Below are 572,307 nucleotides of genomic sequence, written 5' to 3' on the forward strand. Positions count from 1 at the left end.
AGACTGAAATTAATAAATAAAATAATTAAAAAAACTTGTATAGAAATTATGTATGTTAAACCTGTAACTCTTTCTGAGCTCCTTGGGGATAACAGCTAGAAAATGATTAAATAAATATGAGTGTCAGGAGTAGCGCAGAGCATTCAGTGCGCCGGCCTGCGCTATAAAATGCTTTTGCGGTTTTGTAAAAAGGGGAGGGGGTATTTGGATTTATTAACTGCCTTTTTTTCATCATGAGAGTCAGCCAAAGCAGTTTACAATACACTGAATTGTAGCCAGGCACTCTAAGTATTTCCCCTATCTGTTTTGGCAGGCTCAATAACATCCACTCTCCACTCAGAAAAGCTTTTTTTGGTGGACCCAGGAACTTAGCAAAGGGACTAGTTCTAAACAATATAAGGCTACCTTGTGCCCTATAGAGCAAAAGGCACAAGCTCTTGGTCTCTGTCTCCATCTGCTGGTTGGTGGGCATAATTTACAGGTTCAATAGACCGATCTGGTCAGAATCTAAAAAAGGGAGCAGAAAAGCAAACTGGAAAGCATAACCTTTACATTGATTTGCAGATTAGTTTAACTGAACAAAATCACAGACTGTTAAAATAACTCATTGCATTTTCTGGTCAATAAACTAACCAGCAAGTGCAAAGCGATTCATGGGAAAATCTGCAGCTTTAAATAAAATCAGATTATGTGAGCACATCTTTGTCAGTTCTATTATATGACATCTTTTCTGATCATACTAGTTGGCTCAGGTGCAAACTCCGCTTGGCCAGTTCTGTTATGTGACCTTCATATTCTTAATTTTTCTGGGCATGATACTAGTTGGCCCACATGAAAAACTCCGGTAGAATAGTTGCTTGGCCAATATCGTGGTGAATGTTCCACTTTCCGAACTGTTTGGGGAGGGCAGTGAAATATTGCTGGAAAAAAATAAGTAAATGAAATGAGCTGTAACCGACTGAAACCGTACTGGGCCCCGATTATATTCTAATTAACAATTAGTCTAAACCCATTTACTGTTCTCTATCCTCCTAGAAGGCGCGTTGACGTAGGCAAGAGCTCTAAGCTCCCCCTTTCGTGTGGTGGCTGCCGAGCGAGCCCTGTGGTGTCACGTGCTGCTACCCTGTCCTTCTCTCTCTAGCCCCTGGCCGGCGTGGTGACTATGGCTGTTCTCTTGAGGTCCGCGCGGCTACTCGGGGTCTCTGCCTCCTGCCCTGTGGCTGGTGCCACCGGGTGCGAAGTTCGGTTCGGCTTAGGCAGATCAACTTGGCGGCCCACTGCTACCGCCAGAGCGTTGCTGTGCAGGTGAGTGAGCGCGCAGCCGGCTTTTGGAGAGCCCGCGTGTGCTGTGACGTAGGTAGGCGAGCGTCGCGCAGGGTTTGGAATGGGTGCCCCTCGCGCGCGCTCCCTCTCGTGATTGCCGGGTCTTAGAACCGTTTTTCCGCGCGTGCTTCGCGTTTGTTTCTGACGTCATCTAAACGGCTTCTGGCGTCAGTGGTTGTTCCTGTCCTTGGTTTCTGTTTAGGGAGCTGCTTGTTATTGACGTCACTGCAGCTCGTGTCTCTTTTTGACAACTCTGATATAGATAAGTAAACTTTGATGGTAGATGAATACAGATTCCATCGTTTGTAGGTGAGGAATGACCTACTTGGTAGAGCTGCTGCCTCAGCACCCTTGCAATACACTACCTCTGTTCTCATTCCCTCACTACAAACACAAGCAAAAAATAAAAAAATAAAAATCCAACTAAACTGCAGTAAAAAAAAAAAAAAAAAAAAAGTCAAGCAACAAACAAAAAAGGGGGATACTGCAGCAATCATGTTCAAGATGCCAAGTTCTTAATAAGAAGCAAAACTTTAATTGCAGTCATTAAAATATAAAACAGTTTGCATCCTGGTATGGTCCAGTTGTGTGGAAAACCGTCCGGGACCTGACACGGTCCGTGTTTCGAAAATGCTCCTTCCTCAAGAGTCCTAAAGTGGAGTAAAGCTTGCGCTTGAGAGAACCATAAGGATTAACAACTGGAAATAACATGGTTGAATAAACCAAACAAGACTGCGGTATAGAGTCAAAAGCAAAAGTGTCCGGTCCCGGTTTTCCACACAATTGGACCATACCAGGACACAAACTGCTTTATGTTTTAATGATTGCAATTAAAGTTTTGCTTCTTATTAAGAACTTGGCATCTTGACCATTACTGCTGCGGTATCTCCCTTTTTTGTTTGTTGTTAGATGAATACAGATTCCATGGTTTGTAGATGAGGAATCACTTAGTTGGTAAAGCTGCTGCCTCAGCACCCTTGCAATACACTATGTCTGTTCTCATTCCCTTGTTAGCCCGTACCCTTACTACTTATTCTTCCCTTGTTTGTCCCTTCATGAGCACCATATATTGAACCACCCTATGTTGGGTTACCATATGGCTCCAGAAAAAGAAGTGTGGATTGAGACATCTGAGTTTTACTTCCATTGCTTTCAATGGAAGTAAAACCCGAATATCTCAATCTGTCCTTTTTCTGGAGCCATAGGATTGCCCTAATCCTATGTCCTATGTGTCTGTCATAACTTAGATTGTGTTTAATGTAGTTTCAAGTTTCAAGTTTGACCTTTATTTGATGGATCGCTTATAATAACATCTAAGCGATGTACAGTGTTAAAAACCCTCAGAATGTGGTAATACATTTAGTTTATAATAGTCACTCAAAAGACAGACAAAATTAGACAAACAGGAGGGGGTGGGAAGAAAGGGGAAAAGTTACAATGTTGTTTTTTGTTAGAAATTGACATCAAAGGGAAAACACATCGGGTAATAATAGGTTAGGATAAGATAGGAAGAATATTGGAACTTAAAAGATGTACAGCGCTATGTGCATCTGTTAGCACTATAGAAATAATAAATGTAGTAGTAGGTTATGGGATTGAATCCCAGTGCTGGGCAAGTTGCTTAATCCTTCATGGTCTAGGTACAAAATAAGTCCTATATGTGTATACCTGGCAGAATTCTGCAGAATTTGGCATCTGCAGCCTGAATTGCTGCTAGCAACATTTTCAGGCAGCCTGTGTGGGCTCTGGAGGCTTTCCTCTACCTTGGTTCCACCCTTAATGATGTCACTTCTGCTTTCTTCACAGGTGGGACCATGGTAGAGGGAAGCTGGCAGCAGGTTGCTTATTGGAATTGGCATTACTGTGGTACACAGGGGGAGCCTTAGACCAGTAATTCCATTTGGAGAAAATGCCATATGAGATTGCGTGTAAGAGATCCTGGCTTGGGGGTGGGGCTAGGAAAAATATGAAATGCTGGTTTGAGGGGGGAAGGAGAGAGAGAGAGAGATGCTGGAGAGGATAGGAAACGCTGGCTCAGGGAGGACTCAGATGAGATGTTGGTTCAGGGAGGACAGGGGTGAGAGAAACATGATGGCAGGTAAAAGGACAAATGGCCCATCCAGTCTACCTATCTGCAATATCAAGTACCTTGTATCCCCGAAAATAAGACAGTGCCTTTAATTTTAGGCCCCAAAACCACACTAGGTCTTATTTTCAGGGTATATACATGATCATATCTCCCTTCCTCTCCTTCACCCCAATTCTTTCTCTATCCATTTTCTCCCCCACATGTGCAACATCTTTCCTTCCCTCCCTCGTGCAGCAGGACCCTTGCCAAGCTTCTATCCTCCCCTCCCTCCCTCCCATCCCTTGTGCAGTAGGACCCTTACCCAGCTTCTATCCTTCCCTCCCTCCCATCCCTTGTGAAGCAGGACCCTTGCCCAGTTTCCCTTCCCTCCCATTCTTTGTGCAGCAGAACCTTTGAGCGAGCACACCCCTTGCACCTGAACCCCCATCCTTCCCTCCCTCCCATCCGAATCCCGCTCACCGCAAGTGAGCCCTACATACTGGGCCGGCAACACTCTAAACAGGCTGCTTTAGCCTTGTCCACTTGTGAATCCACTCTGTCATCAGTAATGCAGCAGAGTGAGTTCATGGGCAGACAAGGCCGAAGAAGCATGTTTAGAGTGCTGCCGGCCTGACACTGCTTAGGGAAGTATGTACTAGGGCTCGCTTGTGGTTGGCAGGGTTCAGTTGGGAGGGAGGGACGGATAGTGGTTCAATTGCACGGTGGGTGCTCAGGGGGGGGGGTGGTGCTTGCTCAAGGGTTCTGCTGCACAAGGGATGGGAGGGAGAGAAGGGGAACTGCTGGTGAATCCCAGGACAAGGGCTTATTTTGGGGGTAGGACTTATATTAAGACCTACCCTGAAAATCCTGCTAGGGCTTATTTTCGGGGTAGGTCTTATTCTCCTCCTCTCCCTAAGAGATCCCATATGCCTGTCCCACACTTTCTTGAATTCAGGCACAGTCTTTGTCTCTGCCACTTCTACTGGGAGACTATTCCACACATCTACCACCCTTTTTGTAAAAATTATTCCTGAGCTTATCACCTCTTAACTGCAAGCTCAGTCCTCATCTGCACAAGCCTTTGTGCAGTGTTGGAGATCCCAGTTCAAAGGGACTACTCTGCCTGCTTGTAGAGGAGCAGATGTTTTAGTCTGTAGCTCAAAAGATTTCTGCACATTCGAGTGTCAAGCTGTACAAGGGATTTTCACCATATATTACTTAATGTGTATAAGATCTTCAGATTGCTGCTAGTGGGGCATAACACCCCATGGCTGCAATTCTTATTAGTCACGTTACACCTGCTATTTTATCTTTTACTTATGGTTATCCTTTAATTTTTCATTTTATAAGATCTCTAAGATTATTACCGTATATACTCGAATATAGGATGAGGTTTTTGGGCCAAAAAAATGGCCCACAAATGGGGGTCTCGTCCTGTATTCAGGTCATCAACCCGACCCCCTCCCGGACGATACGGTAGACCGGGACAGGAGGGATGCCTCCTGTCTCCCGTCCGTCTTACTTTTTTTTTTAGCCCTCCCCCCCTCCCCGCCTCCGGGCGCCCCCTTAACTGCCACTTTTAATTCCTGGTGGTCCAGCAGTGTACGGGGCAGGAGCGATCGTTTCGCGCCCTCCTCCGTGCTGAGCCTCAATGTCCCGTTCCTTTTTGGTGGCCAGCGGCACACCCGACAGGGCTGAGCTCTTCCTGCTTCCTGCTCGGCCCCGTGCTGCTCTCTAAATGGCTGACGCCTTTGCCCAGCTTCCATCCTTCCTCCCCATCCCCCTGTGCAGCAGAACCCTTTGCCCAGCTTCCATCCCTCCCTCCCTCCCATCACCCTGTGCAGCAGAACCCTTGCCCAGCTTCCATCCTTCCCTCGTGCAGCAGAACCCTTGAGCACCCACCGCGCAACCAAACCTCTGAACCCCCACTGACCCTCTATCCTTCCCTCCTAACTGATCCCCACCAACCGTGAACCATAAATACCTTGCTGCAGAGGAGCATCGGGCCAGCAGCACTCACAGACTTCTCGCTGGGTCCGTCTGCCTACGACTAGGGCTTATTTTCGGGGATAGGGCTTATATTAAGACCTACCACGAAAATCATGCTAGGGCTTATTTTTGGGGTAGGTCTTATTTTCGGGGAAACACGGTAGCAGCGTCTAACTTACGTAAGTGCCTTAACTTTGGTGCCTCTTATAAAATTATTCCCTGAAAGGCAGGAGCAGAAGCTGTGATGGGAGTTCAGAAGCTGTTTGCTGCTTTTCTATCTAGCCTACCTTAGCGGATGAAATAAGAGGCTTTTTGTTCATATACTTTATATCAGTCCCCTGCAAACCTTTTGAAGCCGCAGCTGGAGGGCATCCTGAGCCTGCTATTATTACATTGGTGGGGTGGGGTGCTGGAGGAGGAGAGGCGCCGATGGCTCTCCTTGCTGGCGTCTCGCGGCACACCCGGAATCTCGCTGTGGCACACAGTTTGCGATACACTGCTTTGTATAGTTGTTAGCTCTTAACAATATATGTTTTTCTATTGTCAGTTGGTTGTCTGTGATTACTAAAACCACAAGTATTTTTCTTTCAGTTTATTTAAAAGGAGCTGCAGTTGGAATCAAACTCACAACCTCAGAGTGCTGAGGCAGCTGCTCTAACCATTAGGCCTCTCCTCATTCCAGTCACTTTATACTCTATGGCCTCGGCATCAGTCTTGTACTGGATCTCCTTTCTTTAGAGAGAAACCGACTAGCAAATAGACATTTTTATGTCTAATTTCATGAATTTTGTGTTTCACGGTTGTTAGTATGGTTTGCTTTGAGTACCTGCCAGTTTAGTTTGTGCATGAATATTTTTTGGAGTTAGTGACTCTGGTGGACTTGATAGTTTTGCAGCTTTTGTGTTTGAAATGTCATGGCGGTTTGTATAATTTTTTAACAGGTCGACTCTTAACCAAGTATGGCTTCATACAGTGGTACATCCGCAGGAGGGCAGCACCCAGGAGATAGCAAACACTCCCATTTGGACCAAGCAGGCACAGCATTTTGATTGGGCTTTGAATAAACTAGACAGCTCTGTCCGGAGAACTGGTCGCATTACCAGAACCCTGCTGCAAAAAGTCTTTCATGACATCTGTAGGACAGGTAAAAGTTTTTGTGTGTGTTTTTTTCATTAATTACATTTTATGATAGTATGATTTCTTTTCAGGCTTCTTTAATTACCCCCCCAATTAATGCCAATTTAGAGCCTCTTTTTTTTTCAAGCCCGATAGCATGGGCTCCCGAGGTAAATGCCTTGAAGCCCATAGGGATTTAAAGGGCTTCAGGGCTATTGCCATGCGGCACTCGCTAGATCGGCTTCGTAAGAGGCCCTTAATTGCTATTTGTCTTTGAGAAGGTTGCTGTGCTTTTTTTAAACTTATTTGTGGTTTGGTGCTGTTATTTTTCCATAGGAAAATATTGTGTTTATTCTGATGTCTGGGTTTTGACCTTATTGCCAACTTATTTTCAGAGCTGGTCTGCTAGAGCATTAAATGGGGACATCTCTGCCCTTTATAGAAGCTTCTTTTACTGACCTTACTCCTAATGGTTGCTGTGTGTGAAATACTCCAATGCCTATTGAATTCCTCTGGGTGTCAGAGCGATTGCTGCACCCTGCCAAGATAATCACCTTTGTGAAAGGGGGCCTTAATTTGTCAATATGGAGTACACTAGTATGGAAACTGTTATCATTTTGAGAGATGCCTGTTTTAACCTGTGTACAATCATGCAGGATGATGTGGTTAGAAGAAATTATGGACTATGGCCTGATTCACTAAAGATAGCGACTCAATCGCTGTTGGCTGATTTTCAAACAGCGATTGATTCACTATCAAGTTTGCATGCAAATGATTTGCTTTCAAACTCACCGACTCAATCGCTCAGTGGTCACCGCAGTAATGGGGACATTTGCAACTGATTTACCGCAGGAAAGGGGACAAGACCTTTCACCGCCCAGCGGGAATGGGGACAAGACCTTTCACCACCCCGTGGAAGCGGTGAAAAGTCTTGCTCCTGTGGTAAAAAAAAAATTGTGCCCATGTCAGACTCGGCATCTCCTCACCAGCTCCTCTTGGGCCTATTTTATCTTCAGGAGCCAGCCATACCACAATGAAGACAGAAGGAACCCAAAACCAAAGCATGAGACCAATGTGATTTAAAGAATAAAATTACCAGAATATTTCAGATTTGAAATATATATCCTGCTAGAGCTGGTATTAAACATAACTGGGGACTGAAAAGCCCAGGCTGTGCTTCTTTAGCTTCCAGCTAGCTTAGGGCTCACTCTCTCTGACCAGGGGGCAATTGCCCTAGTTGCACTCCCCTAGCATTATTCCTGCCATGTGTGACTTTTCTATGTAGCATTCTGTAGTAATTTGGTTTGTTCAGTTTTCACAATAGTGGAGGGGTTATTTGTGAAAGGGAGGGGAGACAGGGGTTTTGTTGATCCTTGCTCTGTATTATTTGTGATTATAAAATGACATTTGTACAGATAGTCTCTTTTTATACTTTAATAAAATAAGTTCAGTATAAAATCATAACTATTCGAGGCTTGTGCGGGTGGGATCTGACAGTTTGTAGGGTGAGCTTGTCCTCGTCCCTGCCCCATCCCCTCAAGCTCAGTCCCCGTCCTGCAAGCTTGGTCCCTGTCTCCACCCTACAAAAGGTTGATCCATCGTCATTCAGGGCTTTGAATAGCGTGCAGTAGAATTTGTAGCATATGCGTGTTTGTACAGGGAGCCAGTGTGAGTCTTGGAAGGCAATGTGTTGAGGATTACTATGGCAAACTTTAATCTCTGAACTCTATTTTATGCTTATTGGTATTAGACTCCTAGTATGTATCGAATTAGGACACAACCTTGTATTGTAAAAAAAAATTTCAATGAGTATATCCTACTAAGCGATCCCTTCTTTTCCGAGAGGCACAACGCCTGCGGGCAGATGTGCTTTTCATACAAGAAACCCATATTTGACCCAGGCATGATAACCTTTTATTAATTTGTGCTACCCACAAATTTTTTTGACTTCTTACAGAGGAGGATCTAAGACCAAGGGGGTGGGGATACTATTTTTGCGTGATCATTCCTGGCGCTTCCTGCCTGGTCCTGTGCTGCTTAGTGATTGACTTTTCAGGGCTCAAGACTCTTGTGTGTTCTCACTCCCTTCTCTTCTTCACAGAAGGACTTTCTGTATTCATTCTTCTTTGGCTACAGTGCAACTGGTCCTTACTTCCAAAAGCACTTGGCCCACCAGGGATGTGTGGAAGAATATCGATTAAGTAATCTACCCCTGTGCTGGGGAGCTCCTGTTTCCTATAGGAAGAAGGGATGAGCACCTGACAGAGACATTAATTATTATCTGAATGACATAATGTTCAATTATGTATATTTGCGTATGTAGGAGAATGCTGTATATAAAGTAAAATCTAGTGCTTTGTTTTAGTAGTTTTAAGAGATTAAAACAACAAATATTAAGTTTTCTCATACTTGGGGAAAAAAACCCCCAAACAATTGTGTTTTGCATTTCTAGAAGTAGGCTAACTATATTTTTAAATTGCTATAGCATGATACCTTTTTGAAAATCTGCCCTACAAAAATTTGTTTGGCTTCAGCCTTCAAAAACTGTGGCAATTTGTTCCTTGATGTGATTGTATTTACAATTTCTTGTTCATGTAAAATTTCAGTTTAAATAAAAAGGTTACTCAGTGCTTCATGAAGGAAATTGAATTAATTTTTTAATAATCTATTTCTTTATATGACTACCTATGTAACCCCGCTTTAATGTTTTTTTATCGATGGCCACAGCAGTAAAAGTTCTAACGTTCATAGTAATTATATGAGCATTGGATAAAAAATGCTAACTTGGTTCATGAAAGAGGGGGGTACTTTTGCTGTGCTTATATTTTGCTTTTAATTTTGTGTTGCAGGCTATCCCAGCGGTAACCAGGCGTTGCTTCTTCTGCGCAGTTGTGGCTCTCTGCTACCTGAGCTCCCTCTCTCAGCCCGGTCAGAGCTTGCTCACAAGATATGGGATAAGCTACAAGAGTTGGGTATGACATTTCTTAATTAGAAAGGGTTCAAGGAAGAGTGACCAAAATGATAAAGGGAATGGAGCTTTTCTTGTATGAGGAAAGACTAAAGAGGTTGGAGCTCTTCAGCTTGGAAAAGAGAAGACTTGGGGGTGGGGGTGGGTGGGAGATATGATTGAGGTCTACAAAATTCCTACTGCTGTAGCATGGGTAAAAGTGAATCGATTTTTTCACTCTTTCAAAAAGTACAAAGTTACATAGAAATACCTTTAAAACCAGTAGAAGGAAGTATTTTTTCAGTCAACAAATAGTTAAGCTCTGGAACTCATTGTCGAAGGATGTGGTAACAGCAGTTAGCATGACAGGATTTAAGAGAGGTTTGGCCAGGTTCCTGGAGAAAAAATCCATAGTCTGCTTTTGAGATAGACATGGGGGATGCCACTGCTTGCCCTGCAATTGGTAGGGTGGAATGTTGCTACTATTTGATTTTCTGTCAGATACTTGTGACCTTGATTGACCACTGTTGGAAATGGGATACTTAAGGTGACCATATGTCCCGTTTTGAATGGGACCGTCCCTTTTTCTGATCCCCTGTCTTTGTTGTCCCCACGCACACTTTGGGATGCTGAAATGTCCTGTTTTCAATGATGGCGTCCCGAAGCTGTGTGTGGGGACAACAGGACAGGCGATCGCGGGAGAATGGGCTCTCTCCCTGCTTACCTGCCCGCCGCCTGAACAAAAGCGGAAGCACAGGCACAGAGCTTAGGAAAAAGCACGGCCTGTGGAAGAGTGTGAGGCACCAGAGAAATCCGGCAGGGCTAGGCGATGAGGGAAACTCATGTAACTCGTCTGGAGTTGAGCCACGTCGCCTGGACGAATTCATGAACTCCTCAGTGGAGCCCGGATGGAACTCCGGGTGTTGCTCAGCAATGGAGAGGGCCACGGTTTTCCCCCAAAGTGTTCCGAGGCTGCACTGCTGAACTTCTCTCCTTGCCCGTCAGATTGGGAGCCAAGAAAGGTGAAAAGTGGCGGCAAAAGCTGTCGCCGTGGAGAGGAGATTCGGGGACCTGGTGCTAGATAATGAAGGAGACCCCGTGTTTGTAGTAGCTGCACGGACTGGCCAAGGACTGGGTTTTGTGGCAGTGTTTTCAATCCTTAAAAACGCAGAATGAACCATTATCTTCCTGTTGCCCGGCAGCACTTTTTGGCTGCCCTAACCAGCACTAGTGTGGTGGTAAAATCTATATGCTGACATTGTAATAATTTTGTATTTATTCTCCTTTGGGATAGATACTGAATTTAGACTCTCAGTAACCGCTGGTTACCTCTTCTCTCCCACTAGTCACACATGGGGTAGTGGAAATACACATTTGGGAATCTCTCTTAAGTTTGGTTACTGTGGTGGTAGCAGGGAGGCTCCTGGAGCCCTTATGGGGAGCTCTGGAACTGCTGATCTTCTTCTTTAACAGCTGCCTGGCTGGCCTGGAACTTCCTCTCCGACGTCAGAATTGATGTCAGGGAGAAGGCTTCTGGGCCGGCGCCAGGACATACCTTTCCTGCGGTTGTTGCAGCAAGGGCAGGAAGTAGCAGCGGATGGCGGCGGTGGACTGGGTGGGGGGGTGAGCAGAAGAATCGGGTAGGCTTCGGAGAGAGGGAGGCAGACAGACAGGCAGAAGTTCTACCTGCAGTTCAGCTTTCTCATATTCATTGCGGCAGGGAGGGAGGCTGGCTGGCTGGCTGGCTTCGGGGGAGGGGGGTGGAACAAAGACTGGAAGGCAGTGAAGGGGAGGCAGGCAGTTAGGCTGAATTTGGCAAGGGAGAGGCACTAAGGACATGGGAAGGGGCACTAAGGACATAAGAAGGAGCACTGGGGGCACTAAGAACATGAGAAGGAGGCACTGGGGGGCATTAAGGACATAGGAAGGGGCACTAAGGACATAGGAAGGAGGCACTGGGGGCACTAAGGACAAAGGAAGGAGCACTGGGGGCACTAAGGACACAGGAAGGGGCACTAAGGACATAGGAAGGAGCACTGGGGGCACTAAGAACACAGGATGGGGCACTAAGGACAGGTGATATAAATTCTCAAAACTGACACATTTTGATCACTAAATTGAAAATAAAATCATTTTTCCTACCTTTGCTGATTAGCGATTTAATGATTCTCTGGTTGCGTTTCCTTCTGACTGTGTATCCTTTCTTTCTTTCTGCATTAAGGCCCAACAATTGTCCCTTTCTATTCCCTCCCTCCTTCCTTCCTGTGGCCTTAGTGCCCCCAGTGCTCCTTCCTATGTCCTTAGTGCCCCCTGAAGGGGCACTGGAGGGCACTAAGGACATGGGAAGGGGTACTAAAGACATAGGAAGGAGGCACTAAGGACATAGGAAGGAGCACTGGGGGCACTAAGACCACAGGAAGGAAGGAGGGAGGGAATAGAAAGGGACAATTATTGGGCCTTAATGCAGAAAGAAAGAAAGAAATGAAAGAAAGGATACACAGTCAGAAGGAAACGCAACCAGAGACTCATGAAATTGCTAATCAGCAAAGGTAGGAAAAATGATTTTATTTTCAATTTAGTGATCAAAATGTGTCAGTTTTGAGAATTTATATCACCTGTCTATATTTTGCACTATATTTGTCTATTTTTCTATAGTTACTGAGGTGACATTGCATATTTTAAACTCATCTGCCTTGACATCTTTGAAAACCCCCCAAATATAAATGATAATTAACATTTTTTGTGCTTTGTGTTTTTTTAAATTTTATGGTTATCATTATGAACTAATTTGATATTATGTGTACATGAAAAATGGGGGTGGGGCTAAGGCGGGATTGGGGTGGGGCTAGGGTGGGATTGAAGGCGGTACTGATAAATAGATGTCCCGTTTTGATGAAAAAAATAAATGGTCACGTTAAGGATACTGGGCTAGATGGACCATTGGTCTGACCCAATATGGCTATTCTTATATTCTTAGGCCAGTACTGTTTGTGTGAACTCAGCAGCTGTCTTCTTAAAAGATTTTGTAAAATGGCCTTGAAAAACTGAGTTCATCAACCCCACAATATACAAAGATCTATCAAATCATCCATAAATTATATACGCAAAGCATTAGAATTGCAAGATATAAATTCACTATCTTAGGGTAAAGGGAAAATTTCCAGACATCCTAGCTGTCTAATATTAGAACTAACTATGTCACAGTTAAGAGCACAGACAGAAGGAAGTGTAGCTAGAGACTGTGAAAAAATGGTTTAAAAACAAAATCACCAGACATGATTTCATTTTCAATTTAGTGAGTGAATTGTGTCAGTTTTGAGAATTTAAATCCGCATTTGTTTCTGTTGCTCTGGGAGTTGTACTGCATGCAGAGTCTTGCATCTTAGGGTTTATTTGTATATATTAGTACTTTAAGTTTGTGGTCCCATATTTGTATAGGAGTTATCTGTGTTCTGGTAGGAATGAATGTTGAGAAGCATACGGTGTGCTTTGTGTAGTTTAATTTTGTGATTAATCATTATGTGCTGTTAATAAGATTATATTGTGTGTATATATGAAAAATGAATGGAAAAAATGGTATTACAATTAGTACTACTATGGGGTGGAGTCTGGGGCGGAGCTTTGCCCCCCCCCCAAAAAAAAAACAAAAAAGTGTTACTCTGCCTATGCCTAGAATGACTATTTGAATAAAGTTGGGATTAAGTATGGTAATATCTATGAGGTGAAAATAACCAGGTGAATCGCTGGAATGGTGTCTCAGGGTGAGGAAGGATCTATACTTCTACTAAGACTAAGTATCTTAATAAAACATTCGGCCCACGACTTTGCCTGTGTTTTAGATTTTGGCCCCTTATGTGATTGAGTTTGGCACCCCTGCTCTAATTCATGCGAGGTTTGTGCTGGATGCGCCTGAAGAGCTCCCTTGCACCACATGCCGTATAGTACATGAAGGGGGATAGGAACGGTTGGCTTAGCCTTCTTTTGCTGTCTAGGGCCAAGGAATGGTCAGGGAGACTTTTGGTTGGGACTAAATTCCTTCTAGAGCTCTGTAATGATGGTAATCATAAACGCAGGGTCGTGGAGGCTGCATAGCTCAAGAGACACAAGTTGGAGTCATCTAAAAGATACTCGGTGCTTCCTAACATGGCATTTTCTCCAGTATTTGTCAGTCTAATGTGGAGAGCTTTCAGGGTGGCTGAAATCCCAATGGGGCATCTGGCAGCGTACTAGGAGACGCATGAGGGGGCTGGGGCTCCCAGGGCGCATCTGCCTAAATTTCAAAGGCTGGCCAAGATCTGTTGGGCCTTTCAGAGGATAAAGGGTCTGTTGCTATGCCCTTGTCACAGAGTGAACCCTCCCTGTTGAAAGATGTGGGATTGCAGGCAGGTGCTTGAGCACCAGATACAGTGGTGGCCCTCGATCAAGGGGATGATCCCATGGTCTGCCAAATGTTCAGACCCCTGGCTCTGTGTAGATCAGGGGTGTCCAACCCGCAGCCCACGGGATGCATGCGGTCCCGTGAAGAATTTTGTGCGGCTCCACTCGCACTCGAGGACAATGTGGTGTTTTCCTTCTGCCGCCCCCAGCTATTTAACGTCTTTCCGGCTCCCTCCTCCATCTTGCAGCGTTCACTCAAAGCTGCGGGCAGTGGCTCCTACGTGCCTCCTACGGCTGATCTGGAAGCGTTCCCTCTGATGTCGTGACGTCAGAGGGAACGCTTCTAGATCAGCCGTAGGAGGCACGTAGGAGCCGCTGCCCGCGGCTTTGAGTGAACGCTGCAAGACGGAGGAGGGAGCAGGAAAAAGGTAAACATCCGTGGCCCAGAAGGGAAAAGGGAGACTGGCGTCTAGAAGGAATGCTTCCAGATCAGCCGCGGGGGGTGCGTGGGAGCCGCTGCCTGCGGCTTCGAGTGAACGCCTCAAGATGGAGGAGAGAGTAAGGAAGAGGTAAACACCCGCGGCCCAGAAGGTAGAAAGGGAGAAGGGCGTGAGACTTGAGAGGGAGGGAGCATAAACTTAGGAAAAATGATGGAAGGAAGGAGGGAGGGGCATGAAATTAGGACACAGAATGAAGGGAAAGATAGAGGGGAGCATGAGCCATAAGATGGAAGAATAGAGGGAGTGAGGGAAAGAGATGCAGAGATGAGGGAGATAATAGAAAGGGAGAATTGGGTGTCGGAGAGAGAAAAGAGATGGTGCAATTGGGGCGATAAAGAAAGAGGAGAACTGTTGGACAGAGAGAGGAGGGACGGAGACAGAGAGAGAATTATTGGACATGGTGGTGGGAGAGGAGTGAGGTAGAGATGCATGGGCGCAAAGAGAAGGGGGAGAACATGCTGGACCGAGGAAGCCTCCTGGATGTTGGGGGTTTTTTTTGGGGGGAAGGGTATTAAAAGAAGTGCCAGATTGTGCCTGGGGGAGAGCTTATGGGGCCAGAAACAGAGGACAGAGAGAGAGAGATGGTGGGCAATGGTCTGAAGGGAGAGAAGTTTTACCTGGGGTGCTGTGGAGGAAGAGGGAAAGAGATACTTGAAGGGAGAACTGTTGGCAGACAAGGGGAGAGATGGGATGGGAGGCAATTGGGAAGAGAAAGGGAGAGAAGTTGGAACTAGGGATGGGAGGGAGGGAGAAATGTTAGGCCTATGGATGGAAGGCAGAGGATAGAAGGCAGAGAGAAGCAGTATCTCTCTCTTTTTTCTCCATTTCATTGTTCAGCATAAAGGGGGGAGAGAAGAAGAAAAACAGAAAAGAGAGGTAGCAAAATGTTAGACCATGGAGATGGAGGAGGAGAGATGGAACCATGGAAGGACAGGAGGGAAGAGAGCTGGGATAAGATGATGCTAGGGATGTTAAGAAAGAGACAGGGAATAAATATGAATGCATTACTACCAAATTTTAACCAATTAAGCATGTCGATCATAGAAATTGCACCCACATGGAGAGATGACAAGCATATAAAAAACGTAAAATATTTCAAATTTAAATATGAAAGCAAGGAAAATAAAAATATCATAGACACAGTGCATAAGATAATAACATATATGGAACTAGTCTTTAAGCCCGTTACATTAACGGGTGCTAGAAAGCAGCCCCCTTTCCCTCTCCCCCTCCAGTTCCTCCCTAATTGTCTCTCCGTAGCCCCCCTTCTGTCTTCCCCCCCCTAAGCAAAATGATCTGCCTCCCAGCACACCCCTCCCCCCGAAGCAGCCCCCTTTCCCTCTACCCCTCCAATTCCTCCCTGACAGTGTCTCCGTGGTCCCTCTTCTGTCTCCCTTCCCAAGCAAAGCTGTCTGCTTCCCAGCACACCCCTCCCCCCCAAAGCAGACCCCTTTCCCTCTGGCCCTCCAGTTCCTCCCTGACTGTGTCTCTGTGGCCCCCCTTCTGTCTCCCCCCCCCAAGCAAAGCTGTCTGCCTCCAAGCACACCCCTCCCCCAAAGCAGGCCCCTTTCCCTCTCCCGCTCCAGTTCCTCCCTGTCTCTCTGTGGTCCCCCTTCTGTCTCCCCCCCAAGCAAAGCTGTCTGCCTCCAAGCACAGCCCTTCTCCAAAGCAGGCCCCTTTCCCTCTCCAGCTCCAGTTCCTCCCTGTCTCTCCGTGGTCCCCTTCTGTCTCCCCCCCCAAGCACAGCTGTGTGCCTCCAAGCACACCCTTACCCCAAAGCAGGCCCCTTTCCCTCTCCAGCTCCAGTTCCTCCCTGTCTCTCCGTGGCCCCCCTTCTGTCTCCCCCCCAAGCAAAGTTGTGTGCCTCCAAGCACACCCTTACCCCAAAGCAGGCCCCTTTCCCTCTTCCTTCTTCCCAGTTCCTCCCTGTCTCTTCGTGGCTCACGCAATTTTCTCTTCTCGCGGTCTGGCCAGCTCCCCTAGTCCCTTGCCGCCACCGCCACCCCCTTCCCTTCCCGCAGTCGACAAACCTCTTGCCTCCAGCAGCCGCCGCAGCACTGTAAACACGCTGCTTCGCGGCCTCTACTGCCCCGATTTGCTCTTCCGTGTCCCTGATGACGTCATCAGAGAAACGGAAGAGCAAATGAAGGCAGTAGAGGCCGCGAAACAGCATGTTTACAGTGCTGCGGCGGCTGCTGGAGGCAAGAGTTTTGTCGACCGCGGGAAGGGAAGGGGGTGGCGGCGGCGACAAAGTACTAAGGTAGTCGGCCAGACCGCGAGAAGGGTGGGCTGAGAGGAACCCGGGACCGTTGCAGAGGCTCGTTGCACAGTGTAAATACAGTTGCTCAGTGTGAGGCTTCCTTCGCTCTTCCGGGTCTGCATTATGACTCCTCAACGCGCCATCTAGCGCATGCGCAGTCGTGTGGCCACATCCCGACAGAAAAGGGATCAGGGAACACGTTTCGCTACTGCGCATGCATGGGCTAGCATTTTATTATTTAAGATGTATAACATTCCAAACATTATAAAAATATAATATAAAACATGTATGAACACGATGTTAATACAAAATAACAAATAAGAAGCTAAAACATATATGAAAAAGCCTGCCATGCGCTTAATTTAAAACATAAAATTATCTACTACAAGTGCATTTTTCTATCTTAATTATCTGTTGACCTCCCAGTGTCTCAGTGACCTCCCTGTGCTACTAAATAATTTTAGTTTAATTTTTGGAGGGGGGGGGTTGTAATTTCAGGTGTGCCGCGAGACGCTGGGGAGGAGGAGGAGAGGCGCTAGTGCCAGCTGACTGCCTACGGGAAGTGCCTCTCACAGCGAGAGGCACATCCTGTAGGCAATCAGCCAGCACCTCTCCTTCTCTCTATGCATCTTCCCTGCCAGCACCTGGCGGCTCAGGTCCATCTGGAGGGCCTTCACGCATACGTGGATGTCAACATGATGACATCATGCATGTTTGTGACATCTTGTCGACATCCGCACACTTCTTAGTGCCTTGAGCCATGGCCACTACGTTTAGTGTGCCGTAGCTTGACAAAGTTTGCGGGACGCTGAGTTGCACATCTTTATCCAATCTATTGATAAGTGTTCCCTTGTCTAGTGACAGTGACTGACAGACTAGGCATCAAGGCTGAAAAGCCACTAAGCTGTGTGTTCTCTCTAGAATATTTAGAAAAATTGTTACTTACAATCTTCGAAGAGGGCCTATAGTTCCTTGTTTGTCCACCACTTCAAGGCCTTTCCTTTTTCCTACCTTTTCTCATCCTTTGATTTGTCTGATATGACAAAAAGATTGGATTTTGCTCACCTTTTTACTTCATGAATTCCATAAAGCACAGTTACTTACCGTAACAGGTGTTATCCAGGGACAGCAGGCAGATATTCTTGACTGATGGGTGACGGCACCGACGGAGCCCCGGTACGGACAATTTTAGAGTGATTGCACTCTAAGAACTTAGAAAGTTCTAGCTAGGCCGCACTGCGCGTGCGCGAGTGCCTTCCCGCCTGACGAAGGCGCGTGGTCCCCAGTTAGTATAAGCCAGCTAAGAAGCCAACCCGGGGAGGTGGGAGGGACGCAAGAATATCTGCCTGCTATCCCTGGATAACACCTGTTACGGTAAGTAACTGTGCTTTATCCCAGGACAAGCAGACAGCATATTCTTGACTGATGGGTGACCTCCAAGCTAACAAAAAGAGGGATGGAGGGAAGGTTGGCCATTAGGAAAACAAATTTTGTAAAACAGATTGGCCGAAGTGTCCATCCTGTCTGGAGAATGCATCCAGACAATAGTGAGATGTAAAAGTATGAACTGAGGACCAAGTAGCAGCCTTGCAGATTTCCTCAATGGAAGTGGAACGGAGGAAAGCTACAGACGCTGCCATAGCTCTAACCTTGTGGCCCGTGACAGAACCTTCCAGTGTCAGGCCCGACTGAGCATAACAGAATGAAACGCAAGCAGCAAGCCAATTGGATAGGGTGCGTTTAGATACAGGATGACCCAACTTGTTAGGATCAAAGGACAAAAACAGTTGAGGGGATGATCTGTGAGGTTTGGTGCGTTCAAGATAGTAAGCCAAAGCACGTTTACTGTCCAAGGTATGCAAAGCCTGTTCACCTGGATGAGAATGAGGCTTTGGAAAAAATACAGGTAGGGCAATGGACTGATTAAGATGAAAGTCAGACACAACCTTAGGGAGAAACTTTGGATGTGTACGGAGGACCACCTTATCATGGTGAAAATCAGTGAAAGGTGGATCGGCCACTAGTGCATGCAGCTCACTGACCCTCCTGGCAGAAGTGAGAGCAATAAGGAAGACCACTTTCCAAGTAAGAAATTTGAAATGCGCTGTGGCCATAGGTTCAAAAGGAGGCTTCATTAAAGCAGAAAGAACCACATTGAGATCCCAGACCACAGGAGAGGGCTTGAGAGGTGGTTTCACATTGAAAAGGCCCCTCATGAACTTAGAAACCAAAGGATGAGCCGAGGGGGTTTTTCATGAATTGGCTCATGAAAGGCAGCAATTGCACTAAGATGAACTCTGATGGAAGTAGATTTTAGACCAGAGTCAGACAAGGAAAGAAGATAGTCCAACACCAGTCCCACCGCTAGAGACATGGGATTATGGTGATGTAAGAGGCACCAGGAAGAAAACCGAGACCACTTCTGTTGATAACACTGAAGAGTGGCCGGTTTCCTGAAAGCATCAATGATAGAACGGACAGGCTGAGAAAGGAGTGAGTGAGCCGAAGTCACCCCGAGAGAAACCAAGCTGTCAGGTGCAGAGACTGTAAGTTGGGATGCAGTAGTGTCTGCTGATGCTGAGTAAACAGAGAAGGAAACAGTGGAAGAAGTATGGGTTCCCTGGAACTGAGTTGAAGTAGAAGGGAGAACCAATGTTGCCTGGGCCACCGTGGAGCGATGAGAATCATGGTGGCTTGTTCCCTCCTGAGCTTGAACAGTGTTCGTAGCATGAGCGGTAGAGGAGGGAATGCATATAGGAAGAGATTGGTCCAATCCAGAAGAAATGCATCGGGTGCCAGACGGTGAGGAGAGTAGAGTCTGGAGCAAAACAGGGGCAGCTGATGATTGTGAGGAGCTGCAAAAAGGTCCACTTGAGGAGTGCCCCATTGAGCGAAAATGGACTGGAGAGTCAAGGGGTCGAGAGTCCATTCGTGAGGTTGGAGAATTCTGCTGAGATTGTCCGCTAAGGAATTCTGCTCCCCTTGAATATAGACAGCCTTCAGGAATAAATGATGAGCTGTCGCCCAAGACCAAATCCGTTGGGCTTCCTGACACAACAGGCGAGAGCCCGTCCCTCCCTGTTTGTTGATGTAGTACATTGCAACTTGATTGTCTGTGCAAATGAGGAGTACTTGAGGAAAGAGAAGATGTTGAAATGCCTTGAGGGCATAAAACATCGCTCGTAGTTCCAGGAAATTGATGTGGTGTTTCTTTTCCTGGGCAGTCCAAAACCTCTGAGTTTGGAATTCGTTCAAGTGAGCCCCCCAGGCATAAGGGGATGCGTCCATGGTGATCACAAAGTGATGAGGAGGTAGATGGAACAGTAGACCTCTGGATAGATTTGAAGATGTCAACCACCAAAGAAGCGACTGTCGAAGAGACGAGGTCACAGATATGTGTAGTGAGCAAGGATCTGTCGCTTGAGACCACTGAGTCGCTAGGGTCCATTGAGGAGTACGCAGGTGGAGACGGGCGAAGGGGGTGACATGTACTGTGGAAGCCATGTGCCCCAAGAGCACCATCATGTGATTGGCAGAGATGGTCATCCGTTGAAACACCTGCCGACAGAGATGAAGGATGGTCTGAAGGCGGTCGGATGGAAGAAACGCCCTCATCAGAACAGTGTCCAGAATGGCTCCACGAATTGAAGTCGCTGGGTTGGAATGAGGTGCGAAGGGTAGATTGATTTCGAAACCCAACAGTTGAAGGAAGTGAATGGTCTGGTTGGTGGCAAGCAGAACCGCCTGAGGAGAATGAGCCTTGATCAGCCAGTCGTCCAAGTAAGGGAAGACTTGAAAATTGTGAGAGCGGAGGTAGGCCGCTACCACAATCAGACACTTGGTGAATACCCTGGGAGAGGAGGCCAGACCGAAGGGTAGCACCTTGTACTGATAATGATTTTGATTGATGAGAAAGCGCAGATATTGCCTGGACGTCAGATGGATAGGAATATGTGTGTAAGCCTCTTTTAGATCGAGGGAGCATAGCCAGTCGCCCTGAGTGAGAAGAGGGTAGAGGGTGGCCAGAGAGAGCATTTTGAACTTCTCCTTGACCAAACATTTGTTGAGATCTCTGAGATCTAAGATTGGTCTGAGGTCTCCGGTCTTTTTGGGAACTAGAAAGTACCGGGAGTAAAATCCCTGACCTCGCTGATCTTGATGAACTTCTTCGATGGCATTGAGAAGAAGGAGGGATTGAACCTCTTGAGCGAGAAGGAGGGACTGAGACTGGTTGGAAGCAGACTCTTTTGGCAGGCCTAATGGCGGAGGAGTCTGAAAATTGAGGGAGTAGCCGTGGGCTATGTTAGAGAGCACCCACTGGTCGGTGGTGATTACTTCCCATCGAGTCAGAAAAATGTTTAGTCGACCTCCTATGGGCTGTGGAAGAGAACATGAGGGAGGAAGACTGGCAATGCCCTGGAGAAGCGAGTCAAAAGGGCTGAGTCGGTTTAGGCTGAGTAACAGGCTTTATGGCAGGCGGCTGTTGTTGGCGAGCCTGTTGTTGTTGCTGCCGTTGCCTCCAAGGCTGAGGAGGATGAGACTGAATTGGCCGAGCAGAAAAACGCCTCTGATACGGCGTCTGCTGCCTAAAAGGACGAGGAGGAGGGGGTTTCTTTTTGTTTTTCAATAAAGTATCCCACCTCGTCTCATGGGCAGAAAGCTTCTGAGTGGTGGTATCCAAAGATTCACCAAACAGCTCATCACCCAGACAGGGAGCATTGGCAAGGCGGTCCTGGTGGTTCACATCAAGGTCTGAGACGCGAAGCCATGCCAATCGTCTCATCGCTACAGACATAGCAGTAGCTCGGGATGTCAGTTCAAAAGTGTCATAGATGGAACGGACCATAAACTTCCTGAGCTGCAAGAGACTGGCAGGGCATTGTTGAAAAGCAGAAAGCTTGCGGTCAGGAATATACTTTTGAAAAGTGGCCATCTGCTGGATAAGATGTTTCAGGTAAAAGGAGAAGTGGAACGCATAGTTACCTGAACGGTTGGCCAACATAGCATTTTGGTAAAGCCGTTTACCAAATTTGTCCATGGCCTTGCCCTCTCTGCCAGGAGGGACAGAGGCATACACACTAGAACCTGCAGATTTTTTGAGGGTTGACTCCACCAGCAAAGATTCATGTGGAAGCTGAGGTTTGTCAAACCCTGGAATAGGAATAACTTTATAAAGCGATTCCAATTTCCTTGGAGCTCCTGGAATGGTGAGAGGAGTTTCCAAATTCTTGTAAAAAGTTTCCCTTAAAATATCATGAAGGGGTAACTTTAAAAATTCTTTGGGAGGTTGGTCAAAGTCCAAAGCCTCGAGGAATGCTTTTGACTTTTTGGAATCAGACTCCAAGGGAAGAGAAAGGGTGTCTGACATCTCCCTGAGAAATTTAGTGAAGAAAGAGTGCTCTGGCTTACTAGCAGGATCCTGCACCGGTGGGTCCTCCTCATCAGATGAAAAATCCTCCTCGGTACCGAGGGGATCATCAGAGTCATCCCATAAATCAGGGTCACGTACCGATGGAAGATGGCCCTGAGATAGAGGAGTAGAGGATTCGGCATGCCTGGTTTTGCGTACCGATTTACCTGAACGCATCGACACCGTACCTGGTGACTGTACGGATCAGAGGCCGAGTGAGCCGTACGTCGAAGAGACTTTGGCTCTGCCGATAAAATAGGCATAGACATTGAAGAGGCAGATTTAAGCGGTGCCGATAACGTCGATGCCGACAAAATAGGCTGGTCGACGATCGGTACCGTAGGCTCAGTGGGGACCGACACCGGAAGGTTCGGAGTTAGCAGAGCCGGGAGCAGGTGTTGTAATTGCTCCTTATGCTGGACCTGAAGGATGGATGCTATACGCTCATCCAGAGACGGTCCCGATGGCACCGGTACCGCTTTTTTCTTGCTCGGTACCTGCGGTGCAGCTCGACGCTCAGGCGAAGTCGATGCCGATGAAGAGGCAGTCACTTCTATGGGAGCGGAGCGTTTGTGGGGCTGACACGCAGTCTGTAGGATTTGGCTCACTGCTTGTTCGACTGGTAGGCCAAGAACAGTAGGGGATGGCTTCTTAGCCGGCTTACCTACAGGGTGCGACACCGACGATACCTCTTGCGGTGTCGAAACCACCGGTGTCGACTTAGAGGAAGTTGCCGGAGTCGATGCCGGTGGAACTTCCATAGCGGCACCGAAAAGAATCCGCTGTTGAATCTGGCGATTTTTCAAAGTTCTCTTTTGAAGAGATCTACAGCGGGTGCACGTTTCTGCCCTATGGTCCGGACCCAAACACTGGAGGCACCACTTATGCGGGTCGGACAAAGAAATAGGGCGTGCACACCGCTGGCACTTTTTAAAACCCGGTGAAGGGGGCATGAAGGGAAAAACGGCCATAGCAAAATCGAAGCCCGAAGCTTCGATGGTGCCAACAGGCCCCTCCGGGGCCGACCGAAAAAAGTCGAAAAAAAATGGACTTTTTTTTACAAGTAAAAGAAAGAAAAAAATAATGTGAAGAATTTCACGAAGAAAAATAACGCGCGAGAGGGAAGGCGACGGAAAAAAAAATTTTTCCAACAACCGTTGGAAACACGTGTCTTCTTAGCTCTGCGGAAACTAAGAAACTGGGGACCGCGCACCTTCGTCGGGCGGGAAGGCACTCGCAGCCGCGCAGTGCGGCCTAGCTAGAACTTTCTAAGTTCTTAGAGTGCAATCACTCTAAAATTGTCCGTACCGGGGCTCCGTCGGTGCCGTCACCCATCAGTCAAGAATATGCTGCCTGCTTGTCCTGGGATAATATTCATTTATGCTTTTGTTCCTCTCTGAGGATTTTTGCCCTAAAAACTATTTTCCAATAAATAGTACACTTAGGCTTGACTTTCTGTTCCATCGTATTTCTTCTCAGCTGAAAATCTGTCTGTCCATTACTATTTGCTGTCTAACCAGAAATATTAACTTGCGTCCCTTTTTTTATTTTTTATTTTTTTGCTACACTACTAGCCATTCCACCTTTCAGAATAACATGCTCGTCTCAGTCAGTCAGAGATTCCAATAATTGTAAGAGTCATGGTGCGGGGATACCAAGTTGTGGTACCATATCTGCATTCTAACATATTTGACACATCGTGTACAAATAAAGTCCAGAATTATGATTACAGGGAGGTTCTGAACAGTGACATTTTCTTCATTTTTACTTATTGTTTCCTTTTTGTTCTCATTTAGGGGCAGTATACGATATCAGCCATTACAATGCTTTACTTAAAGTTTACCTCCAGAATGAATATAAATTCTCACCTACTGATTTCTTGACAAAAATGGAGGCAGCCAACATCCAGCCAAATCGAGTAGGTGATCTTAACCATGTGGTTTTCTTTAATGTACTGTAGTTTCTGTTTTACACTGGTGTACCTGTCTTCCATGGATGAAAGTTTAACAACCTTTGCTTTTGCTGTTTTCTGACAGGTGACTTATCAAAGATTAATTGCTGCCTATTGCATTGTGGGAGACATTGAGGGAGCCAGGTATGGAGATCCAAATCTGTATATGTATTTTGATGAAGCCTTATGCTCTTGATCAGTATTGCCTACTCATAAGAGTTCAGGCTTGTTAGAGTAAGATTATATATCTAGTGTGGGGATTCTGAACCCATTCCTTGGGATATACCTAGCCAGTAAAGTTTTCGGAATATGTACAATAAATATGCACGAGATATATCTGCATACACCCCCCCCTTTTACAAAACCACGAAAGCGGTTTTTAGCGCAGGCTGGTGCACTGAATGCTCTGCGCTGCTCCCGACACTCATAGACTTCCTATGAGCATCTGGAGCAGCCAGAGCATTCAGCGCACCAGCTTGTGCTAAAAATCGCTTTTGATGTTTTGTAAAAGGGGGGATAATGAAGGTAGTTCATTCAAATTTGTCTCATGCATATTCCTTGTGGATATTCAGAAAACCTGACTGGCTAGGTGTGTCCTGAGCATTGCATTGAGAACCACTAAGTGTGGCGCAGTGGTTAAAGCTACAGCCTCAGCACCCTGAGGTTGTGGGTTCAAACCCACACTGATCCTTCTAACCCTTGGCAAGTCACTTAATCCCCCCATTGCCCCAGATATAATCAGATAGATTGTGAGCTTACTGGCACAGACAGAGAAAAATGCTTAAGTACCTGAATAAATTAATGTAAACCATTCTGAGCTCCCTTGGGAGAACAATATAGAAAACTGAATAAATAAAATAATCTAGAACAATATGTGAACAGATAGCATAGGCTGACTATTGGATTGGATATACAGTAAAACCTTGGATTGCAAATAACTTGATATACAAGCAATGTCTTGCAATACAAGTACATACAATATACACACATCACAACTGAACCGATGGTTCTTCTCTCTCTGGCGCTTCAAGAGTGTAGTGACTGTTCTCAATGAGCGAGGTCTTGCAATACGAGTACGTATAGTATTTTGTATTAAAGTTTTTGGGTTGTGGAACGAATCGTCTGCATTTCCATTATTTCCTATGGGGAAATTCGCTTTGATATACGAGCGCTTTGGATTACAAGTATGCTTCTGGAACGAATTATGCTCGCAAACCAAGGTTTTACTGTAATTCAGAAGCTAGTGGGTGATTTTTTTTTTTTTTTTTAATATCTTACACACTGAAAATTAACTCTGTTCAGTTGCAATATAGCTTTACTAGATTGGTCTCTTTTATGATATCTGCATTTAGCTGGCTTGCTCTGCTTAGATTCTTATCTTCTTGCTTGGTGAATTTACCAGACAGTTGTTTGGTCCCTTTGTGCATCTTTGCTGTAACATTTCACTGGGGTGCAGGGTTTTGAAAAGTTAGTCCATTAAGAATTTTTACTTGTCTTGGACGTTTAGATGTTCCCTTCAGATCTTTTTTTCTAATCCCATGAGACCAGTTCAGACATGGGTTTTTATCCTAGTCTCCTTACTACTAGATGGAGACGGAGAAGAACCATATTGCTGACAACATCCTGTATAGCAGGCCAAATGCAGCCTGCTATTGAATTTTATGCAGCCCATGAGACCATGGGAATTATGCAAATAAAATGTCATTAACCAGAGTATTAGTGGTTTTTAAAATACTATATTTCATAAATATTTTGAGAATAGCCACTCTTGCAGTTTGTTTCCATTGTTTTTACTTATTTTATATCTCAGAAGGTGTATGAAGCTCTGTGCAGTTCTGGTTCTAATGTAATGTTGCGGTCTGCCATGGCTAGTACTGACAGTCATGTGGTCTTCTATGTAAACTGTATACTATGTATGTTTTTTAACCTGTAACCTGTTCTAAACTCTTTGGGGACAACGGGGTAGAAAATGAATTAAATAAGTAAATAAAAGGGTTGCCCAGCTATGCTATATAGAAACATAGAAACATGATGGCAGATAAAGGCCAAATGGCCCATCTAGTCTGCCCATCTGCAGTAACCATTATCTATTTCTCTCTCCAAGAGATCCACTACCTCTTCTGGGAGACTGTTCCATGCATCTACCACCCTTTCTGTAAAAAAGTATTTCCTTAGATTACTCCGGAGCAGTTTCCTTTCAAATTAAAGAGTCTTGACTCATGCGCATTTACATTATATAGGTATTTAAACGTCTCTATCATATCTCCCCTCTCCCGCCTTTCCTTCAAAGTATACAGATTGAGATCTTTAAGTCTGTCCCCATACGCCTCATGACGAAGACCACACACCATTTTAGTAGCCTTCCTCTGGACCGACTCCATCTTTTTTATATCTTTTTGTAGGTGCGGCCTCCAGAATTGTACACAATATTCTAAATGAGGTCTCACCAAAGTCTTATACAAGGGCATCAATACCTCCTTTTTCCTACTAGCCATACCTCTTCCTATGCAACCTAGCATCCTTCTAGCTTTTGCAGTCATGTTTTCAACCTGTTTGACCATCTTAAGATCATCACATACAATCACACCCAAGTCTCATTCTTCTGTCATGCACATAAGCTCTTCACTCCCTAATTTGTACCGTTCCCTTGGGTTTTTGCAGTCCAAATGCATGACCTTGCATTTCTTAGCATTAAATTTTAGCTGCCAAATTTCAGATCATTCTTCAAGCTTCGCCAGGTCTTTCTTCATGTTTTTCACACCATACGGCATGTCTACTCTATTGCAGATTATCGTATCATCCACAAAGAGGCATATCTTACCTGGCAACCCTTCAGTAATATCATTTATAAAAATGTTAAAAAGAACAGGCCCAAGAACAGAACCTTGAGGCACACCACTGGTAACATCCCTTTCCTCAGAGAGCTCTGCATTGATCACTACTCTCTGTCGCCTTCCACTCAACCAGTTCTTGACCCAGCCCGTCACATTGGGACCCATCCAAAGGGCACTCAGTTTATTTATTAGACGTCTGCGTGGAACAGTGTCAAAGGCTTTACTAAAATCTAAATACAACACATCTAGTGCACATCTTCTATCCAATTCTCTGGTCACCCAGTCAAAGAAATTGATCAGATTTGTCTGACAAGACCTACCTCTAGTGAATCCATACTGCCTCCGGTCCTGTAATCCAAAGGATTCCAGAAACTTGGCCATTCTCTGTTTTAAAAGTGTTTCCATTAATTTGCTTACCACAGAAGTCAGACTTACCGGCCTGTAATTCCCTACTTCTTCCTTACTTCCACTTTTGTGAAGAAGGACCACATTTGCCCTTCGCCAGTCCTCCGGTACCACTCTGACTCTAGAGACTCATTAAAAAGTGGAGCTACCAGAACTTCCCTAAGTTCTTCACCCTAGGATGTACACCATCTGGCCCCATTGCTTTGTCTACCTTTATTTTAGCTAGCTCCTCATGAACACAAACCTCTGAAAATCGATCAGGGTCTATTACTCCTCCATTCCTATTCACGTTTGTCTTCTGCGGTCCCACTCCTGGCGCTTCAGCTGTGAACACAGATTAGAAATATCTGTTAAGCAATTCGGCCTTTTCTTTATCAGCTTCTACATATTCCTCCCCTTCACCTTTGAGTCTCACAGTGCTACTTTTGCACTTCTTCCTATCACTAATATATCTAAAAAAATATCTTGTCTCCCTGTTTTACCATGTGAGCTATTTTTTCTTCCATTTCCATCTTTGCTTTCCTGACTACAAGACCAACCTCTCTTAACTTTTCCAGATATTTTTGCCTGTCTTCCTCTTTCTGCGATCTTTTGTAGCTTAAGAAAGCTAACCTCTTATTCCTTACCTTCTCAGCTACTACTTTTGAGAACCAAAGTGGCCTTCTTTTCCTCTTACTTTTAATTACTTGCCTCACAAAAAGGTTTGTCACCCTTACAATTGCTCTTTTCAGTTTTGCCCACCGCATTTCCACTCCTTCCAGATGTTCCCATCCAGACAATAATTCCTTAACGTAAAAATTAGTTTTTTTTTAAAGTCCAGAACCTTTGCTTTTGAATGATCCTGCTCTATACCTATCTTAATATTAAACTGTATCATGCAGTGATCACTGGATGCCAGATGATCACCCACTGTAAAATCAGAAACACTTTCCCTGTTTATAAGCACTAAGTTCAGTATGACCCCCCATCCTGTGTGGGTTCCATTACCAACTGCTGGAACAGTTCTCCTTGTAGAGAATCCAGAATCTCCCTACTTCTAGAAGACCTTGCAATAGGGATACCCCAATCAACATCTGGCATGTTAAAATCACCTATTAGCAAGACTTCCCCTTTTTTAGATATATTCTGAATGTCTACTATTAAATCTCTACCTACTTCTTCTGTCTGTGAAGGAGGCCTGTATATCACACCAATGTAAATATATTCACCATTCCCTCTTTCCAGATTGATCCACAGTGCCTCTTCCTTGCCCTGCAGATCCTGCAATTGTGTGGCTTTAATATGTTCTTTAACATATAACACTACTCCTCCTCCTCCTTTTCTTCCTACCCTGTCTTTCTTGAACAGATTATAGCCCAGTATAACTACCTCCCAGTCATGGTTTTCTGTGAACCATGTCATCACTATATTCATCTCCTCTTCTTCCATTACAGCTTCTAGATCCAGAATCTTGTTTCCCATACTTTGAGCATTAGTATATACTGCTTTCCAGACATTGCCCCCTTTTCTCATCCGTGTAGAGGTATTAAGTGATTTACGTACCTGAGGGCTTATACTCACCCGGGAGCTTTGATCACCCTACCTCATCACTTCTAGTTTAAGGAATCGCCAACTACCACTACCTTATGCCTCCTAGTGGTTACGGATCCAGTACTTTTTGGGATTTCAAGCTTTGGTTCTTCCTCTCAGGTTGTTCTCATCTCCTTCACTTCCATGACAGCATACCGGTTCTTCAGTTCAAGGATCCTTCAGTTTTCTTTGTCTCCACAGTAGATGGTAGACACTGAAGCCTGTGCAATGAAGGATGGGTTGAAGGAACAGCAGTTGTTTTGAGTTGTTAGCTTGAGAAGGCTTGCTTACTGCATTTGAGCAGAAGAGATATTTTGTCCTAGATCAGCACTGGTCCTCAGATTCTATGGTTTGATATCTAGGATCTTCTGGTTGTTTGTCCTCCAGAAGGAAAAAATAAATACGAGAAAGGAAAAGCTGGTCTATTTGACAGGTGAGCTAGATAGTACTAGGAACAGTCCCTAATCAAATATGTGAGGAAAGCATGCCAAGCGTAGCTTGTGAAATTCTTTCAAACGCCTCCGTATATCTGCATGTGTGGATGTGCTCCAAGTATTTTTATCTGTGTTGTTTCTGACCTAGAGGGGAGAGGTGGTTTGCCTTAAGCATTTGGCAAACATTCCATTGGTTTGGAAAGAATGATAGAATAAATCACAGTGTGATAATATACCTAACCATTAGGCGTTACCGTGAATAGGTTTGAAAGAATACATATTACATTTAAACCACAAGGTGCCTTCATAGCAAGACAACAGGTATTGCCATGTTTGTTTGCCAGTCAGAAGCAACCAGCTGAAAATCACAGTTCAGCTATTAAATATCACCTTAAATAGCAACCATCAGGAGAGCTATCCAGCTCATTCACTAGTTTTTATGTACAATAGAATAAATAAGCGAGGCCAACAGGGATCAGGATGTTGTAGCTGGAGGGGAAGGGGGTTTCTGTTGGAGAATGCCAAGTTTTCTCAATTCTTTAGTCAGAGAAGGGAGTGGGGATCTACAGGCTTAAGCCTCCTGTATGTTTCACCATCCTGATGTGTGTTAGGGAAGGGTATTAAAAAAATGTAAGCTTATCTAGGGTTGATAGTAGTACTGCCTCTGAACCGGCAAGCTGATTTGATGAAACTTCAGGTGGGCATGTCCCTGAAACTTCCTCATTATCAGGGTCTCTTGTCACAGGGACCAGTTCTCCTGGACAGCTTGTCTTTGGTCTATATTCTGGCCTGGCTGTAAAAGAGAGTACTTAGAAGAGGTCATAAATAGCCTCTTTCAAGCATGTAAGAGATCTCCTTTCTTTTATGTCAGAGAATGGAGTATTCAAGGGGGTTAGTATTGTAAGAGTATGGTATATCTTTCTGTGGTGTTTCCATTGATATCTGTCATACAAAAGGGTCTGGCCTAAAATGCATTTACAATCCAAGTAATGGCAATAGTGTGCTCTGGACAGTGGGTATTAACTCATCTGAGAATGCTCAGAATAGAGAATGACACGGGGACAAATTTTTTCCCGTCCACGTAGGGACTCATTTTCCCATCCTGCCCTGCGAGTTCTTTTCCTGTCCCTGCCCCATTCCTGCAAGCTCCTTCTAATCTAATCTAATCTAAGCCTTAGATTTATATACCACATCATCTCCTGAAGAAGGGACTCAACTCGGTTTACATAACACTTCAAGAAACAGGGAATCAATTTAACAAAAGACAATTAACACTCCTTAGTACCATTTCCCCCAAATTGTTGAAATAGCATTGTTTTCATCGATTTACAAAAAATCTGGAGAGAAAAGAGAGTTCTAATATAACTAGGAATGTCCAAATCATTGTAAACCTGTATGAAAAGGAGTGAGAGATTACCAACAAGTTTTATCCCTTTCACTGAAGGAAATGAAAGTTTGTATGAAAGAGAATTCCATGTTAGAGGGACTTTAGGCTTGTTTGGTTAATGAAATGGTTAATGAAAGCAGTGCATGCAAATAGACCTCATGTATATTCATTGGGGAAATCCTGAAAATCCGACTGGACTGCGGCCCTCGAGGACCGACATTGGACACCCCTGGCTTAGAGCAACATTTCTGGTAGTAAGATGTATGTCTGAAGAGCCATTTCTATTTTTAATCCCCTTTCAGATGTGAGAGTGACAATTTGGATGGTGCCCTCCTTTCTTCTAATGATATTATCAATGTCCCATGTAAACCAGATGATTTTTGATGCTAATTTTAAGGAGAGAAAATGCTTGACATTCATGGTCTTAGAACTCTTGTCTATTGTGTAACTTTAGGTTGGATTATTTATTTATCCAGAAGAAATGTGAAGCAGCATCAAAAGCTACTATAGGTCATTGGTTGAAGGAGACTTGTTTTTCTCCCCTTAAGTTTCAAACGGTGTCATTCAAAGGGGTTCAGAGAACAATGAAACAAGGTGCAAGCCTCCTTTTGGCCCAAGCATCATATGCTTCTGCAAGCAGATACATGCAGGGCAACCACTTGGTCTCCCTTGTGCTTAGAAACATAGAAAGTGACGGCAGAAAAAGGCCAAGGCCCATCGAGTCTGCCCACACCATTGACCCCCCCCCCCTATTTAATCGCTCTCTGATGACCTTTCCCTCGTAGAGATCCGACATGAGCATCCCATCTGTTCTTAAAATCTGGCACGCTGCTGGCCTCGATCACCTGCACTGGAAGCTTATTCCAGCTGTCAACCACTCTTTCGGTGAAGATCAACCACTCTTTCTTGCATATATATACGGGGTAGAGAGGATGCCACCTTTTGGGGCGGATGTAACAGAGGGACTCCTGGCAGTTGCTTGGATGCATCCTTTTTTCTTGGACTGATCTGGTGGGATGGTAAGGAAGAAAAATTTGGTTTTAAACCTGCTACCTTTCTTTCTTAGAGTCCTGCCCGTGGTCAGACTTTCCTATCAGAGTAAGAGTTCATCCGTTTGTCTAAATTAATTGTTCATAGGTCAGGATAACTTTTGTTTAAAGGTTTTATTCTTGTAGGCCCATGACATTTCTGAACCATTAATGCACCCCTCTTCCCTTTGCTCTATTGAATAAGGGGATATAATTGATTGCTTTGATTCAGGAATACTGGAGAGCTAATCCTGCACATGATCCTTTAAAGCAGCGGTTCTCAACCTGTGGGTCGCAACCTTTTGAGGGTCGAACTACCCTTTCACAGGGGTCGCCTAAGACCATTGGAAAACACATATTTCCGATGATCTTAGGCAGTGTTCTTCAACTGCCGGTCCACAAAATAATTATTTTATTTCCATAGATGTCAAAAGGTTGAAGAACACCAGTCTTTGGAACCGAGACACCGCTCCTCTATCTGTCTCCAGGCCTGTCCGCCCACATGCAGATACTCCCACATACATTTATTTGTAATTAGAAATAAATATTTCACAATATATAATTACATATTGTTTTAGTGATTAGTCACTATGCTTTAATTATGTTCAATTTGTAACAATGAAAATACATCCTGCATATTTACATTAAGATTCATAACAGTAGCAAAATTACAGTTATGAAGTAGCAACAAAAATAATGTTATGGTTGGGGGTCACCACAACATGAGGAACTGTATTAAAGGATTGCAGCATTAGGAAGGTTGAGAACCACTGCTTTAAAGCATGATATCTGCAATCTTGTTCTGTTTTCGACCGCTGGTAGGGAACAAAGCCCATTTGTTTGGATTGGTCTGGTAAGGTAAATAAAATTATCAGGTAAAATCACATTTTCTGTATCGCTTGATAGACCGGTATAGTTCCTTTACGGATGGGTTTTATACCTCACTGCTACCAGCAGGTGGAGACTGAGATCAAATTTGTATATCAGTACAGCTTCCCCTCTACTAACCCAGTCTTCCTCAGTCTTTGGTAACAGGTGGTAAGCTTAATTTTGGCTTCCCTCTTAGCACTGTTTGAACTTTGTTTTTGGACTCCTGGTTCCCGAGCTTGGACGGTTCCTGTTTTGGGGGGGAGGGAGGGGTCCCTCGATGTCTTCCCCGGCACGGCCCCACACAGTGGCGGTTTTGCCCCCCTCTACTTCTCTCTCATCCAAATGCCTGAGGGTCTCTTGGGATGAGGATTTTTACCTAGAGGAGCAAGATTTATTGATGAGGACCTGGACCTTTGGGGAGAATTCCAGGATCCTTTTGGAGGGGTCAGATTCCGCCAGCGAAGGGTTTGAGCACCCCCCAGTTGGCGAAGATGCATCTGTGATGTGCATTTTTCAGCGGGAAGAGCTTCATGAGTTAATTCTACAGGTCTCCTCGGTTTTGCACTTTGAGGGCACCGTATTGGAGCCCCCACATATGGTGTATCCACTCTGCTCCCCGCTCTTTACCTATGCATTGGGATATTACGCTCACACAGTGGCAGGTGCCGGAAGCCCCTTTTTGTTTTGCACACTCCATGGCCCGCCTAAATCCCATTCCTGAAGGGGATAGGGACAATTTGAAGTCACCCATTGTGGACATGGTGGTCTCGGCCATTTCTAAGCAGCATACCGTTCCTGCTGAGGGCGGTGTGGCCTTGAAGGACCCGGAGGAGCGTAAGTTGGAGTCTCTCTTTAAACAGAGTTTTGATGTGATGGCTCTGTCGGTTCAGGCTATGTGGCAGGCTAGTGGCTCGGGCGTGTTTTTGTTGGGCTCAGCATGTACTTGAGAGTAAATCTGAGAATTGGAACTTGCTAAAGCAAGAAGTTGCCAAAATTGAATTGGGTGCTTCTTATCTCTCGGATGCCATGTATGACCTCTTGCGAGCTTCTGCCAAGTCTTTGGCCTTTGGAGTAGCAGCACGCCGTACCTTGTGGCTTCACGCTTGGTCAGTGGATTCGGCGTCCAAAGCTAAGTTGACAAAGTTCCCTTTTCAAGAATCTTTCTTGTTTGGTGAGGACCTGGACAGGTTGCTTTAGACTCTCACTGTTTCAAAAGTGCCTCATTTCCTGAGGATAGGCCTAGGCTGCTGGCTCGAGGCGATGCTGCTCGTGGGCGTGATTTCCGCCTCTTCCACCCTGGTAGAGGGGCTGCCTCTTTTCCTTGTTCTGGGCTCTCTAGAGGCAGATTCTTCCAGCGCATGCAGTCTTTTCGTGGGGCCCACCGGGGTGCAGGTAGCGCCCCCTCCGGGTCCCCTGCTGCCCGTGCCCAATGACTCCTTGCCGGCGCCTGTCTTGGTTCCGGTGGGTGCACAGCTGAGAGAATTTTATCCAAAGTGGGCAGACATCACGTCCGATCAGTGGATTCTGGAAGTGATCTGGGATGGCTATGCTCTGGAGTTTGCCCGGTCCTTGCCAGACTGTTTTCTCGCTTCTCCCTCGCAGGTGGCGGGGAAGCATCAGGCTTTTCATCAGACCCTTCAAAGACTGTTGGATCTCCGTGCGGTGGTTCCAGTTCCCCCACAGGAGTGGGAGATTGGTACTCGATTTACTTTGTGATGCCAAAGAAAGAAGGGACCTTTCGACCCATCCTGGATTTGAATGGGGTCAACAGGGCTCTTCACGTGCCTTCCTCCCGCATGGAAATTCTGCGGTCTGTGATTTTGGCGGTTCAGCCGGGGGAGTTTCTGACCTCTCTAGATCTGACCGAGGCCTACTTGCACTTTCCTATTTGGGCCTCCCATCATTGGTTCCTGTGGTTTGCGATCTTGGGGCAACATTATCAGTTCTGTGCTGTTCCCTTTGGTCTGGCCACGGCTCCCGGACGTTAACCAAGGTGATAGTGGTCGTCGTGGCAGCGTTGTCAAAAGAGGGCATTCTTGTTCATCCCTACCTGGATGACTAGTTGATTAGAGCCAAGTCGTTCCAGGAGAGCACTTGGGTCACGGCTCGGGTGGTGAAGTTAGAACTGCAGTCACTGGGATGGGTAGTCATCCTTACTAAGAGCCAGTTGTTTCCATCTCAGTGCCTGGAATATCTAGGGGTCCTGTTCGGCACCTTGGGGAAGGTCCTTCCTTCTGGGTAAGCAAATTGCAATCTGATTTGTCTGCTTATGGTGTCCCGGTGTCCTCGGGCGCAGGATTTCCTCCAAGTCTTGGGGGTCGATGGCAGCCTCTCTCGATATAGTAAGGTGGTCGTGGGCCCTCATGCGTCCCCTTAAGTATGCTGTTCTTCAGAGGTGGTCGCCTCAGAGTCACCGTCTGGATCACCCTGTTCGCTTCTGGGCTTAGCTCGGGGCAGTCTTCGTTGGTGGCTACAGACCCCCCCCCCCATCTTGTACAAGGGGCGAGTCTGGACCAGCCGCAGTGGACAGTGCTGCCAGTGTTCTTGGTTGGCGAGCTCAGTGTCTAGGTCACTCATCTCAGGGCATCTGGTCTATGGGGAGGCTTCTTGGTCAATCAATATCTTGGAAACCAGAGCCATCTGTCTGGCGTTGCTAGCCTTCCAGTCCTTTCTGATGGGCAAGTCAGTCAGGTTCTGTCAGACAGTGCCAAGGTGGTGGCCTATGTCAGTCATCAAGGGGGCACCAGGAGCATTTTGGTGGCACAGGAGGAGACTCTGCTCATGGTCTGGGTGGAGTCGCACCTTCAAGTAATATCAGCATCTCACATAGCCAGAGTGGAGAATGTTCAAGCGGACTTCCTAAGTCGTCCCGTGCTAGATCCCGGAGAGTGATGTCTAAGTCTGGTGGCCTTTCAGTTGATAGTGCAGTCTTGGGGTCAGCCTCTCATGGATCTGATGGCCACAAGTGTCAACGCCAAAACACCCCGCTTCTTCAGTCGTCGCAGAGACGGTCAGGCCGAGGTCCTGGATGCTCTGGTTCAACCAAGGCCAACGGAGGGGCTGTTGTATGTGTTCCCTTCATGGGCATTAGTGGGCAGGGTTCTTCTCCGCATAATTCACCATCTGGGCCTTGTGGTTCTGGTGGCTCCGGATTGGCTTCGACGACCATGGTACACGGATCTGGTGAGGCATCTGGTGGCGGATCTTCTTCCTCTGCCTCTCTTGGACGACCTTCTAACTTAGGGTCCCATTCCAATGTTCGATCCGGGTCCCTTTTGCCTTACGGCTTGGCTCTTGAAAGGGATCATCTAGGTAAGAAGGGGTATTCAGATAAAGTGATCTCAACTCTCTTGGGGTCCTGGAGGCTTTCCATCTCTTGGGCTTATGTGAGGGTTTGGCATCTATTTGAAGAGTGGTGTGATGCGTGTGGAGTGGTCTCTTTTCGTGCTTCCCTGCCTAACATCTTAGAGTTCTTGCAGGATGGTCTGGATAGGGGACTGGCTTGGTCTTCTCTCCGGGTTCAGCTTGTGGACTTGTCAGCCTTTCGGGGGTTAGTGGAAGGTCAGCATTTGACTGCCATACCTGATGTGATTCGCTTCTTATGGGCTGCCAAGTTGCTCAGGCCTTCCGTAAGGCCATCTGTTCCTTCTTGGGATTTCAATCTGGTTCTGTCTGTTCTAGTGCACCCTCCTTTTGAACCATTGGGCAACTGCTCTTTGAAGGACCTTCTCTTAAGGCGGTCTTCTTGGTGGCCATTACTTCAGCTAGATGTGTTTCTGAGTTGCAGGCTTTCTCTTGTAGGGCTCCCTTCTTGGAGTTTTCTAGGGAGCAGGTTGTTTTGAGGCCTGTTCTTCCTTTCTGCCAAAAGTAGTTTCTCCTTTTCGTGTCAATCACTCTGTAGTCCTCCCGGTGTTGGGTAATCGGGAGGGCTTTTCTGAGCAAAGACAGCTGCACAAATTGGATGTCAGTTGGGTCCTTCACTCTTATGTGCGGAGGACCCAGGAGATCAGGAAATCAGATCATCTCTTTGTCCTTCTAGCGTGTCCTCGTAAGGGAGATGGCGCTTCTAAGGTTACTATTGTGCCCTGGATCAAAGATGACTATTGCTTCCGCTTATCTTCTGAAGAAGCCTGATCCAGAATTTCTCAAGGCTCATTTCACTAGGGGTCAGGCAGCTTCTTGAGCTGAATCTTCTCTAGTGTCTCCAGTGGATATTTGCAAGGCTGCAGTCTGGTCTTCTCTGCATTCCTTTGTCAGACACTTATCGTGTAGATGTTCAAGTGCTTCGGGACGCGGTATTCTTTGAACCTGTTCTGATGTCGGCCCTTCAGGGGTCCCACCCTTGATGGGTACTGCTTTGGCACGTCCCATCTGTAATGGAACTATACGGTCTATCAAGCGATACAGAAGGAGAAATTAGATTCTTACCTGCTAATTTTCTTTAGCTTGTAGACCGGTATAGTTCCTCACCCTATCTGTCTTTGTGCGGTGATTGTGGGTTTTTGCTCGCGTGCAGATTTTGAATTTTTCTGCGGGTTCTAGTATTTTTCTAGTGCCGGGGAGAATTAAGAACAGCGGCAATGGCTCAGCTAGCTTAGCTGGTGAGCTGTGGGGATGTTTTATATTCCAGGATACAGAACTACACATGTTCCAACAGTTGTTTAAAGATGTTTGTTGTTTTTACACTCCTGTTTGGAGTTTCTTTTACTGTTTTCAGTTAAGAATTTTCCTAGGTTCTGCTTGGCTATTTGGCAGACTGGATTAGTAGAAGGGAAGCTGTACTGATATACAAATTTGATTTCATTCTCCACCTGCTGGTTGCAGTGAGGTATAATACCCATACGTAAAGGAACTATACCAGTCTACAAGCTAACAGAAAGAAAATTAGCAGGTAAGAACTTAATTTCTCCTTTGTGCAGAAATATTGGCAGTGAAATTTTTATTTGCTGTGTGCTGTTTTGGATTGAAATTGGGAAGAATGCATTGCATCATTTCTGTGTTTTATCTTACAGCAAGATTTTGGAGTTTATGAAGAGCAAAGACCTTCCAATCACGGAAGCCGTTTTCAGTTCTCTTGTGACTGGTCATTCAAGAGCAGGGTAATCTATAAAGATATTGATTTATTAATTTGAGTATTTTCATTTGGAGAATGTGAAAAAAATATGATTTTGAAGAAATAGACATATATTCCTAATTTTGTTTTTATATTGAAGCAAAACAGAGTTGTGGATTGTAGTTTTAATATGAAATGGCAGGAAAGACTACAGCCTATTTAGTCTTCTTTTCCACACAAATTGCTCAGTTCTACAGTCCCTTTTCTCTCCCTCAGTGATCCTCTGTGCTTATCCTGTTCGTTCTTGAATTCAGATACAGACTGTCCCCATTTTATGAGCATCTGACTTACGTTGGACTCGTACTTACAAACAAGGGTCATGCTCTACCTTTGGTGCCCCAATGTGCCCCTCTCCCTCCTTCCTGAGTTTTAATGCGTCCTTCTCCCTCCCTCCCAAGTTCCAACGTTCCCCTCCCTCCATTCTGTACCGCAAGTACATGCCTCCCACCAGTGGGTGCTTACCTTCTGTTTGGTTCTCTCCTTCCAGCCGCAGTCGTTTCCCTGCACAAAGCCGCAGGCAGCGGCTCCTATGCGCACCCTGCGGCTGAGCCGAAAACCTTCCCTCTGACATTCCTCCCACTTCAGAGGGAAGGCTTCGGCTCAGCCGCAGGATGTGCGTAGGAGCCACTGCCCGTGGCTTTCTGCAGAGAAACAATGGCGGCTGGAAGGAGGAGGGAGCTGGTCAGATGTAGATAAACACCCGATAGAGTAAGGCACGTACTTGGCACAGAATGGAGGGAGAGGGGCACACTGGGACTTGGAAATGAACACAAACTTCAGACAAAGGATGGAAGGAAGGAGGGGAGGGGCAGGAGCTTGTGACACAGAATAGAGGAAGAGAGGGAAGCATGAGCCATAGGATGGAAGAATGGAGAGAGTGAGGGAAAGAGATGAGATGGGGGACAGAATAGAAAGGGAGAATTGGGTGTCTGAGTGAGAGGGAAAGAGATGTTGCCCATATGAAGATGAAGAAAGAGGAGAATTGTTGGGCATAGGGAGGGATGTAGAATTACTGGACATGGTGGTGGGAGAAGAGTGAGGTAGAGATGCATGTGGAAGAGAAAGAGTAATGCTGGATGTGGTGGTGGAGAGGGAACAGTGAGATAGATGGAAATGGATGCAAGAGGGGCCTCAAGGAGGTGAAAAATACTAGGATCCGAGTTACATTCAAATTCAACTTAAGAACGGTTTAAAAATGGAATCTGTTCTTAACCCAGGGACTGCCTGTACTTTACTTATTTCAACCTTGACTGGGAGAAAAAACATTTCCATATATTTTTCTTGAGTCTTCCCCATTTATCCTTTACTTTATGATCATTGCTCAAGAGCCTCCTTTTTGTTGAAAGAGGACAACGCCCAGCACATTTATATCTTGGAGGTATTTAAATGTTTCTGTCCTCATCCTGCCTTCGTTCCAGGGTATACATTCCATGTTTCCCCGAAAATAAAAACTAGCATTATTTTCGGGGTAGGTCTTAATATAAGCCCTACCCCCAAAATAAGCTCTAGTTGAAGCGCTGAATTTGAACTTCCCCCGCCCCCTCAGACTCCCCCTCCCCCGCCGGCCCTTCCACCTCTCCCTCCCCACGCCAAACGCGAGACCGACATACCATTACCTTCTTCCAAATGGTAGTATCGCGACAGCAATCTAAACGTACTGCTTCGTGCCTTCTCCCGCCGAGGCATTTCTCTGCCACATCACTGATGATGTCATCAGCAACGCAGCACAGCAACGCCCCGGCGGTAGAAGGCCCGAAGCAGCCTGTTTATATTGCTGCTGCGATGCTGCTGTTTGGAAGAAGGTAATGGTATGTCGGTCTCGTGGTTGGTGTGGAGAGGGAGAGCTGTAAGGGTCGGTGGGGGTTCAGCTGCACGGAGGGGGGGAATAGAAAGGTGCTGTGGGTTTGTGATTGTTTAATAGTAAAGAATGGGGTAACTAGATGATAAATGTAAAAATTATTGTTGATTTCTAATTGATTTTAACCGTTATGATAACAAGTACCATTGTGTATTTTATCTCATATATCATTTATATTTGAATTCTATTGTGTATCATTCTAATTTTACTTTGGGCAATGAAACTTGGGGTGGGCATATCATAACCATACATACGTCAATCCTTAAAACCTCTTATGATGTATATATCATTTCAAGTTCCCATCATGTATATCATTTGTAATCATTTAAGTTCATGTAATCCTTTTTCTTCTTCTCTAGCCACTATTTTAAGTTCTTGTAAACCGTGTCGAGCTCCATTCTCATGGAGATGATGCGGTATATAAACTTAAGGTTTAGATTAGATTAGATTTATGCCCCCCCCCTACCAATTGGTGCTTTTACTTAAAATTAAAATATAAATAATTTATTAATCAATAATCTTACCCATAAATTTAATATTTTCAATCTAAGTGATTCATTGGTTGAAAATAATACCTATAAATATGTTTCCTAACAAAACCCTTCATAAATTATGTGGCATTTAATTTGTTTGTTGTAATTGAAAGGCAACTCATGAATCGGGTGGAATATGGCCACCATCAACGTTGATTGGGCAGTTTCCCCCAAAATAAGACCTAGTGGTTTATTTGGGCCCAAAATTCATATAAGACTGTCTTATTTTGGGGGAAACACGGTATTTAGATCTTTTAAGTCTGGATTTGCATGTGTTGGGTAATAAATGTTTAACTTTAAACCTAAGTTTAGAAGCATTTGACATACAGTAGTATTTGCTGCTTTAACTTTTAGTTTGTGTCATCTTTTCTGCCTAATTCTAGGGATTTGGAGAATGCAGAAAACATCCTTTCGGTTATGAGAGGTGCAGGAATTGAGCCTGGTGCAGAAACTTACCTAGCGCTACTGAATGCTTATGCTGAAAAGGGTGACCTGGACAAAATCAAACAGGTATTTAGAAGCTTAGTAGAAAGGGTATTTTTAACCAAATTCTCATAGGAAAATTGGCCTTAAAAGAATAATATATCTGTCTTCCTCTAATATTTTTTTTAACTTAAGCAGTACAAGAACTACCAATTACACTATGTGTATTCATTATTAGCAAAATGTATATGCCACAGCCAGGCATACCAAAACTGATCTTACCCTAAGAAAAGCTCATACCAGTATAAAGGGATTTTCTGTTTGAACTCACTTAAAACCAAGAAAGCCAAACTATGACTTTTTATAATAATTTTTCAAGAGTCACTTAAAAATGTGTATTTATAGGCTGCCTGCTTATGCTGGTACCATTTCTAGTTTTTAACTGCAAGTGGGTTCATGTACGAGGGCTTTATATTGTGTTAAAGGATTAGCTTTTCTTAGGATAAGATCAGTATTTCTGGATTAAATATTTTTACAACAAACAGGATCTTGTGTCCATGGATATCCAGGTGAACAGCAAAACAGCAGATACATATATCAGCTAGACTTATTCAAATTAATGTTAGTGTCATCATTATTGAACATCTGTACTCAGTATATAGTTGACTAAGGGGGGAATTCATCAATCTGCGCTACTGTTAAGATGGGTTATTTTAGCACAAGGTCTCACTGGATAAAATGAGACCCTATGCTAAAATAGCACAACTTGTGGTAAAATAACCCATCTTAACAGTAGCACACTTTGCATAGTAACATAGTAAATGATGGCAGATAAAGACCTGAATGGTCCATCCAGTCTGCCCAACTAGAGAATGTCACGGGGAAAAAATTTGTCTCTGTCACTGCCCCGTCCCTGCGACCACCGTCCCTGTCACCACTCCGTCCCTGTAACAACTATCTCCGTCCCGTCCCTGCAACCACTGTCCCCACGACTACCATCCCCGCAGCATCCATCATATAAGCCTTAGTACTGCAATATTTAGCTTATTCCTTCCTTATAAATCAAAGTTCTGGCTGCTGAACTAGAGAAAGAGATGTTCAGCTGGCAGGGCTTTGTTTATAAATTTTTATCAACACAACTAATATACTACGTTATCCTAAAGCAAAAAAAGGAAAAGAAATAGAAATTTTTTTCTACCTTTTGTTGTCTGGTTTCTGCTTTCTTCATCTTCTCATTTAATTCCTTCCATCCATTGTCTGTCTTCTCTCTGCGTCTTCCATTTGCTCTGTTACCGGATGTTGTATCAGAGGAGAAGCTTCTGCCAACAGATGCACGCGACTGCACGTAGGCTCCAGCGGTTTTCAACAAGTTACCCTAAACTTAAAACGCGCTGCGAAGGTAAGGGGGAGAGAGGGAGATAGATAGATTCAGGTAGGTAGGAAGGAGGGAGGGGGCCGCGCGTTCCCTCCCTTAACTGTGGGGACAAGGTCATTCACTGCTGCACAGGGTGGTGGATGGCCTTGTCCCCGTATCCTCAGTGAGCACTTATTCCCCCCCCCATTTCGGCGGGTTACCCGCGGTTAGCCACAGGTAAAAGCCACCGTGTCATTCTCTATGCCCAACCATATATGTCTCATTCTCTATGCCCAACCATATATGCCCCATAAATTAATCATTTCATTTAAATGGTCCTTTTTCTTAAGTATTTCTGGCCCAGAAATCCCGAGCCCTGCCTGGTAGTGTGCTTAGGTTCTATCTACCGGAGTCTCCGTCAAATCTCACTCCAGCCCATCTTAACCATCCCAGCCATCGAAGCCCTCCCCAGCTCGTCGTCAACTGAATGAATTCCACCCTAAATTTAGCATGGGCAAGGGACAACACTCCAAATTCCCTTGCAACACTTAAATAATTTTTTTAGGTTTTGGTGGTTATCCAAATTGGGAAACATAGTAAAGAAAGGTAATATAAAGAATAAATCAAAAAGCAAAGGAAATAGGGTAATACCTTTCTTATTGGACTAACTTGATGCATTTTGTGATGAGCTTTCGAAGGTAACCCTTCTTCAGATCAGAAATCAGCAAATGTTGACAAATATCGGTATATATAAGCAAAACATGAAAGTATTTTAAGGATAGGAAAGGGGGAGGGGGCAGAGACAGAAAGGTGGCAGAGAAGTTTTAAATGTCTTTATAAAGGGAAAGAAAGCCCAGATCTCTGTTAAGTCCTGTCTGGTAGGTGTCAAAATCATTTTGATTTCAAAGGTTATTGGATTGTCTAAAAGTTTCCTTTTGTATTCTTACCATAAAATCATTGGTGCAGTGGTCAGTTTTTCCAAAATGTTGTCTGACAGAGGTGACATCCTGGTTGGTACTGGCAGGTCTGAATGAAACTCCTTTCCCTCCCTCCTGTTTTATCTTTTTTCGTTCTCTCTTCTTGACTTTATTGTAGTTCACCCTTCTCCCTTTTGTCTCTCGTTCATCTGTTTTGTCCTTGCAATTAAGATTTTTGTTGTGTATTTTAAACGTACAGTTTGCTCCACCTAAGTGCACGCTTCGGTTACCTGCACATGACCACCATGGTGATTGGACGTAAACTCCGGATAATTGCAATTCTGATAAACACACAATCCGCTTATGCACACAGATATTATAGGTCCAACCGCCATTCTCTCATGTTACTTTCACTCCGGTTAAATGCAATCACACGTTCCGACGTGGATAAGCCACTTGTTTTGGAACTGCAGACTAGGCCTGGCCAGGTGTTCGAACTTTCAGAACTGTACTATGGCATTGCGTGGACAAAAATCATTGTCTTTGGCTGAATGTGTTGATGTGTTAAAGAGACTTGACCAAAGGGAGAGTCAGGTCTCTATTGCAAAACATTACAGCGTTCATCCTAGCTAGATTTCTTGGATTTGCAAACAAAAAAAAGTAAGCGATTTTGAAAGACTGGCAAACCCAACAGCAATTCTACCAGAAAACGGAAAAGAATTTAGAAGGCTGGAGACATTGAAGAGGCGTCCATTGAACTCCCAGTTGGACTATTGTCACAAGAGTTTGAGCTGTATGTCACCGTTGACAACGATCTCTCCACATCATCTGACAGCTCTAATTCCAATATCTGTACAGTAATAAAGGACATTGCAGACAACAAAGAGTCTGATGATGACGGAGATACTGCTGCTGCCATCATGACTAATGAATCATCAGAGATTGTTTCCTTGTCAGACACACTGAAGTCCCTACACACGCTGTGTTGTTATTTGGAGATAAATGGCTGTCACGACTATGGCAGTTTTACAGCTTCAGTAGTCAGATACACAGCCTGAATCTTGCAATCTTGGTTTAAAAAAGTTTATTGCATTAGGCCGAACAGTACTGTTTCTACAACTGTACCGTATTACATTGTATTCAGTGTGTTTTCGGTTGAATAAAAGTTTTATTGCATTTGACTACTGCGTATTGTGATTTTTCATGACTAACAAGTGATACTTCTATTAAACGCACACTCTGTTTAAGTGCACATGGCAATCCGGTCCGAAGGACGTGCACTTAAGCAGAGTCGACTGTATAATACCCCATTATTTTAACATATTATTATATAATCGCCTAGAATTAAGCTGGCGATCAATCAAATTTTAATTAAACTTGAAACTTAATATGATATCTATATAGACTGATTCTAGTCTTTAGTATTTGGCTTGTTTCACTAATGAAATATCACTCTTTGCACTTTTTGCACTGAATGATGTATACCACATTAGAAGATGAACATGTATGGTAAAGGATCCCTTTATGCTTAATGTTATTCCCATATGAGTGACCTTGGAATCCTTTGAGATGTGCTCACACAGTTTGCCACACTACAAGGATGTTTGCCAGTCTCGTGGGTTTGTGTGTGGAACATTTTTCCAATTTTTGTCTCAGATTAGGTGGCTAAGCCAATATAGGTGGAGTTGGGCATATTTCTTTTTTTATTTATTTATTGGTATTTGAAAATTATAAGCAAGTACATACTTGTTTAGGTAATACAGAAGGAATCATTAAAACAAGAATTTCACAGAAATAAAGGAAAAATTTATAAACTTCCTTAGACCTCAATCATAACATAGGTTGGAGGATCCAAGTGAAATTAAAGAGAAGAATACTACAAGAAAACAAATATGAAGAATGGCTTAACAGTTATCCTACTTTCTATATAAACTGTTCAATTACACTAAACATTTCCAGTGACCAATTTCTTCATATCAATGAATACCCTTAGTTGATCTTGGGAGTAAAACATATATTTAACACCCAAGTATCTTATACATTTATAAGGATATGAGAGCAAAAATGAGGCGCCAATAGAAACCTCCTCAGGTCTCATGACAAGAAATAACTTTCTTCTCTCTTGAGTTCGTCTTGTAACGTCCGGAAATATTCAGACTTTTTCCCCATAAAATGGTAACTGGGATTTTCTAAAGAACATTCTAAAAATAGAATTAACATCCCATTCAAATACAAAAGATACTACTAGGGTCGCTCTCTCATTATTTTCGGTAATAGTTGAGTCTAGTATATCCGTTAGTGCTGCCCGATTCAGGAAAAAAAATTTTGATTCTATTCAGCCTACTGAATCGATTTTCCGATTCGATTTTCCTGCCCAATTGGGTGTTTTTTTCAAACATCCTGGTGGGTTTATTTTATAGCCTCTTCACCCCCTTTGCCTTCTCCTAACCACACTGGTGCTGTGGTGTAAACAAAATAAACAAACAAAAAATACTTTTCCTCTCTCTAGTTAAATCCTAGCTCACGTTTGTGGTCTAACAAAAGCTCTGGCAGGATATACGTTTCAAATCTGACATATTGTAATCACAAAACAGAAAATAAAATTATTTTTTCTACCTTTTGTTGTCTGGTCATTGTTCAAATCTTGTTGGTCCCAGGCTCTGGTTGTCTTCTGATAGTTTGCTTGCCAGGGTCTCCTTCTTTCTTCTTTCTCCCTGCTAACCATCCATCTGCCATCTCTGTCCTCCCCTTCCGTTTCCCTTCCCTCCCCTGGAGGTCTGGCATCTTTCCTTTTTTTCATCTCCATCTACAGATCCACCTTTTCTCAACTACCCTTTCATCCAGCATCTCTCTCTTTCTGTAACTTTCATCCCTAAATCCCATTGTCCACCATCTCTCTCCCTCTCCTCTGTTTTTAGACCCCTTATTTCTTCCCCCAGAAGTCCGGCATATGCACATCTCTTTGAATCCCCCCTTCCCTCCCCCCCTCCCCTGAACGTCTGCACCCTCCTGAAGGCCTGCGTATTCAATTTACCTAATTTCAGCACCTGCCCTGCAGAAGATCGCTGGCTATAGCGATCTTTGCAAGCTGCCATACGTCGTCCGAGTTGTCTTCTCTCTGCTGCGGTCCTGCCCCTCCTCTGACGTCAGAGAAGGGGCAGGACCATGGTAGAGAGAAGACAACTCTTACAATGTATGGCAGCTTGCAAAGATCGCTAGAGCCAGCGATCTTCTGCAGGGCAGGCTGCTGAAATTAGGTAAATTGATGTGGGGAAGCCACTTCCCGACTGACCCTCCCCACTTGCCCTCTAAAGCAGGAGCGGCAGGCCAGCAAGAGGCAGCGCTGCCGCTCCTGCTTTAGGAGCGAAGGGGGAGGGTCAGTCAACGAATCGGGAGACCGATTTTTTTGTCATGGTAAATCGATTCGAATCGTGAATCGGGCAGCCCGATTCTCAGCTTCCCCGATTCTCAGCTTCCCCAGCCCGATTCTAATTTTCCCCAGCCCCCCTGCCTGATTCTCAGCTTCCATCCCTAGCCCCCAAGACTCACCAGCCCCCCTGCCGATTTCAGCTTCCAGCCCCAGCCCCCCTGCCGTTTTCAGCTTCTATCCCCAGCCCCCAAGACTCACCAGCCCCCCTGCCGATTTCAGCTTCCAGCCTCAGCCCCCAAGACTCACCAGCCCCCCTGCCGATTTCAGCTTCCAGCCCCAGCCCCCCTGCTGATTTCAGCTTCCATCCCCAGCCCCCAAGACTCACCAGCCCCCCTTCCGATTTCAACTTCCATCCCCAGCCCCCAAGACTCACCAGCCCCCCCGCCGATTCTCAGCCCCCCCCCTGATGCCGATTCTCAGCCCTCCTGCCAGTTACCCTTTGCTTCCGAGGTCTGCTCACTCCCCCCTCGACGCTCCCATGTCCTTTCATTTCTTCTGATGTAACTTCCGATTTCGCAAAACCGGAAGTTACATTAGATGGGAACGAGTCTGGAGGCCGGTGGTGAAAAAAAGAATTAACTGGAATCAGGGCTGAATTGGTGAGTCCGGTTTTTTATCAGAACGAACCGATTCAAATCGATTCACCTGATTCGAATTGGTGAACCGATTCGAATCGGGCAGCACTAATATCCATAACATTTAAAGGATCAAGAATATTTGCTTGTGAAGTCCTTGGTTCAGGTTCCATTGCTTTTTTTAACAAGTAGATAATAGATACGATTTACCGGCGAAATATTATCAGAAGAAAATCCTAACACTTCAATCAAGTATTTTTTAAGCAAATCAATGGGAGTCATCACCAAGGATGTAGGAAAATTTAAAATTCTTATGTTCAATCTACGATTGAAATTTTAAATCTGTTCAATCTTCCTATCAAGAGTGATCCTTTCCTTCACCATACTGGATGTTACTCTTCAAGTTTATCTGTCTTGTCTGAGACCTTTTTTAGTTCAAAGGAAAATTCCATTTTTGTCCCTTCCAATTTCCTCCCCAGGTTCTCAACTATTCTTACAAGCGATACAATCTGGGTAGAAGATCTTGAAACTGTAGTGTTCAGTGTCTGGAGAGCTTCCCAAATGCTCTCCAGAGTTATTACCGCAGGTTTCTCTAGCTGGGGAGTAGTTTGCACTACCCCTCCCAGGTCTCCATGCTCCTCTGTAGATATCACAGCAGTTGCTGCTTGGATTGGGGTTTTCTGGATCGAGTGCTTCTCGTCAGGGAGTCCCAGCAGTGCCGCGGCTGGGGCTGGAAGTGGCAGGGGAGCAGAACCTGGAAGTGAGAGAGATGTTTCAAGGTCCAGCTCTTCGGCGGCTCCTCCCACCGATGAGACAGCAGACTGAGCTCCGGGCAACAATGGAGATGAAGTGCAGAGAAAACTCCCTATAGGCCGCTGAGCAGGTAGGGAAGTGCTGGTCGCCAAGGGTTCTGACCGCACCGTTCCCTTTCTCTTGGTATGAGGCGTTATTTTGTTGAAAAATCAAAACGCTCCGACCTAGTACAGGAGCGTTGCACTAAGCTGCCGCCATCTTGGATCCCTTAACCCGAAGATGGTAGTTCGGGCATATTTCTTTTAATAATTAGCAATTGTAACATGCTCATATATTTCTCTGTTGACAAGAAAGATTGAGTTGGGCAGCCAAGGTATGATCAGCTGTACTGAGACATAGCACCTTTCCAAGGATCAGAACTGTTGTTGAATTCTACTACTACTATTAATTATTTTTGTAGCGCTACCAGATGTATGTAGCGCTGTACAAAGTCACATAAAATACAGTCCCTGCATTACATTACATTAGTGATTTTTATTCCGCCATTACCTTGCGGTTCAAGGTAGGTGCATGGCCTTTTCTGTGTGCAGGGTTCCCCTCAGTCAGTTTTGTTTTGTGTGCTCTGTTGAATGGATGTGAAAACAAAGCTCTCCCCAAAATTTGTGAAGTTCTTCTCTTCTTTATGCTGGCATTTTCATCAGTTATTTTCCCCTCATGTTCTCAAACTGTGCATCCTCTAGTTAGGCTCTGCTGACCAGCAGGAAGATTGAGTATGGCAGAATGTCCTTAGAGCCAGGAAAACTGATTTGATTGGTTTAAAGATTATTATGAAGTAGAGAGGAAAGAGTCTTAAAGACTGAGGGAAACTCCTCAGTATAGAAGTCAGCTTTGTGTGGTTGTGTGTGGGTTTTTTTTGCTTCTGTTTATTGAAGCTAGCATGAAGGCATAGGCTAGGAGCAAAGAGCCCAGCTGATATGGTTGTGTGCAAATGTGTAGACCTCCCTAGTCAAATTTGTGCAGTGGAGGAGAGGCCTAGTGGTTTGAGCAGCTTTCTCAGCACCCTGAGGTTGCGAGTTCAATTCCCACTGCAGCTCCTTCTGACTCTGGGAAAGTCACTTAACACTTCCAAATAAGTACCTGTCTAAAATATGTAATCTGCTTGATTGTGTAAACCACACAGAAAAAGGGGTATACAAGTCCCATCCCCTTTAACCCTTTTGTTTTTTAGTAAATTCCTGATGCAACCTCTACATAGTGTAAAGTTGTACAACATCCTGCAGTATTCAATGCAAAAATAACTACTTATTTGCATTTTTTACAGATTGAAAATAGCATCTGTCAAAGTTTGGACACTTTTCCAGTCAATACCTTGTAATTACAGATATGCACTTCTGTTCTGTCCCCACCCCATCATCATCATATTGATATGTCCCCTCACATCCCATTCCAACCCAGCATTTAAAAGATCTAATAAATTCAACAAAACATAAAACGGATCCTTTAATTTGTTAAAATGTAATGTAGGCTCAACTTTGTTAAATATTCAAGGAAAAACGTTATTTTCTTGAGGACAGGCAGGAACTATATTCTCACATATGGATGATGTCATCCACAGAACCCGGTATGGGCACTACCAAGTGCACAGTCACTTTAAATTTTTTTAAGGCAGTACTGTACAGTGCATGTGCCATTATCTTCCTACCTGACATCGGCTCTTGGGACCTGCAGTTTTTTTGTTTTTTGCGGAGCTAAGAAGCTAAATTTTAGTAAAAAGGGCCTCTTAGAAAAGAAGTAGTAATGAATCAACTGGAAGGATTTCTAAACTGTTTGCTGTATTCACTTTTTAAAAATTTCAATTTGTTAAAATTTGTATCAAAATTTGCAGAAAGATGCTGTGCATAACTTTATATCATGTGGAGGTGGTCAGTTTTTGTTCACATAAGGATTCATTGAAATATAAAATTTGAGCAGGGCTTCCTAAATGTCGCACATACCTTTCATTATAGTTTCTGGTCATACATAAGATGGGGGTATGCTCTGTGAGATGACGCTTGTTCAGGAGTTTCCTCTCCTGCTCCAGAAATTTTATTGAAGCTTTTCTAGGAGGCTCAAGGAAGTGTTCCCATCAGATTTCCGCATTTGCTAACTAGTTATTCTGCTGTCTTTGAAGACTGCCTGCTACAAATGTTTCTTTGCTTTGTAGTAGGACTGGAAATTGCCATTTATTTTTAATAAAGTCAGTGATTTGATTCTGTACAATCTAAAATTTTTGAACTGTAATGCTAACAACAGAGCTTCAACTCTTGTTACTATCTGATGGATACTCAATGTCTGTCTTCGAGGGCTGTAATTCAGGATTTCCACAATGAATATATATGAGATCTGTTTGCATGCACTGCCTCCATTGTATGCAAATAGATCTCATGCATGTTCATTGGGAAAAGTGTGACAATCTGACTGGGTTTCGGCCCTCATGAATCAACATTGACCACCCCTGCTTTGAAGAAGCTATAATACCAGCAATCAATCTTTCTTACATGTCCCTTCCTTACGACTCCTATTTTATGACACCACCTGGAAACGTATCTTTTCAGTTACTGCTTCTACCCACTGGAATTCACTGCCACTTTATTTAAGAGAGGAAGAAAACCTAGATAAATTTAAAACAAACTTAAGAACATTTTTATTTAGGGATGCTTATGACTTGCAATACTTCCACTTCCCTAGACCACCAACTCCCCCGAAAATCTAAATAAGGAAGAGCATAGTCTCCCCTCCTTTACTGTGTTGCCCATTTCTGTCTTTCTCTTCTATTAAGATTGTAGTTCCAGTACGTTCTTGTTATAATTGTATCCCCCCCTCAAGTTTCTATAATTCTTATTTCTAAAGTAATGTACACCGCTTAGACAATTTTTAAGTGGTATATCAAATTTTAATAATCTTGAAACATTTTCCCATAATAAGAGAATTGTTAAGTGGGGATGTGGGTGGGTATAATTTTATTTACCTCACAATATGTATGAATTAATTAATGTATATTGAAGTATTAGGTTAGATTTTCTGAAATAGGAAGGGAGGGCTTGGGGGGCTTTTTATTTTATTTATATTTGTTGTACATATTAAATGATTTACATATTATCTAAAACATTATAAAAATATGAATATTAATATGATATATTGTACTTAAAGTATTCATGAAGGAAAATCAAGTGTGTGTTTATAAGCTTATATGTATTTTTCTGATACACTTGTTGTAATATGAAAAAACTAGTGTTTAAGCCCGTTAGATTAACGGGTGCTAGATGACCGCCTCTCCTGCTTTTAACCTGGGCAGGGGCAGAGAGGCAGAGCCGGGGCGGGAGGGAGTGACGGTGGGAGAGCAATTTCAAAGCCTTGGCAGCGGCGGCTCCTTGACCAATCCGCGCTTACAACGGTCCCACACTCGCGGTCTGGCTGGCTCCCCCACCAAAGCCCTTCGCAGCGGCAGCCCCTCCCACATCCATCCCCGCGTCCCAAGCCTCTCCGAAGGCCGGCTCCCACGAAAATGGTACCCCTCTGTCCAAAGCCGCGGCGGCAGCCTCCCTCAAAACACATTTCAAATCTGACATATTGTAATCACAAAACAGAAAATAAAATTATTTTTGTTACCTTTTGTTGTCTGGTCATTATTCATACCATGTAGGGGTCCCAGGCTATGGTTGGCTTTTGATAACTCCCTTGCCAGGGCCCCTTCTTTCTTCTTCCCTCCCTCCATCCCGGCAGCTGAAGACAGGCACCTCCCCCCAGTGGTCTGAGACAGGAGGGAGCAGATAGTGAGTTAGGAGAGGGTCTGAGGGCAAAGAGGGGCTCAACAGCGCCCAACCATCTTTCCTTCCCTCCCTCCATCAGGTGCAGTGCAGCTCCACCAATGTTAAAAGGAGCCGCGTCGAAATCGGAGGCCTGCCACTGCCGTAGCACGTTCCCCTCTGCCTTGGTCCCGCCCCTTCTCTGACATATGGGACCGCGGCAGAGGGAACGTGTTACGGTGGTGGCAGGGCTCCAATTTCAAAGCAGCTCCTTTTAACATAGGCGGAGCTGAACTGACCTGATGGAGGAAGGGAAGGAACGGTGGGCCAAATTTCGGCAACGACAGAAATTGTTTGGCGGGCCCCATTGCGAAAGTATCGTTGCTGGTGTGGCTAAAGTCTTCTCTCGCAGCAGTTCAGTTTTTCTAAAGTTTAAAGTTGCCGCGGCGGCTCCTTGCCCGATCCCCGCCTGCATCGGAGGCCTTCTCCGACGCAGGTGCGTGTCATCAGAGGAGTCGCCGCAGTGGCTTTAAAGTGTAAAATAAATTTCAGCCGGTAGTGCCACTTTTCGTTGATGGAGGCGTGGGAGAGCAGGGAGGCCAGCGCTTTTCAATTTGTCTGCCCAGCGCTTTCCGATTTGTGTGTAAGGCTGGGGAGTCGCGCATGCGCAGTCCTGCAAGGCCACGGACCTACATGTCGGATCAGGGAAAACGGAATCACGCTGTTGAGTGCGCATGCGCGGCTAGCTTTTTATTATTTCAGATGAATAAAGAAATTAAAAAAAAAAATAATAATAATCTTGAAACTTGTAATGGCTCTTGTAGATTATTATGTTTTCAAGACACTTATTTCATCTGGTTATGGTTACAGACACTTGAAAATGTGGAGAAGACTGAAGAATGCCTTAATGACAGGGACCTGATGCAGGTTATCTGGAGTCTTTCAAAAGCTGGATATCCTGAGCATGTACAACACGTTATGGGCTGCTTGCGTTATGACAGGGGATTCATACCTGGTATGGCTTTCAGACTTGCCTAAGCTGACTTACTGTTTTACAAAGTATTGTACAATTATAGGTGGTACAGGAAAGATTTGTCTACTGGAACTCCATCACAGTGTCTGAGAGATTTCACTAAGTTTAAACCAGGAGCATTCGCGTAGTTATTGAATATTCATATATATGAGGGTAAATCAAAATGTAAAGGCAAAATACATTTAACAGCTTTAATAGAAGTAACCATGAGCAATTCAACGTATCACTTTTCTACATAGTCCCCACGCAAAATGACGCATTTGTTGTATCGTTCGACTAACGTCTGCATTCCTGCAGTTTTTTGGCTGCTCCTGAAGCCAGATGAGCGCCACTTCCTTTTTACTTCATCATGCTTTGTCTTTTGCTCTCCGGGTCGCAGTGATACACCCATGTCTCAACGCCGGTGGCAGTTCTCTCCAGAATACTCGGATCTTCTTCATACCGTCTCAGGAACTGGGTCGCAAACTCCACACGCTGTTGCTTGTGCAGATCAGTGAGCTGCTTAGGAACCCACTGTGCGCAGAAGTTCCTGTATCCCAAGTCTTCAAGTCTTATGGCAAATGCAGATCCATAGCTGATACTCAAATTTGCAGCCAATTGAGACACAATTATCTATCTGTCTTCTCTAATCAATGCAACCACCTTGTCAATATGCTCTTGTGAGCGCGATGTTGATGGGCGACCAGAATGACCTTCATCGGTTGCACCTCTTCTTAACATAACATAAAAATAGTCTTACTGGTTCAGACCAAAGGGCCATCAAGCCCAGTAGCCCATTTTCATGGTGGCCAATCCAGGTCACTAGTACCTGGCCAAAACCCAAAGAGTAGTAACATTCCATGCTACCGATCCAGGGCAAGCAGTGGCTTCCCCCATGTCTTTCTCAATAACAGACTATGGACTTTTCCTCCAGGAAATTGTCCAAACCCTTCTTAAAACCAGCAACGCTATCCGCTCTTACCACAACCTCTGGCAATGCGTTCCAGAGCTTAACTATTTTCTGAGTGAAAAATTTTTTCGTTCTATTGGTTTTAAAAGTTTTTCCCTGTAACTTTGAGTGTCCCCTAGTCTTTGTAAATTTTGACGGAGTGATAAACTGATCCACTTGTACCTGTTCTACTCCACTCAGGATTTTGTAAACTTCAATCATATCTCCCCTCAGCCGTCTCTTTTCTACTTTAAACCCTTTTTACCCACTCATAAACCTTTTGTTGATTCATGGTGCTATGTCCATACTGAGTCAATATTTGATGGTGAATTTCCACAAGTTTCACTCCCTCTGCCTAAAGAAAGTGCACTACTGCACTTTGTTCTTCGATGGTGCAGTCTTTTAATGGAGCGTCCACATTTCTGACCTTGTGGCTGCTACACGACTAAAGGCCGAGTGCTGCACTGTGGGTGGACAAATTATCCAACAGGCAGTGTATGAGTAAATATGTTTTATTTTGCTAGCTCTGTTCTGGTGATGTAATTTAATAGTTGCCTTTAATTTTTGATTCACCCTCGTATTAACATTTTTTAATGTTTCCTGTTATGAGAGCAAAATAAGTCTCTTGGACAGAGGCTCAGTGACATTTGAGACAATTTTACTATCTAACTTAATAGAATAAATAACAAGTTTAAAAATGTGTTCTAAAGCCTTTAATGAATGTACACTTCTCCCTCCGAATCCGTGAGGGTTAGGGGCAGAGCTGACCCGTGAATACGGAAAATCGCGGATAACTTTTAGGGCCAACTCTGACCCACCCCCGCCTTCTTCCAGCGTCCCAGGCCTCCCCAGACCTTACCTGGTGGTCTAGCGGTGAAGCGGGGCAGGAGCGATCTTCCTACGCTCCTGCCCTGTGCAGAGCCATCATCAAGAATGGCTGCCGTGAGTTCCCGTTGTAGTCTCGTGAGACCACGGGAACTCACGGCAGCCATTTTTTATGATGGCTGTGCAAGGGGCAGGAGTGTAGGACGATCGCTTCTGCCCCACATCACTGCTAGACCACCAGGTAAGGTCTGGGGAGATCCGGGATGCAGTGATTCAGCGTTTGTAAAATTAAGGGCAAAAAGTCACGAATAACTGAATTCGTGGGTACTAAACCCGCGGATTCAGAGGAAGAAGTGTATATCATCAAGAAGGTTTTGGTTCTTTTCATCACATGTAAAATGTTTTTGGATGACTTGTTCAAGCCATACAGGGACATAACATTCACCAAACTATCAGTTTCATTCCTGACTTTGTGGGAATGGTCCATCTTGCTTCTGGATCTTATGGTATTTAAAAGCCTTATGGTTACTGAAGAAAGCTGAAGTCTCTTTTTAAAGGATCAACAAAAAGTGTAATATGAGCTCAATGCATTTCAATTCTTGTAGTGTTTGTTTTACTGACTGGGTCTGTGGTTGCTTTGGAGGCAGCATTCAGAGCTCTTGGAAGAGGGAATTATGGTCATCGTTAAGAGGCATACATGATGGCTTCATTTAGAGCCAATGATGTAGTGTTTGTGAAGGAACCCTGGTGCATGGCTCCCAGCCTAAGACCTGTTGTAATGACCAAATTAGAAGCAGTGGGGAAAATTCCCAGGTGGCTGTGAATAGAGGCTTATGGCAACAAACTCTAGAAGACACAGGCTATAAAGATTCCAGTTAAAAGTGACTGAAAATACCAACAAAGGAAGAGGAGGGAGGGAGAGAGAGAGATGTCAGACCGCAGAGGGGGTGCAGGGGAAAGAAGGGAGATACTGGACTTGAATGTAAAGAAGGGAAAGGGAAGATCAGAGAAATACACATGAAGGGGAAGAGAAGGAAAATCCTGCACATGGGTGGAAGGGAAGAGAGAGGGAGAAAATGCTGCACATGTATGGAAGGGAAAAGAAATAGCAAACAGCCAGGAGGTCCAGAAACTAGGGCTGCATCAAATATTCAATTTGATTCAGCCCCAAATAGTGCCCTAAATACATTTTACGCATTTGGCTGAATAGTGAATTTGTTAACGACCTGGAGGCGGGAACAAAATGTGAGGTCATTAAATTTGCAGATGACACCAAGCTATACAGCAGGGTTAAAACCACGGCAGACTGCGAAGATCTCCAAAAGGATCTGACGACACTGGAAGAGTGGGCCAAAAAGTGGCAAATGAGCTTCAACATAGGGAAATGCAAGGTCATGCATGTAGGGAAAAAGAACCCAATGTTCACTTACAAAATGGGGGTATCACTGCTAGGGGTAAGTAACCTTGAAAGAGACCTGGGAATGATAGTAGACACAACATTGAAGGCGTCGGCATAGTGCGCCACAGCCTCAAGAAAAGCAAACAAAATGTTGGGTATCATTAAAAAGGGTATCACGACCAGGACGAAGAAAGTCATCCTGCCACTGTATCATGCAATGGTGCGCCCGCATCTGGAATACTGTGTCCAGTACTGGTCGCCATACCTCAAGAAGGACATGGCAGTACTTGAGGGAGTCCAGAGAAGAGCAACTAAGCTGATAAAGAGTATGGAAAATCTCTCATATATTGACAGACTAAAGAAGTTGGGGCAGTTCTCCCTGGAGAAGCGGAGACTTAGAGGAGACATGATAGAAACCTTCAAGATCCTGAAGGGCATAGAAAAAGTAGACAGGGACAGATTTTTCAAATTATGGGGAACCACAAGTACAAGGGGGCACTCGGAGAAATTGAAAGGGGACAGGTTTAGAACAAATGCTAGGAAGTTCTTTTTCACCCAGAGGGTGGTGGATACATGGAACGCGCTTCCGGAGGCTGTGGTAGGCAGGAGCACGTTACAGGGCTTCAAAGAAGGTTTGGATAGGTTCCTAGAGGACAAAGGGATTGAGGGGTATAGATAGGAGTAGAGGTAGGTTATAGGGATAGGAGTAGAGGTAGGTTATAGAAATAGTCAGGGACCACTGCTCAGGCAATAGGCCTGATGGATCGCCGCGGGAGCGGACCGCTGGGCGAGATGGACCTCTGGTCTGACTCAGCGGAGGCAACTTCTTATGTTCTTAAATTTGAATACAGATACTCCAGGGCTCTACTGTGCTAAATCGTACTGAAATAAACACAATCTCTGATTTCAAAAAGAAAAAAGTGACTGAAAATCTTAGGGGGAGGGAGGGTAGTTGAAGTTGACTCCATACTAGAGAATGACATGGTGACAAAATTCATCACCGTTCCCGTCCCCGCGGATAACCGCGGGAAACCATCTTCATGTCATTCTTTAAGGAAAGAGGGAAGAATCAGAGTATGAATGGCCACAACCACTGACCCGCAAGCTTTGCTTTGAATAATGCTGGTGTAGAAGGACAGGATGAAATAGACACTAGAAAATGACATGGGTTTATTTCCCACGGTTATCCGCAGGGACGGGAACGGTGATGAATTTTGTCACCGTGTCATTCTCTACTCCATACTACTTACTTACCTATCTGTTTAGGAGCCCAGAGTACCCATTATCTGAAACATTTCTGAAAATAGGTTTACTTTGTAAAGGAATTTTAAGCTGCAACCGAGTCCAAGTTTATATGATATACCGCAATATGGGAATCTTTTACTAAGGCACGCCAGCTGGTTTAGCAAGCGCTAAATGTGAACGTGCCCACAGAATATAATGGGCGCATTAGCATTTAGCGCGGGCTAAATCGGCTAGCACGCCGTAAAAGACCCCCTATGAGTGGAAAGCACATCAAAATGGTTTACAATTTATAAAGGTGTTAGTTGATTTCTGTAAAATGATATTATCCCAGGACAAGCAGGCAGCATATTCTTAACACATGGGTGACGTCACCGACGGAGCCCTCGGTACGGACCTTTTAACTAGAAGTTTCTAGTTGGCCGCACCGCGCGTGCGCGAGTGCCTTCCCGCCCGACGGAGGAGTGCGTGGTCCCCAGTTTCTTCGTTTCCGCGGAGCGAAGAAGACGCGTGTATTTTTTCAACGGCCGTTGAAATCACTTTTTGCCTTCCCGCTCGCGCTTTTGTTCTAAATTTTTCTTCCTCTACCTTCGGGTTTCCTTTTTCTTTGAATTGCAAAAAAAAAAAAAAAAAAAAAAACTTTGATTTTTCTTGTTTCTTTCGTTTTTGCCCCGGCGGGGCCTGTTGCCATTATACAGGCCTCGGACTTCGATTTTGCGGAGGCTATCTTCCCCTTCATGCCCCCGCAGGTCGGTTTTAAGAAGTGCCAGCGGTGTGCACGCCCGATCTCCGTTTCTGACCCACACAATTGGTGTTTGCAGTGCCTGGGTCCGGAGCATCGGGCAGATTCCTGCACCCGCTGTGCCACTTTACAAAAACGTACTCTTAAAAACCGAAGAATCCAGCAAACCCTGCTCTTCGGCTCCGAGTCGGCGATGGATTCATCACCTTCAACGGCGGTACCGCAGAAATCGGCACCGTCAAGCTCGACACCGACCGATCCCGCATCGGCGCCACTGGCGCCAGGTAAGCCGGCTAAGAAGCCTTCCTCTTCCCTCGAGCGCCCTCCAGCTACGGTGTCGACACCGTCCATACCGGCATCGCACCGGTCCCGTAAACGCTCCGCCCCGATAACGGTGAGTGCCTCGTCATCGGCCTCCTCATCACCGGGGCGTGGAGCGGCATCCAAGGAACCGAAGAAAAAGAAAGCGGTTCCGATGCCACCCCTAGATGACCGTATTTCGGCCATTCTACAAACTCAGCTTCAGGAGCAGTTGAAGAAACAGCTTGAACAACTGCTACCCTCTATCCTGGCACCGCTCCTTCCGGTACCAGACCGGCCCGAGCCCCGCACCGAGCCCCCGGTGTCCACTCCTTCGGTACCGGTAAACACCTCGATGCCGATCCTTTCGGCCCAACAACTTCCTGATGATCCTGTGGTTCATTCTCAACCCACAGTGGATCCTACTCGGCACCAGGCGGTACGGCACTCTTCTCGGGACCGAGAACGACGCCGATCGTCCTCCCCTGGTACCGTTTCGGTGCGCTCTGGTAAATCTTTGTCCAAGACTCGCCACACCGCACCCTCCACCCCGGTGTCCCGACACGCACCAGAGGTCAGGGATCCTGATTTATGGGAGGAGACTCCTCTCGGTACCGAGGAGGATCCCTCCTCATCTGATGAGGAACCATCGGCACCTGATGCCACCTCTAAACCTGAGCAATCCTCTTTTTCTAAATTTCTGAGGGAAATGTCTGCTGCTCTGTCACTTCCCCTTGAATCTGACTCCAAAAAGTCCCAAGCCTTTTTAGAAGCCTTAGACTTTGAGCAACCTCCTAAAGAGTTCCTCAAGCTTCCCGTACATGACATCTTACGGGAGACATTCTACAAAAACTTGGAAAATCCCCTCACGGTACCGGGAGCTCCCCGTAAACTGGACAACCTTTACCGTGTCATCCCTATTCCAGGATTCGACAAATCTCAATTGCCCCATGAGTCCCTTCTGGTGGAATCCACCTTAAAAAAGACTCAGGGCTCCAGTGTCTATGCCTCTACCCCTCCTGGCAGAGAAGGTAAGACCATGGACAAGTTTGGCAAGAGACTTTACCAAAATGCCATGCTTGCCAACAGGGCAAACAACTATTCCTTCCATTTTTCCTTTTATCTCAAACACTTGGTCCAACAGCTGTCTGCCCTCCAGAAGTACCTACCTGAGCGCAAGGTCCCGCTATTCCAGCAGCACATATCTGGCCTTCTCCAAATGCGCAAGTATATGGTCCGCTCGATATACGACTCCTTCGAGCTCACCTCTCGGGCCTCTGCCATGGCTGTAGCCATGCGTCGCTTGGCCTGGCTCAGAGTCTCCGACCTGGACATCAACCACCAGGACCGCCTGGCCAACGCCCCCTGTCTCGGGGATGAGCTTTTTGGAGAGTCACTGGATTCCACCACTCAGAAACTCTCTGCCCATGAGACCAGGTGGGACACCCTGATCAAGCCGAAAAAGAAGGCCCCGCCTGCTCGACCCTATCGGCCTCAATCATCTTACCAGCGGAGGTTCTCAGCCAGGCCACTCAATCCGCCTCCCCAACAATCTCGGCGACCCCGTCAACAGCAGCACCATGCCCAGGCTCGGTCTCAGGCCACTCAACCCTCCAAGCCTCCTCAGCCTGCTAAACAATCTCAGCCCTTTTGACTCTTCTCTCCAGGGCATAGCCAGTCATCCACCCTCGCTGCCTCTTCCACAGCCTATCGGGGGTCGTCTCACCATCTTCTCAAGCCGTTGGGAAGTCATCACGTCGGACCAGTGGGTCCTCAACATCATCCGCCACGGCTACTCTCTCAACTTCCAGACTCTGCCTCCGGACAACCTTCCCGTAGAGTCTGCTTCAACCTCATCTCAAACCCCCCTCCTCCTGAGGGAGGTTCAATCCCTCCTCCTTCTCAATGCCATCGAAGAAGTACCTCCAGATCAAAGGGGGCAGGGATTCTACTCCCGCTACTTCCTGGTACCCAAAAAGACGGGAGACCTCCGTCCCATTCTCGATCTCAGGGACCTCAACAAGTGTCTGGTCAAGGAGAAGTTCAGAATGCTCTCCCTTGCCACGCTCTACCCTCTTCTTTCTCAACACGACTGGCTATGTTCCCTGGACCTCAAAGAGGCCTACACTCACATCTCCATCAATCAACATTCTCGCCGCTACCTGCGTTTCCAGGTACTGCACCACCACTATCAGTACAAGGTGCTACCGTTCGGCCTCGCCTCCTCACCCAGGGTCTTCACCAAGTGCCTTATAGTGGTAGCGGCCTTCCTCAGGTCTCACAACCTCCAGGTGTTCCCCTATTTGGACGATTGGTTGGTGAAAGCACCTACGTCTCCACTTGTGCTACAGGCTACTCATCACACCATCTCTCTCCTCCACCTCCTGGGGTTCGAGATCAACTACCCCAAGTCGCATCTGCTTCCCACCCAGCGACTTCAATTCATTGGAGCAGTTCTGGACACCACGCTAATGAGGGCTTTTCTCCCCTCCGATCGCAAGCAGACCCTGCTCCATCTCTGCCGTCAGGTACTCATGCATCCCTCCATTCCTGCTCGACAGATGATGGTCCTCCTGGGTCACATGGCCTCGACAGTGCATGTCCTTCCTCTGGCTCGTCTCCACCTTCGTACACCTCAGTGGACGCTCGCCAACCAGTGGTCACAGACTACGGATCTTCTTTCTCATCCCATCTCTGTGACATCATCTCTTCAGCAATCTCTCCAATGGTGGTTGAACTCCTCAAATCTTTCCAGGGGTCTTCTTTTCCATCTGCCCCCCCACTCTATGATCATCACCACAGATGCGTCCCCCTACGCGTGGGGAGCTCACCTGGGAGATCTACGCACCCAGGGACTTTGGACCCCACAGGAGCGTCGTCATCACATCAATTTCCTGGAACTCAGAGCCATGTTCTACGCCCTCAAGGCTTTCCAACATCTTCTCTGTCCTCAAGTCCTCCTCCTATGCACAGACAATCAAGTCGCCATGTACTACATAAACAAGCAAGGCGGCACCGGATCTCGCCCCCTTTGTCTGGAGGCTCTGCGCATCTGGACCTGGGCCACGGACCGCAATCTCTTTCTCAGGGCGGTCTATATCCAGGGCGAACAGAACTCTCTGGCCGACAATCTCAGCCGCATCCTTCAACCTCACGAGTGGACGTTGGACCCTCCGATTCTACTCTCCATCTTTGCTCGATGGGGCACTCCGCAGGTGGACCTCTTTGCAGCACCTCACAACCATCAGCTGCCCCAATTCTGTTCCAGACTCTTCTCTCCTCACCGTCTGGCCCCGGATGCATTCCTGCTCAACTGGAGGGATCGGTTCCTCTATGCCTTCCCTCCACTTCCTTTGATGTTGCGGACCTTGTCCAAACTCCGCAAGGACAATGCCACCATGATCCTCATCGCCCCTCGGTGGCCTCGTCAACACTGGTTCTCCCTTCTGCTTCAACTCAGCTCCAGGGAGCCCATTCCTCTTCCTGTGTTTCCTACTCTACTTACACAGCAGAATCAGTCTCTACTACATCCCAACCTGTCTTCCCTCCACCTGACAGCTTGGTTTCTCTCGGGCTGACCTCTCCGGAGAATCTATCTCAACCGGTCCGCCTCATTTTGGACGCCTCCAGGAAACCGGCCACTCTCCAATGTTACCATCAGAAGTGGACCAGATTCTCCTCGTGGTGTCTCCGGCATCAGCAAGAACCCACCTCTTTGGCGGTGGAAACTGTCTTGGAATATTTGCTCTCGCTGTCCAACGCTGGCCTCAAAACCACCTCCATCAGAGTCCACCTCAGTGCCATCACTGCGTTTCACGAGCCTATTCTCGGAAAACCCCTCACGGCTCATCCTCTGGTTTCAAGATTTATGAGAGGGCTCTTCAACATCAAACCGCCTCTCAAGCCTCCTCCCGTCGTCTGGGACCTGAATGTGGTTCTCTCTGCTCTCATGAAACCTCCGTTTGAGCCTCTTGCCACAGCTTCATTCAGGCTTCTTACCTGGAAAGTGCTTTTCCTAATTGCCATCACCTCTGCCAGGAGGGTTAGCGAACTGCATGCACTGGTTGCCGACCCACCGTTCACTGTTTTTCACCATGACAAGGTTGTTCTGCGTACCCACCCTAAATTCCTTCCCAAGGTGGTCTCAGCTTTTCACCTCAACCAGTCCATTGTGCTTCCCGTCTTCTTCCCTAAGCCTCACTCGCATCCTGGAGAACAGGCGTTGCACACGCTGGATTGTAAGCGTGCCCTTGCTTACTACCTTGATCGTACCAGAGCTCACCGAACATCCCCTCAGCTCTTTTTGTCTTTCGATCCCAACCGTTTGGGCCGTCCTGTCTCCAAACGGACACTTTCAAATTGGCTTGCTGCCTGTATTGCCTTCTGTTATGCTCGGGCCGGTCTCTCTCTGGAAGGATCTGTCACGGCCCACAGAGTCCGAGCTATGGCTGCTTCTGTGGCTTTCCTCCGTTCCACGCCCATCGAGGAAATCTGCAAGGCGGCCACTTGGTCCTCAGTTCACACGTTCACTACTCACTACTGTCTGGATGCGTTCTCCAGACGGGATGGACACTTCGGCCAATCTGTGTTACAAAATTTATTTTCCTAATGGCCAACCATCCCTCCTCCCTCTCTGTTAGCTTGGAGGTCACCCATGTGTTAAGAATATGCTGCCTGCTTGTCCTGGGATAAAGCACAGTTACTTACCGTAACAGGTGTTATCCAGGGACAGCAGGCAGATATTCTTAAGTCCCACCCACCTCCCCGGGTTGGCTTCTTAGCTGGCTTATCCTAACTGGGGACCACGCACTCCTCCGTCGGGCGGGAAGGCACTCGCGCACGCGCAGTGCGGCCAACTAGAAACTTCTAGTTAAAAGGTCCGTACCGAGGGCTCCGTCGGTGACGTCACCCATGTGTTAAGAATATCTGCCTGCTGTCCCTGGATAACACCTGTTACGGTAAGTAACTGTGCTATTTGTAATAGTGTTGTAAATTTTGAATTGGGAGATGGCAGGCAAGGTTAAAAATGCTGAATGAAATTTAATGCTTGATGTATGTCGCAGCAGCTGCCAATGTAGTAACGGGCATAAAAAGTTACTAGCGTGAAAATGGTAGTAACGTAAATATTAGTTCTTATCACCTCAACTCCTTGGCAAAATCATGCTTTTTCAGCCTTCACATGCTGAGGAAAGCTAGATCCTACTTCAGCCAACAACACTTTGCCATCCTTGTCCAATCCATCATCCTCTCCAAACTAGATTACTGCAACGCCATCTACTTTAATCTATCAAAAAAAAGTATTCTAAGACTCCAGCTAATCCAGAATACTGCAGCCAAACTGATCTTCTCAAAACGCAAGTCTGACCATGCCTCCCCACTCCTTGCCAAACTTCATTGACTCCCAATAATCTCCAGAATCCATTTCAAATGTTCCTGCCTGGCTTTCAAGATCATTCACGGAATCCTGCCTCCTCTTATCCCACTGTCTTTCAACTCCTCCAGTCCCGACTCCTCCAGAACTGCCCAAAGGCTTAAACTAGCCTTCCCCTCTCCACGTGGCATTCACTATTCAGGCAAACTGGGAAAATCCCTTCTCTTCAAAATCACAGGTCTTTGGAACGACCTCACCACCCCGCTGCGGAACCTGAGCTCCCTTCAGTTATTCCGCAAACAACTGAAATCCTGGCTTTTCAGCAAATTGTAGCTCTATCCTTCCCCCCTTTCTCTCCCCCCTTCTACACATAAGTTCATGTAATCCTTTTTCTTCTTCTCTACCCACTATTTTAAGTTCTTGTAAACCGTGTCGAGCTCCATTCTCATGGAGATGATGCGGTATATAAACTTAAGGATTAGATTAGATTAGATTATCTGCTTTATTGTAACTGTTTGATATGGTGCTTGGGTGTGGGCAAGGATTTTGTTGTATGTAGATGTGTAAGGGAGGGACAGTGGGTTGCTAAGGGGGAGCAGGGAATAGGCTGTGAGCTGCTTCAAGGGGGTTTACTGTGGATCTCCAGCCAATATATACATTTATGCCTCAGGTCAGCTGGTCCAATTCCAGCCGTCTCTCAGTGGACTACAGGGTTTCGTTTTAAGATATTTTGGGTTTTCAAACTTTGCTTTGATTAGGTCTTATAGCATCTAGCAGACTATTTAGCTCCTTAGGCACTAACAAGAAATTTTTCCTCTCCCCTACCCCCTGTACTTGTATTGAAATTTCCCGATCTCAGTTAAAACAGATATATACTGGACACAAAGGTTTTTGCTTACTTTGGTCTCAATCTTTGGCATGTGCTCTCATTAGAAATGCAAACAATAAAATAATTTTTATTCTGAAAAAATTTGAAAACTAGAATTGATCTTGCTTTTATAGGGGGATGGTCAGATGTATGTATCAATTTTTTCGTATTATGAGGTTAGTGTATTTTGATTGGTTGTTTATAGTGAGTTGTGATATATCGATTGCCTCAGGTGTTACTGAAGAGATGTATTATCTAATTTTATAAAAATAAAATTATGCTTGTTCAGTTATCCAGTTTGTTTTATTTTTTAAGTCTATCAATGGATTTGGACTTTATAGGAGAAAGACTGGGGTTTGCATTCACTTAGTAGAATGCCATTGAACACATCTGTGTCTCTTCTAATAACCCTGTAGTTGGACCTCATAAATTGTTCATTGAACTTTGATTCCTCAGGGCTTTTTGTACAATGATACTCTTAACACATTTTGTTCCTCTCTTCAGATGCTATGAATCTATGCCTGAATCTTATGACTCAGGGATTTGACGACACGGCCTTTCAGATTTTGAAATCCTTCCCTTTGTCATCTGACGAGATGAATGGAGACTGTTCCCAGCATGGCAACTTCTTTCTGCGGCATTGTGTAAATATGGATATGGTAAGTAGGATTCTCTTTACAATCCAGTACTATATATATAGGGTTATTCTAGTGTCGCTGGTAGAGATTGTGCCCATAAGAGAGATGAGTGACTGACATTTTCACTTTTTTTTCTACCATTGCACATACAAACATCGTTTTGTGGTGATGGTTGTTTTGGGGTTTTATTTGGGGGGAGGGAGTTTTTTGCCCATTTACTCCCTAATGGTCTCTGTTACTCTTCCTGCCAAATAACTCTGGTAACCCTTACTAAACCAAGAGTTGGAGGGCTTTTCAACTGAGTTGAATCCTCAGCACTGTTTGTTGACAAGGTAGGACCGCTATATCTTTCCTCCTTGTCTGGACCCGAGTATACACTTCCATTGTGGTGTGTGGCCAGCCCGATTTAGCTCCTCCTTGGATCCCCCCCTCCCACCACTGCAACTTGCACTTAGAAGCCAGCCTCTTAAGGGCATCGTTTTATAGATCTGTTTTGTGCCCTATATTTGGAAAGAAAGGTCAGCAAATAAAACAATTCAAAGCGATACGTCTCTTTTTATTGGACTAAAATCATACATTGCTCAATTTGTACATGAAGCCTTTGTAAGAAGCATAAAAGCTGTTCAAACTAATTTCACTTTTTTTTTTGTTTGTTTGTTTCCTCCTTATAGCCATCAAGCAAGTTAAAACATTTCTGCAATGAATTAAAAGCTTCGAATTTGCATGCCTCACCACTGCAGTTCACATTGAGTTGTGCTTTAGAAGCAAAGAAAACCGGTACATTTTCCCATATAAATTCATCAGGCTATCTGTATGCTTTTCAGTCAAATATAGCCTTGTGTGATCAAACCCTTCCTTGAACTTTTTTTCAGACTTGGTATTGGATCTTATGAAGACAATGAAGGAAGAAGGGCTGCCTGTCAGAACTCACTATTTCTGGCCATTGCTTGCTAAGTACCAGCAAGAGAAAGATGTTGAAGGTTGGTTACATAAAGGCAGTAAAGTAAAGGAATAGGACTGCAGCTTTCCAAACAGCTGGCTAAAATTCTTTTAAGTCTAGCTATGTTACAGATGTAGTAACAATATAGTCTGCCTTTTCATGATTTAGAAAAGAAGTATTTACAAAAAAAAAAAAAATAAAAATATATATATATATACTAGTCTTTAAGCCCGTTACATTAACGGGTGCTAGAATATGTGTTTGTGTCTGTATTTCTTTCTTTCTCTCTCTCTCCTTAGCCTGTTTCTGTATTTCTTTCTTTCTGTCTTTCTTTTTCCTCGGCTGTCCACCACCACCACTTGCCTGCTCCCCCTGTCCATTCTCCCTTCCTTTTTCTTCCCCTGTGTCCACCACCACCCCTTCACTGGTCCCCTTATCCAGCAGCAGCCCTTCTCCCTTTGTTTTAACTCCCCCCCTGTCCAGCAGCACCTCTTTTCTGCTCCCCCTGTTCAGCAGGAGGCCTCTTTTACAGTACTAGAAAATTCAACAGAGCTGTTTAGCTATACAATATTTTATCTAACAGACTTAAAAAAAAAATTATATGTTTTATTGAGAGAGTCTTATTTGTTGAAAAGTAGAACTGAGGTGACTTGGTCTTCATGGAAAACGATATGCTATTTGGGTTCTTGTTGCAGGTTTCTGGGTCTCGCTGGGTCTTTGTCAGGTAGAAACCGATGTTTCAGCCACCAGGCTGTGGCTTTCGCCAGGGTCACACTGCAGACTTCAGAGCATACCCTGAAGAAAGCCACAGCATGGTGGCTGAAACGTCGGCTTCTACCTGACAAAGATGCAGTGAGATCCGGAAACCTGCAATAAGCAGAATGCCAGCTGTGGAAACCCTGAAAGAACTGCTATTTGGGTTCATGGTTACCCAAAAAGGGCCCAGCAAGAGGCACCTCATCCAGAGCTGTCTTCTCTTTTCTAGTGGAAGAAGTTTCCTAAGCCTTTCTTTAACTACTCATGTTGACTATTAAATAAATGGAATTTTATTTCAGCCTTGAATATTTTTTTCCTTTTACTCTTCACTGATGGATTAAATGGGAGTTTCAATAATGAGAGAGGCAGGAAAACTAATATTGCTAAATGAGTGATCATGACCTGACAGCATGCTGATTGAGGAAGAGTAATGCTCAGTCTTATGTTTCCTTAAGTAGGTTTAAGCATTTAACACACTTTTCCCTCCCCCCCTTGTTACACCAGGGATATCTGGAAGATATGAATAGGAATTGAACAAATAATAAATTGTAAAGTACAGTATCTAATTCCTCCGTTTGCGTTGCCGGTAATTCAGAAAGAGTAATCTGTATAAAAAGATGCTTTTAACAGAAGTACTTTCCCCTCGGGGAAACAAAAAACTGTCTCTTTCTTCTTCTCTTACAGTATAATGTGTTCTGGAATGAGATGCAGAGTTGTTAGTATGACATCAGGTGACAAACAAAGTGCACAAACAACCCAAAAAAGTGCTTTTAACAGGCTCTTCATATCGCAATTTTATTTTAAATATACAGCGGCATCAGGGCTCGAAGGAAATGCTGAAACAAGTATTCCCTAATTGTCTCTGGCTATAAAAGTCTCTAAATCCTTTTAAAGGAACCTTTGTGAAAACAATATGTTGCTTTGATTAATTCTTTGGGTCTTTGCACAGGAGCTTAATACAGGTTGCTCTGCTGCATGGTATCTCTCTTTGTAGAAATACAAGTCTTCAGGACAGCACAAAACTGTTCTGAACTCGTCAGCTAAAATGGGGTTAACCTTACAATTTGGGTTCATTTTTAAATACCCCAAACTTTTTACTATGATGGAACCCCTAAAATATGTTTTCATAATACACCAAGGAACCCTCAATTTATTTAAACATATATATTACTAAAACAGGTTATTTAATCTAATTTCTTGAGGAACCTCTGAAGAGAGTTAGAGGAACCCGTGGGTTCTCAGAAACTCAGAAAATCACTGATCTAGTGTTTCTTTTCTCCAGTTCCCATAAATAAGCACTTATAATGTTTGATTTTACAAGTTAATATATATCATACTCTGAGATTTAATTGCCAATATGGGTTCATCTGCCTGTTGGAGAGTGTATTAAGTCCTGCCAAGGAAATAGCTCCTAAATTGACTTGTAAAGTAGTAGATTGAGGGTTTTAATTATGGCATTGCCTTGTTCCATCATATCGGTGTCCTTGAAATTTTTAATGTGTTTAATATGCACATCAAGACTGTGTTGTGTTCACCTTGGCATCGACAGTATCTCAATCTTGGTAAACTGGTAGGAAAAAAAAATTTAGTTAAGAAGTTTTCTTACTGTGCATTCACAAGCTTTTCATGTAGTGAAATAACTTGATTATATCTGGTCCTCTGAAAAGCACTGCCCTTGTCCTGAAATTATAGGATATCTAAGTTTATATTATAGGATATCTAAGCTGAAAACTTAGGATCTTTAAGCAACTTGCTAAAACAAAGTGTGAACCATACCATATCATACTGATTCTTGTATCCCGCAAATGTTGACTAGGAATCATTACGGAATACCTAATATTAGAAATGATACATAGGTATAAATTTCATACATATAAATACGTTATAATAGGTCAGGTCAGAGAAGTGAATAGATGAGTTTTCAGTGCCTTCCTGAATTAGAAATATATGGAAAGCTGATCTAAGCTTTTTGGGAGTTTGTTCCAGATTTTGGGTCTTTGGAATTCAAAGGTGGTCTCGAAGAGGGCTTTTCTTCGAACCTGGCGTGAGGAGAAGAGCAGTAGTTTCCAGCGTTGAATTGTCCTCGAGTCGTTGAAAGACTGTGAGACCTGGAAAGCAGAAGTGAGCTCAGCTGAGTTTTGTCCGTATATGGCTTTATGGACTATACACGCAATTTTGAACTGAACCCTGCTTTTGACTGGTAGTCCTTAAGTAGTGGACTTCCGTCTCATATTTGGTTTTGTGCAGGATCAGCCTTGCTGCTGTGTTTTGGAGTATTTGCAGTTTCTTAGGGTCTTTCTCTGTGATGCGGCAGTAGAGGGAGTTACAGTAGTCCAAGTAGGGGTGGAGGACTGCTTGGGCCACTGTCCTGAAGTTTTTTGGGCTCAGGGCTGGTCTGATTGTTCTCGGCTGTCCTGAATTGATACAGCTCTGTTCATAAAAAACCACTACCCTCATTCCTTTTTGTCTTGATATAATGAACATTTCTACTGCAAAAGGGCCATGTCTGTTCTGGAGAAAGTGATTCTTTAATGCAGTAATTCCCAAGTTTTTTTTGCTAGATTACACCAGCGGGTCTTGAAAGATTTTGGCAGTTCCTTAGGTAAAAATGTGTTACAATCTTTAGGTGAAGAAGTTTGAAAAGTACAATGCAAGAGAGCAGTGTGAAAATAATTTGTGGCGTGAGGCTTCTAGATTTACAACGCTAACGGCCTCTTTTACAAAGCTGTGCTAGCGGCTGCCACAGGGCAACAGCCCCGAAGCCCTTTAAATCTCTAAGGGCTTCGGAGCTGTAAAAGAGGCCGTAAGGCTGTGTTAAGCTTCACAGATCTAAGAAGTAGGTCTTCTGAGCTTGGAAACCACTATCTGGTTCAAAATCATTCGTTATCTAATAACTTGTACGTTTGAAAAGTATCATAGAACACATGTGATTTTTCAGTTGTGATAAGAACAAATTCAGTAGCAAAGCCTCTTAAAGTTAGTGAATTATAAATCAGTTCGTTTCAAATTTCTAATAATGTATTTTTTATTTTTTTTTTGAATGCAACAATTTTATTTTTTTAAAAATCCAAACATTCTTAAGTGCTATAAAGGTCTTGCACAAACCTCTACTTTGTATTATTATTATTATTTTTTTAAATTTCTTTCACTTAAGAATGTTTGGGTTTTAAAAAAAATAAAATTGTTGCATTCAAAAAAAAAAAAAAATAATGTATTTTTCTTAGTAAACAATTTTGTAAACTTCACTGCAACTTCAGGTAACTTTAGAAGTCATTGCTAACCTCGCCAGAAGCAAATTCTATTCAGCTGAACTCATTAGGGAGCAGCATATCTGTTATCTGCAGAAAGCGCAAACCCATGAGATTCAGAAGGCGCCCCGCTTTCAATGCAGTGTTGGATTATATAGAAACTTAAATGGCATCAAACTTAGACCATCTAAGAAATGTGAGAGAATACCTAATACTGTACCTAAAGAAGAAAGACCAAGATTATGGTAGATATTCAGATATCTCCAAAAATCTAAATATGTAAAGCTGTGCAAAGGATTTTCTAGGACAAGAATCATAGTACGAAGCTCACAGGAGATATTAGAAAAGATTCCTTCACAAAAAGGGCGGCAAAGCATGGGATAACTTTCCAGGGAGGTGTGGAGGCAAAATTAATAGCCAGAATTAGATGAGAAGCACAGAGGATCTATAGTCCTGAAGAAGTGGAGAGAGAGACCACGTTCTACTCTTGTTTATGACATTGTGTCACGGAATAATTTGGATAGAATAGATGGACCTTTATAGTCTTTACTTGCCATCTGATTTTGTATGTCTTGTTTGCTAATGTATCGAACAGCTTGTCTCCGGATTCCTGAGTAGAAAATGTAGCAAGACTTTTATGCCGTGGACTTTGAGACCTTGTCAAAAAACCAGGACAGAATGAAAGAACACATCACCCGCATCAATTCAGAACCTTAGTACTAGAAATATTGCGAAATTGGATACCACTCTGATTCTAAATGGCATAACAGCAGCACAACAGGGAATTTGTCTTGAAATGTTAAATACCCAGTGACCTTTGGGCAATTTACTGTATTTGTGTTCTGGTTGAATGATCTGAACTGTGCTTCATTTTGTGACCCACCTGTGAAGCTCTTCTAATGCACAGTTCAGAAATCGCCCTAGTGAGATATTCTAAGCAAAGCTATTCTATAGCATGGCTGTACTTAGCAGAATGAAGGCGCGGGGGCCCTCTGCCGCATAATATTACCATGTACTTGGGGCTTTTTCTTAGAGGCAAGCATTGCCTGTTGTGTCTTACTACCTACAAATGTCAGAAAATGAAACAGTATCTTCCCTTTTCCCTAATAATCCAGATCCCTGCATTAAGAAGTTTAGGTATCAAAATCTGGAAATGACTGTGTTGGAATGTTCATTGGATGTATAGGCAGGGCCAGATTTTGAACATAATTCAAATTTATTTGAATAAAGATTGTGATCCAAATACCTTTTTTTCCTTCTGCCCTGGAAAAATAGAGTTACCATATTTTTCGCTCCATAAGACGCACCGGACCATAAGATGTACCCTATATTTAGAGGAGAAAAACAAGAAAAAAAATATTCTGAGCCAAATGGTGTACTAATATATTTAACAAAATATAGTAGGCTCTGCACCCAGCCCCCCTCAGTTCTTGTCAGGCTCTGTAAAAGAATACTTCAGTAGATACATGGAGCACACAGCCCAGACTTTAAAAAAATCTGTCCCCCCATTTATCCCGTTTTGGATTTGCGAGTTCTATGGCTTACCTGTATCCTATCCTGGAGGGGGATCGGGACACCTTAAAGTTGCCTGTGGTGGACACGGTGGTCTCGGCCATCACGAAGCGGCATACTGTGCCTGTTGAGGGCGGCTCTGAGTTGAGGGACCCTGAGGAGCGTAAGGTGGAGTCCCTCCTTAAGCAGAGTTTTGATGCTACTGCCCTGGTTGTCCAGGCGGCGATGTGTGGTGGTCTGGTGGCTCGGGCTTGTTTTTGCTGGGCCAAGTGTGTGCTTGACCGGGAGTCTGATAACTGGGACTTAGTAGAGCAAGAAGTTGCCAAGATTGAGATAGGTGCTTCTATCTCAAAGATGCCATGTATGACCTTTTGCGAACTTCGGCCAAGTCTATGGCTCTTGGGGTGGCTGCTCGTCATACCCTGTGGCTTTGGGCATGGTCAGCGGATACAGCATCCAAGGCTAAGCTGATGAAATTCCCCTTTAGGGGGGGGTCTTTCTTGTTTGGAGAGGATTTCGAGAGAATGTTCAGGCGTACTTCCTCAGTCATCATGTGCTAGATCCCGGAGAGCGGTGTCTCGGTTCCGCAGCCTTCCAGTTAATATTGCAGATTTGGGATCAGCCCCTCATGGATCTGATGGCCACAAGTGTCAATGCCAAAACTCCCCACTTCTTCAGTCGTCGCAGAGACGGTCAAGCTGAGGAGCTGGATGCTCTGGTTCAACCATGGCCAACGGAAGGTCTTCTGTACGTGTTTCCTCCGTGGCCATTAGTGGGCAGAATTTTTCTTCATATTGTTTGGCATCCTGGCCTCGTTATCCTGATAGCCCCGGACTGGCCCAGGCGTCCATGGTACGCGGACCTGGTTCGTCATCTTATTTTATTTATTTATTTAAAAAATTTCTATACCATTCAAAACTAATCAGCTTACAGAATTACATACATAATTTAAAAACAAAATCATCATAACATAGACATACAAATAATCCTCAAAAATCATATCTACAAACTAAAACCGGATCCTCTGCCACTGCCTCTCTCGACTGACCTGACTCACGGTCCCATTCCAATGTTCGATCTGGGTCCTTTTTGTCTTACAGCTGGGCTCTTGAAAGGGCACGCCTAGGTAAGAAGTGGTATTCAGATAAAGTGATCTCCACTCTCTTGGAGTCCCGGAGACTTTTCACTTCTCAGGCTAATGTGCGTGTTTGGCGTCTATTTGAGGAGTGGTGTGCTGTGCATAGAGTGGTCTCTTTTTGCGCTTCCTTGCCTAACATCTTGGAGTTCTTACAAGATGGCTTAGACAGGGGCCTGGCTTGGTCTTCTCTCTGAGTTCAGTTTGTGGCTTTGTCTGCTTTTCGTGGGTTGTTACAAGGTCAGTGTTTGACTGCCATTCCTGATGTGGTTTGATTCTTGCAGGTGGCCTAGCTGCTAAAGCCTCCCGTTCGGCTGTCTGTTCCATCTTGGGATCTTAATCTGGTCTTGTCCGTGCTGGTGTGCCCACCGTTTGAGCCTTTGGGTGCTTCTCGTTGAAGGACCTTACTCTGAAAGCGGTCTTTTTGGTGGCCATTAATTCAGCTAGACGTGTTTCTGAGCTGCAGGCTTTCTCTTGTAGGGCCTCCCTTCCTGGAGTTCTCTAGTGAGTGGGTTGTGTTGCGGCCTGTCCCTTCCTTTCTGCCGAAAGTGGTTTTGCCTTTTCATGTAAATCAGTATGTAATCCTCCCAGTGTTGGGAAGTCGGGAGGGCTCTTCGGAGCAAAAACAGTTACGCAAATTGGATGTCTGCTGGGTCCTTCGATCTTAAGTTCAGTGGACCCAGGAGGTCAGGAAATGGGATCATCTCTTTGTCCTCTTAGTTGGTCCTTGTAAGAGGCATGGCGCTTCCAAGGCTACCATTGAGCAGTAGATTAGGGAGACTATTGCTTCTGTATATCTTCTTCAGAAAAAGCCTGTTCTGGAATTTCTCAAGGCTCATTCCACTCAGGGTCAGGTAGCTTCTTGGGCTGAGTCTTTTGTGCCTCCGGTGGATATTTGAAAGGCTGCAGTTTGGTCTTCTTTCATTTCTTCCTCAGACACCACGGTCAGGATGTGGTGTTTGGTGAATGTGTTCTGGTGTCAGCCCTTCGGGGGGGGGCCTACCCTTGATGGGTACTGCTTTGATACGTCCCATTTGTAAAGAACTGTACCGGTTTAGAAAGCGACACAGAAGGAGAAATTAGGTTCTTAACTGATAATTTTCTTTCTGCTAGTCTCTCTATACCAGTAGTTGTCCCACCCTATCTGTCTTTCTGCAGTGATTGCGGTTTTTGTTCACCTGAAGATTTTGCTTTTCTGCGGGTTCTAATATTTTTCTAGGGCTGGGGAGATACAAGAACAGCGGCTATGGCTCAGCTGGCATAGCTGGTGAGCTGTGGGGACATTTTCACTGCAGGGTTTTAGTTCTATACATTTCCAACAGCGTTACTATATGTTTGTTGTTTTATTCTCCTGTTCGGAGTGTTATTACTGTTACATGTTAGTTTTTTCTTAGTTCTGCATGGCTATTCGGCAGACTGGGTTAGGAGGGGGAGCCTCAGCTAATATACTACAACCAAGGTTTTGGTCTCAGTCTCCGCCTGCTGGTCATAGTGAGATATTACCCATCAGTGAAGAACTGTACCGTTCTAGAGAGACTAACAGAAAGAAAATGAGCAGGTTAGAACCTAAGTTCTCCTTCCCTCCCACCATGCTGATCTGCTTATTCAAATAGTAGTATGTATATGAAGAGAATTAACCTCCCAAATACCGGAAAGTTATTTTCTTGTGAATTTTAATATGAATGAATTTCGTTTTCTGTGTTTTTTATTCTTATCGTGTGGGCAATGATATTGAGGAACACCAAATACATTGAGGAGTTTTAGCCCAGCAGAAGGCATTTGACATGGTTGCTTTTGTTTCTCTAGGTACTATTGCAGTCCTTAAAGCCATGCATGAACTGGGTATAGAACCAGATGTGGACACTTACAGTAACTACGTGCTGACAGTTTTTGATGATTCAAAAACAGCTCGTGCTGTGTTGCAGGTAGGTTACAGGATTAACATTGTTTTGGTATTTCTTTGTGTGTATTATGTCATCTGTTAATATGGTGGCAGTTAAACTGTATTCCCATCTGACTTACTGCTTATATTATATGTATGTGTTTGCATAAACACTGGGAATACATCACTTCTCCAGACAAGCAGGACTTCTAAATCCTCACATATGAATGATATCCTTGGTGGAACCCAGCATGAAAAGCACTACTCTAGCAATTTTCTAGAAGCATTTGGTTAGGCTCACCATGCATGCATGCACGCCTGTTCTCATATGCTTCTGTTCTCAATCTTTTTCTGTGGAGCTAATTGGACCTTTTTTGAGTCATAATTATATTAGCATTAATGTCTACTTTTTATTTAAATCCTGTTGTGGATACATGGTTCTTTCTCACATGTTTTCTGATAGTTCCTTAGTTAGATTTTTTTTTTTTAAACATCAAAGTTCTTTTTCTCTTTCTTTCCTGCATAAATACATGACAATTATTACATTATATTACATTACATTAGAGATTTCTATTCCGCCATTACCTTGCGGTTAGGCTTCAAGCTCCTTACTGAGGAGATTTTGCCACCATCAAGTTGTAGATTTTTCTGGATAATATGTCCCAAAAGAAGACTCCCATCATCTGCAGGAGATGTTTCTGGAATAACTGGAACATATCTTTTGTAGATTCTCCTTTCTGGTGCAACAATGCTGAAGACCAACCATAACCCCTCTTATTATATTCTCTGTTTGCTGATGTCAAAAATAAGGATTTGTGTCAGAGAAAAGCAGCATAAAAAGATTTTCACTGATAAGATCAGTCCATTCACATTGGAAGCACTAGTATCCTTGGGTACAGGAGCTATATTGAATGCTTGGGGTACATCAATATCAAGAATGTCTTGATCACTCTCAACAGTGAGAATCGGTAAAGCACATTGGGAGCATTACCATCCAATTCCCCTGTAAAAGAGATTAAGTACTCAACCTCTTCTCCGGTACAGAGGGAATGCAATGTAGGACATTTGGTGGAGGGTGAGACATCTTGGCATTGCTCCCCGTCAAAGCATGGCACCAAGGTCACCAGTATCCTTGAAGCACCCTCGATATAAGGACCGCTCATGTTCTTCGTCACTATAGAGAGTGCAGTAGCCTTCATGGCCTGAGACCTCACTTCCAGTATATCTTTGGTAACTCAGGAGGACATGGCCACTCTACAGTGATGTTTGTGCCTGTGCCTTTGACAGTCTTAGAGGAGCAGCTCATGCAGAAATTCAAGGAATGGATGGAGCAATATGATGCTGCAACTTCAAACTTGACGCTGAACACAGAAGCAATCATGCTAATGCTTGAGACCCATGCTCTGCCTGAAAGGGATGCATCAACACCAAGACCCGGAGAGGGCTTGGAGTCAAGGTTTGCCACACCAGTGTCCATCTCTAATGCTTTGCAGGAAGGAAACTTGACCAGCATACCAAGAATCCTCAGTGTTTTTAATGCCATAGAAAGCCTGACCCAGCAGCCATTGATATGAGACGGACAGACTCAGACTTCTTTGATTTCTTTTATGAGTCTGATAAAGTGTTTGCTCCTGGGATTCTGAGGAAAAACCAGGGAGCTTCTCAGAAGAGAGATCCTCAAGTATCCTTTCAGAGCCATCCCTACAACATGAGTTGCAGATGTTCAAGGGAATGGCTCAAAAAGAAATTAGAAGATTGCAGATAATTCAGAATGCCTCTATTAAACTAATTGTGGGGGCCCAGAAGTTCGACCATGTAACTCCATTACTTCAAAATGCACATTAGCTCCCAGTTTCACATCGTATTTTATACAAATTATCTCTACTTACATTTAAATCTTTATTATATAAAACCCCTGCTTTTATTTATAAATCCTTAATACCATACAATTCTCCCAAATTTTTAAGATCTAATGACCAACTTTTGTTGGTCATTCCTACTCTTAAAATTATTAACACTCGAAGGCAATTTATTTTTACTGTAACGGCGCCACAAACATGGAATTCACTCCCGCTATATTTAAGAGAGGAGAAGAATCTGGAAAAATTTAAGAGCCAACTTAAGAGCTTTCTTTTTAAAGATGCATTCAATACCTAATTGAAATGTTAATTGCTCTTTCACTATATGCTCTCTTATGTATTTTTATCTCTATTTACTTATTTGTCCTCCCATTCCTATTTTGTTTTACCTTTAATTGTTGATTCTTTCCTATCTAAAATTGTATTTCTTCCCCTCCTCTCCTACTGTATGCTTGTTTTGTTTTAATTAGTTTGTTTTTAACTAATTTTGTCTTGATGATTTTATTCCCTTGTTAATGTTTTTGTCTAGATTATGTACATTTTAGAAATCTATTTTATTATGTGTACATCGCTTAGTATTTGGAATAGGCGATTCATCAAATAACAAATAAACTTGAAACTTGAATGTCCACCAACTCTTTTGTTGACTGTTCGGGAGATGAGCGCATTGGGAGTGTTCCTTGAATTTATGCATGGAGCTACAGAATAAGGAGCATCCTGCATTTAATTTAGGTGTGAGGATTTACACCACTTTTCAGCTGGTGTAAATGGCTAAGTTTATTTAGGTGTGTTTCCTGATGCTAAGCGCTATTCTATAAATAGCGCCTAACTTTTAAGTGCCGTTTATAGAATAGTGCTGGGTTTTTTGACAATTTTAGTGCCATTAATAGAAATCAGTCCATGATGTACAAATAATCTTTCCTTTAACAACTACAATTGATAAAGTTTGAGTTTTTGTTTTTCAGAAAATCTCATTGGATTTCTAGCTGTCTTAAATTGAATATGGAAAAGACAGTACTTTGGGTGGAATAGGCTTAAATTATCTTTATTAAATCCAATGGAAAATGATAAAAGAATTTGCCCATTCGTAATTTGGGAGTTTGGTTAGATTTGACTCTAAAAGTGAGCATCAGATTAAATACTTAACCTCTTCTGTGTTCGCGAAGTTGTGCTCCTTGCACCAGATTCGTTCATATTTCTCCTTGGATAATATGCAAAAAAATTGTCCATATTATGATATTTTCTGGAATAGAATATTGTAATTCATTGTAGGTTAGTCCATCTAGGATTCAGCTTCCTCAAAACACAGCTGCAAAAGTGCTTCTCTTTAAATCCAGCTTTGATTGTTCCACCATTACTGAGATATTTACACTGGCTTTCTGAAGCTCTGAGATTTGAGTTCAGAACACATCTTCACATTAAATTTTAACTTCCAGACTGTAGACCATTCTTCTGATTTTTAGAGATCTCTTTTCATGCTTTCTATTCCCTTCAGTGCATTAAAATCATTTTTTTTTCAGTATAGTCTCCTGATAGCACCATACACTTCATCACTTTTCCTGCAATGGCTTTAACCCCTTTGAAAAGAATTCTTCTGTTTGACCTTCAAACCAGGACATCGCAGCTTCTTTGATGGCTTCATCATTTGAAAGCTGCTGTCAAAACTTAGAACTGCTGTCAAAATTCATTACAGGAAATAATTTAAGGGAGCCAGGTTAGGACTGTAGGGGGTGGATGGTTCAACTGCTGAAACCCACATTCTTGGATGTCAGTCTGTGATTGTTGTGAAATGTGCACCTGCGCATTATCATGAAGAAGCAGCATGCCTGCTGTAAGTTTTCCTCGTCTTTTCTCCTTGATTGACTCTTGCAAAGTACTCATTGTGTTGACACAACTCTCCTCAGTTATGGTTGTCTTTTGTGGCATGAACTCCAGAAGCAAAAGTCTTTCATCATCCTAGAAGACGCTTGCCATGACCTTGCTTGCAGATTTTTCCGTCTTGAACTTTTTTTGGGGTGGGTGATGACTTGTACTTCCTCTGCATTGACTCATTTTGGATTCAAGATCTCTGTGATAGACCAAAGTCTCATCTCCAGTCACCAAATGAAAAAATTCACTTGGTCTTCATGGAGCATTTCCAAGTTCTCCTGACAGCACTGGAGCTTCGTGGCCTTATGATCTGGTGTCAGCATTCTTGGAACCTATTTTGCACTAACCTTAGACGGGACATTCTCAACTTTTCAAGAATTATTTTCCAATCTGTACCTGCTGAGATCCCATTCCTTCAGCTATTCATGAAGCCGTAATTCGTCTGTCTGACAAAATTAAATCCTCGACTTTCTTGTGCATTTCTGTGGAAGTTTCTTCCACAGGCCATCCAGTGTGAGGATCATCTTCAATGGACTCTCTACCCCACTTAAATTGCTTGCTCCAAAATTTTACTTTGTAGGATGATGGGGCAGACTCACCATAAACTGCAGTCATGCATTCATGGATCTCTTTTGGCTTTTTCCCTTTTTTTGTGAGAAATTTTAGCACTGAACGGAGCTCCAAATCTAGCTGTTTCTTACTTGATTCTCATAAGGACTTTTTAGAGGACTGTCTGGGTGTCTGGACATCTTTCTAAGGAGTTTTTCTGGATTTTTGGCTTGGGGCGGTGTGCATGCATGTGACATCATTGTGTTGCATCTGCGCATGCTCAAAGGCCCCCCAGACACAGCTGCGAGCTTAAGAGGAGGTTTGCGGGGTGCTAGGGTTGGGGTGTAACATGGTGATGCTGGTGGCGGGGGCCACATGTCTGGGTTTTTACTTCTTGAAATCTGGTAAGCATAACCTCACTGAGCCACAACAGTGCCTGATATGTCACAACATGTATAGACTTATTTCAACACGTCTGCTGCTTTTTTATACTCAGGTAGATAGATAAATTATGGAACACCCCTTGCTATCTTTGTGCCATCCACAAAAAGGCAAACATTTCCTTTCTACTCTTCAGCAATGTCTCTCACAAATATATTAAACAGAATTGGCCCCAGTACTTACCCCTGAGGCACTCCACTACTCACCTTCTTTTCCTCTGAATGAATTCCATTTACTACCACCCTGTTTTGTCTGTTGGTCAACCAGTTTCCAATCCAGTTTTTACCACCTTGAGTTCTAAGTTCAGCCCTCTCAGCTTATTCAAGCATTCTCTGTGAGACTTTGTTAAAATTCAAGTAGATTACCTCTAGCGCTAGATCCAGAGTTGCCTCTTCCTTTGTGGATATCTTTGATGAGATCCTTGTCCAGCTTCTCCATTTCTGCCGGAGGTCTGTTGATAACATCTGTGTAGATACAGGTTCCAACTTCTCTTTCCAGGACAATCCATATAAATGTTTCCTTTTCCAAGGTTCCCTGTATTTCTGCAGCTCTGATACTATTTTTTATATTCAACATCACTCCTCTACCTTTTCAGCCCTCCCTATCCTTCCTAGCCTGTGGTATAGTTACATCCCATCCATGTCTCTGTAATACTTCCTCAAAACCAGAGCCTGCAAATTTGAAGCTTTTTACTTAGGCTACAAGCAGTTGTGCTCATTGCTTTCCATGTCTTATTAAATGAGTTTAGATGCTTTTGTACATTAACATTATCATCCCCACTGCCTTTGTTTTTCCTGGGGGGTGACTTTTTGAATTCTCTTTCTTCCTTTTATCACCCCCACTCTCTAGTTGAAATGTCTACAAATATACTGTCCGAATTTCTCTCCAAGGATCCTTTTTTTTCCTGTCACAGAAAGTTATAGCTGTGCTAACTGATTAATGCAGGAATGCACACACGCCACCCCCTGAAATGCCTCCTCAAAAAAGAAAAGAATTTTTAACACGTGCACATTTTGGCAGTTAAAATCTTGAGATTGGTTTTTGATCAGTATCTGATTATGAAAAATCAGATAAATGCTGTAGTCCAGAAGAGTTATTATACTCTATGGAAACTCTGCACCATTAGAGCTTATTTTGATGATGCTGCTGCCTTTACAGTTTTAGTTCAGACGCTATTACTTAATATTCTGGACTATTGTAATATTATATATCTGACAAGTACAAAGAGAAATTTGGCTAGGTTAATCTTGGTTCAAAACACGGCAGTTAGAATGATTTATGGACTGAGGAAGTATGATCATGTAACTCCCTACTACCGTGAGCTGCATTGGCTCCCAGTTGAGGCTCGGGTGATTTTCAAGTTGGGATGTTTATATATAAGGTTGCTTTTGGTGTTGCCCCGCTCTATCTTGGTGATAGATTTGTTATTATGATTCAAGGGAATAGGAGAAAATCCCATGCCCTATTTACGTTTCCTTCTGTTAAGGGCTGTAAAAGTAAGAAACATCATGGGTATTGTCTTTCCTACCAAGCAGTTCAATTTGATAAAGAATTCCGCCCATTATTGACCAGATCAATATCCTACAAACATTACAAAAAAACTTTTGAAAACCTTTCTTTTTTTCTAAATTTGTTGCTAGCTAATTGTTTGTGTATTACATTATCTATGTATTCATTTATAGTGTAATCTTTTGTAAACCGCATTGAACTAGGGGTTATGCAGTATAGAAATTGCTATTATGTTATGTTATTTTAAGTTGTGTCAGGTGCATATTAACGTCTAACACAGCTTCGTAAAAGGGTCCCTAAGTCTCTCATTATATGATGAAGAGCATTGATCATTTTAGTAGCTGTCCTCTGGATTGACACCATCAGTGTATCCTTATGAAAATGTGTTCACCAGAATTGCACACAGTACTCCAAAATGAGGTCTCAGCATAGAATTATGCAGATGCAGTACTGCCCCCTCTCCTTTTTTGTGTTCTGGCTACTCTTCCTCCTATGCATCTTGTCTTTTGCCATCATTGTATCTACCTGTTGAGATGATCACCCCAAGATCCCAATGTTAATTTTGAGCAATCTGGAAGCAGGACTAGTGTACAGACTGAGAATTTCCCAGATAATGGTGCTAGGAGAGCTAGACAGTGACAGAGAAGCATTGTGTATGATCAGAATAATGGGAATAGAAGTTTGGGTAGTTGTTTTTGAAAATCCATGATTCTGCAATTAGTCCATTGCTGGAAAAAGTAATGTATTCTAAGGATCATTCTTTGCGAGTGTGATTTTATTATTTCTTTTTATCATAGGAACACAACTGTGTAGTAAACTCCAATGACATGTATGCATCCGAATTAAGAAACGAAGGCATAAATGGAAGACTGGATAATGTTATATCTCTGTGTAAGTGTGTTCAATTTAGCAGAAGTAATGTGCGAGCCAGAATAAATAGCATGTTTGTGGAGTTGCATGTGTACTAGGTCATACACAAATGCATGCTAAAAGTACCTTCAGACCAGATCTAAAAGTTTGTCATTGCTTGTTTCAAGGTCAATAAATGCTTAAAACTATATTTGGCTGAAGTAAACTACAGTATTGCAGAGAGAACATGAAAGAATCACCAAAGAATAGAACAAATTTATGAAGAGAAGAAATGTCTCCTAAACCATTTTAGATAACTTTGAAGCTTTCTGTACTGTACACAAGAGCCATGATTTTTCACCATCAGCACTTCCATGTCCAGAGTTAGTTATCGCCTGTTTTCTAGGAGATCCAGTAGGGACATTGAGAAAGACAGGCAGTCTAGTGATAAGAATATTGGGCTCCTTTTACTAAGGTGCGCTAGCGTTTTTAGCGCACGCAGCAGATTAGCTGCACTAACCTCTGCGCTATGCGGCTAGAATTAATGCCAGCTCAATGCTGGCGTTAGCGTCTAGCGCACGCGCTATTCCCCGCGTTAAAGCCCTAACGCAGCTTAGTAAAAGGAGCCCTAAGCATTTAGCCTACGAGCTGCATGGCACTTAAAACGCATGCTGTCCATTAGCGCACCGTAAAAGGACCCCATTGATTTTTACATTTCTGTCCTCTGTAGGAATTAATGATATCATTTAATTTGAAAAACAAAGATGCAAAATTATGCTGCAGCTTCAGATGTACATTTGTTCTATTCTGAAATGCTTTTGCCCTGTGGATCAATTTAGTTTGCAAATGATTTCCAAATTGTATTTTCAATCTATGTATATTAAATGAGTAAAAATGGTGTGGTGGCCATGTTAGTCCACTTTTGAAGGTAATATACAGAAATAAAGCAAAACCCAATGGAAATAAGGTAATACTTTTTTTTAATTGGACTAACTCAATGCGTTTTATGATGAGCTTTCAGAGGTAACCCTTCTTCAGATCATAAAGTGTATTGAGTTAGTCCATAAAAAAGGTATTTTTGTTGTTGTTTTATTTCTCTCTCTCTCTCTAACTATAACTCTCTAATGCTCTCTTAACTCTTCAGAAACGTCCCTTTGTCAAGCTAGCTTTATATATTGCATTAAATCTATTTCACTCCTGGTTTCTTTGCTTGTTAAACTAAACTAAACTAAACCTTAAGTTTAAAAATAAACAATCATAAAAATGGGCACACAGATATGTAAAACAAAAAATTAATAGCTCTTCATGAGACATCCTGTGGTACATCTTATGGATTCCCTCACTCACAAAAAATTAGAGCTTAGGTTGCTACTAGGCAAAGGGAAGGAGTGTGGAGGACAAATAGTTAGGGTGACCTTTGTGCTTGAAACATTATTGAGTGCTTCTTCCATAGGTATTGGAGCGTACAGATTGTCATGGCTTCCAACTTTCGACCTTTGTAGCGATGTGCAGGAAACGTGTGCGGATGTTTCTTGCATAGGAAAGAATCTCTTCAGAGGTCTAGTTAAAGAGAGTTAGCCTGATAAAGGAGACTGAAATACTCAAATTACTTTCCAAAACAACCTTTGTCTTTCACCCTCATCCCCATCCTCGTTTTCCAGGAGGTTTCAAATGGAGTGTGCAGAAAATCATTCTACCATAGAGAAAAAGGTATTCTGTCCCTTGTAACCATAAATGTTTCAGCAAGGACTTCGCTTTTGTTTTGGATAGCAGTAAGCCCAAAAATGCAAAATCGGTGTTCAGTCTAAAGCCAGGGATAGGGTTTTTATTGGCTCCAGAGACACATAACCAGTATCTTGGTAACTGTCCAATCTACCAGTTGAGGACAGACCAAAGTTTTGTAAACACTTGACCCAGTGTAACCTCTGACTCCTGGGTTCTTACAAGTAATTCAAAATGGGTACATTGATTTCTACCATATGCAGCATTACACGTAGGGTATATTAATGCTTGTTTTAATGACCCTCCTGACAAATCATCCTAGGGTATCTAAGTGAGCTGCAGTGCTTGATACTGTTTCTGAACAGTGTCCTTATTGTTCCACCCCTCTCTTAGGATCTGTCTGGGATTCTTGTTGCTCTGCTTTCTGTTATCAAGCTTCATTGCTGTGAATTTAATTCTTCCTTCCACAGAACCTTATTGTGCCTATTCCCTGTTCAAATTCAATTTCAAAATCTTATTTTTTTGCATAAATGTTTTGCAACTCTTCTCCATTTACTCTTGCTAATTGCATCCTCAATTGCTCTTTTATAGTTTTTCTTCTTTGAGGACATCATTTACCACAGTTGGGTGATGTTACTGACAGAACCCAAGTGTGGCTGCTGCTGGCAGCCCCCACTGCACGTGAACTTGTGCCTTCCTGCCCACCTCGGTTGTGCAGGACCAGTAATCTCCTGCAGAGTCGAGAGGACTGTTTTTTCAGAGCTTCAATGCGGCTATTTTTTTCTTGGGGGGTCTTCTTGGGGGTCTTTTTTAACCTGATTAGTAGTGCTGGCCGATTCATGATTTGAATCGGTTCACTGATTCACTTTGGGTGAATCGATTCGAATTGATTTAAATTAAAAAAAAAATTGGCTTCCCGATTCGGACCCTCTCCCCTCGCCCCCTAAAGCAGGAGCGGCACCTGTTTTAGAGGGCGAGGAGGGAGGGTCAGTCGGGAAGTGCTGCAGTCTGGCTTCCCTCCTGGCCTCCCCGAAGGACTGCCTCCCCCGAAAGACTGCGCACTCCCCCCCCCCAGGAAGGCCTCTGTGTTGGTCCTGGTCTCCCTGAACCGTTTACCTTATTGCTGGATCCTGCAGCCAAAGATCGCGGTTACAGCGTCTTTGTGTTCTGAGCTGTTTCCTCTGCTGCGGTCCAACCCTCCTCTGACGTCAGAGGCAAGATCGCAATGGAGGAAACAGCTCAGAGCACAAAGACGCTGTAACCGCGATCTTTGGCTGCAGGCTCCAGCAATAAGGTAAACATTTCGGGGAGGCCAGGAGCAACACGGAGGCCTTCCCAGGGGAGGGGGGTGTGCAGTCTTTTGGGGGGCAGTCCTTCAGGGGGCAGGACAGGCCTTGGGATGGTGCAGGCCTTCAAGGGGGGAACAGGCCTTTAAGGGGGGGACAGGCCTTCAAAGGGGGGACAGGCCAGGGATGGTGGCAAAGGCCTTCAGGGGGGACAGGCAGGCCTTTGGGGAGGCAGTCCTTCAGTGGGTGGGACAGGTCTTGGGGGGGGGTGTAGGCTTTTAAGGGTGAACAGGCCTTTAAGGGGGGGGACAGGCCTTCAAAGAGGGGACAGGCCAGGGATGGTGGCATAGGCCTTCAGGGGGAACAGGCAGGCCTTCAGGGGGGGGACAGACCTTCAGGGGAGGGGTGGCCCTGGTGTAGAAGTACACGGAGGGAGGGAAGGGGGGGTTCAAAGAGACGTGCATATGCCGGACTTTGGGGGGGAAGAAATAATGGGTCTAAAAATAGAGGAGAGGGAGAGAGATGATGGACAATGGGATTTAGGGAGGGAAGGAACAGAAAGGGAGAGAAGTTGGACATAAGGGATGGTGTGGAGGGGGGATAGAGATACTGGATAGGAGGGTAGTTGGGAAAAGAAAAGGAGAGATGGTAGACCCTGGGGTGGTTGGGAAGGAGGGAGAGATGCTGGATGAAAGGGTAGTTAAGAAAAGGTGGATCTGTGGAGGGAGACAAAAAAAAGGAAAGATGCTAGACCTCCAAGGGAGGGAAGGGGAGGACAGAGATGACAGATGGATGGTTAGCATGCAGAAAGAAGAAAGAAGGAGACCCTGACAAGCAAGTTATCAGAAGACAACCAGAGCCTGGGACCAACAAGATTTGAATAATGACCAGACAACAAAAGGTAGAAAAACCTAATTTTATTTTCCATTTTGTGATTACAATATGTCAGATTTGAAACGTGTATCCTGCCAGAGCTGGTGTTAGACCGCAAACGTGAGCTAGGATTTAAAAGTGTTTTTTGTTTGTTTATTTTGTTTACACCACAGCGCCAGTGTGATTAGGAGAAGGCTATAAAATAAACCCACCAGGATGTTTGAAAAAAACACCCAATTGGGCAGGAAAATCGAATCGAAAAACCAATTCAGTAGGCTGAATCTAATCGAATCGAAATTTTTTTTCCTGAGTTGGGCAGCACTACCGATTAGTGCGGCATCATTTCCCTTTCTTTCTTTGGCAGTTTTAGGTTTTTTGGCCTGTATAAGTTTTCTTTCTTTTTCCATGGCTCAACAGCCTGCTAAGGTCAGAGCTTCATTTCTTTTTTAAACAAAAAAATAATAATAATCGAGCTGTTTTATTTCACTTTAGCTATTTTTCCACTGATGTTGCTAAAAGCTCCCAGTGGTTGTAAGAAGTGTTCTTGAAGTGGCATAGTAATGTCTGTGACCGATCCTCACATCTGGTGCTTGCCATAGCATGGACCCAGCCATAATGATTCTAATTGTAAACTCTGTTCTCAAATGTAGAGAAGAACTCAAAGAGTCATGAGGCCCTGTGCAAGAGACTTTTTGGTACATCTAAGTCTCTATGGCTCCCAAAGTTGTATCTGGGGATACGTCAGCATCAAAGAGGTCTCCACCTTCCTTGGCGTCGTATGTTTCTAGTGCCTGTCTGGGCCAAGCAGTCTTAGACCCAGCACTGAGAACATCGAGGATTTGACACCATCTTCGAAGCCCAGTGCCAGAAACTCCAGGGCACTGGTATTGCCAGTACCCAAGAAATGTCAACATCAAGAGGGCCCGTCGCTCTCTATATACAGTCAGTGTCTTTGAAACAGCTTCCTTAGAGCCAGGACCAGTGTTCATCATTTATTAGTGTTATGAGCAGAACAGATTTGTTTCTTGAGGAGAGTCCCCGTACCTCTCCCTTTTCTGTTTATTCTCCAGGGTTGACCACCTGCTTTGATACGAACTGAGGAGTACAGGACAACCCAAGGAGAAGGGAGGCATAGCAGAAAAATGCAAATGTGGCTCTCTATACACACCCCATGGGTGAAGATGTGTAAACCCACTGGTTTAAGACTGATGTTCCTATCTCCTAGAAAGAAGATTAACAAGGTAGGCACATAATCGCCCTTACATGGGGCAGGAAACCTCTTGAGACTTTTCAGAACTTTTATATGGTAACCAGTGGAGTTGTGTGTGTGTGTGGGGGGGGGGGGGGGGGGGGAGGGGAGGGGCAGGGAATTCCCAATATAATTTGGTACTATTGGGTGATTCAGTTGAGAATCTTATTAGATTAAGAGTTCAGTCCAGGCAAGGCAGCCATACTGTGACAGCAAAACAGCTTCTAGGAATTTTCCTTGAGGTATCTGTTATGGTCTTCTTGCTACCCAAAAGATTAACAATCCATAGGTAATCCCTTTTTGACACATATGCAGAATATCAGTTTTATGGCTCCACAAAGATAATACATTTTTAGCAAGAGTAAGAGTAGGGAAATTATTGATTAATTCAGACTGTATTGCAGACAGCGTATTTTTCCTTTGTAAATGCAAAGAAGAGAAACTTGGGTTGTTCCATCAGGTACTCAGTGGTGCTTAGGTATAGAGTCCCTTCCTTTAAAGCAGAGGTTCCCAACCCTGTCCTGGAGGACCACCAGGCCCAGGGCTGTGGAGTTGGTAGATAAATCCTTTGACTCCAACTCCTCAGTTTCTGGTGCCCATGACTCCGACTCCTCGACTCCACAGCCCTAACGAGGCCAATCGGGTTGTCAGGCTAACCCTAATGAATAGCATGGAGCAGATCTGCATGCCTGTCACTTCCATTATATGCAAATTGCTCTCATGCATATTCATTAGGGCTAGCTTGAAAACCGAATTGGCCTGGTGGTCCTCCAGGACAAGGTTAGGAACCACTGCTTTAAAGGATACCATACTTTCTGGTTTCCCAGCCTCTATTTTATCCTGTTTTCTCCTAGTTCTTAAATTTTTTTCATGTTTTCCATATCTGTTGAATGTGTTTGGCATTGCTGACCTATCTATTATATGGAATTCTTTTCATTGCTTTTATTACTTTGCAAATTGCCCGGTTCGGTGAGTCAATAAGGGCAGTTTAGAAAGTTGTTTTTTTTTAAATCACATTCACTTGTAACCTTGTACACTTGACAAAGCTTTATCAATGTTGGATTAATGCACTATGATATATACGTATCAAAATTGTATTATTGTATGTTCTTGATGTTGTAAAAAAGCTAATAAAAATATTTGAAAATGAAATAAGTTATAAAGCTCAGGAATTTGAGCCTGCCTTTGCAGTAGGCTATGGGAGAGATAAGTTTTTGCTTGGGGGGAAGAGAGAGAGGTATCATTTTTTTTAGGGATTTGTTAGATATAGGGGATGCACTCACCTTTGAAGACCTGTGGGGGAAAATATGACCTACAATAGAAGAAATCCTCACTCATCAGGGTTAAATTATCCAAGAGAATGTTCAAATATATTTCTTCCAAATCCATGTACACAATCAACAACCAATGAATTCATTGGCTGTTGATTGTGTACATGGATTTGGAAGAAATATATTTGAACATTCTCTTGGATAATTTAACCCTGATGAGTGAGGATTTCTTCTATTGTGGATTGTTCCATTACCTCACTTTCCGTCTTCTACATCTCTACTGTTTTAGGGAAAATATGACCTCCCAGTAGTGATTTTCATCCCCCATGGATGTCGCTCACCCGTGTTCCTGATCAATCTTGCTACCTACAGAAAATGCCTATTAGAGGGGAGCAACAGTCCTGTTCTTTTTCTGACTTTCTCACTCTTCCGATCCAAAAGAATTTCCAATGTCAGGATTTAACAGCGATTTTTTATAATTTTGAGCCAGTTTTACATGAGGTATAATGCATTCCATCCTTGCTTTTTAATGTTCTGCTACTTAGATGGATCTGCAGTGCTTCCTGCAGAATATCAGTTTCATGGCTCCACAAAGATAATACATTTTTAGTAAGAGTAGGGAATTTATTGATTAATTCAGACTGTGGTTTGTTTTGCAAATTTTGTTTTGAAGGTTGCTGTTTTCAGTACTTTATTTTCTTTACAGTGTCATCACCGAGTATGCCTGCTGTGGATTTGCAATCTTTTAAAAGTTCTCTGACTCTAGGGTTTAAAAGGTGAGTTGTCTTTTTTTTTCCCCAAAAAATTTGGGCATGGTGTATTTGGAAAATGAATGTTTCCATGGTGTGGGATACAGAAGCAGAGAGTTTGTTTGTTTTTTCTTTTTTTTTGAAACATTCAGCAGTGTTAGTCGAAGTTGGTGTAGCTCAGTGATCTCAAACTCAAACCCTTTGCGGGACCACATTTTGGATTTGTAGGTACTTGGAGGGCCGCAGAAAAAATAGTTAATGTCTTATTAAAGAAATGACAATTTTGCATGAGGTTAAACTCTTTATAGTTTATAAAACTTTCCTTTAACAGTTAAAGGGAAAGATATATAAACTATAAAGAGTTTTACCTCATGCAAAATTGTCATTTCTTTAATAAGACATTAACTATTTTTTCTGCGGCCCTCCAAGTGCTCTATTTTTTCTGCAGCACTCACATTTAAAGTTTAATATCTTTTCTTTCTCAAAATTGGCACATTTCAATCACTAAATTGAAAATAAAATCATTTTCCTACCTTTGTTTGGTAATTTCATCAGTCTCTGACTGTGCATCCAATATTTCTTCTCTTCTTTCAGCCTCCTGTATGCTTCCTCTCCTCCAGACCTCATTCCCTCCCCCAACTTTTTCTTTCTTTCTCTACGTCTGTCTTTCTCTGATTCCGTGTCCCATTTTTTACTTTGTTTCTGGCTCCCTGTCCCCCCCTTCTTTCTTTCTTTCTTCCTTCCTTTCTGCCCTCCCCCATGCCACCGCCGCCGGGGAATAGGCTGCTGCCGCTGCTGCCATTGGGAACAGGCCGAGATCTCCCTCTTTCTCTTCTCCAGGGGGGCGACCAACTCTCGCCGCCTGATGTCAATTCTAATGTCGGAAAGGACGTTCTGGGCAGCCATGCAGCGATTGGCTAGCCAGAACGTCCTCTCGACGTCAGAATTGACGTCGGGCGGCGAGAGTTGGTCGGCCCCGAAGAGAAGCAGGGAGATCAAATAACACGGTGCCGGCCTGAGAAGGGAAGGGAAGCAGATTGGGCACCACTGCTCTAGACGAGCCGTACTCTAGGGAGAACAGTGGACCGACCCCCCCTTGGTACACCACTGGAGCAGCAGCGTGTCTGGCCAGCTCTTCCGTGGATAGCGCAAGGAGCCGCCAACCCGCGGCTTTGGGAATGGAATGAGCTGGCCAGACACGCTGCTGCTCTAAAAGGAAGATAATGATCCAGTCTAGACCGCGGGCCGCAAATAAAATCTGGAGAGCCTCATGCGGCCCGTGGGCCGCGTGTTTGAGACCGCTGGTGTAGCTACATTTATCTCTTTTGCACAGGAATATATGAGGGTAAATATTTTACATACCTAGTCGCTCGTTGAGATCTTTAAATGACAATAGAGTAGCTGTTCCCCCATATCTCAAAGGCTCACTTTGCCTCAACCAGAAATGGTGCATTTTTCTACTTAGTTCCAATATTGTGGAACAATTTACCAGTAGAGTTAAGGAATGAAGAATCGTTTCAGAATTTTAAGAGACATCTAAAAGCACATTTTTTTTTCAAATGGCTCTCCCAAATTGAATAATGGAATGGGGATCGCAGTCTGCCTTAATTTGTATTAATTTGTACTGATTCGTGTTGATTTGGATTTATTTATTTCATATAACAGTTTTAGTGGATATGTTTTAGAAATGTTCATTTCTTTGATGCTCTCAAGCTCTGTTAGTGGCGGATCTGTGAAGTGGGCTGGGCCGGGAATTGTATTAAGACCTGCACTAAAATATGACTGTTTGCTATCAGGCCGCTTCAGAGACTTTTCTATCTTTTAAATTTGTTTTGGAGAGCTGAGGAAATAGGAAGGCCGTCTAACTCACTTTTACGATCAGTGGACCCATAAAACAATCAATCCTTGGGTACTACAGATAATGAAAAAACTAGAGAGAGCTGTGGAAAAGATGTTCCTGATACAGTCTTTTATTGAGTCAGTCAAACATTGCAATGTCATATATACAGAACAAAATCCACATATGGTGTGAATCCAACATGGTCCGTGCTTCTTCAGGGATCCAAGGGGTTAAACAAATGTGGATAAAGCATAAAAATGTGGGAGTCAACTGGATCAAGAACAACAGTGTTGTAAAATCTTTGAGCAGAAACATCTTTTCCACAGCTTTCTTGTTTTTTGCCTTTGCCTTTTCTCTGTGGAACTCCTGGGTTCTTTCTTGTTTGTTGATTACAGATAGTTAGACAGGGCTACGCCCTTCAACTCCAAAAATCCTCTTAAGAGGCTCAATTTTCATCTACCATCAGAAGACCCTCCTTTAATAGGAGCTCTCAGCTCTTCTCCAGCTCAATGCCATAGATCAAAATCCCTTGCAGGAAAAGGGTCTAGGGCAGTGGTTCCCAACCCTGTCCTGGAGAACCACCAGGCCAATCGGGTTTTTGGGATAGCCCTCATGAATATGCATGATAGAGATTTGCATATAATGGAGGTGACAGGCATGCAAATTTGTCCATGCATATTCATGAGGGCTATCCCAAAAACCCGACTGGCCTGGTGGTCCTCCAGGACAGGGTTGGGAACCACTGGTCTAGGGTTCTACTCCAAATAGTTCCTCATACTAAAAGAGACCAGAGGACTCCATCCAATTCTGTTCTCTCAACAAATATTTGGTGCTGGAGAAATTTCTAATGGTCTCTCTGGGAATCCTGTTACCTCTGTTAGAAAAACAAACAAACAACTGGCTTTGTTCTCTAGACCAGTGGTCCCCCCCCCCAACCCTGTCTTGGAGGACCACCAGGCCAGTTGGGTTTTCAGACTAGCTCTAATGAATATGCATGAGAGAGATTTGCATATAATGGAAGTGACAGGCATACAAATCTGCTCCAAATGAGCAGACTCCTACAACCTCACGAGTGGTCGCTCAGGTCAGTTGTTTTACGTTCAATATTCTGGGGGATCTTGTTGCATTCCCCCACAATCACAAGCTTCCAGTCTTCTGTTCCAGAATTTACACTCCCAGTTGTCTGAAATCTGATGCCTTTCTCCTCAACTGGCAGGACAACTTCCTTTATACTTTCCTTCCAATTTCTTTACTTGGGAAAACTCTACTCAAACTTTGCCAACAACAAGCCATTATGATTACATTACATTAGTGATTTCTATTCCGCCTTTACCTTGCGGTTCAAGGCAGATTACATAAGAATTGTTATGATCTTAAGAAGTACATATTAAGAAGTATTTGAGGAATAGTTTGAACATTTTCTAATTTGCTAAGGAGTAGATTGGTAATCCAGAAGGAGTTTGGAACATTATTGGTTGTATTATATTGGTTTTATGTATTTTTTGAAGAATAGGGTTTTTGTTTCTTTTTTGAAAGTTTTGTAGTCTGTGGTTGAAGTTAACAGATTGGTGAGTTGTCAGTCCAGTTTTGCTGCTCTGGTGGCCAGTAGGTTGTCATATATTTTTTTTTCGTTTGACATTTTTGGTTGGTGGGTGTGTGAATATTGTGTGGGTTCTCCTGTGTCTGTTTGAGGTGGATTGAGTTAGTAGATTATTCCAGTAGGTGGGTCTGTTTCCGTTTATAGCTTTGAATAGTAGGCAATAGAATTTGAAGCGTATTCTGGCTTGTATTGGGAGCCAGTGTGAGTCGTGGTATGCCTCTGTGATGTGGTCGTATTTTTTTCAATGAATAGATAAGTCTTAGGGCTGTGTTTTGTATTGTTTGAAGTTGTTTCATCTTTGTTGCTGGGCAGGGGAGATATAGTATGTTGCAGTAGTCTATTAGGCCTAGGATTAGAGATTGAACCACAAGTTGGAATTGTTTTCTGTCGAAGAATTTTCAAACTTGTCTTAGGTTTCTCATAGTGGCGAATGATGTTTTTATAATTTTGTTGATTTGTGGTTGCATGGTACAACCTCTGCCTATCAGCACTTCGAGGAGTTTTAGCGTGGGTTGAATGGGGTATGAGATCGGGTTTATTTCTAAGTTAGTCAAGGTTGGGGTTTTACAGTTTTCAAGGAGGATGAAGTTTGTTTTGTCTGGGTTAAGTTTTAGTTTGTGTTCTTTCATCCATGTTGCTACTGTTTCAAGTGTTCCGTGTATTGTGCCTATCATGGAGGGCTCAAGTTGGTCGAAGGGGAGGAGTAGGGTGATATCTGCATAGCTGTAGGAGGTAATGCCAGTGGCTATGACAACCATGGTTCCCTCTCCTCCTACAGTACAGTGTAGGAGGAGCCCATCACACTTCAAATCTTTCCAGTGTTGTTGATGCAGAATGAAGGATCTCTACTCCATCCCAGTTCATTAGCACTCACAGCATGTTATCTATCTACCAAGAGGTAGATGATTTCCCACTTTTAGCACCAGTGTCAGCCATCATTGAAGCTTCTAGAAAACCTTCTACACACTGCTATTATCACTTTAAGTGGATTTGCTTCGCAGTCTGGTGTAATACAGATTTGTTAGATCCGATCACTTGTTCTCTCTCATTGGACTACCTCCTATGCCTCTCTGACTCTGGTCTCAAAACTACTTCAGTCAGAATTCATCTCAGTGCTATTACAGCTTTTCATACTCATCTGGATAAAAAAAAACCCTGTATCAGCACATACTTTAATTTCCAAATTCATTAAAGGTCTTCTTTATACCAAAGCACCAATCAAGCTGCCTCCTGATGTTTGGGATCTTAATGTTATATTTTCAACCCTGATGAAGCCTCCCTTTGAACCACTTGTACTTTCCTTTTAAATCATATTCTCCACTGTAGGATCAGTTCCTATTTATTGTACATTGCTTAGAATTAAATTTTATTATTCACTGTATGACTAGTTATTATTTGTTGTAAACTGTCTAGAACCATTTTTGGTTAGGCGGTATATAAAAAATAAAATTATTATTATTATCACTTGTGTGTTAATCTCTCAAGCATCTCACTTGGAAAGTAGTGTTATTAGTCTGCATCACATCTGCCCATCGAGGCAGTGAACTTAAGCACTTGTATCAGATATATCTTATACAATATTCTAGCAGGATAGGGTGGTTCTGTGTAATCATCTGAAGTTCCTCCCGAAGGTCATCTTGGAATTTCATCCGAACTACTCTATAGTTCTTCCTGTCTTCTTTCCAAGACCACACACTCCCTCTGGTGAAGCTGCACTCTATACATTGGACTGTAAGCATGCTCTTGCTTATTACTTAGATCAGACCTCATGGAGCTTCTACTCAACTGTTTTTGTCCTTTGATCCTAATAGACTTGGAGCCTCTGTCACCAAGAGAACCATATACCATGGCAGGTGGACTGTATCAAAGCAAAAAAAGGGAGGAACCAAAAGTCCAACTTCGTCTGCAGTGAAAAACCAAACCAGAGCAAACAAAACAAAACGGCAGAGTTGTACACGATGCAGGCAAATTTTATTTTGACAAATAAATCTTATCTAAAAACCTTTTACCAGGCAAGGGACCCAACATGGTCCGTGTTTCGCATAACCTTCATCAGGGGTCCATGGTAAAAAAGGAAAAATTGTGTCACAGATGAAATGTCACAAAAAATGTGTCATAAAAAGCTGGAGAAATAGCCCGCACGATTCCATTGTCCCCGTCTTTCCGCTTCCGGTGCAGCCGCAGCCCCGCTCCTCCCACTACGCCGTTGCTGTGGACTGTATCTCCTTTTCCTATGCTCGAGCTGGGCTGACACTAGAGGGTTCTGTTACTGCATATAAAGTAAGAGCAATGGCAACTTCAGTAGCCCATCTACATGCCACTCCCATTGAAAACATCTGTAAAGCAGCCACTTGTTCCTCAATTCATACCTTCACATCCCACTGCTGTTTGGAGAATCAATCCAGATGGGATAGTCAGTTTCATCAAGTAGTTCTTCAAAATTTATTCTCCACTTAGATGCCAACTTCTCTCCACCCCTTTTTGATTTTGCCAGGCTCAGAATTATGATCCTGGCAGCTAGGGAGTCCCACATGTGAAAATATGCTGCTTGCGTGGCCTGGGATAAAGCAGAGTTACCTGTAACAGATGTTATCTGAGGATAGCAGGCAGATATTCTCACAACCCTCCCCTATTTGGCTTCTTAGCATTTTTTTTTTTTTTTAATATACTGAACTGATGGTCCCACGAGTCGACGTCGGATGGGAAGGCACTGGCGCATATGTGGTACAGACAGTCTCAAGACTTTAAACATTTTTAAAGTAACAGTTCACAGTCTCCATGGATGATGTCGCCTACATTTGAGAATATCTGCCTTCTGTCCTTGGATAACACCTGTTAACCTCTGTGCTTTTAACCTGCAGTAAGCATGCACTAGTGCTTACTGCAGTGTTTTAAAAGCCAAACATATTTGGTAGTCTCTGTCCAGGTTACCAAATAATGGAAGAATTATTGACCTATGAAGCAGGTTCAGGTGCTGCCGTTTTCTAAGATGGTGGCACTAGAGGCAGGAGTGAGTGGGCATCATACCTGCCTTTTCAAGGTACAATTTTGGGGAAGGAAACCAGTTTGCATGGGAGTCAGGTCAGGGGGGATGGCGAGCATGGCAGTAGACACTAGGAAATTTTTATTTGTGGGGACAGTAGACACTAGGACATTTTTACTTTGTGGGGACAGTATGGCTGCTAGACTATTAGGGATGTTGGAGCCCCCATGCAGAAAGCCAGGTTGTCCTAGACAGTGCACAGCTTAGAAATGTCTCTGTGTTGCTGTGAATTAACTAATAGCCTCCTTACCATTAAGCTGTGTGGTGATATCTACCGAGTGAGTTAATTTCAGCACCAAAGTCCTATTTGCATTGTGCAGTCAGTAACAAATATGTAGATCATTTGTTAACATGCACTTCTCTGCATGGGCCCCTCAATTGGCTGGTTGCACTGCTGTTCTCTGTCCTTGATTTAGTTCTACGTACTGAGATGACATACAATACAATATGGGCTTTTATCCCACAATTACCCAGCAGAGTTCAATTCGGTTACAAATAAAAATATTGGCATTACTCCAGGAATTACAAATAACAGGTAAAAACTTTTGACAGAGCTTTAACAAACAAGATTAAAAAGATATGTCTTCAGTGCTTTCCTGAATACCTATAATTATCTAACTTCCTAATATCTAATAGGAGAGCATTCCACCAAGAATTAAAAACATTTTATATTTGACATTTTTGAAGCTAGGATATTGAAGTTATTTATTCATTTATTTAAAGCATTTATGTCTTGCCTAAAGCCTAGGAAGTCAATCTAAATAATCTCTATTTTTATGAGAAAGATTAATTAAATTAGACAAATATTCAGGTGATAGCCCATGTAATACGAGGGTAAATGAAAATGTAAAAGCAAAATACATTTAACGGCTTGATAGAACATTATCCTACCAAGCAGGCAAATGGAATAAATGCTTAACCAACTTTATTTCAAACGCACTTTTTTATCAAACTTTAGGAAGTCAATCAAAATTTATCTCTTTGACAGATTTTTATGACCCCACTTCAGCCTTGATGTATTCCTAAAATACTTGGAGGGGGCATAATAAAAAAAATAAGTCTTAAGTCCGTTTTGGGCCTAAGTTGCTTGTCGCCCAAAGTCGACAGTATCTAAAGTTCAATCTTGAAAAATACGTCCAAAAATTTTTTTTTTCCGATAATCATCTTATTATACATCCCACCGTTTGATCACCCAGTTGTCTATCTTTATACCCCATTCTTGTCCAAAAAATCGTCCAAGTCAAAAACACCGAGAACAAGACATTTTGGATGTGGGAGGAGCCAGCAAAGTGATGGACTGGACACCTAGACATGGCAACACAGTAGTGGGGCACCTTACAGGGCACTGCTGCAGACTTCACAAAAAGGGTACTACATAAACATCTCGCCACAACTTCCTTATAGGTCATGATGAGCCCCCCAAAACACCCCTAAAACCTACTAGACCCACCTGTCTACAACCCTAATAGCCCCAGACTACTTAAGCCACCTCTGTGCTGCTCTACTAGGCTTTCCTATACCAGGTGCGTACATTTTTATTCCGATTTTTATGGTGTGGGAGGCATCAGTGATCACTGGTGCAGTGTGTGGGGGTCTGCAGTGGTTAGCTGGTCACTTTGGATACCTTCTGGGCACTTAGATCTGTTTTTACATCGCTTAAGTCACAACGTACAAGTTCTGACTAGGCAGTCTCGTTAAACTTTCAGTTATACTTTCAGTACGACTAAGGGCTCCTTTTACTAAGGTGCACTAGCGTTTTTAGTGCACGCAGCAGATTAGCGTGCGCTAACCCCGCGCTGTGCTGCTAGAACTAACGCCAGCTCAGTGAAGCAAAGGGTCCTTCCCTTTTTTGTAGGAAATAGCAGTTGATCTATGGAAGCCTTTTGTTTTTCTTTCAAATGTTGTTTTTAGAAAATGGGTATGTTTTTTTTTTTTAACCTGGCCTTCAGGTTGCTGCATCTTGCAATTATCTAACCAATTATCTTGAAATTTACAGTATACTTTCTAATTTTCAATCTGGCTTTAGGAGTCGTTCTAATACAGAAACAGTTGTGAATTCTCTTTAAGCTATAGCAAGACAATATGCAGGAGTTGTAAAGTCCTTATCGTGCAGTTTGACATGTCTGTTGCATTTAATCTTGTACATCATATTTTACACCAGTTCGATTTCTATGGGATTGAAGGTTCAAGGTTGTTTTTTGTTTTTTTTTTTATAAACAGGTCGTATCAAGATAAGGGGTAGGATGGTTTGGGTTTTTTTTCTTTTACTTAGACCCCATGGAATGTGGTGTTCATAAGGATGAATATTAAAGATGTTGACCTAATCAGCAAGCAAGGCTTTCATCTGTGTACGTGCTGAGCTCACTGCTCAGCATGGCTATTTCCCGCTGCGACGCTGGACTTGTAAGGTGCACGCCTGAAAAAGAAATCATCCTGGCCGGGGTCGGTGTCATGCTCCGGAGATCTACAGCCTTCCTATCTCCCTCTCCCTTCCGGCCACATCCCCTGCTCCGCGGCTCTCTTTGGCAACTCAGCAGCAGCGATCGACACAAGCTTCTGACGTCGGGGCCTACCCTCTGCGAGTCCCGCTTGTTTCAACTTCCTTTTTCCACAAAGGCGGGACTCGTAGAGGGAAGGCCTCGATGTCGGCAGCTTGTCTTGATCACCGCTGCTGACAAGTTGCTGAAGAGAGCCGCGGAACAGGGGAGTGTTGCCAGGTGCAGGTAGAAGGGAGAGGGCCAGATGCAGGACTCGTGGGTGAGGGAGCAGAAGAGAGAGAGAAAGAGAGAGGGGAGGGAAACAAAAGGAAATATTTCATACTGGGCTGGGCCGGAGTGGAGGGAGGGTGGAAAGATTCTAGCTACAGGGTGCAGTAACAAAGGAAAAGGGGGGAAAGCTGAAAATGGAGATAGTGACACAAAGAAGAGAAAGGGTAAGCAGGACCTACTGAATAAGGATAGAGATACAGAGGGGACATGAAGAGGTGAAATAGAGACATAGAAGTAATGCTGAAAAAGTGTGTGGGGGGGAGATAAAGACATTGAAAGGGCAAATGGTGAACATGGCGTAAAGATAAGGACAGAGACAAATGAAGATTCTGAAAAAGTGGTGAGATAGGGATATAGGTGAGATGGACACAAAGAAGGGTGATGCTGGAAAATAGGTGGAATGGTAATTCTGACAGACGCAGAAGGGAAATGCTGGATCAAGGAGAGATGGGGCTCAGGCTGGATGGAATGAGGAGAAATGCCTTGTTGGCCCGGAACTTCCTCTCCTACGTCAGAATTGACGTCAGGGAGCGGAATGCTGGTCAGCGCAACACAGACCACCATTTTCACCATTTTGACAAATTTATCTTTTTTTATGTCATCTTAGCATATTTTATGCTGCAGAACGAATTATTTTTTTTAACATGTATTGTTATGGGAAAACGCGTTTCACATAACGAACTTTTCGCATAACAAACTTGCTCCTGGAACGAATTAAGTTCGTTGTGTGAGGCACCACTGTATGTTCCAGTCTTGGGTGCATCTTTGGGAATACTGTAGGCCACAGGGAAATGAGGCAGTGCCACCACAGAAAAAGAGTACCAAGAAGGGAAAAAGTTCAAACAATATTCACAAATAGAAATGCGATCCAAATGTAAATGAAATCCACCTGTAGGAATCTCCAAATCACATATTATCACAATACATTCTATAGTGTGGTGCAGTGGTTAAAGCTACAGCCTCGGCACCCTGAGGTTGTGGGTTCAAACCCACGCTGCTTCTGGTGACCCTCAGCAAGTCACTTAATCCCCCATTGCCCCAGATACATTAGATAGACAGAGACAGACAGGGAAAGTGCCTGAGTACCTGAATAAATTAATGTAAATTGTTCTGGGCTTTCTTGAGAGAATAGTAGAGAAAAGTGAATGAATGAATGAAATATACTTGTTCCTCTTAGCAAATTGGTTCTTAGTTACTCGTTTGAGTGATTTATTGTTCACTGTTTACTTGTTATTTGCTTATTAATCGCTGTTGTTTTTCCTAAGTTTCAGAGCAGAGCAGAATATCCCATGTTGCACCTGTTGACTCTGGGCAAGTCAATTAATCCACAAAGAAAACAAGGCAATCGGATGGTACGCAATATCTTTATTCTATGAAGACTCAACACATGCGTGTTTCGGCCTAAAGGCCTGCCTCAGGAGTCTTAATGCTTTGATCAATACAGTATATCGAGTTATTCAGAAAACACATCAATCAGAATGATCACTAAAAAATTTGTCCACGATGTGGAGATTAACCCAGGTTCCGTGGACAAATTTTTTAGTGATCATTCTGATTGATGTGTTTTCTGAATAACTCGATATACTGTATTGATCAAAGCATTAAGACTCCTGAGGCAGGCCTTCGGGCTGAAACAGGTACGTCTCGAGTCTTCATAGAATAAAGATATTGAGTTCCACCTGATCGCCTTCTCTGTTTTCTTTGAGTATCTGCCTTGATAAGGTAGAATCTCTTGTTGCCCCAGGTACATTAGGTAGAGTATGAGTCCACCAGGACAGATAGAGAAAAATGCTTGAGTACCTGAATGTAAACTACTTAGGCTATAAGTGGTATATAAATATTTGAAATAAATAAAAATCATAAGCCACATAAATTGTGCATTTGAATCTATGAGGCAAAAGTGCAAGTTTGTCTGTATACATAAAGATAGGCTAGAAAAGATTCAGAAGTTAAAACTGAAGTCCTTGCATATATGACAAAAGCTAGCTTGGAAGTCACTTGAGTTAGAGCCTGTGTTTGGGACTCAGGCTATTTTACGCTGTGTTGTATAAAGGGGCTTACGAGAGCAAGGGTCTCCTCAAGCTGTTCTTTAATAGCTAAAATCTCTCTGAAGGCAGGTGCACCAAAGGAAAAATAAAGTAATCTTATTTCTAGGTTTCTGTTGTATGCTTTCTGCATTGGAACCTATTCATTAATAACACACATTATCAGCATTAATGCATTTTACTAAATCTAGCCCTAAATCTTTTAACTGACTGAGCATTTATCTACATCAATTTATATACAGCTTATGGGCAGTGAAGCAGTTTGTTAAATTATCTTATTATGCTTGTATTCTTGCCAGAATGTATATAAATGCAAGAAAAAAAGAAAAAAAATACCCCCACTTATCTGTGTTAAAATGCTTAGCTCTATTGAGGCAATAGATGTATGAAAAGCAGGCTACCTTTGAGAGGTTTGTAATGAAACTAACGATGCAGTGTTCATTTTGTGTCTTCTGCTGCCCTCTTCAGGTCCAGCGATGTAAATCAGATGGCCAAGGTATGTGCTGCCTGCGGGGATGGTGTGATGATGCTGAGTAAGAGCTGGCTGGAAATGAGTTCAGTGCCACATCGTGAAGCTGTAGAACCACAATCAGTCCCCAGACTTTGTTGAGCTGTCAGGGGCAAGATGACATGCCATATTTTGACTAATTCTTTCTCATTTTAAAGGAGTAAAAAATTTTTATCTCCTCCTCCTGCCTATTGGCTAAGGCTTTTACACCTGTATTGTAAGGTCATAGAGCTTTGTAGTTATAGAAACATGATGGCAGATAAAGTCCAAATGGCCCATCCATTCTGCCAATCCACAGCTCCACTATCTTCTCTCCGTAAGAGATCCCGTGTAAGGTCTTCTTTCTATCTGTGAGAGTAGGAGAGCTGCAGATGTGTGCTAAGTGGAGATTAAATGTTGATAAAGTAGAGCCAGGATTTCTATAGCCCAATATTTTTCTTCCTTTTCCCTTCCCCCTATAGAGCTTACAGATGAAAATTTCACCCGCTTCCTACTTGTATCCATAAAGTGATTAAATGTTTAAATTTCAAAGCTCTTTGCTCTTCCTTTTCTGAAATACCCGTTTATTAAGGCAAATTTGGAAGAAAAATTAAGCTGAATCTAGTTTTTCTGTCTCTATCTCTCTATCTGTTTTTTTTACTAGAATATTGAGTTTGTACTAGCATTAAGAAAAGCACAGATCTGTTTGTATTTGTGTTGTTGACCTTGGCATCTACCAATCCCCATGGATGCTGGTTAACCGAGAGTACTGTAGAAGCTTTTCACATTAGCATCGTAACATGTGTAGGATCCCTCTTACCGCACAGCTTTACTGTTAATGCAGACTGTATGTAGGAAGGGGAGCACTGTATGAGCCAGCTCCAGCGTCTCGGCACAGCTGCGTGAAACAGAACTACTCTAGACGTTGACACTAGTTAATAGTTGCCATAATCAGTTACTGATTTATAATTGCTGACATGCTAAGACATTGTCTGTGTCGGAACCATTTGGACTCCTCTCACTCTCATTTCAGTTTCTATATCTATTAAAAGAGACTGCCATGGTATTTTTCTTTTTGGTTTTTTGAATTACTGTGATATAGTGTATAATACCTTAGAAGGGAAATGCAATGTTGAAGGGTAGGGGGATGGGGTAATTCTTTGTAAGCTTCTTTTTGTTCATAAGTGCATCTCTGGGTTGCAACATGCGATTATTCTGTCTCCCCAGATAACAGAACTTTTGTACAAGGATGGCCGCTATTGCCCGACGCCTCCAGGACCTATTGGTAGCGTTTTTGTTTCTCTGATTGTAACTTAGCCATAAATCCATTCTTTTGTGTAATGATGGACTTGAAAGATTACAGCAGTAAATGCCGATTGTGTGTTTTTTGAAAAGTGAAATCTCAAAAAAATATTGTCTCAAAATCCTTACCTTAATAATCCCAACATATCCTATCAAATTAATGAAATTTATTTTTTAACATGAAGATTTTAGTTGCTCTGAAACAGCTATAGTAGGAAATAACATACATTTTGTAAATTTACTGTAATAAAATATACCCTTTAATGTTTTTTGTAATGTAGTTCTACTGCCTATTATAACACTTAACCAGGTGGTTACTGTTAGAGGAAAGCCTTGGGCAGAAAGAAACCTTTTCTGTTGTTCTGTGTCCTGTACATTGTCTCAGGAATTATCGGTTCAGAATTAACAGTCATTGTTTCTTACTTTAGCATCTAATTGCATTCCTATTTGTAATAGTTCACGGGGAAGCTCCCTGCACAATTTATCAAGTTTTTAGTATCCATTTGCATGCTTGCTGTGACTCATTGGTCCTGCACTAGTTGATGAAACGAATATTGTGTTAAACGTAACCAAGAAAACCTCAACTAAGCATTCAAAAATTTTTTTTTTTTTTAAATGTTGTGTAGCAATGAAATTTGTGGCTACCTTCTTGGCTGGTGGGCAAGGGGTGGGGTAGAGGCTGTATCATTTCTGTCACTCGGGTGGTGAAAAAATATAGAATAAAGTAAAATTCTCTACTGAAAAGCTGTCACAGTGGCTGAAAATAATTAATATTCCTTTCACTCACCAGTTAGATATGTGCTCCCAAACCACATAATCTCTATGCCTCAGTGATCATTGTTGCCATTTCAGAGCCTCTCATCAGGGTGACATCTCACACCAAAATGATTTCTTATAAATTAATCTTGATAACATGACAGTCTCAGTAATTTTAGTGGAATGCTTTCTCTTGTTTTTTTTCTCCACAGAAGCTGTTGGCTATTTTCTTTATAACTTGATTGACAGCATGAGTGACTCGGAGGTACAGGCCAAGGAGGAGCATTTGAGACAATACTTCCATCAGCTGAAGAACATGGTACCGTTTTATTTTTTCCCTACATAATGCCTGTGCTGCCTGACATGTATCTATTAGATTTGAAATTGCTGCTTTTAAGTACATCCAAACCACTTCTCAATGACACGGCGGGAGTTGGAGACTTAAAATTATGTCTGAGATAATTTCTGTTAGACAGATTTCATTTTGGTTGTGTTTCAAAACTAATCTTTCCCCCCTCTCCCCCACCTTTTGGTACAGAACATAAAAATCCCGATAGGCATCTACAGAGGCATTCGCAACCTGCTGGACACATATCATGTTCCTGAATTAATTAAGGTCTGTTGTGATACACCATCCTTTTTTCTTAAATATATGTACTGTGTAATATCCATTTATGGATGTCTCTCTGCATATACTTGTGAGTATGCATAGTTAGAGGTTTATTTTGTTGTCTATTGCATGTAAAGATACGTGTGTGTGTATATATATATATATATATATATATATGTGTGTGTATGTATATATATATGTATGTGTATATATATATATATATATATATGTGTGTGTGTGTGTATATATATATATATATATATATATACACATACATATATATATACATACACACACATATATATATATATATATATATATATATATATATATATATATATACATTCATCTGTGTCGCTGTGTGTGTGTGCGCGACGCAGATGAATGTATAGAAGATTTTTTTTTTCTTTTTCTTTTTTTTTTAAATTGGGTTCACTAACCCCTGCCGCCTCACAGCAGTGAATTGTTTGGAACTAGCTAGATCATTGTTAAGGTATACAAAATCATTCCAGAAAAATGAATTATAATGTTATGATCTCTACAGCAGCAGCTCCAATTCTATTAGTTTTCCCAATTAAAGAACGCAGAGCTGTGCCATCTTAAATCGAATATGGAACCAGGGTAGTTCAAGGCAGGAGGCAGCAGCAGCTCTTTCAGACTTCATTTACCTAGTAGCCATGCTTTAACTCTTAAATCGAGATTTGTCTTGGACCCCCCCCCCCCAGCATCTGATCAGTTTTCAGAATATTTTGTTAGGCTTTTGAAAGCGTTTAATGGCCTCATTAATCATGCAGTTCTTGTCTTGTACACCCAGTGAGCTGCTAAAGTTGCTGCAGGAGTCAAGCTCGTATGAATGCATTGAACATGCTAGAATTAACCAGGCCTACTGGTGTTGACCTTGGCCTGCCAACTGGCTTTACATATTGGATTCCGTGCCCCACACAAATTAAAATACAAAAGTGCTCCTCTAATAACAGTGCAAGTACTGAGGCTACTGATCCGATCAGAAGAGAACTGGTGGGCTTACCATGCTGCAGATTTCATTTTGTGCTCTATTTGAAATTCTCACTACTGCGGTGCAAATCTTTGGGAACCCTTTTTCAATTTCCTTCAGGGTCTAAATTTTTACTTTTGTTTAACTAGCTCTTCATCGTTTTCTCACAGTTCTGTCTTTGTGTATAGCGCCTTGGCTTTAGAGAGCACTCAGAGGCTTGGACACGAAGGCTGCTATAAACTTCTGCCTTATTGTTTTGTATCAAAGCCCTGGCCTGACTAAAAATAGTGGTCTCTGGGTCATACTGACATTTCTGAAGCCATTTGGAGGGGCCATTTGCATGAGCATTCACACTGTCTAAAGGGCAAAGAAACAATGCTAGAGCATTTGTCATTTAAACAGGCCTTGCTTTCCATTAAGCTTTTATTAAAACTAATTTAGACTCATACAGCTGCTGTGTCAGCAAGAGGCTGTCCCATCGTACTGAGGTGAAAACATTCACAGGATGTAGATGGGTCAGTCTATATCAGGTTCTGTTGTCAGCTATAACAAGGAATATCATTACCGTGCTGGTCCCATGATTCAGTAATGCTGCTCAGGGGAGCTTGTATTGCAGTTCCATTTGAAAGAGCCATCAGCGCCTCGTTTTGTTATGGAGGTGACATGTTTAGGTGTTGGGGAGGGAGAGAAGCCCATTACTGTCACCATCATCTCCTGGAGTTTGCAAGAGCAGTACTGATAGCAAATGGTGACACAGGCTTTCTTCTACCCTTCTGAGATTGTCACCTTGCCCTGAGATTGATGTATGTGGTATATACACAGTATCTGGAAAAATCAGGACCCCCTTATTTCATTTCAAAATACTTTGCAATTGAATAAGCATTTACAGCCTGTTTTACAAAGCTGCGCGGTAACAACCCCGAAGCCCTTTAAATCTCTATGGGCTTCTGGGCGGTTACCGCGCAGCAGCCGCTAGCGCGGCTTTGTAAAACAGGCCCTTAGTATGACCTTTGAAAATACATAGTATAATGGTATTTTTTTGTGAGTTTATAATTTGTGTTCAAAGTGTCCTCCTTTAACCTTGAGGCATTCACGAAGTCTTCAATGCCACTGACCTGTTGGCTTGGTGACTTCTGAGGTTTCATTAATTAAGAGCTCAATTGTTTTGCAAGTTCGATGCGCTGGCGCTTCATCCTGTTTAAAACTAAAGTACACAGAAATGTCTTGAATTTCAGGTATTCACTTCTCTCTAAATCACTAACTATTCTCTGTACTCTTTTTAAATCTCTAATATTGTAAAGCTATATGGTGCCTGTTTATATATTGCAGTCCCATATACACTGTAAAGAGATTATTGGTCTAATACTAACATATACTTCATAATATATTCTTTATTTTTTCATTTGTATGGACCTTCGGATATCAACTGGACCATGAATAATGCCCAGCAATCTCTTGTCTTCATCAGTCCACTTTAATGTTTATTTACCCAAAACTCTAAAATTCATTTAGTTTCATACTTATTCATAAGTTCATAATTCCATTTTAGTTTCCTTCATTTCCTTACTTAATGTCTTTTTCTTCTATTTTAATCTTATTACTTAGCTACTTAGCTTCGAGGTTAGCTCTCAAATGTTCATCAATGCCACCTCTCCCGACATGCATGTTTCAAACAATGTTTTTCTTCAGGGTCGAGGGGAACAATCGAGGGTGTGCAGTCTTTCAGGAAGATATTTCTGCTTCAGTAGTTTTTGGGTTATTTGGGAAAATGTTGGGGGTCCCGTTTCTTCTGCACACTGTGTATATATGAACAAGTGAGAAATGAGGATTAATCTTTCTTTTTTGTACAATACTCTTGCAACCTAGTGAACACTGCATTTATAGGACAGTTCTGTGAAGACACGGTGACAAAATTCATCTCCGTCCCCGCGGATAACCGCGGGAAATAATCCCATGTCATTTTCTAGTGTCTATTTCAACCTCAGTCCTTCTACACCAGCATTCTTCAAAGCAAAGCTTGCGGGTCAGTGGTTGTGGCCATTCATACTCTGATTCTTATGGGAGCCAAGGATAATGAAGCCATTGTGACATCACTGATGTGATTGGCTCTTAGGCACTGGTGGAATGAGGCATTATGACATCACAATATCTGCTCTGGATACCAGAGACTGTCATTCTGTAGTGTCTGTTTCAACCTCAATCCTTCTACACCAGCATTCTTCAAAGCAAAGCTTGCGGGTCAGTGGTTGTGGCCATTCATACTCTGATTCTTCCCTCTCTCCTTAAAGAATGACATGAAGATGGTTTCCCGCAGTTATCCGCGGGGACAGGAACGGTGATGAATTTTGTCACCGTGTCATTCTCTAGTATGCAATCATGGTTATATGCTGATTATGCACATATTTCATTAGAATAGTAGCATACATTTGCATACGTATGCACATTTGTGACAAATACCATAAATTTGCCTAAGTACTATTCTGTAAATATGCACATATCTTAAGTTATGCTTATTTTATAGGTAAATGTAAACATGGGCTGAACATAAGCAGGACTCACTTTAATGGCTAACATAGAGACCATTCATTGTAAATTGAACACATATCTCTAGCATTTAAGTTTGCTCACATAAGCTCTAATCTAATACACAACTTATTTGTATTACTTCTCTGGTTAAAAAAATCTCACTTCCTGTTATGGAAATTAAGAACAATTAAGCCATACTTTGATTTTCTCTCATTCAGATTGCTGGTACAGTCCTTCATTCTCGTGCATTAGATTACTGTAATATTCTCTCTCTGTCTATTTCTAAGAAAAATGTGAAAAGGCTGCAGATCATTCAAAATACTGCAGTACAACTGATTTTCAGATTGAAAAGATCAGTTCACGTATCACAGTATTATTATAGACTGCATTGGTTGACAATAGAAGCTAGAATTGTTTTCAAATTTGGTTGTGTATGTTTTAAGGCCTTGAATGGATTTTTACCCAGCTATCTTTTAGATTGCTTCAATTTTGCTACTAGAAAACCACTTGCGTGTGATACGACTTTTTGATTTTCCATCTATAAAGAAATGTGTTTACAAACAATTTCTTACTAAAACTTTAGCAGCTATGTGCGACAAACAAGTTAATACTTATATATCAATCTCAACCTCTTACCTAGTCTTTAGAAAATCGCTGAAAACCCACTTGTTTGGTAAATATTTTGATTAATTTATTATTATTATTATGATCATATTACATATGGTTAGTATCTCTTAGCTGTTAACCACATTGAACCGTAAGGTAACTGCGGTATATAAGAATTTATGTAATGCAATGTAATTATACAAAAAAGGTTCAAGGCAATTTGCAGTCAGAGGCTGTAAAATCTATAGGAGAATACAAAAGCAATCAATAATTAAAATATCATCATAGCGTGAATATTACAACAGGTCATATAAAAAAGTTTTCACATTTTTACGAAACCTTAAATAATTGATATCAGTCCTCATGTGAACAGGAAGATTATTCCAAATTGTAATGGCAGCATAAGCAAAAGAGGAGTTGGGCTGTCGTTTATACCGTATTCCTCTAATCTGTAGAAAATGTGATAATAAAGTACCACATAATCTGGTGAAAGAATAATGTAAATGAGAAAAAAGCAAAATCAAAATATCTGAAGAGTCAGTCTGTAAGTTATAGGTGCCTATTTTGGCAGTTAGGCTAATATTCCATACTTCAGTTTAGAAAATAGGCTCCTTTTCAAGCACCCAGTTATATAGAATTTCCCTTGAATGTAAACAATTAGAAACATTTTATTGTCCTACTGCAATGTGGTTACTTAGACTGAGAGCTTCCCCAACGGGGAAGGTGTGGTGGCTAGAGCTACAGCTTCAGCACTCTGAGGTTGTGGGTTCAAATCCCACACTGCTCCTTGTGACCCTAGGCAAGTCACTGAATCCCTCATTGCCCTAGGTACACTAGGTAGAGTGTGAGCCCACCAGGACAGATAGGGAAAAATGCTTGAGTACCTGAATGTAAAATCACTTAGGCTATAAGTGGTATAGAATTACGAAAAATAATAAATTGGTGGGGAGCTTTTGAGAGTACAGAAATAAATATTTTTTGGTTGTTATCTTTCCATAGTTTTTTTTTTTCTTTTTTAAAATCATTTATTTGCCATTCACATAGAAAAAGTACAAAAACCGAGTGGAGGATGCAAGACAAGTGAGTGGGTGTTCTACCAGTGTTTTTCTGGTTTTAGGTTTTAACTGATACCCGACCACACATTAGTAGCATGAAAAAATATAATATGAAGTTTTTATCCAAGCAAAGATACCAGCATTAGTAAATCCAAGATTCTGATGAATTGATTTGTCAGCCTACTTTGCATTCTCTCCCCCCCTCCCCCACCTGTCTTGTCTTGTCTTGTTCAGACTGTATTTTCAACTTTTTTTCTGTGTCATTACTTTTAGGATGTGCTTGTTCTGGTGGGTGACAAAGAAACGATGTCTGGAGAATTTCCCAAAGTAAGTAGAGAAGCTGACCCCTCTGTAAGTGCTGTGTTTTCTTTTAAAAATTTTGATCCATAGACGACGTGCTGATTTTTGATTGCATAGGAAGAGATGCGCTTTTTCCTCTTATGCTGTGTGGGATCATGCTTTATCTTACTACTGCCGGTTCCTCCCGTAGGGTCAGACTTCAGTACTTTTCAGTTGCTTGTAGCCCATGCATCTCATGTATCATGCCTGAGAAACAGAACTAGCCCACCAGTGTCAGAAAGGGTTCATAGACAACCCCGCGAAAGACAAAGGCGCGCGCCGACAACTGAGCGCAAGACGGAGGCGCACCGAAGAAAATTACAGTTTTTAGGGGCTCCGACGGGGGGTTTTGTTGGGGAGCCCCCCCAGTTTACTTAATAGAGATTGCGCCGGCGTTGTGGGGGGTTTGGGGGGTTGTAATCCTCCACATTTTACTGTAAACTTAACTTTTTCCCTAATAACAGGGAAAAAGTGAAGTTTTCAGTAAAATGTGGGGGGTTACAACCCCCCACAACGCGGCGCGATCTCACGCCCCCCCCCTTCGGAGCCGTAAAAACAGTAATTTTCTGCGGTGCGCGACTCCGCGCTGCACTCAATTGTCTGGGTGCGCCTTTGTCCCGGCGCGCTTTTGACCTGACACCGTCAGCAAGATTGTCCCTCTGAAAAGAAAAGCTTTAGGATTGCTCTTTGTTGAAGTGACGCTTTCAAGGTTTTCTTTTCTATTCTGTTATTCTGACCGATAATTCTTTTTTGGTCCCCTTAATCGTGCCAAAGGTGATCTGGAATTGATACTATTCACTTGCTCCCACTGTTGAAAGAAGATATAATTGTTTTAGGAAGCTTCTCTTTCTGGAATTTCTGACCTTTTTCCTTGGGTTTTTTTTTTTTTCTCTCCCTGCTGCCTCTCCTCTTTTCTCCTTGCCCCTCACCCCCCACCACCCCTCTTTAGGGCACTAGAATTAATTCAAGAGACTTGGAGACAAAACTGGAAGAACTGAATGCTGAAAACAAACCTATCCGTGATATCCTGAAGCAGCTCATTGTTGAACTATGTGCAGAAGAGGTAATACATTAGCTCATGTGCAGCCAGAGATGTTGCCCCTGCTAAGCATTATGTCACCAGCATGGAAATCAGATTCTGTAGCAAGGGCAAGGACATCTCCTGTGGTTTTTAAGGTCTGACACATAAAAAAAATCAAATAAGTGAAGAGAAAAAAGATAGCAATTAAATCCAGAAGGTAAATTAATTTTGGTTGGACCTTGAATGGCATGTTTTGGGGTTTGCAGAATTTTGTTTACAATAATCTGCAAAGTGAGTGATAGTCAAGGCTGTGATGGGTTTATCATACATGCCAAATGTCCTTTCAAGCCATTGCTGAGGTCTCTTATATCTAGATTGTCAAGCAGCTGATACATGCAGTAGTGATTTGCAAGTCAAATGTTACTAGCTTGTTAATGTAGAGTTTGAAATTCCATTTTGCTGTTGGAGGAAAGCTTTTTTTTTTTTCTCTCCCAAGACAGAAAGGCTCTTAGGATCATTCAGCGGCCATCCAAGTGTAGCATGCATTCAGTTTTGAGCATCTGCAATTTGTAGGACCTCTGTCAATGTGGATTTTGTTATACCCTTGGCATTAGAGGCTTATAACCATGCATGATATGCTGGGGGGGGGGGGGGGCTGTAAATTCATTAGTTGCATTTTTTCTGTGACTTCTTTTGCTGGAATGTAATAGTATACAAATTAGAAAAGAACTTTGTGGTTATTTCACATGTAAACATAAGTACATAAGGACTTGGATGTCGCAAAAATTGAAGATGTATAAAAACTATAGGGCCAAAAAGAAAAAGATCAGATGAACATTCTAAATGACACCCATAAAAGTGTTTTTTTTTCTAGTTTAGTCATTCAGTTACTACCCTTCTGCCAAATAGGCTTCTCACAAAATGGATTGTGAACATAAGAACATGCCTTACTGGGTCAACCCAATGGTCCATCAAGCCCAGTAGCCCGTTCTCAAGGTGGCCAATCCATGTCACTAGTACCTGGCCAAAACCCAAGGAGTAGCAACATTCTATGCTACCGATACAAGGCAAGCAGAGGCTTCACCCTTGTCTTTCTCAATAACAGACTATGGACTTTTCCTCCAGGAACTTGTCCAAATCTTTCTTAAAACCAGCTACGCTATCCGCTCTTACCACAACCTCTGGCAACGCGTTCCAGAGCTTAACTATTCTCTGAGTGAAAAAAAATTTCCTTCAATTGGTTTTAAAAGTATTTCCCTGTAACTTCAAATATCCCTTAGTCTTTGTAATTTTTCATGGAGTATAAAATTGATCCACTTGTACCCATTCTACTCCACTCAGGATTTTGTAGACTTCAATCCTATCTCCCCTCAGCCGTCTCTTTTCCAAGCTGAAGAGCCCTAACCGTTTGTCTTTCCTCATACTAGAGGAGTTCCATCCCCTTTACCATCTTAGTCGCTCTTCTTTGAACCTTTTCTAGCACCACTATATCTTTCATGAGATAAGGAGACCAGAATTGAACGCAATACTCCAGATGAGGTCACACCATGGAGCAATACAGGGGCATTATAACATTCTTAGTTTTGGTAACCATCCCTTTTTTAATAATTCCTAGCATCCTGTTTGCTTTTTTGGCCACCGCTGCACATTGGGTATAAGGTTACATCGTATTGTCTACGATGATACCCAGATCCTTTTCTTGGGTCTTTTTTGAATGGATGATAGCACCTTTTTAAATTTCTGCTTTGTAGTTGGCTTTTGGTTTTACTAATGAAATTGAACTTCATTACTTGTGTTCACTAAAAAATCCAATCCATTAAGAGCAAAAAATGGTGGAAGCCTTGGTTCCTGTACCTTTTTTGAGTGACCCAATATTTTTAGGCTCTTGCCCCGAGATTCTATATATGGCACTTAAATTGGGTGCTCTTCTAAGATGTGCACCCAATTAACCCCCCCCCCTTCCTTCTATAAAGCCGTGTGGCAACGACACTGAAGCCTATTATTTCCCAATGGGCCACCCTGATAATCAGCTCAGTAAAAGAAGGCATGAATTGGCTAAGGAGCTAACTGGGGTCAATAATTGGGCACTGATGTGCCCTAATCAGCACCAATTTTGAATTGGGCACACATTTTGCTGCATGCTATTTCTATAAAATTGTGCACCCAAATCCCATAGTGTGCAACCCAAAAGGTCAGAGGTGGTGTTACAATTTTCGTTCAATGTTATAAAGTACCAGGGGATGTGTGCCCAAATTGGGAACTTGGAATTACTACTAATTATTATTTCTATAGCACTACTAGACATATGCAGTGTTGTACATCAAAACATAGAAAATACAGTCCCTGCTTAAAAGAGCTTACAATCTAATCAGGACACAAACTGGACAAGAAGGTGCATCAATGCACTGTGATAAAGTGGAGGAATTGGCAGATATTGGTGCTTAGAAGGTGGGTTAGAGTTTGGAATTGAAAGCATTTTCAAAGAAGTGGGTTTTGAGTCTGGATTTGAATACTGCTAGAGATGTAATGAGTCAGGCAGTTTGTTCCAGGTGTATGGTGAAGCAAAGTAGAAGGGACGGAGTCTGGAGTTGGTTGTAGATGAGAAGGGCACAGATAAGAGAGAAATATCCGATGAGCAGAGTGCCGGTAGGGGGGGGGTGGAGTGTGGAAAGACATAAGAGAGGAGAGATACGGAGGAGATGTGGAGCAAATTTGTAGTCAAGAGGAGTTTGAACTGATTCCGGAAAAAGATAGGGAAGGGTAATGTGGTCCTAGCGATATTAACAGAATATGAGACATGCCGCAGAGTTCTGAACAGATTGAAGGGGAGAAAGATGGTTTAGTGCAGTGTTTCTCAACTTCTTCATGCCAAGTACTCCCTAAGTCTAACAAATATCAATCAAGTACCCACGCTCAGGTTCTGCCCTGACCCCACCCCCATAATAATACAACTAATTATAATGCAATTTCTTCCATCCATTTTTCATATACACACAATATAATCTTGTTAATGCATACTGGTAACCACAAAATTATAAAAACACAAAGCACCCTGTATGCAGAGAAAATGTTAATTATCATTTATATTTGGGGGGTTTCAAAGAGGTCAAGACAGATGACTTTAAAATATGCAATGTCACCTCAGTAACAACCATAGAAAAATATAGTTCAAAATATAGACAGCAGATATAAATTCTCAAAACTGACACATTTCGATCACTATATTGAAAATAAAATAATTTTTCCTACCTTTGTTGTCTGGTGATTTCATGAGTCTCTGGTTGCACTTTCTTCTGACTATGCATCCAGTATTTCTTTCTTTGTGCCTCCTGCACATTTCCTCTCCTCCAGACCTCATTCCCTTCCCCAACCAGCATCTCTCTCTGTCCCTCCATGAGTCCAACTTTTCTTCCTCTCTCCTCCACCCCTATTTGGCATTATGTCGCCCTCTCCCTCTCTCTCACTGTCCATCTGTCTTGAATGATCCAGGCATCTCTCCCACCCCCTCTACTGCTACATCCAACATCCCTCTCTCATCCCCTGGCTCATGTGCAGCATTTTTCACCACTGCCCACCAACCCCATGCCCATTTCTCCTTCTATCACCCCTCTCCAGCACAATGCCACATCTCTCCCTCCAACATTCCTTCCCCTTGCATCCTCTTCAATCTGTCCCTCTGTTCCCCCTCCACCACCATATTCAACATTTCTCCCTCTCATCCTATTCCCCGTGCATCTCTGCCTCACTCCTCTCTCTCTATGCCCAATTTTCCCCTTTCTTCCTTTTCCCATGTGCACCATCTCTTTCCCTCTCACTCACACACTCATGCCCAACAATTCTCCTTTTCTATTCCCTCCCTCGTTAGTATGCCCTTCCCCCTTTCTGTGTTCCATGTTCATGCCCCCTCCCTGCCTTCCAGCCTTTGTCCCAAAATTGTGCCCCTCCCGTGTCCCAACGTGCTCCTCCACCCTGCCTTTCTCCCTTTGTCCCAGATCATGTCCCCTCTCTCCCTTACTTGCTCGAGCCGCACTCGCTCCTTCTGCCTTCAGCAGCACACACGTTGCAAGGATGCGCAGGCAGCAATTCACATGCTGCACATGGCTGACCCACAAGCCTTCCCTCTGACATCAGAGAGAAGGTTTCTGATCAGCTACATACAGCATGTGAACTGCTGTGCGTCCCTGCAATGAGTGCTGCTGAAGGCAGAAGGCGGTAACTGGGAAACACACACATGCACTTACCCTTTGCTGACCCGGAAGGCTTTCCTTTGACGTCAGCTCTGACATCGGAGGGAATCTCTCTGGCTTCGGTGGAGGGGGGTGGGCAGGAAGGAAGGATCCCTGGCAGCGGCTTCGACAGAGGGCAGGAAGGAATGATCCCCTGCAGTGGCTTCAGCGGGCAGGCAATATCCTTGGTGGCGGCCAGTGCCGTGTACTCCTAAAAAGCAGCTCATGTACCCTTACTACATGTTGAGAAACACTGGTTTAGCGGAAGACCAATGAGAAGCAGGTTGCAATAGTCTAAGTGAAAGGTGAAGAGGGTAAGGATGATGATCTTAACAGTGCGCTGAGAAAGAAAGGGTCTGATTTTAGTGATATTGTAGAGAAAGAAACGACAGGTTTTGGCAGCCTATTGGATATGTTAAGAGAAGGAGAGAAATGAGTCAAAGATTATCCCGAGGTTGTGAGCCGACGAGACAGGGAGGATAAGAAATAGAAATGGGGAAAGAGGAGAGATGGGTTTAGGTGGAAAGCTAAGGAGCTCAGACTTGGCCATGTTTAATTTTAGATGGCAACAAGACATCCAGGTAACTATATCAGACAAGCAGGTTGAGATCCGAGTTTGAATTATACCTGGTTTCAGCAGTCGTTAGTCCTGGCACCCAAATTTGAGCTCCAGAATCAGCACTCTGGTTCAGGTTCACTTTTATTTGATATATCAAAATTACAATAACAAAGTCAGAATGGCACGGAATAATATTCTATCATGGGCACTCATCTTTGACTGTTTTTTACACCTAAGCAGCAACAGGACCAGCCACCACTACCGAGAGCCCTTTGCCCTGATCCAGCCAAACAAGTAAGCTCTTCCCCCAGCATTCCGTTGGAAAAATCAATATGCTTGCTTTTAAATATTATCAGAAGTAGGAGATCAACTGCTTTTAACACCTAAGCAGCCTATAATAGGAGCCTTTGCCCCGATCCAACCAGGCATGTGAGCTCCTCCCCCTATATCCCGTTTAAGAGATCAATCTACCTGCTTTAAATATCAGCAGCAGTAGAAAAACAACTGCTTTTACATACAAGCAGCAGCGAGACCTACCGCAACCACCAAGAGCCCACAGACCCGATCCTGCCAGGAGTGTGAACTCCTCCCCCTGTAGTCCATTGGAGAGATCAATCTGCCTGCTTTTAAATATCAGCAGCAGTGGAGATCAACTGCTTTTACACCTAAGCAGCAACGAGACCAGCCACAACCACCGAGAGCCCACAGACCCGATCCTACCAAGAGTGTGAACTCTTCCCCCCATGCAATCCGCTAAGAAGATCGACTGTCGACTCCGGGCAGCTTTCCCGCAGAGGAGAGAATCCTGCATTCACCATGGGCCTCATCTGGGGCAGCCTCCTTGGAGCGGCTGGGGCACGGGCAGTGTGTCTGGGAGGGAATGCATGGATGGGAGAACATCGCAGGGGAGGAGACATAGGCATCCTGGGACTGTCTGCCAAGTCTCTTCCCTGAAGAAGCCCTTTCTGGAAACGTCAATCGCTCCTCCTAAACTTACTTGCTCCACTTCATCACTGACGCTGAAACCGTGGATTGAAGACAAAGTTTTATTTTATTTTTCTTTCCAGCTTATGATTTATCTTTAATCTTATCTATTGTTTTGCCTTTTGTCTTTGTTTTGTTCTATTTCTATCATTTAAATTTCTCCAGAATTCTACTGTTCAACGGCTCCCCCTTCTGCTTCTATTCCTTTCTCTCCTCTCTTCTACCTTCCAAAGTAATTAGATCAATGCTGTCTTGTTAAAATGTTTATTTTATTTTTATTTTTCCTCTAACTCTACTTTTCACTTCTCTATTACCCTCCAGGTACTTTAGTTAGATTGTGAGCCTTCGGGACAGTAAGGGAATTTTTCAAGTACCTTTCTTATTTCTAATCTTAATGTATATTTTCTGTAAACCGCTTAGAACCTAACGGATGTAGCGGTATATAAGAAATAAATTACATTAAATTACATTACATTATAGAATAGCATTGAATATCGATTTTTTGGACACCATTTACTGAATCTAGCATAGTCCATATTTTGTTTTGAATGTGAAACCACAGTCTCTTTTCTTTTCTCTTTTTTTTTGTTTTTTGCGAAGGGAGCAGAGTATTTTCAGACTGAAAGTGGCACATAGTACCAGTGCATCAAAAGGCTATTTGTTTTCTAAAGAGTTTGTGAACTGAAAGACTAAAGGTGTTGAATGTGAACGTAGCCATCTGGACCGTTCAGTGTTCTTCTTTATTCCAGGGTGAGAAGCATTCTAATGTCTTCCTTGTTTCAGAATTTGCAAAAAGCGCTGGAGGTGAAAGCCAAATATGAGGCAGACATGGTTGATGCTGGCTACGCAGTCTTAATAAACATGTGCTGTCGACATGATAATGCTGAAGAGGCACTGAAGTTGAAACAAGAACTGTAAGTACACCAGTGCTGAGATACACAGGCCTTGTAGAAATGAGTGGTTTGCATGATACCCCTTTATGCAGTACTGATTGAAAATTAACCATTGGTGGATAGCTCTAAGTCAAATAGATGTTGGCATTGTCATCTCGAAGCAGGGACTTTAGATCATTTATTCTATTGTCCATTTATTTTGGCTTTTTGGAAATCAATATGGGGCCAAATAAATTGTTTGTTGGAAAATCCAGTGGCATTGTCCTATGATACTGTGTTATTTGGCATGCCAATGAGAGCTGAAAGCCAAATATCATCTAAGAACAACAGGCTTTTACTTATTATGACAGGAGTTGCCATACAACAAATTACGAGCAATTGGAAAAATTGGAGGAGGCTTAACTATAGTTTTTGGTGGAATTCCTTGTGTCATATGTATAAAATGGAAAGAACATTAGCCTCTCAGAAAGGGAATTTCAAGAAATTTCAGGAGACTTGGGAGCCATTAACAAAATATTGTAATGTCTAAATATTGTTTTATCCTTTTAAAAATGCACATCAGGGAGGGGGGAGGAGGGGGGCTTTGGTATGATATTGAATTTTGGTATATAGATATGGGGTTCACGATATATATTTTACGTGTTGGAAATTGTGATTGATTAGGGGGGAGGGGGGATTAATTCTGATATGGATATTAACAGAATATTAAGTGTAGTATTTACATTAAATTAGAGACTTCTATTCCGCCTGTACCCTGCAGTTCTAAGCGGATTATAATTGAAGAAGGCTGGACATTTCCAGGAAGTTACAAATTTTAAGGAAAGATACATAGAGATGCTAGAATAAGAGATAGGGTTAGATACATAATGGAGGCTAAGAGGGTGAATTTAAGGAAGTGGAGGCTGAGGGTAAATTTAAGGAAGGGGGGACATTTGAGGAAACTTGTAGGGAGGGAGGAGATTAGGGTTGGTTATATGGTGGGGTAAGCAGGGAGGGGGATGTTAGGGAGGAGGGGGATAAGCGGACAAGATAGTTTCTTTGAATAACAGAGTTTGAATATAAAATGATGTATTTACTGTTACACTTATTGTAAGTTTTAAAAAAGAATAAAGAATTGGGAAAATTAACCAGAGGATTGCTGATCGGGAATTCTTAGTACATTCGTAGTTTTTGCAGTGGTGATGAGATGTCATCTTTTATGCCACTTTTTCAGAGGTTTTCTTTCCAAACTTATGGTGAGGTTGTGGGATCAATCCCAGTGCTGCTCCTTTTGACTTTGAGCAAATCACTTAATCTTCCATTGCCCCAAGTACAAAATAAGTATCTGTATATATGCAAACCGCTTTGAATGTGTAACCACAAAAAGGCAGTGTACAAGTCCCATCCCCTTTCCACTTTTCAATATTAGTGTTTAGCTGCATGATTGGGATTCAAATATTCATATATAAAGAATGCTTCCTTTTTAACTTGTGCTTGCTGTGTATATACAGTTAAGACTTAAAAATGAAATTAAGGAGGGCCTTGAAAAGCGGATTCGTACCCAGACTAAGGACTCCTGTTATGAAGTCGTGGTAGCGATTCTCCCGTGGCAAATGCATTGAAGCCCGTAGGAATTGAATGGGCTGCTTTGCATTTGCTTGGGGGAATCACTACCCGTAGCTTTGTAAAAGGGGACCTAAGTTGCATTCGTTAAAAGCAAAGTTAAACAGCACTGAGTTTAAGTGTGGCACAGTGGTTAAAGCTACAGCCTCAGCACCCTGAGGTGGTGGGTTCAAACCCACGCTGCTCCTTGTGACCCTGGGCAAGTCACTTAATCCGCCATTGCTCCAGGTACATTAGATAGATTGTGAGCCCGTCAGCACAGATAGGGAAAAATACTTGAAGTACTTGTATGTAACCACTTTGAGTGTGGCAGTATGCAAGTCTCAATCCCTTTCCCTGATGTCATATGATGTCATAATGCCTCATTCCACCAATAAAATCCAACCTCTTCGGCAATGTCACAATGGCTTCATTGTTCTATACTTGGCTCACTTGTATTGGAGTGAGGTACAGTAGTTCAAGCTACAGCCTCAGCACCCTGAGGTTGTGGGTTCAAACCCCCACTGCTCCTTGTGACCATGGTCAAGTCACTTAATCCCCCATTGCCCCAGGTAGATAGATTGTGAGCCCACCAGAACAGATAGGGAAAAATGCTTGAAGTACTTGTATGTAACCACTTTGAGTGTGGCAGTATGCAAGTCTCAATCCCTTTCCCTGATGTCATATGATGTCATAATGCCTCATTCCACCAATAAAATCCAACCTCTTCGGCAATGTCACAATGGCTTCATTGTTCTATACTTGGCTCACTTCTGATACTGTATTGGAGTGAGGTACAGTAGTTCAAGCTACAGCCTCAGCACCCTGAGGTTGTGGGTTCAAACCCCCACTGCTCCTTGTGACCCTGGGCAAGTCACTTAATCCGCCATTGCTCCAGGTACATTAGATAGAGCCCGTCAGCACAGATAGGGAAAAATGCTTGAAGTACTTGTATGTAACCACTTTGAGTGTGGCAGTATGCAAGTCTCAATCCCTTTCCCTGATGTCATAATGCCTCATTCCACCAATAAAAGCCAGCCTCATCAGTGATGTCACAATGGCTTCATTGTTCTACACTTGGCTCACTTCTGATACTGTATTGGAATGAGGTACAGTGGTTCAAGCTACAGCCTCAGCACCCTGAGGTTGTGGGTTCAAACCCCCACTGCTCCTTGTGACCATGGTCAAGTCACTTAATCCCCCATTGCCCCAGGTAGATAGATTGTGAGCCCACCAGAACAGATAGGGAAAAATGCTTGAAGTACTTATATGTAACCACTTTGAGTGTGGCAGTATGCAAGTCTCAATCCCTTTCCCTGATGTCATATGATGTCATAATGCCTCATTCCACCAATAAAATCCAACCTCTTCGGCAATGTCACAATGGCTTCATTGTTCTATACTTGGCTCACTTCTGATACTGTATTGGAGTGAGGTACAGTAGTTCAAGCTACAACCTCAGCACCCTGAGGTTGTGGGTTCAAACCCCCACTGCTCCTTGTGACCCTGGGCAAGTCACTTAATCCGCCATTGCTCCAGGTACATTAGATAGAGCCCGTCAGCACAGATAGGGAAAAATGCTTGAAGTACTTGTATGTAACCACTTTGAGTGTGGCAGTATGCAAGTCTCAATCCCTTTCCCTGATGTCATAATGCCTCATTCCACCAATAAAAGCCAGCCTCATCAGTGATGTCACAATGGCTTCATTGTTCTACACTTGGCTCACTTCTGATACTGTATTGGAATGAGGTACAGTGGTTCAAGCTACAGCCTCAGCACCCTGAGGTTGTGGGTTCAAACCCCCACTGCTCCTTGTGACCATGGTCAAGTCACTTAATCCCCCATTGCCCCAGGTAGATAGATTGTGAGCCCACCAGAACAGATAGGGAAAAATGCTTGAAGTACTTGTATGTAACCACTTTGAGTGTGGCAGTATGCAAGTCTCAATCCCTTTCCCTGATGTCATATGATGTCATAATGCCTCATTCCACCAATAAAATCCAACCTCTTCGGCAATGTCACAATGGCTTCATTGTTCTATACTTGGCTCACTTCTGATACTGTATTGGAGTGAGGTACAGTGGTTCAAGCTACAGCCTCAGCACCCTGAGGTTGTGGGTTCAAACCCCCACTGCTCCTTGTGACCCTGGGCAAGTCACTTAATCCGCCATTGCCCCAGCTACATTAGATAGATTGTGAGCCTGCCAGGACAGACATGGAAAAACGCTTGAGTACCTGAATAAATTAATGAAAACCATTCTGAGCTCCCCTGGGAGAATGTTATAGAAAATTGAATGAATAAATAAATAAAAGTTTGCCTATCGGTGTGTGCTAATTAGAAGATGAAAGGATATGTATGAAACTGTCGAGTTTGATTTCTGAACAGTTTAAATACATAGCCTATTATCCTTTCAACCTTTTTTTCTTCTTTGAAGTTCATAATTGTGTATATTGTTGCTCTGAACATTTTGTTAAATCTCAAAAGGAAGACATTGCTAGCATTCATCCTCCCAGTGTAATCACTCTCATTGTTTAATTTTTTAGCACCTGCAAAGATTCATCTGTTGTTTTAGACACCTTCAAGTACCTGGCGCTGGTGAAGGTTCTTGGGAAGCATGGTAAACTGGAAGGTAAGTTGCTGGTTTCCCTCATTGCACATTCCTGCTATGTAATAAAAGTATCTGCCACTAGAATGAAAATGTGACTGGATATTAATGGTATATCATGTCCTGCAAAGTGCTTGAACATTTTGCATACAAATTTGCATGTGAATTCAACCAGAGATGCTTGGACAGTGCAGGCCATTAGTTTTAATGGCTTGGCAAGCTTGTCATTTACATTTGCACAGCTCAGTGCTTTTTGCATTTTTGCAGCTAGGTTTTATTAGCATTGCTGTTTGGATTGAGTTTGAATATCATGGCTTCTGGCACAAATTGCTGATGTGCCTAGACTAATGGCTGGGGTTTTTTTGTTGTTTGTTTGGTTTTGGGTTTTTTCTAAGTAGGTATGAGGGTTCAGTAGAGCCTTGTAAGGAACTATGGAAATCCAACTTTTTTAACCTTCTGTTATTTTCTTTAATGTTTGTATTCTAGACGTGTTTATTTAAAATGAAATCTCTGTTGAAAAAACCTAGGAATTAAACCTGTTTATAGATCTGCACTTGTACACTGCCCCAGGACCTCCAGAAGTCCAGGACAATTCTGGAATAGATTTTGTAGCTATTAGGTATGTGTTGTGCTCCAAGCATCCATGAAGCTGAGTTGTTAATAATGAGTGGCTTAATGGTTAGAGCAACGGCTGTCATTCAAGAGAAATCTTGGCACTTGCACACATGACTCGCCTCTGTTTCCATTTTCCTTTATGAACTAGGTCAATCAATCATTGTTTCCAGATTGGACTATTGTAATTCCATCTATCTAAGTCTAACCAAGAAAAATCTTCAAAGACTTCAGCGGATCCAGAACATTGCGGCTAGGTTGATCTTCGCAAAAAACAAATTCAATCATGTTTCCCCGCTTCTGTTAAAACTTCACTGGCTTCCGGTGATTTCTAGGATTCACTTTAAATGTACCTGCCTAATATTCAAGATCCTACATGGCATTCTTCCTCCCCTAATCCCACTATCCTGGAATTCTTAGAGACCTGACACTACCAGATCTGCCCACATATTCAAACTATCTTTCCCCTCATTAAAAGGCGTCATGTATGCAGGTAAATTAGGGAAAACCCTTTTCTTCAAATTCACTGAGCTTTGGAATAACCTCCCTGCCCCGCTGCGGAACCTAGGCTCATTCCAATTATTCTGAAAGCATCTGAAAACCTGGCTTTTCTCCAAAACGTAAAGCTGTCTATTTAAAATGTAAAGCTAGCTATCCTCTTCATAACCTCTAATTCCTTATTATGTCCTTCCCTCATTTATTGAATTACCTGTAAACCGTGCCGAGCTCTATCTTTATGGAGATGATGCAGTATACAAACTTAAGGTTTAGTTTAGTTTAGACTTACTTTAAGCTAAACTTACCTCAGAAAAGTTTGCAGTTGTGTTTTATTTTTGCATGTGCTTTAAAATAAAGACCCATACTTAGTTACTGGGCATAGTAAGTTGAGACAGGATGTAAAATAAAGGTAGAACTGTGAGTCATTACCAGTGAAGACTTATTACACTGTACTCCAACAGGTCAGTTCTGATTGCACTGAAATCCTAGAGAAAAGGAGGAAATGGATAGATCAAATAAAAAGGAATTCAGCAGCACACCAGCCAGAATTTTGGAATACTTTGATTATTGTATAGCTTTAAATAGAAATTCTAATACTTCATGTTGCATCAAGGAACGATGTCACAGGAAAAAAAAAAACTAAATAAATGTGAAAACCAGAAAAATCCAATCCTTGACTTTATATACCAATTCATCCCTTGTAAAAGGGCTCAACAAATTAGATAATTTCTATCCTACACTTATCTTAAAATGGAAGAATCAACCAGAGATTTTTGAAATAAATATGTTTTCAACATTTTTCGAAAGGTTGTTATTTGAGCTAGTAACCTAATCTCTGAAGGAAGCTCATTCCAAATTTTTGCAGATAAGAAAGCAAAAGATTTGCAAAAATTGAATATAGTTTTGATTCTTTTAACTGATAGATAACCAAGTTTATATTTCTGAGTATTTCTTGAATGAAAAGGTAAACAAGAATTGAAAGAGACAGGAATTAAAGGGGCAAAGATCCCGTATAAAATTTTAAAAATTATACGAATGAATTTGAATTGAATTCTCCAGAACACGGGAAGCCAATGGAGTACCTTAAACAAAGGGGTCACATGATCATTTTTATGTTTCCAGATATCAGTTTTTCCGTTATGTTTTGAATAAGTTGCAGTCTTTTCAGATTACCATAAATATATAAAAATCCAATATAGATGATGCCCAAAACTAGGAAAAGTTGAACAACTGTTTTTGTTTTTGAAAGTACATACAAAAATAAAATCAAAGGGGAGCAACCATATTTTATGGTGCATAGATCATAAAATCCCCTCTGTTCCTTCCCTTCCTTTTAAGATTTTTTTTTTTTTAATTGTATTTAAGCTCTTACCTTTTCCCATTTTTCATTTTAGTCCATTAAGTCTATTTGTATTGTCGTTCCCCCCCCACACACACTTTTTACTCTTAAGCTTATATTTTATTTTAACAATTTTATTTTAATTTTAAACTGTTTAGGTATGTTTTTGATAAACGATATATCAAAGATTAAATGAACTTGGAAACATGGCTTGTAGGTGGTATATAGAAAATGAGATAAAATCAAATCTAATATGACCAACATATATGTGTAATCATAGTTCCTAAATATCGTTTAAATCGATATGTGTCTTCCTTCATATTCCCAATTTTCCAGAGCACAGATGGTTCTTAGGGCCATATTCTGTAAACCTTGCTGAAAGTTAGTGCTAATAGGCACCTAGATCATGCCTACCAGCACCTAACTTAATTGCATTAATTGGCACGGTAATTGAACGCATCATTTAAAACCGATTTAAAAACAAAAGTAGGCACTTGAATTGCACCTACAGCATGGTTACTAGTGGCATCTAAGATCAAAGTAGGCATGTTTATGAGCGGAGAATAACCTTAGGCGCCACTACACACGATTCTCGCAAAAACTTAGGCCTTTTAAAACCCTGGCCTACGTTACCGGTGCCTAAGTTTTTTCTTAGACACTAGTAGCTGCAATTCTGTTAATGATTCCTAAATGTGATTGACAAGCGACTGGCGCCTTTTACAGAATCTGGGCTGTAGATTTTTAACTCTTGTGCTGTGGCGAATAAGTTTGGTGGCAGACAGAGTGGCCTAATGGTTAGAGCAGCTGCCTCAGCACCCTAAAGTTGTGAGTTCGATTCCCAATACAGCTCTTTGTGATTCTGGACTAGGGAGTTGTGCGGGGACAGAAATCAAATCCATCCCCGCCCGTCCCTATAAACTTCAGAAGTAGTTATTTCCTTTAATTATGCTACTGAATTAAAGGCTCTGGTAGAGACCCATTTACAAATAAGCAAAGACACTTTATTAATTTGGAAATATTAATTGGGGAATAATACATACTTTGGAAACGGGTTTCTACCAGAGCCTCTAATGTAAATATAAAATATAAATACTCAGCTGATGAGGATCCCCCAAGCTGTGATAGCTGAGGGCTTCCTCTGCAGGTGGCCGGGGCTCCTTTTTGCCAGCTTGGCAGGCAGCAGTATCATCCCTGAGTCACAGATGCTGGTTCATGGATGCTGCCAGCGACTGCCGTGCTTGGTGGAGGGGAGTTCTGGCCGTCTTTAGAGGAGGTCCTCTGATGGCGGTGCTTGGGGATCCCACCAGCCACAGCAAAGGTCAGCAAGTACTCAACACTGTAGAAATAAAACTAGAAATGCATTTCCTTTTCTTTTGAACACAATACAAAGGCATCTGCTATATACATTTCCCAAAGCTAACAGAACTTAGGAGTTGATATATTTATAATTTTATTTTCAGTGAGAGGTGAAATAGACCAGATAGGTCATATGGTCTGTATCTGCCGTTATTTTTTTCTGTCTGTATTTACTTTGTTGTGTTGTATCATCTGGCTTGTTTGTTTTTATCATTCAAAAATTTTTCATGAAAAGATATATGAATCCAAACCTATGCACAGTTTAGCCTCCTTCCACCCTGGTTTTCTCAGCAGGAAGTGCTCTTTCTCTTTCTCTCTCACCAAGCAGTCCTATGGGGCAAAGACCTAGACCAGTGATGGCTAACCTTTTTGAGCCCGAGTGCCCAAACTGCCGCACAAAACCAAAGAATTTCCTCAAAGTGCCAGCACGTCAATTAAACCTTAATAACAAGATTTTAGTATCTAAAAACTCTTTATAAAGTTGCCTGAACTATGTAACATCATTTTTAAAGGTTGGAATCTTTGTATTGTCAGAGAATTAATTTGATTCACAATCCTTTGGTTTTCATTTCAATTTATTGGCAATTTATAATGTTTTAATGATTTCATTCAATTTAATGAATTTAGGAAGAATTTGATTCAGTTACACAATATATTTTAAATGTATTATTCACATAACATGTCAAATGTATCCTGAGTAAAAAAAAAGATAAACTTCTTAAAACTGTTAACTGTGTCAAGACTCGGTGTGTATTCCCAAAGAGTTTATACATGTTTTTTTCTAAAATTTACAATCAAATTAGAAAATAGTTAAATCATTACATTTCTAATAATATGATGTAAAGAAAACAAAAGAGCTTTCAATTAAACCAACCGTTTTTATTGGAAATTCCAGATTGGAATACAACAGGGCCATGTAAAGTCCCTTTTTTAAATAACATCTTTAAATAATATTTAAATAACTTAGAAAGTGTCTTAACTGCAAACTGAAAATACTGCTTCATGTAAACATATGCATTGGGCATGCTCTGAAAAAAATTAATGTGATTTTTGTTGTTGCATGCATGCTGATAACTTGTCAATCCTTGGCTCATAGTGCGTTAATTTCAGAGCAACACATGCAGCACTCATGTCATCCGTTAATCTGTTTCTAGCATCAGATTTTATATGATTCAAAGCCGAAAACAGATGCTCACAAGCATAGGATGACCCAAACAAAGTAAGAAGAGCAATCCCAAGTGCTTTCATGGACTTAAAATTGTCTGGCAGAGAATTCCACGCTTTTAGGATTTCATTTTCAGAACTGCTAGCAGTGATTTCATTTGTCACCCTTTCACACTCAATACGTTCAAGAGCCGCATGCAGGTCATTGAATTTACTTTTCCAGATAGAGCTTTCTTGAAATTCCAGTAGCTCCATTTCCAAATTTTGAATATCCAACCACTGTAAGCAGGAAAGATCAAGATCTTCAAATGTGGACTTTTCTGGGGAAGTTATAAATGAAAGGGTTGTCTCCATCTTACGGAACTGAGAAAATCTTTTACTAAAATTCTCCTTTGCTTCGGCTACAATGGTGGAATATGCTTTGTGGATTTCCTGGTGTTTTTTATGACTGTCCACAAATGTTGTAGAATTATCCAAATGTATTTTTAGGTTGGGAAAATATTTTAGCTGTCCACCACTCTCAAGGTCTTTTTCAAAAACATGCAATTTTCTCTCAAAAGCTTTGATGTCACTAAACATGCTTTCTGCTTTTTTTCCCATGCCTTGTAATTTTTTGTTTAGTACATTAAAGTGGTTAGTAAAATCTGTAAAGAACATGAGGTTGTGTGGTTTTGCAGCATTTACAGACTTGGAGCAATGGTATGATTGTTTCACTTTTGACCATTTGCCATTTAAAGACTACTTGCTACCCAAAGACTTCTAAGACTCCTGATGCAGGCCGGATGGCCGAAACGTGATCATGTCGAGTCATTGAGTTGCTTTGGATGTACGATTTTGTTTTGGATTAATAAAGACCATTGGATTTATCAGATGAGTTGAAAGACACTGTTTTTGTGCACCATCTTGATTGGACATTTCCACTTTGTCCTTGCTTCTACAGCAGGGGTGCCCACTTTTTGGGCTTGCGAGCTACTTTTAAAATGACCAATCAAAATGATCTACCAACAATAAAATTAAAAAAAAAAACCCACAAAGCACACTGTATGCAGAGAAAATGTTAATTATCATTTATATTCCGTGGGTTTTCAAAGAGGTCAAGTCAGACGAATCTATGCAATGTCACTTCAGGAACAATTATACAAAAATAGACAAATATACCCCCTCCCTTTTTACTAAATCGCAATAGCAGTTTTTAGAGCAGGGAGATGCACTGAATGCCCTGTGCTGCTCTCGATGCTCATAGGCTCCCTGCGCTAAAAACCGCTATTGCAGATATAAATTCTCTAAACAGACACATTTTGATCACTAAACTGAAAATAAAATCATTTTTCCTATCTTTTTGTCTGGTGATTTCATGAGTCTCTGTTTGCACTTCCTTCTTCTAACTATAAATCCAATATTTTTTCTTTCTGCCCCTCCCCTTTTCTTTCTGTCTCTTCTTTCTCTCTTCCCCCGCCCCCCCCAAGCCATCGCGCCAATTTCTCCACTTCCCCGATTCTTTCCCTACCCCCTAAGCCACCATGCCGATTTCTCCCTGCTTCCATGAGCCAGGCCAGGAATGTACAAGCGCCGGACTCTCAAGACTTCACCTCTGATGTCAATTCTAACGACGGAGAGGAAGTTCCAAGCCAGCCAGGCAGCGATTGGCTGGCCCAGAACTTCCTCTCTGACGTCAGAATTGACGTCGGAAGTGAAGTCTTGTGAGTCCGGCGCTTCTACGCGCCTGGCCTGGCTCAGGGAGGCAGGAAGAAAAAGATTGCCAAGGCAACGCGATCGACTCACATTGCCTTTGCGATCTACTGGTCGATCGCACTCGACCATTTGGGCACCCCTGCTGTTATGGTATCCTGTCCTGACCTGAGGAAAGGGGTTTAGTCTCCAAAAAACTGCCTTATTTCTATTTCCTATTTATAAACTTTAATCAATAGATACAATACTACTTGATTCTACGTAAAGCAACAAAACAATTTTTTCTACCTTTTGTCGTTTTTGCTTTAATCATCTTGTCTTCACTCTTCTTTCTAGCCAGCTTCTGTCCGCTCTGTCTTCCATACAGCATCAGCCCCTTCCATCCACTGTCTGCCCTCTCCCCGTTCCATATGGCATCTTCCCTCTTTTTATGCTCCTTCAATAAACTGTCTATACTGTGCCCCTTCTCTTCTCCTTTGTACATGATTGATTTCAGCTCTGCCACCTCTCCAGTTTTCTCTCTCTGTCACCATCCCGTCCCCTATGCTCTGGCATCTCTCTCTTCTCCTTTCTTTCCTTCGCACCCCATAGTCTGGTATCTTCCCTTCCCTGATTCTCTAGCATCTCACTCCTTTCCTTTTCTTCCATCTCTCCCTCCCACTCCATGCTTTGTCTTCTCCTCCTTCCTTTTCCCTTGGTCTGGCATACTTTCCTCCTTCCCTCCATGCCCTGGCATCTCTTCCTCCCTCCCTTCCCTCCAATCCCTGGCATCTCATTCCATTCCCTCCCTCATCTTCTTTCTCCCTCCAGTTGGGTGCAGCAAGTCTATCCCCCTCTGCTCCCTTTCCTCCTTCTGTCACCCATGACCTGGCGTCATGAACTTCTTCAGGCAGCAGCATTCACAATTTGCTGCTGTTGCCAGCTTCGGGCCTTCTTCTCTGTCGGGTCCTGCCTTCATGGAAACAGAAGTAGGCAGGACCCGGCGGAGAGGAAGGCCTGAAGCTGGCAACAGCAGTGAATTGTAAATGCTGATGCTAGCCGAAGAAGTTCATGACGCCAGGTCGAACACCCGGGGCAGACTGCTACTCTCCCCCCCACGACCCTCCTAACTCTCCCTCCCTCCCATCACGAGACTCTAAACAGGCTGCTTCAGGACTTTCTACTGCCGTGATTCCCTCTGGCACGTCACTGATGAGGGAAGGAGGGAGAGATAGGAGGGTCGGATCGGGTTGGGATTCGCCCGGGATGATGATGAGGCTGCTGCTGCTGCCAGCGAATCCAGCAAGGGTGAGGCCCCAAAGCTCAGCACTGGCAGGCCCCCCTGACTATTTCGGGCCCTAGGCCTGTGCCTACAGGGCCTATCCTTTAATCTGGCCCTGCTTCCCCCCCCCCATATGCCCTGACATCTCTCTCTTCCACTCCATGGTATGGTATCTCCTTTCCCTCCGTCCCATGGTCTTTGCATCTCTTTCCTCCTTTTCCTGATCTTCCTTCTCCCTCCTTCCCTCTCTCTCCCCAATTGGGTACAGCAGTATTTCTCTTTCCCCCCCCCCCACTGAGTACAGCAGTATCATCAGCATTTCTCTCCCCCCCCCAATTGGGCACAGCAGAAGCAGCATTTCTCTTCCCCCTCCCCCCTAATTGGGTGCAGCAGCATTACTCCTCCCATTCCCCCCCCCCCCCCGTCTCACACACCCGGCAAATTCGCTACAGACAAAGGCAAGTTGCAAGTTTCCCTTGGTCGCTGACCTATCTCCCAAAGGGCAGCGACAGAGGGAAGTTTACAACTTGCTGCTCTTGCTTACTTCGGGCCTTTCTCGTTGCCGGGTCCTGCCTTCACGGAAAGGAGGACGAGGGATTCTTCAGAGCAGAGCATGGCACTAGTTGAGATCCTCCAGTGGGACAGCAGCCTTATTTGATACACTTTTTGCTGCTCCTCATTCTCCTTAAAAATACTTCTGTTCTAGGGATGTGCAGGGCAGCAGTATTTGAAGTCACGTTTCTTCTGGAAAAGAAATGATCTTGCTTTGATTTCCATCACTAAAAGAATATATGTAAAACTTAAGTGGTTCACATACTAAGAGCAGCTTCCCCGCAAATGAATTCAAGTTACGGTAGATCATGTTCACAAATTTTGCACTGAGAGGACATGGAGGAAGTGTTATTTTAATGTTGGACGTAGTCTGCTTTTCTAGCATGAATTTTCTGTAAAGTGGTCAAATGTGTGTGTGTGAGGGGGGAGGGTTCCTGTGCAATAATTAAAACCAGCATTGGAAAAATCCACTTTGCTTATTCCTTACAGGAAAATGTTGATTTCTGCCTCCCTAATGAAGCTTAATGAACCTAATGTTTTAACATGCAGGCTGTTGGAAAGCTTTCATTGGCTCTGCTTTGCTAATTAGTATCGACACAGCAAACAGGCCCTATCGGTATCAGACCATTAGTCTGGCTGTATATATAGTGTAAACACATCTTTATTATCTGGCCTCGTGACAAGCCATCTGCTGAAGAAACAATGGTGTGATTTAGCAGATGTTAGTACTGAACGATAAAAGCATCCATTTAGTAGGATCTCGCAGCTATAGGGCAGACTGTACCGGGTTATGTGGTACAGAGTGGGCACACAGTTCCTATCTATAATTTGTAGTCGCAGTTGCAGAGAAATGATAAAACCATGCTATTGTGGATTTATAATTGTAGTCTCGTTTAGAAATGCAAGTAGTAATTAACTTGAAATCGGCATTATACACCAGAATTTACATTCCTGCTGGGTTTGAAATGCTGTTTTAATAACAGTTTGTTTTCCCTACATGTGTTATTTCATTGTAGACGCTATTAACATTCTAAAGGAGATGAAAGAGAAGGAGGTTTCCATCAAAGGTTCAAGTGTCAAGACCATTTTCCACATCCTCAATACTGCAGCTTTACAAGGTGATGTTGAAACAGTGAATCGGTTATATGAGACCATCGTGACCCTAGGTTTGGCAGATGCCTCTGCCAACCTGTGTTCTCCACTGATTACAGTTCATCTTGAAAAGTAAGTTCATTGAGCCACAGTAAATGTACATCACGATATTCTCAAGAAAACAAATACTGAATGTTTGCAAGTTGTAGACCATAACATAGCGGTATCAACTGAAAAAGAATAGGGACATTTGTACGGATGGATGTTGTGATATTTTTTTTACTGGACTGTCATCTACAACTTAAACATGGAAAATGCCGTTGGTAAAAAGCCTTATGGCCTATCCAGTCTGCTCATCCATACCAACTGCTCAGTTCTACGATTTGTTCTCCTTCAGAGATCCTGTTTTTGTGCCTTTTTTTTTTTTTTAATTCAGATACTGTCTTCCCCCCCCCTCACTACCTTCACTGGGAGGCTTTTCCATGCATCCACTATCCTTTCTGCATTATGGTAAAAAGTTCTGCTCTATGGCAAATAAACCAGATTATAATATAGAATGTGAGACCCTATTTCTGAATGTTGCAATAAGTGAAATATAATCTACTTTGTTTATATTCCAAAATATATTTAGACAAAGGCTGGTAGAAAATTTTTTTTTTTTTTTTTTTAATTCCAGGGTTTCTTCTTATTTTGCTCTCACATATTCTCAAGACTCATTCTGCCAGTTTGTAGGATGGAAATACCTTATTCCAGTACAATAAGTGAGACATTCTAGACAGTGGGGTTATTTCCCTTTAGCCACATGCTTCAGAAGAAATCCACTCCGGATTTTTCATTCTGCCTCTATAGTACTTCCCTGTGCTGTTTAGCTCCCTCTACAGTTGTTTCTTTCTGCAGATGTGTTGGTTCTACCCTCCCTATTTTATTATTTTTATTCGATGTAATTTCATTCCCTTTTTGGGTATTTTAGTGCTTGGAGCGATTTTGAAGCTCTGCCTGCTTGAAAATTCACAGATTTCGGTCTGTACCTGACAGGCTGATCCTACTGGCTACCTGTTAGCCAGTCTGCATAGTTTTCTCCGGAGATCAGGGCCGCCCCTAATGTGGTCTCACCTTCTGTTAATCAGGGGTCAAACGCAGGCTGTTAGGCGCCCTTAGGAGGCTTGGCGGTGTCTCGCATGGTGCCGGCTGTGTCATCACGTCTCTGCCCGTACCATATGCAGGGCTGAGGTATAGTCAGCCATGGGAGTTTGGCAGCCCGAAGATCAGCTTTCCTGAACTATTCCCAGCATTGTGGCAGTGAATTTTCTAATCTAGCTTCTATGAGAGAGCTGAAAGCAGGCTGCAGCACTGATTCTGTCAGGTCACAGTGAGTACACAGGCTGACACCCTGTGAGAGACGGGAGGTTGGAAAAGTGGGGTTTTGAGTGTTTCTAAATGTTTCCCTATGTTCCCACCTCCTGAAAAATCCTGAAGTTGCTATTTTTAGAGTTTGGGAAGTGTGAAAAATATTGTGATTTTGGCGTGAATTTTGTGATGGGAGCCATCTTTGATTTTTGGTGATTGTATTTTCTAAAGCTCCCTGCTTCTTCAAAACTGCAAGTTTTGCCTAGAAATTTACTGGGATGGAGTCCTTGGGCTCTCCTCATGTGGATTCTTGCTAGGATTGTGCTAATTTAACGTTTTTAGAGTGTTTTTGTGCCACATGCCACAGCGTCCAGCTTAGCCTCTCCCCTGCTGAAGCAGGTAACCAAATGCTCAGCTATCCCGGTGGGGCGGCCTTCATGGTTTTTGGGGCTCTGCAAGGCTGGTAATTTCATCCACCAGGTTGCAGACCCTGCACAGCCTCAGAAATGCATAGTTTATGCCCCAGGAACCGGACACCTTTTCAGAATTTTTAAATTTTTGCGCTCTGGATTTCAGACACGTGTGTTCTCTCCCTGCGCAGTCCCAATCTACCTCCATGGCATCCCTCAGTACTCCTTTGGGAACATCTTAGATTCACTCTGCCACTATGCATGTGTTGCCTGACCCTGATCTGAGGAATCCAGATGCAAATGATTTGACCCCTTAGTTACAGGTGCAGTGCTTCCTGAGCCGGGAGATCAGGGACTTCTTTCCATAGTCTCATTCACTTTTTTCATAGTTTCCCCCAACACCTCACTTCTCAAGAAGAAGGAAAACCACAGGGCCTAGTTCTGGTTGTGACAGGAATGCAAATTATAATCTAATCAATAGTCTTCTATTTCTCTATATTTCCGCTTAGATTTAAAATTTTTATTTTTTATATTTGCGGTATATCAAACAAATTAAACTAACTAAAAAGAAAACCCTACATAAGAACATAAGAATAGCCTTACTGGATCAAACCAGTGGTCCATCTAGCCCAGTATCCCGTTTTCATGGTGGCCAATCCAAGTCACAAGTACCTGGCAAAAACCCAAATAGTAGCAGCATTCCATGCCACTGATCCAGGTAAAGCAGTGGCTTATCCCATGTCTGTCTCAAAAAGCAGATTATGGACTTTTCCTCCAGGAACTTGTCCAACCGTTTTTTTAATAAACCAGCTACATTAACTGCTCTTACCATATCCTCTGGCAATGCATTCCAGAGCTTAACCCTTCTCTGAGTGAAAAAATATTTCCTCCTATTGGTTTAAAAGTATTACTTTGTAACTTCATTAAGTGTCCCCCTAGTATTTGTAAATCTTGATGCAGTAAAAAAATCGATCTACTCGTACCTGTTCTTCACCACTCAGGATTTGTAGTAGACTTCAATAATATCTCCCCTCAGCCGTCTCTTTTCCAAGCTGAAGAGCCCTAACCTCTTTAGTGTTTCCTCATACGAGATGAGTTCCATCCCCTTTATCATCTTGGTCGCTCTTCTTTGAACCTTTTCTAGTACCACTTTACTTTTTTGCAATAAGACCAGAACTGAATGCAATACTCAAGGTGAGGTTGCACCATTGAGCGATGCAGAGACATTATAACATTCTTAGTCTTGTTTACCATTCCTCTTCTATTAATTCCTAGCATCTTGTTGCTTTTTTGGCTGCATATTGGGCGGAAGGTTTCAGTGTACTGTATTGTCTACAATGATACCCAGATCTTTTTCTTGAGCGCTGACCCTCAAGATGGATCCTAGCATCCGGTAACTATGATTTGAATTATTCTTCCCAATGTGCATCACTTTGTATTAGTCCATATTAAATTTAATCTGCCATTTGGAGGCATAGTCTTCCAATTTCCTAAGGTCTTCTTGCAGTTTTTCATAGTTCGCATGCCTTTTAACAACTTTGAACAGTTTAGTGTCATCTGCAAATTTAATTACCTCACTTGTAGTTCCAATTTCCAGATCATTTATAAATAAGTTAAATATCACCGGTCCTGGTACAGATTCCTGTGGCACACCACTATTTATCCTCCTCCTTTGAGAAAAATGGCCATTTAACCCTACCCTTTATTTTCTGTCCATAACCAGTTCTTAATCCACAATTGAACATTGCCTCCTATCCCATGACTCTCTTTAATTTTCTCAGGAGCGTCTTAGGAACTTTGTCAAAAGCTTTCTGGAAATCTAGATACACTACATCAGCCGGCTCGTCTTTATCCACGTTTTTTTCACACCATCAAAGAAGTCACAACTGGTGTAAACTGGTGTGGCAAGACCTCCCTCGGCTGAACCTATGCTGACTCTGTCTCATTAAATCATGTTTGTCTACATGTTCCACGGTTTTATTTCTTCTAATTGTTTCCACTATTTTGCCAGGTATTCAGATCAGGCTTACCGGTTTGTAATTTCCCGGATTTCCCCTGGAACCCTTTTTAAAAATTGGCATAATATTGGCCAGTCTTCAGATACTACAGACGATTTTAGCGACAGGTTACAGATCACTAACAGCATGTCAGCAATTTCATATTTGAGTTCTTTTAGTACCCTGGGATGTATACCATCTAGTCCAAGTGATTTATTACTCTTTAAATTGTTAATTTGGTTTAGTATGTCTTCCAGGTTCACCGAGATTTCATTCAATTCTTTTCCCTGATCACCCTTGAAAACCATTTCTGGTTCAGGTAGATCTCTTATATCTTCTGTAAAGACCGAAGCAAAGAATTCATCCACTCTCTCCGCTATGGTCTTATCCTCACTGAGCACCTCTTTTACTCCTTGATCATCTAACGGTCCCACGGATTCCCTCACAAGTTTTATGCTTTTGATGTACCTGAAAAAAATTGTTACTATAAGTTTTTTCTCTTTAGCAAGTTGTTCTTCATATTTTTGTTTAGCTTTCTTTATCATTGCTTTGCATCTAACTTGCCAGGGCTGTATCTCTTCTTATTTTCTTCATTGGGATCCTTTTTCAATTCTTTAAAGATGTTTCTTGGCTGCAATAGCCTCTTTCACTTTGCCTTTTAACCACGTTGAGTCTTGTTTTCTCTTTCCACCTTTTTTAATATGTGGAATACATCTGGTCTGGGCTTCCATGATGGTATTTTTAAATAACATCCATGCCTGGTTTACACTTCTGACCTTTGCCACAGACACTTTTAGCTTCTTTTTAACTATTTTCCTCATTTTATCATAGTTGCTCTTTCGAAAATTAAATGCCACTACAGTAGATTTCTTTAGCGGCGTCACTCCAGTTATTAGCTCAAATTTGATCATGTTATGATCACTGTTTCCCAGTGGACCCAACACAGTTACCTCGCATACTATGTCCTGCATTCCACTAAGCTCTCCCACTTGTCAGTTCCTGGACCAGTTGCTCCAAGAAGCAGTCATTTATGACATCAAGGAATTTAACCTCCCTATCACTCCCTGGTGTAACATTTATCCAGTCAATGCTAGGGTAGTTTAAATCACCCATTATTATACTTTTGCACAATTTGCCAGCTTTCCTAATCTCTGAAAACATTTCTTCGTCTGTCTGCTCATTCTTTCCCGGGGAACAGTAGTATAAACCTACCCATATATTCCTTCCCTTCATACATGGAATTTCTATCCATATAGATTCCATACTGCTATCTGTGTCATGCAGAATGTTTATTTTGTTTCATTCAATTCCCTCTTTAACATATAGCGCAATCCCCCCCCCTCCAATTTGATCTATTCTATCATTGTGATATAATTTGTACCCAGGTAACACAGTATCCCACTGATTGTCTTCCTCCTATCAGGTCTCTGATATGCCTATTACATCTACTTCCTCATTCAGTGCTATATACCGTTTTTTTTCGCTCCATAAGATGCACCTGATCATAAGATGCACCCTAGATTTAGAGGAGAAAAACAAGAAAAAAAAATTCTGAACCAAAATCTCCCTGCCAGGCTCTGCATCTAACCCCACACTCCCTGCCAGGCTCTGTACCCTGTCCCCCCTCTGTTAGTCCCAGACGACTAACAATTTTTTACACACCCCTACCTTTTTAAATCCCCCCCAGTACCTTTCATTTGTATTTATACCTGCCTATTAAAACATTTCTAGGCAGTTGACAAACACTGAACTTCACTAATACCTCTCATTATTATCGACTTTAAAGTCACCTTGTTTGTCACGGTGGGTCCCTTCTTCTTCAAGCCCTGCAGAAGAAAGAGGAGAAATAGCACAAACCGCAGCAGGCCAGTACTTCTCTCACCTTTCATTTTTGCAAAACCCAGAACTCTGGGGTACCGGGAAACTCTGGCCATGTGGAGCTACCCCTTTCTGTATGCGCCTCTTTTTCATTTAAAAAATTTTTTTCATCCTCTTCCTCCTGCTCATGACTCTGACACGGCGAATGAGGTGAGGGGGAGTAACTTGGGCGAGGGTTCCGAAGTCAAGCAAGACCCCTGCTGCTCATGCACCGGCACCTAAAGCTTTACTGCTCGTCGCACCAGCAGAAGGCTGGCATGCAACACGCGCAGACCAGAGCACAGCTGAAGCCCATTGGCCGGGACGCCGATGCCATGACCTTGCACCTCAGGAACGGCTCACCTCTACCCGCCTCCCATTGGCTGTGGAGATAAAGGGCATGGGGATGGGAGGTGCTGCTCATGCACTGGCGGCTAAAGCTTTACTGCTCCTCATGCCAGCAGAAGGCTGGCACGTGACATGTGTGGACCAGGGCACAGCTCAAGCCCAACGGCCGGAATGCTGACGCCTTGACCCAGCACCTCAGGAGCGGCTCACCTCTACCCGCTTACCATTGGCTGCAGAGACGAACGGCACAGAGATGGGAGGTGGCCGAGCCTCCTCTATTTACCCAGTTTCTGGTTTGGAAAATCGTAACGCGAGGGGAGCCTGGCGCAAGGAGTGGAGATCAGGAAGGAAGGAGGTGCCTGGCAAGAGCCAGGGGAAGCAGTGTACGAGCAGAAGTTGGAAAAGGAGTTTAGTAACGTGGTGAAGAGTTAGTATTGGTCCTTTCTGGTTTATTACTAATATCGGCATAGTTTGCTTATTTTTCTTGGGGGGGTGTTTTAAAAAGGGATGGTAAAAATTTGTATCTTCGCTGCATAAGATGCACTGACATTTCTACCCACTTTTTTTGGGGGGGGGAGTGTGTCTTACGGAGTGAAAAATACGGTACTCTAATTCTCCTACTTTATTTTTTAGACTTCAAGCATTTGTATACAGACACCTCAAACTGGGTTTTTTTTCTAGCACCTATAGGCTTCTGAGAAGATGACAAGAATAACTTGACATTTTTACTCTGCTTCCCTCGTAAGCACTCTTGGCTTTCTCTCACCATTTTTAAACCTCTCTATTGGGACTCCCTTAATATTCTGATTCAACAGTATTCTTCAAGGATACTCCACACCGAAGCATCTGCTCCTGGTCGACTGTTGGCTTTCCCTTTCATCTTAGTTCAAAAGCTGCTTTATCTCCTTTTTAAATGTTAGCGCCAACAGCCTGATTCCATCTTAGTTAAGGTGGAGTCCATCCTTTTGGAATAGGATCCCACTTTCCCAGAAGGTAGCCCAGTTCTTAACAAATCTAAATCCCTCGACCCTGCACCATCGTCTCAACCACGCATTGAGACTTCAGAGCTCTGTCTGCCTCTTGGGTCCTGCGCATGGAACGGGGAGCATTTCTGAAAATGTTACCCTGGAGGATCTGGATTTCAACTTTCTACCTAAAAGTCTAAATTTGGCTTCCAGAACTTCCCTCCCATAGTTTCCTTTGTCATTAGTACCTACATGTGCCCAGACAGCTGGTTCCTTCCCAGCACTATCTAATATCTTATCTATTAAGGGGAATACAAAATAATAAGCAATTTGTTTAAGAACATCAAGGATAGCACTTTTTAATGCCTTGTGAAAAATAATATATGTATCAAGTCTTCTTATTTCTAAGAACATAAGAATAGCTTTACTGGGTCAGACCAAAGGTCTATCAAGCCCAGTATCCCATTCTCACAGTGGCCAATATCCAGGTCCCAAGTACCTGGTCAAAATCCAAGGATTAGCAACTTTCCACCATCTCAAAGAATAGCAAGATTCCAGAACCCATAAGAATAGCCCAGAGGCCAATCCAGGTCACTAGTACCTGGCCAAAACCCAAAATGGAAGATTGTTCCAAATCTGGACAACTTGATAAGGATTGGACTAATTGACTCTTCCTAATTACTCTAGACCTGTGGTAGGCAAACTCATTAGTCAAAAGAGCCAAAGATCAGCAGTACAACAATTAAGATTTCTTTTGAGAGCCATACCCCGCGCCCGCCTGTGTTATGACGGCTACGTCAACCCGACTGACACACCGCTCGCCCGCACGTAGTCGAAATCAATTCGTGGCAGAGCCTAGAGAATGACACGGGGAAAAATTTTGTCTCCGTCCCCACAAGCTTGGTCCCTGCCTCCGCAAACCATCTGATCCCATCCACACAAGCCTCAAATAGTTTTATACTGAATTTATTATATTAAAATTGTAACAAGAAACAATATTCTGTACAATTGTCAATTTATAAATCAGCGTCTTCTCCCCACTCTCTCTTCCCCATTTCCCTTCAGCGTCCTCAGCCCACTCTCTCTCCACTTCTCTTCAGCGCACGCACATAAAAACAAGCAAGCAATTTTATATCATTTTCATTCTATTCATTCATAGAAATTAAAGTCTAAATAATGCCAGTCACATAACAAAACATGATTTTACAAAAATAATCCCCTGCACAGTCAAGCCTGCAAGGATTACTAGATGTCTTTCAGCAGCTCCCCACCCTCCCCCTTACCTTCGTGGCCAAGTCAAAATGATCTACCAACAATAAAATTAAATCTACCAACAATAAAATTAAAACACAAAGCTCACTGTATGCAGAGAAAATGTTAATTATTATTTATATTCCTCAGGTTTTCAAAGAGGTCAAGGCAGATGACTTTATGCAATGTCACCTCAGTAACTATACAAAAATAGACAAATATACCCCCTCCCTTTTTACTAAACCACGATAGCAGTTTTTAGCGCAGGGAGCTGCGCTGAATGCCCTGTGCTGCTCTCGATGTTCATAGGCTCCCTGCGCTAAAAACCGATATTGTGGTTTAGTAAAAGGGGCCATAGTGCAAAATATAGACAGCAGATATAAATTCTCAAAACGTACACATTTTGATCACTAAATTGAAAATAAAATAATTTTTCCTACCTTTGTTGTCTGGTAATTTCAACAGTCTCTGGTTGCAATTTATTTTTCTGACTGTGCATCCAATATTTCTTCCCTTCTTCTTTCAGCCTCCTGTATGCTTCCTCTCCTCCAGACCTCATTCCCTCCCCCACCTTTTTCTTTCTTTCATCCTGCCCCCTTCTTTCTTTTTTTCTCCATGCCCCCTTTCTTTCTGTCTGTCTTCTGTCTTTCTGTCTCCCTTCTTTCTTTCTGTCTCCCTGCCCTCTCCCAAGCCACCGCCATTGGGGAACGGGCCGCCATCGCTGCTGGGGAGTAGGCCGCCACCACCACCATCAGGGAACAGGCTGCCGCCGAGTTATGAGCTCTCCCTGCTTCCCTTCCCTGTAAAGAGGACGCTGAAGCGCCGGGCCGACCAACCTTCCCCACCCGACATCAATTCTAACATCGGAGAGGAAGTTCCAGGCCAGCCAGGCAGCGATTGGCTGGCCCAGAACTTCCTCTCCGACGTCAGAATTGACGTCGGGTGGCAAAGGTTGGTCAGCCAGGCACTTCAGCATCCTCTTTACGGGGAAGGGAAGCAGGTTGGGCACCGCTGCTCTACCTAGCTGAGCCGCAAGACGCACTCAAGTGGCTAAAGAGCCACATGCGGCTCGCGAACCGCGGTTTGCGACCACTGCTCTAGACATTTGGAAACTTCAATTTAAAGCTGCAACTACTCCATGAAGTACCATATATTCTTGAATATAAACCAAGGTGACCCTTTTCCTCCCAAAAATGAGGAAAAAAAATCTTGAATCGAATATAAACCAAGATTAGAAATTTGGCTGATCCTAGTGACTCAGTCTACAAAGGCTAGACATCCTTGCCATAAGTTTTAACATAATTTTTTTTAACATTAAATATTTTTTTAGTGTAATACCACACAATGTTTACAATAACAGCAGTTTAAATAATATCTGTTTAGATAATCCCTCCCACCATAAACCTCCTGTTCCTTATCCCCCTATTCCCCAAGTTTTACCAGTACTTGTGGTCCAAACAGGCCACTTGTGCAGACAGGATGCTTGCAGGCTCAATGAACCTTGGTTTGATTCAGCCTGTATAGTCTATCCCTGACTTCCACTTTAACCCAGATAAAAAAGTCCACACGGAGCTCGTAAAGGAGTAACTGACTTTTCTGTTAGCAACTTTGGAAATGATTTCCTACTATAGCAGCACAGAAGGGAGCAGGACCAAAAAGTTACTGCTCACATTAAATATTTTGCAATAAAAAATTATGGCAGATAGACCCTTGTTTTTAAAAATATGCCAAACTGAAACAAAAAAATATTGATTGTTTGATATCATTTTGTCATCAAGCTTTATTAAAGCAACCTCTATTGGTTGGTGCCTCAAAATATTGTTCAAGTAATGAGAACTTTACCTTTCAGTCCTGAAGACATCTGCCGCTGACTCTATACTGATCTGGTGTCACTATCCAGTGCACCCCCCCTCTATCTGCTATCTACAAGACACACCCGCTCCAGAACTGCTATCCATAATATATGCCCCCCCTCCGAATCCCTGACCTCCATATACCTGTTGGTGCCGCTGCAGATCTGCTGACCTCCATACACTCATAGGTTGTGCTGCCGCTGATCCACTGTATGTTGAACCAGACAGGGTCTTGAGCATCTGCATATTATCAAGGCTTGCTGGCTCCCACCCCCTCTGAGATTCTCAGGGAAGGTGGGAGCTAGCAGGCCTTGAGCATGCGCAGATGCTCAAGGCCCTGCCTGGTTTAACATACAGTGGATCGGCGATGTCACAACCCACAGGTATATGAAGGTCATCGGAATACATAGCCAATGCAGTTTGCACAAGAGTGGTGAAACCCTTTCAACTTTCCAACTGAGAAGATTAACCAAGCAGCTGTATTCTGAAGCAACTGTAATCTATAAAGAAACTTTTCAGAACATTCAGATGGAATGGCCTAGTTGCTAGAGTAGGGGACTAGAAGCAGAGAAGCTGAGCAAATCATTTTCATCCTCCATTGCCTTTGAGACAAACCAGAAATGTCAAGGATGACATGCCCCAAAGAGAGAGATTAAAGGCCAGAGAGTGAAATTTACAAGATAGTGTGTCTGAGGTACGAGTATAAACCTAGAAAGATTTAATTGTCAAAAAGTGTCACAAATGGAAGATACAGAAAATATTTTGCTTTGTTACCTATGTAAAGCTATAAAGGCAGGATTGATAGTTTTCAAAGGAATTTGGTTTGTTAATTAGTTACCTGGACAAATTCTTGAGACTGAAAAGTTTTTTCACTTACTGTATATACTCAAATATAAACAATCCGAATGTAAGCCAAAGTGACCTTCCCCCCCCAATAAAAAAAGGAAAAAAAGGTTGACTTGAATATAAACTGAGGGGTCCTTTTACAAAGGCGCGGTAGCGGTTTAACACGCGGAATACCGCGTGTTAAACCGCCTGCCGCGCTAATACCTAATGCCTCCATTGATGAGGCGTTAGGATTTTAGGCTGCTGCGGGGGTTAGCGGGTAATGAAATGTCTGACGCGCTAACCCCGTAGCGCGCCTTGATAAAAGGAGCCCTGAGATTAGAAATTTTTTTCTTTGAATATTTTTATTAGCACAAAACATTTACAATAACCGCAGTTTAAACAATGTCTGTTTATCTAAACTATAATCCTCCTGTTCCCTATCTCTACTTTAAATTTTTTGAAATTTAATTTATATCACAGATATTGAGCTAATAAATTCCAAAGTGCTGGGGTAAAATAATTAAAAGCTGAATCTCTTGTCATCTCAAATCTTGCTCTAATCAAAGAACAAGTTGATTTTGTGTCAATGATCGTAATGTTCTCTGAGGTACATACAGTTCAGATTAAAAGATTACAGGTAAAAAATAATGTAGAAAACCACTGTAAACTGCTTAGATGTCATAATGTTGTTGCAGTGACTCCATTATAAATCAAATTACAGTAATCAATTTGGCCTCGCTGGGGCCTGCCCTCTGCCACATCACTGATGACATTATCAGTGATGCAGCAGAGGGAAGGCTGCGAAGCAGCCCATTTTGAGTGCTGCCACCGCAACTGTTTTTGGAGGCTTGGAGCGGAGATATGTCAGATCTCTCATTGGGGTGGGAGTTGCTGAATCGATGAGTCAGATTTTTTTCAGCAAATCGGGCAGCACTAGTGTCAAGGAAAGAGTCAGTGGGGGGGGGACTTTGGGGGTCAATCTTAACTAGAGCTTAAATTAGAAGCATCTTAAAAAATTATGCTAGGTTTTATTTTCTGGGAGATATGGTAGTAACAGGGGAATTAGCAACTGCAACAAGAAGAGAGCATCTTTTGAAGTCAAGTTCGTTTCTGGTTCCAGTGCTACTGCTACTTCCCCCCATTGGCCCTGATTTGGCCTTAACCATTGGTGCTCAAGAAAGCTGTTACTGTCACTGTGTATGCTGATCCGGTGCGGGTACTTGAGCATCTGCACATGCTCAAGACCTTCCCAGTTCCTGCCTTCTCTGAGATTCTTGGAGGGGGCGTGAGCCAACAGGTCTTGAGCATGTGCAGATGCTCAAGACCCTGCATTGGCTCAGGACAGAGTATTGACGTTGGCTTTATTGAGCGGTGGAGTGGGTAAGGAGAATGCAGGCAGTGGTGGGATAGAATGTAGCAATGCAGATATCAATGTAGATATCAATGCAGCAGCGCCAGTCATTAGGAGGGAGAGCACAGGAGAGCAGCATCGGTCATGGGGAGGGGGTGTGTGTGTGTGTGCAGGAGAGCAGAACCAGTCATCCGGGTGGGGGTAGTGCAGGAAGCGTTCGACAAGGTTCTACACGCAAGGCTTCTGAGGAAACTACAAAGCCATGGAATAGAAGGGGATATACTAAGATGGATAGGCAAATGGCTGGAGAATAGATTGCAGAGGGTGGGCATAAATGGGAAGTTCTCAGACTGGGAGAAGGTAACAAGCGGTGTGCCCCAGGGCTCGGTTCTTGGGCCCATCTTATTCAATATCTTCATTAATGATCTGGAGGAGGAAACAACAAGTAATATAATTAAGTTTGCAGATGACACAAAACTATGTTGGACAGTTGGGTCACAAAAGGACACCGAAGAACTCCAGAGAGATTTGAACCAGCTAGGGAAATGGGCGGAAAAATGGCAGATGAAGTTTAATATAGACAAATGCAAAGTGATGCACCTGGGCAGGAAAAACAAGAAACATGAATATAAAATGTTAGGTGTAACATTGAGAAAGAGCGAACAAGAAAGGGACCTGGGGGTACTGATAGACCGGACCCTAAAGCCGTCGGCTCAATGCGCAGCGGCGGCAAAGAAGGCAAACAGGATGTTGGGCATGATAAAGAAAGGAATCACGAGCAGATCGGCGGACGTCATAATGCTGCTTTACAGAGCAGTGGTCAGACCACACTTGGAATACTGTGTCCAACACTGGTCTCCCTACCTAAAGAAGGATGCAACCATGCTGGAGAGGGTGCAGAGGCGAGCCACAAAGCTGGTAAAAGATATGGAGAATTTGAGCTAAAGGAACGCCTCGGGAAACTGGGCTTGTTCACCCTTGAGAAGAGAAGACTGCGAGGGGATATGATAGAGACTTTTAAAATACTAAAAGGATTCGACAAAATAGAGCATGAAACACCGTTCTTCACATTGTCAAATGTGACTCGGACAAGAGGTCATGGGCTGAAGCTGAGGGGCAACAGGCCCAGGACAAATGTCAGGAAATTCTGTTTCGCACAGCAAGTGGTGGATGCTTGGAATGCTCTCCCGGAGAAGGTTGTGACAGAGACCACCATTCTGGGATTCAAGGGCAGGTTGGATGCTCACCTTCTTGCAAATCACATTAAGGGATATGGGTAAACAAGGTCTTCTTCAGGGAACACCTGGCTTGGCCTCCGCGGGTGTGGGTGGCCAGACTAGATGGGCCTAAGGTCTGATCCGGTGAGGGCATTTCTTATGTTCTTATCTGGTGAACTCAAATATAAACCGAGACCCTTATTTTTGGGCCCAAAAATCTCTGTTTATATTTGAGTATATACAGTAGTATGCACATGGCTTCATTTGTTGCAGTGGACTTCATTTGCTCAGATTTTCAAAAGAAACTAATATGACTGCAACCCTACTAGAGAGAAACGCAAATAAAAGCTTGCTGTCTTATTCTTCTCACACTCATGCACACATACCAAGGCACATGTACACACTTTTCTGGGTTGGGCTGCTCAGTTCAGCCCATCATCATGAAGTTCTTGCTGTTGATACAGCTTTCTTCCTCAACCGTACATGAAGAAGGACACAGTACTACTCGAAAGGGTCCATAGAAGAGCGACTAAGATGGTCAAGGGGCTGGAGAAGTTGCCATACAGTGAAAGATTACAGAAACTGGGCCTCTTCTCCCTCGAACAGAGGAGATTGAGAGGGGACATGATCAAAACATTCAAGATACTGAAGGGAATAGACTTAGTAGATAAGGACAGGTTGTTCAGCCTCTCCAAGGTAGGGAGAATGAGAGGGCACTCTCTAAAATTGAAAGGGGATAGATTCCGTACGAACATAGGGAAGTTCTTCTTCACCCAGAGAGTGTTAGAAAACCGGAACACTCTTCCGGAGTCTGTCATAGGGGAAAACACCCTCCAGGGATTCAAGACAAAGTTAGACAAGTTCCTGCTGAACCAGAACGTATGCAGGTAGGGCTAGTCTCAGTTAGGGCACTGGTCTTTGACCTAAGGGCCACCATGTGAGCGGACTGCTGGGCACGATGGACCACTGGTCTGACCCAGCAGCGGCAATTCTTATGTTCTTATGACCTCAAGTGAAGAACCCAGTTCCACTTACAAAACTAATTTCAACCACTTCAGTCAGAATCTTCATATATAAGAGAAGAGCTTTCTCCTGGTTCACCCCTTCCTTTTCTCTGACTTCAGCCACCATCCAGTGCTCCAGCCCCTGGATTCCCATTGGATGAATCCTACCAAGTCTCTGCTAGGATGAATGAGGGTGTGACAAGGAAGTAGAAAGACAGGTTGAAAGAGTCAGTGCCACATTTGCTAGGTTGAAGTGTATCTAGATTTATTTGCAACAGAAGATGAAACTGCTTCTGTGATTTAAAAAAATTGCCCAGTATATTTATATAACTTAATTCTCTGAAACCCTCTGCTGATCTGTTTCATTTTGGAACTGAGTGTATCTTCTCACCTCTTTTTCTTACATGCCAAAATTTATCCTGTTCAATTAAATTTTTTGGACTGCTATTTTGCCCCTAGACAGACCCTGACTAACATTCTCAACCCCTTGTATATAATTCTTTCCAAATATGATGAGCTAGAAAGAAAAAGTAAGTCTTGATCACGGAACTCTACAGATCTTGATTCAATCCTTCATTGAAGCAATAACAACCGTGGGTCATTAGAATAAATATCTGCCAACTGAGCACAGCAGGAAGGAGCAGTTTTTGCCCATTTCATCGTGGCAGGATAACTGAAGCTCTTATGAGTTGACTGTAGATCCTCTGAACTGCAGTCTCAAGTCATGTCAAGTCAAGTCAAGATTTTCGGTTGGATTCTAATGGTTTGAGCTTTGGGCCACTCAAAAGCATTCACTTTCGTCTTGCTAAACGTTATTGCTTTTGCTTAGGATCACTGTCCTGTTGTAAGGTGAATCTTTTTTTATTCTCAGTCAGGCAGACTAGAACAGGTTTTTTGCCACAACTTGCCTGTACTTTACCATTCATCTTTCCCGTAATCTTCACAAGCCATCCTGTCTCCACACATAATGCTGCCACCACCATTCTTTACTTTAGGGATAGTGTTACATTTTATTTTGGTTTCTGACAGCGGCAACAGCAGCATGAACAACAAACAGCTTTCAGCCCATCCCTGCGACTTCTGCCATGTCCCATTCATAGGAAATTGCATCGGAGGAAGCGGGATGTGGCAAGAGGAAGACGTAGGGTAGGCCAAAAGTTGTCTCTTTATTCCAAATGAGCAAGGGAAAGAAGCTGCACCCATGGGGTGGGGGGAGTACTGAGACAAGCAAAGTGTGTGTGTGTGGGGGGGGGGGGGCAAAGCAAGTTTGCCTAGGATCCTATAATTCCCTGAGCTGGTTCTGGAAAGGATATACTCTGGCACCTTTCCCTAATTGCTTGGGTTCTCCTCCATTTTATAGTGGGTATTCGATGAATATTGCAATTTGTCTTCTCCCTCTGATTTTTTTTTCTTTTCCTTGCCAAGAATTCATTTCATGTTGCAAACATTGGTTGTAGTGTTTGTAAAATAATTTGAATGCAAATCATATATATATAAAAAAAGGATGCAAACGGAAGAAAAAAAATCACTAAAGCAGTTGCACAAGACAACAAGACATTTTTCAGGTACGTCAGAAAGAGAAGAAAGGCCAGAGATAGCATTGTATGATTCTTAGGAGATGATGAGCAACAAGAAAAGCAGAAATGTTAAACAAATACTTTGCATGGCATTCAGATAAAGACCGCGGGGAATGCCTACTGAAGGTTGGCAAGGATTACATGTAGGTAGAAATGGAGTAGAAAGCCACACAATCAGCAGAAGAGAACATTTATGTTGAAATTTCAAAGCCAAGGAGATGCATCCTAAGGTTTTATTTTTTTTATTTACAAATGCTTAATAACATGCTTTGCCTGAAGGATCGAAGTGAGTTGCAGTTTCTTCCTGATTACAAAACTATTACTGTATATAATTGAATTTAAACCAAGATTTTTGGGTCAAAAAAATGGGGGTCTCGGTTTATATTTGGGTTAGCGCTGACCAGCCCCTCTCCCGAACCTGTTGCAGGCCTCTGCCAGGCCTGCCGTGAGACCTAGTTGTCCAGCGGTGGCCAGGACTGAAGGGATCCCTCCCGCCTCTGGTTCCAGCCAATTCTAAGAATTTTTTACCTCCCTCCCATCTCCCCTGCATACCTTTAGTATCCCTGGTGGTGCAGCAGTGACCGTCCTTCACTCCTGCCTGTGCAGAGCCGCTAGCTGATTGGGTGCTATGAGTTCACGGCAGCAAATCAGCTAGCGGCCCTGCACAGGCAGGAGCAAAGGAAGGTTGCTTCTGTCGCGATTCACCACTTGACCACCAGGGATACTAAAGGTACGCGGGGAGGCAGGAGGGAGGTAAAAGAATTCTTAGAATCAGCTGGGACAGGAAGCAGGAGGGATCCTTCCTGTCCCGGCCACCGCTGGACCACCAGATCTCATAGCAGGCCTGGTGGAGGTCAGCAAGTCATCAAGAGGGAGGACAGGGTACAGAGCCTGACAGGGAGGGAGGGGGGCTGGATGCAGAGATTGGCAGGGCAGGTGAGGGGGCTGAATGCAGAGCAGCGAGGGAGGGGGAACAGGGTGCAAGTGCCTCCAGCTCATACAGTCCATTGCAGTGAAGCTTCTTCATGGAGTGCACAAGTTCATCCATGTCACACCACTACTTAAGAAAGAACATTGGTTGCCCATTTCTGCATGCATTCAATTTAAACCTCTCTTTTTAGTCTATAAAGGATTGTAACTTGGCACACCAGATTATATTTCTAACCTTATTCCATACAGCCCAACCTGCAATTTACAGTCTTCTCAAACATCACTTAAGAACATAAGAATAGCCTTACTCGGTCAGACCAATGCTCCAGTAGCCCGTTCTCAAGGTGGCCAATCCAGATCACTAGTACCTGGCCAAAACCCAAAGAGTAGCAACATTCCATTCTACCGATCCAGAGCAAGCAGAGGCTTCCCCCATGTCTTAATAGACTATGGACTTTTCCTCCAGGAATTTGTCCAAACCTTTCTTAAAACCAGCTACGCTATCCACTTTTACCACATCCTCTGTCAACGCATTCCAGAGCTTAACTATTCTTCGAGTGAAAAAATATTTCTTCCTATTAGTTTTAAAAGTATTTCCCTGCAGTTTCATTGAGTGTCACTTTTTATAGCTGACTTCCCTTTCTAATATATGATGGGACATTGCTTTTGAAACTGCTTTTTCATACACTGTCCCTAAATGATGTAGCACTTTACCTATACGTGAAACTAGGAGTGAAAATATCCTATAAAAACTGGTGGACTCAATCAATTTCCAAAATGTCCTTTTTTTCATCCCAAAACTCAATGACTTGACATGTACATATTTCGTCCAAACTGGCCTGCCTCAAGAGTCTTATGAGTCTTCAACTAGATATATCCACTGATGTACTTGATACCAGGTCGCGGGCTTAGGACTATTTTGGCTCCTGCGACTCTCGCCATTTTATCTGATTATTCACAGTCGTATATCAGCGACCTGGCATCAAGTACATTAGTGGATATATCTCGTTGAAGACTCACGAGACTCCTGAGTCAAGCCAGTTTGGCCGAAACATGTACATGTCGAGTCATTGAGTTTTTGGATAAGAACATAAGATATGCTGCTGCTAGGTCAGACCAGTGGCCCATCGTGCACAGCAGTCCGCTCACACGGTGGTCAAAGACCAGTTCCCTATTTGAGTCTAGCCTTACCTGCATATTTTCTGTTCCAGCAGGAACCTATCCAACCTTATCTTGAATCCCTGAAGGGTGCTTCCCCTATAACAGCCTTTGGAAGAGTGATCCAGATTTCTACCACTCTCTGGGTGAAGAAGAACTTCCTTACATTTGTATGGAAACTATTCCCTTTTAACTTTAGCGAGTGCCCTCTCGTTCTTTTCACCGCGGAGAGGGTGAACAATCTCTCTTTCTTTACTAAGTCAATTTCCTTCAATATCTTATGTTCTTATGTTTCAATCATGTCCCCTCTCAGTCTCCCATTTTCAAGGGAGAAGAAGCCCAGTTTCTTTAGCTTCTCATTGTACGGCAACTCCTCCAGTCCCTTAACCATTTTTGTCGCTCTTCTCTGGACCCTATTCAGTAATACTATGTCCTTTTTCATGTATGGCGACCAGTGTTGGACGCAGTATTCCAGGTGGGGGCGTACCATGGCCCAGTACAACGGCACGATAACCTTTTCAGATCTGTTTGCAATCCCCTTCTTAATCATTCCTAGCATTCTGTTTGCCCTTTTCGCCGCCGCTGTTAACTTTAATTTGTACTTATTTGTACTATAGCCAAGACGGTTTCATTGACTTGTCTACAAGTCTACCATAGCAGACGGTTTCATTGACTTGTCTACAAGTATTCCGAAGTCTCTTTCCTGGGGGGTCTCTCCGAGTATAGCACCGGACATCCTGTATTAGTGCATATGATTTTTGTTACCAACATGCATCACCTTGCACTTATCCACGTTGAACCTCATTTGCTATTTCACGGCCCATTCCTCGAGTGTGTTTATGTCTTGTTGTAGGTCTTCATACCAAAAACTAAAAAAAAGAACTGCAGATAGAATGTACAAGATGCAGGCTGTGTTTATTATATCAAATATAGGTGCGGTTAAACATTACCACCCTTCAAACAAACCTAAGGACCCGACACGGTCTGTGTTTCGATAAACACGCCTTCTTCAGGGGTCCAGGGTTGTTAAGGTAAAGACTTAAACCGCAATATAAAAATGATAATAAACATAAGCCTGTAACTTCCACCAAAATGGTTATCTATTTGTACCATAGCTTCCAATTCCCCCATTTTATTCCTTAGGCTCCTTGCATTTGTGTACATACATTTAAGTTTGCGGCCTGTTACTTTCTTGCACATCCTTCCTCCTTCTGTCTCCCTCGCTTTTAGAAATAGATCGAGTCCACCAGTTTTTATAGGACATTTCTACTCTTAGCTTCACGTCTTTGAATGTGTGGATTTGGTTCTCCTGTTTTATACTTTGCCTACCCCTGGTATAGGTAAAGTGTAGCAATTCCAGTCCTCAAGAGCCGGAGCCAGGTCAGGTTTTCAGGATATCCACAATGAATATGTATGAGATTGATTTGCATGCACTACCTCCTTGAGATGCAAATCTATCTCATGCATATTTATTGTGGATATCCTGAAAACCTGACCTGGCTCCGGCTCTTGAGGACTGGAATTGCCTACCCCTGACCTATACCATTAAGGACCCCTTTTACAAAGCAGCGGCATTGCTAATGCAATTTTGTAAAAGGATCCCTAAGCCTGAATCATCCTTTTTCTCTCTTAACCTGGTTTTAAAAGATTTTTTTTATTTGGACTACCTTTTTTTTTTTTTTTTAAACTTCTACTTTGGTTTCAGACTACAAGCCTATCTCATTAATAAATGTGGATGGTAAACTTCTGGACTTATTTAAATATCTCCTTCTTTACTCTTTTGTTATCCTTATTTACATTGCCTTTCCTGGTATTTTAATTTGTAAATCGGCTTAAAGTACCTGTGTGAGTCTGGTTGTAAAGCTACAAAAAGATGGTATACAAGTCCCTATCCCTTTCCCTGAAGTCATAATGCCTTATTCCACCAATAAAAGCCAACCTCAGCAGTGATGTCACAATGGCTTCATTGTTCTATACTTGGCTCACTTCTGATATTGTATTGGAGGGGAGTGTGGTACAGTGGTTTGAGCAACAGCCTCAGCACCCTGAGGTTGTGGGTTGAAACCCCACAATGCTCCCAGTGACCCTGGGCAAGTCACTTAATCCTCCACTGCCCCAGGTACCTTAGACTGTGATCCTGCCAGAACAGATGAGGAAAATGCTCGAGTATCTGATTTGTAACCTGTTCTGAGCTCCTTTGGGAGGACGGGCTAAAAAAATCGAATAAATAAATATTGATTCTACAACACTTGATATATTTTTAAAAATTCACTTTATTTTAGATTGCCAACTAGCAAATTTCATAAATGAGAAAACTGAGAGAGTGTTTGCAGTTACTATATCAAGTGGGCAAGATTGAAAATAATGCATTTACAGGATTTGAAGAGCAATTTCAGCCAACTATTTTAAGGGCCCCAATGGAGAACTTCAGGGGTTGCACATTGGAGACATCTATGTCAGAGATCAAATTTTATGGCCATCTGGCCCGTGAACAAGAATATAGATAGAGGGTGTGGAAGGATGTCCTTGGGACTCCTGCTGATTAGCTGGATATTTATGGATGAGGAGGTGGTCTTCTATTCCGTTCGCAATGCACTAATTTGTATATCAATAATTTCAAATTGTAAGTCGCCTTGAATCTGTTTTGGATATAGTGCAACTCAGAAATCCCAGATTAGACTAGATTAATCTTACCATGTTAATGTAATTTTTAAAGTTTTTTATATCGCTGTCTGTATACAGTCTCTTCCTCTGTAAACTGCTCTGAATTGTTTGTGGTATTGCAGTATATAAAAATAAAGTTATTATTATTATTAGAAAAGAGGATCTGAGGCATGAAATATGTGAGTTGCCAGATGAGGCAGTAGAGGTACAGTCATCTGAAAAAATTAGGACACTCCATTAAATATTCAGTTCTTTCTTATCTCTGGAAAAGAAAGTGATGTAATTGCAGGTAGACAACCAAAATTTTCCTTGATTTACTCATGAAACAAAAGATATCCACAAAAATGTGTATTTTAACTGAGGAATAAATTAGGACACCCTACACCCTAATAGCTAGTGTTACTCCCTTTGACTGAAATAACTGCAGTGAGACACTTCTTGTAGCCAACTACCAGTGGCAAAATTTGACCCACTCCTCAATATAGAATTCTTTCATCTGTGAGATGTTTGAGGGTTTATTTGCATGTACAGCCCATTTCAAATCACCCCACAGCATCTCAGTGGGATTAAGATCAGGGCTTTGACTCGGCCAATCCAGGACTCTCCATTTCTTAGTTTTCAGCCAGTTCTTAGTGGATTTTCTGGTATGTTTTGGTTCATTGTCGTGTTGCAAGGTCCAGTTCTGCTTCCGCTTTAATTTTCTTACAGATGGTCTCTCACATGTTCCTCAAACACCCTCTGATAACATGGTAGGATTCATGGTGGATTCTATGATGGTGCGCTGGCCAGGTCCTGCTGCAGCAAAGCACCCCCAAACCATGACACTTCCACCTCCATGCTTCACAGTTGGTATGAGATTCTTTTCCTGGAATGCTGTATTTGGTGAACGCCAAATAAGTCCTCTTTTCTGGTGTCCAAATAATTCAATTTTAGACTCACCTGTCCATTGAACACTTTTCCAGAAGTCCTGGTGTTTGTTTATGTTCTCTCTGGCAAACATCAGTCTGGCCTTTATGTTTCTCTTAGAGAGCAAAGGTTTCCGCTTTGCATACCTCCCATGCAAGTTAAATTTGTGCAGTCTCTTTCTGATTGTAGAGGCATGCATTTTCACATCAACAGTAGCAAGAGCCTGCTGTAGGTCCCGTAATGACATTTTAGGGTTTTTGGAGACTTCTTTTAGCATCTTGCGGTCTGCTTTGGGGGTCAACTTGCTTGGTCGTCCAGACCTGGGCATGTTGGCAATTTGGAATGTCTTCCACTTGTACACTATTTTCTGGACCATGGAATGGCTATATCATATTTTTCAAGATCTTTTAAAATCCCTTACCAGACTTATAAACTGCTACAATATTCTTCTTTCTGAAGGCCTCAGACAGCTCTTTTTATCTCACCTTGGTGTTCACTCTCACCGCAGCAGTCATGAGCACACCAAACTAAATGTCTGAGGTTTAAATAGGGCAAACCTCTTTCAAAATGCTAAGTAACAATGTTCTAATCATGTGCACCTGACGTGATTACGCCTGTGTGTGATTTGAGCCACTTTAAGTGGGAAGATATGTGGGAGTGTGCTAATTTGTTCCTCAGTTAAAATACACATTTTTGTGGATATCTTTTGTTTCATGAATAAATCAAGGAAAACATTTGTTGTTTACCTGCAATTACATCACTTTCTTTTCCAGAGATAAAAGAAAAAAAAAAGATTTGACATCGATATGTGGACGTTTCTTAAGAACTGAATATTTCATGGGATGTCCTAATTTTTTTCACATGACTGTAAATACCCTTTTTGCTTTCTATTTTTTTGTTGTTTTTTGTTTTTTTTTGTTACCTTATGATGACATAGTTAGGGGAGGAGGGTGTTTTGAGACTCCTGTTCTAGGAAGCATTATTAAAGGTGATGATTTGTAACAATTTAATTTTGATTTCAGGATTAGTGCTGAATTGCATTAGTCTTCAAGATATCCGCCAGGCTGAAAAACACAATGGGTTCAGGTGATAGGTAAAACTGCATGCATCCAAAATTCAGAATTTGGCATTTATCAAGATCTGTTCCCTCTTCCCATAATATTCCAGATTTTATAACAGAATTACTTTTTAAATTGTTTATGATCTATTTTCTTGTTTAGATATATATTGACTGTGTTAACACGAGCTGGGGGATGAGGGCAAGATTTTTAAATTCTCCATGAAGACAGCTGTGTCTTGTAATAACCGCTTTGGGTGAATCTCTTCATGAAAAGGCGATTAATAAATCCCAATAAATAAATAAATACAAAAAAATTTTTGAGAAATGTGTTTACTTGCACCTGAGGTAGTTGAAGTGGTTCTTTGATAATGCTATGAATGGGAGGGAGTTAACTTTAATTTGTACTTATCTGTACTATAGCCAAACACACAGGTTGAAGGGCAGTTAGATGGAAAATTTTAATATGAATGTTCGATGTTTCTACTTAGAGGTAACCACTTGGAAACCTAGCAAATTAACTGAACTTCACAGGGGTTTGTAAAACTAATTGCCTTTTTCACTATTCTTTTATTATTTCTGCTTATATGGATGAGAAAAGGGAAAAAACAGTCTGTAGTTAAATAGAATGGAGCGCTTTAACTGCTGTCAATTCCATTAGCAAGCCAGCAGAGAGACGGAGCCTAAAATGCAAAATTCAGCTAGGATTTTCTGGTTTTGTTGTAGAAAAATATATAAGGCAGAATAGTTGATTTATTCCACTTGCTCTTTTTTGTTTTTCTGCGTGTGTGTGTGTCGGCATGATCTTTTGGTGAACCCTGCAGTCCATGTCGTGGTGCATCTTTTGTGTGCCTCTGTCTTACATGCCTTATTCTCTTGGAGTAGTTTAAGCTCTTCCTTTTCCATATCCTTCAGCTATTTCAGCACACGATAGATTTTCCTTGTGCGGTTGTAGGTGCTAGGGGTTTTAAGCTGTTTAGTAGGGAATTTATTACTTGGAACACTCCCTGCCCCCCACTTTTTCCTCAGTAGTTGGTAATAATATTTCTAAGTTATAATTATTGTTTATCTTTAACCCTGTAGTGTCTTCTTATTCCCAGTGTCTTCACTTAAGAGATCTAAGCGTTATGTCCTGTACGCTTTCCTGCCAGATCTAAAACTCCATAAACACTGCTCAGAAACTGAGGTTTGGCTCTCTTACTCCCATTATTGCAATTAGAAATTTATCATCATCAGTGGCACAGGACAAAGTGTTTCATTTTGTCAGAGGGGAACAGGAGAGTGATAAGATGATTTTTTTTTTTTGTCAAGGATCGTTGGGTCGTAATTAAGTTACATTCATGGCGACTGCTTTTTGAAGGGTGATTGGTAAATGACAGGCTTCATGTGCGCAGGACGGACAGTGTTCACTAGGGGTTTTCTCCCTCTGTCAGAAAATCCTGTTGAGCCTGATAATGTAAATGTGGCATTTTGTTCTGAACAAAAGAGCAGGGAAATGAGCTATCTTGTCTAATCATTCAGTTGTTTAACACCGACTTCCAGTTTAGACTTAATTGGCTGGAAAGCACTTGACATGTGAAGTTAGTGCTGTTCGGAACGCATGTTTGAGTAAATTTTAAAGTAAGTGACAGCTAAATTGTACCTAGGGAAATTACAAAGCCTTCAACACAGTTAATTTTTTGGGGAGGATTAGTTGTAATTGCCACACCAGTCTCCTTGAAGATTCCTCGTTACAGCTGATGAGCGGGGGTGGGGGTGGGGAACACATTTAGCTCTTTCAAGAGCCCTGTTCTCTTCAAGAGAATAATTTTCTAAAACTGATTGTATCCAAATTGAATTTCCTTTGCACATACATGTACTTGTTTTTCAGAGGAAGGTTTATTTGGAAAGGGGAGGCGGATCTTTAGGATTTGAAATGATTTGATTGGGTTTTATATGTCTGAGTATTGTTCATTTTACAGTTCCCCATTCTTTCAGATTCAGGAAGCTTTATTGACATGACAGTTCACATTCTACCAAAGTAATATGTAAAAAACATATATATACTGCTAAAAGTGTTTTTTTTCTAGTAAAAAAAAAGGTGCCATACTCAAATACCAGACCATTCTTCAGGAGTGGGTGTTCACTGAAGGACCTACCCTACAGTAGCCACAGAATCCACAAAAAAAGCCGAGTGATCTGAATCTGAGATCTTTTATTAATACTCGGAGACCATGGATCATTTTTATCAAGCAACGCCAAAGGTGTCAGTACTCAGTACCCCTGAGTGGCGTTGCGAGTGTAGGAAGTGCCCGGAGTGATGGCGCCCCAATGCTCCTTTTGTGTCAACACCCCTGCGCCCTCATTTCCCACCCCCGTACCTCCTTTAAATCTTCACCTGTGCGAGCAGCTTCTCTGATTTGCTGCTTATGTTGGCTCTCCCTCTGATGTCACTTCTGAACCCGCGATCTGGAAGTGATTCCAGAAGGAGCAGCAGGCTAGAGTAATTGCTCACACTAGCGAAGATTTTAAAGAGGTACGGTGTGGGTGGAGAATGGAAGGCAGGAGCATGGCATGGAGGGGCGGAGACGTGCCCGCGTCCCAACCAAGATGGCACCCGGGGCAGTCTGCCCCCCCTCCTTCCCCCCTTACTACGCCACTGCCTTCCTCAAAAATAAACCTTGAGTACTGATGAAATTATAAAGTACAGAGTAGAGAATGACACGGTGACAAAATTCATCACCATTCCCGTCCCCGCGGATAACCGTGGGAAATAATCCCATGTCATTTTCTAGTGTCCATTTCAACCTCGGTCCTTCTACACCAGCATTCTTCAAAGCAAAGCTTGCGGTCAGTGGTTGTGGCCATTCATACTCTGATTCTTATGTGAGCCAAGGATAATGAAGCCATTGTGACATCACTGATGTGATTGGCTCTTAGGCACTGGTGAAATGAGGCATTATGACATCACAATATCTGCTCTGGATACCAGAGACTGTCATTCTGTAGTGTCTGTTTCAACCTCAGTCCTTCTACACCAGCATTCTTCAAAGCAAAGCTTGTGGGGCAGTGATTGTGGCCATTCATACTCTGTTTCTTCCCTCTCTCTTTAAAGAATGACATGAAGATGGTTTCCCGCGGTTATCTGCGGGGATGGGAACGGTGATGAATTTTGTCACCGTGTCATTCTCTAGTACAGAGGCCAATCAGATTGACTATAATTTTCAAGCCTATATGCTGTCCTTTTTTTTTTTTTTTTTGGGGGGGGTGATTCTGTAACAAGGTACCTTCAATTAGGTATCTGTATAGTGCTCAGTAGGAGCCTTTTCTGTAAAGGAATGTAGGCACCTGCTTCCTTTATAGAATGCTAACATAACTGGGGTATTAATGCACCTAATATTTAGGGATGAGCACTTGTGCCAGCCATAATACTGGTGTAAATACAAGCTCCTCAGTGCAGCACATAAGTCATATAACTTAAAGTATTCTGTAAGTTAGATGCACAAATGAGAGCCCCAACTGTGTCCTGACCTTGTTCTGCCCTTGTCTGTGACCTCCTTTGCAAATACAGACTATGGCCCGGATTTTCTATAGGGTCCGATATCAGCGGCCATCTAAAAAGCTGCTGCCGCCGATCACATGTCAACCATGCGATGTCACCCTATAGAGAACAGTGCCTCTGCAAAAGATAGGCGCCGGAAACGTAGGTCAGGGGTTTCCATGCTTACATTTCTGGTGCCTGTCTATGCCGTGAATTACACCTACTTAGGCGCTTAAGGCCGCCTAATGCCACTTCCGGCATTAGCCATGTCCATAGTGGCGATCAGCGGCCAAAAGCGCCTACTTAGTATTATTTAGCCACCGGTAGGCGCTTTAACGGTGCCGTTTTTTGCTGTTTGTTTTGGCGTTTGTTACTTAAATTAGGCACCTGTAGAGTAAATGTAGGCACCATTTCTAGAATTTCCCCCTTTGTAAGTTAAGCAGCTGTTTGGCATATACAAAAGTTATCACTTATATGCTAGTATGCTAAACATTTATGCACGTAATTTGCATGTAAATGTTATTACCTAGTTTATAGAATTGCACTGTTTTGTGCTTATTATTGTCAAATGTTATGGTTTCTAATTGTCAATCACTCTTATAGATACATGTAAAAGGAGGTATATCAGATCAAAATAAATTAAGCTAAATAATAACAAGGACAGTGGCAGCATTCTGGTGATGTTCATCTCTCTCCCTCAGATTTTGAGAGCTTTTCAATCAGTAAACCCCTTAGGTAAATTGCCACTTCACTAAAGCTTTACGTGTAATGTTACAGCACTTCATTCCAATTAAAATCAATATTTGGAGTCTCATTTTTAATAAGCAGTCTCTCTGGTTTGCAAAATTTATCCCAGGTAAAAAGGGTTAGATTTTGAGCATCCCCCTTGAAACTAGAGAAACAATTTATGTAATTTAAACAAAAAAAATACAATCCATGATGGGCACTCATGCTAGTATCTGACACATGAGTACCTGAGGCGAAAACAACCTGCTGGAGTGTCTGAGAGCTAGAACGGTGCATGGAGGAGTAGTGAGAAGGAGGATTGCTTTAATCATGAAGTGGAACCCGTGCGCAGAGTGCCAGATTCAACTGTGGCCACCTTGTTGGGAAGACCAGATGGACTGTGCCGATACTGTAGGGCAAATATCTCCTCCCCTCCCCCCAATCCAGTTGATGAGAGCATCGTTTAATTTGTTATCTGGATGAACATATGAAGATTTATAATGTATATTGAAAAGTGAGCACATTAACAGATGGTTAGATTAATTGGAGATGAGGAAGGCAACATTTTGTTGATGGCTGAAAAGCAATATATATTTGATGAAGGGTGGTGTATAATGTAGATCGCAGTGGTTAAAGCCACAGCCTCAGCACCCTGAGGTAGGTTCAAACCCAAACTGCTCCTTGTGACCCCAGGCAAGAACAGACATGGAAAAATGCTTGAGTATCAGAATAAATTAGTGTAAACCATTCTGAGCTCCCTTGGGAGAGCAGTATAGAAAGCTGAATAAATCATAGTGTGAAAAGCTTCAGCTTCTGATAACCAGAGCTGGTATTATGATGTCATAATGCCTCATTCCACCAAGGCCCAAGAGGCAACCTGATCAGTGATGTCACAATGGCTTGATTGTCCTATACTTGGCTCACTTCTACCACATTTTGATTTCTAGAGTGGTTAAAGCTACAGCCTCAGCACCCTGAGGTTGTTGGTTCAAACCCACACTGCTCCCTCTGATCCTGGGCAAGTAACTTAATCCCCCCATTGCCCCAGGTACATTAGATAGATTGTGAGCCCAACAGGACAGATAGGGAAAAATGCTTGAGTACCTGAATAAATTCATGTAAACCATTCTGAGCTCCCTTGGGAGAATGATATAGAAAATTGAATGAATGAATAAATAAATAGGAAAGTTGACCTATATAGTTTAGTGGCACAAGAAACAGTTATTGAATAACAGCATGGCTGGAAGTTTCAGAAGCCGATTCCTCCCCTTTGACTCTTTCAGTTGATATCCGTCATGCCGGGTGAGCCAAGATCCCATGCTGTCTGAGGACTGGGATCTGTCCCCATCAGTGGTTGAACCCCTCCGTGCATCCTTGTACACGCATGTCATACAATCAATTTCCAAACCTGTTGCCCCTAAAGAGGTGAATACCAAACCCAGATATCTGCGATCCATGGAGCGAATTCGTGCAAAAGCCATGCCCATAGCACAGTGCCAGCCGCAAAGGTTTTCTTTTGTTCAGATTGGTGTATCTTGAGAGAGCACGAGTCTTGTATGTTATATGCCAGTGACAAGAGCAAGCCCTGCAAAGTCTGTCTCTGTCTTGTTAGAGATTCTAGATTTATGTCTGTCTGTTGCTTGGTGAGGAGGATCCAAAGTGGTAAACATTTATGCATATTAAGAAGAAACTGTGTAATTTTCCCCCCTTTTATTATTACTATTTGCCTTTGCTTGAGATCTAATCTCCAGCCTAGCCCCCACTTTTGCTACATGTAGCGTCTCCAGTAGAACACATATAGAGACCAGATGCTATTAACACTCCTGTCAGATTGACACAGCAATTACTTATTAATATATTGATAGTTTTGACCTAAAACAGTCACTTCAGTGCTGTGAGAATAAATCTGAGACAGTTCAGTTGCATTTTGTAAGATTCCCCCTGAAACGACAAATTTTTTTGTCACTGAAAAACCATAATTTGTATGCTATAATTTTGTTCTTCTGTAGGAAAAAGATTACTAGGGGGTAGTCTTCAGTGAAACAGATTTTTTTTTTTTTTTAAGGATGTTAACTGAACTTGCATCTAAAGCAGAAGAAAATGCTGGTTATATGGAGCTTTACATCCATCCGCGGCTTCTGCTGTAGTAATTCTCTTGTATGACAGTAATCTAGCCTGTCTAGTCTGTTGCTTTTATTTAGCTGCAACATTTCCTTGCAGTTTTGAAATTAACCTGTAATTTAGTCTTCACCCCAAATGACAAAAATTCAAATGACTCTGTGGGGTGCCAGAAGATGCACTGTAAACAGGGCTTAGTAAGGGGATAAGGTAGAGATCCGTCACGTTAGGCTCATTTTCACTCTTTGTCAGTATTATTGCAATAAAATTAATGTTTCTTCTGCATGTATATTTTACTTTTTAGTACAACCGCAAATCTTAATCAGGATAAAATAGTAATTCAATCCCATGGCAACGTAATTTTTTTTTTTTCCTCCCTCTTATGTAATGGACAAAAATGTGAGGAGTTTGACAGTAGAGAATGAAAAGCTTTTAATTTATAGGCTGGCTGAACGTGACGGGGAAATTTCCTTCCCTGAAAGCTGTTGCTACTGCTGGCTGTAAAAGAAAAGAATAGTCTTCACAAAGTTCGCTGAGCATTGTGAAATCATTTTTGTTTCTAGGCTTTTTCAGCTTTCTTTACTTGTGTTCTACAGAATTAACATCTACAGAATTCCCTGCTGAGGGAAGGAGAGGGAAATCATTCTAAGTTTACTCTGCATTGTGCAGGATTAACTAGGGATCTGAAAAATACTGATAGGTAAGCCGCTTTGATTGCAACCACTGAAAGGCACTATATCAAATCCCACCCCCCTTTCAGTTTTCTGAAGATGATACTTTAGGATACTTCCCAAATTGGAAGAGCAGCTAAAACTTCTCTTTATACAGTATGGCCTGCTCACCTTTATTTTCCAGTTGTATAGGATGTCTTTTCTGGCTGCTCAAATAGCTATATCAAAAATAGAAAAAGAAGGACCACCTCATAGCGTAGAAATGCGTAATTCTTTGTAAAAATCTTCACACCCTTGTAATAATAATAATAATAACAATAACTTTATTCGTTTATACCGCCATAACCAAAAGTTCTAGGCTGTTTACACTAAAAAGAGCTGGACAATCAGCGAAATACAATAATACAGTAAAAAATACAAATATTTGTAAAATAGAATTTCAATAATAAAACTCACTAAGTAATAAACTTATCGAACAAAGTGGTCTTAATTAATTTCTGAAAACTGCAATAGGATAACATAGCTTGCTGAATACATTTACCTAACTAAGATTGTTGCCTACCAGCTTGAAATGCTAGGGTCCTATCTAAGAAGGTCTTATATCTACACCTATTAATTTTTGAATAAGCAAATAAGTAGAAGTTTCTAGTTTCTCTTGATGGTCTATGCAACACAAAATGAGGAAAAGGGTAAACTGGAGACAATCCTGATATCAGCTTAAAGCTGACACTGGAGCACAAGCTGAGTGGCCCTGTGTTAGTCCAGAGGACTATAGCGGATGTTGGCTGCATCTTCCTGCCCTGAAGACACATGAGGAGCTAGTGGGGGTTGATGGTTTCAGACACTTGGGATCTGACTAAAAGACAGCCTGAAAGGACAAACCCCTAGAGGAATCTACAAGCTTTTTTGAGGCAGAAATCTTCTCTATAAACTAGCTGAAGTGAGAACTGATGCATTTCTGTAAGTGCAGTGCATTACTTTCTATGGGATACATCGGGAGGTCCTGAAAATCAAAATTTTGAGGGTATCTGGGGCTTCCTTTAGGTTCCTCCAACTCCAAAAACCCTTTCCCCGAATTTTTGAAACTTTAATACAGCTCTCCAAGGCTGTTTTTTGGGGTTTAAAATGCTGCCAAGGTGGCCATCTTGGATTTCCCAATTTTATTTTAAAAGCCTCATCTGCCACACCTCAATTTTGTTAATAACCAATTTCTATGGACTCCCCAGGCCTTTCTATCCCTGTATCTTGCCAGTTTTGTTTTGAATGGCCAGCTGAGGAGTGTCCATGTGCCACGTGCTGTGGGATAAATGATGGGGGGTAGGAGCGCTGCTGAATTTAGCCCCCTCTGGTCCCTCCAGGGTCTTAGAGTTGCCGGAATCTTGTTTGTTGGGGCATAAATTCCCCCTAGAGCCCTCGAATGGTGACAGTGTTGGCAGTGAAATGAAAGTGTGGAGATGCCTCTGAACCCATGAGGGCACAAGAAGTTCCACTGTGGAGATCCTCAGGAGATCCGAGTCAGATTTGTAAGTTTGATGTTGAAGCTTATGTGCAGTATAAACCATCTGCACAGTCTGTGGTGGTGCTTGGGGATTTTACCTTCGCAGATCACAGTTCCCCAGTGGAAAACTGTTACAGGAGCCAGATGGTGGGTCAGGGTCAATGTCTTTTACTCCCTCAGAATAAATCCTCAGGTTTAGTGAATTCCGTGTCTTATTCATATGGGTGATAACAGCCAAAAGTTTGTGGCAGCCCTAGACCAGGGAGTGTGCAGATTTTTCAAACTGAATTACTTAATGGAAGTTATTACGTTTCTTTGCGGGAATTAAATTTTGAACTCCTGCAGTCTTCCACAGTTCAAATTTCACTTAAGAGCAACTCTGAGACCCAGTCCTTGGTTTTTTCATTCACATCTAGAGATAACCATGATGCTGGGAGAGCATTGGGAGGCACTAGAGGGCCGTCTGAGGGTTGCTAAGACTATGACAAAATTGTACCCAATGGCTTCTGATGTCCAGCAGCTTTTATCCCACCTAAGATGGATTCGTTATTAGCCTAAGTAACTAAGCGTTCTTCACTCCCTAGTGCTCTTTGACAAGGAATTGGATCTCATGGCCAGTGTGGCAAATTGTCATCCTAAACCATTGCCAGATAGTAGACTGTGTGCCCCAGGGTAGTTGAATCGTGGTTCCTTTCGTGGCTACAGATGCTCTTGCCATTCAGCGACGGGAACCTCTGCTTCAAGATCTTGACAGAGGTTCGGGGTCGCTCCAGACAACCCCAGGCATTAATTCCCTGCTCATCAGCTATTAACAAAAATCCCAATGACACCAGACCAGAGCCTGAGCTTCCCTGACTAGAAGGAAGTCTCTTGGAGTACAAGGAGACCTGGACAAAGATCTGTTCAGAGAAAGCAATCAAGGTTAGAGTGACGGTAAACCGGCTTCTTCAGATCCTGACTGTGGAGTCAGTACCAGTTGCAGAATCGGGCTTGGGCAGATGCTCATTATACTTTATCGTGCCCAAGAAAGATTCAGATGACTGGAGGCCCATTCTGAATTTGAAATCTGTCAATGTGGAACTAAAAGTGCCCAGTCCTCAAATGGAGACCGTGCTTTCAGTCATATCCTTGGTGGCACTGGGGGGAATTCCTAGCCTCACTGGATTTGACGAAAGCTTACTTACATATTCCCATTTTCCCAGAACATAGACGGTTTCTTAGGTTCCATGTGCTGGAACGGCATTTCCAGTTTTCAGTGCTCCCTTTTGGGTTAACAGTGCCTCACTCCTTTACAAAGGGGATGGTGGTAGCTACAACCCACCTGCACAAAGCAGGGATTCAGGTTAATTCATACTTGACGATTGGCTGATAAGAGCCTCATCCAAAGCTGATGGTCGCCAGGCAGTGGCACAAGTTTTCCAACTCTTGCAGGATCCAAGGTGGAGTATCAATTTCCAGAAGAGTCATTTGGTCCAGTCCCTGGAGTATCTGGGGATTCTTTTCAACATGATAGACGGCCGTGTTTTCCTTTCAGAAGTGTGCAAGCTGAAGCCAAGACACCAGATTTTGAAGATCCTTGGCACTACCTGCAGTTGCTGGAGTCTGTGATATCAACCTTGGGCGAAAGCTCACTTATGTCCTTTTCAGAGTGCACCACTTTCCCCCTGGTCTCCACAACAGATCCACTCCAGAGGCAGTTTCAGTCTGTGCTAGTGGCTCCAGACAGAGATACTGTCTGAGGGCTTACCTCTCCGCATTTCCTCATGGGTGATACTGACAATGGATGCCAGTCTGTATGGCTTGAGAGGTCACAGTTCAGGGCTGCTGGTTACTCCCTCAGAGAAATTGGTCCATCAACAGATTGGAACTGAGAACCATTAGGCTAGCATGGCAGACCTTTGAAAAGTCCCTGTTTTCTCGAACAATGCCACAGTGGTGGCATACATCAATTGATAAGGAAGGCACTATGAGTGCTCAGTCAAAAATAGAGTCCCATTTATTGTTTTGTTGGGTGGAAGACCACCTAGAAGCCATATTGGAGGCAAATGTTGCAGGAGTGAACAATGTACAAACTGATTTTCTCAGTTGCCAGACCCTGGATCCAGGGGAGTAGTCTCTGTCCCAGAGTGCTTTCAACAAAATTGTGAAGCGCTGGGAAAGGCCGACAATCGATCTGATAGCATCAGCAAACAACAAGAAAGTCTCTCAGTACTTCAGCCAGTGTTATGAGTTGGGAAGCACTGGCATGGATGTTCTAGTCCAGCCTTGGCCAATAGAAGAGCTGTTGTAATTGTTTCTCCCTTGGCCAATGGTAGGCCAAGTCATTTGAAGAATAGCGACCCATCCATGAGTTGGTGATTCTAGTGCACTGGATTGGCTGCGTTTTCCATGGTGCACAGATATAATGTGGCTACTGCAGGACAGATGTCTCAAACTGCCCTTACTTCCAATACTTCTGTCACAGGGACCAATTGCCCTGGAGGATCTAGAACACTTTAGTCTAATGGCATGGCTCTTGAGCATGCAGCCTTAACACAGAAAGGATATTCAGAGGTAGTCATGACTACCCTTCTAGGATCCAAGAAGCCAACTGTCACTGCTTATGTTAAGTACTGGAAAACTTTTCAGCGCTGGTGTGCCGATCAGAAGGTAGAGGTGTACATTTTTTCCATATCCGTAATCCTGTTGTTCCTTTAGGACAGTTTTGAAAAAGGCCTGGCAGGTAGCGAGCTGCTTGTGTTTTATATCTTGAGTGGAGAAAGGGTCCCTAGCTTCCCATCCTGACATAATCATATTCCTGAAGGGAACATTGATGCAGCAACCTCCCATGTGACAACCATTCCCTACGTGGAAGCTTAATATTGTTTTACGGGCTCTCAGTAAGGCCCCTTATGAACCCTTACAGAATGTGTCACTGATGGATCTTACAATTGAGACTGTTTTCCTGATGGCTATTGCTTCGGTAAGAAGGGTTTCGTAGCTCCAGGCTCTGTCATGCAGGGAGCCTTTTTTCAGATTTATAGAAGCGAGCATGTCTCTACGCAAGGTACCTTCCTTTCTATTGAATGTGGTCTCAACCTTCCATGTAAAGCAGGAAGTCCAGATCTAGCATTTCATGCCACAGGCATAAAGAAAGAGGACAAAGTTTTGGTGTTATGGATGGGAGGAGAGTTCTCCGTTATCTCGAGATAGCAAATAAATTTTGTCGTTCAGATCATCTTTTTGTGTTTACCAACCTTAGCAAACAGGGAAAGAAAGCCTTGAAGGCATCCATTTCCAGATGGCTTAAGCATAGCTGTTTCATCTACGTACACTGGCTGTGGAAAACAGCTGCCGATTTCTTTGAAAGTGCATTCCACGAGAGGCATGGCCTCTTCCTGCGTAGAATCCCAGGCAGTTCCACCCGAGGAGATTTGTAGAGCAGTTACATGGTGCACCATCCATACTTCTACAAAGTTTTACAGAGTGGATGTGGCGGCACCACCTTTGGGTCCTTGGTGATCGCAGCAGGCTCATCTGCCCTGCCCTACACTCAGGAGACTACTTTGGTACGTCCTACTAGTCAAGCCTACCTTACCCTTTGTACTAGAAGAGAAGAGAAGATGCTTATCTCGATAACCTTTTTTCTAGTAGAAGGTACAGTAGGCTTGACAGCCTGCCCTGTCAGATTTTAAGTTAGCCTGTTTTCTACCTCAGACATATAGAGGTGTCTCCATATGTTTGTATGTGAACAACCAAGAGAGAATGAAGATGCTTAATGTTCTTCTGTTAAACAAGTAAGAAGAGTTATTTAGCTCTATAGTAAAACCTTTGGGAGAAGCTATAGGAGTTGCATAAATGTTAGTGCTGGTTGCGCTCAGGTAGATGGCTTGTTTGTTCTACTTCGTCTGTTCTTTGTGTCCATTAGTTTAATTATTTATTCTTGTTACAGAACAGATTTTAATTGTCTGGGAGTTCCCTGTGCCTTCCTTTTTCTTTCTCTTCCTTAGGGGTTATCCATTGCTTTGGTACGAACTGAGGCATTGCCCAATGACACAAAGAGGCAGAGTTGAAGAATGTAGATTATGCCTTCTGCAATCCTTGCGGGAGAAGAGAAGAAACTCACTTGTCAAACCTACTGTATCCTTCTGTTAGAAAGATAATTATTGAGGTAACCTAATCCTCCCATATTTTAATTCTTGTTTTCTGTTGTAAGTTTTACACCATTTAGTTTAACTCATTGTGTTGACTATCCTTCTACCCTAAAATCCAATTTTTTTTGCTCCATATATTTTATTATATTTATTATGGGTGCATCCATAAAAGTGTGTCCACGGTGATTTACAAGTGCTGTATTCATGTTGTACATACATGAAGTTTGCTTGGCCCATTGAGGATTATCATAACTGTGCCATCATGCATTTAGATTGACAATATAATGTGAGCACTAATATTTTGCAATATCTGCTTATAGAATTATCTTTAAAAATGTTTTGGCTGTAACTGCTGCTTTTTAGTAAATTGAAAAAAGCACATGCTAAGACTTGTGCAGTTAGATTACAAAAGTTGGATTGCTCTAAGTCTAATAGATGCTGGCATTGTAATCTGGAAGCAGGGATTCTAGATCATCTACTTTATTTTTGTCCCTGTATTATGGCCTTTTGGAAATCAATTTGTTCCCAAATTAATGACTTATTAGAAAATCATGTAGCTCTATCATACGATACAATTCTCTTTGGAACGTCCATGAGAAAAAAAAGTCAAATTTCATCTAATAATAATAAACTTTTATTAATAATGACAGGAGTTGTCATTCAGCATATTACTAGAAATTGGAAAGACTATACCAGACTGAATTACACCTTCTGGTGGAACTCATTATGCCATATATACAAAATAGAAAGGACAATTGCCATGCAAAAAGGAAATTATAACAATTTAATTGGGGACCATTGATAACATATTGAAATGAGTAGATGCCTTTTTACACTAAAGTATAATTAGAATAATGAGGAAGGGGGGATATATTGCTTCATTATTGGTTTATTATTATTTTGAACACATGACATGTATGATATGTTTGATTTACTTTATTTGTGGAAAGGGAGGGTGTGGAAGGGATTTAAAATATGTATTGAAATAATAATAAGAAATAATTTTCAAGTGATGTATAGGAATTAACTGATGTAATTTTGTTCACTTGGTGTAAGATGAAAAAATGAATAAAGAATTGGGGGGAAAAAAAAGAATTGTGCAACTTGAATTTGTGCTTCCTTAATTTTAAGCAAATGAAAGCATTTTGTCTCACATCGATTTGAAATAGCTTTTTTTTCTGTGACTTGCTTATTAAGAGGCGATATACCTGGTGCTCTGGAGGCTACAGTGGACTGCTTCAAGAAATATAAATGTCTGCCTAGGCTTAACGATGTGCTCTGCAAACTAATAGAACGAGAAGATACTGACCTCCTTCAAAAAGGTGAGATGGCATGCTTCTAAGTTCCTCTTCTTCTCTGGCTCTTATAAGCACATTTGCTTGCTCGGATCATGGTGGCTACAGCTTCGGTTCTGACACAGAAACTTCTATTTTCGAAAGCCAAACCACTAGACATCCAAAAATATATATACATTTTTGAAAATCACCTACTTGGACATCTAGGCTAACAGAACGTCCAACCCTTTATACCCCATTTTCGACCAAAGAAATGTCCAAGATGAAAACATCCAAATCAAGACCATTTGGATGTGAAAGTGGCCATAATTGTGATGGGCTGGTCACACAAGACATGCCAACAGAGCAGTGACTCACCTTTAACAGCACTGCTGTGAACTTCACATAAAGGGTGTCAGAAGTACTATAAATTATGGTGAGTCCTATAAAACTCCCCCCAAACTACTAGATCTTTTTGTCTACCACTTCAGTAGCCCTCATGGCAGTACAGTAGGGTTTTGGTGGGCTCACACTTTCCACCATAAATGTAGTGGGTAGAGGGTCTTATTGGTGTGGCAGTTCCTCTCTGTGGTTCACTAGCTCACCCACCAGATTTCTTAAGATGCCTGTGTGATGCTCTACTAGGCTGTCCCATACCAAGTGCTGCTGTTCTAGAGACAGGTCTGTTTTACTGCTTGGTATCTAGCTGGGTACTTGGGACCTTTGTTGGCCACGGTTGGAAACGGGCTTGATGGACCTTCGGTCTGTCCCAGCATGGCAATTCTTATGATGTTGTTCAGATTTTTTGGGTGGTGGGAGGGGGGGTTAGTCACACTGGTGGAGTGGGGAGGTGGGTCATCTGATCAGTTTGGGTCCCTTGGTGGCACTTAGACCTTCTAAACCAGGTCTAGCCTTGGACATCTAGTTCCATCCAGGACGTTTTGGGAAAGGTTTGATTGTCGCTAGAGAATGACACGGTGGAAAAATCTGTCCCCGTCACCGGCCCACTATCCTCTGCACCGCCCCGTCACCGCCGTTCCCTTCACCACCCCGTCACCGTCACCGCCATCCCTTTCACCGCCCCGTCACCGCCACTGCCATCCCATTCACCGCCCCGTCACCGTCCCCGCTGCATCCATATAAGCCTTAGTACTGTAATATTTAGCTTATTCCTTTCTTATAAATCAAATTTCCTGCTGCTGAACTAGAGAAAGAGATGTTCAGCTGGCAGGGCTTTGTTTATAAATTTTTATCAACACAACTAATATACTATTTTATCCTAAAGCAAAAAATAAATAAATAAATATAATTTTTTTTTCTACCTTTGTTGTCTGGTTTCTGCTTTCCACATCTTCTCATTCAATTCCTTCCATCCACTGTGTGTCTTCTCTCTGCATCTTCCACTTGCTGTTACTGTGCCTCTCCCTTCACCCCCCCCCCTCCAATTGGTCTAGCACCCATCTTCTTCCCTCCGTTCCCCCATAGTCTGGCATCTGTCTTCTTCCCACTCTGTCTTCCACATTTCCCTTCGGGGTCTGTTCCTCTCCACCCTCCTTCAATGTCTGTCCTATTCCTTTCCACCACCACCCTTCCCTCCCTCCTTTACCATCTGTTCCTTTCTACTACCCTTCAGCTCCTCTCACGTGGCCTATCTATCTACTTTCCTCCCTCTTATTTTCATGGCACGTTACAATGTAATTTGTGCAAGCCACTGGAGCCTGCAAGCTCGGTCCCTGTCCCATCCCCACAAACCATCTCGCTTCTGTGCTCCTATTTTCTCCATTTCTAATATCTCCCCTATGTATCTGTCATTGCCCCCCCCCCCTGTTCCATATACCATCCCCATGGCATGTCCCCTTTATGTCACTGTCCCTATGCCCCATGCACATAATTTTCCCTCTTTCTGTTACCTTCCTGTGTCCAGATTTCCCCTATCTTCCTCTTCCATTCCAGTGTGTCTCTTCTTTTCAACCCCATCTAGCTTTTTTCCCTCTTTCTTCCCCTCCCCCCCCCTTGCTTCTAGCATCTGGCTCACCTGCCTGTCCTTCCCTTTCTTTCCTGCTGTGGGTTTTTCTTTCCGTCTTCATCTCCTTGGCCCAGAATCCTTTTCCCTTTCACTCCCTCCTTCCAATTTGAGCTGGGAACACGAGCGATCGCACGGTCCCCGTAGCCACCACCCGCCTGCCCAATCGATCCTACTGTTTAGCCAGCTCTCTCCCTTCGCCTCACCTTAGTTTGTAGGTTTTGTTTTTCGGCGACATGCACGCTTTCCCAAAGAGCCGCGCACGCGCGGCTGCTCAGTGTTCAATCTTCTGCTCTGCTGCAACTTCCTGTTTCCGGTTGCATCAGAGCAGAAGATCGAAACTGAGCAGCAGCGGGTGCGCGGCTCTCTGATAGCGTGCGGGTCGCCGAAAAAGAAAACCTACAAACTAAGGTGAGGAGAAGGGAGAGAGCTAGCTAAACAGTAGGATCGATTGGGCAGGCGGGTGTATGCTGCGGGGACCGCGCGATCCTTCATGCCTCACTGCGGGGACAAGACCATTCACCGCCCCACGGGCGGTGAATGGCCTTGTCCCCGTCGCTGCAGCGACTGATAGTTTTCGTTCCCCATTTCGGCGGGTGACCCGCGGCTAAAATGCGGTGGCCACGGGTAAACCGCCACCGTGTCATTCTCTAATTGTCGCTGCACAACGTCCAAGTTAAGCACACCCAAAACCTGCCTATAATGCCTCCCAACATGCCCCCTGGAACTCTAGACACATGATGTCCAGGAAAACTGTTTTGATTATCGGCACTTGGATGACCCAGCAATTACGATGGCCAAGTGCTAACTTAGGCGTTTTTTGGGATGTTTTAGTTTTTTTTTTATTATGAGCCCCTTGGTATATAAAAACTCAGCGGCACCTCCTATATACCACAATCCCCCTAATTCTAGAATACCGTCAGTTATACATGTAAATTAATAATTATGTTGTTTAGCACAAATGAGCTTTAATGATGTTAATTCATACTAATTAGCAATTATGCATGTAACTGCCCTAAGTTGGCATTCTATAATCTGTGCGCACAAAATCCAAAGCATATAACTGCAAGGGGGGTATGAAACTGGGAAGGGCTTGGGTGGATCAGGGATGTGCCCAGCACTTGTGTGCACAGAAATATGCATTTAACTGCCAGCTGTATAGGTGCAAGCATTTACACCAGGTACTAAGCTAGTGTAAGTGCTTGTACTCCGCCTAACTGCAGACTTAGGCTAGTACAGTGGTACCTTGTAGAGAGCTGCACGGGAACAGGGACGACGGGAATCCTGCGGGTTCCCTCTTCGGGTCACGGGGATCCCTTGGGGACGCCGCCTAGGGTCGCGGGAATCCCATGGGGACGCCCCCTAGGGTCGCGGGGATCCCGTGGGGACGCCTCCGAGGGTCGCGGGGTTCCTGCGGGGCTAGTTGTACTAAGTCGCGCGGCTTTTCTCCCTACCTGCTCTGCTTGCAGCACAGAGCCGAACGGAAGTCTTCCCGATGTCAGCGCTGATGTCGGAGGGGAGGGAGGGCTTAAACAAAGCCATGAGAATCTCGGAGAGGGTGAGATCCAGAAGGCCTTGAGCATGCGCAGATGCTCAAGGCTCAGCAGCAGACCGGCGGCAGGCACTTTTATCACCGGCGGTGCAGGAGTAAGGACAGGGCCAGTCGGGGAGGGGGGGGGGAAGAGGCGATAGAAGCGCCGGTGGCCTCGTGGGGAGCAATACTGTTGGTTCCCGCAGTCGGGTCGGGTGGGGGCTCGCAAATCGAGTCAATGCTCGGTTTACGAGTCAAAAGTTTGTCGAGTGTTTTGCTCATCTTGCAAAACACTCGCAGACCGGGTTACTCGTAAACCGAGGTTTGACTGTATTCTATAAAAACAATTGTGTGCGCAATTACCAATATAAAATTCTCGCTTAGTGTGCATCATCCCGGTGCCTAATTTTAGGTGATCTATAGAGAATTACCCCAACTATGCTATGGTATGAAATATGCTGTGTTAATAGTGACCCATTGATGGTTCTTCCATATGTTTGTCACCTTTATGTTTATGACTAATAGGTCCTGATTTATATTCCAGGATTCCAGTGTGTATCTTCTGCCAAGAGAAGGAGGGAAGGGAGAGATAATATATAGCGACAGAGGAAAGACAGTAGGAATGAAAACAAGGGAAGAGCGATAACAAAGAGCATTTAAAAGCCGGGGAAAGATAGAAGTGGAGACAGTATGAAAGGCAGAAGAAAGGGAACGCGAGAGAAGCTGAGAGGGGAAGGGAACAAGGAGTAACAGAAGACGGCAGAGAAACTAAATGCAGGACCCAAGTAAAAATGGTGAAGAGAGAGCAGCATTAGTGACAGAGGCCTAAAATGGGTATATATTTTTATTTCTCCAACCTTGAAAATCTTGGAAAATTGGAAATGATGCATTGAAAAGTTAGTTTTGATAATTTATCCATTTTAAATATTCATATACCAAAAGTCTTTTATGAAAGTAAGTGTGAAGGTCATTGGATTAAATACCATTTTGCATTAGACCTAATACCCTTAAGCAAGAACACAAATCTAGAATATGTGTTTTCAGTCCATTGCTATTTTTAAGTCAATTAAGGGCTCCTTTTACTAAGCTGCGATGGCGTTTTTTAGCGCGCGGTGAATTTTCTCGCACGCTAAACCCGCGCTACGTGGCCAGAACTAACGCCACCTCAATGCTGGCGTTAGCGTGTAGCACGTGCGACAATTCTGCGCAGCTTAGTAAAAGGAGCCCTAAATGTGCAGTTCGTTATCAAAAGTAGTTTTATAGCATTCAGGTGTTTCTGATATAGTCACAGCATATCAACAATTGCATAATTCATTTAATAAATGGTCTTTTCTCCTTCTAGCAATGGACTTTGTGAGCCATGAGCGAGGTGAAATGACGATGCTCTATGATCTCTTTTTCGCCTTCCTTCAAACTAAAAAGTACAAAGAGGCCAGGAAGATCATTGAGGTGGGGCTTTAACCACAGTACTCCAATCATTAGACACTACATTTAATATTTTTAACCTTTAATTACATGTGTTCTAATTCATGTTAATGAAATTCAGCCCTAATAAAGGATAAAAGAAACCTTAGCCAGCAATGGAAATATTGCTTTATTGTGTATAATTAGGGAACCGGAAAGGCAATTGGTTGTATACAGAATTTAAGGAAGGGGGGAGGGTTTTTCCTATCGGATCTACTGTTCATTATCAAAATTATATATGCATATTAAATCTTGGATTGTAGAACAATTAAATTAAACCAGCATTCCTGGGTGTAAAGTTGCTAATCTGCTTTCACAAGGAATTCTTTGTTGTGCTTGAAAGCTATGGCATTTAACTCGCTGCTAGTCTGTATTCAGAATTATTTGTAATGCTTGTCTACAAGTTAATCAGCAAGGCAACGGCTATCTGCTACTGTTTCGCCATTTCCTTTAGCTTTTCTTCTCTCACTGTGTTAAGCAGCTTATATGAGGAAGTGGTAGGTGACAAACTTAGTCTATTTCAGATTAGTGTATTTTATCTAGAGCTGATTGGAATTTTGTATGCTGAAATTGATGAGTGGGAAGCAAAGCTGCAGTCTCCCTAAATGTGGATTCATTTTTTCTTTAGTCTTTTTTTTTTTTCTTAAAATTATTCTGCCTCTTGTCGTGCTCCCTCTTTTTTGAACCCCCTCCTCCAATCTTTTAGTTGAAGGTGTGGCTGAGGAGTGGTGAGCAAGTTCTGAATGTTATAGAAACTCAATTTATATATATATATATATATATATATATATATATATATATATATAGTGTGTGTGTGTATAGATAGATACAGTAGAGTCTCAGTTAACCAGGGCTCTCACATAACCAGCAAAATAAGCCCTTCTCCCTCAAGCCCCAAAGTGGCAGAAGCAGGCGGCAGTCCTGAGCCGTGAACTTTCTCTCTATCTGTCTCTGTCTCTCTCTCTCTCTCCCGAAGTGTAGCAGGAGGCAGGTTGGGTCTTGTAGGAATGGAGTCAGAAAAGCAAGGGTTCAAATTCTTTCTCCCACTGATGCTTCTTTTGTCCTTCTTCCCTGCATTACCTCAGGTACAAACATAGGGCCTAATTTACTAATGTATGATAAAATTTGTTTAATTTACAGTGCTGCTTGCGTCTGGTAGCGGTGTCAGGTCAAAAGCGCGCCGGGACAAAGGCGCGTCCAGACAATTGAGTGCAGCGCGGAGGCGCACACCGCACAAAATTACTGTTTTTAGGGCTCCGACGGGGGGGCGTGGGGGGGAAACCCCACTTTACTTAATAGAGATCGCGCTGGCGTTATGGGGGATTTGGGGGGTTGTAACCCCCCACATTTTAATGAAAACTTCACTTTTTCCCTGTTTTTAGGGAAAAAGTTCAGTTTACAGTAAAATGTGGACGGTTACAACCCCCCAAACCCCCCATAGCGCCGGCGCGATCTCTATTAAGTAAACTGAGGGGGCTCCCCAACAAAAACCCCCGTCGGATCCACTAAAAACTGTAATTTTCTTTGGCGCGCGCCTCCGTCTTGCGCTCAGTTGTTGGCACGCGCCTTTGTCTTTCGCGGGGTTGTCTATGAACCTCTGGTAGCGCTTTAGAAATAATAAATAGTAGTAGTAGTAGTAGTAAATCTTCTGGGTGAGAGAAATATCTGCTATACCTGAATGTAACTTGTCCTGAAGCTTGGGTTTGAGAAGGTGAGGGTGGTGGGTTTTTTTTAAAATTATTATTAATAATAATAATAAGCTTAAAATAAAACTGTGGGATATGTCACAAAGAAGGTATGTTGGTAAGCTTTTGTTTTTATTTTGTAACAGAAGGTTTAATCCATTTGCTTTTGCCATGATTATAGAGTAATGGTGTCCCCAGTGCAATCAGAAATGACAGGACTTAACACCCTCATATTATACAAGTTACACGTTCAACAAAAAGTTGGTTTGTTTTTTTTAAATAATTATTTATTCATTTTGAAACTTAAAATACTGCATACATGAATACATTACATAATATATTTAAATATTGCACTTACAACTTTCAATAAAATGTATAAATAACAGTGTTCTCCCCAGAAATTTTTTCCAGATGGGTGGTATGAAAAAGTAGCCGGGTGGGGCGGGATGGGGAATTTTGGTGGTGGGGAAAATTAACCCCCCTCTTTAACTAAGGTGCGCTAACATTTTTAGCACGCGCAAACTCCCGTGCTACGTGGTAAAACTAACGCCAGCTCAATGCTGGCATTAGCATCTAGCGCGTATGGTAATTCTGCGCGCGCTAAGCACACGCTAAAACCATTTTCGCAACTTAGTAAAAGGAGCCCTAAATGTGTACTATTTTTATTAGTTAATTATTATTATTTTCCAATGCTCAATATGACTTCCTTTTTTAAGGTTTGACACTTGTGCCAGAATATTTTTACTAAATTTAAGAAGCATCCAATGCTAGAAGGGAATAATTAGATATTTGCCCTCTTTCGAATGGTAAAGAGGTTTTTGTTTTTGTTTTTTTTTTATTTTAAATTTTCTTTTTATTAAGAAAAGAAGAATACAAAGAAGTAAACCACAATCATGGTAAAGAGGTTTAAAAAAGGAAAGGCGTTAATGAAATCATTAGGTTCAATCTAGCCATTTATTTCTGCATGAATTTAAACAATTTTTAAAAAAAGATAAATATAGCTCATCCAGTCTACAGCAGGAGTGCCCACACTTTTTGGGTTTTGGCTTGCGAGCTACTTTTAAAATGACCAAGTCAAAATGATTTACTAACAATAAAATTTTAAAAAACACAAAGTACACTGTATGCAGAGAAAATGTTAATTATTATTTATATTCAGCGGGTTTTCAAAGAGGTCAAAGCAGATGACTTTATGCAATGTCACCTCAGGAACAACTATACAAAAATAGACAAATATACGCCCTTCCATTTTACTAAACTACAATAGCAGTTTTTAGCGCACGGAGATGCACTGAATGCCCTGCGCTGCTCTCGATGCTCATAGGCTCCCTACGCTAAAAACCGCTATTACAGTTTAGTAAAAGGGGGCCATATATAGGGGGCAAAATATAGACAGCAGATATAAATTCTCAAAACAGACACATTTTGATCACTAAATTGAAAATAAAATCATTTTTCCTACCTTTTTGTCTGGTGATTTCATGAGTCTCTTGTTGCACTTCCTTCTTCTGACTATAAATCCAATATTTATTTATTTCTGCCACTTCCCTTTTCTTTCTCTCTCCCCTTGACTGCCTGTTTCTCTCTCCCCCTGCCCCCTCTTTATTTCTGCCTTTCTTTTTCTCTCTCCCCCTGCCTGTATTTCTTTCTCTCTCCCCTTGTCCCCCCAAGCCATCGCGCCGATTTCTCCACTTCCCCGATTCTTTCCCTACCCTCTAAGCCAACACGCCGATTTCTCCCTGCTGCTTCCCTGAGCTAGGCCAGGCATGTACCAAATGATTGTTGCAGTCATGAAAAATCAAGCATCATCTAGTGTACGTATACCTGCCTGCATCCAGTGCTTCCAGAAGATCTTAGACTCGCCAATTTGAATCTTGGAGTTCAGCCATAAGGATTGACAAGTAGACTTTTCTACTGGAACATCTGTTAAGTTGTTAATAAATTTCAAAGTTTTCCAGGTGTCAAATAAAATACTATTGTCCTTAACATATCTGGGTAACTTGATACTTAAAACATGACACAATCGCATTGGAAATCATAGATCTCAAGAGTATCCTCATTCAATTGTATGTTATAGAAAGTTGAAAAACTTCACAAATACAGTTAATTCTGATACATCTCAAGAGTTCATAATATGTAATTCACCATAAACTTTTTATATACTCAATTTTTCAATTTCTCTTATCTTTCTTATTACGGGAATAGACCTTAGTGGCTATATCTGTACAGAATAAATTCTGTTGAATACAGAGTTCACAACATAGCTAGCCTCCTCATTGGTCATATCCCTACCCTTTCATTTATTAAATAATCTTAATTTTATATATTAGTTTTTATGAAATAAATTAGTTTTTAAACTTGACTTTCTCATATCATTTGGGCGTTTAAATGGGATTCTGAAATGGAACAACGTTTCGCTACACTATTTCAAGGAGATGGCCCTAAATAAAAAGATACACCAGAAAATTTTTTTTAGGAAATAAGTATCTTAATCGTAAAACATTCATCACTAAAGTTATGCAAGTATATTCTCTTACCGATATTCAGACTCGTTGCCAGCTTCAAAACTTTTTCAACATGGCGGCGGCGCATTGGAGACATGAGTTGCCATTCTAAATAAAGCCAATTAGGGAGATGTTCTATGAGCTCAGGAAGAATCCAATACATACCCTGACGCAGTATATAGGCCTGATGGTACCTATAAAAATTGGGAAAATTTACCCCACCCACCACAATTGTTTTTTGTAAAGATACTAAAGCAATTTGAGCAGTTTTACCCAGCCAAATAAATTTAGTAAGAATACTATTTAATTTTTTATAAAAGGACCCCTGAAAATAAATTGGCAGCATACCCATTTGGTAGCAAACTACAGGTAAAATCATCATCTTAACTGTTTGGACTCTCCTCCACCAAGACAGATGTAGGGGGGTTCCATTGCTCACACATTTCTGAGACCTTTAGCAATAAAAATTTCTCATTTACTTTCATTGTGTCTTCCAATGTTTTTTGAATCCAAATACCTAAATATTTTGTACCCTCTTCTTTCTAAAGAAAAGGAAATGTGTCAAATATCCTTTTGGACAATGTACATTTAGTGGAAGAACCTCCGATTTACTCCAATTTATTTTATATCCAGAAAATTTCCCAAATCTGTCAATCAAATCTAATAAATGTGGAATGGTAGTTTCAAGATTCCTCAAATGAAGCAAAATATCATCTGCATAAGGAATACCCTGAATCTCCTTTGCCTGTTGAATAGCCAATAGCAAGAGTTCCAAAACAATATAAAAAAGCAAAGGGGGATAATGGACACCCTTGTCTAACTCCCCTCTCCACTTGGAAACGTTCTGAAAAAGTATAATTGATATATAATCTGGAATCATATAAGGTTTGAATCATTTGTATAAATCCAAAACCAATACCAAACCAATCCATTGCTTGATACATAAAGGTCCATTCTACACAATCAAACACAGAGAAGGCCGGATTTTCCATGGCTTTCATTAAATTTAACATATGAAAAGCCAATCTAGTGTTGTTTGAAGAATGTCTTTGAGCAACGAAGCCCGTTTGGTGCATACCGATAATATAAGGGTTTTCTTACTCTCTGGAAACTCAGAACCATTAAATCATACTTCGATATGTCAACATTCAGAACCCTAGTACAATCCCTCATACTGCGTCAACTTGACTACTGCAACATCGCCTACCTAGCAATCTCACAAAAGAATAAGAGGCGTCTCCAAATAATGCAAAATGCTGCGGTCAGACTTATCTTTGGGCTGAAGAAATTCGACCACGTGACACCCTACTACCTGCAGCTGCACTGGCTGCCAACGGAGGCCCGAGTATGGTTTAAATTTGCTTGCCTCTGCTTCAAAGTACTATACGGCCTTACCCCCAAGTACATAACCGACCTTTTCTCCTTTTCTAATAACAAGCACAAGAGAAACACACACTCAAAATTAATTTCCCCTCCAGTTAGAGGTTGCAAAATGAAAAAACACCACGAACACCTTCTCTCTCACCAAGCAGCCCTATGGGGCAAAGACCTAGACCAACTGCTCTCGCCCACTACTTACGGGGAATTTAGGAAACGCCTAAAAACATACCTGTTCCAGAAATACCTAAACAATTGACCCGCTCTCCCCTCTCTTCCCCCTCCTTCATCCCTCTGAATTTACAGCACTGTGATATATATATTCTGTTATCTTCATCTTATCATAATTTTACGTTGCTATTTATTCCAAACAGGTCCTGTCGGACATTACCTACAAAATGTACATCTTATATTTTTGATCAGCAAATTTTATTTCTATACTACTGCCTTCTTAAGGTCGCTGCTCTCTTTATTTCCTCTGAATATTTGCATATTGTATTTCGCTGAATGTCCAGCACTCTTGATTGTAAACCGCCTAGAAGTCGCAAGATTGTGGCGGTATAGAAGAATAAAGTTATTATTATTATTATTATAAGGGAGAGCCTTGGCTAAGCGTAAAGCCAATAACTTAGCCAGAAGTTTTCCTTCTACATTAATCAAAGAAATAGGTCTGTAATTTGAAACCAACATGGGATCTTTATTTGGCTTCGGCAAAACAATAGTTAAAGATTCTGCCAAAGTACCTGAAATGCAACCTTTAGTTAGTTGTGATTGAAATAAATTTAAAAGATGAGGTAATAATATAATTTGGAATGATTTATAAAACTCCATCGTGAATCCATCACCACCTGGAGTGGATTCAACTCTAAGGGACTTCAACGCTGCCTGACGTTCTTTAAGTGATATAGGCACCTCAAGAGTTCCTTTTATATGCTCGGGAATTTTTGGCCCCTTTGATTAACTTTAAAAACTAAACTCTCAAGTTCTTTATTTGAATGAAGCTCAGAAGAATAGCTTTATAATAGTTCAGAACTTTTCCAATGGGTGCAACTGGGCGGCTGTCAGGAGCCTCTGATCAGGGGCAGAGCAAGGTAAGTGTATCATAGGGATAAGAAGGAGGAGGAGGGGAGAAAAAGGAAGGGACGCCTACTGCTGGACAGGGGGAGAAGGAAAGAGGTGCTGATGGACAGGGGGGGGTGAAGAAAAAGGAACGGAGGCCTAATGTTGGACAGGGGGAGAAGGAAGGTGCTGCTGGACAGGGGGGAGGTAAAACAAAGGGAGAAGGGCTGCTGCTGCATAAGGAGAGCTGTGAAGGGGTGGTGGTGGACATAGGGGAGGTAAAAGGAAGGGAGAATGGACAGGGGGAGCAGGCAAGGGGTGGTGATGGACAGCCAAGGAAAAAGAAAGACAGAAAGAAAGAAAGCGGCTAAGGAGAGAGAGAAAGAAATAAAGAGAGAGAGACACACATATATTCTAGCACCCGTTAATGTAACGGGCTATAAGACTAGTAGCTTTATAATAGTTCAGAAATTGTTTTAAAATATTTCCAATTTGAGAATGTTTCACCCTTCTCATCTTTAATAGCCATGCTCATCTTTGAAAAACCCATGCTTAGTTCATGGTTCAGACCTTACATTAGATCTTTGCCAAAGGGCTGAGAAGTGTGAGGAATGATATGGAGATCATACCAATACGCCTTTTGTTTATTAAAAATTTGATAGCTAATCCAGACAAAGACTTTTCAGCAGTTTCCAGTGCAAAACATTTACATCATTAAGATGTGATACCCACCAGTGAGCCTTCTGCGGAGTATCCCCATACTTTTGAATGCACTCCCTAAAAGGCTTTGCTTGACACTATCTCTACTTCAGGAAGCAGGTGAAGCTTGGCTTTTCAACCAGGCCTTTCATGAAAGAACTAACTTGCTAGACAACACAAACACACACACACCGGTTGCGCATGCTATAGCAAGACATGTTTATCCACTCCTACCCTAGCTGAAAATTCTCAAGCACCATTCTGACCTCATAGGCAACTTCTAAATTCCCTTATTTTCTTACTTCTGCTACCGTATTTTCACGTAGATAATGCGCACTCGTGTAAAACGCGCACACGGGTATAGCGCGCGAAAAACACAAATTTATGTACAGAAATTTTTATATACCGCGCACACCCGTATACCGCGCTTGCTGCCCGACTCTCCTTTCCCCCTTGAAGTCCTGTTCCTACCCTGAAAGCCTGATGCCCCCCCTCGACGTCCGATTCAACCCCCCGCAGGACCGCTCGCACTCCCACCCGAAGGACCGCTCGCACCCCCACAGCCTCCCCCCTCCCCCATGGAGAAGCTGTCTACCTTGTTTCCGGATGCCAGCGAGCCCAGCTGTTTCCTCTGCCGGCGGTCCCGCCCCTTCTCTGAGCCCTGCTGCGCTGCTTTTTCTTCCGGCGGTCCCACCCTTTCTCTGACATCAGAGAAAGGGCGGGACCGCCTGAAGAGGAAGCAGCTGGACTGGCATCCGGAAACAAGGTAGATAGCTTCTCCATGAGGGAGGGGGGAGGCTGTGGGGGTGCGAGCAGTCCTTCGGGTGGGGGTGCAAGCGCTCCTTCCAGGTGATGAGTCGGGGAGGGGGGACTATGTAAAAAAAATTTTGTACATCGCGCTCACGCGTATAACGTGCAAGGGTATGCACGGTTTGTAAAAACCACGTATAACGCGCGCGTTATATGCGAGAAAATACGGTACTCTATATTACCTATCCATATGCTCCATCTTTGCTTGCACCCTGTGCTGTCTGTCACCTTCAAAGAATACCAACAACTCACAGAGTAAGGCATATTTCTGACTTCAGCTATGTCGCTGTTTAAGATACTATCTTTTTAAACAGATTCATGCACCAGCCTCTTCATCAGTCTTCAGGTTCCTTATCAACTGTTTTTCTCAATAAATTAGTATTTTTCACATAATCTTATTTATATTTTTTCAAGATAAAACTTATAAAAATGAAAGGCAATGCTCATCTTTGAAAGATCTTATGGCACGGGCAGATTCTCTGACATAGAATCTATGTTTTGCTTCGGCTTTTTCAAGGAAACCCCTGTAAAATATGACAATAATTGTCGCACAATCCTCTTCCCAATCTGTCACAGATGTTATCCCAGGACAAGCAGGCAGGTATTCTCACTAGTGGGTGATGTCATCAGACAGAGCCCCGGTACGGACGTCTCACAAGCACGTGTTGCTTGTAGAAACTTAAAGTTTCTAGATGCCCGCACCGCGCATGCGCCGGTGCCTTCCTGCCCGGAGATCCGGGCGTGTCTCCTCAGTTCTTTCTTTTCCGCGGAGCTGAGAAGTTCAACTTCATCATGCGCTAGCTGAATTCAGTTAAATTTGCCTTCCTTGTCCGCGTTTTCGCTTTCTTTTAATTACAGTTAACAGTACTTTTCTTTTTCAGTAAAAAAAAAAAAAAAAAAAAGAAGATTATTTCCTCCGGCGGGTCGAACGGGCCGGCCACGTGGCTCATGCCCACTGGCTTCGACTTCGCGGCGGAGATTTTCCGGCCTATGTCCCGGCCAATCACCGGGTTTAAAAAGTGCAGCAAGTGCCAACGCGCGATTTCACTCACGGACCCTCACTGGCGCTGTTTGCAGTGTTTGGGCCCTGACCACATCCCGAAATCGTGCAGGCCTTGCTCTACCCTTACGGCACGCTCATTCAAGCGGCGTTGCCTATTGTGGGAATCGATGTTCAAGATGGACGCAGCTAAGGATCCCTCAGCCTCCACTTCATCTGATACCTCCCCGGTTCGGGCGAAACCGGTATCGACCCCTCCTGCATCGAGTGCGGTGAAACCGGCATCGCTCACCCCGACACCATCCACGAGCTCGACGTCGGTGCCTGCCCCGGTCTCCTCGGTTCAGGTACCTCTTCCTTCCACAGTGACACCAGTGGTCATCAAAGTGCCGAAAGCTACTAAGCAGAAGCACTCGGCCTCGAAGGAGCGCGATGTCCGTGCAGGAGGACCCCCTTTCGGTGCGGATCCCTCCTTATCGGCTTCGCTACGGCCCGTGCTGGAAGCTCAATTCGTTGAGCTCATGCAGACCATCGGACCCGGGCTCATCGCTGCCATACAGGGTGACCTCCCGGTACCGGTCCAAAGGGGCGGTCCGCCCCCTCCCCCTCCCCCACACCGTTCGACCTCGACAACCGACGAGGACGAACGGGGGAGGGCGGCGATGCCCACGCGGCAAGCCTCGCTTACCGATATGCCGCCATTAGAACCCATTACGCCTCCGCGCCAACATGGGACCAGACCTCCGATCGATACTCGAAGCCCTGGGCATAGTCAGGAAGAGTTCTTCCGTACTCCTTACCAGACTTGGGTAGCATCGCAAGAACCCGCATCGCAAACCCAGTTGCGATCCACCGCTTCCAGCCCTATCCACTTGGGGGCCTCGGGAGACCATGCGATGCACAGACGATCCCGATCCCCGTCCCGCCACCGAGACGGGCACCGATCGAGACACTCATCCTGGCACTCCTCACGCCATTCGGAGGTGTCACCGCAGAAAAAACTGCAACGTAGGGGATACTCCTCATCAGAGGTGTCCCCTCCGGGGGGCCCGGAGTACGAGGAGACATCGGTGCCCGATTCTCCTTGCCACTCCCCGATGTCCATGGACCTGGAGGCCTCCTCCTCCTCCAGCCCGTCCCACAGACCGACGCTGGCGGAACAATTGTCCTTCTCATCATTCCTCCGACAAATGGCGGATGATCTGGATGTGACCCTTGACACGGGCTCCCGATACTCCAAAGAGTATCTGGACACCATGCATTTACCTAACCCTCCAACGGAGTCGCTTCGGCTCCCCTTGCACAAATTACTGGACCAGACCTTCATGCAGTGCTTCGAAACACCGTATTCCATACCGGCGATCCCCAGCAAACTCGATGCTCGATACCGCATCGTGCACCATAAAGGGTTTGAGGGCCCTCAACTCTCCCACCAATCCCTACTGGTCGAGTCCTCCCTTAAACGCTCTCATCCCTCCCAGGTCTACGCCTCTGTACCGCCGGGCCGAGAGGGGAGAACGATGGACAAATTTGGTAGAAAATTCTACCAAAACTCCATGATGGCGTCACGGGTGCTAAACTACAATTTCTTTTTCTCTTCCTATCTGGAGTTCTTCTTGCCGGTGCTCCGCAAGTTCACTCCGTTCATAGACAACCAAGCTCGATTCGAGTTCGAGGAAGTGGTAGCCTCCCTCTCCCAATTACGCCTCCAGCTGATGCAATCCTCCTTCGATGCATTCGAACTCTCGGCACGCGCCGCCGCAAGCGCGGTAGCTATGCGTCGCCTGGCATGGCTCCGTACAATCGATATGGATCCCAACCTCCAGGACAGACTCGCCAACGTACCATGTGCTGGAGCTGACCTGTTCGATGAGTCTATCGAAACTGTTACCAAGAAGCTGTCGGATCATGAAAAATCTTTTCAATCCATCCTGCGGCCCAAACCCAAACCTCAACAGTCTCGACCTTCCAGGCCACCCCTGATTTACCAGCGGCGTTACATGCCCAGACAAACGCCTGCTGCGAGACAGCCTGCAAAGAGACAACCTCCCCAGAAGTCTCAGCAAAAACCTCAGCCACCGGCTGCACCTAAGGCTCCCCAGCCCTTTTGACGCCCCTCCCGGGAGCATAACCTCGGCCTCTCCCATAGGGGGCCGCCTCCATCTTTTTTACCATCGATGGGAGGCCATAACCACGGACCTATGGGTCCTCACTATCATAAGAGAAGGATACTCTCTTCAATTCCACCGGGTCCCCCCGGACCATCCTCCAAGAGAGTATCCTTCAAGCTCGACGCAGACCGCCCTTCTTCTTCAGGAAGTCCAAACCTTACTTCAGCTTCGGGCTGTCGAGCCGGTCCCGTCAGACCAATTGAACCGAGGGTTTTACTCCCGGTACTTCCTCGTCCCGAAGAAAACGGGCGACCTGCGACCCATTTTAGACCTTCGGGCCCTCAACAAGTTTCTGGTCAAAGAGAAGTTTCGCATGCTGACCTTGGCTTCTCTATACCCCCTCCTCGAGCAGAACGACTGGTTATGCTCCCTGGATCTCAAGGAGGCCTACACTCACATCCCCATTCACCCGGCCTCCCGAAAGTTCCTCAGATTTCGGGTGGGAAATCTGCACCTACAGTATCGAGTGCTACCATTCGGCCTATCTTCGTCCCCCAGAGTCTTCACAAAGTGCCTGGTGGTAGTGGCCGCAGCACTCCGGGACAGGAGTCTACAGGTGTTCCCATACCTCGACGACTGGCTCATCAAGGCCCCGTCAGCCCCAGAGGTCACTTCGGCGGCCTTGGCTACAACCTACTTCCTCCAAAATTTGGGCTTCGAGATCAACTTTTCCAAGTCTCATCTACAACCCACCCAGTCCCTCCCCTTCATCGAAGCGGTCCTGGACACCACCCGACTCCGAGCATTCCTGCCCCTGCAACGCATGGAGTCCCTTCTTCACCTCTGCCAGGCGGTGTCTACTCGCCAAACTCTACCGGCGAGACAACTGATGGTGCTCCTGGGCCATATGGCCTCCACAGTACACGTGACACCCTTTGCCAGACTCCACCTCAGGATCCCCCAGTGGACCCTGGCATCACAGTGGAATCAGACGTCCGATCCACTATCCAAACACATCTCAGTCACACCTGCTCTTCGGCAGTCTCTACTTTGGTGGATGACCTCTTCGAATCTATCCAGAGGTTTGCTGATGCACTCTCCCCCCCATCAGAAAGTTCTCACAACCGATTCGTCGAATTATGCATGGGGGGCCCACCTGGATGGTCTCCGCACCCAAGGATTCTGGACCAGTGCGGAAAGACTACACCAAATCAATCTACTGGAACTCAGAGCCATCTTCAATGCGCTCCAAGCTTTCCAACATCTACTCCACGACATGGTAATCCTCATTCGCACAGACAATCAGGCCGCCATGTATTATATCAACAAGCAAGGAGGCACGGGCTCGGCCCTCCTTTGCCAGGAAGCTCTACGAGCCTGGGACTGGGCGGTGCGCCACAACGCCCTACTCAGAGCAGTATACATCCAGGGGGAGAACAACGTCTTAGCAGACAAACTAAGCCGTCTGCTACAACCGCACGAATGGACTCTCCATTCCAGCCCCCTTCACCAAATCTTCACGCAATGGGGGACGCCTCAGATAGACCTCTTTGCGGCTCCCCACAACTCCAAACTGCCTCAGTTTTGCTCCAGGATCTACACTCCTCATCGCCTCGAGGCAGATGCTTTTCTACTGAACTGGGGGAAACGATTTCTATATGCGTTCCCACCATTCCCGCTGATCCAGAAGACTCTGGTCAAGCTGAAACTCGAACGGGCCACCATGATTCTAATAGCTCCTCGGTGGCCCAGACAACCTTGGTTCTCCCTCCTACTTCAACTCAGCAGCAGGGAACCAGTACCACTTCCAGTGTTTCCTTCACTGCTTACTCAACATCAAGGATCACTACTTCATCCCAACCTGCAGTCTCTCCACCTGACAGCTTGGTTCCCCTCAACGTAACCCCTCACCAATTCTCACAAGAAGTGAGGGAGGTCTTGGAAGCTTCCAGGAAGCCCGCCACTCGACAATGCTACTCCCAGAAATGGACCAGATTCTCCTCATGGTGTGTTTCTAAGTCAAAGGAACCTCAGCGAGCTTCCTTATCCTCCGTGCTGGACTATCTCCTACACCTATCTCAATCTGGGCTCAAGTCCACTTCCATACGAGTCCACCTGAGCGCTATTGCGGCGTTCCACCAGCCCCTACAAGGGAAACCCCTCTCGGCCCATCCAGTGGTCGCCAGATTTATGAAAGGACTCTTCCATGTTAACCCTCCTCTCAAACCACCCCCAGTAGTTTGGGACCTCAATGTAGTCCTTTCCCATCTCATGAAGCCCCCGTTTGAACCACTCAACAGGGCCCCTCTTAAGTACCTCACCTGGAAAGTGCTTTTTCTTGTAGCCCTTACGTCCACTCGCAGAGTCAGCGAACTCCAGGCATTGATGGCGGATCCACCATTCACAGTATTCCATAATGACAAGGTGGTCCTACGCACTCACCCGAAATTTCTGCCTAAGGTGGTCTCCGAATTTCATCTCAACCAATCCATTGTACTTCCAGTATTCTTCCCTAAGCCCCATTCTCACCACGGAGAATCGGCCCTTCACACTCTAGACTGTAAACGTGCCTTGGCTTTCTACCTGGATCGCACCAAGCCACACAGAACCACTCCTCAACTTTTTGTCTCCTTCGATCCTAACAAGTTGGGAAGACCCGTATCAAAGCGCACCATCTCTAATTGGATGGCGGCTTGTATCTCTTTCTGCTATGCCCAGGCTGGATTATCACTTCCTTGTAAGGTCACAGCCCATAAGGTCAGAGCAATGGCAGCCTCAGTAGCATTCCTCAGATCAACACCAATCGAGGAAATTTGTAAGGCTGCCACCTGGTCCTCGGTTCACACATTCACCTCACATTATTGTCTGGATACTCTCTCCAGACGGGATGGACAGTTTGGCCAAACAGTATTGAAAAATTTATTCTCTTAAGTCGCCAACTCCCCCTCCATCCCACTGAGGTTAGCTTGGAGGTCACCCACTAGTGAGAATACCTGCCTGCTTGTCCTGGGATAAAGCAATGTTACTTACCGTAACAGTTGTTATCCAGGGACAGCAGGCAGCTATTCTCACGTCCCACCCACCTCCCCTGGGTTGGCTTCTCAGGCTAGCTACCTGAACTGAGGAGACACGCCCGGATCTCCGGGCAGGAAGGCACCGGCGCATGCGCGGTGCGGGCATCTAGAAACTTTAAGTTTCTACAAGCAACACGTGCTTGTGAGACGTCCGTACCGGGGCTCTGTCTGATGACATCACCCACTAGTGAGAATAGCTGCCTGCTGTCCCTGGATAACAACTGTTACGGTAAGTAACATTGCTTTATGTTTTTCAGCAAGAAGATATCTCTCCCCATTGCCATGCCTCCATCGCTGCTTTCCTCTCTCTTCAGAATTGGACTGATAATGTTTACCGTCTTTATCAAATAGATCAACAAGATGTTCTCCATACTTTATTGAGGTTTCTATACTTCCCTCAAAAAAAAAAAAAAAAAGACAATAGAAGAACACTTCAATTCATTTGTTATTCTAATGAACTTGGATGTCTAGGAGTATCCATAGGTGAGGAGGAAGCCACTAACACTTTTCAAGCCTCATTTGTATTCAGTTTGGTCTACCATCAAAATTTCTAGTCCATGCATAATCATCTGATTAGTCCTTAGTACCTTGCTGTAGCTCACCAGAGCTGTATTTTGTCACTGGTGCACAGGGGCTTAAGTTACAATCCCTTCAAGGGGCCATCCTTATATTTCCAATGAAGGAACTTCATCTGTTTGATGTAGTTACTTTCACCTATTATGTCGCATGTCATACTGCTATCTTCACAGTTTTCTCTATTCCTCTTCTATTTTCTATCAGGAATGGCTATTGTGTTATTTCCCATTCAGACATTTTCTCTTACTGTCTGTTATATATTCTTCTGCTTCATGGCTCATTATTATTAAGTATAGTCAGCATTATTCCCCTGGACTAGAGGTTCTCTGCTTTATATTGCAAACTCTCAATTACACTCAGGAAAAAAACCAAAAGCATTCAAGCCCTGAATGTACTCTGCGTGAAACATCATAGGGTGGATTCCTCACTGTATGTGTGCCAGGGGTTAGTAGCCAACTCGGTTATACAGCCCTTCCATCCATTGTAACTCTTTATTGGGCATTTAAGGATATTTACTGCAGTAACTAGGCTAGATGGAAAGAGGGAGATGACATGAAAATAAGAAAGAAACTTTGGGTAGTTAAGAATGAAGGCATATATTTTCATAGACCCTGTTGGAGCAGTTTCTGATTGAGCTGTAGGCTAGAAAATGGCACGGTGACAAAATTCATCACTGTTCCCGTTCCCGCGGGAAACCATCTTCATGTCATTCTTTAAAGAGAGAGGGAAGAATCAGAGTATGAATGGCCAAAACCACTGACCCGCAAGCTTTGCTTTGAAGAATTCTGGTGTAGAAGGACTGAGGTTGAAACAGAAACTACAGAATGACAGTCTCTGGTATCCAGAGCAGATATTGTGATGTCATAATGCCTCATTCCACCAGTGCCTAAGAGCCAATCACATCAGTGATGTCACAATGGCTTCATTATCCTTGGCTCACATAAGAATCAGAGTATGAATGGCCACAACCATTGTCCCACAAGCTTTGCTTTGAAGAATGCTGGTGTAGAAGGACCGAGGTTGAGATAGACGCTAGAAAATGACATGGGATTATTTCCTGCGGTTATCTGCGGGGACGGGAACGGTGATGAATTTTGTCACCATGTCATTCTCTACTGTAGGCGTTGAAGTAGAAAGCTATCAACCTGAAAGGAAAAATAATTTCTTATAAGTACACATTATTGATTTCATTGTTCTATGTGTGGCAATGAAAACTGAAATCCTACTTTAAAAAAAAAACAAAAAAAAAAAACTACAGGTAAAGTGATTTTTTAATCCATATTCCCAATCCAGGAAGAATTTTCTATATGCCAATTGAGCTGTATTGTATTGCATAATAGGAATGTGCATTCCATTTTAGCCCAAAAGTTCAAAATAATGTTCCCTTGAGATTATGCCCTCTTTGTTTCGATATTGCCCCAAAACAAGATATGGTAACAAAATGAAATTTCCATATACAAGGCAAAAAACTAAACACCCTTACTGCATGTTAAGTACAAGCACGTGTGTCCAAGAGTCTCTGCACATGCAGAACTCCAGCCTTTCCAGAGATAGAACTAGAGTGTGCTTTTTTAATAATGATTCTGGGGATAGCAGAAATTGATTTATACAGAAAGGCCTCTTGAAGCAAAATCTCTCATTTTCAAGAATGCTCTGGGGGAAAAATGAGCTGTAGCTTGAAATGTGCATGCAATTCAACACACACCATCAGCAAAGCTCATTAGCCAGCTTCCGTAAGTGAAAGGTATGGATCCATGCCAATTGTAATCTGACCTTTTTAAACTTGTTTTTATGCTATCTGTAAACACTTGAACTTGATGAGGGTACTGCAGTTGAGTGCTTGCACAAGAGAGAAAAAGCTGGCTCATCATCTGCTTAGATTTGTATGTATTGTGCTCTGTCTCTTAATAGAAATTTAGAGAGGGTGTATGTATTTCTTATTGCATGTTTTTCTTTGTTTCTTTGGAGGTTATTTTAGAAACGTATTTACTTGTATATAGCTGTATTTACACATGTATACTGCAACAGTGATTTTAGAAAGCTTTTATTCACCGGTGCAGATACAAACGATGTAGAGATTAAGGGGAGTGGCTTGAGTGGGTCAAATTTTTTATGAAAATGAAAATGTTGTAATGCCCTTGTATCGCTCTATGGCAGCGATGGCGAACCTATGGCACGCGTGCCAACTGTGGCACGCGAAGGCCTTGCAGCTGGCACGCGGGAAGGTCCGCAATTAAGATATGCGGCGCGGCGGGAGGCGAGTGTGCCTGTGTCTGCTTTGCAGCTCACCTTGCAACAGGGCCTGACTGGCCATTGGGAGGACCGGGCATTGTCCCAGTGGGCCGCGGCCCATCCTTCTGTGCTGGCTGCAGTCCTGTGAGTGGATGTTTAGCCTGCCTGTCTTCCCATTAGTATCCTATGAGCCAGGCAGTGTGTGAGGGGGAAGTGGGGGGAGGAAGAGAAGCTTCACACTGAGTCTGTCACAGGAACTCAGTGAGGCTGTAGGGTGACTCCACATGTGACATCTGTAATCAGGAACAGTTCCTAGTGCTCCCATGCTAGAGAGGTGAGGATATGGATCTTCTCTCCCCCCCCCCCCCATGTCCCATCTTCTCTCTCTCCCCTCCCCCATGTCTTGTGTGTTGGCTGTTGCACTCCTTACTTATTAGAGGCTGGCCGTGCCTCTCAAGTGTGCTTCTGCATTTTAGCCCTGCCCCTGGACTTCAATGGGCGGGGCCTGCGTGAGGTCATGTGATTGGGCTGCTCAACCTAAAATGCCCGGGCCTATTTTTTGTCCCAGTCCGGCCCTGCCTGGCAATGTGTTCCTCGCGGCTGCCTGAACCGCGAGCAAAGTCTCACTCCCCGCCTCCGTCTCTGAACCCGTGCTGGCACTTTGAGGAAATTCTTTGGTTTTGTGCGGCAGTTTGGGCACTCGGGCTCAAAAAGGTTAGCCATCACTGCTCTATGGGATGGCAACAACTTGATTACTGTATTCAGTTCTGGTCATCATATCTCAAAAAAGATATAGCGGAATTAGAAAAGGTACAGAGAAAAGCGATGAAAATTATAAAAGGTTTGGGATGACTTCCCTGTGAGGAGAAGCTAAAGCGACTAGGGCTTTTCAGCTTGGAGAAGAGACAGCTCAGGGATGATATGATGGAAGTCTATAAAATATTGAGTGGGGTGGAAAGGGTAGATGTGAACCGCTTGTTCACTCTTTCCAAAAATACTAGGACTAGGGGGCATGTAATGAAGCTACTAAGTAGTAGATTTAAAACAAACTGGAGAAAATATTTATTCACACAATGTATAATTAAACTCTGGAATTCATTGCCAGAGAATGTGGTGAAATCAGTTAGCTTAGCAGGGTTTAAAAAAAAGGTTGGATAATTTCCTAAAAGAGAAGTCCAAAGGCCATTATAGAGATGACTTGGGGAAATCCACTGTTTATTCCTAGGATAAGAAGCATAAAATTTGTTTTTTACTATTTGGCATCTAGCTAGATATTTGGGACCTGAGTTGGCCACTATTGGAAACAGGATATTGGACTTGATGGACCTTTTGGTCTGTCCCAGTATGGCAATTTTTATCAGTGGTTCTCAATCCTGTCCTGGGGGACCCCCAGCCAGTTGGGCTTTCAGGATATCCCTAATGAATATAGATGAGACATATTTGCAGATCTCTCTAATGCATATTCATTAGGCTTATCCTGAAAACCCGACTGACTGGGGGTTCCCAGGACAGGGTTGTGAACCACTGTTCTAGATGATGTTAGAAAGAAAGCAAAACAATTTTAAAGGTCAGTTTCCCTGTTGGCAATCCAATTTTGGGAATCAATGCTATAAGCTTTATGGTAACATCACTAGTCATTTTAGTAGCCATCCTCTGAACCAACTCCTCCTGATTTAGAGAATTATACATTGTACACCAATACACCATAGTTTCACCAGAGATCTATAGAGTCATTATTGCCTCCTTTTTTCTGAGTGAAATAACTCTGAAAATGTTTAAACATAATGGGATGAAACTTGACATGTGAGGAAAAATGCTAAAAAGACATATTGAGTTTAAAAATGGTACAAAACAGATCTGGCGTACCAGAGAAATGAATGCCCCCCAAAACAAAATTGACCCATTGTATTAAACTGCCCATCCCAAAAATTAGCTAATACAAATTTCCTCACTCCCAAAAACAAGCCTCCCAACCTGGCTTCACCCAAAAAGTACACAAAACTGACCTTATGTCCCATCATTTGCCTTACCACCCCACAAACTGCCTCCTCTACACCTTCGCCACCACCCTGCAAGCTGTCCCACCCTACAAAAACTTCTTCAAAAACTAACCCCCTACACCTGCCCCACCATCCCAGAAATTGCCTCCACCCTCAAAAACTATTTATTTAATCTAATCTTCGATTTATATACCGGGTCATCTCCCAGTGGAGCTCGACTCGGTTAACAAGTAATTAAAGACCTACTCCCAAAAATACCCCAATAAATTTCTCCTAATCATATGCACAGAAAGCCAACACATAAATATGAAAATACTATATGTATATATACACCAACATTGTCTTCCTTCAATTTACCTACTTCTCGCTCTCTCACAAGTTGTAATCTCCCTTAACCCTTCCTCTTCATTTGCTGACCCATGGCTTGCTTTCCAGGTCAAAAATCTCTCTACTCATATCATTCCCCATTTCATCCACCTCATTCATCACAATTGTTCTAAGGGCCGAGTTTCTCTATCTTGAAACATGCCCTGGTTTGTCCCTTTGTCAAAAAGCCCCATATAGATCCCTCACTTCCTGCCAATCTTGTTGCAGTAAAAAAATCGATCCACTTTTATCCATTCTACACCACTCAAGATTTTGTAGACTGCAATCATATCTCCCCTCAGCCATCTCTTTTCCAAGCTGAAGAGCCCTAAACTCTTTAGTCTTTCCTCATATGAGAGGACATAATGGAAGAATTTGAACCAATCATTGAAATCCAGGTGAAGAAACTACTAAGAAGAATAAAGCCAGGCACACCATCCCTCGACACTTGCCCTATACACCCAATAAGAGAACTCGAAGGCCCGGGACTCTACTACCTCACAGATATCATCAACAATCACTACAGTCAGAACAAGTCCCACTTAAATGGAAACTCTGTCACCAAACCCAAACTGAAAAATAAAGAAAAAGACCAAGATGAACTCTCCCACTACAGACCAGTAGCCAGCCAACCATGGATCTCTAAACTACTAGACAAACTAGCCTGTCAACAAATATCAGACTTCCTAGAAAACAGGTCAAAACTTGACCAGATCCAGTCAGGGTTCAGAAGACACCATAGCACGGAAACCATGATAAAGGAGCAGATGTGCTATTGAGATTCCTGGACATCTCAACAGCCTTTGAAATATTCCAACACACACTACTAAAATAAAGATGCATGGCTCTGGGCCTCAAAGGAAATGTCATGGCTTGGATAGAAACATATCTCACCAAAAGCCTAACGAAGGTAGAATGGCAGGGAAATACAAGCAATTAGAAAGAAACAGACATAGGGGTACCACAGGGAACAGCCATTTCTTCCAACCGCTGGGGAATTTCATCGGAAAACTGGGCTGCGATTGCTACATCTATGCAGATGACGTCCAACTGATCATCCCACTAAAGTAACAAAAATGTGAAAACAGAAGATCTAAACAGGCCTGGGAAAAATCTTTGGATGGCTCCAAACAAATGGACTAGTAGCCAACAAGGAGAAAACAGAACTATTGGGAATTAACAAATGGGGAGGAAATAGCCCAAGATACCAACTAACATTGAATGGCAACACCATAAAATCTTCCATGGATGGGGTGAGAAACCTAGAAGTATGTTGAACCCAAACCTACAAAATGAAACGGGAAACAAAAACACAAACTCAAAAACACAGAACCAAAGTGGAATTGTCCCAATCAGAATGGTGTGCACCAAACAAAAGTGTCCTTCAACTCATCTGATAGATCCAAATGCCTTTATTCATCCAAAGCCTCATAAATTCATCCAATGACTCAATGACATGTTTTGGCCTAACCGGCCTGCCTTCGACGGGTGTGTTGAAAAACCCCGTATAGAATATAGAGATGCACGCACCCTCTAGTTACAGCATGGTCGCAGTGACATTCACTGCTTTACGACTTTAACCAGCCGCATTTAGAGGGTGCGTGCATCTCTATATTCTATACGGTTTTTTCAACACACCTGTCAAAGACTCACAAGACTCCTGAGGCAGGCCGGTTAGGCCGAAACATGTGCATGTCGGATCATTGAGTCATTGGATAAATTTGGGACATTTCCACTTTGGTTCTGAACCCAAACCTGGACATGACAACACAGATCAAATGCATCGTGAAAAACGCATATGGCAAACTCTACTGGGTCAGAGGACTCAAATCCTACCTCACCTGTCAAGCAACGTCCAACGTAATAATAACCTTGTTGGTATTCTCAATCTTCGACTACTGCAATGCAATCCTACCGGGCATTCCAAAATATATGATTAAATAGATTCAAATGGTACAAAATGCAGCAGCAAGATTTCTGCACTGCACTATTCAGCACTTGGAGATCTTTATCGCCTACAAAAGTTTTTAATGGCCATGTGCTAATGGCAAAATTAATATTTGAATACTCAATACAAAAAAACAGGATTACTACAAAGAACCGTGTATACACACAACCAATCAAAGCATGGAAAATGTCATAATAATATTACTTTAAATGGTGGAAAAACTTTGGTCACCCACACAGCATCTATAAATAGTGTAATCACTCACAAGACCTGATTATGGAGTTGAACCTCAATCATAGGTTAAAAAAAACACCATTTATAACATTAAAATATCCACTTATGATACAATTTAGTGTATATAAAACTTACCCGATAACAGAACTTATCTGAAAAATGATCTCAGAGGCCATTTCACCTAGGGTTTCTTCAATCTGTAATGTCAATTGTACCTGAAAAACAATAGTGACAAATTAAAAACATCTCCTGGAAACAACTACTGGAAAATGTATATGTATAAATATGTAATAAAGGTAAGATATTAGTTTAAAGCATTCACCACCCTCTAAACATAGGGAACCCACCTTAGTAAAAACCAGTAAATAAAAAAATAACTAAGCATTGGTTTCAAAAAACATTTAACCTACCTCAAAAAAAGCCTTTAAAATAATCACATCACTGTCCACAAAAGAGAAGAAAAGAAGGGGGAAATCCTTCAGCCAACAGCAAACATACCACCACAATCATGGTGACTGCTGCTAAGCAAAAACATCAAGACACCATGGTATGAAGGGTACTACTTCTATGTTTTCAGTGATGTCATCGGAAGCCTCCTTTCTGTTGGCCAATCAGAATTTTTTTTTTTCCCCCAAAATAGATGCTTATTCAATGGAGCTATTGAGACCCAAAGGTTCTCTTGGGAATAGATGGTGGATCCAGTGCTGTTCAAGTTGCCACAAATATCTATGTGCATGACCTCCACATTTACCTGGAAACACCTGATCCAAAGCAAAACCTGAGAAGGCATCAAAGCCGTGTTTGACTTTGACACAGTGAGAGACGAGGAGCTCCAACCATGTACTATAGCATATGTTCATTCCATCTGATATGCAGTGGACAGATGGTTTTCCCCATATACAGTTTATTGCTCTTGCACCGTAGCATATATACCATAAAGTCTGGTTTGCAAGAGGATGACAGCTGGTATAATTCAAAAAGGTGTTATGATCCGTTGATTTAGGTATACCCTAGTAGAAAAACTGCCACGTTTATACCTAGCATAGCCAATTTATTCATGGCTAAGTTTGAACCTGAATGGATAGAACACTCCCTTTCTAGAAAAATGTTTTTATGGAGACTGTTTACAGATGATGTGTTTATGCTTTGGACAGGTAATGAATCCCAGTTGGGTTCCATTATGCATTGGCTCTACAGCTGTGACGATGCTATTCAGTTCACTCATGAATCATCCAGGACTAACATCCATTTTTTGGATGAGGAGATTCAACAGCAAACCAGCAGTTTTTCTACTAGGGTATGCATTAAACCAATGGATTGTACCACCTTTTTGAATTATACCAGCTGTCATCCTTGCCATCTTAAAGACAGTTTACCCTATTCTCAATTTTTGCACTTCAGAAGGATTTTGCAACCAGGAGGACAACTTTAAAGCACAATCCAGAAGACTGACCAATTCTTTGTCCCTAAAGGGTTATCTGGCCCATGTTTTACACAAGGCATACTGTCGAGCTAAATATAACAATCGTAATCTACTTTTACAAGGTTTCTCATCTACCAGCACTAATCATGGGACAGACCGGATTAACACTTTTGTATTACAATATATGACGGAAAGGGAAGTGGTGGCTGGTATCACCAGACATAATTGGACTATTGTGCGGACTCATCCAGTTTTCAATGAACATAACATAAAGATAGCACTTTGGTAAGTCCAGCTATGCTACCATTAACATCAAACACTGTAATTGAACATCCAATCTTGAGGCTGGTTACTATAGATGTGGCAAATGCAAATCTTGTGGGATGACAAGAGAACTTACCTCTTTCACTAATCCATTTGACAACAAATTCTATTTTTGTGCCATCATACCTCATGCAAATCAGACTTTGTGGTATATGTTCTGTGGTGCAAATGCAATAAATTGTATGTGGGTAAAACCATCTCCACTGCATATCAGATGGAATAAATAATATTCACTGGTCCTATGGTTAGAGCTTCTCTTGTCTGTCACTGTATCAAAGCCAAACATTACTTTTTCTGATTGGAAAACGCAAAAGAGGCTTCCGATTATGTCATTGTTGATGTGGAGGTAATAATAATAATAACAATAACAGTTTATATACCGCAATACCGTTAAGTTCTATGCGGTTTACAATAGATTAAGCGAGGTACAAATTGATTGAATTTAAGAGGGGGGGAAGAGGAGAGTTAATAGGACCAGAAATGCGTTGTTGAGGAGAAAGAGAATAATAGGACAGAGGTATCACTATGGAGGAGAAAGAAGATGAGTGGGTCAGTTGTCTAGACATTTTAGAAACAGTTGAGTTTTTAGACATTTTCTGTATTCCTCATAAGTAGTGGGCGAAAGCAGTTGATCTAGGTCTTTACCCCACAATGCTGCTTGATGTGTTCATGGTATTTTTTCAGTTTACAACCTCTAACTGGGGGGGAAACGAAGTAGGAATGAGAGCTTCTCTTGTGTCTGTTGGCAGAGAAGGAGAAAAGGTCAATTATGTATATAGGGACAAGTCCGTTTAGCGCTTTAAAGCAGAAGCAGGCGAATTTAAACTTTATGCGTGCTTCCATCGGTAGCCAATGTAACTGCCGGTAGTAGGGTGATATATGATAGAATTTTTTTAGTACGAAGATTAATCTGACCACTGCATTTTGCATTAGTTGTACACATCGCATATTTTTTTGGGAAATGGCTAAATAAGCGATGTTACAGTAGTCAAGTTGACTTAGTACGAGTGATTGGACCAGGGTTCTGAATGCCGACATATCAAAATAAGCTTTAATGTGAAGAAACCCTTTCTGATTAAGGAGTCCACCTAGTCTTCATGGTTAGGCATTGATCTAGAGTTACACCTAGTATCTTTATGGTGGGCTTTAAGGTAGTCCCCTTCATACCATGGCATCTTGCTGTTTTTGCTTAGTGGCAGTCACCGTGATTGAGGCGGCATGTTTGCTGCCAGCTGAGGTTTCCCCCCAACCTTTCTTGTGTTTTGTGGACAATGATGGATTTGAAAGAGTTTTTTGAGTAGATTAAATGTTTTTTTTTAACTCAACAGTTATCTTTTGAGTTACTGGTTTTTACTAAAGCAGGTTCCCTATGTTTAGTGGGTGGTAAATCCTTTAAACTAATGTCTTACCTCAATTCCACATTTATACATATATATATTTTCCAGTGATTGTTTCCAGGAGATGTTTTTAATATGTCGCTATTGTTTTCAGACACAATTTACATTACATTATAAAGAACCCCTTGAAGAAGCCCTATATGAAACCGGTCCCGCTGAGATAATTTTTCAGATAAGTACTCTTTATCAGGTAGTTTTTTTACACACTAAAGCAATTATTTTTCTGATTGTGAAGGAGTGAAGTTCAGTTTAAGTCCATAGGAAAGTCCAAGAGAGTGATAATCTTGAAGAAACCAAGTACCACTCCTCTCTCATCTCTCCACATACTCCCCCCCCCTCCCTGGGCACTTCATTCATTAGATAAGTATTTCTTATCTGTACCCTTCTCTTCTACAGCCAACTCCAGATTCAGTGCCTTCTACCTTGCTGCACCGTATGCCTGGAACAAACTCCCTGACTCGTTACACCAGGCTCCGTCTCAGCAGTATTCAAATCCAGACTCAAAGCCCGTTTTTTTGAAGATGTTTTCAATTCAATTCCAAACTCCCATCCACCTTCTAAGCACCACTGACGTATTCCCTCTGTAATTCCCTTACCTGAGCACAATGTATTGACGCAACTTCTTGTCCAGTTTGTCTCTCTTGACTAGATTGTAAGCTCTTTTGAGCAGGGACTGTCTCTTCTTTGTTTGTTGTATAGCGCTGCGTACGTCTAGAAGCCCTATAGATATGATTCTTAGTAGTAGATTCTTGATGAATTGGAGTGCCATTGAGTTTACCCTTGAAACAGATGGCCTCTTCGCTATACCAGCAGTGAAACACAGTGGTGATTACATTTCTGTCTGTGCGTATAAAGGCCAACCAAAGGGTGCATGGCATAAATGCATTTTTGCTTTATTTGGTGATAATTTATATTTTCCCAACATTTTTCTTTCAAAAGAAAATAAGATAAATGCAGTCTTATACACAGCAGATATAAATTGTACATTTGCAGATTTTGACATTTGAATAATTTAATTTAAACAACGTAATCTCTATTGAGCCTTGCTCTCTTCCCATTACCTTTATTATCTTTAAGCTACCATATGATTTTCCCCCCACATGACGTGTCTGTACTCTCTAAGAAAGAAAGGTTTCCAGATCTTATTCACAGACAAATCTGTAAACTCAAATGCCATTTTCTCTTTCATACAGTATAATCCTTGCCTTACTGTTTGCCTTTGTTTTAATTTTACCTTTGTTCACCCCTAATGTCTCTTGCCTAGGATGGGAAATTATAGCCCATTTATTATACAAGGTTAAATCTGCTCTTGGTCTACGTGCCCTCTGTACATACCCCTCCCCTCCCCCCACCACACACAAACAAACATATAAAATGTGTGTGAGTTATAGGTGTATATCCCCATAGATTTCTAGTGAATTTATTTTGACAAATAGGTTTGAGTGAAATCTGACATGGATTACATTGTCAACAGATTTGAAAACACCAGACTCCAATAGGTTTTGATTATTTTAATCTTCTGTAAAGATGACAAAAATATGTCTAGGTTTGAGTCTAGATGAGGGTAGTAATTTTCATAGATTGCTTTTTTTATATCTCTGTATTTTGCAATCAACATAAGTTCAATTCTGCATGGATGATAATAATGAGAGTGAAAACGTATGATTTGTAATAGTATTTTATTTTTGTCATTTTTAGTGTAGGTGGTGTTAGAATGATTCATTTGGGTTTCAGAAATTTAGCTTGTGATTAAACTGTTGTGACCCAGGGAGAAAATGTTCACATATTGGTGAAAGAAAACATATCTATAGCTTTTTCCTTCTTTTGGTTTTCTTTGAGGATAATTTTCAAAGCAGTACTTTACCTACAAAAGAGAACTTCTATCAATTGCATGCCCAGAATGTCAGTAAAATTATGTATAGATAGCCTCTATTCATGGGACTTTACCTGCATGTTGAAGAAAAGGTCGCTAAGTGCATATGCAGAGTCAAAACATATGCTCACTAGGAGACTTGGGAGACTGAGCATCAAAATAACAGATGACATTTAGGGCTCCTTTTACAAAGCCGCGTTAGTGGCTTTATCGCAAGCACCTATTTAGCGCTCTAACCCCCGCGCTAGCCGAAAAACTAATTTGAGGTTGAGGGGTGGTAGATTCAAGAGCAATGTTAGGAAATTCTACTTTACGGAGAGGGTGGTGGATGCCTGGAATGCGCTCCCGAGAGAGGTGGTGGAGAGTAAAACTGTGACTGAGTTCAAAGAAGCGTGGGATGAACACAGAGGATCTAGAATCAGAAAATAATATTAAATATTGAACTAAGGCCAGTACTGGGCAGACTTGCATGGTTTGTGTCTGTATATGGCCGTTTGGTGGAGGATGGGCTGGGGAGGGCTTCAATGGCTGTGAGGGTGTAGATGGGCTGGAATAAGTCTTAACAGAGATTTTGGCAGTTGGAACCCAAGCACAGTACAGGGTAAAGCTTTGGATTCTTGCCCAGAAATAGCTAAGAAGAAAAAATTTAAATTGAATCAGGTTGGGCAGACTGGATGGACCATTCGGGTCTTTATCTGCCGCCATCTACTATGTTACTATGCCTGCTCAAGAGAAGGCGGTAGCGACTAGCGCAGCCGGCAAATAGCGCACACTATTACACGTGTTAAACCGCTACTGCTGCTTTGTAAAAGGAGCCCTTAATGTCAGCAAGTAAAAAGTGATGCATATGGGAAAGAGAAGCCCAAACTATAGATAGATACATGATGCAGGATTCCATGTTAGGATTCACCGTCCAGGAAAAGAATCTAGGCCTCATTGTTGAGGATATGTTGAAACCCTCAGTTCAATGTGAGGTGGCAGCTAAGAAAGCAAATAGAATGTTAGGAATTGTCAGGAAAGGAATGGAAAACCAAGATGAGAACATTATAATGCCTTTTTATTACTTTATGGTGCAGCTGCACCTTGAATATTATGTGCAGTTCTGGTCGCTGCATTTCAAAAACGATATAGCAGAATTAGAAAAGATACAGAGAAGGGTGATGAAAATTATAAAGAGGATGGGACAACTAAAGGGGAAAGACTAAAGCATTTAGGGATCTTCAACTTGGAGAAGACAGCTCAAGATTAAAGAGACATGGCATAGGAAGGACTTGGGCAGATAGGAAACAGAGGATAGGGTTAAATGGCCATTTTTTCTCAATGGAAAAGGATAAATAGTGGAGCTCTGAAGGGATCTGTGCTGGAACCGGTGCTATTTAACTTATTTATAAATGATCTGTAAATTGGAACGATGAGTGAGGTGATTAAATTTGCAGATGGCACTAAACTGTTCAAAGTTGTTAAAATGCATGCAGATTGTGAAAAATTGCAGGCAGACATTAAGAAATTGGAAGACTGGGCGTCCAATTGGCAGATGAAATTTAATATTGGCAAATGCAAAGTGATGCACATTGGGAAGAATAACCCAAATCATAGTTACCAGATGCTGGGGTCCACATTGAGGGTAAGTGCCCAAGGAAAAGATCTCTGTGTTATTGTAGACAATATTCTGAGACCTTCCACCCAATATGTGGCAGCAGCTAAAAATGCAAACAAGATCCTAGGAATTAAAAAAAGGATGGTAAACAAGACTAAGAATTTTATAATGCCTCTGTCTCGCTCCATGGTGTGACCTCACCTTGAGTATTGCGTTCAATTCTGGTTGCCTTATCTCAAAAAGAAGAGCGACCAGGATGATAAAGGGGATGGAACTCTTCTTCTTTGAGGATTAAAGAGGTTATGGCTCTTAAGCTTGGAAAAGAGACAGCTGAGGGCAGATATGATTGAAGTCTATAAAATCCTGAGTGGTATAGAACAGGTACAAGTGAATCGATTTTTTTATTTTTATTTATTTATTTATTTATTTTTACCTCTGTCAAAGATTACAAAGACTAGGGAACACTCAGTGAAGTTAACAGGGAAATACTTTTAAATCCATTAGGAGGAAATATTTTTTCACTCAGAAAATAGTTAAGCTCTGGAACATGTTGCCAGAGGTTGTGGTAAGGGCAGTTAACGTAGCTGGTTTTAAGAAAGGTTTGGACAATTTCATGGAGGAAAGGTCTATATTGAGACACACATGGTTGCCCTGGATCGGTATCATGGAATGTTGCTACTATTTGGGTTTTGGCCAGGTACTAGTGACCTGGATTGGTCACTGTGAAGACAAAAATATTATGAATACCACTAGTAGCAATGACGCTACTAAGAAGTAGATTTAAAACAGAGAAAATATTTCGTCACACAACAAACTCTAGAATTCATTGCCGTATAATGTGATGAAAAAGCAATTAGCTTAGCAAGGTTTTAAAAAGGTTTGAATAATTTACTAACAGAAATGTCCATAAACCGTTGCTAAGATTGACTTGTGAAAATCCACTGCTTTATTCATAGGATAAGCAGCATAAAATCTGTTTTACTCTTTGGGATTGTTGGAAACAGGATACCTGGCAATTCTTATGTTAATTTTTGGCAAAATATTGCACACCCCAAGCACAGGTGTAAATGCATGTAAACAGACTCTTCCTGATGAAAAGTACAAGCATATCTGTTGCTAATAAGACCTCTTTTTATGAGGCCATGTTAGGGTTTTTTTATTGCCGACCACTGTGGTAAAAGCTCTGATACTCATAAGAATTCTGTGAGCGTCAAAGCTTTTACCGCAGTTACTGGTGATAAAAAAACAACAACCTAACTTCATAAAAGGGGGGTCATAGGTAGTTATTAAAAATATATAAGAATATATGCAGTACAGTATATTTAAGCTTATAGAACAGCAATAATCTTTTGTATAGGTAGTCATCGACTTACAACCTATCCAAGTTATGTCTGTTCGTCCTTACTTCCGCTCTCCGAAGTCTTGCTACGCAGCGTGATAACATATGCAGGGGTGGTTGCCTCACGTGAGTTTGTGCCTTGTTGTTTTGGCGATTTCATACAGTATAAATGACAACGAAGAGGAAATTGTCTGTCCACTCCTCAGCCTTCCAAAAAGGAAAGAAAGGCCATAGATCTGGACACCAAAATGATGATAATAAAACAGTATGAAGGAGGAAAGAAAGTAAATGCGATCGCATGTGCTATAAAGTTATCACACTCTACTCTGTCGACTATTATAAAGGACAAAAATAGAATTCGTGAAGCTGTGAAAGGTTCTGCACCTTTGCGATCAACAGTGATTATGAAGCAACGTACTAGGCCCATCCATGAAATGGAGAAATTGTTAAACATTTGGATGGAAGATCAGATTCAAAAGCGGATGCCCTTAAGTCTCGTTACAGTACAGTCAAAGGCTAGAAGTCTGTTTGGGACTTTAAAGGAACGTGCTGGAGAAGACTACAGACAAGAATTTGTGGCAAGTACTGGTTGGTTTAAGAGGTTTAAAAATAGATTCCAGTTGCATAATGTTCGGGTGACTGGAGAAGCAGCAAGTGCGGATGAAAAAGGAGCTAAAAAGTTTGTTGATAGTTTAGAAGAAATAATCATGGTGGAGGGTTACCTAGCAGAGCAAATTTTTAACGTGGATGAAACAGGATTATATTGGAAGCAGATGCCAGGACGCACTTACATCCACAAAGAAGCCAAAAGCATGCCAGGATTTAAAGCACACAAGGATAGACTCACTCTACTGCTTGGAGGGAATATCAATGAGTTCAAGATGAATCCCTTATTAATTCACCATTCTGAAAATCCACGTACATTTAAGAATGTGAACAAGCACACTTTGCAAGTTTATTATAGATCAAGCCTTAATGCCTGGATGAACCAGGCTTTATTTGAGGATTAGTACAGTAATTGTTTTATTCCTCAAGTGTGTGAGTACTGTTTGGAGAAACGAATCCCCTTCAAAATTTTACTGTTGCTTGATAATGTGCCTGGACATCCACATCACTTAGCAGATCTCTATCCCAATGTGAAAGTGTTATTTTTGCCCCGAACACTATACCACTTATTCAACTGATGGACCAAGGGGTGTGACAATTGGAAACAGTATAACATTCTTAAGTTATAAAACATCTTGTTACTGCTTGGGACTCAGTGACGGAAAAGTGTATGAATGATGTGTGGAAGAAGTGTGTTAAGCGCTATGTGAATTCCTTTGCTGGATTTAATAGTGAACGAGAACTTGATGAGATTCGTGAAGAAATAGTCAAAAGACCTTTCATTGGAATGTGACATGGAAGATGTTGAGGAGTTGCTAAACTGGGAATCAGGGGAACTTACGAATGAAGAGCTGATAGAATTAGAAGAAGAAAGAGTGGCGGAAGAAAAAAAATAAGAGAATTAGAGAAAGACCAAGAGGATGAGGCACCACAACGAATGTTCACCACAAAGGAATTGTCAGAAGGTTTATCTGTACTGAATAAACTCCTCGCCCATTTTGAAGAATGGACCCAAACATTGAACGATTTGCAAGGATTGAGCGGATGACATGTGACACATCTCGTCCTTATTGCAAAATTTATGAAGAGAAAAAAAAGCAAACAATTCAGACGAAGCTCACTATGTTTATGAAAAGGGCAACTCCACCCATCACCGGGTCCGCAGCCTCACCTGATGAAGGAGATATCGATAATCCGCATCCAAACACCAGTGGTGCCATGACTTAAATATACTTTACTGTACTCTATTTCTTATTTTTATCTGGTTTTCCACAATTATATTGTTGTTTGACTTAGAAAGAAAGAAAATGTTGTTAACAGATTGCTTTAAGGTGATTAAAATGATTAAAATATCATTACCCAGTCTAATACCGGTATTCTTGCCTTAATTTAACATAGGCTGACTTATGTCCTGATCCACTTACGACCTTGCAGTCTGAACCAATTGCGGTCGTAAGTCAACGACTACCTGTGTTCCAGAGTCAAAAATGAATGTAGCATTTTAGCAGGAAGGAAAACAAGCTTGATATATTAAGAACCCTTTTAAAAATTGAATGGAAATAACGTCAAATTTCTTGTAGAAGTGTCTTCAAATAATACAAAGCACTGCTGTAAATATTCTTCACTCTGAACATCGTTTTGATCATGTCATGCCTATAATGTCATGTATCTAGTTTAAAATGTTTCTGCTTATCTATTACAATCTGCATTGTGGTTTTTCTTTTCACTATAGCAATTTTCTGATCCACTGTACTCCATCAGGACTTTTTGCTCTTCACAACTTGAACAATTAGGTTGGAGGTGACACATCAGATTGCATTAATGTATTTGAGTCCTTCCCCATAGAATACATTACCTGTTTTGATTAGGGCTGACACACAGAACAAAGAAGGCAAGTAAGATGTCTAAATCAACCAACAGTTCCTTTATTGATATGTCAGAATGTAAAAACTAAGGTCCCAACTAGGATCCCAGTTTCGGCAGTATAAACTCGGGATTGTGCAATCTGTGAAGACGCCAAGATGCATTGGATTGTAAGTTACAACACGATCGCTGTACCAGTTTTCCGTCTCACAACGTGATCATTTATTGTATATCTCCTGAGGAAGACAGTTTATACAGCTGAAACTGGGATCCTAGTTGGGACCTTACCCCTTCTTCTACGAAACCGCGCTAGTGGTTTTTAGCGCAGAGAGCCATGCTAAATGGCCCTTGCTGCTCACGACGCTCATTGAGTTCCTATGAGTGTCGTGAGCAGCGTGGGCCATTCAGCGCGGCTCCTCACACTAAAAACCGCTAACGCGGTTTCGTAGAAGAGGGAGTTAGTTTTTACACTTGGACCTATCAATAAAGGAACTATTGGTTGATTTAGACATCTTACTTGCCTTTGCTACATTTAGGTTAAAATTTTTAACATTGTCCATCCAGCCTGCTAGCATCCCCCCAACTATGTTCTGACTGCCAGCATCTTATTTCTTCCCTGTACCCATCTCCCCCCTCCCCCTTTTAACATCTATCCTTCTTTCTTCCCTCCTTTTGTGCCCTCCTCCCCGGGTTGTCCAGAAAAAACCTAGAGTTGGAAAAACTGTACGAATTGAAGTTTTTCCCATGAATTTGATTGTGCTTGATAAGATTTTAATTTTTTATTTTTAAGTCCATCCTGGGGTTACTCAAAGCCACTGATTACATAAAGCTCTGTTTTTCTTAAAATTTGCTGCTATTTTCACTTATTTGAGCAGATTTTTTGGTATTAAAGCTTACTCAGCAATGATACATTGATAAAAAGACATTTTATGCAAAAACATTTAGCAGTATTTTATTATATGAAAATAACAGAAATTTAACAATTTTAAAATAACTTTGCCAATAGCTAAACACTTAAGCATTCAGTGTCTTCTTGAATTAGGATAAAGCCTGTAATGCTGTTCAATTCCTTTCAACAAGGCCTCACACATTATCCTGACTATCTCAAGAAGATATTGAATGTTTGAGTGTTTAGAATGCCATTGGCAGATGATTATACCAAAGTGTATATGTTTAGCTATTAGCAAAGTATGTTAAATTTCCATTTTCCACAATAAAGTGCATCTATTGAAGGTTCATTTAATAAAATACTGCTAGATTTTTTTTTTTTGCATAAAATATCTTTTTATCAATGTATCATTGCTGAGTTAGTTTTCACAGCAACCTGCGAACTGCATTTATGATTTGTATATACGGTATTTGCTTGAGGAGAAAGATCTGTTGACTAAAAGGCGTAATTAGATCTGATTAGGACTTTTTGAAACTTTGGGGAGTAGTAAGTGGGAGAGAGGCCTGGATAATTGTTAAGTCAGGCCAAGCGTGCTATATTTCATGGGGGTGTAAATTCTCTCACCCTAACTGAAAAATGCTACTTGAGGAGAGACCTCTTGCTGGTTTCAGCCTCTTAGTTTGAAATGAACTCTGAGAACTTTCGTAGAAATCAGACTCAACAGGTGACCCTTGAGGTTAATTCCCTCCTGCCCACCCCAAGGCGGAGCTTTTTTGGCTCTTCAGCTTTGGTAGGATTTTTCTTTTCTTTCTTTTTTTCTTCCAGGTGTAAATACTTCTGCGACCACAGTATGGCTGGGAAACATCTTATCACCAAAGCTGCTGCTCAGATTACAGCTTCTGTCTCTGTGCAGACAGAAAATGTTACTCAGGCAGAGGGAGTGGTTCCATGTGCAAGCTGTCTTCAGCTTGAATCCCTCATGAAGGAAGTAAATATGCTGAGAGAGGAGGCAGCAAGACAGAAGCATCCGTGAGAATGAGAGATACATCAATGAAATGGTTCATGAGGCATCAAAGATTTCCAGCAATGGGAAAGAAGAGGCGGTGCTGAGGGAAGATAGCTGGACTCATATTACGGAACCCTGCAAGATTGTACTGTGACTCCACACACCCTTGAACTGAAGAACCGGTGTGCTGCCCTGGAAGTGGAGAAGATGAGATGAGAGCGTCCCAGGGAAAGGAAGGACCAAAGCTTGAAATCCCCCAAACTGCTGGATCCATGACCACTAGGAGGTGTAAGATAGTGGTGGTTGGCAATTCCCTTCTGAGAGGTACAGAAGCGTCCCATCTGCAGACCAGACATGATGTCCCGGGATGTATTCTGTCTGCCTGGTGCCAAAATCCAAGATGTTATGGAGAGATTGCCAAGACTCATCAGGCCTGATGACTATTATCCGATGCTGCTCATCCATGTTGTCACTAATGATACTGCCAGGTACCCCTGCGAACGTATCAAAAGTGACTTTGTGGCTCTGGGAGAGAAGGTGAAGTAGTCGGGTACGTAGGTGCTATTTTCATCCATCCTCCCTGTCGAGGGTAAGGGCCAGGTCAGAGAAGCATGCATCCTGGAGATACTGGGCTAGATGGACCAGTGGTCTGATCCAGTAAGGCTATTCTTATGTTTTTAAGGTGACCAAACAGATTGAAAACGTGACGGCGAAAACTAAAAGGATGCTAGGGTGCATAAGAAGAGGTATGGCCAATAGGAAAAAGGAGGTATTGATGCCCCTGTATAAGACTCTGGTGAGACCTCGTTTAGAATATTGTATACAATTCTGGAGACTACACCTTCAAAAAGATATAAAAAGGATGGAGTCAGCCCAGAAGAAAGATACTAAAATGGTACATGGTCTTTGTCATAAGACGTATGGGGACTGATTTAAGGAAAGGCGGAAGAGGGGAGATATGATAGAGACGTTTAAATACCTACATGGTGTAAATGTGCATGCATCAAGGAAGCTCTGAAATGAGAGAACATAGGATGAAGTTAAGAGATGATAGGCTCAGGAGTAATCTAAGGAAATGCTTTTTTACAGAAAGGGTGGTAGATGCGTGGTGAAGACAGACTGTCTGAATTCAAGAAAGCCTGGGATAGTCATGTAGGATCTCTTAGATAGAGGAAGAGATAATGATTACAGCAGATAGGCAGACTAGATGGGCCATTTGGCCTTTATTGCTATCATGTTTCTATGTTTCAGTTTCCTGAACTTGGAAGAAAGAAAACAATAAGGGTTTGCATAAGTTTCAGCTGAAACTTAATTCTTTGAGATGATATTGAGATTGCTAGGTCTGTGTAAAGATGCTTTTTTAATGACTTTATATCTTGCACAGCTCTCTTAAATAAGAGGGCACATTGCACATGACTCATGTTTTGCCCACATGAATCGCCTTTCTCTGTTTAAGTGGCAAAAAATTATTGAGGGAATAAGCTTTCTTTGGTATGCTTGAATTCCTCATTTAGCATAAAACTAGATTAGCTGAATCCATTTCTTTGAACTATTCATTGCATCAGCTGCTAAATTAATTTTGATAAATTATACTCTTGCTTTTCAAAGCTTTTCTTAATTGCTTTGTTTGTAACCTGAAAGAGTGGTAGCAAGAATAGGTCTATACTTTCTTAATACTCATATAACTTAACCAATGTCATATCATATGTTATATACATGTGCAGGTCTCTGTTTTCAATAGAGGAGTGTCTTCAGAAAATATTGACTGTTTTTCTAGTGCATGGTATTACTTTTATATAAGAATACTAGTGTTTAAGCCCACTACATTAACGGGTGCTAGAGTAGATGTCTGTCTGTCTGGGGTTTTTTTTTTTTCTTTGTCTCTCTCTCTCTCTTCTTGGACGCTGTCTGTGTGTCATTCTTTCTGTCTGTGTCTCTCTCTGTCCCCCTGTCTTGTCTGTCTTTCTTTCTGTCTCTTGTCTCCCTGGCCTCCTGCCTGCCTGTATTTCTCTGTTGCGCCATGCCTGCCTGTCTCTCCGTGGCCCGCTTCCTATGTCCATAGTGTCCCATCCTGTGTCCTTAGTGCCTTCAGTGCCTCTTTCCTATGTTCTTTGTGCCCCCAGTTCCGCCTTCCTATGTCCTTAGTATCCTATCCTATGTCCTTAGTGCCCTCAGTGCCTCCTTCCTATGTCCTTAGTCAGTGCCTCCTATGTCCTCAGTGCCCCCTTCCTATGTCCTTAGTGCCCTCAGTGCCTCCTATGTCCTTAGTGCCCCTTCCTGTGTCCTTAGTGCCCTCAGTGCCTCCTATGTCCTTAGTGCCCCTTCCTGTGTCCTTAGTGCCCTCAGTGCCTCTTATGTCCTTAGTGCCCCTTCCTGTGTCCTTAGTGCCCTCAGTGCCTCCTATGTCCTTAGTGCCTCCTTTCCATATTCTTAGTACCCCTTCCTATGTCCTTAGTGGCCCCAGTGCCTCCTTCCCATGTACTTAGTGCCCCCAGTGCCTCCGTCCTGTGTCCATAGTGCCTTCAGTGTCTCCTTCCCATGTCCATAGTGCCCTCAGTGCCTCCTTCCCGTGTCCATATTGCCTCCAGTGCCTCCTTCACTTGTCCTTATTGCCCCCAGTGCCTCCGTCCTGTGTCCTTAGTGGCCCCAGTGCCTCCTTCCCATGTACTTAGTGCCCCCAGTGCCTCCGTCCTGTGTCCATAGTGCCCTCAGTGTCTCCTTCCCATGTCTATAGTGCCCTCAGTGCCTCCTTCCCGTGTCCATAGTGCCCCCAGTGCCTCCGTCCTGTGTCCTTATTGCCCCCAGTGCCTCCGTCCTGTGTCCTTAGTGCCCCCAGTGCCTCCGTCCTGTGTCCTTAGTGCCCCCAGTGCCTCCGTCCTGTGTCCTTAGTGCCCCCAGGGCCTCTGTCCTATGCCCTCAGTGCCTCCTATGTCCTTAGTGCCCCTTCCTATGTTCTTAGTGCCCCACTGCCTTCTTCTTATGTCACCCTCACTGCCTTCCAGACTTTGTCCCACCCCCACCCTTCGAAGCCTGCCTGCCTCCCTCCCATCTCCCTGTGCAGTATAACCCTTGAGCAGCATGTTTCCATCTCCCCCCCCCCCCGCCACTACCGCCGCCGTGCAGCCGACCCCACTGACCCTCCCATCGTGAGACAACCGACGGGCCTCCCAGCTCCGGCAGTGTCCGCAGCGCTCTGGGTGCGCTGCTTCGCGGCCCGCTACCTTAATTTCCTCTGCTGCGTCTCTGATGATGTCATCAGGGACGCGGCTGAGGAAATTGGGGCGGTGGAGGACAGCGAGGCAGCGTGTTTGGAGTGCTGCGGACGCTGCTGGAGCCGGGAGGTTTGTGGTCATCTCGCGGTGGGAGGGTCAACAGGGGTTCGGGTGCGCCGGGGGGGTGGGTGGCGACGACAATGAACTGCCTTACAGGAAAACAGAACCCTAGGCGCGCATGCGCACTCCTACCTGCCAGGGACCTACTGATCACGGAACATGCAAATGGGAGTGCGCATGCGTGCTTAGTGTTTTATTATTATAGGTAACAAAGAAATGACAATCTAATTCTTTATACTCTATATTTCAGAGATATTTTCACATTTTTTGACTGGAAAAACCCAGGAAAATCATATTTGTTTTCCTGTTCTAATATTTTGTTTTCAGGAACTTGGCCATCTTGAGATCACTGTTTCTCATCTTCTCCCTCACATCCTATAATTTTAAACATTAATACATTATACATTAATATTTGTGACACAGATACAGGGCTGAAAAAATGTAGGTGCAAGTTCCCTTTGGCAGCTAAAATTCAGTATCTGATGTCTGCATTCAGGTCAGGGGAGGGGGAGTAAGAAAAGTTGTTATTGCAGAGAGAAATGGTAAAAAAATAAAAATAAAAAATGTCCATGTAGGAGAACAGCTTCCTTAGGCAGCCAGGCTGGAGGGGCAGTAGGCCTTGTTAAATGAGCAGGTGCCATTGGCTGGTAGGCTTTTGAGGATTATAAAGAATTTCTTTCCTTGGCTTTTAAGTTTGGGTTAGTGGCCAAGTATGCTTAAAATTTTCCACTCCTATATAGAGACCATACTTCTTCTGTGCTATTGATATCCCTAACACTTTGAATCCTTTATGTCCTGCAGGAAGACAAGCCAGTTTAATTGATATATAAGGGAAGTCAGAATACAGAGTGATGATATTGGATTATTCTATGGGTGCCCTACCATTGACTGACACTAAGGGCCTCTTCTATTAAACTACGCTAGCAATTTGTAGTGCGGTGAGCCGCACTGAATGGCCCGCGCTACTCCCGACGCTCATAGAGTTCCTATGAGTGTCGGGAGCAGCGCAGCTCTCTGCACTAAAAACTGCTAGCGCAGTTTAATAGAAGAGGCCCTAAGTATTTTTTAAAGCTGACCTGCTTTAAAGATGTACCAATTACACAGATATATTCTTATAACAAGCATGATGACCATGTGCAGATTTCTCTACAAAAAAAGGAAATTAGGCATTATGAAATGTGTGAGCATCTTGTTTTTATGGTCATTTACTTAACAGGAGAGTTAGTAAACTTAATATGGAGAGAGACTGACAGAAGGTTTCTTGAGGATTGTCGAGCACACTTTAAATTTATGGTAAACCTGAATTCTAGACTGAATTACTAGCAGGAAGGCTTGTGTTACTTTTCCTTTCTACCATCATGACTCGGGCCCTGATGTTCAATGCTCCGACAACACGGTATTAAATACCATGCTGAGAGCGATTTTTTTGTTGCTGTTGTTAATTGGGTAATGTTCATTAGCATGCTATTTGTGAGGAGTAGCCCCAGTAAAAGGGGGAGGAACTGCCTGGCGCCTACTCCTCCCCCCTCTCATCTGCGTGTCATTTTCAGCTCCATTTTCCTCTCCCCGCAGCTGCTCACTCTCCTGCTGACTCATCTTGATTGCAGCTCCAGAGCCACGAGCAGCTGAGCTGACAGGGAAATCCTCAATCAACTGAGCTGCAGAACTCCCCGAAGCCGCCAATTGGCAGCTTCGGGCTGTCCCTGCTGCTCAGCTGATCTCTTCCCATAACAGCAGCTGTAAGCACACGTCCTCCCTCTCTACCTCATGTTCTGGATTTTTAAAATTCTTTTCTCAACACTGTGCTGCAGGACTCCCCGAAGCCGCCAATCGGCAGCTTTGGGTTTCCCCTGCCGCTCAGCTGATTCCTTCCATGACAGCAGCTGTAAGCACAGGGTCCGCCCTCTCTTCCTCATGTTCTGGATTTTTTTCAAATCTTTTCTCAGCCCTGTAAAGCAATTTTAGCACCAACTGAGGCCTTCCTGAATTGGCCACCACTGGGGCTCCTGTCATGCATTTCCTTAAAAAGGCTCCATTTCATTTTTTCCTCTGTGTATGTCTGTTGTATTAAACTTGTTTCTTGTCCTATGTTTTCGTGTGTTTTCTTTTACTAGTATTGCTCCCCATTTTTCCTTAACATGTGTAAATCACTTAAATTTTTCTATATATAGATGGTATATCAGATAACCTGAACTTGAAGGGAGTGGTAGGAACTGATTAGGAGTTCCACTACTGTTTCCTGAGGATTAAGACATTAAAAACGGCTAATGGGGTCAGGTTTGGGGCTGTAGGATGGAGCTCTGGAAAGAGTAGTAGAGATGAACTGAGATCCATATACTTTGTAGAGGTTAATAAGGGGTCCACACAATCAAAAAGTTGGAAATTTCCGGGTTATGTTTTGAAGTTTATCAAAATATTTTTTGTGATTTGTGTTTTTAATTTTATAGACACCTGGCATAAGAGCTCGATCTGGGAAGTTAGAGTGGTTTGCAGAGAAATGCATTGCAGCTAATCAGGTGGGTGTCTAATTATGTAGCTTTGAAGTATGGTTAGACTGTTTCAGGGGTAGATAATTCAGTCTTCAGGTGCAAATCTGATTTTCAGAAATCTACACAGGATATTCATTGGCTTATTACATTTCAGGTGTGTCATTCTTCCCATGCTCGCGAGTTGTGCAGAAGGAATCCATTCCAGCTTTTCAACACCACCTCCATCACTAGAGCTCTGCTGCTCCCTTCAGTTTTTCCTTGTGCATGCGAGCCAGAAGGAGTCTTTCTGATCTGCTTTGTATATTGGTTTATTGTTTTGGTCCTTTTTGCGGTTTTTGGCAGCTTTCGGTGCTTAAGAGCTCCCCCCTTCAGGTAAGTTAACAGACGACAAACAGCTGGGGGAGGGGGGGTGGCTCACTGCAATGGACGCCCAATATAGGGTCGTTGGTCAGCTTCCCAAAGGAAGTGGTTGATTAACAGATTGGAACTTCGAGCCATTCGATTGCCATTGCAGATGCTGGAGAAGAGTCTGGAGGGACCAGCAGTCCAAGTCTTCTTGGACAATGCTATTGTGGTGGCATGTGAATCACCAGGGAGGCACCAAGAGTTCACAGCTGAGTCTGGAGGCCCGCACTCTGTTCCAGTGGGCAGAGTGTCATCTTCAGGCTCTTTTGGTGGTGCATGTTGCGGACGAGGACAGTGTCCAGGCTGATTTTCTTAGCAGACACTGGATCCGGGAGAATAGATGCTTTCTGCTGCAGTTTTCCAAGCCATTGTTCATCACTGGGGTCACCCAAAGTTTAATTTGATGGTGACAGCAGGAAAGAAGACAGATCCGAGCCCAGAAACACAAGTCTGGATGCTCTGGTCCAGCCATTGCCAAAGAACGAGCTTTTGTACATGTTTCCTCCATGGCCCATGATATGGCAGATACTCCACAGGATTACAGGACTTTTGGGAAAGGTCATTTTCGTGGTCCCAGATTGACTATGGTAGAGAGACTACAAGTGCAGCCAGACCTTCATTCTCAGGGGCCAGTCAGTGGTCATAGAATATCTGGATCGCTTTGCTGTTATGGCATGGCTCTTGAGCACTCAGCGTTAGCATGCAAAGAATACTCAGAGTAGTGATTGCTACTCTTCTCAGAGCCAAAAAATCTACAGTGGTCTCTGCTTATGTTAAGGCATAGAAAACCTTCCAGCACTGGTGCATAAAGGAGAAGGCAGAGCCGTTCTCTGCTCCTATCTCGGTGGTGTTAGCTTTCCTTCAGTCTGGCCTTGACAAGGGTCTTTACAGTGGCATCCCTCAGAGTCTAAATGGCAGGACTCTCTTGTTTCAGGGCTCGACAGCATAACGCTTCCTTAGCGTCTCATTCAGATATAGCCAGATTCCTAAAGGGGCCGTATGGCTCAGTTAACCAGTAAAACACCCATTTCCTTCATTGAATCTTAACGTGGTTTTGCAAGGCCTCAGTCATGCTCCATATGAACCGCTCAAGGAAGCATCTTTGATGGATCTTGCACTCAAGACATTTTTTTTCATGACCATTACCTCAGCAAGAAGAGCTTCGGCCTTCCTCAACTTTGGAACACTGCCCACTCTTGTGAGGGAAGAAAATAACTTAGACTGCTTTAAAGGCCTTCTCAGGAGCCATTTGTTTAAATAAGCCTTTGACATCTAATCTCTTTTCATTCTTCTGTACTTCAAGCTTTCCAAAGAAACAATAGGCAGTATTTCCCCTCCTTTTGTTCTTCCCTTCATTGTTTCTCTTTTTTATTCTTCAATTGTATTTTCTCCCCCATCTGTCTTTTTGTTTCCTGTGTGTTTTAGTCTAGTCTGTTTAATATTAAGTATGCCATTCAATTAATTTGTTTTATCTTCTTTTATGTTATTTGTATTGTTATTGGCGTTTTTTATTTAAACCCCCCATTTTAAATTGTTAAACTCGCTTAGAAAATTGATAAGCGATTGTATCAAATTTTAATAGAAACTTGATACTTGATCATGGATGCGAAGGTTGTTTTGGCTTACCATGTCAATCAAGTAGTAAGATTGTTAGCGTTCCAGTCCACAGGATCTAAGGACTGGATTCTGAAAAGTTGGATCTGAGGAGAGTCCTTCTACAATATCTTGAGGTTACCAATGAGTTCAGGCTGTCTGTCCATTTTTGTGCTCACCAGTCAGATTCGACACGTCACACCACACCGGCATCCAGGACCATGCTTTCCAGATGGATCTGCAAGGCTATTTCGTGGAAAACAGTTACCAGTCTTCATGAAGGTACATTTGACTAGGAGCGTGGCTGCTTCGTGGACAGAAGCTTGGGCAGCGACCTGGTCCACTCTACATACATGTACCAAGTTTTACAGAGTGGATGTGGTGGCATAGGTGGTCTCCTCCTTTGGGTCCTCAGTGTTATGAGCCGGCACAGAGGTCCTACCCTAGATTTCTGGGACAGCTTTTGTACGTCCTGTACATCCAGAATGACACACCTATCGCACTAGAAAAGGAGATTAGGTTCTTATCTTGGTAATATCTCTTATAGTAGATAGGTGTGTCATTCTGGAGCCCCGCCCTATCAGTTATCTCCTGCGCCTGCCTACTGAAAAAACATATTTGGGTCTGTTTGAATTCCATAAATGTTTCTGATTGGTATGATTATTTCATTGTTTCGATTGTTCATTTGCAATGCTTAACATGTTTTCAGAGCATGTGTTTCTATAAAGGGCTATCGCCTGCTTTGGTAGGGAGTAGCAGAGCCCTCTAGTGAAGGAGGAGGTGCTGAAAAGCTGGAATGGATTCCTTCTGCACGCCTTATGAGCATAGGGAGATTACCCATCTGTCCAGAATGACATACCTATCTACTAGAAAAGATATTAGCAAGGTAAGAACCTAATCTCCTTTTACATGGCCTAAGTCTAATTTAATTATCATGTTTTGGTCAGTGTTAAAAACAAAACAGAACTCTTTCTGGCACTGATGCTTGTGAACTAGAGTTGTCTGTGCCAGTGTTTCCCAATGAATGTGCAATGAGACCTGGGTGCCATGGGAAAGTTCCTCCTTCATACATAGTGCTCTAGTTGTACCATAGAAAGGTGGTATATCAAATGCATGATCCTTTACCATGGGCCCAGCATTTCTCCCCATCTCTCTCTCTTCTTCTCTCTCACCCCCTACTTTAGTATCTCTCACTCCTTTTTCTCCTTCACTTGCAAGTTTGGTATCTATCCCTCTTACTCTATCCTGTAGGTCTGGCATCTCCCCATGTTAGGTCTATCATTTCTTCCTACCCCCTCCTGCCTGCAAATATCTGTTTTCCCCTCTACCCCATGGGTTTGGCATCTTCCCCCAAGTTTTGAGTTTATTAAAATTTTGATATACCGCCTTGTCAGATTTAAAGGCAGCTTTACAAAGATAAAAAGAAGTTTAAAAATATTACAGAATCAATAGACAAAACACAATAAACCACAGACATAACTGAAAACAAAGGGGAGAACCCCTAATGGGTCTAGCATCTCTTCCTTTCTACTTCCTCCTTAGCCCACTATATGTCCAGCATCTTCTCCCCCCCTCCCCCCCCCCTCTCCTCAAAACTAGTAAGTTGCGGACATCGCTGAAGACACACTGCTTCTAGTTGCCCTGGTTTTTCTTTCTGTTTGAGTCTCACCTTTTCTGATGCCACTTCTTGTGAGAGGGACCAAATATAGAGAAGAACCAGGGCAGCTGGAAGCAATGTGTCTTCAGCACTGCCTGTGATTAATTGGTTTTGGGTGAAGAGAGAGAAGGGGGGTTGCCAAACCCAAGAGAGGGAAAAGAGGAAAAGGGAGATCTGACTGGAGGGCAGGGAGTAAAGAGTCTGAGGCAGCAGAGAACAGTCTTTTCTGTTGCTGGTTTAAGGCCTTGCTGGCAGCCCTGCTATGAAGGGTTTGTATAATAATAATAATAATAATTTTATTTCTTATATACCGCTATACCATAAGTTCAAAGCGGTTTACAACGGAAGATACATAGTCAGGGATAGAGATACAAGATAAATAACGTTTGGTCTGAAGTACAAAGAATATTTGGTCACAAGTGTAGAAAGCATTTAGTCTGAATTACAATTAGAGTTGAAAGAGTTCTTCAGTTGACTTAGAAGATTGAAAGTTATTCCAGTGATGCAATTGAGAAATGGATGGGTGTTGGGAATTGATTATGGGATGGGTAGGACATGTTTTGATGAAGAGATAAGTAGAACCTGCTTTGGGATTTAGAACTTGTTAAACAGACGTGTCTTCAATAGTTTTCTAAAGTCTGCGTAAGAGGTAGCCTCTAGTATGGGCTTTTCGAGCCATGTGTTCAGTTTAGCTGCCTGAAATGATAACATTCTATCGCAGAATTTCTTGTATTGGCAAGCTTTCAGGGGGGGGTAATTAAATAGATTTATTCTGCGGGTGCTCTTGTTGGAACAGTTTAAAGTGAACTGAGAGGCAAGGTAAGCTGGTAGCATCCCGAAAATGGCTTTATAGCTAATGCTGGCAAACTTGAAGAGAACTCTAGATTCCACAGGCAACCAGTGAAGCTTTTGATAGGACGGGGTTATGTGTTCCCATTTTAAGCGGCGCTATAGAAATAAGTGGTACGAGCTGTAACGGCAGGCGTGCACAAAGAGGCAAACTGGCAGGGTTGCAAGTCTGTTACTCTTCTGCTTGCCTGTGTTGGAGGGCGGGGGACAGAGAACCTGGTCCTTCTTAACCCCATTCCCCCACTGGGTCACCTTAACAGAGCTAGGGTTTGTGAACTTGGGCAGGAGGGTGTGGTCTGCCAAGGAAAGGTAAAAATCCAGAGTTTGAGAGGCCCAGAAGCAGCCACCCAAACTACACCTTTACATGTCTTTATGAAGAATCCTGTTTGTTGTTCAGCTGTTTCTTGCCTGCAAGGTAGGGTAAGAGTCCTCTATTTCTGTTAATTTCTTGAATAAAGGAGTTTGTGTTAAGCTGTTTCAGTTTTTCTTTACAAGCCTTCCATAGGCTCATTACTCAAACACTCACCCTTGCAATCACACTCATACTTCTAATCTTACATGGGTATGGAGAAATCTTGTTTTTTTAATGTTTGACTTTGAAAAACAACATTAAACCATTAAGCTACCAGAACAACATAATATCTACACTATTATTAAAGCACACATCACAATGTAAGGACCCATAGTACGATATGAACAGGAGGACCGAAGAGAAAAGAGGAAGGACATAATAAAGAACACATTATTTCTGTCCTCCTCCTGTTTACTCCATGGTCCCTTATCACCTGTTCTCTTTCCTTGCCATCCTTCTCCTACCTTAAGGAGACGCAAGAGAGCAAAAAAATGTGGTTGTCTGCAGAGTGTTGTACAGTTCATGCCCACCCCTTCTCACTCCATAGTTCAACTTCCTTTTTGTCTACAAATTAAGTCCAGAGTAAAACTGAATCACTCAGCAGAATTCCCACAGATTAAAAATTCCTTTCAAAATGGGCACTACAGAGCTATACAGAGATAAATATTTTGTGTGTATTTGTTTCTACACTTGTAAATATATACATCTAAGCACAAGAATGAATCCTGTCATGATTTTAGTAGACTGAGTTTTACACTGATAGCACGACTGATTTTTGTCTTGCATTCAAAGGATGAAATCTTGGAGAACCTAGTGGAATTAACTCGGAAGCTCTTTGAGTGTGATAGAGACACAATGTACTTCTACCTACTGAAACTCTACAGTAAGTATGTGTGTTGAGGAATGGGGACTGAGGTGGATTGTAGCAAGCAGTTTTAGAAACAGTGATTGTGCTTCTTCCTTGAAGTTGTTATACCATTATGAAAGGAAGATTTTCTCAAGCAAAGTGGTTCTGTAGCTTCAGACATTTGATACTTTTACATTTTTATGGTACAGCCAGAACTCTAAAAACAGTCTTTTGATTTAATCTTATTATTTAAAGGGGTCATATGCGGTCCTTTCTCTGTCCTTTGTCATTTATCTAATCCTTTTTTGAAGGCCGCCTTCCTCTCACCTGGATGTCTTGACAGGTGAAACATTAATCTGGTCAGAGATGACGACATATTTTTCATTGTGGGCTTTTTTTTACTCTTCTCCCTTTCTTTTGTTTTGGAGAGCTGGGAAACCTTACCTTTGAGACAGGAGTTTCCCTTCTAGAGCTGTGTTTGTTGGTGATGCACATTATAAAATACAGCTAATCCTGTCTATGTTCACTTGAAAAATTTCAGAATCTTCATGAATAAAGGATGAATCTGAGAAAGAATGTTATAATGCCTCTGTATCACTCCATGGTGCGAGCTGATCTGAAGTATTGTGTTCAATTCTGGTCTTCTTATCTCAAGAAAGATATAACGGCACTAGAAGAGGTTCAAAGAAGAGCGACCAAGATGATAAAGTGGATGGAACTCCTCACATATGAGGAAAGACTAAAAAGGTTAGGGCTCTTCAGCTTGGAAAAGAGACAGCTGAGGGGAGATATGATTGTAGTTTACAAAATCCTGAGTGGAATAGAACGGATACAAGTGGATCGATTTTTCACTCCGTCAAAAAGACTAGGGGACACTGGATGAAGTTATAGGGAAATACTTTTAAAACCAATTGGAGGAAATATTTTTTCACTCAGAGAATAGTTAAGCTCTGGAACGCTTTGCCAGAGGTTGTGGTAAGAGCAAATAGCATATCTGGTTTTAAGAAAGGTTTAGACAATTTCCTGGACAAAAAGTCCATAGTCTGTTATTGAGAAAGACATGGGGCAAGTCACTGCTTGCCATGGATCGGTAGCATGGAATTTTGCTAGTCTGGGTTTGGCAAGGTACTAGTGACCTAGATTGGCCACTGTGAGAACAGGCTACTGGGCTAGATGGACCATTGGTCTGACCCAGTAAGGTTATTCTTATGTTCTTACCTACAGGAAAGTAAGTCATAACTGTTAACCATTAATTACTTAGAAGTAACATGGTTTTCAAGAACAGTCTGCCAAATACAAGGATTTAATGAAACGTGATGTCTCCACCTCCGTAATTCATCAACAGATGTCAGCATTGACATGTTAGATAAGTGTTCACTTGTTCTTTGAAATCTCTTCCTTCACCTCAGCTAGTGAAAAATGTTGGTGTGAAGAGCTGTTTTGCCCTTGTTTGTGAAATGGAAGCATTCAGTGAACACTCATTTAGATTTAAGGAATATGCTAATAAAGAATTTCTGATAGTCAAAGGAGTCCAATTGAAATTTGCCGCCCCACACAGATTGTTTATAGTGATGATTGCGTTGCTATGAGTATTATACATTGCTGGGCCAAAAAATGTAATGATTATAGATTGGGAACGTCTAATTTGTGTGTATGACGCATGACAGCAGTCTCTTTGAACTTGATATAACCATCAACTCAGAGCATTATATTGTAACCCTGAAAAACTTTGAAAGAATGACTGAAAAAAGTGTGGAAACACGAATAGGAAATTTTGTTGGAACGTAACAATGCTAGGTCACATGCGGCAAGAAACACCATAGAGGCAGTTGCAAAGATGAGTCTCAGTCCTACCCTATCTGCCATATAGTCTACCCCTGCATGAAGCGTCGCTATACAGCTAAGTACTTTTAGTACATATTTATTTAAATTATAAGTTAAAACAAAGCATAAAAAATAGAATGAATTGATCTGATAACGATTTAGAGCATAAAGCCAAGCACTATGAAAAGTAATTGAGTGCTTGGTGGCCCCGCTGAGGATCGTGAAGATTGACTTGTAGGATACTGAGTTAATGAGGAACAATACGAATGCGAGATTATATTTAGCATTCTCAGATCTAGTTGGAATATAGCCCTCATTAGAATCAATTGAAGTAGTGCCATAGGCTAACTATAACAGTTTAATATTAAGACAGGCTTAGAGAGGGCTCATTCAAAAGTAAAGGTTCTAGACTTAAAAAACTAACTTTGAACTGATGAGGGATTACGTCAAGGAATTGCTGTCTGGATGGGAACATCTGGAAGGAGTAGAAATGCGGTGGGCAAAACCGAAAGGAGTTATTGTAAGGGCGACAAAACCTGCCTGTTGCAATGACCTCCCCAGCTGAACAGGCTGGCATTCATTGTCAGAATAACTCACGAGGTTATCCAGAGGGGCATGATCTCAATAACGACTGTAAACAGAGTCACAAAGATATGTTGTTGCGGGGTTTCTAGGTCCATGGGAATGTCATCTGTATGCGGAGACCACTGAGCTAGCAGTGTGTTCTGTATGTGAGGCTTTGCCCAAGGAACCACATTTATAGTGGCTGCCAGGGAACCTAGCACCTGTCTATAAGCTGAGAGCAATTCTTCAGTCAGCGTGTCTCTGGAAAATAAACAGTCTTCTGTGTTGAATAGAATTCCCAGGTATTCAAGGGACTGGAAAGGAACCAGTTGGCTCTTGTGAGAATTTATCCAGCCCAGGCTCTGTAAGACCTGGACTACTTGACTCTGATCAGCCAGTTGTCTCCGTACGGAGGCACTTGGAATCCTGCCCTGCAGAGATGCACAGCAACTGCCACCATCACCCTGGTGAACGTGCGGGGTGAAGTCCAGGGATGGTGGTCGGCCACCCAGATTTAAAATCTGCTGTAGGCAGGTGTATCCTTCAGGGACCTGTTTCAACTAGACTGCTGGAGATTAGTGGAGCCCACTAATCTCTAGAGCGCTTCTTTGAGAAGCGGAGCTTCTCCTTGACTCTGACAGGAATTCAGGAGATGAAAATTCAGTCTTGATCCCCTTTCTTGCAAGCGGCCTCCCTGATGGGAGATTTGGCCTCCTATGTTGAGAATCAGACAGTGGGCGGGCAATTCAGCCTCTAAAACTACACTTAGCAGGCTCCCCTTCAAGGGACGGATATTTTTGGCAAAGGCCTGAATGATTTTATGACCAGTGGGGATAATTAGATCGACAAAATAAGGAAAAAAAATCAATTTGTTCAATAAACTAAAATAAATATATTTAATTACCAGACCTCAGACACCCAAGGTACTACTTTTTTTTTATCATCGGTCTTGGTAAAGTAACAAATGCTCAATATTTTTTTAATTTTAAATTAATTTATTCTTTAATCACAGTCTCTCTAGAATATAAATATACAGTGCTTAAGGTGCTATGAAAGCACTATATATTTATATTCTAGGGAACCTGTGACTAAAGAATAAATTAATTTAAAATTTAAACCTCCCCGGGTTCGTAGTCGTATCTTGAATAGACTGCAGTTGTATTCCATCCCGCCTGTCTTATCTGGGGGGGAGGGTGGAGGTTTGGGCGGGGTTTGCTTTTTGGGGGAGGGATTGGGGAGTCGGGATACTTTGTAACCTGAGAGGACATCAGAGTCCAGTCCTCTTGGGGGAAGGGAGCTTTGTTTTCAATATTTGAAATACTTTTGTCCGCTGTTTACTTTTGTTATGGTTGTTGCTTAATAAAAACAGATTTCACTTAAAAAATATTGAGCATTTGTCACTTTACCATGACCGATGATGAACACATCACCCCAGCAAGGGCACGAAAAAGTAAAAAAGTAGTGCCTTGGGTGTTTGAGGTCTGGTAATTAAATATACTTGATATAAGTTTGTTCTCTACCATTGGATATATCAGTGGGGATAATTGCCATCCCAAGTCCTTACTGGACAGCAGACCTTAAGTGGCTAGAAGCCAGAACTTGAGCTCCTTTCAGGGGTCCCAACGTTTTTGCCAGAACACTTCAGGAGGCTCGTCTCAGAGAACCTATCAAGGTTCCAGACAGAGGTGTTCCGGAACCAGAAAATTCAAAATATAGGTTCCTGGGCCATAACGGCAGCCAAGAATCCACAATGATGCAAGACATCAAGCCACTCTTCAAAAAATTAGAGATCAGCTGTTGGTCTTTATGGAGGCCTGGGAAAACATAAAGACAGATCTTTGGGTCTTGGATATTGTCAGAGAAGGTTACAAGATAGTTTGCAAACCTTCTGTCCGACTGGTTCGTGGATTCTCTGGCGGGCTGACCGGATCAGACACTTCAAGTCCCGACAACATTAATCTGATTGCTGGATATTCAAGCCATAGAACCAGTCCTGGAAGAATGCTCAGGCAGATACTCAATATATTTTGTTGTGCCCAAGAAAGATTCCTACTGGAGGCCCATTCTGGATCTCAAACATGTCAATGAGGCCCTAAGGGTTCCATATTTTCCGGATGGAGATTATGAGATCTGTCATTGCAGCAGTCCAGCCAGGAGAGTTTCTGTCTGCCCTAGATTTGACAGAGGCTCCACTAATATTCAAGCTTTTATTTGATGTGTTTTACTGTTTAATAGTAATGTTTGTTCATTTATACATTACAGTTTCAATATTGATCAGAACCTTGGTTTCAGGGAGCTCCCTGTGTGCTTCCTTATCTTGTCTTTTACCCTAGAGCAGGGGTGTCCAACCTGTGGCCCGAGGGCCGCATGCAGCCACGTGAAGTATTTTGTGCGGCCCTGGTCGAGGGCGATGCAGTGTTTTCCTCTACTGCCCCCAGGTGTTTACCGTCTTGCCAGCTCCCTCCTCTGTCTTGCTGCAGCGTTTGTGCAGCCCGAGAAAAAGTTTTTCGGCCAGTGTGGCCCAGGGAAGCCAAAAGGTTGGACACCCCTGCTCTAGAGCGCTTGCATGCTTTGGAACAGACTGAATAGGGCAGCAGACTCCTGGGAGAAGGAGGAGGTTTCAAAAGCTGTGATTGACATTTTTCTGCAGTATGTTCATGAGAATGGACAGAGTACACTAAGGTTCAACATACCATTCCTTTCTACTGGAAAAAATATTATTAAAGTAAGAACCTAATCTCTTTTTGGTGCCCAAATATTGGCGCTGATCGGCTCATTTATCAATTAAATTGTATATGTTAATTGAGTGCATGCCTATATTCGAGCATGCACATTTGAGCGCTATATATAAAATTAGGGTGTATATGTCATGTAACTGAGCAACCGAAGAGCAGGGAATCCCCTTTCTTTACATATTGTTTGTTTTGGGTTTGACTTTAGAAATTAAATTGAAAGAATGTGTAAAGATTGTATTCAGCACAGCTCCAATTACTGTTATGCTGAAGATTAGAAAAAACAAAAACTAATCTTTCTTACCCCCTCCAAATTTCTTTAAATTTTTGAGTCTAAAGAATGACACTTTAAACATGCTAGTAATTGACACATGTAAGATGCTGAAATTGATCTCTCTTCATAGAGGAAAACAACAATTGGCAAAAAGCAGACTCAGTTTGGACAAAATTACAGGAAGAGAATGTTATTCCCCGGGAGAGAACACTGATGTTGATGGCTGATATCTTTAAACAAAATGGTCAAGAAATTCCGTTTGATGTACCTGAGGTAACTTATTTTCTTTCAGGTTTTTTTGTTTGTATATTTTCAGGTTTGGGATCTTTTTTAGCACACTTGAAAATGTAAAAAGTGCTATTCATTTTAACAAAAGCCTCTGTCTGCCTGTCTGTCACAGGAACTGTCTAGACTTTGGTGCTGAACAGCAATGAAACATGTCTTAAATAAACATCTAAGTTTAGTTTAATTTAATTTGGAATTTATACTCCGTTTCGGAGCAGTTATTAAGTTGGGGTAAAAGCTCATTCTCCAAGGACAAGCAGGCATAATATTTTCACATTTGAGTGACATCATCCACAAAACCTGGTGGGGACACTACTAAGTAATGTAATGTAATTTATTTCTTATATACCGCTAAATCCGTTAAGTTCTAAGCGGTTTACAGATACATTGAAGAGTATAATAAAATAAGATAAATGAATAAAGAATTGGTACTTTGAAATTCCCTGACTGTCCCGAAGGCTCACAATCTAACCAAAGTACCTAAGGACAAACAAATTAGCAGATAATAGAAAGGAAAAATAAAGAATAGAGTAAATGAGATATAAAGCATCCTAACAAGATTACATAGAAAACATTGATCTCATTACGGCCATATTCTTTTGAAGCAAGTGTACATCCCAGCAATAATAAAGTGGGTAAAGTAAATTAAATTAAAATTATTTGAATTAAAACTAAATATATATAAATGAATTAATTAAGAGAGAAACCAAAAAACCGTTAGACAATGGAATTCTAATGAAAATTTAAAATAAAGATGTAAAACAAAATAAATAAAAAATAAAAAAAAACCAGTAAAAATAAATGAAATTTTAAGTGCACTGTCACTTTAAATCTTTAGGCATGCTGTGCATGTAGCTAGGTGGGCGTGAAGATCTAATCTAGTACAGTATTTCTGAGTCACGCTATGCCTAAATAGGTTCAAAGCAACTTATAATATAAGGAATTCCAGAATATATATGCTACATTATAGCAGTTTGAGGAGGGCAGAGTTATGAATGGAGTAATAGGCAAGGGAGAATAGAGATTTCTTTTACTGTATTGGTATAACATTTGAGTGGAGTATGGGATTTAGTGACAGGTATTTCGGGGGTTTCTTGTCTATGGTGTGTATACTTTCAAAGAACAGAGTTTTTAATATTTTTTTTTTCAGATTCTGTTGTAGAATGGGATCACTTGGTCATTTGCCTGCCTGGTGCAACGGTGGCAGATCTCACCTAGATTAGATTTTAGACAATGCTGGGGAAGAGCCTGCTGTCTTGGTACATGTGGATACCAATGACATAGGGAAATGTGGTAGGAAGGTTCTGGAAGCCAAATTTAGACTCTTAGGTAGGAAGCTAAAATCTAGAATCTCTAGGGCAGGGCTGCCCAATTCCGGTCCTTGAGATCTACTGGCAGGCCAGGTTTTCAGGATATCCACAATGAATATGCATGAGAGAGATTTGTCTGCATTGCCTTCTTGGTATGCAAATCACTCTCATGCATGTTCATTGTGGATATCCTGAAAACCTGGCCTGCCAGTAGATCTCGAGGACCAGATTTGGGCAGCCCTGCTCTAGGGTAACCTTTTTAAAAGCACTTCTTGTTCCATGTTCAGGGCCCAAGAAACAGGAAGAACTCTGGAGTGTCAATGCGTAGATGAGGTGATGGTGCAGGGAGGAGGGTTTTAAATTTGTCAGGAATGGGGTGACATTCTGGGGAATGGGGAGCTTGTTCTACAAGGATGGGCTCTACCTTAAGCAGAGTGAAACCAGTCTGCTGGCATCGACATTTTGAAACGAGATAGAGCAGTTTTTAAACTAGAAACTGGGGAAAGACTAAGTGTCGCTCAAAAGTGCATAGTTTGGAACAAGATAACTTTACAAGATAACACCAAAACAGAGAAGATAGGTCATCCCATTAGCAAAGTTACAATAGAGACCATAGTTGACCAGTGTCCTTAAATACAGAGCAGATAGATATTACTGATAGCAAATTATTCATGTCAACTTCTAAGCAAGTTGTAAATAGGAATGACATTATTTGAAATGTCTTTATGCAGATGCCAGAAGCTAAAGAAACAAGATGGGAGAGTTAGAATATATTGCACTAAATGAAAGGATAGATACTGTATAATCATCTCTGTGACCTGGTTAAAGGAAGATAATCAATGTTACCGGGGTACAAATTTTAAAAGATCTAGGTGTCATCATAGACAATATGCTAAAACCTTTGACCCAATGTGTGGTGGCGACCTAAAAAGCAAACAAGATGCTAGGAATTATTAGGAAAGGTATGCTAAATAAGACTAAGAGTATTATAATGCCTCTGTATTGCCCCATGGTGCAACCTCACCTTGAGTACTACATTCAATTCTGATCGCCATTATTAAAAAAAAAAGTAGCGGAAGTAAAAAAAAGGTTAAAAAAAAGTGACCAAGATGAGAAAAGACTAAAGAGGTTAGTGCTCTTCAGTTTGGAAAAGAGATAGCTGAAGGGAGATAAGATTGGTCTACAAAATCCTGAGTGATATAGAACGGGTATAACTGAATCAGTTTTTTACTCTCTCAAAAATTACAAAGACTAGGAGACTGTCAATGATGTAGCACGGAAATACTTTTAAAACCAATAGGAGGAAAAAAATTTTCACTCAGAATAGTTAAACTCTGGAACACATTGCCAGAGGATGTGGTAGCAGAGGTTAATGTAGATTGGTTTAAAAAAGGTTTGGACAAGTTCCTGGATGTAAAGTTCATAGTCTGCTATTGAGACAAGCATTGGGGAAGCCAATGCTTGCCCTGGGATCGGTAGCATGGAATGTTGCTACTCTTTGGGTTTCCACCAGGTTCTTGTGACCTGGATTGGCCACTGTGGAAACAGGATACTGAGCTAAATGGACCATTGGTCTGACCCAGTATGACTGCTGTTATGTAATTAGGGATCACTCCAGCCTTGAACCCATAAGACACCAGAGATTACTAAAGGTAAGCCTAGGGAGGCCAAGGGAGGGGTTAGAGACCAGTGGAGCTCATCTTTGAATAGTACTCTCTTTTAATTAGGTGAGAGTCTAGGTTTGGCAGCAGGTATCACAAACCAAAAATCTTGCTAAAATCTCAGGACCTGAGTAGGAACATATTGCTTAATATATCAAACAAGATATTTGGGTCCTGTGCCTCTAATTAATTTAAACATTGGAGTAAGCTTAAAAATAATTCTCAGCTGGACCAGAGGCTAATAATAAGGAGAAAAAAAAAGTTTGGGTACCTGTTTCCCACCTCCTACTACTGGTAGTAGTCTAAGCACTGGCTGAAAATGAGCTATAGTCTTTCTGCGGAGTTCTTGCTTGTATCAAGTTCATAAGGAGCTTTTTCTGTTGGGCTGATCTGGGCACATTTGTTTGACAATGAAAATTCATTTCTGGCATTAATCACTCCTACAAGGCTCAGGGAAAGCCGACTGTATGTTACTTATGCTCATTAGCTAAAAAAAACCCCCCAAAAAACCCACTTTCCTTAGCAACAGCAGCAAATGAATCCAGAGACCAATGGGATAGTCCACATCTACCAGCAGGCGGAGATAGAGAAACTGATTAACAGGTGGTCCTATTGGCTGGCACTCCTCCTGTATCTCCAGTATGCTCTATCTCCCAGCAGGTGATGGTCGCTAGCTCCTGGATTCTGGCTGTGACTGGAAACTTATTTCTCCTGTTGAGATTTTCTCTTCAGTGAGTTATCAGTGCTATTTCTCCTGTTGAGGTTTCCTCTTCAGTGAGACAGGGGTATCTGGCTGAACTGTGCCGGCTTTAGGGGTTACACCTGAGCCCCCCCCCAGTCCCTGCCTTACCCTCCCTCCAGTGATAGAGGGTCTGACTTGGTCTCTATATGCTTATTAGGCTTGAGAGCGTATTGGAGGGAGACTTCAGTTTGTGCTCCACTGCCCAGTTCAGCTTTTCTCTGCACAGGGTGGCCAGAAGGTGCATTGCTGCAGGTTTCTGTTAATAGCTAGATATTACCCGGTTCTTGGTGCGAGTTTCTCTTTCTTTCTCCTAGGATCTCCCTAAAAAGAGCATATACATACTTGAATGTTTTCTTTTCGGCTCTCTGTGCAGTGTTTTGTGTGTGTGGTAGCATTATAGAAATAATTTCCGGTTCTGGTGTTGTGATAATCTATTGGGGCGCAGTTTGGGAGCACGGTGGCGTTTCTCTTTTTCGTATGGGCAGGGCTGTCTTTCTTTCTGAGGCAGCGGAGCCTCTATGGTGTACAGCCTGTCGCACGAGATTTTACCACCGCCATTTTTTCATGGCAGGTGCTAGACAGAATTGGCAGTCAGCATTCTACAGCTACTTCTGGCCCTGGGTAAGTCACTTACTTCTATGAGCCCGACTCCTTGTCTGCCTCAGTTAATGAAACAATATGTGTTTCGCTTACGTTGCATGGAGGTAGTACGGTTTTCATGGTTCCAGTATGCTCCTCTTTCCCTGGCAAGCCTTGATTTTTCTTAGGATAGTTTCTTTCTTCTTATAGATCCTATAGTGCTCCTCCTGCTGTTCCCTGATCTTCGGCACTTCGTTCTGAGGGGATCTTGACTTCTTCCACTGACTCTTTAGGTTTTCTCTTGAGGGGGAAGATGCTATATTGTCAGGTCAGGGGGCTGTGAACTTTTTTTCAGGATGCTTGCAACTTTGCATCCTCCTCAGGTTTCCAGTTCGTTCTTGGAGTTTCTATGTTTTGTGTTTACCTTTTAAGTGTTACTGGTCCTCAGGGCAGTTCTTGTACTTCTTCAGGAACTAAAGGACATTGTTCCACTTACTGCATGGTGCCCAAGACGGGGGCATTGGGCAGACTGGGGCTGGATCCCATTCTGCTGAATTGGTTTCTCAGGGTTACACATTTCTGCAGAAACACTGGGAGACTATTTACATTTTCCTATGGACTCCGAATCAGCACTTGGTTTACTTGCCTCTCTTGGAGCAGCGCTTTCGATTTTGCCTCATGCCATTTCGCCTACCCCAGGCTTTAGAAAATGAGGGCAGTGGTACTGTTTTGGCACTACCAGGCGATTCTCCTACTATCTTCTTGACTGGCTGCTTGATTTGGACGTCCAGTCGGGCCATTTGTCTGCCATGAAAGGGGTGGTTTCTTTTCCTCAGTTCTTTGGACATGACTCCTCGAATTTGCACGGGTCTCTTTTCTTCTGTACTATTTATAGGTATATCGGAAAGCTGTTTTTCTTCATATAGGAGAGAAATATGTTTCTTCCCTGAGACTAGGGCGATGGGTCACAGTCTCAAGGTTGCATTCTTCTTCGGTCACCTTGTCCAAGAGTATGGGATTCTGTACAGGTTCTAGGATCCATGTTGCTGACTCCACTGGGAACTTCGACTTGCTTTCCCATTGTAACGCTACAGCAGTCGCTTTTGTTCCAGTGGTTCCCGGTATCTCAGGGCTCCCATTGTTTGGGCTCCTCAAGCATTGCTCTGTATGCTTTGGTGGCGCAGCGTGATTTCTCTTTTCAAAGGCATGCCTCAGTCTTTGCTGGACTGGCTCCTAGTCACCAAACATCCCGGGCTGGCGGGTTGGGGGGGCTCGGTGCCTTCCATCCTCAGATCCACAAGTCTGGTCTTTGGAGGTAACTCAGTGCTTGTTCATTCATCTACTCTGGAGCATGGTCAGGCTACCATTTCTGGAGCTTCAGACAATTCTTCCAGTATGATGCTGAGGGTCTTTTCAGTAGGTATTATGATGGTGGTATTTCTGTACAGCCTGGGCAGTAGGTGATGTACTCAATTGGCGGGTAACGTCATGGTTCTACTTCAGTGGGTGGAACCTCTTCTTCCTCTTCTGTTGGCAGCTCATTTTATTGATCAGGAAGAGAGTTTGGATAGGCTTTCTCTCCGTGAAATCTGAGCATGGCCCATTTATTGTATGTGACGGTGTGCAGCACTGTGTGCGCTCTAGAAAGTGTAAAGGTTAGTAATAGTGAAATCTTCTACATCCTGGATATCGTGAATTTTGGCTCAGGCATTCCAGCTCTTTGTATGAAAGTGAGATCTCTTGGAATAGACCTCATGGCCTCGTCTCAAAATTTTCAGCTTCCTAGCTTCTTCCGCGGACACAGGGAGTGGGAGTCAGAGGGGGTTGCAGCATGGCTTCTTTCTCACCTCTGGTTTCTCTTTTTTCAGGGTTTTCCCCTGGCTGATGCTGACTTGGATGGGCCATCTCCCGCTCGCTTTTAGGGCGCAGAATTTGAAGAATCTCTGGTTTGGCTGCGCCATCCTTGCTATGCGGATTTGATGATTCTTTTGACAGCCGGACTATTGAGTTTCCTGGTTTCTCCGGATTTGCTCCCTTGGTGACCGATCAACCTGGATATTAATACTACTTTGGTAGTACGGCCTAGCTTTTGAAAAGTCTTGGCTGATGTGTAAGGGTTATGCGTTGCAGGTTGTTTCTTCTCTTATCCAGGCGATACAGACGTCTTCAACTGTGGCTTCTGCTTCCTTTTGGAGGTTTTTCCTTTCTTGGGTGCTTCTCAACAGTTGCACCCTTCCAGGGTTCCTTTTTGGAACAAGTGTATTGCCAAGGGCTTGGCGTTCAATTCCCTTCAGCTTCAAGGGCCATTCTTAGCTTGTGACAAGGGCTAGGTATCTTGCTCTTCGCTTTAATTCTCAGCTTCATGTAGTTCAGTTCCTAAATGGAGTACGGTATATTTGTACACCTCTTGGAAAGCCCTGTCTGGCATATAGTCTTACGGTATTTCTTCGCAGTTTACCGAAGGTTTCATTTCTTCCTTGTCTTTTGAAACGCTAAACGGCTGTGCCATTGAACGCAGAGTTTCTTGTGGCCATGGCTTCAGCTCGGCGGTTTTCTGAGTTGCAGGCCTTGTTCGGCGGGGCTTCCTATTTCTGATTTACAAACTCTGGGGGGGGGGGGGTCAGTTCGGTCAGTACCTCCATTTCTTTCTAACGAGGTGTCATCCTTTCTTTTATGTCACTCTCACTTTTCCTTCCTTCTTCCTGGGAGATGAAATGGGGAGGCGTGCTTTTATTCACTGCATTTTTTAAAAGTGCATAGCATTCTCCGTGAGCTAGATTTCTAACGACTGGTAGTTGTTTAAATCACCTTTTTGTATTCTTCAAGGGACACCTCAAACATATGGTGGCGTCTAAAGCTTGATGGGTCCGGGAGGACGTTATTTACGCTTGCTTGATGGCAGGGAAGCAGTTGGCGAGAGAACTTCATGACCTTTCCACCGAAGCGATGGCTACTTCTTGGACTTGGTCCAGAGGTTTTTTTCCTTGGAGGAGTTTTGTCTCGCGGCTACTTGGTCTTCCGAGAGTGCTTTATCTCTGCATTAACAGTTGGATGTGGGGGCGCATGCGGTGGATGCGTTTAGTGCTTCGGTTGTTGCAGAGACGGCGTTTGCTTCCCACCCAGATTGAGGATTGCTTTGCTACATCCCATTGGTCTCTGGATTCATCTGCTGATGTTGCTAAGGAAGGAAAAATTATGTTCTTACCTGTTAATTTTCTTTCCTTTAGATGCAGCAGATGAATCCAGAGCCCCACCCTTTCTGGATGTTGTCTGTCAGTTTTTTTTTGTGCAACTTTCGCAGTTTGTTATTGTTGATGGTTGTATTCTGTATTATTGTCTTTTGAGATTTGTTATGGGAAAGAAATTTTTTACATTCTATGCTTATTGATGGTTATGAATACTTGGGCAAGGAGCTATACTGGAGATACAGGAGGAGTGCCAGCCAATAGAACCACCTGTTAATCAGTTTCTCTATCTCTGCCTGCTGGTAGATGTGGGCTATCCCCATTGGTTTCTGGATTCATCTGCTGCGTCTAAAGGAAAGAAAATTAACAGGTAAGAACATAATTTTTCCTTCTGCAGGATGTTTACATGTTAATGTTATTGTGATATCAAGGGAATGTTGGAATTAATTAGATATGTACCAAATGAGATGAAGAAATATTTTAGTTGGGTTAATAACATAACTAGCTCTGCAGTCTTCCCTTTTTTACTCGTATGGTACCATGGCTTTTATTTATGTTTTTGGGCTGTTTTAGACTTGGTATAAAGAAACTGCAGATGGTGTTGGAGAAGCCTCTACTGTAACTCCTGCTGTTGACCAGAAAGCCTCTACTGTAACTCCTGCTGTTAGCCAGATAAATATAATGATGATGTGCAAAAAAAACAAAGCGAAAGGTAAATCTTAATTCTAGTTCAGTGTGAAAGCTGTACTTCCTTTAAAGTGTTTTCCTGTTTTTATTTACAGTTTTCCTCTTTGGTCTTGTTCCTAGGCCTTTGTTATTTTATATCCTAATGTTTTGTTTTTTACCTTAGGTTATATAGTGTTCTAGTATAAAAGGTTTGCATTATGACCATGCCACCATGTCTCCTTTCCTGGGCAGGATTATGTTTTAGGTTTATTTGGTAACCTTGCATGCATAAAAAGTACATGGTTCTTTTCTCTCTGCGGGCTTTAGAGAATTTTCAAATTGGAAGTATTTGTGTACTTCTACCTTGAAACTTACCACAGGGAATGTTTATTAGCACACTGAGAGTTTTCTGGCTCATTGAACACATAAGCACTTGAATTTTCAAACATTCACATTTGAGTAGAGCCCTGTCCCTGAGAATATCTTCTCATTTGGGTAAAAGTTGCATGTGTGCAAGTTAGGTATAAATGCCTTTATGTGTATATCAGGTGCACAATTTTATAAAAGCTGATTTCTGCACATAAAGCACCACTTCACCTACCACAGTGTTTATGAAAGTTATCCTTTCTAGCAGTGTGATTGTAGCCTGCATGGAGTTGTCAAAGCCAGAGATTATGCAGAAAGTAAATGGAACACACTAAACAAGCCTTATTCTCCATGACTTTTGTCCATTTCTGTGATCAGCACAGCAGCATACCCATTTTATTTATATTGAAGTGGTAGGAGTAGCAGAGTAAGAGAAGATCTCAAACTTTGAACACAGGTATCCAGATGTGTATTTGTTAGTGCACATCAGTACATCTTAAATAATTTAGTGTACGCTAAATTGATTTAATGCACATTAAAAAATGTTCTATTAAAACACGTTAAATAAAATTTTTAAAAATCTAAACAATCCCAAGATCAGGAAATATTTGGAAAAACTGTGAACCAGCTTTCTTTATTTGTCTGCTTACATTCCTACCAATGTCATCTCAAGAAATAGTGGTATGAGAACAAGAAAGTAGGTAGGATCTTATGATTTTGATGAACCTAGCAACTAAATTGCCCAAATAAATCATTTTTCTTGTTCTGCTGAGATACGAGAAGCTGGTAATTGCATAAGCAATATTTTGTTATGCCTTGGAACGGCACTTAATTGCAACTTCCTGATGTCCAGCTCAGAGAGAGATTCTGTGGCAGTGGTTTGAAATTCTTTGAGGCACAGTTTTTAAGATTCTGTGGCATATTTGCCTAAAATTGTGCATATTTGCATTGCGAACTAGGACATGCTCTCAGGCTCCATTGTACTTTTTTGCCATGTTTATGGAGAAAAGGAAGAGAAAGGCAATCGTATTTCCTTTGGTCCTCCCAGATCTTCATTATGTACTTTGCAGTCCTGGGAGCCACGTTTATTGTTTATTTAAAACTTCTATATTGCTAACTAATGATTATGAAGTCAGTTCAGAGCAGTTTGCATGAGCAACTTTGATGGAAATATGAACATTAACTTCATTAATGATGGTAGAATACACAAGCTATAATATATGAACTATAGTCGAGGAATAACACAACACTACTGGAGTTATGATAAAATAGCTTAGAAATGGTGTTACATACAGAATTAGATTGTTTCTGAGATGTCCAGCATACATATACCTGTACAAATAATTTACCTAGTCTGTCTTTTGATTGACTGAACAATAAAGAATACTATAACCTTATATCTCTTCATTATACTTATTTATATAATTAGCCTCAATAAATACACATAGTAAAACTTTTAGTTGCCATTTAAATGTTTCATAATTTAAACTTCCTTTGCATATCCTGCTTCATCCTATCATTTATGAACTTTGAAATAGTGAGCTAATTCCACCATATTAATTATCCCCCTGGATGATTCTTATATTAATTAAAGTAGTCTGAGAAAAGGAAGGTCTTTGGTATCTTTTTCTAGTTTTAATTCCTTTGTTAGGGAGCTCTACCACATTGAAGTCACTACTGAGAACATTCTTTTCCTGACACTTTTGTATTTGATGTCTTTGAATGATGGTATTTCCAACAAGTATTCTTGACTCAAGCAAAGTGTGCATGTTGTAGTATGGTTGTATAGTCTTGTTGCTAAGTAATGCGGTTCTGAAAGATGAACGATTTTGTGTGTCAACAACATGATCTTGAATTTCACTCTACTTTCAATAGGGAGCCAGTGTAATTCTTTCAGAATTGGAGTAGCACTTGTATGTTTCGATTTTCCCAGCAGAAAAATTGCTGCTGCATTCTGTACTATCTTTATCTGTTTGATCTTGTACTTAGGAATGCCTAGCAGGATTGCATTGCAGTAGTCCAAAATAGAGAGTACCAGGGATATTATTAGATTGGACATTGCTTAATAGTTCAGATATGGTTTTAGTGTAAATTTGGGTTCAGCTATACCCCTAGGTTTCTCACACTCTCCATGGATGTCTTTATGGTATTTCCATTCAGCGTGCATTGATGTATTGGACAGTTCCCTCCCCATCTGTTAATCAGATGTAGTTCAGTTTTTTTCCTTGTTGGCTACTGGACCATTTATATGGAACAATCCGAAGATCTTCTCCAGGCCAGTTTTAATCCTTAGATTAGTCTTCACATCCTGTTTCTTTAGTGGGATGATTAATTGGACATCATTCGTATAGATGTAACCAGTGTTCTCCCCAGAAATTTTTTCCAGCCGGGTGGCATGAAAAAGTAGCTGGGTGGGGCGGGATGGGGAAATTTGGTTTTGGGGAAAATTAACCCCCTCTTTTACTAAGGTGCGCTAGCATTTTAGCGCGCGCAAACCCCTGCGCTACGTGGGAAAACTAGCACCAACTCAATGCTGGCGTTAGCATCTAGCACGCATGGCAATTCCTCCGCGCGCTAAGCGCACACTAAAACCACTATCGTAACTTAATAAAAGGAGCCCTAAATGTATACTATTTTTATTAGTTAATTATTATTATTATTTTCCAATGCTCAATATGACTTCCTTTTATAAGGTTTGATACTTGTGCCAGAATATTTTTACTAAATTTAAGAAGTATTTGTCCTCTTTCAAATGGTATAGAGGTTTAAAAAAGGGAAAGGCATTAATGAAGTCATTAGGTTCAATCTAGCCATTTATTTCTGCATGAATTTAAACAACTAAAAAAAAAGATAAATATAGCTCATCTAGTCATACAAGAAATGGCTCTACAGCAGGGGTGCCGACACTTTTTGGGCTTGCGAGCTACTTTTAAAATGACCAAGTCAAAATGATCTACCAACAATAAAATTTAAAAAAAAAACAAAGCACGATGTACGCAGAGAAAATGTTAATTATCATTTATATTCCGCAGGTTTTCAAAGAGGTCAAGGCAATGTCACCTAAGGAACAACTATACAAAAATAGACAAATATACCCCCTCCCTTTTTACTAAATCGCAATACTGGTTTTTAGCGCAGGGAGATGCACTGAATGCCCTGCGCTGCTCTTGATGCTCATAGGCTCCCTGCGCTAAAAACCGCTATTACAGTTTAGTAAAAGGGGGCCATAGTGCAAAATATAGACAGCAGATATAAATTCTTAAAACAGACACATTTTGATCACTAAACTGAAAATAAAATCATTTTTCCTACCTTTTTGTCTGGTGATTTCATGAGTCTCTGTTTGCACTTCCTTCTTCTGACTATAAATCAAATATTTTTTTCTTTCTGCCCCTCCCTTTTTCTTTCTGTCTCGCTTTCTTTCTCCCTCCCCCTGCCCCCCAAGCCATCGCGCCAATTTCTCCACTTCCCCGATTCTTTCCCTACCCCCCTAAGCCACCATGCCGATTTCTCCCTGCTTCCACGAGCCAGACCAGGAATGTACAAGCGCCGGACTCACAAGACTTCACCTCCGATGTCAATTCTTATGTCAGAGAGGAAGTTCCAGGCCAGCCAGGCAGCGATTGGCTGGCCCAGAACTTCCTCTCTGACGTCAGAATTGACGTCGGAGGTGAAGTCTTGTGAATCCGGCGCTTGTACGCGCCTGGCCTGGCTCAGGGAGGCAGGAAGAAAAGGATTGCCAAGGCAACGCGATCGACTCGCATTGCCTTTGCGATCTACTGGTCGATCGTGCTCGACCATTTGGGCACCCCTGCTGTTATGGTATCCTGTCCTGACCTGAGGAAAGGGGTTTAGTCCCAAAAAAAACTGCCTTATTTCCATTTCCTATTTATAAACTTTAATCAATAGATTTTACGTAAAGCAACAAAAAAAATTTTTTTTTCTACTTTTTGTTGTTTCTGCTTTAATCATCTTGTCTTCACTCTTCTTTCTAGCCAGCATCTGTCCGCTCTGTCTTCCATACAGCATCAGCCCCTTCCATCCACTGTCCGCCCTCTCCATATGGCATCTTCCCTCTTTTTATGCTCCTTCAATAAACTGTCTATCCTGTGCCCCTTCTCTTCTCCTTTGTACATGATTGATTTCAGCTCTGCCACCTCTCCATTTTTCTCTATCAACATCCCGTCCCCTATGTTCTGGCAACTCTCTCTTCTCCTTTCTTTCCTTCACACCCCACAGTCTGGTATCTTCCCTTCCCTGATTCTCTGTCATCTCACTTCTTTCCTTTTCTTCCATCTCTCCCTCCCCCTCCATGCTCTGACATCTTCTCCTTCCTTTCCCCCTTCCTTTTCCCTTGGTCTGGCATACTTTCCTCCTTCCCTCCAATCCCTGGCATCTCGTTTCATTCCCTCCCTCATCTTCTTTCTCCCTCCAGTTGGGTGCAGCAAGTATCTCTCCCTCTGCTCCCTTTCCTCCTTCTGTCACCCAAGGCCTGGCGTCATGAACTTCTTCAGGCAGCAGCATTCACAATTCGCTACTGTTGCCAGCTTCGGGCCTTCTTCTCTGTCGGGTCCTGCCTTCATAGAAACAGAAGTAGGCAGGACCCAGCAGAGAGGAAGGCCTGAAGCTGGCAACAGCAGTGAATTGTAAATGCTGTTGCAAGCCGAAGTTCATGACGCCAGGCCAAGCACCCGGGGCAGACTGCTACTCCCCCCCATGACCCTCCTATCTCTCCCTCCCTCCCATCATGAGACTCTAAACAGTACTGCTCTACTCTAAGCAGGCTGCTTCAGGGCTTTCTCCTGCCGTGATTCCCTCTGGCATGTCACTGATGAGGGAAGGAGGGAGAGATAGGAGGGTCGGATCGGGTTTGGGGGGGCGCCCGGGATGATGATGAGGCTGCTGCTGCTGCCAGCGAATCCAGCAAGGGTGAGTCCCCAAAGCACAGCACTGGCGGGCCCCCCCCCCTGACCATTTCAGGCCCTAGGCCTGTGTCTACTGGGTCTATCCTTTAATCCGGCCCTGCTTCCCCCCCATATGCTATGACATCTCTCTCTTCCACTCCATGGTATGGTATCTCCTTTCCCTCCCTCCCATGTCCCTTTGCATCTCTTTCCTCCTTTTCCTGATCTTCCTTCTCCCTCCTTCCCTCTCTCTTCCCAATTGGGTGCAGCAGCATTTCTCTTCCCCTCCCCCCATTGGGTACAGCAGTATCATCAGCATTTCTCTTTCCTCCCCCCAATTTGGTACAGCAGAAGCAGCATTTCTCTTCACCCTCCCCCCTTATTGGGTGCAGCAGCATGACTCTTCCCCCTCCCCCTATTGGGTACAGCAGTAGCGTCATCAGCATTTCTCTTAACCCACCCCCAATTGGGTACAGCAGAAGCACCAGCATTTTTCTTCCCCCTCCCCCTCTAATTGGGTACAGCAGCATTTCTCCTCCCATTCACCCCCCCCCTACCGTCTCACACACCCGGGAGATTCGCTACAGACAAAGGCAAGTTGCAAGTTTCCCTTCGTCGCTGACCTATCTCCCAAAGGTCAGCGACAGAGGGAAGCTTACAACTTGCTGCTCTTGCTTACTTCGGGCCTTTCTCGTTGCCGGGTCCTGCCTTCGCGGAAACAGAAAGTAGGCAGGACCCGGCAGCGAGAAAGGCCCGAAGTAAGCAAGAGCAAGTAAGCTTCCCTCCGTGGCTGGCTTATCTCCCGCATGCTCCGGGGCTCTAATGGTCCATGCCGACTTCTCTTCCCTACCCCCCCTACCCCCCGACGTAACTTCCGGTTTTGGAGGGAAGCCGGGTTCGAGTCGCTTGCTGGGTTTTGTTTTGTTTAAAGTCCGGCTGGAGTCTTTCGGCGGCTCATCAGGCTGCTCGTTAAGCAGTGGTGGCAGCAGGATTCGGCAGATGACAGCCGGGCGGTAATCTAAATTTGCTGGGTGGAGCACCTGGCTGAAAAGCGCTGGGGAGAACACTGTGTAACATTCCCAATCCAGTTCTCTGATGAATTTCCCCTATGATTTGAGGAATATATTGAACAGCATTGGAGACATAGCTGACCCCTGTGGTATTCCTGTGTCTGTTACTTTCCAGTTGCTCATACCTCCCTGCCATTCAACTCTTGTTAGTCTTTTGGAAAGAAATGCATCTATCCATGTCAAGACTTTTCCTTTAAGGCCTAATGCAGTGCATCTTGATCTTAGCCATAGGCTCATAGGCTGATGAGAGATCTAGGAGCCCTAATAAAACATCATCTCCTTTATCCTGCTGCTTAAGGACTGAGTCCTTTACTGCTACTTTACTGCTCTGTACTAAGGTGTCTTCTGAACCCTGATTGAGCCTGGTCTAGCTTTGACATGTTTTCTATGAAGTTTGATATTTGTTGGCAGGCCATTTTGTCTATAAGTTTTGCTATCCATGGCTCTTAGCTACTGTCCTGTAGTTGGAGAGATCCTGGCAGTGCCTATTAGAGCAAGTGAGGAGCCCACGGGCTCGAGGCAGAAATTCTGCCACATCAAGGCAGAATATTAAATGGGGACTAGTGGTCTACTGAGGGTAGGAGCGCTGTAAATTGGATGACATCTTATGACACTCATTCCCCTCCTCATAATTATATTAGCTGTCTTGAGGACCCAGAGAATAACACTTCAGAGTTTATCTGGAAAATCATAGAAACATAGAGTATGACGGTAGAAAAGGGCCGTTGGCCCAACAAGTCTGCCCACTCAAAGAACCCTCCCTCTAAAAGAACCCTCCCCCTAAGCATTTCCCCGGAGCGAACCCACATGTTTATCCCATCGTCCCTTGAAGTCAAGCACGTTATTGGCCTCAAATACCTGACGTGGAAGACCATTCCAGCGATCAACCACCCTTTCGGTGAAGAAGTATTTCCTGATGTCACCATGAACACATACTGATCACTCCTATCACATACTGATCACTCCTATCCCCAAAGATCAGAAAACCTCTACAACACTGACATCCATTTACAGACCCATAGCAAGCATTCCCCTTTTCACAAAGATACAGGAAGGATTGGTCAATCTACAACTAGTAAACTACCTAGACAAATTTAACATCCTTAGTGAAAACCAATCAGGATTCAGGAAAGGATACAACACAGAAACTGTCATAGCCTCCATACTAAACCACCTTTATGATCTTTTTAGCAAAGTCAAAAGCGCACTGATCCTACAACTAGACCTCAGCAGTGCATTCGACCTGGTAGATCATGAAATCATGCTACTGTGCCTTGATGCAATGGGATTCTAGGGAAAGGTAAAGAAATGGTTCCAAGAATTCCTAATAAACAGATCCTACCGAGTAACCAGCAATGGAAATTACTCCAACCCATGGAAAAGCCCGTCAGGCGTGCCCCAAGGCTCCCCTCTATCGCCCACACTGTTCAACATCTACATCGCATCCTTAGGTCACCTTCTACAAAAACTAAACTTAAAGTACTACATATACGCAGACGACATATCCATTTTAATCTCCTTAAATGACATCACAAATAAAATTATAGACAACCTCTCAAACACAGTGACAGAAATCGAAAAATGGACCACCAACTTCAAACTGAAACTAAACAGAGAAAACAAAAGTCTTTTTGGCAAGCCCCAATGACAAAATTACGAGAATATTGTTAAAAATAAACAACCACGAATATCCAATACCATAAAAATACTGGGTATCACTCTAGATCCACACCTAACCATGGCTGATCACACAAACTTACTGGTGAAAAAATGTTTTTACATGCTGTGGAAGCTAAGGACCATTAAAAAAATACTTCGACACAACATCCTTCAGGTTGCTGGTGCAATCGCTGATCCTATCCATCCTTGACTACTGCAACATCGTCTACCTGGGTATCCCACAAAAAAAAACAGTAAAAAAATTGAGATTAGTATAAAACACCGCTTTTTGCTTAATCTTCGGATTGAGAAAAAAAGACCACATTAGCCCCTACTATAAAAAAACTGCACTGGCTACCAATGGAAGCACGAATACTATTCAAATTTGCATGTATCTGTTTCAAACAAGTCTGGCATCTAGCACCTGCAAACACACTTCATTCTGCACCACCCCACACGAACAACCAGAAACAAAAATACCTTTGCATACCCAAAGATCACAGGCTGCAGATACAAATCCTTCCTGGATAGAACCTTCATGTTCCAAGTGAATAGACATCAAGTCTGGCTGAGAAACTTCATAAATGAACCCAAACTGTCCTACAACGCATTCCGAAAATCAATTAAAACCGCCCTATTCGACAAATTCATTGACTAACACAGACAACCCTCTCTCACGATGATATTCCCCGCTGTAAACGCTATTTCAATCTCTCAGATAACTCCAATTTTCATGTATTCTTTACCCATGGAACTCCAATTAGTATGTAACTTTTCTATTTTATGCTTCCTGTTATTTGCTGACTGTCCATCCTTCTTTCAATGTGAACCGCCTAGAAGTCACTTGACTATGGCGGTATAGAAAAATAAAGTTATTATTATTATGAAGTCTCCCACCCTTGAGTTTGAGCAGATGCCCTCTTGTTGCCGTGGGACCCGTAGGGAAAAAGATATCTTCTTTCACCTCAGTACGGCCTGTAAGATATTTGAATGTCTCTATCATGTCTCCCCTCTCTCTGCGTTCTTCGAGAGAATATAACTGCAGCCTGCTTAGACCTTCTTTATATGGGAGAGCCTTGAGTCCTGAGACCATCTTAGTAGCCATTCACTGAACTGATTCCATTCTCTTCACATCCTTTTGATAATGTGGCCTCCAAAACTAAACACAGTACTCCAGATGAGGTCTCACCATGGACCTGTACAACGGCATTATAACTTCAGGCTTTCGGCTGACTAAACTTCTTCGGCTGCAACTCAGCATTTGTCTAGCCTTGGCTAAAGCTCTCTCCACTTGATTGGCAGTATTCATATCTTCATCGCTTAGTAAATTGTATAAGCGATTCATCAAATGTTAATAAAAACTTGAACTTGAAACTTCACTAATGATTACACCCAGGTCCCGTTCTGCGACAGTTCTTGTTAAGTTTTTACCATTCAGGGTGTATGTTCTGCAGGGGTTACCGCTATCAAGGTGCATAACCTTACACTTTTTGGCATTAAAACTCAGTTGCCAAGTATTAGACCATTGTTCCAGTAAAAGTAGGTCCTGCCTCATAGTGTCGGGCACGGTTGTGCTGCCCACAACGTTGCATAGCTTAGCGACATCGGCAAATAATGTAATTTTACCTCGAAGTCCCTGAGGCAGGTCTCATACAAAGATATTAAATAGTATCGGACCCAAGACCGAGCCCTGCGGCACTCCACTAGTCACTTCCGATGTTTCTGAGGGAGTACCATTTACCATCACCCTCTGAAGTCTACCACTGAGCCAGTCTTTAACCCATGCAGTCAATGTTTCTCCTAGTCCCATCGTATTCATCTTGTTTAATAACCTACGGAGTGAGACACTATCAAAAGCCTTACTGAAGTCCAAATACACGATATCCAGGGACTCTCCCCTATCCAGATGTTTCGTTACCCAGTCAAAAAAGCTTATCAGATTGGATTGACAAGACCTTCCCTTCGTAAATCCATGCTGGTGGATATCCCTCAGTCTCTCGTCATCCAGAATCGTATCCAATCTGTTTTTAATCAACATTTCCATAAGTTTACACACTATTGATGTGAGACTCACCGATCTGTAATTTTCAGCCTCTGACCTGCATCCCTTTTTGTGGAGTGGAATGACGTTAGTAGTTTTCCAGTCCAAGGGGACTTTTCCCTTGCTTAGGGAAAGATTGAAAAGCGCAGCTAACGGCTCTGCCAGGACATCTCTCAATTCCCGAAGTAATCTGGGGTGTAGATTATCCGGTCCCATGGCTTTGTTCACTTTTAGCCTCAATAGCTCGTGGTAGACATTGCTCGTGGTAAATTCAAAATCCCGGAACAGGTCCTCCGAGCACCCCCTTGTCTGTAGCTGCGGTCCGGATCCCGGCGCCTCACAGGTAAAGACTGAGCAGAAGTAGCTATTGAGTATTTCGGCTTTATCTGAGTCCGAGTCTACAAAGTTACCATCAGGTTTCCTTAGGCGTACAATCCCGTCTGTGTTCTTTTTTCTGTCGCTAATATATATGAAAAAGGATTTATCCCCTTTTTTAACATGCCCAGCTATATTTTCTTTCATTCGGAGTTTGGCATCCCTGATTGCTGTTTTAACAGTTCTAGATTTCACAAGATAGGTTTCTTTAGCTTCCGGTCATTGTGATTGTTTGTAGGATACAAGTGCTCTTTTCTTTTGCTTCACTAGTTCTGAGATCTCCGTGGAGAACCACTGGGGTCTATTATTTCTCCGTCGTTTACTCACAGTTTTTATGTAGAGGTTAGTTGCTTCCTGCAGGGTAGATTTCAGAGCCGACCACAGTACCTCCACACTGTCTGTCGTGTCCTGGTTTTGCAGCGCCTCATAGACAAAATCTCCCAAGCTCTGGAAGTTAGCTCCCTTAAAGTTAAGGACCTTTGTCGATGTATTTGACCTAGTGAATTCCTTCCTGAGGTGAAACCACACCATGTTGTGGTCACTGGAGGCCAAAGCATCTCCTACCGAAACCTCTGTGACACTGTCTCCATTAGTGAGTAACAGGTCCAGAATTACCCGATCCCTGGTGGGTTCCAACACCATCTGTTTGAGGCGTGTTCCCCGTATAGAGGCTAGTAGCGACTAATTTCTAGAAGAATGGGTAACTTAGGCATGATCTTTAGATACTTTTATAACAGTGTTTCTCAACTCGGTCCTGGAGTTACCCACTTGCCAGTCAGGTTTTCAGGATATCCACAATGAATATGCTCAAAAGAAATTTGCATATAATGGCAGTGTGTGCAAATCAAGTTCATGCATTTTCATTGTAGATATCCTGAAAACCTGACTGACAAGGGGTACTCGAGAGCCAATTTGAGAAACTCTGCTTTAGAGAGTGGATTTCCAGGCTGTTTATTCCCTCTGGTAAACCAAAGCAGGAAAATGGAGAGTTTAGAAGCTCAATTGATCTCAACGTTAGAAAATTATTTTGACTAGCAAGCATGATAATGAAACCATTTTTCACACAGTAATGAGAAAAAGGATTTGCTCTCTCTCATGTTTCCCCTGTTATTGCATATGTGATCTTTAAACAAAATTTAATTTAGATAAAAGAAATATTGAGTAAACACGGAACCCAGTTTTTAAATTAAAACTTCATTAAAGAACGGTTATCTAATTCCCATATCATCCATGTGGAAAAGTAACAGCCCTCTCAGTTACTCAATCAACCAATTGCCCAGATTTAATTGATAATTGGATTCAACTGAATACAGGCTTGATTACAATATTGAACCTTACCAAGGAGGTAATCACCAAAAAATTTCTACAGAAATGCTATGCTACAACTAAGGGAAATTCCAAGAGCTGAGAAAAAGGTTATTGAAATATATCGGTGATGGTGTAGCCTAATGATTAGAACAGTGATGTGAGAACCTGAGAACAGGGTTAAATTCCCACTGTAGCTCCTTATGACCCTGTGCATGCCACTTAGGGCTCTGATGCTCAAAAGTTTGCCATGGAAATAAGACTGGTTGTAGCCAGTCTTACTGTAAGGTAGTTCAGCCTCCAATGCACAAAAGGGTTCTTGCAGGCTTTTACGGATCATGATAGCAGCCACTGGAAATCCTGTGCAAATGTATCTTTGTTTGAAAAAAGCCGGGTGAGGTTTAAGATTAGTCCAAGAGTTTACTGAGCAGTAGGTTGTTGTTATAAAAGCAATTCTAGGCCTAGCTCTTAGTGGTTCACGTGAATTGGTGTGGGATATAATGGTGCTGGGGCCACTTGATAACAGTGATCATAACATGACCAGATTGGATATATAATCCCTTAGAATAAGTTCACACAGGAAATCCAATGCAACAGTATTTAACTTGAAAAAAGGGAGACTATGAGAACATGAGGAGAATGGTAAAAAAGAAAGAGCAGCTGCAAAGGTCAAAAATTTACATCAGACATGTATATTCAAAAATACCATCCTGGAAGCCCATACTAAATATATTCCGTGTATTGAAAAAGGAGCCAGCGTGGTTAATGAAGGATCCAACTGAAAATAATTGTAAACAGCACAAGGAATGGCAAGTCAAATGCAAGGCACTAATAAGGGAGGCAATGAAAAACCTTGAAAAGAAGATTGCGCTGGAAGCAAAAACACACAGTACACTTCTCCCTCGTTATTTGCGGGGGATAGGGGCAGAGCCAGACCGCGAATGGTGAAAAACCGCCAATATCCGGCTCTGACCCACCCCCGCCTCCCTTCCGCCTTCCCCTGGCATCCCGGCCTTATCTGGTGGTTTAGCTGGTTTTTGGGGCAGGAGCGATCTTCCTACTCTCCTGCCCCGTGCAGATAGCCATTAAGAAATGGCTGTGGGGAGTTCCCGTAGTCTCTCGAGAGACTACGGGAACTCCCCACAGCCATTTCCTAATGGCTATCTGCACGGGGCAGGAGAGTAGGAAGATTGCTCCTGCCCCAAAAACCAGCTAGACCACTAGGTAAGACAAAAATATGGGGGGGGGGGGTTCCCTCCTCCCCCCCCCAAAAAAAATTGCGATTATGTGAAATCGCGAGTAGAGAAACCGCGAATGGGGAAGGAGAAGTGTAAAAACATTTTTAGGCTTGGGCAATCATATCCTCTACTACCCACTCCCCCCCCCTGCCCCAGACCAACATCGCACTTACAGGCTTGATGCAATGGAAACAATCACCGATACTCTGCACGTAAAGGGCCTTGCATGCTCAGTGCTTGCTAGACAGCATGCCTTGAGCATGCGCAGACGCTTAAAGCCAGCACAAAGCGTCGTCGATGATTTCCAGAGCATCAGGCCGGTAAGTGTAATGTTGGTCTGGGGCAGGGAGGAACAGGTAGTGAAGAATAGGAATGCCGGTCATCAGTTTATATTAGAGTATATACAGTAATTTAATCTCCTTCAGCGAGCCAGTGTTGGGGAAATCATGAGACATTGGTGGTTACTCATCCTAGGGGTTTTTCCCCCTAGTAGGGAGGGAAGAGGTGTTTGGAGAGGGTGCCAGGGATTGGTCTGATATATGAGATTGAGGCTATCCTGGGTTCTTTTTTCCCAGGTAATATGGAGCATAAAAGACCTGAGGCACAATGACCCCTCAGGACAGCTACTGATTGTGCTTTGTGATGGACAGAGAAAATGGGCTTTTTTACAAATGTGAAATTTTATGTCATATCCATGTAACCAGATTTTTTTTGTTTTGTTTGTTTTCTATTTTAGAAGCATATAATGCTTTATTAGCAGCAGTAAAAATGGGAAAGATATTGAATTCTTCCACTTATTCCAGTGTTCTGAAAGCCTTGCTGGCTAACAAGTACTTTGACGAAGCCTTGAAAGTGAAAAGCATGTAAGTTCTATTTTATTTTACTTTATACAATATTATTTGGCATTTTTTTCCCCTAATGATCAGTAATACACATTGTACTTGCTTGGAAGATGATGTTGGTGCACTGGTCAGACACTTGCAAATCACTGTGGAGCCATGAAAAAGTGAAATTTGATATTTTTAGATAATAACCAGTTAATCCCTAGCCACAGCACAACTTGTTGTACAAATGTGTAAAAAGCCTACTTTAAAAAAGATTAGTTTGTTTCTGTATCCCATAGTTAGGGCTTTTTAGACATTTATTTTCCCACTCTCTCTCTCAGACCAGGATCCTCAAAAACTAATGCAGCTGTTCTGATAGCAAATCTAAAAAAGTGAGGCATTCTCAAAAAAATTGCGCATGCAAATGAGGTCGGCGAACAGCAGCGAAGATTCGATAAATTTGCATGTGCCCATTGCTGGTGAAAGCAATGGGCATATGTACAGAAAAAAATGCTGACAAGAAACCCACACTCTCCCGCTGGTTTAAAATCCCGGCCGCAATCTCTCCCGCAACAGAAGAGATGCCCGCACTATCCCTAAAATTCCCAACATGGCACGACCCCTGCAGCAGGAAAGATGCCCACACTCTCCTGCTGCCCTAAAATCCCCACTTGACCCGACCTGACACCCTCCCTCCTACAGCGGGAGAGATGCCCACACTCTCCCGCTGCCTTAAAATCCCCTCCCCCTGCAGTGGGCGAGATGCCCACTGTCCCCTGCTGGCAAGTGACCCCTCCACCATCTCCGCTGCTGCTCCCCTTCCCCTTCTCTCAAATAGATAACCCGAAGGGATGCGGACTCCCTCCTCCCAGCTGCCTCCATCATCTAAAATGGGCCTTCCCCTCCCCGGTGCATCTTGGGATGCACTGGGCAGGGGCCTGAGGCTCTGATTGGCCCAGGTTGTATAAGGCCCCTCCTATGGGGAGGAGAAGGCCCATTTTAGACAACGCAGGCAGCTGGGAGGAGGAAGTCCATGTCCTTCCAGGTTATCTATTTGAGGTAAGGGGGAGGGAGGCAGCAGAGATGGGGAGGAGCCACTTTCCAGTGGGGGAGAGTGGGCATCTCCCGCTGCAGGGGGAGGGGGGCAGGTCATGGCAGGAATTTTAGGGTAGCGGGAGAGAATGGGCATCTTTCCTACTGCATCACAATACAGGGGTTTTCTAGCAGTCTCTGACACTGACCGGCACCCCTGGACCAGTCGCTTATTTTTGTCGCCAAAAGCCAACACCGCTTTTTGAAAATGGCTCAATATTTTTTAAGAATCCACCAGAGGGCTCATTTCAATGTTGAAGAGCCCATTTGCATGTCTGTCGGAGAGTGCTAGAAACCTCGCTGAAGACAGATAATCCATTTTGATAATCCGCCACTAAACTGCGTACAGGCTAAACTGCCTGAAAACAATTTAGCGACGGCGTTAAAAGTTTTGAGAATCTGGGCCTTAATTCCATTTTTACTCTCTGGGACAGTTATCACCTGAAAGATAAGTATATCTTATCACCTACATAAGGACTGGAGGAAGATATATGCAGCATTTCTAAATGCCCTCAGCCCCTCCAACACAGAGTAATAATATAAATTGTAAGCTTTGTATTTTATTGTTTATTCTGAAGAAACTGAACAGGGTAATAGGGATCAGGGAGTGTCCAGAATTTCTTAATCTTCTTTTGGACACTTTGAGTGCTTCACTATTATGTTCCCTTTGTATTATGTCAGGAATATTCAGCTCAGTTTCTCATTCATTCCCTTTGAATTATCTACCAACTGTGTTTTAGAGAAGCTGTGTGTGCTTAGGTTCACACCCACAAATAATTATATCTGCCAAGAAAGCTACAGAAGCAAGGTACAGAGCACATTTATAACATGAACAAATCAGAAATAAATAAACCTTTCAAGTAGGAGCATGCCACTGACCTAACCTACATTTCCTGCTTTTAGGAAACGTCAGCCTGTGTGGATTCTGTCGCTATTGGTCTCATTTCACAATCTTTGTCCTTTTTTTTAATCTTAATATATCTTAATGCTTCAGCTGTTTTTCACTAATATTTGTGCCTTCTATGTGATGCCTGCATGAGGTGCTGGTGAGGGTCAGGAGATTCATGGTAGAGAATGACAAGGGGAAAAAAATGACCACTCTTACTGCCCCGTCCCTGTGAGCTCGTCCCCGTGAACTCAGTCCCCGTCCCTGCCTCATCTTCGTGAGCTCAGTCCCCGTCCCCACCCTGCAAATTGTCTGATCCCATCCGCACAAGCCTCAAATAGTTATGATTTTATACTGAACTTATTTTATTAAAGTATAAAAAGAGACTATTCTGTATAATTGTCATTTTTATAAACACAAATAATACAACAAAACCCCTGTCTCCCCTCCCTTTCACAAATATCCCCTCCACTACCAAGAAAACTGAACAAACCAAATTACTACAGAATGATACATAGGAAAATCAAGCTAAAAGAATACTTCAGTCACACACAGCAGGAATAATGCTAGAGGAGTGCAACTAGGGCAACAGCTGCCTGGTCAGAGAGAGCCCTAAGCCAGCTAGAAGCTAAAGAAGCACGGCCTGAGCTTTGCAGTCCCAGTTATGTCTAACACTAGCTCTAGCAGGATACATATTTCAAATCTGAAATATTCTAATCACAAAATATAAAATAAATTTTTTTTTCTACCTTTTGTTGTCTGGTAATTTTATTCTTCAAATCACATTGGTCTCAGGCTTTGGTTTTGGATACTTTCTGTCTTCATCATGGCATGGCTGGCTGCTGAAGGTAAAATAGGCCCAAGAGGAGCTGGTGAGGAGATGCCAAGTCTGACACAGGTGCAATTTTTTTTACCACAGGAGCAAGACTTTTCACCGCTTCCATGGGGCGGTGAAAGGTCTTGTCCCCATTCCTGCGGTAAACCAGTTGCAAATGTCCCCATTACTGCGGATTTACTGCGATGACCACGGTTTACCGAAGTAAACGGTCCCCTTGTCATTCTCTAATTCATGGGTTGGAGAAGCAGATCTATATAGAAGAAGCTCTTGAGAAACTATAGACCTTAACAATTCAAGCATAAAACTAAAATCTGAACCTAAACAGAGGAGAATAATGATTTTAGTTCTTCTATGAACAGAATAGCATCAGCCCTATTGCCCTGGGACTTTCTGTGTCCTGCACACTTTGAAAGTATGGGCAGCTTAAGAATTTATTAAGTTCTGGTTTTATGCATTGATCACCAGTCTGCTGTGTAAGATGTAATGTAATGTAATTTTATTTCTTATATACCGCTAATCCGTTAGGTTCGAAGCGGTTTACAGAAAATATACATTAAGGATGCAATAAGATAAGATAGGTAAAGATAGGTACTTTGAAAATCCCTTACTGTCCCGAAGGCTCACAGTCTAACTAAAGTACCTAAGAACAAACAAATTAGCAAATAATAGAGAGGTAAATAAAGATAGAAGAAAAAAGTGAGATATGAAGCATCCTAACAAGAATACATTGAACTCTCAATGCCACACTTTTAAAGCAAAATGTACATTCTTAAGTTCAAACTTTTTATTGAATTTTAAAGGTACAAAAATGTACATTCTAAATAATAATATAATGGAAAAAACTAAATTAAATAAAAATATAATTTTAAGAATTAAAATATAGAAATGTAAAAAGAAAGAAAAAAAACATTAGAAGGAAGGAAAAAAAGGTAAAGGAAGGAATATGAATTGAATGGAATGAGAAACCGTTAAACAATAGAATACTAAGGAAATTTAAATAAAAACTAAACAAATAGAAAAAAAAGAAAAAGATATAATATGCACGATGGAATAAAAGTCAGGAAGGACTTAATTTTCATTTCCATCAATCATCAAATGTCATCAACCCTAGTGCTTTAGCTGTTTCAGCCAGGCAACCGCCATCATCAACCTTTGCACATCAGCCAAGGGTCCACTTTTCCAAAGCATTGAGAAACATCTCTCGATTTCCGGACTACTGTCCACCACACTTAACAATGCTCAGATCTCTCCGGTTCCAATTCTCCGCTCCCTGGTTTGGACCATGCAATTCACTCAGCCAGCCCTCACTCTTGATGGCACCATCCCTCATAACAGCACTCCAAGTCGACTGCGGGATATCGGGCGCGGCGAGACTCCAGGCATAATGAAAAGCCGTTCCAAAGATCTCCAAACAGGTCTGGTTTTAAAATAACCATACTGAATATTGAACAGCTATAATGGAGCAAGAGTCTGGCTGCTTTGCATACTTTGGTTACCATGAAACTTGTTATATTATACAGTTTTTGTGTAATCTTGTATCCCGCTGAATCCTCACAAATCGGAATTCTAGGCAGGTTACAAGCAGCATATCACTACATAAAATTTTGGGTCATAGAAGGCCAGATTTAAGGACTGCTACAGAAAAAAGGGGTTGAATTGATCCTCTAGAGCAGGGTTGGGCAATCTTTATACATAGAGTGAGCATGAATGTCATGAACAATGGTTCAAATTAATAATTTTATTTCTTATATACCGCCAAAGCCATAGTAGTTCGAGGCGGTTTACAATAAAGAAGGGCTGGACAATCAGCGAATGGGTACAGTCAGCATATACAGATACAATTAATATATGTAAGCATGGAACAGGTACAATATAAGGGGTCAAATGTAAGGTGAGCAGGAAGGAAGGTAAGAAAAAAGAGATCTTGGGGGGCAAGGGTCGGGTAAGGGGTCTTAGGCTACAAATTGGTTAAATAGATTAGTTTTTAATAATTTTCTGAAATTTAGGTAGGATGAGGAATGCGAGATAATGTTGCTCAGCCAATCGTTTAGATGACCTGCTTGGAAGGCTAGAGTTTGTAATGGCAGGTCTTTAGAGTTGGATGGCTGAAGAGATGAGCTCTGCGAGTGGGTCTGGATGGACAATCTAAGGTAAAATGGGGAACCAAGTATAAGGGGGCCGAACCAATTAGAGAATGACATGGGGAAAAAATCTGTCCCCTTCACTGCCCCGTCCCCGCAGCATCCATACAAGCCTCAGTACTGCAATATTTAGCTTATTCCTCCCTTATAAATCAAAGTTCTGGCTGCTGAACTGGAGAAAAAGATGTTCAGCTGACAGGGCTTTGTTTATAAATTTTTATCAACACAACTAATATACCACTTTATCCTAAAGCAAAAAAGAAAAGGAAAATAAATAAATAGAATTTTTTTTCCCTACCTTTGTCTGGTTTCTACTTTCCTCATCTTTTCATTCAATTCCTTCCATCCACTGTCTGCTTTCTCTCTGTGCCTTTCGTTTGCTCTGTTACTGTGCCTCTCCCTTCACCCCCCCCTTCCCAATTGGTCTGGCACCCATTTTCTTCCCTCCGCTCCCCCATAGTCTGGCATCTCTTGACTTCTTCCCTTCTAGCGTCTTCTTCCTACTCTCTGTTCCCCATTCCCTTCAACGTCTTCTCCCCACTCTGTCATCCACATTTCCCTTCAGCGTCTTCTCTCCACTCTCTGTTCCCCATTTCCCTTCAGCGTCTTCTCCCCACTCTCTCTTCCCCATTTCCCTTCAGCGTCTTCTCCCCACTCTCTCTTCCCCATTTCCCTTTAACATCTTCTCCCCACTCTCTCTTCCCCATTTCCCTTCAGCGTCTTCTCCCCACTCTCTCTTCCCCATTTCCCTTCAGCGTCTTCTCCCCACTCTCTCTTCCCCATTTCCCTTCAGCGTCTTCTCCCACTCTCTCTTCCCCATTTCCCTTCAGTGTCTACTCCCCACTCTCTTCCCCATTTTCCTGCACCTTCTCCCAACTCTCTCTTCACCATTTCCCTGCATCTTCTCCCCACTCTCTCTTCACCATTTCCCTGCATCTTCTCCCCACTCTCTCTTCACCATTTCCCTGCATCTTCCCCAGGTATAACCAAAGATTTAGGCAGGTTGCCTAGTAGGCACTTATATGTTTTCCACACAGACGTCTAATATATAAACTGAGTGCCCTCGGGATGGGTCCCAAACTGACGGGCTGGGTCAAGAACTGGTTGAGTGGAAGACAACAGAGGGTAGTGATCAATGGAGATTGCTCAGGAAAGGGATGTTACCAGTGGTGTGCCTCAAGGTTCTGTTCCTCAGCCTATTCTTTAACATTTTTATAAATGATATTGCTGCAGGGTTGTCAGGTTAAGATTTTTCTCTTTGCAGATGATACCAAAATCTGCAATAGAGTAGACACCCTGGATGGTGTGAGTAACATGAAGAAAGACCTGGTGAAGCTTGAAGAATGGTCTGAAATTGGGCAGCTAAAATTTAATGCTAAGAAATGCAAGGTCATGCATTTGGACTGCAAAAACTCAAGGGAACAGTACAGTTTAGAGGGTGAAGAACTTATGTGCATGACAGAAGAGCAGGATTTGGGTGTGATTGTATGTGATCTTAAGATGGCCAAACAGGTTGAAAAGGTGACGGCAAAAGCTAGAAGGATGCTAGGGTGCATAGGGAGAGGTATGGCCAGAAGGAAAAAGGAGGTATTTATGCCCCTGTATAAGACTTTGGTGAGACCTCATTTAGAATATTGTGTACAATTCTGGAGGCCGCACCTTCAAAAAGATATTAAAAGGGTGGAGTCGGTCAAGAGGAAAGCTACTAAAATGGTGTGTGGTCTTCGTGATAAGGCGGATGGGGACAGACCTAATGATCTCAATCTGTATACTTTGGAGGAAAGGCGGGAGAGGGGAGACAAGAGAGAGACGTTTAAATACCTATGTGATGTAAATGTGCACGAGTCAAGTCTCTTTCATTTGAAAGGAAACTCTAGAATGAGAGGCCATAGGATGAAGTTAAGAGGTGATAGGCTCTGGAGTAATCTAAGAAAATACTTTTTTACAGAAAGGGTGGTAGATGCTTGGAACAGTCTCCTGGAAGAAATGGTGGAGACTGAGACTGTGTTCGAATACAATAGAGCCTGAGATAGGCACGTGGGATTTCTTAGAGAGAAGAAGAGATAATGGTTACTACGGATGGGCTGACTGGATGGGCCATTTGGCTTTTATCTGCCTTCATGTTTCTATGAGGCCCATATATTCAATTCTCACCGTGTCTTTAACGATCAAGGCTAAACCAGTTTTAATCTGTTTAGTGTTGAAGTATTTCAGGTATCAATAGCTAATCTAGGTCTTTTCCGTGGTTTGTAGCAGCCTCTGCTAATTGTATGTAAATAGATTACATCTGGCTCATCAATATTAAAATGAGCCCTCCGAATTATGATGCATAAAATGATGTGCAGTGTATTTTTAGCGCTCCAAAATCTCCGACAGGTCTGGAGGTGCTGGTAGTGTTAAAAAAAAAAAAGTGCCCCAAATATCAGTGCTTCTGTCCCCATTAAAAATAATTTTATTAAAATTGTGCCATGACACCCCCCTGAACTTTAAGAACTTTAAAAACACTAAAATCAGAAGGAGGGTCTCCCTGACCCCTCACTCCCTCGAAATTGAAGATCGATGGAAGGGATGTCCTTTCCCTCCTGCTGCCAGGATCCCACCATGAACCACCGAACCGCCCACACACATATACACCCATCACTTTAAATTGAAGATTGGCAGGAGGGATGTCCATTCCCTGCTGCTGCCAGGGCCCTGCTGCAAACCCCCGAAACCCCCTGTACTTTTAAATTGAAGATTGGCAGGAGGTCCATTTTGTTGGCAAAGAGGCCTGTTAATAATTTTCTCACATTTTGTATTTGTGGGAAAGTTCCTTGTAAATACCACCCTAAAGTTGCAGCACTTGCTACAATGATTGCTCGAAATAGTGCTGCCCTATTCACAATTTGAATCGGTTCACCGATTCACTTCGGGTGAATCAATTCGAATCGATTTAAAACAAAAAAAAAATCGGCCTCCCAATTCGGTAACTGACTCTCGCCCACTAAAGCAGGAGCAGCAGCGCTGCCTCTTGCTGGCCGGCCTCTGCTGCACCTGCTTTAGAGGGCGAGGGGAGAGGGTCAGTCGGGAAGTGCTGGTGTCTGGCTTCCCCCTTGGCCTCCCGCTGGTGTCCAGCTTACCATGTAGCCTCCCGCTGATGTCTGGCTTCCCCCCTGGCCTCCTGTGCACCATTTACCTAATATCAGTAGGCTGCAGACTCACAGAGAAGATCATGGTGCTAGCGATCTTTGCAAGCTGCCATAGATCTTTGGAGCTGTTTCCTCTGACGTGGTCCCGCCCCTCCTCTGATGTCAGAGGCAGGATCACGGCAGAGGAAACAGCTCCGAAGATCTATGGCAGCTTGCAAAGATCGCTAACACCGCGATCTTCTCTGCGAGTCTGCAGGCTACTGATACGGTGCGCAGGAGGCCAGGGGGAACACGCAGGCCTTCCGGGGTGGAGGGGGTGCGCAGTCCTTTGGGGGAGTACAGGCAGGCCTTCAGGGGATACAGGCCTTCGAGGGTTGAGGTTCAGGCCTTCAAGGGTGGGGAGACAGGCCTTCAGGGGCAGGGTGCAGGCCTTCAGGAGGGACAGACCTTCAGTGGGAGGGGGGCCCTGGTGTAGAAGTATACGGAGGGAGGGAGGGAAGAGGAGATTCAAAGAAACGTGCATATGCCAGACTTGGGGAGGGGGGAAGAAATAATGGGTCTTAAAACAGAGAAGGGAGAGAGTTATGGTGGACAATGGGATTTAGGGAGGGTAGGAACAGAAATAGAAGTTGGACACAAGGGATGGTATGAAGGGGGGATATAGATACTGGATAGGAGGGTAGTTGGGAAAAGAAAGGGAGATATACTGGATCCTGGGGTGGTGGGGAAGGAGGGAGAGATGCTGGATGAAAGGGTAGTTGAGAAAAGGTGGATCTGTGGATGGAGACGAAAAAAAAGGATAGATGCCAGACCTCCCGGGAAGGGAAACGGAAGGGGAGAACAAAGATAGAAGATGGATGGTTAGCACAAAAAAAGGAGACCCTGGCAAGCAAGTTATCAGAAGACAACCAGAGCCTGGGACCAACAAGATTTGAATAATGAACAAAAGGTAGAAAAAATAATTTTATTTTCTGTTTTGTGATTACAATAGGTCAGATTTGAAACGTGTATCCTGCCAGAGCTGGTGTTAGACCGCAAACATGAGCTAGGATTTAACAGAGAGAGGAAAAGTCTTTTTTGTTTGTTTATTTTGTTTATACCACAGTGCCAGTGTGGTTAGGAGAAGGCAAAGGGGGTGAAGAGGCTATAAAATAAACCCACCAGGATGTTTGAAAAAAACACCCAATTGGGCAGGAAAATTGAATCGAAAAATCGATTCAGTAGGCTGAATTGAATTGAAAATTTTTTTACTGAATCTGGCAGCACTAGTTCAAAATATCCAGTGATCCACTACTTGACTCAGTTAGGTACTGTTCCTTCTCCTGCTTCTCTGTTCTAATTTTTTTTATTTTTTTTTTAAATAATTTTAATGTTATGGCCGTACTACTCATTAAAATAAAAAACAGCTTTCCTTGGGTTCATTCTACAGCTGTCTTAACCATTGCATGTAAATTTATGTGAAAGAAACCTGTACAAAACAGCAAAAGTAAGATGGCAAAAAAAGAAAGTAAAATAAATAAATGAAAATATTAAGAATTTTATTAGTTTGCATATGTCAAAAAATTAATAAAATAAATTCAGAATGGTGGATGATTGTATCACAGTGATCCCTGACTCAAAATTTAATTTAAAAAGACCCATCACAGTTTGGTTAATATGTCTGCCTAATGGGATCATAATCAGTAAGACTTTCTTTTTCCAAAGTTGCTATATTCATATACGAACACTCCAGCCACCAAAGAGGACAGTGTTATAACACTGTAAATAATGTAATCACCACCACTTGATAAAAACATCAATATTTTGAATGTGAAGTAGTGGTGGTTTCTTTACAGTAGGTTTTTCGTATTAGGTTCATAAAAACATAGAAGATGACGGCAGAAAAGGGCTACAGCCTATCAAGTCTGCCCACTCTGCTTACCCACCCCCTGTCTATGCCCTAATGACCCAATTTCCTTATCTTGACCCTCGTAGGGATCCCACATGGGTATCCCATTTATTCTTAAAGTCTGGCACGCTGTCTGCCTCGATCACCTGCACTGGAAGCTTGTTCCAATGATCAACCACTCTCTCTGTGAAGAAATACTTTCTGGTGTTGCCATGAAATTTTCTGCCCCTGAGTTTGAGTGGGTGCCCTCTTGTGGCCGAGGGTCCCTTGAGAAAGAAAATATCATCTTCCACTTCGACACGTCCCGTGAGGTATTTAAATGTTTCGATCATGTCTCCCCTCTCCCTACGTTCCTTGAGAGTGTAGAGCTGCAATTTGTTCAGTCTCTCTTCGTACGAGAGACCCTTGAGCCCCGAGATCATCCTGGTGGCCGTCCGCTGAACCGATTCAATTCTGCGCACATCTTTACTGTAATGTGGCCTCCAGAATTGCACACAGTACTCCAGATGAGGTCTCACCATGGCCCTGTACAACGGCATTATGACTTCAGGCTTTCGGCTGACGAAACTTCTATTGATACAACCCAATATCTGCCTTGCCTTAGATGAAGCCTTCTCCACTTGATTGGCAGTTTTCATGTCTGCACTGATGATTACTCCTAAATCTCGTTCTGCTGAAGTCCTAGTTAAAGTTTCTCCATTCAAGAAGTACGTCCTGCATGGATTTCCGCTTCCGAGGTTCATGACCTTACATTTCTTAGCATTGAAGCCTAGCTGCCAGGTTGAGGACCAACTTTCCAATGTAAGCAGGTCCTGCAACTTATAATTCTGTAAACTGCATTCACTTACTATATATATTACATAGTTTGGCGTCATCGGCGAATAGTGTTATTTTACCTTGAAGCCCTTGAGTCAGATCCCCTAAGAATATGTTGAAAAGGAGTGGACCCAGGACCAAGCCCTGCGGCACTCCACTGGTCACCTCCGATGTTTTAGAGAGGGTACCATTAACCACCACCCTCTGAAGTCTGCCACTCAGCCAATCATTGACCCATGCAGTTAGTGTCTCTCCTAACCCCATCAATTCCATCTTGCTTAGCAGCCTGCGGTGTGGGACACTGTCAAAAGCTTTACTGAAGTCCAGGTACATGACGTCCAAAGACTCTCCCAAGTCCAACTTTCTTGTTACCCAGTCAAAGAAGCTGATGAGATTGGATTGGCAGGACCTACCCTTGGTGAATCCATGCTGACTGGGATCCCGAAAATTCCCTTCATTCAAGATCGTGTCCAATTTGCTTTTAATTAGTGTTTCCATGAGTTTGCACACTATTGATGTGAGACTCACCGGTCTATAATTCGCAGCCTCTGCCCTGCAACCCTTTTTATGCAGAGGAACGACATTAGCTAATTTCCAGTCCAGGGGAACTTTCCCCTTACTTAGGGAGAGATTGAATAGCTCAGCCAACGGTTTCGCCAGGACATCGCTCAATTCTCTGAGCACTCTTGAGTGCAAATTGTCTGGTCCCATGGCTTTGTTCACCTTGAGTCTTGCCAGTTCACTGTAAACTTCACCTGGGTGTGAACTCAAAATTCTGAAACGGGTCTTCTGTGCTTTGTGTTGCCTTCAACTGCGGACCGTGTCCTGGTGCCTCACAGGTGAAGACTGAGCAGAAGTATTCATTCAGTAGTTCGGCTTTATCGGAATCTGCTTCCACGTAACTTCTGTCCGGTCTTCTAAGGCGTACTATCCCGCCTGTGTTCCTTTTTCTGTCACTAACATACCCTTTTTAATGTTTTTTGCCAGAATTTCTTCCACTCGAAGTTTTGCCTCCCTAACTGCCATTTTGACCGCTGTAGACCTGGTCCTATATTCTACATTTGATTCTCTTTTCTCCGTGCGCTTGTAGGAGAGAAACGCTTTTTTCTTCTCCTTAATGAGGTGCGAGATCTCCGCGGTGAACCATTGGGGTTTATTGTTTCTTTGTCGTTTATTTACTGATTTTATGAAGCGGCTAGTTGCTTCATGTATGGTTGATTTCAGTGTTAACCACTTAGCTTCTACATCATTGGTCTCCGCTTGGTCCTGCAGCGTCCGATGGACGAAATCTCCCATGTGTGCGAAGTCTGTGCCCCGGAAATTGAGTACCTTTGTTTTCGTGTTTGATCTAGGGAAGCCTAGATCTAGGTTCTGTAGTGCCATATTTATATGCCAGGTCTTTTTATAAACTTAGTAATTATTCTTTGTTTAGTTGCAAGGCTTTTACTCTTTTAGAAGACGGTGCTGGTATAATAGTCACACATCTGCCGTTTATGTGCAGTGCTCCCTGGAGCCATGATTAAGTGGAATTTTTAGTTAGCAATCAGTTAGTCCTTAAGTAGAGCACATCCCAAAATTAGGACTTCTTGAACTTTTATTTTCCCAGTCTTAAAATTCCGGTTTTTCTGCCTGGGAATGATTTCAGAATCTAATTATATATTATCACCTGCATAAGCATTGAGGAAGATTGAAGCATGTGAGATAGATTTATTTTTTTTTAACTTTTTGTGCTGTTTTTTTCTTTTTGCTGACTCCTCTTTGCTCTTTCGCTGACCTTTCCTTTGAAGCTTGCAAAGGGTTACTCAGTTTTATCTTCCTTGTATATCAATGTGATCGATAGCAGTACTTTCTTCATGGTGGACAAAGTGGTCTAGGACGTGATCCTTGCAGAAAAATGACACCTTAGTGTTGAACTGGTGATTATATCTAAATCAGAGCAAAAGTGAGGGATGCTAACACTGCACAACAATTTTTTGGTTAAGTCTTGATTCCTGAAAAGTTTTTGGTGATTATGACAGGTACCAACTTGGTATGCTCAAATATGGTTTTGGTTTTACTGCATCACGTAAGAACTATGAGAAATAGACATTTTTATGTTTACTGACAATAAAATATATAGTCAAGTTTACGTTTCGCACAAGCGACTAAATGAAACAGAATTAAAAGTGTTTTGCTCCCGAGTTTCTTTTATATTCAGTGTCTGGTGCATCACGTTGTAGCATCCAACAATAGTCGGCAAGCATTGACGGATTCCAATTGCCCTGGTATCGTTTCTCCATCATAGCTATGTCTTGATGAAACCTTTCACCGTGCTCGTCACTCACAGCACCGAGATTTGCGGGGAAGAAGTCCAAGTGTGAATGGAGGAAATGAATCTTGAGTGACATATTGCACTTCATTCTCTTGTATGCTTTGAGAAGTTTGTCTACCAGCTGAATGTAGTTTGGGGCTCTGTAATTGCCCAGAAAATTGTCAACAACGTCTTTCAAGGCTTTCCAGCCAATTTTTTCCGGCCCAACTAACAGATCTTCAAATCGCTTGTCACTCATAACATGTCTGATCTGGGGGCCAACAAAAATACCCTCTTTGATCTTGGCATCAGTTATTCTTGGGAACATCTGTCTTAAATAACGAAAACCTTCCCCTTCCTTGTTCATTGCTTTCACAAAATTCTTCATGAGTCCCAGTTTAATGTGAAGAGGAGGCAAAAATATCTTTGTCGGGTCAACAAGCGATTCATGTGCTACATTTTTCTGTCCTGGAACTAACTTTTTACGGAGTGGCCAGTTCTTTCTAGAATAGTGCGACTCTCTGTCTCGGCTGTCCCATTCGCAGATGAAACAGCAGTACTTTGTATAGCCAAGCTGCAGTCCTAGTAACAGAGCAACGACTTTGAGGTCTCCACAGATATTCCAGTTATACCTGGTATACTGGACATACTTTAGTAACATTTCCATATTCTCATATGTTTCTTTCATATGTGCTGCATAGCCAACAGGTACTGAAGGATAAACGTTGCCATTGTGCAACAGAACAGCTTTCAGGCTTAACATTGACGAATCAATGAAAAGACGCCACTCTTCCGGGTTGTGATCACAACCAAAGACCGAGAACAATCCTTCAATGTCACAACAGAAACAGAGACTGTCGACTTGTGCAAAAAATTTGGTTATATCATGATGCCGGTCTCGAAACACAGAAATTTTCGTACCTGGTGATAGCAAACACCATTCCTGCAGTCTCGAACCTAGCAGCTCAGCTTTTGCTTTTGACAGACCCAAATCTCTGACCAAATCGTTCAATTCGGACTGTGTTATCAGATGTGGATCGCCTGATGAGGATGGTTCAAAATCCGGGTCAATGTCACTGTTAGAACCCTGCACTGCAGTTTCTTCATCTGGTTCGTCTAAGGTCCAATCCTCTGGTGGTTTCGGAACTGGAAGACTGTCATCATGTGGCATGGGTCTCATTGCTGAAGGCAGATTAGGATATTCAATTGACTTCTTGTTTTTGGCAGAGAAACCAGACACATTAGTCAAACAGAAATAACAGTCCGTCACATGGTCTTTCTGTTCTCGCCATATCATCGGAACAGCAAATGGCATCGTCTTTCGAGTACCTCTGAGCCAGGCTCTCAGACTAACAGCACATGTCGCACAGCAAATGTGAGGCGCCCATTGCTTGTCTTGATCACCTATTTTGCAGCCAAAATACAGATGATAGGCTTTCTTTACAAGGGCAGTCATCGAACGTCTCTGAGGCGTAAGTGTATATTCCCCACAGATATAGCAGAATGTGTCGCGGCTGTTACGACACCGACGAGACATATTGCCCGACACCAAAACGTCTATAGCATCAAGCTTACTTACTGTTATATTGCTACAGCTACTATACTACTATACTTTACTATACTGATACTATATACACACACGGACTATCTATATTAACCAAATGAGCAGGATCGGTGTATGGAAGCCACCATTATAGCATGGTGAGACAGCGCAAGCTCGTTCAGACCTGCCCAGACATGCCCAGGATGTCATCTTCCATAAAACAGCTTCCAACCTGGCTAGATTTTATGCATGGACATACCCAGGCGGCACAAACCGTTGTTGATAAGACACTTATGGGAGAAAAAATTGTTTGCATCCAAATATAAGAAAAAATCACGACAAAATTGAAGATTTCTCTGAAATGGTACGTGATGGGTAATTTTTGATGTAATATTCATGATCAGCACCCAAAATTCTATAAGAAACACCCAGCAGTGTTCAGGAAGCAAAAACTTTGTTGTGCAGTGTAATCAGTTTGTTGGTTTTGGTAGGTGATCTAACTTTCTTCACCTCCTGTCTCCAGCTTCCAATGTTGCTTTTTCATATTTTGTGTTTGATTTTATCGAAAGCGTCTTTAACATCTTAGTGATGTGACATGTGTGAATCTGTTCTGTAGGATTCCCCAAATTTTTTCTTATACTGTACCCTTGTGTTTTAAGGAACTGTATTCTTCATCAGATGATTTTGCCATTATGCAGAGCTGTCTGAAGGGATGGATAAACAGGGTTATCTTTCTAGATGTTAAACTGGCAGGGGCGTCATGTCACTCTTTAAGTTGGTCTGCAAGTCTGAGAACACCTGTGTCCAAAATGAGATGGTCTACCAAAGGCAACACATTCCAGTGAACTCTGTTTGCAGACCATGTTCATAGTTTTGGCTTGATTTTATGCCAAAAAAAAAAATTCAGAGGTTTTGATGGCCAACACCATTTATATTAATAAAAAAATAAAAAAATTTTTAATAATAACATTTTTTACCTTTCCTCATGTTCCTTCCATTCATGGCTCTTTCTTTTCTTTTTTTTTTTAAAAATTAACTTTGTAACGTTCTCCCTTTTTTCCTTATGTATTCAAGTTTGTCTATATGTTTGTCCGTCTAACCCATTTTAAGCACTACGTTGAATTGTATGTTTATTTTATATTTTATTGTAACTCGCTTAGTAAATTATAGATAAGCGATTTATCAAATCTAAATAAACTTGAAAAAAATGTAACATGTAAGAGAAAATTTCAAGTGCTGTCTACAAGACAAGTTTTTCCTCATTGTAATGCTGACTTATAGTTCTGCTTTCCGTTGGCCAGGTAGGACTGCAAATCTCCATGCAATGCACCAAAGTAAGGTTTGCTCATCTTGTCATGAAAAAAATAAAAAGGAACCAGATAATAACCTTAATTACTAGCCCTTAAAAATGTTGCATCCGAGACAATTAAAGGAATTTGCAAAACAAAATGTGGCAAGATAAACCTTTAGAAGCCAGAGATTTGATCACCTGCCATTTTATTTTGCTTCGGTGCTTTTAGTAAAGGGAAAAATGTAATTTTCTCTCACCATGTGAAACCACCAACATGATTTTCCATGTTTGAAATTCCTCTATATATTCCATTTTAAATAATTTTATCGCTAATAAGAAGCATACTCCTTTTTTTCCTTAACCCTTTGTTTGGCATTGTTGCTCAGAAGCAACATGTGATTTCAATGGCTCTTAGGGGAGCTCTGCATCTCCAAATGCCTGTTACTTGGCACTGTTGCTCTCGTTCAGCATTAAGTTATGTAAAGCAGCCGTTTCACCATCTACAGTGTAAATTAGAGGCGTGTTTGTCCTAACTGGCTTGCTGTATTATGTTAAAACTGACCAGGGTTACTGTAGTAGACCCAAAATACATTGCTATCCTGACCCCTCTTATCTTCATTGAAATCAGAAGCTTGCTAAGTCTCTGTGTTTCTTGCAGACTTAACTTCAAGAGTTTTAAAACAAAAAGTAATGCTGGAACGAGAAATTAGCTCAACCACAGTCACTAAAACATCTATTGAATCACACTAAAGTTTGGAAGACTGAGGAAACTAAATCCCATGTGTGTATATAATTTACAATGTCATGCACAAGTTGCTGATTTAAAAGCTCTGACAGATGGGACAAAGAGGTGGGGGGGGGGGAAGAGAGTGGAACCGAGCAGTGGCTGCTTATGGAGGGATTAAGAGGATTATTGGGGAGAGTAAAAAAAATCCTGAGCCCGTTGACTGAGAGGATAGTCATATTGTGCCCTCTATGAAGGATTTCCTTGAGATTGAGGAGAATAATTTGATAGTGACCCTGCTTACATCCCAGTGAGCTCAGCTCAGTTGGCCGCGCAGTTCTGGGCCCACCAGATGATCAGGGATTGTTGATATGGCAAATGGCGAGGACCCTTTGTTTCAAGAGATTTTTACCATTTAGAAATGAACCTTGGAAAAGTTATGCCTCTGTTTCATTAGAAATGGAGTGCTTGGCAGATGTTATAACACAGATGTGATTGCTGGGTTACTTTCTTGTTTGATTTGAAAGCATTTCTATGCTTTGTTTCTGAGCAGCAGAACCATGTCATTAAAGCAAAGTTTTCCTTTGGTGCTATTGTATAAAGTTTCATACTGCTGCAAAGGGGGAGAAAAAAATGATATGTGCAATGTAATTTTAATATGACAATGGCAGTAGCATGAAGCATGTTCGTGGATTTAAAAGCACTGTATGTACATCTGAATGACAGAAATGTGAAAATTAATCAAGCAAATGATACGATGGTGGTTCCACAATATGCCTTAGTTGATATTTAAAATGTACAGAGCTGAAAATAAATCTTTGGGTTATGTTTTTCTTTCTTATTACATTTTATAATTATGGTTGAATGTTGGAGGGGGCTGGGGGTTTTTTTTTGGGGGGGAAACCAGGGAGAAAGTGTCTTGCTTGGGATACAATGAAACAATGCAAGGGCATGCAGTTATTTTAGTTATCTAATATGTCAGCATTCAAGAATCTGAACCGATTGTTTAAAAAAAAATTTAAAAAAAATCTTGCACTTCATTTCCTTTGTTGCTCATTTCCAACTTTGTCATCTGTCAGAATGTGGAGAAAAGATTATCCTTCTATAACCATTGACAGAATAACACAAAAGCTGTCTCCAGGTCGATATTTTGCAGCAATATTTTTAACATACGAACAGTAGTTTTTATAATTTCACCTTGGTGCTCAACCATTTATTATCGTATCAGAAGCATGTCAGTAATTCCTTTCTAAATGTCTGCTTCTTTTAGTGCCGAGACCCAAATCAAGGGCTTCATATTGAACGATGCTGCCAGCCGCCTCCTCATCATAACGCAAGTTAGGCGGGATTATTTGAAAGGTATGTCACAATGCTTGACCTTTACGTCACATTAATGCCTCTGCAGATTTTTCTTGTAACGCCCTTCGAATACTTGGATAAAGGAGTCCATTTAGCAAATTACCTGCTTATCAAGAGCCTTTTGTGGTAGCAGAGAGACGTAAATTACTGTACATGCATTTATAATACAGCTTGAATATGAATGTACTTGTCATTTGACCACTTAGTCCAGTTTCCATTCCATTTAACACAAGATGGGTTTTCTTAAGATGAATCGCAGCTCTTCAGACATGCAAAATTTGTGCTCCAGAAGGAGAGAAAGTACAGGCTTTCAAGTGCGTTAAAATTCACAGCACAAGTCATTTTGCTCTTGAAATTAACATACTTTAGAGCATCTGAAACAATTCCCAGCAGTTGCTTCCTGCATATTGTGTTGGTTGTGCGAGATAGCAAACGAGTTAAATTGGGTGTTAAATATGTGTGATTGTGCACAAAATGATTACAATATTGATTTTTTAAAAACTTAATCTAATAGTTTTTTTAATAGTTTGCAATACCAACAGTGGTGAACTCTACTTTTGTAGAGGTGTTTTGTGTTTTTTTTTGGGAGAGAAAATGGTTCAATTTTAGTTTTGGAATAGAAACAAAGCCTTCTTTTAGCATGCTATAATAAAGACAGAGCTGTCTTGTCTTCATATTTAAACACACACGTTTTATCTTTGCAAACCTATCGCTCTTGTATTTCTCAGCACTCATCTCCTTGTAGAGCGTGAAGTTGTTAGGCAGTCAAACAGGAGCTCCTTGCTGCTCCGCTGAGGCCCACAACACGACTGCTGTTTGCAGAAAGGAAATGCTCTTTCAGCGTGCTCGTCTGAGACTGTGTCCCCGTTGATACGGAGTCTATTACCACTCTTCTCAGTGGCAAAAGCTCCTCTGTGTTGAATGTAAATATGTGGTTGGCGGTTGGATTAGCTTGTAGGTTTCCTAATAGAATTGCAAGCTGAGCAGACTTTCTGCAATAGTTCAGCCCAGAAATTCACAGCAATTACTTTTGTAGCTTTTTATGATAGAGCAAACTGTGGATTTTAGATGTCTTAACTAGCCTTTTCCAAATCTGAGCTCAAGGACGTTACATATTCAAGTACAAGAACTATTCCCCTGCCCAGACTGACCGGCTTGTCAGAAAGAGCACAGTAAAATGCTGTTCCCATATTTAAAGACCCTTGAAGAAGCCGCGAACGCTGGCGAAACGAATCCCGTTGGGCATACTATTGAGATAAGTGCGGGTTTTCAGTACTATTGATATAGTTGGCACTAATGAATTTCAAGTTGAAAGCACTTTAATGTGACAGAGAAAGGCACATGTACAATTGATTATTTACAGGAGAGGTTTTTTGATTGATGAAAGAAAGCTTAACCTGCTTACAGTGCAGATTTCTGAGATCTTTTTCCTCTCATTAGTTTGTATCTTGCTCAGGTTGTGTGTGTGAAACCTATTTGATGCATTTTTACGTTATAGTTGTACTTGAAGCAATTGAGGATAGTCATAGTCAATTTATTTTTTATATACCGCAAAATCATAATATCTAAGCAGTTTACATGGATAGATGTGGTATATTTAGATTTTTCAAAGCCTTGACAATGTTCCACACAGGCGTCTAATAAGTAAACTGCGTGCCCTTGGTATGGGCCCCAAAGTGAAAAGGGATGTTTTCAGTGGCGTGCCTCAAAATTCAGTTCTTGGGCTATTCTTTTTAACAATTTTGTAAGCGATATTGCTGAAGGGCTGTCATGTAAGATTTGCCTTTCTGCAGATGATACAAGAATCTGCAATAGAGTAGACAACCCTGATGATGTGAATAACAAGAAGAAGGACCTAGCAAAGCTTGAAGAATGGTCTGAAATTTGGCAGCTCAGATTTAATGCTAAGAAATGCAGAAACTCATGGTAACAGTACATTTTAGGGAGTGGAGAACTTTTGTGCATGACCTAGTCTCACTCTCTTCTCTCTTAAGTTCACTCATTTTGTACCTCTTGTAATCTTTTGTAAACCACATAGAACTTCACGGTATTGCGGTATATAAACTGTTATTATTATATTATTATTAAAGAGAAGTGGGACTTGGGGTGTGATAGTATGTGCTGATCTTAAGGTGGCCAAACAGGTTGAAAAGGTGACAGCAAAAGCTAAAAAGATGCTAGGGTGCATAGGGAGAGATATGGCCAGTAGTAAAAAAGAGGTATTGATACCTCATTTAGAATCTTGTATATAATTCTGGAGACGCATCTTCAAAAAAATATAAAATGGATGCAGTCGATCCAGAGGAAGGCTACTAAAATGGTCAGTAGTCTTCATCATAAGGCGTATGGGGACAGACTTAAAGATCTCAATATGTATATTTTGGAGGAAAGGCAGGAGAGGAGAGGTATGATAGAAACATTTAAATACCTACATAGCATAAATGTGCATAAGATTAGGCAGTCTCTTTCATTTGAAAGGAAGCTTCAGAATGAGAGGGCATAAAATGAAGTTAAAAGGTGATAGCTCAGGAGTAGAGAATGATATAACAGAATTTGTCACCATCCCGCAGATAACCGAAGGAAACCATCCCTCGTCATTAGTGTCTATATCAACCTCAGTCCTTCTATACCAGCATTCTTCAATGCAAGGCTTGGGGGTCAGTGGTTGTGCCCATTCATACTCTGATTCTTCCCTTTCTCCTTAAAGAATGGCATGGGAAATGGTTTCTCGTGGTTATCCATGGGGACTAGAATGATAATAATCTAAAGCAATACTTTTTTATAGAAAGGGTGGTAGATGCGTGAAAGAATCTCCCGGAAGAGGTGGTGGAGACAGATTGTGTTTGAATTCAAGACAGCGTGGGACAGGCATGTGGAATCTCTTAGGGAGAGGAGGAGATAGTAGATGCTGCTGATGGGCAGACTGAATGGGCCATTATTCCAGGACAAGCAGGCAGCCTATTCTCACATATGGTGACGCCATCCACGGAGCCCGGATGCGGACAGCCTCGCAAGCATACTTGCTTGTAGAAAACTTCAGAAGTTTCGAGTCGGCTGCACCGCGCATGCGTAAGTGCCTTCCTGCCCAGCACAGGGCGAGTCTCCTCAGTTTTCCGCAGAGCCGAGAAATCCATCTTTGACGCTCTGCGCTGAACTTAGTTTGCTTCATGCCTTCTCTCACTGCGGTTTGTGTTCTTTTTAGTCGCGAATCGCTATGTTACAATGTTTTCTGTTTAAAAAAAAAAAGACTATTTTTTTCTTCGTCTGACTGGCGGAACAGGCCACTCGGCTGCAGCCTGTGGGCTTTGACTTTGCAGCGGCTATTTTCCCTCCTATGTCCTGGCCATCAACGGGCTTCAAGAAGTGTAGCCAGTGCCAGCGTGTGATTTCTCTCACAGACCCACACCGCTGGTGCCTCAAGTGCCTCGGGCCTGACCATTGTGCGAAGTTGTGCGAGCGCTGTGCTACTCTTCAACCTCGAGCCCTTAAACGTTGTCGGATTTTGGTGGAGAAACTCTTCAGGATGGACTCTTCAGTGACACCCTCGACCTCGAGTGCTGCCTCGGTCCCACTGTCTACCAAGGGTCCTCCTGCTTCCTCAAGTCTCATCAAACCTTCCTCATTTGGAGTGGCTTTGACCTCGAGTGCACCTGCTTTATCTTCCCCTGAGCTCCCCTCAGGTCAGATAACTAATAGAGAGTTGCGCGGGGACAGAAATCCCACCCGTCCCCACCCGTCCCCGCCAAAATCCCACCCATCCCCACCCGTCCCCGTGAGGAATCCCTCCGTCCCCACCCGTCCCCGTGAGGAATCCCTCCGTCCCCACCCGTCCCCGCGAGGAATCCCCTCCGTCCCCACCCGTCCCCGCGAGGAATCCCCTCCGTCCCCACCCGTCCCCGCGAGGAATCCCCTCCGTCACCATCCTTCCCTATAAACTTCAGAAATAGTTATTTTATTTAATTATGCTACTGAATTAAAGGCTCTGGTAGAGACCCATTTACAAATAAGCAAAGAGACTATTAATTTGGAAATATTAATTGGGAAGAATACATACTTTGTAAATGGGTTTCTACCAGAACCTCTAATGTAAATATAAAATATAAATACTCAGCTGATGAGAACCCACAAACTGTCAGCTGAGGACTTCCTTTGCAGTTGGCCTGGGGTCCCTTTTGCCAAGCTTGGCAGGCAGCAGTAGCGTCCCTGAGTCACAGATGCTGGCACCTCAGTGGCTCATGGATGCTGCCAGCGACTGCTGCGCTTGGTGGAGGGGAGTTCTGACCATCTCTAGAGGAGGTCCTCTGCTGGCGGTGCTTGGGGATCCCCACCAGTCACAGCAAGGGCCAACAAGTACTTCAACACTGTAGAAATAAAACCAGAAATGCATTTCCTTTTCTTTTGAACACAAAACAAAGATATCTGCCATATACATTTCCCAAGGCAGATGACTCTATGCAATGTCACCTCGGTAACAAAATACAAAAATAGACAAATACACCCCCTCCCTTTTTACTAAACCACAATAGTAGGTTTTAGCACAGGGAGTTACGCTGAATGCCTCGCGCTGCTCTCAATGCTCATAGGCTCCCTGCGCTAAAAAACAATATTGCGGTTTAGTAAAAGGGAGCCATAGTGCAAAATATAGACAGCAGATATAAATTCTCAAAACAGACACATTTTGATCACTAAATTGAAAATAAAATCATTTTTCCTACCTTTGCTGTTTGGTGATTTCATGAGTCTCTGGTTGCACTTTCTTCTTCTGACTGTGCATCCAATCTTTCTTCCTTTCTTTCAGCCTCCTGTATGTTTCCTCTCCTCCAGACCTCATTCTCTCCCCCAACTTTTTCTTTCTGTCTCCCTGTTCCCCCTTCTTTCTGTCTCTCTGTCTGCCCCCTTTCTTTCTTTCTCCGTGCCCTCCCCCAAGCCACTCGGTTTGCTGCCACCGCCATCGGGGAATAGTCCCCAAGCCACCGCTGTCCCAAGCTTTCCCTGCAGAAGCGTCGCGCTGACCAGCATTCCGCTCCCTGACGTCAATTCTGACGTAGGAGAGGAAGTTCCGGGCCAACAAGGCATTTCTCCTCATTCCATCCAGCCTGAGCCCCATCTCTCCTTGATCCAGCATTTCCCTTCTGTGTCTGTCAGAATTACCATTCCACCTATTTTCCAGCATCACCCTTCTTTGTGTCCATCTCACCTATATCCCTATCTCACCACTTTTTCAGAATCTTCATTTGTCTCTGTCCTTGTCTTTACCCCATATTCACCATTTGCCCTTTCAATGTCTTTATCTCCCCCCCCCCACACACACTTTTTCAGCATTACTTCTATGTCTCTATTTCACCTCCTCTTCATGTCCCCTCTGTATCTCTATCCTTATTCAGAAGGTCCTGCTTACCCTTTCTCTTCTTTGTGTCACTATCTCCATTTTCAGCTTTCCCCCTTTTTCCTTTGTTAATGCACCCTGTAGCCAGAATCTTTCCACCCTCTCTCCACTCCTGCCCAGCCCAGTATGAAATATTTCCTTTTGTTTCTCTCCCCTCTCTCTTCTCCTCCCTCACCCACGAGTCCTGCATCTGGCCCTCTCCCTTCTACCTGCACCTGGCAACACCCCCCTGCTCCGCGGCTCTCTTAAGCAACTCGTCAGCAGCGGTGATCAAGACAAGCTGCCGACATCGAGGCCTTCCCTCTACGAGTCCCGCCTTTGTGGAAAAAGGAAGTTGAAACAAGCGGGACTCGCAGAGGGTAGGCCCCGACGCCAGAAGCTTGTGTCGATCGTTGTTGCCGAAGAGAGCCGCAGGTAGAAGGGAGAGGGAGATAGGAAGGCTGTAGAAGCTCCGGAGCATGACACCGAACCCGGCCAGGATGATTTCTTTTTCAGGCTGCTGCTGCCGCTGCCATCCCCCACCCGAAATGACAAAAAACAGCCTAATGCCCGTGTCGGGAAATAGCCATGTTGAGCAGTGAGCTCAGCACGTACACAGATGAAAGCCTTGCTTGCTGATTGGTCCGGCGGCACGGTGGGGCGGGGCCGCCGGACCAATCAGCAAGCAAGGCTTTCATCTGTGTACGTGCTGAGCTCACTGCTCAACATGGCTATTTCCCGACGCGACGCCAGACTTGCATCGCCAGAATTTAGGTAGGTTGTTTTCATCCCCGTGGGAGTCCCGTGGGCAAGGGGGCGTCCCCGTGGGAGTCCCGTGGGTCAGGGGGGCATCCCCGTGGGAGTCCCGTGGGCCAGGGGGCGTCCCCGTGGGAGTCCCGTGGGCCAGGGGGGGAACCCGCGGGATCCCCGCGGGACCCGCGGGATCCCCGCGATCCCCGTTCCCGTGCAGACCTCTAATAACTAAGCAGAAGGTTCCGGCAGTGGTCCTCAAGCTCTCTAAGACCTCCAAGTCGAAGCACATCTCCACTGCCACCTTGGAGCCTTTTGCCTCAGCATGTGGTCCAGTTTCAGACTCGGATCCACAATTGCAGGCTTCTCTCCAGACAAATTTGGAGCAGCAATTTGTTCAATTACTGAACAAGTAGGTTCTGCCTCGACTCCACCTCCTGTAATCCAGCCTGGGCAATCAGCAGTCTCCCGCGAGGTCGAGTCCCTGCCTGTGCCTCAAGCTGAAGTTACACACACTATGCAAGGAGCAGAGTCTTTGCAAGTGTCTCGATGGGACTTTCCACACTCTAGGCAAGGAGTAGATTCTTTGCGAGTATCTCGACAGGAATTCTCTCACTCCATACAAGGAGCAGAGTGTTTGGGAGTGCTTCGAGATTCCTCGATCCAAACCACTGAGTTTCAGTCTACAGCTTCCAGCCCTTTTCATTCACCAGCAGTGTTGCCTGTTTCCATACATAGGGCGACGTCTCCTCGATCCTACTCGAGACCTGCTTCCAGGCACCACTCTCATCATCCATCAAGGCATCCATCGAGGCACAGATCTTCTTCAAAAGAGCTGCCTTCCTCACCAGGTCTCACTCTAGACCTTCCAGCTCTTCAAGACCTCCAACTCCTCGATCGAGGTCACCGCTTCCAGACCCCGAGGACTCAGCTGCTTCCATTTCCTCCTCCAAGTCTCCATATTCTTTAGATTGCCACCTTTCCAGAGAGGCTTCGCCTTCGTTCTCTGCTTGAGGCGCCTCGAGGTCAACGAGCCCTTCTCGAGGTAGGGCCTTGGCAGAACAGCTGTCTTTCTCCTCCTTCCTTCGTCAGATGGCTGATGACCTGGACATTAAATTAGATGCTGATTCTAAATACTCTAAGGAGTAGCTCGAAGAAATGCATTTGCCTCAATCTCCTACAGAGTCACTTAAGCTCCCTCTTAACCGGCTTTTGTCTCAGACTTTCACACGCTGTCTGAAGACTCCTTATGCTATTCCTGCTGTTCCAGGCAAGTTGGACTTCAGGTATAGAACTCTCCATTGCAAGGGGTTTGAGAATTCACAGTTGTCTCATCAATCCCTCCTTGTGGAGTCATCTTTGAAAAGAACCCATCCTTCCAGAGTATATGCCACAGTTCCTCCTGGAAGAGAGGGTAAGACCATGGATAAATCTCCCAGAGGAGATTATGACGGAATCGACCGTCCTAGGCTTCAAGAGCAAACTAGATGCATATCTCCTTAAGAGAGGCATATAAGGATATGGTGGACTATAAATTAAGCCAGGTGTACACCTGGCAGGGCCTCCGCGTGTGCGGATCGCCGGACTTGATGGACCGAAGGTCTGATCCGGAGAAGGCAGTTCTTATGTTCTTATGTTCTTATGACAAATTTGGATGTCGGCTTTATCAGAATTCTATGATGTCCTCCAAAGTTCTCAACTACAATTTTGTCTTCATTACTTATCTCAAGTCCCTTATTGATATTCTTCCAGGTTTTCTGAAGAACCTGGATCAACACAGACATTTTGAGTTCCAAGAAGTCACTGTTACTCTATCACAACTCAGATTGCATCTTCTTCAGTCATCTTATGGTGCCTTTAAACTGTCTGCTTTCTCTGTGGTGATGCACTGCGTGGCCTGGCCTCGCACCATCAATATAGACCCTAATCTTCAGGATCGTCTGGCTAACATTCCTTGTGTAGTCAATGACCTCTTTGATGAATCCATAGAGGCTGCCACTAAGAAATTGTCTGAACATGAGAAGTCCTTTGCCTCCATTATCAGACCAGCCTCCATTATCACACCAGCTCCTGCAAAATCTTCACGCCCTCCTCCAGTTTTCTAGAGACGTTATATTTCAAGGTCAGCTCCTTACACTCGAGCACCTCCCAAGAAACAACAGTAGCAGCAGCAGAAGCAACAGAAACCTCAGCCTTCTGCTGCGCCTAAGGCTGTGCAGCCTTTTTGACTGTTTAAAACAGAGCATAACCTCCATCGTTCTGTCTCTGTTCTTCCCTCCCCCCATAGGCAGTCGTCTCCATCATTTCTATCATCGATGGGAGACCATTACATCCGACCTCTGGGTACTGTCAATCATCAGGGAAGGATACTCTCTTCACTTTACTCAGCTTCCTCCAAGAGAGATCCTTCCAATCCATCCCAGACCTCCCTTCATCTTCAGGAAGCTCAAGCTCTGCTTCGTCTCCGTGCCATCGAGGAGGTTCCTCTGGATCAGCAGAGCAGGGGGTTTTACTCCCGTTACTTCATTGTTTTGAAGAAGACGGGCGATCTGCAACCCATACTGGATCTCAGGGCTCTCAACAAATTTTTAGTCAAAGAAAAATTTCGCATTTTGTCCCTGGTGTCCCTTTACCCCCTTCTAGATCAAAACCGTTGGTTATGTTCTTTGGACCTCAAGGAGGCTTATACTCACATCCCCATTCAACCGGCCTCCCGTCAGTACCTTAGATTTCAGGTGGGGAATCTGCATTACCAATACAGAGTGCTACCCTTTGGCCTGTTTTTTCCGAAGCCTCATTCTCATCCTGGAGAATCAGTTCTTCATACTCTGGACTGTAAACGTGCTTTGGCCTTCTACTTGGAACGCACCAAACCACACAGATCTGCTCCTCAACTTTTTGTCTCTTTTAATCCAAACAAGCTGGGACATCCAATTTCTAAGCGTACCATCTCCAACTGGATGGCTGCTTGTATCTCTTTCTGCTATGCCCAGGCTGGACTACATCTACAGAGTTGAGTTACAACCCACAAAGTCAGAGCCATGGCGGCTTCAGTAGCTTTCCTCAGATCCACTCCTATTGAGGACATTTGCAAAACTGTCACCTGGTCCTCAGTTCATACTTTCACCTCTCATTATTATTGTCTGGATGTTTTCTCCAGACAGGATGGTCATTTTGGCCAAAGAGTATTACAAAATTTATTCTCCTAAGTTGCCAATGCTCCCACAATCCCATTCTGGTTAGCTTGGAGGTCACCCATATGTGAGAATAGACTGCCTGCTTGTCCTGGGATAAAGCACAGTTACTTACCGTAACAGTTGTTATCCAGGGACAGCAGGCAGATATTCTCACAACCCACCCACTTCCCCTGGTTGGCTTTTCTGCTAGCTATCTGAACTGAGGAGGCGGGAAGGCACTCACGCATGCGCGGTGCAGCTGACTCGAAACTTCTAAAGTATTCTACAAGCAAGAATGCTTGCTAGGCGGTCCGCATCCGGGCTTCATGGATGATGTCACCCATATGTGAGAATTGCTGCCTGCTGTCCCTGGGTAACAACTGTTACGGTAAGTAACTGTGCTTTTGGTCTTGATCTGCCATCATGTTTTGATATTTCAAAAGGGACCAAGGAAATGTAAGACAAAAAAAGAGTATCAGTGTGAGATGTGGGATTTGAATCTCAGCCTGAATGGTTTGCATCTCTCTTCTCTAACCCCTCAGCTACTCCATAGTTAAGACTTGTGGCAGGAATATGTCAGTTCTTCACTCTCTCTCTCTAATTAGGTGCAATTTGGATTGTAAATTTTGTGAATCCAGCTTTAGTAGTGCAGTAAATTCAATTCTTGAGAAAGGATGTAGAGTTGGGGGTCTTTGATTTTCTTGAGATCTGATTTGGTTAAACACATTCGGGGCAAATCTATGAATTGGTACCTCAGTTTAGGTGCCCCGATGACGTGTGCTTAGTGCCAATTTTATATAACATCATCTAGGTGCCAAGAGGCCATTTAGCTTAATAGCATATTTTGGCATTGGTGCCCCCATGTTTCGGCACACCCTCTTATATCATGTCAAAGGCAGGCATAAGTTGGCACACCTAAGTGCACCAAATGGTGTGTGTAATATATAGTAGTCTAGAACTGATGCGCATATCCAGGAGAGGCCCAAGGTTCACCCATCTTCTGCCCACACATACACTCCCCTTGCAGTTAGGTACAATGGCAATTAAGTCCATACTATATATAGGTGCTTAACTGTTTGAGGCACATATGTGGCGCCTACCTCTGATGAATCCAACACAACAAAAGTGAAACTATAGTCTCTGGATTTGATAAAGACACTTCCGATTCAAAAATTTATTATAATTGAATGGCCATGTGAAAACATGAAAATTAAGAAGCCATTAGTACAAAACAAACACATGCTAAAATAGTTTCATAATACACTAATTGTTCCTAGAGATGGTGATGAAAACCGGACCCTACACAGGCTGGGTTTCAGCAGAACTTTTCCTTCTTCAAGGGGCCTGATGAATTATAGAAAACTGAGATTGAGCAATAAGGTTTATGTTTTAATATCGCAGCTTATAACAGAAAATTACATTAAAATGCATATATTTCTAATACATTGCAATTTGATTTTGTGCAGCACTAGTACTACTATTTATCATTTCTATAACACTGAAAACATACGCTGTCTGTTAAATAATAGAATAAGGTGCCTTAAAAACTTAGAAACATGATGGCAGATAAAGGCCAAGTGGCCCATCCAGTCTGCCCATCCGCAGTAACCATTATCTCTTTCTCTCTCTAAGAGATCCCACATGTCTATCCCAGGCTTTCTTGAATTCAGACACAGTCTGTCTCCACCACCTCTTCATGGAGACTCTTCCACGCATCTACTATCCTTTCTGTAAAAGAGTATTTCCTTCGATTACTCCGGAGCCTATCACCTCTTAACGTCATCCTATGCCCTCTCATTCCAGAGTTTCCTTTCAAATGAAAGAGACTCAATTCATGCACATTTGCATTACTTAGGTATTTAAACTTATCCCAGGACAAGCAGGCAGCATATTCTTGACTGATGGGTGACGGCACCGACGGAGCCCCGGTACGGACAATTTTAGAGTGATTGCACTCTAAGAACTTTAGAAAGTTCTAGCTTGGCCGCACCGCGCACGCGCGAGTGCCTTCCCGCCCGACAGAGGCGCGCGGTCCCTCAGTTTCTTAGTTTCCGCGGAGCTAAGAAGACGCGTTTTTCAACGGCTGTTGAAACTTTTTTCTATTGCCTTCCCGCTCGCGTAAACTTTTGAGTATTTGTATTATTTCTTTTCTTTCTTTTATTGGTAAAAAAAAACAACAAAAAAAAAATTTTCTTCAATTTTTCTTTCATTTGATCTTTCCCCGGCGGGGCCTTCTGCCACCATCGAAGCCTCGGCCTTCGATTTGGCTGAAGCCGTTTTTACGTTCATGCCCCCTCAGCCAGGGTTTAAAAAGTGCCAGCGGTGTGCTCGGCCTATATCTCTTACGGACCCACACAACTGGTGTTTACAGTGTTTGGGTCCTGAGCATCAGGCCTCTACTTGCACCCGCTGTGCCACTCTCAAAAAACGGACTTTAAAAAATCGCCAGATCCAGCAGCGATTATTGTTCGGTGCCGAGATGTCCGACCCCGTGCCATCGACTCCAGCTTCGGCACCGATTCAGTCGGCACCCTCTTCTTCGACGCCGCGTGATTCCGCGCCGCCGTCTCACCAGTCAGGTAAGCCGGCTAAGAAGCCTTCCCCGCTGGAACGTCCTCCGGTCTCGAGTGCAGTGAGTCCAATCCTGCCGACTGTGAGACGCCAGCGGAAGCGCTCCGCCCCTATAGAGGTGAGTCCCTCGACATCGGGCTCCTCATCTCCGGGGTGTCGAGCGGCACCGCAGGTACCGCAGAAGAAAAAGGCGGTACCGGTGCCATCCCTTGATGACCGTATCACGGCCATCCTTCAGGAACAGCTTAAGGACCAGTTAAAACAGCTCCTCCCTGCTATCCTGACTCCGAACCTTCCGGTGCCGGTCCGCACCGAGCTTCCGGTACCGATTGTGGAACAGCCTCTGTTACCTGCTTCCACTATTTCGGTACCGCTTCAATCATCGGTATCGATGCCAGTTCTTGCACCGGAGCCGAGAGCTCACCATCAATCGGTACAAACTTCGGCACCGGTGCGGCCGATAACATCGCCTGACTCGATATCGATGAGGTCGGGTAAGTCGGTGCGCAAAACCCGGCACCTACAATCATCGACCCCGGAGTCTCAGGACCATGCTTCCCATGTCAGGGATCCTGATCTGTGGGGGGACTCAGAGGAACCCTTTCTTTCTGAAGGCGAATGTTCCTCGGAGGAGGAGGACTCCACTGTCCCTGACCCATCCTCCAAGCATGTCACTTCCTCTTTCTCTTGCTTTTTGAAAGAGATGTGTGACTCCTTGTCCATTCCTTTGGAGGCTGAATCCAAAAAGTCTAAAGCTTTTTTGGATGCTCTTGATTTTGATCAGCCTCCAAAGGAATATTTGAAACTCCCTCTTCATGACATCTTGAGGGAGACTTTCTATAAGAATTTAGAGACTCCTTTAACTGTTCCAGGGGCCCCACGTAAGCTGGATTCTCTATATAAGGTAATTCCCATTCCTGGGTTCGACAAACCTCAACTGCCACACGAATCCTTATTTGTCGAATCCACCCTTAAAAAATCTTCTGGAGCCAGTGTATATGCATCAGTACCTCCTGGCAGAGAAGGTAGAGCCATGGATAAATTTGGTAAGAGGCTCTATCAAAATGCTATGTTAGCAAATAGAGCTAGCAATTATGCTTTTCATTTTTCTTTTTATTTGAAGTATCTTCTTACCTCCATGGCTTCCTTCGAAAAGTACCTTCCTTCACGCAAGCATCATTCTTTTCATACCTGCTTGTCGTCTCTTTTTCAATTACGTAAGTTCATGGTGCGTTCCATATATGACACCTTTGAACTTACGTCCAGAGCGACAGCAATGTCGGTGGCTATGCGTCGCCTGGCCTGGCTTCGGGTATCCGAGCTTGATGTTAATCATCAGGATCGGTTAGCCAACGCCCCTTGCCTAGGGGATGAGCTCTTTGGGGAATCCATGGACTCAACCACACAAAAGCTTTCTGCTCATGAGACACGCTGGGATACCCTGCTTAAAAATAAAAAGAAGCCTCCTCCGCCAAAACCATATAGGCAGCAGTCGGCCTATCAACGACGCTTCGCAGCTCGGCCATTACCTACCAATGCTCAGCAACCCAGGCGTCAGAGGCAGCAACAACGTCAGCCTCCCAGACAGCAGTCACAGCAGCAACCTGTGAAACCACCTCCTCAGCAGAAGTCACAGCCCTTTTGACTTCATTCTCAGCAGTATAGCCAGTATTCCGATTCCTGCTCTCCTGCCTCAACCTATAGGAGGTCGACTTTCTCTGTTCCTCAGCCGGTGGGAAGTTATCACTTCGGACCAATGGGTCCTCAACATCATCCACCACGGCTACTCCCTCAACTTTCAGACTCTTCCGCCCCAAAGCCTGCCAAAAGAGTCTGCTTTGAACAGTCCTCAATCTTCCCTCCTCATTCAGGAAGTTCAATCCCTCCTTCTTCTAAACGCTATAGAGGAAGTTCCTCTAGATCAAAAGGGGCAGGGATTCTACTCCCGTTATTTTCTTGTCCCCAAAAAAACAGGAGATCTCAGACCTATTCTAGATCTTCGCGATCTCAACAAACATCTGGTAAAGGAGAAGTTCAAGATGCTTTCCTTAGCTATTCTATATCCTCTTCTCAACCAAGACGACTGGCTATGCTCCCTCGATCTCAAAGAAGCATACACTCACATACCGATCCATGTAACCTCAAGACAGTATCTCCGTTTCATGATCAATCATTGTCATTACCAATACAAGGTGCTGCCCTTCGGCCTTGCCTCCTCTCCAAGGGTCTTCACCAAGTGTCTCATTGTGGTAGCGGCATTTCTACGCTCTCACCACCTCCAGGTCTTTCCTTATCTGGACGACTGGTTAATCAAGGCCACATCCGCTCAAGCAGTTCTACTGGCCACCAACCAAACCATCTTGTTTCTACGAATTCTGGGGTTCGAGATCAATCTACCCAAATCTCATCTCATCCCCACTCAGAGACTTCAATTCATTGGAGCGATCCTGGACACACTCCTCATGAGAGCTTTCCTACCATCCAATCGTCTTCAGACCCTTCAGTCTCTATGTCAGCAGGTGCTTTCACTACCTTCCATCTCAGCCAGGCAAATGATGGTACTCTTGGGGCACATGGCATCTACAGTTCATGTCACGCCCCTCGCACGTCTTCACCTGCGCACTCCTCAATGGACCCTCGCCACTCAGTGGTCCCAAGCGACGGATCCTTGCTCACGACACATATCTGTGACATCATCTCTTCGTCAGTCTCTTCAATGGTGGTTGGTATCCTCAAATCTATCCAGAGGTCTTCTATTCCATCAACCTCCTCATCAACTAGTCATCACCACCGACGCCTCTCTTTATGCATGGGGAGCCCACTTGAACGAGTTCCAGACTCAGGGTCTTTGGACGGCTCAGGAAAAGAAGCATCAAATCAATTTCCTGGAACTCAGAGCGATGTTTTATGCTCTCAAGGCCTTCCAACATCTTCTCTTTCCTCAGGTTCTTCTGTTGTGCACAGACAATCAGGTTGCGATGTACTACATCAACAAACAGGGTGGGACGGGCTCTCGCCTTTTATGCCAAGAAGCCCAAAAGATCTGGAATTGGGCCATAGATCACCATCTCTTCCTGAAAGCTATCTACATTCAGGGAAAACAGAATTCTTTAGCGGACAAACTCAGCAGAATTCTCCAGCCTCACGAGTGGGCACTCGATCCTGTAACTCTGCAGTCTATCTTCACTCAATGGGGCACTCCTCAGATAGACCTCTTTGCAGCTCCTCACAATCACCAGCTGCCCCTATTCTGCTCCAGACTTTACTCTCCTCACCGTCTGGCAGCGGATGCTTTTCTCCTAGACTGGTCGAATCTGTTCCTGTATGCCTTCCCTCCTCTGCCTCTAATGTTGAGAACATTATTCAAGCTCAAGAGGGAACGAGCCACAATGATTCTGATTGCTCCGAGGTGGCCCAGGCAACATTGGTTCTCCCTTCTACTTCAACTCAGTTCCAGGGAACCTTTTCTTCTTCCTCTGTTTCCTTCTCTACTTACGCAACAGCAGGAAACCCTTCTACATCCCAACCTCCAGTCTCTGCACCTGACAGCTTGGTATCTCTCGGGCTGACATCTCATGATACTCTTTTATCTCAGCCTGTTCGTTCCATTCTGAATGCCTCCAGGAAACCAACCACTCTGCAATGTTACCATCAGAAGTGGACGAGATTTTCCTCCTGGTGTCTTCTTCATCATCTTGATCCAACTTCTCTGGCAGTGGAGACATTGTTGGATTATTTGCTTTCTTTGTCTGACTCTGGCCTTAAGTCCTCTTCCATCAGAGTCCACCTCAGTGCCATTGCAGCTTTTCATGAGCCAGTCCATGGAAAACTTCTCTCAGCTCATCCCCTGGTATCCAGGTTCATGCGAGGGCTTTTCAATGTGAAACCACCTCTTAAAGCCCCTCCTGTTATCTGGGATCTCAATGTGGTTCTTTCCACCTTAATGAAGCCTCCATTTGAACCATTGGCTACTTCTCCTTTCAAGTTTCTCACTTGGAAAGTGCTTTTCCTTATTGCTCTTACCTCTGCCAGGAGGGTCAGTGAGCTTCATGCACTTGTCGCAGATCCACCTTTTACGGTTTTTCACCATGACAAGGTGGTTTTGCGTACACATCCAAAGTTTCTCCCTAAGGTTGTCTCTGAATTCCATCTCAACCAATCCATTGTTCTCCCTGTTTTCTTTCCAAAACCTCATTCTCATTCTGGAGAACAAGCTTTACATACTTTGGATTGTAAAAGGGCTCTGGCTTACTATCTAGAGCGTACGAAACCCCACAGATCAGTTCCCCAACTTTTTCTGTCCTTTGATCCAAATAAATTGGGACGTCCTGTTTCTAAACGTACGTTGTCTAATTGGCTGGCAGCGTGCATTTCATTCTGTTATGCTCAGACCGGACTGACACTAGAAGGTTCTGTCACGGCCCATAGAGTCAGAGCAATGGCAGCTTCTGTAGCTTTCCTCCGTTCCACTCCTATTGAGGAAATCTGCAAGGCTGCTACTTGGTCCTCAGTTCACACTTTTACATCTCACTATTGTCTGGATGCATTCTCCAGACGGGATGGACACTTCGGCCAATCTGTTTTGCAAAATTTGTTTTCCTAATGGCCAACCTTCCCTCCATCCCTCTTTTTGTTAGCTTGGAGGTCACCCATCAGTCAAGAATATGCTGCCTGCTTGTCCTGGGATAAAGCACAGTTACTTACCGTAACAGGTGTTATCCAGGGACAGCAGGCAGATATTCTTGCGTCCCACCCACCTCCCCGGGTTGGCTTCTTAGCTGGCTTATACTAACTGAGGGACCGCGCGCCTCTGTCGGGCGGGAAGGCACTCGCGCGTGCGCGGTGCGGCCGAGCTAGAACTTTCTAAAGTTCTTAGAGTGCAATCACTCTAAAATTGTCCGTACCGGGGCTCCGTCGGTGCCGTCACCCATCAGTCAAGAATATCTGCCTGCTGTCCCTGGATAACACCTGTTACGGTAAGTAACTGTGCTATCTCATCATATCTCCTCTCTCCCACCTTTCCTCCAAAGTATACAGATTGAGATCTTTAAATCTGTCCCCATGCGCTTTATGACGAAGACCACACACCATTTTAGTAGCCTTCCTCTGGACCGACTCCATCCTTTTAATATCTTTTTGAAGGTGTGGCCTCCAGAATTGTACACAATATTCTAAATGAGGTCTCACCAGAGTCTTACACAGGGGCATCAATACCTCCTTTTTCCTACTGGCCATCCTTCTAGCTTTTGCCGTCACCTTTTCAACCTGTTTAGCAACCTTAAGATTATCACATACAATCACATCCAAATCCCGCTCTTCTGTCGCTCGCATAAGTTCTTCACCCCTAAACTGTACCGTTCCCTCGGGTTTTTGCCTTGGCTGACCTTGTGTCATTGGGGCCAAAAGGAATAAAATCCAGTTTGTAATATACTATTTTTAGGCATTACAATTTTAGTCATTTCTTTTTGTGGATAACAGTTGGCCAATGCCCTTTTCTCTGTACTTTCCACCACCTATTGATTTGCAATCCCCGTTTTCTTTTTCTCTTGAATAGATGCCTTGTGTACCATGAAGGACATGCTTGCAAACGACATGGTGCCTAGTCGGATGGCTGTGACACGCCTGGTACAGGCTCTAGCTGTGAAGGGGGACATAGAAAGCATTAATGAAGTGGAGGATATGATGAAATATTTGGGTAAATCTCTTCAGCTATCACAGATGCTTTTCATCAATAACAAGGTTTTGGCTCACATCAGAAAGTAAGTATTCAGAAAAGATTTAAGTAGCCCATTTCTCTGTGCCAAACAAATACTATAGAATAATCGTCACAATTTTGAGGGTTTTTTTTTTTTGTTTGTTTGTTTTGTTTTTTAAATAATATGATTTGTTTTGCCATCTGAGGTTTCAGGCAGACCATAAAGTATATTTAGGGCATTTGTCTTTAGGTGTTTTTAAACTATCAGATTAATGTTAGACCCAGCAGTAAGTGTGTTTCTTTGTTTGTTTGTTTTTAAATGCTAATCGTGACATTAAAAATAAGTGTGTTCAGTGCTGATGTCCAGATAGGTGACCCTAAATCAGTAAACTCTGATAAGAGAGAGAAATCACCAACTGCTATAAAGAAACAATTCTCAAAAATCAAAAACTGCAACAGTACTTAATCTCTCTATATATAGTAAATTTACCGTATTTTTACGCATATAACGCGCGCGTTATACACGATTTTACAAACCGTGCATAACCATGCGCATTATATGTGTGAGCGCGTTGTACAAATTTTTTTTTTCATTCCGATCCGGCATCCCCCCTGCGAACCGGCATCCTCCCACCCACTCGCGTCACCCCCCCCTCCCCTGCGATCCTACATTCCCCCCCCCCCAGCACCGCAAAGATATCTCTTACCCGATTGGGCACCGGCACCAGCACCAATGCACAGGACGTGCCAGTGCCCGAAGATCCTCCCTCGTTGGGCTGGGCTGGGCGGTGCGAGGGAGATCCTCCTTCTTCCCTGTGCCGGGCTGGACTGGGCTTTGAGCATTTGCGCATGCTCAAAGCCTTCTGGTCTCGCTCTCTCCGAGGTGAAAGATGGTGGTTAATAGGTCAATAAAGAAGGTGGTTAATAGGAGGAGATGTACGGGTCAGCTGTCTAGATACTTCAGTGTTTTTAGGCACTTCCTGAATTCCTCATAAGTAGTGGATGAAAGCAAATGTTCTAGATCTTTACCCCATAATGCTGCCTGATGTGAGAGAAGGTGATCATGATGTTTTCTCAGTTTACATCCTCTAACTGGGGAGGACTCGAAGTTCAAATGTGAGCTTCTCTTGTGGCTGAGAAGGAGAAAAGGTCAGTTATGTATTTAGGGGCTAGTCCGTATAGTACTTTAAAGCAGAGGCAGGCGAACTTGAACTTTACGCGTGCTTCCATTGGTAGCCAGTGCAACTGTCGGTAGTAAGGTATCACGTGATCAAATTTCTTCAGCCCAAAGATTAGTCTGACCACTGCATTTTGCATCAATTGCAAACGTCGCATATTCTTTTGGGAAATTGCTAAATAGGCGATGTTACAGTAATCAAGTTGACTTAGTACAAGGGATTGTACCAGGATTCTGAATGCTGATGTATCAAAATATGATTTAATGGATCTAAGTTTCCAGAGAGTGAAAAAACCCTTTCTGGTTAAGGAGTCCACCTGGTTTAGGCACCTAGATCAATGCACCTAGCCAATCTTGGCGCCAAACTTCATTTTCTTAATTGGCTTAATCAACACTAATATTTTCAAAGCACCATTAGCCCTTTAATTGGCAGATGGTGAAGCGACTGCTTTACGTCATTTGATATTGAACAAGAGCAACAGTGCCAAGTAAGAGGCATTTGGAGATGCAGATCCATAATCTACAAAGACTTCAGCAGATCCAGAACACTGCGGCTAGGTTGATCTTCGCAAAAAGCAAATTTGATCATGTTTCCCCGCTTCTGTCAAAACTTCACTGGCTTCCGGTGATTTCTAGGATTCACTTAAAATGTACCTGCCTAACATTCAAGATCCTACATGGCATTCTTCCTCCCCTGATTCCACTATCCTGGAATTCTTCGAGACCTGACACTACCAGATTCGCCCACAAACTTAAACTATCTTTCCCCTTGTTAAAAGGCATCGTGTATGAAGGTAAATTAGGGAAATCCTTTTTCTTCAAATTCACTGAGCTTTGGAATAACCTCCTTGCCCCGTTGCGGAACCTAGGCTCATTCCAATGATTCCGAAAGCATCTGAAAACCTGGCTTTTCTCCAAAACGTAAAGCTATCTATTTAAAATGTAAAGCTAGCTATCCTCTTCATAACCTCTGATTCCTTATTATGTCCTTCCCTCATTTATTGAATTACCTGTAAACCATGCCGAGCTCTATCTTTATGGAGATGATGCGGTATACAAACTTAAGGTTTAGTTTAGTTTAGCCATAGAAGACACATGTTGTTCTGAGCAACAATGCCAAATAAAGGGTTAAGCAATTAGCTGGTAGGCACCTACTGCAAGGCGCCTAGCAGCGAGTAGGCATGGTTAGAGGCAGATTTTGAGCATGGTTTGACTTTGGCCCACTCATCTAGGCCAAGAATACCCTGGCCTAAAAGGGAGTGCACCTAAGGCTTCAAGGGAAGATGATCCATATCTCCTGCCGCGATCATTGCGGTGGGGGGTGGGCAGGTTGCCGGGGCTGCTGAGCTTATTGCGGCAGCCGCGAACAGCTCAGCGACCTCTATTCGGAACTTATACCTGTTTTGACTTAGTCTAAGTCAAAACGTATAATTCTGGAGCCTCCCTACAAATTGAGTTCTCCTCTAAGATTTTGGGAATACTTTTTGATTCTTCTCTTACTTTTAAGAATCAAATAAACTCTCTGGTTAAGAAATGTTTTTTCAGCTTACAAATGTTGAGGAATGTCAGATCTCTTTTCCATCAACATCATTTTTCTGTTTTGGTCCAATCTATTATATTATCCCAGTTAGATTATTGTAACACCATTTATCTTGGCATCACTGAGAACTGCCTTCAAAGACTCCAATTGATTCAGAATACCACCGCGAAGTTGATCTATGGAAAGAGCAAATTCGGCCATGTGACTCCTTTGCTTTTCTCTCTCCATTGCTCCCGGTTTATTTTACAATTCAGTTTAAGTGTTTATGTATTGTTTTTTAAGATTTTACATGGTATCTTTGCTCCTCTTGTTCCTCTACTATAGAATGTTTATAGATTTTCATATGCGAGAGGCATTCATCGATTTAAACTTCCTTTTCCTTCTAAGAAAGGAATTCAAGGAGTTAAGAATTTTAGCAGCTCTCTGGCGTTTAAATTTCCCCAACTATGGAATGAACTTCCCCTAATTTTGAGGTGTCCCAGTGCCTTCCAACTCTCCCTTAAACTTCTAAAAACTTTTTTATTCGCTAAACATTTTGAAAACTAACTCTTGTATTTCGGTTTACTTTTTTTTTTTTTAATTTATTGTTAACCGCATCGAGCTTCCTTTGGTTTAAGTCCCAGTATATAAGGTTAAGTTTTTGTTTAGTTTAAGTTCCGACTGGGCAACCTGCTCAAGTTTTTGGTTATACTTGCTTTATGACTAAGTCTAGGTCGTCCCACCTCCCGCCCTTTCCCCTCCTCCAAAAATGCCTCTTTTCGCTCTAGACATTCAGAGGCGGGGGAAAGGCCTAAGCTGGTTTTAGATACGTCTAAAACCAGCTTTGATTATCGGTACTTGGATGATCTGGCTTTTTGATCATCCAAGTACCGATTTAGGCCACTTTTTGGACTTTTTTTTAATTATTATTATGAGCCCCCTAGCTTTTCCAGCAAAATTCATGCACATGATTTTCAAAACTTATTTTTACTTCCCATGACTCTAACCTCTCTGCAGAACCACACTGTGAAAATATGGGTAAAAGTACAGATGTTATCCCATAGCATGTATCCTTTTATTAGGTTGTAGAGTAGACCAGTGGTTCCCAACCCTGTCCTGGAGGACCATTAGGCCAATCAGGTTTTCAGGACTGCCCTAATGAATATGCATGAGAGATCTACATATAATGGAGGTGTCAGGCATGCAAATCTGCTCCATGTATATTCATTAGGGCTATCCTGAAAAACCGACTGGCCTGGTGGTCCTCCAGGACAGGGTTGGGAACCACTGGAGTAGACCATTTTCAGAAAGAGCTTTGGAAAATTGCACTCTCACTGTAATGGAAAACGGACCCCCCCAAAATCTCAGGATCTACACTTCATGTGCTGCACAGCAAACAGCAGCTACAGATATTTTAAGAGAAGAGCAGTGCCAGTTTAAAAGAAATAAAAGAAAAATTAGACTGCCAGTTGTGAGCTAACTTGAAAATCCTGTTCTTTCCTAGTATCTGCCCCATAGAGTCAGCTTTTCCCCCTTTGCATCCCTACGCTGTTTGGAAGCCTTACTTTGTACTCAGCCAGTACCAAGTAGAAGAGCAATTTTGATTTCAGTAATTCAGTTGAAAATCATTGAATCCAGTTGGAGGGTTTTTTTTTTCCTAATTTGTGCTGCAGTCTCATTTTTAAATTCTGAAAGTTCTTCTTGCCTACCACAATCGATGACCTGATCTGGTCCGTGAACTAATTTGCACACCTGCTTGGGTTTTTTTTTCATTTAATATTTGCTTATTGCACATTATTTTAGAAACCAATCCAAGCGTCTGCTTTCTCTCTTACTTCCTCACCGCTTCAGCCTTCAGTGCACTAATAAACTAATGTGGGTGGCTGCAGTAATCATGCATACAGAAAGCAGTCCTAACTTATACAAAGCTAAAATGACAAGCCATTTAAAGGAATTTGGGCAAACAGCACCTTGGTCTCAGACTGGACCAATCTACCCTAAGACTTACCAGAAACAAAGTTGTTCCATTAACAGCTGCCATGCAGAGAGTATGCATGCATCCCTACAGCACAGTCATGCTGGCCAAAACACTATCAAAAAACCTAAAATTTGATGATTAGGTTTAAAAAAAATTATAAAATAAATGTAGCTGAAATTTTGCATTGATTTTCTTGTGTTGTTCCAAATGTAAGACACAAGTAAAAAAAAAAAAAAAATCCTAGAGAGATGTGCAAATGTTTACAATATAACTAGTGAAGTCATGGAGTGTTAGGGTTTTTCTAGCACAAAGGAAAAGCTTTCAGGATGCATCACACGTGTGATACTCAGAGGATTTTTCTTAAAGGATTTCAGTGGGGGGAAAGAAATAATAAATTAAAGGTTTAGAAATACATCCCCATCCCTTTTTTTTTAAATAACTTCTTAAAGATAGCTTTCCATCTAAAACTGGCATACTACTGGCAATTTTGGAAGTGTTAGAAATAGCATTCATTCAAAATCAACATAATCCTAAATTTCTGCCTGTAGTCATGAATTTTCTCTTATAGAAGAGATACTAGATTACAATTGTTCTTTTAAAAAAACAGACCTGTTAAGTTATCCCCCTCTTCTACGAAACTGTGCTAACAGTTTCTAGCGCGGGAAGCTGCGCTGAATGGCCCGCGATGCTCCCGATGCTCATAGGAACTCAATGAGTGTCGGGAGCAGCGTGGGCCATTCAGCGCGGCTCTCTGCGCTAAAAAACGAAGAGGGGGTATGTGTTGAGATTGGAAAAATGTTTGTGCTGAAAAAAAAGAAAGGAAAAGAAAGTGAAAAATTATTTTCATACATGCAAAAAAAAAAAAAAAGGTCATATCTTGCCTATTCTTTAGCTTTTTGCCCCTGGCTTAAATCTCTGAAATGTTTGCTCTAGAAACACTTTTTTTTTTTTTAATTCATCATTTAAAAAGTAGACATTCCTTTAAGGTGCTTATCATTAGCACACATTTTTAAGACCTTGGAGCCCCATTTTACATATAGCAGAGATGGAACTGAGATGTGCAGGTTGGAGTGTGCTTAGATCCAGAGGTATGCTGTTGCAGAGCCTTTTCTAAAATACCTGCAAGAGTGCGCACATATTTGCCAGCCATTTTAGAAACATATAGAGAGATCCTTTTACGAAAGGGCGTTAGGGCCTTAATGCGTGGAATAGTGCGCGCTAAAATGCTGCGCTCGCTAGCCGCTACCACCTCCTCTTGAGCAGGCGGTAGTTTTTCAGCTACGCGCTAATCCAGTGCGTGCGCTAAAAACACTAGCGCACCTTCGGAAAAATGAACAGCATGAACTCTGCAGCACAGATAACAGGGGAAGCAAATCCACAAAATACAAAGGAACAAATCTGGGTGGAAATGTCCAATCAGAAAGGTGCACAATAAAAGTGTCTTTCAACTCATCTGATTGATCTTTATTCATCCAAAGTAACTCGACCCGACATGTACATGTTTCAGCCTTTCGGCCTGCGTCAGGAGTCTTGAAGATCTTTGGGTATACGAACCCCTTTAGTTTTTCATTTACTACAAGGCTGCGGTACGACGGCGTTTTGATACAAACGGCATTTCAAGTGGTTTACATTACTGTTCATATACCCAAAGATCTTCAAGACTCCTGACGCAGGCCGTAAGGCGGAAACATGTACATGTCGGGTCGAGTTACTTTGGATGAATAAAGATCAATCAGATGAGTTGAAAGACACTTTTATTGTGCACCTTTCTGATTGGACATTTCCACCCAGATTTGAACTCTGCAGCTCCATGTCAGCACTTACAAGCAGAAGTGGCAATTTTTCAACTTCCAAGTGTAAAATGCCACCATTTCCACACATAGTTACCACTCATTTTACAAGGGAAAGTGCTGCCAATTAAGTAACGAGATTGCACTTTTAATGTGGTTTCATTTTGGAGGTGGACAAAATACATGGGAAGAAGAAGCACAACTCTTGAAACAAGTACAAAAAAAAAAATCCCAAACTATTTTGCACCTTTGAGCTGGTGTAAAATTTTTCCTCATGCCTGTATATTCCCTTTATAAAAAGGAGAATGTGCATGCAGATATTAGTTCTACCCAAGCTGTGCTCAAACCAAGCCTTTTTTAATATTTATTTTCATGATGTGATCTTCACTTCCTAATAGCAGTTTTCTGGAAGAACAAAATCTTTTCCAGAGAAAGGAAAATGGTAAAACCAGAGGACATAATTTGAGATTGAGGGGTGGTAGATTCAAGAGCAATGTTAGGAAATTCTACTTTACGGAGAGGGTAGTGGATGCCTGGAATGCGCTCTCGAGAGAGGTGGTGGAGAGGAAAACGGTGACTGAGTTCAAAGAAGCGTGGGATGAACACAGAGGATCTAGAATCAGAAAATAATATAAAATATTGAACTAAGGCCAGTACTGGGCAGACTTACATGGTCTGTGTCTGTGTATGGCCGTTTGGTGGAGGATGGGCTGAGGAGGGCTTCAATGGCTGGGAGGGTGTAGATGGGCTGGAGTAAGTCTTAACAGAGATTTCGGCAGTTGGAACCCAAGCACAGTACAGGGTAAAGCTTTGGATTCTTACCCAGAAATAGCTAAGAAGAAAAAATTTAAAAATTTAAATTGAATCAGGTTGGGCAGACTGGATGGACCATTCGGGTCTTTATCTGCCATCATCTACTATGTTACGATGCACAGTTTTGGCAGGCATGACTGTGCTGTAGGGAGGCTTGCATACTCTTTGCATGGCATCTGGATGAAAGGAGGTGAATTTCAGGTCCAATGGGACAACTTTGTTCCTGGTAGGTCTTCGGGTAGATTGGTCCAGCATAGTCTGAGAAAATATAGACTAGAGAATGACACGGGGACAAAATTATTCCCTGTCCCCGTAGGAACTCATTTTCCCATCCTGACCCAGAGAGTTCTTTTTCTGCCTTTGCCCCTGCAAGCTCAGTCCTCATCTGCACAAGCCTCAAACACTTCAAAATCATAAGTGTCCAAAGCTTGTGCAATTAAGGCAGAGCTTACAGAAATGGGACAGCGACAAGACTCATGGGAACGGGACGGGGAAATTGAGTTCCTGCGGGTACAAATTTGTCCCTGTGCAATTCTCTAATGTAGACCAAGGTGCTGTTTGCCCAAATTCCTTTAAATGGCTTGTCATTTTAGCTTTGTATAAGCTAGGTCTGCTTTCTGTATGCATGATTACTGCAGCCACCCACATTAGTTTATTAGTGCACTGAAGGCTGAAGCAGTGGGGAGGTAAGAGAGAAAGCAGACAAGAGCTGTTGCAAAGATTAGTTTTAATATAATTTATTATATCTAAAAAGTCAACCATGACAAATTCAGGTAGCTAATTTAATTGAATATTTACCAAAAAAACCAAACAACATTTCCAGATCCCTGCTTGACTTATTCAAATTATTTTTTAAATGTTTTATTTGCATATTTGGGGATTCCAGAACCTACTTTGTAGGCTTCTAGCACTTAGGGCTAGATTCACTAAGACCACGGATCGGATCGGATCCTTGACCGATCCAATCTGTGGCTGGGGTGCTGATTCACAAAGCGCCCTCATGCAAATGAGGGCGATCGTAATCACGCTCTCCAGTGATCCTGATGCATGCGCAGTCCATCTCCTTTGCCTTTAGATGGTCTGCGCATGCTCACTGCACTTGAAACTTTTTTTTTTTGTTATCAAGCTGGAAACTTTTGTGAGCCCATGGTTTTAACCCGCAGATTGAAAGTGGGGCTGCACCGTGGGTTAAAACCATGGAGTCGGGGCAGAGAAGCAGAATCGGGACAGAGAGCAGGAGATCAGGGCAGAGAAGCAAGATCGGGGCAGAGAAGCAGAATCAGGGCAGAGAAGCAAGATCGGGGCAGAGAAGCAGAATCAGGGCAGAGAAGAAGAATCGGGGCAGAGAGCAGGAGATCAGGGCAGAGAAGCAAGATCGGGGCAGAGAAGCAGAATCAGGGCAGAGAAGCAAGATCGGGGCAGAGAGCAGAGAAGCAGAATCAGGGCAGAGAAGAAGAATCGGGGCAGAGAGCAGGAGATCAGGGCAGAGAAGCAAGATCGGGGCAGAGAAGCAGAATCAGGGCAGAGAAGCAAGATCGGGGCAGAGAGCAGAGAAGCAGAATCGGGGCAGAGAGCAGGAGATCAGGGCAGAGAAGCAAGATCAGGGCAGAGAAGCAGAATCAGGGCAGAGAAGCAAGATCGGGGCAGAGAGCAGAGAAGCAGAATCGGGGCAGAGAGCAGGAGATCAGGGCAGAGAAGCAAGATCGGGGCAGAGAAGCAGAATCAGGGCAGAGAAGCAAGATCGGGGCAGAGAAGCAGAATCAGGGCAGAGAAGAAGAATCGGGGCAGAGAGCAGGAGATCAGGGCAGAGAAGCAAGATCGGGGCAGAGAAGCAGAATCAGGGCAGAGAAGCAAGATCGGGGCAGAGAGCAGAGAAGCAGAATCAGGGCAGAGAAGAAGAATCGGGGCAGAGAGCAGGAGATCAGGGCAGAGAAGCAAGATCGGGGCAGAGAAGCAGAATCAGGGCAGAGAAGCAAGATCGGGGCAGAGAGCAGAGAAGCAGAATCGGGGCAGAGAGCAGGAGATCAGGGCAGAGAAGCAAGATCAGGGCAGAGAAGCAGAATCAGGGCAAAGAAGCAAGATCGGGGCAGAGAGCAGAGAAGCAGAATCGGGGCAGAGAGCAGGAGATCAGGGCAGAGAAGCAGAATCGGGGCAGAGAGCAGGAGATCAGGGCAGAGAAGCAAGATCGGGGCAGAGATGCAGAATCAGGGCAGAGAAGCAAGATCGGGGCAGAGAAGCAGAATCAGGGCAGAGAAGAAGAATCGGGGCAGAGAGCAGGGTGCCAAGAGCAGGAGAATCGGGGCAGAGAGCAGGGATTTTGCTCAGGCGACTGGTCCTCACCAGTCGCTTGTTTTTGAATCGTCCAGCCCAGTCAGTGTGCCTTCTTTAGTGAATTGCGTCCTTCCTACTTTGCATGCCATTTCCCCTCATTTGCATGCACGAATCGGATCAGAGGATGATTGGCCATGAAGTTAGTGAATCAGGTTGGAGGAAAATCGGGTCGCAAAGTGGCTGGGACGCAATCAGTGTCTTTAGTGAATCTAGCCCAAGGTCATCTTCATTTAGTAAAAAGAGAGTGAGAGAAGAAAAACATTAGTGTCACAGTTACCAATGCAGTGCATTGGTCAAACTTCAATCCAGATAATTCACTGGCCAAAGATTGACTGTTCAGCCAGAAATGTTTCACTTTGCTAACACTTGCTTGAGCGGAGTCATAAGTTTTTGTTTGCTTTTAACATCATTGTATTTTTCAGAGCTGAGCATATAACTTAACCTGTGTGTATGTGCTGGTTTTGATGCTTTACTAGTCTTTTTACATTAGAAGTTTAGTTATATGGTGCTTTTTGTCTGTTTTACAGCAATAACATTGAGTCTGCGGTGGAATACATCGAGGGTTTGATAATCACAGAATCTCAAAATTCCAATAGAGACAACTTAAGAATGTCCTATGTATTCAGGAAGTTGATGGAGGAAAACCAAGAAGCCGCTTTTGAAAAATGTACGTGGCTGATTTTTATCAGACGTGTATGTGGTTACTGTTCATGTACTCACTTTTTGACCCAGATCTACTAAGCCTGTTATTTCAATTTGTATTTAAGGAGAGAGTGCTTAGTACGTATTCAGGGGCATTTTCAAAAAACTTAAGACATTTCAAAAATGGCATAAATTGACACTTGGATATTTTTCTTACCAAAACGTCCAAGTGCCGATTTACAAAACCGTCTTTCTGGACATCTTATAAGGCGGTTCTACCCACTGTGCGCCCAGAACTAAATGGGGGCATGTTGGAGGTGTGTTCTGGGCTGGCTTTTGGTAGGTTTAAGACTTTGACGTCTTGCAGCGATAATCGAATGCTTCCCAAGACTCCCTGGACAGAACTTAAGACGTTCTGAGCTAGACCTATTTTCAAAGCATCTAAGTGCCAAAAAGGTACCCAAACTGACCAGATGCCCACTGGAGGGATTAAGATATGACACACACAAACACACGCGCACTCACTCCCCCTGTGGTGTCTGACCCTCCCTCCCCCCAAAAAAAAAATCTGAATGAAACAGTACATACCTGTCTCTAGAACAACATCACCTGGTAAGGGAAAGCCTAGTAGAGCAGCTCACAGTAGCCTGGTGAGTAAGCTAGTGAGCCATAGCGAGGAGAACCCAGGCCACTCTAACAACTATGTTTATGGTGGAAAGTGTAAGCCCACCAAAATCCTACTATACTGCCATATAGATGCCACTTGCATAAGAGCTATTGGGGTGGTAGACAAGTGGGTATAGTAGGTTTTCTAGTGCAATAGGTGTGTCATTCTGGATGAGCGAGTTATATCCCAGTGCTCACAAGCCTTGCAGAAGGAATCTACTCTTGATCCCTCCTACTTCAGAGGGCTCTGCTGCCCATACAGATTTTTCCTTTTGCACAAAAACATGAAAAAGTGTTTCTGATCTGCTCTGCTTATTTTTTAATCTTTTTTCGTGTATTCTCCTCATCTTTCAGTGCTAAGAGCTCCCCTAGTCGAAGGTCCATCTCTGCCAAGTGGAAGGGAAGCAGACTGAGGTCGGAAGCTGAGAGGACAATCCCTTTTGATATCTGTTAGCTTGCAGAAGCCTTTTTGGAGCTCGGGGCTGTCCCCTCATAGCATGACTCACCTATTGCTTGCAGGGGTTTGAGCACAGGCTGTTATGCATCCAAAGGGGTCTCAGTGGGGTCTTGCATTTTGTCCCCCCCCCTATTTTTGCTCATCCACAGAGGGGGGGCTCAGTCCAGACACCAGTCAGACTGGTAGCCCAAAGATTCAGTGCCGGAAGGAAGTTCTCTTTGAAGCAGTGATTTCTTCTCCCTGATCCAACTACCTTTGTAGCTGAGGCAGGCTACAGCACATCTCCAGCACAGGTCAAGAGCCAGTAGTCATAGAAGATCCAGATTGCTTTGCTCTTATGGCATGACTCTTGAGTGTGAGGCGTTACTGCACATGGGGTCATGGGGTATTCAGAGGTAGTCACTGCTACTCTACTCAGGTCTAAAAAGCCTACAAAATCTCTGTCTATGCTAAGGCTTAGGAAATTTTCTAGCACTGGTGTGTCCAGGAAAATGAAGAGCCCTTCTCTGCGCTAGTCTCTGTGGTGTATTCTTTCCTCCAAGCCAACCTAGACAAGGACCTAATGGTGGCATCACTTAGAGTCCAAGTAGCAGGGTTCTCTTGCGTTAGTGCTCGAGTCCAAAGATCTATGCTGGCATCTCATCTGGACATAGCCAGATTCCTAAAGGGTGCGCTGCATATCAGGCCCCATATCAGGCCTCCTGTCCCTTCTTGGGATCTTAATGTGGTTTTTGCAGAGGCTAAACCAAGCCCCATACAAGTCACAAGAAAGCGCCCTTGATGGATCTAATGGTCAAGATGGTTTATTTGGTGGCAATTATTTCAGCGAGAAGGGTCTCAGAGTTACAAGCATTTTCTTTCAGAGAGCCTTTCCTTAAATTTACTGAATCTGGTTCCTTCGTTTTTGCCAAGGGTGGTTTTAGCATTCTATGTCAATCAGAAAGTCAGATTGCCAGCATTCTAGTCCACAGGTTCCAAGAAGAAGGACCTGATTCTGAACAAGTTGAATGTTGAGTACTTCTCCGATATCTTGAGGTCACCAATGAATTCATGCTATCTGACCATCTTTTTGTGCTGACAAATCCAACTAGACATGGTATTCCGGCGTCCAAGGCCACAACTGCCAGTCACCTGTTTCTGTGAAGGCTCATTCAACTAGAAGTGTAGCTTCTTCATGGGCAGAAGCTACACTTCATGGGTGATCTTTTCCAAGAAGATTTGTCGAGCAGCGATTTGGTTCACTTTGCATACGTTTTCCAAATTTTAAAGAGTGGATGTAGCCGGCATGAGAGGACTTTGCCTTTTGGTCCTCATTGTTACATGCCAGCACTGGGGTTCCACCCTTGATTTCTGGAACTGCTTTTGTACGTCCTGCTTGTCCAGAATGACACATCTATTGCACTAGAAAAAATTGATTAGGTTCTTACATTGCTAATATCTTTTCTAGAAGATAGGTGTGTCATTCTGGACCTCTGCCCTGTCAGTTATGTCCTGCACCTGCCTACTGTCTCACTCAGAATGTTCTTATCCAAACCTGCAGTCAATCCTTAAAAATATGATGAGTACCAGACGGAAGAAATTCCTGGCATACCGACAGTTAACTTTGAATATGGGAGCAACCTTTCAGTTACGTTTTCCCTGTAAATGCTGTCTTACCTATCAGAATGTTAGATACATATTTTATGATCCGGATCAGTTAAATTTCTTTTTAGAGGGTAAGACGGAATTTAGAGCTCCAGATTCTTCAACATAGTCCTCTATCCAGGCAGATGGTTAATCCAACCGTACTCTGTAATCTGTAACTCGTATGAGTTTTTGTTTCTTTTTTCTTTTAGACCCAACTTCCCTTGGAAGTGATGGACTCTCTCTCTCTTCATTATGTGGACTCTGATTGGTCATATATGTGGAATTATTATACATGATTTAATATAATTATTTTCTTTTTTCAATTGTTAATTTCTTTAGATTGTTGTTAAACAATTTGTGAAAATTATAAATAAATAAATATAAAAAAAAAAAAAATATGATGAGTAGTATGTTGCTAACACACTTTGGGATGTTATATGAGCTCCATTAATGTTTTTTGTGTGGCATGATTGTTTTGCTGTTTTCATTGTTCAATGTTTAACATATTTGTTATACTTTCAGAGCAGAACAGACTTGTTATTCAGTGAGTTTCCCCATACCCCTGCTCCACATTTGTACTAGAGAGAGCACTTGCCTGCCTTGGAACTAATTGTAGGAGGCAGCATAGCCCTCTGTGAAATAAGAGGGATACAGAAAAAATCTGGAGTGGATTCCTTCTGCAAGGCCTTGCGAGCACTGGGATATAACTCGCTTGTCCAGCATGACACACCTATCTACTAGAAAAGATATTAGTAAAAGTAAGAGCCTAATCTATTTTGGGGGCAGTTTTGGAGAGCTCACCATACATTAGAAGGAAGTTATGGTGAGGTGCATCCTCTATGGCAGGGGTCTCAAAGTCCCTCCTCGAGGGCCGCAATCCAGTTGGGTTTTCAGGATTTCCCCAATGAATATGCATGAGATCTATGTGCATGCACTGCTTTCAATGCATATTCATTGGGGAAATCCTGAAAACCCGACTGGATTGCGGCCCTCAAGGAGGGACTTTGAGATCCCTGCTCTATGGTGTCCCACTGCTCTATTGGAATGTCTGTGTGGCCAGTCCATTACAATGCTAGCCCCTCCATGTCCAAATGGTCTGGATTTGGATATTTTACACTTGGACATTTCTGCGGTTGAAAATGGTGAACAAAGTTGGACATCCTAAAATTGAACGTCCTAAGATTGACATCTAAGTAGGTGATTTAAAAAAAAATAAATAAATTTGGACATCTAGCAGTTATGCTAGTTCAAAAATGGCCATTTGTTTGCCTCCGACTTTGGATGTTTTGTGAGAAACATCCAAAGTCGGACTTAGACATCCTATCGAAAATGCCCCTCATTGGCCATTAACAAGGTTTTCGGGGAGGGAGAGGGGGTTAAAGGAATTTCAAGGGGTGAATATCTGTTTCCTTGCAGAAAAGAAACTCCTTTGAATATTGCTCCCTTTTCATAGGGACAGGTACACATGCTGTGAACAGTTTGCATGCTTTCATTATACCAGGAATGGGGTGATGCTGGGCCATGGGGTTAGAGCAAATAGAAACTACATGGAGTAGAGAATCACTTCAGCACTGACTCACTGAAAGATTTTTAAAGGAAAACTAGTTTATAGAAGAGCACAGAGGCCTTAATTCTGTAATTATGTATGTAGTTTAAAGGAACGTTTTCATCTGTCCATTTCCACACTCCCTTTTTCGACTCATGCATAAAATTTAGGCACGGATAAAACTTTATTGATTCTAATTAACACTAAGTGCTTGTTAAAATGCCAATTATTGGCACTAATTAGCTTGCTAGTCAACTAAATTACACATGCAATGTGGGTACACAACCAAAATTGTGCATGCGATTTTTGACGCTTTTTATAGAATTGGGGGTAAGTGGTTAGGAGGAGGGCAGAAACAAGAAAGAACTGCTAAAACTCAGGGTTGAACAACTTCCTGCTCTTGAGTGGCAGAGGCTTTCTGCCAGCTTTTTTTTTTTTTTTTTCCAAATCTTTATTCGTTTTATTATATACATCAAGTGTACAGAATATATAACTCATCATATTACAATATCACTTGAACTTCCATAACCATATATTTCCAATAAATGTACCCCCCTCCCCTTTCCGTCCATCCATCCATATTATATTTCTCATATGCATTAATCATTTAAAATATACAGATATTTATTTAGAATATCCTATCCCCCCCCCCATTTCTACAAATTATCACATAAGGAAAAAGAATAATAAATTAACCTTAATCATTATAATATTCTATTAATGGCCTCCACACATCCTGAAATCTTTTAAAATATCCCTTTTGTACTGCAAGTAGTCTTTCCATTTTGTATAGATGGCATACTGAGTTCCACCAAAAACTGTAGTTTAGTCTAGAACAGTTTTTCCAATTAAACATTATTTGCTGGATCCCCACACCAGTAAGGATCATCAGTAGCCTATTATTTGCTGCAGATATTTGGCATTTAGCCCTCATACACATTCCAAAAATAACCGTATCATAGGACAACGCCACATGATTTTCCATCATTAGGTTAACTTGATCCCAGATTGATACCCAAAATGCCTGAATATATAGACAATAAAATAAAAGATGATCCAGAGTTCCAACTTCAATTTTACAATGCCAGCACCTATTTGACTTAGAGCAATCTAATTTTTGTAATCTAGTAGAGGTCCAGAATGCTTCTGCCAGCTTTTTAAAATTAGTGTGTGTGTTTGTCCAAATTTTCAGGGCCACAAAAGAGGCTGGAATTTGAATCCATGTACTATATTTCAAAAGTGAGCAAAACAAGTTGCCATGAGGTGCCTCTTTAATGCAAGCTGTCACTTCTTCCTCTTTTAAATTTAGGCAGGGTGGCATATTTGCCTAAAAAGCTTTGTAGTGGGCCAAGCAGGAGAAATACAGAAAAGGGAAAGTTGCTTCTCATTCAAGGATTTCTTTAAAATTCTTTAGGGCAAAGACAAATGTTAAGTTAGGCTTCTGTGGGCAGAGCTGGGTTGGCATCTCATGTGGACAGGGCTGTTGTCTGGGGCACTGTCAGAACAGTGATTGGGTCTGGTGCAAAATTCAAGGAGTAGCTCAGCCAGGAAAATACTTGAAAAGCAGCTTTAGTTTTTCTAGGTGGCTTGTGCTCACTTTTTTACTGCTGAAAGCTGCTTAATTGAGCGAGTCCTCTGTTTGTCTTAATTCTGACATTTTACATTGTATATCCTTGCCACTTTATCCCTGTCTGAAGATGTCTTTTTCATTGTCCCCAGCATACTTTTAAATTTATCCTCTTTTAAAGCATGACATTTTCTTTTCAAACTGCAGGTTGATTTTAACTTTTGAAAGTTCTTAACCTGTTTGCATTTTACTTTGTAGTGAGTGCCATGGCAGAACGATTGGCCAATCAATTTGCTGTTTATAAACCTATCACAGATATTTTCGTACAGTATTTGGAAGCAGGAAGAGTGGATGATGCTAAATTCTTACTACAGGTTTGTAAAAATGTGCCAAAGAGCAATTGAGAGTAATTTTTATCAGTGTATAAGTGCAGAAAAGTGGTTCTCAAGCCAGTCCTCTGGGCATACCTAGCCAGTCGTGTTTTCAGGATATCCACAATGAATGTTCATGAGAGAGAATTACATGCACTACCTCTTTTGTATGCAGATGTATTTCATGAATATTCATTGTGGATATCCTGAAAACCTGACTGGCTGGGTGTGCCCTGAGAGAATTGGGTTGAGAACTACTGGTGTAAAATGCACTCTTGATTTTTACTGGAAGTAGATTGCCTGACTTTGATTAGTTTTTTCCCTTGCTCCAAATAATTTTTAGTTCAATCGTTGTTTTCTAAATTTATCACTATCAAAATATCCATTTTGAGCACTTGTGCTTGTTGTTTCTTTAGTACTGATGTTTTTACAGAGAAACTAATTCATCTGTATACTAAACTGAGAGAGCTTTCATTTGTCTTTCATTATCCACTGTCCCTGACTGAACCCTGCTCAATCTCTCTTGTCACTCAGCAACTCACCTGGAATGTGCACCATTTTTACATGTAATAATGCTTCACATATATTTCCCTTAACTCTGTAAAATAGCAGACTTAAACAGATGTGCATCCCCCCAAAAAAAAAATTAACTTTCTTTTATCTCAGAAGTTTGTAGGTTTTATTTCTGTTACATTTAATTTAGTGGGCTGCTATTTTGGGGATTTATTAAAGCATGTTATGCTGCTATTCAGCACCATGGGTCTGGACAGCTCCTGTGGCAGATGTACCATTTAATAGCATTTTTTCCAAACTTTTGAAGTACACAGAACAAAAAGTAAAAGCATCAATTTCATTTATTGATCTATATTTATATAACTGCAGTTATGACAATGTGAACCAGACTTGGAGTAGTGTACTATCAAAAAAAAAAAATCTGCAAAATTACTAAGTGCTTATTGTTGGACAAACCTTACAAATCCTCACATAAAAATTGAAAGAAAAAGACCTCAGAACGTGTCCATTTGCTAGTGTATTTATGGCTTGAATATTTTTTGTAAAAGAAGGAATGATGTGATAGCATTTCTGAGGTAGAAACGACGACAGTCATTGGGTATGAGTCCAAAGCAAAAAATATAAATGAACAGGAAAAAAGCACATACTGAGGCAGATAAAGTCAAAATTGGTGGGTACTTTATTGGCATTATAATATACAAATAAGGTTATTTTGTTGACCCTTGATGGTTGGTCCCAAGCCATAAGTACACAGTTAAACATGTTAAAGCTGGACAGGTTCTGAGATCTTTTTCCTCCTTTTTTACAAGTGTGAATGCAAAGCTCTCTGGCAATAAGCACAAGCACTACTTTACAATATGTACGTAATTATTTTCAACATTTTTGATTTGTGTGTGTTTTATATAATCACAGACAAATCAGAAGCTGTAAAGAGACCCATCTAGTTTTATTGGGACACCGACGCTTAAACGCAGGACAAAAGCGCTCTGACAAAACCGCGCCAACAAGTGCACAGGAGAATTTGGGATTTTCAGGGTGCAATTGTTGGGGTTTCGGCAAAGTTAAAATTCAAACAGCGTCGGCATCCCCCGAACGAGAGGGCAGAAGAGCCGGTCTTTGGGAGGAGAGTGTGAGTTTTCAGTGTAAAGGGGGGCCCCCCCCCCCCCCGCACACACACCCTCAACATGAGTGTGAGGATTTTTAAGTGTAGTGGGGGGGTCTCCCCTCCTCAGCGCAGACGGAAATGATCAGAGCGGCTTCAGATGGCAGCGTACATTTATCCTGCGTGATTGTCGGCACGCCAATGTCCGGCGTGCTTTTGACAGGTCACCGTTTTATTATACCCCTTTAGCAGGGCATTGCCTAATTTATCTGTGGTAGCCTCACTGAAGGCATCTGCTGTAGGCTTCTCATGTTTTTGCTTCTTGATTTTCTTCAGTGCTATTCATGCCAGGCATCACTGTAAAAACACAGCTGGGAGTCAAAAGGCAGACAGCAATAGAGTATACTAGTTTAAAAAAAAAAACCCAAAACCTCACACTGGAATAGGAAAAATTTAGCTTTTGTTTTTAGCTAGGGTTTAATGAGACCTGCATTACTTTTCATTTACTTGTGTGTCACAGCCATTTTGAATGGCAGATGCAGGTTTCTCAGTGGCCCACATGCTCAGTTAAGTTAGTAATCTTCAGGGAATGAGGCAACTGTTCCTGCCATATCAGCAGTGCTAAATATAACAGTGAGTCAATGCAAAGTGAACTGTGGGTGATGAGAACTGCCACTGGCAGTGTAGACAAACAGGCTCAGACAGGGAGTCTCTTCCCAGCAGGTGGAAGTCAGGCAATCACAGCCACCCTGCAGATTACTGGCTTTGTGTAGACTCCCAGCGTCAAACTGAGTCATGTTACCAATTTTTGATAGTAAATAGCACTATATTCATTTAAAATACCTAGCAGCTGGTAAAAATGTAAGCAGCAGAAAGGAAGGTAAAACCTCTGCTTTAGTAATCAGAGCTTTTATCAACAGTTGACATCTATTTCCATCCTTCCCAGCTGTTTAGAAAGGGAGCTTTGGGAGAATAGTGCTACAGTAGGTATCTTCGTCTACATTTTAGCACTCAGGGAATGTGACAGGTTGCAAATGGGACAGTAAAATACTTTCAGAATGGGAAAAGAAATGTTATACTGTTTGCTTCTGAATGACACAGATATGTATACAGTACTTCAAACACATGGAAAATAAAGTTTGCCTGTATTGAATACAATATTAATCTGGGAACTTCAAAGCTTCTCTAGGCAGCTAGGAACTCTTACACCACCTTCAAAGATGGAATCTCATATATTAAAGATTACAGCTTAATTCAGGGGAAAAAAAAAATCACAGAACAAACTCTAAAACAGGCAAAAAGTGCAGCCCCAAGCCACCCCCCCCCCCCAACATAAGCTCCAGAACGGGCACAAATCAGTCACAATGCTCCCCGAATTTAAAAAAAAAAAATCAAAAAACTTTAGATGTACGGCCCAAATAATATCAAAAAAAGTTAGCAAATAGTCCAAAAATGCAGTACTTATGTGCCAGCTAAAAAGCACTTACATGCTATTAGTGGGACATAATTATTTATAGCTGTACTACATGCAATTCTAAAGGTGTTATTTATGTAATTAAATGCCCATGTGATCTAATCCAGTGTTCTTCAACCGCCGGTCCGTGGACCGATGCCAGTCTGCAGAAATTTTCTGCCGGTCCACAGGGCCAGCACGTCCATCGGGCTCAAGACAGCATTCTTCAGCCGCAGGTCCACAGTGCAATCAACGCGGCGTCTTCGGGCCGGCTCTTTGAGTGCTGCAGTGCACAAAGCCATGGGAAAAGGCTCCTACATGTGGCCTGCACCTCAACCGGAAGCCTTCTCTCTGATGTCGCAGCGTCAGAGGGAAGGCTTCCAGATGAGGCGCGAGGAGCTGCTGCCCACAGCTTTGTGCAATGCAGCACTCAGGGAGCCAGCTCGAAGACGTTGCGTTGATCGCACAGTGGACCGGCCCAAAGATAACATCAGGGGGCAGGCCAGAAGGTAGGGGAAATGCTTTTTTTTATTTAGTGATTGGTCTGTTCAGGATTTTATTTAGTGCATTTGTTTCTTTTCCTCTGGGGTTATACTGCGTGCAGAGTCTTGCATCTTAGGGTTGGTTTGTAAATATTAGTACTTTTAGTTTTTGATCCTGCACTTGCAAGGGGTTATCTGTTTTCTAGTAGGAATGAATGTTAAAAAGCATACAGTGTGCTTTGTGTATTTTAATTTTGTGGTTAACCATTATGTGTTGTTAATACAATTATATTGTATGTATATATGAAAAATGAATGGAAAAAATGGTATTACAATTAGTACTATTATGGGGGCGGGGTCTGGGGCGGAGATTGAGTGGAGATGGGCACAATTTAGCCCAGTGTTCAACAACTGCCAGTCCGCGGACCGGTGCCAGTCCACAAAATAATTATTTTATTTCCGCCGGTCCATAGGTGTCAAAAGGTTGAAGAACACTGATCTAATCTATTTGGGTCAAACCTCTTGTCTCTTTAAAACTTGTATGGTTGAACATCAGTGCTGTATTAAGAATAGAAAAATAAAGGTTCCTATAGTATGATCATGCCTTAGAAGAATTGAGATGCATGATTATAGATCAAATAATCCTTTCCGCGGGAGAGTGGGGGAGGGGGTCACAAAAAAACGAGGCAATGTGCTGAACAACTGTGGATTTACAGGTTGAATACAGTACAATTTGCAGGACTGTGCTTCTACATTGAATGGCATACCTATAAATGGAATCTGCACATTGAATGGCTAACGGACGGTTGGCGTCTTTTTATTGTGAGTGCCATTTTCTAGAGATCTATGTTTGAGCACCTGACTCTGGAATGTTCGATCATATCAAAAGAGAATATTTTGAGCCACCTGATGCAGCACTGAAAGGAAACAAAAGGCCTTTGTCTGAGTCTACTAATGCTGGATACTTGTACAGTGAGAGATCGAATGTTTAAATGAACAAAGAACTACTGCTCACCTGCAGCTTTTTAGTTAGCATATAAGTACTGCATTTTTGAACTATTTGCTACTTTCTGACTTTTTTGCATTATTTGGATTGTAGATCTAATGTTTTTTGAGTTTTGTATTTGGGGAGAATTTTGTTTGATTGTGTCAGTTTGGGAGCTTATTGTAGGGGTATCAATTTTTGTCCATGTTTTTGAAGTTTTTTTCTGTGACTCCCCCCCCCCCCCCCCCTGAATTAAGCTAGAACCTATGATAATACTTGAATGAGAGTTACTAGCTGCCTGGAGGAGCTTTGAGGTTCCCAGATTTCTTTAATATCATAATGGCACTTTCACAATTCTTTTCAATACAGGCAAACTTTATTTTCTGTGTGTTTGGTATGTATACAAGTTTACTGTCTTTTTTGTGGTGGTCTGGTACAGATACATACATTCCATATAGTTTGGGGTAGTTACTGAGGTGTCTGTGATTACAAAGCCTTTCCCTGGGAGAATGCTCTGGAAGATTGAGGAAGATTTGTTGGTCTTCTTTTTATGCATAGACAGCATTTGTCCAGCAGAACTTTATTTATTCATTTTAGTATTTATACATTGCTTATAATCTAAGCTGCTTAAAGTCAGATACTCAAGTTTTTCTCCCTATCAGTCTGACTAATGTGCCCGGGACAATGGAGTGTTAAGTGACTTGCCCAGGGTCATAAGGAGCAGCACTGGGCTTAAACCTGTGACCTCAGGGTGCTGAGACTGCAGCCCTAACCACTAGGCCACACCTCCACTCCCAAACTTGTTCCCAAACAGCCTTCGGAAACCACCACTTCAGACCCATCTCACAGAAAATCTTTGTAGCTCAGTATTTCAGTTGCCAAAGTGAAACAGTGTGGTATTTTAGTGTGCAGATTACTTTTCAGAGAGCCACTCAGTTTCATCCTTATTGGGTGGTTTGTTCATTTATTCCATTTTTGTTGTTTCTGAGGAGAAATAAAAATTTCTCCAAGTACAATTCGGCATCATAATCTCACATGTGGGTGTTGTCAGCCATGGAACCTGGTATGGACACTACAAAATGCACTGTTGCTTTAAATTTTTTGGCAGTGCCCATGCCATGTGCGTTCGGTGCCTTCACACCCAACATTTACTCATTGGACTTGCCATTCTTTTTCCATGGAGCTGAGAATCCATATCTTTCAGAGTTCTCTCAGCGGGTCTAACTGTTTGATTTTTTTATTTTTTTTTTATGCCTTCCTATCTTTATTTTTCATCGTTTTTGTCATAATTCTTTGTTTTTACCATGTTCCTGTATTCCTACCGACTTTGGTTTAATTTTATCAGCTTTAAAAATTTTGGCCTTAAAGCCACTTCAAGCCCTTTTTTCTTCATGGAAACATTGATTATTTTTAGGATATTGTTTACTTGAGCTCTCCTAGCCATTGAGCACTTTGACTTTGTGTCAGCCTTGTTCCCCTCCATGCCAAAAGTGATACCGAGCAGCTCTAAGAAATGCTCTTGATATAATCAGATAATGTCAAGTCTTCACCTGCATAATTGGTACATCCAGTGTCTGGGTCTTGATAATCGGGATATTAATTTTATCCTCTGTCTCCTTATGCAAATGAAGTCATTCAAAGTCCACAAACTTCAATTCAAAAAAACTTTTTGATACCGCATCAACATCAAGCATGGCAGAGGCTCAGAACCCAACACAGCCTCCTGTGATCCCAATATCGGCACCAAGTTCATTGACATCACATCAGGAATGTCGGGCATCATTCTCCTTGCAGCACTAGAGCTCCACACCACCTTCATCGATTCCTCAAGTATCAAAGAACATAACATGTAAGAAAGCTAAGAAGCATAAACATTCTTCCCCTTCTAGACATACCAATGTGTCCTCCCAAGCATAGACTCTATTGATGCATAGTAAGTGTCGATGTCTGGATGACCTTTCTCCATGACCGTTCTCTGTCCATCCAGATGATGTCTCCCCGGAGGTATATGTTGACATGAAGGTCTCCCATGCCACACCAATCAGTACAGAAGACTACTTCCATGCCAATATCTCTTCCGGTACCAGCTACTAGCTGTGCTCAGACAAAAGCTCTCAAGGCTACTGCAGACATAGTGTCAATAGCTTTCATGCCTGCCTCAGCCCAGCCTGAGAATACATCGGTCAATTGAGGACAAGGTCGAGCATCCAATTTGGCACAGACCCACTTGATGCATGCATTGTCATCAGTAGAGGAGTTGACTCCTGCCTCACCTCAACACGTCTCGATGCACAGTTGACGCGCTTCTCAATTCACACTTCCTGTTTCACCTAGTAGGGAGTACTTTGAAGAGTTTGATTCAGAAATCTTCAGAATATTCAGCAGAAAAGTCTCTATCATTTCTCTCCTCTCCCGCCTTTCCTCTAAAGTATACAGATTGAGATCTTTAAGTCTGTCCCCATACGCCTTATGATGAAGACCACATACCATTTTAATAATCTTCCTCTGTATGACTCCATCCTTTTTATATCTTTCTGAAGGTGCAGCCTCCAGAATTGTACACAATATTCTAAATTAGATCTCACCAAAGTGTTATACAGAGGCATCAATACCTCCTTTTTCCTACAAGCCATACCTCTCCCTATGCAATCTAGCATCCTTCTAGCTTTCCTTGCGCATAGTTCCATCCTTTCTACCAAAAATAGTCTCTGCCTTCCATGTCAATCAGAAAATCCATTTGCCTGCCTTTTGGCCTAAGGGGTCAAAGGAAAAGGACAAATTCACGGGGGTTCTGTTCCAGGAACACCCGCGGATTTCGAAAAACCACAAATACATTTTTTCAGCTGATCGAAGGCAGGAGAGGACAGCTGGGGCACCAGCGGGTGCTTAAATTGTACTTACGAAGCCTAACACATTTTCCGACCGCCTCTTTCAGTACTAAAGTCATGGTTACACCAATCAGGAGCTGCTTTGATACGCCAGATAGCATGTCAAAGCAGCTCCTGATTGGTGTAACCATGACTTTAGTACCAGGAAGAGGTGGTCGGAAAATACCACGAATTACTCAGTCTGCAATATGCGAACTGCAAATTTGCAGGGGTTTACTGTATTACATTTGCTAGACATCAGGAGAGTGCTTCTTCGCTACCTCGCAGTTACCAATGAGTTTCGAATTTGTGATCATCTTTTTGTCAAGTCATGCTAAGAAAGGCAGGTCTGTGTCCATGGCCTTAATCTCCAGATGGATTAAAATGGCAATTTCTTCTGTGTTTGTGGGCTGTGGTAAGCAGCCGCTGATCACATTGAAGGCACACTCTACCAGAGGCTTGGCTACATCATGGGCAGAGGTTCAGGCAGCCTCCCCCGTGGAGATTTGTAGAGCATCGACATGGTCTACTCTTCATATCTTTACCAGATTTTATAGAGTAGACTTAGCAGCTAGGGAGGACGCTGCCTTTGTGTCCTCAGTATTAAGGCAGACCCAGTAGTCTTACCCGAGACTCAGGGGACTGCTTTGGTATGTCTCTAGCTCTCAGGACTACTAGACATATTGCACTAGAAAGAAAGATTGGATAATATACTGCAACATGTAAAAAGTACAATAGAATACCTAAATGAATGGACACATAAAAACAACCTCAAATCAAGGATCTCTAGTTTGGTGACTTCAGCTCATTACCATTCACAGAAATAGAACCAACTTCAGGAGAGAAGCTAAAAATAGAGAGCATTTCCAAAGTACTGGGGATCATTCTTGACTCTTCCCTAACTTATTAAGACAAAATCAGTGCAGTAGCAAGAAAATTCTTCTTCAGACTAAGACAACTGAGGACTATCAGGTCAGTCCTAACTCAAAACTACTGTAAGTCTCTATACAGTGAAATCATAGAAAAAGAACTCAAAATATTAGACACTCCAGAATACAGCAGCCAGACTAATATTCAGAGCCAGGAAAATGGAAAAAGCCACTCCACTTTTGAAAAAACTACATTGGCTACCAATAAAGAAATTAATACAGTTCAAAATGACTTGCATGATCCACAAAGCCATATACGGTGAAAACTCCTATGGGCTGACCACAAAGATCAAGGTCACACCCTCCTTCCTCAACTCAAAATTGACACAATGGTTCAAGATCCCTTTCCCCTCCCATCAACAAGTCCGCCGAAAAAAAGATGTTTGAGTCTACTTTCGAATTCCAAGCTCCAAACATTTGGAATAAACTCCCATCTTCTCTACGACAGATCTCCACTTACTTCCACTTCTGGAAGACACTTAAGCCATCTCTTTTCCTTATAAGATGAGCTGACTCTTGCTAGTATAGATGTTTCTACTAATCTCTCATGCCTCATGCATTGTTCCTACTGTAAATGCCGTTCAAAGTCTCTTTTGTTAGTCACATTGAATCCTTGTTGAAAAATTGTGGGATAGAATAATTTTTTTGCAGATATGTCTAGTAGTCCTGAAGCCCCACCTTGTGAGGAAGTTTCTAAACTAAACTAAGCCTTAAGTTTATATACCGCATCATCTCCACGGAAGTGGAGCTCGACACAGTTTACAAAGCTTAAAAATACAAGAAGAGAGGGAAGAGAGAATTTACAAGAGCATATGAAAAGAAGGGAAAAGTAAGCAGGAGAAGAGATGTTATATATTAGAGAAAAGCCAGGTTTTCAGTTGTTTTCGGAACAGTTGGAGGGAGCCCAGGTTCAGCAGCGGGATAGTGAGATCGTTCCAAAGGCCCGTGATTTTGGAGAGGAGGGATCTTCCCAGTTTACCTGCATGGAGGATGCCATGTAGAGAGGGGAAGGATAGTTTATGTCTGTGGGCTGATCTGGTGGTAGCAGGCGTTAGGGCGTTCTCAATTTCAGCCTGTGTCTGATTGTGAAGAGTTTCTCTGTCTCTCAGCTAAGCTGGGGAAAAAAAGGGATATCAAGTCTAAGTTTCTGCTTCTTAGCAGGACATGCGAGTATCTACAAGCTACATAAATGTTAGTGCCGGTTGCCTGCAGTTTCATATAATTTTGATAATGTCATACTTGTTTCAGGGTAAGGGAATGGGGGACTTGTATACCACCTTTTTGTGGTTTTGGCATTTCAAAGCTTACATTCAAAGCAGTGGGTACTAGAGTATTAAGTGACTTGCAGAGCAGCACCGGGATTTGATCTCACACCCTCTGGGTGCAGAGGCAACAGCTCAACCAGTGAGCCACAGCCCTTAGTGTAGGGGAGTTCTCCCCATTGCCCTGTCTTACATTAAACTACATTTTGATTTCTAGAGTGGTGCAGTGGTTAAAGCTACAGCCTCAACACCTGAGCTTGTGGGGTTCAAACCCACACTGCTCATTGTGACCCTGGGGAAGTCACTTAATCCCCCATTGCCCCAGGTACATTAGATAGATTGTGAGCCCACCAGGACATAAAAAAAAATGCTTAAGCACCTGAATAAATTCATGTAAACCGTTCTGAGCTCCCATGGGAGAACGGTGAAGAAATTAAATAAATAGAACTCAGGACTACTAGACACATCTACAAGAAGGAAGATTATCAAGGTAAGAACCTAATCTTTCTTTCTATTAACCTATGTTCAAACTGCACAGCCTAGAAGGGCTCTTTAAAAGTTACTGTGTGAGAGTGACAACATGTTAACCATAAAGTAAAATATTTGCTTACCTGGTTTGATTTTGCTATAGCATCTTAAGAAGGAATAGACACTTGATTTATCTGGTCTGTCACATAAACTTTTTTTTTTTTTTTTTTCAAGTTTAACTTTTGTCTTTCTTTCTCAAGTGCTGGCTGTCTGTTGCGTTGAAAGCCTTTTATAAAACAGAGATTGAAATCAGTCCTTTTGTATGCATAAGTGTAGGTAATTATACTTTAAAGAGAACTCGCTTTGTACATTTTAATTTTTATAAAGAAACGAGCAGTTATCTCCCTGACACCTTATTAAATGTATAATTAACCTTATGATCCTGAGCTCACTTATGAATGCTTGGCAGTATAATTGGAGAGGAACACTGTTCCTTTCTTTTTCTCTTTCTTTTACAGAACTAAGCCTCATTCCTGTGGGATGCTGAAGTGTTAGTTTAATTTTTTTCTCCTTTCTTTTTAAACAAACTTTATACCTGAAGTGCCAAAGACTGCATTTAAGTTCACTTGGCATTGTCTTACCCACTCCTTTTATGTTTAATGGTCTGCTATTAGGCCCTAATATTGGTTAATGATACATTATTCTACTATTGTGAACCTTTTTTAATTAGAAATGTTCACCTTCATCTACTTGGTTACCAGCAACTTAATCTCCAAATGGCATTTTAATTTCCTTTTTTTTTTGGTCTTTTTCAGAGGTGTGGTGCAATAGCTGAACAAACTGTGAATTTCATACCTTTTTTAATAAGGTCTTCAAAGAGCCCAGGGCAGGTACAAATGTTTTACTGTGTTGAACTTTTTTCTTCTATATTGTAACTCTTGTATTCACTTAGAAATTGATTCACCCAAAACTGTTTTGACTTTGGAGGGTAATCCTAGATAGTAGTTGTCTTAAAACATATATTTAGGGAACCTTGGACTCTAATTGAATTGAAAAGAAAGCTGTTCATTATGACTTGAAAAAAGATATTGGCTCCTCCTCTTGTATATTTCAGAAATAGATACTCTTAACTCCTACACTCTGCCCATAGACAACTATTCAACCATGTACATATGCACCTTTTATGAGCTTTTTACCCAAACGTATTTATTCACGTTTAAGGCTGGTATAATTTTGGGACAAAGCATTTCTACAGTCAAACAATTCCTTTACTTCCTATAAAAGTGATGAATGCATTGAACATTTTTACGCTTGATAAAAAGAATTGAAAACAAAGCTATAACAAACCCTATTTTACCCCCTCCCCCCTTTTATGAAACTACATTAGGCTTTTTTATCGCCGGTTGCTGCGGTGTTAGCTCCAATGCTCATAAGAATTCTATGAGCATCAGAGCTAATACCTCCACAGCCGGTGATAAAAAAAAAAAAAAAAAAAAGCCTAACATGGCCTCATAAAAGGAGGGTAGGGGATTTATTATTTAAAAGGCCTTGTAAATCGTATGTACTCTAACATATGTTTTTCCAGTCTTTTTTTTTTAGTTCTACATACATGAAACTCTTTCCTAATTCCTATATTATATTCTTGGTTATCTACTATAATAAAACCCTAAACGCGCATGCACACTCTTACCTGCGTGTTCTGTGATCCGTATGTCCGTGGCTGGCAAGAGTGCGCATGTGTGCTTCGACCCCCCCCCCCATTCACTCACTGTAAGGAAGGAAGGCAGTTCGTCGTCGTTGACCCCCCACCAGATAACCTTCCCCCAAATTACCCACCTTAACACCTTCCAATTAAACAAATACCATAAATAGATTGTAACCTACCCTCTCTAACTGAATTCCATATGTATTTTTTATACAGTTCTTCACTGTCAGTTTAATTTCCATCCTATAAATTCACATAGAATTTTTCTTTTTTCAACCATCTTTATTTCCTCTTCTTTATTAATTTCCAGGTACTTTAATTAGATTGTGAGCCTTCGGGACAGTAAGGGAATTTTTTAAGTACCTTCTTACTTCTCATTTATAATCTTAATGTATATTTTCTTCAAACCGCTTAGAACCTAACGGATGTAGCGGTATATAAGAAATAAATTACATTACATTACATTACCACCGCACCCAAACCCCCGTTGAGCCTCCCATCCGCCCCTCTCACCGCAAAACAACCACTGTGCAGCCGACCCCACTGACCCTCCCATCCGCCCCTCCCACCACGAGACAATCTACAAACCTCCCGGCACCAGCAGCGTCCTCAGCACTTTAACCACACTGCTTCGCGGCCTTCTACTGCCGATTTCCTCTGCCGCGTCTCTGTCTCTGATGATGTCATCAGGGACGCAGCAGAGGACATTCAACTTACAAATAATATACATAATCAACCATTTTCTCCCACCCACCCACCCTATGATTTTCATTCAATAAAACACAGAAACATATTTTCCCAGTAACCTTACCCTATTCAAATTAATCATATCCTTCCACCCACCCCAAGTGTAAATACACCAAGGTCAAAATTAGGAAAGAAATAGCCCCCCATCCTTTCCTGGATGTGTACAAAATAAACAAAAAACTGACTCATAATCAAAGACCTACTCTAGTGAAGTAATATAAGATGTCAACGGGCCCCAAACCAATTTAAATTAATTACTGTGCCCCAAATTATCGGCGTTCATTTTTTCACACCTATAGCTGGAGCCCAGACTTGCCCACCAGAAAGGAAAATTTAGACAATCAGAATTCTTCCATTTTCTGGTAACCATCTGCATGGCTATTCCAGTCATAATAAGGAAAAAATGGCATTTATATCGGTCCATAGGGGACTTAACAAGTAATATTGTTCCACATATGACCTTATGAATTTTAGAATTTTGCTGGGTTTTTTTGTCCAACATTGGGTCCATAACAGCGTTAAAGTCCCCCACCACAACTAGATTAGAAGCAGCCAGAGGTAATACCAACTGTTGAAGATTTTTGAAAAATTCAGCTTGACTTGAATTAGGGGCATAGATATTGAATAGCGCCAGCGTATCATTCCCCAAGCTCATATCCACATGAATCCACCTGCCTAAGGGATCTGCAGAAATCTGATTGAATACAGCTGAACATTTCCTATGAACCAGGATAACTACTCCAGCCCTCTTACCCACTGCTGGAGCAAAAAAACCCCAATACTTAACCCATCCCCCTTCTAATTTCTTTGATTCTGCAGTGGATAAATGTGTTTCCTGTATGTACTATACTTTTTAATGGAGAAGGGTAATGGATATCTGCAGTATTCATCTGTGAGAAACGGTGAGGTCAAAAAGATTTGAAAGATAAATTCAGTGGTTCCATAAGTGTAGAGCTTGCGCAGATGCATAAAGCCCAGTATTCCAGCCCAACACATAACGTTGTTCCTAAGCATCTGCTGGAGAAAGAGGTTAATTAATTAAAATGCTTCTCACTGCAGGAGGAGAGGGAAGGGGACAAGGAGGAGAGAAATGAATATAAACTCCTCAGTTTATATTTGAGAACATGTTTTACCCCTTTTTTAATACTCAGATGAGTTTATATTTGAGTATATACAGAATGGAACTCATGGTCAAAACTTAAACACATCTAAAAACCTGCCCAAGTCGGCACTTGGATGACATAAAAGACAGGTCATCCAAGTGCCAATAATCAAACTGACTTTCTGGACATATCGCAGGACTTTTTATACCTCAGAATGCCGCTGTGCGCCAAGAGCTGAAAGGGACGTATCTGGAGGAGTGGTAGGGCAGGATGGGGGCCAAACTAGATTTACTTGTCCTGCAGAGATAATCAAATGTTTTACTAGACATCCTGGACAAAATTTAAATGTTGTGAGTTAGACGATGTAAAAACAGGTATAAGTGCCAAAAAGGTATCTAAAGTGACCAGATAACCACTGCAAAATAAAGACCCACATACACTCCCCTGGTGTTCACTGACCGCCTCACACACCCCACAAAGATCAGAATAAAAAAGTACATACAGAATAAAAAAGTACATACAGTACTTGTCTCCAGCACCTGGAATAGGAAATCCTAGTCGAGCTGTACACAAATGTCTTAAATAGCCTGGGGGATGAGCTAGTGAACCATAGATAGGAGGATCCAGGCCCATAGGCCATTCTAATCACTACATTTATGGTGGAGTATGTGTGCCCACCAAAACCCTACTCTACTACCATATAGGTGCCACCTGCAGCCATAAGGGCTATTGGGGTTGTAGCCAGGTGGGTTGGGGGGGGCTCACTCACCATAACCTATAAGGGAATTCTGGTGAGATGTTTGTGGCACCCTTTTTGTGAAGTTCACAGCATTGCCCTGTAAGGTGCCCCACTGCTCTGTTGCCATGTCTGGGTGGCCAGTCCATTACAAGATTGGCCTCTTCCATGTCCAAATGGTCTTGTTCTGAGTATTTGGGACTTGGATTAAATTTTGGTCAAAAATGTGGTATAAAGATAGACGTCCTGGCAGTCTGGATGAACAGGACGTTCAGGAACAAACCCACTGAGCACCAATTGGTCACCTTTGTTGTTGTTTCTTGCTCAAATCTTGCCGGGCTATTTCCAGAGACCAGCATTGAATATCCAGTCTAGTTTTAGCCACTATAAACTTAGCTGGTTAAATCAATATTAAGCATTAGCTGGCTAAGTTTTTTGACCAAAGGTAGACTAACTATCTAATTTGGCCACTAAACCTGGCCTTTAAATTTCCCAGAGAGCTAGCTAAGTCACGTGACATGGTTGGCTAGCTGCTAAGCGCTAAAATTCTGCAGGTCTCTTGCACTGAATATTGGCAGTTAGCCAGCTAAGAACATAAACATAAGAATAGCCTTACTGTATCAGACCAAAGGTCCATCAAGCCCAGTAGCTCGTTCTCACGGTGGCCAATCCAGGTCACAGTATCTGGCTGAAACCCAAAAAGCAGCAACATTCCAGAGTTTAAATTTTGATGTCATAATGCCTCTTTCCACCAATGCCTAAGAGCCGACCTCAGCAGTGGTGTCACAATGGCTTGATTGTCCTATACTTGGCTCACATAAGAATAACCATACTGGGTCAGACCAAAGGTTCATCAAGCTCAGTAGCCCATTCTCATGGTGGCCAATCCAGTACCTGGCCAAAACCCAAGGATTAGTAACATTCCATGCTACTGATCCAGGGCAAGCAGTAGCTAAACTCTAACAGTCCAGGAACTATTCCAGGCTGGTTAAATATTGCTGAATAGCATGCAGCTTATATTCAATTAAAAAAGGTACAAAATTGCAACTGGAAAACAGGAAGCCTAGGAATAAGACCCAAAGCTGAAAACCAGTGTCATGAAGCAAGCCTGTAGACCAGTGTCTCTCAAACTGTGTGTCAAGGCATAGTGGTGTGCCCTGAAGAGATTTTGAGTATGCCACGAGAAATTCTAAAATTTTACTGTATTTTTTTTTTAATTCCCTTCGTAAGTACATACTAGAATAGATGACATGTACATCACGTACGCAAGAGTCTGTCAATGTTATAAGTGTCTGCGTGTGCAAGGAAAGAACCACCCAGGCAAGCATCATGTGATTGGCAAGCAATTTTAGTTTTATTTTTTATGCAGTAGTTATCCTAACTTGAGTAACAAAGCAATCAAGACTTTGTTACTGTTTGGATCGTCTTATCTTTGCGAACTTGGATTTTCAGCTATGACAAGAAATTAAATCGAAAAAAAAGAGAAGAACTGCAGATAGTGAATGATGAAATGCGTGTTTGCTTGTTGACTATCGAGCTGCGTTTTAATTTAATTTGCACTCAATAATGAGCACATCAATTGCATTGATTAGCAATTCTATCTAGTTTCTATCTAGTTTCACCATTGTTACAATTACCCATACATGGTTTAAAGCAGTGTTCTTCAACCACCGGTCCATGGACCAGTGCTGGTCCACAGAGATTTCCTGCCGGTCCACAGGGCCAGCACGTGCATCAGGCCCAAAACAGAGTTCTTCAATCGCAGGTCCATGGTGCGATCGATGCGGCAATATCTTCGAGCCAGCTCCCTCTTCCTAACTAATTCAGTGCACAAAGCCACGGGCAGTGGCTCCTATGGGCCTCCTGCGCCTGAACCGGAAGCCTTCTCTCTGACGTTGCAACGTCAGAGGAAAGGCTTCCAGATGAGGCACGGGACGTGCAAGGTGCAATTAGTACTATTATGGGGGTGGGGTCTGGGGTGGAAATTGGGTAGAGGTGGGCGGGGTCTGGCCCACGACCGCCGGTCCAGGGACCGATGCCGGTCCACAGAATAATTCTTTTATTTCTGCTGGTCCATAGGTGTAAAAAGGTTGAAAAACGCTGGTTTAAAGAACTCCATCTTATCTTGTTGCTCATTTTAGATTTTTCGCATGTAAAAAAAATATACGTAGATCTGGTTGGTTTTATTTTCCTTCAGTGAAATCGTGCCGCGTTAAGAAATTCCTAGATAGGACTCTGGCGTTTCAAGCAGGAGTAATGAATTTATGTTTGAATGCTCTTATTTCTCCAGCCCTCACTTATTATCAATTTCGGAAAGATCTTAAAACCTATCTTTTTAAACAATACAATATTTAATCGATTTCAAAATTATCTTGATAAGTGGATTTCTTATTATCTTTATGGAACAATGTTTACAGTTTCTTATGTATTTTAGTATAAATAATTGTATTGTGCATATTTTATCTTTTACTTTGAGTAAGTTAGGGTCGCATTTTTTTTTGTATTTTTTATTGTGTTCTTTCTTTTATAAGATATTGTAATTTGGATCTGTATTTTAATTACCTGTTGTAATTACTGTTGTGTAAACCGCTAAGAACTGATGGTTTGGCGTTATATAAAAATAAACTATTATTATTATAACTCTCGGATTAAATTTTTTGTTGGTTTTGCAATTTTATAAGTTCAATTATAATGTGCCATGAGAAATATTTGCTTCGTTTAGTGTACCAGACATAAAAAAGTTTGAGAGACACTGCTGTAGACAGTGCAGTGAGCCCAGGTGGTTGCTGCTGCTTTAAGGCCTGTGTTAGGAGACTTCTGTTGCTTGACTCTTTTTCCCTTGTGTAATATTTTTCTCTCTAGGTACACAAAATCGTAACTCTCCTGGATTTGATTCCTGACCTCAAAGAAAAAGAGACTGCATATTTTTACCTCATGAAAGGATTTGGTAACACCTTCCCATCTTTACTGTTTATGTTTATTAAAATTCTCACTTTTCCAAAATTTGTGTAGTTAGATGGACAAGGATTAGAAACGGTTAAATTTTACACATTAGAAATCTAATCAGAGTGATGTATTTATTTGAATGTATTTATTGGATTTCATGTGTTGTAATCCACTGTGGGTTGAACTTTGTTCAAGGAAAATGATGTATACGAGTCCAGATAACAGCAATTCCAGTGCAAAGGCTCACTGAAATCCTTTCACGGCACACGCGCAGCCTTTGTTGGGGTTGGGAAGTGGATGAAATACTTAAACACATTTGCCTCTGCCACTGCTCAACAAGCAAATGAGCAGAAAATCATTTTGAAACAGGCCTTTATATATATTCACCCATGAAAAGCAGGTCACATTCATTACGGCTCTCCGTCATCTGCACATAGCCTAGGTGAAGCAAAGCAGAAGTGTGTTCAGATTTGTGTCAGGACATCATGTAGAGAAGCAGTGCCTGAAAAGCTGTTATTGTTTCCTGGTAGCAAGAGTATTGCATTCTGTTTCTCTGTGCCGTGCACAACTTGTTGGCTTGGACAGGGAAGGGATCTTAAGTCTCACTTTTCTCAGCTGGAAATATGCTAATTTTGTTCTCCTCTAGTAATTGTTACAATGAAAGAAGCCCCCTTTTTAAAAAAAAAATAAAAAATAGAGATAGCACAATTAGAACTGGTGTGAGCTTTGACAGAGACGCCAGTAGATGGAACCTAAGCTTAGTACTGGGCAGAGCTCTGGGTTTCTGACCCAGAAATATCTAAGAAAAAGGACAATTTAAATTAAATCATTAATTTGTAGAGAGTGTACAGTTGGGCAGACTTGGCGGACCATCTAGGTCTTGATCTGCCGTCATTTACTTTGTTACGATGTTTTTAATTTTTTTATTCATGTTTTCATACAAGTGTAACATAGAAATTTAAACAATCTCATAAAATATACACTTGATTTTCTATCATGTATCATTGTAAGTATAATATATCATTCTAAATTTATATACAAACAATAACTGAAAATGTATGTATTACATAATATGTATAACAATTGTTATTAAAATTTTAAAACCCTCCCTTCCCTCCCTCCCAATATAAATAACAATTATAATAAAAATATTGACAAATACATATATTTATGAAATAAATAAAATAATACCCACCCACCTCCCCTCCTAACAAATAATTTATTATGGGAAAATGATATCATTCATTACAGAAGTCTGCTAATGGTCCCCAGATCTTCTGAAACTTACCAAAGTAACCTCTCTGTGTTGCTAATGCACGCTCCATTTTATATATATGGCATACGGAATTCCACCAGAAATTATAATTTAACCTATCATAATTTTTCCAGTTATATGTAATTTGTTGTATTGCTACCCCAGTCAATATAAATAAAAGTTTTTTTAACATGCTTCTAGCAGAATTTTCCTGATAGTTTATTTTTTTATTTTCTTTTTCTTTGAACAGCATTGGACAACGACTTGGCTTCAGCACGCAGTCTGTATGAGAAAACACAGGCAGAGGGCCTGAACATGAACGAATTGTACCTGAAACGCTTTGCAGTTCTATTAAAGGAAGCAGGCGAGCCTCTCCCTTTCCCTGAACCCCCAGTAAGTCTTTCCTAATCACAAGCCCAATGTTTCTACACACTTTTTCTGAATAGTCACAATGAAAGTGGAATGCCTAATTAGGTGGGATTATCCCTTTGTGCTGTGCTGCAAGTTCGCCATTGCGTTTGTGCTTCTCACCTTCAGATTCATTGGATGTCCTTGAAAAAGTTATCCCTACAGTTCAGAGCAAGAAAGAAAGGGCCAGAGCCTTGTGTTTTATGTAACAGTTAAAACAAGTTTATCGACTACTAATTATTTCTTTTATATTTGATGTTCTTAGTGGTGTTGAGCAAAAGCAATTTTATCTTCCCACGTGCAGCTTCTTGAGTATTTTATGCTTTTGGTATCATGAGGTTTTCCAATAAAAAGAAACTACTAAGTGCTTTGTAGTCCAGAAGAAATCAGACTCTCAGATCTGATCAAAGAACAGTGTTCTGGAGAAAGTGAAGTCTATTTCCCCTCTCTGCACTGTAGCAGAAGGTAGTACAATAGATTCTCGGCTATCTGGCACCCATGTGGATTGGTGGATGTTGGATAACTTTTTCTGGTTGCTTGACAGTTAACTGTAAAAAAAACGTCGGGGAGGGACTTCCGGGCCAGCCAGGCAGCGATTGGCTGGCCCGGAACTTCTCCCTGACGTTAGAATTGACGTCGGGTGGCGAGAATTGGTCGGCTCCGAGCTGGGGAAGATAAGCAGGGAGAGTTAAGACCTCGGCGCGGCCTGTTCCCCGATGGTAGTGGCTTGGGGGAGGGCAGGGAGAAGTAAGATCTCGGGCGCTGGCCTGTTCCCCGATTGCGGTGGCTTGGGGGAGGGCAGTTGGAAGGGAAGTAGATTGGAGACCCCTGCTTTAGTCGAAGACAGATTGCGGGCCGCAAAATAGTCCCTGGGGGGGCCACATGCGGCCCACAGGCCGTGTGTTTGAGACCGCTGTTCTAAAGCATTATGTTGCACTGTATTGGAAAGAAAAATACTCTGTCATTTTCTTCTGGGCTGCATTTTGATACTATATCACCAGCACGCCACATGCCTTGTAGGCGGAGCCTGCATGTCCGTTACAGCCAAACAAAACTACAGCTAAAAGCGGCTCTGGGGACCAAATTGGTTGTCCGTTATATCCAAAAGTCCTTTATATGCAAGTCTGCTATATGCAATGATTTTCTGTATGTTTATAAAGGCACGCGGCTGGGACCAGCGGACCTCGTCCGCTATAGGCGAGGTTCCATTATAAGCGAGTCCGTTATAACGAGATTATACTGTAATCCAAATGTGAAAGCACTAATGCCTGTAAAGTGGAGTGAAAATCATGCTTAGCCAAACAATACTGCAGTTTCTGCAAGAGTTGCAGCTTACAGAATGTATGGTCAACCAGTGTTTACTTTCATTGTTAAGGGTGTTCGTGCAGTCATTCTTCTACACTGACCATAAGCCAAGAACTGTTGGCAAAATCCTAGAAACGCCCAAAATTTCTGTTTTCAATACTGTTACGAGCTGACCAATTCTGTTTAAGCCAGATACTTACCTTTTCCAAGCAGTGCTTTATAATGCTGAAATCTCCCCCATTGATCCTAAAATTAATAGAGTCAACTAAATGCCGTCGGCATATAATTGGTAGAAAAATTCATGGAGGGTGGTGCAAGCAAATTGATCTCATGCGTATTCATTACGGGTATCCTGAAAACCTAGCTTGCTACAGTAGAACTGGGCTGAGAACCCCTAGATGATCAGATTGTAAGGTTTTTGTTTTTTTAGGACGTCCACCAGAGATGGTGTTAAACTGGGCTGGAGCCCATGAGAAAACCTGACTCATAGGCCTTCACTCTCACTTATTGTGTTGGTAAATCTTATTCTTTACGATGGGCCACCCTTGGCATCTACCACAGCTGCCTTCCTTATTCCTCATTGAGACAGCTTCAGTGGTTCCCTCTTTGTGTAAGATAAGTTATGCACGCTTGAAGATGTCATATTGTAGATATGCTGACAGCCTGACATGGCACTGTAATTTGTCCAATATGCACATGTTGACTTTGCTGCAATGTGACATCATAAAGTGCATGCCCTACAACCACTTGAGCTGTTGCATAGGGAGTAAGGTAGATAGCCATTCCTTTTAGGCTGGCTAATATTTCCTCATCTGTATTCACTGGGACCATTCATATCTAATCTAAGATTTGTGGATCACTCTATGCCTATAAAGGTTCAAGGAGATTTACAATTACACATGAGCCTGCTCAAACATGAGGGCTTTACAGAAGAAGCTGCGACAACGAATTGCAAAGTAAGAAGAGAGCGTGCAAGACAAGAGCTGAACATTTGAGGGGAGCTTACAGAGAGTGCATTGCAGTCAAAAAACAAAAGAGCGCGCGTAAGTCTTAGGGATCGTGTTGGATAGTTGAAATGTCAAGATTCTGGAAGGCAGTACTTGGTTAACTTTGAGAAGTCTATTAGGGTCATCCTGGTTTTTGTAGAGAAATGTTTCTCGTTTTCTTTTAAAACTCAAGTAATTAGGTCTGATCTCGTGTCTGTGGGGAGGCTATTCCAGTTCTTTCTTGCGAGGGTTTGTTCTGCTCTCCACATTTTATTATTTTATTCGGTATATTTTTTGTCCCTTTCTCGGGGTTTCTGGTTTTCGGAACATTTTTTTCAGCTCTGCCTGCTTTGAGAACACACAGACTTCGGTCTGTAGCTGACGACCAATCCCAGTGGGTACCTGTTAGCCAGCCTGCATAGTTTTCTTTGGAGCTCAGGGCCATATTGCATGGCATAATCTTTTTCAGAACTCTTTCCAAAATGTTTAAAAAATGAGTTGCATCATGTGCATAACATTGGCTTTTTTGCACTATGGGTTTGTGGAACCAATCTACATATTTGGACAGAAGTTCTAATACTGAGTTGCAAGATGAAAGTATAGCATGTCCTGGTGGCTTTTCTAGATCTTTATGAATTTGGGGGGCCAAATAGAACTTTGGAGTTGGGTAATTTGGATTTTTTTTTTTAAACTATATTCTGCTTTTGTTGCATCACTGTCTCAGAAGGGATTTCTATAGTTCATTTAATATACCAGTGATTGATTAAGCATTTTTAACACCTTTCTTTGATATAGTACTTTTTTTTCTGCTTGCACATCTCTGAATTTCTCCGAGTCCTGACTAGAGCAAAATATATGGTTCCTTTTGAATTGATTTACTCTGAGATTCTGTGAAGTTCTAGTGACTTGGGTTGGCCACTGTTAGACACAGGCCTCTGAGCTTCATGGACCTTTAGTTACGTTCTTAGCTCTCCTCTTCATAACCTCTTATTTCTTATTATGTTCTTCCCTCATTTATTGAATTACCTGTAAACTGTGTCGAGCTCTATCTTTATGGAGATGATGCAGTATACAAACTTAAGGTTTAGTTTAGTTCTTATGACAGCATTATGAAAATGGTTACATAAGAACCTTAGCTTTAACAGTTAATACTACTTTTCTTCCATTTCGGTCATGTCTCGCGTGTAGGGTTCAATTTTATCAAAGTGCTAAATAAATTTATGAGAAGCATATTTTCTATTAGCTATGTCAGAATTACAAAAATACATTAAATAAATTCTGATTGATCTTCAGGAGAGAGATATACTGAATGTCTCCTTTTTTTCTCTTCACAGGAGAGCTTCCAATTCTACACAGAGAAGTTGAAGCAAGAGAGAGAGACGGGTCATTCTTCTGACAGTGACTAGAAGCATGTATATTCTGCTCTTGTGCTGCTTTTCTAGTTTTGGTTTTCTTCTATTTTCAGCTTCTTGTAATAATGTGACATTGAAACTTTCTTTTTAAATATTGCTTAATATTTGTATAAAAAAAATAAAACACAAATTGTACATTTGAATATTTTGATTTTTGTATTCATTATACTGTGACATGCAGCCATTATGACATATTTGCATCATTAAATAAAGAATGTTTCAGACTCTTCTTTCTGTTTTTGTTCCACTTGGTAGCTGTGTGTGATATTTACAAAACATCATGTAATACTGCTGTTGGATTCAAAGAATGGACACAAAGGCCCCGATTGTACTGTATAAACAGTGCCTAAAACATAGATGCCGAGGAACACAGGTCATAGCGCATGTCAGTCATGAGTAAAGTGCTGTTTATAGAATCGCACCTAGCGGCACCTAAATATATATACCGCAAGGCTATAAAGTTCTATGTGGTTTACAATAGTTAAAAAAAAACAATAAAAGAAGTTGAATAGAACTAAAAAAGTTAAAAGCCAATAATTAGAGACACTAAAATGATCAAAATAGTGCATAATAAATTTTTTATGAATTAGATGCCTAAATATTTTGAAAACAGATAAGTTTTTAGATGTCTCCTAAAATAAACAAAAGCAATTGTTCTAAATCCTTGCCCCATAACGCTGCTTGATATGAAAAAAGATTTTGATGATGTTTTTTAAATTTACATCTTCTAAAAGGCGGAAAAACAAAATTTAAATGTGAGTTTCTCTTATGTCTTTTGGTTGCAAAAGAGAAAAGCTCAATTATATATTTGGGAGCTAAACCAAACAAAGCCTTAAAACAGAAGCAACCGCGCCTCCATTGGCAGCCAATGTAGTACTTGATAGGAAGGTGTTAAATGATCATATTTCTTCAACCTAAAAATCAGCCTGACCGCCGCATTTTGTACTATTTGCAATCGGTGCATATTCATCTGGGAAATTGCCAAATAGTCAATATTGCAGTAATCAAGCTGCTTAGTATAAGAGACTGTACCAAAACTCTAAATGATGAAACATCAAAATACGCCCTAACGGACCGAAGCTTCCAAAGAGTAAAGAAACCCTTTCTGACCAAAGAGTCCACCTGGTTCTTCATAGTCAAGCCCTGGTCCATTATTATTCCCAAAACCTTAAAGGTAGATTGAATAGGATAGCTGAATTTATTTATACGCAATGATGTTTTAGTATCAAACGGGTGTGGTGAAGCTACAAAAAAAACTTTTTTTTTTCTGAGTTAAGCTTCAGTCTTACTTTAGGCACCAGTAGGCATCAAAATTTTTGGTGCCCCCTATTTATGCCAGGGTTTTCTTGGCCCTAAATACCAGTGCCTAAGTCCAATTTAAGCGTCTACATGCAAAACATGGCCACGATCTGCCCTTAACCATGCCTAGCTGAAAGTGGTAGGCATCTATCGAGTTAGGCACATAGAAAGCAATTCATTTCAATTTAAGCCAATTATGAGTTGCTAATTGCTTGTTATGGGCACCAATTAAGCTTTTTATTAAGTTAGACGCCTAGATCAGGGGTAGGCAATTCTGGTCCTCGAGAGCCACAGGCAGGTCAGGTTTTCAGGATATCCACAATGAATATGTATGAGATGAATTTGCATGCACTGCCTCCTTGAGATGCAAATCTATCTCATGCATATTTATTGTGGATATCCTGAAAACCTGACCTGCCTGTGGCTCTCGAGGACCGGAATTGACTAGGCACGCCGATCTAGGTGTCTAACTTTAGATGTATTTTATAGAATCTGGGCTTGAAATATTCTAAAAAAATTATTGGGCACAAGAATTGCAATTTCTTGCAGCATGCAGAAAGGGAAAACTCAACTGCAAAAACCACATGGAGAATGCTGGGGGAAGGGACTCTGCTCCATCTTTACATTTTACCTATAGAGGAAAAAAAAATCTGTTTTCTAAAACTTGTTAAGTAGAGAATGATGGGAACAAATTTTCCCTGCCCCTGCGGGATCTCTCTATCCTCATCCCCGCAAGCTCTGTCCCCCTGTCCCTGACCCATTCCTGTAAGCTCTGTCCTTATCTGCACAAGCCTTGAGTGTGTTAAAATCATAAGGTTAGAGGCTTGTGCAGTTAAGGCAGAGCTTGCAGGAATGGAGCAGGGACAGAACTTATGGGGATACTGAGATCCTGCGAAGCCTTTGGTAAAAGAAGTGTTATTCCAAAAGAGACTTGTAGATAAATACAAATAACAGTTTATACTCAAAAGAAGGTAAATGCAACATCAAAGAGAAGGCTTCCGGTCCAGGCGCAGGATGCCCATAGGAGCCTCTGCCCGTGGATTTGTGCACTGAATCAGTTAGCAAGAGGGAGCTGGCTTGAAGATAACGCCGCATCGATCGCACCGTGGACCGGCGGTTGAAGAACACTGTTTTGGGCCTGATGCATGTGCTGGCCCTGTGGACCGGCAGGAAATTTCTGTGGACCGGCACTGGTCCATGGACCGGTGGTTGAAGAACACTGATGTAGAGCACTGGTTTTTGACCTATGGGCCGCCGCATGAACGGACTGCTGGACACGATGGACCACTGGTCTGACCCAGCAACGGCAACTCTTATGTTCTTATGTAGGTATGGCAGAATACAATTGGAGTCTATTCAGGATATGGCTACGACTCACAGGAGGCAAAATGTTAAAATATGGAGTCCAGGTGTTGACAAAGTGTCTGTTCCGGCGACGAGAAGAACAGGCCAAGCTGGCCTCCCAGCCCATAAGCTCATGTGGCCAATTCCTCCAATACCAAAAGGAGGTGGTTCAGAAGAGAGCCAAAAACATAAGAGTCTGGAATTGCAAAAGAAAGATTTGGCTCGATAAACTAGATATATATATAATCTCAGCAAAAGCACAATTCATAAAGATCCAGTTGATGAAATACTAAAATAAAACTAGATTAGTATGGGCCATGAATTTTGACAACTAATTAAACAGTACTTGTTCTCTGAGCCTAGGACTGAAGACAAACACCTTCTCCCCCGTCTAAAAGTCTCTACCAACCTCTTTTTTTTTTTTCTTACAGAAAAAAAAAAAAAATGTGACCACAGACTTCCCCACCAGAATTTAAAATTGTGTCCAACGGACATTCCCGCCAAACTTCAAATCTGAGACCAACAAACTTTCCCATCGCATTTCAAATTTGTGACCAATGAACTTTCCCTCCAAAATTCAAATTCATGACCAATGGTCCTCACTGTTCTCGATCAGGTCAGCAAACACACTATATATAAAGACACATGTCAGACTTCACAGCATATCCTGAATAAAGCCACAGCATGATGGCTGAAACATCGGTTCTACCGACTGGACAACAGCAACAATCATTAAAAAATACATGTTTCTTAAATAAAATGGTCTTAATAAAGTTTACAAAAAAGAAGCACTGTCCCTCTGCCCTGCAGAAAACATCTGGAGAGAATTCACAAGCCCTTATCATTTCGGAGGGTGACGGGGTGTGATATTATCAGGCAGATGTAGATTTTGAAGTACAGACATCTTTGAGAATTAATGTGCTCAGAAAATCAGCTGGTTTTTCTGTACAATCATAGTTTTGCAACTTCCCTCATTTGGCCCTATTTTTTGGCAGCTTTTAACCCTCCACCTAAATGTTTTACCCTTATTCTTTCCTATGACAAATTGTAGTTTCGACCTTCTTGCCACAAGTTCAAGTAAGTTATGATCTACGTCTGTCCTTGTCCCTATCCTTGTCTGTGTTATCTTGCCCCCTTTCTTATCAATGTAAATTGCTTAAAAATTTTTATAAGCATTGTATCAAATTTTAAATAAAACTTGATGCACCGTGCTGCTTGTTCACATTAGAGAATGGCACGGTGACAAAATTCATCACCGTTCCCGTCCCCGCGGATAACCGCGGGAAACCATCTTCATGTCATTCTTTAAGGAAAGAGGGAAGAATCAGAGTATGAATGGCCACAACCACTGACCCGCAAGCTTTGCTCTGAAGAATGCTGGTGTAGAAGGACTGAGGTTGAAACAGACACTACAGAATGACAGTCTCTGGTATCCAGAGCAGATATTGTGATGTCATAATGCCTCATTCCACCAGTGCCTAAGAGCCAATCACATCAGTGATGTCACAATGGCTTCATTATCCTTGGCTCACATAAGAATCAGAGTATAAATGGCCACAACCTCTGACCCGCAAGCTTTGCTTTGAAGAATGCTGGTGTAGAAGGACAGAGGATGAAATAGACACTAGAAAATGACATGGGTTTATTTCCCGCGGTTATCTGCGGGGATGGGAACGGTGATGAATTTTGTCACCGTGTCATTCTCTAGTTCACATTCTACAGCTAGCTGTCTGCATGTAGAAAAGGCTGATAATGAAACATGGCCAACCCGAGAAAACCCAGCGAGTATGCTAACAAATAAAAGCCAGCTCAGTGATTCAGTTGTTCTACATATTCCTTTACAAAAAAGGTCTAAAGCAAGGGTGTCCAACCTGTGGCCCAAGGGCCGCATGCGGCCCTGTGAAGTATTTTGTGTGGCCCCGGTCGAGGACGATGCAGTGTTTTCCTCTGCTGCCCCTGGGTGTTTACTGTCTTGCCGGCTCCCTCCTCTGTCTTGCTGCAGAGTTTGCCCCAGAAACTTTTTTTTCGACCAATGCAGCCCAGTGAAGCCAAAAGGTTGGATACCCCTGGTCTAAAGTTTAATTCTCAAGTATGTTGTTTTCTGGTTTGGGGTGTCATTGATACCACGTCTTTAGTGCACAGTAGATTTCACTATGTTTGCACATAGGAAGGAGATAGAAGACATTGCAGTGGGGTGGGAAGGAATTAAATAATAGTGTTTAACACTTCTCTCTCCGTATTTGCGGTTTCAGCAATCGCAGTTTCGATTATTCACGGTTTTTAGCTTGCTGGCTACTCCCCCCCCCCAAAAAAAAAAAAATTACATCAGCTTGCATAGAGAAATCACTGATTCCAAGCGTTTACAGAGAAAATCGCTTATTCCCATCACTTTCTTCACTGTGTTTTGCCTCTCCTTCAGGAACAAGCCAGGTCTCCCATCATGTTCACGGTTTCACCATATTCACGATGGTTTTTAATAGAAAACAGCAAATAACATATGAAAAGTTATTTGTGGGTCTGTTAATCTCATATCACAGCGAATATGGAGGAAGAAGTGTGCTTAAGATAAATTGAGATTTTCACATACTTTTATTTGCTGATATGTGTTTATTTTGTTATATGAAGGTTGTTAGTTTAAATGTAAAAGGGCTCAAAAACCCTTTAAAAAGGAAAAAAATTAAAGTATCTGAATTACAAAAAAAAAAAAAAAAAAGTATGTTGTTTTTAAGCATAAACTATTCACTATCCACAGTTCCAAGTAAGGAACAAGAATGCATACGAGACAAATATAAATGGTCACGTTGTGTGAACTACAAAAGCCCCATCCGTTACCAGAAAAATGCTTTTAACAATGAATCACTCTTTGAATGAAACTTTTGAAATTAAACTCCCTCCCCCCACCTGTACAAAACTGTAGCAACGGCCACGATGGTAACAGCTCTGATGCTTACCACCGCTAAAAACCGCACTACTGAAGTGTTTTGTACAAGATGGTAAATAGATTGTACTCAGGTTTGACTGGGTTGTGCAGTGGTTTTACATTTGTGTGCTTCAAGATGTATTTGAAGTATGAATTTCTGAGCCGTCATAGGCATTTTAAATATTGACTAGTGCAGTTTCTGCAGTATCTTAGACCACCTGATTGTATTTTATAAATCCTGTAGTTCTTAAATGTTGCTGTGCAGCTGTTGACCAGTTGTGCATATCATGAGCATATAGTTCCATAAATGATATCACTGCATGGGTTACCTGTGCTTTGGTGAATATATTTCAAGGTTTTCTTTTAAATGTTTTGTGCAATACATAAGCTCCAGGCTAGTCATCAATAATTTCTCAGCTTATCATGTAGTAGGTCATTGTGGTCTACTAATAGTGGACTGCTAAGTAGTCCTTTTGTTTACCAACTATATTTGACTGCTACAAGAGATTGAAAGATTAGGTTTTTACCTGGATAATCTTTCAGTTAATGCTATGGGTTCCATATGTGTAGTGATGTATCCCTTCCTGTGAACTGGCTTGTAGAAAGAGAATACTTACAGCTTTGAGCACCTCCCCTATTGAGGCAGAGCCCTAGTCCACACCTCAGTTTAGTCCCAAAGCAGTCGAGCTCCACTGGAACAAAAGACAAAAGAGGGGAATGGGTATGAGATAGGTGTATGCAAAAATTGTCCTAAAGGAGCTCACCGATGAACAAAAGCAAAGGAGAGTCGAAGCTTGCCAAGACCTTTTCGAGAGGCAAGACTATATTTTGGGTCATGTTATCATTGGTGATGAAACATGGATGTACCAATACGACCTTGAAACAAAGCATCAAAGTGCACAATGGAAGTCAGCCAATTCTCCTTAACCAAAAGGTTCCATCAGTCCAAATCAAGAGCCAAAACTTCTCGAACCAGCAGCAGCAGCTGTAAACTTAAATTCAGCCATCACGGGACCTTCCTATATCTCCCCACGGCTGCAGGCTTTGCTCCAAAACAAGGAAGTGACGTCAGAGAGGGTAGACCAGCAGCAGTGGGGAGGGCCAGGAAAGTCCTACGATGGCTGAATTTAAAGTTTACTGCTGCTGGTTCGGGAAAGCAGCAGCAGCGACAGAGTAGGGCAGGAGTTCCCAGACCCGGTGTGATGGCTGTGCATCCCCCTAGAGCGTGCATCTGGACTGGACTGCCCCTTCGGTACGCTACTGCCTGTGGGTTGATAGCTCTATTATATATAACCAGAACAGACGGCAATCAGCAAAGCATGTTAGCATATGCAACACAAAGGAAAGAAATCACCCTTTCAGAGCAGGGAGAGAAATGGAGAAAGTCAGTAGGAAATGAAACATCTGTATGCACATACCTCTGCCTGAATTTTTTTTTTAATTCAGCTCTAGTTCTTTCTTGTCATGAGAAGGCGGGAAAGCTGACAAATGAGCTGTAATATGAAAATGCAAGTCAAATAGTCTCAAGCCGAGAGGCAACTCGGAACAAATGGAATGTTGCTACCCTGGAACTCTATTGAATTGTGAAATTAACAAAAAAAATCAAATCCATGCTACAGGGAAAACTGAGCTTTTTGACTGTTTTGATGAAATAGAGCATAAACTACAAATTGACAACGAAGCAGGCACCTAAACAATACAAAATAGTCATCCAAATATTAAATGAAATTGGTGCTGACAGAAAGACTAAGTTTTAACATACTGAGAATATTAAAAGGCTTTTTCTAAGGTCAAACCACGGTTTCAAAAGCAGTGATTTAAAGCAACAAAGCTAGCTGTAAATCAACAAAGCAAAAGCCGTTACATCTCCAACTCTAGTCCTTTATTGAAAGAAATGTTACAGTTAAGGTCATGTCTGAGATGCAGGTCCAGCTAAGTCCTTCATAATTTGTGGAGTTGATGGTGAGCTAGAGATTAGAGACACAGTGACAAAATTCATCACCGTTCCCGTCCCTGCGGATAACTGCGGGAAACCATCCCCGTGTCATTCTTTAAGGAGAGAGGGAAGAATCGGAGTATGTCTGGGCACAGCCACTGACCTTCAGGCCTTGCATTGAAGGATGCTGGTGTGGAAGGATTGAGGTTAAGTTAAACACTAAAGTATGGCACAGGATGGTTTCCCATGGTTATCCGCGAGGACAGGGACAAATTCTGTCCCCTTGTAATTCTCTATATGGCTCCACATCTTCTTGGTTGGACGGAGAACTTTTCAGCAGTCCCTCATATTGTGATGTCATAATGCCTCATTCCTAAGAGCCAACCTCATTGGTGATGTCACAATGGCTTAGTTTCCCTCTAGTGCCCATTTACTAGATGCATTTGCCTCGTTTGAAATGCAAAGTGTCAAGAAAAGTATGTAGAGAATGACACCAGGATAGAATTTGTCGCCGTTCCTATCCCCGTAGTTAACTGCTGGAAATCATCCCCGCGTCATTCTTTAAGGAGAGAGGGAAGAATCAGGCCCAGCTATTGACCCTCATGCCTTGCATTGAAGAATGCTGGTGTAGAAGGAATGAGGTTGAGATAGACATTAAAGAATGACATGGGATGGTTTCCTGCGGTTATCCACGGGGACAGGAACGGTGATGAATTTTTTGACCGTGATTCTCTAGTTGAGATGTTGCAAAAATTTCAAATGGAAAATAACTGTGCAAATAAAATGTGCTGAATTTTGTTCTTTTTTTGTTTAATCTTGTTGCCTTCAATTGGGGACAGAAAATTTGAAATTGTTTGTAACTTGAGGGGACTGGGCTCTGAGTAACTTTAAAGTTGAACAAGATTTTGGAGGGAAAAGGAGGGTTCAGTGAATGACTATGAATTTGATATTCAATGGGTGACAGTCACATGTTTTGCTTGCCCCCTACCTCTGTCCCTCACAACATTTCACACCTTTACCATATGCTGTGGTGAATCCTCCTCCATGGCCATCCCATTGTCAGTCGGTGTCCTGAAACCACTTCTTATTTCTAGCTACACTTCTTTCATTGGTGCTCTAATCTCCTCCCATGGCTTTCAGTATCACCTCTATGTCGCAGATGGATCTCTCTATACCTGAAATCTTGACAGACATTCAGTCCCAAGCTTCAACATGCTTGTCTGACATCACTACCTGGATGTCTTCCTGCCATCTAAAATGAAACATGGCAAAGACTGAACTCCCTATCTTTTCGCCTTAGAATGTTTTTCTTCTTCCCCTGTTCTCTATTTCTGTGGCACCCCCCATGTCTCCCCACGTCCTCTTGGTGCCTCCGTTCCCCCTGCTCCCCACTCCACACACATGTTCTCCCTCACCCCTCACCCCCCTACCTCTAAATCGCCAGCACAAGTGGCTTTTCTCTAGCTTGCTTCTTGCTCCAGCATTGAATTTCCCTCTGACATCACTTCCTGGCCAGAAGTGAATCAGAGGGGAACAAGCAGGAGAAGTTGCTCACACTAGCAAAGATCTACAGAGGGATGGGGAAGGGATGGCGTGAGCATGGTGTGGCGGGGTGGAGAGGTGCCAGCACCCCCTACCGACATGGTGCCCGGGGTGGTCCATAGCTCCTGCACCCCCTTTCTACACCACTGGCTGCTGGGTATGATTTTATAAATGGTGCCTAGTGGATACTTGACAATTGTGCTCAGTGGTGCTAGGAGATAGATGTCGTTTATAAAAATCAAGGCCTAAGTGTCACAGGAATAAAATAGGACATGCAGAATTTGGTGCACATTAATGTCTGTTAGGGCGCGCTAAGCTTTAATATAAAGGCCCCTAAATTGTTTAAGGTGTACTAAGGAATGCATACTCTTTCACAAAAAATTATTCAGCGCAACTTGGAATGACCCTGCATTGGCACTTTATTCTTTGTAAAGGGTGAACAGGTTACAGGAGGTCCCTACCGTAGTGCTCCTTCCCCGCCCACTGCATTACAGCCAAGCAAGGGAAGCGATGGGTGGGACATAGTTTTGGCACTCCTCCTCTCTTGCACTCTCATTAACTCACCCTGATGGTGTTCAGAGCAGTAGATTCACCCTTTCCAACTCCCCCTCAAAGGTGTCCAGTATCTCGCCATCTTTTGATCTCACTGCTGCTGCTATGGCTGCTACCACTATTACCTAGTCACTGAGCATTCAGACAGCTTCTACTACTACTAAGCATTTCTAGAGCACTACTAGACATATGCAACCCAGTGCATCTAAACATAGAAAAGACAGGTTCTAGAATGTTCGAAGCAAATGGCAGCATAATTCAGCTGTTCTTCCCTCAGCAGCAATAATTTAAAAAAATAGAGAAATTATATCAACTGGACTATATTTTATCTTTAGCTGGAAGGAAGATCTTTTGTTCTACTCTAACCACAATATTTATTAGAGGGGAGAATGGCTTCTACTAAAAATGGTAAGAGACACAAGACTGAGCTAAGAATGCCTTCAAAAACTCCTTTACCGGTTACTGGAAGTGCTGAAAATGGAGCCAACTCTGATATCTTGGAAGAACTGAGGATGATGAGCGAACTTATACAAGATATAAAAGAAGATACTGATGATTTAAATGAAAAATTAACCAACTTGACAATCAAAATCACGCAGTTTAAATCTAGAGTGTCAGGATTGGAAGAGAAATCTGAAGTGTTGTCTGAGAATGTTAAACAACTTCAAAAACAAACTAAAAAGATAAACCTCCTTGAGCTAGAATTTGAGGAAGCCAGCAACCACACAAGAAGGAACAACTTACGAATTTTAGGAGTCGCTGAAGGACAGGAAGGCCCTGATGTTGTTAAATTAACCTAAGCTCAGTATTTGAGAGAGAATTTAAAGAAGAAGCATCACACATCTACTACAAAATCTGTAACAGGAAAATATCCACGACTCATTATGATCACAGTTTTGAGATATCAACAGCTGTTACAAATCATGCAAGCAGCCAAAGTTAAAGCGCCGATAAAATCAGATGGCAACATGATCTTTTTCCTTCCTGACCTTTGCAAGCGCACTGCTGAAGCGTGAAAAAAAACTCTTAACTAACAGACCGCAATTGAAGGAGCTGGGAGCCCAATTTGGCATTATATATCCTGCTCGTCTCCGCATCACATATCAAAATGTTACCAAGGATTTTGTGGATTCCCTAAAGGTGGAAGACTTTCTGGAGCTGCACCATCCCACACCAATTGTTCAGGCTTGATGAATCTATACAACACTATTGTTTCTTCTTACTTGTTATTTCACCCCGGAAGTGACTTGAGCTAGGCAATGCTATGACTACTTAATTTATAAATATACATATATTATCTTACTGATTATTGTTGATTTTAAGTATATATTTTGATGTTTAAAGTCTTAGATTTTCTATTGGCTTTATTTGTTTGACGGCGCACTGGCAGCTTAACGGAAATAACTGTCTAACTACTGTCTAACTAGTTTATTAGTCTGGAACAATTGACACAAACAATTTTATTGTTACTGATATTTAATTCAGCTGAAAGCCTTTTTCTCTTCTACATAATGATCTGCACTGAAGGATTTTTTTATAGGAGTATTAGATAAAAGTCCTTGTTACTCTGCTTGTTATATAATTCTTTATACAGTGGAAGTTAAGTGTAGTAAGGCATACTTTATGTGCTAATGGCAATTGTGCTTTGGTTTCTATTTTCTAATTGATGATTGTTGTGGCTAGTGATACATGATCTTCATTGGTTTAGCTTAATAAATGGGAGTTTTCTGCAGTTTGAGAGTGATGTCAGAGACTTAATTAGGAATGACATCTTAGGGCTTCTTTTACTAAGGTGCGCTAGCGTTTTTAGCGTGCACTGCATTGCTGCACATGCAAACCCCACACTACGCACCTAAAACTAATGCCAGCTCAATGGTGGGGTTAGCGTCTAGCATGCGTGCGCTAAAACCACTAGCACAGCTTAGTAAAAGGAGCCCTTCGTATTTCATTTGGCTATTACAAAAATTCATTTGGCTATATAAAAACCTTCTTTTGTACTTATTGATTTAGGCCCTCTTTTACAAAGGCGCTCTAAGCATTGTAGCACAGATTTAGCAAGCGTTAAATCAACACGTGTGCTAACTGCTAATGTGTCCATAGGATAACATACAAGCATTAGCGTTTAGTGTGTGTTTAGTGCATGGTAATATTTAACGCACGCTAAAAAGCTTAGTGCATCTTTGTAAAAGAAGGGGTTAGTGATAATAATAAATAAATATATCATGTATTTACATTTATTACATGAAACTAATAACAATACCACAATACATAGTTAATCTTTTCTATATCTATATATATTTCTTGGAAATATTTATATTATTATTTATACCTATATCTAAGTTGTCATTGAAGATGAATATTAAAAAATTTTAGGATCCACTTTTGATTGTATCTTAGCAAAAAGTTATAATATATAATAGATTATGTACATTTTCTGTGGCTTGTATTTAATCTTTATAGCTCGTATGTAGCATAAATTTAATTACAAAGCAAGTATTTATATAATTTATATATAATAATTATAATATAAAATATAGTTTAAATATAATTAAATACTTTAATATTTCATAAAAAGCAACATATTATATTACATAATTTATTTCTCTATTTTGCTTAATAAGTAAATTTATAATAGTTGTATGGGGGCATGCTGACTTACTGCTATCCCATTCCCTTCTCCTCTGTCACCCATGATGTGGTTTCATCTGGATCCTTATCCGGATGTATTCATTCGCAGCGTTTTATTCCATGTTTACATCTCTTTATCTGTATTTTGGTATAGAGATGTTATGTTTAAATCATTTTATTGAGGTTTCCAAACAAATCAAAAAAGCAACAGTATATTACACCACATGAATACCATCAACTCTAACTAGATCAGCATCAACCAACTCGTCCTATCCTCCCAACTGTGACTGAGTTCAAAGAAGCGTGGGATGAACACAAAGGATCTAGAATCAGAAAATAAGATTAAATATTGAACTAAGGCTAGTACTGGGCAGACTTGCACGGTCTGTGTCTTTATATGGCCTTTTGGTGGAGGATGGGCTGGGAAGGGCTTCAATGGCTGGGAGGGTGTAGATGGGCTAGAGTAAGTCTTAACAGAGATTTCGGCAGTTGGAACCCAAGCACAGTACAGGGTAAAGCTTTGGATTCTTGCCCAGAAATAGCTAAGAAGAAAAAATTTAAAAATTTAAATTGAATCAGGTTGGGCAGACTGGATGGACCATTCGGGTCTTTATCTGCCGTCATCTACTATGTTACTATGTAACCCCCAATCCCCCCATCCCCACCCAACTTAGAAACAGCAGCAAGACGTCATACCAAAACAATGCTAATCCCAGTGAGCACCACATGTATTTAAGATTGATGACATTGACAATTATGTGTCTTACTTTCTTGTTTACACGTCAGTTAAATTTCTTTCCCTAAATGGAAAGGGCTTAAATAACAATATGAAGCAAAAGAAAATAATGTCCTACTTAAAATCCAAACAACCTGATATAATTTTACTACAAGAGACGCATCTCACCGCACCTGAGTCACTTACAATGTGCCTTAGATGGACACTGGAACCTGTTTTCTCTCCTGCTGAGGGAATTAGGAATGGAGTTATCCTAATTAGGAAAAGACAAGACTTAAATGTTATTTCTGTCAATACTGATACCAAAGGTCATTAGGTGCAAGTTATTTTAAACATTAGCATGGTCACCATAACTAATATATATGCTCCTAATGCAGATGCACCAGAATTTTTTTGAGGAATTAGCCAACCAAATTATATCAAATAATGTCACCCATCATATTATTGCAGGGGACTTCAATATGATATTAAATCCTATGATTGACAGACTATCTAAAGCAGTGGTTCCCAACCCTGTCCTGGAGGACCACCAGGCCAATCGGGTTTTCAGGCTAGCCCTAATGAATATGCATGAGACAGATTTGCATATAATGGAAGTGACAGGCATGCAAATCTGCTCCATGCATATTCATTAGGGCTATCCTGAAAACCTGATTGGCCTGGTAGTCCTCCAGGACAGGGTTCTCCATACATTTGTTAAGTCCAAGTGCATCATTATATCATTAAGTGTAATCCAGGCTTTCAGTTTCCTATAAGGTACTTTAGATCAGCGGTTCCCAACCCTGTCCTGGAGGACCGCCAGGCCAATCGGGTTTTCAGGCTAGCCCTAATGCATATGCATGGAGCAGATTTGCATGCCTGTCACTTCCATTATATGCAAATATAACGATATAATTTTACTACAAGAAACACATCTCACCATACCTGAGTCACTTAAAATGCGCCTTAGATGGATACTGGAACCTGTTTTCTCTCCCGCTGAGGGAATTAGGAATGGAGTTATCCTAATTAGGAAAAGACAAGACCTAAATGTTATTTCTGTCAATACTGATACCAAGAGTCGTTAGGTGCAAGTTATTTTAAACTCTCTCCAACCTTTTATTAATGAAGCTAGCATTGAGGAAATCTTCATATCAGATCATGCAGCTATTACATTATCTTTAAACAACATAATTCAATACAGTTTCAGAAGTAGCCCTGGAAAGATGAAAGATACACAGGGTGAGAGAGGGTGGAGTGGAAAGAGAGCATGACATAGACGCCTATGGCTTCATCTGGAATTCCAGTAAATTAAGGGTTCCTTTTACTAAGCTGCGGTAGCGGTTTTAGCACACGCTTAGCACGTGCTGCATTGCCATGCACGCTAGACACTAACGCCACCATTGAGCTAGCGTTAGTTTATACGCGTAGCGCAGAGGGGGGCAGCGCGTGCTAATCCGCAGTGTGTGGTAAAAATGCTAGTGCGCCTTAGTGAAAGGAGCCCTAAAGAATTTGGGCATTTGCATTGGACCGACTTTAAAAGAAACAGAACAATTAAAATCAAAACTTATTTTATCTAAAATAAAGGATTTGTCACACAGATGGTCTCCTCTTCAGATCACCTGGTGGGATTTTGTAGCTACCATTAAAATGATGATTTTATCAAAGATAAATTATATCCTAAGTATGATTCCTTTTCTTCTACACAAAAAAACTTATACCATAGAACAGGCTTTAAGTAAATTTCTCTGGAATAACCGTCAACCTCGAATTGCATTACAAAAACTGAAGAATGATAAATCATCAGGAGAAGATAATTTTCCAGATCTCTTTAATTATCATCAAGCCTTCTTAATGAGGCAAGGGTCACTTTGGCTGCTAAATCAAGATATAAAGGACCTCCCGGCATGGTTAGATCTAGAAATAAGTAAGGGCTCCTTTTACTAAGCTGTGTTAGGGCATTAATGCGCGGAATAGTGCACTGTATAGTATACCAGTTATTTTTGGATGCCTTCTAGGGGGGTTAGTACGTTCCCCTTTTTTGTTTGTTTGTTTATGGGTCATTTTGGCTCGTCTGTGGTTCTTTTACCTTCTCGTTGCCTATATTATAGTCTTCTCACCATTCTTGTGCTCTTTGATGATGTGGTTGCTTGTATTGTATTGTATTGTTCATCGCCGAGTTTGGCTTGACTCTATTTTTCTTGTATATACCTTTTGTATGCCCTTAGTTACTCTGGTTGACCTCAATAAACATGATATACAAAAAATAAATAAATAAATAAAATGCCTCGTGCTAGACGCTAATGCCAGCATTGAGCTGGCGTTAGTTCTAGCCGCATAGTGCGGATTTAGCGCACGCTAAAAACACTATTGCAGCTTAGTAAAAGGAGCCCTAAGTTTGGTCCTGCTAACCTAGCCCTTTCTCTATCAACCGCTGCACAGATCCACGGCAAATACCCTCAAACACTTTGATAACTTAATGAAGAATAAATGGTCTGGATCTTCTAGAGCAGTGTTCTTCAACCGCCGGTCCATGGACCAGTGCTGGTCCACAGAAATTTCCTGCCGGTCCACAGGGCCAGCACGTACATCAGGTCCAAAACAGTGTTCTTCAACCGCTGGTCCACGGTGCGATCGATACAGCGTTATCTTCGAGCCAGCTCCCTCTTCCTAACTGATTCAGTGCACAAAGCCACGGGTAGTGGCTCCTACGGGCATCCTATGCCTGAACCGGAAGCCTTCTCTCTGATGTTGCAACGTCAGAGGGAAGGCTTCCAGATGAGGCACGGGACGTGCAAGGTGCAATTAGTACTATCATGGGGACGGGGTTTGGGGTGGAGATTGGGTAGAGTTGGGTGGGGTCTGACCCACGACTTAGCCCCGTGTTCCTCAACCGCCGTTCCACGGACTGATGCCGGTCCACAGAATAATTCTTTTATTTCTGCCGGTCCATAGGTGTAAAAAGGTTGAAAAACACTGTTCTAGAGTATCTGTATGGCATAATAAAAAGATACCAAAAAATAATTTAGCAATCACTATGGAGAGAGTAAAAAAATCTCTCACCATAGACGAAACCTACCACAAAGGGGCCGATACAATGCAATATGGACTATAAAAAATATAATATAAATGTCCAAAATTAATTTATAAAATTAAAGAACAGACCTCAGTTGATATTTATGTTTCTTGACTTTCTGCACATATTTCATAGTGCTGATGTGTAATTTTTGAAATGTGACTACACATACAGACTGAAGATATTTTCCTGCACAAGGAGGGGACACCATGCATATATGGTTTTATTGATTTTTCTGGGATGGTGATTTTTCACTTATTATTTTCACTTCTAGAATGGACATTATGATGTACGGGGCGGACTAATTTAGAGTATAGGGCTTGTTCCCATATGAGTTGTCAGCTTGGGAGGATTTCACAGTAAACACTGTTCCCCAGTACTGAGGTCTGGTCTTGAATTTTCTAAATTTCTTTTGGATATTTATATTATATTTTTTATAGTCCATATTGCATTGTATCAGCCCCTTTGTGGTAGGTTTCATCTATGGTGAGAGATTTTTTTTACTCTCCATAGTGATTGCTAAATTATTTTTTGGTATCTTATACTAAGGTTTTGGCAATCTCAGGTTTTTGTATAATAAAAAGATAACAATATAAGATGCTACTTTAGATTGGACACAGTGGCAAAAATGTGGAATATGGATGCTGAGTGATCTGATTAAAAATCAACAGTGGCTGACTTTTGAGGAACTACAATATACATATGGCCTCTTGTCTAATTTTTGAGAAACTGCTAATTTAAATGGAGTTTTTCTAGACCAAGGATGTGTTTTCCTATGGCAGCCGTATAACTGTCATAGAGTTTTTCCAGGTGATAATAATCTTTGGAAAATACTAAGGTCTTTTCTCTGTAATTCCTAGGAAGTCCTGTCTATATAATCTCTGGTTTGTTTTGTTTTGTGAATATCTTTCTGGTGGTTCTATATAATCTGGGTTAGTTTACAATTTGCCATGGTTACAGTACAAAATTTACAATACAAGTCTTCTAACTCAACACATACTGAGGATCAAGTACCAATATACATCTCTTGTAATCTACCGGCTGTGGTAGGTGAGTTAGGTGAAGAGGTAAGTTTCTATTGCTCTCCTTTTAGCAGGTAGGGGAATTACAGAAGGAACGAAAAGACAGACATTGGTGCTTAGAAGGTAGGTTGGAGTTTGGAACTGAAAGCAACTTCTAAGAAGTGGGCTTTGATTTTGGACATGAACACTGTCAGAGACAGAGCTTGACATACTAAGTCGGGCAGAATACATCTGAGCAACCGATCTTGGGTCATTTAAGTTTTGAGCCTGCTTCTCTGTTATCGAGGAATCTCCACTGGCTTCCAGTGAAAACCCAAATTGCCTTTAAATTATGTACAGTGCTTTATTTGATATTACATGGGCTATCATCTGAATATATGTTCAACTTTATTAATTTTACGCATAGTAATGGAGATTATTTAAATTGACTTTCATCATTATTATAATACTCTAGCCCTAAAAATATCACATATAAAATGATATTTAATGACCTATTTTTCTACCAGGCAACTAAATGGTGGAATGCTCTTCCATCAAACATTAGGAAGCTAGACAATTACATGGCACTGAAAACACATCTTTTTAAACTTTTTTTGCTAATTTTTAAATTTTATTTTTTAATCGTTCAAAATTGTAATTCCTGGAGTAATGTCCAATCTCTTTATTTGTAACCACATTGAACTGTGCTGGGAAAATTGTGGAATATAAGCACATGGAGGACTATTTTTGAAAAGGACGTCTTAAGTCCGACTTGGATGTTTTCCACAAAACATCCAAAGTCGGAAACACAGAAACATCCATTTTCAAAAACCAAACTGGTAGACGTCCCGTCCCCCCCCCCCCCATTTTTTTTAATCGCCTACTTGGATGTCTTGGACAACAGGACATCCAACCCTTAGGATACCTAACTTTATACCCCATTGTCAACCACAGAAACGTCCAAGTTGAAAATATCCAAATCCAGACCATTTGGACGTGGGACTGGCTATCATTGTGGTGGACTGGCCAACTAGGCATGCCAACAGAGCAATGGGACATCTTAAAGGGCACTGCTATGAACTTCACATAAATGGTGCCAGATGTACATCTCACCATAATTCCATTATAATTTATGGTGAGCCCCCCCCCCAAAAAAAACCTGTTCTATCCACCTCTGTACCACCCCAATAACTCTTATGATTACAGATGACATCTATATGGTGTAGAATAGGGTTTTGGTGATCTCACACTTTCCACCATAAATGTGGGTAGAATGGTTTATGAGTCTGGGTCCTCCTCTCTATGGTCCATCAGGTTACTTAAGATACCTGTGTAATGCTCTACTAGGCTTTCCCATAACAAATGCTACTGTTCTAGAGATAGGTATGTACTGTTTCATTCTGATCTTTGTGGGATGGAAGGGGGAGTGTGTAGGGGTCATTACTTAATCTGATAAGTTTAGGTACTTTTTTGTCACTTAGATGTTTCTAAAACAGGTCTAGCCTAAAACGTCTGTTTTGTCTATGATGTAATGGGTTAGGTTTGATTATCGCTGCAAGATGTCCAAGTCTAACTTGCCCAAAGGGCTCCCATAACATGCCTCCAACTATGCCTCCTGGAACTCTGGACACACATTGGACAAAACGCCTCACTAGATATCCAGAAAGTTGGCTTCGAAGATCAACAGTCGGACGTCCCAGTGATTAGGACATCCAGGTGTGGACTATGATGGTTTCTGGACATCTTTATTTTTTGATTATGAGCCCCATATTGTATTGTTTTGTATTATACAGCACTAACTCTAACGTAGATGATAATGACGATGATGATGATGATAAAGCAGTCTATGCTATAAGGTAGTCAAGTATTTCAGACAGAGATTCTCTTGATCAAATATCTGCAGACCCAGTCAGAAGACATCGGGTAGTATTGCTGCCTAGTCTGATTTGAAGGAACTTTTTTATGATACTGTGATATTTGGTATGGAAATGAGAGCAAAAAGTCAAATTTCTGCAAATAATAATAAATTACTGCTAATAATGACTGGTGTTGCCATTCAGCAAATTACATACAATTGGAAGGATTGGAGGAGATTGAATTACACCTTTTGGTGGAATTCTTTATGTCGCATTTATAAAATGGAAAGATTCATTGCATTGCAAAGAGGATATTTTAAGAAGTTTCAGGATGTGTGGAAACCATTGACAAGATATTGTACAGAGTAAATGGATACGTTTCCCTTAAATATATCAGTTTAAAAGGGTAGGGTGGGGATTGTGGTATTGATGTGTATTTATATGATTATTAGTTATGTGGTAGGGAGGGATGGGAGGGGGTGGGGTAAGAAGCTATGTAATTAACCAAAGATAGAATGTAAGTGAAATTTGCATTGATTATCTGATTGGATATGTACTTACACTTTATGTAATTTTGAAAATGAATAAAAATTTGGAAAAAAAAAAAAAAAGAAGGAACTTTTTTGTATTTTATCAGATGGGACAATCCATTTCCTGCCAGTGCTGGATTAATGACTCACAAGAACCATTATCAAAATTTAGTTTTATTAAAAGCATAGTGGATTGAATTGTAAAGCAATAAAGTTCTTTGGGATAAAAATGTTAACAATAGTTACATTCCTTGTACAATAGTTACGATACTTTTTACTCAAAATGTATTATATTGGGAAATAACATTTTTACTTAAGTAAATGTTTCACTGTTTGCTTCACTACACTTTTTACTTTTACTTAAGTTTTAAAATATACTTGCAGTTTTACTTTTACTTCAGAACGTTGACCTAGTACTTTGAGCAACACTGCCAAAAATGTTCTGCGATTTACAGGATGAGTTGAAACTTTTGACTGAAGTCTGGTCCACAGGATAAGTTGCAACTATTTGTGGGTCTCTCTGCTCTAATTCACCCTTAGACTTCTAGGGTCAGGGTACCCTTTCCTATTATGGTCATCAATAGTAAGAACTGTTGCACAGACCATGAATTCACATTCCTGTGGTTTCATTCTCACCAATAAATGTATTTACTCATCACTAAAACAATGGGAATGGATCATATTGTAGACGAAATTAATAGCTGTTCACTGGAATTAAAGCTGAATTATGAGCACAGGCACTAATGTGGTTTCACTTTATTTGCTGCCTCCAAAATATGTGACTCTGCTGCCATCTAGTGGTGAATTGGAACTTTACAGATTTGTTCAAAATTCATACCATTTTAAGGCAGAGGTTCCAAACCTGGGGTGCGAGATGGAATTTCTGGGGGTGTGACAAAGATAGTTTGTGTCCCTTAGTGATGAGTCACAAATCATCACTCAACCAGCTGCCAGTGTGGCTTGAGTAGTGGTAGTAGGAGGTTGAAATATTACTTTTGTAGGGGGTACGAATATTAATCAAACATTTCCTAGGGGAGTGAGGTATAGAAAAAGTTGGGAACCACTGCATTAAGATTTAAAATTCATACTATTGAGGAATGTTTTCTGAGTCTTTTTGCTATTCTTTTTGTTGTAGGCAACTTAACATCAACAAAACAGTTTTTGATCATATGTTGGAATGCTGATCATGATATTTGATACGAACTTTAGGGGGTAGGGAGGAAGGGGCAGGTTTGCTGATGACCTTGAGTTAGAAATGACACAATACGCAGATCAATCAGACTGAAGAGGTGTGGTTTATTAATATCATAACCCTACATGGCCACATTTTGCCAAAAAAGGGAAAGGAAATGGGACTTGATTAATGTGACCATACGTTCCATTTTGAATGGGACCATCCCGTTTTTAGTTAGCTTGTCCGGTTGTCCCGAAGCACAGCTTTGGAACACTGAAATGTCCCATTTTTGAGCAACCCATTGCAGTGTTCTCCCTAGCGCAAGGGTGCCCAAAATGAAGGCAACGCGAGTCAATTGCCCAGGAACAACGCTGATGCAGGAACAGATCAGGTGTGTGCAGCGACTGCACAAGCCTTCCCCCCCCCCCCCTCCCGATGCGAATTCTGACATGGGAGAGGAAGTTCCGGGCCAGCCAATTGCTGCCTGGCTGGCCTGGAACTTCCTCTCTGATGTCAGAATTGACGGGGGGGGGGAGGGAAGGCTTGTGCAGTCCTTGCACGCACATGGCCTGTTGCTGCGGCAGTGGCTTGGAGAAAGCGACGGCTTGGGGGGGCAGGGAGAGAGAAAGAAAAAGAAAGAAAAAAAGGGGGGAAGGAAGGAAGATAGGACAATAAAGGTAGGAGAAATGATTTTATTTTCAATTTAGTGATCAAATTGTGTCAGTTTTGAGAATTTATATCTGCTGTCTATGTTTTGCACTACATTTGTCTATTTTTCTATAGTTGTTACTGAGGTGACATTGTATATTTTAAAGTCATCTGTCTTAACCTCTTTGAAAAAACCCTGAATATAAATGATAATTAACATTTTCTCTTTATACAGTGTGCTTTGTGTTTTTTTTAATTTTATGGTTACCATTATGAATTAATAAGATATTGTGTGTATATGAAAAATGAATGGAAGAAATTGGGGGTGGGATTGGGGGTGGGACTGAAAATTAGTAGATGTCCCGTTTTGAGGAAAAAAATAAATGGTCATGTTAGACTTGATATACAGTATTCCCCCGCTCATTCGTGGACAGCGATTCGCGGTCCCAGTCATTCACGGATTTTCTGACCACGAATAACCGGGCAGGAGAGGGCAGCCAGTGATTGAAGGAAATCACTCGCTGTATGCTCTGACCGCCTCTTCCTGTACTAAATTCGGGCCTCACCAATCAGGAGCTGCGTGTCAGGCCAAGATGGCATCAAGAGGGTGCTGTGTGTGCTGAGCTCTCCGATTGCTCCGTGGCTTTCAATTTGGGGAAGAGAAAGGCTAAATGGAAGACCTGCCCTCTGAGAAATGGAAAGCCTACTCTATTGAAGCAAGGAACTTCGGTGACTAGGTTACCCATTACAGAAGGGAGACTTTTTTGGCCAGTCCTGGTTTTAAAATTACATCCCAAAGCAGGGTAGCATTTGTAGTCCATGAGTCTATGCATTGGAAGTGCCATAATGCAACAGGATGAGGTTGGCAGAAAGCCAGGACTGGCTAAATAATCTTCTTCTTCTAGAATGGGTAATCTGGTCACCCTACGGACAACACTGCAACTAGGGTCATAACTGTTATCCATAACATTATTACGAGATTTCTCACGCACACACTAAGAATACTGCCAGGCCTCAGCTACCCATTCAAGTTTATTTATTTGATTAAACGCCTATCCAAAATACTAAGCGTTGTACAATAATAATTAAAATATTAACAAAAGTACACAGAGACTAACAATCTTAACATACTTCAGGGTTTTTTTTTTAATTGTTATTAATCCACAAGGACACAATAGGAAAAAAGGGGGGGAGAACTACAATATTTATTAAGAAAAGATACAGCAAAGGAAAAAACAATGGGACGGGAAAAAATCAAGAGTAACTGGACTTCAAACAAATAGTCAATTGTAGGCATCTTTAAAAAAGACAACTTAAGTGTCAAAGGCAGGGGTGGGTAACCCTTATACACAGAGAGCCAAATGAATGTTAGTACCAGTGGCATAGTAAGGGGGGGAAGGGGGAAGACCATCCCAGGCATCATCTTGATGGGGGTGCCGGCACCTTTCTGCCCCCCTCCCTCGCCACACTAGCACCATCCCTTCCCATCCCCATACCTCTTTAAATCTTCACCAGCGCAGGCAACTTCTCTGACTTGCTGCTCATGCCGGCCTGGCACCCCTCTGAAATCACTTCCTGTTTACAGGGCCAGGAAGTGACATCAGAGGGAAAGCCAATGCTGGAGTGAGCAGCAAGGCAGAGAAGCTGCTCACACTGGCGAATATTTAGAGGTATTGGGGGGGGGAGTATGGTGTGGGGGGGCAGGGAAGGAACAGAGGGTGTGGGAGGGGGGCGCCACTACTCTCACTACGCCGCTGATTAGTACTATCTCTAACAGGCCACACACAGAAAATTAACACACAATTCGCTGCCGACAAAACTCAATGTGATGACTGAAATATTACCAGAACGGTCTGTTACTGTATACTTCTGTCTTTCCAAACAGTCGCTAACACTGTCAAACAGGTCTTGTCCCATTGTTGTGCGCTTCAGTGGTTCCCCTGACAACAAAACTGGCGAATGATGTTTGTGTAGGCTGTTGTCTGTGTATATAGTTCCCTTGTGGGCCATATAAAGTTCAGTGGCGTGCCACAGGTTGCCCGCCCCTAGTCTAGGAAACAAAAATAATAAATCAATGTTGAAATTGAGCGTTTATGCTTTTTAATAGAAAGAATAGTTGTAGCAGATGCGAACGATTCCAGGCATTGAGCTTTAGCAAATGCTAAACTATAGAAACAAAAGACCATGATACCAGATGAAGACCAGAAAACTTGTTTAGTAGTTTGTCCAGTTATGGTTGCACTTCTCTACCCCCAAAAAACTCCACCTCTCACTTTCTTTTCTTTCTTTATTTATTTAAATGTTCATTGAGTTTTAAAGACAAACATCATATACACTGGGCAATGGCATTGTGAGGATAGGAGGTGCCCTCGTCTCCATCCCCCCGCTCCTTCTGCACCACACTCGTGCCTTCCCTTCCTACCCCCGTACCTCTTAAAATCTTCTCCAGCCTGCGGTTCACACTGGCTTTCCCTCTCATTTCACTTCCTGGCCCGCGACATGGAAGTGATTCCAGAGGGAGCCAGGCCAGAGTAGATGCTCACGCTGGCAAAGATTTTTAAAGAGGTACTGGGGGGGTGGGGAAGAGAGGGTGAGAGCGTGGCATGGGGGGCAGAGAGGTGCTAGTGCCCCCACCAAGATGACACCCGGGGTGTCTGCTGGTTTATGTTGCCTTCCGTTTCGCTGTCTCTCTCCTCCTTCCTCATCTTTTACCAATCCATCCTCTAGTTCTAATAGTCCCAGCAATTTCGTACATCATAGCATCGGTTGACTCCATCCCCATCCCATCCCATCCCTCTCTTTTCTCTCCTCCCTTCTTCCCCTCTTGGAGCCATACACTGTCCCTCAAATTCTACCCCCAAAAAGTGCTAAAACTTGCTTACGCAATTTAATTGATTAACAAGCTAGTTTGTGCCAATAATTGACATTTTAACAAGCAACTGTTGGCGCTAACTAAAATCACTTGCAAGTTACGCCTATAAGTCCACGCCTAAATTTTATGTATGAGTCAAAAAAGGAGGTGCAGAAATGGGTGGGTCTTAAGAACATAATAACAGCCTTACTGGGTCAGACCAACGGGTCAGACCAACCCAGTAGCCCATTCTCACGGTGGCCAATACAGGTCCCTAGGACCTGGCTAAAACCCAAAGAGTACCAACATTCCAGCATCTCAAAGAATAGCAAGATTCCGGAACCCCAATGAGAGCAACATTCCAGAGCTGAGATTGTCATGTCATAATACCTCATTCCACAGTGCTTTAGAGCCAACCTCATCAGTGATGTTACAATGGCTTGATTGTCCTATACTTGGCTCACTTAAGAACATAAGAATAGCCATACTGAGTCAAACCAATGGTCCATCAAGCCCAGTATCCCGTTCTCACGGTGGCCAATCCAGGTCCCTAGTACCTGGCCAAACCCCAAGGAGTATCAACATTCCATGCTACTGATTCAGGACAAGCAGTGGCTTCTCCCTATGTCTTTCTTTTGGGCAGGTCATGGGTGGATTGGGGGTTTTACTTTAAGATACACATGTAATTATAGAATAAGGGCAATGGTGTAGTGAGGGGGTGGGGGTACGGACTGCCCCAGGCTCCATTTTGGTGGGAGCACTGGAACCTCTCCTCCTCTCCACCCACCTACCTCCTCAACTGGTCACCAGCAGCAAGCAGCATCTCTTATCTGCTGACATCACTTCCTGGTTGTGGATGCTGCTCTCTGCCAGCAATCATCTGATGAGGTACACTGGGAGAGTGTGCACCAGGGAAGGAATGCAGGGGCAGCCATGGTGGAGATGAGTGCAGGAAGGGGAGCACACAGCACAGTGATGCTGGGTGCCACCGCCCTGGACACCTCCTTCCCTCATTGCGCTGATATATAAGGGTATCCGGGCCTCAATTTAGGCTCAGGCATTTGCACCACATTTTCAATGGTGCAAATGTAAGGCCACCATATTTTGATTGGTAAAATCCCGGATGCAGGGCCACGCCCCATTCTGCCTCCAACCCTGCCTTGCTCCGCCCCTGCCATGCCCTATTCTGCCTCTAGCCCCGTCCCGAGAAAGCTTTGCGTTTTCATTCCTGACCTCAGGGCTGTGTCCGAGGGCCTCCGAGCATGCGTGGACACATGTGACATCATCTGCGCAGGCTCAGAGGCCCTCCAGACGCGGACGGAGCTTTCCAAAACCCAGACAAACTGCTGGGTTTTGAAAAGAAAGTCCATCCGGCCACCCAGACAGTCCTCTAAAATAAGGACATGTCCAGGTTTTCCCAGACATCTGGTAACCCTATGCAACTGGACACACCTAAATTTAGCTTAAACTGTAGAATTTAGCCCTTTGTCCGTTGAATGAGATATATATTTTCCACTGTTAAGCTTTCCTACGGAGCTCTGATATCTTTTTGTCCTGCCCAGGCCATTTGCTTCTTTATCTCTCTGTTCATCCAATTTCAAGTCCTCTCTTCCACCCTTTCTTTACCTTTTCCCTTTACTTCTTCCCCCTGTGGCTTGCCAATTAGTTTGTTGAAGCTAGATGGCGTTCTTAATCTAGCGAGAAAGCCACATGTATCTGGAAATGTTCTCTATTGCTGGAATGTCTTTTTGGAACAACCTGTCTGGTCATCTGAGACGATGAACTGATCGTTACAGTTTTAGGAAACGGTTAAAACCCACGCTTTTTATGGATCCTTATTTCTAGAACCACTTCAGCCTAAATTAATTTGGAAAAAGCTTCATTTTTTTTTCTCTGTAAAAGATTGTGGGGCCCATAAGTAATTAGCTTTACTCATCCACGTTGAATAATCTATAAGCATTTGTTGTTTGTTGAGAGTGTGTGGAGTGTGATGTGATGTGAATGATTTGTTTTTTGTCAGTTGCAAGATTTGAGTTTTATTATGTTTGTATGGAAACCGATGAGATTCCAGGCGGTATATAAATTCTTAAATACATAAATATTTTAAATCAGAATGAAAAACTTTTCTTTTTTTGTGATGATTTTATGTAATTACAATTTGTAAATTTGCAGCAAATTGTTGAAAAAGAAAATACAAGCACATTGCCTTAAACCTTATGTTATATCCTTTCCCTTTTAAATTGGGGCAATCCTTAAATATGATTTAGAATTGTAAGCCACCGAGAAGGTTTTACCATAAAGTGTGGGTTAGAAAGTCTTAATAAACTTGGAAACTTGGATTATCAAATGAAGGGAATTGACTTAGTAGAGAAAGAGAGATTGTTCACCCTCTCCAAGGTGAAGAGAACGAGAGGACACTCTCTAAAGTTAGAAGGGAAAAGATGCCGTACAAACCTAAGGAAGTTCTTCTTCACCCAGAGAGTGGTAGAAATCTGGAACGCTCTTCCGGAGACTGTTATAGGGGGAAACACCCCTCAGGAATTCAAGACAAGGTTGGATAAGTTCCTACTGGAACAGAACATATGCAAGTAAGGCTAGACTCAAATAGGGCACTGGTCTTTGACCTGAGGGCCGCCGCGTGAGCGCACTGCTGGGCACGATGGACCACTGGTCTGACCCAGCAGCAGCAAATCTTATGTTCCTTTGCATCTTATGTTCTTATAGTAATTACTCTTGACTGCTGATCATGAACACTTAGGGGCATCGTTGTCAATGTGGACTACTGTTATGATGGGGGTCGGGTGGGCGGTTACCACTAACTCATGCAATTTTAGCACAAGTCTTATTTTATGCAATGAGACCTAGTTACTAATAATTGATTTTAATAGCAAAATAACACATCTTAATGGTGGCCTACCTTGATATCTCCCCCCCCTTTTCCCCTTAATTGTGCAAAGTACAGTGCAGAATACAGCTATCAAGAATATTTATGGCGCAAAGAAATATGATCATGTTTCTCCTCTTCTGTTCAACGCACATTGGCTACCCGTTGAACATAGAATTAGCTACAAAATCTTACTCTTAACTTTTACAACTCGCTCAATTTGGGCTTGGAGGAATCATCTACATGCTCTGCTGCAGCTGGAATGGAGGGATGTGTGTCACAGTTTGCGACGAAAGCAACAGTTTCTTCAGATTTGGGACTCCTATCTCCATTCTCTATCACCATGGGCTTGGAGTGCTATTTTGAATTCCTTGTAAACCTCTCCAAGGCCGGAGCTCTCTATACTGTTCTCGCAGGGGCACCAGGGGTGTGTGGGAGGATGTGAACTTTTCTTCTGTGTTGTTTTTATTTTCTTTTTCTTTCTGGGTTTTTTTTTGGGGGGGTTGGTTTTTTTTTTTTAGGGTGTTGGGGTTTCGATATTAGTCCTTGGCAGTGGGCTATAAGAGTCCAAGCCTACTGCACTTTGGTTTTTCTTTGGTTTTGGATCGGGAGTTGGAGGTGGGAAGGGTTTGGGCTGGGATTGTTGGATCTGTTTGCTTTGTACTTGGGTTTCTTTCTATTGTTTTCTGGATGTTGGTATTTGTTGGTTGGATTTTTGTTTGAAAATAAAAATTGATTCAACATACAACTCGCTCAAACAATCAACCAGAATTCATGGATAGACTCCTAATTCCTTATAGTTCCACTAAATCGCTTCGTTCTTTGTCACAGAATCTCCTTGTCGTACCATCATTAAAATTAATCAACACGCTGAGATACAACAATTTCGCCGTCACTGTACCTTTTCTCTGGAATTCGCTGCCTAATCATTGACGAATCGAATCCGTGCTAAAGCAATTTAAAGCAAAATTTAAAACATTTTTGTTCCAAGATGCTTTTGGATAACAACTGTCCTTTTAAGGACTAAAACAAGTTTTAAAGCTTTTTACCCTTACCTATTGTTTTTCCCTTAATTGTGCTCTTTTTCTCAAAGATTGTATTTCTCGCCCTTCTTTCCTAACTGTGTGTAGTTAGTATATATGTTTGTATGTGTTTACTAACCTAACCTGGTTCTGTTTAGTAATTTAACTTTAACTTGTTTTTAAGATACTTTTTATTTCTGAACACCGCCTAGAAATTTGATTAAGCGGTATAAAAAAATTGTAATAAACTTGAAACTTAAAGAAAGGGAAAAGTCTCCTGAAATCAAAATCACTGTTATATGTAATCAAAGTGTGCCAAGTATAGGCCAGTCAAAGTTTTATGACATCACGGGTGAGGTTGTCTCTTAGGCATTGGTAGAATGAGGCGTTATGACATCACAATATCAGCTCTTGTTAACAGAGGCTGAACTTTTCACACAAGGGGTGAAGTCGTCATGTGGGCTACAATTAACAAAAATCTTATCTTACCACTAACTTGTGCTATTTTGTGCAATGAGACCTAGTTACTAATAACTGGAGTTAGAAGTAAAATCACACCTTTTAACAGTAGCTCATATCGATAACACCCCCTTAAAGAGGTGAAGATGTGTTTTCTTTTCTCTGTAAGGACTGGTGTTGCCAACTTTCGAATTAAGGACACTTACCTCCCACGATCCATCCTCATTCATATATTTCCGAAAGACTCTTAGACATTTAGCCTCAAGAGAAACATGGTCTCCGCAGAGCAGCTGTGTTCACTTGATAATTGCGATTCACGGTTACTATTGGAAATCAGTAATATATTTAAGCTCAAATTGTTATCCTCTGTATCACTTCTATTGTTCAAATCCCCAGGAGATTTAGCGGAGAAACGGGGCAAAGCCAGTAATTTGATACTAGTAAAAATGCATTAGCTGTTATTTCTTTTTATTTTCTTCTAAAAAAAATAAAAATTTACGTGTCATATAAAGACCATGAATTATCTTAAGTCCCGCTGGTTTACTTTGATTTGGCTGTATGAGTAATATTTGCCAAACAGAAAAGCCGGCTCATAAATAACACAGATCTGCAGAAGAGGTATTTACAAGCCCTGCAGAGGGAAACAGGAATCGTGGTGTATGCGGGGGAGCCGTGGAGTGGGAGGTCAATTAACATTTCTGAGGGTTAACTGATTTAATAGGATTACTTATTTTTGTTACAGGTTTTCCTTGACTCCTTCGGCATTCTATCTTCTTTATTAGAAAGACCATCACCCGGATATCGCTTAGGGCTCCTTTTACAAAAGCGCGTTAGGGCCTCAACGCGCAGAATAGCGTGCGTTAAAATGCCGCGTGCGCTAGCCGCTACCGCCTCCTTTTAAGCAGGTGGTAATTTTTGGGCTAGCGTGCGCTATAGCGCTCGCTAATCTTGTGCGTGCGCTACGAACGCTAGCGCACCTTAGTATAAGGAGCCCTTAGGTTGCTGCCAGTCGCTCAGTTGCTGCCTGATCAAAAGCTGCTGCACCCAGCAACCCTGTTCTCCACTGGCAATGCATAGTTCTTTGGCATCAGCTCTATAGTGAGTGGCTACAATCCCCTATAGCCTCTGTAGAGCGGGAGCAGTGTCTCTCAAACTGCGCGCCCTGACGAGATTCCGGGTGTGCCACGTGAGATTCCAGAATTTTAATTTATGTTTAAAAATTCCCTTCGTAAGTATGTCACTAGAATAGGTGACATGCACGTCACGTACGCAAGAGTCTGTCAGCGTCACGAGGATACAACCGTCCAGACAAGCATCATTCTTTGACGTGATTGGTCCTTGAAAACTAACGGCAAGTCATTTTAGTTGTAGTTTTTTTTATATAATGCAGTAGTTATCCTAACTTCAACAACAAGGTTTTGTTATTGTTTGAATTGTCTTATCTTTGCAAACTTAGATTTTCAGTTCTGAGAGAAATTCGATTTTAAAAAATGAGAACGATTGCAGGTGGATGAAGAAATACGTTTTTGCTTGTCAACTATCGAGCTGCGTTTTCAGTTAATTTGCACTCAAAAACAAACACATCCATCACATTGATTAGCAATTCTGTTCTATTTACTTTAGTTTCACTGTTACAATCACCGATACGAGTAGCTTAAGGAACTTTAAATAAACAACTCTGAAATTTAATTTTTTGTTGGTTTTGCAATTTTATAATGGGCCATGAAAAAATTTGCTCCGTTTATTGTGCCGAAGCTAAAAATAAAAATAAAAAGTTTGAGAGACACTGAGCTAGAGGAATGCAAATCTGATTCATGCCTTGCCCAAAACTTAAAAGCAGTCCAGATGGCCTGCAAACCAAAAATGTAAAACTATCCGTCAAACAGTCTATTTGATGAGATGCAGAATATATAAGTCTTGCTCCATAGTTACTTAGCTACACAAAGTGACAGGGAGTCCTTTGGCATATGTCAACATTTTTAAACTCCTGTTAAATTTCAATATTCATGAGAAGTGCTGCATTGACAGCACTAGAAGATGATGGCTACATGTCAACAGCAAAAGTCGCTGAATTTTAATAATCATAGCAAGTGGTGGATTGACAGCAGAGCAGGTCATTTTTTCAGAGAAACATAGAAACATGACGGCTGATAAAGGCCAAATGGCCCATCTAATCTGCCCATCCGCAGTAACCATTATCTCTTTCTCTCTCCGAGAGATCCCATGTGTCTATCCCAGGCCCTTTTGAATTCAGACACAGTCTCTGTCTCCACCACCTCTTCCAGGAGATTGTTCCATGCATCTACCACCCTTTCTGTAAAAATGTATTTCCTTAGATTACTCCTGGGCCTGTCACCTCTTAACTTCATCCTATACCCTCTCATTCCAGAGCTTCCTTTCAAATGAAAGAGACTCAACTCATGCACGTTTACATCACATAGGTATTTAAACGTCTCTATCATATCTCCCCTCTCCCACTTTCCTCCATAGTATACGGATTGAGATCTTTAAGTCTGTCCCCAAACGCCTTATCACGAAGACCACACACCATTTTAGTAGCCTTCCTCTGGACCGACTCCATCCTTTTTATATCTTTTTGAAGGTGCGGCCTCCAGAATTGTACACAATATTCTAAATGAGGTCTCACCAAAGTCTTATACAGGGGCATCAATACCTCCTTTTTCCTACTGGCCATACCTCTCCCTTTGCAACCTAGCATCCTTCTAGGTTTCACAGAAGCAATATCTGTGGAAGCTGCCTAGTGCTGTCACAGTAATGAATCTCAGTCCTCTTTTGGAAGATCCACTGCCAAGGGACTGGAGATTCAGTTCTTTGCTGCAATTCTGGAGAGGCTTCCAGCCAATATGCCAAATGCTGTGGCCATAGCGTTTTTCAGTATAACAAGGGAGTGCTGGAAAGTTCTTAGCCCAACCAACCAACTTCCTAAATTCTGAGCGTACATATATTTATGCAGTGTAGGGGTTGTCAGTGCAGGAGAGGCCCAAAACCAGAGTGGAGAATTCAAAGCTGGCAAGGGGAGAGTACGCTAGGGGAAGTGGGATTTTGCCCAGGGAGTGTTTATGGGCTAAAACCTAAAATCAGAAGCCCTGGACAATTGGGGGGGGGGGGGGAATACATTCATCAATCTTTTGCTTTATTCTTTAGTGACATATTTGACACTGAGTTAAAGCTTAATATTTGTAACTCAAAAAATAAAGTCACCTCATTCATCAATATGCTTAGTAAGCTTGTTTTTTGCTTAGAACTCTGCTCAGAGACATGAAGGCTGATTACTCGGCCTCACCTACCAATCATTGCAGTGTTTGTATGCGCTAGCTTATCCGCTATGCTAAAGATATTAATATTGTCATAAGTATTTGTGAACTATACAAAATGACTTAACTTTGAACAGTGACTGGTTCCGACGTGCACGTTTCGTTTGCTGCGTCAGGGAACCGACAATAACAGCTGAGTTTTAAAGCTGGTAGTGAAGTCACATTGGATTACAAAACTGGATATCTCAAAAAAGTGTTTCTTCTTAAACGTTCACAAATACTTATGACAATATTAATATCTTTAGCACAGCGGATAAGCTAGCGCGTACAAACACTGCAATGATTGGTAGGTGAGGCCGAGTAATCAGCCTTCATGTCTCTGAGCAGAGTTCTAAGCAAAAAACAAGCTTACTAAGCATATTGATGAATGAGGTGACTTTATTTTTTGTGCTACCGATTTCTTTAGTCACTCAACAGTAACCTTATTGGGTAAGAGTTACCCCTGTATATTTTGTTTGACTTAATATTTGTAACTGGCACATTGAATAAAACAGGAGAAACGGACTAAGGGGATTTTAAGTTTGGAATGACGTCTAAGCTCATAGACTCAACTTCATTTCATTTCCTACACTCGTGAATAGGTGCTGAGTCGAGGCTTCTAGAGGTTAATGACCGATAATAACTCATGCATAAATTATACAAGAGCTGGTGCTGTCCATGGATGTTAGTAACCCCCTAGATAAACACTATAAAAGTTATTAAAAAGTCACATTTTATCACTGAGGTCACGTTTTACAGATAAGGAAAAAGAAGCAAGTGGAAGAATATTTGGGGTTACTGTAGGTCAGTTAGAGCATATATCTACATGCCAGTTATTTAAGTGATAAAATAAACGGGACATAAATGCACTAACGCTTGGCCTTTGCGGTTTCCTGAAATTTCAGTTTAGCGTTTGCTTTTCGCCCTCCGGGTATGTCTCCAGAACTCACACATTCAAACATACATATACTTCGCCAGAGTTCATTCATTGTGCCGTCCAGCAAATTATAATTACAGAAAAGTAATTTTAATTTGAGAAGCTGCTTAGCTGAGGAGGGGGAACCCCCCAGTGTGTTAAAAGCATATTATTTATTTAATTAATTATTTTTCTATCCCGTTGTCGCCATAGAGCTCAGAACGGTTACAGGTTAAGCAAACTAAACTAAACTAAACTAAATCTTGGGTTTATATACCGCATCATCTCCACAAGTGGAGCTCGACACGGTTTACATGGTTTGGGTATGAACGGAACTCCAATGGAATTATAAAGTAATCAGAAGAGAGTTAGGTGTAAGAGTACCAGGAAGGGGACGGGGTTACATTTTGGAGAAGAGCCAGGTCTTCAGATGCTTACGGAATAGTGGAAGGGAGCTCAAGTTGCGGAGAGGGGAAGAGAGACTATTCCAGAGCTGAGCGATTCTGAAGTGGAGGGAGGACCCAAGTTTACCAACGATGGAGATGCCTTTTAAGGAGGGGTAGGATAATTTTAGTGTTTGTGTGGATCTAGTGGAAATTGGATTTGAAGAATTCCAGGATAGAGGAATGAGAGGAGGAAGGATGCCGTGGAGGATCTTGAAGGTTAGGCAGGCGCATTTAAAGTGGACCCTGGAGATTACAGGAAGCCAGTGGAGCTTGGACAGGAGCGGTGAGACATGGTCAAATTTACTTTTTGAGAAGATAAGCTTAGCCACGGTGTTCTGGATTAGTTGGAGTCTATGGAGGCTTTTCTTTGTTAAGCTTAGGTAAATGGAATTGCAATAATCTAATCTGGAGAGGATGATGGATTGTACGAGGACGGCAAAGTGTTTTTGGAGGAAGCAGGACCTTACTTTCCTCAGCATGTGAAGGCTGCAGAAGCATTTTTTTATCAGGGAGTTGAGGTGGTCGTTGAAGGATAGTGAGGAGTCTATGGTGATGCCCAGAATCTGCTTTGACACGCAGCTTCTGATTGGTGTAGCCCAGGGGTGCCCAATAGGTCAATCGCGATCGACCGGTAGTTCGCAAAGGCAAAGTGTGTCAATCGTGGAGCCCATCCCGGGCTCTGTGATAGACTCACTTTGCCTTGGCGATCTACCGAGCTGATCAGCCTTTCTCTCGCTGATGTCAATTCTGCCATCGGAGAGGAAGTTCGGGCCACTGAATCGCTGCCTGGTTGGGCCGGAACTTCCTCTCTGACGGCAGAATTGACATCGGGGAGAGGAATGCTGGTCAGCACGACGCAGGGAAGCAGGGAGAGCTTGGGGCAGCGGTGGCGGCTTTGAGGCCTGTTACCCAATAGCGGCGGCGGATTGGGGGCCTGTTCCCCAATGGTGGCGGCAGTAGCTTGGGGAGGGCAGGGAGAAAGAAAGAAAGAAAGGGGGCAGGCAGGGAAACAGAAGGAAAGAAGGGAAGCAGGAAAAAAAGAAAGGGAGGCAGGGAGAAAAAAAGGGCAGGGAGAGAGGAAGAAAAAGTTGGGGGAGAATGAGGTCTGGAGGAGATGAAGCATACAGGCTGAATGAAAGAAGGGAAGAAAGATTGGATGCACAGTCAGAAGAAGAAAGTGCAACCAGAGACTCATGAAATCACCAAACAACATAGGTAGGAAAAATGATTTTATTTTCAATTTAGTGACCAAAATGTGTCTGAATTTATATCTGCTGTCTATATTTTGCACTATGGCCCCCTTTTACTAAACCGCAATAGCGGTTTTTAGTGCAGGGAGTCTATTAGCATCGAGAGCAGCGCTGGGCATTCAGCGCAGCTCCCTGCGCTAAAAACTGATATTGTGGTTTAGTAAAAAGGGAGGGGGGTATATTTGTCTATTTTTCTATGGTTGTTACTGAGGTGACAGTGCATAGAGTCATCTGCCTTGACCTCTTTGAAAAAACCCCGGAATAGGAATGATAATTAACAATTTCTTAACGTACAGTGTGCTTTGTGTTTTAAAAAATTTTATTGTTGGTAGATCATTTTGACTTGGTCATTTTAAAAGTAGCTCGCAAGCCCAAAAAGTGTGGGCACCCCTGGTGTAGCCTGACTTTACAACAGAAAGAAGCGGTCGGAGCAGACCGCGAATGAGCGAGTCCGTGAACCGTGAATTCGCAGGGGAACACTGTACCGGTAGATCTGGGGCTGCTGATTGCATGAGGTAGACATTAGAACATCCAATTGAATGGTTTGCTGGTAGTTCTCCTCTCCCCACTGCCATGCTTATGATCCGCTACAATAAGGCATTCCTATGATACGGGTGCTTATGACGTAGCTTTTCCTGGCCTTGACTTGTAGTCTTCTGAGCTGTGCTGCTGGTTTGTAGCCTTTTAACTACTTGGATTTTTTGTGACTTTTCATATTTAAGACTGCCAAAGACCCTACATGACCCCTGAGGAAGGTATTTTTATTTTGCTGAAACACGGCCTGTGTTAGGTTATTTTTATTGTACAGTAAACCCCTGCGAATTTGTGGTTCGCAAACCGCAGACTCAGTAATTTGCGGTATTTTCTGACCGCCTCTTCCTAGTACTAACGTCTTTGTTACAGCAATCAGGAGCTGCTTTGACATGCTATCTGGCATATCAAAGCAGCTCCTGATTGGTGTAACCATGACTTTAGTACAAGGAAGAGGCGATCAGAAAATGTGCCCAGCTTTGTAAGTACAATTTAAGCACACGTCAGCATCCCAGCTGCCCTCTCTGGCCTTCGATCAGCTGAAAAACCGTATTCGCAGTTTTTCAAAATTTGCGGATGTTCCTGGAACAGAACCCTCTTGAATTTTGGGGGAGTATTGTATACATTATTTGATTTCTATCCTGTGGGTCACTTGTAACCAGTGGCATAGTACAGGGGGAGCGGTGTGCCCTAGGCACAGTCTTTGAAAGGGGCGCAGGCGCCCGTCCTCCTCTCTGCCCCGCTGCTTCTTCCCGACCCTCCCCCTGCCCTTGTACCTCTTTCATTTTCCCTGCGCAAGCAGCATTATGAACTTGTTGCCCATGTCGGTGTCGCCTCTCTCCGACATCACTTCTAGGCCCCATGCTAACATATTGGCAGGAGTGACTCAAGGCAATCTGCTGCCTGAAGTGAGGGATGAGCTGGCGCTTCGGCCACCCCCCCCCCCCCCCGAGCATCCAAAATGGGGGTGGAACAAGGGCTGCCCAAACTATTAGGCTTTCCGCTTTCACTCTTCTCCCCTCCCTTGCCATTGGCATTTTTCCCATTCCACTTCCCCCCCCCGCTCCCCTCCCGGTATCTACCTTCAATTTGTAAAAGTTACGGGGCAGTGGTAGCAATTCACAGAGCTACCCTGCTGCCGGTCCTGGTGTCTTCTCTCCACCGCAGCACGCCCTCTCTGATAACTTCCTGTGTCCGCTGGGGCAAGCTGCAGAGGAGAAATCATCGCGTCGCAGCCATGCATGCAGAGATGTCCTCTTGCCCGACCAGAGCAAGCAGTGGGGCGGGGCTAGGGTGAGATTACAGGCAGGCCTGAGGCATAACGGGGCGGGAATGGGCGGGCCTAGGGGCGAGTCTAGGGGGGTCCGGGTTTTATGAATGTAAAATCTGGCAACCCTAATGGGGCATGACTGAGGCAGAGGGGGGGTGGGGCCACGCATCCTCTTTTTTTACTTTAAATATCTGGGTAACCCTAGCAATAATGAGCATGAACTGTCATGATGACTCAGCTTTTTGTAATGTTGATTTTATGTTATGTATCTTTTATATGGAAACCATCTAGACATAGACGGTGTATAAATTTTAAAAATAAATAATAACAAAGGGACTCTTTTGCTAAGCTGCAGTATGTGCTTACATCCATTTATCTGCCGTCATTTACTATGTTACCATGGAAACCAATCTAAGAGGCTGCAGAACTGTGAGCCACCTTTCAGGCCTTGTGTTAAGGTCAGAGGTTTAGATGAGGTGAACGATGTGATGGTAGGCCCGGGTGGTGGTCAAGGGCCTATGAATATTAAGCATCAAGACAATTCCATACGTTCCTTATTCCTAAATCTAGGCCTGAGTCTGATTAGAGTTACCAGATTTTACATATGTAAAATCCATACCCCCTAGCCCCACCCCTAGGCCCACCCAGTTCCATCCACTGGTCGCCGTACATGAAGAAGGACACGGTACTACTCGAAAGGGTTCAGAGAAGAGCGATGAAAATGATTAAGGGGCTGGAGGAGTTGCCGTACAGTGAGAGATTAGAGAAACTGGGCCTCTTCTCCCTCAAACAGAGGAGATTGAGGGGGGACATGATCGAAACATTCAAGGTATTGAAGAGAATAGACTTAGTAGATAAAGTTCTTCACCCAGAGAGTGGTGGAAAACTGGAACGCTCTTCCGGAGTCTGTTATAGGGGAAAACACCCTCCAGGGATTTAAGACAAAGTTAGACAAGTTCCTGCTGAACCAGAACGTACGCAGGTAAGGCTAGGCTCATTTAGAGCACTAGTCTTTGACCTGGGGTCCGCCGCATGAGTGGACTGCTGGGCACGATGGACCACTGGTCTGGCCCAGCAACGGCAATTTTTATGTTCTTCTCCCCCACCCTATTATGCCCACGCCATGCCCCAACCCATTATGACCCCTAGCCCCGCCTCTTTAGCCTACTCATTTCGGTCAGGAGGGCACACACTGATTCCCCTCCTGACGTGATTTACTTTTCAAAGTCCCCTCTAAAAAGAGGGCATGTCCAGGTACATCTGAAAGTCTGGTAACCCTAAGTCTGATTCATATGCCAGCTCATGATTTGGTTTATTTATTTATTTGACACACTGCTAATCTCAGGCTAAAAATAAGTTTGTGTTGTAAATGAACTTAATAAACTAGTAACAGAGAATTTGGGGTAATTTTAATAATAATAATATTAACTTTATTTTGTATACCGCCATACCCAGGGAGTTCTAGGCGGTTCACATCAATTAATCAAAGTTACAAACAATGAAGTCGTTGAAGTTATCAGGAAAGGAAAGTACAATAAGAAGGAGAGGATGGAGTTCAGTTCAATGATGGATGGGGTGAGGGAGGCAGGAGAGGGGTATTAAGGGTTCTGTTCGGGGAATAGGTGGGTTTTGAGTTGTTTTCTGAAGTGGAGGTAGGTGGGGGCATCGAGTGCGATTGGGGCTAGCCATGGGTTCAGTTTGGCTGCCTGAAAGGCGAAGGTTTTGTCGAAGAACCTTTTGAGATGACATAGATTTTGGGAGGGGAAGGCAAACAAACGAATTTTGCTGGAGTTCTTACTGTTGCAATTTAAATAGAAGTGAGGGATGAGGTAGTTTGGAGATATACCAAAAACTGTTTTGTAGCAGAAGCAAGCGAATTTGAATAGAAACATAGAAATAGACGGCAGATAAGGGCCCACGGCCCATCTAGTCTGCCCACCTTAATGTCCCTCCCCTACCTTTGCCCTGTGAATAGATCCCATGTGCCAATCCCATTTGGCCTTAAAATCAGGCACGCTGCTGGCCTCAATCACCTGTAGTGGAAGACTATTCCAGCGATCAACCACTCTTTCAGTGAAAAGAATTTCCTGGTGTCACCTCGTAGTTTCCCGCCCCTGATTTTCAACGGATGCCCTCTTGTTGTCGTGGGACCCTTGAAAAAGAAGATATCTTCCTCCGCCTCGATGCGGCCCGTAAGATACTTGAACGTCTCGATCATGTCCCCCCTCTCTCTGCGCTCCTCGAGCGAGTATAGCTGTAATTTGTCAAGCCGTTTTTCGTATGGTAGATCCTTGAGTCCCGAGACCATCCGGGTGGCCATTCTTTGCACCGACTCCAGTCTCAGCACATCCTTGCGATAATGCGGCCTCCAGAATTGCACACAGTATTCCAGGACTGGATTTAAATGGTAACCAATGTAGTTTGTGGTAGAAGGGGGTGATGTGTTCCCATTTGTTCAGGCCAAATATAAGGCGGACGGCAGTGTTCTGAATCAGTTTTAGTCTCCTGGTGGTTTTTTTCATGGAGCCCAAGTAAATGATATTGCAGTAGTCCAGGATGCTGAGAATGGAGGATTGTACTAGCAGGCGGAAAGAGGTGTCATCAAAGTATTTTTTTATGGTGCGGAGTTTCCAGAGCACCGAGATGCTTTTTCTGACTGCAAGGTCGGTTTGTTTCTCGAGGGAAAAGTGTTTGTCTAGCGCGACTCCCAGTACTTTTAAGGTTTGTTCAAGGGGGAAAACCGATCCCTTCACTTGTATTGTGGTATCTTTGATTTTGTCGTTGGGAGTAGCTAGGAAGAATTTAGTTTTGTCAGGGTTTAATTTTAATCTATAGGATAACATCCAGAGTTCTATCTGATTAAGCAAGCTTGACAGGGAGTTGAGCAGCTCTGGTGTGAAACTGGTTAGCGGGATGACTATTGTAATGTCATCTGCGTAGATGAAGAATTTGAGCTTGAAGCTTTGCAGGAGGTTTCCCAGGGAGGCGAGATAGATGTTAAACAGGGTGGGGGACAGGGGGGAGCCCTGTGGAACCCCACAGGAGTTGTCCCAGCTATAAGAGAAAGAGCCGTTCTTGAACACCCTATATGATCTATTTCTCAGGAACCCCTGGAACCAGTTGAGGACCTGGCCAGAGATGCCGATGTATGTCACTCATGCTGGGTAGAAGACCACGAAGCAGACTAGTCAGTCGCTGGTAGGTTACTAGTCCCTTTGAGCAGCATTTCAGCCAATCCATTACATGCAACCTGTAATGTAGAAATCATGGATTGCTGCAGCAGAATTTGTTCTAGGTCTTCAGAGATGCCATGTTACCCAGTTCCAGACTGGAGATTTTAGGCCAGTCCTGGATTTCTGACCACCCCATCCTAATGCATTATGGAATTTTATAGCATTGATTTTAATGGGCAAAATCAGGCTCTACAGATTCCACATTGCTTTAGAATGTAAGTTCAAAACCAGGAATGTCCTAAAATGTCCAGCCTGGAACTGGGCAACTTGGCATCCCTGTGGCGTATAACTAGGATTATCAGACATCCGAGAAAACCCAGACATGTTGTCTTTTTCGAGGATTTCCAAAACCCAGCAGTTGGTCCAGGCTTTGGTTGTCCCCGAGCTCAGGGCCACATCTGGAGGCCCTCTGTGCATGCGTGAATGTCAACACGATGATGTCATACACGCACGCACATGACATCATCGTGTCAACGTCCGCACATGCACAGAGGCCCTCTAGACCTTGGGGAAGGAGGCTGGAAGTTCGGCTGGGGGCAGAGCTGGAGGTGCAATTGGGCACGGCCAGGTATACTTTTATTTTTATTTTTAAAGAGGAAATCTGGCAACCCTACTTGTGACCCCTGCCCGGCGAGAAGTAGATTGAGAAACAGAATGAAACTGCTGATGCGGGAGGTGAAAGATAAATGGGGGAGGATAATCAACTTTATTATGCTGTGATCCAGCCCACTTCTACGAGTCACGCATATTTATACACCTGTATCCAGTTATGCAAACATATTTTCCAAGGAATGAAATAATTACAAAAGTTTCACAGATGACAGTGTCCAGCACCGACTCATTTCTTGAACTTACATACAGAATATTGCATATTTTGATTTAGCTATACATATGCAAGTAGTGTGTAGACAGAATTCACACAAAAAATGTGCCGGTCAGCCACATTGCATTGATTTCTGCTGCCCTCCAGTGGCTTGCAGAAGAACTACAATACAATAATCTAACTGCAATGTATTTTGACCTCATTTTTTAGTTCATAGGTTTATTGCACTTTTCAATGTTCTTATACTGAATACTGGGAACTGGGAACATAATAAAGATCAGATTAGAAGCTTGTGCTAGACAATTATAAAAATTTCAAGTGCATATGGTAATTTGAATTTCATGCCAGTCACCTTGGCCCTGTGCAAATGGGTCGTTTTTATTTTTTCCTCATTACTTACTCTAAGGTCCATATACTAAGAGCACTCTAAAACATCTGTTTTGTTTCTTAGGGCACATGTTTGGATAAAGGGTTTATAATCCATGTATTTATATTATTATCAAATGCCCAGAACATGTGCTCTACGAAAAGTGCTTTAATACAGGAAAACTCTATGCTAAATATGATATACACACACACTAAACATAGCAAGTGCATTCTTGTTACTGTCCCACACTCAAAAAAAATTTAGTTATCTCTCTTTTGAATTTTCCCAGCTCTAAAGCCCTTACAAGTCCCTCTGCCTGTTCTCAGACACAAACCCTCCATATCTCCCATGTTGAACCCATAGAAGGAGAACATATTGATGTCTGCCAGTTTGACTGTCAGCCACGATCTGCTTCCAGCTGGTGGAGCCATGAGATTTGAGATAGAGAATGACACGGTGACAAAACTCATCACTGTTCCTGTCCCCGTGGAAAATCAAGAATCAGAGTATGAAAGGCCCCAACCACTGACCTTCAAGCCTCGCATTGAAGAATACTGGTGTAGAAGGACCGAGATTGAGATTGGCACTAAAGAATGACACGGGATGGTTTCTCGCGGTTATCCACGGGGACGGGAATGGTGATGAATTTTGTCACCGTGTCATTCAGTATATTAAGATCAACGTTGATCCCTCCTGAATTTCTTGCTCTCACTTTCTGTTTATAGGGACTCTAAGGGGTATAAATTTTTATTTATCTTTTTAAAACTTATATTCCGCATATACCTGTATATATTTCTTGTTTTGCTACTTGCAAATACAAATGTATAAGTTATTGTTCTTCATTCTGATTTCTTGCTACACCTGTTTTCTATATTCAAGTGGCGTTGCTTGAACAGTATTTTGAAATTTCAATAAATATAAAAGTTTTTAAAAAAATCAATATGTGCAATGCTACTAGACAACGTAGGATCATCGCTTAAAGGTGAGCTAACAAGAGGCACTCCTCCTGCTGACTTGTCATGGGGGATTTGGCGCAGTCATCAGAGAAGGGGAAAGGTTCAAGGTTGGGCATCTTGTCAATCCTTAACCCTACTCCTCTGCCCTCCAACCCAGCCAGCTGATTAACTGTTCCCCTTAACTGTATCCATGACATCCTGTTTGTTTGTTTGTCTGTCTTGCCTGTTTAGATTGTAAGCTCTTTCGAGCAGGGACTGTCTTCTTTGTGACTCTGTACAGTGCTATGTACGTCTGGTAGCACTATAAAAATAATTCATAGTAGTAGTAGTAGTGTGAAGGGTTTCAGTCAGCAGAGCTGAGATTGTGGTGTCATAATGCCTCATTCCACCAATAAGAGCCAACCTCATCAGTGATGTCACAATAGCTTGATTGTCCTGTATTCCCCTTTGCCTTCCAACCCAGCCAGCTGATTAACTGTTCCCCTTAACCGTATCCATGACATCCTGTTTGTCAGTCTTGGCTGTTTAGATTGTAAGCTCTTTCGAGTAGGAACTGTCTTCTTTGTACGGTGCTGTGTACATCTGGTAGCACTACAGAAATAATTACTACTACTATTAATTATAGTAGTAGAACAGTTTTCTAAGGGATTTAGGTGTCTAACCATGGAATCAGGCAGCTGGATTCTGAATTTTGACATTTTTCCATGCAGCTATATTTAGCTACCGAGATGTTTGGGCCAAAGCAATGATTCAAAATGGGGGTCATGGTTTATATTTGAGACTACCCACCCTCCCTCCCTCTCTCCCAGTACTGCCATCTCCTTCTCCATTGCTGCTGTCAGGCCCCACCCTGAACCGGCAGCCCCCCACCCCCAAACTGGCAGTTTCCCTACTGTCAGCACACCAAAGTTTATTGTCATTTATTGAATTCAGCCCTTAATGCTTAGGCAACAATTAAATAATAAAGGGTTTGTATCCCTCCAAGACTGAACAAACACCTTTAATTCTAGGACTTGTAGGCGTGTAATAATAACAATTAGAGCGCCTGGAACAGAAGGTGTAGTCCATGGACCCCTAGGAAGATCCAGTCTCAAAATCCCTCCAGCTCAGCTCACTCTAAGGTCCATGTACTAAGAACGCTCTAAGACATTTGTGTTGGAAACACAGAATACGTTTCTTAGGGCACGTGTTTGGACAACAGAACAAATGGGGGGCTGTTAGTCCTCTTTTACCAGTCTTGACCTGATTTTTGCTTAATGAACTTTAGCGACAAGAAGTACAAAAACATAAAGCCAGCGCTGATGCCAAGAAGAACAAGGTAACAAGCGTACAGAGGTTCGGAATTCAAGCCCATATCGCTCAGCACCTGCAAACAAACAAGCATCATAAAACAGTCAGCGTTTCGGTCAAATGTGCTCATTGCGTAATAATTATTATTTTCTGGTGGAGTGGAAAAGGTAGATGTGAATCGCTTGTTTACTCTTTCCAAAAATACTAGGAATAGGGGGCATGCGATGAAGCTACTAAGTAGTAGATTTAAAACAAACCGTAGAAAATATTTCTTCATACAACGTGTATTTAAACTCTGGAATAACTGGTGAAATCAGTTAGCTTAGCGGGGTTTAAAAAAGACTTGGATAATTTCCTAAAGGAGCAGTCCAAAGGCCATTATTGAGATGGCTTAGGAAAATCCACTGCTTATTCCTGGGACAAGCAGCATAAAATCTGTTTTACTACTTGGGATCTAGCTAGGTACTTAGGGCCTGGAGCAACTGTTGGAAACAGGATACTGGTCTTGATGGACCTTTGGTCTGTACCAGTATGGCAACTCTTATGTTTTTATGTTCATTAATTACGTTTCCTGTAGGTATTAAATGCAGTTTTAATGCCAAATGTTCACCTTTAATACATTTGTCAAAAAAATTAGTTTTAGAAACTTCGTACCACTGACATGACACTGATCCTTTCCCCTTCCCAAACAAAAATACCTACCTACAACTCAAGAATAAAACATCCCAAGGGGTGGCAGCTCAGCTGAACTACAAAATAAGATTTCACACAATCAGACCTAGAGCAGGGCTGGATTTAAGATGTGGGCACAATTAGGCAGGACAAGAAAGTGTTACGCAGGGGAGGTTGATCTCGCAGATGACGGAGCACAATCTTCAAGCAACTACGAGTAGAATCAGGCTCCTCTTCAGCATTATTAATTGTGGAGCACTGTGAAGACCAGTTTGGGGAGCCCTCTAGTGGTCTAGTGGGTCTCCATATCTCCCTTCTCCAAACATACATTTCTCCATAGAGAACTCAGGGCAGCGGCATCTGCTGGCGACCCTGGAACCTGCTCTCTGATGAGTCCCGTCCTTGCAGAAAGCAGGAATTTACATAAGACGAGGGCAGGACACAGCAGAGAACAGGTTCCAGGGTCGGCAGCAGATGGCTCTGTGCAAATCACTGCCATTTCTCTGACTCCTCTACAGAGAAACTCACACTTTAAGGTAGGGGATTCAGAGGGCGGGACATGCTGGGGTAGGACCCCTAGAGGACCTTGTGCGGCTGCTCCTGTTGCTCTTGTTTAAGGCTGGCTCCTATTTGCCTCAGTATTTGGCACCCTATGCTGCTTATTACCTAAACCCAGGTACCATCTCTTCCAAACTACTTCATTCACCGACATCTAACCTATACTGGGGGTACCAATGCTCCTCTCCCCTCCCCCAGTCTCTGAAGTACAAAATGGTGCTGGGTGGCCTTCCCCTGGCCACAAGTGGGCCCCTAATTTCTAGTCATGGTATTTAAAGTCATATCTATTCAATTTACTATCCTAATTGCCTAGTTCAGGGGTAGGGAACTCCGGTCCTCAAAAGCCGTATTCCAGTCGGGTTTTCAGGATTTCCCCAATGAATATGCATTGAAAGCAGTGCATGCACATAGATCTCATGCATATTCATTGGGGAAATCCTGAAAACCCGACTGGAATACGGCTCTTGAGGACCGGAGTTCCCTACCCCTGGCCTAGTTCCTCCTGGTTTAAAATAAGGCAGGGGTGTCCAATGGCGGTCCTCGAGGGCCGCAATCCAGTCGGGTTTTCAGGATTTCCCCAATGAATATGCATGAGATCTATTAGCATACAATGAAAGCAGTGCATGCAAATAGACCTCATGTATATTCATTGGGGAAATCCTGAAAATCCGACTGGACTGCGGCCCTCGAGGACCGACATTGGACACCCCTGAAATAAGGGAACAATCTCCTTCTAACTATATTTAAAAATCTGACACAAGTTGGCACAGAACACCATACTCATACCATTGCATGCAGAGTCTTATATCCCACAGTTCTCTACAAGGAATCTATGCGATTTACGATAAGAATTGAATCTAGTTCTTCAAGTAACATTTTTAAGTCAGATCTTATGGTTGTTAAAGGGAAGAGGTGAAAGATAGGAGGTTGGCTATAGAGAGAAGAGGTATGTCTTTAGTTTCTTCAGAAAGTCAAGATAAGTGGTGGGTTGTCTTAGGACTGTTGACAGTTTGTTCTTGGTATTCAAAGGTAGCCTCAAACATCTTCTTCCGTCGAATTTGTTGTGGTGATGGGAAGGATAATTTGAAACGTTGCGATACTTGTGAATTGAAGAAGGAGCATGGGACTTTGATAACAGAAGTTAGTCCATTCGAGTTTTCTCCTTAGATCGCTTTGTGAACCATGTAAGCTATCTTGAATTGGAGTCGCTTTTTCATCGGCAGCCAGTGTGGTTGTTCTAATAGCTGACTTGCCCTCTCGTACCGATTCATTCTGAAAATTAGTCTGGCGGCTGTGTTTTGTAGCAGTTGTAGTCTTTTGAGTTATTTTTCCGTAATGCCACAATATGGTATTAACACAGATTGTGCTAATGTCCTGAAACTGGCCTGGGTTAGGACTGATCTTATTGTCATTAGTTGTCTCATCATAAAGAATTTTTTCACCAAAGAGGTAATAAGTGTGTTGAAGGTTAGGTTTGACTAGTGCAACTCCTAGTACTTTGGAGGAATTTCTTATCATTAGTCTCTCGCCTGCAGATAGTTCTAGTTCTATGCTAGGTAGAGAGTTATAGTCTCCGAACCATAATAGTTTTGTCTTTGATTTGTTTGGTTTGGTGAAGTTTCTCATCGTCCATTCACTTAAGTCATCGATAGTGTTCTTCAAGTGATGTAGGGTATTATCGAAGGATTCTTTGGTTGTACAAAGAATGAAAATTCCATCTGCATAAGATAGGATGTAGTCTTGAGTCAAGGGCAGATTATTTCCCTAAGCTCTCAAATAGATATTAAACCTTGCAGGGGATAGTGAAGAGCCTCGTGGAACACCACGGCTGGCCTTCCAATGCTGGGATTTCTTGTCATCCTTCCAAACTTCATAGATTCTATTTTGTAAGAATTGAAAGAACCATTGTAGTACCACACCATGTATTTCCAAGTTAATTTAATTTGAGAAGTAAGAGGGAGTGGTCTACTGCTTCAAATGCTGCCGAGACGTCAAATTGCTGTAGTATACATTGCTTGCCTTTGCTGAGTTGATATCTTTTCTTCAGATGTTAGTTCAAGTAATAGGGATTTGAGGCTCCTTTTACAAAGGTGCGCTAGCGTTTTTAGCGTACGCACCGGATTAGCCTGCGCTAACTGAAAAACTACCACCTGCTCAAGAGGAGGCGGTAGCGGCTAGCGTGCGGGGCATTTTAGCGCGCACTATTCCGCGCGTTAAGGCCCTAACGCACCTTTATAAAAGGAGCCCTTGGGAGTTGGGAGGTCTGATCGATAAGTCAATGAAGCCGTCTGCACAATGCGCGGCGGCGGCAAAAAGGGCGAACAGAATGCTAGGAATGATTAAGAAGGGGATCACGAACAGATCGAAGAGGGTTATCATTCCGCTGTACCGGTACGCCCTCACCTGGAATACTGTATCCAGCACTGGTCGCCGTACATGAAAAAGGACATGGTACTACTCAAAAGGGTCCAGAGAAAAGCGACTAAAATGGTTAAGGGGCTGGAGGAGTTGCCGTACAGTGAGAGATTGGAGAAACTGGGCCTCTTCTCCCTTGAGAAAAGGAGACTGAGAGGGGATTTGATCGAAATGTTCAAAATACTGAAGGGAATAGACTAAGTAGAGAAAGACAGACTGTTCATCCTCTCCAAGGTAGGGAGAACGAGAGGGCACCCTCTGAAGTTAAAAGGGGATAGATTCTGTACAAACGTAAGGAAATTCTTCTTCACCCAGAGAGTAGTGGAAAGCTGGAACGCTCTTCCGGAGTCTGTTATAGGGGAAAACACCCTCCAGGGTTTCAAGACAAAGTTGGACAAGTTCCTGCTAAACTGGTGAGACTGAACTCATTTGGAGCACTGGTCTTGACCTTGGGGTCACCGCGTGAGCGGACTGCTGGGCAGGATGGACCACTGGTCTGACCCAGCAGCGGCAATTCCTGCTAAACTGGAATGTACGCAGGTGAGGCTGGACTCATTTAGAGCACTGGTCTTTGACCTGAGGGCTGCCGCGTGAGTGGACTGCTGGGCACAATGGACCACTGGTCTGACCCAGCAGCGGCATTTCTTATGTTTTTATGTTGTGCATTGCCCTGAAGCCATGTTGTGATTTGTGGAATCCATCTCCTTGGCCTATGAACTTATCTAGTTGTATACTAACACAGAATTCTAGTAGTCTGACAGACCATGGAATCCCCGCTACTAACCCGAAACGTTCTACTTTAATCAGATCGAGGTTTGCAGCTTTAAGTATGGGTGTCGTTTGTGGATCGAGTTCATTTTCTAAGCATGAGTTTACTAGATTTATCAACCAAAGCAGAAATTTAGGGGGCACTTGAGTTAACAGACTAGTTGGACATTCTCTTCAGCCAGCTTGAGACCTCTTGTGGATTGATTGGGATGAATTTTGACCAGCATCTGTCAGTGGGAATCCCTTCATTCTCGTGTGTAAATGATTTCCTCGTGGTTCTGATTTTTTTCATGAACATAATGTGCCAGATTGTGTGCGTTGGGTTGTTCTGAGGCTCAATCTTCTGTTATATCTTTGGTAGAGATCATAAGAACATAAGAACAGCCTTACTGGGTCAGACCAATGGTCCATCAAGCCCAGTAGCCCATTCTCATAGTGGCCAATCCAGGTCCCTAGTACCTGGCCAAAACTCAAAGAATAGCAACATTCCATTATCTCAGAGTAAGTAAGATTCCGGAACCCCAAAGAGTAGCAAGATTCTAGAATCCCAAGGAGTAGCAACATTCCATGCTACCGATCCAGGGCAAGCAGTGGCTTCCCCATGTCTTTCTCAATAACAGACTATGGACATTTCCTCCAGGAACTTGTCCAAACCTTTCTTAAAACCAGTTACGCTATCCGCTCTTACCACATCCTCTGGCTAAAGAGAAATTTGGAGGAGTTTTTAGATTTGGCAATTAGTTTATCATAGTATGATTTTTTTGCTTTGGTCACTGCTGGTTTGTATTCTTTTATTTCTTTCCTCCAGTTAATGTAGTGTTTTAGTTTTTGCTCTTTTCGCCAGATCCCATCCGCTCTCCTTACTTCTTTCCTCATGACATTTAGCTGCTCTGAGAACCATGGGCTATTTTGCCATTTCAGTTTTCTGGGTTTTATTGGTGCAAATCTATCTAGAAGTGTGCTTTCTAGATTTGGCCATGCTTTAATGCCTTCGCCTATGTCTTCACTCATTGGCTCTAGCTTTTTAGTAACTTCCTTCCAGAATTCCTCAGGGATAATTTTAACACATCTTTTAATGGTTTTTTTTTTGTTCTTTTGTTGTCTATCGTTGTTCAGGGTAGTTTTAGATAAAAGTTCAGGAGATATGGTGACCTGACCAGATAACTGTCTCCCATTCAACATGGTCAATCAATTTTGATTTGGTCTATTTGTTGAGTGGGAAATGAAATTTAGACTTTGTCCTCCTTTGTAAAAAGGGACCTGTGGAGGAGTGGTGAGTTCTAGTAGTTCCATTAAGCAGTGGAAGGTATGCACTTTTGGGTCATCTTGTATTTCTAAATGTAGGTTTAGGTCTCCTATGACTACCAGATTGGGGTTGTTTGTGGCATAGTGAGAGATCAGGTTACTGATTTTATCTTCTACCATATTCCAGTTACCTGATGGTCCCTCCTTCTTGGGTTTTTTTTATGTTGCAGACCATATATTCCAATCCAAGGCCATTACAGTTGTCTAGTTTATTTAAAGAAAGGAACTATTTGTACTCACAAGTGTTCCTGGGATCTGGATGCTGAAATTTCCAAATGGTATACTGTATGTGAGTCCTCGAAACTGGACCTGCATCAGCCCTTCAAAGCCCCATCTGAGAAAAGATATTTCAGAAATCCCACGTGGAACTGGAGAGAAATACAAAAATATTAGTGCATTATAGTATTTTTTTTTTGGGGGGGGGGGGGGTAGGGTTGAGGAAAGGAGGATTGTCCCCTAGAATTTTCCTGCTGATCTGGGCTATCAACTCCATTGCAGCCTGACTAATAACCTTGATTTTCAAATAGTGGGGGGCTTCTCTAAATTCATATTACCCCCATCTCCTCTCTCTCTTTCTAGCCATCAGAGTGATGCTTCTTGGTCAGAGGTCATGAGCCACATCTTCCGAAGGAGCAACGGATCCTGAGGCAAGTGAAAAAGAAGCAGACCATATAGAATACTGTAAAATCACAGAGTCTTTATTCGATGTACTCCCAGGATATAAAAAGTGCCCGTGGCCGCATTTCACCAACTGCAATGGACCCAGGCACATTTCTATTGCAGTTTTGGTGTAATTTGCATGTCACTTACCAGCTGGTTGATTTGCCTCGGACGCAGCCATTTCTGATGACACGCAGCCATGAGGAGCACTTTTTGTATCCCGGGAGTATGTTGTATAAAGACCGTGTGATTTTATTATATAGGATTTGTTTCTTTTTTACTTGCCACGTTGGATCTAGTAGACCTTGTTTTCTTACCCTTGCAATGGATAGTGGACAGTGGCTGAAAAATATTTATTTTTTATTTCTGGTAAAAGAAAATACAAAATTTATTTTTTTAAAAAAGAACAAAATGTAAAATAAATTTTAAAAAAGATTAAAATAAAAAAGTAAGGCATGAAAAACAATGTATTTTAACAGCAATTGACATTGCATAGAATCTAATTTGAGATTAGTGCGGGCTATAAATGCTGTAGAATAGAATAGTCACCCCCCCCACCCTCACCCCCACTCCACAAACACACACACACACTTCATGAGGTAACTTTCAGATTCCTGAGTAAGCTTCGGAAGGGTTGATCTATGAGTATGTGCAGTTTCTGTCATCAGTCTTACCTGCCCACAGGTTCTCCAAACTTATTATGAAGCCACCGGTCAAGTAGAAGGAGTTGAAAAAGGCATTTCCAATGAAGGAAGACAACTGCAGAGTTGGCAGCAGGGCAGCTATCCACAAGGCCATGGTACGGCTGCAGTACACCACAAGCCAGACTAACAAGAAGTTTAAAAGGAAATGCTCTGGCTCAGGGATGAGGTTTGCCAGCCAGTAGATAGGTACGCCATACATGACGACAAAGGCACAGTGTTCAGGAAGCTCTCCTAGGATCTGTCAGGAAACAAATCACTGACTAGGATCCTTGTAATAAATAAATTGCTCAAATCCCCTGAAAATTCAGGGGACACAGCCAACTGAATTTCAATGCATTATAGGCCCTTCATTTATTTACAATTGTATTGGTTAAAAAAAAAATAATAATTTTGCAAAAGTCGGCAAGAGAGGAATTGAAAGATCCAGGTCGAGGCATTTGCAATTCCTCTGGTATTTTACAAAAGGCTTTGTTAAACTTGGAGAATTCTGTAACTATGTAGAAGGCCACAGACAAACACATGAATATTTGCTTCCATTAGAAGTGGGAACAATGATTTTGCAAAGGTCAACATAGAAAAACAGAGCACCGTCATTCAGCAGCCTTCACATATAAGTGCCAGCACTTATACATGTGAAAGGCAGTTCTGAAATCTAGATACCTGCATATACATGCCCAGGGCCAGATTTTCCTATAGGCTATCTAGGCTTCAGCCTAGGGCCTCAAGATCAAGAGGGGCCTACATTCAAATTGTTAGCAAAATTAAAATTACACTATTCTAAAAACAGTGAACACTAAAACACTGAACTGAAAATAAGGAGAAATTCTATGCTTCGGGATCGAAACCAGCTCCGGCCGCAACGGGGCGCCGACTCAGCTTCTCCCTTTCCTTTTCTCGCCCTGGGAGGAGGATCGTGGAGGGAAAGACGTCAGTCCGGAAACAGCTGGGCAAAGCCCAGCCCCGCAGGGAGAGAGGCAAAACGTGGATCCGTCAGGACAGGGCTGCCCAGACTGGCATCGGGGGAGGGGGTGGGGTGAGGGGTTCCAGTGGAAGGGGGATGGGAGGCAGGCAGGCTGGCATCGGAGGGGGGGTGGGGGGGTTTAATGGAAGGCAGGCAGGCAGGATGGCATGGGGGGGTGTTCAATGGAAGGGGGATGGGAGGCAGGCGGGCATCGGAGGGGGGGTGAGGTGAGGAAGGATGCACTGGGGGCACTATGGACATAGGAAGGGGCAATGTGTGTTATGTTTGATTAGTTATTGTTACAAGTACTATATATGGTGCTGAGAATAAATGTCCAAATAAGTGTTCTCGACTTTTTTTTATTTATTATCCGTGTCACATTTTTTATAAAGGTTAGTACCAATAACAACATGTTTCATTTAACATATTGATATATATCACAGTAATGATGTATTTTATTATCTCTCATGTAATTTACAAACTTAAAAATGGGAGGTGAAAGGGCCTCATAAGTGGAATAGCCTAGGGCCTCTTTTCATCTAAATCCGGCCCTGTACATGCCCCTTGCATGCGTGGAGGGTCATTTTCGAAAAGGACGTCTAAGTCCAACTTGGATGCTTCCCACAAAATATCCAAATCTGGAGGTGGACAAAGGTCCATTTTTGAAACCACTGAACATCCAAATTTTTTTTTTTTTTCAAAAATCATCTACTTGGATGTGTTGGCCATCAGAACGTCCAACCTTAGGACACTTAACTTTATTCCCCATTTTCAACCACTGAAACCTCCAAGTTGAAAATGTCCAAAGCTAGACATAGAAACAGAGAAACATGACAGCAGATAAAGACCAAATGGCCCATCCAGTCTGCCCATCCGCAGTAACCATTATCTCTTCCTCTCTCTAAGAGATCCCTCGTGATTATCCCAGACTTTCTTGAATTCAGACACAGTCTCTGTCTCCACCACTTCTTCCGGGAGACTGTTCCACGCATCTTCCACCCTTTCTGTAAAAAGGTACAGTATTTCCTTAGATTACTCCTGAGCCGATCACCTCTTAACTTCATCCTATGTCCTCTCATTCCAGAGCTTCCTTTCAAATGAAAGAGACTCATTTTAAAGGAAGCTCTGGAATGAGAGGGCATAGGATGAAGTTAAGAGGTGATCGGCTCCGGAGTAATCTAAGGATGTGGGAGAGGCCAGCATTGGAATAGACTGCCACATAGACATGCCGAAAGAGCAGTGGGGCAGTTTAGAGGGCACTGCTGTGAACTTCACATAAAGAGTACCATGTGTACATCTCACCATAACCCCCCCCCTTATAATTTATGGTGAGCCCCATTTTATATTCAGATTGTTTTATATTCATGTATATACGGTAAATCAGATACCTTTGCAAAGAAATATGGAGTAACTGAGTACATCCCATCTTCCAATTCGTGATAAAGCATTGCTCTCTCTGAATGACCTAAGAAAATTTAAAAAAAAAATAAAAAGTATGAGCAATGAATTTAGGGATTTATTAAACTACTACTACTTATCACTTATATAGCGCTAAAAGGTGTACGCAGCGCTGTACATTTTGACATTCATAGACGGTCCCTGCTCAGAAGAACTTACAATCTAACTTGGACAGACAGATATGACATATAGGGTTAGGGATGCAGATCCCAAGGTGAAAGGAGTTAGCAGGCGAAAGCACTCTCGAAGAGTTGGGCTTTTAACTGGGCCTTGAACACTAGCCAGAGACGGAGTCCACCGTAGGGATTCGGGCAGCTCGTTCCAAGCACATGGCGCAGCGAGGTAGAATGATGAATGACTGTATATATGCAGCTGTGTATCTATTCACAGTTCCATGGAGGCACAATTATTTGGCCAGGTTCTGTGACCACAGACAGATGGGGAAACGGACAGGACAGTTAACCATCCCAAACCCGGGGCTCTATTTTACCAGTGCATAGTAAAAAGGCAAATTTTAAAAAAAATCTTACGGTGGGAAAATCTGTCAAGCATTTCACTCACCTGTTCAAAGAATGACAGGGAAATTTCCACAACACTGCAGGAATATCATACCCAAGTCAGCCCATTATCTAAGCCACATGGGGGTAAATATTCAGCCAGTGCTGAATATTGACACTTAATATGCCAAGCGCTGACTCTGCCCCTGGAATGCCCCCCCCAAATCACTAGTTTTCAATTAGGCGCCGCCTAGTGATGTCCTAGAAGTATGCATAGGTACATTAGGCCAGATTTTACTTGGCCTAATATACCAGCACCTATACGTCAACCACGCCTATTCTCTGCCCCTAATCCCACCTACTTTTCAGGTAGGCATCGCTAGGCATCAGAGGGTGCCTTGACTTGGCATTGCTAGATATCCCAGCAGAGGAGAGGCAGCGTGGGAGCCCTGCTCCGCCCCTCTCCCCGACCTGCGAGGGACCCGACTCCTCTTCCCAGCAGCGCAGCCTTTTGCCACAGAGCCCAGAGCCCAGCAGAGGAGAGGCAGCGTGGGAGCCCTGCTCCGCCCCTCTCCCCGACCTGCGAGGGACCCGACTCCACTCCCAGCAGCGCGGACATCTTTTTTCTCACAGCCCAGCAGAGGAGAGGCAGCGTGGGAGCCCTGCTCCGCCCCTCTCCCCGACCTGCGAGGGACCCGACTCCTCTTCCCAGTAGCGCAGCCTTTTGCCACAGAGCCCAGAGCCCAGCAGAGGAGAGGCAGCGTGGGAGCCCTGCTCCGCCCCTCTCCCCGACCTGCGAGGGACCCGACTCCTCTTCCCAGCAGCGCAGCCTTTTGCCACAGAGCCCAGAGCCCAGCAGAGGAGAGGCAGCGTGGGAGCCCTGCTCCGCCCCTCTCCCGACCTGCGAGGGACCAGACTCCTCTTACGCCACCACAAGCCAGAGTCTAAACACATAGGCGATCACCTCACCAGAGAGGAGAGCGATTAGAATCTCTCTCCATCCTCTTCCGTGCCTGATTACTATTACAAAAAAAAAAAAAAATACACTCAAAACCACCAACACCAATGCCACAACTCTAACCAAAGAGATACCAGATCCAAAGAATCTTCCACCCCACAAACAAAATGGAAAATCACGCATACAAAATCATACTTGCCCTCCTAATACTCTCACTACTCATTTCAAACTGGCAAACCACAGGATATCACCTATCACCCATCCCAATTCTGACAACAACCTTCAGACAACCACACCCACCCAGAAAAATCCACACCACCAGAACCCTAACATCCTGCCCACTGACCAGCCAAGAACACATTCCCACCGTCTGGGGAAAACGACCTCCACCAAAGCACAAGACCACCACACAACAACAACAAACACCAGCAAAAAATATCCTCTACCTCAATTGCAACCTTAACTCCAACACAAAACACACCTCATTAGCCTGTGCCTACATGAATATAAGATCAATAGGCCCAAAAGCAAATCTAATCAAAGACTGGATAATCAAAGAACAACTAAGCTGTCTCTTCCTAGCCGAAACCTGGCTAACATCCAACTCAGACCCATGCATAACCGAATTCTGCCCCAAAGGTTACAAACTAGAGATGGTATGTCGAGAAAACAAACGAGGGGGAGGACTAGCGATTCTAGTAAAAAACAATCTCAACCTAAAAGTGCTACACAAACAATCAACCCCTCACTTAGACCTTCTTGCATGCCAACTCTCCGACAACACACTTACAGGCACCTTGAACTGTCTGCTATGCTACATCACTCCAGGAAAATGGAAAACCTCAAGACTTGATCTCGAAGAATTCTTATTCCAGAACTCTCTATCCTCCATATACAACTTGCTCCTAGGAGACATCAATCTCCACCTCGAAGACCACACATCCAAACAAGCAAACGAAATACTCTCATACCTCGACGCCTTATCCTACCAGATCCTCAATCCGGAACCCACGCATGAAAAAGGCCACCAACTGGATATAGCAGCATTCACGCCGCATAACCTCCACACACCAAATATTCACATCACCAATGGTACCTGGCATCCCTCTCTGTGGTCAGACCACCACAAATACACCTTCACAATCAACTGGCCTCAAAATAACATAAAACCTATGCCCCAAAAAACAACCTTCAAATCTAGACAGAAAATTGAACCAGCCACATTCTGGGAAAAAGTGGACCCTGCAATCGACCCCACTGACCCTACGGACTTCATAAACCACTGGCGCACCCTAAGTGAAGCAACCTTGAACGAGCTAGCCCCAGAAAAAACCAAACACAGAACCTGCAGACCCTCAGACAAGTGGTTCGACTCCGAACTCCACCTACTAAAAAGGCATTGCAGGCAACTTGAAAGATCTTGGAGAAAAAAGAGAAATGACCAAACCAAATCCGCATGGAGAACCCAAATCAAACTATATAATATCAAACTTAAGGAAAAGCGCAAAACATACTACACTAAACTAATTGGCACAAACAACTCCGACACAAAAACACTCTTCAACTTAGTAAAAAAACTTACGGACACAAACCCATTCCTTGCCACTCAAGGCAATAAAACACCAACAGCTCACCAATTAGCAGACCATTTCAAACTCAAGATCATCAAAATCAGAACAACCTTCAACAACTTAACTACCACACTCGACGAGTTAATAACAACCCCCACAATGGAAGAAGCCATAACTGCAGACAGAACATGGACCACCTTCCCAACTCTACAATGGCCTGATTTGAACCGACTATATAAAAAATACAGCCACACCTCATGCGACTTGAACTACTGCCCATCGTATCTACTCACAAATGCCTCCCATAAATTCAAAACCAGCCTCACGCAGTGGATACAAAGCACTCTCATAGAAGGCCAATTTCCACAAGATCTTGGAGAGATCATAATCACACCCTTACTGAAAGACCAAAAAGGTCCAGTAGACACACCTACCAACTATAGACCTATCACTTCGATCCCATTATATGTCAAGCTGATTGAAGGACTTGTGGCTCAATACCTCACCAACTACCTAGCTGACCACAATATACTTCACTCATCTCAATCAGGATTTAGATCTCACCACAGCACGGAAACACTACTAGCAACACTACTGGACATAGCCCGACAACACCTCAGTAAAGGACACAGGATCCTAATTATCCAACTAGATCTTTCCGCCGCCTTCGATCTAGTTGATCATACCATACTACTCCAGATTCTTGATGCAATAGGGATCTCAGGGGTGGTTTACAACTGGTTCCAAGGATTCCTTAAAACAAGAACCTACAGAGTTAAGATAAACGATATGAAATCTAACCCATGGTCGAATCCATGCGGAGTCCCGCAGGGATCTCCACTTTCACCCATTCTATTCAATCTCTACATCTCCTCCCTTGGTACCACTCTTGACAACCTAAAAGTAACATCATTCAGCTACGCAGACGACATAACTATTCTCCTCCCCTTCGAAACCCAAGACCACACCTCAACAGGACACCTGGAAACAATACTGAACGAAGTAGAAAAATGGATGACAAACCACAAATTAAAACTAAACTCGGACAAAACCAAATTCTTAATGCTCAAAACAGACAAAAACCCATCCATAACAGACCTGGAAATTAAAGCAATCAAATACCCAATCCAAACCTCCCTCAAAATCCTGGGAGTGCTGATAGACAGATGCTGCACTATGCAGACTCAAATCAACAAAACTACCCAAAAAGCATTCTTCACAATGCGCAACCTAAGAAAAATAAGGAAATTCTTTGACAAAGAACACTACAGGATCATTGTACAATCCCTGGTACTAGGTCTTGTGGACTACTGCAATATCCTATATCTACCATGCCCTACAAACATGATCAAAAAACTACAGACCGTTCAGAACACAGCTCTCAGACTAATCTACTCCCTCGGAAAATATGACCACATCACCAACGCCTACCTAGACTCACATTGGCTACCGATTAAAGCCAGAATTCAATTCAAACTGTACTGTCTAATCTTCAAAGTTTTCAACGGTACTGCACCTGCCTATCTAAACGATCGCCTAAACCGTAACCTTCCACCCAGAATAAGAAGAACACTGACACCATTCTCATATCCTCCACTCAATGGCACTCATCGTAAAAAGCTTTATGATAACCTCATAGCAACGCATGCAGCAAAACTCGAACCCTCCATCACTAGATTGTTAACCTCAACATCTGACTTCAAAGCATTCCGTAAAGAAATCAAAACGCTGCTCTTCAAAAAGTATTTACAATCTACCTAATCTCCCTCTCCTCTTCCACCAACCAGGTTTGCTCACTCTCTGGCACCATACCATCAATCGACAAAAAATACATATAAAAAAATAATAAATAAATTAAAAAAAAAAAATACCTGGAACCTAATTCACCCTACCGAAACCGATTACCTACCAAAGTATGGAAACAGAATATTTGATATGTATAGTAATGTAACCTGATTTATCTTCCATTGTTATTATGTCTACACCCTCACTCCGTCATTAAGTCTATACCCTCAATCTGTATTCTCCAATGTCATGTACCCTCCTGGAAATGTCCAGCTCTCTTCTTATGTAATCCGCTTTGAACCGCAAGGCACAAGCGGAATAAAAATCACTAATGTAATGTAATGTAGATATCTTAAGAGTTCCACGCAGAATTCTTTTTTTTTAAATTATAAATTTGAATAATTACAATATTCAATAATACAAAGGAAAAAAGGATCTCATAAACAATACATAATCAATCATACATAATTCCTTTTTAAGCCCACATAAATGGGGAGACATGATACAATTTCAACAACAAATTATAAGAAAAGATAAAGGAAATAATTCTCAATTCCCCCTCGCGAACCTTGAATCATTCCTTACTTTAATAGGGATTCTAATTTTCTCCTCTTTTTTCTCAGCAGTGAAACTTAAGGGAAAATTAAACTCATTTCTGTTCTCGAGCAACCAAAAATTGTTGTCACTGAATGGGATCCCAAAAAACATATTCGATGTCTTGTAACTTGACTATACATTTACATGGAAATTTCAGGTAAAAAGATGCCTCTAGAGCCGAAACTCTAACTTTTAATTTCAAAAATTCTTTCCTCCTTAATTGACATCCAGAAAAATTCTAACCAAGTCCCCACAAAATTCTTAATTAAAATGTTTTTGATTGGCTGAAAACTGGCACAGTCAATTTAAAAAAAAAAGTTGCATGCGGATTCCAGTTAGGTGTTGTTAACGTAGGCAACCTACACAGAATCGGGCTCTATCTGCTCATTTTCAGCAAAGAAAACCAGTTAAGTGCCACTAAAAATTAGCAGATAGCCCCGAACTAGCAATTCAACTAGTCAGAGGCTGTTTCAGGCTGGTTAAAGATCATTTTGAATGTCAACCGCAATGTTTCAAAGTTGTCCTTCACTCCAAACCGGTGTCAGGTCAAAAGTGCGCCGGGACAAAAGCGTGCCCAGACAATTGAGCGCAGTGCGGAGGTGCTCGCCGCTCAAAATTACTGTTTTTAGGGCTCCAACAGGGGGGCGTGGGGGGGGAACCCCCACACTTTACTTAATAGACATCGCGCCGCGTTGTGGGGGCATTGGGGGGGGTTTGGGGGGTTATAACCCCCCACATTTTACTGAAAACTTCACTTTTTCCCTGTTTTTAGGGAAAAAGTTAAGTTTACAGTAAAATGTGGAGGGTTACAACCCCCCAAACCCCCCATAACGCCGGCGTGATGTCTATTAAGTAAAGTGGGGGGGTTCCCCAACAAAACCCCCTGTCGGAGCCCCTAAAAACTGTAATTTTCTTCGGCGCGCGCCTCCGTCTTGCACTCATTTGTCGGCGCACGCCTTTGTCTTTCGCACCGTTGTCTATGAACCCTCCAAACCCTTTAAAAACATGAACAAGCCATCCCCAATTCTACCTCCCCTCGACCAATCCCCAATGCTTCATGAAGGGTACAAGGCTCATCTCTCCATAATAAGCCCCACCAATAATAATTGATAAATAAGATGCCTTGTCGTAGTACCCTCACCTCCCATTTCTTTGACAACTAAGACTATGCTTCCCCATCCTCTCGCACATTTGATCCTCAATTTAAAGACCTGACCTTCTTTTGATGCCCTTGGACACACCCTTTCCCCATCCCCATTGCCCCTTTGGTATATACCAAGGCTCCTTATTATGTTCAAGAGGGCAAGAGAGATCCATGGTTGCTCCTGACCCAGCGGCTGCCACTTCCAAAATCGTGGCACCAACACTAGCAATATTATCATGGTCTTATATCTGGAACCCAGGTTACCAGATAAGAGAATGCTTTCTTATTGGGAGGGGGGGATTTCAGGGAGTAGACACATGTATCTTTTATGAAAGATCTCATATCAAAGGTGGGGCATGGGTTTTATGGGCTGCACATGATTTTAAAGAGAGCAGATTTGGGGCCGACCTTTTAAACTTGCACCTTGTAGCATTGACTCCCATTTTAGCAGGTCAAGGCTGCAGGGAGATGTTAACATCTCTTCAGTTGTTGCTAATTTTCAATGAATAACAGTTTACAAAATCTAATATAAGCTGTGTTATCCATTTCCATTGTAACGAAGCTCATCATTATTCAACTCAAGTGTGATAAAACTTGGCATTAGATTGCATCATTGGCAGATTATTTCTGTAATGTAGCAAAGTAATCAACGGCTTTTATAGCACTTATCAAATTTTTGAAACACCCGAAAGAATATTTTCTTCTGTATCACCTAAAAGGCCCAAGTTTTTAACAATGAGAAACTTACATTTGGCAATGACATCTAAAACCACAGCAAAGGGTGTTAGCGCTCCTATCATGTACAACAGCGCCGTGGTATCCTGGATAGACAACGATTTTCCTCCGTGCCCATAATATAAGAAACCGATTAGTAAGGACATCAGCAGAGCTTCAGATCCATGGATTAGTAGCATCGCAAGGTCTCGGAAGTCATTGGAGACTTGACGCCTAAGAAAATATGACATTTATAAGAAATCCAATTAATCTATACCTAGATACTTCGACAGAAACAATTTCAAGTACTGCAAAACAACTAAATGGAAATTGAGGTGTGGCTACAAGGAGCCAAGAGCAGAATCAGCGTGGGCCAAGGGAAAAAAAGGAAGAGGCAGTTCTGGCCCCTGGTGCTCGAAGAACATAAGGTCAATAGGAGTGAGGAGGTGACACAACCAAAGGGGAAGAGAGATCATCAACAGGACCATGTAGAAAGAAGCAGCAAGCAGGCCAATCAAAAGGACAAGGAAGTGACCTCAAACCCCATGCCGTCTGCTAAGTGTTAGGCCGGAGGAGGAGGAGAGCTGGTGTCCATTATGATGGAACACAGACGAGTTTGAGAAAGATGGGGAATGCTTTAGAAGATAGAAGGAGAATGCCGGTGAGGTTGAGAGAGAGGAAAATTGTAGAGGGATAAGAGGAGAAGACTGCTGGGAACATGAGACAGACGAGATAGGGAAAGGATGTCAGCAGAGCCCAAAAAAGGGAATTCTACATTGCATGGGAGCCCCAACCTCCAGCTTCAATGGAGAAGAAGAAGATGAGAAAGCTCTAAGCAACTGAGTTAAGTTTTTGGGCTGGTTGCTAGATGCCCCAAAGGTGTGTCAAGCTCTGCTAAGTCTGTAAGTCTCATCTCATGTTTTTTGGGGTGCAGACACTAAACTTTTTTGATAGCCACCTTCAGCCAGGAAGAATGACCTTCAGAAGTGGAAACGGTGGTCTAGGTGGAGTCTTAGCAACGATCAGTAAAGAAGGCTTATCATCCTTTTTCTGCAAGTTAGTGTGTAAAATACACACCTACCAACAGATTTCATTAGCAATGCACCTAAATCATAGCCTCCACATACGATCTGCCCAAATTCGCCCCCCCCCCCCAACACTCCTATACTTAAGTTGCATAAAATTTTGGGCCTCCTCAGCACTGTCCATATGTTCACATATGTAATATGTGTCCTGCAATAATTTTATAAAAGCTTATTAACACCTATAAAAAGACCCCTATGTATGAAAAATCCTTTTTATAATTACCCTTGCAAGGGGTATTTCTGTGTAACCCTGGGGTCCATCGTAAAGGAGACAGAGTTAAAGTCCTGCTTGGACCATCTCCTCCCCAAAGGCATCTCTACATGCCCTAGAAAGACCCCTTCCTACCCCCTGAAAACACACTTTGAACCCCCAACAAAATTCAGCCACTTCCCTCCCCCAGAGGCATCTCTCAGCTTCCCACAGACCTTCCCTCTGGTGTCTAGCAGGTAGGGCAAGAATTATCGCTAAGTGATCCTAACTTGGTAGATAGTGAGTTCAAAATGGCCGCAGTTGATCCCTAGCAGTGGTGAAACCCTTAGTAAACATGGAATAAGACCGTAAGTGGAAATGAATATTAGGATTTTATTATTATTAGGATTTTATATACCGCCTATCAAGGTTATCTAAGCGGTTTTACAATCAGGTACTCAAGCATTTTCCCTCTCTGTCCCGGTGGGCTCACAATCTAGCTAATGTACCTGGGGCTATGGAGGACTGAGTGACTTGCCCAGGGTCACAAGGAGTAGCGCGGGGTTTGAACCCACAACTCCAGGGTGCTGAGGCTGTAGATCCAACCACTGCGCCACACACTCCTCCTCACTTCAATTACTCCTCCTCTCAATATAAAAAACTTTAGTTTATTATTTATTTATTATACTTACAGCCCACATATCAGACATCTATGCGGATAACAACAATACGTACATAATTAAAACAAAACCAAAACATGACATACATCAACAAACAGAACATGGCAGCACATGCGCACTCTTACCGTGTGTTTCCCTGATTCCTGATCTGTCGGGCTGTGGCCGGCAAGAGTGCGCATGCGCTTCACCAGGACTCCAGGATGCCTTCGATTCCACGGTGGCAGGGATGGCAGAAACGTTAGAGAGGCAGCTGTCGGCTGTCGGTTTCAGGCACGCACGGCGGTGCGGAGTGGCGGCTGCCAGGAGGAGGGCTTCACGGAGCGGTGCTGGTGGCGGCTGCCGGGAGGAGGGCTTAGAGGCGAGGCGGCTGGCGGCTTTAGGTGCGTGCAGTGGCTGGCAGCGCCTACAGACCGCGAAGGCTTGAGGTAGCTGTCGGCGGAGGGCAGACGCAAGAGGAGGTAAGGGGTGCTGCTGGACAGGGGAAGAGGTGCGGACGACAGGGGAGGCATAAAAAGGAAGGGAGGCGTACTGCTGGACAGGGGGAGCAGGGATGGACAGGGGAAGAGCTGCTGATGGACGGGCGGGGGGGAAGAAATAGGAACGTAGGCCTACTTCTGGACAGGGGGAGCAGGAAAGAGGTATTGATGGGCAGGGGAAGAGGTGCTGATGGACGGGAGGGGGGAAGAAAAAAGAAGGGAGGCCTACTGCTGAACAGGGGGAGCAGGAAAGAGGTGCTGCTGGACAGGGGAAGAGGTGCTGATGGACAGGGGGGAAGAAAAAGGAAGGGAGGCCTACTGCTGGACAGGGGGAGCAGGAAAAAGATGCTGCTGGACAGGGGAAGAGGTGCTGATGGACAGGGGTGGGGGTGGGAAAGGAAGAGAGGCCTACTGCTGGACAGGGGGAGTAAGAAAGAGGTGATGATGGACAGGGGGGAGGTAAAACAAAGGGAGAAGGGCTGCTGCTGGATAAGGGGAGCAGTGAAGGGGTGGTGTTGGACACATGGGAGGTAAAAGGAAGGGAGAATGGACAGGGGGAGCAGGCAAGGGGTGGTGGTGGACAGCCAAGGAAAAAGAAAGACAGAAAGAAAGAAAAATAGAAATACAGAAAGCGGCTAAGGAGAGAGAGAGAGAAAGAAATAAAGACAGACACACACACATATATTCTAGCACCCGTTAATGTAACGGGCTATAAGACTAGTTATAAAATAACAGCATACAGTAAACAACCTTAAACCTATATCTTAAAATAATTAAACCAAGCAATTACAAAATGGCCTCATTTGAAAAGGGAAGATGAGAGAAATAGGCTTTCAGGCTTTTTCGAAATGCCAGGAAATCAGAAACCAAACGGATGGAATCCGGAACGAGTTCCACAGTAAAGGTCCAGCTACTTGGAACATACGTGATCAATTTACAACCTTAGTGACAGAATGAGTTGTGGGAACAACTAAGAAATCTCTGTCCCGTGATCTCAAAGAACGAGAGGGTATACAGTGTTCACCTGCGAATTTGCTAATTCACGGTATTCTACGACCACCTCTTCCTGTACTAAAGTTGGGCTACATCAATCAGGAGCTGCGTGTCAAAGCAGCTCCTAATTGGCATAGCCTTACTTTGGTAACAGGAAGAGGCGGTCGGAGGATACCATGAGTGATTTTCTTCACTCGCCGGCGCTCCAGCTGCCCTCTACTGCCTCTCCTGCCTTTTGACAGACAAAAAACCGTTCAAAATTCCCAGGGGTTCCTGGAATGGAACCCCCCACGAATAGCGGGGGAATACTGTATATGTCTGCAGAAGAGAAGCAATCGCCTTAGGCAAAAGGTCACGAACAGATTTGAATACCAGAGTTAAACGCCTGAATTGTGTTCTCCATATGACATTACAAAACATTTTCCCGTAGTCATATGTAAAACTATTACCTTAACAATATGCAGAACTGTCGAAAGCCTCCCGGGAGCTGATCCATCAATTGCGAATCCACGTTAATTGCTGTTTCAGAGATGGCATATGCGCTGTCAGGGGGAAAAAAAAAATCCAAGTTTTCAGACAATGGCTTTGGATCAAAACTACATAAGGTCCCAGTGTAATAAGCTACACTCACTGGCGTAGTGAGGGGGGAGGTCTGCCCCAGGCGCTGTCTTGGGGGGGACATCAGCACCCGTCCTCCTCTCCTTCCCCGCTCCCCCACAACCATGTGCGCACGCCCCTTCCCTCGTACCTCTTTGACGTTTGTGGCACAAGCAGCGACCCCAACCTGCTACTCGTGCCAGTGTTGGCTCTTCCTCTGACATCACTTCCTGGACCCGTGCCTAGGAAGTGACATTGGAGGAAGAGTCAACACTGGCTCGAGCAGCAGCTTGGGGTTGGTGGGACCTGGAACGTTAGCGAGGCACAGGGGAATGGAAGAGGCGCGTGTGACACGAGCGGTTGGGTTGGGGGGCACCGCTTACTCTCGATACGCCACTGGCTACACTCTCCTTTATTATGTTGTTTTACTTTTGACTTTCCCGTGCTAATCTTATTCCTCATGCACTAAGGGCCAGATTCTGTAATTTGGCCCAACAGGTGCCTAGGCCCGGATTCTGTATAGGGCGCCCAGTCTCAGAAGTTGCCTATGCACATGGGCAGCCTATACAGAATCGTCGTAAACTAAGCCACCTAACCACCACGACTCTCGAACTGGCGCCCATGTTACAGGCGCTGGTTAGAGAATCGCGTTGCCACTGAGCTGATTGCCGTGATCAGTTTAGCAGCTGCGGCAACTTGCCCCCCCCCCCCTGCAAAGATCGCCGGCAGGAGGGATGATTTTTTTTTTTTTTAATCGTGCATCCTGATTGATGGTTAGACAGCAGTAGGCTGCCTAAAATCTGGACGCCATTTATAGAATTTGCTCCTACTGCTTGTCAGTCACACTTAAGATACCCATTACAGAATCCCGCCTAACTTAATACTTAGGCGCTTGTAATGTAGGCCAGGGTTTAAAAGGCCTACATTATAGGTGCCTACGTTCTTTAGAAAATCATGCCTAGCGGCACCTAAGTCTTTCTCCACCCCTAAACACTTATTGGTGCCATGCAATATGTAGCTATCTTTTGCAGATTCATGCCTAAGACGACAGGCACCTATCTCCCATTTAAATTGATGCGTTTAAACACTGACCCAACCAACACATCTGTCTGTCATTCCCTTAATAGTCCTCTACCACCTTTAGTCCCCTCTGTATGTCTGTCATAATTAGATGGCAAGCTCTTCTGAGCTGGGACCGTCTCTTGCATGTACAATGTACAGCGCTACGTGCGCCTGGTAGCAGTACAGAAATAATAAATTGTAGTTGTAAATTTTAATTTTTACAATTATGAGCTTGTTAAAGCTCATTAACCCCCCCTCCACCCCCCCCCCCTTTTACTAAGCCATGGTAGAAGTTTCTACCATGGCCCAGAGCACTAAATGCGCCAAAGCTATTCTGATGCTGAAAGAAATTGCTATGAGTGTCAAAGCAGCATTGGAGCAACTGGTGCTCCTGGGCCATAGTAGAAGCCTCTACCGTGGCTTACAGATGGCCTAAGTTAGACGCCTATTTATTTAGGTGGCTAACTTTACGCGCCTTTGATAAAATTTTCCCCTACAGTTTTAGGCCGGAAAAAAAATCTGCAGTAGAATCTTCAGACTAAAGTGTAGAACAATTAGCAGACAAAACCCACTAAATTATGAATTGCTCCCAATGTTAAAACTTTGTTTTCACTTTCCCTTTGCTGAAGTAAAGATCCTAGGCGGTTGTAGCAGGATCATCTGAGGTGAAATGCACCCCAGTTCAGGACAGCCTTGGCTCAGCACAGGGAGGCCCTTGCTCAAAGAGCCTCCTCGAACCTGGCGCTACCCCTTCTCCCCCCCCCAACCCAAAATTCTTAACTGGTTTGTGGAGTGCAGAAGCCTGAGAACCTGAGATATTGGGTTCCAGTCCTACAGCAACTTGTGACTCTGAGCGAGTCACTAAACCCAAGAAAACAAACGGGCAGCCGATCCACAAGATCCAGGACACACACACAAAAAAGAGTAGTTCCAAAACTCCAATGTAAAATTTATTCACCACATAAAATCCTAAATACATTAAAATAAAAGCCCAAAAAACAATAATTGAGTATATTCACAATAAATGATCCAATCAAGAACATTTATTGTGAATATACTCAATTTTTGTTTTGTTTTTGGGCTTTTATTTTTAATGTATTTAGGATTTTATGTGGTGAATAAATTTTACATTGGAGTTTTGGGTCACGTAACCCTCCATTGCTCCAGGTTCAAAATAAGTATTTGTATATAATATGTAAACCATTTGATTTTAAACCACAGAATGGTAGAATACCAAGTCCAATCTCCTTCCCTTCCTTGTTCCACTGCCATCTTAAAAAAGGGCACCATATGACTTATTCAACTGGGCCTTAATGTTTTTAACTTTATTTATTTTTACCCTTGTTCATCGGAGGAGCCCACAATCTTATTTCCTTCCCTCGTTTTCCACAGGAAATCGTCTGAATCTTTGACCTTCTCCCAGAAAAGAGCAGTTAGGGATCTGGTTTTCTCCAAGCACACCATCTCTTCCTCTCTGCTTCGTCTATCAACACTTGCTAGGTCAACTGCAAGAAATGGCAAATATTCAGGAAAAAAACAACCTCGACTTAAGTCGTACTGCAGGAATCATCAAAAGTTTTACGAGACTGCCTGGACAGTCTAAAATCCCAGAAGGTATCCAAAGTAACCAGATAACCACTTCAGACACAAAGTACAGACCCCCACATACTCCCCCAGTGATCGCTGACCCCCCCCCTAAAAAATTGAATAAAAACGTTCATACCTGCCTCCAGAACATCAGCACCTGGCATAGGAAAGCTTAGTAGAGCTGCACAGAGGTGGCTTAAGTAGTCTGGGGGTGGGTTCGTGAACCATAGAGAGAACACAAGCCCATAAACCACTCTAATGACTGCATTCATGATGGAAAATGCGAGTCCACTAAACCCCCCCCCCCCCCCGCCAAAATCCTATTGTACTGCCATATAGGTGGCACCTGCAGTCATAAGGGCTATTGGGGTTGTAGACAGGTGGGTATAGTAAGTTTGGGGGATGTTTTAGGGGGCTCACCATGACCTGCAAGGGAGTTGTGGTGAGATGTTTATGTGGCGCCCTTTTTGTGACGTTCACAGCAGTGCCCTGTAAGATGCCCCACTACTCTGTTGCCATGACTTAGGTGGCCAGTCCATCACTTTGCTGGCCCCTCCCACGTCCAAAAGTTCTTGTTCTGGGCGTTTGGGTCTTGGACGATTTTTTTGGACGAGAATTAGTATAAAGATAGACGTACTAGCGGTTTGGACGATCAAACGGCTGGACGTAGAAGTAGACAATTTTCGAAGTAGACGATTTTTGAAAGAAAAAAGTTTGGGATGTATTTTTCAAGAATGGACTTTGGACACTGCTGTCTTTGGGCAACTAGCGCCCTAGGCCCAAAACGGACTTAGACGTTTGTTTTGATTAAGCCCCTTCACATATTCAAATTTTCTTGTCACCTCAGTAAGAGCAACACAAAATCCGTCTACTGACAGATACCGTGAAGCAGTGCAAAACCCTGCCAAAATGCAACTCAGAAACTATAGGCTCCTTTATCTAAGGCGCGCTAGCGTTTTTAGCGCACGCACAAATTACCGCCTGCTTAAAAGGTGGCAGTAGTGGCTAGCGCGCGGGGGCATTTTAGCGCACGCTAAAACCGCTAGCGCACCTTTGTAAAAGGAGCCCTATGTAGCAGACAGAACCTGTGGACATCAGATCTGCCACATTTCCAGTCAGGGCTGGCGGCAGCAGTTATTACTGTTGTGTCATCAGGGAGCGGAAATAAAGGGCTATTTAGGGAGGGGGGAGGGAATTCAAGAACCTGATTCTGAGGATTTCTGCTCGCCTCGGCTTACAGATACAGATGGTTATTAGGAAAAGCACAGGCTTGCAGTCAACGAGGTGCTATCCAAAAGTTCGGGGAATGTGAACAGCGCGCGCGAACTGGATATAGTATGCCCTAGAGAATGACACGGGGAAAAGATTTGACCCCATCACTGCTTCGTCCCTGCGACCACCATCCCTATCACCGCCCCATCCCTGTCCCCGCCCTGTCCCCACGATTACTGTCCACTCCTTCCTTCCTAGTGTGAGGGGACATGCGCGATCATGGATTGTTCGGTCCCGAAGCCCCCTCCCGCCCGATTGCCGCATCCTGCAATCTCCCTCCCTCCACCTCACCTTAGGTGCCGAGACCGACTTTAATTCTTCTTCTCCCAGCCACATGCTTTCGATAAGCCATGCGCGCGGCTGCTTGAGCTGTTGAATCTTCTCCTCTGACCCAACTTCCTGTTTCCGGTTGCGTCAGAGGAGAAGATTCAACAATTCAAGCAGCCGCACAAGCAGGGCTTATTGAAAGCGTGCGGCTGGGAGAAGAAGAATTAAAGTTGGACTCGGCACCTAAGGTGAGGTGGAGGGAGGGAGATGGCAGGACGTGGGATGCAGCGATCGGGTGGGGATGCTGGACTGCATGACCCATGCTGGCTTTACTGCGGAGACAAGACCATTCACCACTCCACGGGGTGGTGAATCGCCTTGTCCCCGTCCCTGCAGCGACCACTAATTTTTCTTTCCCTGTTTCGGTGGGTTACCCGTGGCTACCTGTGGCTAGCCGCTGGTAACAACCACCATGTTATTCTCTAGTATGCTCTTCCGCCACTAGAGGTGTCTAGCAATATGCTTTGTGAATCAGTGTGCCAACGGGTGTGCAGCTGAGTGGTTGCGTTGTGTTGTTCTATGCGATTTTGTACGGTTGTGTTTTAGTGACTCAGTGGATTTCGATATGACGGATTTTACTGAGCAAAGAATCTGCCTCAAATTTTGTTTCAAACTTAAAAAAAACTGCTGCAGAAACCCATCGTATGCTCCAAGAAGCCTTTGGAGATAATGCCATGTGCCAAAACAAAACCTTCTTTGATACAAACGCTTCAAGGACGGACGAACATCTGTTCATGATGATGACCGTTCTGGACGACCGTCAACAAGCACAACACCGGAAACCATAGCAAAAGTTCATGAGACTATCCTTGCAGATTGTAGGCAAACTATCCATGATGTTTGCGAGACAGTAGGACAGTCATAAGAGATAGTTCAATGAATTTTGTCGGATGAATTGAACATGAGACGCATTTCTGTGAAATTTGTGCCAAGACTGCCCATCACATTTCTGTCTGTTCGGAACTCAATTCCTGACTTCCAGAAACAGTACAGCGATTGCGCACCCTCCCTATTCACCTGACCTTGCCTCCTGTGATTTTTTCCTATTCCCCAAAAATGAAATTACAACTGAAAGGGTGACGTTTTAAAATGATTGAAGAGATTCAGGCAGAATCGCAAAAGGTCCTCATGGCATTCACTCAAGATAACTTCCATAGATGAACGGACTCATGGGAAAACACTGGGATCGCTGTATACATTCTCAAGGGAACTACTTCAAAAGAGACAGTGGAAACTAGGAGTTTCGGTACGCAATTTTTTTTTTTACAATTGAATTCCTCAAACTTTTGGGTAGCACCTCATATACCAAATTTTGTTACGCACGTCTCATCTCTTGGGGACACACCAGTGTGTCCCGACACACTGGTTGAGAACCACTGCTCTAGAGCAAGGGTTCTCAATCCAGTCCTCAGGATACACCTAACCAGTGAGGTTTTCAGGATACCCATAATGAATATACATGAGATAAATTTGCACGCAAAGCCTCCATTGTATGAAAATCTATGTCATGCATACTTATTGTGGCTATCCTGACACAGATGGTTCATTTTGTTATACATAGTGATATTTTGTTTTAGATTGATTATTTGGGGAGTTTTGTTTTTTTATAATTTGTTTTTTTATACCGTGTTCCCCGAAAATAAGCCCTACCCCAAAATAAACCCTAGTCCCGGGATTCTCTGGCAATTCTTCAACCCGGTCCAACTCCCCCGCGCAGTCGAACCCCTGCTGACCTTCCATCCTTCTCTTCCCGCTGACCGCGAGCGAGCCCTACCTTCAACCAAAGCAGCATCGGGCCAGCAGCACTCTAAACAGGCTGCTTGGCCTTGTCCATCAGGGATTTCACTCTTCCACGTTACTGATGACATCATTAGTAACGTGGCAGAGTGAAATCCCCGATGGACAAGGCCAAGCAGCCTGTTTAGAGTGCTGCCGGCCCAACACTGCTTTGGATCAAGGTAGGGCTCGCTTACGGTCGGCGGGGATGGAAGAATGGAGGGTCAGCAGGGGTTCGGCTGTGCGGTGGGGGGCAGGGGAGGGGTGCTCAAGGGTTCTGCTGCACAAGGGATGGGAGGGAGGGAAGGATAGAAGCTGGGCAAACTTCTGCTGCAAAGGGGGATGGGAGGCAGGGAGGGGAGGAAAGATTCTGCACATGTGGGGGAGAGAAAGGAAAGTGGAAGAATTGGGGTGAAGGAGAGGAAAGGAAAGATGATCATGTGCATACTCCAAAAATAAGACCTAGTGCCTTTTTTGGGCCCCAAATAAATATAAGACACTGTCTTATTTTCAGGGAAACATGGTAATTCTATTTTTGTAGCTGTGCACAAAACTAATCCTTTTGGAGACATTAACCATTAGAATCAACGCCTTGAGAACTGGAGCTACTGCTCAGAAGGTTCAAACGTGTTCCAAGTTCAAACCGTTTATATGCATAACATTAGAAATAAAGGTCAACTGAACAAATAGCAAGAGAGACATTTTACCAGATTGTCTTAAGACATTGTTACTAGCTTTTGAGTGATACTGACCTGATGATCTTGGCTCACTTTTTAAAAGATGTAAAGAAGAAGGATTATAAAAGAGTTGTGTTTTGGAAAACGGAGAGAGAGGACAACGGGAAGACTATCTCTGTTAGGAGACCAATCTTTCTCGTTTCCTTCAAAATCTTTTAGCATTTAGCTAGTGAATGTTTTACGTCTGAAGCTTCCTTTGAGTGGCTTGGAGATAAGCTCATTGATGTCCCCCCCAAAGCGTCATCTAGATCAGTGTTCTTCAACTTTTTTGCACCTATGGACTGGCATAAATAAAATAATTATTTTGTTGACCGGCATCGGTCCGATGACCAGCGGTTGAAGAACACTGGGCTAAGTCGTGGGCCAGACCCCGGCCATCTCTACTCAATCTCCACCCCAGACCCCGCCCCCATAATAGTATTAATTGTAAACTATTTTTTCCATTCATTTTTCACAGATACACAGTATAATTTTATTAACAACACATAATGGTTAACCACAAAATTAAACTGCACAAAGCACTGACAGCAGATGTAAATTCTCAGAATTGACACAATTCAATCACTAAATTAAAAAATAAAATCATTCCCTCCTACCTTTGTTGTCTCCCTCCCTCCATGCTATGCCTTACCTTCTGGCCTGCTCCCGCCTGGCCATTTTATGCCGCTCCCGGTGTTATCTTCAGGCCGGCTCCCTCTTCCTCACTGATGCAGTGCACAAAGCTGCGGGCAGCGGCTCCTTGCACGTCCCATGCCTCATCTGGAAGCCTTCCCTCTGACGTTGCAACGTCAGAGAGAAGGCTTCCGGTTCAGGCGCAGGACGCACGTAGGAGCCACTGCCCATGGCTTTGTGCACTGAATCAGTGAGGAAGAGGGAGCTGGCTCGAAGATAATGCCACATCGATCGCACCGTGGACCAGCGGTTGAAGAACACTGTTTTGGGCCTGATGCACATGCTGGCCCTGTGGACTGGCACCAGTCCAAGGACCGGTGGTTAAAGAACACTGATTTAGATCTTCCCTATGATGTACCTGCATATAATACTGTATATATAAAATGCTTTAATTGTACCACAGAAAGGTGGTATATCAAAGCTATGACCCTTTAACTTGTCAGTTCTTGTGGTATATTTTCATGCCTTATATCTTGGCCACTCCATCAGCATAACTTCCCTCTTCACATTGTCTGTTTCAGACAATATTTACATGTAATATATTAGTACATTAGCACATTTATGATTCTGTTATCCGTTTCCATAGGGGCACCTGTGATATCCTGGGACATGAATCATTGTTCTATACCAGGGTCTCTCAAACTTTTGTTTTTAGCTTTGGCACACTAAACAGAGCAAATGTTTTCTGTGGCCCATTATAATTGAAGTTACAAAATTGCAAAATTAACAAAAATTAAATTTGGAGTTATTTATTTAAAGTTCTTTAAGCTATGTATAAGTAATTGCAACATCGATGAAACTAAAGTGGATAGAGAAGAATTGCTAATCAATTCAATGGATGTGCTTGTTTTTGAGTGCAAATTAACTCAAAATGCGGCTTGGTAGTCAACAAGCAAACATGCATTTCTTCATCCACTATCTGCAGTCATGCTCTCTTTTTTTTTTTTTTTTTCAATTTAATTTCTGTCAGAGCTGAAAATCCATGTTTGCAAAGATAAAAAGATCCAAATGGTAGCAAAGTCTCATAAGAACATAAGAACTGCCGCTGCTGGGTCAGACCACTGGTCCATCGTGCCCAGCAGTCCGCTCACGCAGCAGCCCCCAGGTCAAAGACCAGTGCTCTAAATGAGTCCAGCCTCACCTGCGTACGTTCCAGTTTAGCAGGAACTTGTCCAACTTTGTCTTGAATCCCTGGAGGGTGTTTTCCCCTATAACAGACTCCGGAAGAGCGTTCGAGTTTTCCACCACTCTCTGGGTGAAGAAGAACTTCCTTACGTTTGTACAGAATCTATCTCCTTTTAACTTCAGAGGTTGCCCACTCGTTCTCTTACATACTCAATTGCTTTGTTGCTTGATTTAGGATAACTAATGCATAAATAAATAAAATCACTTGCCTTTAGTTTTCAAGGACCAATCACGTGAAAAAATGATGCTTGTCTGGGCAGTTGTAACCTTACACACACAGACGCTCATAGCATTGACAGACTTACGTACGCAACGTACATGTCATCTATTCTAGTGCATAGTTATGAAGGGAATTTTTAAAAACAAAGTAAAATTCAGGAATCTCTCATGGCACACCCGGAATGTGTTGTTAATTATGTGTTGTTAATCTTTGGGGCACACCACAGTGCCCTGGCACACAGTTTGAGAGAAACTGCTCTATACTGACCATAGATCCTTTGTGAAAGAAGGGTGTCAGGCTGTACTAGCTCATTTTTAACTTATGTAGACGCTCTTTGGTGTCTAGTATGAAATGGTTTGCATCTTTTACTGTCGGAGAATCCACTCTGTTACTGTAGATGTTTTCTCTGTGAGTTACCAGTGCTTGATACGATTGGTCTGCCAGAGATTCAGGTTGAAAATAATCGCCAATAGGAGGACGGATCGGCATCAGATTTTCCAGCTGAGACTGTTTCAGTTTGGGTGCATACTTTTGTAGGGATTCCTTTTTTTTTTTTTTTTTTTGTGGTATGTTTAGTTTGGGATGTCTGAACTCCTCTTTTATTGATTTTTCCATGTCCAAAACCACCAGAATCTTCTTTTTTTTCTGTAAGCTTGCATGTAAGCTTTTTTTTTTCTGCTTGATCGAGATCTGTGGTCCCATCCTGTAGTTAGAATTCTCTGGGTAGAGTTGTGTTCCCTTGATGGGTAGGAAGGGTTCATTTGCTTTGTATAATCTCAGCTGCAAGTGTTCTTTCATATGGAAATGTGTTTTTCTTACAATGAAGTCCTCTGGATGAGAGTAAAGTTGATTTTCATCCAGTCTGTTAGAAAAGTTGAACGTTTAGCCCTTCAAGAGCACGAGAGAGCTCACGCTGTGATAATTGGTGGTGGCTAACGGAGGTTTATTATCACCATTTGATTCACAATTCATTGGTGGCGTCAAGGGGAGTTTTGTTGATTGTCACATTCCTGTGGAGGTTGAATGTTCAAGCTCTAATATTTATGTTTGTTCAATGATTCCAAAATATCAAATTATGCCTTCCAGTGATCAGTCTACTCTAGGTGTTATGGCTATGATCTGGGATGTTTTTTTCCCTCTAGAAGGGAAATATTGAGGGATGACTAAGACATTCAATGAAGTTACAGAGAAACACTTTTAAAACCAATAGGAGATTTTGCTAGTTACCTTAGATGTGAAATCACTTTGGGGTCCTTTTATTAGGTGCACTAATGGATTTATCCCTTCTACGAAACCGCGCTGAATGGCCCACGATGCTCCCGATGCTCATAGAAACTCAATGAGCGTCGGGAGCAGCACGGGCCATTCAGTGCTGCTCTCTGCGCTAAAATCCGCTAGTGCAGTTTCGTAGAAGAGGGGGTTATTGCGCACTAAAGAATACCACAGGCTAAATGCTAAGATGCCCATGGGATATAATGGATGTCTTAGCATTTAGAGTGCACTAATCTTTAGCATGCGCTAAATTGGCTAGCACGCCTTAATAAAAGGACCCCTTTACACTTCCCCCTCCCCATTCGCGGTTTTGGCAATCGCGATTTCACATATTCGAGATTTTTGGGGGAGGGGGAAAAAAGAAAAAAAAACATCGTTAAGCCTTCCCCTTGGCATCCCGGCCTTACCTGGTGGTCTAGCGGGCTTTCAGGGCAGGAGCGAACTTTGTACGCTCCAGCCCCGTGCAGATCGCCAATAGGAAATGGCTGTGGGGAGTTCCCGTCGTAGTCTCGAGAAACGACGGGAACTCACAGCAGCCATTTCCTAATGGCGATCTGCATGGGGCAGGAGCGTAGGAAGATCGCTCCTGCCCTGAAAGCCCGCTAGACCACCAGGTAAGGCCGGGAATGCGGGAGGGAGGCGGGGGTGGGTCAGAGTCGGATATTCGCGGTTTTTCGCCATTCGCGGTCCAGTTCTGCCCCTATCCCCCACGAATCCGGAGGGAGAAGTGTATACTATGGGCTCCTTTTACGAAGCTGCGTTAGTAGCTTTAACGTGCGTGACTTTTAATCACGCGCTACCTCTGCGCTAGGCGAAAAACTACCGCCTGCTCAAGAGGAGGTGGTAGCGGCTTGCGCGTTCGGTGGTTTAGCGTGCGCTATTACGCACATTAAACCGCTAATGTGGCTTCGTAAAAGGAGCCCTATAATTCGAAAAAGAGAGTACCCACTTCTTCTACGATCCAGTTCATTTCAATAGCTATGAATTTTTTATTTTTTAAAGACTGTATAAATCAACAGATCTTAGGTGGTTATGGGGGCTTCAATGGCTCCTTCGACAGCTCGTTTATTCATGGCGGATTTTTAAGAATGATGGGTCCAGTCATCCAGGTATTTTTTCCAGATTAGATTGTCAAGATTTATTGATAATATTTTTTTTTTCTTATGGGAAGGTGCTAAGGAAGAAGTATGAATTTTGTTGCCTGAATGGGACGTCTGTCATCCAAAAGTTGATTTGTCATTGAATTCTCATGAGTCACGGATATCTTTTTTTAGATATTTTGATTAGTAGGAACAGGCTGAACTTTTCTACTTTCTTATAGAAAAACCAGGGATAGGAATTCCTTCCTGGTATTTTCTATCAGTTATCCCATTGCCCTGAAAAAAAACCCCTGCTTTTCTCATGAATTTTTACGCTATCATAAGAACATAAGAACTGCCATCTCCGGATCAGACCCATGGTCCATCGAGTCCGGCGATCCGCACACGCGGAGGCCCAGTCAGGTATACACCTGATGTAGTTTTAGTCACCCATATCCCTCTATGCCTCTCGTAAGGAGATGTGCATCTAATTTGCCTTTGAATCCTAGCACAGTGGATTCCTTAATAACCTCCTTTGGGAGAGCATTCCAGGCGTCTACCACTCGCTGTGTAAAGCAGAACTTCCTGGCATTTGTCCTGGACTTGTCCCCCCTTAGCTATCGTAGGATATGCTTTTCTACGGATGAGCATAAGACACAATCTATGATTTTGTCCAATAAAGTTATAGCAGTGAGTTTATTCTAAAAAGTTGATCAAGAAAGCATATAAAAACAAGACGGCAGATAAAGGCCAAATGACCCATCTAGTCTGCCCATCCACAATAACCATTATCTCTTTCTCTCTCCAAGAGATCCCACGTGCCTATCCCTGGCCCTCTTAAATTCAGGCACAGTCTCTGTCTCCACCACCTCTTCTGGGAGACTGTTCCACGCATCTACCACCCTTTGTGTAAAAAAGTATTTCCTCAGATTACTCTGGAGCCTATCACCTCTTAACTTCATCCTATGCCCTCTCATTCCAGAACTTCCTTTCAAATGAAAGGGACTAGACTCATGCACATTTATATTACGTAGGTATTTAAATGTCTCTATCATATCTCCCCTCCAAAGTATACAGATTGAGATCTTTAAGTCTGTCTCCATATCACGAAGATCACGCACCATTTTAGTAGTCAGTCCTCTGGACTGACTCCATCCTTTTTATATCCTTTTGAAGGTGCAGCCTCCAGAATTGTACACCATATTCTAAATGAGGTTTCACCAGAGTCTTATACAGGGGCATCAATACCTCCTTTTTCCTACTGGCCATACCTCTCCCTATGCACCCTAGTATCCTTCCAGCTTTCGCTGTCACCTTTTCAACCTTTTTGGCCAAGTCCCACTCTTCCGTCGTGCACATAAGTGAGTTCTCTTTAAGCTGCTTTGTCAAGCGACATCTAGGAGGGAGGAAACAGATGACTTCATGACGTGTTTGAAGTTATGATGCTGGGAGCACAAAAAATAGTGGTAATTTTGAAGAAGTTCTGGCCTATAGTGAGAGTTTGGCACCGTTTTGTAATCATAAATTATGGCTTGCCTTTTGGAGAGAGCATTTGGGCTTTGGATGGAAAGATTTGTCTTCTGAAGGGGGTCACTCCCCCTCTTTGACATGCAAAACCTGTGACGTCACACTGGCTTTGACTTCATCTGTTAATCCAGTGGATGGTAAGACTTTATATAAGTTACAACATTTAACCTTCTGTTCATCTGTATGCGATGTCCTTGCAATAAACCATGGGTCAGACCTCCAAGCAATTTAGAGTGAGAATGAATGAAGCACCCATGGAGGAGCATTGTTTATTATTCAAGCGTGTTTTTAGTGACCTGCGCTACTTTACGATTGGCAAACACAACAACAAAGGTGGCCAATTGGTGTTCAGTCTCTTTATTGTGATGGACGCGACACGACCGTCTTTCGGCCCGTAAAGGGCCTGCCTCAGGAGTCTTGTTGTAGATCAATTTGTGCGATTCCCATAAAATTTTCAACACATGCTTTGGTAAACTGCAGCTCTAAAGAACGGCGTCCGCTACTGTCCGCGGTCAAATGACAAAGAAAAAGAACACCAATTGGTCACCTCTGTTCTGTTGTTGTGTTTGCTGCTCACTGGTGCGAAGGCAGTTTCTCCTCTTTGTTTCCAACCTACTTTACGATTGACCATATACCCCCCAGTGAAAGGAGAAGGGGTGGGGGGGGAAGATAGAATTAAGATAGATAGAATTAAGTGCCTGCAACAACATGAAGAAACATGGATTTATAAATTAAAGATTTTATAGGCCTTGTTTTGAATTCATCTATTGACTGGCTCAATTATTTTTAAGTATATACAGTGGCACCTCGGAATCCGAACGCCCCAGAACTCGAACGACTTGGAATCCAAACTTTTTTTTGTAGTAAATTTTGCTCCAGAATCCGAACTCTGCTTTGGAATCCGAGCGCCCCAGTACTTGAACAACTTGAAATCCAGACTAATTCAAGCAAATTTTGTCCCCAAATCCGAACTCTGCTTTGGAATCCGAGCGCCCTGCACATTGTATATGTGGGTTTCTGCCCCAGAATCTGAATGCTGCTTTGGAATATTTGTTGATATTTTACCTTAAAATCCAGTGTATTTCCTGTTAAAATTTGAGTTTGTGGGACCCAGGAATGGATTAATCCAGTTTCTATTATTTTCAATGGGAAAAATTGTCTTGGAAGTGGAACTCGAAGGGGGTTCTGGAACGGATTAAGTTCGGATTCCAAGGTATCACTGTATACTAATTTTAGGAAGAAATGACATGTTGATTGGATATGATCTTTTTGAACTAGTTTTAGGGAATAATGAATACCCTGTTGGACTGTTTTTTCTCCAGCTATTTATGTTTTTTCAATTGCGCAGAGTTTTCTACTTGGACCAGTCCATCCACATATATGACCACCTTTAGATTTTAGGATTTGATCCACGTTTTTGCATTAGGACTTTCAGAGACACCTGAGGAAGACAGGGTTGTTGGAACACGGACCGTGTTGGGTCCTTAGTCCCCATTTTTTGGGTCCTTGACATCTCATCATGTGGATTAATTGACTGTATTTACCAAAAAGAAGTGGCAATAATAATCCATAAAAGGAGCTCCGTTGAGACCCACAGGCAAATGCAGGGCCCAGAAAAATTCTCCGTAATGACTGGATTGCTACATGGAGAGAAACTAATATTACATATGTACCCAAATTCTTCCCAATCCTCATTGCAAATCTGATCATGTATAATGCTGGGACTAGCTCTCAATTGCTATTTGTGACATGACATGGAGTTTGTAACCTGCTAGGAACAGTGGATTAAGCGGAAAATAAGTGGTTTAAATAAATCAATCCGTGAATAAAGAGAGGGAACTTCAGCATGAATCTCTTTGTAAACTGTCTACAACTGGGTAACTCCATTTAAAAGCTCCAAGAAACCTATTCTATAAATGGTACCTCTCTCACCCCTCTCCTCCCAAGTACAGAATCTTTCCTTCCCTCTGCCAACCCACTCACGACTCTCTCTCACTTCAATGGGTCAGCATCAGTGATTCCTACACACTGCCTGCCGCTAAACAGGAAGCCTCTCTTCTGCCTCTTCCTGCCTGGGCAGAACCAGGAAGTTGTGACAGAGGGGGCAGGAAGCGGCAAAGGAGAGACTTCCAGGTTAGCATGTAGAAATCACTGCCGCTGCCAGGACCTATTAAAGTGATGCTTTATGGAGGGATATGCAGGACCGCAGGAGTCCAATTTTCTTCCCCCATGCCAACCTTGTCAAGGTCCACCACTGCTGGGTGAGCTAAGATCCTGGGAGGAGGAGAAGCAGCAGTAGCGTCCCAGCCGGGGTGAAAGCTTCAGGAATTGAAGGCTTGAGGCCACACAAGGGAATGGTGGGGGAAGCAGTAAGCACCTCCTTATGATCTGCACTCAGGGAGGGAGAGAGCAAAGATGCCCCATGCAATCCTATTTTTATGTAGTATTGCTTAGGCGGTTAAATACTGAATATCGCACAGAGTCGCATAAGACATAGCTGGCTGGAAAAATCCAAATATTCCACACCAGTGCTCAGACATGACTCTGCATTGAATATTCAGGAATAAAGCTGCTGGTGACTAAAAGAACACTCAATGTTGTTGGCTGAATATCTACTCCTACATTGCTATTGTTTTTCACTGAAGATACTAACCATAGAAGTCAGCGGGATTGCAGTATTTGGGGCATGGATAACCAATGGTTGCAAAATATTGGACCATGTCACAGGCAGTTCCAGAATAGATGGTAGCCCCGGAGGATAAAAGAAGAACCAAGTCAAAGAGCTGGAAGATATCTGATCGCGGCTGATGAATGGAGAGAACCACCAGTCGGTTTCCTCTGGCCAGCCTGGATAATGTTATTACGAGATTGTGTGCTGTGAAACTGTCCAGTCCAGATGTGGGTTCGTCTAGTATCAAGATGCCTGTCTCAAAACAAAAGGTGACACTGTGTCATGGAGGTGAGGATTTGCATTATTTCAAATTTCATTGCTTGACTGAAACCTGAAAAAAAAGCAAATTAATCATAATTGAGCTTGCTGAGACATGGAAACAAAGGCCAAATGTCTCATCCAGTCTGCCCATCCACAGTAACCATCCACTTGCCTATCCCACACCTTCTTGAATTCAGATACAGTCTGTCTCCACCACTTCTTTCGGGAGATTGTTCCACACATCTACTATCCTTTCTGTAACAAAGCATTTCCTTAGATTACTCCTGAACCTATCACCTCTTCACTTCATCCTATGTCCTCTCATTCCAGAGCATCCTTTCAAATGAAAGAGACTCGACTCATGTGCATTTACACCACGTAAGTATTTAAACATCTCTATCATCTCTCAGCTCTCCTGCATTTCTTCAAAAATATACATATTGAGATCTTTAAGTCTGGCCCCATATGCCTTATGACGAAGACCACTGACCATTTTAGTAGCCTTTCTCTGGACTGACTCCATCCTGTTTATATCTTTTTGAAGGTGCGGCCTCCAGAATTGCACACAATATTCTAAATGACGTCTCGCCAAAGTCTTATACAGGGACATCAATACCTTCTTTTTCCTATTGGCCATACCTCTCCCTATGCACCCTAGCATCCTTCTAGCTTTCGCCGTCACCTTTTCAACCTGTTTGACCACCTTTAGATCATCACATACAATCCCACCCAGGTCCCACTCCTTTTTCATGCATTAAAGTTCGTCACCCCCTAAACTGTACCATTCTGTCAGGTTTTTGCAGCCCAAACTTGCATTTCTTAGCATTAAATCTTAGCTGCCAAATTTCAGACCCTTTCACAAGCTACACTTTGATAAACTCTCTTTTAAAAGGCCCTCGATTATTAAAGTGTAGCAAGGTTGCAGTCACTGTGCATTAGAAGCATAGCTCTACGGCAAGGCGCTCTATCTTTGAATTCTATAAAAAGCGCCACAATTTGCATGCACAATTTTGGCCACATATCCAAATTGCATGTGCAATTTAATTGAATAACAAGCTAATTATCACCGATAATTTGAATTTTAGCAAGCAATTATTGGTGTTAATTAGGATCAATTAAGGGCTGTGCATATACATTTAGACACAAGATCCATGCCTAAACTTTAAGGTCCACAGAAATGGGGTAGTCATGGGTGGATCGGGGGGTGTTCCTTTAAATTACACACATAATTACAGAATTAAGGCCCTCTTTTACTAAGCCATGGTAGAGGTTTCTACTGCATCCTGGGGCCCTAAATGCTCAAACACTGCTCCGACACTCATAGAATTCCTCTACTGCCGCTTAGTAAGGGGGGGAGGGGAGTAAGGCCTCTAGCTTAAACTTAGATTTCATTGGGTTCAAATTAGAGGTCTGCATGGAAACGGAGATCACGGGAATCCCGCAGGTCCCATGGGGGTCCCGCAGGAATCCCCCCTAACCCACGGGACTCCCAGGAGACCCCCGTCTGGCCCACGGGACTCCCACGGAGACCCCCCCCCCCTCTAGCCAACGGGACTCCCATGGGGATGGAAGGCTTTGGAAGCAGGGTTCGTCCATATAATGTAATGGACATGTCAGCCTTAGTAAAAGAGGGGATTTATAAGTTAATTACCTGAACAGAAAACAAAAAAAGGGTTCCAACAAAGAGATTCCACAAGGAAAATAGCAAAAGAAAATGTGGAATTGATGATCCTGTCAGAAGTAATTGCTGCTTTTTATGGGGACGGGCGGGGATGGAAGTAATTCCTAGCGGGGATGGGTGGGGACGGAGAGGATCCTGGTGGGGACGGATGGGTATGGAGAGGATCCTGATGGGGACGGGTGGGGACCTAGAGGATCCTGGCGGGGACGGGTGTGGGGATGGGTGGGATTTCTGTCCCCGCGCAACTCTCTAGTACAAATGGCCATCCCTAAATTTAGTTACAGTTCCCATGCATAACGGTATTCTATAAACCAACTCGCACCCTATGCTCAAGGCTAGAATATCTACTGGAAATACCCTCCTTCAGAGGACATCAAATACAAAAGCGTCAGGAAAAGAACTTTCTCTGTGATGGCCCCAATGGGGTGGAACCCCCTTCTGAGGGAATTAAAACTAGAAAAGGACACCAAAAAGTCCGAGAAAGGAATAAAGACGATACTCTTCACAGAACACTTTAGCAAATAAACAATTAGGGGAAACAGCAACATGGAGGAAACAGCTGGCTACTCCCCCCCCCAACTTGGAACAAGAAAGGGTGAACTCTCAAATAATGCAAAGAAAGATGAATATATGACATACAGAAACTATAATACTACATGTACACAGATGGTATATACAGTATAGGTAAGCTATTCATATATTTAACTCATGAATTGTAACAGCTCGTGTATTGTAACCTTTACTGAGGCTTATGCAAAACCACTCTGAATTGGCTCCCCAGTCATTAGCAGTGGTATAGAAGTACAACGAGTGGTGGGCGCTTGGAATGCTCTCCCGGAGGATGTGGTGGCAGAGACTACTGTTCTGGGTTTCAAACGCAAGTTGGATGCACACCTTATTGCAAATCATATTGAGGGATACGGGAGATCCGGGTCTCCAACCAGGAGCACCTAAATGGGCCTCCGCGTGTGCGGATCGCCGGACTAGATGGACCTTGGTCTGATCCGGTGAAGGCGTTTCTTATGTTCTTATGTTCATTCAATAAACATAAATATAAACCAACTTAATGTTAACATGCCATAGCTAGGCTGTGCACTTTTCCCTGCTACTTCTAGAGAGGTGAAATAATGGTGGAGGAGAGGGTCCCTGGTTGGGGATGGGGGCACAAATTATATGTTTGCCTATGGCCATATATAGGGCTCCTTTTGCTAGCGGTTTTAGCGCGGGTTTTAGATGCTAACGCCTCCATACAGCTTGCATTAGTATTTTTCGTTTAGCGCGGGGTTTGTGCACGGTAATCTTCAGCGCACGCTAAAAATGCCAGCGCACCTTAGTAAAAGGAGCCCATAGTAAAAGGAGCCCTGCATGCGGGGGGTGGGGGGATGTGCAAGGCCAGCATGCAGATAACGAGGACAAAACTATATTAGATGGATTTTTCCGCTAGACCTCAAACACCCAAGGTGCTACTTAGTATTTCTATTCGTACCCTTACTGGGGTGGTGTTTTCATCATTGGTCTTAGCAAGTAGCGTGTGCAAAAAAAATTTTATAGAAATTAATTTTCTCTTCTGGCTCTGCATAAATTCTAAAGTGCATAGAGTGCTATAAAGTGCTGTAAAGGAAAGGCACTTATCTTTATGCCCGACGGTTGTTCAACCGTTTTACTCCTAGTTTCATCAAGGGCTATGCCTCCTTTAATACAGACACCATCATTTTTAGTTAAGAAAGCCCTTACTTTGAGCCAAAAACGCCGCTATTTTTAGCACAGGAGTGAAACGGTCAGGCATAAAGATAAGTGCCTTTCCTTTACAGCACTTTATAGCACTCTATGCACTTTATAATTTATGCAGAGCCGGAAGAGAAAATTAATTTCTATAAAAAAATTTTTGCACACGCTACTTGCTAAGACCAATGATGAAAACACCACTCCAGTAAGGGTACGAATAGAAATTCTAAGTAGTACCTTGGGTGTTTGAGGTCTAGCGGAAAAATCCATCTAATATAGTTTCGTCCTCATTATCTGGTGTTTATATCTATTTGGACATCTCTAGAAGTTTCCTTATTTGGTTGATTTGTACAGCATGAGGACACTCCATGGACAGTGCTGCCAGCTGTAGCAGCAGGCCATTGACCCATTCTGGGCGCCAAAAGGTCGTATTCAGTTGGTGGGGTTTGGGGATCTCTGCCAGCCCAGGTATTTATTATTTGCTTGAGGTTGCTAGGGTGGGGAGGGGGGGTGGAGGAAATTGTATGCCCACCCACTGCAGACTCAGGCCCACCCAAAGCAGCAGCTCTGGCAACACCATAGGCCCCAAAGACTGTCTCGAGGAACCCTAGCGTTAATCTAATGAACCATACTTACCAGGGTTCCACAGCAGTTGCACTCCAATGCTCACCCTCCTCCTCTCACCGCCTGACACACCCCGAACATATTCATTCCCCACTCGTGTGTTTCCGCATTGCCGCAGTCTCAGTTCTGCAATAACGTCTTCCACCTGAAGGCACAATAGGAAGTAAAGGTGTTCACCAAAGTTCCTGTTGGTACTTTCTTACTGTGCTGTCACAGGCCTTCTTGCACCTATGGCCTTTTCCCTTCCTCCTTCCGTCACTTGCCGGTAAGGTTTTTTGGTGTCTGTTCCACATACGTTGTGACTGATCGAGTTTAACTTACAATAAGTACAGTTAATGAATGATGTTTAATGATGGAAAACCAGCGCCGGTCGCGCGGCACTCAAACTACGGCGCCGTTTTGAGAATGGCAGCCTGCATCGAAGATAGGCGCTAGAAATGTAGGCCTGGCTTTTACAGAGCTACATTTCCGGTGCCCAAGGCAGAATTAATTCATCGAGGGCCCCTAGGCACACAAGTACACTGGGCCCCCCTGCCCCGCCCCATCCCATAATGCGCCCAGGCGGAAACAGGAAGCTGCGTCAGAGGGAAGCTTTGGGCAAGCAGCACCGCTTGCACAATTACAGTTCCTGTTGCCTTTCTTACCCGTGATGCTTGCTTGTCTTACTTTCCGTCGATGGGGGTGGGTTGCCGATCGGGGTGGGGCCCACGTTGCCGATCAGGGGGGCCCGCATCGCTGACCGATGCTGGAGGGGCCCATCGCCGTTTGGAAAAAACAATGTTGATGGCCTCTTTCATCAGGCCCCCCTGACTATTTTGGGCCCTCGGCGTGTGCCTACATGGCCTATTGGTTAATCCTGCCCTGCCGGTGCCTGTCTTCAGCATGTCATCTCTGCCCCTAACCAAGCCTCTATTGACGTTTGGCGCCAGTAAGCGCCTGCGTAGACATGATTCGAGTGTCGTCTTTTTTTTTTTTCCTTAATTACTTTTTAACTGGGTTTTAACGGTACAGTCAATGACCGCACCGTTGATGGCCAATTAAAACACTTAACTTAGGCGCCGTTCGGGCACCTACCACTGCCTCCCGGATGGCACCATTTTGAGAATCTGGGCCTTCGTACGGACAAACGGTAACAGAATCCTAATTGCCTTGCCTAGGAGGCGACGTCAGAGAGAGAGCCAATGCGGGCGTGAGTTGGTGATGCCGCTCGTGCCGGGGAAATTTTTTTTAAAAAAATAGGTACAGGGTAGGGAAGGGGTGCGCACGTGCGACAGGGGGGGCATGGAAGGAGCGTGGGGGCAGTGAAAAAGAGGGCAGGGGAGGAGACGCCACTGTCCCGGCTGCTTCTCGCCCTCGTTACGCCACTGAATAGAGGTGCCTGTTTTGGACTTAGGTGCTGGTAGGCAGCTTACTTAGGCACCAGTATTTGGGCCAAGAAAACCTCGGCATAAATAGGATGCACCCAAATTTTAGACGCCTCCCTGTGCCTAGATCCGTTACAGACTCTGCCAGGTGCGACTCTATACGCCGTTCCTGACACAAGACTGACATGTGCTTTACGCCCATTCCTTGGCACAGACATGGGCCACTCCGGTCCTCGAGGGCCGGAATCCAGTCGGGTTTTCAGGATTTCCCCAATGAATATGCATTGAAAGCAGTGCGTGCAAATGGACCTCGTGCACATTCGTGTGGGGAAATCCTGAAAACCCGACTGGATTCCGGCCCTCGAGGACCAGAGTGGCCCATGCCTGCCTTAGTACCTAGGTGCAATTTATACAATGGGGGCCTTACTGCCTCCTGTTTAGGAGGTTCTGAGGACTCACGTGTTAAGCAAGTGTTAACTAGACAGCACATGTGGATCCACGTTGACGTGCCCTAGACAGCACATGTGGATGCACGTTCTGTTTAATGCTTCCTGGCCCATTTCCTATCCATGCCATACCTTCAGCAAAAATAAAAATCAGAGAAAAATATGGACATTCCAGGTGCTTTTGGGACCTTGCCCAGAGAGGCTCGTTGGCTATGTCGTAAGGTGTGTCTCCTGGCTCGCCGGTGTATTCTGCAACATTGGACTTCTCCGAACCCCCCGGCATTTTGGTAGTGGAGAACCCATCTCCGTACATTAGTTCTTTGGAAGGCACGGAAGGTGGGGATCTCTCTTAAATGTCGGCGTTGTTTTCTGCTTCTTTGGGACCTGTATTTGCGCTCTTTGTCCCCTAGGGGACGCAGCCTCATACTTAATTCCCTACCTTAATTGTTGGGTGTACCCACATCGGTTCTGGTTTTTTTGCATCCCTCTGCTCTGGGGGTGGGGAGCGGGTGAGGGGAGGGGGATCTGGGTTGGGGGGGGAGGTTTGGGGGGAGAGGGTGTCTAGCCCCATTGAATGCCCTGGGTTCATCAGAGTCCAGACCCTGGGAGAATCATGTGTGATCTTTTGTTCCCTTTTTGGGACTGTATCCCTCTCCATGTTTGTAGGGTGAACAGGGGGGAGTGGTGGGAGGATGATTTGGAAGAGATTTCTGGGGTTTAAGGGTGGGTATAAATGACACATGATTTTATCCTGTTCTGAGTTGTTCTAGCGGATATCCTGCCTCTGTTTGCTGTCTTTTGTATACAACTGTTTTCCTTTGGTTCCGCCTGTTTTCTGTCAATAAAAATTGTTTACAATCTAAAAATCAGACAAAAATAAATAACGCCGTATCTCATAAAAAGATAAAGCGGAATTAGAAAAAGTACAGAAAAAGGTGAAAAAAAATGATAAAAGGGATGGGACGACTTCCCAATGAGGAAAGCAGCTAGGGCTACTCAGCTTGAGGGGCTCAGGGATGATATGATAGAGGTCTATAATATATTGAGTGGAGTAGAAAGGGTAGATGTGAATCACTTGTTCACTCTTTCCAAAAATACTAGGACTAGGGAGCATGCGATAAAGCTATTAAGTAGTAGATTTAAAACAAACTAGAGAAAATATTTCTTCACACAACATGTAATTAAACTCTGGAATTCATTACTGGAGAATGTGGTGAAATCAATTAGCTTAGCAGGGTTTAAAAAAGGTTTGGATAAAAGAGAAGTCCAAAGGTCATTATAGAGATGGCTTGGAGAAATCCACTGCTTATTCCTAGGATAAGCAGCATAAAACCTGTTTTACTTCTTGGGATCTAGCTAGGTACTTGGAACCTGGGTTGGCCACTGTTGAAAACAGGATACTGGTCTTGATGGACCTTCAGTCTGGAAAAGGGATGGCTGAGGGGAGATATGATTGAAGTCTACAAAACCCTAAGTGGAGTAGAACGGGTACAAGTAGATCGATTTTTCACTCTGTCAAAAATGACAAAGACTAAGGGACACTTGATGAAGTTACAGGAGAAAATTTTTTTCACTCAGAGAATAGTTAAGCTCTGGAACGTGTTGCTAGAGGATGTGGTAAGAGCGGATAACGTAGCTGGTTTTAAGAAAGGCTTTGACAAGTTCCTGGAGGAAAAGTCCATAGTCTGTTATTGAGAAAGACATGGATTGGTAGCATGGAATGTTGCTACTCATTGCTACTCATTTGGCCAGGTACTAGTGACCTGGATTAGCCACCGTGAGAACGGGCTACTGGGCTTGATGGACCATGGGTCTGCCCCAGTATGGTTGTTCTTATACTCTTATGTGTGCCAAGTATAGGACAATCAAGTCATTGTAACATCACTGATGAGGTTGGTTCTAAGGCACTGAGGAACGAGACATTATGACATCACAATGTCAGCTAATCCGGTGCGGGCGCTAAAACTGCTAGTGCGGCTTCGTAAAAGGAGCCCTTAATCCTCCAGTGTCCCAGGTACATTAGATAGAGCGGGAGCCTGCCGGGACAGATAGGGAAAAAGGCTTGAGTGCCTGAATAATTTGTATTGCACATAGGATATGCAGAATATAAAATACATAAATACCCAATCAATGGAAACCTTGCTTTATACGATCGACAGCAAATTACCCTTTTCTCCCTTTGCACTTCCGTAAAGGTCTTGGGAAGGCGGAGTTTGGCCACAAACAGCAGAGTTTCTCTGACCGTCAGGTTTGGTAGAAGTCGATCATCCTGGCGGACATGGGCAGCGCATTTCTTCACGATCTGCCGGGTGCTTAACTTTCCATTAATCAGTAATTTTCCCGTCGTAATCTTCCCACCTTCATCCTTACAGGTGATAATGTCGAGAAGGGAGGTCTTTCCACAGCCTAGAAAATTAGCATTAACATCATTATTCTTTCAGATTACTAAAATTAGATCATTTTTATCGCACCTTCCTCCTACGGGTGAAACAATCTGTTATTAATACAGTGGCAATTGCGGCGGGCGGGGTAAATTTCCCAAAATTTTATAGGTATCATCAACCCTATATAATGCATCAGGGTATGTATTGGATCCTCCCGGAGCTCATGGAAAATCTTCCAGACTGGTTATGGTTGGAATTAGAGAATGACACGGTGACAAAATTCATCACCTTCCCGTCCCCGCGGATAACCGCGGGAAATAATCCCATGTCATTTTCTAGTGTCTATTTCAACCTCAGAACTTCTACACCAGCATTCTTCAAAACAAAGCTTGCGGGTCAGTGGTTGTGGCCATTCATACTCTGATTCTTATGTGAGCCAAGGATAATGAAGCCATTGTGACATCACTGATGTGATTGGCTCTTAGGCACTGGTGGAATGAGGCATTATGACATCACAATATCTGCTCTGGATACCAGAGACTGTCACTCTGTAGTGTCTGTTTCAACCTCAGTCCTTCTACACCAGCATTTTTCAAAGCAAAGCTTGCGGGTCAGTGGTTGTGGCCATTCATACTCTGATTCTTCCCTCTCTCCTGAAAGAATGACATGAAGATGGTTTCCCGCGGTTATCCGCGGGGACGGAAACGGTGATGAATTTTGTCACCGTGTCATTCTCTAGTTGGAATGGCAACTCCTGTCTCCACTGCGATTAGGTCATGTTTTGAGTATCAAGCTTCCAAGGTTATATAAGGACAATAGAATTCGGTTAGACACTTGGCAGACATTAAAATTTATTAATAATTTAACACCTATTCCAATTCATAAATCCACGTGTCAGTCCCTTTGGTTGAACTCCAAGATTCAAATTTGCTTTGACACGCAGCTCCTGATTGGTGAGGCCCGACTTAGTGCAGGAAGAGGCGGTCGGAGCATAGAGCGAGTGATTTCCTGCACTCGCCGGCGCTCCGGCTGCTCTCTCCTGCCTCTCTCGCTGCCCTCTCCAGTCTTCCCCATTGAAAAACCGTATTCATGGTTTTTCACGATTCGTGGGGGGGTTCCTGGAACGGAACCCCCCCAAATATCGGGGGAGTACTGTATTACCTTTACCTGTATTACCTGTATTTACCTTTACCTGTATTACCTAACTAAATTAGATTCCATCAAGCCCACAATAATGAGAGGAAAATGTTTATTAATCCAAGAAATACTTAAAATAATAGAAATAGGATGTAATCCTAACTACCCAGGCGCTAAAATATATGTATTTATCTCCCCACATTTCAAAATCAGAAAAAAAATCAAAACCTTATTTCTCAATAGGGTTACTAGATTTTACTTTCATAAAATCTGGATGCCCCTAGAACCCATCCCCAGACTTGCCCAGTTCCACCCATCTCCACCTCATTAAACCCCAGTCCCGCCCTAGCCCCTCCCCCACTGCCTGCTCTCATCGGGCAGGAGGGCATCCATGCCCGACACGATTTCAAGGAAGTTTTTCCAAAACCCAGACAAACCCCCTCTTCTACGAAACCGTGCTAGCGTTTTTTAGCGCAGAGAGCCGTGCTGAATGGCCCGCCCTACTCCCAACGCTCATAGGAACTCTATGAGCATCAGGAGCAGCACGGGCCATCCAGCGCTGCTCCCTGCACTAAAAAACTGATGTGGGTGATGTGGCTGTGGGGCTCGGGGAGGGGATGGGTGGTTTGAGTGCTTTGGGGGGGTTTGGCTGCTGGGTTTTGTTCTTTGGTATTTTGTGAGTTTTGGGGACTGAGGGCCAGGGGTTATTGGTTATTGATCCCGTGGGAGGGTGTACATGGTTTCCTGGAAGTGATGCCCTTTTTGGGGTGTCTTGGGTGTGGGTTGGGTGCGGGTTGGTGGTGGAGGGGGGATGGAGGGGTGGGGAGGGGAGTGGTTGGGGGGAGGGGGAGGGTCTTGAAGGGTCTCAGGGATCCTGCAGTTAGGTTCCTTGTGGAATTTTGTGGGGGTTGGGTTGGGGGGCTATGTGGTCTGGGTTTGAATTGGTGGCAGGGGTATGGCTCGATTCTTGGGGCAGGAGGATGCTTGACACTGGAGGAGTGGCAGCTGGGACACTTCTCTGGTACTTTACTGGTTCCTTCTTTTTGTTCTACTTTTCTACTGAGTGGACTACTCTGGAATACACTTTAACTTCTTGGAATGTTGGGGGGATCCATTCCCCTATTAAGTGCTCCAAAATATTGCAGCGTTTGAATCGTTCTAAAACCTCCATTGCCTTTTTACAGGAGACCCGTTTATCCTCAGCGGAACATGCTAAGCTCTGTACCTGGTGGGTGGGTTCCCATTTGGAGGCGCCCGCCGTTGGGGGAAAGGGAGATGTTATTCTTTTGATCCATAAGGGTCTCCGCCTACAAACCCAGAGAGTGCTCCGCGACCCTAGTGGGCGTTACATCATTGCCTTAGTGTTGCTCGATAATCGGCCCCTTTTGCTCTGCAATGTCTATGCTCCTAACAATCCTTCGGCCAAGTTTTTTCGGGGGCTTCGCAATCAACTCTTGCAGTTTGGTGACGTTCCTATGCTTATGGTCGGGGACTTCAATGAGGTACCGGATCCTAAGTTGGACCGCTCTGCTTCTTCTGGCAGAGAGACCGCAAAACTTTATACGGGTGCCCAGCTCCTGGAATCTACTTTGGGGGTGCTTGATGTTTGGCAGGTGCTTTGGAGAGGGATTACTCCAACTTATCTAGGGCGCATGGGACGCTTTCCCGAATCGATTTTATCCTCATTTCCCGCGAACTGCTTCCCCGGGTGTTGGGGGTAGATATGGGCCCCATTGAAATTTCTGACCACGCTTGGGTGGGATTTTGGTGGACCTGGGGCGATTCCTCGCTTTCTAGAGGGACCTGGCGGTTTCCGTGTTATCTGTATAGGGATACTCATTTTCAGGAGTTTTTGGTGCAGCGATGGCATGATTTTCAACACAATAATCAGCAGCATCGCGATGATCCCATTCTCTATTGGGAGACGGCTAAGGCTGTTTTACGGGGGGATGTCATTGCTTATATGGCCCGGGAGTCGAAGCTTAAGTATAGGACAGTTCTGGCTTTGGAACGGAAGGCAACTGTGTTGAGACGTCAATATAGCAGGGCACCCTCCTTCCTGCTTCGCACGCAGCTTTTGGAGGTCCAGCAGGAACTGAACGAATTATTGCATCTCCGGGCTATGTGGACGCGGGCCTACTTTAAGTTTCATTTACAGTGGTACCTCGGTTTACGAGTGCACCGGTTTGCGAGTGTTTTGCAAGACGAGCAAAACATTTGCAAAATCGGTGCCTCAGAAACCGAGCATGGCTCGATTTACGAGCCCCCCCCCCCGCAATCCGGAACCCCCCCTGCGATCCGACACCCCCCTACCTCGAACCGGCACCCCCCCACCACGATCCGACCCCCCCGACACGATTGTGCACCCCCCGCCACGAACCGACCCCCCCCCGACACGATTGTGCACCCCCCGACACGATCCGACATCCCCCCCGACACAATTGGGCACCCCCCCGCCACTTCTTACCCTCATCTGGGCACTCTTAAAGATCGGCCTACTCGTCTGCTGGGCCTTGAGCATCTGAGCATGCTCAAGGCCTACGAGTTCACGCTCACGTTCAGAATGTGAACTCGCAGGCCTTGAGCATGCTCAGATGCTCAAGGCCCAGCAGACGAGTAGGCCGATCTTTCAAGAGTGCCCAGATGAGGGTAAGAAGCGGCGGGGGTGTGCCCAATTGTGTCGGGGGGGATGTCGGATCGTGTCGGAGGGGTGCCCAATCGTGTCGGGGGGGGTTCGGATCGTGGCGGGGGGGGGTGCCGGTTCGAGGCAGGGGGGGTGCTGGATCGCAGGGGGGAGCCTTCGAGAGGAGCAATGCCGGTTCTCGGGGGGGGGGAGGGGAAACGCATCAAAGCGAGTTTCCATTATTTCCTAGGGGGAAACTCGCTTTGATAAACGAGCATTTTAGATTACGAGCATGCTCCTGGAACGGATTATGCTCGTAATCCAAGGTACCACTGTATTTTGATTTGCGAATAAGAGCAGCCAATTGCTGGCCCGAATGGCGCATCCGCGGGGAGGACCTGAGAGCGTCTCCGCTCTTCGGGACTCTTCTGGGGTGCTACATCATCGGCCGGAGGAGATCTGTGAGCTGTTGCGGGCGTTTTTTACTGAGATGTATGCGGATCCAGGTCCTGAGATTTTGGATGGGCAGCTCTATCTTGACAGTCTCGACTTGCCCTGTTTATCTCAGAGGGATGCTGCCGCTTTGGATCTTCCCTTTACTGCAGAGGAGGTAGAGTGGGCGATAGGGGTCAGTCCGTTAGGAAAGACGCCGGGCCTGGATGGGTATCGGAGTGAGCTCTATAAATTGTTGATGACGGAGATAGCGCCGGTGTTGGCTGAAGTTTATAATCTGAGTGTTGCTAAGGGCTTGCTTCCTCGTTACGTGAATTTTGCGTCTATTATAGTTCTCCCGAAGCCCGGTAAGGACCCTCTTTTACCTGAATCGTACTGTCCTATTTCTTTGTTGAATTATGAGGCGAAGCTTCTGGCAAAAATTTTGGCTGCCCGCCTGGCGCGCGTTTTGCCCTCGGTGATCTCGGACTCTCAGGTGGGGTTTGTGCGGGATCGACCTGTAGCTAAGAATATCCGGCATATCTTGTTGGCTCTGGAACGGGTGGGACAGGAAGGTAACCTCTCCATGCTTATTAGTTTCGACGCCGAGAAGGCTTTTGATAGAGTGCGGTGGGGTTACCTCTTTGCGGTGCTTAGGACATACGGTTTGGGCCCTTTCTTTTTTTGGTGCAATCCAGGTGTTGTATAGTGATCCAGCTGCGAGGATTTTGGTTAATGGGACTTTTTCAGGTTTTTTAAATAATCGCCGAGGGACTCGCCAGGGCTGCCCCCTGTCGCCGCTCTTGTTCGTGCTTTCTTTAGACCCTCTACTTCGTGAGCTTCAGGCTAATGCAGATATTCGGGGCTTGGCATTGGGTGATTCTCATTTTAAACTTGCGGCGTTTGCAGACGATCTCTTGGTCTTTTTAACGGACCCGCAGCGTTCCTTGCCCGTGTTGCTGGAGAGCCTTCGGGAATATGGGGATTTCTCCGGCTTTGCCTTGAATTTCGTGAAATCTGAGGCTTTGGCTTCCTTGGCTCAACTTCAGCAGCTTTGGGGGTGATCGTTTTCCGTTGCGCTGGGCCGACTCCTCTTTTCGATACCTGGGGATCAGGCTGACTATGGATGTAGCCCAACTGTATCGCCTTAACATTGATAAACTCCTTGCCAACACTAAACTGTTACTAGCCAAATGTCAGGCGCTGCCGCTGTCTCTATTGGGTAGAATTCATTGATTTCGTATGGTTGTCTTCCCGAGGTGGCTTTACGTTCTCCAGACTCTTCCCCTTTCTTTGTTGCAGAGGGATATTCGGTCCCTCACCTCCTTGTTGTCACGGTTCTGTTGGGGAGGGCGGAGACCTAAATTGAAATGGTCACTGTTGGTGGGGCCTGCCTCCAGGGGAGGTTTGGGGGTGCGCGACATCAGAGTTTATAATCAGGCTTGCTTGCTGCGTCATGTTAGTGATTGGGTGTTGGGCACCTCTTTCTACACAGATCTTTCTATGGAGCGGGATCATTTCTATCCTCTTCATCTTTTGTATCTCCTTCATGCCCCTTTATCTAAATTGCCGAGAACCTGTAAGCGTAGCCTTCTGTTTCGGTCCTTGTGGACAGTGTGGCACCAGATTCTTCGGTTGTGGAATCAGGACTCCCATACTAGTGCCCTTTTGCCATTGGTGGGGAACTTAGCTTTCCCTCCGGGGGTTGGACCCTCCGTTTTTGGTCGCTGGAGGGCTCGGGGATGGAGCAGCTGAGGCATGTTCTGCAGGATGATGGGTCTCTACTTTCTTGTGCTGAGTTGGCGGGGAGGGGGGTTCCTGAGCTTGGCCTTCCTTTTGCATATTGTCAACAGCCATTATGTGGCTTCTCTCCCGGGGAGTTCCTTGCAGGGGGATTTTGGGGCCTGGCTCTGTACTTTTTTGACAGCAGATCCTGATACTAGGGTCTCCATTTCTTATTTTCATTGCCAGATTATGGCTCTTCGCCCACCTAGGGTTTTTTTTGGGATTTTGTAGGCTTGGCAGCGTGACTTGGGCAGGGACTTGGGGGACACTTTTTTGTTGCAAATCCTGAAACGTACTGCGGGCCTGGTCTATAGTGCTGAATTACGAGAATGTCACTTTCGCCCTGTCCTGCGGGCCTATGCTTCCCAAAGTCAGGCTTACTATATGGGTTGTATTGGCACTCAGTTATGTATACGCTGTTCGGTGGAGGTTAATTCTTACTTTCATGGTATCTGGAGATGTGAGGGGATTCAGGCCTTTTGGAAGGCGCTGGCCTCCTTTTTACAGGGCTTGGTACAGACCCCTGTGCCGGTCTCAGTGCTCTCTATGTTGTTTGCCCAGTTTTCCTTCCTGTCCATGTATACTTCTTCTGAAAAATTATTTCTTAGGAAATGTTTTATTTTGGGGAAGAAATGTATTTTATGTTGCTGGCTCTCTCCTGAACCCCCCTCCTTTTGGCATTGGAGGAATCGACTTCACGAACTTATGGGCTGGGAGGCCCTTTTGGCCTGTTCTTCTCGTCGCCGGAGCAGAGACTTTGTTAACACTTGGACTCCGTACTTGAACATTTTGACCCCTGAGAGTCATAGCCGTATCTTGAACAGACTCCACCTTTGATTCTGTGCATCTATTTGCCATTGATGTTCCCTGCTTGAGAATTGTATGTTCCTTTGGGGGGAGGGGGGGGGGAGGGTGGGGGGGGTTTCTCTTTGTGGGGTGGGGGTGTTGCTTGATCGGGGAGGACATCAGAGTCCAGTCCTCCGCGGTTGTCGGGTGAAATTGTATACCCTGTTTTCTACTGCTGTTGTACTTGCTGTTGTACTTGCTTAATAAAATAGATTTGAACATAAAATGAAAAAAAAAAAAAAAACAAAACGCTAGCGCAGTTTCGTAGAAGAGGGGGAAAGTATTTTGTGCGGCCCCGGTCTAGGGCGATTCAGTGTTTTCCTCTGCTGCCCCCGGATGTTTACCGTCTTGCCAGCTCCCTCCTCTGTCTTGCTGCAGCGTTTGCGCATTTGTGCGACCCCAGAAACTTTTTTTTCGGTCAATGTGGACCTGAGAAGCCAAAAGGTTGGACACCCCTGCTTTACATTATGATAAAGATATGCATTTAGGGGCCTTTTAAAAAGTATATTAAGTGATTCATGGTGGAATTAGCACAGGCCCACACTAACGGTTAAGGTAGTGGTTTGAAACCTAGTGAGAGCTATTTCCCATATTAACGCAGAATGGGAACGGACAGTACTTAATGCCCTGTGCCTGGGTTAGGGCTACCAGATGTCAAGATTTACCCGGACATGCCCTCTTTTAGAGGGTATGTCCGTGCGTCCGGACAGCTTTTCAAAACCCGGCACTTTGTCCTCCTGACCGAGACGAGCTGCGGTAATCGCTCCATAGGGATTCAATGGGCAACAGAGCGTTTGCCATGTGGCAGCCCCTACCGTGCCTTTAAAAAAAAAAAAGGAGGGGATAAGTTTGGTATGCAACTGGCACTATTCTACGAGGATGGTTTGAAAAGTCCGCTAATAAAGCGAGTTAAATATCTTTTTAATAAGCCAGTTATATTTTCAACATAGTCCAGCGAGTTTCCAGTTTTTCCATTCCATTAGGAAAATCTGGTTTTGTCAAATTTGAAAAAGTATTTGTTTAACTTGCTTTTTTACCAAACTTTCCAGCCATTCTCCTGACTAGAGGTCTTTGAAACTTTACCTCTGCAAACTCTTTTGGAAATAAGAAATCCACCTCCATGGAGCACACACGGAACCATGACACGTTACCTGAGCTTCCAATAACTGCAAGCATCTGACCACTGCTTACTTTAAAGTTCAGATTCTGGATGGACAGCATATGAGACTCTGGGCCTGTGTTCCATTCCCATGGCATTTTAAGCTCTGCTAGCTTTTCATACCAAGGGATCTGAGCAGCTAAGTTAACCTGAAAAAAAAACAAAAACCCAAAGCCTTGTCAATAAGAAAAAAATTACAGAATTAATGAGGTGTTTAATTAATAACCAAGTCAGGAAAGGAAGTAGTGATGAGCCTATCACATCCGACCCTGGGTGTGTCAAGTAGAGAAACTGAATTCTTCAAGGAAGTCTTGACATCAAGTTTCAAGTTTATTAAAAATTTGATAAAACGCTAATCATAAATTCTAACGTGTTTTACAATAAAAAAATTTAAAAAGGGGTCCAGTTAACAAACTATTAATGGCATAACATTACTTACATGAAACAATAGGATAGTGGGGAGAAATGCAATTTGAAAGAAAGAGAGAACAATTAAGGATAATAACATAGGGAAAGGGAAAAAATACATTTTTGTATTGAAAATGAGATAGAAAAGTCCCATAGACCAATTAACTGTCATTAAGACCTGATATGGTCTGTGTTTCGGCTCCTATGAGTCTGCCTCAGGGGTCTTAAACAAAGTTCTATAAAAGACATACATAACAAAAACATATGATTATATATGTACCAATAAACACCTCTTTGAAGAGTTCAACTTCTCCACTGGGAGTATTTTTAACACACCCAGGGCTGGATGCGATAGACTTATCACTACTTCCTTTCCTGACTTGATTCTACATTCATGGGGATTTGGTTGCACTTTATTTACTAATTTATAACCAAGACACTCTGGTTTTAGAATTGTTTACAATACTGAAACCCTCCTTACAAGTCTGTTAAATGAGATTCTTCAGAATCTAGACACAAGAAGCTATGCCCTGTTAGTATCTATTGATCTATCAAATACATTTGATTTAGTAGACCACTGTCTACTAATCATTTGTCCTAGAGAACTTGGCCTATCTCCTCTACTTCTAGCAGGTTTTACCTGAAAACTACAAGCTAAGACTTTTAGAGTTGCTACTGGAGTCATGTTGCCCGCTGAATATCAGTATGGTCAAGAGTGCCCCAAGGGTCCCTCTTTGACCCAACATTATTTCATGTTTTCTTTTGCCACTGGTCATCTTAATTCAATCATGGAGTTACAGTCATTTTGTCTAAGCTGATAATATACAGATTCTGCTTCCTATTGACTCTCAGATTCTAAATACATTCACCACAGAACGCTGCCTCAAAGACATTGCAGACCGATTGCAGATGCATGAACTGGTTGTAAATATTGACACTCGGAAGCAATCTGATTTGGTCACTTGATGCCGCTCCCACTTTGGCCCCTATGATCAATGGTATCTCGGTAACTGTAAGAGATTATATCTCTATACCTGGAGTTGTCTTTGAGGCATCTCTGTTTTTTCAACAGTAGTAACACCTTGCCTAGTGAAGAATACTACTACTATCCATTGAGTCGTGTCCGATCCTTGGATACTCTGTAGGCCAGTCCTCGCCATGCTTCCCTGTTTCCCACGGCTTCTTCCAATTGCTTGATGTTCATTCCCTTGTCATTCTTGATGGTATCCAGCCAATGGGCCTTCAGTTTCCCCTGCTTCCTTTTAACACTGATCATTCCGAGTAGCACCTCCATTTCTAGTGAATTCGCCCACATCACATGTCCAAACTAAGTCAGTTTCTGTCTGGTAATCTTGCCTTCCAAGGACAACTCTGGGTTTATATGATCAAATACATCTTTATTAGTGATCCTAGCTGTCCACAGGATTCGTAGAAGTCTTCTCCAGCACCACAGCTCGAAGGTGTCGATTTTTCTTCTATCTAATTTCATGAGTGTCCATGTCTCACAGCCATATGTCATGATTGGGAACACAATGGCAGTGATCAGTCTTTATTTGATGCTAACTGAGACACCCTTGCACTTCCATATTTGGTCTATGCTCACCATGGCTGCACGCCGTAGTGCTAATCAATGCTTGATCTCTGCTGTCAGACCACCACTGTGAGCAATGAGGAACCCAAGGAAAACGAAGCTGTCAACCACTTCTGTTTCTTCATTGTTGATCTTTATGTGGACTTTCTTGTTGGCGGTAGTCATGATTTTGGTCTTCTTGATCTTGATGTTCAGGTAATGTCCCATCTTCCGCTTTCTTCTTTAAGCATCAGGATCAACTTCTTGAGGTCCCTCTCATTCTCTGCCAGCAAGGTAGTATCATCTGTATATCTCAGATTGCTGATGATTCTTCTGCCTATTTTCACCCCAACACTCAAATCATCTAAGTCCAGCCTCCTCTAGTGAAGAATAAAAGCCATGAAACCTTACTTAGAAATTTCAGATGTTCAGACTCTCCTTCGAGCTTTGGTTACATTCAAAATGGACTACTGCAATGCTTTGTACAATGGTTTTAGCATTAACAGTTCTTAATTGCTTGCAGCTTATACAAAATACTTCAGTGAGGTGGGAGATACACAGTTTGACACTGTCACTCCTTTGTTTATAGGATACCACTTGCTACATACTAGTTAAAACATTAAATATAAAATCTTGTTTTAGGCTCTTTGTAGTTTATGATTTGTTAACACTTGCTATATCACCAAACTTTAACAAATCATGGTGGTTTACAGTATGCTAAAATTAAAAGAAAAGGAACCCCATTAAAAAGTAGGAAATCCTAACTCATGTCTCAAAGAAACCAAACACACAGACCATAACTCAAATGTCTCCATCCCACCCAATACTACTTCTCTATATGAATGACATCAGGAAGAACATTCCCAAAAAATCGGAGCCAACCATATAAAAACATTCCTACAGGTACATTCCCAAAGAGTCCTCAAGTTAGAAGGAATCAACATCTTTTGAGCCAAAAGGGAATGGAGGTACAGTAGATTTTTGAGTGGGGTTTGGAAGGTTCACATGTTCCCCCATAAGTGTACTATTTAGAGTGGGCTATGGTCCTCGATCCCCATCTCTATAGTCCACTGCACCGACTCTTAGGCTACTCCAGGAACTTGCTTGCTAATCTAGCAGGACTGGCCATAACATCTGAAGCTGATAAACAGGCTGGCATGTACTGTTTCATTTGGTACACTGACAAATGCACGCAGGACATCAATCACGCCCCATCAAATGTGCTCCAATGGTGGCCCATCAATTGCACTAGATACCAAGTGAATATTGTAAGTGTAGTGAGGGAGGGGTTTCCCCCTACCCTCAAAAAAGAGGGTTACATCATAACCCTCAAAAAGACATAGTATCCGCGCGCCATTATCCTGCACGCACTTGTCAGTGCGCACATTTGACGGGGCGCTATTGTCCTGCGTGCATTTGTCGGGCCACAGTTTCATTCACATCATGGGGGGGGCGAGGGGGATCAGTGACCACTGGGCAAGTATGAGTTAGTTTGGCACCTTCTTGGCACTTATTCATTATTGAAACAGGCGTAGTCTCAGACATCCAAACTGTGCCCTGGATGCTTTCTACAATGTTCCATTATTGCAGAAAAATATCCAAATTATAAGCCCGCCTTAGTTCTGGCCAAACCACGCCTACAACATGCCCCCTTGAGATTTAGACGCACCGCAGACAAACGTCATCTACAAAACCAGGTTTTGAAAGCAGCGATTTGGATGGTTTGTTGAGAAAAATGTCCATCAGCCCTTTTATGCCACTTTAAGGACATTTTTTGGTTCTGTTTTGAATGGCCTCATAGGTGTCTACTTGGCCTTTCAATCTAGGCAACCTGTTTTAAAATTAGCCTGAAAGTGAGTTTGGCTATAACAGAAATTCCCCTACTCCAGCTCAAGAATGGACTTGGGGTATAGAACATTGGTGTGATATTTTGGGGGTTTCTTATAAAGAGGGATCAGTATAAGCAAAAATAGCAGCCATGTTCAATAGTTTTTCAATCTAGATTCTGTTTAATTCACAATTACAGTCAAACCTCAGTTTGCGAGCAATGCGGTCTGTGAGTGTTTTGCAAGACGAGCAAAACACTCCAGCAAACTTTTGTCCTGTACACCGAGCACCTCCCTGATGAACGAGCATTTAGAGCTGCAGCCAGCGCCGCTCCAAGGAGATGCCTCTTCCGTCCGCCAGCCTTCCGCACCACGTTGGAGAACCCCCGAGCCCATGTAGCCGAGCGCCGTCCCACATGCGCGTTATGCATAAACACGCACGTCGATGATGTGCTCATCGATGTTTTGCGTGTTTATACGTAAAGCACATGTGGGACGGTGCTTGGCTACGTGGGCTCGGGGGTTCTCTAACGTGGTACGGAAGGCTGGCGGACGGAAGAGGCATCTCTCTGAAGCGGAGCTGGCTGCAGCTGTACAGGGACCCTGATGGTTGCATGTGGCTGGCTACCTACAAATTGCAGCACCCACCCCTCGACACGGCCTCCCAGTTCCTTAGCACCTTTTAGGTTGTGGAATGAATCGTCTGCGTTGCCATTTGATTTGAGATACAGGACGAGGGAGTCGCTTCACGTCGGAGGAGGTGGCCAGTGGAAATTGCGCTGGCGGAGAGATCAAGGCGGCCACTAACAGAGGGTGGTTGGATTGTCTTTCTGCAGGAGTGGATGTAGGGTCCCGGACATGAACAGCGTAGATGAGGGGTGCACGGACACGAGTGCGACCTGTTCTTGAACCACCAAGGGACTGCCTTTGCTACCCTTCCTTTCATGACTTGGGTGCCTTTCAGCACTGTGATGAAAGCTGTCTGCTACTATTAAGGAAATCTTACTATTTCTAGTCTGGGCTTTTCTCCTAGGCCTTGCTTGAAGATCTCTTTCACTTCGTACCAACTGGTTTTACTGCAGTTCGATACAGAGCCAGGAAGATTTCTGAGGGGATCGTAATATTCACGCACAGACCCTCCTGCCTCTTCTACCATTCTGTCCTGCCGTTGCCTTGAATGTGACTGAGCCTTTATTTAATTCGACCTTTATTTTACTTCAGTTTAATTTCTCTATTTTAAAATTTCTCATTTGCTTACATTTACTTTATTTTTATTTTTTTTAAGTAATTTTTTTTTTGTGTTTGTAGTGAATACTTGTTAGACTAGGTATATATATTTTGTATCTTTCTTTATCTTTACCTTTCTTATTTGAATATGTTCTATGGAGTTCCTTTCTGTTTTTAATTGGTGCAGCGATTCTGTCTGTGGCAGGGTGCTAAACTTTGGGATGGGTTGCCTGGAATTTTGCGATACTGCACTGGGAGGATGAATTTTAAGAAAATGCTGCAGACTCAATTATTTGTTAGCGCATTCCTGTGTTAGGTTTCTTTTCCTTTTTTCACGAATGCTCTTCTGCAAATGTGTCTGGATGTGGCATTCAACCTGTTATGATTGTAATCTTTGTAAACCGTATTGTTAATATACGGTATCTCAATTTTTAAATAAATAGATAAACATACATACCATAAGAAAAATAACTATTCCTCAGTGGGACAAAGGATAAAACCCTTCCTCTGCACTGTTCAAAATGTTGCAAACATATTTATATATTCAGATTTTATTAACCCTTTCAGGACCAAGGGACATATTTGTCCCATAACTTTAAAATCCTATAAATTTTGATTGGGATAGTCTACAGTTCTAAATTTGATATGTACGGATTCCATATGATACTGCCTTTATGTAAACAAACTGGTTCCGACATTCATTCATTAGCGTCGTTGCTAAATTGACGAGAAGATTCACTTGCCACACTGTCCATAAGCCAGAAGTGTGATTTTTTAAAATAAAAATAATGATATTTCACAAAAAAAATCAATTTTTTGGCATCTGCAAGCCCTTTTTACCATAAAAATGTCGTCAAAACCACAAAAATTGGCCTACGATCCTTATGGTCCTGAAAGGGTTAACCACCTTTTCATGAAGAGATTCACCCGAAGCGGATTACGATACACTGGATAGTAATCAGATAATACAATGACTCAGCAGTTATTTCTATCATTTAATCATTTTACAAATCTTCTAACCTATCAGCAGAAAATTGAGTTCTGCTGAGTCAACATCAATTTTTTTTTTTTTTTTTTAACTCATACCTTCTTAAACACAAAACAGGACTTTTACCTGATAGTTGAGGTCTCTGACCTCTAGGGTGTTTGACTTGCCACTGTACGTGAAATACAAACTGTTGTCATCTTCAGAGGAGAATACGGTGTCTCTAGAGTCCATTCTGAACTGTAAGAATAATTTAGAAAATCAATCACTGCATTTCGAAATATTTGCTTTTATTCACTTAGGCGCGGTTTCTCTAAACGGCGCCAAAATTGGTGGCTGCCTAAAGAGCGGCCGCTGATTGTATGTCAGTCATGTGATGGCACCGTTTAGAGAATTGTGCTTCCGGGAAAAATAAGAACATAAGAACGTAAGAATTACCTCTGCCGGGTCAGACCAGGGGTCCTTCGTGCCCGGCAGTCCGCTCCCGCGGCGGCCCCCCCCCCCCCCCAGGTCCATGACCTGTAAGTGTTCCCTACCTAACCTAAACGTCCATACCCTGTTCGCTTAATGTCTTGTAAGGTAAACCTCTATCTGTACCCTGTGCTGGAAATGTAGGACAGGGTTTCCAAGGCCTACATTTCCAGTGCCTATCTTTGCCGTGAATTACGCCTACGGAGGCGCTTTATGGTGCCGAATACCACTTCCAGTGTTAGCCTCTGGAGGTACAATTCTGGTGCCTTTTGTTTAGGTGCTGGTATGAACATAAGAATTCTTATACTGGGACAGATCGAAGGTCCATCAAGTATTCTGTTTCCAACAGTGGCTAATCCAGGTCCCAAGCACCTGGCAGAACCTAAATAGTAGCAACATTCCAGAGCTGAGACTGTGATGTCATAATGCCTCATTCCATCAGTGCCTAAGAGCCAACTTCACCAGTGATGTCACAATGGCTTGATTATCCTTTACTTGGCTCACATAAGAACATAAGAATTGCCATACTGAGACAAGCCCAGTATCCTGTTTCCAACAGTGGCCAACCCAGGTCCCAAGTAATAAAACAGAATTTATGCTGCTTATCCCAGGAACAAGCAGTGGATTTCCCAAAGACATCTCAATAATGGCCTATGGACTTCTCTTTCAGAAAATTATCCATACCTTTTTAAAACCCCGCTAAGCTAACTGATTTCACCATATTCTCAAGCAGGTGCTTTAAATTTAACGTTGCTTACCATTTCAAACAGTGATTCTCAATTAACTTAGGCACCAGTAGGGTGCCTAAGTTCAGGTGCCGTTTATAGAATTTCCCCCTTATTGCTGGTCAGTTATTTATCCAAACTCATTTGGCTGCTGTGCTGCTCGTGGGAATAGCAGACAGAAAGCAGAACTTCATATGTTCGAAAACCGAAAGTACCTATTACAAGTTTGGAAGCTTAATTAAAATTTGATATACCGCAGAACTCATGGACCTCACGGACCTCGCGGATCTAAAACCGCACGTCCTTAAAAATCTGAGGTCCGTGCATTGACAAGTCCGCCTTTTAACTTATTCCACCGCTTTCCCTGCACGCTCAGCTCAGGCCCCCGACTCTGCCTTCCCTAATGGCTAAGGAGGAAGGAGGCGCACCGTGGCTTTCGCTAATTAGCCCTATCGTCCCTTCCTCCAGATCTCTCACTCCGCGCTGATTCCGAGAGCCCCCGCGATATGACGCTGGATGGCAAATAGCTGGGTTTTAGGGGGAGGGATTAGAAATGTGTGCAAAGGTCTGCAGTGCATTTTACCTCGCAGACCTCATGGATCTGAACTGCACATCCTAAAATATCTGAGGTCCGCGCCACTTTTAGTCTCAGCATAGGTTAGGATCCGCCAGAGCTAAATTGTCATAGAGGTCTGTCAGAGCCAGAGACTACAAGTGACACGGACCTCAGATTTTTAAGGACGTGCGGTTTTAGATCACCAAGGTCTGTAAGGTCCATGTTTTACCCCTTCCCCTTCGAAGTGGTTTACAAGTTTAAAACAATGAATTAGGGTGACAAACACTAATAGAAACAGACGTACAAGCGATAGGGATAAAGGGAAAGAAATACTTGTCAAATAGGAAAGAGATCCATTTAGGGGTTGTACAAAGGGGAGGGAATCCTATCTGAAAGCAAAAGCTGAGTTAAAAAGCTGAAGCTGAAAGAAGGAAAATATGTTAAAGGTTAAAAGCGTCTTTAAATAAAAACAGTTTTCGATTTGCCTTTGAAACGTTCTAATACAGTTTCTTCCTGGAGTTCAGAGGGCATTGTGAGGGGGCTGTAACGGAGAAGACTGAGGGCGCGGATTGATGGCATGTTGAGGAGGTTTTGTGAGCGAGATCTGAGTGTTCTAGCAGGAGTACCGTACTCCCCCGATATTCGCGGGGGGTTACGTTCCAGGAAACCCCCGCGAATTTTGAAGAACCGCAAATACAGTTTTTCGCCGGCGAGTGAAGAAAATCACTCGCGGTATACTCCGGCCGCCTCTTCCTGTTACTAAAGTGAGGCTACACCCATCAGGAGCTGCTTTGACACGCAGCTCCTGGATTGGTGTAGCCCGACTTTAGTACAGGATGAGGCGGTCGGAGAATACCGCGAATTAGTGAGTCCGTGAACCGTGAATTTGCGGGGGGAACACTGTATATGGAATTAAGACGTTCAGGAATTCTGGTTGGTTGGTTGGTTTTATTTTATTTATAACCCGCCTTTCCCAAGGCGGCTCACAATTTAAACCCACACAATGAGAAAGTATAGAAAACATCTGTCATTGCACACTTTTCGTTTCAATGATACAAAATGAAATGAAAAGTGTTAAGAAAAGCACGGAATAACTTGCAAGTTTCATGGCTCCACATCATTTTCTTCTTGGTTGGGCTGAGAACTTTTCTGCAACTCCTCGTAATAAGTGCCTGGTTTATTTTTTTTTTTGGGGGGGGGGGGGCCTGATTTCTTGGAAATGTATCTTTCCTCTGGAGACACAAACTTGTAGCTGAACTGTGACATATCCAAGCCGTGCTGAACTTTAAAATTTGAAGAACATAAGACTAGCCTTATGGGTCAGCCCAATGGTCCATCAAGCCCAGTAGCCTGGTCTCACTAGTACCTGGCCCAAACCCAAGGAGTAGCTACATTCCAGCATCTCAAACAATAGCAAGATTCCGGAACCCCAATGAGAGCAACATTCCAGAGCTGACATTGTGACATCATAATGCCTCATTCCACAGTAGTGCTGCCCAATTCAGGTAAAATATTTCGATTCGATTCAATTTTCCTGCACAATTGGGTGTTGTTGTTTATTTTGGGGGGGTTTTTTTTCCAAACATCCTGGTGTGTTTATTTTATAGCCTCTTCACCCCCTTTGCCCTCTCCTACCCACACTGGTGCTGTGGTGTAAACAAAATAAACAAACAGTAAGGCTATTCTTATGCTCTAATAAATGTAATAAATCATACCTACATACTCTCATATACTATATAGTTTATTTGTCATAAAGAGATATTGCCACTCTAAAAGATTTTTGAAACTATCAAACATACCAAGTAAAAGAAAAATGGATTGTTGGTTTATAGGAAAATATATTGTAATTGCATGCACTTGTCTCCATCTGTGTTTGCCAGACAGGCTTTCTTCTTTACCCATCAGTATTATTTCTTCTAACCTTTCTCCTTACTTAAGATCGCCTCAAATTAATCTTTTGCACATTTTTATTTTTTAAATTGCATAACTTTGGTTGGAATCCGCCTTGTTTAAAGGCAGAATATAAATAATAAACTATAAACATAGGAGGCAGAACGGGGTGGACCACAAGGGCCACGGCCACTCCAATGCTGTGCCCAGTCCAGCTCCAGCCATTAGAGATATTGGGGCTAGAGACTGGTATGTTTGGTCCCTCCAACCAATGTTTGATCCCTCCAACCTGCTTTTGCCTACCTGCCCCTCACATATACACTCTCCCCCTCCCCCTAAGATCAGACTGGAATTCACACAATGCGAAGCTGAATTAATGTTCATTTCCTACGTTTGTATGTGTAGAACAATAGATATAGATTTGTTTTATTTAAAGCAGCATTTAAAAAAAAATAAAAACAACTTCAAAAGAACCGTCCGCTCTTTTCTTAAAATATGACCAGGTTCATTTTAATGCGCATTTTGAAGGAGTCACAACTGAACTGCGTGCTGTTGCCGATTTCTCGCACACACGGGAAGGACGAAGAGGAGGGGAGCAGCAAAACGAAAAAGCCCTCGCTATCTGCCCTGTTACTGGTGATCTATAAACATCTGAATTTAGGGGTCCTTTTACTAAACTGCGCTAGCGGTTTTAGCCCGTGCTACATGCTAACGCCTCCATAGAGCTTGTGTTAGTATTTTTTGTGTAGCGAGGGGTTAGCGCATGCTAAAAAAGCTAGTGCAGCTTAGTAAAAGGAGCCCTAAGGTGCACTAACCAATTTAGCGCGTGCTAATTGATATAGAATATAACGGACGCCTGAGCCATTAGCACGCGCTAAATTGGTTAGTGCGCCTTAGTAAAAGGACCCCTAAATTAAATATTGTACCAGACTGAGAAAGCAGCAAAACTGCTAAGCCTTATAACCGAACAACATAAACCGTTTTGTGGTTAATTGAGGTCCTCAAAAAACTGTTTTGTTTTGTTTTTTTAAATCACATTTTGAAAGTCTAATAGATGCCGGCACTGTCAGCTCGATGTAGGGACATTGGATCATCTACTGTTGTTTATTGTTTATTGTTTATTTTAATTATTTGATTAAACGCCTTATCGATTCTACAAAGCGTTGTACAGAATAAAAAAATTTTTCCTTTAGACAAACAATATTACAATTAATACATACTTTTTTTAAAGAAAAAAAGAAAACTACAGACGAACTATAATACATACAAAGTTGTTGTGGACGAACGAACAAAAGACACACAAGGTAAAGAGGGGAGAAATACAATAGTTATAGTAAATAGAAGAGACATTAATGGAAAGAACAAAAGGGCAGGGAGATTAATTTAAAAGAGTAAAAAAGAGATTAAAATTAAGACGTCAATTAAAATTAAATTTAAGATAAAGTAAAACTTCAGTTAAAAGCATCTTTAAATAGGAAGCATTTTAATTTGCTTTTGAATGATGTTAGATTATTTTCCATTTTTAAATACAACGGAAGAGAATTCCAAATCGTTGGGGCTGTTACCGAAAAAATGGTAGTACGACGTGTGCCAATCATCTTCAATGAAGGGATATTAAGGTTAGATTGGGTTATGGATCTCAAAGATCTTGGTGGGTCATAAGGGATCAATAATCTATCAATGAAAGCTGGAGAATTGGTTTGCAAGGTATTGTCCCTTGATACTTAAATTTTGGAGATCCGTTTGGGGATCAAGTGAGTAAAATATTGGAAAATCCAGTGGTACTGACGTACGATACCGTGCTATTTGGACATTAATGAGGGCTAAAAGCCCAATATCTTCCCATAATAATAAACTTCTCTTTATTATGACGGGAGTTGCCATACAACTCATTTTGAAGAACTGGAAAAACTGGGACCGGTTAAATTATAATTTCCGGTGGGAATCTTTACGCCACATTTTTAAAATGGAACGTACGATTGCCACACAACAAAGAAAAATGGGGAGACCCAATGATCCACAGTGAACACAATCCACCAATGAAAACAAAAACAAAAAAACTGTGGATACAGATGTTCTGGAGATAATTTATTATACACTGACATATAAAAACATGAAAATTCAATTAAAAAAGTACAATGATAAAAAATACAGTGATCCGGTTGGAATTTTATCACTGGATTTTTTTATCATTGTACTTTTTTAATTGAACGTATGATTGCCATACAGCAGGGACATTATAGGAAATTTAAGGATGTTTGGGAGCCACTGACAAGATTCTGCAAGGAGTGATTATGGATTTTGCCCTTTGAACATACACGTCCAGGGTGGGGAAATACTTTTACTTTAATTATGGTTGAGTGCAATCGGGTATATAGAAGGGGTGGGGGGAAGGATACATGTATTTGTTATGAAATATAATTTGATTGAATTTCAGGGCTGTTAAAGTGTAAAATGTCTGTATAATATGTTGCACTTACTTTTAGCTTTAAAATGAATAAAGATATTAAAAAACAAAAAAAATCACATTTTGAGCCAAGGTAGCTAGCAAATCATCAGTAAAATATGAATATAAACGGCAAAAAAAAAGTTTGCGCAGCTCGAACAGCAGTCCATCTAGGGCAGTGTTTCTCAAGTTGATCCTGGAGTAGCTCCTTGGTTTTCAGGATATTCACAATGAATTTACATAAACTCGATTTACATACACTGCCTCCATTATATACAGATTTCTTTCATGCATATTCATTGTGGATATCCTGAAAACCTGACTGGCAAGGGGCTACTCCAGGACCGAGTTGAGAAACATCTGATCTAGGGGGTTCATAGACAACTCGGCGAAAGACAAAGGCGCTGGCGCCGACAACTAAGCGCAAGACGGAGGCGTGCGCCGAACAAAATTACAGTTTTTAGGGGCGCCAACGGGGGGTTTTGTTGGGGAGCCCCCCCAGTTTACTTAATAGAGATCGCGCCGGCGTTGTGGGGGGTTTGAGGGGTTGTAACCCTCCACATTTTACTGTAAACTTAACTTTTTCCCTAAAAACAGGGAAAAAGTGAAGTTTTCAGTAAAATGTGGGGGGTTACAACACCCCCCACCCCCCCCCACAATGCGGCATGATCTCTATTAAGTAAAGTGGGGGGGTTCTCCCCCACACACCCCCGTCGGAGCCAGAAAAACAGTACTTTTCTACGGCGCGCGCCTCCGCGCTGCGCTCAATTGTCTGCGCTCGCCTTTGTCCCGGCACGCTTTTGACCTGACACTAATCTAGGGTACAGGCTGCATCGTGCTTTCCTATGTTGCAGCCTGAGAATAACAGGTTTCTGGATCCTCTCTACAGATTGAGTTTTCTGCTAAGGTTTTTGGAGTCCTCCTTGACTCTTCTCTCCCTTTTGAGGATCAAATTAACTCTGTGGTCAAAAAATGCTTCTTTAACTTGCGTTTATTGAGGAAGGTTAGACATCTCTTTCATCATCGACATTTTCCCATATTAGTTCAGTCAATTATATTATCTCGTCTCGGTTATTGCAATGTTATCTACCTCAGTATCACTAAAACTTGTCTTCATAGATTGCAACTGATTCAAAATACTGCTGCAAAATTGATCTTTGGGAAACGTAAATTTGATCACGTGACTCCGTTGCGCCAGAGTCTCCATTGGCTCCCGGTTTATTTTAGAGTTCAATTCAAATGCGCATGTGTTGCCTTTAAAATCCTATATGGTATCTTTACTCCTCTCCTTCCTTTATCTTGGAACGTTTACAGATTTTCCTTTGCAAGAGGTAATCAACAATTTAAATTATCTTTTCCTTCCAAGAAAGGGATATAAGGAGTCAAGATTTTTACTCAATCTCTGATTTTTAAACTTTCTCAACTTTGGAATGATCTTCCACTCCTTTTAAGGAGTTCCGGTTCACTTCAACTTTTTCATAAATCTTCAAAAACCATTTTATTTGCTAAACACTTTGAAAATTAATCTTCCGAAACTTAGTCTTATTCTTTATAGCTTTTATTTGTTGAGTTAACTATTGTAAACCGAGTCGAGCTTTCTTGGACTGATATCTCCGTATATAAAGCCAAGCCTTAGATTAGATTAGATTAGTATTTCAGAGAACTTGGAACAATTAAGACTGTCAGTTAGTAGAATACAGCAGTAAGGGCTGTTAGAAATAGTCATTCTAGGGTAGACAGCCTGCAGGTCACCACATCACCTACCTGGGTTTGTAGATTTTGCCATTTGACGTCCAAACACCAAAGTACGATTTATCAGCTGCCGAGGATCTGGGCAGGAACCAGTGGGCCAGTCAGGCTATCCAGCAGCAGTGCCCACCTTGCCCTCTGTTTGCAAGCACCAGCTAAACATAACAAGCGCTGTCTCTCAGGCCCTCCCCCTCCCTCCTGCCGTCACTGACCCTGACTCTTGCAACCGCCCCGCCCCTTTAACCCTAAGAGTGCTGTAGCGTGGCCTCGTGCTGTCTCATCCAGAAAGAGAGACTTGACTGCTGGACAAGAGCGGGTGAATAAAGAGAATGTCGGGCTGCTGGGCTTAGGTAGAGAAATAAAAGAGACTGCCAAGTATGAACAGTAGGAAACCAGGAGAGAGTCACTGAAGAGTGATTGCAGGCTTTGGCTCTGGACTCAAACTCTACCACTCCTGCTCTGAGAATATCCTCGAGGTGGTGTATGTGTCTGAAGATAAGACGCAGTTTCCTAATTTCACCTGGAGGTTAGGGAATTCAGTGAAGCCAAGTCACACAGTTCTAGGCTGGAGACTTTTGGACCAGTCCTGGTTGTGCCCTTACATCCCAAAGCAGTGTGGGATTTGTAGAGCCCGAGGCTGTCCATTGGCAATCAACGCAGGATAAGGTAGTCAGAAATCCAGAACTGTCCTGAAACCGGGTAACTTGGCATCCCTGGGACTTGCTAAAAAAACAGAAAAGAAAGTGCACGTTGGAATTTTAAATCTTTGCTCAGATGAATTATAATTAGTTATTTAGGACGATTAGCATCTGAATTCAAGGCTGAAAGTTGTTAAAAAAAAATAACTGTGCTTTTATTTTGGAGTAATCAAAAGTCCCCTGGACTGATATTTCCCTGCTATCGGCCCTCGGGGATTACATCTATTTTAATGGAAATGGTCAGTATGTTGTTAAAAATTCTAATAAAGATTTTTGGACAACAACAAAAAAATTAATTTTCTATACCATTCTCCTGAGGGAGCTCAGAATGGTTTTTACATGAATTTATTCAGGTATTCTCAAGCATTTTTCGCTGTCTGTCCTGGTGGGCTCACAATCTATCTAATGTACCTGGGGCAATGGGGGGATTAAGTGACTTCCCCAGGGTCACAATGAGCAGTGTGACACCAGTTTGAACCCACAATCTCAGGTGTTGAGGCTGTAGCTTTAACCACTGAACCACTCTAGAAATCAAAATGTAGTAGAAGTGAGCCAAGTATAGGACAGTGAAGCCATTGTGACATCACTGATGAGGTTGGCTCTTAGGCATTGGCGGAATGAGGCATTATGACATCACAGTACCAGCTTTGGTTATCAGAGGCTGAATCTTTTCACACTATTTATTTATTCAATTTTCTATACTGTTCTCCCAGGGGAGCTGAGAACGGTTTACATGAATTTATTCAGCAACTCAAGCATTTTTCCCTGTCTCTCCCAGTGGTCTCAAAAATCTATCTAATGTACCTAGGGCAATTGGGGGATTAAGTGACTTGCCCAGGGAGCAGTGCAGGGTTTGAACCCACAACCTCAGGGTGCTACTGCTTTAACCACTATGCCCCACTCTCCCCCTGGCAAATCCCCCCAGCAAGCCTGGTATTTGTAATAAGTGAGTGGAGCATCAAACCTGAATCGATCAATCTGTCATTTCTAACGAGCAAACTTTAACAGCGGCTGAAGGACCAGTGACTGATCGTTTTAGTTTGCTTTCTGCTCATTTGCTTTCTCATAGGGCGATATGTGGTATCTTCCATCTTGAGTAAAATGGAGTGGTAGACGTTAGTCCACTTTGAAAAGGTCATGTGTAGAAAACAAAGGTAATAAGGTGAGATACCTTTTTTTTTAATTGGGCTACTGTAAATACATTACATTACATTACATTAGAGATTTCTATTCCACCTGTGCCTTGCGGTTCTAAGCGTATTACAAAATTGGAAGAAAACTGGACATTTCCAGGAAGTTTACATATCAGGTACATAACAAGTTTACATATTAGGTAAGAATAGCAATACATTTATATTTTCAGTCATAGCCCCACAATTATGGAATAACTTGCCCCTGTATCTTAGAACTGAAAAGGATTTAAAGCAGTTTAAAAGTAGCTTAAAAAGTTTCCTTTTTAAGGACGCATATAATATATGAAAACAATTTCCCTAATCCTTCATAATTCCATCTTCTTCCTTATTCCCTTCCCTTACCTCATGTTTTTTTTACCTCACACCTTTTATTTTTTTATACATATGTAATTTTACCCTTCTTTCCTTATGTGTCTGTTAGTCTGTATAATTTTAACTCAATTTTATTTTATTTTATTTTATTTTTTTTCTCTTTTTAACATTGTATTAAAGTTTAACTAACCTTGTATTTGTATTATTTTTCTTGTTTTTGTAAATCGCTTAGTAAATTTAAATAAGCGATTCAACAAATTTTGAATAAACTTGAAACTTGAAACATTCAGGTTAGGAAGATTATTACATAACGTTGAGGGGAGAAATATTCTGGTTACAGTTGGAGGTAGATTGTTTAGGTTTCTGAATATGATTTTGGGGGTTAGGTTTGAGGAGTTGGCTAGGAGATACTAAAGGGGTGGTATTTATGAAGGAGTATGCGTGTGCGTGTAGGATGGAGGTTAGCATGATGGGAGGTGTTTTTTGAATAGAAGAGTTTTCAGATCAGAAGAAGGATTGCCTTTGAAAGCTGGTGCAAAAAAAATGAATTCCACTAGAAAAAATATCACATTATTTCCATATATCACTTTGCATTTTAGAAAACAGACTAAAGTCTGGATCTCTCTGAGCAGGTTCGTTTTTTGTAGAATGAACTGGGGCGTCTACTTTTTTTTGACATTTTAGACATTTTAATGATCTAACCTAGCTGGGTTTTTACCAGGCAGACAAGAAGCATAAACCCAGGTCAGATTCTTACTCCCTTCATCGACCCATAGAATACAAAAAGTTATCAACATCAGTCTGAATATTCATTAGGTCTTTTCCGCCTCCTTTCTTTTTACCCGTTTCCTTTCCAAGTCGCCTAGAGCCTGCTTAGGTTTGGCGACTCACAAGGATTAGATTAGATTAGAACAGTAACCATTATACCAGTTTGAGACGTCCAGCATCACTGGTGTAGCAGAATTTTGCACTGGGGTTGTTTTTTTTTTGGGGGGGGGAAGTTTGGGGGGTTGTCAGGTTTATAAAGACCAATGCAATAATCAAAATGGAGAGGAATTAAGGAATGCACCAAAATTCAAAATTCATCCAAATTTAAAAAAAAAAAGACTCAACCTTCTCACCATTTCCAATATATTGTTGGTTTGGTTTTTTGGTTGTTTTTTTTACCACCTGTGGCATTCGGGTTTCAAATTTAATCCATCTGAACCCCCCCCCCCCCCCCCCATCTCTAACAATTCAAACCCAATCGTGGCCAGCACATGAAAATGTCATAAAATCCCTGCCACTAAGCTCAAGAAGGAGATCAAAGCAAATACACCGCAAAATGCTGCAGAATTGTTCCTGGCCTCTGCTATTTCCTTGCATCAAAGACGATCGTTGTATGTTTGTTTGCAAATCAATAAAAAAACGAATAAATAGCGATTTCTAGCGAAAGCAGCCAGGAAAACTAAAAGCGCCGAGCTGCACCTGCTTCGTCCCTCTGACTCTTTCAGGTGACCTGCTCGTGTTAGTTACCTCTTCGCCTGCGCTCCGTCTGGCTTCCTCCCGCTCTCTGGACGGGGTCGGGAGCCGGCGCCCAGCAGTTATAGATCGAGCCTCTCAGCCCCTCCTTGAGCCGGAGTCCAAAGGTGCCGTGATAAACGGGACCTGGATCTCTCCGACTCCCGCTTCCTCTCTGCCTGGCCGCACTCGGCTTGCGCTTACTGCTTTCCTGTAACTCTCTCTGGACGATGCAGCAGCCCCGCGGGTCCGAGCTCCAGGCGGAAGAGAGCGTGCTGAGCATCGCACGGACGGAGGGGCCTCGGTGCTGTGTCAGTGCCCACCAGCTCTCGTATTCAGTGAGGTAAGAATAGAACATGAACACGGCTGTCCGTTGAATATTTGGACTGAAGAAAAGCGATCATGTTAGCCCCTATTAGAGGTTACTGCCCTGGTTACCATTGGAGGCACGAATAATGTTTTAAGTTCTCCTGCATCTGCTTTAAATTGGTTTGGCAAAAAACAAAAGGAACTGACCCCAAAATATCCACAGAGAAGAAAATCCAGAGAAAACAAAAAAAAAAACCACTCTGTGGAGTGATGATGTTCCTAAATGGCCTTTATTTGAAAGTGTCAAACTTCTGAAAACAAGCCAACATGGTTTCTGCAGGGGGAGATCGTGCCTAACTAACTTATTGCACTTCTTCGAAGGAATTAACAAAAGGATGGACAGGGGAGACCCCATAGACATCATATACCTTGATTTCCAAAAAGCCTTTGACAAGGTGCCTCACGAACGTCTACTCCGGAAACTGAAGAATCATGGGGTAGATGGAGACGTACATAGATGGATTAGAAACTGGTTGGCAGGTAGGAAACAGTGGGTAGGAGTGAAGGGCCACTACTCGGACTGGATGAGGGTTACGAGTGGTGTTCCGCAGGGCTCGGTGCTCGGGCCGCTGCTATTTAATATATTCATAAATGATCTAGAAACAGGGATGAAGTGTGAGATAATAAAATTTGCGGACGATACAAAAATATTTAGTGGAGCTGGAACTAAAGAGGAATGCGAAGAATTGCAAAGGGACTTGAACAAACTGGGGGAATGGGCGGCGAGATGGCAGATGAAGTTCAACGTTGAGAAATGTAAAGTATTGCATGTGGGAAGCAGAAACCCAAAGTACGATGGGAGGGATGTTATTGAATGAGAGTACCCAAGAAAGGGACTTGGGGGTAATGGTGGACATGACAATGAAGCCGACGGCACAGTGCGCAGCAGCCGCTAAGAAAGCAAATAGAATGCTAGGTATAATCAAGAAGGGTATTACAACCAGGAAAAAAGAAGTTATCCTGCCGTTGTATCGGGCGATGGTGCGCCCGCATCTGGAATACTGCGTCCAATATTGGTCGCCGTACCTTAAGAAGGATATGGCGTTACTCGAGAGGGTTCAGAGGAGAGCGACACGTCTGATAAAAGGGATGGAAAACCTTTCATACGCTGAGAGATTGGAGAAACTGGGTCTCTTTTCCCTGGAGAAGAGGAGACTTAGAGGGGATATGATAGAGACTTATAAGATCATGAAGGGCATAGAGAGAGTAGAGAGGGACAGATTCTTAAAACTTTCTAAAAATAAAAGAACAAGAGGGCACTCGGAAAAGTTGAAAGGGGACAGATTCAAAACGAATGCTAGGAAGTTCTTCTTTACCCAACGAGTGGTGGACTACTGGAATGCGCTTCCAGAGGGCGTAATAGGGCAGAGTACAGTACTGGGGTTTAAGAAAGGATTGGACAATTTCCTGCTGGAAAAGGGGATAGAAGGGTATAAATAGAGGATCCTGGATCTGTTGTGCCGCCGCGTGAGCGGACTTCTGGGCATGATGGACCTCAGGTCTGACCCAGGAGAGGCATTGCTTATGTTCTTATGTTCTTATGTTCCAAAGGTACACTGAAATCATCCACATAAAATAATTCCATCCACATAAGAGCCTTAAAGGACCTAGTCCGCTAGGGATACAGGACCCAACACGGTCCACGTTTCGACAAAAAGTCTTCTTCAGGGGTCCCTGGGGGTCCTTTATAGGTGAATATGTGGGAAACAATTATGTGGTGAGCCGGAAGTGAGACACTGCTTGCGTTTGCAATAGAAAGGCAAATAGCCCTACAAGGATAACCAGAAATGGTAATTTATTTGCCTATTCAAATTGCCGATGATCGAGATGGTGTGGAGCTAAAGTAGAAGGGGAGACTTTTTTTTTGATACAGCCTTTGGGCGAAACATGTCGGAATGACAGGTCCCTTCCCCATAATTACTGACAAAGGGAAAACTCAGAAAAAGAAAAAAGATATGTTGAAAGACTAATTACTTATTTACTGAAGTATGGAATAGAGGTCTGCACGGGAACGGGGATCACGGAGATCCCGCAGGTTCCCCCCCTAGCCCACGGGACTCCCACGGGGACGCCCCCTGGGCTAGGGTGGGATTTTGGCGGGGACAGGTGGGGACGGGTGGGATTTCTGTCCCCGCGCAACTCTCTAGTATGGAAGCACTAATGCACTAAAGCACTTGATATAAAACACAACGGTTTGATGAGGAGGCTAGTGCCACATCGTATTTGAGGACCAATGAATAAGTAAAAAGCTATAAGAAAACATGCTGTGAAGTACTGTTTTTGGAGAACACGAGTGATAGTATAACAGTACAAAGGATTGCTGGACACATGACTTATCAAGCAAGTCAACAGCAGTCCTGGTTAGGTAATTACATCAATGGAGTCAGGTTGACCTATGGCGCATTCCGGAAAGAAATTAAGACTGCATTGTTTGACAGATTTATTTCCTAAACAGAAGTCATACTAAATGTAATAATTCTATTCTGACTATTTTTGAGAAACGTTGTACTTTTTCCTATTTGTATTTCGCTGATTGTCCAGCTCTCTTCAGTGTAAACCGCCTAGAAATCATATGATTGTGGCAGTACAGAAGAATAAAGTTATGTTATGTAAGGGTCGGGGGGGGGACATTACTGGTAATTTGGGGGACTCTTTTCCTACTGGCCCGTGGGCTATATCAAATTATACCAAAATCAAAGCCTAGTTGTACATTTAGCACATTTCCGCTTTGTTTTCCGATGATTTACCCAATAGCCACAAGTAGCTGCAGTTCAAAACATTTTTAGGATTCCCGGATCCAAATCAAATGTGGAAAATTGTGTTATGTACAAACTGAGCACCACATCAAATATGTTCTGGAGCAGGTGGCTTGAGTCTAGAGTAGAGGTCTGCATGGGAATGGAGATCGCGGGAATCCCACGGGTCCCGCGTGGGTCCCGTGGAAATCCCCCCTAACCCACGGGACTCCCACAGGGATCCCCCTCTGGCCCACGGGACTCCCATGGGGACCACCCTCTAGCCAACAGGACTCCCACGGGGATGGAAGGCTTTGGAAGCAGGGTTCGTCCATATAATATAATGGACACGTCAGCCTTAGTAAAAGAGGGGGTTTATAAGTTAATTACCTGAACGGAAAACAAAAAAAGGGTTCCACCGAAGAGATTCCACAAGGAAAACAGCAAAAGAAACTGTGGAATTGATGATCCTGTCAGAAGTAATTGCTGCTTTTTATTGGGATGGGCGGGGATGGAGGTAATTCCTTGCGGGGACGGGTGGGGACGGAGAGGATCCTGACGGGGACGGGTGGGGACGGAGAGGATCCTAGAGGGGACAGGTGGGGACGGAGAGGATCCTGGCGGGGATGGATGGGATTTCTGTCCCTGCGCAACTCTCTACTCCTCAGTCTCCATGCCTAGACTCTCTTGTAAATGTAGGGAGTCTGGCTCCAAGCTCCCTTCCGCGTTTTCACCAGCCTCAAGAGCAGAGCGAGTTCTCTCTTCCGAGGGCTCCCCCGCCCGTGGGGAGCTGGTAACCTGAGGACATGAGAGCGGCACTCTCATGTCGGGACTCAGGGTGGTTTCCAGTCCCGCCCATCCGATGCGACTCTAGCGGGAGAATCACCGACGGCTGAAGGGCACCGCTATGTTGCCCAATCCGGCTGCTCCAGAGCTCCGCGAGGCCCCAGCTGAGCTCTTTCCTCTCTGTTTGGGCATCTCCGTTCTTAGAGATAAAGTTTACCAATAAATGTCTAATGTATAGCGAGCTCACCGACGCATGACGCTCAGCTAAACTAGTCAGCAGCCATCTTGGATCCACGGCGGGTCGTTTTTGAAACTTTTAAAGTTGATGGTTGAGTCTGACTGTGGTAACTGACCCAACCTCTTGTAATGTAATCCAAACTTGAAGGTAAAGGCAGAATAGAAATCTGATTAACTTAATAATAATAATAATAATAACTTTATTTTGTATACCGCCATACCCAGAGAGTTCTAGGCGGTTCACAGCAGTTAATAAGATTACACACGAAAATAACATTGGAATTAACAATTTTTGGAATGTACATGTCGTTGAAGTTCACAGGCATTTAACAATTTTTTTTGAGAGTACAGGTCAATGAAGTCGACATAAAATACCATCAGTAGGAATATACAAGGAATATACAAGGAATATAATACAAGGAATATAGTACATGGAATATACAAGAGTGTACAATAGGTTTTTTTTTTTTTGTTTGTTTGTTTGTTTGTTTTTACAAGGAAAAAACATACCGGTCAGTGAAGTTAGTTGGTTTGGAGGGTACCTTGGGTGGGAAGGTGGAGGTTCAAGTGTACTGAAGGGAGTAGAATGTGTAATAACCAGAAAAAGGCAGCATACAAGTCCTATTCCCTCCCCCCCCCTTTAATTAAACCAACAAAAAGCTTTTCAGGCCATATCCATAGGTTCTTTCTTCAATATCACTCTCTGAATCAATTTTTTTATAGTGAGCATGTGGGGCCATGGTGGAACCTCAAATCCTACCGTCACAAAAAGACAAGACAAATTCTCAAGGATGTCTCTATTTATGTAGAAAGCGGTCAACTGATGGGAATTTTGGGGAATTCTGGTAAGTGGAAAATGTAGGCTACATATTCATTCATTCAATTTTCTATAGCATTCTCCTAGGGGGAGCTCAGAATGCTTTACATGAATTTATTCAGGTCCTCAAGCAATTTTCCCAGTCGGTCCTGGCAAACTCAATCTATTTAATGTACCTGGGGCAATGGGGGGATTAAGTTACTTGCCAGGATCAGAGGGAGCAGTGTGGGTTTGAACCCACAACCTCAGGGAACTGAGGCTGTAGCTTTAAGCACTGCGCCACTCTAGAAATCAAAATGTAGTAAAAGTGAGCCAAGTAAAGGACAGGGAAGCCATTGTGACATCACTGATGAGCAGGGCCGGATTTTCCTATAGGCTAACTAGGCTTCAGCCTAGGGCCTCAAGATCAAGAGGAGCCTACATTCAAATTGTTAGCAAAATTAAAATTACACTATTCTAAAAACAGTGAACACTAAAACACTGAACCGAAAATAAGGAGAAATTCTACGCTTCAGGATCGGAACCGGCTCCGGCCGCAACGGGGCGCCGACTCGGCTTCTCCCTTTCTTTTTCTCGCCCTGGGAGGAGGATCGTGGAGGGAAAGACGTCAGTCCGGAAACAGCTGGGCAAAGCCCAGCCCCACGGGGAGAGAGGCAAAACGTGGATCCGTCAGGACAGGGCGGCCCAGACTGGCATCGGGGGAGGGGGTGGGGGGTTTAATGGAAGGCAGGCAGGCAGGATGGCATGGGGGGGGTGTTCAATGGAAGGGGGATGGGAGGCAGGCGGGCATCGAAGGGGGGGTGAGGTGAGGAAGGACGCACTGGGGGCACTATGGACATAGGAAGGGGCAATGTTGTGTGTTATGTTTGATTAGTTATTGTTACAAGTACTATATATGGTGCTGAGAATGAGAATAAATGTCCAAATAAGTGTTCTCAACTTTTTTTTATTTATTATCCGTGTCACATTTTTTATAAAGGTTAGTACCAATAACAACATGTTTCATTTAACATATTGATATATATCACAGTAATGATGTATTTTATTATCTCTCATGTAATTTACAAACTTAAAAATGGGAGGTGAAAGGGCCTCATAAGTGGAATAGCCTAGGGCCTCTTTTCATCTAAATCCAGCCCTGTTGATGAGGTTGTCTCTTAGGCATTGGTGGAATGAGGCATTATGATGTCACAATACCAGCTCTGGTTATCAGAGGCTGAAACTTTTCACACTATTATTTATTCAGTTTTCTATACTGTTATCCAAGGGAGCTCAGAACAGTTTATATGAATTTATTCAGGTACTCAAGCATTTTTCCCTGTCTGTCCTGGTGGGCTCACAATGTATCTAATGTGGCAATAGGGGGACTAAGATTAAGTGACTTGCCCAGGGCGAGATCATTGTGGTCCTTTAATTAAGGCTGTGGCAAAAGCGGCCTTAGAGCATCCCTTGCGTGGATCTTTCCCGTGCGCTGCCGCTTTTGCCGCAGCCAGAAAAATGTCCAATTTTCTGAACTAATGGCCATTCACTAATTTTGCCACTAGCGCATGGCCATGAAAAAAACTTACCGCACAAGCCCCTACTACCATCTGGTTTGTAGGCTGTAAACCTCCCACACACACACACACACTAACCCTATGCCAGGGGTGTCCAATGTCGGTCCTCGAGGGCCGCAATCCAATCGGGTTTTCAGGATTTCCCCAATGAATATGCATGAGATCTATTTGCATGCACTGCTTTCAATGCATATTCATTGGGGAAATCCTGAAAACCCGACTGGATTGCGGCCCTCGAGGACCGACATTGGACACCCCTGCCCTATGCTAACGAATTAGCATGCAGCAGTGCCTCACATGCTAACTGATCAGTGCCGACACACCCACTCTCTTCCCCAAACACACCCCTCTACCCAGAAAATACAAAGATTATTTAACATGCGGCAAATTGTCAAATTTACCATGGGATGCCAGCACATGTCCCGCAATAAGTCTTATTAACAAGCAGTAAGCACACACTAGCACAGACATGGGCAACTCCGGTCCTCGAGGGCCGGAATCCAATCGGGTTTTCAGGATTTCCCCAACGAATATTCATTGAAAGCAGTGCATGCACATAGATCTCAGGCATATTCATTGGGGAAATCCTGAAAACCCGACTGGATTGCGGCCCTCAAGGAGGGACTTTGACACCCCTGCTTTAAACTGAGGAAATTGCAACAGGAGAGTACCACTTAACCATTAGATCAATAATGCAATTCCTTAAGTATTTTATTTATGTAGCATTTTACACTGTGCCAATAACAGAGTTTACTTTCTAGCAGTACTTTCTGTCAAAGAAGACACACCTCTTTGAGAGTTCTTTGACTCCTAATTCCTCTCACTTTGGGTTTTGCATCCACAACCCTATATGTCATATCTGCCTGTCCAAGGTAGATTGTAAGCTCTTCCGGTAAGAGACCGTCTATAAATGTCAGCCTACCTCTTCAAGAGCACTGTTGACTCCTAACTCCTCTTACCTTGGATTCTGCATCCCCAACCCTATATGTCATGTCTATCTGTCCAAGTTAGATTATAAGTGCTTCCGAGCAGGGACCATCTATAAATGTCAACCCACCTCTTTGAGAGTGCTTTCGACTCCTAACTCCTCTCACCTTGGGTTCTGCATCCACAACCCTATATGTCATGTCTGTCTGTCCGTTAAATTGTAAGCTCTTCCAAGCAGGGACTGTCTATTAAATGTCAAAATGTACAGCACTGCATACGCCTTTCAGCGCTATATAAGTGATAAGTAGGAGTAGAACATTGATCCCTGGATTCTAAATGTGGTGCCACAAATTATGCATCAAAATTTGGCATGCTCCAGGGGTATTCCATACTTGCTTGCATTCGCAACTTGTTTGACAGTTCAGCAGTTAATTGGCAACAATTAACTTATACACACACATCGTCCCAGTTGGGATTCTATAAAGATGCGTGTGTAAATTTTCTATGCGAAGCCAAAAAGGGGGCATGGTAGAGAAAGACCCGAGGAAATAATTTGTCCCCTTTTCCGTCCCCACGCATAATTGCGGGGAACCATCCCGCATCATTCTTTAGTCTATCTCAGGGGTGTCCAACCTTTTGGCTTCCCTGGGCTGCGTTGGCCGAAAAAAATGTTTTTGGGGCCGCGCAAATGCTGCAGCAAGACATAGGAGGGAGTCGGCAGGACGGTAAAACACCCCGGGAGCAGCGGAGGAAAACACTGCATTACCCTCGACCAGGGCTGCACAAAATACTTCACGGGGCTGCAGGTTGGACACCCCTGGTCTATCTCAATCTCGGTTCTTCTACACCAGCATTCTTTAATGCAAGGCTTGAGGGTCAGTAGTTGTGCCCATTCATATTCTTCCCTCTCTCCTTAAAGAGTGACATGGGGATGGGTTCCCGCGTGTTCTGCCCCCATTTCACGTGTGCAGTTTCTTGTTTAAAACAAGTATAAAGATTGTTCTAAGATGTGTACACAGCTCTCAGAGGTATTAGCTGCAGCTTGTGCAGGAGTCCACCTTCTTCATCTCTGGGAAAAAAACTGACTCCATCTTAGCCACCACAAGCTGAAGAGAGAGTTTGTCTCCCCAATCTGTTCCTACACTTGAAGTTTGCTGGCCTCCGAACTTGAGTCTGTTAGTAGGAATTCAAATTGGGAGAGAAGCTAAAGTACATATTACCTCTGCATAGGGACTATGCAAAACATTCCTGGCTTCCCCTACCAAGGATGTGCCAGTTGAGTGTATGGACTCTGTGAGGAAGCCCTGCTGTAAGATCTACAAACCGTAAGTGTTCATGCTTGTTCTAAATTGATATTGAAAGAGACCTGTTCAAGGAACACGGAGTCCAGGCTTGGTAATATTTAGGCTACAAGCCCAAAGAGTTAAACTGCTTGACTCTCATTCAGAGTATTGCGAGGTTAAGACACCGCGGTTTACCGTGGGGAAGAGGACAAATTATGTCCCGTATCATTCTCTAGGGCACAGGTGTCAAAGTCGGTCCTCGAGGGCCGGAATCCAGTCGGGTTTTCAGGATTTCCCCAATGAATATGCATGAGATCTATGTGCATGCACTGCTTTCAATGCATATTCATTGGGGAAATCCTGAAAACCCGACTGGATTACGGCCCTCGAGGAGGGACTTTGACACCCCTGCTCTAGGGCATAGTCACGGATCAGAGGTATTCCAAAAAATTGCACACAGAGTTATAGAATATGGCAGGTTTATACTAGGTTTTACATGGTGTAAATCCTCATACACCATTTACAGAATCCAGTTTTCAATGTGATGCACAAAATGAAATATGTTCAAAATATGATCTGCCCCCGCAAAGCACGATTATAGATGCAGTGGAATTTCCACGGATGTATCAGGGCATCTGCGCAAAAGTGGGAAAAGCATTAATGATGTAAACATGGCTTACAAGGGACCTGAGTTCAACATATTGCCTATGTTGACGCAACCTCCAGGTCTCCTTTCATTAAGAACATAAGAACATAAGCAGTGCCTCCGCTGGGTCAGACCTGAGGTCCATCGTGCCCAGCAGTCCGCTCACGCGGCGGTCCAACAGGTCCAGAACCTGTGCAGTAATCCTCTATCTATACCCCTCTATCCCCTTTTCCAGCAGGAAATTGTCCAATCCTTTCTTGAACCCCAGTACCGTACTCTGCCCTATTATGCTCTCTGGAAGCGCATTCCAGGTGTCCACCACATGTTGGGTAAAGAAGAACTTCCTAGCATTGGTTTTGAATCTGTCCCCTTTCAACTTTTCCAAATGTCCTCTTGTTCTTTTATTATTTGAAAGTTTGAAGAATCTGTCCCTCTCTACTCTCTCTATGCCCTTCATGATCTCTCTATCATATCCCCTCTAAGTCTTCTCTTCTCCAGGGAAAAGAGTCCCAGTTTTTCCAATCTCTCAGCGTATGAAAGGTTTTCCATCCCTTTTATCAGACGTGTCGCTCTCCTCTGAACCCTCTCGAGTATCGCCATATCCTTCTTAAGGTACGGCGACCAATATTGGACGCAGTACTCCAGATGCGGACGCACCATCGCTCGATACAATGGCAAGATAACTTTTTTCGTTCTGGTTGTAATACCCTTTTTGATGATGCCTAGCATTCTATTTGCCTTCTTAGCAGCCACTGCGCACTGTGCCGTCGGCTTCATTGTCAGGTCCACCATCACCCCCAGGTCCCTTTCTTGGGTACTCTCATTTAAAAACATCCCTCCCATCGTATAGTTGTACCTCGGGTTTCTGTTTCCCACATGTAATACTTTACATTTCTCAACATTGAACTTCATCTGCCATCTCGTTGCCCATTCCCCTAGTTTGTTCAAGTCCCTTTGCAGTTCTTCACAATCTTCTTTAGTCCGAGCTCTACTAAATAGTTTGGTGTCATCCGCAAATTTTATTATCTCACACTTCGTCCCTGTTTCCAGATCATTTATGAATACATTAAATAGCAGCGGCCCTAGTACTGAGCCCTGCGGGACCCCACTCGTGACCCTCCTCCAGTCCGAGTAGTGGCCCTTCACTCCCACCCTCTGTTTCCTACCCGCCAACCAGCTTCTGATCCATCTATGTACATCTCCTTCCACCCCATGGTTCTTCAGTTTCCGGAGTAGGCATTCATGGGGCACCTTGTCAAAGGCTTTTTGGAAATCTAGATATATGATGTCTATGGGGTCTCCTTTGTCCATCTGTTTGTTAATTCCTTCGATTAAGAGATGGGGATTCACTTCATTCCCTGAAAGCCCTCACTGCACACCACTGAGGCATACTATGTGTTGTGCAGCTGTTATGCAAACGTAGGAAATTTTAAATAATAGAAGACTATTTGGAGCTTTGCATCTTCTTTTTGCACTGATTCACCATTCTCCTGTCAAATACACAGCATAGTTTTGTAAGACTTTAAACAATTCTTAAACTGGTTCAGGCAGTATGGAAGTTTGTCACCTCAGATTACATCCACCTCAGTTCAATCCACCTCAACCAGACATAGGAGAACTCACGCACCATTCACACACCCTCCAACCAAAAACGTCAAAAGAAAAAAACACTTCGACAACCTCCTAGCCACTCAAGCTGCAACACTCGACCCCCAACTCTACAACCTATTGACCTTGACCACAGACTACAAAACCTTCAAAAAAGAAATAAAAACCCTTCTAATCTAATCTAATCCTTAGGTTTGTATACCGCATCATCTCCACGTTCGTAGAGCTCGATGCAGTTTACAGTAGGAGAAATAGGAAGGAACTACAACAGAGGGTTAGAGGTAGAAGTGTGAAGAAAATTTAGAGGACTTGGGATGCCAAGATATAAGAGTTTCCTTGATTCCTAAGTTGGAGGGAGACTTACATTTTTTGAGAAAAGCAAGGTTTTCAGATGTTGGCGGAAAACTTGGAGAGAGCTCAAGTTCCGAAGAGGGGAGGTAAGGTTGTTCCAGAGCTCAGTGATTTTGAAGTGGAAGAAGGTCCCTAGCTTTCCTGTGTGGGAAATGCCTTTTAGCGAGGGGAAGGATAGTTTTAATTTGTGGGAGGATCTGGTGGTATTAGGGTTTGAGGAATTCCAAGAAAGAGGGATAAAGGGAGGGAGGATACCATATAGGATTTTGAAAGTTAAACAGGCGCATTTATAGTGGACCCTGGCGATTATCGGAAGCCAGTGGAGCTTGGCCAGGAGCGGGGAGACATGGTCAAATTTACTTTTAGCGAAGATGAGCTTGGCCGCGGCATTCTAAATCCGTTGGAGTCTGTGGAGGTTTTTCTTAGTTAGGCTTAAGTAGATAGAGTTGCAATAGTCCAATCTGGAGAGGATGATGGATTGGACAAGGAGGGTAAAATGTTTTTGATGGAAGCAGGATCTAACTTTCCTCAGCATGTGAAGGCTGAAAAAGCATTTTTCATTCATAAAACACATAAAACCGAAGTAACGCAATCAGAAATGTCTCAAGCATCAACTGCAACTACTCCATATGAACTTCCAATATCATGACAACTCAGATGTAATCCTTAACAACTCAAAGAAATGTACAAACTACTCCCTAAATACTCTCAATCTCTGGACAATCCGTTTGTAATCCACCTTGAACCGCAAGGTAATGGCGGAATAGAAATCCCTAATGTAATGTAATTACAAACTCCTAGAGATAAAAGCAGAGGGAAGACTTTCTGCACCATGTTTTGAAACTATAAACCGGGCAAGGCTTTTTTTGTCAAAATTAAAATGAGCATTTTTTTTTTCTGTGAAGTGAATTGCCTTTCAGAATCCATAATTCTGTGTTTCTCTAGGATCTGGAAAAACAACTTTGCTGGACGCATTATCTGGAAGGATAGGAAAGGGGACTTTTCTTGGTGATGTATATGTGAACGGACAGAAGCTGAAGAAGACGCAGTTTCAGAACTGTTTTTCCTATGTCTTACAGGTTTGTTTTCTGCTTTCACCCCGCCCCTGTTTGATTATATCCATATATGTATGAAATCAACTAGAAGACCCTCATCCCTTCTGTTCTCGAACCTTCGCACACCTGCTTTGAGATCTTAAAGGCCAGGTTATAGCGGTCTGCAACTGAAACTGACCACCACTGCGACATATTGTTCTTTACGGCTAACTTTCCAGCACCTACCATGGTTCCATTAGTCTCATGTCTCCAGTTAGCTGAGAATATACCGCTGTTACCTTAATCTAATGCCTCGAGTATATTGTGAATGTACCCTAATCAAATGACTCCAGTTCACTGTGAATTACCTCTGTAACCTGTACTTCTTCTAACACCTACCACGGTCTCTTTAGTCTAACACCTCCAGTCTAGTTGTAAATGTACATATATAACCCTTAATCTAATTCTACAGTATATTATGAATGCTCCCTCAATCCACTGTTTCCAATATTTTGTGAATGTAACACTGTAACATAAGAATAGCCTTACTGGGTCAGACCAATGACCCATCAAGTCCACTAGCCCGTTCTCACGGTGGCCAATCCAAGTCATTAGTATCTGGCCAAAACCCAAGGTGTAGCAATATTCCATGCTACCAATACAGGGCAGTCAAATATGAAAAAGGGGACAAGTAACAAACAATGTAACAAGAGTGATAAAATACATATGTTGAACTGAAAGAAAAAAATCACTCCGTGGACCTATTCAAAGTATTATATGGATGATATAACAAAGTTCACAGGCTTGCTCAGAATCATGGAGGGGAAAACTGGGGCGAATCCCAGGAAAAACCGCCTCACAGCCCAATCATCGCATGGAAAGTAAACCAGACGTTATATCATTTCATATGTAATGTAATGTAATGTAATTTATTTCTTATATACCGCTACATCCGTTAGGTTCTAAGCGGTTTTCAGAAAATATACATTAAAATTATAAGTAAGAAAGGTACTTAGAAGTTCCCTAACTGTCCCGAAGGCTCACAATCTAACTAAAGTACCTAGAGAGTAATAAAGTGCAAAGTAAGGAAATAGAAAAAATGATAAAATAATCAATCTAACAAAACTGTGTGCTTTGAAAGATAGAAGAGAAGAGAGAAAGGAATAGATGCAGAAGGAGGAACCGTTGAAAAAAAGAATTCTGGAGAAATTTAAATGATAGAAATAGAAAAAAAAAAAAACTTAACTTGCGGCTTGCGAGTTCCGACATGCATGTTTCGGTCCTGCCTCAGGGAACACACAGGAAAAGTTAGAAAGAAACGCTCATGCGATGGGAGATTCCAACTAAGGACTGTTGTCTCACATAGAGAAGCGCGTATAGCGCGGTTTGACTGCTTTGACAAGCTGCAAGTTAAGTTTGCCTAAGTTCTTTGGCCATAAGCTTAGTAGACCGTAGTTTTTTCACCCCGTAAAAACACCTATGAAATGATATAACGTCTGGTTTACTTTCCATGCGATGATTGGGCTGTGAGGTGGTTTTTCCTGGGGTTTGCCCCAGTTTTCCCCTCCATGATTCTGAGCAAGCCTGTGAACTTTGTTATATCATTCATATAATACTTTGAATAGGTCCACGGAGTGATTTTTTCTTTCAGTTCACCAATACAGGGCAAGCAGTGGTTTCCCCCATGTCTTTCTCAATAACAGACTATGGACTTTTCCTCCAGGAATTTGTCCAAACCATCATCCGCACTTACCACATCCTTTGGCAACGCGTTTCAGAACTTAACTATTCTCTGAGTGAAAAAAAAAATTTCCTCCTATTGGTTTTAAAAGTATTTCCCTGTAACTTCATCGAGTGTCCCCTAATCTTTGTAATTTTTGACGGAGTGAAAAATCGATCCACTTGTACCCGTTCTACTCCACTCAGGATTTTGTAGACTTCAATCCTATCTCCCCTCAGCCGTCTCTTTTCCAAGCTGAAGATCCCTAACTGTTTTAGTCTTTCCTCATACGAGAGGAGTTCCATCCCCTTTACCATCTTGGTCGCTCTTCTGTGAACCTTTTCTAGCGCCGCTATATCTTTCTTGAGATAAGGAGACCAGAATTGAGTGCAATACTCCGTTCTGGGCCCCTGTGGAGGACAAGCTAAAAAAAAAAAAAAAATCCCCCAGCTCTAACCCAACAATGATACCAGCACTGTAGACAAGGTATAAATGATGGGGAAATCGGGGTGGGGGAGGGGGGGAGGTAGTAGAAGGGAGTTTGTGAGGTTTCTAGACCGTATTTTTCTTAATTGCTAAATTTGAGCTTTGGTTTGCCCATCTGTATAAGCTGTACCTTTGTAATGTTTGACTCAATAAAAAAAACTATTTGAGCATAAATGTTGGGGGTGCATGCCTTCTTAGCCTCCCATCTCAACAGCTGGGAGTGGAGCAGCAAACACACCATCGCCCAACAGTCAACCTCCAGAGTGGTATATGAACCACAGAAAAATCACAGTGCCATCTTCCTATCCCTATTATATAGAGAGACACTTTTAAACCGCACAGATATATCATTAAAATAATAACTATACTATTTTTGGGTGTATTTTTCAGACTGATACATTACTAAGCTATCTGACCGTACAGGAGACTTTGACCTACACGGCTTTACTAGCACTCCAGAAGCACTCCAGTGTATCTATCAGAAAAAAGGTTTGTTCCATGCCAGCATTTATTTTATGGTGAAAATACTTGCGAGGTGGAAGAGTCTGAACTGAGGATGGACTCTCTCTGATCTTTTGGTTGAAACTGATATGAGGAGTTGGTGCCCTGCCATCTGTCACCACGCCGCATCCGCCCATGGGCAGATGCCCTCCAGATTTGCCCCCCCCCCCCCCATCTCAACGGTTTTCAAAACCTGGACAAAGTGCTGGGTTTTGAAAAGCCACCCAGATGCCCTGGGCAGTCTTCTAAAAAGAGAACATGTCCAGGCAAATCCAGACTTCTGGTAACACTGACTGTGGCAACGAACATCGGCCAGAGTCCAGATAACTTCTGGGTCCCCAGCCTGCAGAGTCCAGTGTCCTCCCTTCCCTTCCACTCACCCCAGCGAGCTCTAGTCATCATCCTTCCCCCAACCCCACCCCATGGCCCCCTCCCCTGCAACGCAATTGCTGGACCCCTTTCCCCTCAATACATTCCTGGCTCCCAGCCCCTCCCACCCCAAACACATTCCTGGCCTCCTTCGATGTTCGACATATTCCTTTCACTTTGAAAATTGCCTACGGAGAAAACTTCAGCAGACATTTACACCTGGATTTTCTGTGGGTACTTTTTCTCACCCACAACACTGCACAGAGTTTTGGAACTACAAACCACACGTGTGCTTACAATTCCCACCGTAGCTCTGCTCCAGGAATTTTTCCACTGCATGCAGGCAGAGCTCCAGCTCATAGAATTTTTAATTCCTGGAATAATATCAGATTGAGCATCGTCTTTTCCATCCATAACAATCTTTGATCTCCTGAAATTGCAGGCCCCTCTCATACTCGAAATACCTACCTGTTTTCTTTTCCCTCCCCGAAGGGCTGCCTCTACAAAAAATTCCTCGACCAATCCCTAGCATTCCAAGCGGGCAAATGGAACAAATGCCTCTCTACTCTCATCTCCAATCCCCCCCCCCCCCATCAAACTTTCAGGAAGTTAACTAAAACCTACCTTTTTGACAAATTCCTCTGAACGTTCTCCGCTCCTCCTTCCTCCTCCTCTGACCTCGACTCTCCCCCAGACTCTTTACAGCTGTATGTAACACTTCTATTTGTAAATCTGCTGTATGTAACTCATAGCAAACATAACTACTCCGAATATATTACCTACCTGCAAAAATTAACTTCTCCGTAAATGTATCGTCTAAAATGTAAATTTAACTTGATTGAAAAATGCATTGTCTAAAATGTTAATGTAACATTAACGAAATTGTAACTTCGCTGTAATTGTACAGTCTCTTCTTCTGTTAACCGCATAGAACTTCCATGGTAATGCGGTATACAAGAATAAAGTTATTATTATTATTATTATTATTATTGGAAATTCAAACTAAGCAGCTCTTATCTATCTGGTTTTCAGGTAGACTCTGTAATGGCGGAGCTGAGCCTCAGCCACGTCACCAGTCACCTAATTGGAGGCCGCGTTTTCAGTGGAATTTCTGGCGGAGAGAGGCGTCGCGTTTCGATTGCAGCGCAGCTGATACAAGATCCCAGTAAGTCCCACGGCTCAGTAGAACTGAGTGCCTGCACCTAGGCTCGGTGGCAGTGTTGTATGTGTACACAGCTATGGAAAAGACTGGTGCTTGACTTCTGAGTCAGGTCTATTTTTATATACCACTTATATCCTAAGTGGTTTTACATTCAGGTACTTTATCATAATTCTCTATCTGTCCCGGTGGGCTGAAACGCTATCTAGTGTACCTGGGGCAATGTGGGATTAAGTGACTTGCCCAGGGTTACAAGGAACAATGAGAGATTTGAACCCACAACCTCAGGGTGCTGAGGCTGTAGCTCTAACTACTCTGTTTCCCTGAAAATAAGACACTGACATATTAATTTTGGGCCCAAAAAAGTCACTAGGTCTTATTTTTGGGGAGGTATTATTTTTTTTCATGTGCAATGATCATCTCTCCTTTCCTCTCCTCCACCCCAATTCTTCCTATTTCCTTTCTCTCCCCCATATGTGCAGCATCTTTCCTCCCCTCCCCTTGTGCAGTATCTTTTTATCCCTCCCCCTCCCTCCCATCCTTTATGCAGCAGAATCCTTGCAGCTTATATCCCTCCCTTCCTCCCATCCCCCCTGTGGAGCATTTTTTAATCCCTCCTATCCCGATTCTGTAACAGGGCACCTCTAATGATTTAGGCGGCCTTCAAAAAAATAGGCGCTATGCATGTTAGGCGTGGGCGTGGCTACATATTAGGCGCCTTCTTACAGAATCGCTGCTCTTAAGCGTGCTTAAGCGCTCACATGGGTGCCTAACTTTTAGTCGTGCCTAGAGCTGGCCTATTTCTTGGGCGCCTTCAAAATAGGTTCTGCTCAGCGTGATTCATTAAACCACACCCAATTTTGCTTGAATCGCGTTGAACAGTGTCTAACTTTTGGGCGCTTCTTATAGAATTTGCCCTTTAATCCCCCATTGCCCCAAGTACATTAGATAGATTGTGAGTCCAACGGGACAGATAGGGAAAATGTTTGAGTACCTGATTGTAAACCACTTAGATAACTTTGATAGGCCGTATAAAAATACTTAAAATAAATATAAATAAATTCTGGTCTTTATCCATTGACCCGAGCTCTCAGCATCTCAGAAATTAATATCACAACATTAACTCCCAATGTAAATGTAATCAATTGTCATTGTAAAATAATAGATTTCTAGCCCAGCCTTAAATTTATTACAATTTGATCTCCAGCTGTGTTTCTTTTGGTGTAAAGTTAACATTTTAGCAGCTCTGCCTAAAATATCTTTTGCATGTCTTTGAGACCAGAAATATTTTCCTTTTTTTTTAAATTTAGGATGTTTTGCTTCCTTTTTCACAACCTTGCACGGCTTTGCTCACTTTGAGTGTCCCCTAAGCCAACGAGAACGACTTCACCTGTTTATGTCACTAATTCCATGGTAAACCAAAGCAAAAAAGGGACATTTACAGAAAATAGAAATGTTTGCAGGATTTAAAAGGAGGAAAAAACCCGCCTTGCCAAATTTTTAGGCAAGTACTAACAGCTGGGCAGATGTGCTGAAAATCCCACAACACTGCTCAGGCGAAATAGTTTCATGTAGAGTTTTCCAAAGACCAAAGGTCAGAATTATATATTTTTAGGATTTCATTTTTCTTAAAAAAAAAAAAAAGTCCCACAATAGTTATTTGTGATACACATACAATATCCTTTAATCTACTTTTGAGACACTCAGTAAACCATGTGGCTAAAATTTTACTAAAGCTATAATATGAGGAGCCACTGAAAAGTTCTCAGCCCAACCGAGAAGAGAATGATGTGGAGCCATGAAACTTACAAGTTATTTCACACTTCTCTTGACACTTTTTGTTTCAATGAGGCAAATGCATCTAGTAAATGGGCACAAGCGGAGGGAAACCAAGCCATTGTGACATCACCGATGAAGTTGGCTCATAGGCATTGGTGGAATAAGGCATTATGACATCACAAGACTAGGGGGCAGCGGAAAAGTTCTCAGCCCAACCAAGAAGAGAATGATGTGGAGCCATGAAACTTACAAGTTAGTCCACACTTTTCGTTTCAATGAGGCAAATGCATCTAGTAAATGGGCACAAGCGGAGGGAAACCAAGCCATTGTGACATCACCGATGAGGTTGGCTCATAGGCATTGGTGGAATAAGGCATTATGACATCACAAGACTAGGGGGCAGCGGAAAAGTTCTCAGCCCAACCAAGAAGAGAATGATGTGGAGCCATGAAACTTACAAGTTAGTCCACACTTCTCTTGACACTTTTCATTTCATTTAATATTATTGAAATAAAGTGTCAAGAAAGGTGTGGAATAACTTGTAAATATCATGGCTCCAAGTCATTCTCTTCTTGGTTGGGCTGAGAACCTTTCAGCAGCCCCTCGCATAGAATCAATTTATTCATTCTCATGAATGTTCCAATGACTTCTGCGTTGTCTTTCCAGAGATTATTTTGCTTGACGAGCCAACAACAGGCCTCGATTCCATGACTGCAAACCACATTGTTACGCTGCTTTCAGAGCTCTCGCGCAAAGGCAGGATAGTTATTATTTCAATCCATCAGCCTCGTTCTGAACTTTTCAAGGTGAGGAAGTGGTGTGGCAAGTGTCGTACCGGTAAGTGCTTTTGGCGATGCGCCAATGGGAAATTTAGCACATGAACGTTACTGCCAAACTAGAAAAATCGGCCACTTCCCAGCAACACTACAAGTTGTCTTAGCGGGCAGGAAAGAGGTGCGAGTTCGGGGTTCCCGGTCCATAGTCGGGTTTTCAGAATGATCACAAAGAATATGCATGAGGAATATTTTTAGACATTGAAAACCAGGCATGCAGAATACACCTCCTTGTGAAAATCCTGGACACCAGTCTGGTTTGTGGTCTTCCCTGTTCTAGGTCGATCTATTGGAACTAATTTCCAACTGGTTGGTTTGAACTATAACTAAAATGCTCCATTTCCTGATGCCTTGCAGATGGGTGGAGGAAAGGAGTGGCCTAGTGGTTACAGCAATGGACAGAAAACTAGAGTTCCAATCCCAGTTCTACTACTGACATTCCCTGAGGCTTTGAGCAAAGTCGCATTATCTCCTGAATGATTAGACTGTAAGCTGTTTGGGGCTTAATCTTTTATACCTGAAAAGATGCTGTTAGCTCAAGAAAGAAGAGAAGACCCAAATGTTCACAGGAAAAGAAGAGCAACACAAACAAACAAAACTGTGGAAATCCAGTGTTCTTGATGCTTCCTTTATTCAGTTAATCCTTTCGGCAAAACACGCTTTCCTCAAGGATTCAAGATGGCTTGACAAACTAAACTAAAACCCGCCAAAGAGGCACTAAATCTGAGCGGGTTTTAGTTTGGTTTGTCAAGCCATCTCTGTTCCACATTTACAAAGGTTCGGGAAGGGGTAAAACGCGGACCTGACGGACCTCGCGGATCTAGACCCGTACGGCCTTAAAAATCTGAGGTCCGTGTCGGTCCGTGTCCGTGGCGCTTGTAGTTTCTGTCGCTGACAGACCTTGATGAGATTTTAGCGCTGACGGATCCGTCTCAGCATAGGGAGGGAAAAGTGTTAGGATCTGTCAGTGCTAAAAATCTCTTTGAGGTCTGTCAGAGCCAGAGACTCGTGCTGGAGTTTGGAGACCTCTTTTCCATAACCCACGTCCAAAACCTATGTCCCCGCTCTCTTGGCTTCTGCTCTGCCGCTCCAGCACGAGTCTCTGGCTCTGACAGACCTCGAAGAGATTTGAGCGCTGACGGATCCTAACACTTTTCCCTCCCTATGCTGAGACGGATCCGTCATTGCTAAAATCTCATCAGGGTCTGTCAGCGACAGAAACTACAAGCGCCACGGACACGGACCGACATGGACCTCAGATTTTTAAGGCCTTATGGGTTTAGATCCGCGAGGTCCGTCAGGTCCGTGAGGTCCGCGTTTTACCCCTTCCCCAAAGGTTGTATATTTAACATCTTGGATCTCTGAGGAAGGCGTGTTTTGCTGAAACACGGCCCGTGCTGGAGCCTTCAATGACACATGTGGACAGTGTATTTTAAAAGATGCGGTTAGCTGCCGTGAGTTAAAATTGTAAAAGTGATCTCATAATAACAAATAATATTATAGTCTGAATCCGGAAAACAGTTTTCTTAATTTTTTTTGAATTGTGAGAATATTATGCTTGTCAGTGCCGCACAGTCTCTACAAAAACCATATTAATGTGTCGTATTATTCCACCAGGTGTTTGACAAAATTGCTATTATGAGCTGTGGAGAACTCATTTTCTGTGGCAACCCTCAGGAGATGATAGACTTTTTTACAAATTGTGGTTATCCATGTCCGGAACATTCTAACCCTTTTGATTTTTATGGTAAGCTTTTCTTTTCTGGCTGAAAATCAAAACAAGAAGCATTTAGGAAAATATGCTCTTTTTTATTTTCTTGTAATTGCAAAAAAATTATACCATGATTACACAGGGGCCAAAAATTATACCATGATTACAGAGAGGCCAATTCTAGGCACTTCCAGTTGACACACTGATACTGCATGCTGATCATCGTTTCCATAACTGCATCTGTTGTATTGCACCTACGAGGGGCCGCTGAAAAGTTCTCAGCCCAACCAAGACGAGAATGACGTGGAGCCAGGAAACTTACAAGTTATTCCACACTTGTTTCAGTGATTCCAAATGAAAAGAAAAGTGTGGAATATCTTGTAAGTTTCATGGCTCCACATCATTCTCTTCTTGGGAAATACTCGGGAAACCAACCTATACAATCTTAGTCCTCAACAAACGATGGCTAGAACTATCAATCACTAAGTCTGTACTTTGTTTATTCCATTCAATCTGTAACATTTCTAATCATGGTAAACCGCAGAGAACTTCACGGTCCTGCGGTATATAAACTGTTATTATTATTATTATTCTCTTCTTGGTTGGGCTGCAAACTTTTTAGCGGTCCCTCGTATACCTCAAGGGCGGACTCCATACAAACAAAACCCAGGAAAATTCATTTGGAAATTACAACAATATTTTATACGTTGTGACTTAGACGATGTAAAGACACGTATAAGTACCCAAAAGGTATCCAAAGTGACCGGATAACCAATGCAGGGACAAAGTACAGACCCCCCCCCCCCCCGTGTTTCCTGACCATGTCACACCCCCACAAAGTTCAGGATAAAAATGTACATACCTGCCTCCGGAACATCAGTACCTGGCATAGAAGAGCTGCACAGAGGTGGCTTAAGTCTGGGGGGGTGGGCTAGTGAACCATAGAGAGGAGAACCCAGGCCCAAAAGTCACTCTAACCACTACATTCATGGTGAAACATGTGAGCCCACCTAACCCCCTCCAAACCCTACTATACTGCTATATAGGTGCCACCTGCAGCCATAAGGGCTATTGGGGTTGTAGACAGGAGGGTATGGTGGGTTTGGGGGGGGCTTTCCATGATCTATAAGGGAATTCTGTTGAGATGTTTATGTGGCACCCTTTTGTGATGTTCACAGCATGCCCTGTAAGGTGCTCCACTGCTCTTGTTCTGAACGTTTCAAACTTGGACAAATTTTTGGTCGAGAATGTGGTATAAAGACAGACATAGTGGCGCTCTAGACGATCCACTGCCTGGACGTACAGATAGATGATTTTTGAAAATAAAATATTTTGGATGTACTTTTTAAGATATATATATATATTTTTTGCTAATTGTTTTGCTCTTCTTTTTGAGAATGGACATTTTGCTGCTGCCGACTTTGGCCAACTAGCGACCTATGTCCAAATCGGACTTAGACGTTTCTTTTGATTATGCCCCTTCACGTATTCAATGCACAAACTGTCTTTATTCAAAGCCTTTACAAATTGTCTCATCAGGCCTAACTTTATATGTAGTAGTGATAGTATAATTATATCTCATGCTACCAAAGGTTCATTGATTACATTTTGTCCTCAGAGGCCAATCATTTTTTGCCCAATGCTCAAGTTTGGCTCTACTAGCCCAAAGGCATATCTACTATCCCACAACCATATCTAAGAAACTAGAGTTGATGTGGTCTATTCAATGCAATTTTCCTGAATCAGCACCCCAAATCCCCAGGAAAAAGGTCAAAAACCCAAGGCACGAAGAAATTTGTTTTTTTTTTTTTTTGTTGGCCTGTGTCATCAATCAATTTAAAAGTCATATCTATGAATATGAAAAGGTTTCAAATGCTTTCCAAAGGAAAATAGTGACCACAAAATCTTAAAAAGAGATGGTTGAAATATGAACTCAACTCCTTTTAACACTCTGCAATGAGAGGGCTTAGGATGAAGTTAAGAGGTGATAGGTTCCGGAGTAATTTGAGGAAATACTTTTTTACAGAAAGGGTGGTAGATGCATGGAACAGTCTCCCAGAAGAGGTGGTGGAGACAGAGACTATGTCTGAATTAAAGAGGGCCTGGGATAGGCACGTGGGATCTCTCAGAGAGAGAAAGAGATAATGGTTACTGCGAATGGGCAGCATTTGGCCTTTATCTGCCATCATGTTACAATGTTTCTATAACCATAAAGTTCTATGACATCACAATGTCACAGGTGTAAAGAGCCTTAACCAATAGGAAGAGGAGATGCAAATGTTAAGAGCTTTACCCAATAGGGAGAGGAGGAGATAGTGGATGTTGCAGATGGGCCGTTTGGCCTTTATCTGCTGTCATGTTTCTAAGTTGAAGAAGAGAGTTGTCTGATTTAAAATTCGTACGCATTGGAAATCTTAACAGAAAAAGATTGAGTTCTATATTTTGTGAATGGCCCTTGTAATAAAATCACTAAATCCGACAAATAAAGAGAGGCTTCCTCATACAAGATCTTAAAACCAATAACAAAGTCTAAATTGAATTCTTGCAGCAACAGGGAGCCAGTGCAATTCAAAGTAACAAGGTATATGTGTGTCATATTTAACTAATAATCCTTTAAACTCTTGTGAACCACACTAAACTCTTAAACACTTGGCTAAAGCACAAGTCGAAAAATCAGTCTGACAGTTGCATTTCGAACTACAGTAATCATACTGTAGATAGCAAATCAATGATTTCGAGCAGGTTATTAGGACAAGATTATAATAGTCAATAATATTATTGACTACATTAAAATCCTAAAGATCTCAAGTTTGAAAAACTTTCTAATAGTTCATTTTCTCTTTATAAAGAGAGAGGTTTATTTTATTTTTAAAAAATCTTTATTAATTTTCAAATTTTAACAGTGCCAAACAATTAATTTAAACATAAAAACTACAAATAAGGCACTTTAAATACACAATTAATGCATAAAACAATCATTTCCCCCCCCCCCATAACTAATAGATGAAGACATATTATGGAATTCTTAACAGAAAAAATTAAGTAATTTTAGTAATCAGAATACATTTCCCTCCCCCCACCCACCCTAGATGTGTAAGGAAATCTAATACAAGGAGAGATATATGACATTTGGTGCGATTCAACAAATAAAGAGAGAGTTTTTAATAGTTAATAGATTACTTCCACTCCCAGGATTTTAGAATGAAGATCCAGAATGAAATTATTTCCATCAAAAGATAAAAACATCAGTATATCTAGTGAGAGACCCAAGCCATAAAAACTTGGCAGCATGTGGTCATTAACACTGAAAATAGAAAAATCAGCCACTTTACCCCTCCAACAAAAGTGGCCTTGGCACACAGAAATGACCCATGTAAGGCCACTTTTGGCTGCAGTTTAATGAAAGCTGAAAACGACCACGAGGATGACACTGGAGGACCTTACTGGACTAGCACAAAACTGATCTCTTTTTAGATCTGTAATTCTAGGCCTTGAACATAAGTTGATGGCACTTAACTAATTTTGTAAAAGTGTCCCTAAGATATTTGTGCATGTAGCTTGCACTTACACGAGTATGTGATATGTTCACATGCGTGAATGGTAGAATGTATAAATATAGGTACACAAATGTCACAATGGGCACATCGCTAGAGAATTAGAAGAATGCTTTACTGGAGGCCTGCCTAAGCACTGGTATGCGGGCAGTGGAGTAGTACGGGTGAACGGTGCTTAGGGCTGTGGCGCCCCTCCCCTCCCCGCTCACTCCCCATTCCTTTTCCCTGTACCTTTTTTAACTTCCCAGAAGTGACATCAGGGAGAGTGCTGATGCCGATGCGGGGAGCAACCTCATGCTGGGGCAGTAAAAAATGTTATGGGGGGAAGGCAATTGGCAGGGGTGCGTGCAGCAAGGATAGGAGCAGGGTGGGGTGGGGGAGGGGGTATAGGAAGCTCTCACAGAGATTATATGTAGAGCCCCAAAAAATCAGCATCATAGAAGGCACTATTCTATAAGCCTTAAAGTTAGTCACGGTTTAAAGAATAACGCTTATGCCTGGGAAACGTGTCTAAATTTAGGCATGGAAGCCCTAATTCTGTAATAATGCGTTTAATTTAAAGCAGGGGTGTCAAAGTCCCTCCTCGAGGGCCGCAATCCAGTCGGGTTTTCAGGATTTCCCCAATGAATATGCATGAGATCCGTTTGCATGCACTGCTTTCATGGTATGCTAATAGATCTCATGCATATTCACAATGCGCGGCAAATAAGGCAAATAGAATGTTGGGCATGATAAAGAAAGGAATCTCGAGTAGATCGGAGAAAGTTATAATGCCGCTTTATAGGGCAATGGTCAGACCCCACTTGGAATACTGCGTCCAACATTGGTCTCCCTACTTAAAGAAGGATATAAAACTGCTGGAGAGGGTGCAGAGACGAGCAACAAAACTGGTGAAGGGTATGGAGAAACTGGAATATGAGGATAGACTTATAACACTAGGATTGTTCTCCCTTGAGAAAAGGAGATTGCGTGGGGATATGATCGAAACCTTCAAAATACTGAAAGGAATCGACAAAATAGAGCAGAAAAAACTATTTACATTGTCCAATTTGACACGGACAAGAGGACATGAAATGAAGCTAAGGGGGGGCAAGTTCAGGACTAATATCAGGAAGTTCTGCTTCACACAGAGAGTGGTTGACATCTGGAATACTCTCCCAGGGGAGATTATTGCGGAATCGACAGTCCTAGGCTTCAAAAGCAAACTAGATGCATATCTCCTTGAGAGAGGTATATAAAGATATGGTTGGCTATAAAATAAGCCAGGTGTATACCTGGCAGGGCCTCCGCGTGTGCGGATCGCCGGACTTGATGGACCGAAGGTCTGATCCGGAGATGGCGCTTCTTATGTTCTTATGTTCATTGGGGAAATCTTGAAAACCCGACTGGATTGCGGCCCTCGAGGAGGGACTTTGACACCCCTGATTTAAGGGACATCGCGATCCGCCCATTCCCCACCCATTTACATGCCCCAGTTTTTGAGTCGCGTGTAAAATTTAGACACACAGATCTCATATTGTTTGAAAACCATTTGCAGTTGATGTGACATCGGTGGACACCAGAAGCATAGTGCGTGAGATGGAAACCTACAACAGAGTTCACACCATCACATCTGCCTACAGGAATTCAGACTACTTTCTCCGCACTTTGGAGGCCATTGAAAATGCAAAGCACAGGAAAGACTTGCCACCTCTACCTTTTAAAAATCAAGATCCACCCAGTGTGATTTCCAAGCTGTGTGTCCTCCTACGGTAAGAAAATGTGTGTACAAACTATTTTACTTGGCTTGAAATTTTATTTTTATGCTGATTTCATATTACATTCACTGAGTAAACAATGCAAAAGATGGAAATACAGAATTAACATTCCAAAGAAATAGCTAAAACATAACCCCCCCTCCCCCCCACACACATACGCATTTTTACAAAACCATGCAAGAGGTTTTTAGTTCCGACCGGCATACGGAATGCTCTGACGATCCTAGAATTCCTATGAGTGTCGTAGCAGCACAGAGTGTTCCGTGCGCCGGCCGGCACTAAAAACCTCTTGTGCAGTTTTGTTAAAAGGGGGAAAGGGGAAGAAATCAAAATTCCAATCCTTCACCCACAAATTTAGTGGAGGAACCAAAAGGGGTTCATAGTCAGTCACGCGCGAGACACCAGCGCGCCGACAGTGGAGGGCAGACAATTCAGCGCAAGACACCAGCGCGCTGCGGGAAAATTTAGTTTTAAAGAGCTCCGAAGCGGGGTGTGAGTGGGGAACCCCCCCCCCCCACACACACACACACTTTCTGCATAGTGTTCGCACTGCTGTTGGGGGGGTTTTGGGGGATGGAACCCTCCATTATAGAGGAAAAAGGAAATTTTTCTGATTTTTTTCAGGAAAAGTTCCATTTTCTTTATATTGTGGGGGGTTGCACCCCCCCACCCCCCCCAACAGCAGCGTGAACAGTATGCAGTAAAGTGGGGGGGAGTCCCCACTCACACCCCGCTTCGGAGCTCTTTAAAACTAAGTTTTCCCACAGTGCGCTTGTTTCTTGCACCGAATTGTCAACGCTTGATTGTTGGCACGCTGGTGTCTGGCGCGCGATTGTCCGTTCACCCCAAAAGGAAATAAAATAAATTTACCTTTATCATGAAAGGTGCTACAACTGTCGTACAGCATGCTGGTTAAGGAACATCTGAGGGTGGCCTTACCAATGTTCAAACTATTCAAAATTCATCTTTATGGTAGCCAGTGGCATAGCGAGAGAGAGAGGCACCCAGGGCCCCCCCCCCATCCGCAAGCTCCTTCCCCGTCTCCTCCTGCAGTGCGCACGCTGATTCCCTTCCCCCGTACCATTCCTGACGCGAGCGGCAATCCCCAAGGTGCTGTTGTGCTAGCTTCATCTCTTCCTCCGACGTCACTTCCTAGGCACGGGTCCAGGGAGTGACATCAGAGGAAGAGCCGACCCTGGTGCGACCGCAGGTCGTGGGTTGCTGCTCATGCCAGGAACGTTACAGAGGTATGGGGGAAGGGAAGCAGCGTGCACACACGACAGTGGGGGAGAGGAGGATGGATGCCTGCGCCCTCACCGAGACGGCACCCAGAGCGGACTGCCCCCCACTTTTACTACGCCACTGACTGTCCATCTGAACACTGACTTCACTCAGTGTGGCTAAATGCCAACATGCCTCTTCATAACACATAATTTTAAGCACACTGAGGGATACATTCCCACTGTCATACGTAGCTCAGGAGGAAAAGCATGCACGTGGGTCTATGTTCTATATATGATGCGCAAAATATTGGCGCAGAAAAAGACGCCGCCTAGCTCGAGCCTATAAAACACCTCTGAAGTTATGCACAGTTTCCAGAATCACGCTTATCACCCACACGCGTGACTAACACGTAGGCGCACCCATTTAGGCCAGTGGAAACCAGGCCTTAAATACCTGCGCCGAAGTTGTGTGCGGATCAGGCGTATTTTATAACAGTGTGCGCAACTTTTAGGGACACCCACAATCTGTCCATGCTCCCTTTTTAAGAATCGTGCATTAGAATTGACGCACCCCACTTTATAGACTACACTTAGAAAGTTAGGCGTGTAATTTCTAATCAATGCCAATTAGCATCAATTATTAGGTGTACATGTCAAATTAGTGCTGATTGGCTTGCTCAACAATTAAGTTGTGTGCACAGATCTGAGCGCTCAACATGGGTCAAACTATACAAAATCCAGGCTTAAAGGGTAATTCTATAAAGACATAGGCTATGGCGCCCATTTTAAGCATATTCCAAAAAAAAAATGGGAGCTTACTTTTCTTTATAGAATATTAGTGCAAGTGACTGAAAATGCGCTTAATCATTGCCCCTTATTGGCCAAGGCAAGTATGCTTCCTTCTTCACTATTGCTGGTATAAATGCTGGCACCTAACCATGAGTTGGATTGCACTTAAAATTATACTTTTCTATCATTTATTCATGCACTTGTGCACACTACCCACATGCATAACTCCTGACACAGTACATGCTATTAAATCATAGCGTGTAATTTTCCTCCAGCCAAGCTGTGTCTTGTCAGGTAGAACCGACGTTTCAGCCATCGTGCTGTGGTTTTCTTCAGGGTATGCTGTGATTGGGGCTTGAGGTGAACGAGGCAGAAAAGTCCGTTGAGGACCTACTATATAAAGACAAGCTGTAGACCTCACAGCATACCCTGAAGAAAACCACAGCACTGACAAGGCGCTGTGAGACCCAGAAACCTGCAACAAGCATGATGCCAGCTGCGGAAACACCTATTCCTCTAGTCAATATTCTCCAAGAAGTCATTTATTCATGTGAATATCTGAAGTATTACCAGTTGGGAGTGGGAAATTAGTTCAGTGAAAATGCTAATGTTAGGTATTGTAAAAAACAAAATCAGGGCAAGAATGATTACAGGGATGTCATGGAATGAGCATATAACACCGGTACTGAAAACACTGGTTGCCAATTCAATGTAGAATTGATTACAAAATTTTGATGGTTGCTCACCAAGCGATCTATGGGGTAACACCGTGGTATTTAAAGCAGGTATTAAAACATTACATACCCTCTAGAACAGGGATCTCAAAGTCCCTCCTTGAGGGCCGCAAATCCAGTCGGGTTTTCAGGATTTCCCCAATGAATATGCACTGAAAGCAGTGCATGCACATAGATCTCATGCATATTCATTGGGGAAATCCTGAAAACCTGACTGGATTGCGGCCCTCAAGGAGGGACTTTGAGGCCCCTGCTCTAGAACAGTGTTCTTCAACCTTTTGACACTTATGGACTGGCGGAAATAAAAGAATTATTTTGTGGACCGGCACCGGTCTGCAGACCGGCGTTTGAAGAACACTAGGCTAAGTTGAGGGCCAGACCCCGCCCCCAAAATAGTACTAATTGTAAAACCATTTTTCCATTCATTTTTCATATATACACACACACAATATAATCTTATTAACCACACATTATGATTAACCACAAAATTAAACTGCACAAAGCACACTGTATGCTTCTTAACATTCATTCCTACCAGAACACAGATAACCCCATGCAAATATGAGACCAAAAACTAAAAGTACTAATATATACAAACAAACCCTAAGATTCAAGACTTTGCATTCAGTACAACTCTCCCCCTCCCCCTCCCCCAGAGAAAAAGAAACAAATGCATTTCTTCCTGAACAGTGCAAAATACAGACAGCAGATGTAAATTCTCAAAATTGACACAATTCAGTCACTAAATTTAAAAGTAAAATCATTCTTCCCACCTTTGTTGTCCATTTTCCCTCCATGTTGTGCCTTACCTTCTGGCCTGCTCCCACCTGGCTGTTTTATGCCACCCCCGGTATTATCTTCGGGTCGGCTCCCTCTTCCTCAGTGCTGCAGTGCACAAAACCGTGAGCAGCGGCTCCTCGCACACGTCCTGCACCTCATCTGGAAGCCTTCCCTCTGACATTGCAACGTCAGAGAGAAGGCTTCCGGTTCAGGCGCATAGGAGCCGCTGCCCTCGGCTTTGTGCATTGCAGCACTGAGGAAGAGGGAGCCGGCCCGAAGATTACGCTGCATCGACCACACCGCAGATCGGTGATTGAGGAACACGGAATTGGGCCCGATGCACGTGCCGGCACTGTGGACCGGCAGGAAATTTCTGCAGACTGACACCGGTCCGCGGACCGGCGGTTGAAGAACACTGCTCTAGAACACACATGTCAAACACAAGGCCCGGGGTCTAATTCTGGCCACCTGGCGTTTTATGTGGCCCACGGTGACTGTGCCATTTCTACAGTAAGTGCCTGACTGTGCAGCCCCAGTGGCTCTCCAAGCTCCTCACCACGCTGCCTCAGTACCCAATTGCAGGCAGAAGGACCCAGTGCCAGTGTAAAAGCTAGGTTGAGAAGGATGCTCCACAGAAGTGCCTGGCCGCGCCACAGGTGTCTAAGGGTGAGGCAGGATCTCTACTTCTATGAAGACTAAGAATCTTAATAAAAAATTTGGCCCGCGACTTAGCCTTTGTTTTAGATTTCGGCCTCTTATGTGATTGAGTTTGACACCCCTGCTCTAGAACATTACGATCAGAATCTGCCATGAGGCTTATCAATAGAGGTGCTTGGTGAAACTTATTACAAGACACAAGCAACCGCTATTTCTGTGGCGGGTCCTCTGAAATGGAATGCTTTACCGGGATATTTGAGGCTATGTAAAGACAAGATGCCTTTTAAGAAGCAACTAAAACATGTTTGTTTGTGAAAGCTCTTTACTAGGTAGTGATGTTTCAGATTTTGACAATCTGTTTTATCAAAGTCTTATTAGCCATGTGCTAGTTTTAGTTAAGTTAGACAACTTTGGAGGAGTGAGTATAATGTTGTACTGATTATGTATGTTTAATTTGAGAACAGCTTAGATCTTAGGCGGTGTAGAAATTTTTAAAATAAATAACTAAATTAATACATTCTTCAGCTACCACTTTCAGAGACCAAAAACAAAGTCACTCCGCAGCTCCTCGGTATCTATCTTCTCTTACCACACCCCCTCCCCGGGCACTTTGCTCATCGGATGAGTTTCTCTTCTCTGTACTCTTCTCCTCTAGTCAACTCCAGATTTTGTCCCTTCTACTTTGCTGCACCGTATGCCTGGAACAAACTGCCTGACTCAATACATCAAGCTCCATCTCTGACAGTATTCAAATCCAGACTCAAAACCCACCTCTTTGAAGATGCTTTCAATTCCAAACTCCAACCCACCTGCTAAGCACCAATATCTATCGTATCATTCCCTCTGTAATTACCCCACCTGAGCACTGTGTATTGATGCCCCTTCTTGTCCAGTTTGGCTATCTTGACTAGATTGTAAGCTCTTCTGTGTTGTGTTGTACCACGCTTTGTATGTCTAGTAGCGCTATATATAAAATATTATTAGAAGTAGTAATTTGTAATGTAGTGGCTGAAATGTATCAGTTTCTGAAAGTTTTATATCTGTTTTCTTTATTTTGCACAGTTTAGGAGGACATGCATCACCATTTCTCTTTCTCTGGTATTGCACCATATATATCCAGAGTCTAATTTCTTGGGGATTCAGTTTAGTTTTTGTGTACATATTTCTATACTTAGTTTATGGTTTCTTACTCTATAGGTGGTGGGGGTATATCTATATTCTATTTGTGTAATTCGGTTTATTTAGCTTTCCTAATGGTGTATTTAATTGTTTATATCAGGGGTGCCCAAAAGGTCGATTGCGATCAACCAGTAGATCGCAAAGGCAACTTGAATCGATCGTGGATCCCATCCCGGGCTCCATGATAGACTTGCGTTGCCTTCCATTCTACCTGCTTCTCGACCCTGTAAAGAGGATGCTGAAGCGCCGGGCCAACCAACGTTCCTCACTCGATGTCAATTCTGACATCGGAGAGGAAGTTCCGGGCCAGCCAATCGCTGCCTGGCTGGCCCGGAACTTCCTCTCCGACATTAGAATTGATGTCGGGTGGGGAAGGTTGGTCAGCCCGGTGCTTCATTGTCCTCTTTACAGCAGTGGCCTGTTCCCTAATGGCGATGGCTTGGGGGAGGGCAGGGAGACAGAAAGACAGACAGGGAGACAGAGAGAAAGACAGGAAGACAGACAGAAAGGGCATGGAGAAAAACAGGGAGACAGAAAGAAAGGGGGCATGGAGAGGGAAAGACAGACATACAGAAATAAAGGGGGGGCAGGGAGACAGAAAGAAAGACGGAGAGAAAAAGAAAGTGGAGGAGGGCAAGGAGAGAGGAAGAAAAAGTTAGGGGAGGGAATGAGGTCTGGAGGAGAGGAAGCATACAGGAGGCTGAAAGAAGGGAAGAAATATTGGATGCACAGTCAGAAGAAGAAAGTGCAACCAGAGACTCATGAAATCACCAGACAACAAAGATAGGAAAAATGATTTCATTTTCAATTTAATGATCAAAATGTGTCCGTTTTGAGAATTTTTATCTGCTGTCTATATTTTGCACTATGGCCCCCTTTTACAAAACCACAATAGCAGTTTTGAGCGCAGGGAGACTATGCGTGTTGAGAGCGTGTGGGGTATTCAGCGCAGCTCCCTGCACTAAAAACTGCACTAAAAACTGCTATCGCGGTTTAATAAAAAGGGAGGGGGTTATATTTGTCTATTTTTATATGGTTGTTACTGAGGTGACAATGCATAGAGTCATCTGCCTTGACCTCTTTGAAAAAAACCCAGAATATAGATGATAATTAACATTTTCTCTGAGTACAGTGTGCTTTGTGGGGGTTTTTAAAAAAATTTTATTGTTGGTACATCATTTTGACTTGGTCATTTTAAAAGTAGCTCACAAGCCCAAAAAGTGTGGGCACCCCTGGTTTATATGAACACTTGTTATATTGCAATTTCAATAGGTCAAAGCTGTTTATAGCATCTTATAAATGTAGAAGAGGATTGCATGCTTTGTTCATTTTTCCATCTGCTCAGGGTTATCTTTGGATCATACATTAGCATTCCAGGCTGCTTCCTACGATAAAGAATTTTGACCCTTGTTGTGTAGTACTTACTCTTACAAACATTTTAGAACCAAGATGAAAACTTACCTTTTCTCAAAGTACCTGGCCAAATAGTTTTATGTGTTTCTTATGTTATTTTTATTATTAATTTCATTTATTCAATTTTCTATACCGTTCTCCCAAGGGAGCTCAGAACGGTTTACATGAATTTATTCAGGTTCTCAAGCATTTTTCCTTGTCTGTCCTGGCGGGCTCACAATCTACCTAATGTACCTGGTGGAATGGGGGGGATTAAGTGACTTGCCCAGGGTCACAAGGAGCAGCGTGGGTTTGAACCCACAACCCCAGGGTGCTGAGGCTGTAGCTTTAACTATTGCGCCACACTCTTTTGTTAATCGCGCTGAACTTATGGTTAGGCGGGCTATAAGTACGATGTTATGTTATTCCTACTGAAGAATACATCCTGTTGCTGATAAAATAACTTTTTTTTGTATTTTCAGAAGAACTATAAGAAACCTATCCAGAAACAGGACTGGCATCATACTGCGACTCTTCCAAAATCTAATATTTGGCTTTTTCATAGCATTTTTTCTCACAAGATTAAAGATGGATGTTCATCAGGGAGCAATACAAGACAGGATGGGGGTTATCTACCAATGTGTGGGTGCAACCCCTTACACGGGAATGCTGAATGCTGTAGTCTTATGTAAGTTATTGCACTGCATTTAACTGCAGACTTAGTATAAATCAGGGGTCTCAAAGTCCCTGGTGACGGGACTAAATCGTGCGAGACAACGGCGCACCGACAACTGAGCGCAAGGTTGATGGCACGCTGAAGAAAAGCACTATTTTAAAGGGTTCCGACGGGGGGTGTGGGGGGAGAACCCCCCACTTTACTTAACAGACATTGCGCTGGCGTTGTGGGGGTTTGGGGGTTGTAACCCCCCACATTATACTTAAAATTGAACTTTTTCCCTAAAAAACAGGCAAAAAGTTTGGTTTCAAGTATAATGAGGGGGGTTACAACCCCCCCAAACCCCCCACAACGCCAGCGTGATGTCTGTTAAGTAAAATAGGGGGGTTCCCCACCAACACCCCCCGTCGGAACCCTTTAAAATAGTGATTTTCTTTGGCGCGCCATCAACCTTGCGCTCAGTTGTCTGCGCGCCGTTGTCTCGCGCGATTTTGTCTATGAACCAAGTCCCTCCTTGAGGGCCGCAATCCAGTCAGGTTTTCAGGATTTCCCCAATGAATATGCTTGAGATCTATGTGCATGGACTGCTTTCAATGCATATTCATTGGGGAAATCCTGAAAACCCGACTGGATTGCAGCCTTCAAGGAGGGACTTTGAGATCCCTGGTATAAATTATCCACATCTGTTTTACTATGACTGGCTAGGGTTACCCTGGACGGCTTTTCAAAACCCAGCACTTTGTCTGGGGTTTGAAGCCTCCTCAAATCGCGTCAGGCAGGGAGGAAAGTGCTGGGTTTTGAAAAGTTGTCCAGATCCCCAGACATGTTCGTGGAAATCTAGACGTCTGGTAACCCTACTTACAAGTGGCAATGCACAGCATTATTACTGAACCACTACACTGGCACTTCTGTTTCTTTAAATATAAAATTTCTTTAATACTGTAAAACCTCACCATCACAAAATCTCTCCTTTTAAACATGCTAGTATCAAAAACATTTTTAGATTAAATATCTGAGTGAAAAGAAATCGACTGCATGAAAATGGTTCCAAATCAAAAGACACCTGCCACAGAAATAAACTCGAAACGAAAAGAACAAAGGGCTTCAAGTTCAAGACAGTCGATCTTTAATTTATTGATGGACCCGACACGGGCCATGTTTTGGCTTACTCATCTCCATCAGGGGTTAGTCAAAAGGAAATGTAGAATGGACGCTGGTGCTGTAATATTGAATCAAAGGCAGCCTTTCGGCGTTTGCTTGGTGCGAGAAATGAAACTGCACACAGCTTTTCTTGAGGTGTGTGCAGTCCCATTTCTTGCACTGAGCAAACGCTGACGGTATGCTTGCACAGAGGCTGCCTCTGATTCCATATTACAGCATCAGCTTAATTTCTATGTTGCCTGAATGGTTTCCGTTTGACTGACCCCTGGTGCAGGCAAGTACACCAAATGGTGGCCTGTGTCAGGTCCATCAATAAATGAAAGATTGACTTGCCTGGAACTTTGTGCTTTTTGTTTTGATTTTTTTGTATGGTTTGTACTATGACGTGTTTTAGAAACTGCTTTGGGTCAGTTTAGCAAAGATAGATGGAGCAGACATGCTTCTCTTAAGAAGGTCTCTCTGTCTTCTGTGGAACCATTAGCAACGTCAAACATCAGCACATTTATGATGTGCATGACAGACAAAAGAAAGGCAGGCCACAAATATGCTTCTTTTACTTCATATTCAGCATCCGGCTTACTGAACTGAGATATCTGCTCTCCTCCCGCTGAACCATCACTACGCTAAATAAGGCCCTAGGTGAACATAAGAATAGCTATACTGGGTCAGACCAATGGTCCATCAAGACTAGTAGCCCATTCTCATAGTGGCCAATCCAGGTCACTAGTACCTGGCTAAAACCCAAAGAGTAGCAACATTCCATACTTCTGATCCAGGGCAAGCAGAGGCTTCCCCCATGTCTTAATAACAAACAATGGACTTTTCCTCCAAGAAATTGTCCAAACCTTTCTTAAAACCAGCTGGGCTATCCGCTCTTACCACAACCTCTGCCAATGCGTTCCAGAGCTTAACTATTATTCTCTGAGTGAAAAAAAATTCCTCCTATTTAGCACTTCCCTGTAACTTCAATTGAGTGTCCCCATGTCTGCAATTTTTGACGGAGCGAAAAATCGATCCACTTGCACCCGGTTCAACTCCACTCAGGATTTTGTAGGCTTCAATCAAATCTCCCCTCAGCCGTCTCTTTTCGCAACTGGTTTTCAAGGGTGATCATGAAAGGACCCTCCAATGGTATGACCAGTTAGCCCTCTCTGATAAGCACAGCTTACCTTTACTACTGGTAAGACAGTAGCAGCAGGATTCATTGGTGGACTCTTTCCAACAGTCTAGCCTGGCACAGTAGATGAGCAGCCAGCTTGCCAAACTCTTCTGACAGCCCAACCTGTGTGTCCTTCAAGGCAATGTGAAGAGGCCCATTGGAAAGTATTGCTGATATGAAATGTTTACTTCACCATTTTATCCTTTACTTTCTTTTTTTCCTTTTTAATATAGTCCCAGCTTTACGTGCAATCAGTGACCAGGAAAGCAAAGATGGCCTATATCAGAGGTGGCAAATGCTGTTAGCTTACATACTACATATTCTCCCCTTCAGTATCCTTGGTATGGCAATTTTCAGCACCTTTATATACTGGTAAGCACTGGCATTTAACTTCCCAATCAGGGGGGGGCTTTCCTTACTTTTCTACCCCATACAAGTATGGCATATCTTAAGATATTAAGGAAGGAAAGTGATTTTTGGATTTAGTGTATGCCTTTAATAGAGTAGATCAATTAGTTACATTCAGGAAGACAAGTTATTCCTCTAGCCCTGGAGCACAAGTTTAGAGCATGCAAATGGACAGTAGCATGTGCTAAGTAGTTTATTTTATACCTATGGGCTTCCTAGAATTTAGTGCAAGCTAATTCTGTTAGCATGCGCTAAGCTTTGGTAAAAGGTCCCCTAAGTTTGTACTTTAGGAAATGAAGGGTTAAGTGAACTGCCTGAGATCAGGAGTAGTGGTGGGATTTGAACTTGGGTTCCCTGGTTCTAAGTCCTCTGCTCTAATTATTAGGCATCTCCAGAAAACTTAAAAAAAATATATATATATATCTTAAATTGGAGCCTATCTACAGTCATAATTGACCTACCAAAGCATTCCACATCCTAACACCAGCAAAACAGAATGTCATCGCTCTAGTATCCCGCAAACTTTCCCTGCACTATCGGGTTTAATAACCTTTGATTTTCAGATCGTAAAGATCTAATTGGTTTATAAAGCGCTATGACTTGCCGAAAGTACCAGGTGTTTGATGATAAACATGGATCACAGAAATGATCTTATGCTGTACCTGAAAGAACCGGTAATCAATGTAATTTCTTCATTAATATGTGCCATTCTATTAACACCCAGTTCTAGCCTAGGTTAGGCTAGCCTAGCATTTTGTACCAATTGCAACGCTTTCCCTATCATAAGAGGTGGAGCCTAAGCAGCTGACAGTCTCCAGCTGGAACAAGTCTGATGAAGGCAGCAGCCAAGTCCTCATGTAGATCGTGACTAGGCAGACGACCTCTCCCACTCATGCAGGTGTAGCCTCAAGTCATGTGCAGGTATTTCTGTGCCACAAGGAAGGCTGAAAAATAAACACAACTTTCCTTTTAAAAAAAAAAAAAAAATTATTTATTTGCATTTAATACATAAATTACAAATTCAGGTATATCTCTTAACATTTTAAGGAAATAAAAATTAAACTACCAAAACAAGCAATCGTGATCTAGTCTACATCATTGGGGCTATTTCATACATTAAAGTAAAGAAATAAGTAATATTTCAAAGAACAGGCTTAAAGAAAACAATTTTTTTGTTATCACACTTTATCCTCAACTTCTACATTAGTTTCTAATAACTACCTGAGGCAAAGATTTATCTTTCAAGAAATTTTCTAATTGAACTGGATCAAGAAAAACATATTTATCCATTCCATGTGCTACTAAGCATTTACATGGGAATTTTAAGAAGAAAACAGCTCCTGAAGCCAAAACTTTAGGTTTGAGCTACAGGAACTATTTCCTCCGAAGTTGCGTCTGCCTGGCAACATCTAGAAAAATTCTCAATTGAAAACCACAAAAAAGGTCCTGTTTTTTCCCAAAATACAATCTGAGAACAGTTTGCTTCTCTAGCTCTGTCTTAAATGTAACTAATAAAGTTGCTCGCTTAGCTGCCATATCTTTGGAAGATTCAAGAAATTGAGACATATTTAAACTGTCTGGAGATTCTATTTGATCGATTTCCCCCTCTTCTGCAACATACCTGGAACTCCTAGGGATGTAATATAAGTTATCAGGTACAAATGAGTCCACTTGAGGAAATTGAAGAACCTCTTTCATATAGATCCTCAGGAGTTCCAGGGGAGCTAAGTAGTGAGAATATTGGAAAATTCCAAAAACCTCAAATTTTTTGATCTTATTAAATTTTCCATTCTTTCTATATAGTATAGAGCTAGCGTTAATATTGGATACAGCTGTTTTTTTTTGCAATGTATTCACAGATAAATCTAATTTATCCAATGTATTTCCAAAAAGAGATAATTGAGACTCATGTTCAGATATATTTAAAGTTGTCTTAGATGAGAACATAAGAACATAAGCAATGCCTCCGCTGGGTCAGACCTGAGGTCCATCATGCCCAACAGTCCGCTCACGCGGCGGCCCAACAGGTCCAGGACCTGTGAAGTAATCCTCTATCTATACCCCTCTATCCCCTTTTCCAGCAGGAAATTGTCCAATCCTTTCTTGAACCCCAGTACCGTACTCTGCCCTATTACGCAATCTGGAAGTGCATTCCAGGTGTCCACCACACGTTGGGTAAAGAAGAACTTCCTAGCATTCGTTTTGAATCTGTCCCCTTTCAACGTTTCCGAATGCCCTCTTGTTCTTTTATTATTTGAAAGTTTGAATAATCTGTCCCTCTCTACTCTCTCTATGCCCTTCATGATCTTGTAAGTCTCTATCATATCCCCACAGTTTAAAACAGCGCCTTATAAGGAGGATTCAATATGGCTAACCACCATCCAGTCATTCTGTAAGGTAACCTCTTTATCTTTAGGAGGAGAAATAGTAGGGCCATTTGGACTGGAGTCGAGAGATGATTTGGTTAGTAGAAACAGTATTTGAATCCAGTTCAAATAAGTGTAAGGAAGAAGATTCTTCCCCAACTTTGGAGGGAGAACCAATTTTTCCTTGAATGTTAATTGATGGTTAAGGAGGTGGTGAAGGTTCCCCTGAGGACAGGGAGATCGAATGGGAAGTCAAGGTTACCTTAGCTTCCGTCAATAATGCTGGTAAGGGTTGCAGATATCGATCCATTAGGCCTTTAGTTGAAGAGGGATACTGTTTTTCGCTATTCTTTTTCCCATTATAGAAGACAGCGACAATCCCCTGCTCCTCTAGGGTCTGAAGGGTCATGCCCCTTTAGACACGCCCCTTCAGACTCACGACCGCGATACCGTGGCAAGCAGTTCTTTTAAAAGAGGCAGGAAAGACTTCTCTCCTTCAGCTCTGGGTAAGGATGGCTGCAGGGGTGCCTGTTCAGGTTTCCAAAGTGCTTGACAGCACAGAACAGCCCTGAAAATAAACACAACTTTCCTGCAAATATTTTAGTTTCTCTGTGACCCATTCAAGTAATATCCTCATTTAAATAAAATGCTATTCATTTCTTTTCAGTGAATATGTAATTTCTTAAGAACGACAGCTCAAAAAGAAGCAATGGAGCTCAGATAACTTTCTTGGGGAAGGAATGGAAAGAAAACGCACGGCTGTAGATCAATGCCCTTATTTCATTGAAACCGAAATGTAGTATTCTAGTCACCATGACCATTTACACAGACACAATTCCTAGAATCAACACTTTGATTGTTTTACAAGGGCCAGTTTATGACACTGGGCATGAAGCAACCAGAAGCTCAAGAATGCAGTATCTTTAGATTTATATCAGACACCCGGCATCCATAACTTCTGTTGGTCATAAAAGGAAGCCAAATTGTGACAACTTTTATCCTTTTGACATTTTTTACTGTAGGCTGGTAGCTGAATTAAAATTAAATGCTTGCTTGCCATAAATTAATTTTCCAATAGTGTCTGTTATCTTTTGTCTATATTTTTACAGGACAGTTGGGTTACACCCAGAGGCTGCCAGATTTGCATGCTTTTTTGCAGCAGTTCTAGTGCCGCATTTGATTGGAGAATTGTTAACGCTTGTTCTGCTCGGTGTTGTTCAGAATCCAAATATTGTGAACAGCGCTGTGGCATTAATCAATATTGCAGGAATTCTGGTTGGATCTGGAATTTTAAGGTAAGGGAAAACAGTCTTTACAATAATTTAGTTCTCATTTCTACACATTTAGGGGGTCCTTTTATTATGGCGTGCGCTAACCGATTTAGTGCACAATAAGGGCTCCTTTTACGAAGCCGCGTTAGCAGTTTAATGCGCGTAATAGTGCGCGCTGGACGCTAACGCCAGCATTGAGCTGGTGTTAGTTCTAGCCGCGTAGCAAGAGTTTAGCGCCCACTAAAAAGCTGCGTGCGCTAAAACCGCTAACGCAGCTTCGTAAAAGGAGCCCTAAATCGGTTTGCGTGCCTTAATAAAAGGACCCCTTATTTACTCAGCTTATGAATCATGCTATCAGGACTCATAGCAATGGACTACAAAAAAAAAAAAAATTACACAATTTTAACAATTATAACTGAATTAATTAATCTAGATGAGGCTATATAAAATTTAATGCATGATAGTTGTACAGCCAGCATCTGATATTACAAAGAAACCATACACATTCAACCATTGAGCTTTTTTAAGGCCTCAGTTTAACAAAAAGTGTACAAAAACCCCTCCAAAAACAAAAAAACAACCCAATTATAACAGAAGAGGTGGGAGAATTTTGTATGCTATACTGTCCAGCAGTTGTTCATGATTTCAGTGAAGCGGTTCAGTAGTTATTAAGCAACGTAGCATTTCTAGGATCCTCTGAGCTGACTCAGTCTTCTTGGATATGCGACCGTGTTATTGCACACCCTTAGTTATTGACCTTCTTCTGTCCAAAGTATATTTCAGTTCTGTCATTGTTGGGCTATTCCAGAGGTCAGCTATTCTCTCAATATTGTAGCATTTCCTCTTGGCCTCTTTCATTCTAAAGGACGATGCCATAACAGTTCTTCCAGAGCTTTCATCAATTATTGGTTTATTATGCACCACGGATATGAAAGATATACAAAACTTCATGATGATTTTCTTTATACTAAATAGAACATTATAAATCCAGGTGGGTTCAGTGGGGCTCACAATGACCTGCAAGGGAATATGTGGCACCATTTTTGAGTTCAGCTATTACATTCATTCTAATTAACCCAGTTCTCTTTAAATATCTTTTTCTTCTTAAGGAGTTTGGATGAAATGCCAAAAGCATTTGAGCTGCTAAGTTATCTTACATACCAAAAATACAGCAGTGAGATCTTGGTAATCAACGAGTTCTATGACCTGAATTTTACATGTGGTAAGTATTTGGTAACACAACTGAAATATACACGGTGTTCAGAAAAAAAACCAGAACCCCTTAAATAGTTTCAAAATAATTTGCAATTGTTTAAACGTTTAGTATGATCTTTGAAAATGCATTAATATAATGGTTTTTCTTAATTCATAATTTGTGTTCAAAGTCTCTTCCTTCAACCTTGACAGATTCATAAGTCTTTGATGCCAATGACTAAACGCCATTTTGCTAAAAACAAATCTTAATGGTCACTTCCTGAATGAAATAATTTTGAATACAGGGATCATCTAATTTTTATAGTATCTTGTAGTAACACAATTATTTTTTAAATAAAAGTACAGTGGAACCTTGTTTTACAAGCATAATTCGTTCCAGAAGCATGCTCGTAAACCAAATTGCTCGTATATCAAAGCGAGTTTCCCCATAGGAAGTAAGGGAAACTCAATTGATTCGTTTCCACCCCCCCCCCCCAATACGCCCCCTGCACGAACCAGCATCCCCCGCCAGCCCAAACAGAAGCATTACTCCATCTGGCACTGGCACGCAGCCCCAGGACATGCTGGTGAATGAAGATCCTTCCTGTTGCCTGGGCCTTGAGCATCTGCGCATGCTCAAGGCCTTCTGGTTTTCGCTTCCTCCAAGAATCTCGGAGATCTCCGAGAATCTCAGAGAGAGTGAGAGCCAGAAGGCCTTGAGCATGCGCAGATGCTCAAGGCCCAGGCAACAGGAAGGATCTTTGTTCACCAGCAAGTCCTGTGGAATGCGTGCCGGTGCCAGGTGGGGTAAGGCTTCTGTTTGGGCAGGCGGAGGATGCCGGTTTACGAGCGGGGGTAGCGATGGCAGTTCTCGCTGGGGGGGGGGGGGGGTAGCAATGTTTACAAATCGAGTCAATGCTCGGTTTGCGAGTCACGGTTTGTGAGAATGTTTTGCTCATCTTGCAAAACACTCGCAAACCACATTACTCACAAACCGAGGTTTGACTGTATATTTGTTTTTGGGTTATTTGGAAAAATGTTGGTCACTTTTTTCCAAATGCTGTGTAGATTCTGTAATTTATTCATACGGCAAGATGTTCAACCTTGGGATTTCTTAAATTACATATTACACAGTAGACTCCAAAAATATGGATCCACTGAAAATGCTGTCATCAAATATCTTGGATTCCAATGTTAGTATTATGAGGGATCTACAGTCAATGTATCATTTTCGTACAGAATGCTGCATTCATGTCTTTTTGGGAAATGTCAGCAGTGCTGTTCCTAATATGATAAGTCTAGTAACGACAGCTTTCAAAGTATTTCACCTAGATTCAGTGAATGTCTGAAAATTTTCCTCTGTGAATACGGCTAAGAGTCCGCATGTTCCTCCACAATATACAACAATCATTCACAATAAAAGATAGTGTTCACAGAGACATGGAAAAGGAAAAGCTCACCCACAAATTATCATTATCCCCCCCCTTTTTACAAAACTGCAAAAGCGTTAATGCCAGCCGGCGTGCTGAATGCTTCACCCTGCTACCAATGCTCACAAGAACTCTATGAGCATCAGAGCAGCGTGGATCATTCAGCGCATTGTCCGGTGCTAAAAACCGTTTTTGCAGTTTTGTATAGGGGGGGGGGGCTATGTGCTATACTGTTTCAGCAATATTCTATTTGTGGAAAATGCAAAGGCATACACCCACTCATACTTTGTACCTACATCAGTTTTCAAAGTGAAAGTACCGTATTTTTCACTCTATATGATGCACCTGACCATAAGACACACCCACCTGTAGAGTCCCCCCTCGGGTGGTCTACTGGTAGGCCGGGACAGGGTACAGGGCACGTCTAATGGTAGGCACGTGTAGTGGCAGCCAGCCAGCCAACCCCAAGGCAAAGGCAGCCGCCGCCGGTACCTTTTTTCCCCAATCTGGTGGTCCAGCGCACTTTCTGTGCTCCTGCCTCGGTTCCCCTGCTCTCTTCCGGCAGCAGCAGAGCAGTGTGCGAGGCAGGTGCGCACTTTATGCGTGCCTGCTTGGTCCCGCGCTACACTCCGAATGGCTGCCTGTCAGTTCTCGCGGGACGAAAACTGACAGGCAGCCATTCAGAGTGCAGCATGGGACCAAGCAAGCATGCAAAAAGCACACACCTGCCTCGTGCACTGCTGTGCTGCTGCTGGAAGAGAGCAGGGGAACCGAGGCAGGAGCGTGGAAAGCGCGCTGGACCGCTGGGATGGGAAAAAAAGGTATGCAGCAAAAAATACGGCTTTGAAAATTGGCACAAAGTTTATGAGTAAAAAGTAAGTGTGGTTTTTGTCCCACAGAAAATAACATACAGTACTTCCAAATTGTCAGGTTTGACTGAACTTGCATTTATTTAACTGAACGATTTTCTTAATGGACCAATTAAACTGTTTTTGATACTAAATAAAATGCCTGGATCAATCAGATCACCCTTGGACACCCTCCATTAGCTATTGCAATTCAAAGAAGGATCTGTCCAATATTTAAATTCAACTGATCCTGCCACTATCAACTAACCTTAATTGCACAAACTATAAAAATTCTAATTTTGCTAGATATATAACAGCACTAAAAATACATGCTCTAGCCAAGTATTCTTTTTTAATCTTGATTCTGTATTACTAAATCTTTGTTTTGCAGATGGACGGAACAGTTCAGCTGGTGCTGGCTCTGGCTCATACTGTTTGTTTGCTCAGGGGAACCAGTTCATTGAAAAAACATATCCTGGCGGACTTTCCAGATTCACTTTTGATTTTGTAATGCTGTATGCTTTCTTACCTTCACTAGTAATTCTTGGAATTATAAGTTTCAAACTGAGAGAAATAATTATTCACAGGCACTAAAACTATAATATGATGATGTGTTTTAACATGAGTTTTCTGGTTCTAGTCTTAAATTTCCTCTTCCTGTAATCCCATGTCTCAGTAGTCTAGTGTAATTTTAAGCTGCAATGGTGCACTGTGAAATATGGAAACAAAGAAAAACAAAATTAGATGGTAGGATAAAGATTTTAAGGCACATCTAGTCTACCCATTTTTCCTATTTACTGGAGTGTAATAGACCCTATCTGATCTTCCCCATTATCGAGATCCTCTGTGCTTGTATTATACGTTCTTGAATTTAGCTTACATTTTTGCTTCTGCTACATCAGTGAGAGGTTGTTCCATGAACTATCACTTTTTCTGTGAAGACATTTTTTTAACATTATAACTAAATCTCCCACTCTTTAGTCACATGATGATGACAGGATTAGGTTCTTACCTTTGATAATCCTCTCTCCTTTAGAATAGCATACCCCAATTTATGAGTTGGATTGTAGATGGCGGCATTTTTCTCAGCTCCACCTCTTATCTCCCTGGGCAGTGCCCTCCCTCTTCAGTCCATACCAGAGTAAGCAATAACCTTTAAAAGAGGAAATAACAACAAGGAGGGGGGCGGGGGACTTCCAGAGACTGTTTACTATTTTTGCTCCTATTGAAGAGCAAAGTTAACAAACATTGCAATTGCAAAATTAAAGGTGAAACCAACTCATCACCTACCTGTGTGCAACCAGCACTAACACGTGTATAGCTCTGTGAAAGCAGCAGCAGTGGAATTCTAACTCACTGTCTTACAATAATTTTCTTTTCTTCTCTTTTGGCTGCAACGAGCCAAGCCACTGGCAAATCAAAACAGACTATTATTCAACGCAGGATGTTTCCGTCTCTGACAGGGCGAGGCATAAGGAATCATTTACTGTTCTCAGGAATGAGAATTATAGAGGTAAGAATCTAATCTTTCTTTCCTGTGCAAACAGCATATGATTCCTTATGGATGGGATGTACCAGAGAAGTTCCTTGAGTCTAGGGCGGGACCGATGAGCCTTGTAAAACCACCGAGGACCCACAGGCCATGTGCTGAAACATCCAATCTGTAAAACTTTATAAAGGTATAAAGAGTGAACCGTGTGGCTGCCCTGCAAATTTTATCAGGTGGCACTACCCTGGACTCAGCCCAAGAAGCCACATTTTTGGAAGAATGAGCTTTCAAAGGGACTGGCGTTTGTTTACTAAAGCCGATGTACGCTGAGGAAATCGCCATGCAAATCCATTGGAGATAGAAGCCTTAGAGGTTGGTCTTCCCTGATGATTAGAGCTGGATAAGACAAACAGATGGTCTGAGAGCCTAAATTCATTTGTCACCTCAAAATAGCGGAGAAACACACTCTGTACATCCATCAACCTCAAAAATTTTGGCCCGTTTCATTTCACCCATGGGCTGAAATGCAGGTAACCTCACTTCCTGATTAACATGGAACACTGAAACCACCTTCGGCATAAAAGAAGGCACGATGCTCAAAGAAACTCCTGCTTCCGAGAATCTAAGAAAAGGCTCTCTGTACGATAATGCCTGCAGCTTGGACACCCTCCTAGCCTTAGCAACCAAAAACATCATCTTAGTTCCAAGATAGACACTTCCAATAAAGGTTCATACGGAGCCTTGGTGAGGGCCTGTAATACAAGGGAAGATTCCACATTGTAAATGACTGACTTATTGGAGGGCGGAGCCTCAGTGTTCCAGGAACCTGGAAACATCTGGATGAGAGGCTAGAGATGCTCGATCTACTCTGGCCCAGAAGCATGAAAGACTAGCTACTTGAACTTTAAGAGCTCCAACCTTCCTGCAGGAATGAGAGGGCCTCAGGAATGGAAGCCTAGAAAAGATCCAACTGCTTTTCCCTGCACTAGTGCTGAAAAATTTTTCATGCTTTAGCTTAGGCCACCACTGTCACTGGCTTTCTAGAACTGAGGAGAATCAATATCATTTCTGACTATCCTTCTGAACTAAGGTTGCGTGCTCAATAGCCTTGCCGTAAGACCAAAGCATTCTGGATTGTCTAATACTATGGTCTCCTGCGACAGAATGCCATGATGCAGTGGTAATCTGAGGCAGCTGTCCCACTGCAAGTGGACCACATCTGTGTACCATGCACAATGCAGCCAATACAGGGCTACAAGGACTACTAATCCACAATGAGTCACTATTCTGCAAATGACTCATTTCTATCAGTCATAGTGGGAACATGTACAGCTGCTGGCCAAAGCTGCAAGAGAGCATCCATTCTGAGGCTTCCTGACTTGAACCTTCGACTGAAAAACTAAGGGGCTTTCTTGTTATTCACTGATGCCATGAAATCGAACATTGGGTGCCCCCAGCATCTCACAATGCAGTTGAATGCTCTTTAGGACAATGCCCATTCCCCTGGATCCAACGTCCACCTGCTGAGGTAGTCGGCTTGGACATTATCCACTCCCGCTATGTGTGCCACTGTTATCACCTGCAGGTAGACTTCTGCCCACTGAAACAACTGGGCTTACAGCTTCAGAGAAGCACTCTTGGTTTCCCCTTGGCTGTTGACATACACCACCACTGTAGAATTGTCTGAGAATAGTCTGATTGCTTTGCCTTTCAGCCTTTTTTGGGAAAAGCAGAGAGCTAAATGAATGTCTCTAACTATGTTTTCTGAGATGGTCATTGGCCTTGCACTGGGTGACCTTCAAAATGACCACTCCAGCTGTAGAGACTGGCATCCATCATTAGTATCACCCACGACTCTATGTGGAGAGGAATGCCACCGGATAATGATACCATTTGGAGCCACTAATTTAAGCTGTCGTACCTCTGTCTGGAGTGAGTCCGAATGAGGAGACCAACGTGCCAGCAGTGAGCTCTGTAGGGGCGCAGGTGCACTCTTGCCCATGGAATCACCTCTAGAGTTGCCACCATGGACCCCAATCCATAGGCAGATGACTTTAAAATATGCAATGTCACCTCAGTAACTATACAAAAATAGACAAATATATCCCCTCCCCTTTTACTAAACCGTGATAGCAGATTTTAGCGCAAGGAGCTGCGCTGAATGCCCCTTGCAGCTCCCAATGCTCATAGGCTCCCTGCGCTAAAAAACACTATCACGGTTTCGTAAAAGGGGGCCATAGTACAAAATATAGACAGCAGATATAAATTCTCAAAATGGGAAGTCCAATCCTCATAGTTATGCCTACTAATAGGCCTCAGATTTCTCTAAATTTAATTCAAAGCCCGACACCCTCCCATGGAGAGCAACCAGCTGTAAAACCCATTTGGAAAGATCTTTGGTGGTAAGTTAACAACAGTAAGACATCGTCAGCGAATGCCAGATAACACACTTCTTCCTGTCCCCAAATAGAACCATCCTCCCAGATTTGCCGCAGCAAAGGTTTCAAAGATAAAATGAATAAGGGGGATAGTGGGCACCCCTGACTTGCTCCCCTCTCCACCACAAAACCTGTACAAGTCCACCGACACCAGATTCTTATCAGGCTTAGGAATCAACACTATATGAGCGCAATTAGCATAAACTGGAAAGGTCCCATCAGACACCACCCTAGCAAAATAAGCCTACAAATACTTTACAATGTGTTCCTGCAAAATTTTATAAAATTCAGAGGAAAGACCGTCAGGTCCTGGGGCTTTGGACAGGGGATATTCCTTAATCACTAGGCGTATCTCCTGAGCAGTAATGGACTCATGGAGAAACTGATTAGATTCTCCAGACAATTGTAGTAAATGAAGAGTCTGCAGATAGGAATCTAAAGAAACTGGGGTGGACTGCTACTTGGTATAAAACTCCCAAAAATGTCCCCCCCCAAATCTCAGTTAAGTGGTCTCTATCCGTTACAAAAGAACCTTGATGGAAAAGCCCCTTACAAAAATAAGGGCCCTGCCAAGGATGCACTAAATGTGCCAAAAGTCAACCCAAACGATTACCATATTTATAAAAGCGATGTCAAAAAAACATAGACCGCATGGTATGTTCATGAATTTTAGTTTGCAAAGCCACCTGAGCCACCAGAAGGCAATCATAATCCCGCTAAGATCCCAAAGCTATCCATTTACGTTTACAGGTCTCAACATTCTTTTGCAAATACAACAGATCCTTAGAATGTTCTTTCCATTGCCAGGCTACATTCGCTATGATTTCCCCATGAAAAACTGCTTTGGCAGTTTCCCACAACAGCACCAGATTAGAGGTAGAAGAAGCATTGACCAACAAAAATTGCTCCCATCTTTGAATAATATGATCCCGAAAATGATTCCAATACAAAAAGTAAGGGAATTTTCACAGACCAGGCCGGCTTCCAAATTGCATATCCTGAATCTCCACCCAGACTAACACATGATCCGAAAGAGTTGGGGTGTCTATCTCTGCTCGAGTCACTCGAGGAAGAAACCAAAATATAGTTAATTCTGGACATGGTGGGATGAGCACGTATCACACGGGTATAATTTTTGTCTGGGGATGATACAATCTCCAGACATCCACTAGATCTAAGACACTACAAAATTAGGTATTACCTCTTGCCGATCTGTAATCTGTCGAAGAGGCCCCCCCCCCCCCAAGGTGATCAATGTCCGGATCTAAAAACACATTAAGATCACCAAGTAGCACCAGGGGTACATCTGGAAAGGTGACGCACAGACCCACCAACTGTTGAAAGAATTCAAGAGTAAATACATTTGGTGCATAAATGTTAGCCAACACCATCTCCTGTCCTTGAATATCAAGATGAAGAAACAAATACCTCCCCCCAATATCCTTGACTACCCTATGCACTGTATAGGGGAGATTCTTACTGAGTAAAATGGCCACTTCTGCACTGTGGATGGTGCCCGTGGAATAGTAAACCTCCTTGACCCAACCCCTACCCAATTTTTCATGTTCTACATCCGATAAATGCGTTTCTTGGAGACATGCAACATGCATCCCCTTTTTTCTGAGAGCTTGTAATATCTTTGAACACTTGATTGGCGAGTTGATACCAGCCACATTCCATGAGCATACCCTCATAGACGAATCAACCATAATCATTATAATGCAAGATCAACAGCAGATACATCAATATCAACAGAGGTCCCATGCCCAGCCCTCAGCAGACCCCCTAGACTCCCAGGCCCGAAAGAAAAACCCTGAACTCCCCACCAAAACAAAAAGAACCCAATACTGGAGTGCTGAACCCACCCTACCCGCCCCATGAACTCGTTTGTCATGGAGCCCCCTCCTCTCCCCCAACCCCCAGAACCAACCCCAAAAATCTGCTTTATAGTAAATGGCCAAATCCTCACTCCGTACAAAAATATCTCAAGATAACATCCCTAGATACCTACACCCAATCATAGGCCACTCAACCAGCCCCAAACAGCCATCAGCCACCCAATACAGACTTCCATACACCAAGACAACCAAACAACTCAGCATCCGCAACTGCCACTCACAACACACAATACCAGCAATACCAAAGTCCACTCAAGCCAGGAATCAAAAGTCCCCCGTTTGTGGCTCCGTGGGCCCCCTCCTGGGGCAGCATTCCTCCGGCGGCACCAGCACAATGCCCAACGTGTTCACAAAAGTGAGTGCCTTAGCAGGGGAATCAAAAGTTTAAGCTTGATCCTCATGCTGGATCTGAAGATGAGCAGGGTACAACAAGAGAAAGATATCTTGTGGGTGAACAGCGCAGAACAAATAGGCGTGAATTCCCTATGCCTTGCCGCCACGTATTCTCTGGAAACAGAGAATATTCTTGTTCTCATGGCGCAGTCCTTGACCCGTTCTTATCGCTTGCAGAATCACTGTTTTATGGGCAAAATTCAGGATCTTAAAGATGACCATTTGGGGCCTAGTATTCTCTACCCCTTTAGGCCCCAAGCAATGGGCCTGCTCCACCTGAAGCTTGCCCAGGTGGGGATCCAATGAAAGGGTCTGCGGGATCCAAGTCTCCAGGAAATCTTTCAGTTCAGAATCAAGGATCCGTTCCGGCAGCCCCATCAATCTCAAATTATTGTGCAGGGCTCTTTTCTCCAGATCGGCCATTTTTTGGGTCAGCATTTCTATTTGTTTTGCCATGCGTGCAGTCCCTGATTCCATGGGAGACACCTTGTCCTCCAGGGCACTCACCTGATGTTGTGCGTCGTCTAACTCCAGTCCCATACTGTTGAGACGCTCGTGGGCAGTATCGATTTTATCGAAAAATTGCTGCAGTTTTTTAATCGATCGCTGACTCCACCGCTTCCATGATCTCCGCCACTATGTCAGCAGTCCATGCTGGAGTGATCGCAGGGCTAGCGGGGTTGGAATCTGATGCCATTTTGGATTCAGGGGGCTTTCCACAGTCCCAATCCTTGCGGACCGATTTAGTGGCCATGAGAGATGCAAAACCACTCAAAAGCCGTTCAGCGCTAGAAGACTACCGATGCCGGTCAATTTATTCCCCAGCCAAGACAATTATAGGGATTTTTGCCGATGTTAGGGGGACTCGAGGACGGAAGCAGAGCCTCTCAGCGTCTGCTAAACCTCATGACGTCACCGGAAGTCATTAAGTTAAGATTTAATTATTTTTTTTATATCTAATATATTTAAGTGTTAAGCACAAGGGAATTTTTGCCCCTATCCCGTTTTCCCTTATAGCTAATTTTTTCTTGTCTTTTCAAGTACCATTGTGCTATAGGCTTTTGGCTGATGGGCTTAACAGACTTGCTGTTTTTGAACAAGAGTGTGGAATGCTGATGATACCTTGAACTGCAAGGGATAGAGATAAGTGTTGTAGCTTAAGGCTTTTGTGCACATTTTATGCTAGCACTCATCCGATCGCAGTTCTAACACACTAGCAGGAAGTGATTTTATGGTCACTCCCGAGGCCCCCTCCAGCTTAAGAAAGTAAGGCTGGAATGTAGTGTTTAGCTCTGAGGAAGTTTTTTTTGTATAAAAACTTATTTAAAAATTATTAAATGATTTATTACTAAATTATAAAATTAATTATTTGATTATGAAATTATAAAATTGATAGGGAGTTATAAAATTAACAAAGAAACATAGGGAGGAGGAGGTAGCCAATGAGGTAGCTTATGAATACAGGCTGCTTGAAAGCTAATGAGCAGCGGCAGGCTGGGAGTCTGAGGCTCTTTCCTCCTTTCCTTGTGGTATCCTTTGAGCTGAATACATTATGATAGCATAACACTATATTGAAAGTTAATCCCCTAGATCAGGGGTAGGGAACTCCGGTCCTCGAGAACCGTATTCCAGTTGGGTTTTCAGGATTTCCCCAGTGAATATGCATTGAAAGCAGTGCATGCACTTAGATCTCATGCATATTCATTGGGGAAATCCTGAAAACCCAACTGGAATACGGCTCTCGAGGACCGGAGTTCCCTACCCCTGCCCTAGATGTTTGGAGTATAGTGTCATTGACCCTTCTTCCAGGCAGAGCTGTCCCAGGTCTACTGGGAACCTCAGCACAGGGAAGTCTAAAAAAAGATTGGATTAATACCTGAAAACAACAGATTTAGTGCAGATCAGAGGAAATGATACCTTCTCAACTCGCTTGTAGAAGTTAAGACTGAAGTGAGAGGGCACTGGTCAGGGAGACAAGGTGTAGCTGAGAAAAATGATAGATGCCATCTACAATCCAACTGACGAGCTGGAGTTCACAACCCATCCATAAGAATCAAATGCTCTTTGCACAGTAACTACTCTTCTAAAATCTTTTGCAATGAAAAATGTTTGCGTTTTGGGCATTATTTATAAGAGGTATTTGAATGTCAATCTCACTTATACGTTCTCTATCTAGGGTCTAAAAATATTCAGATCTTAAAATCTCATCTCAAAGGGCTTACATTGCAGACTCTATCAGTTTCATACCCTTCTAACTGACTGATTCTATTTGTCCAAATTCTTCTGGAAATACAGTAGACCCTCAATATTCATGGGGGTGGGGTGGGGGGGGGGGTAAGGGGCAGAGCCGGCCCACAAATAGGGAAATCATGAATCATTTTTTGGGCTGGCTCTGACCCACCCCTGCCTCCCTGACCTTACCTGGTGGTCTAGTGGAGATGGAGCGATCTTCCTATGCTCCTGCCCCATGCAGAGCCGTGCTGTGCACCTGTGCTGTGAGTTCCCGTGGTCTCAAGAGACTATAACGCAAGGGTGTCCAATGTCGGTCCTCGAGGGCCGCAATCCAGTCGGGTTTTCAGGATTTCCCCAATAAATATGCATGAGATCTATTTGCATGCACTGCTTTCAATGCATATTCATTGGGGAAATCCTGAAAACCCGACTGGATTGCGGCCCTCGAGGACCGACATTGGACACCCCTGCTATAACGGAAACTCCCGTTGTAGTCTCGTGAGACCACGGGAACTCACAGCACGGCTCTGCACAGGGCAGGAGCGTGGAAAGATCTCCTGCCCTGCGTCACCGCTAGACCACCAGATAGCATCTGGGGATGTCCGGGGCAGCGTTTCTGAATTAAAATCATGGCAAAAAAAAAAATCAAAAAATCACGAATAACCAAATTCATGATTGGGGAAACTGCAAATCGGGAAGGGGGGTATGTATAGCCAGAACTAGAAATGATATTCCAGAAGAGGTCTCACTGATAACTTTGTAAAATATGGAACTAGGCTGTCCCCACTGACTCGTCGTATTGTTTGGTGGGATTGAAGTAATCAGATAAGAAAATCCTCAGTCAAGGGTCATTACCCTCCTTCCCCGGTATATCAAATATCTTAGACTTTTGGTCACTAATGCAAATGTTGAAATGTAAATGTCCCAGTTTCCATGCCTTCCTTCTGCAGATATGCAATAATTTCACAGAAATAAGGTCCTCAACTAATTAAACTGTTTTGTAATTATTATGCTTTCATTTAAAACAGATGATATTCAGAATAGACGGCAGCATATTTGTATTAGCAATGCTATACTGCATTTTAAAATAATTAGCATTTCATGAAAAAATTTTGATATCTTATTAAAAATTTACAAATGATTTTCAAAAGAAGAACTGGTGTTAGTATGTCTGAAAGACCAACAAAGATAACAACCTTCTCCCCTGTGGAACATTCAGAAAACATTTAATTTCTGACACACTTTATTTTATTTCTGAATTTTACACCTTTCCCTTCCTCTCGTTCTTTCCCTTTTATGTTTTTTTTTCACTCCAGAAAGAATTGTAACTTTTCCCCCCTTACCCTCTTTTATCATGTTTGTCTTTAATTTGACTGTCAGATGAAAATTGTTAGTTGTTATAATTAATTATGTTAGTTTATCTTTTTGTCTTAATAGTTGTTAGTCCATTAACTTGTGGCTTTTATAAAGTTTTTCATCACTTAGAAAGTTTGTATAGGCGATTCATCAAATGTTAATAAAACTTGAAAATTGAATTTGGATAAAAATAACGGTCTAATGACGTTGGAATTAAAAAAAGATCTTATTACATTTTACATAAGGATCCCATATCCACTACATTATGCACATACAATTTTTTTTTGTTCTAGTTTTTTGGTGCATTTTTTAGCTTATACCATTATTCATTATTTTTGGGTACAATTTGTAAATTTTATTTTGATGTCTGCCTGGCATAAATTACAGCAGTTTTTCTGTTGTTTACCCAAAGTCATCAGCTCATTGCTAAAAATGCTTGCCAGCTATACAATACTTTGATAATAAAGATATTTTTACACTATTATACCAATGTTCATAGGTTTTATTTCCAACAAGAGTAATTCCAAAATACGTTGCATGTTTTAAGTGACAACAAACAATCTGTGATTCACATGAAGAATGTAACTTCAATTTGTAATAAAGCTAACTTATCTCACTGAAACATCAAGTTCCATTCCCTTCCATGATTTAGAAGCATTTCTGGTATATTGTTCAAGTTCCTGCAACATAGAAACAAAACATACCTACTGAAACACATAAAAATATATATGCAAGAATCAGGGAAGGCATTACATGCAGTCAACAATCAGGTCAGGGACCCTGATAACCCTGAACCCATCAAGGTATTAGAAGGAAAGTAAAGTAGTTTACTTGTAAGATTTCTCTGAAGATAGCAATTCACCAGTCATACCTAATGGTTATGCTATCTTGGAAGCAACAAGACACATATTCCACAATTTTCTAGGAATGTTGCTCGCACTACCCAGACACACATGTGCCTTCTTGATATTGATATTAAGGTTTTTTGTTGGGGGTCACTGGCCCCCTTCATGGCCTCAGTTTTAACTAAAATTGGTTTGGGCACTTATTTTAAGGTCTGGATTAAGGCATTTTGGCCTTGATTCTATAAATGGCACCCAGCCAAGTTCTGCATGGAAGCAAAATTATTTAATTGACTTAATTGGCTTGGTAATTGTAAACAAAATTAAAAGTTAATTTAAAAAATAAAAAAATAATAAATCTGAGTTCTCTGCTGAACTTAGCGAGGCACCTACCTGCACCTACTGGAAAAGCAGGTATGGTTAGAGGCAGAAAATGGGCATGAAATGACTTAGTCATCGGTAGATGTCTGTATTAGGTGGCAGGAAAATCCTAGCCTAATATATCGGCATCTCACATTATAACACCTACCAATACCTAAGTTGAGTTAGGTGCTGCTAGGCAGAGTTTATAGAATCAGGGCCTTTATGCACAATTGCGGGCACATGTGCATATTAATGGTGATAATTCCTCAAGGTTTTGTTTGGGTATGGGGACCTGGTAGAGGTGCCCCCTCTTCTTTTTGCCTTATAAAGTCTTTGGCAGCTATTGTTAGAGCTCACCCCATTTGTGGACTTTAAGGGGGAAATTGTAAAATCATAGGCATCCTACCGACATCTAAATTAATTGAAAAATGTTGTTAGAAATGGCAAGGTTGAGGCGCCTATTGGCGCCTATATAAAAGGTGCCAGAATCGCACATACATAGGCGCTTTAGACTGTCGAATGCTAAAGTAGGCATGGCCAATGCCGGAAGTGGCGTTAGGCAGCCTAAAGCGCCTATGGAGGTGCAATTCATGCATAGATAGATGGCTGAAATGTAGGCTTGGAAAACCCTGGCCAATCTTTCTATCTGTCTATCTTTGCCAAGAGATCCCAAAACTAAACCGCAGCTTGTCATCAGCTGATCACGGCACTGGGATGGGTCTAAGGTCCTGATTGGCACAGTGCATCGGGAAGGAGAAGTCCTGCCATTTTGAAGAGACGGGCCTACTGGCAGGAGTGGGCATCCCTCTTGTCGGTCTTCCAGTAAAGGTATGGGGATTTTGGGGGGGTGTCGTTCAGACAGGAGGAAATGGGTATCCCTCCTGCCAATTTTGGGTGTGGGGGGTGTCTGGGGGGGTTGTTCAGGCAGGAGGGATTGGGCATCCCTCCCGCCGATTAGGAGGGGGAACTTCCCCTGATCAGCTGAGCCGGCAGGACTCCCCGAAGCCACGGTTTCAGGGAGTCCTGCCAGCTAAGTTGATGTGGGGGGGGGGGGAATTCCTCTGCTGCAATCAGCTGATGGCAAGCTGTGGTCTAGTTTCAGGATCCCCCAGCAAAGATAGGCAGTTGAAATGTAGGCCAGGGTTTTCCAGCCTATATTTCATTGAATCGGGCGCAATTCTCTAACTGGTGCTGTCGCCTTATGGGCGCTGGTTAGAGAATTTGGGGGTGAGTGAGTTGGATTTTAGAATTGCACTCTTTTCAGATGACATCTTTCTGTCCCCAACTCAGTCAAATATCTCTTTTCCAAACCTACTTTGAGTACTGAATCAGTATTCCAAAGTCTCTGGTTTTAAATTCAACATGAGTAAATAAGAAAAGCCTTTAATGTCAGTCTTTTTAATGCCCAATTGCTGGTTTTAAAGAGCTGCTTTTCTTTGAAACAAGTGGAAAAGAAAACTAGGTACCTAGGTATTTATATCACATTTTCCTACTCTGATTTGTATCAAGCTAACTACCCACCTTTTATGCAAGATATGCATCTAGATTTGGATCAATGGGCTCATTTGCCTCTCTCATGATTTGGACATATGGCTATAATCAAAACGAACATTTTGCCTCATTTGTTGTATTTATTCCAAATTTTTCCTATTTCTATACCACAAAGTTTTATTTCTTACCTATTATTGCTATCTCCTACTGTCAACAAGCATCCTAGATTGCCTAGAAGTATTTTTTATAGAGACAGGAAACAAAAGGAACTTGGAGTTCCAAATCTTACTTTATACTACCGAGTGGCCCGAGCTTGAGTCACGAATGATTCCAGGGATACCCTTGTAAATTGTGGATTGAGACTGAACAAAGTCAGGTGGGGCTCTTTCCTTTGGCATATATTTTTAATATACCAATTATAGCCCAAGTGGTTTACAATGAATAGTAATCAGGTATTCTAAGAATTTTTCCTATCTTTCCTGGTGCTCACAATCTAACTATGATACCTGTAACAATGGAGGGTTAGGTAACTTGCCCAGAGAGTGATGCTGGGATTAAATCTACAACCTCAGATTGCTGAGGCAGCAGCTCTAACCACTAGGCCATGCCACTACTCCAATCCTGATTTGATGTATTTGTCTTCTAAACACAGAAAGCTGCCCGACACTACTAGGATGCTGTGGATGGATGGACAGACTGGATGGGCCATTTGGCTTTTATCTGCCATCATATTTCTATGTTTCTCTGTTACTCCTTATACCTTCCAGGTATGGGATTGCATGGGTGTAGAGAGGGATTTTTATATTTCTAGACTCTCCCCAATAGTGGACAATCCTTTTTTTTCCCCCAGTGAAAGCTTTAGGGATTTTTAAACGTTGATTTGCAAAGTCTATCCACTTGGGTGCAATTTTTTTTTTAAGACACTGATCTGATATCATTTGAAGAGCTGGTTCAGGACTACCAACTGCTACCACATGATCGGATGTTTATTTGTGACCTCAAAGACAATTAAACCTAGAGTCATTAGGGAGAACACTTTTTTGAAAGATCTTTGTGAAGATTTTCAGAATACAGCACCTTTAAACTTGTCACATAGACTCAAATGGGAACATGACCTGGGCACCTGATATGCAGCACTTGATTGGAAAGCGATAGAGATGGCTTTGTTCTGGTTTTATTTAAAAAATGAAGTTAAGATCAGGTACAGGTATATTTCACTCCAGCTCAATTATATCATTTCTTCACTATGGCAGAGAAAGTGCTTTGGGATATATTTGGTGATCTTGTCCCAAGGTGTGGGCTTATTGTAAAGTAGTCGAATACAGATTTCAGGAAAGGCTAGGAGTCACAATTCCATTGGATTTGGGCATTTACTTGCTTAACAGTTCCAGGACTATTTCAACATCAACATCAGGTCCAAGGCTGTCTTAACGCAGCCCATCTCACTTTGGCAGCCTGGAATTGAGAGGGTATGCCCCAGTAGAACTCATAGCTCAGAAAACCGCTAAGACTTTGAATAAATGGGAGAGAATGTGAAGCTCTTTTCGTATGATGTAAGATGATGAGATATATACTTTGTAGATCTGGGTTAAGTCAGTGGTACTCTGCATGTCCTAATAAGAACATAAGAGGATGTTATTTCACATGGAAAACTGCTTGATTTTTCACGGTTGCAACAATCATTTGGTATCTTATAAATGGTTGCAACTGAAGCAGGCTATTCAGAAAGGGTTCCTCAAATGGCGTAATTTGAAAAATTTTTATAGCCTGCAATTCCTATGTTTTCAGGCAGACATGCTAGGACATCAAGTCGCCAAGTGGTATAAATTAATATCTGAACTTATGAATAAGAAACCCAAAAATGCTCTTAGAGACATTTGGAGCATTGAGATTAAGCAGTATATTTCTGCATCTTGAAGGCCACGTATTTGGTCTTGGAGGATGAGATGTACAGCATCAGCATCTTGGTTCTTTTTGTTACATTGTTCTTTTTGGACCCCAATTAGATTGAATAAGTTAGATAACTCTAGATCTAATAGATGCTGACACTGTCATCTACCAATATTCCTAGCATATGTGAAGAAAATCTCACTCTTCTTTACAATCTAAACAATGCAATAGCGCTGGGTGTATTGTCAGTATTTTTAAAAATTCTTTCACAATCCAATTCACCAACAGAAGTACATCTTGGGAATTCAGATTTCCACCTTTATCAAATAGATACAGGTGGTGGAATTCTTTTTGATTCCCAGTACTGTTTCCTACTGAATTGCTGACGGCTGGTTATACTAGGAGAAGCTATGCTGTAATGTCCAGTTCCCCCGATCTTGAGAAAGTTAAGCGAAACGCGTCGGGAAGGGAATGGACTTCGAATAAAGCTAAGTTCACTATTTATATATTTATTAATAAGTAAAAAACATAATAAAAAGTAATATAAACAGTAGGAAACAGTACTGGGAATCCTGAAGAATTCCACCACCTGTATCTGTTTGATAAAGGTGGAAATCTGAATTCCCAAGATGTACTTCTGTTGGTGAATTGGATTGAGAAAGAATTTTAAAAAATACTGACAACACACCCAGCGCTATTGCATTGTTTAGATTGGATCGGGCACTGTCATCTAGACATAGGAACATTAGATCATTTACTGTTTTATTGCCCTAAGATACTGATTTTCTGGAAATCAATTTGGGGACATTAATAATATTTTAGAATCTGAGATTCCGTTAACTTATGAAATAGTAATTTGTGGTACCATTTTACATATTAAGGATCCCCTAGATAAATATAAAAGACGTCTCTTATTAATTATGACTAGTACAGCTATACAAATGATTACACGAAACTGGAAAAACTGGGATCGTCTCAACTTTACATTCTGGTGGGCAAATTTATGTCTAATTTACAAATAAGAGAAAATGAACACTGATTTGTTAGGGAATACAAAAAACTTTAAATTAATTTGGAGTCCATTGTCGTCTTTTGTAGAATTATTATAGTTATGATTTTTGTTATTAGATAAAATGCACATTCAGGGAGGGGGAGGGGGGAGGATTATAAGGTCTTTTAACTGATTATTTATACAGATGATAATAGGAGGGAAGGGTGGTATTTTTGAGGTTTGATAAATAAGTCTGATTAATAATATGTATAACTTATGTTTAAAATATGTATAATATATCTCTGAACCTATGATAAAATTTTATTATTACTTTAATGATAAAGATTAGGAAGGGTGGGGGAGGATAATAATCTGTATGAATCTTGTAAAATTATAAGTGATGTCTAAAGTGTTAAATGTATAATCTATGTTGTTTCCACTTATTGAAAGTGTTTTAAAATGAATAAAGATTATTAAAAAAAAAAAGAACATAAGAATAGCCCCACTGGGTCATAACTATGGTCCATCAAGCCCAGTAGCCCATTCTCACGGTGGCCAATCCAGGTCACTAATACCTGGTCAAAACCCAAGGTTAGTAATATTCCATGCTACCGATACAAGGCAAGCAGTGGCTTCCCCATGTCTTCCTGAATACCAGACTATGGACTTTTCCTCCAGGAACTTGTCCAAACCTTTCTTAAAACCAGCAACGCTATCCGTTCTTACCACATCCTCTGGCAACGCATTCCAGAACATGAGTCACTTTACAGGAAATGGACTAAAGGGCTACATATAGTCTATGTTTATCCATCTTTTAAACTTACAATTATAGCTAGGTTTTCTTTCATACTGTTTTAAAAACCAATTGGTGCAAAATGCCCCACTGAGATAATTAAAGAGCTATGGGTTGCCTATCACCATTTTACTTGACAAGCACCTCAAAGTACAAAGTACTAAAGCAGAAACTAATATTGAATTCTGGGTTAGTGTGCAAATACCAGCCACAGGATAATTATCATAAAAGTATTGCATAGGTTTTATTCTGTACAGATAAGGTACAGTAAAAGAAATTACAGGAATCCTGGGTTAATTATAGGACACCTGACAGGTATTCCTATAAAAATCTATTTAAGCTAATAGGAAAACCAACTGTACAACAGTTTATTTTGATGATGCAGAATTTATTCATCTGGAAGGCTAAAAATGTTAGAAGGCCTACTGTCATTCCAGGCAGCAAAACTAGATAAAGATGTTGTCAGAATTAAAGAATGACACTGGAACAAATTTGTCCCCATTCCCACAGGAACTCAATTTCCCCGTCCCCGTGAGTTTTGTTGCTGTCCTGTAAACTCTGCCTTAATCACACAAGCCTCGAACACTTATGATTTTAAAGAGTTTGAGGATGGAGCTTGCAAGAATGGGTCAGGGACAGGAAAAGAACTCGACGGGATGGGAAAATTAGTTCCTGTGGGGGACGGGGAAAAATTTGTCCCCATGTCATTCTCTAGTCAGAAATCAAAGTGATGCTATTTAGGAATTATGTCCTGCAATGCTAATCCAATGTTTGTCTAATAATAAACTTTGAAATGTAATTCCCTGGAAATGTCCAAATACCTCTTATTGTGATCTGCTTAGATTAGGGTAAGAGTGTGGCGCAGTGGTTAAAGCTACAGCCTCAGCACCCTGAGGTTGTGGGTTCAAACCCACCCTGCTCCTTGTGACCCTGGGCAAGTCACTTAATCCCCCCATTGCCCCAGGTACATTAGATAGTTTGTGAGTCCACCGGGATAGACAGGGAAAAATGCTTAAGTACCTGAATAAATTCATGTAAACCATTCTGAGCTCCCCTGGGAGAACGGTATAGAAAATTGAATACATAAAAATAAAATAAAAGGTTATGGTGGAATAGAAGTCAATAAATGTAATATAATGTAAACTATACTGAATATGAATGATGAAAAATATTTGTCCAAATACAAATATGAATAATGGGCATTGAGCTTTAACATAACAAATAATAAAAGAAGCAATGTGAAATCAAAGATTACGTATTTATTTCAGTAGGATTTAACACAGTAGAGTCCCAGATTATTCTTATTTAAATTTAAATCATTATTTGACCAAATACGAATAAAGTATTTGGGACACTATTTGGGCTGAACCAAATCAAATACTTGGTATAGCCCTATAAAATGGACTACATTTTCTGGCACATTTAATGCTTTTGAAAAGCCAACACTGAGACCAGACTTATTTCTCCAGAAGTTGTGGAAACTTCCCATATAGAAACATAGAAGTAGACGGCAGATAAGGGCCACGGCCCATCAAGTCTGCCCACTCTAATGACCCTCCCTATCTATCTTTGCGGATAGATCCCACATGTCTATCCCATTTGGCCTAAAAATCTGGCACGCTGCTGGCCTCAATCACCTGAAGTGGAAGACTATTCCAGTGATCAACCACCCTTTCAGCGAAGAAGAACTTCCTAGTGTCACCGTGCAGTTTCCCACCCCTGATTTTCCATGGATGCCCCCTTGTTGCTGCGGGACCCTTGAAAAAAAAGATATCTTCCTCCACCTTGATGCGGCCCGTGAGATACTTGAATGTCTCGATCATATCTCCCCTCTCTCTACGTTCCTCGAGTGAGTAGAGCTGCAACTTCCCTAACCGCTCCTCGTATGGGAGCTCCTTGAGTACCGAGACCATCCTGGTGGCCATTCTCTGGACCGATTCCAGTCTCAGCACATCCTTGCGGTAATGCGGCCTCCAGAATTGCCTTGCTAATGTGCTTCTCTCCTGTTCTAGACACTTCTACATGTGAGAAGAAAAGCTGGTGCTTGAAACAATGTTGTGCTAGAAAAGCATGACTGTACCTTTATAAAATAGTCTCCTAGGATAACCTTCGTTTAATCTCAGGAAGTCCTTTGTATAGTCACAATTCTTAAGTTTCAAGTTTCAAGTTTAATACAGATTTGATTAATCGCTTCATCTAAATTCGAAGCGATGTACATAATGATAAAAATTACAATATAAAAACAAAATCATAGTAGGGTTAATGACAAATTTGACAAAACTGGAAACAAAAGGAAAATATAGGTTAGAAGTTACAATTTAAATAAAGGTTAAATAAACATATAGGGAAGACACATAAGGAGAGGGTAATGATAATAATTTTAATAAGATAAAATTTAAAAGGAAGATAAAAATTGACAATTTCATTGGTTGCCTATTCAATGGTGTATTCATTTAAAAATTTTAATGATAATTTTTAAAATTCTTTCAGAAGAACCATGTTTGTCTGGCTTCAGCCCTAAATGTTCATGTGCCAGGATGTCCCCTTCGTTCAAGTAATCAGGCTCTACTTGATGTCCAAGATTTTAAGCAAATTAGATTGGAGATGTATAGGGACTTGATCATTATGGTCATGGAACTCCCTTCCAAAAGAATTGAGAAAGATTGAGGGTTCCTTATACAAAGGTGCGCTAGCATTTTTAGCGCACGCACTGGATTAGTGCGCGCTACCCGAAAAACTACCATCTGCTCAAGAGGAGGCGGTAGTGGCTAGCGCGCGCTATTCCACGTGTTAAGGCCCTAACGTCTTTGAGTTCATGTAGAAAACTTTTAAACGTACTGTACATCTGTTTTCTCAGGCATTTTTATAAATTAACACAGAAATGTTAGACATTGTTCAGGTTTTTGAATGCTGTATGTCCTGAAGAGTATTATATTTTAATGTTATATCTATTTTATGAATATATGTATGTTGTTAACTGCTTAAGATTTGTGGTATAGAAGAAATTTTTAAATAAATAAATAAAAGGCGACACTCCACAGTAACCTTGTATAAACAAAGGTTATGTTGATTTCTCTCCGAGCAGACAGCTGTTGGAAGTTCAAAGTTTCAAGGTCTGATAGTAACCTTGAAAAAGTAAAATCATGTCACTGTACTTTAACAATACTATTCAGATAATAGGGTAAGTGTTTTATACGAGACAGCTGTGATAAATCACGTTTCTTTTTTTTTTCCAATTCTTTATTCTTTTTTAAATATTTTTGGGGGCGTGGCTTTGGAGCGGACGAAAATGGCTGGGTAGTGGAGTTGCTCCGTGAAGACAAGCTAGTTGACAGAGAACATAGCCGGAAAAAATTTAAATTTCACTCTGAAAAGTGAGGCAGAGGTGAATAATGGCTTCGGGAAAGCAAAACAAAATTTTGGCGGTGGGGAGCAGCTCAGGAAGCGTGAAGCGATCGAAATTTGATACGGCTACACCGCTGTTAGTTCCGTTGCTGCCGGAGGATGTAGAAAACAAAGACATAATGAAAGAAATAAAGGTGATAAAGGAAATAATATTGGAATGCGCTAAAAATATAAAAGAAGTCAAAGAAGAGGTGGTATGTTTATCAAATAAATTACAAGCGATGGAAATGAAAGTGGATCAAATTGATAAACGAGTGGAAAAGTGTGAGGAGGAAAGTATAAAGCACAAGGAACACAGTAAGGAAATTGAAGCACTGAAAAGGGAGCTGGAAGATTTGTCCAATAGGGAACGAAGGAGTAATTTAAGGGTGCTTGGGGTCCTGGAGGGAATTGAAAAGTCAGATCCGGTTGGATTTTTAATTAATTTTTTGCCCAAGGTGCTCCCGTTGCAAAATAAGTATCTGTTGGAAATAGAACGTGCACACAGGGTCCCAACGAGATTATCAAACAGCCAAAAAGGACCAAGTCCACTGATCTTTAAGCTACTTAGATATCAGCAGGTAGCTGAAATAATTAAATTAGCTAAAGATAATAAAAACTTAAAGTGTCAGGATTCAAAGATTTACATAGTGCCTGACTTTGCCAGAGCAACGGCACAAAAGAGGAAGCAGCTATTAGACTTGAGACCACAGCTGAGAAGTCTGGGTGCTAGATATGGGCTCATATACCTGGCAACTATGCGGGTCACTTATAAAAATAAAACTTTGAATTTTGATACTGCAGATAAACTTAAGGAGTTTCTGGAGCAGTGCGAATCACCAATGGCTACTTAGTAGAGATTTGGATGAAAGTATTTGTGTTCTTGGTTGAAATGTTTATTATTTGTTTGGAATTTATATGTTTAAAAAAAAAAAAAAAAAAGTTAATGAGATTCTAAAGGCATGGCTGCAGTTGGATTTCAAATACATTCCACATTCTATCTTGTCATGAGGCAAATGGAATGTAGCCTGTAAGAGTTTAAGAGATGCAATATTACAGACCTTTTAAAAGACAGAGGTTAATAAGATGGATTATACTGACTTGCTGTTTGGACAGACAGTCTGAGTAACGGTGGAGGATTGTGAAAAACAGATTGAAGGAGATAAGTTCTAAATAGTACTGAGAAGGTATAAACTACAAGCAAGAGGATATTAAATAGAATGGATCTGCAAGCAAGATGAGAGTTAGACTGAGACTTTATATGCCTTACAATTATTATTCTCAAAAAAGTATCTACTGGATTAAAACGTTTCAAATCCCTAAATATTTTATTTAGGACGCCTCAGCCCCACCACTCCACCGCTGTAATAGATTTATTATTGGCTACCCATTAGTCAAAGAATAACATATAAAATTGCATTATTAGTATTCAAAACATTAATTTCTAATGAACCTCAGTTTATTAATCGTCTATTAATTCCACACGTTTCAAGCCGCCTTCTTCGATCTAATACTCAAGAGCTACTCATGGTCCCCTCATTAAAAATAATAGGAACTAGACGCCACGATATTTTCTCAGTCAAAGCGCCGCTTATTTGGAATACTCTCCCTTTATATATCAGAAACATCAAAGACCTCACCTTATTTAAAACTAATCTAAAAACATTTCTCTTCAAGGCTTCTTTTAATCTTTAAAAAGGAATTTTTTTCCAAGAAAATTTAAAATAATAAAAGTGAACAGTCTTTATTCTTTTTTATACCCCATCCCTAGTGTTTTTTCCCATCCTTCACTGTTTTCTTCTCTTCCCAGTAGGGAAATAACAGATTTGTAACTTTTATTCCCCAATGTTCTTTCCTAATTATTCCAGTTTTGTCTGCATTGTTAGTCTGTATTGTCCCTGATTCTTTTTGTTTTTTTAATTAATTGTTCTACCCCAATTTAACTGTAATGTAATTCGCTTAGAATTTATTAAGCGAACCATCAAATCTAAATAAAACTTGAAAACTTGAAACTTGATTATTATAGCGGGAAGGCTATGTGGTGCCTCATCATCGGCAGTCCATTATTTAATTTTTAATTTTGTTATTTTAAAGTAGTGAGTCACAAGTGTTCAAATATTTCTCAACCAAAACTCTTTTAGTGCAAATACTGAACTTGGTAAAAGTATAAATATTCACTTATCTCAGCCACCTTGGGAGCCAGACCCGACATGTTTCGCACTACACGAGTGCTGTTTCAAGGGTCTCCCTGCGAGATAAAGGGAGAAAACTAAGAAAACAACTATGACCTAGTCTCCCCCCTCTTAATTCTTAAAAAAATATAGCTTAATATTGTAGTTTTCATAATTAATTTATATCAAAGCAAAACGCTCACCGGGGCTGCCGCTGTCATCCGACTCCTGTTTTAATTTTTTCTGTGATGGCGGCGGCGTCTCCCGGCGCCGTTTAAATATCCCTTACAATCCTGCTCGATCCCCGCCTACTTGATGACAACCATCCGAATCTTAACCTATCAGTGTCCCCCATTCCACTTCACTGTTTAGCCCACGTGGTATCACAGTGTCTAATTCAAAAATATAGCGCTGTTCCATTTCATTTAATTTAGTTTGATCTTTCCCACCCTCCATACCCATGATCACATCTATGACACGCCATCTAATGTCTCCATACGTGTGTTTTTGTTTAACACAGTGTTCTACCATCGGGGCCTGCATTATCTCATTATTTATACGGGATTTATGCTCTGTCAGGTGCGTCTTATAGTGCCAGATATTTGAGTTGTCAAAAAGGCTTACCTTTTTGAGGCTAAAAGAGGCTAATTACCAAAAAGAGGCTAATTGTTCACCCAGCACTCAATATGAAGGCTGTCACCTTGCCAGCCAACCTCAGTTAAAGCTAAAAAATCTTCTTCCTAAATGCCTGGCATCAGTCTCTCTGCAGAAATATATATATATTTTTTAATCTTTACTCAGTCACAAGGAGCTACATTTAATCAAACCCAGTTCCCCAGATCTCAGCTCACTGCACTGACCATTAGGTTACGTCTTCATAGAAGAAATTGCGTGTTCAGCCAGCTCTACCATGTGGTTTCCCGTACTGGCCCCTGAATGTGGAGGGCAGAGAAGCAAACAGTTGTTCTAACTGGAGAAGTAGTGGATGTGGGATAAAAGGGTAGGGCGTGCAAGCAGGATTTTTCTGTAATGTTTTCGCACTAGTATAAAGGCCTTCAACATATCTGTACTGAGATAATGACTGTGCTCCAGAATGATATATGATAGATCTGCAAGATCAACCTTGATAAAAGCAGAAAAATGTACAGTGAGTGTCCTAAGTTGCAGGTGAAGCAAAAGTGATTTATAAGATCATAGTCCAATAAAACATACACCTAGCTGTGTTTTATTTCTTGCAATTTTGTGACACTTAAATAAAACCAGAGTTAGTCAGGCAACTCTAGATCAATGCCCTAAGGTAACTTGCATACAAAAGTTATGAGTGTGTCTATTAGTATGTTATTATTAGTCACCAAGTAAATACTATAAAAGTTATAAGCCCTAAAATAAGTGATTGCTTGTAATACTTTACAGATATGTTAGAGTATAAGAAGAAACCAGTGAAGGAAAAGGTTGGGTTACTACAGGTTAGTTGGTGTATATTTCTACAAAACTTGTCAATGCTAATGCTAAGTGGAATAAAGGGGCAAAGGTTTAAGTTGCAGCATAACTCCCTAAAATTCTATTTCTCTCTGATTAATGATCGCTGCATACTGTACCTCATCATTTTTCTACAGAGGAAGAACTGTACACAATAAAAATGCTTTAGAGAAAGCCCTCAAAGACTGGACACTATAAAGGAAAGAAAACACATTACAGTGAAATGCTAATCATTATGATGGCATTTCTGTAAAAGTTGCAAAATCCAGCTGAATCGTAATTGTAATATCCCTATGTTTGTGCAGTTTGAACTGTGAGGTTGTTGTGTTATACAAACGCATTGTTTTGTTATGTTATAATGGCAAAATAGGCGAGTATAGGTGCAGCATGTCACATACAAGTATGAGCAATGAGTTAAAAGAGTTTTCATGCTCCAAAAGCTTTTTAGTTGCATTTTCAATTGTGTCCCCAAAGAGTTCATCCCCCAGGAAAGGGATATTTGCTAACTCATAGCCACGGAGATTGTCGAGACTCTGGGCGACAGCTCAAAAGCATCATAGAAGGATTGAACCAGATGCTGCCAGAGCTGTGTGAAAGAGTGAAACATATGTTTAAAGTCTGACTGCCGATTTAAAGGCAGGTATTTGAAGTAAAGTGGCATGATCTTAATCTAGTATTTCAAATAGGAAGTAAAATAGAAGTTGTAGTTGAGGACAATATTAGCCAGAATAGCATTCTGGTATAGACATCTCCCAAATTTGTCCACTGATCTACCCTCACAGCCTGGAGGTACAGTGGCATAGACCTTAGAAGGGGCAGATTTCTTCAGAGTTGACTCCACTACCAAAGAATGGTGAGAAAGCTGATGCTTGTCGAAACCAGAGATAGGGATAATCTTAATACTGAGAGTCCAGCTTTCTAGTGGTTGCTGGAATAAAATAAGGTGATTCCCAGTTCCTACGAAGAGTTTCCTTCAGAATGCCATGCAGAAGAAGTTTGAGTAACTCCTTAGGAGGATGCTAGATATCTAAGGCTTCCATATACTCCCTGGAATATTTGGAGTTTGCCTCCAACTTTACTTCCAGGTCCTTCCCCATCTGCCTAATGAATCAGGTAAATGAGACTAGTTCAGAAGGTGAAGGTTCTCAATGGGAAGTGGAATGAGGAGAATACTCCGCTTGGGAACTATAAGCTTCCGTGGAAGAAGGAGAGGCCTCATGAATGGACTGAAGATGGAGATCAGGAATAGAAAAAGAATGGTAGTGAGCCAAAGAAGCAGGTGATATAGATTGCTTACGCTTATCTGAGCATGCAGGAGAAAGATGCTTGGATTTTATAGAATGTTTGCCAGATTTGGAAGATGGAGGGCGTAGAGACAAATGTCTGGAATGACTAGATCTATGCCCAGAGGAATTTTGCTTCTTATGCATATGCTCCGAGGATGTTATCGGTACCTAGAAGAGTGACACTTCAGTAAAAGTGTCCGATGCTTCGAGGAGCGACGTTACGGTGAAGGTGTCCGATACTTTGAGGAGTGACGCTTCGGTGATTTTGAGGAGCGACGCTTTGGTGAAGGAGTCCCATGTTTTGAGGAGCGACACTGTGGTGTAGGAGATCGATGTCTTGAAGACTGGTGCTGCAGCTCGTTCCGGTGAGGATGACATCGAAGAAGATGCACCTCTTGAAGTAGAAGCGAGCCGCATCAAAGGTCTCTGTTTGACCGGTATGAATTGACTCTGTACTTTTATGGCCTGAGATCCCATCAGGGAAGCCTGTTACTTCTTAGCTAGCTTACCTGACAGAGCTATAGACTGCGACACCGACATGGAAGCAGATACCTCTGCCGATGGTGATGCCTTAGATGTCAATGGCTTAGTTGGCGTCGAGGTACCTGTGATGCATCCATGGTACTGAAGAGTTGTTTCTGCTGAAGACGACAAATTTTGATAGAACGCTTCTAAAGAATGGAGCAGCATGAGCAGGACTCTACACGATGGTCTGGACCCAGGCACTGGATACACCACTTGTGGGGATTGGTAAGAGAAATAGTGCACTGGCATCTGCCACACTTTTTAAAGCCGGTTAATAGGTGGGACATAAGAAGGAAAACCGCCTCAGCCAAATCAAAACCCAAGGGTTGAGGCAGAGGCAAAGGCCCTGCCGTCAGAAATGGCAAAAAAGAAAGAAAGGAACAAAAGTTCTTTTTTTATTTTAGTGTAGAGAAGAGAAGAAAATCCCGAAGGGAAATAATAGAAAAAAGTCAAAGTTTTCATGAGCGAGAAGGCAAAAAGGCACGCAGAATGTACTAATACGACTTCACAGCTCCTCAGAAAACAGAGAACTGAGGAGATGCATGCCCTATGTCGGGCTGGAAGGTACTCATGCATGCGCAGTGTGGTCAGTCGCAAATTTTCTAAAGTTCTTAAAGCAAAAGTGCTTTTGCGGCTGTCTACATCGGGGCTCCGTTGATGACGTCACCCATAGGTGTCCTGGGATAATAGTTAAAACATCCCACCCCCTCCCCTGATTTTCCCATAGGCTGTCACAGCCTATAATCACAAACCAGGTGCTGGGAAAATGTGTTGCAGCCTGCTTCAGCTCCTTTAAAGTGTAGCTGGATCTGGAGAGGTTCTCTGTCTCAAGCTGCCAGTTAGCTGCCAAGCCAAGATCTTCGGCTACCAGTCAGACTGTAGTCAGACAGATCCTTTAACCTCCCCTGGGCAGCAACAGATGCAGAAAAGAGGGAGGGAAGGCAAAGCTGCAGTTGGCACCTTGAGCACCTCGAAGGACACTATTTATGCCTAAGAGCCTGTGCTCAAGTTCCTGACCAAGTCAAGGAAGCGAGCAAGCGATGAGGGCCCGGAATCCCGAGCTCCACAAATCTTTAGCAGGCTGGCTAAACAGGTCTCTGAAGGATACATCTGTGAACTGCAGACTAAAGGTCTAATCCTCTCCAAACAGGCAGATTGACCCTTTGAAGCCATATAAACAACCCCCCCTCCCCATGAACAAACTGAAAAAGGTACCACAAACAATAAATATATGGAGCAGATCAGAAAGACACTTTCATGCTCCCCTGCAGAAGGAAGACCTGAAGGGGGCAGCTGAGGCGAAGGAGGAGGAGAAGTTGAAATGCTGTGTTTGACATTTTCTGCAGTATGCTTGCTTGCACAGATGGATCATCCTATAGTTCAGCATACCATCCCTATTGCACTGTAATGCTAAAGGTCCTTTTATCAAGCCGCACTAGCGGTTTAACACGCGTAATTGTGCGCTAGCCGCTACCGCCTCCTCTTAAGCAGGTGGTAGTTTTTGGCCAGCGCAGGGGTTAGCGCGTGATGAAACGTCACGTGCGTTAACCCCGCTAGCGCGGCTTGATAAAAGGAGCCCTAAATTTAGAAAACTGTTTTTCTTTAAGGAAATGTTACATTGTTTATAAATTTTAAAAGCAAAATTATTTTCTGTCCGGATTCAGGAAAAATAAGTGTCTTGGCTAAAAATGTTACATCATTTAGGGCCCCTTTTATCAAACCAAGATAAAGCTTTTTACTGCTGGCTGGCAAGGTAAATGCTCCAACGTTCATTCAATTCTTATGAGCGTTGGAGCATTTACCTCACCGACTCTTAATTAAATATGTACCTGATCCTTCTGAGCTCGCCTCAAATCAACCTCATTTTCAGCATACTGGAGATCTTTGGCTGGGTCCTTCACTTCTTTCAAATCACTGCTGTTCTGAGAATTATTAATATTCAAAATAAACAAATGTAAAAGAAGAGATATCATTAAATTAAAAACCTATAGAACTAAAAAAATAAATCAGAGTTGGTCAAAGACAGTCTGTTAGCACCGCAACTTAAAAGGAAATGCAATAAATACTCCTTGCACACTACAGTAGATGCTCAATTAATCGGCACCCATGGGGATTGATAGATGCCAGATAAATGTAATTTCTGGTTGCTTGAGTTACTATTACAAATAGATCTATACCCCATACTATGCCATACCATAAACTCTTCCAGACAAACTACCGGATATGTGGTAGGCAAAGCTTAGGCTTACTCAGGTGTGGTGTGCCAAGGTTACACTTAAATTTACACTAGAAATTGATTTGATTTTCATGTTTATTTAAAGTACTAGTCTTTAAGCCCGTTACATTAACGGGTGCTAGAATATATGTCTGCCTTTTTTCTGTCTCTCTCCCTACCCCTGTCTGTTTCTTTCTGTCTCTCTCCCTCCCGCTGTCTTTCTTTCTGTCTGTCTCACTTCCTGGCCCCCTTTGTCTGTCTGTCTTTCTGTCTCTCTCCCTGTCCCTGTGTCTTTCTTCCTTTCTTTCTGTCTCCCTCCCTACTTCCCTGTGCAGAAGCCGAAGCAGCATTCCCTCCCCCCCACTTCCCTGTGCAGAAGCCGAAGCAGCATTCCCTCCCCCTCCATGTCACTGTGCAGCAGCATTTTTTCCCTCGCCCCACTTCCCTGTGCAAAAGCCGAAGCAGCATTCCCTTCCTCTCCATTTCCCTGTGCAGCAACATTTTTTCCCTCCCCCCCCCACTTCCTTGTGCAGCATCCACAGCATTCCCTCTCCCTCCATTTCCCTGTGCAGCAGCAGGATTTATCCATCCCCCCTACACTTCCCGCGGTCTGGCCGGCTCCCTTGCCAGAGTTATTTTTTTTATTTTATAATTCTTTATTCATTTTCATATTTTACATGAAGTGTACAAAATATTGAGTTACAACTAATGAATACACAATATCACTTTTATATCTATTACATAATATTCTGAACAAATTTTTTTATCCCCTCTCCCACCCTTCAAGTACTTTCCAATCACCTTATACTTATTGTATACCATATTATAACATGTTATGTAAAATTATTTTCACTACCCCCCCTCCATGTGTGCCATAAAGAAGACAAGAAAAAGAAGAAAAGACGAAGATAAATCCTATTATTCATTCAGTACAATACTTTGTCAATGGCCCCCATATTTTTATAAATTTAGGATATGTCCCTCTTTGTATTGCTATTACTCTTTCCATTTTGAATATATGACAAATTGTATTCCACCAAAATGTATAATTAAGGTTACTATGATTCTTCCAGTTATTGGTTATATGCTGAATGGCAACCCCTGTCATGACTAGTAAAAGCTTGTTATTTTTAAGTTTAAAGATGCCGCGGCGGCTCCTGTAACGATCCCCTGCATCGGAAGTGTTATCTGACGCAGGTGCGGTTCATGAGAGGAGCCGCGGCGGCACCTGTAAACTGAAAAATAACTCCGGCAAGGGAGCTGGCCAACTGTCAGTTCAATGAGAGCCACAGCTTCAAAACGGAGCCCTCTGTCGGACACTCTCCTGCCACTGCAGCCACCACTCTCCTGCCCGTCCTCTAAGCCGACTGCCATTGACAGAGCTGCACGCTCACGCACCTCCAGCCACCGCACGCGCCTCCAGCTAGCGTAGGCGCCGTGAGGACTGGCACAGAAGCACACCTCATGGCACCAGGAATCACGAACTTTCAACAGCACATGCACGCTCTAGGGTTTTATTATTATAGATTACAGTATTTCTTAGATTTTTTTTCTGGTTTCTTAAGAGTTCTGGTTCATTGAGTTCCGGTTAACAGAGTCTACTGTATATAGTTATTACGAGCACACAGATCAGACCAAGCTAAATCATTACCAGCACGGTTACACCAGCTTCCAATTTCATATAGGATCTCATTTAAAATATTTTGTCTTGCCCACAAAGCTTACTACTGTGGTGCGCCATTTTATCTGACTAATTTAACAATCCCATATACACCTACTCATTTTATGAGATCTATTGATTCACATTATTTAGTGCTACCTAATCCAAAACAGGCTTGATATGAAAGAATTTGTCACTTTGCTTTTTTTTTTTTTAAGCATCGTGGTTATCAAACAGTCTTTCATCTGGTATATGCTGAAAGTATTATAAAATCATTATAAAAACACTTTTTTTTTTTTTACTTTGGCATTTGAAGGTCCACTGCTATCCTGACTTGTTGAGTCTCTCTGGAATCCAGGACACAGAATTATGTGTGCACTCTTGTTGGTTTGAAAGTTCTGTCCTATTTAATTGAAATTCTTACTCTTTTTATGGTATGTTTATAACTTGATGTTTTTGGAATTATAAACTACTATGATCTGTGAGACAGCCTAAGCGGCATATCAAGGTTTTAATAAAAAAAACATACTATCAATAATAACCTTGGGCAAATGCAAGATATGAAACTACAAACTGAATTCTGTTGGGATATAAAATTGTACCTTTGGTGGAAAGGTCCTTTCATACACCTTCTTCCACAACTCCATGGGTGTCCGTGCGTGTAACTGTCCGATATCTCTGTCCAAGGTTGAAGGAGAACCTATAAATTACAATTCAGAGCATTTAAATACAACCACAATGCATAAAAGGAACTTGAGTACCCATAAGAGAAATTCCCCGAAGACACTCTTCATCTGCCACAGAAGTGAGTTTCACAACTCTGCTCAGTGTTTCATAAGCACATAAGCATTGCCTCTGCTGAGTCAGACCATAGGTCCATCACTCCCAGCAGTCCGCTCCCGCGGTGGCCCCCCAGGTCAATGATCTGTAGTGATCTATTACTCTACTATTCTATTACTTTACAGCCTTCTGTACTGTATAGTAACCCTCTAATTGTACCCATGGATCCCCTTTTCCTTCATGAACTCGTCCAATCCCCTTTTGAACCCCAAAGTCGTACTCTGCTCTACCACCTCCTCTGAAAGCGTATTCCAGGTGTTCACCACCCTCTGCGTGAAGAATAACTTCCTAGCATTTGTTCTGAACCTATCTCCCTTCAATTTTTTTGAGTGCCCTCTAGTTTTTGCTGCCCCTGCTAGTCTGAAGAATCTGTCCCTCTCTACCTTCACTATACCCTTCATGATCTTATGAGTTTCTATCATATCCCCTCTAAGTCTCCGCTTTTCCAGGGAAAAGAGCCCCAGCTTCTCCAGCCTCTCAGCATATGAGAGGTTTTCCATGCCCTTTATCATTTTTGTCGCTCTCCTCTGGACCCTCTCGAGAATCGCCATATCCTTCTTAAGGTACGGCGTCCAGTACTGAACGCAGTACTCCAGATGCGGTCGCACCATCGCCCTATACAGCGGGAGGATAACTTCCTTGGTTCTGGTAGTGATACCTTTTTTGATAATGCCCAACATTCTGTTTGCCTTTTTTTGAGGCCGCTGCGCACTGTGCCGCCGACTTCATTGTTCTATCTACCAAAACCCCCAAGTCCTTTTCTAGGTTGCCTTCCCCCAGTACCATCCCCCCATTGTGTAGTTGTACATCGGGTTCCCTTTCCCTATGTGCATAACTTTACATTTTGCTACATTGAAGCTCATCAGAGTTTTCTGAAAAGGCCCTAAAGGCCTTTACAATTGTGCCTGGGACTTTTCATGTTGTTGTGGACTCACACCTCTCTTTTGCTCGATTAACATGGTTTTGAATGAAACGAAAACAACACCCAAAGGAAAGATGAAAGAGAGTGTGCAATACATGAAATGATTTATTTGGAGAAAACGGAAAAAGAGAAAAAGCTGGATTTTAGGATGTGGTGAAAACATACCAAAACAAAGCAGGAAAAAAAGGAGAAATTCTAGGAAGAAACAGCGATTCATTTTAGAAGTCACAACATGATATGTCAACTAAACAAAAAATGTTTGTAGTATTTGTTCTCTAAAAGTGGCAGAGAAAGATTGATGATATATTTCAGAAAGCATTTATCAGAGAAAAAAATCTAAATAAAACGGAAGATTACTAACCTATCTGACTTAAGGAATCCAATCCAGCTGGGATAAACAGTGGCTTATTGATATCAGCAGATAATGTTTTACTGTGTAAATAAATAAAAAGAAATAAAATTAAAGTTAGCCAGTAGTTAGTACTGATAATGTGAAAAGTTTACAATTATATTATTAGACATTTTTCAAAATTATGTGGGTAATTGCAAAGTTTGTGGGTACGCAGAACTTACATTTGTCTGCCATCATGTTTTTATGTAAACAGGAATAAGCAGAAAAAATATTGGGGGTATAAAATTAAATTTCTAGGCACCTTGACAACCAGGTGCTCAGGATTTGTCAAGCCCTGGCTTAATTAAATTATTTCTATTCACAGATGCATTTAGTAATTAGACATATTTTATGTGATGGGTGCGGTTGAGATAGCTTGGACCATGAATGGGGGACTTGAACATTGCTAGATTCTTTTCTACTCCTCTCTTATTTGATATAATTTCTTTTTACAGATTTTATATTTTATTATTGTAAACTGCCAAGAAGGTACTGCCATTAGCAGCATATTAAAACAAATAAACTTGGAAACTTGTTAAAAATGCTGAAAAAATAGAGGCGTAATCTAATGTCAAGAGAAGTAGTCTAAATTGACAAGGGCTTATACTTTATTCTATAATGTCTTTAAATATTAGAAAAAGAAATTTAACTGTAAAATAGATGAAGGTGGTATAGAAAACGAAATAATAAACCTCAAGCAATGAAATTGTAAGCTCTTCTGTCTTTTTAATGTCAAAATGTACAGTGACGCATATGCCCTTCAGTGCTAAAGAAGTGTTAAATAGTAGTAGTACCGTATTTTCGCGGATATAACGCGCACCATTGTAAAACGCGCACAGGGGTATAGCGCGCAGAAATCACGATGATATGTACAAAAACTTTTCTATACCGCGCTCAGGCATATAACGCGCATGCTGCCCGACTCTCCTCTGGCCACCCCGACTCTCCTTTCGCTCTCCCCGACTCTCCTCTGGCCACCCCGATTCTCCTTTCGCCCTCCCCGACTCTCATCTGGTTGCCCCGACTCACCCTGACTTTCGGTGCACTGCCCCGACTCTCCTTTGGTTGCCCCGACTCACCCCGACTTTCGGTGCACTGCCCCGACTCTCCTCTGGTTGCCCCGACTCACCGTTCACCCGCCCTGACTTTCGGTGCACTGCCCCGCCTCTCCGTGCCTGTCCCCCCTTGAAGTCCTGTCCCCCCTTGAAGGTCTGCCTGTCCCCCCTTGAAGTCCTGTCCCCATCCTGAAAGCCTGATGCCCCCCCTCGACGTCCGATTCTTCTCCCCCCTCGGCAGGACCACTCGCACCCCCACCCCGAAGGACCGCCGACTCCCCGACAATATTGGGCCAGGAGGGAGCCCAAATCCTCCTGGCCACGGCGACCCCCTAACCCCACCCCGCACTACATTACGGGCAGGAGGGATCCCAGGCCCTCCTGCCCTCGACGCAAACCCCCTCCCCCCAACGACCGCCCCCCCCCAAGAACCTCCGCCCGTCCCCCAGCCGACCCGCGACCCCCCTGGCCGACCCCCACGACACCCCCACCCGCCTTCCCCGTACTTTGTGTAGTTGGGCCAGAAGGGAGCCCAAACCCTCCTGGCCACGGCGACCCCCTAACCCCACCCCGCACTACATTACGGGCAGGAGGGATCCCAGGCCCTCCTGCCCTCGACGCAAACCCCCCTCCCTCCAACGACCGCCCCCCCCCCAAGAACCTCCGACCGACCCGCGACCCCCCTGGCCGACCCCCCCACCCCCCTTCCCCGTACCTTTGGAAGTTGGCCGGACAGACGGGAGCCAAACCCGCCTGTCCGGCAGGCAGCCAACGAAGGAATGAGGCCAGATTGGCCCATCCGTCCTAAAGCTCCGCCTACTGGTGGGGCCTAAGGCGCGTGGGCCAATCAGAATAGGCCCTGGAGCCTTAGGTCCCACCTGGGGGCGCGGCCTGAGGCACATGGGCCAAACCCGACCATGTGTCTCAGGCCGCGCCCCCAGGTGGGACCTAAGGCTCCAGGGCCTATTCTGATTGGCCCACGCGCCTTAGGCCCCACCAGTAGGCGGAGCTTTAGGACGGATGGGCCAATCCGGCCTCATTCCTTTGTTGGCTGCCTGCCGGACAGGCGGGTTTGGCTCCCGTCTGTCCGGCCCACTTCCAAAGGTACGGGGAAGGGGGGTGGGGGGGTCGGCCAGGGGGGTCGCGGGTCGGTCGGAGGTTCTTGGGGGGGGGCGGTCGTTGGAGGGAGGGGGGTTTGCGTCGAGGGCAGGAGGGCCTGGGATCCCTCCTGCCCGTAATGTAGTGCGGGGTGGGGTTAGGGGGTCGCCGTGGCCAGGAGGGTTTGGGCTCCCTTCTGGCCCAACTACACAAAGTACGGGGAAGGCGGGTGGGGGTGTCGTGGGGGTCGGCCAGGGGGGTCGCGGGTCGGCTGGGGGACGGGCGGAGGTTCTTGGGGGGGGGGCGGTCGTTGGGGGGAGGGGGTTTGCGTCGAGGGCAGGAGGGCCTGGGATCCCTCCTGCCCGTAATGTAGTGCGGGGTGGGGTTAGGGGGTCGCCGTGGCCAGGAGGGTTTGGGCTCCCTCCTGGCCCGATATTGTTGGGGAGTCGGCGGTCCTTCGGGGTGAGGGTGCGAGTGGTCCTGCCGGGGGGGGATGTATCGGACGTCGGGGAGTCGGCCGGGCAAGAGGGCTTGGGCTCCCTCTTGCTCCGATCGTGGATGCGGGTGCGGGTGGGAGCGCGAGCGAGCGGTCGTTCGGGGTGGGGGTGCGAGCGGTCCTGCTGGGGGGGTGAATCGGGCATCGGGCGGGGTGGGAACTATGTTTAAAAACTTTTGTATACCGCGCTCAGGCATATAACGCGCGAGGGGTATGCGCGGTACGTAAAATCACGTATAACGCGCGCGTTATATCCGCGAAAATACGGTAATAGTAGAGATAATTAAGGGCCCCTTTTATCAAGCCATGGTGAGACGCAGTAATCCGGTGGCATTATCGTATGATACTGTACTGTTTGGCATGTCAAAGAGGGCTAAGAGCCAAATATCATCTAACAATAACAGGCTTCTACTTATTATGACAGGGGTTGCCATACCACAGATTACGAGTAATTGGAAAAACTGGAAGAGGCTTAATTACAGTTTCTGGTGGAACTCTTTGTCACATTTATAAAATGGAAAGGACAATAGCCACACAGCAGGGGAATTTTAGAAATTTCAGGAGATTTGGGAGCCATTAACACAATATTGTAATGATTGAATATTATTTTTTCCCTTAAGTATGCAAGTCCAAGGTGGGGGGAAGGGTACTTTGGTCTGATTATTAAAGTAAGGTATAAGGGAATTATATCTGTTTTTTGTTTTGTTTTTTTATATTCTTTATTCATTTTATATTTACATCAAGTGTACAGAAAGTAATAACAAATTAACCTAATACATCACTTGAAATACCACAAATTTTCCTAAAATAAAATTTATCCCCTTCCCACCCACCATTTTATTATCATTTAATACATACAATATAATAAAATCATTAATTCCCTTCATAACCAATAATTAAAAGTCACCCCCCCCTCCCCATTCTTTCATTTATGTAAAATCAGGGAAAAATGATAACTATTCTTTACAATAATTTATCAATGGCCCCCACACATCCTTAAACTTATTAAAATATCCTTTTTGAACAGCTAACGCTCTTTCCATTTTATACTGGTGACACACTGAACACCACCAAAAACTATAATTCAATCTTTTCCAATATTTCCAATTATATGTTATTTGTTGAATGGCAACTCCTGTCAGAATCAGTAAAAGTTTATTATTTTTGGAAGATATTTGGCTCTTAGCTCTCATAGACATGCCAAATAAAACTGTGTCATACGATAATGCCACATGATTCTCTAACAAGCAATTTATTTGGCCCCAAATCGATTTCCAAAAAGCCAAAATAAATGGACAATAGAATATATGTTTTTTTTTAATTTAATGATTGTTATTGATTAGGGGGGAGGGGGGAGATAGGAGATAAATTCTGATATGGATTTAACAGAATATTAAGTGTTGTATGTGAATTTAAAATGTTATATATGCTGTTACACTTATTGTAAATTTTTTAAAATGAATAAAGAATATGAAAAAAAATTTCATTAAACAATAAGCTTTTATTGATTATGACAGGTGTCGCCATACAACATATTACAAGTAATTGGAAGAATTGGAGTAGACTCAATTATAATTTCTGGTGGAATTCATTGTGTCACATTTATAAAATGGAAACAACAATAGCTATACAAAAGGGGAATTATAATAAATTTAAAGAGATCTGGGGTCCATTGACAAATTATTGTAATGAATAGATACCATTTTCCATTACAAGTACAATTGCAAATGTGGGGATGGGTGGTGGTTCTATATTTTATTAACTGTTTAGATCAATAGAAAAGAATATTTATATGATATATTTGATTGAATTAGTTAAGGGAAGGGTGGAAGGGAAGGGAGTAAACTTTATGTATTAATGTTATAAAAGAAAGAAATTCAAGTGATGTATTCAATTTCAAATGTTTAAATATTTATACACTTGTAAGATGGAAAAATGAATAAAGAATTAAAAAAAAAAGAGTGTTTTAGTGTGGGCTGATGAGGTAAATGCTCCGATTTTCATTCAATTCCTATGAGAATTGGAGCATTTACCTCACTGGCCCACGCTAAAACGCTCTATTGCAGCTTATAAAAGGGGGTCAAAACAGCATTGAAAGTCAATTACATAATAGTGAAATAACCGTTGGGCTGTTTTTTTTTTCTTTTTTTAAATTTTATTTATTGAATTTTTCAATTTTTACAATGTTTGAAATTCAAGTGATATAATTAATTACTATATATCATTGTATCTATCATTAATACAACTTAATTTATAAACAGTATATATTATATATAATCAAAAGTTATACATCCCTCCCCTTTTTCCAATTAATGATTCTAAAAATTATACATGTCCCTCCCCTTTTCTATATAAGTATTATAATTGTGCTAAGAAATCTAATCATTAGAATAATTAGTCAATGGTTGCCAAATTTTATTGAAATTATGAATGTTCCCGTGTTGTAATGCTATTACTTTTTCCATTTTGTATATATGACAGACAGAGTTCCACCAGAACGTATAATTTAATTTGGTATAGTCTTTCCAATTCTGAGTTATTTGTTGTTGCATGGGCTGTTTTAAGTTACAATACAACTAGAAAAATATTTTCATATTCTACCTTTTCTCTAGTCCAAATGCCAAATGGTTAATAAGATTACGCGTTTTTAGCATCAGTGCTTCTGATTTGCTTGTAAACTATGAGAGATCAGAGTACAAATTAAAAACATATTCTTTCATTATACAACATAAAACTGCTTTTTTGTTTTTGCTGAATACAAGATGCCAACATAAGATCGATATTCAAAGTGAGTTAACTGGCCATGATAATGATGTACAGCATATTAATTTTGACAAGCCCCATGTTTAAAACATCATAATCCTAAGATAAAACTGTTAAATATCAGCAAAAGACTTTGTAAAATCCTACAGTTCTGCACTACTCATATTACAGCATACTGGTGGACAGACCTGCATTACATAATGTTTACATTTTCTGCAGTGCTTTTGCAATTACTTTCATTTCTTTGAAGAAGGGTAAGAGGTGTAACTCAAATTTTACCTAAGCCTTGAATCTGGCTTATGAAGGGAGGCCAAACTAGGGGCCAAATGCACTAAACTGGGTTGGTAATACCGCATGGGTCCTCAGCGATCCGATTTTTGGCCAATTCCAAAAGAGCTATTGATGCACTGACAAGTCTGCATGCAAATGATTCGTACAGAGGTTCATCGTAACCCCCGTCTCTCCCGTCCAATTGATCGCTCTGAGAGTGACTCTTATACATGCGCAGAATAATCCAGTTGATACAGCAATAATGTACGCAAGTGCCAGGTTTGCTACGTCAGTCATAGGCGTAGATTATTGTAGCTGGTCCTTCCTGCTTCGATCACCATTATCGTTTCCTATTCCTTCCAGGGAAAGGGCAGCCTGTATAAATCGGAGCCTACAACCGTCGTCTATAATGTTGACCATTGGAGCACAAAGCATACGTGGTTAACAAACGATGGTATTTCATAAGCTTTTAAATAGTACAGCGAGGGCAAACCCTTGATGCTTTGCGCTTCCTCTTGCTATACAGTTGCTGTAAAGTAGCAGCCAATGTTGTATGGAGGGGGCAGAGAGGTAGCAGCAGACTATGCAAATATGGGGCATAAATGAGGTTGGTGATGTATAAGTTCTGGCCCAGTCTGTACTGTAAACTGCGTCGAGCTCTACGAACGTGGAGATGATGCGGTATACAAACCTAAGGATTAGATTAGATTAGATATTTTTAATCATCAGAAATTTTAGCCTTCTCTCATTGATCCCATCTTTTTGTTCTCTCTAATATTTTGTATGCTATTAACGGGCATGCATAAGACATGCCTTCAACACACGTGCTCACAAAACGCATATAACCCACATTTACGCCCCTGCTATTGTAAAAACTGTATTTATGGTATAATTGTTATAACTATTATATTAATTTCAGGCTGAACTATCGGTAAAACACATAAGCGACTGCTTTTAGCGATCCGAAAAAAGCGACCAGTCAAGACCAATCACTTCTTTTTGTGCAATGGGAAGCCATGTTAGCGCATCAATCACTCTGCTAGTTTACACGGCATTTCAATATTAATGAGCTTATTTGCACTGTCAGAACAGAGAATGAGTGATAGTGCAGAAAAACCACATGGTGAGCCATTTTCTGCATCGAGTCGGCAAATGCGATCGTCGCTAAACCAGTCAAAACTAGTTTAGCGACAATCGTTAGACGATCGCTGACTTTAGTGCATCTGGGCCTAAGATGTTTCCAAACGCATCTATACTTGAAGTGTATATGTACAGCTGGAATTTCTGAATTTATAATAGTTGCTGGATTCCAAATATCTTGCATATTCATTTTTACCCATTAGATATTCCTTCATGAGCACAATAATAATAATCATATTTATATAAAATCAGTGATATGTCAATACTTTACAACCAGATTGCATAGTAACACAGGCTGTTTATTTCATCAATCTCTACAGCAGGGGTCTCAAAGTCCCTCCTTGAGGGCCGCAATCCAGTCGGGTTTTCAGGATTTCCCCCATGAATATTCATGAGATCTATATGCATGCACTGCTTTCAATGCATATTCATGGGGGAAATCCTGAAAACCCGACTGGATTGCGGCCGTCAAGGAGGGACTTTGAGATCCCTGCTCTACAGGATTAAAACATGCCATGATTGAAACCCTAGAAACAGAGGTCTGAACATTTTTTTACAAGCCAATATCTCAAATGCCTAAAACCATTAAGCCCCCTTCCTGTTAATTTAAAAATACACTATCTAAACACAAACCATTAATGATGCTCCATAATAATGTGCAAGAAATCGAAGTGTCTTACAGATCACTTTCCTCTTCTCAGAGTCAAAATCCTAAAGTGATGCAAAATCAGAAATTTAGTTCAAATTTTTCACAGTAAGGCAGAAGCTAATTTGTACTAATAGTCCTTCAATACACAGCTACAGAAAAAGTCTGCCTGGTTTTACATTACATACAAAGGCTCTTAGCTTCAATTTCATCTGCGATTCTCCCTCCTGCCATAGACCATAACTGAGAGTTATGATCGAAAGTTAGCCTCTTTGAAAATTTAGTAGGGCTGATAGCATAAATTTATACCCAAAATTTCACTAAACCCTTAATTTTAGGAGCACAAAAAAGTGAATGGTAACCGAGGTGGATTTAGAGCGGGAAAGAGATGTTAGAATCTCAGTAAAGTTTTTTTTAGCAATAGGTTTATGAGCATAACTTTTAAACTCCTAAATTAAAATGAAATTTTCAGCTGAAATATTATATTCTTACTTTTACCTGAAAAAAAAGTCACAAATTTAGGCGGGTCAACATCTTCTAAATATTGGGTCCTAGGTGTTTATTAAAGGGCCTCTTCTACTAAACCGCGCTAGCAGTTTTAGCACTGGGAGCCACCCTGAATAACCCGCGCTGCTCCCGACACTCATAAGAACTCTATTGGCGTCGGGAGCAGTGCGGGCCATTCAGCGCGGCTCCCCACACTAAAACTGTTAGCACGGTTTAGTAGAAGAGGGTGAAAGTGTATTTCACTACTATATTGCACCATGTGCTAGACAAACCAACATCAGAATTAACAGTGCCTTTCAAATCTTTGAAGGATGCACCAAAAAGCATCAAACAGATGAATGCTATAGTTTGCTTCACACATTTAAGCTTATCACAACTAATAGGTTTTTTTTCAAATGGGGCACTGCCTTGATGAAAATTGGATTATGATTATTAAAAAGTCTTCTTTTATTAATTTTAACAGGGGTCGCCATACAGCAAATTACTCAGAACTGGAAAGATTACACTAAACTAAATTACACTTTTTGGTGGAATTCAATTTGTCAAAATATATAAAATGGAAAAAGCAATGGCATTACAACAAGGTTATATAAAAAAATTTAATAAAATATGGGGACCATTGACAAATTATTCTATTGATCAGATATCATAACACATGTATAAAACATATAGAGGGGGAAGGGAGGGAAAACTATTGTAATATTAATATGATATAAAATTCTGATAAAGGGTTTCTTTAATTTACATTGTAAGAACATTTATTAATAATTTCAAGTGTTTTTTCATAATTGAATGTAATACATGTATTTCACTTGATGTAAGAATTTAAAAAGAATAAAAAATATTTAAAAAAAAAAAAAAAAAGTCTTCTGAAATTAATGGAGGGAGAAACAAAGTTTAAAATGAGGTTTTCATGGTAAAGAAGCAACTGCTCCCTTTTGAGAAATGCAATTAAATCAAACTTTAACAATCGAAAATTTCACAAAAATGTTTTGAAAAATGTGCTCCTGATAAGGGACTTGTTTTCACACAGCTTTTTAATTTTACTGTCATAATATATGGGACAAGAAGTGCCCCGCTGTCTTACAGGTTATATAGCAATTTTTTTTATGTTAGTGCTAAAATAGTCCCTGTATGAAAGAACTAGCCAAAATTTCTCTAGAGCTATGACAAATTACAGGAAACATCTAGCCCCACCCCCTTTTACAAAAGCGCAGCACATTTTTTAGCGCCGGCCGTGGTGGTAACAGCTCTTATACTCATAGGAATTCTATGAGCATCAGAGTTGTTACCGCCACGGCCAGCGCTAAAAAACGCGTTGCACTTTTGTAAAAGGAGGGGTTTAGTTGAGGTTACTGCTGCTTAAGGGGGTGCCACCAGTTAGTTACTTATTGAAGGAAGCAATCACATTTTTTCACTCAATGATATTTAGTGGAGGGAGGGAAATTATTAAGGTTTATTTGTAGACGCTTTTTTCTAGTCAGTAATTTTCTCTGGTTTAGCTGAAGAATTATTCATGATCTTTTTATTTAAGCTTTTGCTGCCATTTTGCAGATATGTTTTTACGATTATTTATTTTATTATGTTCTTTTATAATTTATGTATGTAACATAGAAACATAGAAATAGACGGCAGATAAGGGCCCACGGCCCATCTAGTCTGCCCACCTTAATGTCCCTCCCCTACCTTTGCCCTGTGAATAGATCCCATGTGCCGATCCCATTTGGCCTTCATGTAATTCATGTAAACCGCTTAGTTCTAAATGGTATAGAAATTTTTTTAAAAATAAATAAGGTGTGGTAAAAGTAACATGTGGCATTTCAATACGGCAGACTGCTGACCAGCATGGCAAATGAATAACTCTGTTTGTGAGCCACTACACAACTAGTTTTATTCCAGTGGCCTGGGAGCGTTGAGCCTCAAAGCCAAGGCCTGAACTTTAAAGGGAAGTGGTGCCGATCCAGACACACCCACTTCCCTGAACACAATCCCACTCCCCTCCCTCTGGATCGAGACCTCCCACCCCCTCAAACTCACACTGCCCCCAATGTAGACACCCCTCCCACATGAAGCACCTAAGGATCCTCTACCTGGTGGGACCAGTGATCCCTACTCACGCCTGCTCTGCTGGTGCCACCTCCAAAATGGCACCGCTAGGAGTCATGTTTCCTTACATGGAGACTACCACTACCATTTTGGAGGTGGTATCAACAGAACAGGAGCGATTGGGGGATCATTCCTGCCTTTAAACCACTAAACCACCAGGCACAGGGCTCTTAGGCTCTCGATAATGAAGGGGAGGGGGAGTTATAGGGGAGTGGAAATTTGATCAGGGAAAAGTGGAAGGTCCTAGATTGGTGCAGCAGCCTCTTTTCACTCCTGCCCAGAAGTATTGAGCCACAACTTTAAGGACCGATGCTCTGGTCATGATTTTATGGTTGTAATGTAACTTGTAGTATGCACCTGGTTTTCACTGAAAGTTATGTTATAGTTTTTACATAGTAATAAGCTGCTTTCCATGTATTTGCATCTTATTACTATGAAACATACAGTGACCTAAATATCAACTCATTCAGGCAGAGCCCTTAAAGTCACATTAAAGGGCAATTAAAACGACTGAAGGCCCTAATGCAACTTGATAACTACCCCCTCCCCCCAATTGCTGAATGTATTTATTGAAAAACAATTAAAATATATCTTTTTTTTGTCTAGGCTAGTTTTTCAGTGGGGTTATCTTTCTTCTCTAGCATACAGATTAGATTAGTCCAATCATATTTGTACAGACCAGCTTAGCGGGTTCACAAATTTTTTCTCAGCACCATCCATAAAACAGAAAGATAACATAAAAAGCATTTTTACCTGAAAAATATCATATTTGCTTCCAACTATCACCAAAGGAATTGGAAATGGGTCAATTAATTCTCGATCCTATTAAAGAAAAGCAATATATTTCCAGTTGCTACATAAAAAAAATGTGCTGTGAGAAATGTGAAACATACAAGTATATATTTATTTATCTCTTCAATACAATTAGCAACAGTCTGTAAAGTTTATAGCAGCTGGAAAATGAATTTTGGTCTACGAGTGAGTTGCAATCTGAGTTATTATTTTCACCTGCATTTTAAATAATTGTGTTCATTTATCATAAGTTGTGAAATTGAAGATCTTAGTCTGTATCTTACATGTTTCAGCAAGCCTTCGGTCAGGGGTCGTTTAGGAAAAGAAAAACTAACCTATTAAGACAAAACAAAGCAATATGGTCACTTTTTTCTCTTCATATTGCTTCATTTTGTTTTGCTGAGTTTAAAGATTGCAAATTATCCATGTCAACTGCTGAGCAAATTGTAAATAGATATGACAAAAAACATTATTTGAAATGTCTATATGCAAATGCCAGAAGTCTAATAAATAAGATGGGAGAGTTAGAATATATTGCACTAAGGGCTCCTTTTATTATGCTGCACTAGCGGTTTTAGCGCATGAAGGATTTTATCACTTAGGGATATTTGGAGCATTGAGATTGGACAGACAATTTCTGCATCTCAATGGCCAAAATTCTGGTCCTGGAGATTAAGATTAACAAAGTCAGCATCTATGAGTCAAACATGGTTATTTTTATTACATAGAGTGTTATGGACCCCGACGCGCTTGCAAAAGATAGATAATACTAGATCTAATAGATGTTGGCATTGTAAAATAGAAGTAGGGACATTGGATCATTTAATTTTTTTTTGTCCCTGTATAAAAGCTTTTTGGAATTTAATTTGGCCCCAAATAAATATATTACTAGAAAATCACGTAGGACTCTCATATGATACCATATTATTCGGTACTGCAATGAGAACACAGAGTCCAATATCAGCAAATAATAATAAATTACTTTTAATATTGACAGGAGTTGCCATGCAGCAAATCACACAAAATTGGAAAGATTTTACCAAACTAAATTATACATTCTGGTGGAACTCGGTATGTCACATTTACAAAATGGAGAAAATTTTGGCTTTACAACAAAGAAATATTAAAAATTTTAAGAAAATATGGGATCCATTGACTAATTATTCTAGAGATCAGATATCTTAACACATTGATAATAGTAATATAGGGTTAGGGTGGGAAATATAGATATTAATATGAAAGAAAAATGGAAAAACAATTAATAGGGGAAAGGGATGAATATCTATGATATGAATTTGTACATACATATATATTTTATTATACATTTTATAATATGTGATTCATGTATTGAAAGAATGAAAATTCTATAAATAAAAAGTTAAAAAAAAAAAAAGAATTGATTATATTTTTGTCTCAACTCAAATAGTCCAGCAGGTGATTAAAGCTTCCATAGACCCAATTATTTTATCTGATCATTCAGGTGTATGGACTGAACTTCATTTAGATCAACATGAGTACAGTAGATCTGTTTGGAGATTTGATAATACATTGCTTGTAGATACAAAATTCTTTGAAGATTTCCAAGTAAAAATTAATGAATTTTTTCAATTTAATTTATCAGATGATATCTCCATGGAGAATTTATGGGATGCCTTTAAGGCTACAATGAGAGGTAATATTATTTCATACTCTGCTCATATTAGAAAACAAATTAAAATGCAATATTCTAATTTGGAAAAAGAAATTAAATATTTAGAATCTAAATTGATTAATAAATGGGAGCAATAAACTTTACAGGCTCTTTTAAAAGCAAAAGGTAAATATAACGAATTATCTTCAAAATTAATAAGGAGAAATTTATTCTCTCAACAAACTCTGTATTATGGAAATTCGAATAAGGCAGGAAGATTACTGGCAAATTACCTTAAAGCAAAGAAAAGAAGGACAAAAATTATTGCAATAAAGGATGAGAAAGGAATTACCCATAACCAAATTGGAAATATCTTAAGTCAATTTCTAAATTTTTATAATGACCTATATTCTTTTGAGCCTTATGAAGACAGGGAAAAAGATGGTTTAGAATTTCTAAATTTAATTATTGGACCGAAGGTTCCTGAACATATAAAAAGGAGCTTGGATTAGCCTATATCACTAAAAGAATTAGAAACAGCGTTGAAGTCTCTTAGAGTTGGATCCGCTCCAGGTGGCAATGGTTTCACAGTTGAATTTTACAAATCATTTCAAATTACTCTTTTACCTCATTTGTTAAATTTGTATCAGTCCCAACTAACTAAAGGTTGTATTTCAGGTACTATGGCTAAATCATTAACAATCATTTTGCCAAAGCCAAACAGAGATCCCACTTTGGTTTCAAACTACAGGCCTATTTCGTTAATAAATGTTGATGGAAAATTAATGGCTAAAGTTTTAGCTTTACGCTTAGCTAGGGCTCTCCCTTTTATTATTGATATGCACCAAACAGGATTTGTTGCTAAGAGACATTCCTCTAATAATTCTAGATTGGCTTTTCATATGTTAAATTTAACTAAAAGCATGAATGATCCGGCTTTTTCTGTATCTTTAGATGCGGAAAAAGCTTTTGACCGAGTTGAATGGACTTTTATGTATCAAGCATTAGATTGGTTTGGCATAGGTTCAGGATTTATACAGATGATTCAAACATTGTATAGCTCCCCTTCAGCAAGATTGTATATTAATAATAATTTATCTGAGTGCTTTAAGTTGCAGAGGGGGGTTAGACAAGGCTGTACATTATCTCCTTTACTTTTTAACATTGTACTAGAACCCTTATTATTAGCTATTCAACAAGCAAAGGGGATATAGGGTTTTCCCCATTCAGATTGGGAATATAAAGTTTCAGCTTACGCAGATGATATTTTGCTTTATTTGAGAAATCCTGAAACTACCATTCCATGCTTGTTAGAGTTGATTGATACATTTGGAAAATTTTCAGGTTATAAAATAAATTGGAGTAAGTCAGAAATTCTTCCTCTTAATGTGCACTTCACTAAAGGATTGTTTGATTCTTTCCCATTCATAAGGAAAGAAGATGGATTAAAATATTTAGGTATTAGGATAAAAAACTCTGGAAGACACAGTGAAAGAGAATGAAAATTTTTTATTAAAAAAAGAAACGGAAATGTGTGAGCAATGGAATCCTTTACATCTTTCTTGGTGGGGGAGAGTCCAAACTATTTCTGTTTTAAGTTTTTTATTCATTTTTCATATAACAAGTGTATCACATAAATTTATACAATTTCATTGAGTACACACTTGATATTCCTTCATGCATCACTGTAAATACAACGTATCATTATATAATCCTTTACTATAATATTGAAAAAGTATATAGTACTTAATAAGTATACCAACTATTACTCAAATTATAAACCCATCCCCTCCCCTTGAAAATTGCATACAATACAACAAGATATAATGATAAATTATTTATATTATGAGATGAATAAAATAAACCCACTCACATCCCCTCTTATCAAATATCTTATTATGGGAAAATTGTATCATTCATTGCAAAAGTCTGTTAATGGTCCCCAAATCTTCTTAAACTTATCAATATAACCTCTTTGTGTTGCAAATGTACGCTCCATTTTATATATATGGCATACTGAATTCCACCAGAAGTTATAATTTAACCTGTCATAATTTTTCCAATTGTATGTTATTTGTTGAACTGCTACTCCAGTTAATATAAATAAAAGTTTGTTATTATTTGAAGAAATTTGACTCTGTGCTCTCATTGCTATGCCAAATAAAATCGTATCATATGTCAAGGCTACCGGATTCTCCAACATCCTATTTATTTGAGGCCAAATTGATTTCCAAAATAATAATATGAATGGACAATAAAATAAAAGATGATCTAATGTCCCCGCTTTTAGATGACAGTGCCAGCATCTATTAGACTTAGAGCTATCAAGTTTTTGTAAACGAACAGGGGTCCAAAAAGCTCTATGCAAAAGAAAAAACCATGTTTGTCTCATAGATGCTGAAACTGTACACCTTAACCTCCAAGACCAAAGTCGTGGCCATTGAGATGCAGTAATCTGATGCTTAATCTCAATGCTCCAAATGTCTCTAAGACCATGTTTAAGTTTTTTATTTACAAATCCAGATATTAATTTATACCACAATGCGGCCTGATGACCCATAGAATCCATCTGAAAACATAAGAATTCCAGGCTATAATTATTAAGATTTTTCCATTCAGGGAACCCCGCCTGAATGGCCTGCTTCAATTGCAACCACCTAAAATATTGCGATTTATTTAAACCAAATTTATGTTGCAATTGTGAAAACTCAAGCAGTTTACCTTTATTCATCACATCCTCTAAAGTACGAATTCCAGCCATCATCCAGTGTTTCCAGATGATTTTAAAACCGCCAACCTTGATCTTGGGGTTTAGCCAAATTGTTTGAATTGTTGATTTATTTATTGGAATAGGAGTTAAGACTACTTATATGCCTTAAAGTTTTCCAGGTATCAACAAATATTTTATGTTCTTTATATAACCTTGGCATTTGAATACTAATAACAAGACTAAGACGTAAAGGAAACATGAGTCTCCATTCTAACCAGAACCAATCTGGTATATTATCAATGGGCTCTGGGAGGATCCAACACATACCTTGACGCAGAATATAGGCCTGATGGTACCTATAAAAATTTCAAAAATAGTCCAAACTATTAAAATTATGATATTGCCTGTGGTTTGTTATCAAATGAGTACGATACCAGTTTTTTTCAAGGGTCCTTTTATAAAAAGTTAAACGGTATTCTTACAACATTTGTTTGGCTGGGTAAAATGCCTAGAATTGCTTTAGTATCTTTACAAAAGCCAATTGAGGAGGGTGGGGTAAATTTTCCAAATTTTTATAGGTATCATCAAGCCTATATTTTACGCCAGGGTATGTATTGGGTCCTCCCAGAACTCTGGAAAATGCCCCAGATTGGTTATGTTTTGAGTGGAGTCTCTTGTTTCTTTTAAATTTATCTCATGTTCTCAGTATCAAAATGCTTAGAAAATATAAAGAAAACAGAATATTGATTGATACATGGAAAACTTAGCGTTACATTAGTAAGTTAACACCTATTCCAATAAATAAATCTTTATGGATAAACTCCAAGATTTAAATTGGCGGATTTCAAATCCTATGGAAGCACTGGATTATTGCAGGTATACGAACACTAAATGATGTTATTTCAAATGGTAAACTGCTTGATTTTTCACAGTTGCAACATAGATTTGGTCTTAATAAATCACAAAGTTTTAAATGGTTGCAATTGAAGCAGGCTATTCAGATGGGGTTCCCTGAATGGAAAAATCTTAATAATCAGTATACTCTGGAGTTCCTATGCTTTCAGGCGGACTTCCTGGGACATCAGGCCGCACAGTGGTATAAATTAATATCTGGATATATCAATAAAAAACCAAAGACTGGTCTTAGAGACATTTGGAGCATTGAGATCAAGCATCAAATTTCTGCATCTCAATGGCCACCAATTTGGTCTTGGAGAATGAGATGTACAGTGTCTGCATCTATGAGACAAACTTGGTTCTTTTTGTTACATAGAGCTTTTTGAACCCCAGTTCGTTTACAGAAGTTAGATAGCTCTAAGTCTAATAGATGCTGGCATTGTAATCTGGAAGTGGGGACATTGGATCACTTAATTTTTTACTGACCCTGTATTATGACCTTTTGAAAATCAATTTGGTCTCAAATAAATTGTCTATTAGAAAACCATGTAGCATTGTCATGTGATACTATTCTGTTTGGTATGTCTATGAGAACAAAAAGTCAAATTTCATCATATAACAACAAACTTTTATTGATTATGACAGGAGTCGCCATGCAACATATTACCAATAATTGGAAAAATTATACTAATCTTAGTTATTCATTCTGGTGGAATTCATTGTGTCACATTTATAAGATGGAAAGAGTAATTGCTTTGCAAAAAGGGAATTATAATAACTTTATAAAGATCTGGGGGCCAATGGCAAATTATTGTAATGAGTAGACATCATTTTCCATTGATAGTATATTTATACATAGGGGGGAGGGGATTGGTAGGAAATTTTATCAAATAATTAAGATTACAATATATACATGAGACATTTGGAGCATTGAGATTAAGAATCAGATTAATGCATCTCAATGGCCACGACTTTGGTCTTGGAGGTTAAGGTGTACAATATCAGCATCTATGAGACAAACATGGTTTTTTCTTTTACATAGAGCCTTTTGGACCCCTGTTCGTTTACATAGAATTGATAGCTCTAAGTCTAATAGATGCTGGCACTGTCATCTAGAAGCGGGGACATTAGATCATCTTTTATTTTATTGTCCATTCATATTATTATTTTGGAAATCAATTTGGCCTCAAATAAATAGGATGTTGGAAAATCCTGTAGCCTTGACATATGATACGATTTTATTTGGTACTGCAATGAGAACTCGGAGTCAAATCTTGTCAAATAATAACAAACTTTTATTTATATTGACTGGTGTAGCAGTTCAACAAACAATTGGAAGAATTATGACAGATTAAATTACAACTTTTGGTGGAATTCAGTTTGCCATATATATAAGATGGAGCGTACATTTGCAACACAAAAAGGATATATTGATAAGTTTAAGAAGATTTGGGGACCATTAACAGATTTTTGCAATGATTGATATAATTTTTCCCATAATAAGATACTTGATAAAGGGGGTGGGGGTGGGTGGGTAGGTTTATTCTCTTTATCACAAAATATAAATAAATTATCATAATATTTGTTATATTGTATGCAACTATCAAAATATAAAATTATAGTAAGGATTATATAATATGTTGTATTTATAGTAAGTTATGGAAATATCAAGTGTATACTTAATGCAATTGTATGAATTTTTATGATACACTTGTTGTTATATGAAAAATGAATAAAAATGTTAAAAAAATATATATATACATGATATGTTTGTTTGAAATAATTGAGGAAGGGAATAAACTATTTATTTATGTTGATAATAGAAAGAATTTTAAGTGCTGTGTAAAAGTTTTCAATGTTGTAATCTTGTGCACTTTTTATAAGTTTTAAAATGAATAAAGAATTTTTTTTAAAAGTCCATGATTAGAGGTAAATGCTTCACTCCATTTTATACATTTATTAAAAAACATCAAAAACTGGAGAAACAAATACATTTGGAATTACTTACTGGATGGTCCTTCTGCATAGGCTTCCACATCTTCTGCTTAATTTCATTAGCAATTCTGGAATGTTTCTTTCCCAGTTCACTTATTAGTTTATTTACATGGCTTCTAGTGACTTGTAGGAGATTTTCCATTGTTGGCCAAAGATCATTGGGCTTTGACAGATCCAAAACAAGAACTATAGAGAATGATCTGTTTAAAAGAAAACGCATAAGTTATTGTTCCAGGCTTAAACAAGATTACATGCTGAAAGTAGTGCTTTGCTTATCTCTGTATACAGAATTTATTCCAAAAGAAGAAATCTGAATGTTTCTTTTGAAGTTTACAAGTGACTGGTTTATATAAACTCAATCAAAAGTTCTGGCAGATGAGAAACACAATAATTTTTCCCGGCATGTATTATATTCCTCCTCTACCCATAACCTGGTTTGGATATTTTTGGAAGCAACTAGGGCAAGGCAAAAAGGAAACATGTGTTCCTCACTTCAGAAAGTGAATGCAAGATTATATCCAAAATGGTGGGTGTTGGGATCTACACCTGTTCTGCAACACACCTAAGTTTCAGAAAAGTGCTTGTTTTATGTAGAAGGCCAATAGAGGGCTTAGGGGATGTTGCCCTCTTAATCCTCCAGTGTTTCTAGTCCCTCTCAAAAACTACACAAGCCAAAAAACTGGGCTGTCATTTCTAAAACACATACATCTATTTTTGTGTGTTAGCACATATATGTTTATGTTGCTATGCTGTGCCCACTGTGATATTTATGGCTCTGATATGGACCATGGGATGATTTTCTAAGGCTGCTGAGCAAGGATAGTGTGCATCTATCAAAGAAGGGAAGAAGCATCTTCAGAAGCAGATTGGCTAATCTACTGAAGAGGGCTTTAAAAATCATTGGGGCAAAGTGATCAAAGCCCTCAAGTAAGTGAATCACTAAATACATACCTCTACACAAATGAGAAAAAGGGGCAATGTCTGGAAAGCAGTATATACTGCTTGAAGTATATAATGCAGTATATAATGCTTGAAGTATGGGAAACAAGGTTCTGGATCTTGAGGCTGTGATGGAAGTTGCCAAGTTGGATTTATTGGCAATCATGAAGACGTGGTTCATAGAGAACCATGATTGGGATATAATTATGCCAGGCTATAATCTGTTCAGGAAAAAAAACACATAGTAACATAGTAAAGTCCCTCGTCTCCAAAATCACGGGCCTTTGGAACGATCTCACTATCCCGCTGCGGAATCTGGGCTCCCTCCAATTATTCCGCAAAAAATTGAAAACCTGGCTCTTTTCTAACATATAATCATTTTTTCTAACATAAGATCATTTCTTCTCCTGTTTATATTCCTTCTACTCATATACTCTTGTAAATCTTTCTCCTCTCTTCTTATATATTTAAGCTTTGTAAACCGTGCCGAGCTCCACTTCCTTGGAGAAGATGTGGTATATAAACCTAAGGCTTAGTTTAGTTTAGTTTAGTAAATGATGGCAGATAAAGACCCGAATGGTCCATCCAATCTGCCCAACCATATATAATCTATAATTTAATAATTTAAATTAAATGGCCCTTTTTCTTAGATATTTTTGGGTCAGAAACCCAGAGTTCTACCCAGTAGTGTGCTTAGATTCTATCTACTGGAGTCTCCATTAAAGCTCACTCCAGCCCATCTAACCCATCCCAGCCATCGAAGCCCTCACTAGCCCATCCTCAACTGAATGGCCATATAAGGGACACAGACTGTGCAAATCTGTCCAGTACTGACCTTAGGACTTCAATATAGACCTATTTTCTGATAGATCCTTTGTGTTCATCCCATGCTTGTTTGAACTCTGTTATCATTTTCCTCTCCACTACCTCCCTTGGGAGCACATTCCAGGCATCAATCACCCTCTCCGTAAAGAAGAATTTCCTAACATTACTCTTGAGCCTACCACCCCTCAACCTCAAATTATGCCCTCTGGTTTTAGAATTTTTCTTTCTATGGAAAGGTTTTGTTCTATGTTAATACCTTTCAAGTATTTGAATGTCTGAATCAAATCTCCCCTGTCCCTCCTTTCCTCTAGGGCAGTGTTCTTCAACCACTGGTCCGCAGACTGCTGCCGGTCCGCAGAAATTTCCTGCCGGTCCACAGGGCTGGCTCCCTCTTCCTCACTGACGCAGTGCACAAAGACGCGGGCAGCAGCTCCTATGTATCAGAGGGAAGGCTTTCCAATGAGGCGCGGGACATGTGAGGAGCCACTGTCCATGTCTTTGTGCACTGCGTCAGTGAGGAAGAGAGAACCGATCCGAAGATAATGCCAGAGGCGGCATAAAATGGCCAAGCAGGAGCAGGCCAGAAGGTAAGGCACAGAATGGAGGGTGGGAGACAACAAAGGTAGGGGGAATTGTGTGTTTGAATTGTGCCAATTTTGAGAATTTTAATCTGCTGTCCATATTTTGATCAGTAAGAAATACATTTGCATCTTAGGATTTGTTTGTATATATTAGTACTTTTAGTTTTTGGTCCTGGATTTGCAAGGGGTTATCTGTTTTCTGGTAGGAATGAATGTTGAGAAGCATACAGTGTGCTTTGTGTAGTTTAATTTTGTGATTAACCATTACGTGTTGTTAATAAAATTATATTGTGTGTGTGCATATATGAAAATGAATGGAAAAAATGGTGTTACAATTAGTACTATTATTGGGGCGGGGTCTGGAGAGGAGATTGGTCATGACTTAGCCCAGTGTTCTTCAACCACCGGTCTGCGGACCGGTGCCGGTCCACCAAAAAATTATTTTATTTCCACCGGTCCATAGGTGTCAAAAGGTTGAAGAACACTGCTCTAGGGTATACATATTCAAGGCTTCCAGTTTCTCCTCATACATCTTTTGGTGCAAACCTCCTACCGTCTCCGTCGCCTTCCTCTGGACCGCTTCAAGAAAGGTAGGGTAGGAAGAAAAGGGGGAGAGTGGCATTACATGTTAAAGATCATATTAAAGCCACACAACTGCAGGATCTACAGGGTAAGGAAGAGGCACTGTGGGTCAAAACTGGAAAGAGGAATTGAAAAACTATTTACACTGGTGTGATACACAGGCCTCCTTCACAACTGGAAAAAGTGGACAGATTTAATAAAAGACATTCAAAATATAGTTGTAAAAGGGGAAGTACTACTAATATATGATTTTAATATGCCAGATGTTGATTGAGGCATCTATATTGTGGGATTTCCTAGAAGTAGGGAGATCCTGGATTCCAGCAGTTTGTAACAGAACCCATACAGGATGGGGCCATACTGGACTTAGTGCGTACAAATGGGGAAAGTGTTTCTGATGTTTTAGAGGGTGATCATTTGGCATCCAATGATCACCACATGTGTGGTTCAATATTAAATATAAATATAAAAAAACATAAAGAAGTCAAAATGAGCTGTAGACTATTTTTTTAGTTAAACAAACAGGGACAAGCCTCAGATTATGGAGTAAATTTTCCCATTCTGGGATTTCTTCCAAGAGAAAGAAAACTTCTTTTCTCTTACTCCTAATAACATCACCGGCTTGAACCCATCCTCCCTACCGGTGATGTTATTTGAGGGAGTGGGCATCCCTCTTGCCATTTTTTTTTAGTTCAGAGAAGGAGGGGGCTTTGTCTTGGGGAGGGCTTTTCATTTCATTTCATAATACAGTGTTCCCCTGCGAATTTTGCGGTATTCTCTGACCGTCTCTTCCTGTACTAAAGTCAGGCTTCACCAATCAGGAGCTGCGTGTCAAAGCAGCTCCTGATTGGTGAAGCCCGACTTTAGTACAGGAAGAGGCGGTTGGAGCATACCACAAGTGATTTCCTTCACTAGCCGGCGCTCCAGCTGCCCTCTCCTGCCTCTCCAGGCAAAAAAACGTATTTGCGTTTTTTGATATTCGTGGGGGTTCCTGGAACTGAACCCCCACGAATATCGGGGGAGTACTGTATACACAAAATATCTGTGCCATTAAGAAAAATAGAAAAAAAAACCCAGAAGAAGCCCTGACAGCAGTAACAGGAGGCTGCTTATCCTGTCACTACCGATATCTGAAATAATAATGTCCTATTGGCAGACTTGTACAGTTTGTGTCCCATATATGGTGATTTGGTGTAAGATGGGCTGTGGAGGGCATCGATGGGAACTCCACTAACTTGTAACATGAGGACGTTACTGGCCAGACTTTACAGTAGATATCCTGCAAACAATGGGATGGTTGGATAGGCTGGAGTGAGCCTGGACGGCAACTTCAGTAATTGGAACCTAGGACAATACCAGATGGACTTTAGTCTATGGCCCAGAAATATCAAAGAGGAGACAAGTTAATTTTAAATGTTCCCATTTGTCAAATTTAATCATGTTTTTAATGAGAATAACTAATAGGCAGACTGGATGGACTGCTAAAGTATTTAACTGCCATCATTTACTAGGTTACTAGGTTTTATTTGACCTCAGAGAATGCTAGTTAACAGAACAACTCTTTCCCAAGTCCATCAGAATAAAATAATAGAAAATTACATTTTAATTGAAAATCCATAGTTGCATTACTGCCCTCCTAAACACACAGAGGGCTAGATTTACTAAGAGGAACTAGATTTACTACACAGAGGGCTAGATTTACTAAGAGGAACTACCGTATTTTCACATAGATAACGCGCACCCGTGTAAAACGCGCACACGAGTATAGCGCGCAAAAAACACATATTTATGTACATAAATTTTTATATACCGCGCACACCCGTATACCGCGCATGCTGCCCGACTCTCCTTTCGCCCGCCCCGACTCTCCTTTCCTCCTTGAAGTCCTGTCCCTACCCTGAAAGCCTGATGCCCCCCCCGACATCCGATTCACCCCCCCGCAGGACCGCTCACACCCCCACCCCGAAGGACCGCTCGCACGCACCCGCACCCCCACCCTGAAGGACCGCTCGCACCCCCACCCGATGAACCGCTCGCACCCCCATAGCCTCACCCCCCTCCCCCATGGAGAAGCTGTCTACCTTGTTTCCGGATGCCAGCGAGCCCAGCTGTTTCCTCTGCCGGCGGTCCCGCCCCTTCTCTGAGCCCTGCTGTGCTGCTTTTTCTTCCGGTGGTCCCGCCCTTTCTCTGACATCAGAGAAAGGGCGGGACCGCCTGAAGAGGAAGCAGCGCAGCACAGGGCTCTGAGAAGGGGCAGGACCGCCGGCAGAGGAAGCAGCTGGGCTGGCATCCGGAAACAAGGTAGACAGCTTCTCCATGGGGGAGGGGGGGAGGCTGTGGGGGTGCGAGCGGTTCTTCGGGTGGGGGTGCGAGCGGTCCTTCGGTGAGGGAGTGCGAGCGCTCCTTCCAGGTGATGAATCGGGCGTCGGGGGGGGGGGGAACTATGTAAAAAAATTTTTGTACAACGCGCTCACGCGTATAACGCGCAAGGGTATGCGCGGTTTGTAAAAACCACGTATAACGCGCGCGTTATATGCGAGAAAATACGGTACTCATTATCACATACTAACATGCAATAATGCATTTTATTTACTTTGGGCCCCATTTAATTAAACAGGACCTACTGATTAATAATATACATTAACAGAGTAGCTCACTTTAATAAATATAGCCTGAAGGTTTTTTTCAAATCCATATGTTACTAATTAAGTAACATAATTATCAGAATTATTATTATTATTTTTCAAATTCTTTATTCATTTGTTCATCTTACATCAAGTACACAATATTACATCATTTGAAACTTTTACACATCACTTGAAATTCATTCAATTGTCATTTTATATAAATAAATTTATTCCCTCCCCCACCCACCCTTCCCACAAATATTTTAATTCAAAATATCATATAAATATTGTATCCTTATCTATTGATTAAACCTTTAAATGAACTTTCTACCTTCCCCCCCCTACAAAGTTATTATTTAGATGGATTTGAACAATTATGTTTGCAAATTTACTTTATCCTTTACCTCATGCTGTCAAGAGTTATGGGTATACGAATCAAGTCCAATAAAGATGTTCCTCCACCCAGTTCCCAGAAATGAGCAATGTCTTTAGGCTGGAAAACAGTACATTTGAAACTACATGGATCCACATCAAGAAAATAGCTCTCATTTCTCTAACAGAACTGGAACAAGCTCTTCTCTTCAAAATGAAGCTTTGGTAAAATCAGTGCATACTTAGTTTAGTAGGTTAGCATTTTCACATACCCTGTGAAAGCTCAAGTTCTGGCTAGAATGTGTCACCAGGTGAATTGATAAGAAAAAAAAACAACTAAATGTATCAAGGGATACAATCGTATATAATAGCACAAAATATAATTTAGAACGTATTGTAAATGATATTTAGTAGTAGGGTTTTATTCATACCACATAGACAGAAACTGTTAACATGACGCAAATTGTGTATAAAATGAAAAATATAAAAAACTGAGAAAAACAAACCTCAACTGCCAGCAGCCGGGACTACACAAGTACCCTAAGCCGCTTGCATCATCACTAGTTTGTAAAAAAAACTCCGTACAGATATATGTGCTTAACTTTCATTCATATGCAACCAAGTTTATACTTTCAATCTTTTCAATATTCTTTTAGCGTAAAATGTCTCCAAGAGGTGAAAGAAATCCCAAACTAACTAAAATATTAGCGAGGGCAACAGCTCAACTTCAAAAGATTCAAACAGTTTTAACAAACGTGGAATCCAAAGCGATAATGTCAGATATAAAAGAATCACTCATCTGAAGGTGCATAAATTAGAAAACCTCTCATCTCTTCTCATATCTGGCTTAGGGTACTTGTGTAGTCCCAGCTGCTGGCAATTGAGGTTTGTTTTTCTCCGTTTTTTGTATTTTTCATTTTATACACAATTTGCGTCATGTTAACAGTTTCTGTCTATGTGGTATGAATGAAACCCTACTACTAAATATCATTTACAATATGTTCTAAATTATATTTTTTTCTAAGAAAAAAAACAAACATGCAATGAAATCTATAGCAGACCTGGGGAAACCACTGCTTGCCCTGGAGTGGTAACATGGAATGTTGCTACTCCTTGGGTTTTTGCCAGGTACAGTGGTACCTTGGATTACGAGCATAATCCGTTCCAGGAGCATGCTCGTAATCCAAAATGCTCGTTTATCAAAGCGAGTTTCCCCATAGGAAATAATGGAAACTCACTTTGATGCGTTCCCCCCCTCGAGAACCAGCATTGCTCCCCTCGAAGGCCCCCCCTGCGATCAGGCACCCCCCTGCCTCGAACCGGCACCCTCCCCGCCACGATCCGACCCCCCCGACACGATTGGGCACCCCCCCCCGACACGATTGGGCACCCCCCGACACGATCCGACATCCCCCCCCCCGACACAATTGGGCACCCCCCTGCCACTTCTTACCCTCATCTGGGCATTCTTGAAGATCGGCCTACTCGTCTGCTGGGCCTTGAGCATCTGAGCATGCTCAAGGCCTGCGAGTTCACGTTCTGAACGTGAACTCGCAAGCCTTGAGCATGCTCAGATGCTCAAGGCCCAGCAGACGAGTAGGCTGATCTTCAAGAGTGCCCAGATGAGGGTAAGAAGCGGCCGGGGGGGGGGGGGGTGCCCAATTGTGTCGGGGGGGATGTCGGATCGTGGCGGGGGGGGTGCCCAATCGTGGCGGGGGGGGGGTGTCGGATCGTGGCGGGGGGGTGCCAGATTGCGGGGGGTGCTCGTAAATCTAGCCATGCTCGGTTTCCGAGGCACCAATTTTGCAAATGTTTTGCTCGTCTTGCAAAACACTCGCAAACCGGTGCACTCGTAAACCGAGGTACCACTGTACTTGGGATCTGGATTGGCCACCTTGAGAATGGGCTACTGGGCTTGATGGACCATTGATCTGACCCATGTTCTTAATCTATGGATTATTTCCATTTGCTTAATTTATTATTCAGAGCTATTGCTGGGATCTTTTTCATACAAATGTTATTTGTGATATTAATTAATAAAACAGCAGATGAACATGGTTCTGTTGACATCCCACTAACCTCAGCAAGACTGCATGAGGGAGCAATATCTAGTATCCCGTGTTCTATGTTTTAATGAGGGTCACTGAAGGATTGAATAAGAATCAACTATTTAGTTAACTACATTATACTAACTCCCTCTTTTACAAAGGTGCGCTAAGCATTTTTAGCACGCATTAAATCTACGCTCGCACTAAACACTAATGCATCCATAGACTAACATGCACGTGTTAGCATGTGCTAAAACGCTTAGTGCATCTTTGTAAAAGGAGCCCTAAGACTCCCAAATATTAAATGATTCTGCATCATAGATACTAGTTAAGACGCAATATGTTACCAGTCAAGGTTTATTAACATTAGTTTTCTTCACACCTACCATGTTATGGCCTTTTGCTCTTCTTCCAAAGGTGTACTCTAGAGCTAAAGTTGGTTTTGGAGGTTCATCTCTATTCAGTGAAAAATCCACATATCATCTACTGACTTAAATTACTATATAAAACATAGTCAAAAGACATCATGAACAGCAGCAAAACAGCAGCTCAAAACAGTAACAACAACAAAAGCCAGTATCTTGATTTGAAGTTTGCATATTGTTAATACAGTACACTTGAAAGCAATTCACTTTGAGCTGCCAACCCAAAGAACTGGGCTAAATACATATTGTTGTACTGTTTCTTTAAACACAGATTTTATTTTAAATTCTTTATTCGTTTTCAAACTTTCATCAAGTGTACAGAAATCATAATAAACACTATTAATTAGATCACTTGAACATCTTATCATTGTATCTTATAAATATAAATGCAACCCTCCCTCTAAGCCCATTATTCATTATAAGATCATAAACCCTCCCATTAAACCCTTCCCCTCTTTCAACACTAAGTGGTGTATAATTAATAGAAAAATGACATTTAATCATGACAAAAAGATGTTAATGGCTCCCATATTTTTATAAAACTTTTATACTTTCCATTCTGTATCGCCAGTGATCTTTCCATTCTATATAAGTGACACAACGAATTCCACCAGAAATTAAAATTAAGTCTATTGTGATCTTTCCAGTTATTAGTAATATGTTGGATGGCAACTCCTGTCATGATCAATAAAAGTTTATTGTTACTCGATATCTGACTCTTTTTTCTCATGGACATTCCAATATCACAGATTTTATTTTAAATAGCAGTTCCACTCTGTATCATCTCAGCCAATCAGATACTTTTCAATGTGGTCTAGGTTTTGTAAGTTTCATTAATTTCTGGTAGGGAACTCTCTCTTCAATCATCACAAACAGTTCCAGTGGCCCTACTGTGCCATGGATGGGACAAGGAAGTGCATATATGCTCAAAAATAAGTTAAGTTCCTATCTGTAATCTAGGGAGTGTGTCCCATCATAGTTTATACTGGACTTCTGCACAGCATCTTTGGGATCCTCAAAATTTCAGAGGAAAGCAAAGCTGCAAATGGAAGAAAAAATAGCTGGCACAGTAAAACAGTGGGACAAGACATTTTTTTAGATATAGTATTAGAGATAGGAAGAAGTGCAAAAGTGGCATTGTGAGACTCAAAGGTGGAGAGGAGGAATATGTAGAAGCTGATAAACATAAGGATGAATTGCTTAATAAATATTTCTGTTCTGTGTTCACAGCTAAAGTGCTGAGATGGGACCACAGAAGACACATACAAATAGGGATAGAAGTATGGTAGACCATGATCGATTTTCAGAGGATTGTGTTTATGAGGATCTAGCTAAATTAAAGGTGGACAAAGCCATAGAGCCAGATGGTGTACATCCGAGGGTACTGAAGGAACTTAGGGAAGTTCTGGCGGCTCCGCTGGCTGACCTTTTCAATGCTTCTCTAGAATCAGGAGTGGTACCAGAGGACTGGAGAAGGGCAGATGTGGTCCCTGTCCAGCTGAAACAATACATTAGTTATATTTGTTGTTCAGACACTTAGAAATTGTGACACTATATGTGCAAAATTAGTGGTTTGAATAATTCATTTACTATCCCCCAAAATACCCCTTTTTTGATGTTACTTTTGTGGTTTGGATACATGATGAAGTGATCTGTGTTGTTCCTCTGAGGAGGCATGAGTGACAGGGACATTTGAGCCACCAATCTAGCTGCAGATGAACCAAGTCCGCAAACCACAGGCGCCTTGGCCAACTGGGCGCCACGGGAATCACCTGATCTCTGTGTGCTTTGATCCTTCGCAAAAGATGTCCTATCATGGACCACAGAGGAAAGACATACAGAAGACCCTCCTGTGGCCAAGGCTGAACCATGGCATCCAATCCTTCGCTTCCTGGTTCGTGATGGCGGCTGAAGAACTGAGCCACCTTCCTGTTGGACGCTGATGCCATCAGGCTGAATGTCCCTATCTTTTCACTATATATGTGAAAGCTCTCCGAGAGAGTGACCATTCCCCTAGATCCAGAGTCTGGTGGCTGAGATAGTCCACTTGCACATTTGTCTACTCTGAGTTGTCCTCAAGTGGGCTGACCCCCTATTGCATATGGTTCTATTGTTGGGGGACTCACGCTCTTGGAGGAAGGCTCCCCCAGCACTAACAGGCAGATCTGACAAACTCTTTGATAGCCAAATAATAATAATAATAATAATAACAGCTTATATACCGCAATACCGTGAAGTTCTATGCGGTTTACAAAGATTAAGCAAAGATACAAATTGATTGACTTTAAGAGGGGAGGAAGAAAGAGGGTTAATAGGAGGAAATCCATTTTTGAGGAGAGAGTGATCAATAGAACAAGTTAATCGCTATAGAGGGGAGAGAGAAGAGAGGATCAGTTGTCTAGATATTTTAGGAACAGGTGTGTTTTCAGATGTTTCCTAAATTCCTCATAAATAGTGGGCGAAAGCAATTGTTCTAGGTCTTTACCCCATGATGCTGCTTGGTGCGAGAGAAGATGTTCATGGTGTTTTTTCAGTTTACAACCTCTCACTGGGGGGAAACGAAGTTGGAATGTGAGCTTCTCTTGTGTCTGTTGGCTGAGAAGACGAAAAGGTCAGTTATATATTTAGGGGCAAGTCCGTGTAGTGCTTTGAAGCAGAAGCAGGCAAATTTAAACTTTACGCGCGCCTCCATTGGCAGCCAATGCAGCTGCCGGTAGTAGGGTGTCATGTGGTCAAACTTCCTCAGCCCAAAGATCAGTTTGACCGCTGCATTTTGCATCAATTGTAAATGCTGCATGTTCTTTTGGGAAATTGCTAAATAGGCGATGTTACAGTAGTCAAGTAGACTCAGTACGAGGGATTGGACTAGGGTTCTGAATGCCGCTGTATCGAAATAAGCTTTAATGGATCTGAGTTTTCAGAGAGTGAAAAATCCCTTTCTGATCAAGGAGTCCACCTGGTCTCTCATGGTTAGGCACTGATCCAAAGTTACACCTAGTATCTTTATGGTAGGTTGGATAGGGTAATTAAGATTATTGATACATAGTGGTGATTTGGTGTCAAGCGGATGTGGCGAAGCAATGAAGAAAGTTGTCTTTTCTGAATTAAGTTTGAGCCTAAAGGTTGTCATCCAGTGCTCCATCACATTTATGGCTTCTGAAGCTTTAGGAATAGTTTCAGAGATAGAATTAACGAATGGGATGATGATCGTAAAATCATCTGCATAACTAAATAGTTTTATCCCCAACTGGGTTAGCTGCGTGCCTAGTGAGGACATGTAGACGTTGAAGAGCAATGGAGATAGCGGAGACTCTTGTGGCACACCGGATGGATTGCTCCAGGTATCTGAAAGTTCATAATTAAAACGTACTTGATAAGTGCGGGACATAAGGAAGCCACAGAACCAATTCAGCACCTCGTCCCTGATACCAATGGCGTCTAGGCTTTGCAGTAGTTTCCCGTGGTCTACTAGATCAAAGGCAGAACTCATATCGAATTGCAAAACCAGGGCATTAAGGCCCTTACTAAACAGTAGGCACAGATTGTCTAAAGTAGCCGCAATTACTGTCTCAGTACTGAATAACGGTCTAAAACCGGATTGAGTTTCATGTAGGAGAGAGAACTGATCCAGATAATCCATCAGTTGGGTGTGTACCAATCCCACTATAATTTTTACAATAAACGGAATGGATGCTACTGGTCTGTAGTTGAATATTATAGCTGAAGATTCTTTTCGATTTTTTAGAATTGGGGTTATTATTATGTGAACATTATTAGAGAGGAACTTCCCAGTTTTTAGGTTATGAGCCAAATATTGCATCAACGATAGTTTAAATACTAAAGGTGCCGCTTTCATGATTTCTGGGGGGCATGAGTTCAGAACGCAATAGGATTTAGAGCAGTGTTCTTCAACCTTTTTACACCCGTGGACCGGCAGAAATAAAAGAATTATTTTGTGGACCGGCAAACTACTAGGACTAAAATTTAAAAATCCCGTTTACGCCCCATCTCCGCGAGCTCGGTCCCCGCAAACCATCTGATCCCATCTGCACAAGCCGCAATTATGATTTTATATTGAACATATTTTATTAAAGTATAAAAAGAAACAATATTCTGAACAATTGTGATTTTATAAATACAAATATACAGAGCACGGACCAACAAAACCCCTGTCTCCCCTCCCCTTCACATATATCCCCTCTACTATCAAGAAAACTGAACAAGCCAAGTTATTATAGAATGCTACATAGAAATATCATGCTAACAGAATACTGCAGTCCCCAGTTATGTCTCTAGCAGGATATATAATTCAAATCTGATATATTCTAATGACAAAATAGAAATAAAATTATTTTTTTCTACCTTTTGTTGTCTCTGGTTTCTGCTTTCATCTTCTTTTCACTCTTTTCCTTCCAGCATCTGCCCGTTCCATCCAATGTCTGCCCTCTCCCCATTCCATATGTATCTGACTTCTTTCTATGCCCCTCTTCCTTGTCCATCCTCCTCTCTGCTTTTTACATCATTCATTCCAGCTTCACTGCCGTCTTCATTTTTATCTCTCCTACACCAGATCTAGCATCTTTAACCCTCTCTCATTTCTCTGCTGACCCCCTTTCCAGCATCAATGTCTCTCTACTTTCTCATTCCTCTCTCTCCCCTTTCTCTCATCTGATCTCTCCATTCCACCCTGACCCCCTTCTGTAATCTCCCTGCCAGCTGTTTCCTTCCTTTTTTCTTTCTCCCTACCCTCCTTCCTTTTTTTCCTTCTCCCTTCCCTCCTCCCTCTATCCAACATTAACTCTTCCCATCCCTTTCCCTCCTCCCTCCCAGCAGCATCTCTCCTTCTTCTCCCTTCCCTCCTCCCTCTATCCAACATTAACTCTCTTCCCATCCCTTTCCCTCCTCTCCTCCCAGCAGCATCTCTCCTTCTTCTCCCTTCCCTCCTCCCTCTATCCAACAGTAACTCTCTTCCCATCCCTTTCCCTCCTCCCCTCCCAGCAGCATCTCTCCTTCTTCTCCCTTCCCTCCTCCCTCTATCCAACATTAACTCTCTTCCCATACCTTTCCCTCCTCCCCTCCCAGCAGCATCTCTCCTAACTCCCTTCAAGTCCAGTAACAGCTCTCCCTTTTCCAGACCTTCCCAGCCTCCTACAGTGGCTTCCTCCCCTTCCAGCAGCTCTCGGTACTTGCCTACAGGAAGTTGCCGGTAAATCACTTCCCTGGCAAATTGGAGAGCTGGTGGGAGGGGAGACAGCCAATGTGAAGGCTCCCCAGGATCTTATTCGCACACGCTGACCATCTCCCTCCACCTGCACCTGAATCTGCAGCTCTCTCCGGTCTAATCGCAACTTCCCCGCGGCCCTCTTCAGCAACTCGGCAGGGGTGGCGATCAAGACACGCTGCCGACGTCGGGCCCTTCACTCTCTGAGTCCCGCCTATTTTGTTTCAACTTCCTGTTTCCGAACAGGCGAGACTCAGAGAGGGAAGGCCCCGACGTTGGCAGCCTGTCTTGATCGCCTGAGGCTGGGAGGAACATTAGTCGGGAGGAACCGCAGTCGGCAGGAAATTTAACTGCCGACTTGATCTCGCCGGCCCTGCGCGGACCGGCAGAAATTTTCTGCAGACCGGCACCGGTCCGTGGACCGGCGGTTGAAGAACTGTGATTTAGAGTATTTATTGTATAGTCTGTTGTAACTGTTCCACTCTAAATCTTGAAAGGAGCTCCAGATCATGTCTGCCGGTGTATCATTTCCTTGGGTGATAGGTATCGGATGATCACTAGGGTCATTTGTTGAACAATGAATTCTAAGGTTTTTAATTTTCGAATCGAAGTGTAGTGCTAAGTCATTTGCAGAGGGTAACTTAGAGTTGTGTGTGGGCGTGGTGTAGCGAGCGGTGTCAAATAAATTTGTGATCAGGTTGAATAGCTCTTTTGTATTGATTCCTTGTGAACCATTACAAGATGAGTTGATTTTAATTGAGTAGAATGCTTTATGTTTGTCTCTTATCATTTGTTTGTAGATTTTTATGTTAGCTCTCCATTTGTTACGGTCTGTTAGTTCTCCTGTTTTTTTCCAAGTTCTTTCTAGTCGTCTAGCTAGTTGTTTCAGTTTTAGAAGTTCGGTGTCAAACCATTTGTTATATTTATTTGCATTACTTTTGCTATTGCGTATAGGGGCGATTTTGTCTAAAATGGATGTGCTGGTTGTCATCCAGTGATCCCAGAAATCGATTCCTTCTTCTATCTCTGATTGCAATTCATATTGTGACCAGAAATCTATTGGATTAATATAGCCTCTGGTGTGATGTTCTCTTTTTATTATTGGGCGTGTTTTAGATTTAGAATAAGACCATATTAGCTTGAAATAATAAGTAAAATGATCAGACCAGATATCATGACACCAGGTGCCTTTACGTATAGAGATGGCAGGGTTTGAGATGTCCTTTGTGGACATGGCTACCATATCTAACTGATGGCCTTTTTCATGTGTTTTGTGTGGGTAGAGGGAGGTTGTAATTGAGTAGGGATAGAAAGTTTTTAAACTCTTTCGCGTTTGTATTGTCCTCTTCATCTAGGTGTAAGTTTATGTCTCCTGCGATGATATTGTAAGAAGAACCGAGTGAATTGTTTAGGACAAATGCACAGAAGTCTTCTTTGGCTTTTGGCCAGCTTTTTGGTGGGACATAGAATAATATGCATGATAGGGATTCTTCTAGATGACGGTTGCTAATTTTACAGGCTAGAATTTCTAGTTGGTCGGTCATTTTGGAATCTAATAGTTCGAACTCAAATCCATCTTTAAGAATAATTGCTAGACCTCCTCCTTTTTTCCCCACATGGTTTAGCGTAAGGATTCTAAAATTGTCTGGTAGGAGGTCAATTATTATTGGATCATCTTCTGATAGTAACCATGTTTCAGTTAGTAAAAGGCAGGCTATTTGCTTGTTAATGATCCAATCATTAATTAGGAAGGCTTTATTCCTGACAGATCTAGTATTAAGGTATGCACAGGGGAAAGATGTGGGTGTGATAGGTTTGGTAGCGGTATTGGTTTTGATGGGTTTTACTTGCCTTATTCTTTTTATAAGGGTTCGTTGGTGTCTTCTTTTATTTGAGATAGCAGTAATGTGATTTGTTATGTTTTCTTGTGGAATAGAGATGTGTAAAAGTGAGAGATCCGGGTAGTTGATTGATTGTGATTGTGGGTGGAGAGAGTTAACATCTTTGATGTTGCCAATTAGCAGACAGATCAGGAAAATCAGGAGGAGATTCATGTTTGCAGGGTATGGTATTTCTTCCTAGCCCAGAAGTATAATGGTTTCCCAGTAAATTCTTGAGTTATTGTTTGTATGGTTGTTGACTGGATTGGTGTAGGTTTTGAATGTGGTCCAAAAGGATATAGATCTTAAGCAGTTCTACGACAAGTCTCTAGTAATTACACATGCAGCTATCAGTTACTCATGCATTTAACAGCTATTTGTGTCTCTGATGATAACATATGCCTCAAAAATTCCTAAGTAGTCCTAATTCAAGACTTCACCAATTACACATACATCTAGTGATTAAATTTTCATCAAATAAGCCTGAAACAGCATATTAATAAACTCCGGGGAAACTCCTTGCCTCTGAGAGTTAGAGGGCCCCCTCTATACCCCGTTTACAGCTTTTGGAGCTTTTCTGGGATTTTAGCACCAAATCAAGACTGTGTTTCACCAGGGACACATTTGTGCTGCCCCCCTGGCCCAATTTGGGACTTTTTGGCTGGTTCTCGGATGGCGAGGGGGGATCCCTAAAGCTGGTGCTAATTCCTTCCCCCATACGCTGCAAACAGGGCATGATCCACAATATCCTGCCCTGAGGATTCCATTCTGACCTTTTTTGAGCCAAAATGGAGTGTTTAGAGGCAGATAAAAGACTTTTAATTCAAATTGGGAAATCCAAGATGATTTTAGCACCAGAAATGGCCCGAAGAAAGGAAATAAAACAAAAAAACTGGCGTTTTTAGAATTTTTCAGGTGGGGGAACCCAAAACTACCTCCAAACCTCCCAAAACATGATAATGGAGACCCTCACAAATCAATCTTGCAGGCTGACAGCTTGTTAATCACTGCACCATGATGTGTTGGGAGCTGCAAAAGCTTACAGGGAGATCGTTTGCCTCAAAAAGTTTAGAATCTGGACTGCCTGTTTCTTCTGATTGCTTTTCGGACCCAGCGCCTCAGCCAGAAATCTCCACCCCACCTGGAACATGTACATGACAAAGGGTGGAGGAATACAATCAGCACCAATCCTGGATAGACAACCACAGAACCACGCAGCCTGAACTCAAACCCACTAGCGCACAAATCTGGGATGAGGAATGCTCCCAAGGGAACAGTTCCTGAGCCCTGAACTGTGAATGCAGGCTGTCCAGGTGGGTGCACTGCAAAGCAGCCAACCCCCTGGAAGCAGACTTTGCCCTTAAAGTCTGCAATCTCTCACAGCCAGAGCTGTCCTACATGGGTATCCTCTGCAGCTAGAAAGTAAGCGAAGCAGCAACAAACACAAACAGAAAAGACCAGCTCCCACTGTCTCACTTGTAGGAAGACAACTGGAAGTTGGAGGGCAGTCTAGAGGTAAGAGAGGAGGAACAAAACTATGCAAATGAAGCTTCCTACAAAAGATCTCGTGAGATGGGATGGACTATCTAATTTCCTGCAAAATAAACACCTACATTTACAAACACATAGCATAAAGCCCCAAGTATAATCATGCATTCCATGTAAACTTGTATTTTGGTGTGCATGCAGAAAAAAGAAAGAAAAACATCTAGCAAGAACTTTAGTTCATATGCAACATAGTATCAATTGGAAACCGTCTATTACAAACAGCACCATACCTGTCCAAACACCTCAGAATAATTGTCGTCTTTCCCTAGAGAAGCAAAATAATGGAAAGCATACATTAATTTTAGAAATGCCACTTAAAATAAGAATATAAAAACATACATACATAGATAATTAACCATTATACTGATAAAAGGAAAATGTTACCGCCAGTCTTCCCTGGCTACTTATTATTTTAATTAGAAGCTGCCGACAGTGGTACCTAACAACAAAACTAGTCCATTACGCAATCAGACATCACTTAAATGATTAATCTGACCAACTGTGTTTAAATCTCCAAGTCCTTATTACCTACTGATTTACTGAAGTGATAATGGGTTTCCTGTGAATTAGCTGAATCTGGTCTGAACTGTGAAGGAAAGGTATGTACTAGCAGTAAACACCAGGGGAGACTACTTAAACATCCAAGTACAGGTACTTTATTTTTCAAGAGCTAGAACATCTAATGACTGGCTAATTCCACTAATCAAGTTCTATAACAATATTTTATACTAATCTCTAAGTGTGCAAAATATTTTGTCACACATATAGGACAGAAAAGATAAGGAATACTATTTACTGCAAAAGAAAAAAAAAAATGGATCCATTTTCTGTAATACAGTGCAACACCATTTCTTCCTGCAAAATACAACAGTCTTTAAAAACATGTGGTCTAGCATCTTTTATAGGACAATAAAACATATACTTACCGTAACAGGTGCTATCCGGAGACAGCTGGCACATAAACTCACAGATGGGCGACATCATCCATGGGCCCCAGTACCGACAGTGGTAAAGTGTACTGTCACTTTAAACTTTTAACAAAGCTTCGAGACCGCCCACATTGAGCATGCGAAAGTGCCTTCTCGCCTGGCGCCAGCTTGCAAGATCATCAGTTCTATGCCCAAATGAAGAAGCCAACTTGGGGCGGTGGGCGGGTTGTGAAAATATCTGCCTGCTAGCCTTGGATAACACCTGTTACAGTAAGTAACTGTGCTTTAATCCTAGGACAAGCAGGCAGCATATTCTCACAGATGGGACTCCCTGACTTTAGTAAAGGGATGGAGGGAGAGTTGGCCTCTAAGGAAGCATAAATGTTTGTTGCCTCGCAAGAAAATCAGGTATACTGTGTGATACGAGTACTCGGATGCAAGGGAAGGAGATAAATACAGTCTAAGCAAAAAAAAACCCAAAACAAAACCCTATCCTCAAGAAGAGGTTAAGGGGAAAAATTCAGGGAATACTATAGTAATGGAAGTTGTAAATAATAGATGATCTCATAGCAGCAGGGGAATCCAAACACAGGCGAGGAATATGCCAGAAAAATTCAAAAAGAAAAAAAAGAATAAATGGATACTGCCAAATGTACAGATGAACTGACCTAAAAGAGCAGGTAAACCCAGGAGTGCTCAGGAAGACACAGAGGGAAGTGAAAGGGAATTAAGTCAAGCAAAAGGAAAGCATGGTTCCCATTGGTTAGAATAGTTTCAAGGAAACTAGGAAAAAAACACAGTAGTAAGGAGAGAAAACATTACTGTGGACCATAGAAAGAAAGAGTGGTGAATTGGGAGCAAAGCTACATGTTCAAAATGCTCCCCTTGAGGGCTATAAGAGAGATCTGGTATGTCTCCAAAATGACCAGAGCCAGTGCAAGGTTGACAAGAAGTAGCAGCACTTCATAAGAAATATGCTGGGAAAAAAAGGAAACCAGCAAAGTAAAGCCATGGTGAACTGGGAATGGAAATGTGGGATATCCCCGTATGGAAGGAAACAAAGAAAAGAACATAAGAACATAAGAAACGCCTTCGCCGGATCAGACCTAGGTCCATCTAGTCCGGCGATCCGCACACGCGGAGGCCCAGTTAGGTGCTCCTTATTGGAGACCCGGATTTCCCGTATCCCCCGATGTGATTTGCAAGAAGGTATGAATTCAACTTGCGCTTGAAACCCAGAACAGTAGTCTCTGCCACAACCTCCTCTGGGAGAGCATTCCAAGCACCCACCACTCGTTGTGTGAAACAGAACTTCCTGACATTTGTCCTGAACCTGCTGCCGCTCAGTTTCAGGCTATGACCTCTTGTCCGTGTCACATCTGAAAATGTCAGTAATGCTGTTTCCTGGTCAATTTTATCAAATCCTTTTAATATTTTAAAAGTCTCTATCAAATCTGCTCGCAGTCTTCTCTTTTCGAGGGTGAACAGTCTCAGCTTTCTGAGGCGTTCTTTGTAGCTCAAATTCTCCATACCTTTGACTAGTTTCGTGGCTCGCCTCTGCACCCTCTCCAGTAGAGTTATATCCTTCTTAAGGTATGGTGACCAGTGTTGGACACAGTATTCTAAGTGTGGTCTGACCATTGCTCTGTAAAGTGGCATTATGACGTCCTCTGATCTACTTGTGATCCCCTTCTTAATCATGCCCAACATCCTGTTTGCTTTCTTCGCCGCCACCGCGCATTGAGCCGATGGCTTTAGGGTTCTGTCTATCAGTACCCCCAAATCCCTTTCTTGTTCGCATTTGGCTAATGTCACACCCAATATCCTATATTCATGTTCTTTGTTTTTCTTTCCCAGATGCATTACCTTGCATTTGTCTGCGTTAAAATTCATCTGCCACTTTATCGCCCACTTTTCCAGCTGGTTCAGATCTTTCTGAAGATCCTCGCAGTCCCTTTGAGAGCCCACCACTCGACATAGTTTTGTATCATCTGCAAACTTGATTATATTGCATGTTGTCTCCTCTTCCAGGTCATTTATAAAAATATTGAACAAGATGGGCCCAAGAACAGAGCCCTGGGGCACGCCGCTAGTCACCTTCTCCCAGTCCGAGAATTTCCCATTTATGCTTACCCTCTGCCTTCTGTTCTCTAACCATTTGCCGATCCATCTGTGCACTTCTCCTCCTATTCCATGACTTAGTAATTTACTCATAAGCCTTGCGTGTGGGACTTTGTCAAATGCTTTCTGGAAGTCCAAGTAAATTATGTCCACTGGTTGTCCACTATCCATGTGTTTGTTCACCTTCTCAAAGAATTGAAGTAAATTTGTCAAACATGACTTCCCTTTCCTGAAGCCGTGTTGACTAGCTCTTATTAGGTTGTGATCTTCCAGATGTTGTACAATGTTATCTTTAATTATTGCTTCAATTATCTTCCCAGGGACCGATGTGAGACTCACAGGTCTGTAGTTTCCCGGTTCACCTCTTGATCCTTTCTTGAAAATTGGGATGACATTTGCTATCCTCCAGTCGCCTGGTATTTGCCTGGTTCTAATTGAAATGTTAGCTAAGGATTGTAATAGTTCCCCAATTTCCACCTTAAGTTCCTTTAATACTCTCGGGTGAATTCCGTCCGGTCCAGGGGATTTGTCATTCTTTAGTTTGTCAATCTGAAAGTATATCATGTCCAACTCCACATTTACTGTTGCGAGGCTTTCCTCTATGCCTCCGGTGAATATCCTCCCTGTTTCTGGCATTGTTGCAGTGTCCTCATTTGTGAAGACAGATGCAAAAAATGAATTTAACCTATCGGCAACCTGTTTGTCTTCTTTAATTGACCCTTTCCTTCCTTGGTCATCGAGAGGGCCCACTGCCTCTCTTGCTGGTTTCTTTCCTTTTATATATCTAAAAAAGGGCTTAAAGTTTTTGGCTTCTTTTGCTATCTTTTCTTCATAAACTTTTTTGGCGTCTCTTACCACTATATGACACTTTTTCTGGTCGTTTTTGTGACAGTTCCAGGCCTCTGTCGTTTTTTCTCATTTCCATCTTTTAAATGATTTCCTCTTTTCCCGCACTGCATCCTTCACCTCTTTGGATAACCAAGCTGGTTCGCTTTTGACCTTTTTTCGGCCTCCTCTTCTACTGGGCCTTAAGGATCTGAGCATTCAGAACGTGAACTCGCAGGCCTTGAGCATGCGCAGATGCTCAAGGCCCAGCAGAAGAGGAGGCCGATCTTCGGGCACCGGCACCAAGCACAGACATGCCGGTGCCGGTGCTCAGATGAGGATAAGAAGCGGCTGGGAGGGGGTGCCCAATCACATCGGAGGGGGGTGCGGATCTTGGCGGGGGGATGGCCAATCACATCAGGGGGTGCCGGATCGTGGTGGGGGGTGCCGAATCGCAGGGGGGGTGCCGGATGGCAGGGGGGCCTTCAGGGGGAGCAATGCTGGTTCTCGTGGGGGGGGGGGGAACGCATCAAAGCGAGTTTCCATTATTTCCTATGGGGAAACTCACTTTGATAAACGAGCATTTTGGATTACGAGCATGCTCCTGGAACAGATTATGCTCATAATCCAAGGTACCACTGTAGTTAATCAGGCATTGGCTTAACAACTTTAAATCCCCTTATTTTAAATCGCTGATCTAAATATCTAAACGTTCCCTATTGCCAGTTTCTTCAGCTCTAAAAAGGTTCACAGCTCTTTGGGAGAATAGAATACATATTTAACCCCCTATATATTTAACTAGACATCTGCAGGAGTAGGCTCGAAGAAATGTTCCACCTAAAGACAATATTTCAGGACTCATTGCAAGAAACAATTTTCTACGCTCCTGCGTCTGCCTAGTTATATATGGGTACATATATACTTTTTTTCCATAGAACAATATTTATGACGTGCGAAAATAGATTCTAAACAAAGCATTTACATCTTGCTCAAAAACTAAAGAAATTAATAACTGCAATCTTTCTGAGGTCTCAGATAATGTTGTCTTAAGCAAATCTGTAACATTTAAGGCTCCATCAGCATTTAGGTTAACTAATTCAGACTCTAGATTCACTCCTACTCCTAATTTTGATGGCAAATAGTATATTCGATTTATAGGTGGTATACAAAGCAATGGGACCAGATGGGATCCATCCCAGGATACTAAGGGAGCTCAGAGAGGTTCTGGCAAGTCTTATTAAAGACTTGTTCAACAAATCTCTGGAGATGGGAGTGGTTCCTGGGGACTGGAGGAGAGCGGATGTGGTCCCTATTCACAAAAGTGGTCACAGGGATGATGCAGGAAACTACAGGCCGGTGAGCCTCACTTCAGTTGTTGGAAAAATAATGTAAGTGTTGCTGAAAGAAAGGATAGTGTACTTCCTTGAAACTAATGGGTTACAGCAGGGGTCTCAAAGTCCCTCTTTGAGGGCCGCAATCCAGTCAGGTTTTCAGGATTTCCTCAATGATTATGCATGAGATCTATGTGCATGCACTGCTTTCAATGCATATTCATTGGGGAAATCCTGAAAACCCGACTGGATTACAGCCCTCAAGGAGGGACTTTGAGATCCCTGAGTTACAGGATCCGAGGCAACATGGCTTTACAAAAGGTAAATCGTGCCAAACGAACCTGATTGAATTTTTTGATTGGGTGACCAGAAAGCTGGATCGAGGACATATGCTAGATGTAATTTACTTAGATTTTAGCTAAGCCTTTGATACGGTTCCTCATAGAAGGCTGTTGGACAAACTTGAAGGGCTGAAGTTAGGACCCAAAGTGGTGAACTGGGTTAGAAACTGGCAGTCGGATAGACGCCAGAGGGTGGAGGTTAATGGAAGTCGCTCGGAGGAAGGAAAGGTGAGTAGTGGAGTCCCTCAGGGTTCGATGCTGGGGCCAATCCTGTTCAATATGTTTGTGAGTGACATTGCTGAAGGGTTAGAAGGAGAAGTGTGCCTTTTTGCAGATGATACCAAAATTTGTAACGGAGTAGATACCGAAGAGGGAGTGGGAAATATGAAAAAGGATCTGCAAAAGTTAGAGGAATGGTCTAATGCCTGGCAACTAAAATTCAATGCAAAGAAATGCAGAGTAATGCATTTGGGGATTAATAATCGGAAGGAACCGTATATGCTGGGAGGTGAGAAGCTGATATGCATAGACGGAGAGAGGGACCTTGGGGCGATAGTGTCCGAAGATCTAAAGGTGAAAAAACAGTGCGACAAGGCGGTGGCTGCTGCCAGAAGGATGCTGGGCTGTATAAAGAGAGGCGTAGGCAGTAGAAGGAAGGTGTTGATGCCCCTGTACAGGTCATTGGTAAGGCCCCACTTGGAGTATTGTGTTCAGTTTTGGAGACCGTATCTAGCGAAGGACGTAAGAAGACTTGAAGCGGTCCAGAGGAGGGCGACGAAAATGATAGGAGGCTTGCACCAGAAGATGTATGAGGAGAGACTGGAACAGGGGTCCCCAAAGTCCCTCCTTGAGGGCCGAATCCAATCGGATTTTCAGGATTTCCCCAATGAATATGCATGAGATCTATGTGCATGCACTGCTTTCAAAGCATATTCATTGGGGAAATCCTGAAAACCCGACTGGATTCGGCCCTCAAGGAGGGACTTTGGGGACCCCTGCCCTAGAGGAAAGGAGGGACAGGGGGGATATGATTCGGACGTTCAAATACTTGAAGAGTATTAACGTAGAACAAAATCTTTTCCAGAGAAAGGAAAATGGTAAAACCAGAGGACATAATTTGAGGTTGAGGGGTGGTAGATTCAAGAGCAATGTTAGGAAGTTCTATTTTATGGAGAGGGTGGTGGATGCCTGGAATTCGCTCCCGAGAGAGGTGGTGGAGAGGAAAATGTTGACAGAGTTCAAAGAAGCGTGGGATGAACACAGAGGATCTAGAATCAGAAAATAATATAAAATATTGAACTAAGGCCAGTACTGGGCAGTCTGTGTCTGTATATGGCTGTTTGGGAGAGGATGGGCTGGAGAGGGCTTCAATGGCTGGGAGGGTTTAGATCAGCGGTCTCAAACACGCAGCCCACGGGCCGCATGCAGCCCCCCAGGGACTATTTTGCGGCTTGCAATCTGTCCTCGCCTAAAGCAGGAATCCCCTATCTGCTTCCCTTCCCACTGCTCTCCCCCAAGTCACCACAATCGGGGAACAAGTCTTAGTTTTCCCTGCATATCTTCCCCAGCTCGGAGCCGACCAATTCTCACCACCCGACGTCAATTCTAACATCGGGGAGGAAGTCCCGGGCCAGCCAATCGCTGCCTGGCTGGCCCGAAAGTTCCTCCCCAACGTTAGAATTGACGTTGGGCGGCATGAATTGGTCGACCCCGCGCTGGGGAAGATAAGCAGGGAGAGTTAAGACCTTGGCGCTGGCCTATTCCCCGATTGTGGCGGCGGTAGCTTGTTCCCCGATGGTGGCGGCCTGTTACCTGATTGCGGCGGTGGCGGCCTGTTCCCCAATGGTGGTGGCTTGGGGGAGGGCAGGGAGAAGTAAAGAAAGAAAGAGGGGACAGGGAGGCAGATAGAAAGGAGCATGGAGAGAGAAAGACAGAAAGAAAAGGCGGGCATGGAGAAAGAAAAAAAGAAAGAAAGGGGGCACAGAGAGAGAGAGAAAGACAGACATATGGAAAGAATGGGGGCATGGATAGAGAGAGAAAGAAAGAAGGGGGCAGGGTGAAAGAAAAAAAAGTTGGGGGAGGGAAGGAGACAGATGCCAGACCAGGGGAAAGAGAGGAAGGAGGGAGGGATGGAAAGGAAAGAAAGAGATGTCAGACCATGGAAATAGGGACAGAAGAAGAGAGAGATAGAAGGGAAGGTAAGACATGGAAACCTAGATTTTGAAAAGAAAGCAGAAAAATTGAATATTAAGTTAATGCCAAAGATGGATGCAAGGCAGAAAGTGAAGACGGAGAGAAAACCAGTCAAAGGACAAGAAGACCCTGGAAACATAGTTAAATGCACAGAAAAATAAAGTCACCAGACAACAAAGGTAGGGAAAATGATTTTATTTTCAATATAGTGATTGAAATGTGTCAGTTTTGAGAAAGGAAAGATATTAAACTTTAAATGTGAGGGCTGCAGAAAAAATAGGGTACTTGGAGGGCCGCAGAAAAAATAGTTAATGACAATTTTGCATAAGGTAAAAACTCTTTATAGTTTATAAATCTTTCCTTTAACTGTTAAAGGAAAGATTTATAAACTATAAAGAGTTTTACCTCATGCAAAGTTGTCATTTCTTTAATAAGTCATTAACTATTTTTTCTGCGGCCCTCCAATTACCTACAAATCCAAATTGTGGCCCCACTAAGGATTTGAGTTTGAGACCACTGTTTTAAATGGTCTAAGTCATAACGTCCAAGTTCTGTCGATCCTGTTCTGTATAACTTTCGGTTATACATGCAGTACGACTAAGTCTAAGCCTGCCCACGTCCCGCCCAAATCCCGCCCTTGACACTCCTCCTGACACGCCCCGTTTAGCTATAGTCGTTCAGCGGCGCTATGAAGGCCCAGGTCATTTATAAATACATCCAAAACCCGGTTTTATTATCGGCACTTGGATGTTTTTGATTGATGATCATCCAAGTGCCGACTTAGGCTGGTTTTTGGTCATTTTTCTCTTTCGATTATGAGCCCCATACTGTATATCCTAAAAAAAAGAATATAAATTTGGCATTGAATCTCTTAATCTAAAGCTTTTAAATCTTTTTTCAAACTACCTAACTAGATACGTCAAGCTCCATCTCTGGCAGAATTCAAATCCAAACTCAAAGCCCACTTCTTTGACGATGTTTTCAATTCCAAATTTCAACCCACCTTCTAAGCCCCAATATCTGTCTTATCATTTCCTCTGTAATTCCTCCACCTGAGCACTGTGTACAGATGCAACTTCTTACTCAGTTTATCTGTCTTGACAAGTAGGGACTGTGTCTTCTGTGTTTTGATGAACAGTGCTGCATATGTCTAGTAACTCTATAGAAATGATTAGTTGTAGTTGTAAATACCTATTCCACTATTCTAATGTGAACGCTACTGGGTAACATTTATCCTTGTTGACTTTTGAATTAGGCTAGGTTACTCTGTCTCTTTAATAAAAATACACCACTTGACATTTCATTAACAATCATACAAAACAGGAAGTTATTTTACCCCATTTTTATTGCCAATGAAGAACACTGATCGCTCCCAAATTTCCAGTCCATCCGCATCTTCCTTGCTTTCCAAATTTTCTTTTTTATGAATTCTGGCTAGTGCTATATCCCAGAGGTTGTCACTGTTAAAAAAAAAAAAAGATTCTCATAAATCATTGTCAATATTGCCATCACGTGGCATTGTTCATTAAATACCGATGCAATCTAACCATAACAGTTACTTTCCTTTAACAGTGGTTCTCTATAGACAGCAAGACAACTCAGATATACAAGTGGGGCAACATCCAACATCACTATACAGATAGCTCGCATTGTACAGTGGGAACTGTACAGTGTACAGTGAGAACTACCTCATGTGTTCCCTTAGCCTAAAATAGAGGCTGTCAACTTCCTAGGCGGGTGGGCAGAGAAGTGAAGTGTGCTGATATATCTTGCTGCCTCCAGAGAAACACCATCATAGGTAAGAAACTTTGCTTTCTCTGTCAACAATCAGGATCAATCAGCCACACATATTCAGACTTGTGAAGGCATCTTCTGATAAGGCTGACTTTTTACCATAGTCTTACGGATCACCTACTTTCAAGTAACAAAGACTTCTGAAGAGGAATACAGCTGACAGCCTCAGCTTGCAAAGGAGAAGAGATCCCTAAGGCAAAGTACAGCTCAAAACTTCAGGAAGTAATGCATTTGAGACTGCGAAGAAGAGGTATAGCCACTAGCCACAAAATGGAATACAGCAGAAGGCGCAAACTTAAACACAAGAGATAAAATTCAATTTTCAATTAAAATGGAACTGAAACTGGAAACCAAAACAGAGCTGACTGACAAAATGAGATGAACACTGCTTTCCATCTGCAACCTAGGTGAACCAGACAGGATGGAAATAAGCTGACTCTCCAGTGTGGCAAAACAATGCATCTTCCTGATTTGCAATAAAACCGACTCTCCAAAATAGGAGATCTCTTGCAGCTGTAGAATACAGCCAGCTTCTGCAACAGCGCTAGCTTCTTCATCTTTGCTATACAGCTTACCCCCTTGAGCTTTGCAATACCGTTGGCTTCTTCAGATTTGTCAAAACAGGCAACTGCGCTGGCTAATGGACATGTAACTAAGTAGCTCTGTCTACCCAGGATACTTTATATTGATTTTCGATCGCGGATATCAAGTTTAAAAATAAAACACAAAACCTCTGTACTAACTATGGCTGCCTCTAAACAATTTAATACAGAAGCAGCATTTTCAGGTGGAAAATCAAAAAGAAGCAAGCAAGATCTTACAAAACCATCCAGGGTACCGTTAGCTGATGATTCACCGGATAAAACAAGTATAAAAATAATTTAAAGAATATCCGAGAATTATTACAGAGCAACGCGGAAAAGCTTTCCACTGTAATTGAAGAGGTAACAAGTTTATGGATGCCATCACTATAAGGATGGATAATGTGGAAAGCAAATTGGAAAAAACGGAGACGACAGTTATAACATGCCAAAAAACGTGTCTTAAAAGTCAGAAAATACAAGAGTTCTCTGCAAAACTTGAAAATCTGGAGAACCGTGCAAGAAGGCGAAATATAAGACTTTTAGGATTACCTGAAAATGTAGAGGGGAAAGATCCAGTAGCATTTATAGAAATGCTTATTCCAAAATTAATACCACTGACATCAAAATTTCCATTTCAAGTGGAAAGGGCACACAGAATTCCTATAAAAAGAAATAGTGGATATACTGGTCCAAGACTTTTAATATTCTGTGTACTGCGCTATCAACAAGCATTTGAAATTCTTCAAGCCGCCAAACAAAATAAAAATTTGAACTACAAAGATGCAAAAATCCTATTGGTACCGGATTTTGCAAAGAGAACTGCAGATACCAGGAAGCAATTTCTTCAATTAAGACCTCAGCTTAAACAACTAGGGGCTCAATATGGTCTTTTTTACCCAGCTGTTATGCGGGTAACATATCAAAACAAATCTTTACATTTTCAAGACTCAGTAAAGTTAAAAGAATTTATATCGCAGCAAGCTACACCAATGGAATGAGAATTCTTATTTTAAATTAACATACAACATGATGGATCTGTGGGTATGTTTTGTTGAAAAGGCTTTATTAATATTATTCTCTAACTCTTTAAATCTTTAAAACATTTCAGCTTTTGAAAAGGTTGGGGCTTGTTTTAAGTTTTAATAAATGGAGATGGTATAACTTTCAACAGTGTCCTCTGAATAGGAAAGGGTTAAATAATTTACAGTTTAACTGCTAAATTTCAGAGTGGAATATAGAGCTTTCATGTGTGGCTGTCTGATTGGACAGTTTCCTTTGATCTCGCCTCATACTATATTTCCGGTAAGGACGTCACTTTGACTTAGAGATTATAATATCTTTGACCAGATGATTTCTTATACATTTTGAAGAAATCAAATCGGACATACAATATCTGACTTTAGCATCGTCTGCTGGCTATAGAGTGATTCAATACAGACGGAATGTTAGAGTTATTATTATGGAAGCTCAGATGATTTCAATCATAGGCGCTGAGGAAGTGGAAACATTGGGCCTGAAGAAAAAATAAGACGGGTTATTGAGAGCCAGCATGCACCTAACCTGTACCATCTCTACTCAATACTGTACTGAACGTCAAAGGAAATAACAGTTGGTTTGTGTTGTTTTAATAGACCATTTTCCTTTTCTACATTTGCATGAAGAGTTCTGAATCACTTTGTGAAATGGCCTCGTTACATTCGTCAGCAGTGCCAGAGGTCAATTTGTTACAAGTGTTTGAAAGTGTAACCTGAAATCGTCTGGTTTACCCATACTTTGGACTGTCAGACAGTCGCACAGATTTTTAAATTGGCTCACAAATACAGTACTGTGATCAAACAAGAGGAAAAGCAGAGGTTGATGGACAGGGCAGATCTGAAAGATCCAGACATAGGAAATACTTGGTCAGAGCATGTGTGAACACAGTGTCAACTTTATTTGAAAATAAGAAGACTCAAAAATAAGAATAAGAAGGTTGTCTCTTGACTAAAAGGACATACATTTAATAGCATGCTAGAAATAACATCAATTAATATATTGTACTAAAATGGAGTAAAGACATCATTGATATTAGCTTTAAATCATCTTTATAGAGTATACATATAAAGGATGTTCCATTCGTAATAAACAGTTAAAGAATATATATTGCACTGTTGGGGGTTCTACAAATTCTAATAAGAAAATATGAATGAACTAATTCTTTTAAATTAATTTCTGTATGTGAAAATAATCTGAATTTTTTATTAATATTTTGTAAATAACATTTAATGAAATTGAAAATTGAAATTCATAAAACAATAAATAATTTAGTTTAATGATTGGGTTAAGGGGGGTTGCATGAGATTTTCCTAAAATCAATTTGGGAAAACGTTTAGATATTATTTTTAAGCTAGGAATAGAGATGCTTGCTTTTATAATGACATGAAAATAGTATTTTAAACTTGGTTTATAATTGTTTATTATAATTAATCTGAAAGCTTGTTGAATTAATTAATAAATTCTTATTTAAGGATAATTTAATAATTATTTTAAAGGATGAATTTATTTTCTAGTTTGATATGTTTAGTTATAAAATATAATAGATTAAGACGTAAATTAGAAAGAATATGGTGCAAATCAGGAAAATACGACAGGTACAATTGGCGTCTAAAAGTTAAAGAGTATAAAAGAATACTTAAAGAAAAGCGTTGCAAACACTACTCCCAAAAAATCAATTATTCTTCGCTGAACAGCAAAGAACTCTTCAAAATAGTCAATTCCCTATTTGATATTGATCTACATAAACGTTCACACACAGATCTCCCACCCTCCACTGTAAACCTAGCTGACCACTTCGCCAAAAAAATTCGTACTCTGAAAATGTCTCTCGTAACCAGAAGCACTGACCCTTCAATCAATCCCTCTGCCCCTGAAAGCAAAGGCTCAGCTTCAGACATGATCTGGAATCATTTCAAAAACCCAGACTGGGACCGATTCCTCAAGCTCTACTCTAAATATGCAAAATCCAACTGCTTACTAGATAATTGTCCACCGACTATCATGACAACAGCCCTCTTCCCATTCAAAGCCAAACTCTTCAATTGGATCTCTCTCTGCCTGTCCACTGGCTACTTCCCGTTGGAACTCGGCCATATTCTTGTGACTCCTATCATCAAAACCCCCAAAAAACCTGTCTCCTCAGCTGCCAACTACAGACCCATTGCCAATATTCCTCTCTTCCTTAAACAAGCTTTTATTAATTATGACAGGAGTCGCCATACAACATATTACCAATAACTGGAAAGCCATGAATGAACCAGCATTCTCTGTGTCTTTGGATGCAGAGAAAGCTTTTGATCGGGTGGAATGGACCTTTATGTATCAAGCATTAGAATGGTTTGGTATAGGTTCTGGATTTATACAAATGATTCAAACATTGTATATAGCTCCCCAACTGCAAGATTGTATATCTCTTATAATAAAACCCTAAGCGGCGCATGCACACTCTTATCGGTGTGCTTCCATGATGCATAGATCCGTGGTCGGCAAGAGTGCGCATGTGCGCTTACTACGGCCCCACGCACTACGGCGGCACTCCCTGCTCTCCAGCTATGGCATTTTCTGCACAGTGGTTTCCCCAGATTAAAAAAGAGACTACGGCGGTGGAGATAATAGGGGAAGCCGAAGAAGTCAGCTGTTTGCAACGGCCCCGCACTCGCAGTCTCGCAGGCTCCCTTGCTGGGGTTTTTCGCGGTGGTGGCTCCTCTTGCGTCCGGCCCTGTGTCCGAGGCTTCTCCGGGGGCTGGCTCCCATGGAGATTTGTTTTTCTGTTTGGGGCTGCGGCAGCGGCTTCTCTCGGAAGCAGCATCAGCGTCGGAGACCTCTCTGATGTCACAACGGCAGAGATATTTTTGTGGGAGCCAGCCTTCGGAGAGGCTTAGGACGCGGGAGGGCTTTGGTGGGGGAGCCAGCCAGACCGCAAATGTGGGGCTGTTGTAAATGCGGATCGGTCGAGGAGCCGCCGCTGCCCGAGGCTTTGAAATTGCTCTCCCACCTTATTCACTTCGGGATGATGATGTCACTCCCTCCCTCCCCGGCTCGGCCTCTGCCCAGGTTCAAAAGCAAGAGAGGCGGTCAGCCTGCACTCCCTCTCTCTCTCGCTCCTAAATTGTGGACGGGCTCAAGAGTTACATTAGACAGCTTTCATCGCCCTGAGCCCCCCCCCACCTTTTTTTTTTCTTTCCGCTCCCTAAATCGAGACTGTGCAATGAGTTTCTCTAAAGAGTCCAGATTGTCTCTCCGATTAAATGTTAACATTTCACATCTAGCACCCGTTAATCTAATGGGCTTAAACACTACTGGTAGTTAATAATTATCAGAGCATTTTAACTTGCGGAGGGGGGTTAGACAAGGCTGTCCATTATCTCCTTTGCTCTTTGATATTGTATTAGAACCCTTGTTATTAGCTATTCAACAAGTAAAGGGGATACAGGGTATTCTTCGTACAGACTGGGAATATAAAGTCTCTGCATATGCAGATGATATACTGCTTTATTTGAGGAATCCAGAAACTTCCATTCCATGCTTGCTTGAATTGATAGAGAAATTTGGAAAATTTTCAGGATATAAGATAAATTGGAGTAAATCAGAAATTCTGCCACTTAACGTACATTGTACTAAAGACTACTGACTCATTTTCCTTTGTATGGAAGGAAGATGGATTAAAGTATTTAGGTATTTGGATTAAAAATACACTTGAAGACACAATAAAAGAGAATGAAAAACTTTTATTAAAGAAAGTAACAGAAATGTGTGAGCAATGGAATCCTTTACATCTTTCTTGGTGGGGGAAGAGTTCAAATTATTAAAATGATGATATTGCCTGTGGTTTGTTACCAAATGAGTATGATACCACTTTTTTTTCAAGGGTCCTTTTATAAAAAATTAAATGGTATTCTTACAAAATTTGTTTGGCTGGGTAAAAGACCTAGAATTGCTTTAGTATCTCTACAAAAATCAATTATGGAGGGTGGGGTAAATTTCCAAAATTTTTTAGGTATCATCAAGCCTATATTTTACACCAGGGTATGTATTGGGTCCTCCCAGAGCTCATGGAAAATACACCAGATTGGTTATATTTGGAATGGCGACTCGTGTTTCCTTTACATTTATGTCATGTTCTCAGTATTAAGATGCCCAGAAAATATAAAGATAATAAAATATTAATGGATACGTGGAAACATTACGTTATGTCAGTAATTTAACACCTAACCCAATTCATAAGTCAACAAATCAATCTATATGGCTTAACTCCAAGATTCAAATTGGCGGATTTAAAGTCGTCTGGAAGCATTGGATTATTGCTGGTATACGGGTTTTAGACGATGTAATTTCAAATGGTAAACTGCTTGATTTTTCACAGTTGCAGCAAAAATATGGTCTTAATAAAACATAAAGTTTTAAATGGTTGCAACTGAAGCAGGCTATTCAGGAGGGGTTCCCTGAATGGAAAATTCAATATAGTCTGGAATTCTTGTGCTTTCAGGCGGACTTCTTGGGACACCAAGCTGCACAGTGGTATAAACTGATAACAGGATTTATAAATAAAAAAACCAAAAACTGGCCTCAGAGACATTTGGAGCATTGAGATTAAGCATCAAATTTCTGCGTCTCAATGGCCACGAATTTGGTCTTGGAGGATAAGGTGTACAGTGTCTGCATCTATGACACAAACTTGGTTCTTTTTGTTACATAGAGCATTTTAGACCCCCAGTTTAATTACAAATGTTAGACGTCTTTACAAAGGAGGACACCTCAACAATACCTGAAGCGGAGAAACTGTTTACAGGAGAAATAGAGGACAGCCTCACCACAGTTGAAGTGAACTTGGATCAGATATACTACCAGATCGACAAACTTAAAAGTGACAAATCCCCTGGACCGGATGAAATTCACCCGAGAGTCTTGAAGGAATTGAAGGTTGAAATCGGAGAGTTATTGCAAAAACTTGCAAACCTGTCAATCAGAACTGGACAGATACCAGACGACTGGAAGAAAGCAAACGTCACACCAATTTTCAAAAAAAGATCGAGAGGAGAACCGGGCAACTATAGACCTGTGAGTCTTACGTCTGTCCCCGGCAAGATGATTGAATCACTGATCAAGGATAGCATAGTTCAGCACTTGGACACACACGACTTGATGAAACCCAGTCAACATGGATTCAGGAAAGGGAAATCGTGTTTGACGAATTTACTCCAATTCTTTGAGACCGTGAACGAGCAAATTGATAGTGGAAAGCCGGTGGACATAATATACTTGGATTTCCAGAAAGCGTTCGACAAAGTTCCACACGAAAGACTTCTCAGGAAACTACAAAGCCATGGCATAGAGGGAGATATACAAAGATGGATAGGCAAATGGCTGGAAAACCGAAAGCAGAGAGTGGGCATAAATGGGAAGTTCTCTGACTGGGAGAAAGTGACTAGTGGTGTACCCCAGGGCTCGGTACTTGGGCCGATCCTTTTTAATATTTATATCAATGACTTGGAAAACGGAATATCCAGTGAGATCATCAAGTTTGCAGACGACACAAAACTCTGCCGGGCAATCAGATCGCAGGAGGATAGTGAGGAACTCCAGAGCGATTTGTGTCGGTTAGAAAAATGGGCGGAGAAATGGCAAATGAGGTTCAACGTGGAGAAATGCAAGGTAATGCATTTAGGCAGTAAGAATAAGGAATACGAGTACAAAATGACAGGTGCAACTCTGGGAAAAAGTGAACAAGAAAGAGACCTGGGTGTACTGATAGATAGGACCCTGAAGCCGTCGGCACAATGTGCGGCAGCGGCAAAGAAGGCAAATAGAATGTTGGGCATGATAAAGAAAGGAATCTCGAGTAGATCGGAGAAAGTAATAATGCCGCTTTATAGGGCAATGGTCAGACCTCACTTGGAATACTGCGTCCAACATTGGTCTCCCTACCTAAAGAAGGATATAAAACTGCTGGAGAGGGTGCAGAGACGAGCAACTAAACTAGTGAAGGGTATGGAGAAACTGGTATATGAGGATCGACTTAAAACACTGGGATTGTTCTCCCTTGAGAAAAGGAGACTGCGGGGGGATATGATCGAGACCTTCAAAATACTGAAAGGAATCGACAAAATAGAGCAGAGAAGATTATTTACACTGTCCAATTTGACACGGACAAGAGGACATGAAATGAAGCTAAGGGGGGACAAGTTCAGGACTAATGTCAGGAAGTTCTGCTTCACACAGAGAGTGGTGGACATCTGGAATACTCTCCCAGGGGAGATTATTGCGGAATCGACAGTCCCAGGCTTCAAAAGCAAACTAGATGCATATCTCCTTGAGAAAGGCATACAAAGATATGGTGGCTATAAATAAACCAGGTGTATACCTGGCGGGGCCTCCGCGTGTGCGGATCGCCGGACTTGATGGACCGAAGGTCTGATCCGGAGATGGCGCTTCTTATGTTCTTATGTAGCTCTAAGTCTAATAGATGCTGGCATTGTAAACTTGAAGCAAGGACTCTAGATCATTTATTATTCTATTGTCCCTTTATCATGGCCTTTCGGAAATCAATTTGGTCCCAAATTAATTGTTTATTAGAGAATCATGTAGCATTATCATATGATACAATTCTATTCGGTATGTCAATGAGAACAAGGAGTCAGATTTCATCAAACAACAATAAACTTTTATTGATTATGACAGGAGTTACCATTCAACATAGCACAAGTAATTGGAAAAACTGCAGTAGATTAAATTATACCTTAATGTGGAATTTGTTATGTCACATTTATAAAATGGAAAGCATAATTGCTATTCAAAAAGGGAATTATAATAAATTTAAAAAGATCTGGGGGCCATTGACAACTTACTGTAATGAATAGATACCAATTTCTATTGAAAGTATATTTGTAAATGGGGGGAGAGGGTTTAAAGTTTACTGTAGGTTTAATCAATATAAAAGAATATTTATATTTGTATATTTTTGATTAAATGCTAAAGGAAGGGAATAAATTTATATATTTGATGTTATACTAGAAAGAAATTCAAGTGATGTATTTAATTTCTAAATGTTTTATTATTTGTACCCTTGATGTAAGATTAAAAAATGAATAAAGAACTAAAACAAAAAACAAGCAACTGCATCAGTTTGTCAGAACAACTCTTTCTTACAGATGACAAAACAGCTGAATCCTGAAACTTGCCAAGACAGGAGACCCAATCCAAAAGATTCCCCTCATTTATTTATTTTAAGTATGTGGATGGGGGACTGGAAAACATCTCAGAGATGTGCGAAACATGAGTCAGTTAAGATCGGTACCTCAGCCTGAAAAATAAAGACCATTCTTGTTGATCCACAACAGAAAAGATAAACAGTGATCTCTCAGAGAACAACTAGAACAGAAGAAGCCTACCATGAAAACTTCCAAAGGAGCCACAGTCCAAGTGAAGTTTTCTGGGGACCTGTCGCAGGGCATAACGTTGCAAAAAAAAAAGAAAGAAATAAGAAACTGCTGTCATATAATTATTATTTAAATCCCACCTAGAACTCCGTCTTGTGAGAATTTGGTGGAATATAAGCCTATAACATAACATTTTAAAAAATATAACTAGCTTCAACAGAGAAGTGACAGAAGGCAAAATAACCTCAACTAAGGCAGTGAAAGACCAATGAGCAAACTGAGAAACATGAAGGCCATTTAGAGAGAATGTTTGCTGCCCTCTAACCAATCATTACTTGCAAAAGACATTAAACCACTACTGGTCATAATCAATGGTGGAGAGAGTTCCAAACTAGAAACCCAAGCTGGGAAAGAATAATAAAGTCAGGTAGAGAAACACATAGCTTCCTGGGTATGGCCAATCAAAGAAGGTATAACTTACTAAACTTTGAAGCCAGAGATATTTAATTGATAGCATAAAATTAAACTCTCTTAAAAGCATAGTTTACTCATATAGCAAACATAATAAAGAGCAATCGCTGCCTGGCTGGCCTGGAAATTCCTCCCCGATGTCAAAATTGATGTCAGGCTGGTGCTTGTACACACCAGGCCTGATGTTGGGGAAGCAGGGAGAAATCGGTGGCAGTGGCTTGGGGGGGAGAGAAAGAAAGAAAGATAGAAAGAAAGGGGGGCAGGAAGAGAAAAAGAAAGAAAAAGTGGGGGGCAGGGAGAGAGAAAGAAAGGGGAGGGGGCAGGGAGAGAGGAAAAAAAGTTGGACTCATGGAGGGACTGAGAGAGATGTTGGTTGGGGAATGGAATGAGATCTGGAGGAGAGGAAGCATGCAGGAGACAGAAAGAAAGAAAGAAATATCGGATTTACAGTCAAAGGAAGTGCAACCAGAGACCCATGAAATCACCAGACAGCAAAGATAGAAAAAATGATTTTATTTTAAATTTAGTGATCAAAATGTGTCCGTTTTGAGAATTTATATCTGCTATATTTTGCACTATGGCCCCCTTTTACTAAACCGCGATAGCGGCTTTTAGCGCAGGGAGCCTATGAGCATCGGGACCAGCATGGGGCATTCAGCGCAGCTCCCTATGCTAAAAAATTATATCGTGGTTTAGTAAAAGGGGAGGGATTTATTTGTCTATTTTTATATAGTTGTTACTGAGGTGACATTGCATATTTTAAAGTCATCTTCCTTGACATTATATTACATTAGTGATTTCTATTCCGCCAATACCTTGCGGTTCAAGGCAGATTACAAAAGAAGTTATCTGGCCATTTCCAGAGGAATTGAAGAGTAGAGCGAGTTGCTTCAGAGAATTGGGATGAGTCTTGCGGTGTTAGTTTGTCTTCAAGGATGTCTTGAATAGGATGGTTTTTTATTTCTTTTCTAAACAATTTGTAGTCTGGAGTCGTTATCAGTAAATTGGAAAGTTGGTAGTCTAGTTTTGCTGCTTGTGTGGCCAGAAGGCCATCACATAGTTTTTTTTTTGTTTGACGCCTCTGATTGGGGGATGAGTGAACGGTTTATGAGTTCTGTGTCTGGCTGAGGTAGGCGGTTGTTTAGGTAGGCTGGGCTATCTCCCTTTATGGTTTTAAATAGTAGGAAGTAGAATTTGAATTGTATTCTTGCTTGTATTGGGAGCCAGTGTGAATCTAGGTATGCCGTTGTGATGTGGTCGTGTTTCCTCAGTGAATAGATAAATCTTAGCGCTGTGTTTGAACTGTTTGTAGTTGTTTTAACATGGTTGTGGGGCAGGGGAAATAGAGTATGTTGCGGTAGTCTAGAAGACCTAGGACTAGGGACTGGACAATGAGCTGGAATTGTGATCTGTCGAAGAATTTTTGAACCTGCCTTAAGTTTCTCATGACCGCGAATGATTTTTGTATTATTTTGTTGATTTGTGGTTGCATGGTAAGCATCTGTCTATTGTCATTCGCAGAAGTTTTAGAGTAGGTTGTATGGGGTATGTGATTGAGTTTATTACTAGATTTGTTATAGTTGGGGTTTTATTATTTTCGAGGAGCATGAATTTTGTCTTGCCTGGGTTCAGTTTCAGTTTGTGGTTATTCATCCATGTTGCAACTGTTTCAAGTATCCTGTGTAGAGTGTCTGTCATGGAGGAAAACCCCCCAAACATAAATGATAATTAACATTTTCTCTGCATACAGAGTGCTTTTTTAAATTTTATTGTTGGTAGATCATTTTGACTTGGTCATTTTAAAAGTAGCTCACAAGCCAAAAAAGTGTGGGCACCCCTGCAGTAAGGCTATTATTATGTATCTTGATTTTATTTAGTGTTATACTGAAATCCAATCAAGTACTGTATCTTCTATTTTCACCTGGAAGAAATCATATAATAGTAATTTAACTACTGGCAAATACAACAGGTTCTTCTTGATAGCAATTATCTTTAAGTTCTCTTCAGAACTACCAAGAAACAAAAACCCAGTTTTTTGGGTTTTTTTAAAATTATCTTTATTAGCAATTGCAAAAGATGTTGTGACAGGTCTGTTTTGTACACTTCCTTACTGAACTATTACGCCTCGACCATTTCAAAGGGATTAATCGGGACTACAAATAAGCACCCACTGCAAAGCGCAAAAAGTCTTAATGACCATGTAAAAAAAAAAAAAAATTCGCTGTAATGAACTTAATGAGGAACTCTAGCCCTGCGTTCAATACCGAAAAGGTCGTCTCCTTATGGCAGCCTCCAGTACGGGCTTCTTAATCCCGGTGCCGCACAACCACTCAGGCCCCAATCAACCGACTGCAGCTGTTGCAAGAAATGCCGTCCAAAAAGTGAGCCCTGCGCAGACACGATTATCCCGCGCCCCCCCCCCCCCCCCTCCTACAACGACTTCGGTATATTACACAGCGGCAAAAACGGGAAGAAGAACCACAGCCTCGGTAAACGCCCACCCCTGCAGAAGCTAAAAAAAAAAAAAAAAAGAGATAAAACGCGCTGCGAGCCTCACCTGGCTTTAGGCATTTTTGCCTAACGTTTTTCACACAGCACATCGCCCAGAAAACAAAACAACCAAAGCGTGTGTCAGTTGCGATGGGAACCGCGACGCGCGTCGCATGTTATGACGCAAGCCCTCGAGAACGACGGGAGCCGGTTGGCTGGGGCGGGGTCAGAGGTGGGTGGTACCGGCTTCGCGCGGATGGCGGCACGTTCTAAACTGCGCGCGCGCTGCCCTCCGGCACTCTTGCGAGGTGGCGGTTGTAGGAGGCGCGTGCACTACTTGCTGTCTTGCCATTACGTTTAGGAGTCTTCGCTTGTTAGCGGGTAGCATAAAGGACAGGGAAAAGTTATGGGTTTATTTATAACATTTTATTGAAGGAATCAAATAAATATACAAAAATATAATACAGTGAGATATTCATTACAATTCAATTCACAATAATAATATTTCCATACATATTTTTACCATTCCTCCAAAATATATATCCATATACCTAATCCATTCCTTTTGTTCCTCTCTGCCAGTTCTTGGCTGCTCTGAACGCTTGTAAAGTTAAAATGAGCTGCACCCCAATACTTCAAAGTTGACCAACCTTTACTAAACTGGTATATCCAACAAGCTGCTAAAACCTGTGGCTTCTATCTCTTCAATATCACCAAAATTCGCCCCTTCCTCTCTGAGCACACTACCCGGACCCTTGTCCAAGCTCTCGTTACCTCACGCTTAGATTACTGCAATCTACTCCTAACTGGTATCCCGCAGTGTCCTCTGCCCCTTGCAATCTGTCCAAAACTATTGCGCGACTCATTTTCTACCAACCTCACTATGCTCATGTCACCCCCCTCTCCTTAAGTCACTTCACTGGCTTCGCATACAGTTCAAGATCTTATTGCTGATCTCCAAGTTTCAATATCTCGCCTCGCTTCTCCTTATACACTTCTGCCTCCGTATGCGCTGTGATAGGGGATTAACAAAACCGCAAATACAGAAAAACCAAAATAACTTTTTCATATGTTATTCACTGTTTTCTATTAAAAACCATTGTGAATATGGTGAAACTGTGAATGACATGGTGAGGAGACCTGACCTGTTCCTGAAGGAGAGGCAAAACACAGAGGATCTAGAATCAGAAAATAATATTAAATATTGAACTAAGGCCAGTACTGGTCAGACTTGCACAGTCTGTGTCTGAATATGGCCATTTGGGAGAGGATGGGCTGGAACGGGCTTCAATGGCTGGGAGGGTTTAGATGGGATGGAGTAGGTTTTAATGGAGATTTCGGCAGTTGGAACCCAAGCACAGTAGAATAGAGGTCTGCACGGGAACGGGGATCATGGGAATCCTGTGGGGGTCCCATGGGAATCCCTACCTAACCCATGGGACTCCCACGGGGACCCCCCTCTGGTCCACAGGACTCCCACGGGGACCCCCCTCTGGCCAACAGGACTCCCAAGGGGATGGAAGGCTTTGGAAGCAGGGTTCGTCCATATAATATAATGGACACATCAGCCTTAGGAAAAGAGGGGGTTTATAAGTTAATTACCTGAAAAGAAAACAAAAAAGGGTTCCACCAAAGAGATTCCACAAGGAAAACAGCAGCACAAACACAAAATAAACTGAAATTGATGATCCAGTCAGAAGTAATTGCTGCTTTTTATGGGGACGGGCGGGGATGGAGAGGATCCTGGCAGGGACGGGCGGGATTTCTGTCCCCGCGCAACTCTCTAAAGTACAGTACTGGGTAGAGCTTTGGATTCTTGCCCAGAAATAGCTAAGAAGAAAAAAATTTAAATTGAATCAGGTTGGCCAGAATGGATGGACCATTCGGGTTATTATCTGCCGTGTTCTACTATGTTATGTTACAGTGAAGAAAGTGCTGGGAATCAGTGATTTTCTCTGTAAATGCTTGGAATCAGCGATTTCTCTATACAAGCTGATGTAATTTGAGGGGAGGAGCCAGCAACCTCGAAACCGTGAATACTGAAACTGCGAATATGGAGGGAGAAGTGTACACCTCCCAGAGTACTCCATTCCTCAGTTAAGTTACTCTTAGCTGTACCCTTCTCCTCCACTGTCAATTCTAGGCTTTGTTCCTTTCATCTAGCTGCCACCTATACCTGGAATAAATTACCCGAGTTTGTCCATCAGCCCCTTCCCTAGTTTAAAAGCAGACTGAAAACCCACCTTTTTGATATAGCTTTCAATCCTTAACCCTACTCCTCTGTCCTCCAACCCAGGCAGCTGATTAACCATTCCCCTTAACTGTATCCATGACATCGTTTGTCTGTTGTGCCTGTTTAGATTGTAAGCTCTTTTGAGCAGGGACTGTTTTACTCTTTGTGACTCTGTACAGCACTGTGTGCGTCTGGTAGCACTATAGAAATAATTAATAGTAGTATAGTTCTGCTTGCATTTAGAAAAGGGAGACCGTGCACGCCAGCTTCAAAACATACCTAAAAAGCAGAACCAATACTACAGAAATGCCCTACTCTGGCATCTGTTTGTCCGAATTGATTAGATTGTGATCAAGCAGGGACTATGGGCTAGATTCACTAAACTCACCTTTCCGATCCGATCCGTGGCCGAGTCTTGCCGGGCGATCGATTCACTAAACCAGTGTTTTTCAAACTTTCTCGAGCCGGGGCACACTAAAGGTAGTGGCCATGGCTTGAGGCACCCAGAAGTGCGCGGATGTCGCCGTGATGACATCACACATATGCGGTACATCATCACGTCGACGTCCGCGCACGTGCAGAGGCCCTCCAGATGGGCCCTGAGATGCCAGTAGGGGGTGCCAGCAGGGAAGAGGGCCAGAGAGAAGGAGAGGCATTGGCGCCAGCTGATTGCCTACAGCAGTTTCTCAACTACTTCAAGCTAAGTACCCCCTAAGTCTAACAAATATCAACTGAGTGCCCCAAGCACAGACCTCCCTAGGCCCACCCAAGCTCTGCCCCAGATCCCATCCCCTTTACTAATTGTAATGCCATTTTTTCCATTCATTTTTCATATATACACAGCAGATATAAATTCTGAAAACTGACACATTTCAATCACTATATTGAAAATAAAATCATTTTACCTACTGGTGATCCTCTGCAGGCTGCTTTAAAGGTGAGACTGGGAGGCCAGGGGGAAGCCGGAGGACGTTAGAAGGGGGAAACATGCAGGCCTTCGGCGAATCGGGCAGCGCTTGTGCTGTACCGCATAGGGAAGTCAGTTGACAGGCGCCTCTCTTCCTCCTCTGTGCTGCAGCACACTTGGAATCTTAGGAGGCACACAGTTTGAGATACACTGCATTAAACGTCCCCATGTAAATGATCTGATGGGACATGCCCACAAGCAGAACGATCCAGACACATGCGCAGACCATCCTGTTTGCCTGCAGAGGCAATCTGTGCATGCGCTTTCTCTCCGCAAAGTTTGATGTCAAAACAAAAGGGGGGGGGGGGGGTGGCTGCAGTCACTGGCCCCAGGAGAATAGTCAAGACTGCGAGGTCTGTCATGAGTGTTTGAAGCATAGTCCAAGCACCATCTTCTCCCAGTCCAGACTGGAACAACACTGTAATGCAGCCCTGCTTTTAACCCACAGAGAGGCAGGGCGGCAGAGAGCAGAGTGGCCAGACAGCAGAGGGCGCTTTATTGATGGTTTCAGGGCTGCAGGGCTGGGATTTCAGGGCAGCAGAGAGCAGAACAGTCGGCAAGGACGTGAACGACTGGTCCTGAGCAGTCGCTTCAATTTGGATCGGCCAGCCCAATCGGCATTCCTGCTTCTCTTTAGTGAATCGAGGCCCCTCCTACTTTGCACGCCGTTTCCCTTCACTTGCATGGGCGGATTGGATCGAGTGCAGATCGAATCGAGTCAGGGTCGCAAAGTGGTTGGGCTTACCCCTTCTTCTACAAAGCCACGTGGTAACGCCACTGAAGCCCATAGAGATTTAAAGGGCTTCAGGGCTGTTGCTGTGTGGCTTTGTAAAAGAGGGGGTTAGTGAATCTAGCACTATCTCCGTGCCTTTGTAGAGTGCTGCGTATGCCTGGTAGCAATCTAGAAAAAAATAGTTGTAAATATTTGCTGATTAAACAACCAGTTTCTAAGAGTAAAGGCCACGACATCCTCTAAAACACTCCAGTCTATAATAATTAAAAAAAAAAAATCCACCAAAAAACTTGTACTAGCTAAAAGAGTCGCAGCTCCTGATTGATAAGGCCCAACTTTAGTGCAGGAAGAGGCAGTCGGAGCATATAGCGAGTGATTTCCTTCACTCGCTGGTGCTCCGACTGCTGTCTCCTGCCTCTCCCGCTGCCCTTTCCAGTCTCCCCAACGAAAAAACGTATTCGCGGTTTTTCAAGATTCACAGGGGGTTCCTGGAACGGAACCCCCGCGAATATCGGGGAGTACTGTACAGCAAGTACAATTCAACATAAAACTTACAATTTTGTTAACGGCATAACAGTAGTAAAAGGACCAAATATAAACATAGATACAATGAACAATGTAAACTCAAAATCAGCAAACTAAAACTTAATAGTAGGGCTACTACTGTGTTTCCCCGAAAATAAGACAGTGTCATATTAATTTTAGGCCCAAAAAACACACTAGGTGTTATTTTTGGGGTATGTAGATGATCATCTCTCCCTTCCTCTCCTTCACCCCAATTCTTCCTCTTTCCTTTCTCTCCCCCACATGTGCAGCATCTTTCCTCCCCTCTCTCCCATCCCTAGTGTAGCAGAATCCTTGCCCATCTTCCCTTCCCTCCCTGACATCAGTAACGTGGCAGAGTTCACGGGCGGACAAGGCCGAAGCAGCCTGTTTAGATTGCTGCCGGCCCGACGCTGCTTATGGAGTTATGTAGGGCTCGTAGTAGGGTTCCGATGGGAGGGAGGGAAGGATGGGGATTTGGTTGCATGGCAGGTGCTCGGGCGGGAGGGGGTGCTCGCTCAAGGGTTCTGCTGCACTAGGGATGGGAGGGAGGGAAGGGAAATTACCTGAGAATCTCGGGACTAGAGCTTATTTTGGGGGTAGGGCTTATATTAAGACCTACCCCGAAAATCCTGCTAGGGTTTATTTTCGGGGGTCTTATTTTCAGGGGAAACACAATATAAAATATTCAAAAATATACTTATTAACAGCACTGAAATTGAAAATCTGGCCCTGAGCCGCCAGTGGGGGTGCCGGTAGGGAAGACGTGCAGAGAGAAGGCGAGGCGCAAGCTGTTTGCCTACAGGGTGTGCCTTTCGCTGCCGACTGGCTCCTCTCCTCCTCCCCAACATCTCGTGACACACCTGCAATCTCAGGAGCCACAGTTTGCGATACACTGTAGTACGCTTAGGGTAGAAAGTATACGCCTTCAAAATCCCCACTAAATACCTGCTATACTTGCATAGAGATAACTTCTGCAGGCTTGAGGGCTATTGTACTGATATACATTTAAGTAGTTTCTTTTTTCTGTTGCTGGAGGGCTCACCATACAGTATAATGCAGTTACAGCGAGAGATGCACAGAACTCCCCCGAAAATCGTGGGGTTTCCTTTTCAGGACTACGGGAGCTCAAGGCAGCCATTTCCTGTGAGTGATTTGCACGGGGCAGGAGCATGGGAAGATTGCTCCTGCCCCAAAAACCCATTAGACCACCAGGTAAGGCTTAAGGGGGGCTTTCAGGGTTTAAAATAGCCGGGGGGGTTAGGGGCAGTACTGGCCCGAATATTATTTGCGGTTTTTTAAATATTCGCAGGCCGGCTCTGCCCCTAAACCCCTAACGTCCTCACGACCTCTTACCCTTTTCCTCTCTCCCCTCTTAAGTCCGCATAGAACTCTTGGTTCTGTGATATATACAAATTGTTATTATTATTATCATATCGTAATTTTCGCTGTACTTTCAGAATTGCACATAGAACTCTTGGTTCTGTGACATATATAAATTGTTGTTATTGTAATTTTCACTGTACTTTTTGAATTGCATGGCCTTCTCCTAACAGGCCCACTTGGAAATTTCTTCCACTCTGTATACCTTATATCCTCGCTCAGCAAATTGTATATCTATAATTCTGCTTCCTAAATGTTTCTGCACTCTGTATTTCCTCTGACTATCTGTACATTGTAACTCGCTAAATGTCCAGCTCTCTTGATTGAAAACCGCCTAGAAGTCACAAGATTGTGGCGGTATAGAAGAATAAAGTTATTATTATTATTCTCTGGACCCTTTCGAGTAGTACCGTGTCCTTCTTCATGTATGGTGACCAGTGCTGGCCGCAGTACTCCAGGTGGGGGCGCACCATGACCCGGTACAGCGGCATGATAACATTCTCCGATCTGTTCGTGATCCCCTTATCATTCCTAGCATTGTGTTTGCCCTTTTTGCCTCCGCCGCACATTGTGTGGACGGCTTCATCGACTTGTCGATCATAACTCCCAAATCTCTTTCCTGGGAGGTCTCTCCAAGTACCGCCCTGGGCATCCTGTATTCATGCATGAGATTTGTGTTACCTACAGTAGATGACACCTGCAGCCATAAGGGCTATTGGGATTGTAGACAGGTGGGTATGGAGGGGTGTTGGGGGGGCTCACCATAACCTATAAGGGAGTTTTGGTGAGATGTTTATCTGGCACCCTTTTTGTGAAGTTCACAGCAAGGTGCCCCACTTCTCTGTTGCCATGTCTGGGTGGCCAGTCCATCACAATGCTGGCCCCTTCCACATCTAAATGGTCTTGTTCTGGGCGTTTGGGACTTGGACAAAATTTTGGTTGATAAAGACAGACGTAGTGGTGGTGTGGATGATCAAACACCTGGATGTACAGATAGACGATTTTCGAAAAACAAAAAACATATTTTAGACATACTTTTCGAGAATGGACATTTTGCTGCTGCTGACTTTGGGCAACTAGAGCTCTACATCCAAATTGGACTTAAGACGTATTTTTTGATTATGGTCCTCCAAATCTAGAAAAATTAACAAAAAATCATTTCAAAACCTAATAGCTATATCAACCTCATTTTATCTGATATTCTTTAACTTATTTTTACATAAATACAATTTTACAGCAATATTTGATGTTAATAATATTGATACTGCACCAGACAATTTGTGAAAGAAAGCCTTCAATTATGATGAAAAGCCCCGTACAAAATACAGTACAATTATACATACAATATATCTGCAAAATATTATTATTTGTGTGCAAAGGGGAATAAGAGAGTGTAGTAGTGCTATAAAAATGATTAGTAGATGAGAAAGAAGGCCAACAAGGAGGCTGGAAGGAAAAGGTTTGAAATGGCAATCCTCCTTCAGTAGTTAGGGAGCATTTCCAAAAAGGCACTTTTTGAAACCACAGTGGCAACTACACTTTTCCTTCCGTATTCGCGGTTTCGATTATTCACGGGTTTTAGCTTGCTGGCTCCCCGCGAATCTCAAAAAACCGCAAATGTAGTTTTTCGCCTGTCAAAAGGCAGAAGAGGGCAGCTGGAGGATGATATTCTGTGATGTGGGCTACTGTTTAATTTCTAAAGGTATAACTGGCTGTTTATAGGTATTCTCAGTGGGAGTTATCCATATAAGCATCTTATTGAAAAATTCATGTACTATAACGTTAAATGGCCAGTTTTACATTTAAACTGTTCTGTGACTGAATTTCGCTACTGAACGTGTTTTCCCTGCTTTCACCTTGCCCCCTAACCATATTTCTTTTTCACAGATAGATTTAGCCATTTTACAAATCCAATATCCAAATTTATCTGTAAAACCTCCAGTGATTTAAAAAAAGCATTGGTATGGATGACACTACTGCCAGCCATATAAATACAAGGACCATTTTTAAAGTAAGAATGGTTTGCGTATATTAACAACCTAAGTATGTGCTTTAGACTGGAACAGTGTCAGGAACATGTCTAGACTTGCCTGTAACCCAGCCTATCAGTGCCAAGCTTCTCAGTGTGTCAGATGTAATTTCACAGAGGTATTTCATTAATCATCAATCCCTCCAATTGTGAGGTGCGATCGGAGATTCGTTTTTTAAATGCAAAGAACATTCACCCAGCTGAAATTCATCGACAGTTAATTGGAAGTGTACGGTGAATCTGTAATGAACGAGGCAAAATGTACGTAAATGGTGTTGGTTGTTTAACGAAGGGAGAACAAATGTGCAAGATGAAGCAAGATCAGATCACTGAAGAACTGGAAACTGCAATTAATGCACACATTCAGCAGAACAGGAGATTCACAATTGATGAGCTTCATGCGGCTTTTTCATGTGTTTCTCGTTCTGTTGTTTACGAAATTGTCACTGATTGCCTTTACTACGAGAAGATTTGAGCAAGGTGGGTTCCAAGAATGTCGACACCAGAGCACAAACAGAAAAGAATGTTGCTCAAAACACAGAAGCACTGCAGAAGTTTCAGTGGGTGATACTGGACCATCCTCCATGCAGCCCAGACCTGGCACCATTGGACTTTCATCTTTTCCCAAAATTAAAGGAATTCTTGATCGAAACACACTTACAGACCGAAGACAGCGTCCACGAAACTGTCAACAACTGGTTCAAGGAACAGGCAGAAAGCGTTTTCAATGAGGGGATTGTCAAGCTCATGTCCCAGTCTCAAAAATGCTTGGACGTCAATGGGGATTATATTGAAAAGTAGTTCAAGACATATTTTCACTGTAATTAGAATGTTTTTGAGTTACAATAAATTATTTAATTTACAACAAAACGATTCTTACTTTAAAAATGGCCCTCATATTGGCCCTACAGTTTCTAAATATGCCACCAAAATGCAGCTTCCCTTTCCAGAATACCTTTTTCCATGTGACTAAAAGTATATGTGCTCTTTCTGGTGGTTAAAATTTCACTTTAGATTAACTATTTTTATCTGCATAAAAGGAGCCTAAGCCTTT

At 42.6% G+C, this 572,307-nt stretch overlaps 4 protein-coding genes across 9 annotated transcripts; 2 read left to right on the top strand and 2 right to left on the bottom strand.

Annotated features, from left to right (window-relative positions):
* Nucleotides 1-1,051: 1,051 nt before the first annotated feature.
* On the top strand, nucleotides 1,052-319,302 carry LRPPRC (leucine rich pentatricopeptide repeat containing). Its single transcript, XM_033937468.1, has 38 exons — nucleotides 1,052-1,305; nucleotides 6,322-6,524; nucleotides 9,346-9,468; nucleotides 23,787-23,908; nucleotides 24,027-24,085; nucleotides 37,481-37,567; nucleotides 40,356-40,482; nucleotides 52,080-52,224; nucleotides 64,422-64,576; nucleotides 65,227-65,332; nucleotides 65,428-65,535; nucleotides 73,953-74,071; nucleotides 81,053-81,146; nucleotides 88,212-88,281; nucleotides 100,019-100,046; nucleotides 101,265-101,322; nucleotides 102,308-102,414; nucleotides 102,634-102,711; nucleotides 108,160-108,213; nucleotides 109,175-109,288; nucleotides 115,799-115,929; nucleotides 120,035-120,120; nucleotides 129,584-129,791; nucleotides 166,243-166,367; nucleotides 171,216-171,322; nucleotides 211,109-211,177; nucleotides 216,799-216,889; nucleotides 222,378-222,520; nucleotides 230,583-230,721; nucleotides 244,370-244,496; nucleotides 262,365-262,453; nucleotides 279,870-280,074; nucleotides 290,146-290,285; nucleotides 296,381-296,496; nucleotides 307,370-307,444; nucleotides 313,708-313,792; nucleotides 315,297-315,439; nucleotides 319,080-319,302. The coding sequence occupies exons 1-38, from the start codon at nucleotides 1,163-1,165 to the stop codon at nucleotides 319,149-319,151; spliced, it is 4,251 nt and encodes a 1,416-aa protein (XP_033793359.1). The 5' UTR covers nucleotides 1,052-1,162; the 3' UTR covers nucleotides 319,152-319,302.
* Nucleotides 319,303-361,928: 42,626 nt separating this feature from the next.
* On the bottom strand, nucleotides 361,929-422,499 carry ABCG8 (ATP binding cassette subfamily G member 8). The gene is made up of 13 exons (XM_033937671.1): nucleotides 422,428-422,499; nucleotides 420,778-420,888; nucleotides 414,625-414,781; nucleotides 406,434-406,672; nucleotides 402,469-402,601; nucleotides 398,148-398,417; nucleotides 385,180-385,345; nucleotides 382,631-382,723; nucleotides 378,792-378,991; nucleotides 371,422-371,498; nucleotides 369,043-369,310; nucleotides 367,949-368,076; nucleotides 361,929-362,066 (listed from the first exon to the last, which is right to left on the bottom strand). The coding sequence occupies exons 1-13, from the start codon at nucleotides 422,497-422,499 to the stop codon at nucleotides 361,929-361,931; spliced, it is 2,052 nt and encodes a 683-aa protein (XP_033793562.1).
* A 3,363-nt stretch (nucleotides 422,500-425,862) lies between these two features.
* On the top strand, nucleotides 425,863-476,267 carry ABCG5 (ATP binding cassette subfamily G member 5). The gene is made up of 13 exons (XM_033937672.1): nucleotides 425,863-425,909; nucleotides 437,039-437,160; nucleotides 444,449-444,582; nucleotides 447,134-447,232; nucleotides 448,646-448,778; nucleotides 451,218-451,357; nucleotides 453,002-453,131; nucleotides 458,187-458,400; nucleotides 465,643-465,848; nucleotides 468,390-468,528; nucleotides 472,040-472,225; nucleotides 473,311-473,423; nucleotides 476,065-476,267. The coding sequence occupies exons 1-13, from the start codon at nucleotides 425,863-425,865 to the stop codon at nucleotides 476,265-476,267; spliced, it is 1,866 nt and encodes a 621-aa protein (XP_033793563.1).
* Nucleotides 468,623-563,564, bottom strand: DYNC2LI1 (dynein cytoplasmic 2 light intermediate chain 1). Of its 6 annotated transcripts, none has more exons than XR_004538738.1 (15): nucleotides 563,140-563,263; nucleotides 550,952-551,075; nucleotides 542,106-542,140; nucleotides 533,188-533,257; nucleotides 530,786-530,874; nucleotides 524,841-525,027; nucleotides 517,557-517,625; nucleotides 514,178-514,255; nucleotides 511,973-512,049; nucleotides 506,693-506,763; nucleotides 505,172-505,269; nucleotides 502,524-502,616; nucleotides 486,092-486,159; nucleotides 476,203-476,384; nucleotides 468,623-469,508 (listed from the first exon to the last, which is right to left on the bottom strand). XR_004538738.1 is itself a non-coding variant. In XM_033936845.1 (14 exons), the coding sequence occupies exons 1-14, from the start codon at nucleotides 563,444-563,446 to the stop codon at nucleotides 476,354-476,356; spliced, it is 1,104 nt and encodes a 367-aa protein (XP_033792736.1). In that variant the 5' UTR covers nucleotides 563,447-563,564; the 3' UTR covers nucleotides 475,614-476,353. The 6 variants fall into 6 exon arrangements, 3 of the variants coding, with proteins under 3 accessions (XP_033792736.1, XP_033792737.1, XP_033792738.1); XR_004538736.1 differs by lacking the exon at nucleotides 563,140-563,263 and adding an exon at nucleotides 563,433-563,564 and having other exon boundaries at nucleotides 468,627-469,508; XR_004538737.1 differs by lacking the exons at nucleotides 468,623-469,508; nucleotides 563,140-563,263 and adding exons at nucleotides 472,636-473,218; nucleotides 563,433-563,564.
* Between the last annotated feature and the right edge of the window lie 8,743 nt (nucleotides 563,565-572,307).

The sequence above is a fragment of the Geotrypetes seraphini genome, chromosome 3 (assembly GCF_902459505.1).
Source record: "Geotrypetes seraphini chromosome 3, aGeoSer1.1, whole genome shotgun sequence".
Taxonomy (NCBI): Eukaryota; Metazoa; Chordata; class Amphibia; order Gymnophiona; family Dermophiidae; genus Geotrypetes; species Geotrypetes seraphini.

Coding starts and splice junctions, on each gene's coding strand:
- LRPPRC (XM_033937468.1), top strand. CDS start 1,163: ATGGCTGTTCTCTTGAGGTCCGCGCGGCTACTCGGGGTCTCTGCCTCC. Junction 1,306..6,321: donor GCCAGAGCGTTGCTGTGCAG/GTGAGTGAGCGC, acceptor ATTTTTTAACAG/GTCGACTCTTAACCAAGTAT. Junction 40,483..52,079: donor ACCTGGACAAAATCAAACAG/GTATTTAGAAGC, acceptor TTATGGTTACAG/ACACTTGAAAATGTGGAGAA.
- ABCG8 (XM_033937671.1), bottom strand. CDS start 422,499: ATGCTGAGACTAAAAGTGGCGCGGACCTCAGATATTTTAGGATGTGCA. Junction 382,724..385,179: donor GGCTCCTCCGATGAACAAGG/GTAAAAATAAAT, acceptor TCCCCCTGACAG/CGCATATGCCATCTCTGAAA. Junction 369,311..371,421: donor CTCCATATTTCTTTGCAAAG/GTATCTGATTTA, acceptor GTTTCCTGACAG/ATCCTAGGAGAGCTTCCTGA.
- ABCG5 (XM_033937672.1), top strand. CDS start 425,863: ATGGTAGTACGACGTGTGCCAATCATCTTCAATGAAGGGATATTAAG. Junction 448,779..451,217: donor GCAGCTGATACAAGATCCCA/GTAAGTCCCACG, acceptor TTGTCTTTCCAG/AGATTATTTTGCTTGACGAG. Junction 473,424..476,064: donor TGACCTGAATTTTACATGTG/GTAAGTATTTGG, acceptor TTTGTTTTGCAG/ATGGACGGAACAGTTCAGCT.
- DYNC2LI1 (XM_033936845.1), bottom strand. Junction 502,617..505,171: donor AAAGGACCTTTCCACCAAAG/GTACAATTTTAT, acceptor AATAATTCTCAG/AACAGCAGTGATTTGAAAGA. Junction 476,385..486,091: donor GAACTTGATGTTTCAGTGAG/ATAAGTTAGCTT, acceptor TCCATATTTCAC/AGTGCACCATTGCAGCTTAA.